Source organism: Myotis yumanensis, unplaced genomic scaffold (genome assembly GCF_028538775.1).
Source record: "Myotis yumanensis isolate MYYU_CA2020_CCGP unplaced genomic scaffold, mMyoYum1.0.hap1 SCAF_7, whole genome shotgun sequence".
NCBI classification, from domain to species: Eukaryota; Metazoa; Chordata; class Mammalia; order Chiroptera; family Vespertilionidae; genus Myotis; species Myotis yumanensis.
In genome coordinates, this window is record NW_027223758.1 from 62,725,636 (window position 1) to 63,302,351 (window position 576,716).

At 40.9% G+C, this 576,716-nt stretch overlaps 3 protein-coding genes and 1 non-coding gene across 6 annotated transcripts; 3 read left to right on the top strand and 1 right to left on the bottom strand.

The window, feature by feature from the left end:
• The first annotated feature begins 45,871 nt into the window (after positions 1-45,871).
• Positions 45,872-75,803, top strand: APCDD1 (APC down-regulated 1). Its single transcript, XM_070420670.1, has 5 exons — positions 45,872-46,105; positions 57,048-57,231; positions 59,687-60,218; positions 72,262-72,583; positions 73,972-75,803. The coding sequence occupies exons 1-5, from the start codon at positions 46,048-46,050 to the stop codon at positions 74,427-74,429; spliced, it is 1,554 nt and encodes a 517-aa protein (XP_070276771.1). The 5' UTR covers positions 45,872-46,047; the 3' UTR covers positions 74,430-75,803.
• An 18,372-nt stretch (positions 75,804-94,175) lies between these two features.
• NAPG (NSF attachment protein gamma) lies at positions 94,176-113,099 on the top strand. Its single transcript, XM_070420671.1, has 12 exons — positions 94,176-94,337; positions 98,043-98,110; positions 100,640-100,724; positions 101,435-101,452; positions 102,334-102,364; positions 103,632-103,741; positions 103,856-103,922; positions 104,218-104,288; positions 106,270-106,348; positions 108,241-108,320; positions 109,127-109,256; positions 110,765-113,099. The coding sequence occupies exons 1-12, from the start codon at positions 94,282-94,284 to the stop codon at positions 110,903-110,905; spliced, it is 936 nt and encodes a 311-aa protein (XP_070276772.1). The 5' UTR covers positions 94,176-94,281; the 3' UTR covers positions 110,906-113,099.
• A 23,255-nt stretch (positions 113,100-136,354) lies between these two features.
• Positions 136,355-464,827, bottom strand: PIEZO2 (piezo type mechanosensitive ion channel component 2). Of its 3 annotated transcripts, XM_070420672.1 has the most exons (55): positions 464,764-464,827; positions 397,053-397,148; positions 344,502-344,627; positions 300,174-300,216; positions 270,551-270,713; positions 259,144-259,354; positions 257,649-257,862; positions 239,848-240,010; positions 236,308-236,424; positions 232,882-232,920; positions 231,787-231,925; positions 228,815-228,963; positions 225,744-225,974; positions 223,663-223,786; positions 222,729-223,015; positions 221,441-221,589; positions 219,186-219,359; positions 215,279-215,320; positions 209,829-209,861; positions 209,248-209,462; positions 208,298-208,458; positions 203,354-203,530; positions 202,945-203,070; positions 201,100-201,300; positions 200,188-200,392; positions 199,970-200,071; positions 198,668-198,833; positions 197,860-198,103; positions 195,425-195,521; positions 194,140-194,299; positions 192,535-192,624; positions 189,871-189,992; positions 188,781-188,852; positions 184,458-184,564; positions 179,564-179,678; positions 176,789-176,848; positions 172,319-172,485; positions 171,616-171,782; positions 165,545-165,712; positions 162,528-163,070; positions 161,919-162,177; positions 159,742-159,924; positions 156,032-156,284; positions 154,708-154,840; positions 153,389-153,536; positions 153,087-153,301; positions 151,946-152,104; positions 150,069-150,216; positions 145,856-146,044; positions 145,407-145,499; positions 143,418-143,590; positions 141,339-141,467; positions 139,931-140,010; positions 138,976-139,159; positions 136,355-137,883 (listed from the first exon to the last, which is right to left on the bottom strand). In XM_070420672.1, exons 1-55 carry the CDS (start codon positions 464,825-464,827, stop codon positions 137,631-137,633), a joined length of 8,628 nt encoding a protein of 2,875 aa, XP_070276773.1. In that variant the 3' UTR covers positions 136,355-137,630. The 3 variants fall into 3 exon arrangements, with proteins under 3 accessions (XP_070276773.1, XP_070276775.1, XP_070276774.1); XM_070420674.1 differs by lacking the exon at positions 165,545-165,712; XM_070420673.1 differs by lacking the exons at positions 165,545-165,712; positions 209,829-209,861; positions 215,279-215,320.
• Positions 248,617-248,723, top strand: LOC139014709 (U6 spliceosomal RNA). The gene has a single exon (XR_011472275.1). It is a non-coding gene; the product is annotated as a U6 spliceosomal RNA (small nuclear RNA).
• Positions 464,828-576,716: the final 111,889 nt, after the last annotated feature.

Genomic DNA, 576,716 nt, shown 5'->3' on the forward strand with positions numbered 1-576,716 from the left:
TATATAATTGAAATAAGTATAAATATATCCAGTAATCACATTAGCTATAACTTAATTTAACACACATTTTAAAAAAGAGTTTGAATTTTAAAATCCAGCTACGTGTTGATTATGTGATTGAAAAGAAATAGAGTTTCAAAATATGGTGTTGAGTTTAAAAAAATGAAGTTTACTATGATACCATTTATATATGTTAAAAAACCAAAACTATGTTATTTATGAATATATATGCAATTAAAATGTAAAGAAAATTTAAGTTGAAAAACACTCAAAAAATGTGTGATGGTGCTTTTCTGAAGAGGAGGTGAGTGAATTTGTAGATGAGCACCAAAGCTGGATGCAAACTTATGATCTTCTCCATGTGTCATTTTAATAATATTTAGAACAAACTGACTAAATATTAACGTTTTTTGGTCTTTTATTTTATTTTTAAATGTATTTATATTGTTTTCAGAAAGGAAAGGAGAGGGAGAGAGAGATAGAAACATCAATGATGAGAGAGAATCATTGATCGGCTGCCTCCTGCATGCCCCCACTGGGGATAGAGCCCGCAACCTTGGCATGTGCCCTGATGGAAATCGAACCCAGGACACTTCAGTCTCCAGGCCAACGCTCTATCCACTGAGCCAAACTAGCTAGGGCTTTTTTGGTCTTTTACATGGAGTATTTGGGAGTTGCATATGTTTCTACTTAAAAGATAAGCAAGCAAAGAAGAAGACCTTTAGAATGAAAGCAAGCAGGCCCTTGTGCACTGCTGGGGGGAGGGGGTGCCAGGTTCAAGGGGAAAGTGATTCCAGTAATTCCAAGAGTTTGGAGGGTGGCCTTTCAGATTCTCACCTAAAGATGGGCATACATTTGCCCTTTTATTGCTTTGGACATCCATAAAACTGTGTTGTACAAAAGAGTACTGTGCTCACTAGAAATAAAATGTATGCAAGAAAAATGTAGAGTCAGAGTCTTGTCTAGTTTAAAATTTCATTCCAAGGTATAACATACACTACAGTAAAACTGTGTGATTCAGACAAGAAGGCCTGACCTCTGTGGAAAGTTGGGAAATTCAATAAAAATTCTGACATTGTTTTGTCATCTGAAAAACAATATTATTGATAGTTTGTAGAGTTATATGAGAGCCAAGTGACATATTTGCAGCATCTCTGCATTCTCTAAACTAATATATGTGTAGGTTACTACTTGCGGTTATCAGCGGTTAAGAAGTACACAGTGATGGAATAGCCAAGTCTCTGATTTCATTTTCATCTGATAATTTGAGACTACAGCCTTGAAGAAAGTTATAAAGTACAGGAACTAGCATTTGTTTGGTTAGTGCAGATAACCTAAAATTAACAAGGGAATCTTTTTAATAAGCCACTGGTATTTCTGTGTTCCTAAGAAATGCATTTGGAAAACCATATGTAAATGAGAACTCACTGAAAACTGCTTCTTGCAACTAGCCAACTTTTCCTGGTTGAATGATTTTTTAGAATCACATTAAAGCCTATTCATTATTTTGATATTGAAGGCCAACTTCTCACAGACTCATCCACCCAGGGAGTCTATACCATAGCTATGAAAGCCAGGGGGACTTGGAGCTCTGAGATTTGCTGAGAATTGAAGTAATTATCTCTGGCAAAACATGAGCGTGAACACCATCTGTCTGCTTAGGGAGAGAGAGGATAATGAACAATGCTGAGTGAAGATGCAACCCTGGGATGGGAGAGCAACTGAGCCACCTGCTTCTGCTATGTGGTTCTTCAGACACACAGACACAGACAGACCCACACTCTCTCTTTTTAAAAAAATATATTTTCATTGATTTCAGAGAGAAATGTAGAGGGAGAGAGAGAGATAGAAACATCAATGATGAGAGAGAAGCATTGATGGGCTGCCTCCTGCATGCCCCCCACTAGGGAACGAACCCACAACCTGGGCATGTGCCCTGACCAGGAATCAAACTGTGACCTCCTGGTTCATAGGTCGACATTCAAGCACTGAGCCACGCCGGCTGGGCCAGACACACACTCTCACACATGCAAACAGACACACACACACACACACACACACACACACCTGTTCACAAACTTCAGAATGTTCAACACAAAATTATCAAAATTGTCCTGTGTATTTCTGTTTGTGCATTTGTTCTCATAATTTGGTTCAATAAAATCAACTACTGTGATTCTAGACTCAATAAATGAAACCTGTTCATGTTCATGAATAGATTTAAATGTCACAATGTCACATGTAAATGTATTTTACATGAGAAAATCAAGCTCCTAAAATATTTTCACTTGTATGCTCTGAAACAGGGACCCGAGGTTTCTTCTCCCTCTGCCAGATGCATAATATATAAATATGTGGGCTTCAGAAAAGATCAAAGGACTGTCTCCCCTCCCCCACATCCTGTTCATAGTAAGACATCAATGCACATTTCTCATTGGGGCTACTCATGCTAATAAAGAGCAGGGAACACAGAAATTGCTCAAAGCAATAAATAGCCAATTCAAAAGCAATTTACAGTTAGGTTTGAAATATATTAAACAACACTCAATTCATTTCTTAGTGACATGCTATGAATATCTATGACAGTAGGAAGATACCAATGAATTCTGGACCTCATAGGCCCTGTGGTCTTGTCACGCAGACACAGTCCATTCCCTAACAAGCCATGGACCAGCAAAGCTCTGCACCTTTGCCCGGCTGCTCCTTCAGCTGAGAATGCCATTCCCCTTAGCAGTACGTTATCAATCATCCATTAATGTGTTAAAAAGCGGAGATGATGCAAACAAGGAAAGAAAAAAATACACCTTAGGCATAAAAAGAAATGTTTAATTCCACTCATAGCAAAGGAAATCCTAGATAAAACTACACTAAGATACAATTTCTAATTTACTAATTTGACAAAAAAAATTAAAGTTTGATAAGAACTATGTTTAGACTGTAGGAAAAAAAGACATTTTCCTATAGAATTGGCAGGTGTATAAAAATGTGAAACAATTAGAGATGGCTATTTTGAAATATCTAGTAAATTATAAATACTGTCATCTTTTGACCCAGAAATTCCACTTCCAAAAAATGTATCCTACATATATATATTGGCACATGGGGAAAACAATATATGTACAAGGTTATTTAATACATTGTAACTGCAAAAGAGTATAAACCCAGATGTACATTAGCAGGGGATTGGGGCATTCACCAATGATCTGAAATATATTACGGTGCATACATACAGTGCAATACGATGTAACTGCAAAAAGCCTAAGGCAGCTCTGTATGTACTGAGGTAAATATCCACATGATATATTGTTATGTTAGATACAGACAGCATAGATTACATCTGAAAAAGGAGGGAATATATATTTGTATTTGCTGATGTAAACATGAAGAACACCTCTGAGAAGATATACAGGAAGCCAACCATTATGGTTACTTGTTGCTTCCTTCTAATTTGGTAAAGGAGAAAACTGGGTAGATGTGGAATGTGTTGGGAGGAAGATAATATATTTTTATATTTTCTGATTTGTAAACATGTTAATGTGTTATCTAATGAAAATTAAGCAAATACATTTTCAAATACTGAAGTTGACTTGCCATTTGGGGGGCTAACTCCCAACACTGGAAATTGCTGCCTAATGTGATGTTCTGAGCCTTCATCTGAGCTCATTGGAAAAAGCTGTCCTGGTCAATTGAAGATACCCATACTGGTGGGGGAGCAGAGGGGAGGGAGGTGGGGTGGAAGGGGTAGGGAGGGGAAATAGCATTTGCTTTCATGATATGGACTTTTAGGCTAAAACAGCTCTTGAAATAATAAATAAATTTATTAGTATTTGATTTTTCTTTTAGTTGAGCAAAAAATGACCCGTTTGTTAAGACAAAATGGTATTATTAAATTACTAGAGGCCTGGTGCATGAAATTCGTGCACAGGAGGGGAGGTGTCCCTCAGCCCGGCCTTCATCCTCTCCAATTCAGGACCCCTTGAGGGATGTCCGACTTGCAATCTGGGACCACTGGCTCCTAACCACTCACCTGCCTGCCTGACTGATCACCCCTAACCACTTCTGCCTGCCTGCCTGATCACCCCTAACCGCCTCTGCCTCGGCCCTCGCCACAGTGGCTTTGTCTGGAAGGACATCCGGAAGATGTCTGGTCTACCAGTCTAATTAGCATATTACCCTTTTATTAGTATAGATAGTGTTCTGTGATCTGAGAAAAAAGTATCCAACAGTTCATTCAATTCACAGTTGTAATGACAAGACCAATAGAACTGACGAACCCTGGATTCCCATTTTAGCATAACCATGGAGACCTGCTGTCCTGTTGGAAATCACTTAAACCATCTGAGTTTTTAGTCTTTTTCCTGAAAAGTGGAGGCAGCCATTTTTGTCTTGCTCGCCCTTAGAGGATGTTGTCACATTCCAAGTGACAGTGGGCTGGGAGAACACCGTAACCCAGGTGTCATCTCCCAAACCAGCAGTGCCGGGGGTGTACTGGCATGGACCTGCTTGTCTGTGCCTTCCTTGCCTCCCTCAGGACCCCCAGCGTGGCCATCAGAGGCTCTCAGTGCCAAGGCAGACGCAATCCCAACGGAAGGCAAAGCTCCTAGCTTCCTGCTCTTTCTTGACAATGGTCAGCTTCCTGTTGGTCTCCAGAGGAGGATGACAAAACGATGGGCTGGTGCCTTTCAGAAGAACATCTACAATAACTCCCACAATGAAGAGCTCAGAGTCCATCTAAGATGAAAGAATAATTTACTCTCTAAAAGGCATTATTATAGACTTCGCACACCTGGACTCATCTGCCACGTTTTTCTGGGTCTCTGGGGTGGTGCTTAAATCAGCCTTGGTCTTTTCAGCAGACACTATTCATAAAGCAGGAGCAACCACGCCACAGCCTTTAAAACAAACCTCTAAACACCCATGACCAGGCACGTGAGAGTCTTTCCACCTTGTTGGTAGCACTTGTCAAACATCACAAGATGGGCTTGGAGACTTCAACATGGACAAACATAGAGAGAGGTGTAGCCCTGTCTCCTGACACATACATTAAAGCGGGATTAGTTCCAGAGAGGTTCAAGGCCATCGGTAAGATTTAACAGCTTCCTGACATACAAAACTACACTCTTTCCCGTAAACACAAAAGGGAGTAGGAATGACTAGATCCTAGCCAAGAAGAGTTAGCAAGAATTTACTCTTGGCTCTGGAATCCATTTCACAAATGCATTATACACACACACACACACACACACACACACACACACACACATATTGAATAAAATGAATCCTTCACATGTTCTTCAAAGGAACCAATGTGCTTAGAGAGAGTGGATGGTTGGTCTCAGGCCCCATCTGGAGACCCTGGCATCCTTTCTACCTCTAAGATGAAGTCCACGCTCCCTCTGGCATCACAGGCCTTGGACATAGAGGAGGGCAGTCCCACTGCTCCTCTCAATGAAATCTCAGCCTTGAAGGATGAGGGAAAGGAATCACTTAGCCTACGTTCTGCAAAGGCCAGTGAAGGTCAGAAGCTTACCAGTGATGCTTCCATACTGAGAAAGTTTTGCCATCATGAGAAAAAAAAAAAAGTTTCTTCATTTTAGCATTATGTCCTCCTCCGGTGATGGGGTCACTGGGTGCACCATTTTGATTTTCAGATTAAAAGGTCCTGATGCTTTTGTGATTGGCTGAGTAATCCTTTGCCACACAGACCCATTGTCCCACTTGAACTCACCATAAATGAAGAGTAAGCTCCTTCCATGAGCTCCTTAATTTCCGCAAAGGCTGGAAAACTCCCTGGCAACCCGGTCCCGCTTTGCATCCATGCAGGGGGATTTGCTCAGCCAGTCCCCACCCCCACCCCATCCCCTGCACACAAAAAGGCTTCTATTTTTTCAGGGATTACATGGAGGGCAGAGAAAAGAGCAGCCGAAACACGTGACACGGGGAGTAGTGTGAATAGCTGGGCCCAGGCTGGGCGCTTAAATGAGGCTGTGACTAATTTATTGCATGGGTTTCCTTCCCTAAGGCTTTGAAGGAGTTGCTTGCACTCCACCCATCAAAATCATACTAACGCTACATATCCTTGAAATGCTCAGAGTGCCGTGTACCCAAGGAACTCAAAAGCACGTTGACTCATTAGAAATAAAATAAAGTAAGATAAAATAAAATAAAATGATAAAATAGATACTCAGAGAAATCCTTATCCCTAAAGCCCATTGCCTCAAATCAAAGTTTTGGATAAGGTATTTTTAAGAATATCATTTCATTCTAGCCTTTAGAGCAGCTGGCATAATGCTTTGGCTCTGTACTCAGCCATCGCTGCCGGCCTGGTTCATCCATGTGGGGAGTGGGAAGGCACAGCCCAAATCTCTCTGCCCCCAGCTTGGTGTCTTAGAGTCCACTGCTATCTCTCCAGGCCTCCTCGCTGAGCACAGAAGTCCTGAGCAGAATGCGAAGCCCAGTCTGGTTTCTTGCCAATCGATTTGCTCAGAGCCAACTCCTGCCTCTGTTCCCGGAGGTTCAGTGCAGCTGGAGAGACGGGGACCGTAAGAGGATTAGAAGTGCAGTGAGGAGAGATGCCGAAAATAAAGGGCAGGAGCTGAAGAGAGGAAAACGGCACAGGGAACCACACAGTTCGAAAGCTGCGCGTGTCTGTACTTTATCTCACCTCCAATTCTAGTGGCAAATTCGGAAAATGAAGATGCTGAGTCGTAACTCCAGTTCGAAACTTGTACACAGTTACCAGAATCTGCTAACTCCTTTTGCTCACATATGTGATAACTAGAAAAAAACAGTTTGAAAACATGCCATGCTTCAAAAGTACCTTAAAATACAATTTTATTTACAGGGACCGCCAATTTTCAAATTTGCATTGTTATGGCTTGAAATAAAATTAAACTTTAAAATATTGCATCAATGTTGCAATTAGAAATAGAATCAGTTCAACAAAGACTGCTTTTATCTGGGATTAGTGGTCATTGTGTACCATCTTCTAGCTCAAAAACAAATTCTAATTATAAAATGACTTTATCATTTACGAAAGAAAAAAAAATGTGGAAGCTAAAGATGATCGAATTTGTATTGTGATATTCATAACATGTACTTATCAAGTGTGCTATTTCCTCCCAGGCTTCACGTCTGTAAACACTCTCATCTGTCAGTTTTGTGATTATACTTTTGATCAAAATGTAACTTTCCACAGTGCGATAGAAACAGTGCATGGCATTATTTGTTAAGCAGGAGACTTGAATAAAACCTGACACCATGGTGGTGGAACTTCACAAACACTCCTGATCATGTGACTCATTTCAACCTCATCCCACGGTTTGAATGTGGATTCTGGAAATGACAGCGTGGACCTGGAGTCCTGGTCACGTGAGAAGGAGGGCTGGAGGGCCCCCGGGCTCTCAGATGGCTCAGTTCTCCTGACAGCCGCCTGCATCTGGAAAACATTAAATAGCCTCATCCTTTCTGTGGATCCATTATGTTCTCTCAGATTCATTATCAATTATCAACTGATGGTGAAGAATGCTTTAAATCAAAACGAAGAGGAAATAATTAACGATGAAGAAAGGGATCTAAAATGAAAGCTGAGTTCTGGTGCTGGTGACAAGGAGACAAGTGCTGTGTGTTTTCTTAAATGCAATGGCTTTTAGAGGACTCTTTAAATCAGCAGAAGATAAGAAATTTGGCTCAATTGTATGTGAGAAGCAGCGAGGTCTAAGCTGATGCATGTTTGAAATGGCACTCGGAAAGTCTGTCGCATAGCCACAAAGCCTGGTTTTTGGCATATTGTTATCTACAAAGGGAAAACTTAAACAAGAACACCCTTTCTGAGAGAGGCCCTCCCCCAAAGCAGTCTGGGCTCTCAAGGAAAACATTTCCCATAGACGCTGCCCGTGGCACCCAACTTCCTTACAGACCATGGATCTAAGGGCTGAGACCCCGTCATAGAGGGCCTGACCTCGGATCCACCCACCCACCTGGGATGGTGATGGACCTTCCACAAAAGAGCTATTCCTCCTGCGAATCCACTCTGGTTTCTGAAAACCCTAAAGACTGGGGATGAGAGTGCACAGTCCTGCCTTGGGCAGCAAGGCTGGGTCCTGTGCTGGGAGGATGGCCCCTGCCCCAACATCAGCCTGCAGAAGCAGAAGGAGCATCCACTGAGATTTCCTACCCTCTGCCTGCAGGAACACACAGGTGTGGCATAATCACAAGTGGGCGCTGGGCGTGGGGAGAGGAAGTCAGCATGTTCCCCTCTTCAACTGGTCAGAAGGGCAAGATAAAAGTGCTTCCATCTCTCATGCCAAGAAATAAATTGAAAGAGAGAGCACATGCTTGCGAGAGCCCTGAGCTCATTATCCAGCGGCCTTTCTTCTCCAGCCAGCTTCAGAGAACCATCTGTTGATGTGTCCAGGAAATGCTGGCTGGGAGCTGACAAAGGAGCCCAGAGGTACTGGCCGTCTGGCACCTGTGTAAATGTCCGTCGCAGCTAGAGTGACCGACCCTGTAATCACCTCGACCTCGTTCAAGCACAAGTTCCCCATCAACCTGAGCCTGGTTTTAGCTGGCTGTCTGCTCCTCCCCGTCCCCGGGAGGAAGCCAGCTGAATCTCCCAGCGCAGTGCAGCCCCCCGGCCCCATCGTGGGAGCTTCTCCTCCTCCCCTGAGGTGGGGGAACACCCCACTCAGTCCTGACATCAAGACCTTTATTGGAGATACCCCAGCTGGTGCTTTCTTCTGACGCGTCAGCACTTTGAGCCAGCTTGCTCAGGAGCCTGGAATCCATTGTTTGTAAAGTAAATTCAGAGTCCAGGTTTACACACTCAGAGGAAAGGTTGTTTTTCAAGCACATTTGAACTCCGGTGGTTCTCAAATACTCCCTTTTCAACATTCCCACCTGCCCTCCATCACTTTCCTGCCCGCTCAGTCACGGGTGATGTCACGTGTCATTTTCAACACATGTGAGGAGAAATTGATATGTGCTGAACTCATGCATGAAAACACTTTCAGTAAGTCAATCAATTAGCAGGCAGGTAGAAGTGTTCACAAAAACTCATAACAGTGTGACCTTTCGGGTTTTAGCTTTCCTGAAATCCAAAGTCAAAACTCTGTTTTATGGATAACAACTTATATTAAGAGAGTATATTCTACCATGCAGATTGATCTTTAGAGTTCAGAGTTTCTTAATGCTATTTAAATAAGTGCACAAAGAAATAAATTTGAAAAGTAAAAAGATCACCCCTCCAGTGCACACTAACAATGTCACTAACAAATAAAGGAAATGTGAATTTAAGCAACTCCAAGGTATCATTCTGATCATTATAAACCTAACGGAAAATCTAAGAATGATAAAACCTAGTATAATCAGTAGGATTTCAGTAACCATTCAATTTTTGGTGGCAATGTTAATTTTTTAAATATTTCTGATGCTATATATATATATATATATATATATATATAGTGAGCTCACCATTCAGATTAGCCCTTATCATTCCAAATAACCACCCCCCCCCAGAAATAACATAAGAAAAAACTTAAATGACTTGTACAAAATGAAAGGAAAATTAAAATCAACTCAAACGCCATCCAAACTATTTGAATGAAGGTAATGTACTAGAGCTTTCAAAAGAATGAGAGAGTGAAGGTTGAGGCATGAGGAGATAGTTATATGATGGTGTGTCCACGTGAGAGAATGAACTGAAGCAGAGGAGATGTCTATTTTCCAAAGAAGCTGTGCTGACCCCACCCGTCCCCGCAATGCCTGTCCCTCCAGTGCCCAAGGTGGGAAGGACTCATCTCCCAGGAGGAGCGTCTAGGCCAGCGGTCACCAACCTTTCGGACCTCACGGACCACCAATGATCCGCGGACCACCGGTTGGCGACCGCTGTCCAAGCAGGGGCTCAGAGCACAGACTTGGGAGCCAGCACCTAGGCTTCACTTGCCGGCTGTGTGATCATGGGCAACAGTCTTTGTACCTCAATTTTTCTCATCTGTAAAACAGTAAGCATAATAGTGCCTACCTCCTACTGTCCTGTTAGGATTAAATGTCTGTGAAGCTCCTAAACATTTCCAAGCATCTATTATGTCCTTGCTAAATAATGTTCATGTCATAAATAAGCAATATTAAGGTGAACAAAATGGACTTTCCAAGTCTCCCCTCGCTGGCCAGGAACTGCGGGCAGCTTCTAGGAGCTGACAGTGGCCACCAGTAAACAGAACCTCAAAGCAGGGACCTCAGTTCTACAACTGCAAGAAGCTGGCTTCCACCGTCAGATGAATGAGCTTGGAAACTACAAATGAGAACGATGGCGCAGCTGATACCCTGACTGCAGACTTGAGAGACCCTAAGCAGAGGGACCAATCAAGCCGTGCTCCCACGGCTGGTCTACAGAAGTGAGCTAGTAAGTGGGTTTTCTTTGAAGTCATTACCTTGCCCTGATTTGTTGCACTGCAATAGATAACTCATACCCAGGGCAGAAGGGTCTCAGCCTCATAAACAGATATGGCCTCTGAGTTCCCAAGAGGGTGAAAGTAGACTGTTCATCCTCTTCATGTCTCATCTGTCAGTGCAGCAACTGGGGAAATAAATGGCACTGGCCTCCTAGGGTCATTATGAATGTTATTAAGGACAAAAATATAAAGTGCTCACGGGTCTGGAGCACAGGAAGTGTGTAATGAATATCACCATTCATTAGTAGCAGAAGTACTATGAACAAGATGGTTTGGCCCGCTGGTGCGTCACTGAAATGCGGTCACAATGGCCGTTCTAAGCATCTGCAAAGTGGAGCAGAACCTCTTCCCGAGTGGGACATGTCAGTCTCCCCTCTTCCTAGAAGCCCTTGGGCAATAGCTTGTCTCAGCCACTCATCTTCCTTGGGTCTATGTGAGCCTCTGAGAACTGTACAACATCTGAGCTGGGAAAGGGCTTCAAGGCCAAGGGCAGCCCTCGGGCCTCAGGGTGGAGTAGAGGAAGCCTGGAACAGAGGACAGGAGTGCCACTTGTCTCAGTTCTCCAGTTATTACTGGTGGAGATCTGGGAGGATCTGGGTGACTACTAAGGACAAAGAGAACCCAGCTTTCCAGTCAGTGAACCCCTTCTTCTCCCACTGTTCACCCATCTGAACAGCAAATCCCCTCCCGTGACAGTCTTCATGGGATGACCTGCACAGCGTTCCCAGCAGGACTGCGCTCTCACCATCCCGGCTCTCAGACGGCCTGAAAGACCTACTCTCCGGTCATTCACAAAACCAGCCGTTTGCCAAGGGAAGGCCTTGCTGTGACCCAGCATTATTTTTAGGGGGTCAGGATATTATTTTGGAGGGAGGGAGTCCTCTACTCAAGGGGAAGCAGTTAAGGAATAGCTGTCATCTACATAGCACTCACTACATGCCAGGCACTGCTCTAAGCTTGTCCACACATTTGGCTCATTTACTCCTCAGTGTTACTTTGTTAAGATGAGAGTAACTTGCCACGGTCACACAGTAAGTGGCAGAGTCGTGGGATCTGAAGGGCCAGAAGGTCAGGAGCTCTTTTTACAGCCTTTCCATTGCTGGACAGGGCGGGAAAGGAACTAGGATTTGTTGTCTACTATGTGTTGAGGACTTCAATGCATATATTTTTTTTAGTCAATCTTAAAACTCTAGGCGGTAGAGACCGGCAGAAAGACACACACACAAACACACACTCCCTTTCTCACACACACACATATAGTCCTTTTGTCCTTTCTCTGCTTTATTATTCTCATTATATTTATCACTAATATAGTGTATATTTTGCTTGAGTCTTTACTCATTCTTCCCCACTAGGATTCTTTTCCTTTTTCCTCCACTTGTGGGTTTCTCATATCTAGAACATGGCATGTAATGTATTTATTATGTAATATATTTATTATTACAATGTATTAATGTACTGGTGCTCAATAAGAACTGTAAAACAAACACCTATTTTACAGATGAGAAAACAAACTCAGAGTAATGGTCTATCTTACCCAAAGCCACAGAGCTGGTTAATCATAGACCGGGGATTTGAACTCCTCCGGGCATCTTGGCCTGGAACCCCATACTCTCCCATTCCCCTGTCCTAATCCTCAGAAAACACTTGTGTATATTGAGTTGAACCTTTTTGATGGCATTTCTACTTATTTAGTGATAAAAATGAGTCTCATTCCCTTTCTCCTTAACAGCCTTCGATATTTGCCATAGTTATTGTCCCTTCTTGTATGTAGCCAGGACCTCACAGAAGCAGCTGCTCCATCTCTCCCCTGAATACTTTAGTTTGTCCTTCTAAAAGCATGATTCAGACCCCATCTCAGGGTGCACAGAAGCAGAGTAGCAAGCCCAATGGGAGACCAAGTTGCTCGCACAAGAGGTCTCTTTGCTATCCCCCCATGACTGCGCCCCTCCCGCCTATCCCAACAGCGGCTCAGCCCAACCCTTCTCTATCTTGCCCATTGACATGATGAATTCAAAATCACAAGCCGTGTAATATGTCCTCTGCAAAGACAGAGTTACGTGGGCAGAAGGCAGAAAAGCCACTGGCAGCCTGGCAATCCCATCTGTGAGGCAGAGAGTTCGCCAACCTCCTGCAGCTCCTCTGAAATCAAGACTGAGCAGGCCTGTGCCAACGTCCCATCCTCTGTTCAGACTTGGTGATATCACATTCCTCGCATAATTCCCCGTCCTTGTGCCTGCAAGGCACCACTGTGTGGGAAGGGCACCCTTGCCTAATGATCTTGGCTAAACCCAGCATCTTATTCATGTGGGTGCCCCTTTTGCCCCTGGGCTCACATAAAAGGTGGCCGTTGAAAGTGGCTGTTGAAACTGAGCAAACAAGTCTGAGATGGAAATCCTCTCAGTCAAGTCTCAACCCTGGTAAATCCCACATCACATTTGTCTCTCTAATTTATAAAAAAAAAAAAAAAAAGGCTGAGAAATATTTCTTTTGCCTTTATTGCAGGATGGCATGGTTAGATTCTGCTGGTGGACAGGATCCGCACTTAAATTATCTGCCAAACCTGAAAGGGTGAGGTGGCTCGCACACAGCTCGCGAAAGCACATGGTATTCCCGAGTTCCGAACTTCCTATTGATCCTCCTATCGACCACCATGCTGGGGGGAATCACGCCCATCTGATCACAGTGCTCTGCCCTCTTTCACCAAATCAAGAATGTCTTCGTTTCCCTTCCATCACCAACAACAGCTCTGGTTGGAGCAAAGCTGAGTAATAGGTGGCATCTTATGCCAAAGGACTTTTCTTTCAATGGTATTTACCTTTGAGCCTTGCCTTTTCCAGAGGTGGCCTACATGAGTGCAGTAAGTTCTGGGTCTTCGAGATCTCTCATCAGAAATCTTCAGGACATTCTGTACACTATCATGCCTAATGGAACTATGGCTTGGCAAACACTAAAATGCCCATTTTTCAAATAGGGGAAGTAGGCTCTTTGAAGTTAACGGCATTCAGAAGCATTCAGCAGTAACTTGGAGATGGCACCAAAGCAATGACTTTAAGTACAAATGGCTGTTTTGATCTTGGGAGTTACCTGTGCAGGCTTCGTCAGCAGCTGTGCACACATGAATCATTACTGCCGACCTTCTGTGGCTTCTCCATGGTGGCGGCTCTGTGCTCCAACCTGGTTGTCTCCTGGGGTGGAAATGTTCCTGCTCCTTGGTTAAGCAGCTGGTATGCTTGACATTCTCAAGTTTCTGCAGTGGTGCTGTTCTCCCAATCCCAGGTAGTGTGAATTGTCCTAAGGCAATGGGCTTTGGCTTTCCCTTCCAAAATGGAACACTAAGGAAGCTGCAGGGACGAATCCAGATGTTGTCCGCAGGAGACAAACAAAACTTCACCACTCAGCCAAGAAAGAAAGTTTAGCTTCTGACAGCCTAGAGTTGGGAGCAATTGCCTTCCCTGTTGCTTCCAGCACTTTTAGAGAGAGAGGAAGGGAGAGAGAAAAACATTGATGTGAGAGCGCAACATTGATCATGCTGCTGCCTCCTGCACGCCCCCCACCCCACTCGTGATTGAGCCAGCAAGCTTTTGGTGCACGTACAACACCCAACCACCTGAGCCACACCAGCCAGGATGCTTCAAGTGCTTCTCCCACTGCTCCTTGAGCGACAACATGGGACCCAGCTGGTCTCCCTGCTTCAACGAGGCTTCTCCAAAATCCTTTCTCTACCCAGCAGCCAGAGTCATTTTCTTAACACTTATTTTCTCACACCCCTCCTTTGCTTCATCTCCCTTTCGGAATACAAGTCACACTCTTCTTCACCCTGATTTACAAAGTCCTACATGATGTGACCTGCCACATCTCCCAGCACACGGGCTTCTTCCTTTTTCTTTGAACTTGCCAAGCATAGTCTCACCTCAGAGCTTTAACTCGCTATTCCCTTGGCCTAAGAATGCTCTTCCCCTGATTTTATTTAAACAATGCTAATATAGCAAGGGATTTGTGGCAGCAAATATTAACTTATCTTCCCTGATCTTCACATAGTTACTCTTCTTGCTTTTGACATCTTAGCTTATAGGTTAACCCATCAGGGAGGCCTTTCTTGATCATTCATGTGGGTGCCCCTTTTGCCCCTGGGCTCACATAAAAGGTGGCCGTTGAAAGTGGCTGTTGAAACTGAGCAAACAAGTCTGAGATGGAAATCCTCTCAGTCAAGTCTCAGCCCTGGTAAATCCCACATCACATTTGTCTCTCTAATTTATAAAAAAAAAAAAAAACGGAACGGAACGACCTAGTCACAACTCCCTTTTTCCATTCTTTGCCTTGCTCTTGCCACTACATGGTGTTTTCTTTCTTTGTTTATTATTGTCTCTCTCCCACTGGAATGCAAGCTCCATGAAAACAGGCCAATTGTGTCCTTAGAGTTTAAGACAGTCTTGGGGGCATAAACTCAATCACCCTTTTTGAAGAACAAATGAATATATAGAACACAATGTATTTTTCTTCCCAATTTTCAGTGCACATGCCACTCTCAACACAGGCACAATTATTTATTCACAACCTTGTAAGAATGTGATGTTCTCCATGTGAATGAACTTTTCAAATTCAATTGCACTATATAAATGACCATTTGAACCCCCAAATGAGAAAGGATACCATCCTAATGACCATGTGTTTGTCCTCAGGTCTTAACACAAGCATTCTATTGCTTAATGTCTCCTCTGGATACTCCATTCCTTTGACATTTAAAAAACAAAACATGCTTTCATGACAAAAATATATCCCATTTCATATGTTACTTATCTTTAGGGACCTGAAAGTATTTTGGCCTGAAATATATTGATAACTAAAGAACAAGCAATATTCAGGTCTTAATTTATTATTGAAGGAATAATCAAAACTGGAAGTACACTTGGGATTGCCTATTGAGCTCAGAGATTTTTTTTTAAACTCTTTTTTTCTCAACCAAGATTCACAGTAAGAATTGAATTCTATATCATAACCTGGTATCCAAACATATCTCTCTATATAAAAGCCTAAGCGACCATTCAGTGGAACGACCTGAACAACCAGTCACTATGATGCACACTGACCACCAGGGGGCAGACACTCAACACAGGAGCTGCCCCGTGATGGTCAGTGCATTGCCACAGGGGGAGCGCTGCTCAGCCAGAAGCCAGGCTCACAGCTGGCGAGTGCAGCTGCCACAGCGGCAGCCTCTCCGACTCCGCAGCAGCTCTACCAAGTGGTGGCAGCAGGCACAACGGGCCAGGATGAGCATGAGCAGTGTGGCACCTGGCCCCGATTCAGGCTCCTCCCTGGCCACCTGCCGATTAGCACACTGCTACATCCCTCGGGGGATGTCCAACTTCAGGCTTAGGCCTGATCCTGGTGCCATTCTCTGTAGAAGGCAGTCAGTCTGAAGAACTCAGTGACTTAGGGAAGCACAGGGAACTCAGGGTGAGCCTGCCTCTGTGCTTGACTCACCCACTCAATGGTGTTCGCAGGACAGACTGTGGTGGCCCAGCCCGTGCACATGCAGCAGCTGCTGAAGCTCAAGCAGCAGGCTGTGCAGCAGTAGAAAGCCATCCAGCCACAAGCCAGCAGTCGGACATCCCCCGAGGGGTCCTGGACTGGGAGAGGGCACAGGCCAGGCTGAGGGACCTCCCCCTTCCCCCAGTACACAAATTCCATATACTGGGCCTCTAGTATATCATTGAAATTAATGATTCACAGACCATTTGTACCTTTACTATACATAATATTCTCCTATATTTTTGTTCTGTTCTGTTCTATTTCTTTTTTCAAAAGGCTGGCCCTAACTCACAAGTTGATTTTACAACCCACTAATGGTTTATAACCTACAGTTTGAAAAGACTGACTTGAGTCTTTTGCTTGCAAAGAAGAAAGCACAGCCCAGAATTTGTGAATTGCCTAAGGTTCAATAGCTAGTGAAGAACTTGGATAGAGCCCAGCATGGAGCTTATAATTCCTATCTGAACACCTGTTTCACCTCTCCAGTGTGACTCTCTGGTCACCAGAAAAGAAATCCCATTTGTTAAAACAGTGATTTTCAAACTTTTCATCTCATGACACACATAAACTAGTTACTAAAATTCTGCAGCACACCAAAAAAATATATATTTTGCCATTCTGACAAAATGATAGGTATAATGTTGATTCATTCACACTGGACAGCTATTGTTATGTTGGCTGTTGTCTTTTCTTTTTAATTTGACAATCTGAGGGAAAAGAAGTCAGTGCTCCTGACTAAATAGTCAGGTGATTACCTGTTTTAAAAATTCTTGCATCACACTAATTGAAATCGCTGCGTTACAGTGCTGTCTTTTGGAACCAAGAAATTTAAGCAGTGCTCAACAGTTAACAGTTTGTAGACAAGGTCTAATTGTTGATACCATATAGATGATGTCATTTCCCAATCAGTCCATTGGCTGATCCAGAAGGACCCCCCAGAGTTAATGGCACTCCTGAAAGGCAGACCCTGAACTTGGAAGAGTGTGCATACAGGTACAGAGCATTGTGCCCAGACGGGTAATTACAGTGAAAACCAGTGTGTTTTTTCACATTTTTCTCAAAGATAATGACCTGCAGATCTAAGATCTTATACACAGAGGAAAGGGATTTTATGAGATGATAATCCCAGCAGAGAATTCCAAGGTCAAAGTTAAATGGCTAGATACACACTAGAATTAATAGACTCATTAGTTCTCAATACAAGGTAAGCCCTAGAATTCAAAAGGGAATGTTTTAGACATTCAGAGAAGGAATCCAAACCAATAACATATGATATTTATTCTAGGTTTAAGGAAAGAACAAGAAATACCAGACTTAATGTGTACACTCTTAGTGGGTGGTTTGAGAAGGAGTACTCAGGTCCACAGAAGGACAGATGTTGCCCCTGACTTGTTCAGTCAGTCAGTCCTGAGCTATGTAAGAGCTACACCTACATCTGGAGCAACTTTGTACAGGGTATATGAATAGTAAATGAAAAGTCCAAGCAGCTGGGAGGTGAAACAGTCCCAAAGGAAAAGTCAGCCAGGACAGACAGGCAGCATGAAAAGCCCAAACCAACAAATAGATTGAATTTGACTCAGATAACGATGACCATCAGTTCACCTGGCTCATTCAGAGGTGCCTTTGTACATTTATCCTTGGATACTGTGCTCTCCCAGGGCCCAGACTCAGGGCTGCAGAGCATACCTGCCTTAATTTAGGAAGCATGGACCAGATTTCCAGCTCTTCAGCCCATGAGCTATGTCCCCCACTGTCTGAGCCCTCCTCCCACACAGAAGAACCTGAGGCACTGCACCTGAGCTGGGGCGGGTGGGGTCTGAATGCCAAGTCCAGGTGTGGCAGTTTGGGTAGGACTTGCCTCTGGGCTCTGATACTTAGAGACAAGGGAACCAGGCAACAGAAAACACCTTATGTAAAGAACAAAATCAAGAGCGAGGCAGTTATTTCCAGGGTGAAGTAGGACAGACTGAAGAAGCCGGGTATGAGGGGAATCCGATATGAGTGGTAAAACCTGGAATAATTCATTGAGCCATGAGAATACATCCAAGGCCAGCCTTCTGAAGGCAAGGACAGGAAGAATAGGATGGATAGGGTAGAATAGGAGGAATAGAAAGAGTAGGGTAGGAGAGGATAAGATAGGATAGGATTATATTATATTATATGTACTAAGGGCATGGATTACCCTGTGAAACATTCATTTCAGTATGTGTATGAGTACTGGGTTATGATGTAAAATGCATCTTCTAATAGGGATTTCTTTAAGGAACGTGGGCTTTGGTCCTCCCCTGCTGTGTGCTTGAAATGTTGCTTGGGTATGCAGTTCCATGGAATGGGTTCGGCTAATAGCATGTCCCTACAAAGTGACCACGTTTCCCCGGCAGAGCACTCCCAGTAGCCTCAGAGGTCAGGGGCCTTTGTTTGGTGACAGCAGCATCACCTCCTGTACCTCGAAGGGCACTTTTCTGAGTTGGCCTGGCCTGAAGAAAAGGTGACCAGCCCCCTGGCCTATGCCCACATCCCCGCCCCACTTCCCACCTGCTGCTTTTTCTCACACTGGAGCTATGCATTAGCCAGGACTGGGGACTTGGTAATAACACCCAGGAAGAGATGCTGCCTGTACTCGGAAGCTCAGTCACTGACAGGACAATGACGAGTAAGCAAGCACCTTTTCTCTCTCCCTTGTCCTTAATCTTTCTCAGTCAATTGCTATACCTCTCATAGACCCATGAATTTTGTAGTACATGTTTTAATCAAGATGTATAGACAGGGGCCCAACCCAAAATATTTTCCCGAGCCCTGCAAACCTTGAAGCCAGCCCTAATGAGAAGGATGAGTGCCTGGTCTGGGCCTTTAATCCTCCTCTTTGCTGGCCTCCTTCAAACTGTGTCCATAGTGCCAAGTACAGTGCCCAACATACAACCAGTCCCCAGCAAATGTGCTCTAGAAGAAAGAGAGAATTGAAGACACTAGCAATGCCTCTAATGTTTTATTTTTTATCTCAAAAGCAGTGCCTGATGAGCAGTGAAATAAAAGCACTCTCAGGAGATGAATCTGAAGGTCAGATTTTAGGCAGACTTCAATTGAAGTTCAATATATTTTTAATGATTTCAGAGAGGAGAGGGAAAGAGAGAGAGAAACATCAATGATGAGAAAGAATCACTGATCAGCTGCCTCCTGCACGCCCCCCATTGGAGATCGAGCCCGCAACCCGAACATGTGCCCTTGACTGGGATCGAACCCGGGACCCTTCAGTCTGCAGGCCAACACTCTATCATCTGACCCAAACCAGCTAGGGCAAAGTTCAATTTTAGATAAAAGTAAAGTTCTCAGCCTAAAGCTAGTGGGCAGTGAGGCACGGAGCCTTTGACCTCCACGGAATGGCCAATTTCACTACAGATTAGGAAGCACGTAGGAGCCACCGGGACAGACACATTGGATAAAGGATACGTTCTCAAATGGGAAACACACAAAAGAACGTACAAGTTCAGAAATCATAAAAGTTCCCGAACAGACAGCACACTTTGAAAGCAATATGCATTTCATCACCAGTGAATTTACTGACTTGTTTCAGTTTTATGCCGCTGGAAGGATCTATCTTGGCAGGATTTTCACGTTCAGATCACTCTGTGCTGCTGCTTTTGATTTCTCCTTCCTCAGTGGTGACCTCTAGCAGAACTCCTGACTCTGAGCCATGATGCTCTGGAACACGCTGCAGTGCCAAGCCGAGGCAGTCAACTGAATGATTGCATTCGAAACTTCTCTCATCTCTTTTCTTTTTGCAATTTGGGTTGAATATAAAGTTTGAGAGCAAAGTCCCCTTTATAAGCAGAGACCTAAGCAGCACTAGCTTACATTGCTAAACTTTAGTCTAACATCCAGGCAGCCCAGGGATTTTCTCTAAAATATCCTCACAGGACATGCTAAAACCTTTGCAAGGATGAGGACTTGCCAGCTGCAGAGGAATAGGTGAAGCACAGGTGATGTCTAGGGCAGTGAAACCACCCTGCCTGACAGCATGATAACAAGATACACGACGGGAGCCACTCACATCCCCCCTTGCGGCCTGATAGCATTTCTGATGACCTGCCTCCCCTTGTCTAAAACCCTGGTAAACACTTAGCTTCTTAATATTAAAGAATTGGGCTCCAGGCTGCCCAGTTCTCTCCTTTCATTTCCACAAGAGGCAGCAAGATGCTCTCTGAAATCAGGGCTGCCAGAGAATTATTTTTCCCCCTAAGAAATTCGCCTGATTTTCACCTTTCATTTCACACAATTTCTTCCCAACTTTGAAAAATACTGATGCGGACTATTGCATTTTTCAGATTGGGAAATGGCGACCAAAGACCATTCCAGCCTTTGCCAGCCCCTGCTCATGGAGGCCATAAATGCCACCGTGTCTGACCCTCCTGCACACACCATTCAGGGTATCTTTGCTTGTGAGGACGGTTACAATCTACAGTTGTGTGTTCCCTGAGGGTTTTCCTTTGCAGTGACCAAGAAGGTGAGCTGGTTATGGGCACACGTTTTTGTTGGATGGATTAATGTTTGAATTCAGGCTGCAGTGGGCACCCCTCTGCCCTCTAGAGCATCAGTTCTCAACCTGTGGGTCGTGACCCCTTTGGCGGTCGAACGACCCTTTCACAGGGGTCGCCTAAGACCATCCTGCATATCAGATATTTACATTACGATTCATAACAGTAGCAACATTACAGTTATGAAGTAGCAACGAAAATAATTTTATGGTTGGGCCACAACATGAGGAACTGTATTTAAGGGGCCAGAAGGTTGAGAACCACTACTCTAGAGGATGGACTCTATGAACACCTGCCGCTGCATGGCATCCGAGGTACACACTCGGAAAGAACAGAGGGAGGAGCACGTGAGGAAGATGGATCTGCCCAGCCTTTAGTGGGAACCACTTTCAGAGATTCCTGGGAGAAAAAGCGTGTTCTCTGGCCCTGTCCTTCCTCCTCCATGGGATGCCACTGGGATCCAGGCTGCCCAGTTCTCTTCTTTTGTGTCCACAAGAGGCAGCAAGGTGTGCTCTGAAGTCAGGGCTGCCAGATAATTATTTTCTCCCAAAGAAATGCACACAGTGATGTAGAAGAGTTGTGATGATAATTAGACAAGAGGCATCCACAGCAACACAAGTAACCCGAATGAGTGAAAAGGGAGTCATTCTGTAGCCCAAACCATGCCAGCTGTGCCTGGAAATAATAGTTTTGTAAAAGCTAAAGAACTGTGGAATGTTAGAGTTGGAAGAGATTTTTTAGATCATCTAGTGAACCCTAATGCAAACCATGGGCTTAGTTAGTAATTGTGTATCAGTGTTGGCTCATTGTAGTAAGAAATGTACCATACCAATGCAAGATGTTAATAACAGGGGAAACTGGGGCATGGGGGTACCGGGAAACTCTCTGTGCTTTTCCCTCAAAAGTTCCTGTAAATTTAAAACTGCTAAAATAAAAAAAGAGTATTTTAATGAAGAAAAAATCCTCCTCCACTGCCCTCCTCTTAAACAAGTCTGGGAGAGAGAAAGAGAGAGAGGGAGAGAGAGAGAAGCATTACATGACAGAAAACAATTAGGAAGGACACATAATTTAATAAATGGAAGAATTTCAAATATAACTTAAGGAAAATAATAAATTCCCCAAGTGTTTTACACCACAGAATTTTCAAAACAAATGTTAATGCAAGACTATAGAATGTGACTGTGATCTAGCCAAGAAAAATGTAAAATAACACTGAATCCAACAAGGCAGTAGAGAGGTTAATTAAATCTCATGTCACAAAATAAATTGGCAGTAACATGAGCACAGTGCAGAATTCCATCTATCCAAGGCCGGGATTAGCACCTCGAGAAGAGCAGAACTGGAAACACGCACAGTGAACACAAGATGGGCTGGCAGTCAAACTAAATCCCACCTGAAACTGAGGGTTTGGGGTTCTCCACGGACCTAACCCTGACCAGGAGAGAGGTTGAGCATATTCTTCTGTGGCTTGGGGCCACCACTGGCCTTTGATCAAGTAAAGTGTCTTTGTACAAATTAGAAAAATTCACCAGCTTTAGGAGAATAAGTTGGTGAATAAGAACTGTACCAGTTAGAAAAGGCAGCCCCTATGAGCAGAGAAAGCCATACAAGCACCCTTCCTCCAGGCTGATGCACACCCTTGCTGGGGCCATGGCTTGGCAGAGTACAGGCTGGGTTTCAGCTCCCATGATGCCCCCTTGCAGGGCACAACCTGCACAATGGTAGCTGAATTCTTTATGTGGATACATTCATCCTGTAAGAGTGTAACCCACCCCACCCTCAGTCTCTGCATCCTGGGCTCAGACCCCTGGTTGACAAGCAACTGCAACGTTGCCTAGAATTTTTGATCCAGGAAACCCCAGGCCACTTGAGGAGGCACAGCTACCTCTCTTTGTTGAAGATAGAAATGTATCAACACATGGGCCTTTAAAAAATAAATATAGAGATTAAGTAATTCAAACTTATAAGAATAATTACTTGTGTTAAATTTATAAATAGAATAGTAAGAATGCAATTTTAATCAAATATTCATTTGCAGACAAAAAACTCATAAAGAATCCTTTTTATACATAAAATCACTGCTCTAACATAAAAAAGGACCCCATAAAACAACAGGCAAAATAGGGTTTGAAAAAAATAAAACACAGATTGAGGATTATATAGAATTGTAGAGCTGAATAAATAAATTGAGCATGGAAATAACACCATTACAGAATCAATAAATAGATTAGTAACAGCAAGAAACAAAATAGATAAGGTCAGAAATCAATTGCTGACATAAAAGGATGGCTTCAAATAATCAGAGTAAATCAAAAGGAAAAAGACAAATCAGATACAACAAAAAGTGTAATAAATAAAAAGTGTCCTTATAGAAAACAGTCAGCAGATGAAAAACTAAAAGTCTTCAGAAAACATCATGAAAAGAATGCAGGGAGAAGGGAACCTCAGGATCATGGGGCAAAATTTCCAGAAAACTGGTACAAAATGATGACTATGGAGACTTACTCTGGTTGTTAATAAACTTTCAGGCAAAAAAAAAAAAAAGAAATCTTCAGTCATTCAAACAGAGAAGCTTCCATGAATATCTAGCTGGCTTCAGACTTGTCCACAACAATATTCATAGTCAAAACACATTGAAGCAATGTTATAAGGAAAAAAACGATAATCCAAGAATGTTATACCCAACCAAGATGTCATTCAAGTACTAAAAGCCCCCAAAATTAAAGAACTGAAGAAATGGTCACCCTTGAAGCCTTCTTGGAAAGCTATGTGTTGCTGTAGCCAAGGCATAAGTGGAGAAACTGAGGACTGATATTTACTGCCAGAAGATAGTGAAGCAATGTTTACAAGATTCTAAGGGGAAGTGATCCAGGAATATGATATCCAGCCAAGTTTTCCTTTCAAGCATTTACGAATGAAATCCAGCCAACAAAGTGATAAAATAAAGAAACAAGGAGAATAGCTCTAGTAAAAGAGCTAATGGCGAGTAAGGAATCATTTACAAAGAGAACTGAGGCTAAACAATCCATGGTTACAAAATAAAATGTAAATATTATCAAATTTAAAATCATAGGAGAAGAGTAAAAGTCCTCAAATGTCCCATTTTTTACGAGAGTGAATCTACTTTGTGTAAATGTGAAATGTACTTTAAAACAACTAATGACTCCTACCACTTACTGTTTTAGTGATCTTTTTCATTAACCATGAATGAATCTCCTAAGGAAAGAATCTTTCGGAGAGAAAACAAAGCAAAACATTGATCTGAATTCCTGAAATCCCTCTATGTTTACATATGCTTCTGCTAAATTTAAGAAAAATTAAATTAATTAATTAACAGCGTGGTCTCATGTTTATAAGATGATGTTGTAAGTCTGTCTGTTTTTATTTGTATATGTTCACTGGAGTACGGAAATTTGCTCTAGCCGGTTTGGCTCAGTGCATAGAGCCTTGATCCTCAGACTAAAGGGTCCCGGGTTTCATTCCTGTCAAGGGTATGTATCTCATACTTTGGTTGCAGGCTTGATTCCCCGGCCTGACAGGGCATGTACCGTGTGCAGAAGGCAACCAATTAATATGAGACACATTGATCTTTCTCTGTATCTCCCCTCCCTTCCACTCTCTTTAAAAATCAATGGAAAAATATCCTCCAGTGAAGATTAGCAAAGAAAAAAAAAAAGGAAATTTGTTTACATAATGCTAATGCTACTTAATCCTTTGTGATGAGGGATGGGAAGGTTTTTTTCTTTCTTTGTATTTTGCTGCATTGCTTGAATTTTCCTAACAGTTATGAATCACTTTTACAAAAAGTACAAAGTTATTATTTTTAAAGGAAAATAAATGGGTAATGGTGAAAAACTGATGGATGGGAAGGGAGAGGGCTAGTAAATTTAAAAGGAGTTCTTAGAGGCACAGAACTATCTTTAAAGGCAAGCAGAGAAGACACTTGCCTACATTGATTTGAAGAACACAAAAAGACACCAGTCCATAGAAAATCATCATCCCTTTGAATGATCAACTATGGTTATATTGACTTGAACTCACTTATCAAATCCCCTTTCAACCTGCGGTGGCTGAAAGACAAAGATCCGAAGGGATGGCAGATGTACACTGGCAGCCTGTTGAGGTAGGAAAAGCAACACCCAAGGTCAGCAGGTGCCTGGGGGCTGGAACCCTGGGATAATGAGGATGGAAGAAAGCAGAGATGGTAGGAAGAAGCTAAACTGGCCATGGAACAGGTATTTGCATTCTAGAGATCCCTAAAGACTGAGTATAGTACCAAAAAAAAGAGTCAGTTTGAGAACCAAAGTCAATTAAGAACTAAGGGACAGATAGAACGAAATAATAAGTTTGAGGCACACACTAAGAATAATTTCCTTTGGGCAAGAGTCATTTGCCAGACTCTTCTTTAGGAGGCCCCAGGCTCCGATTAAAGGCTCAGCTTGCCAATTTAGGCCCCTGAGACATATAGTGATAAAGCTAATATGTTAGGCCCGGTCTGAGATGGGCCAGTTTGGATAGGGTCCCATAAATAGCCGGGGAGCAGCAAGAGACATTTGAGTCTCCCCTGGGCATGGAGCACAGTGTGGTCTTGAAAAGAGGGTGCGTGTGGAGAGAGAGGCAATGTGTAATGAAGCCCCAAAAATCCATTTCACAGCCTTCACACCTTCCTCTATTTCTAGCTAGTCTTACACACAGACCCCCGCCCCCGCCCCCCAGCCCCTTTATAAGAAGCCAAGGGGAAGATGCCAAAGAGCCAATAGAAAAGGTGTGTTCAGGCAGCAAGCAGCTGGCTTCATTGTGACCAGAAGAAGGGGATAGATCCATGCTGGTCACTCTGTGCACACAGCCACGTGCAGGACTCTCACCTGTTCCTGAATTTGAGACTGGTTGACCCCAGCCAGAGGCTGAAAGCCTGCTTGGCCCCTGTTTGCACAGCCGTCGTGGAGACATTGTGCGGAGCTCCTGCTAAGCTAGCTGACTCACCCTGAAACCCGGGATTTAGTTCCAATTAGCAGCGATTATAGAAGAAGGTGCTCCGCAGGCAGCCTCAGAACACTCCCACTGTGTCAACACGGTTCAGGGAGACGGCGTGGAAGCTCTGTTACGCAATGGGCCCAAAACAGAGACGGGATTAGTTTCCAGCAATAGAAATTCATTTAAAAACCAGCATTAGTCACGTTAGTGTACACCCAGAGATTGGCAAAGGCCATGTATGCACACCGCCTCGCTGCTGAGAAACTTGGAACAAAGACTAGAGAAAACAGGCGTGCACATGGGCAGATTAGGAGGAAACCACGAATGAAGTATAATAAACGGTGTTTGCCCTCTGAAAAGAAGCAAGATACCTCCCTTAAAGGTGGTCCAGGACCAAAGGGATGTTCTAAGCTCAGCTGCTGAAAACAGCTTCTCGTTACCATTCCTGTCCTGTGGCCCCTGTAGAGACCACTATGCAAACACTATTCCTACCTACCTGCTATGAGGACGCAAAAACACTAGGTAAATAGTGTTTGTAGCTGAAAGAGGTAGAGCTGTCTGGTAGAAAACGAGTGCTGTCAGGAAATGTTTCATTACAGTCCTTCGCTAGTCTACAGCCTCGCCTTGGCCAATTATTTAAACTTCCAAAGTCCCACTTCGCTCATGTGTGAAACGATGCACTGTTTGTCATCGCCGTCCACTCAGCCCCAAACCATGGACCTGGGAGTCGTCCTACAGTCTTCAATGCCTGGATTCTTCAGTGGGTCAGCGAGTCTAGTAGATTCTGTTTTACAGTATATTTTGCATCGTTCCCTCCTCCCCATCCCGCCGCAAACACTTTGCCTCAGGTCCTACCTTCTCTCTCCGAATTCACCACAGCAGCTTCCTCTCTGCCCGAGCTTCACCCTCTTCTATCATCCCCAATCTGATTCTCCTCTGCTGAAGCCCTTTTATGGTTTTCCGTGGCTTCCTGGTTAAAGTTAAAGCCCCTTAACTTGACCCAGGGATGATTAGCGTGTGAATTATGCCCACCTGTCTGGCCTCATCCCCTCCTGTTACTAGGTGGCCAACCATTGGGTTTGCCCAGGACTGCCCTGGTGTTTGTCCTGGTTTTAGTCCTGTGTTCTAGAAATCCTCCCAGTCCTGACAAACCAGAATAACTGGTCTCCCTACTGGGCCCTTCTTTATAGCCCTAAAGACTATTTATAATTCCCAATGGCCCCCATGTTGGGCCTTCACCTTGGTTTTCCATTAGCCTAGAATGGTCCTTTTTATTTCTTCTCCAAAAAAAACCCCAGCTGAGCATCTCATCCTCTGGACAGTGGTTCTCAAAGGGTGGGCTCTCAACCAGCAGGTCCAGCATTCCCTGTAAACCAGTCAAAAATGAAAATCCATGGGCCCCACCCCAGGGGAAACAAGCCCTGCAGGGTGTTCTGATTCTCCCTGAAGTGTGAGAACTGCTCCAGAAAACCTTCCTGAGCAATGGCCCCTCGCCAGAGCAGCCTGGCCAGTTCCCTACTGTACAGTACCATGAGGATCATCACACTAAACTGCAACTATCTGCTGACTTATCTAGCTCCCTAATCTGACTACAAGTTCTTTGAAGCAGTGTTGCACTTTCTGTTGTTTTCCAGGCAACATCAGTCCATGTTTACAAATCTGTGACAGTTTTATTAACTCTTGTATTAAAGGAACAGACTTATTAAATTAGATTTAGTGTCCTAAGTCAAACCATTTTGCAGAGACGTGAGTAGTCCTAAGAGAAAGAGTGTCAGAGAATAACCAAGGAGCAGGTGTTCACATGCTGCTTTAAGTGTCTGTATTTGTGAATTTTTATCCTAATTCTCATTAAAAACCACCCATCTGGGCTACTCTCATTGAATCATGATGACAAACATTCTTTTTTCTGCTCAAAGGATTATCATTACTTTTCAAAATATTTTATCTCTTGAGCTCTAAGGCTGCACACTAAAGTTTTAGACATAAGAAAACTCCAGGGGACTAAAAATTGACATGAATATTTCACAGTCTCTGAGTTTGCACTGTCTTTGTACTTGGAAGAACCCACACTTTTGGTCTCAATTTAAAACATTGCCACATGTCTGCTATTAATAATGACAGCAATTTACTTCTGTTGAAATTGAAAGCCTTCAATTCTCTTTGAAAAACCTAAATGCATTTCACATGGTTTACAGACATGTTTCAAAGCTTTCTTCTCCTTTATAGTTTTTTCTCTTTGTTTTGTTTTTTAAATAGACTTAATTTTCAAAGTTTATGATTGCCATTTGGTGTCTGAAGATATAGCTCTACACTGATATTGATATTTACTTGTTGTGGTCAAACAAATAGTTCTGCCTTCTGGGACAACTTGTTATTGTTCCTGTGAATATAATTTAACTTTTATCCTAGCATTTTTATTTGACATTCTAAGAGTCAATGAAACTATAAAAAAAATAAAGAAAAAAGCTTTTCAATGAAGAAACATAATTGTTTTCAGCATACCACATGTGACATTTTAGATGTATGTTTTATTTGGTATTATCTTGAAAGAGTATACACTTGGGAAGATTTCTTAAAGTAAATCATTAGGAGGAAACCTAAAACAACTAATTAACATTCATTAAATACATAAGAAAAAGAGATGTGAGTTAGACCACATCAAATGTTCAAGTTTTAATAGTCCAGTTTCATACACTGAAGATTTAAAAAGCAGTTTCTGATTTTAAAAGATTATGTCCTCCCCCAAACAAGTGCACATGTTCTAGAGTTGCTGGTGTGGGTCAGGAAGACATCTGGAAGCAATTGGGACAGGAGTTCTCCAATATCCAATAGGAAGCAAATCCTATGCCAGGGTCCTGGATTTCTGTAGTACTCGGAAAACTTAGGGTCAAAATTTGGATTAAGTAGAAAGATTTTAAGGCAATAAGTTGGAAAATGTATTTTTAAATTATCTTAAAGACATTAATAACAAAGTTTGGGATTGACCACGTTCAGTTTAACCGTGTTCATTGATCATAGTTATTGGAGTAGCTTAGTCATTCCAATTTGCTGAATAGACACAAAATAAACCCATATGTAATCATGTAACTACCTACAATATAATTTAGTAAAAAAAATGTTCTCTATTTATGATGGACCAATTGAGTAATTTCACTTATTCATTTATTTGTTTGGTACTGAAACAGTGTTTGGTACATTGTAAATGCTCAATAGATTGGATATTTTAAATTGTTCAGTAACTATTGTAAATTCCTAACAGATACAATGTCCTTTTCCACTTACTGGTAACTTTATGTATAGGAGTTGAACAGACCAAATAGTTTAGGATTATCCAGTTTATTTTATTTTATTTTATTTTATTTTTAATTTATTTATTTTTTTATTTTTGCTAAAAGTATTACAAAGGGTATTACATAAGTGCCCTTTTTATCCCCCCCACCCTTGACAAACCCCTGCCCTCCCTTACCCCCCAGTGTCTTATGTCCATTAGTTATGCTTATATAGATGCATACAAGTCCTTCGGTTGATCTCTTACTCCCCTCCCTCCTGCCCCCCAACCCTCCCTGGCCTTCCCACTGCAGTTTGACAATCAGTTTGAGGCAGCTCTGCCTCTGTATCTATTATTGTTCAAAAGTTTGTAATGGTCTTTATTAGGATTATCCAGTTTAGCTATATTCCGGGACATGATGTGAAAAGAGCATGTATGTAGACTGGGTGGTGATTAATGAGAAACTAGTTGGTAGTGACAATAGATTGATGGATCTAAAGTAAGCAGGTAAATACACTGAAAATCCAAATGCTGCTGTATTACTAACTCCACAGGATTCTGTGATTAAAATCAAGTAAAATATTAATCATAAAGAGCTATATGAAAGTAACTAGATTTCACTGACCATGTAGACTATATAAATCTTTGTGATAAAGTTGATGTGACATAAACATTCTCTAAACTTCCACTTTAGAGCATATTATTTACAAGAGTTCTGATGTTATTTAATAACCCATTATTTAAATGTATCAAAATTAGAAACTAAAACCAGGTCTTTTAAGAAAATAGAAATTAGCCTGGCCAGTGTGGCCCAGTGGTTGAGCATTGACCTATGAACCAGGAGGTCATGGTTCGATTCCCAGTCAGGGCACATGCCTGGTTTTCGGGCTCACTCTCCAGTGGGAGGTGTGCAGGAGGTGGCAGCCAATCAGTGATTCTCTCCCATTGTTGATGTTTCTGTCTCTCCCTCTCCCTTCCTCTCTGAAATCAATTTTAATATATATAAAATTAAATGGACTAGAGTTCCTTTTACTCTATTCAATTGGCCAACAACTTCTGTATTATAATCTATTGCTACCATTTCTTTTTGATCCTTACTTATTTAGGTAATGTTTAAAAATGTTTAACAGTAAATATATTTACAAATAATTCAACATATAAAATTATACACACTTGAGAAAGTTAATACTCTAAACTTCATGGTTAACTTTTTATTTGAGACACAAAATTAGCCAAGTTCACTAATTGCCTTGAAGTTCTTAATTTTGCTTAAAGCAGGGCATGAAAGAAGCCTCTAAGATCATCTTCCATTTGCCTAATATGTAGGAAGGGATCCAATTTCTTCCAGTTTTATAAAACATCTGGAGCTGAGGTCTCTAAAATACTTTTTTATCATATACCCATCATTTTAAAAAAATCACTCTGCTATGTCCTTAATAAGACATAAAGATTATGATTTTAAAAGGATGAAATAAAGATAAACTAAACAAGATCTATTATTAATTGTACAAAAACCTTTTTGTTTTATCATTGACTATGCTTTTTTAAGAATCTTTGAAATCTTGCTTTAGTACTTTGTTATAAAGAGATTTAACTGCTTATCTTGATTCGTGCCTGGGATAATTATGTTGGCTGAATACTCAAAATGATTAACTCCAAATGAAAGAAACTTTATATCATGTTCTAAATCATGATATTCATTTTTTTAATCCTAGCCATCATTTTTATTAAGGTTTTTACTGAAATTGGCTAAACAATGTCCATTTTCTTATATCAATCAAGATTTTGTACTGTCCTGCTTCTTTGCAAACTAATCAGAAAGTTATGTACTTTACTGTTTGGGCATTAAATTGGACAGGTTAGAAAATTTTCTTTCCAAGTGTTTTATGAGTAGAGATATGAGGCCTTTTATATTAATTTTGCGACCGGCCACATAGTGATTGAAACAATACCAAACGTCTATTTTCAATATTTTGGCAGCAAGAGTCTCTTCTCAAAAACAGTCTCTTCCTCGTTTATTTTGTCAAAGTCACCTTTGTTTTGAAAGTAATCTAATAAATACTACTTAGTTTTGAGCCTTGCTTATCTAAGCGAGTGCTTTCCTCTTCCCCACCAAACAACAACACCCTGCTAAGTAACTTCCCACTAACATGGAGTTATTATCACAGAAAAAGATAAAATTTCTGAAACATGTTGCCTTTCATTAATAAGAAAAAACATACTACTTATTTTTACATTAGACAGCTCTCCTAAGAACTTTACCATAACAGTAGATCTCAAGGTGGTACAAAACATGTGCATGTTAACTCACAACCTCATTACCAAGTTTTGTAAATATTTCCCATCTGAAGTTCTTAGTTTGTGGAAATGCAAGGGGAGCGGGAGAGAGGCTGCTGCCCACCGCCCGTGAAGGTCCCACTGGGGCTGAGCCTTTGACAGGTGACCTGAGACCTGAGACCTCCTGATATACAGACCAAATGAGTGTATACAAAATTAGAACAACTTAATTTTCTCTTACTTTTACCATAAGAATAGTAGTAAGTAGAAGTGCTGCTATTTTCTTCTGTCTGCTTCCCCGTTTCTCCCACGAAGCAAGAAGTGCACAAGGACTGCTTTGGAAACCCCAATACCATGTTCGGGTGCATCTGTCCTCCTGTCTCCAGTCTAAGGTCTGGGAATAGGCAAAAAGTATAATCAGGTTGTATGATGTCAGGTCTAAATAAACCAGTGATACCCAGAAAAGTTGATGTTGGTTGACTCTTTTCTTTCCATGTAAAGGACCTGGGGTCAGGGAGGTGTTGGTGGTCTTTCCTGACTTTCCTGACTCGGCTTAGCTAGGAGTAAACGTTCCATGAGCATCCAGTAGGGGCACGAGGAGCTTCTTCAACCCTCCTCAGTACACAGGGTTGGGACTCAGAGAGTCCATGCCAGAGCCAGCTGACAAGGAATCCAATGTTCTGAGCTGCCCTCCCAGCAACCCACATGCTCACCCTGCTCAGGAATGCACACCTGTGTGCTGGGGGTGTTGAGTCAGTTCTCTTGGCTGACCATTCTTCTCAACACAGTGATCTCTTCTCCCATATTCACATCCCCGCACATAGCTCTTTTTTTCTTTATTGATTAAGATAGTACCTATGTGTACTTATCCCCCCATTGCCCCCCCAACCCCCACTCATGCCCTCACCCCCCTGGTGTCTGTGTCCATTGGTTAGGCTTATATGTATGCATACAAGTCCTCTGGTTGATCTCTCTCCCTTACCCCCACCCTCCCCTACCTTCCCTCTGAGGTTTGATGGTCTGGTTGATGCCCTTCTGTCTCTGGATTTGTTTTTGTTCATCAGTTTATGTTGTTCATTATATTCCATATATGAGTGAGATTATATGATATTTATCTTTCTCTGACTGGCTTATTTCGCTTAGAATAATGCTCTCCAGGTCCATCCATGCTGTTGCAAATGGTAAGAATTTCTTCTTTTTTACCTCAGTGTAGTATTCCATTGTGTAGATGTACCACAGTTTTTTAATCCACTCATCTGCTAGTGGGAATGCAGATTGGTGCAGCCACTGTGGAGAACAGTATGGAGTTTCCTCAGAAAACTAGAAATGGAACTCCCATTTGACCCAGTGATCCCACTTCTAGGAATATATCCCAAGAAACTAGAAACACCAGTCAGAAAGGATATATGTACCCCTATGTTCATAGCAGCACAATTTACCATAGCTAACATTTGGAAATGCACATAGCTTTTTATTCCCAGTTTCCCTTCCCTCATTCAGTCCCTGAGATGCCCTCTCCAAGGAGGTCCACCAGTGTCTGCCTTTTGAACTTCTGGGAAGACTGCGGCTGTTATAGGTAGGTGGGGTATCCAGAGCATGGTCACCGTCCCTTAAGCCAAAAGCTCCCTAGTGCTGGAATGGACTCTGACCCTGGTGGCAAAATCAGGCAGCCCCTAGAGGGCAGCAGCGCAAACAGCCTGAGTAACCAGAGCCTGTCCTTCCCCAAAGAGTACATTCAAGAGGTCCCAAGGATGCAAAACCAACTCACCTCCCAGCCTAGATTTGTACCTGAAGCTTGCAGTGATAGGAATCCATTCTGGTTTGAGTGGGTAGACGGGGCCACCAGTCAGCACTTCACAGGGGACAGGGGCAGCAGCTGTAGTGACCGTTTTCAGGGTCCAGTGTCAATGTATCCACAAGGCAATCTGCACTGTCTTGACCAGACCAGCTCTATGCTTTCTGTTAAAATGAGGTAAAGTTGGTCTCTGTTCCTTTACAGCCCACAACCCCAGCTTGCACAATTAGATTTCAACTAGGTGATTTCAAGACAAAGGTGAAGAGTTGCCATCCGCTCTCAGAGCTGGGCGCTCGCATGGGTTAGCACCATTAGGGACATGTCTGGTCAGTTTATTGAAAAGGCTGCTCAACTATTACCACCAAACACTCATTTGTTGGCACTCATGAGGCACCAGGCACCATGTGCAGAGCTGTGTCATCTCTTCTAATCCTCACAACAATCCTGTGAGATTCTCTATGAGATTCGCACTGCTGTGGTTAGCATTTCACAAATGAGAAAACAGGGTTTTTAAAAGATTGGATAATTTGCCAAGGTTTTTGAAAGATTGGATAATTTGCCAAAGTTGCATAACTAAAGATTTGAATCCAGGCCCATCGTGCCACAAAGTCCATGCTCTTACCAGCTGTAATGCTCCAGCCCATGCATTTATTACCATGCATATCAGCAGCATGTTTCTGAGCCTGACTGGACCTCACAACTGGATCCAGTATGAACTAATTTTCAAATGGGGAGCAGTTTTGACCTAGACATTTGGACCTCTGCTGCCAAAATGCTGGTTTGAGAAACAGCTGTCAAAACAGCCAGTACAGATCACTGTAGATGTGGTTGCGACCTTCAGTGTAACTGAAAAAAAAAAAAAAAAAAAAAGCCTAAAAAGCCATTATTGACTCCATACCCGTCAGTAACAGAAGAGAAACCTGTTTTTCACCATTCAGCGGTCTGTGGGTATGCTCTCCTGGGAGCCCTTGAGCACACTGCCTCGGAGGCCAAATACCCCAGCAATGAATAAGGTAGCCTAGTGGTCTTATCTTACCCAACAGTCACCAGGAGACACTATCTGAATTTTTCCTAAGCCTCTGATCAGCTGCCGTCCTGTCTTGTCCCAGCTAGTCCTAACCACATCGGTGCTACATAATCAGGCATCTCTTCTGCCATCTGTCTTGAGGCTGGGCGTAGCCATCACTAGGATTTGGGACAATAGAAAATCAGTGCTCTGAATGCTCATTGAATGCAGACACAAGCCCCAGTCACACCTCCCTGTGCGCTGGCTTCCAGCAGATGGTTTAGTTTAGTTTTACAAAGCCATGTTGTCTAATCTAGTGACACCATCTACACTGCATGTACTTCTTAAAAGGAGTTGGTTCTGGACTATATGGTTTTAATATTTTCTCTCTTTGCATGAATGTTAGTGTTAAAATGCTTAAAGGAGGTTGTGAACTGGCTGACAATATTAACTTTGTCTTGTTTTTTTCGTTTGTTCATATCACCATGTGTATTCTGTGAATATATGGAGCAGACAACACACACACACACACACACACACACACACACGCAACTTGATTGGTTAGCAGTTGCCTGAATATGGCTTCACTGCATAGTATGATACAATGTCAATTAATACTATTATTATTTTTCTTTGTGTGTGTAATTGACTGGTTTTTAGGCATTTTGTATATTTTATAGACTAAGTAAAAAGCAAATGAGTTAAAGCTGAACTCTTCCATTCTCCTTTGTAACAATTTCTGCCTCCACTTGAGATTAAATTAACTTAATACATTGAAGATGCACATCTTCATATTACTAGAAGTTGTTCTACTTTGAATGAAGAAAATAAACAAAGGGGATATTTTAAACAAACAGGAAAGCCCACCTCTCAGTAGGACTAGAAGGAACTCTGCATTTCCTCTCTGGAAGAGCCACAGACTTATTGCAGTCAGGCGAATGATTCTAGTTTTACTGTTTGTTTTCTATCATTTCATTTCTATTTATTTTAACTTGAAAGGGTTTTGCATCCGAAAGGAGTAAAAATTGTGAAAAATTACTTTGGAACTCTGGCTAAGAAAATATTTCTGCTTTCACCTGCAATAACAAACCTCTTTCCACAGTAAAAGAAGCAATCGGAAGGCATCTGAAGGACTCTGTCCAGTTGGTTTACTTAAGCCAGGTACACTAATTCTAGGGATGAGCTATAAATAAGTTTGTTATAGCTGACATCTACATACCAAAGTCCTGGATGGGAAAATAGATTTATCTTTTCCTAAGATAACACTGGTATATTGGAGTAATTTTCTTGGGTCTTGGTTCAGTCATACCCTAGCCCCAGGCCACCATCACCACGTTCTGGATCTTTGACCCATCTGGAGCTCTGTCTAGAGCCTGCAAAGTCCATCATGACACAAAGTGCTACTTCCAGATGCCTACAGCATTTTCCCATTTCATAAAGTATTCTTGGCCAACACGAAGGACTGGCAGAATATTCAATTATAGGATTGTGGTCGGCAGTTAGACAGACATGAGCAGAGCAAGGACATTGGGCCAGGTACAGAAGGTCACCAGGGAAGAAAGTCCTGGTTGCTTAGCAAAGAACAATTGTAGGGTGGAACCTTGTCCCCAGGGTGGCCTTTCCTCCCCTAGTGTATCTCTGGTCATTCAATTTGGACCCCCTGACCTTTCCTCCCTAGAGATAACATCTGGGCCTCAGTTGTATTTCAACTCCAAGACCAGAAAAGCAGCAAAACTAGACAAGCAGCACCATGCCAGGGCTGACTTCAGGACCAGGTGCATTTAACAATGACCCCCTGCCTTGGCAGTGACCAATCAATTAGTAGAGACCCCCAACACTGAAAGGACACACCTGGAAACCTGATGAATATTCTATTGAAATCTTCCCCTGGGACCTCCCCTAAAATCTCACCTTTAAAACTCTAAGTACAGAGGACCCAGTGTGCTCTCCCTCCTGGGAGCACACCCCTGCCTTTCCCTTCCCTCTCCCCCTCCCCTGGTCCCCAGGCAGGTGATCTTTACCTTCCTTACTTCTAAGTACCAAAGGCCCTTCCTTTACCTCTATAACTTGTTTCCTATGACCATTTCTTCTACAAATTACTTCTTTCAGCTCTGTGATTTTCCAAATAAACATTCTCTTACAGTTTGAGTCTTGGCTCTGAATTCTTTCCCAGCTAGACTCAGTATGGAGGTTGCTGAATCCAGGTCCAGTCTGACTCCACTGGTCTAACACCTGGTGCTGTTCTCTCTGCCCCCAACAGGATCGTGGTCTAGCTCTTGAAATGTATCAACATCCCATCAATGAGGCCACTGGCCAGTAGAGAACAGGGATCAGGAATCTTGAATCTCCAACTTGCCAATGATAGAGAAATCACCACCAGAAAATGGAAGATAGAGTTATCAGGGCAAAGCATGGAATGAAAGTATATAGAACTTTTGATTACTGACCTAAATGTCATCATCTCCCAAGAAAAACCTTATAGAATATATTGGGACTGAATAAGTGAGAGGAAAAAAAGAGAGGAGAGAAGAAGTAGAGGAAGAAGGGGAGGGAGAGGAAAAGGAAAAGGGAGAGGGAAGGAGAGAAAGAGGGAGAGGGAGATGAGGAGAGAAGAAAAGAACAAAATATGAGAAGTAAACAATCTTATCTAAATAAATATGTATGATGATTATCTGTAGCCAAGTCCCACTCTTTCTCTTTGCTTTCACACGAGAAAGGGAAGGGTTTTGTAACCTGATTAATGTTTCAGATAATATAGATCCTGAATTTATATTACATAGGTGGAAAACAGAACAGAACTAGATAATAGTAACAAGTTAGAACAAAACCAAAAGGCAACACTCCAGTGGCATTACCAAATTCTCCACCACCAGCTAAAAATAATAAATAAAACAATCAGAGCCATAATGTAAATGGAAGAGAAATCTGACTTCCCTGAGTTCAAAATAAACACAGCAAAGCCAAGTCTCCTTCACTCCCTCACTCATACCCCCACTGGGGAGTGAACAGCCTCTACAAGCACAGAGGCTCAAGGCAATGCAAGCCTTAGCAAAAGTGAGATGCCCTGGGGTTGGGTGGTTATTCCAGATGGTACCTTTGTATCAGTGCTGCCCTCTCCTTCCAGCTGATCCCTGAAATTCCACCTTTCCAGTTTCATTGTAGCTCAGGGTTTCTTCTACAGTTTAAAAGCTAACACTTTGGACTTAGTGATTGTTTATATTTTAGCATGAATGAATTGATGAGATCAATTCTTGTTTTGTTAAAGAAGAAGGGCAGAGTACATTAGGGCACTCTGGTATCAATGGGCAAAGGAAGGAAGCCCCATCAGATGAGTGCTGGGCATGGCAGAGTGGAGCATGGCACAGGGCTGCCCCAGGGAAGAGATGGTAAATGCATCTTTTTGAAAGTCTCTCCTCTAATCCTAATGCTCTTCTGTGCTTTTCTTGGGAAAATAGTGGTACACTTATGTAGACAGTGTCTGAACCACAGTCAATGCTAAATAAATGCTTATTGAATGAATAAATGACTTAAAGTAGACACTAACCTACACTAACCAGCTCTCCCTTAACCTCTTGCTTTGGTTTCAAGCAATAGTCATAATTGGAGACCCACAATGTGGGAGAACATGAGAGATAATCCAAGCTACAGCCCAGAGGGCCTAACCCTCCAGTTTCGGGAGCCTTAACATCCACAAGGCTACTGAGGACAAGCACTGTGCTGAGTGATTTACAAAATCTACATCCTTATTCCACCCACCAGCTTGAAGAGGTAACTATTTCACTATCATGACCATTTCACAGATGAGAAGCCTAAGGCTTGGGTTGCACAAGGGCTCACAGACAGTAAGTGGTAGAGACATCATTTTAATCTGGTTCTAACAGAACCCAAGGCCTGCCCTGCTAACCACAGGGCTACACTGCCTCTGTTGTTGTTGCAGAAGTGAAAATCTGCTACCGTGTGTAATATTATGCTTCCTTCTACTATTATCACACTTGTTTGGAAAGGTCCTAGACATAATTTTGTAGATCTTCATGGGAAATTATTGGAAACCAATGATTTTCAAATCAGGAGTATATTTGCCAGCAGTAATTTCCACACACACTTGAATATACTTGTATCTGCAGATTTTAATTTTCAAAAATATTCTCAAAGCTACATATATTCTCAAAGGTGCATGTACTGGTATGTGTGTATGGTGCACATGTGTATTGCTGTATGCATGTGAAAGAGGGAGGCAAGAACAGAGAGAGCAAACGTTGTGCCTTTGGGGACTGTGCGTGTCTCATCTTTGACATCACCTTCTTTACAACGAACTTTCACAGGCACTTGGAGAATCATGGGGCTGATGGACAATGTGCGTGGATGTTATCCTGGTTGATCTTTGGCTCCTCTCTGTCTTGACCTACAGGAGCCACCTGATGCTCCAGACCACCTCGCCCATGTCCTCCTGCCCTGCAGACAGGCACGCGTTTGCTCCATCTCCCAGGGAAGCACACATGCCTCTTCAAATGCTCCTTGTTCTCCAAGGCCCAGCTCTATGCCAAGTTGAGTCAAGTACAGCGTGGTAGTTAGGAACCCAGGATCTAGAATCAGAAATCTGAATACAAATCTTGGTTCAGCCTCTTTTTAGCCTTGAAACTTTGGGCAATTAGCACCTATAGTAATGAATTTCTCTGTGGGTAAGATGGGGATGATAATGGCTCATCACTCATCAGTTATAAAAATTGGATGTTAATTCCAGGCAGCCAGACTTCAGCATCCAGAGGAATGTGAAGGATAAGGGACAAATGGGGTTGCCACACCTTAACCTGACACATATTTAAATCTCACTTCCACTCCCCTCTTCCAGGGACACTGGGAAACACAATACTTTAGCAGGTCAAATTCCCACCCCAAATAAAAGGATGCTGATACTAAATCAAAAGGCTAGATAGGTATTAGGTAGACACTCAGCCACTGTCATCTTGGGTCATATGTTTTTCATATCGCATATACCCTAGCCATGTATATCCTTGATTCTACATTTAAGGAGGCTGAATAAAAATGTCATTCTCTCAAAAGTAACATCCTTTAAAGAACACATTTCTTAAGATCAGGAGTTATGCCTTCGATGGCTTTGGAACACTACATAGCAGAATGCTGGGAAATCAAGATGGTTTTAGAATTGTTAGTGGCTGCATTCTCTCCACCCAGCAAAGCCAAGTCCAAATAAAATTTTTTCTGCTTCTCCTTTGGGGCAAGACTTAGAGTAGGGATGGGACTAAGGAAGCCCTAATCTCACAAATTGGGAAACAGACCATAAAACCCCCTACCTATCTCCTCACTGTCTCCCAGCTTTCCCTGTGGTCTCATGTCACCACATCTTAGGTTATCAACTGAATGTGTTTAGAAGTTATGATTCTCAACACACTCCTCACACTGGCTGTGAGCTACCAGGAACAGGGATTTGATTCCACCCACATTTTTATTTCTAGCATCTAGCCAGATGCCTAGAACATAGTATCCACTCTTTCAATCAGTCAGCAAACATTTATTTAATGCATGACTGTGCCATGCCCTGTCCTGAATGCTGGCTTGAGGCCCTGCCTTCCTATACTCATCCAATCATGTGGACAGCCTTCTTTATTTAACAAGTATCTATTGAGAAGCAAGTCTTATTTCTCCTCTTACACGCCCCTCATGTCTTAGTTTAGGTATCACTTCCTCCTGGAAGCCTTCCTGGATCTCAAGCCACACGTGCCTCCATTTCTCCATGGCAGCCATATTCGTTGAATAAAGAAGGAAGGTTTTAAATATTTTTCTTTCTTTGCTGTTTGGCTCTCACTTTATGTCAGCTTAATTCTCAGATTGCTCTGTAATGTGATTTTTCCTTATTCTTTTTTGTTCCTGTTCTTTAGCTTATTGGAAACAGTCATATTTGTTTTCAAATTGCTTTGCTACCATCTAATTTTAGTGATTGTTTCTGCAGAAGTCTCTGGTCATAGACATGTTCTACCACCAACTTACTCTTTGAGTTAACCTGGCCAGCAAGGGAGCATCTACATCAGCATCACTTATCATCCAAGGTGAAGATTTAAAAAGTGATGGAGCTGGACAAATGACCCTGGCGGTCATTGTAATAATACTTCTATCTGCACGGTGCTTTAGGGCTCTTCAGCTCCAGCACCCAGCTTCCACACCAGGCTCAGCCTTGCACAAACACTTGGGCTCCATGGCGAGGACATTTCTCTATGGCAGGGCAGCGGATGAGTATAGGGGAGGGGAGGGGAGAGGAGAGGGTTGTCCATGCAAAGTTTTGTGCAAGGTCTATTTTAACCCTGCTACTGAATTCAATACAATGTGTGGTGTTAGCCTTCTTCAAATGGCCTTCTTCTAGCAAGTAGTCCCTCATCTAAAAGTGCCATGTCTCCTGAGGTCTGTCTGCAGCAGTAGCTGCTGTGGAATTGGTGATGAGGTAGCACCATGTTAAATTCAGCAGGGCTGCCAATGCCTTAGTCTCACTTCCGTGAGGCACAGAACCGACCGCTGCCCTCTCCGTATAGGCCATGTTCTTAGAGCTGCTAAGCCTTGCATCCTCAGCATTGCCAGCTGTGCAGCGGCAGGGAAAATGTCTCCCAGGCTTCATTCTCCACTAACCTACGGAAAAGATGGGTCCGATTTTCTGAGAAGTATGGCAGAATGTGTGTCAGAATGTAGCCTCTAATTTCTGTCCTTTGTCCATCTCTGCAACAAGAATGAACACTTCAGGAGTCTTCTCCCCACGGCTCGCCCTCACAAAGTCACAGTGGCTATGCTGTGAGGAGGGGCACAGGGAAACAGGTACTAGGACAGAGGCCAAAAAAAAAATCATGAGTACTACAAATAGGGTTCAATCGACGAGTTTCACAATGTTAGAAACTCACGTCATGATTATAAGCAAGAGTGTGCTGTGAAGCAGAAAACACTTGGGTAGGACAGAAGAACCTAGCAGATCTCTGGAAGCAGCAAAGCCAGAATTGATGCAATAAAGGAAAGAATCAGTGAAGCAGATAGACATTTAAGAGGAAATTTGAAGTACAATTAATTGAACAAACATAATGCCTCATATGGTTCTGCCTTCCAAGTTTTTAATCATTACAAAAAAAAAAAAGCCAAATAATCTAGTTAAGCAGAGAAAGCAGTTAGATATCCAAGGCAACTAGCACTACGAGAAAGAATAGGATGAGAGTCACATGAAAGTACAGACAAAAATGTTACTGAGGTCCTTTATTACCTCTTGCTATTATTTCCCTCCAGTGGTAAGGGTCCTCAGTCTTCTCATCAGCCCCCCAAACAAACTTGAGACAGAAGGTGAACAGACGGCTAATCTAAATCACTCTCATCCATATCTAGCCTTACTTTTGGATGGTTGAATATATCTGATATTCAGTACACGTTGCATGGATGAATGAATGAATGAACTAACAAATGAATGCTAAGCTCACAAACATTTTACTTATTTTCTATAATTGCCACAAATGCAATGTAATCCTTAAGTTCATCAATTCAGAAGACTATGCCACTCAAAGGTACATCTAAAGTTATATTTTTAAAAACATCTTAATTTAGAACCATCTCTATTTTGAAAATAAAATGTACTTTATATGTACCTTTGAGTGGCATAGTCTTCTGAATTGATGAACTTAAGGATTACATTGCACTTGTGGCAGTTATAGAAAATAAGAAAAATGTTTGTGAGCTTAGCATTCATTTGTTAGTTCCTTCCTTCCTTCCTTCCTTCCTTCCTTCCTTCCTTCATCCATGCAACGTGTACTGAATATAACTCAGAAGTATGCCCCTTCCTAAGCACTCCTCAGGATAATTTTATTAGCTCTGCCTCTGAGGAAGTGCTATAAGATTTTTTTCAATGTCAAGTCTTTACCATTTATTAAAATCCTGCTGTAGACAAAATGCTGAACACACTGACTTAGGTGTTTTCAGTATTTTGAAAATAGGTGCTGAAAGAAGCAGAAAAGACTAAGCACCATTCCTGTCCTCCAGATGTTTATAGTCCAGAGGAATTACCCCGGGTCACAGGCTTAGCACTGACATCTAGCAACTTTCAAGAAAAGTCTATTTATTCCTGCTGACATTCCCCAACCTCTGCGGATGCAGAGGTGGTAACAAGCTTTCAAACATACACATAGTTGAGCAAGATTTGAAATTAATGTCTTAATTCCTCTGACCCTTCTTAAAGCTATCATTTCTTCAAGACCTGGAAAGCCTGGACTCTGAAATTCCAAATCACCTGCATGATAGCACACATTCCGTTCAGTTTTCACAAGGACTGCATCAGGAGACCCAACTGCAGCATAGATTTCAAAGGGCATTTGTCCTTGCGACGCCCAGGGTAACCATGCATTTGTGCTCTCCACTTCTCTGTGTTCACTAAAAATCGAGACACCATCCTAAGAAAATCAAGCTGAGGTCATCACTCAAGCTCTGTGCCCAGCGCAGATATCCCAGGAAAATGTGCTCGTGATTCAGAATGACTGTGGAAGAGCAAAGAGCTGGTTCTGACTCAAAGACTGAGCCCATTATAGAGGCTCTTAGTTTAGGATCAGCAGCGCTTATGGGAAAAGACCACTTGGTGAACATGTGAGAGGCCTTGTGAGCTGGTCACTGAACGACCGTGGGAGCTCCAAGTGAGCCTGTGATGTGCTGCGTGGCTGAGAACTCAGCCCCTTTGAGTTTTTTCTTTCCCATCCACGTGACAGAAGTTATTTATGAGCAGCGCCGAATATTCGTACTTATTGATGCTGCTCGGGAATTCTGTCCAGCTGCCCTGGCTGGGGACTCTCGTGCTATAACCAGGGCCTGGCTACACAAACTCCTGCTTCAAGGCTTGGCCCTTACACGGGGCTGGGAAAATTCTCTGTGCTGGTTTCAGGTGGACGGATTCCGAGTTGGAGCTCATAACACCTTCCTGGAAATGTCTTCCTCACAATTCTATTACTCTAAGCATATAGCCACATATAATCACTCTAAGACGAATGTAGACTGTATTTTTTCCATCATTCTCCTCCAGAAGTGAGTACACTAACAGTGAAAGGGAAAATAATGTAGAAAGGGAACCCTACAGCTATAGTCTGCGCCTTGTAGACAAGCAGAAGGCGATGAGAACATATCTGGGAGCAGCACCTCCGGCAAGATGCTATGTTGAAGGTCGAGAACTTAAATCTGTGACGCCACTACATGTGGAAAATAAACTGGCAAAACGAATTGCAAACTGGTGACTTCAGCCTGGCTATGTTTATATCACACCAGTGAAACCAGTTGGAAAAACAAAAATTGAATCATCTTGACTGTCAAGATGACACAAATTATGGCTGGCCTGCTGGTTTCTCTCCTCTTCTTTTTTAAGTAACAGAATCAAATAATTATTTAAGTAAATGTATTATCTAATTGTTGCTGACACGTGATAAACGACCTTAACATTTTTTAATCACTATCAACCCCGTTGCTTATACATAAACACATCATCCCTAACACTCTCTTCCGTTGTTTGCTTCTTTCAAATATTCCCTGATAGACTAAAAGGCACCAAGTGACTAAAAGACCTAGAAAAGTCAGACACTGCCTCGCTGTGTGCTGGGTGACAAGGCTCATGTTCTGCTTAAGCAGCCGAAGATGCTGTTTACATCATTTTCAATTGCCCAACACTCTTGAGGAAATCAAGTTCCTGCTTTAAACTTGACTGACCCTTGGGCAACATTCAAACCCACAAGTCATCACCTGCTACCCAAACCCAGTAACAGATACAAGCAAGAGAGACCATGAAGCGATAAGGGACAAAGCTGATCCAGAGAGATGCCTGCAGAGCAAGGCCAACTCAAAGTAGTGCTCCTGCTCACAGGCATTATGATGACAATCTTCCCTTTTTTCACAGGCAGGGAGTCTTTCATCTTCAAGATTCGCAAACACTAGCACTTCCATCCTCACAGCATCCTTGTGAGCTAGGCAGGTGGTATGAGTTATGATCCTTCATATTAAAGATGGAAAGGTGATAATGATGGTGGTAAAAATTAAAGCACATCAAACAGTATCCGCTCCATCACATCAAAAGACCCATGGCTTTCTCAGGAAAATAAAAAAAGAAAGAAAAGTAAAGTAAAAGTGGAAACTTTCACATCTATTTTACTAAGTTTCACACTGATGTTAAGGTCCGACTAGTTTTGAAACTCTAAAGCGTAAGGGGTTTAATTATTACATAGTTCTAAGGGGCAGAGCAGTCTCTTAGAAAGTCAGGCATTCTTTTTTAAAGTGCTTTATTTATGAAGACACCAGCACAGTTGAGTCAAGAAGTGTTCTCTTGATTCCATCTGGTCCCATGGCCTCACCTCGCCTTGGTGTGAGGAGGAGGTGACATCTGCCCAGGAGACTGAACAAACCTGCTCCTGGGAGTCCTAGAATGGCTGGGGACCTTCAAGGGAGAGACCTCCAGATAAATCAGAGTCCCAGGCACTTCAGCCCAACAGGAGAGCCCCGTTTGCAGCAGCTTTCCAGTGCCCTGGGGAAGGAAGAGAGTGGAAGTCCTTTCTGCCTTTGGGACTTAAGAGCCAATGCAAAATTGAACACACCCCTAGACCCCACAGAACATAAATAAAAATCCAGAGTTGGCCCGGAAGAGAGGACTACTCACAGAAGGGGCCTGGGTGCACTTTCCGGGGGACTGACAGGGAGTCTCTCTCTGAGATTTCTCCCATGTTTCAACAAGTCCTCTGCCTCTGGAAGGGGGAGGGAAACAGAAAGGGCTCCTGCTGCCTACACCATTCCCTTCACAGGCTGGGACCTGTGACAGGGCTCCCTGCTCGGCCAGAGCCCAGGCACTAACCTGTGACGGAGATTTTCAGTTAAAACAAGCGCTGCCCTACTGAGGGAGTCGGGCACTGCGGCATCCCCACCCTGAGCAACTGTCCAGGACTCAACTCTTCTCTTTAATCTCTTCCTCCTCCTCCTCCTCCTCCTCCTCCTCCTCCTCCTCCTCCTCCTTCTTCCTTTTCTTCTTCTTCTTCTTCTTCTTCTTCTTCTTCTTCTTCTTCTTCTTCTTCTTTCTCTCTCCTCTCTCTCTCTCTCTCTCTCTCTCTCACACACACACACACACACACACACTTTTCTTTGCAACCCAACTTTTCTCAGACCCCACTTGAGACTCCCAGCCCCCGCCCCCCCTTTGGAGCACCTTTCACAGGTGGTGCGCCCACCCTTGTTGAGGGAACAGAAAGGGTCCCAAGCTGCCTTCAGTGGAGGCAGGGGGATGAAGGGCACATTTCCCCCCTTTCAGGCGGGGCCAAGGGCTGTCAGCCCTTCGCAGAAAGAAGCTCCCTGGAGTGGGCAGCTGGGGAGGAGGAGGAAAAGGGTTGCGCAGAGTCAGGGGGCAGGAGAGGGGCACTTTCGGGAGAAGAGGGGTTGGGAATGAGGCGGGGGAGGGAAAGGGGAAGGGGAGGGAAGTAGGAGGCCTTGGATGGGGAGGAGGAGCGCGGGAGGAGAAGAGGCAAAAGAGAAAAAGGAGGGGAGAGGAGAAGATGAGAGAAGGGAGCGGGGTGGAGGGAGGAGGTTGGAGAGGGAGGCGGGAGGAGGGAGAGGCGGTGCCCGACGCGCCTTTTCAAGTCTCCGCGCCCCCATCCCCCCGCGGCGGCCCAGGGGGCGGTGGCGCGGCGTCGCCTCCCCCGTCGCCTCCCGACCCCTCCCCCGGCCCCTCCTCCGCCCCGCGGCCCGGCCGCCCCGCCGGCGGCGCTCGGGAAATATGAAGAGGCGCTGCAGCTGCGGCGGCAGTGGCGGCCCGGGCAGCTCGGAGAGGCGCGCGCTGCAGCGGCGGCCGGGGCGGGACGCGGCGGGGCCGGGCGCGGAGAGACCCGGAGCGCGGAGACCGTCGGGCCGGGCGCGCGGGGCCCGCCGGCGCCGAGGGAGCGCGCGCCCCGCAGCCCCCGCGCCGCGCCCCCCAGGTATGAGGCCCCGCGCCGCGGCCGCCTGATCGCGGGCCTGGCCCGGCCGCTCGCAGGCTGGGGCCGAGGAGCCGAGCCGCCCCCGTGCCCCCGCGCCCGAGCACTCGCCCCGCTCGCGGTCTTCCCGGGCTGGAGGCGCGAGGGCTGAGCGCGCGCGGCGCCGCGGCGGGTCCCGGGGAGCAGGGACCCCGGACGCCTAGCGGCTCGAGCGGTTCGGGGCGCGCCGGAGGTCCCGGAGGAGGACTGGAGATGTCCTGTCCGTGCCGCCTCCTGCTCACCTACCTGTTCCCGGCCCTGCTGCTCCACGGTGAGTGCCGGGGAGGAGGCGGGGGGCGACTGATTGCCCGGGGGAGCCAGAGGGTGGGAGCCCCGCGAGCCGCAGAAATCCCCCCGCGGAGCCTGTCTCCATCGCGGCAGCTCCCCGTCCCCGCGCCAGCCAAGCGCAGCCCCGCTCCCTCCTCACCCGGTTTCTAGGCTGCGCGCCCCTCTCCGCTGGCAGCGCCCAGAGCCCCGGGGCGGCTGGAGCGTTCTTTCTAGAAGGGCGCAAAGCCTCCCACATGGGACTTTTATCTCCTGAAGCGGTTGCCTCAAGTCCTAGGGGAAGCTTTTATCCACTGTTGGATTTTCAAGCTGTAGATGTCACCAAATCGCAGGCTCCGCGATCTCGTTCCCAAAGTGTCAGTGCAGGAGGGGCTCTTGATGGTGCCCGCGCTTTATGGGACTGTAAAGAGAAACTGGGATTATTTAAGCAGGAAAACAGCTCCCGCGCGGTGTTTCTGGACCCCTTGCTAGGACTCGTGTTTTTTTGAAAGGGTGGTGGTGGGGTTCTCTCCCAAGTAGACTGGACGCAGCTTCACGGCGCAGGGGACTTCTGATAGCCAAGGTGTGATCATGAAAACCAGTCTCGTAAGTTCCCCGGAACCTGACTCCCTTTTTCCCTGGTGCCGTGGCTTGATCGTTTTGTTTCTGTGCTCCATGTGCCACCTTTTTCTCAGGAGCTCTTGTAAACTCTTACCCAGAGAACATCAGCGCCTTAAAAGCGTTCCAGGAATTGCTCTGAGAAAAAGAACAAGATTGCCTGGGAGTCGCCAAGGCAGATTTTGTGCTAGAATGGTGTTGACCATCAGGACAGGCAGCGGCGAAACACAGGGTGCTGATTCAGATGTGATGAGCCAACTTTCCTCAGAGGGGACACCTGACTGTTCAGTGGAGTGTCTCCACCAGGAGCTCGGCTCTCCGTCCCCAGCACCTACCACAACCACCCCAAACCTCCGCAGATCACATCCGCACCCTCCAGGACAGGGCATTTCTGAGGGGACCCACAGCGGATGGAGCTGCAGAATGCATTGTAGCGAGCGCTGCCCAGCAGCCTATGCCCACACTAGAAGACCTAGATGGTTAACCTGCAAGCTGTACCTGGCTGTGTTTTGTTTTGTTTCATTTTTCTGTAGTCCTGCTTTGGGCAGGGGGCGTGGGCAGTGCAGCTCCACAGGTCTTGCAAACAGGTTGGGCTGGGCCAGACCTGCTTGATTGCCAAGGTGTCTTCTGAACTCTAGTGATTCCCAGACTTTAAAAGTCAGGATGGAAGGCTTGCAATTCGAGGGCCAAAGAGAGAAGGTATAATTATAGGGTTGCACTCCTAGGCCCATCTGCTTAGAATTACAGAGTAGTTTTCATCTTTGGCTGAAACATGAAACAAATCAGAGCCAATGAACAGATCAAACAGCAGCTGCCACACACACCAGAAAAAAAAGAGGGTGAGGGAGATGAAACAGAGAAAACTGTTCTCTTTTTAAAAATCTGTTGTAATATCTGTGAAGAAAAGAGATAGTATGGTGAAATGACTTTAAAATGAAAAATTACTTAACATTTGTCAAAAACAGATTTTTTTTTTTTTTGCATGAAACATTGACTTTTGGAGTATAAAAGCCATCCTCAGAGATGCAACCTGGGCCAGGTCATTCTGATCTTGTTCTCCCTCCTCTGAGAGGTGGGGGTTGTAATTATACTTCCTACCCCACTCCACCCAGCTGGGATTTTAATAGCTGGCAGGTAACAGGAGCCCAAGTATGTCCATAGGGAGGTCTGGGGATAACCCCAAATCTCCAGATTCGAATCTGAGTTGGCTTGAATCCTTGGGATCAGGGATTACCCAGACCCAGCTGTGCCCCATGCTGGAAGAACAGGCTGAACTCAGATTCTGGAGGACTGTGGGGCCAGACTCTGCATGTGTATGCACATGTGTGCTCATGCTATGTGCACATGTGTGTTCACACTATGTGCATGTGTGTGTATGACAAAGAGGATAAAAGATTAAAAAACAAAGGTTTGCAAAGTGTAATTGGATGACATGGATAACCCTACAAAAAGTTATCCCATTTAAAAGTGAGTCTGCAGTGACAAAGTTATTAATATTGAAGTCCTCCAAAGGATCTACTTAGATCCTGCAGAGAATGTCCGACTCTAGGGAAGAAAATGAATGGGGTAGTTGTTCAGTATATAAATCCTCAGGACTTAAGAAAGGTGTGTCATAATTCATTAGGATAAAGGAAAACACCAGGAAAGAATTGGGTATTCTCCCTTTCCCCCCTTTTTTTGCCTGATTTGAAGTAGTTTTGACAAAAAGTGGGTATTCATCAGCCTAACCTAAGAGAATGGCTCTGTCGTACTGTAGTTAGGGGTTTTGCAAGCACTGAAAATTCTGTAGTAACAGATGGTGCTTGATCACATATTTTAGTAGACATTATGAGTCTGAAGAAATTATCTGAACTCTCCTTAGAATGGCTTAATGATTTCTTCCTGATAAATAAGCATTTTATTTTGCTAACCATGAGACACCATTTGTCTATTAATGGTAGTGATTAATAGGTAAAAACATATTTCTGTGATTATAAATATACTGTGACAAACATTAATAAATTTAGTTTTAGACATCATTAGACATTGTTACACTGATAAGTCACATTAGTATGATTAAAAAGTACACAGGCCCTTATGAAGATTCTGTGTGAGGATACTATTAGATTTGGCATCCAATTTTCATTTTTTTAATTACTTTTATTTCAACTAATTGCAAGTTATAAATCACCTTTAGGTCCTATTAGTGAAAAAATTAAGCTCTGGTAAGACTAGAGTCCATTGTTTATTTTTGCTGTTTTTTTTTTTTAAACTGGAAATGTAGTGCAAACTCAAGTTCCAAATTTGATGGCATAAAAGTATACATGTCAGTGTTACTTTCCTCTCCCTCAACTTCTAAAAACAATTGCATTTCTTAATCCAAATAAAACCTATTGGCTGTCGTGAAGGTATGCAGCTGGAAGATGTCCATTATCACTGTTTTCGTTGCTTAGATGAAAAGCCACAAAAATCATTCCCTTCCAAAAACACCGATTAGCATGAGGTATTCCAGCATAAATGGTGCTTTAATGTAGAGCAAAGTGATAATTCTCTTTGATTTTGAGTTTTGGCGCTGATGTTGACAGAGATGTTCTTATTCCCCACTGCTGTTTACTTTTGTAAAATTCATTGACTTTTCTGAACGGTGAAGACATTTTTTAGCTATTCCCTTTTATTCAAGCGTATATTCTTTCAAAAAATTTTTAAAACTATATATTAACGAATGATAGCTTAATAAACAAAATGTGAGGAAATATTTTAAATAGGGTAAAAAAAGAATCTTAGAAATGCCATTTTACTGTAGATAGTTCTTATAAACAAGAAAACATTGTCTTTTCTGCTCCTTTTCCCCCTTAGTCATAAAATGAAAATGTTAAAAAGGAATATGACTCACCTGTTCATAGCAGGGCAATATTCTCAGACAGATGTTAAATATTATTTTGTGAAATAAATTGACTTGCTTCAAACATATGGTGAAGCAGATCTATAATCGCCATGTTCATTCTTTTTTTTAAAATATATTTTATTGATTTTTTTACAGAGAGGAAGGGAGAGGGATAGAGAGTTAGAAACATTGATGAGAGAGAAACATCAATCAGCTGCCTCCTGCACACTCCCTAGTCGGGATGTGCCCACAACCAAGGTACATGCCCTTGACCGGAATCGAACCTGGGACCCTTTGGTCTGCAGGCCGACGCTCTATCCACTGAGCCAAACCGGTCAGGGCCACCATGTTCATTCTTTAAAAAAATGTTCTTATTGATTTTATAGAGAGAGGAAGGGTGAGGGAGAGAGAGAAATATCGATAAGAGAGAAACTGTGAATGGCTGCCTCCTGCACACCCCCCACTGGGGATTGAGCCCGAAACCTGGGTATGTGCCCTGACCGGAATTGAACCAGTGACCCCCTGGCACATGGGACAGCATTCAATCAACTGAGCCACACTGGCCTGCTGCCATATTCATTCTTTTTCTACCTGAATGATAAAAGAACTAAACATGAGTAGATAATAGAGCTGTGTAATTGCATACTGTTTAGGGACAGTATAAAGAAAAGCCTAAAGTGTTTAAGAATAGAAACATAAAATGATAGGTTAGTGATTATATACATCTACTGAAAGCTACATAGCAGGACATGTCAATAGACTCTGCCTATAGAGTGGAAGTGATTACAGAGGAAACTTTAGTAAAAAACTTGCCATCATCGTCCAATTGTGACTTCTCACTCTGTCAAGATTTTATATGTATAGGTCGTTCAGTTCTCTTCAATCGTGGAATAAAATTATCCTGGAAAGTCACATGATAGGTATCTAGGTAGAAAAGGGATATGATGTCACTCCAGAATAATTAATGGCATTCTGTTCTCTAAGGTTTTCCAGATGGTTCAGATACCCTACTATGTGCCAGGTGTCACTGCTTGCTAGGGATAGGAGTTGTGAGGAGGAGCAGTCCCCCTTTCCTGAAGAATCCTGCAGAATATCTAGGGGTGAGGAAGAAAAGCTTATTGCAGAGCCCCAGAGCTGGGAGGATGGCGCTACCATTGACTGCAGCCTTCCCGCCCCCCCCCCCCCCCCCCGGGAATCCCAGCACACCACACACACACACACACACACACACACAACTATGCTGAAAAGCATGGGTGTGGCAGCAGTAGTGAGCTACAGACCCCAAAACGTAAATTTAGCAATTGATGGCTTAACCCTGATATCTAGCCTGGGGACCATGGCATCAGAAGAAAAAGACGTAGAAAATTACCTCGTGTTCAACTAAAGTCAAACGGAGCCAGGAATTTGAAATCTTGACTTCATTATACTTCTCTTTTAGATATGAAGTTTTAAAGATTGCAAAACCAGCTCTCTTTGCTTCTATCTAAAAAAAAAAAATAATGGAAGTAAAAACAAGAGCTTGTTAAGCACAGGTACCCACATGGTAGTAAAATCTAGTAAGTCTGTGATACATACATGCTTTTATTCCCAAACATGAAAAGCTGTGCTGGAGTTTATCTAGCAGTATCCACTTCAAAGCACACATTTACTGTAATGACTGCTTATTTAATTGGGCAGGGCAATTTCATGGCTAAGTAATTACCTGCATTTAATCTAATCAGTCTCATTTTATCTGCTTCAAGTTTTGAGGTATCACACCAGTTCTAACTTGAGAATATTTTCTCACTCTGATTATCAAAGGACTGCATGTCACATTATATAAAATACAGAAACATGCAAAGTGAGCTAGAAAATAATCATTTAAAACCCTCTACCAAGAGACAACCATTGTTATTATTTTGATATTATACTTATTTAGCCTTTTTAGTTGTGTTTTTAAGCATTGAAGTACATATATAGACACTAATCTGATCAAAGGTTAGTTTTCAAAGTGTGCTTGAAAATTGTTTCCTTCCCAACTAATTTTACATTTCATTATGTGTAACCTGGTTTGGAACTTTTGGTTCCAATCTAGATAGACAGGTGAAAAACTAAAGAATATATCTAGAAAAATCGGGAATGTGGATATGGAATATACTGTCTGTACTTTTCCTCTCCCATGTAAGAAACAATGGTCCATGCCTAAAAGATAACCTCACACATAGAAGTCTCTCAACTCTTTATTGAATATATGAATATTGACTTTCAAAAGGCAAGCAATCACTGTACCCCTTCACCCTTCTGTGTGTTCCCATCAGTGGCCTGGGTTGCTCTTGAGGGCACCATGGGTTTAGGAATAAGCTTTGCTGCAGATGACTATAGTAGAAGTCCTATCTTTGCCCCTGTGAAAACTGCTAAGCAGTCCTTAGAATGCTTAGAATGCATAATCTGACCAATTCAGTTAGCTGGTCACATAGGCTTTGTATTTAGGTGTAAATCTCTGCAGAAATGGTCAACCCTATGCTTCCTTTCTTTCAGGAAATCTGTGTGTGTTTTTATTGGATAGCATTGGGATTTTTCACTCAGAAGAGTAGACTATTGCATTGATGATAGCAATTAAGATCATTCTACAGTCATTTAGGATTATTGTTGTGGAGTAATTTATTCCTTGGGAGTAAATCACTCATGATATACACATACATGCACGAACACACACAGGCACACACATGTGTGCACATGAATAAACACTCCAGAACCCCAGGATCTCATTCAGTTCTCTGGAAGTGGTACTCTATAAAATTGTACCCTGAAGTCTTCAAGAATTAATTTGTTTTCAACAGGTGAACAATTTCCTTCCAGAGTCTACTTTTTTCTCCTACACTTGTCATATTATTTGTGGTACATAATAACTTCTTCTGGGCCCAAGTCATGGGCCCTGAAGCTGGAGACCATTCTATAGTGAAGCATTCTGATAACCTCCTGATTCCCAGTTCCACTGGACTGGGAACAGTGCTAAGGAGAGCTTCCAGTGTAGTTGGTATCATGGGCTAGCTCTTTATGAAACACTTAACAGTAGAATGTGGTCCTCTACTTACTCCTTTCTTTACCTGTATAGTAACTATCATTTGACAATTGAGACAAAATATGCATAATGTGAATTTAAAGTGTTTACAAACTTTAGTTATCACCATTATTATAATTATTACTTTATACAGGAAAAAGGGCACATATCAGATGATTTAATCCAAAGCTACCTTGAAGACTGAAAACTCACAGCTACTTTCTTACTTTATGGTTGTTGTTTATTTCTTAGAAAAACTTTTTTCCTTGGATTAATTTACCGCAAAATCTTAATGGGAACCCAATTCATTAGTCTTCTCAATTAACCAAAACATCTAGAATCCTCAATTAACCAAATAATAGGCTTTATCACTCTTGTCTTATAAGAAAAACAAGGGGCCGGAGCCGGTTTGGCTCAGTGGATAGAGCGTCGGCCTGCGGACTGAGGGGTCCCAGGTTCGATTCCGATCAGGGGTATGTGCCTGGGTTGCGGGCACATCCCCAGTGGGAGATGTGCGGGAGGCAGCTGATCGGTGTTTCTCTCTCGTCGATGTTTCTGGCTCTCTGTCTCTCTCCCTTCCTCTCTGTAGAAAATCAATAAAATATATTTAAAAAAAAAAAAAAAAAAAGAAAAACAAGGGGCGGGGGAACCCCTTCATGGCTTAAACAGAGCTGTTACCCTGTTCACTCCAGTGGCTCTGTATCTAAAGTTCTATCCTATGGGCAGTGATGTTCCTAGTGACCTTGAGCCACTTTAACAACCTGAGTCATCTGAGAAAGATCATCTTGTCAACTGCATTCAACATACAATGGCAGAATTTTCAACAACCAAATATTGTGATTAGCCAGAGCCTCCTTCATCATCTCTACCCTTGTTCTCTGACATCTAGGCCAGTGAGACCTGAAGAGCTTCAAGGTCAGAAAAACTTACCTTTATTCTCCTTTATGCTTCCTTCTGGCCTCTAAAATATGTTGAGTAACAGTGAATAGGTATTTGTTAAACTGAGTGGAACTTGTCAACAACCACAGAAACCAGCACTTTGGATTCTACCCTCTTCTGCATCAGTTAACTGTGCCTGAGAGCCCTGTGTCTTTACTCTGAGCACTCTGTCCTTCCTAGAGCTCAGAGTGAGCCTGCCTCTGGATGACTTTTTACCGTTATTTTACCTGTACTATTAGCTAGGAAGGACTTTTTGAGAGCAGTCGAAGAGCCTAATTATTATTTAAAATTACAACAGCTAACATTTAATGAGAACTTTGTGCCAGGCCCTGTGTTAAGAAAAGAAACCAACTCTAAGAGATGGGTAGTGTCATCCTCTCTTTGCAGATAAGCAGATTGAAGCTGAGAGGTTAATTTAAGGTCACAGTGCTAACAGTATGTTTCATCTGTAGTAATATATATATTTGAAGATCTTTGCAATGGATGTATATCTTAAGGTCAATGAGGTTTCAGTCTTTGTTAACATGCAGACGGCAGTTATGAGAGGATGACACTGTCTTTGCCTGGACACAGCTGCGCATCAGATGCATAGATGTCATTACATCACTCACTTCCTTTATGTGCATCCCTGGTACACTGTATCTTGAGTTTAGTGGCAAATAAGCTGGTTTTGAAAATAGAGTAAACATTTGAGCCAAGCATGCTGTCTGTTTTTCCTCCATAATTCTTATAAATTACACTCAGCACAGAAGAAAAATTACTCACGGTGAAAATCAGACAGGCCTCTTTTTTTTAATCCTTACCTGAGGATATGTTGCCTCCTGTACACTCCTGGACTGGGAATCAAACCCACAACTTGTCTATGTGTCCTGACTGCGAATTGAAACTGTGACCCTTCATCCATGGGACATTGCTCCAACCAACTGAGCCACACCAGCCAGGGCAGACAGGCCTCTTGACCGAGCAGTGGAGTGCTGTTTGACATTAGTGAAGCAAATATTGATCACTGGAAGAAGAACTTCAATTCAGTATTTCCTCACAGGGAAACAATCACTTGCTTAGAAAGAGAGATATCGACAGAAAGATGAGGATGTGTTTGTGTTGTGTTATTGAGATAGGTGCAAAGCAAAGGAATTACCTGTTACATATGAAGCAATGCAACTAAAGGTAGGATATTGCCACATCTTTTTAATAGGTAAAAGAAATGTCAAAGCAACCAGAGGCTGCTGTGCATGATTCATGGATAGCTAAAGACTGTCAAGGCATCATGTCATCATTTAAACACAAGTGCTTTTGCCTTGTAATAAAATAATGGTGTATCTTAACAATCATTGAAGTCTTGGGTTGGATGAAATCTGTTAAGTGGCACATCCAGTTTTTAACTCAAGCAGCCTAGCTCTGGAGATTTCACTCATATCCACTATCCTCCAGGCTTTTTATCTTCATAGGAAGACATTTTCAGGGTTTAAAGGGTTTTACAAATCAATTTTTAGCACATAGCTTGGTTGATAGTGAGTTGACGGCATCTTTACTGAATGTTCAGTGTCATATTTAAAGGAGAACCTTCCTCAACTCCCAGTGCCTCATGACTTGAATTGAAATCTACTCTGTTAGCTGTATCATAATTGATTACCAGACAGCATGTTGTACTATGTTTTATTTCTTGACTTCCTAACAAGGAATTCAGGAAATGGTTCCTATCATCAAGATAATTATTTGGGGTTGGTGGAGGTCCAGTAAGTTGTGTCTTTCTCTCTAGTTCAGAGCTAACTGAGAGATCCACACAGGTGTCAGGCAAATAGGGATCACATTAGAAATCATGATAAATACTTGTTCAGAAGACACAGTATGGACAGCAGTAGGATGGCGAATAGTTCATCCCTGGATTTCCACCTGGTGCAGTGCCACAGCTCAACAACTGAAGGGGCAGGGTCCTTACCATCATGTGGTTTTCCAATCTCCTTTTACAATTTTCATTTAGTTGAATCATACCCATAGTGTCTTTGCCTTGTTGCCTTTCACTTCATTTAAGCTCTGCGAGAACAGTCAAGGCTGCTGTTGCATCCCAGGGGAGCATTTTACTCAGAAGAAGAACCCGAGATTGCCCCTGAGTAGACTTATCTTCTCAGAGCTTTCAATGAGACTTTTCAAAAGACCTTCGATAGAAGTCAACACTCTGATCAACCCTCTGAATCTTGGCAAATTTCTGCATATTTTATAAATGTTTGCATGTTATCAACCTGCAGGTCTGAGTTTCTCCAGTAGATTTTCATCACGTTGGTATAAATTGCTGTATTCTGGGTCTAACTTTTCATTTTCAAAATATCTGTGATAAACCATGGTTACTTTTTGAAATTATTCAGGTGTATATCATTGCCTCCTCATAGGTAGCATGCTAATGGATGCATTTCATCTATTTTGCATATATTTAAATTTTATTTTTGTACGTATGTCTAGCTAACATAGTGCTGAAAATGTAGTAGATCCATAAGAAAGACCTATAGACTTGTTAATTACTTCAGTAGTGAATCTCAAAGGAAACAGTGGGCTTTCAGATTATAACTCCATTTGTTTTCCTTGCTTTATTCTCAACACTAGACTGGTGAGAATTTACTACTGTTTGTAGGATAAACTACTTATACTGCAGATGAACTTAGGCCTAGTATTCCTTTACCCCTGGGAAATAAAAAATGTGCAGTCTTCTTGTAATTACTCTCAATTTTAAACTCTATATTGTGTATCTAGTCACCGACTTTGTGGGGGTGAGAAGGGGCTGGCCTTGGAGGATATTGGGGGAAATGTCGTGCCTCCATTGTAGGGCAGGTATATGACTTGCTCCACTGACAAGGCATCCATTTGGAGACTGAGAAACCAGAAGAGCATGCCCTGATGTGAGCAGATGGGAGCCACATGAGGGAGTAGATCCCAGTTAGAAGTTTTGGGAGCTGTTCCATGGGCCTTTTTCCATTCCATCAAAATTCCCTTTGCACTGAGGCTGGTCTCCTCACTCTTTCCCTTCCTCATCTAAACATGCCACTGACATGTCACTCTTCCTGTCCCATCTCCCTTCAGTCCCATCTCCTCCTCTTTGGCGTCTCTAGGACATGTCCATTCCTCCCCTCTACATGCCCCAGTGGCATTCCTTTGTCAGCACTGCACAGCGGCTCATTTAGGTGCATGACCTTTCGCTATTTCATAGATGCATGGATCAGAGCTCAGGCTTTATTAGGAACTAGCCAAGTGACCTCATGCAAGTCCATGTTCATTGTCACCATGGACCTGTTTTCTCACCTGGGAAATGATCTCCAGGACACTTCCCACGTTGGACTGTGTATTTCTGAAAGCAGAGGCAGTGAGAAAGCCTGGTGGGGTCAGGGTAGGTGGGTGTTTCCCACCCGCAGTGATTTTCCTGCCACAGAGGTGGGTCTTCAGCCTGATGCATGTCTGCTGTTACCCACCTTTCCGCTAACTCCCACTATTCTTTTTCAGGGCTGGGAGAGGGTTCTGCCCTCCTTCATCCAGATAGCAGATCACATCCTAGATCCTTAGAGAAAAGTGCCTGGAGGGCGTTTAAGGAATCACAGTGTCATCACATGCTCAAACATCTCCACAATGGAGCAAGGATCACTGTGCAGATGCCACCGGCGATCGAAGGCCACTGGGTGTCCACTGGGTAAGAGGGCCAGGGCAGGAGGGACCGGGGAGCACACTTCTATGGGGGGCCCTTCTTAGGGTTTCTCAGGCTCAGATGCACATAGACTTTATATAATGTACAATGATTCAGGTGTTGTCTAATTTCTAAGAGCCAAACAACGCTTTGAAATTCTGGTTGGTAAAGAAACAGAGCTGAGTACTGTAGGAATCGCAGCTAAAGCAGAGATGATATTGCACCACAGGGTGTGAGTGAATAGGTCCTTGTTTACTGAATCTGTGGGACCACTCCTGTATAAAAAGAAACCATTAGCAAGTGAAATTAGGAGTCTGTGTTTCCCCAACCCTGAAACATGACTTGCAAGTTTCTGATGGTCTAAATATTCCAGGCATATTCTGGTAATTTAATATGTGGCTTTAGGGTTCTAAGAGTAAGTTAAAAGGTTCTCAAGCTACCTCTACTAGGCAGGCTGTAGTTCTTGGATTCTTTTCCAGGCTCCAGAGCTGAGATTTATCCCAGTTTGAGCTCTGGCTTATCTTCCATTAGAGCTTTTAAAAATAGCCTAGTGGCAGACCTGCAGTTTTTCTCCTACCCATTAAATTGTTGAGAATTAACAAGGCTAACTCTGGGATCTGATCACTTCTCCCCTGCAGCCTCTGGGTACCTTGGGGAGGGATCAAATAAATATGCAGAAGGAAAAGGAATTTTATAAGATGATGAAGACCCAGAGGTTTTTTTCCATAAAAAAAAATGGAGTTTCTCAAAATAAAAACATGATAAATATTTGCACAAACAATGTTAATGTGATGTCCTTTTTAAATAATTTATTGTTTTATTTAACAAATATTTACTGAGTACACAAATAATAACTGTGTGCCAAGTATTATTCTAGATTTTGTGTTTATAACAGTGAACACAATAAACATGTCCCTGTCTTCAGGAATTTTACAAATAAACACACAAAGAAGTAGTATGATGAGGGGAAAAAACAACAGGTGCTACAGGAGACTACCAGGGGCCCTATTTTAGGACAGGGTGGGGTCAGGAAAGGTTAGCAAAGAAGAGGACACTTGAGCTGAGATGTGGTTGGCTATGCAAAGACGAGGGGAGGGGCTTTCCATCTGGAAGAACTAGCAAAGCCTGGGTGGAGAAACCGCTGGTGCAGAGCCCTGTGGCTGGGGTATATACACCAAGGAGAACAGCTCCAAATGAGGCTGCCGAGGAGGGTGGCTTCAGCTCCCAGGTCACCTCGAAGCCAGGGCTCCTCTGTGAGTTTAGCTTTTAATCTAAGAGAATGCAAAGTCATGGATATGTTTTCAACAAGGGCCATGCTTCAGACATGATTCAGCTCTGGCACTCTGGCTGCCGTGTGGCACATGGATGGTAGAAAGCATGACTTGGGGATGACCAATGAAAAGACTTGCAACAGTTCCCGCTAGAGATGAAGGAAGCGAAGGTTAAGGATGGCGGTGGGGCGGACAGAGAGATGGATAGACTTGACATGTGCTGAACTCCAGAGGCCAAATCAGCAGATGATCAGTGCTTAAATAAAATATTAAAAGTAAGTGATCTTCTTAGCTCAACCTCAAGGGATGTTAATCGCTGCTCATATTTAACTTCTCTTTCTATGGGGGAGAAATGTCCCTAAGTTAAAACCTTCTGAGCCGTTTGTGCTCCTGTTGACCCAGTCCAGGTATTTCTGGCCTAGGAATCTAGCATCTATTTCATGCTACAGCAAAATACATTTTGTTGTCAATCGCGCAAAACAAAAGGAACTTTGATTACTTTTGTTATGTTAGCTTTATTTTACTAATTGCCTCTTTATTTTTCTAGGCGGGGGGAATTGGTTTTGACTGGCTGGGAGGGTGGATTTCTGATTGCCTTTAAGTGACGCCTCCCCAAGACGAGATTTAATTTCAGGACAATGGACATCTAGCCCCTGCCTGCTGTAGACAAGCTCCATGAAACAGAAGTTGTCGGGAAACCAGGCATTTCTGAACTCGCATAAGGAACTTCTTTTATCGGCCAGAAATATACTATTTTTCCTTCTTCCTACCACTGAGGGAGACATTTCGCTGTCAGGCCCATGGGTGGAACTGTTGATGGCAGGTTTCTGCTCTCCTGGCTTATTCATAAAGTGAAACAGAGGCTTTCTGCTGTAGAGCGATTAGATGAATAGCGCTGGGGCTGGACTGCTCTGGGTCACCCTGTGGCTCTGATGCTGCCTGGTTATATGACCCTGGCCCTGCTTCTTAATCGCTTGTGCCTCTGTTTCCCCATCTGTAAAATATGGGCAATAATAATACCTACCTAACTCATAGGTTATTGTGAGAATTCTGTGAACTGGTACCTATACAGGACTTAGAATAGTGTAAACATTTTGTTATTATTACTGTAACACTATAATGAATCTTAACACTATAATGAATCTCTACCACGACTTAAATAAAGTCTTTCTTTCTCTTTTCTTCTTCAGCTGTGAGGTGAGGTCAGGCCCAGAGTTCATCACAAGGTCTTACAAATTCTACCACAATAACACCTTCAAGGCCTACCAGTTCTACTATGGCGGCAACCGCTGCACCAGCCCCACCTACACACTCATCATCCGAGGCAAGATCCGCCTGCGCCAGGCCTCCTGGATCATCCGCGGGGGCACGGAGGCCGACTACCAGCTGCACAGCGTGCAGGTCATCTCCCACACGGAGGCGGTGGCCGAGAGGCTCAGCCAGCTGGTGAACCGCACGTGCCCCGGCTTCGTCCCCTCCGGAGGTGCCTGGGTGCAGGACGTGCCCTACGACCTGCTGCAGGAGGAGGACGGCTGCGAGTGCACCAGGGCCGTGAACTTCGCCATGCACGAGCTGCAGCTCCTCCGCGTGGAGAAGCAGTACCTGCAGCACCACCTGGACCGCCTGGTGGAGGAGCTCTTCCTTGGCGACATCCACACCGATGCCGCCCAGAGGACGTTCTACCGGCCGTCCAGCTACCAGCCCCCCCTGCAGAACGCTAAGGTACCCCAATGCTGACTACCTCAGGGCCCTGCAGTGAAGTAAACTGAGGGACCTAAAGGCATGTTGTGTCCCTGGGGTCGGAGGGACCCCATGACAGAGAGAGAGAGAGCTGAGTCATGAGGGAGGTAGTGGCGGGAGGTGAGAGGAGTCTCGGAGGACTTCTGGGACAGGGACCCATAGCCGGCGTCAGGAGACCTGGGTCAGCCACCAATGTGCTCTGTGATCAGGGGCCTCGGTTTTCGTATTTGATGTGGGTGGTGGTTCTAGGGTTGGTGGTGTGGTAGGGTCTTGGGTGGTTGTCCTAGAAAATTCCCGAGGCTCCTCTCAACTCGAATACTCTAGGAAATGTCCTCTTGGGATGGGTGGTTAATAAAGGAAAACATGATGGAAACGTGGGAAAGACAGAGGAGCACAGCAGTGAGCCCAGCCCTGGGGGCGGCAGGAGGCTCCTGGGAGCAGCAACAGTGCTGTTTGCGTTGGGCTGTAGACCCCATGAAGATCTCCCGCCCACATGGCTGCTTTCAGACTTCACAGCGACCCACTGAGGCAGACCTTAGCACCCTCATAGGCAGAAGAGGCAGCTAAGGTTCAAGGGTTTAGCCTCCTGCCCCAGGTCACCCAGTTAGTTTCAAGGGAACTTGAACCCAAACCTCTTTCTCCAGACCCCACCCTTGACTAAATTAAAGGTAAAGTTACTGGGATCAAAAGGGAGGATGGGGGTCGGGGTAGGGGCAGGAAACGATGAAAACCTTACAGTGTTCCTTTTTTGAATGATAGTCCAATAATTATATGTGGAATTCACAAAGCACTTTCTTCCCAGGGGCTCAGAATCCGTGGAACTCGAGTGTTTCCACGGCAGAAGTTGGGGGTGCTCCAGGCAGGGCGGGCGTCCGGGGCTCTGATCACCGAGGGCCAGGGCGGCAGGCAGTTTTCTCTAGATCAGCAATTCTAATTGCAGGGTCTTCTTTGACTTATGTTTGGCAGTTTATTCATTTTTTAAAAAACTCTTTTTTTCTTCGTAGTCCTTTGAGCTCATTCATGACTAGTGGAGAGATCACAGAATCCTTCCCCTGCCAAAACCACTCAGTGTTGTCTTTAAGCTGTGCTATTGTGAGCTCCTGTGCTGGAAGTCACCCTGATCATAATTGTGGGAAATCTGCTGAGGAAGCCCAGTTGGCGGAGGCTGCTTCCTCTGGACGCTGGTCAGGGCTGGTCTTGTGTGTGAGGTGAGGCCTGGGGGCTTCAGACCCAGTGCTCCCTGGGCTCTGTACCCCCAGGAAGCGCACCAGCATGGCTCAGGATGCCTCGGGGTGGTTCCAGTGGAGAGCAGGAGCCAGGTCCATGAAGTGCCAGAGGCACTGAGGCAGAAGAGGTGAGTTAGGGCAGCGAGCAAGAGGGCACCGTCATGCCCACTTCCAGACATCCTCTTGGGATGGGCGAGGTGGGGGAGGGATCCACCCACTGGAGCAAAGGCATAGGAGGAGAATCTCCCACAGAGTGGCACCTGGGTGAGGGCCTGGTTGGGGGTGGGGGGGTGGGGTGGGAGGAGGAGTAATGAGCTTCCAGTCCCATCATGGGACCTTTCTAGTTGGTAGCATTATCCAGAGTCTGCGCAGCTAAATAGCACTTTTGTTGAAATCTTTGGTGTGTGACAGCAGCCGGGAAAGGGGATTTTCATACATAAATTTGTCTTCCTCTGAGTACAGTATACGCTAGCCGACTTTTAAATTATCTCTGGTGATGGGAGGTAAGAATGTCATGAATAAAAATGGTCCACAGATAATTCAGAAAACTGTGAGCCAAGAACACCAGCCCCTGCCTCTCCCTGAACCTTTAGGGAGATCAGCTAAGCCAGCAGAGTCCTTTTCATTCCTGCACACCCTGCAGGGGAGACACTAATGAGCAGCAAAACAGCCACAACTCAGGGGCAGTGAGGCAAGGGACTGAGGAAGGAGGAAGGAGGCTGAGTTGCTCAAGGAGCTAGGGTACAGCCCAGAGCTGCCTGGGTGGATTCAGGACCTCTGTCTCCAACTCTGTACCTGACCTTGGGCTGGTCATTTGCACACATGCAGGTTACAATTCCATCTTCTCACCTGCAGATGCCTACATAGGCTCTTTGATCTCTTAAGTTCTTTTTAGGGCTCCAAGAAAAGAAGTATTAATATAACTTTTGTATTCTTACCCCTCTTTCTTCTCCCTCAAACTTACAATAGTCTTTCTGTTGGCATGGCTCTTTCCAAAACCTAAAAGGTAAAATCAGTATTCCTAAGACTTGTAGCTGCAGATGATTCTCTCTCACTCCCTGCCCTGGTTCTGGAGACAGGGGTTCTCCGGGTTGGCATCTCACTAAATAGAGCCTGGTTGTTGGGAAAGCAAAGGCATATGGTTGTGGCTCTGGGAGGAAAAGTGTCCTGAAAGTGAGTTACTGACATTGGCATGAAGAATTACGATGAGAGTTGTAAGGCTGACCATCTCAGAATTTTTATAAACAAAAAATATTGAGGAGATTTTTTTTTGTTTTGTTATGTTCCCTCATTCAAGAAATATTAAGGGTGGAAAGAACCTTGGATCTTCAATATTATCCAAGATGTACTGCTAAGTAAAAAAGAAAAAAAAAGGTACAGAATAGCATGAAAAGTATTATACCATTGCTCACCTGGTGTGGCTCAGTGGTTGAGCATCGACCGATGAACCAGGAGGTCACAGTTCCATTCCCGGTCAGGGCACATGCCCGAGTGGCGGGCTTGATCCTCAGTATGGGGTGTGCAGGAGGCAGCCTATCAGTGATTCTCTGTCATCACTGATGTTTCTATCTCTCTCTCCCTCTCCCTTCCTCTCTGAAATCAATAAAAAATAATAATATTTAAAAAATATATGATACCACTGTGTAAAACTAATCACAAAAGAAGATAAGCTCCCAAAGGAATTCATGTTCTGGAAGGGTACTTAGGAAGGGTAAGAATTGCTTCTGAGGAAGGAGAGTGAGTAGCTGGGACAATCAGAGACTTGCCACTGTGTACCCTTTTGTACCTATTAAAATTTGTGCCTTCATCTTAAATGACCTAAATACAATTACCACACAAAATCAAAATACATTTTAAAAAGTTAGGACTCCGAGGCTCAGAGTGCTGTGGCCACAGATGAGGATGGCGGCAGGGCTGGGAGGAGGATGCAGGCAGGCGTCCAGGGCCCAGTGTGTGCTCTCCACCGCCTGGACTGCCAGCTGGGGGAGGGGTCCCTCGAAGACCAGGCCCAGAGGCCCTTGTGGCTCTGGGAGCTGAAAGGGCTCCTTCTTCTCTTGTTGTCCCTGGCATTGTACGTCTTGGCCTGCAGCGTGCAGCAGAGTCTTCAGGAAGTTTTTAGATCCTTCCCCAGGACAGCTTGGAGAAGGAATCAATGGACTTGGCCCTTGGTGCCTTTCCAGACACCAAATGCAACGCCCCAGGTGCTCCCTGCCCGCTGGGTCTGCGGGAAGGAGCAGAGGCGCATCCGGAAAGACCACACGCACCCCCCCTCTTTGAACTCCTTGCCTTCCCTAATTGCTGGTCCATGGAGACCTGGCTGAAATTAGTTTAAATGCTAAATTGAGTTTGAAACCACTAGTCTCAGCCCCTCTGGAAACGGGACACCGCGTAAAAATAGAAACTTTAAATCATCTTGTTTTTCTAAGCTTTATACAGCTTTGCTGTGAGGTTCAGAGTCCTTGGGCAAATAAATGATGTTTGAAGAAAATCAGGTGCGGGGGGAGGATTCTTTCAGGATGAAATTGCTACTCTTCATTTGAAAAAGTCAAGGCCACCTAAAATAACCCTGAGCGAAGATGCTCTGCCTGAACTGAGTTTACCATCCAAGCAGCCTCTACCTAGAATCTTGTGCAGTTGAAGGGTTAGGGAGGTGCATTTCGCCCCGTGGTAGAATCAAAGAGTAATTAAAAACAAGTGATTGCTGCGGCCGTTGGCAATGCCAAGCCTCGGTATCAGACTTGTTAGCAAATGGAATTGGTCCTTCTCCAAAATCCTGCATGGCTTAGGCTTAGGGTCGTAAATCAAAGGGTTTGTCAGAAAACCAGACAACTTCCCCAAGCTCTGTGCCTGAAATAATTTGCCCCAGCACGCTCACAGCAGTGGGACTGCACGCTGGAGGGAGAAAGCACCCAATGTTTTCAGGAGTAGCTGGGCACTATGAATGAAGAAGGCATTCCTTGTGCACTTCCTTGAATTCTAGAGAAACCTCTAGAGCAGTGGTTCTCAACCTTCTGGCCCTTTAAATACAGTTCCTCGTGTTGTGACCCAACCATAAAATTATTTTCGTTGCTACTTCATAACTGTAATGTTGCTACTGTTATGAATTGTAATGTAAATATCTAATATGCAGGATGGTCTTAGGCGACCCCTGTGAAAGGGTCGTTCGACTGGCAAAGGGGTCGCGACCCACAGGTTGAGAACCGCTGCTCTAGACTGTGAACGAACAAGCATCTGTTTCTGAGGAATCTTGCCTTTCGAAGTCTTTTCAGAGTGTGTGAAAAATACAGAGGAACGTGAGACTTTCTGATATCTGTGACATCAGAGGGACTTTGGATCAGGTGGCCAGGGGCAGCGGACTTCTCAGCCCAGCTCCAAGAGACTGGTCTGCAGCAGGAAGGGGTCTCTCCCTAGGCATGTGCTTGGTGTGGCTCCAGGTGGGAGGGTGAGTAAGAACAGAAGGTGCCAGATGCTCACGGGAGAATTTGTGTCCCTTCTCTTTCTGCCAGTGTGGGGGAAAGGAGAGGGGTTTCAGCGGGGATGGGGGATGGGAGAGGTGGTAGATGACAAGACCAGGAGGTTTAGGGCGTCATGACCTAAAAGGGTTTCAGAGTCATCCTTAATGTAAGAGGGGCTGGGTGTTTTAACTGTAAGGCAGCCAGTGTTGCATGTTATGTGAAATTGAGGTTGAATGATGGGGTTTTGACTCTGAAGGGCTTGCTCGTGTGGGCCAGCTATGAAGTGGCACATGATTGTTGCACAGCACAGATGCTCACATATACATTTATTGCAGGAACAGTTTCTTATATTTCTTGATCCCACAGTATTTCAGCAGTTAAACAGGCATGCGAAGTTGCTTTATTTAAGGAATTAGCAGATCAGGAAATACTTGTTGTCAGGGACGATGCAAGTGGTAAACATTTCATCCCTTAAAAGGCAAGAAAGCTGAGAGGCAGAGTGAAAGCCTGAGCAAGCAGGAAGTCAGCCATTCAGAAAGTTGGTATTAAGTGCCTACTGTGTGGGAGAACAAGCCACACACTGTGGGGAGAGAGGAGAAATGGGCCAGACTGTGGGGCCACTGCATTTACAGCAAATTTAATTATTAAAATGAGTCTGTTTTAATATTTAAATCCATTTAAATTAATAGAAAAAAACAAGTAAAACATAAATAAAATATTTTCTTCTGAAACCATTTTAAAGCTATTTCTATTAAAGAACCAGTTTATTATGGTTCTTTTTATGTAGCTGTTGAGTCTATACATAGTGTATATGCATAGGCATGGTGGAGGCAAAATTATCTTTTGTGATTTTCTGATTTCTTGTAAAATAAGAATCTAACTTCTTAGATTCTAAACTTCTTAGGAAAGCCGTATCTGGAAATGTGGTGTTGCTCCCCAGGACAGACAGACTGCCTGCTCCCAGCGGTGGCCCTTCCAGCTACAGTTAAAGAGACCCAACATGTATGGCCATTGTTATTCACCCTGCTTCTTTCATGATCACCTCAGGGGTCAAAATATGCCTGAGACCATAAACTCTCAGGATCCCACATCTGAAGAGCATCCCAAGAGGTGCCCCACCAGGCCGGTCCACTGTCATTATTTGTGATAACGCTGCCTTATTCTATTCATATCTTTAAAGACCCAGTGATATGTTTCTGTCAATCACTCAGTCCAGAACCTTTATCATATGCACTGCACACTCCTCGATGTCATGGGAAATGTGAAAAAGAGAGAGCACGTTGATCTTGGCCTTAGGGATCGTATAATGAAATGGAGAAAATCTGGGAAGGATATATGTGTAGAAATTAAATCAAATAGATGTAATCAAAGTCATGCGAATTGCAGCGGTAAAAAACATTTTCAACATCAACCACTGGCCATGGCAGGCTTCTTCCTGAGAAACATTAATGTGTTTTTTATCCCAGGGAACAAAACTCTGTGAAAGGGACTTTTCACCATCTATTCCCATTTCTCCTCCTCCTTGACCTAAACGTTTAGCCCAAGAAATGTTTTATTCAGCCTGCTTCTCCAGTTGATCTATTCACAACAAAATCATATCAAGTAATTTCTTCCATTCTGGGAAGATGCTGGAAACAAGTGGGTACTGTCAGCAAATGTTGACGAACCAACTCTCCAGAAATAAACACTGGCAGGGAATGGGAGCAAGCCTGGGGCATCCCTATCAGCCATCGGCCCGAGAAGACCTTTTCCAGGGACGGAGACATGTGTTCTGTTATTCAGCCTCAGAGGCAGCCGGGGGCCGGGGAGTGGCTCTCAGCAAGCCCCAAGACCAAATTATGTTCCATTTTCTCCTTTTGGCTTATAAAGTCATCTGAGCCACAGTAGTCTCTCTCTCTGCCTTGGTGGACTCCTCTTTAAAGTGTTCCCATGGCCTCTTTGGGAGGTTGTAAAGCTGAAGGAGACAATGTACTCGAACTTCCTCAGAACCAAATGCCCCGTCCTGGCAGGCTGCAGTTATTTCATGCGTGACCAGGGCGCTGGGCAGGAATCCGAAAGGAGAGTGGGGAAAACCCCACTCTTCCCCAAGAACATCGCTCACTTATAAAGTTGAAGGTTGATTTTTCACTTTAGATTGAGCTTGGTTCCTCCCTCCCCCCCCCCCCGCCCCCGCCCCCGCCAAGAGATTCTTTGTATAAGGTTCTTTTTCTCCCCTTCCCCTTTGGAATTAAAGCTTTTAATAGTTGGAGTAAAGAATAGCTACAAGGAAACACGTTCTGGTCTCTGCTTTAATCTTCAGAGCTTCTGTGTACAGAAACGCTGGCTTTAAAATAGCCCTTTCTGAGCTTCAGGGGAAGGGAGTGATATGTGGAAGCCCCATCGGAGAGCCTGGGCGAGTAAGCTCTCACAGGAGAGGCATTTGTTAGAACATGGTCCAATAAAAGAGAGTAACTTCATAAAGCAGACCATATTTCATAGCACAGATTACTCTCCATGTTGAAAAAGTCTTCCCTTTTATTAATCTTGAAAGGCTACTATTTAAAAAAGCATCTGAAACACTAGAGCCCAATGCAATATATGGGTTTTAACTTCTGCTTCCCTTTGCTGTTCCTGTAGGTATTTTGGTTTTTATTCAATCCAAGGAATGAAGAGCACAAATTAAGTTTTTTAAAAATCTGTCTACAAAACAGAGAGGTGTTTCCTCTATCCAACTGTGGCTAAGCGGTCCCTTTGTTGACAGTAACCACAGAGGGGCCAAAAGTTCACCCTTGTTTATGACATCTTTCATTTCTTCATGCCAGCTAAAGAGTTATTTTAAAATGTAACTAGTCAAATAAAAAAAATAATCCTATTGAAAATGGGCAAGGGGCTTGAATAGACATTTCTCCAAAGAAGATACACAAATAGCTCCTAAGCACGTGAAAATATGCTCAACGTCACTAATTATTAGGGAAATGTAAATTAAAACTGCAATGGGATATCTCCTTATACCCACTAGAGCAGCTATTAGAAAAAAAAAAATGACAAGTGTTTGTGAGAATGGAGAGAAATTAGAACCCTGGTTCATGGCTGGGGGAAATGGTGCAGCTGCTATGGGAAACAGTATGGTAGTCCTCAGAAGGTTCAACATAGAAGTACCATATGCTCGAGCAATTCCACTTCTGGGTATATATTCAAAAGAATGAAAAGCAGGGTTTGGAATAGATTGTATATCCATGTTCATAGTATTAGTATTTATAATAGCCCCAAATTAAAAGCAACCCGGGTGTCCACCAACAGATAAATGAATAAACAAAATGTGGTGTATTCATGCAATGGGATACTATTCAGCCCTAAAAAGGAAGGGCATTCTGACATATGCTACAACATGGACGAACCATGAGGGCATTGTGCTTAGTGAAAGAAGCCGATCATAAAAAGGACAAATATTGTGTGATCTCACTTATATGAGGTACCTAGAGTAGTCAGAGTCATAGAGACAGAAAGCAGAATGGTGCTCGTCGAGGCCTGGTTGGGGGCAGCAGTGGGGAGTTACTGTTTAATGGATGCTGAGTTTCAGTTTGGAAAGATGAAAAAGTCCTAGAGATAGGTGGTGTTGGTGTGGCACAACAATGTGAATGTACCTTGTACCATTGAACCGCACACATAAAATGGGTAAGATGGTAGGTTTTACATTATGTTTATTTTACCACAATAATAATAATAATAAAAACTAACTGGTGTAGAAATTTGGCAAGACCAATAATACCCAAGGGTCGGTCCCCCACTCCCTCCCTAAATCCTCACAGACTCAGCTGATGCATGGATGGATGGATGGATGGATGGATGGCAAGCTTCCCCCAAACTACATGATCTGCTTTTCTCTGCTAAGAAACACTTTAGCTCAAGACCCGGGCCCCGTTGTATAAAAAGCACCACGTGAACACCAGATGCTACCATGCTGGGTGTGGCACCTTCCTAGAACAGCTTGGGCCTGGCAGCTGTGCCCAGCTCCCCTGTTCCTTTTCTGATCTGCGAAGTTCCTGGGCAGCTCCTGAGTTGATCATTGGTGCTGGAGGAAACAAAGAGATTGAGGCTCACGCCTTCTTAGAATGACCAGAAATGAAGTGGTCACCATTGATGTTTTTAAATTCCCAAATTACAGGTCGCAAAGCAAGTGTGGGCCATAGGAGGAAGGGGAGGTGGAGGCGGGATTGGCGTAGAAGTAAACAGGCTGTTTAGGGTCTGCCCGGGGAGCAGGAGGAGGAGCGGTTAGTGAGCTGCCAGCTGCCCAGCTGCCTGTGGAGTGCACGGAGCTCTTCGTGGGGAGCTGGGCTGCTCGGGTCCTTTCTCCAAGGCCGCCTCCTGCAGAGCTCAGTGTCCTTGTTAACAGGCACCAGCACCAGGACACCCCTCTCCTGCCCGTGAAATCTCAGAGATCTGAATCTGAGCACGGGCTTGGCTTATTCAGACCATGTGGGGCCGGGGTAGGGGAGCAGGGACAATAGGTGGAGTTTGATACAGGCGCTGATCATGATGAGCTTTGCTAGCGATTAAGAGGCTACTTCCTGGTGCAGGCAGCTAATAAGATGTTACCCTTAATTCATACTAACTTCCCACCTCAGAATTAGAGTATCAGAACGTTTTTGGTGTTTTGTTTTTTTTCCTTTTAGGAACTTTCACCTCCTGGCAGTTCACTAAGAAAATACATACATAATGGCAAAGTTACTGAACTTGGTGATGCTTTCTTTTAACAAAATGTGTGTCTTATTCACCCTAACATGCATTTGAAAGATAGTGGCACATACAGTGTGGCTCAAGCCATTTAGTTTCCCTGGGAAGGCCATGCATGTGTGTGATCCCACCCCCTGGCCCGCCACTCTGAGAAACTCCTCACGGTGGCCTGGGAGCACCGAGGAGGAACCACTTTAATCTGCTGCTCATTTCTTGCAGCGGTTATGCAAGTAAGTATAAGGACCCCTGTTTTATAAGTGACGACTTTGAAGGCTAAAGAGATAAATAACATGCCCCAGGTCACCAGCTGCTAAGCGACAGTCGCTGCTGAGAGCTTGGGCCTGGCAAAGGGCCCTCAGGACCGCCTGGAACTGTCCCTTTCTGTGCAGTTCACGGCCCAATGGGCTGTGTGCAGGTTTCAGACAGCATCGCGCTGCTGACCACGGCTGCCGAGCAGCTTCTCCCGTGTGCCCTAGCGCCCTTTGTAGGAAACCATAGGCCCACAAAGGCACGGGGACCCAGGACAGCCTTCATCTCACTCTGCGGCTGTCCCTTTGATCTCATGGTCCACAAGCTGCAAACGGTGTTAGCGAAGGAACCCTTCTAGCCCATGACTCACAGCTGTAGCTCATCTAATAAACACAGCAACCAGTGAGTGAGCGCTGAGCTCTCCTGGAAGGAGGCAGAGGCCGGCAGCCAGAAGGCCCTCTCCTCACTGCTCTCCGCTCTCTGAGACGGCTGAGCGTTTTCTGAGCAGCAGCCACAGCTACATCACATGAGTCAGTGCTGGGGATGAGAAGGGCTTTGAGCTTTGTTTTCTGATTTTAGAAAAACAATTGCATGCCTGCCAGAGTGCCCGCCTGCCAGCAAGCTGCTGCACCTCATGGACCCCTGGGCAAGGGAGCACAGGGCTGGGTCCATGGGCTGTGTCCGTGGGCTGTCCACCAGAACGCTGACCCTCAGCTGGCACCGCCGCCATAGCATGATCAGATTTGAGTCCTCCTTCTAGCATGGCCAGTGCCTGTTGGCCCAGCTGGCTTTACAGCTCCTTGTGTGGGAGGGAGAAGAGCAGAGGGATAGAGGTCCCCACACCCACGGGAGGCAGGCTTGCAGGCAGCTGTGATGTAGGGCAAACAGCTGGACCATGCAGGAATAGTCAGGAACCAGCCTTTTATGTACCCTCTGAGCCCTCTCACCACCAGCATCTACGTGGCTGACAGTGTCTGGCCACCCTACTACGAGGTTTTCTAGCCACAAACCTGTCCCAGGCCTGTGTTAGTGTTACAAAGCAGACTCAGCAAGAGGGGAGCCCCAGCTAGCTCACACTCAGTAAATGGCTTAAAGCTCTAAAGCAGGAGGCATAATGAGAGCCCATAAACCTTCCAAACCCGAAGCTTGCAGACACAAGTGGATGAAGGTGTGTCTGCCGCCTTCTGAGGCTCTGCTCTGCGCTCCTCAGGCCCCTCCTTCATCCCTGCTTTACTGGACAGCTTCCTGTCTCATCCACAGCAGTCAGATGCTGTTCTTTAAAAACCAAAAACAAAAAACGTTTGTGTGTCTTGTCTTCTAATTGCTTTTAATGAAAAATATCTAATTGTGGTAAAATGCACATAGCATAAAATTGACCATCTTAGCCATTTTTAAGTATGCAGTTTAGTGGCATTAAGTACATTCATATTATTTTGCAACCATCACCATCATCCATCCACAGGACTTTTTCCTCTTTCCAACTGAAACTCCGTGTTCATTAAACACTAGCTCCCCATCCCTCCTCCCCCAGCCCCTGGACCACTGCTCTACTTCCTCTCCCTATGAATTTGACTACTCCAGGTCCCTCACGTAAGTGGAATCACACAGTATTTGTCCTTTAGTGTCTGGCTTATTTCGCTTAGCATAACATCCTCAAGGTTCATCCATGTTGTAGCCGGTGTCAGAATTTCATTCTCTTTTTAAAATTGAATAGTGTTTCATTGTATGGATAGACCACATTTCGTTAATCCACTTATCTCTCAATGTACATTGGGTTGTTTCCATGTTTTAGCTATTGTGAATAATAGCTATGAACAGGGTGAAAAATATCTCTTTGAGACCCTGGGTTCAACTCTGTTGAGTATAAATCAGAAGTGTGATTACTGGATCATATAGTAATTCTTTTCCATAGTGGCTGCAACATTTTATATTCCTGCCAGCAGTGTATGCACAGGAGTTCCAATTTTTCCATATCCTTATTGACACTGTTATTTTCTGGGATTTTTTTTTTTATAGTAGCCATCCTAATGGATATGAGGTGATACAAATCCTTCTTTTTGAAAGAGTGTCTAGCACATGCATTCTGAAGGTGTAATGGGATTCTAAAGAGAGACTGTATCTCTTTATGAAATATTTAGGTGAGTTTCTAATGTCAGCCAAACACGTGTGCACTTGTGAGTATGCACACACCACATGCACACACATACACACCACCTGTGCCTGGTAGCATGGCTCCAGGTGCTTCTTGGGTACCCAGGTCACACAAGTCATGGTGCTCGGGGGATTCACCCACCCCACTGCGGTGATCGCCATTGCAGAAAGCACGTGCACACTGCACTCTCGTAAGTCAGGTCTCTCCTTGTGTTTGTCTCTTGGCTGCAGAACCACGACCATGCCTGCATCGCCTGTCGAATCATCCACCGGTCAGATGAGCACCACCCTCCCCTCCTGCCCCCCAAGGCTGACCTGACCGTGGGCCTGCATGGCGAGTGGGTGAGCCAGCGCTGTGAGGTGCGGCCCGAGGTCCTCTTCCTCACGCGCCACTTCATCTTCCATGACAACAATAACACCTGGGAAGGGCATTACTACCACTACTCGGACCCCGTCTGCAAGCATCCCACCTTCACCATCTACGCCAAGGGCCGCTACAGCCGCGGCGTGCACTCCTCCAGGGTCATGGGGGGAACTGAGTTTGTGTTCAAAGGTAGGTCTTCTGCCTGAAAGCCCATCAAAACAGCCCAATGCGTGAGGGAGAGGGAGCGGTTTTGTGACTTTTGTTAGTTTAGGCAGCTAACCCGAGGGAGAGGTCCTCTTTTCTGCTAGAGATGTTGGAGAAGAAATTAGGGAACGCTTTCTGCCCCAAGGCCAGCATTTACAACAGCCTCTGAGCCCTCTCTGCCAGCCAGGGTGGTGCCGGGGAGCCCACACCCTGTGCACGGTGCCAGGTGTGGCCCAGGAGGATGCTACTCAGAGTGAAATCTCAAGTCTGCGCATTTTCTTTCTTATGTGCAGCTCCTGGCGTATTCTGAGCTACCCCTACAATAACATCACCCTCACTGCATGCACTGCTTTCTTTAGTGAGCGATAAAAAGCAGGTGTGAGTGACACTTCAGGGGCTCAGAGCTGTCATTTCCAACGCTGGGCTTGTCCTGCTCGAGGAAATTGTCACGTGCTCGAAGATGGGAGGCTTAGAATACATAATGAGCGAGGAAGGTGAGGAATGAGTGTCACTGGGCTGTTATCAGGAAGAGAGTCTTTGGGGCTTTACGTCTAGATTTTTTTAAAGCTTGTACACCTTTGTAAGATGGTGTCAGCCCTGTCCTGGCGAAGAGGGACGGCCTGGACCCTGGGGATGACCGCTCCCAGGATAGGGTCCCATAGGTCCGTCTATTTACTCTAAAGTATTTCTGATGACCCAGATAAGTCCTAGGGCGTCTTAGCCCTCCTCTTAAGAAAGGAAGATTTGCTCCAAGAAGAATGGACCTTTGGTAGCTGTAGCCAAGAGAATGGACACATGTGTCTGATTCGACCCAAAAGCTCTCTGGTATATAGAATGCAGTCCCCTGGAAGGGTCTTCAAAAGAGGTCCTCTTATCAGTTCCAGGATTTGTATTTAATGTATTTATTCATTTTTCTTGTTTGTAGCCTAATTTATTTTAGTTGCCCAATTTATGGGCCAGTATTAATTTGCAAGACTTCTAACTACTATAGGTATTTGATACCAAGTCTATTTAAAAACCTTAAAATCTTTTCATTAAAAAAAAATTCCAGTTTCATTGAATATTTTGTCAATCCCAAAGAGTCAGTGTCACCAAAGACAATTGCGATCCATTGCAATCTGGGACGCCCAGTGTAGGCCACTTTGACCGACATACATGTGGTGTGATTGTCATCCAGAGCAACACGTTGCTCTTTCCACCTGAGGGTGCTTTGACGTGGGCCGTGGTCAGGAGGGTGGGCATCAGGGTTGGTTCTAGGGCAGAAGGCCTTGTGGGGATGCAGTGCTGCAGGCGGGTGCTCCGCGGGCTTTCTGCACCCGCCGCACGCTCACTCCCTCCCCGAGACTCACGGAACTGTCCTCTCTCCTTTGCAGTGAATCACATGAAGGTCACCCCCATGGATGCGGCCACGGCCTCGCTCCTCAACGTCTTCAACGGGAATGAATGTGGGGCCGAGGGCTCCTGGCAGGTGGGCGTCCAGCAGGATGTGACGCACACCAATGGCTGCGTGGCCCTGGGGATCAAGCTACCTCACACGGAATACGAGATCTTCAAAATGGAGCAGGACGCCCGCGGCCGCTACCTGCTGTTCAATGGCCAGAGACCCAGCGACGGGTCCAGCCCCGACAGGCCCGAGAAGAGAGCCACGTCCTACCAGATGCCCTTAGTCCAGTGCGCGTCCTCTGTGTCCCGGCCCGAGGACTTCTCCTTCTCCGAGGACCACAGGGCTCAGCAGTACAGGAGCCGGGCGCCTGGGAGGAGCGCCTGTCCCCGGCGGCTTGCTGCGCTTGCCTGCCTTTTGACTCTACTGCACTGGAACAGCCTCAGATAGAAATGTTTTCCAAGTTCTGTTTGATCCACACCAGGTCCCCTTGCAATTGGCAGTTTTTTCCTTAGGAAAAGCGAGGACGCTGCTGCCGATGCACTTGAGTGCCCGAGAACTGTCCTGCCCTTTCTCCTCGCCTCGCCCCCTCCTAGCCCGAGTCATGAGCAGCTCTGTTTGAAGTTCCTGCTTTGAACTCTGTCCAGTCGGGCCCCTGGTCTGGGCGCCTTCACAGTAGTAATTGCACTTTAAGACCGCAGAGCGTTTGGTGGAGGGAGCAGGGGGCGAGCGAGGCCCGCTTCTTTTCTCCCTCTTAATTATGCTTCGGTTTCTGAGGTGAACTTAGAAGAAGTGAATAGCAAGCTACAGCTTTTTATTGTGGTTGCTTCCTGTCCTCCTTTGAAGGTGTTTCCTCTCGGCGTTTTACAGCCTGGAATCCGGCAGAGGGTTGTTGGTTTGCAAACCAGACACTTTTTATTAATAAAGAAGAGACTTGGGTGTAGATATGTACATAGCAAAAGACCCACGATTTACCTTAACCACCTTGACAGCCTTGATGCAAAAAAGGAGAGCATCCAAACTTTCTGATGTTGAGTGGAAAAGTACCTGTAATTAAAGTTTCAAAGTAATTTAAACTATTGTTGTTTTAGCTCGTTGGGAACAGAGATGGTGGCTAGACGCTGTTTTCTGGGCGGTTGGGGAATGCTTGCTGCTGTCCTACCTGCTAAGGAGACAAGGGCAGCCGGGCAAATATGGAAAGTGGTCCTGTTACCAGGCAGGAACGTGGGCTGGCGCCTGTGTTAAATGCCACATAATGATAGAGTGCCCCTCGTTCCACAGTTTCCCCTTCCTGGGACCCTCGTCTTGGCTCAGGCTGTATCTATCAGGGGTGAGCAGATGGTGCTTCACTCTGGCATGTCTGCTGCCTCCGAAGATGAGCAACAGAGACCACACAGGTGTTCAAGGGCTGGGCTGGTCAAGGAGATGCAGTGGGAGCTTCCGAAGCGGGTGCTCCATCAGGCCCTTGACGCGAGTGAAACCCGGACTTTGTGTATAGGCTCCTTACCAGGGGGCATGCTAGCTTGACTCAGTTTCTGTCCTGCCATTACTTTGGCTCTGTCACTGCGTAGTGTCAGGTCACCTGGTACAGACTGCGAGCTGCTTCTCACAGGCCAGGGGAGTGCAGGAATCATGTCTGCCCGTTCCTTTGCATTATCACAAATGGTGCTATCTGAACACCCCGTGTGATTGCCAGTAGAGACTGGTGGAGGGAAATGAGAGTAACTGAAATCCTGGATATGGCTAAAGGTGAACATGGAAACCACGATCGAGGTCAAGAGTCATACTTGTATTTAAGAAATAAATTTATGAAATGCTATAGCATTCGCTGTGGTGTTAAGTTACGAGGATGGCATGGAGTGCCAAAGTGCTTTATCTCTAGGTTATATTTTAAGTTGTGGTGCATACGATGGGGGTTTATTCCAATGAAAGTACTAACTTAATATCTGCCAAGTTTAATAAACAAAGATGTCAAAAATACTCCCAGAAGATACAGTTTACCTGTGGATCTATTTAATTAATACTAATGCTATCTTTAAAGGATATAATAAAATTATGTGAAATCTATGCTCACTGCCAAAGAATACCTCAGTGATTTACTATAAAAGTGGTATATTTATAGTCACTTAATTCACAGCTTAGACTTATCTATTCAAACTTTAAAAAAGTACATTACATATATATGTACACACAAATATATACACACATATATACATATACCCAAATATATAAGTAGTAACATGTATACAATGTAATATATAATTTAGGGATAACAAGAAATTCATGTGATCATATCACTTCCTAATGCAGAGAATGATCAATATGTTTTATTCCCAAATTAGTGACACAATTAGACTTATACCTGTTGCTTACTTTATCACCCACATGTATCACATCTTACATTGTTTTATGTCAGTCATGTTAATACAAATAAGTGTCTTTAAATGTAAGCCCCCATGTATCCCATGAAGATCTTCCCAGGTTTCCCCATCATCTTGAAGAAATCTATCTTCAGAAGTCATTCAGGTTTAAGAGTCAGAAATTTTAACTTAAGACCAAGATGCTATCTCTGAGAAAAGTATGACTGAGTCCAGAATATTCTACAGCAAGCTTGAAATACTCCGTGATATGTACTCTGGTGCTGGCAAGTCTACCCCTAAGTTAGAAGCAGGTAGTTCTACTTGCAAATACTAGGTTTGGGGAATATAGTGAAAAGGTGGATGTTCTAGACTTCACTGGCTTGCTGGGACTGTACAACACAAGTAGCAACTGACTATAACAGGACATTAATTATATTCTAATATAGATCATTCATAAATGCAATTTCTTTATGAAAAAGTTTCCATCTTTGTATACAATTTGCAAAACTAAAGCAGAATTAATATGCACAAGTCTGCAAAGATTGCCAGGGTAAATGATTTACAAGTTACTTTCAAAAAACCTATCAGCCACAACTGGGCCTTCACATGGCCTATCTTTTTTTAATAAAAATATTTGATGCCAGCCCTCCTTCCACTGCCTGAAACTATACTAGTAAACTTTTTTGAATGAGTTGAATTTAAGGAAGCACTACATACTAGTATACTAGAAGAAAAGAAAGTTCTATTAGTTTGAGATTTCAGTATTCCCCCAAGCCAGGACCAGTACCTTGGTGAGAGCTGGAATAGAATGTGAGTGTGTGCAGATGGCATCCCTGAGGACTCAGAGCTTCAGAGAACCGTGAGTGGTCCAGCTGCATAACCCACTGACCTGTCTTGCCAATCTCTATGCTGGCTTTGACTGGGCACAACTCAAAAAGGAAAGGCTCATATTCATTCTATTCCCCTGTGATAGCATTTACTGACACCCTGGGATGTCTTCCACCTATGGTATTATGGTATTTCTTCAAGTAATTGCTAAAAGATACAGGGCCGTTCTATGATACTCATACCCATTTTATCTAGATGTCCCGTGGGTCTATAAATCTCCCCCTGGCATTTAGTGTAGCAATTGTAACAGAACCTTTGGCTTTTCCCAGGCTTTAGCTTCATAAGGCAAATGCATTTCAACACTGTGTTCACCTTCTGGTCTGCAGAGACCTGTGTTCGGGCATTCCTGCCTTCCATAGTTTCCTATCCATTGTTTGGTGGACACAAGGTCACACAGAGGTGTATATCCTGTGTGGGGTGCAACAATGGCTCTCACAGGTCTTTTTATAGACTATTTTGTGAAAACCCTGCTGTCATGAGGCTGTGTTCTCGCCACCGGCTTCCCAGTGGCAGACCACTCAATTGCACATCTTGGTGCCTATGCCACCCAAGGTGCAAGAGGATGAATGAGGGGGCAGCATGGCAGGTGCAACTACTGGAGCAGACCAGACACCTTGGGCCCAGCACAGGAGGAGGGATCATCCCGGCCCAGGGGGATGGAGGATGGGGAGAAGGCAGTGGTGCAGCTATAGCACCCATCACCACAAACTCCGGTGAACTCCAGAAGATGGGGACCATTGGGACTTCACTGTAGACCTGGAAGCCCTGGCCCTGCCCCAGGAGTTGCGGCTGCTTCCCAGCCTGGGCTGGTTCCAGGAAGTTGTGGCTGCTCCCATGACCTCCTCCCCTCCCAGTGGCCTCTAGGAGCCACCATCAGTGACCCAAACCCTTGACTCTGTCCACCCCATCCCCCCACCCCTGCGGGACTTCTACCTATTTTAAAATTAGATGATTATTATTTTTTTTGTTATTGGGTTGTAGACGTTTCTAATATATTTTGAATAGTAACCCCTTGTCAGATAGAGTTATATGCAAACATGTTCTCCAATAAACTAAGGAGGTGAAAAACTTGCACCCTGAAAACTACAAAACACTGATGAAAGAAATTAAAGAAGACATAAATAAATGGAAAGAGATCCCATGTTCATGGATTAGAAGAATTAATATTTTTAAATGTCCATATTACTCAGAGATGTACAGATTCAATGCAATTCCTATTAAAATTTCAATGGCATGTTTTGCAGAAAGAGAAAACAATTCTAAAATGTATGTGGGACCACAAAGGACCCTAAATAACTAAAGCTATCTTGAGAAATAAAAACAAAGCTGGAGGTACCATACTTTCAGATTTCAAAATATACTGCAAAGCCATGGTGATTAAAATAGTATGTTATAAGCTAGTATGTTACAGCACCTGGCATAGACCAATGAGACAGAATGGAGAGTCCAGACTTAAACCCACACTAATATGGTCAACTGTTCTCTGACAAGGGCGCAGAAATGCATAAGGATAGTCTCTTCAACTAAAGGTGTTGGGAAAACTGGATATCCAGATAAAAAGAGAATAAAATTTGACCCTTGCACTATACACAAAAGTCAACTCAAAATGGATTAAAGACTTATATATGGAGACCCAAAACTGTAAAACTCCTATCAAAAAACATAGGGAAAAGGCTTCATGACATTAGTCTTGGCAATGATTTCTTGGATAAGATTCCAAAAGCACAGGCAACAAAAGCAAAAATAAACAAGTGGGATTATATTAAAACAAAAAGGCCTTTGCACAGCAAAGGAAGCAATAGCATGAAAGAGCAACCTATGGGGTGGGAGAACATACTGCAAACCATATCTAATAAGAGGTTAATATTCAAAACACATATAAGAAACTCTTGTGATTCAGTAGAAACTAACAAACAAAACCTCAAACAAACACAAAGGATTTGAATAGACCCTTTTCCAAAAAATTACATTTTATATTGTGTCTATCTTGAATTTTTTTTTCTTTTTTTTGCCATGGAAACAACTGAATGATGTCACAGATGGATTGCATAAATATGGAAGTTGAGGCTTCACAAAACAGTTGGTCAAAGATGAGAAATAGCTCTGATTTCCAAATATAAATAATTTCAATAGCCAAGAAAGCAAAGTCTCTGGTACAATAAAATGCATTCTCTAAAGAATCTTCTTTGAGTGTGTTCCAGCACAAATGTCTATCTACAATATTCATAGCAAACTCTAGCCAACCTCTGCATTTCCTTATTAGCTTGAAACTAAATGGCAGGAAACACCCAGGGCACCAATAATACTTCAGAATCTTGTGCCAGTTTCAAACCGAGTAGACTGTACTACGGAGCTAGTTTCTAAATTCTTTGAAAAATTCCATTGAAATCAGAGATAACAAACTTGAAAGGCAAGTCCTTTTCTGAATCAATAAATAAAACATCAAAGTGATTATTGAGCCAAAGATCCAAAGAAGTCATGTGCAACTTTCAGCATAATAAAGCAATGAATATGAATTCAAATGAGCAGCCTGACTTAATAAAACAAACAAACAATACTATCTATTTCTGGAGCAACCATTCTCCTAGGGAATGATGTAGGCATTAACATCACTGTACTGTGCCCAATTGTTCTCTTGTGCCTGGTTTCTGAACATTTTTTCAGACCACAGAGGGCCAATAAATTCACTTTTCACTTTTAATTCACTTGAAGAGCAGCAAGATGTTGGAGAGAGTGGTGGCGCTAAAAATAATTAAAAAATAATTGGAACTCTGGAAGCCCACAGTTCTGTGACAATATATAAATTTTAGGAAGAGAATGTAAAATCTCTTATCTTAGCTGACCCATCTAATGATTTGTAAGAAATCCATAAAGACACAGATCTTGAGGGAACTGCTTTCTCATTTTGCTGCTTCATCTGATCAAGTTAGGCAGAACTGTCATTTCCTACAGCCTTTCTAGGGTGCCTTGTGCTCTGTGCTTCAGCTTTCTTAGACGTGCGGTGGAAAGAGTATGGGCTTTGGAGCAAACAGGCATATGTTTGAATTCCTGCTTGCCCACCCCCCTCTGGCCTCCTTTGGGTAAGTCCTTCAGCTTCTCTTTGCTCAATATCCCCACTTATGTAATGAGAACCATGACCTAGTAGAATAGAAGCTTTCATAACAGACCTGCATTTATCAGTGTCCTGGATTCATGGACTCTCCCATTTCCACTCGGGAATATGCTGGCTGATGCCCATGACCTTGGTGCTTTAGCACCTTGCTCCCTGGAGTGTGAACCATCAGCATTGCATCCCATGTGAGGTTGTGAGAGATGCGCAATCCAGGCCCCATTCCAGACCTGCAGAATCAGAATCTGTGTTTCAATAAAATCTTTCTCTCTCTCTAGGTCATTCTTGTACACATTAAAGTTTGAAAGATGCCACCAGATGAGTTGTATGCATATTAAGTTGTTTTAATTCTCAACCTTATTTATGTTGGCTGTTCTTTTTGTTGTCATTATAGAATTAATTTCAAAGCTGATGTTTAAAAGGAGAAAATTAATAAACAAAACAATTATTAAAAATGTTTCTAAAGAGCATTTTCTCCATGAAATCCAAGTTGAATGTGTTGGGAAGATAATATAAAAGGTGATGAAAATATTGCTACTAAGTAAGGTATAAGTAAGAGAACTTAAGTTACTGGTTAGGACAGGGACAAAAATGTAGGACGAATCTGAGCTCTAATGATTTCACAGCATCTCTATGTTCTTCCTTCTCCTTAAGAGAAACCAAAACTGGAAATTGTGGGCCATGCTTTACAAGTGAGATGTATGCAAGAAGTTGGTGAACCAATAATTAAAGAAAGTTCCTGGTTCCTTATTAAAAGATTGATGAGTAAATATATGTTTATATGTTTTTAATTAAAATATTAAAATTCATAAAATCTTCTCTAAGACCAAGGTTCATAATTTTAGTATTTATGTTTTTTTCGATGTGAATTTATTGTTTCAGGTATTATATTTATGTCTTTGATGCATTTTAAATCAATTTTTGTACATGGGCCCTAGCTAGTTTTGCTCAGTGGATAGAGCGTCTACCCGAGGACTGAAAGGTCCGGGTTCAATTCTGGTCAAGGGCACATTCCTCGGTTGCATGCTCTATCCCTGGCCCTGGTCTGGGCACATGTGGGAGGCAACCAATCAAAGTGTCTCTCTCATATCGATGTTTCCCTCTTTCTATCTCTCCCACTTCCTTCCACTCTCTCTAAACGTCAATGAAAAGACATCCTCAGATGAGAATTAACAACAACAACAAAATTTTGTACATGGGTAGTAAAGGGTAAACAGAGCCAAATATGTGGTGATGGAAGATAATTTAACTTTAGATGGTAGGTACACAATATACAGGTCATAAATCCAAGTGTAAATAGAAATATACACTTGAAACCTACATAATCTTATTAACCAATGCCATCCCAATAACTGTAATTTAAAAATAAATAAAATATTCAAGGTACATTTGGATCATCATCTATGATATTCTCACTTTAACTCACTCTAGGTATTAGTTGAACAGTTTTCATTCCTTGTGGTGCATGGTACCTTGTGCTATCCACCTTGCAGAATTGTTGTAAAGATTAGAAATGATGAATGTGCATGGCTCAGAGTAGTTGCGCAAAAAAGAAAAGTTACTAGAAGGTGGTCATGCTGCTTGTCATTGTTCATCTCGAGACTTTGATGCATCTTTGGGGCCCCTCTCCTTTGTGAGGCATTTGACGTTAGGGACTATCACGTGTAAGACGATGAAAGGGGCACTGTGCAAAATGCAGAGATAAGTGCACTGGCTCCAACTTCCAAGAGTTTATTGACAAGGTCACAGAAATAATGATCATTTAAGTCAAGGGGTTTTGTGTGCATTTTGATAGTTATTCACTTTCAGAAAAAGTTGACACACAATAAGATGTAGACAGACAATGTCTATAAACAACCATTTGAATAATACTGATTCCGTTGTGTTTAAAGTCACATAACCTAAGACTCGCCATTTTAACTACTTTAAAGTGTATAGTTCAGTGACATTTAGTACATTCACAATGCTATGCAAACATAACCACTATCTGGTTCCAGAACATTTTCATCATCCCCAAAGGAGATGAATACCCTTTAGGCAGCCATTCCCCAAACCCCTTCCCCCAGTCCCAGGAACCCGCTAATCTGTGTTCTGGTCTCTATGGATTGGCCTATTCTGGATATTTTACTTAAATGGAATCATATAGAATATTGGATTTTTCTGTCTGGCTTCTTCACTTACTATGTTGTAGTATTTAACAGTACTTCATTATTTTCTATGGATGAATAATATTCCACTGTATGTCTTACTTTGTTTATTCATTCATCAGCTCATGGACATTTGGGTTGTTTTCATTCTGGGGGTATTGCAAACAGTGCTGTTATGAATATTCATGTGCAAGTTTCTGTTTGGACAACTGTTTTCAATTCTTTGGGGTATATACCTAAGAGTAAAGTTGTTAGGTCATAGAATAAGTCTATGGTCAACTTATTAAGAAACAAGTGCATACCTTTACACTCCCACCAACAGTGTGAGGGTTTCTATTTCTCTCCGTCCTTGCTAACACTTCTTATTTTCTATTTTTTAAAGTTATAGCCATACTAGGAGCTCTGAATTGGTTTCGCACTGTTGTTTAGTTTGTATTTCTCTAATAACTATTGATGTTGAACATCTTTTCATGTGCTCAGTAGCCATCTGTGTATCTTATTTGGACAAATTTTTTCCAGTCCATTTTGTATAGGGTTGTTCTGTGTTTTGGTTGTTGAGTTATATGACTTCCTTGTATATTCTGGGTCCTAGACCTTTATCAGACATAGGTACACCTTGGAGATGTTGCTGGCTCAATTCCAGACCACCGCAATAAAGTAAATATCACAATAAAGTGAGTCACATGATTTTTCTGTTTCTCAGTGTATATAAAAGTTATGTCTATACTATACTGTACTCTAGCATTATATCTAAAAAAACTACATACATACCTTAATTTGAAAGTACTGTATTGCTAAAAAAAAATGCTAACCATCATCTGAGCCTTCAGCAAGTTATAATCTTTTTGCTGGTCGAGAGTCTTGCCTCAATATTGAAGAAAATGCAGTATTTGAGAAGCTCAATAAAGCAAGGCACAATAAAACAAGGTATGCCTGCATATTATTTACAAATATTTCCTCTGACTTTAAGGGTTTTCTTTTCCTTTCTTGTGTCCTTCAATGCACAAAAGTTTTTAATCTCGATGAAGTCCAATTTATTTTTACTTTCTTGCTTGTATTCTTGATATTATATGTAAGAAACCATTGCCAAGTCCAAGGTCATGAAAATCTACTCCCACCTTTCTTCAAAGAAATTTATGGTTTTAGCTCTTAAACTTAGGTCTTCAAACCTTTTTGAGTTAATTTTTATATCTGGTATGAGATAAAGGTCTAACTTTCTTCTTTTACATTGTGGATATTCAATTGTCCCAGCACAATTTGTTGAGGAAACTATTTTATTCCCCACTGAATGGTCTTGACATGCTTGTTGGAATCAAGTGACAATAGATGTATAGCTATTTATAAAGTCCCAATTCTATTCCATGACCTATAAATATATAATTTTATATATAATACCTTTATTTATGATATATCCTTATGCCAATACCACATTATTTTGATCATTGTAGCTTCATAGTAAGTTTTGCAATGTAAAAATATAGGCACTGCAACTTTGTTCTTTTTCAATATTGTTTTAGCTATTTAGGGTCGCTGGCAATTTATGTGAACTTCAGGATTGGTTTTTCCGTCTCTGCAGAAAAAAAGCTATTAAAATTTCATAGGGATTCCATTAAATCTTTAAATTGCTTTGGGGAATATTGCCATCTTAACAATATTGTCTAATTCATGAACAAATAAAAAAAACTACAACTAACATCGCACTCAATGATGAAAAACTGAAAAACTATCCTCTTCATAACAGGAGCAAAACAGAATGCCTACATTAGCCTTCCCTGGTCTCGGGATCTTTAGAAAACACAGTTCTCTTATTTGTGTGCACCTTTGATGTATGTGGCTCCAGCATTCAATTATTGTTTTCAACACAGTGGTCTTCCTTTCCAGAGTTTTGTGTAGTAAAAGTTGACTTTCATCCTTCAGTTAAATCTAATTAAGAAAATCAACTGAAGGAAAGTCCCATAAAAGTGAGATGTTATTATGTGCTAATGAAAGGCAGCTTGCCTCCTAGTTCCATAAGTCATAAACACACGGCTGCGTTCCTAAGAAAGGGTCTTAATTACCTGTCCCTGGAGTGTTCTCATAATGATGGCTATTATCAGGTGTTCTAAGTGCCCACGCATGCAGTCTGTGTGTAGAAAATATTCTACCAAGTATTTGAGATGATTTTTATTAAGCCAATCCAAGTTTAAGATCCTAAATTGCTCCACTTCTTTATAGCAAAACCATTTACTTTATAACCTCCATGTAGAAGGCTGCTTGCTTTTCTTATATATCCAAGGATGTTTTTGGACAAACTATATTGTTGAGGAAAGAGTAGGAGTAAAGTGACAATCAGGGAGTTCATCTTATTGACTAACCACAGCAGGGTCTTGATGAGGCCAGCCTCATGGTCTCCTCTCTCTACCGAAGTTCATTTGCTTCAGTGTCATGCTCCTTCGCCCTAGCTCTCACACAATGGTTGGCATGGGGAAAGTATTTTCTTTTAGTATTCCCCTGCCTAGACGGTCTAGCCATAATCAATTACATTAGACCTTAATGGTATTTTTTTATGAAGAATCAGCTGGATCCCAGAGCCATGGCATAATATCAGAAATACTACGGAGTGAATTTTTTATTTCACTAGGTCACAAGTTATTCCCTTGTAATATTTATTACCCCATAAATAGTGGGCCTTAGAGCTGAGTCCCTCAAATGTATGCTGTCCCTCCTAACTTCTCTTTCTTTTCTAATTTTTTGTAGAGGTATTTTTTTAAAGTCTTCAAAACAAAACAATTTCTTCTCTGGGAATTCCCTGCTCTCCCTAAGAGAGGTTTGTGTGAGTGTGCATGTGCGCATACATGTGTGTGTGTGTGTGTGTGCGTGTGTGCGTGTATGTGTGTGTGGTGTGTGTTTATTTGTATCACAAAGCTTTCCTTTACCTTACAAACTAGTGTCCTGGGTTTTAATGGAAGGTTCCTTCTTGGCTGGATCCCAGCCTGCTCTCAAACAGGAGGAAAAGGCAGTGGCCCCTAAATGAGTTCTAAATTAGTTTTAAAAAAGAGTCCTACACATCCTTGTCACCTTTGGGTCAGCATGAGCTGGGGTGGATGTCATCTCTAGCAGCAAGCACCACATTGCGTGATGAGCACTGTTTTTGTATGTTTTGTCTTGTTCTTACTGTTGGATGTTAAGAAGCATCCAACCCTCCCCTGAAATTGTTTACAATTCAAGAGTCAACCCAAATAAGGCTCTATTTCCAGTCAACTTCTTCCCTCCAGTTCCTTCTCCCAATTAAAGTGTGTCCTTAGTTCATCTTTGTATAATTACAATAACCATATGGGAATCACAGATTATTCAAAAACCATTCATTCTAAAGAACAACCTTCAAATGTGAAAAATACCAGAGTTACCTGATGTTTCTTCCCCCCAATTCTTATATTATTCCTCAATCTTCTCTGCCAATTTTTCAGGATTTGAGATGTAATCTGTAGCATGCTAATGAAGCATCATTTATTCAGTTGATAAGTGTCCAAGTGCCTGGTTGCTTATCCCCAGTCCTCATGGGCACCAGGTTCCCAGTCTCAGTACCTTACTTGCCAATCCATACATCCTCTTCCTTAGACTCTCACCTTGCTCACATTTCCTGAGCTGTTTGAGATTACACACATGCCCATCTCTCCCTAACTCACTCCTAGGCAGGTTCCATTTCCTTGGCGGCAGTTTCCATATTTGTCATTTTATAAAACGTTATTTACTGTCTGTCACTTTTGCTACAGAGGGAGCTCCTCCAGGGAAGGAAGCATGTCTAACTTGCCCATGCTCTGTCCACATCCTAGACCTCACTACGTTGCAAACCTGTTCTGGATCAGTAAGTAAACACTGAGTCTGCGCTCTCATTCCCCCACTCACCATAAAGCCTGAATTCTTTACAAATTGCCCCAGACAGAATTCAAAGTTACAGAATATTACAGAATTTGAAACAGAGCCAACAGATTTTATCATAGCTTTAGCAATAAAGTCAGCAGAACTCTAGCTTCCAAAAACTATCTTTTGATTCAATTCAACGTGTTTGATGGTGATACTCTCTCTATCCAGAACTATTGTCAAGAGCAAAGTTAATTGTAAGAGCTTCTCTATGCAAAGACACCCATTGCTTGTCTAAGAAACAGAAAGGGGGCTCTTTACTCCGGAGGCAGAAAAAAGAACCTTGTCTGGGAGAATTACACACAGATAGTCCCGGAAACAAATGAGAAGATGTATGTCTTTTCTGTTCAATGTCTGAAGAGCAAGGCAGCCAAAGCCGGTCTCTGGGAGCCCAGAGCACTAACTCGGCTGAAATACACGGAGCCAGTGAAAGGTAGGAAGCCACGCCTGCAGTAAGGCTTCGAACGACACCAAGCTGTCTCAATCAATGGATACAAGAAAAGTGAATGTTGCTAAGTTTTTCCATTTTTATAAATTTGTATTTTTAGTAAGATGTAGGTTATAATTCAGTAAGAGAATTTACCAAAGAGACTATTTTAAATACCAAAGACTTTACCCTATATTCTAAAGTCACCTGCTAGTTGATGCTCCCCTAGCTTTATAGGTACAGTCTTGGACTTATATATCAAAACCATAACATTCAAGTTCGACAGTGGTAAAGGCTACAGCTGCCAGAAGCCCTTCCAGGAGATCTACTTCCTCAGGTGGATTGCTGCTCATCTCACTGACCGTAGGAGTGGGGTCTCTGTTTGTAGGATAAGCAAAATCCCCGGAAATGAAGGGAGAGTAAATTGTTTCTAATGTAGAAACTCTCCCTAGAACCGCCCGCAAGCACACTACACCCTCATGACCATCTGTCTGTGCAGCTATCCGTGTTATACGTGTCACCTACTAGATGAAAATGTACAGCTCACTTGTCTTTCTGTCCCCAGATAATCCTTGGTGGGTGGTAGAAAGCCACGCAAGGAGTGTCCTTCCAAGGAAAATGAGGCCAGTGAGGAGAACAGTGAGCTGGGATGCCAGGTCAACAAAAGAAGCTCGGGTCGGGCCTGCGGGAATATTGGAGATGTTTGCCCTGACTCTGAGGAGGAGCTGAAAACACGAGCTGGAGCGGCAGGAGAAGCCCGAAACATAGCACACAGGAACATGGTGTGGGGCAGAGCAGGGAACTAGAAGCTTGGTTTCTAGGTGGGGATGGAGGAGGTCACCTCACCGGCTAGGTGGGAGCCCAAAAGAAGAGCTGCAGTCCGTGGGGAACAGGTCCCAGCTGTTGGAGACACCCGAGTGTTGGCTGCAGTCTTTCCCCTCCCAGTTTTCACTTTTATCTATTCCTGCCTTTTCCCAAGCAGTTCCCAAAGAACCAATGGAAGAAGCACATTATCCAAAGTTATTTGTCCTGGTCCTGGTAACTTGAACTGATCTCAAGATTCCCAGTTTAGGATCCAGAGGTGGATGGTGCTAAATATGATGAAGTCAAGCAAAACATCCTCACTTCAGCTCCAAGCTGGGTTCATCTGCTTCCTTCGCCTCTGGGATGTGTCATCCTCACTTTCATTTCCCTCACACTTCCCAACTTCCCCCTTGCCTCTGGGGATGGGAAAAGCACTGGCCCCCCACCTTCAGTTCAGAATGTGGGGGCACACACAGCCTGGGTCTGGAAAGCTGGGTCCCGTATTCCACCCTGAGGAACTACTGAAGCTGTTGAAACAGGGAATGGTGTGATCATACAGTGACATTAAGAGTGGAGGAAGGATTCTACAGAGGTCAGGGTGGTGGCTGGATGACTAATCAGTTAGAGCAGGTTGACCAGTACTCCAGAAGGTGCCAATGGCAGCAGGGATGGAGAGTAATGAGCCTGCAAGCGATAGATGAAGGGATCAGCACACACCTTCTTTTGGAATTTTCAGTTCTATAAGATTACTACACTAAGTACTTTATGTCTTAATATTACCAGTGCCTCGGTGGTCCCAAGAGGTATAATGTCATCACTGGAAGTGTTTCCTAGATACCTGTCACCAAAAGATAAGGTCCTTTGGGGGGCTCTGGGGATCATGAGAGCTTGAAAGGTTCTCAGCCTGGCTGGTGAGCTCTCAACTTCTTCGTGGAGCCTGGGTGTCAACAGCAGCATTTAAAAATCTCTTCTTTAAACACAATTGTGTTTCGTTGCCTACTGAGTTTAGGTAGCCAAGGAGATTTACAGGAGAGAAAAAAAAAAACAAGCGTGGAGCTGTGCTGCGCGTGCTGTGATGTCCCTGGGATGCAGGGCCAGCACGTCTTGTTCACTGAAGAGAGCACGTGTTTAATGGAAGTGCCAGCCATGGCGGGGCTTAGTGGCTCTCCTCGCACCTGACTTGTTAAGCTAGGGATATCAGCCATCCCGAAGCCTGTGGACTCCCACGCGCGTCAGGTGCGAGGGATTTTAATGTCTTCTGTGAGCTCAGAGAGGATTCTCTGCCCACATTTCTCAAACACTGTCCTATGACAATTAAATGCAGTAATGATGATGGTCACCATGGCCCACCACGTGCCAGTTCTGGGCCTGGTGTTTTGGAGGGTTATCCGTAAAACTGACACAGCTCCACAAGACAAGCACTTACTGCACTTACCTACCGCTGCTTAACACACTGCCCCAAAGCTCAGGGGCTTAAACCAAGAATTGGTTATTATTGTGTGAATGATAGTGCGGACAGGAGTTTGGACAGAGCACATTCAGAAGCGCTCACTCTGCTGCATGATGTGTGAGACCTCAGCTGGGTTGGCACGGGATGGCACTAGTGGCTGGGGCCGGAGGGGCCGGGGCTGCGGCATCTCCCCCTCCACACACAGACCTCCCGGCAGCTTAGGCTTCCTTGCATCATGGCAGCCTCAGGGTAGTCGACTGTTCAGGGCTCCAAGAGTGACAGGAAGTGGGAGCTGCCTTGCTCTGCGGCCTGGGCCCTGGGACAACATCACTTCCTCTATGTCCTATCAGCCAAAGTCCTCACAGAAACTGCCCCCTGGGGCATGTTCAAGGGAGGGGACGTGCCCTCCACCCCTCAATGGCAGAGATTGAACTGCCATTTTTAATTCACCTCATTATTACCCCTATTTTAGAAGAAACGGAGGTCAAGTAACTGAAGACACTGTGTTTCTTCCTATAAGAAACACAGCTGAGCCCTAGGCGATTTGGCTCACAGACTGAAGGGTAGTGGGTTCGATTCTGGTCAAGGGCACATACCTGCATCGCAGGTTCCATCCAGCCAGGTTGGGGTGTTTGCGAGAGGCAACCAATGGATGTGTCTTCTCACATGGATGTTAATCTCCTTCTGTGTGTCTCTCCTCCTTTCACTCTAAAAATCAATGGAAAACTATCCTCAGGTGATAAGAAAGGAAAAAGAGAGAAGCACAGCTGAGGTTGGAAAGTATAAGTAACTATAGGTCTTTTCACTTTTCAGCACACAGCCCTGCTCTCCCAACATGTGAGTGAACATTGGGTATAAATAAGATAAAACTTAGTGAGGGGCAAACTGCTTTTCTGACAGGACTTAGAATAAAACACAGCAAATCACTTTGCTACCACCTCTTTATGCCGCGTTTCACTAGCTGGTGAGGCCCAGTCCAAGGCACAGCTGTGGAGCCTACAGCTTGAGAGGTTGTTCAAGGTAAAGGAAGAGAAAAAACACAAATGAATAAAACCACCAACTTAAAAGAGAAATACCTGGCTCAGTGTAGGTTTCTTTCCCCAGAGGATACAATTATATTTATATTATGAAATAAGCCGAGTCCAATGGGAACCCCTTATTATTAGGTTTCCTCTTAAGAAGGAGTTATAAATGAAAACATAACTTGCTATTTTAGTATTTTGTTTTTCAAGGAAGAAAAACCTATTGCAAAAACAAATTTAAACAAGAAAAACCCATTTCAAGCACTTGTTTATTTTCTTATTTTCCAGGCTAAAACTGTCTCCTTTCATCTCTGATTTTGTTGGGTTCTGAGGAGAAGAGGGTTGTTTTTTTTCCCCTTTTTCCAAATCTGGAAAGTCGCTTCTCAAATGTGAGCAGTACTAAATCCTTCCTTCTTGGAGACTGCAGTTCTGAATGCAAGCCCTCCCGGCATAGCTGTGGGCCAAGAGCTCCGCGCAGTGGCGGGAAGGGGAAAGGCAGGGCAGAGCGGCGGGGCGTGGGGCCGCTGCAGGGTTTCATCGGGGATTTCAGAGGCTCCACTGGATTACGGTGATCACAGTTGCTCTCTGGATCTTTTATCTCTCTCTTCTAGCACGCGTGCTGCCATCGTGTTGCTATTCTATCTCCTCAGCTACATGAGAGTCTTCACAAAAAGTCTCCTGTAGCTGCTTTGCAATCCTAGTGGATTTTGTGGGCTTGCCACTTTCATGTTTGAATAACGTCCATATCATAGACTGTGAGCACTTTCTTAGCTTCTTTATTAATATGTGTTCATTTCTAATCACACAAGTAGAAGTTGCACTTGAGTAAGAGACGTGTTCCTGAAGATTTTCAAACACAGCCCACACTTTGCCTGCATCTAGTCTTGGAAAAGGATGTGTGTTGGCTCACTTGCTAAGGGGTCACTCCACTGTGTCCTCGCTGGCCCCGATGCGCTCTCTAAAATAGGCCAGGCACACTCTGCCTCACCTACATATGCTTATCAGCAACGCTCCTTGTCCAGATGGCCCGTGGCTCAGGCCATTACTTCTGCAAATCTTCATCTAATTGTCACCTACCCAGTGAGGTAACTGCCCACCCTCACACAGGCACCTCTTCCTCCAGCTCCTCTTCCTGCTTTACTTTCCCTGAAGCCTGGATACCACCTCGCATTCCATCTACGCTGACTTATTTCCTGCTTGTCTCTCACCCCCACCCGCACCCTCCCTGCCCTTGCATGTGAGCTGTGTGAGCTGTGTGAGCACCAGGCAGGATTTCTGTCTGTTCTGTTCATGGCTGTAACCTGAGCCTGGAATAGTGTCTGCTATGGAGAAGCCACTCCATGAGTATTTGTTGAATGAATGTCTAAAGAGTAAATAGTATAAGCCTAGCTCACAAGTCTTAACTCCTGACAGTTTCAAATTGTGCATCTCTTGAGGAATTTTTAATTGGAAAATGCATGTCATTATAAAAATTTCATTGATGAAGTCAGGCATTATTAATATTTTATGTTGTATTAATTCACATTTTCATCATTTATATTTACACAAAATGCAAACACATGAATATATTCCCCTGGCAATAAAATTAAATGATTACAATTTAAGACTAAAGTCCTTTTTACAGGTATATCTGTAGGATACAGCTTTTAAAAGAACATTTACCTGTAAGTTGTCTAATAAAATAAACACCAGGACACTACTAAGCCAGTTCAGTACATTGGTTTCAACTTTCACTTGAAGGTCACTGGCAGAGTAAGTTCTATATCTACTCTCTTCTTAAAAGTAATTGCATCAAAACAATCGTGTTGGTTAAAATGGATGGAAAGGAAACATGTCATTAAATATATTGATGAGCAGATCTTTCCAGCTTTACTGTATGCTGAACTCCTGGGCAATGATGCTTACCTTTGTGTGCAAAATAATGAGACGTATCACTTTTTTGTGGAAAATTCAGTTATGAAGGCAAAGGCTTCCAGAATCTGACTCTATAACCCAAAGTAGCAATCACTTCTGTTTGAGGGCTTGTGTCTGTAATAGCCTGTGCATCTAGTGCCACCGTGTGTTTAGTAGAGAGAACTACAAAACCACAGGCAAAGACTAATGAATGCCATCAGTGCAATATGCTTGTTACATCTGTTAGGGATGTTTCTTTCTCAATTAATTGTTAACTTATTTCAGTCATACCTAATAAACTCCCAAGTCTAGCTTTTCAATTATTAGCGAAATTTCGAAAACAATAATAGTGCACTGTGCACAGTAAAGTGCACTGTGATATATTTTTTTTTTATAAAAATACTTGAAAATCTATCATTGGTCCATGCAGCTAAGCAGAGACATTATGTGAGTTGTTATTAAACTGCTACAAAACAGAGGTCATTTCTATGTCCATTTAAGTGGCTCAAGGGTAGATTTGGAATCAAATAGTTCTGGGTTAGAGTCCTGCCTTCCCATGTATGGGTTGTGAGACTTTTGGCAAGTTGCTTAGCTTCTCTGAGCCTCAGTGTCCTCATATGTGAAATGGAATAATAACAGTGCTTCGTAGGTGGCCCACATAATCCACTTAGCAGAGTTTCTGACAAATGCTAGTTGCTCCCGAGTTGTTTGTCTCACAATTGCCAGGGAGCCCAGGATCAGGGTCTTAGCCACTGGCCTCCATCAGGAGCCTGGAGGGTCAGCGAGTTGAGCAGTGCTGGGTCCACTCCCAGCACCACCTTCCTCCCACTCCTCCCTGCTGAAGCAGAGGCGGCCATGGCACTGTGGCTACCTTGAACTCTCTGCTTCGGTTTAGGTGATGCTATAGTCTTTGCTGTCCTGTGCGGAGAGGGAAGAGGACTGGCAAGTGTGGTGCAGCCCTGCTGGTCTTTCTTCATTTTCACACACTCTCTTTCTTGCTCCGTGTTTGAAATTCTATTGAAAATATGAAGACTGTTTAAATGACCATTCGGTGAAAGGTTAAAGGAGGAGAGACTCAGGGAACCGTGGAGAAAGCCCAGCAAATAGGAGCAGTTGACAAGCTAGAGAAATCGCTTTGAAGAAGCATCCCACCAAGGTCCCCGAGGGAAAAGCCTCTGAACATTCTCACTCATCCTTCTGTTCCCCCACGACAGGGCGGGTTATGGCAGGGCAGACACGACGAGCCATCAGACAAGGCCCGAAGGAGGTGCCATCAGCATATTATAAACAGGCACTGCAGTTGCAGGTACGGGAACAATTCATCAGTTAAAACCACACATTTGCATGATGTGCCTGTTACGTGTGAGACAGTTCTAAACACCAGCAAACAAAACATCCCCAAACACCTGACCTTGTGGAGCTTAAATCCACGGGGAGAGACAGACAATAAACAAAAACGTAATAAAACAAGTAAATGATATCATGTGGAAGAGGAACGGTTCTGTTGAAGGTGAAGAACGATTGGCGCTAGGAAAGGTGAGTTGGAATGACAGGAGGTCAAGTGGGCTGCTTGGAATTGATACTGTGCAGAACACAGTTATTGGGTAAGTAGCAAGGTCAAGGTTATAATCCTGGGAATGGCGGCTGAGCCTGTTGGGTTAGAAACTGAGACGCCGCATAGACATTGCAGGACTCATCTATGTGGATATGGAAATCGCCATGAATTATGAATTGAGCCAACTGTATTACTAGGTAGTTTGTATAGGCCGAGTGATTGACAGTAATGAGCAATAACAGTGTGTTTGCTTACTGACGGACATAGCTGGCGCTCCAAAGGCAAACTGAAAACAATGAATACTTCTAGCTATGGCACAAATGTAATCAGTGATGGCACCAACGCATTTTCACCTGCATGGGAAGGCAAGGCTCCATGAGGGCGGCGGTTTCTCCTCTGTTGTACACCCTGCTGCTTTTCCGGTGCTTAGAGCAGTACCTGGCACATTTGAATTGTTCAATACATATTTGTTGAACGAATGAAGGAATGAATGAGCGAACCCCTTTTAGTCGTCCCACACCGCCCGGGCCCAGGAGCGCACGGGTCTGACACGCCCCTGCGCTCCGCGCCTGCGCAGTGTCTGCGCCCCGCGCCTCGCAGGCTGGCGTCCCCGCCCCGCCTCACTAGGTTTGAGCCCTGCCGGCCCCTGTAGCCGAGAGGTGTCCTGCTGCCCTGGCTTCCTACTCGGCGCTCCCACGCCTACCAACCTGGGCTTTTTCCTTCTACGTCAGCCGCGGGGCCCTGGAGATGGCAGCTCAGAAGATAAATGAGGGGCTGGAGCACATCGCCAAAGCTGAGAAATAGTGAGTGAGGGGCCCTGATTTGGGCCTCGGTGTGGCCCTGGGGTCGTGCCCCTCTCTGGCCCGGTCTGAGCACCCGGGGTTGGAAGGAGGAGCGAGGCAGTGAGAGTGGGGGTGTTGGCCACGACCTGCGAGGGGCCCGAGCGCGGGCCGCTGCGGGGCCGGAAGCATAGTTGCCCCCCGACCCCCGCCGGAAGTGATCCACGCGCTCCTCCGGGGGTCGTTGGGCGGCAGACTCCGCTGCTTTTGCCAGCAGGGAGCTGACCCTCGGCACTTTGGGCTGGGGATGCCCGGTGGCGGGGCCGCCCTGCGCATTGCAGCGTGATTAGCAGCACTCCCGGCCTGCGCCTTCGCGAGGGCAGCATCGCGCCTGTCCTCCCTCTCCGGGTGACACCCAAGCTGTCCCGGGGAGATCAGATCGCCCCGAGCTCCTGCGCGAAAAGCCTGCCCTGTGTCGGGCAGTGGGCTGCAGATGTACCCCGACACTTACCCGGAGACCCCTTGTCATGTTCTGTTATACCCTTCCTGGGAGCAAGAACTGCGCCTCCTTAGTCTGTTTATGTCTGTCGGGCCGGCCTTTGCAGAACGGAATTACTCTGTCTACTCCTTTTGACACTCCCCTCCTTCTCGGTTGTGTTACCCAACGAAGTTGTATCTGGCCGTTCGAGATAATGAAAAGTCTGCATTGTGCTCTGTGTGAGATGCTTCACACACCTAATCTGACACCTCCACACCTTTCCAGATAGAGATGCTCATTTTACAGGAGAGGAAATGAGACTCCTAATACCTTACCCGGGGCTGCACCCCGGAAGGTGGCCGGTACGGTTCTCCGCCGGTGGGTGCGTGGGAGCCGCCAGCCCTTGATGTTACTTGCAGGCAGGGTGTGGGCGGCACTGGGGCCCTTGGTGCACGTGCCCACAACCACCTTTCTTTCTGTTGAGAGCAAGCACAGAAGTATTAATAGTGTGTGTAATAAGGATCATCCTAAAGCTGTCAGCTGTGCTTTGGTGACACGGGGGGAGAAGTGTATTCTGTCCCGGGGAAATGTAGGAACCTATTAACGAAGGTGATTTCTGAGCAGGGCCTGACAAAGAAGAAATTTTCGGAGGAGGGGAAACCCTGTGGGAGAATCTAGGCCGGGGATGTAGTGAGCGCAGGCCTGCCAACAGGCTGGGGGAGCCGGGAACGCAGAGTAGTTGCAGGGCCAGGGCGTGAGCTGGAGAGGAGAGTTGGGGCCAGATGGTGACGGGGTGGTGGCTCTGCTCTGATGGTCTGAACCTTAGCTTTTCTAGGGATCAGGAAGCCAGTGGGACCCGGTTAGATTTCGTTTAGGCAGAAGAAATGTGGTAATGTGGAGAAGGCCTGGGAGGGGAGGAGAGGAGAGTGAGAACACTGGCATAATTGGTAAGCAGACATTTACAAATTGTCACCATGTACCTGTGCACTGGCTGCTGGGGTTATTGAGGTTAAAAAAAAAAAAAAAGGTCTTTTCCTTAAGAGCTTAGAATTCACAGAAGAGCAGACAAGTAAACAGAAGAGTTTAGAAGGATACAGTAGCTTCAGTTGAGATGCCCAGTAAGGAAAGGTTGCTCTCCCCAGGGTGGGAGAAATGGATGAGGAGGGCAGAGTGACAGTGACAGTGGGAGCCGCCATTACAGGTTAGTAGGCTGTCATGGTCAGGGCCTGAATTACAACAGTACAAGGGGCAGGATTGGGTGACATTCCTTAGATAGAATTGAAAAGCTTCAGTGACCTGACTGGATGTGGAAGGAAAGGATTGGCTCCTATGTGTCTAACTTGGGAGCTGGAGTGGTGGAGAGACCTTGAGCCAATGCAGGGCACAGAGGTGAATGAGGCAGGGAGGTATTGGATTGAGGCTTGAATGTGTTCTGTTTGAGGCTCAGTAGGTGGCGGGAAATATGGGCCTGGAATTTAGGAGAGATGATTTGATATTTCTGTCTTCTAATGATAATATGAGTCAATGTTGCCAAATAGTTTTGTAATTATCATTTTGTGGGGTTTGGTCCTATGAACATTGATTAAACTGTTGGCCTCAACAGAATTTCTATATCGAATTTTTTGACAGAAGTAGTAAAAACTTAGATATAGCCATTAAACTAAATTAACCAGAGTGCCTTCTCCCTTCCAAATTAGAGATGCTTAGTTAACTGGGGATGATTTACTATATTTTTAATCTCTATCTCTTTCATATATAGCCCATTAGACAATTGAATGATTATACCTTGTTTTTGATGGAATTTTTAAAATTTTGGTGATATACAGAATATAATGAGTGCTTTGGAGTGGGATGGAGGAATACATTTTTGTTTTATTGCATACTTCCTTAATTTTGTGGATTAGAGTGGTGGGCTGCAACTTAAGAATTTTTCTGAGCAAAGATATTCTTGGTAAGCTTTAAAAATTGCATTACAAATTTACATCTTATATGAGTACCGGTATATACACAAATACAAATATTAAATAAACTAGAGCCCAGTGCATGAAATTCATGCACAGGTACGGTCCCTAGGCTAGCTGGGGCCTCCCTCCCCAGCTGCTGGCTGTAGGCTGGGGCCTTCCTTCATTCCGCACCACCCCCTGGTGGTCAGCACAAGTCATAGCGAGCAATCAGTCTCCTGGTCGAACTCCTGTGGGGACAATTTGCATATTAGGCTTTTATATATGTAGATTTAATTGGCAGAAAAATGTTCCTTTAAAGTCAGGGCCTCTGGGCAGTTCACACAGCTGTCACAGAATGAAGGTGTACTTCTGAGAGAGGGCCCAAGGGGATTCCCCATCACTCAGGTAAGGTTTGAAGCTAACATTGTGATATATAAGCTAATTGAATTGGAATGTAGAAGCTAAGATGGTGTTTATTTAGCAATTCTTATGCACACCCAAGCTTGATAGTCACTAAGTTAATTTAAACTGGAAATATGAAATTATTTTAAATTAAAGCAAGAAAATAACATAGTGCAGAAACGGCAAGTAAGGTAAAGACTCAGAATTGATGGTCCTTTGGTTTGGCATCTGAGAAGCCATTGGTGATCCTTGAAAGCAGCATCTCTGGTTTTCATAACATCCCTGTCTTTCTGGTTCTTCTTCCTGTTCACTGGTGACTAATTTGCAGCCTTTTTTGGCGACTCCCTCTGTTGTTCGTCTGAATGTTTGTATTCTGCCCTCTCTCTAAGGCCTCCTAGGGCATCCAAACTGGACCCTTGTGTAGCATGTAGCGTCCTCATTTAATCTCTCTGTCCTCTCCTGAGCTTCAGTCACACAACTCCGAGCTTTTACTTGATGCTGTGCTTTAGCGGGCTTCAGGCTTTAGTGTGTCTCAGGGCTTGTTACACCCTGGGTTTTTGCTGCACTTCCAGAGTTTTTGGTTCCATGGGTCTGGTATGGGGCTCAATAATTTACTTTTCTAGAACATTTCCAGCTGGCGTAGGGACCATGCACCGAGAGTCTGCTATAGTTGGAGTTATGCAGGTATTTCAAAAGGAGGGAAACCATGTCTATGGTAGTGAGAAGGGAAATGGTGAGGTTGTATTAAATTATAAATCAGTTGGATGGAGATTGTCTAAATGGGGACTTGTTACCTGCTGGCTCCTCCCCCTATTTTTTAATGACCGGTGAAGTCATTACAAGCAGAGTTCTGACTTATAAATGTGTTTGGTAACTTCTAAGATATATGCCTTTCTTTCATTTTAGCCTGAAAACTGGTTTATTAAAGTGGAAGCCAGATTATGACAGTGCTGCTTCTGAATATGGAAAAGCAGGTATGTGTGACTGTGGCCCAGTAACTCCAAAGTGTTATCTTTAAATAGGCTGATAGCTTCCTCTCAGCATAATACTTACTCCTAATGCTTCCTATAAGATTCTAATAGTTAAACAGCAACAACAACCTGCCCATGCCCTTGCATTTTTTACATCATTATTTTCAAATGTGTGGAGGCTGAGTCAGAGATCTCCATAATTCTGCCTCTCGTGACAAGGGAGGTGAGTAAGATTGGCAGAACCTAGCTGCAGGTTTTTAGCATTGTTTATGTATTCTTCAACTTCAGTCAGTTGCATAGGACTTCTAGGAGTTTTGCCATACCCCCTTATTACACTTCCTGTTATTGAATAAAGACTTTTGTTTGTTAAATTTTTTTAATTAGCCTCATAAGAAGATCTAAAATCATGTATTTGACAGCAGTGTGTTTTTTTTATGAGCTTCACTTTGAGAAACAGTGATAAACGTTCGTGAGTGTTAAGCTACATAAATATTAGAACATATTTATCTTCTGTAAGATAAAAATGATTTGAAATGTGGGACAGACAGGGGCTTTACTAAAACTTTAGCATTTTAAATTATGAAATGAGAGCTTTCAGCATATTTGTGATTATTTTGGATATAAAGCGTGGTACAATTTGAAGTGCCCAGAATACATTTACAGCTGTGTTTCAGTGACAGACCTGATCCCTTTTGTTATCCTAGCATATCACCAAAGAAAAAAGAAATTGGAGAAATTGAAGCTAATCAGTACAATACGTGTTAATTTCTAGATAGTAAAAGAAATGACAACAAATGAGTCTTTTTATTTAAACCCTGAGTAAATTCTCTCTCATATTTATATATCATATTTAAGGGGAAAATTATTAACAGTTCATACTTTATAAGGATTTTATGAACACCTTGTAACTTGAGGGCACAACATTTTGCAAATTTCCATGAGGGAAATTTGACACAGATTTGTTGTATATGCATCTGAGACGATCAGCTGCTTTCAAAAATAAATACTTCAGGTCAGATTTTTCCATTAAAGCTTTCATTTATTTTCTTTAAGGGCTTATGCATAATACATTTAAAATCAGAATAAATGTGGAAATTCACAAAGGGAATTAGTTTTAGTAGTTTATTTTCAATATTTTATTAAAGAGGATTTTAAGAGTGCATTTTTAACAAATAACTTTTTTCTTAGAGTTGTATCCTTTTTACATATTTGTAAGCAACCTTTGGTAAGTTTACCAAATCTGCAGCATCATATTTTAGGGCTAGTCCTCATTGTTTTGCTCTGATGATGACATTTTACAACAATGAGCAATGTATTTTAACATTTTGGATATTGAGATTTTTTTTTCCCCACAGAAACTTAAACGGTGCAAAAGCTTTATTTTTGAAAAATGCAGTTTTAATTTTTTAGAAATTTATTTAAAGATTGTTCCAAAGAGGAAGGCTCATTATAAAAACACTAGAGGCCCGGTGCATGAAAATTCGTGCACTGGGGGGGTCCCTCAGCCTGGCCTGCCCCCTCTCATAGTACGGGAGCCCTCAGGGGATGTCCTGCTGATGCAGTCTGGCCTCCCTCTGTGGGAGGCAACCGGCTGATCAAGGGAAGATGATGCCCCCATCATGCCTCTGCTGCTGCCACTGCCAGCCCTTGCAGCTGCCTGAGCCTCGGCCCTCGTAGCCACTACGGCTTGCCTGAGCCTCGGCCCAGCCCTCGTTGCCTGAGCCTTGGGCCCTGGCGGCAGCAGCCGCCATCCTTGGCCTGCCTGAGCCTCAGGCCCTGGCAGCAGCAGCCGCCATTCGCGGCTTGCCTGAGCCTCCGGCAGCTGCTGTGGCTTTGTCTGGAAGATGTCCGCCCTAATTAGCATATTACCCTTTTATTAGTATAGATTTAATGTGCTTATTGGTCTTTATTTCTAAACTAGAGGCCCGATGCATGAAATTCATGCAAGTGGCTCGGCCCTTGCAAGTGTGGCGGCTAGCCTCGGCCCTAGCAGCCCTGCCTTCGTCTGGAAGGACATCCGGAAGGTCGTTTGGCTGTCTGGTCTAATTAGCATGTTACGCTTTCATTATTTCTAAATAATTTAAACAATGGAATAAGTTATAACTAAAGCACTGTTTTTTTTAATTACTATTATTAAATGTAAGACTGGTGAAGTAAGGTACTGTTTTTTGTGATAGTACCTCTTATTTGGGAGCATTGGTTTGGCTGACACGATCTTAAGTTCTCGAAGCTTAGATATTGGTATCAGAAAGACTTCTTAGTTGTGAGTGGAAGTAGCACTGATTTTTAGCAAACAGTGTACAATTAAAACAACTTTTGAAAATACTTCTAAGTTATTGATCATCAAAAAAGTGGTAAGAAAATTGCTCTAGAAAAAGTAATACTTTATAGTTTTGTGGAACTTCCTAAGTATTTGATTAAAACAAGTACACATGTTTTCCAGTACTTTACGGATGATACAGATCTTGGTAATGATTCATTTGAGAATTTTAAGTGGTGGAAATAGAAAGTCTTTCTGTTGTTTCATTTCAGCTCTTGCTTTTAAGAATGCCAAACAGTTTGACCAAGCAAAGGATGCCTGCCTGAGAGAAGCTGTGGCCCATGAGAATAACAGGGCGTATCTTTTTCAGCCTTTAAAAAAGATTTAACAATTCGATAACTTTGACAAATTTGCTACATGTGGAGTACAATGCTATTAAATTAGAAAACGGTTAGAAAAATTCTGCATATTTAAACTTTGAAGGAGCATTTATAGACTTCTGATCATAAGGTTCATCCTGCTTTGCAGAGCTACATTTGAGAGTTTATTTCCTTTTTTTTCTGGATTTGCTTGATGATGGTTTTATTTGGGATGAAGTAAGGAAAATCTGTAGACAGGCACTGAAGAATGAAGAGGTAGCACAGGTATTGGAGATGTATAACTACTATATAAATGTTTTTAAAATATAGTCTTTCTCAGGCGTTTGAAATACGATTTATAAGTAGTTCAAAACAATACGTTTTCCTGAAGTTATTTAAAACTTATACTGAAAATGTTAAATTTGTCTCACTAGCTAATATTATGGTTATAATAACCTTGAATTTTAGTAAAACTCTTCAGATTAATGCATAATGGAACTAGTTTAAAATCTACGTGGTGTTCTTGTGAATTATGTAGTTTTAAGAGACATTAGTAGGCACTAAATTATTTCTTCTTTACCTGTTTGTAGGATTTGCCTTTTGGATCACAACTAGGCACATAGTTACCTTTGTCTTTTAAATAGTACATACCTAGAAATGCTTGGTTTACTTTTTTTCCTTAATTTTGACTTTGTTACATCCATTCAGTCTTTTCCATGCTGCCAAGTAAGTAAATATTTTCTCACGTTTTCATGTGTTTGCAGATTATTATGTTTTAAATGTTGTTTTTCCATAGATCAGTAACTTTTTCCTAAATTATAAATTTGAAAATAGTGGATTATTTTGTATTGATTTAAATAAAAATCATTTTCATTTGTTTTAGTCTTCACCTGAACCTTAAAAACTAAGCTCTCCTAAGATATACAATGTTTCAATTAAATTCACCTCGGTATTTTTAGGACCATTTTGTTCAGTAACTTATGAAAAACCAAGTAAGTTACAATTTATTTGTTTCCCTCTTTCTTGATAGTTAATAGTGTCTATGGAGAAAAGTAGGAAGCTTTCTCCTGCTTTTGTGGAGAGTACTTGTTTGAAAACTTGGATTTAGACTTGTCAAGTAGAAGCTCACTTACCCATTCTGTATCATACTTAATTTTGCATCTGCAAAATAAAAACCCTTTATTTTAGGTGCCTGATGTTTCTAAGGCAGTATTGTCTGTGAAAAAAAAAAAAAGAAAAAAAATGTTGTGTGCTAATACAAGCCTAAAGTAATGTGTAGTGCCTAAGCCAGTTAAAAGTGATGAGATAAGTGCCCTAGCTGGTTTGGCTCAGTGGATAGAGCATCAGACTGCGGACTGAAGGGTCCCAGGTTCGATTCCAGTCAAGGGCACATGACCCGGGCTCAATCCCCAGTGGAGGATGTGCAGGAGGCATCCAATCAATGATTCTCTCATCATTGATGTTCCTATCTCTCTCTCCCTTCCTCTCTGAAATCAGTAAAAATATATTTTTTAAAAAGTGAAATAACTTCCTTTATCTGTAGTAGAAGGTTTCTCCTCCTCCTATTTCATCAAGATCTCACCCGGGAAATTATATTCTCTTTGCAGAGCTTATGAGCAAGCTGGCATGATGTTGAAGGTCAGTAATGTTCTGTCACAACTGTTATATAACTAAAATGAATTAACTGTATGGAGTTGAAGTAAATTTGTGTTGAAGTTGAAAAGTCTCCTTGTAAGGCGACAGATGTTGTCCAAAGAATACTAATTGGGCCTACAAGGTAAAATGTGTGTGTCATAAATAGGAATTTCTAAAAGTGAAATTTAAGGGAGAATATGTTGGAGGAAACTGGGAATCCCAAGGTTCTAGGCTTTGTAACCAGGAGAGATGTATCGCTAAGCTAAACAGAGCTATGTGGGAGGTTCCCCTACTTTTGAGAAATTTACGACAGCTTAATGTAGTAAAAATGTACAAGTACATATTTTTTACTGCCCATGGGTTATAGAGAGGAGAGATTTTTGCTTGTTTTACATATATCAGTTGGCACTGAAGAGAAGACTTAAGCTGTTGCTGTTTAACTGATTCTTCTTGAATGAACTATTTTGGCTAGTGTGGTTATGCCTCTTTTTATATTTCTGCTTCTTAAAAACAGGTTGGAAATTAATATTCTGTTGTGCGACAGAACATATTACTTTATGACACTGACCCTCAAAGTATGCTGTTGATGGCATTCAGCATGGAAGGTGGTTGCAAACTCAGATGAACTCAGGGCATAAAGGAGTGACTGAAATGAAGGAGGTGGCCTGGGTGTGTAGGGCAGTAGGAGATGGGGAGAATTGAGGCTACAGGAGGTAATATTCCTCCATCAGGACAGCTGCTGCTCAGCCCCAGCGTATTATGGCCATGTGGAAATGTAAGCTGGTTGATGCCATAGCCTTTGATATTTTTTTAATGTAGAAAGTCATAAAACAACTTTTATGAAATTACCTGATTTAAAAATACTGAATGGTTCAAATAAGATGTACTTGGAAATAAAATGCAGCCCTTGGGATGCAGTTTGCCACCTTTGGCATAGGCCTTGTGTACAGTAGGGACTCAGTAGATGTTCAAAGGGGTTTGAATGCTTATAAAACAGTAAAGAGCAAATTTATTTGTATAGTTTCCCTGAAATTCTGTGAAGTGATGATGAATTCTGTGTAGAAATTAACTGATACATATTTGGTTTGGCTAAATGAAGCCTGATGGGAAGAGTAACCACGTTGAAGGCATTTCATTTTAAGTATATTTTATTGTATAAAGTTTGAGTCATTTACTTTTATGAATCAGGGGTAAAATAATTAAATTTCAGGTTAACTTTGCATTTTTAAGTTGATGCATTTACTGATCATGCTCTGTCCTTTGCCTAAAGGAGATGCAGCAACTCCCACAGGCTGTCCAGCTGATTGAAAAAGCCAGCATGATGTATCTGGAGAATGGCACCCCCGACACAGCAGCCATGGCCTTGGAGCGAGCTGGAAAGTGAGTGTGCGCGACAGGCTCTGCATAGAGTCATCATCTTTTTGTTTTAATAAAATCCTTTGAAAAACAAGTTTTCCATTTCTCACATAAGTCAATTTTTCTTGTCTAATTTAGGCTTATAGAAAATGTAAATCCAGAAAAGGCTGTACAGTTATACCAACAGACAGCTAATGTGTTTGAAGTAAGTTTGAATTTTATTTCTTTTTCTTTAAATACCCTTCGAATGTTTAGATTCATAATATGTAAATAGAGAAATGCAGCAGCTACTTTTTAAACCTTTTCTGTGCTCCCAGATGAACTCTGTTTGTCTCTATTAGAGAGTGATGAAATGGACCAGCAGCTTTGGTGTCGCCCTCTCAACACCACCCCCTCACCCCCATATTGAGTGCCATTACTTTTTTATTAGGTAATTATTGGAGGGAACAAAGATTCCTGCGTTGAAGCTGCCAACACTCTCTTTTGTTTGATTCCTGTAGAATGAGGAACGTTTACGACAGGCAGTTGAATTACTAGGAAAAGCCTCCAGACTGCTAGTACGAGGACGCAGGTGAGTTTTCCAAAACTGTGTTCATGTGTGACCGTGTATACCTTTAGTTCATGTTGGAACTGTTAATTAATTTTGGGAACAGCTTGTTAAGCTTTTTGGTGTGAGTCATGGACACACTAGAGGACCCAATAAATATTGATGTCTGTAAGACGACATATTGAGTTAAATATTAAAAGATCTGCCCTAACCGGTTTGGCTCAGTGGATAGAGTGTCAGCCTGTGGACTCAAGGGTCCCAGGTTCGATTTCGGTCAAGGGCATGTACCTTGGTTGCGGGCACATCCCCAGTGGGGAGTGTGCAGGAGGCAGCTGATCGATGTTTCTCTCTCATCGATGTTTCTAACTCTCTATCCCTCTCCCTTCCTCTCTGTAAAAAAATCAATAAATATATTTAAAAAAATATTAAAAGATCTGCTCTTTTTCTAAGATGTAATCTCAAAAAGTGTCATGTGTTGTATTCTTATTGGCTCAGCAGCATGAGAGAGAGCAGTTTTCTTGATCTGATATTTGGTTAGATTATAATGTCTGTCTTTTAAGGAGAAATATCCATGTAGGCATAAATAGCAAGATGCCCTGAATGCTTCCCCATGAAAATGGACAGCTTTTTGATAGCCAAATAGTGTCATTAAATAGGGTTTTACTTTTTTATCCTTTAAATATATGACCTAGAATCCTGCTACCATGCCCAACTTATAAACCAGCTTTTGTCCCACAATTTAGCAAGTTGATCTTTAGAAATTCAGAATACATTTCTCTAATGAGTCTCACTTTATGAGGCAGTAAACTGACAGGGCACAGCCCACAAAAATTCAAATTCATAATGTGAGTTAAACCAAGCCACTGTGTATATTTTTGTATGCAAATATTTTTTATAAGTAATGATTGGCACAGAAAAATACAGTATCATGTTTTTGTACTTTTAATTTGAGTCATAGCAACACCTTTCTCTCTCTATATCCTCACAGTGCAGACTGCTTCCTCTTTTTGGCTGTTGGGATGGGAGAAATAGGTGAAGACTCAAATTCACCCAGTCACAAGTTCAATGTTAGTAAGGGAGTACTGGAATTAGGAGTACAGGGGTGGGCAAAAGTAGGTTAAATTACCAGTCATCATTACCTGAAAGATAAATCATAAATAAGGATATGAAATAATAATAATAAGACAAATAACACAAAGACTACAATAATAAGTAAATAAATAATAATGCAAGAATAAACTCTGTTTCAGGTACTCACAACTGTACACCTACTTTTGCCAACCCCTGTCTAATATAGCTTTGCTAGGGTTTGATGAATTAGGGTTGGGGAGGAAAAGAAGGGGTGGGGCCTCAGAGGAAGATTTTTGGTGATACCTTCCTCTACACTGCCATGTGAATGGGATGGAAGAAAAGGAAAATGTGTGAGAGTAGACAGAAAAAGATGAATGTTGAGGATCAAAGGTAGCAGAAGGATTTTTCTAGTGTCGACTGCTCTCCACTGCTGCCCTTGTCAGCACCGGGTGCTGTTGGGGTCACGGAGGCAGCAGTGAGCATGGACAGTGAGGGCGGAGTGGGAGAAGTGATTCTTCAGCGGGAGGTGGTGCTCTCAGGGCATCTGGATGGCCTTTCGGTGGAAGGAAAGAAATCTGGGGTGATTAAATTGAGGGCTGTCTCTAAGACATTTGATAAACAGTCATAAAGTAGTTTGTTGAATTTGATAGATGCTGATTAATGAATGATCCTTACCAGACTTAAAACTCTCCACTTGAAGTAACCTATCCGTACCTTCTCTTGCTTTGATTGTCTGCTTGATGCCTAAAAGGGCAGGGTGAGCATTTAAAAGAAGCCATATGAGTAGAGCTCATGGAAATGGAGCAGTTGCCAAAATGCCTGTTATCTTCTTTATTTCTCTAAAAACTGTACTAGCAAATACATTATAAGAATGGCTTCTGCTAGAGATCATTTAGGCCTGCCTTGTTTGACATTTCTTTGTTTTTGTTTTTAGGTTTGATGAGGCGGCACTCTCTATTCAGAAAGAAAAAAATATTTATAAGGAAATTGAGAATTATCCAACTTGTTATAAGGTATATTTTGAAAGTGCTTGTTTTTGGCTTTACATTACATAATTTTTCATATTGGCGTAAATATGTACCTATAACCAGATTCCATGGATATTTGTCTATTTTTTTAAATAATGCTTTCTGGGACTCTATATTTGACCAAGATGGAATAAGCCTCCTGCAACCTCTCTCCTATTGATTACAACTAAAACTTCCAGACAAAATACAAAAAAAACAATTACTTTGAAAAGTAAATAGAACAGATTGATGGAGAGAAGTAAACACTTGAAGAAGCAACCAATAGAGGAAAGCGTTTCCAGGATTTTTTCCTATTTCCTCTTGTGGCATTGGCTTAGAAGCCCCAGTCATGGAGCTGGGCCACAGAGGCTCCAGCAGCTGAAACGCCTAAAGAACCCACCTACTGCACCTTCTAACCAGAGGAACTGGATTTCTCTGGTTAGAAAAAAGGCTCCCTGTTTTCCTCTTTTTCCCTCCCTTGGCTTTGCTCTGTGGGGAAGACCTAGTCATGGAGCTATGGTTGTGGTGGTGGCACAGGGTGGTTAAAACGCCAGTGGAAACCTAATCTCTGGCCAGAGGAACTGGGAAGATGAGCTGAGAGAGCAAGGAGAAAACCCCAGAAAAGGGAGCTGGAACAGGGAATCCCCTGACTGTGTGTGGCGGGGGGACGGCGGTGCGGGGGGAGGGCACGCAGGTTTTGGGTTTACTCTCCAGCTGGGCCTGTGCAGGACAGACCCAGAGGCAGAGCATAGGCTTTGAGAACTGCAATAAGATTAAAACACTATCCAGGGCTCATAGCACCCTTGCCAGGCTCATGCGTGGGGCAGAGCCCACCAGCAGAGCTGAGGGACTGAACGAAGACTAGAGCCACTGTCCACCAAAAGCAGACAAAAATGCAGTCTGAGCCTGACTAGGTGACTGCCTACTGGAAGCACCCAACTCTCCCGAGAATGATAGGCGAGTCTGTGCATAACAGTCACAGTGTCCGGGGGGCAGTCCCAAACGACTGAGCATGGAAGAACCAGGACAGTAGGACCAGTTTTCAAGGGAAAGGCAACTGATGCGCACCCACGCATGGCTTGGTGTTGGGATTATCAGATCAGGGCTTTGCAGCAACTATCATTGCAAGTGAGCCAAAGGTAAACACAGGTGAATGAATGGGAGAGAGCGCTTTTTAAATAGAAACTATAAAAAGGAAGCAAATGAGAAACCAAAATAGCTGTATCTGAAATAAAATACTAGATGGACTTAATATGACAATTGAGATGAAAAAATTCAAGGAACTTGAAGGTAGATCAATAAAAGTTATCTGAAAAATAGAGATAAAATATTGAAGAGCTATTTTGCCAAGAAGATATCAGTCACACCTTTAATCTTATTAATACTTTTCTTGGCTTATAAATGGTATCATTGTTTCTGTTATCTAAAGTTTTTCCTAGTATCTCTTTAAGAATTCCAAAGTATAATAGTAGAGTTATGCCCCCCCCCCCTTTCTTTTTAATTCCCTTTTCAAGATTAAACCTATATAGGTTTTTAAAAGAAATTTTCTTTAAAATGTGTGGTGGTGTCTAAGGCTTTCTTATTACTCTGTGGTCCTCAGACTAGCAGTACCAGGGCCACCAGGGTGCTTGTTAGTAACAGCAGGATCTCAGGCTTGCTGTGGGCCCACTGACTCAAAGTCTTCATTTTAACAAGACGCCAGGGTCGTTTGTGTGCACAGTAGAGTTTGAGATGTCTACTTCAGTATATTTTTCCTCAGATGTCCTGTGGAAATCACTGCAGAAATTTTAAATCTTTCTATATAAAACCAAAACTCTGAAAGTTAAATTCTAGGTGTCAGGAAATTAAATTTATTAAGTAGATATAAATTTGGACCATAATCACATCTTTTGTTTTAGAAAACAATTGCTCAAGTCTTAGTTCACCTTCACAGAAATGACTACGTGGCTGCGGAAAGATGTGTCAGGGAGAGCTACAGGTAAGGCGCTGACGGCGCTGTCCTGACTTGGAACGTTCACATTTCTGTTAGTTTGAGGTGACTGCTTAGACCAGCCGTGGGCAAACTACGGCCCGCGGGCCGGATCCGGCCCGTTTGAAATGAATAAAACTAAAAAAAAAAAAAAAAAAAAAGACCGTACCCTTTTATGTAATGATGTTTACTTTGAATTTATATTAATTCACACAAACACTCCATCCATGCTTTTGTTCCGGCCCTCCGGTCCAGTTTAAGAACCCATTGTGGCCCTCGAGTCAAAAAGTTTGCCCACCCCTGGCTTAGACAATAATCCTGGCTGTGAAACTGGATGGTTTTTTTTAAAAAAAAAAAATAATAAATTTTATAGTGACAGAAGCACTTGACTACTATTTCAGCTTTTCCAGCAGGATTTTTACAAGTTATGTTCTTTCTTGTGTTTTTCTCCTGGGGACTTCCATGGAAGTGAATGACATGGATGATTTTATTATATTTGCGTTCTAAGAAAAAAAGAACAACAACACAAAAAGGAAAGTTTTCAGAACGTATGTAACAGGAAGATCTGAATAAGGGGTTTTCCTGTCAGAGATGTTTAAATGAGCAGTCTCCATCTGGGCACGGTTGACTTGGAGCTGTGTAATTCTTTGTTGCCAGGGCTGTCCTGTGCACTGTGGGCTATCTAGCATTGTCCCTGACCTCTGCCCACTTGTAACAATTAAAAACGTCTCCAGATGTTGCCAAACCTCTGCTGGAGGCAGATGCACCTGTTTGAGAGGGAGCAGGTAGAGCGGTGTGACTTGTGCTTGCTGTAGCATTCCAGGGTTCAATGGGAGTGAAGACTGTGCTGCACTGGAACAGCTGCTTGAGGGCTATGACCAGCAAGACCAGGATCAAGTGTCAGAGGTCTGCAACTCGCCCCTCTTCAAGTACATGGACAATGATGTGAGTGGCCTTTGCCTTAGCTTCTTTCCTCTTGAATGGAAGAGGCTTCCAACAAGATACTCTCTCTTATGGACTTTGAGATTTTTCTCCTATTTTTTACCTCAAGATACTTCTCATTTCGCATTTGCACTTTTTCATTATAGATTTGGGTTGTTTGAATGTCAACCATATAAGTTTACAGCCAGTTATTTATCTGTGTTGACCATATATATATTTTTTAATTCAGCCCCATTTTTCCAGCTTCTTTCATTTGTTGGCTTCTATAGGTTGCTTAGTTTTTTAAATTTCTTCTAGACTCACTGTCTGAAAGAGACCCATCATGTAGTGGCCTGTAGTTCAGTAGACTTGCTGGAATTCCACTTCAGTGATGACTAACTGTGTGATGCAGGTTATTAATTAACTATCTGTAAGCCTCAGTTCACTCATCTGGAGAAATGGAGAGACTGGTCTCTGTCTTGCCAACCTATGGTGATGAGTAGATTAGACTGTGTTCCCAAAACAGCCTCATGTGCTGCCATGTACAGTTGTGAACCATGACAGTAGGCTTCTCTTCTTTCAGATTTCCCTTTTCAGTAGATTGGTGAGCACCAATTTTTTAAAATATATTTTTATTGATTTCAGAGAGGAAGGGAGAGAGAGAGAAACATCAGTGATGAGAGAGAATCATTGATCGGCTGCCTCCTACACACCCCACACTGGGGATTGAGCCTGCAACGCAGGCATGTGCACTGATCCGGAATCGAACCGTGACCTCCTGGTTCATAGGTCAATGCTCAACCACTGAGCCCCGCAAGCTGGGTAGCACCAGTTTACTTGATTTCATTTTGCAACTTTAGTCTTATGGTATCAGATCAGCTTAAGATCTTCAATTTTTTATCACAATGTATATAGAGAAACCTTTATTTTTCTCGATAAATTCTTAATAGGCTTTTGTGAATTTGCAAATATTTTTTAAAAATTTGTCCATAGCTTACACTCTTCATTTACTCAAAGACTTTATTTCATAGGAACCATAAGTGTTACTTAACTCACCATGTCCCGATTATCTCATATTCCTAAGTGTATAATTGACATTTATGCTAGTTGTGTACCTGTCACATTATGGTTGTAAGCCATCTGAGGGCAGAGCAATGTTGAGTTTTCCTGTGGTTGTTTTTCCATCTAAATCAGTGGTTCTCAACCTTCCTAATGCCGCGACCCTTTAATACAATTCCTCATGTTGTGGTGACCTCCAATTTCATTGTTACAAATTGAACATAATTAAAGCATAGTGATTAATCACAAAAACAATATGTAATTATATATGTTTTTTCCGATGGTCTTAGGCTACCCCTGTGAGAGGGTCGTTTGACCCCCAAAGGGGTTGTGACCCACAGGTTGAGAACGGCTGATCTAAATGGTAGTATTGGTTTTCATGAGGTAGAAAGCTAGGATCTGCCTTTTGTTGAGACATTACATGCGTAGATTCTAGTTACCCAGCTTTTGAGACATTGCTTTGTCATTGACAGTACGCTAAGCTGGGCCTGACTTTGGTGGTCCCAGGAGGAGGAATCAAGAAGAAAGCCGCAGCAACACCGGAGGCCAAGCCTGAAGGCACCACTGCCCCCGCTGCCGAGGAGGAAGATGAATATGCAGGAGGGCTGTGCTAGGTTTCGCCGAAGGGAAACATCCTCATACGCCCTCCATGGACTTGGAACTTGTCTAAGGGTACCCACATTTCGTTGCAGTCATGGCTTTGAATGCTAATAAAGGTGAATTTTGTTTACCACTTCCTCAAATCACCCATTGTACCTGCTACATGTGAAGCACTTTTTTCTTTCTAAATACACCAGAAGCAATTAACAGGAGAAAGTAGTGTCACATTTTAATAGTTGATTTTAAAGTTTGCAAGCCAAATTCTAAGACAAATTATGTTCTAAGCAAAACAAAAGAGCCAATAGGCATAGATATTCTTTTTCTTGTAATTTATTGTTAGAGACTTTTCTTTGCATTTTTTTTAAACAATTGCTGCTAAAATTGAAGTTTACTAGTTAAACAAAATAATATTTTAAACATTTGTTTTGTTATACTTTGCAAAGGAAATTTATCCCTTGTAATATTAGCTGCATTTAAATTATTAAGATGAGAGATTGGAACAGGAAGCTATTTTGATCTTTACAATATTATTTAGTCCAATAAAGGATGCATTTAAAATCTTCTATGTAAATTTGAAAGTTCCTAAAGTAGCATATGAAACTAATTCTGTAAATGTCTTCAGTTCTCTGTGAAATATGGGTATTTGTCCCATCAAAAAATCCACGTAGTGACTGTCTCCAAACCCATTTGATTCTTGACTAAATGAGAACTAACCTGGACCTTTTTATGGATTCTAACAAAGAAATAATGTTTCTATCAACTTATATGTATATATATTTTTTCCCCCTCGAAAATAATTTGATTCACTTAGGGTTATAACAGGACAGTAACATGACATGGGAAATGTTGTATACCACAAACATTTATCTGAAATGGGAGAATCGTTTTTGAAGTACTTACATTTAAAGCACTGTGCTGCCAGTGTTTCGATCCTTTATAGATGTTTCCTGAAAGGTTATTTTGAAGCATTCCTCTTTCAGCCTGCGTGGCTTAGATCCATCTTCCAACCTGTTAATTTGAAAGGGGCTCCAAACACCAGCAGTGTGCATTCTGCAGGCAGATGCTACCCAGAGTGGCTTCCTCTTCATTTACGCCCTGTCTCTCTCTGCATAGAGTCCTAGCTGATGCAGGTGCAGTCTGCTTAGTTTTGCTGGACTTCCGAAAACACTAAGGTAGATTATCACGAGTGATTTTAGTCACAGTTGGTTCTGTGGGAGAGCTTACACAGGATAACCTCCTGATTTGTGTGCTTGTGGTGGGTGGATGTTTGGATACAAATCTTTATTGAAGGTCTGATTCAAAACACTAATAAGTTGGATGTTTTGTTTCCTTAAGTTGCTTGCATAGTTTAGCAGGTATCAGCTAATTTTCAGTAATTGTTTGGAGATTAACTTTGAGCAACCTCAGTAAAACCATATTTAGGCAGTTGAATTTAATGATAATATTTCAAATATCCTATCATTGCTGTTGTGCCCTTTAGGTCCAATGAGAAGCTTCCAGAATCTTATATTAATGCTCATTTGAGCTAATTAGCAATCTGTTTAAACAGACCTGGCAGTGCTTAAAAGATATTTTACACCATTTGTTTATAGACCATATTATCCATTACAGCCTTGGAAACTTTTGTTTACTTTTACTCTTTTCTTACATATTAAGTAAAATGAGGAACGATTCAGTGCATTCTGTAGCAGCGATGCAAGTGAGTCTTAAATAACATAAAAGGTTTATGTAAGCACAACCTCTCACCACCCTCCCTGCCCACATTTAAGAACTAAGAACCATAAGGACTTGTGGATTTCAGGGTTATTCTATATGGGTGTCCAGTAAAAAAACATTGCTTCTACATTTATGCATTTAGCTTTTCCACCTATGTAAGTCTTTATTTTCAGAGGATAGAGTGGAAAACTTGTGTTTACAAAAGGAAAAATAGTTTTCTAGAACTCGTGTCATTACTTTTACCAAAGTGGAAGTCTGCATGAACATGCTCAGAATCTAATATTCAATGTTCTGTTATGGTGTAAGTGCAGCCAGCCTGCAAAATATATTTAATATATTGAATTTATTTGTATATATGCAGAGTATTTGTGCTTTATTCCTATTTTTTTCCAGCTCTTTGATGAGTAGGATATTAAATGTGTTGTTATGGAAATGCAGATTATTGCTTCAATGATAAGATGATTATGAAAATAAAATCTGAAACTATATAAATATTATTTTTATTGTTATTCATTTTGCTTTGCTTGTTTATTTTCTTTTTTTAAGGACACATTGTTATTTATATGATTCCAATTATATTTTACAAGAACAGTATTTGTCTAAGTTGTATATTCTGCTCCATAGGAGTAACTTTAAACTATTTAGGCTTCTTAAGGTACTGGTTATCCAGTTACTATATATAATACTGCACTATCTGTTATTTGGTGAGATGGACACCAAATAACAGATAGTGCAGTATTATATATAGTAACTGGATAACCAGTACCAACTAAAGATGGCCAACTTTAATACATCTTCCAAAAGAAATAATTTTTTTCATTGAGTTGTGAGGTAACAAATACATAAATAGGAGGTTAAGAAAACTAATTGAAATGGCATTGTTTTGCATTTAAGCATAGTTAGTACCTTAAAAACCAGTGAATTTACTTATAATTAATCAGATATTTTTTGAGTGCCTGCTATGTAATATTGTCCATGTTTTTCATAGACTGGGAATCAATATGATTTAATAACTGGACTTAATAGAAGTTGGAATAAGAGGTAGAGGAAATGCAGGGAAAGCAACAGCTCTTGGCCATAATGTGATTTTGCATTTCTTTGGGGACACCTTGGAGTGTTCTGAATGTGTTCTGTGGTCACCCTGGTAGTCTCATCTTAATGCTACAATCTCCCTCTACCCTGACCCCCCGTTGTTTTTATTAGGCTAGTATCAATAAAAGGCTCAATATTGACTTTAATTTGATGCTGAATTTAAGGACATTAAAAATGTCTTGAAATAAAAAGAACTGAAGCAAATGTATCAATTTTGAAAAAGGAGAGCAAACCTCTTCCATTTGAGTTTTTGTTTTTGTTTTTGTTTTATTTAATGGTTCCTTATAGGGCTTTTAGTTAACATTCAAAGGCCCTGAATAAAATTTCCCTAAGTAATTAGCCCCAGCTAATAAACTAGGTTAATGAAATCCCCATAGAGTTTAAAGCTTAAACATTTTAAATTACATTTACAATTTTTTTATAGCTGATTCTTCCAAAGCTTTCAAAGGGACCTAATTAGGCAGTCTTAAAACTTAAAACTTTCGAAACCTTTGCAGGCACTTAACTAACTTGTAAAGCTAATAAATTCAACTTATACATATAATAAGTTTCCAAATTTTCAAGTACTGTTTGTGAACTTAAATTCTCAAATTAATCACAATTAAATATTTCAAGTGAAAATCAGAAGGTTAATATGTCAAGTTCTGTTAAATGTTTCAAGAACCTTAAATATAAACATACACAGATTATCACATTAATTATAAAACTTCTAGCCTAACAAAGTATGATCACCATGGGGTTGACTTACATTGTCAATATGAAATACTTTTTTCTTCATCTACCCAGGGTAAATCATCTAACTTACCAACTTGTTCCAATTCAGGAGAACACATTTGCCATCTTGGATAGGCCAAATGTTTTGGGCCTATCAGAGACTAAGATGCAGCCTTGGTTTGCTAAATACTTGTAGGATGGTTCGCACATACCACAGATGAGCCAACTTGGCCTTTCCTTTGGTTCTTGTACTGTGTCAACAGAGGGCAGCAAGCCTGTACCTTTGGCTCAGGGTTTAGTTTCACAACACTGTGGACCACACACCCTTTCAGCATTTTTAGAACTATCCTGTGCAGCTTTGAGGGTGGTTTTTTTTTTTATAACCTCTTTCAACATTTTGTAGTCTGATTTGGGTAAGTAGAGTTCTGCACCTATAGCTAGTTTGGAGATCATTTATTTTTCTACTTGATTTGAAGTGTTACCTTTGGTTTCTGCATCTTTTCATATTTCATGGATTAGGCCATGATTCAGTAGCCTATGTATTGATAAACTCATAATTCATTAGGCATCATTTCAATAAACTTAATGAAACAACTATGACTACAGATGATAATGGAATCTGGATTATAGGAAAGGCATGACTTCCTAAAAAGCCAATCAGTCAGGAAGGGCCAGATCATGCTGTAGTAACAACAACCTGAGAATCCTCTGTATTTAAAACCCATAAAGGATAATTTTTACTCCTGCTCCATGTGCATCACAGGTCGGCCGAGGGCTCTGCTCCCTGTCTGCCACTCTCAGGGCCAGACCAGGGAGCATTACAGATCGCAGTGGCAAGGGCAAGGGAACTCGCATATCCTGCCAGCTATAAGCAGTCCATCCCCAAAGTGACACACTGACTTCCTTCCACTCACCTGCCATGGGGATGCCAAGTCTACTCAGGCCTTAAGGCACTTGTGGTCAATTATGTTATTTTTTGGTGACTTTTTCTAATACTCATTATAGGATTTTAATATGAAATAAGTTCCAATAAACATACAGAGTGGTTTCACACATATTATCACGTGTAGCCCTGACAAGCATTCTCTGTTATCCCCATTTTCAGGTGAGTAAGCAAACCTAGAGGAATTAGTTTGCTCTGAATGTTTTCAGTGTGGAGTTACTTAATGGCAGATGTTGCTTGAACTGGCTTCTTGAATTTCTGTCATTTATTTGAAAAGAAAAACAACTTCAGCAGGCCAACTTGGAGTTTGAGCATTTTTTTTTTTTTCAAATCCTCACGTTGAGGATATTTTTTGCATTAGTTGCCTCCCTCAAGTGAGGATTGAGCCTGCAACCGTGGCAGGTGCCCTTGACTGGAATCAAACCCGTGACCCTTCAGTCTGAGAGCCAACGCTCTAACCACTGAGCAACTGGCGAGGATATGGCGTTTGAGCTTTTAATTAATTTTTAAGTAGTATTGTGAGCAATCCATTGTTAAAAACATTAGAGACCTGGTTCAGACTTCTGTAAATGTGAATAAAATGTGAGCTCCATTAAATTAAAATGTGACCTCCATAAGAGGGAGGACCTTGATGCTCTTCCTCGCCAGTGAATCTTCCAGAACAGTGCTTGGCACACAGTGGGCAGTGAATAAGTATTAACACTTACTTGAACAGAAGCACTCAACGAATGTCATTCTGTGTTTATTAAAATGGGCTGGTCTCTAGTCATGCTCTTTGTCACTCTTAAATTCTATTAACCAGTATTTATCTAACAGTTTTCAAACCAAATAGATGTAACATTACTAAAGTCGTGAAAATGTTCTTCAACTTTCAGAATTCGTTGTTTCCCCCACCTCCCATGCCTGACTTAGAGGGACTAAACGTGCCCCACTGGACATCAGACAAGTCACATGTAGGATTTAGGCCGTGCTCTGAGAAACAAGTGAGCACATGGAAATGCACTCAGATACCTGCCTCCCAGAGCCCAGCAAAGGTATCTCGGGTGATTCTTGGGTCCCAAGTTTTCCAAATATCAGAGCCAAACGATGAAATTGTTTTATTGCTTGAAGCTAAGATGTGATTTCACAGGGGACATACATTGGAGGAATGGTGATTAGGAAAGGAAAAGAAATCTGAAACAAAGTTGATTTGAACTGCCCTGTGCAGCAATAGAATGTGTGCACAGTGGGTGGTTTTGTAAGAGTTGGGTTTTCCCCGAATGTTTCCTCTTCATAGCCTTGACTTGCCCACCCCTATCTCCACCCAAACTGCCTAGGCCAAGGTCCATACCCATGGCACAGGTGTGCATATGCACAGGGAAACACCCACTGGAAGCCCGATGATCCTGCCATCTTGCAGGAATGATTAAGAGGATATTCAACTTTATTTTCAGAGCTGAACACGGACTTAAATACTTTAATGCCATAATCCAAACAATCTCTTGGCAAAACAGTGATCTTACATATCTGTTATCAGAGAAGAGTATAGAATGCACAGAGGAAACGAATGGGATGGAAGTGTTATAACTTACCAAGACCTGACTGCCATTGAGGCCCCGGAGACTCCTTACGCCATCAGTCCTTAATCATTCAGTAAACACAGAGACGTAACCATGTGACTACAAAGAATAGTGAGCTGTGGTCTGTGCTCACTGTCTAGCTGACTGCCTGCTCCCCATTTTCTGACCCCCTTGCATCAGCTGTGCGCCTGAGGACAGCTGCAGACAAGACAGGAAACTTACGGGCACAGATTGTCCTGCTGATCACCACAAAATCAAAGACAGGGGCAGGATGACGTGCCAGGCAGACTGGCCTGAGCATCTGGAGGAAGTTGTGTATCATCTCTGAGCCGCAGAGCATCCAGGCCCAGGATACGCATAGATGCTGTCCCTCAAATGACCTAGAACTTTAGGGCTCCCAGCAGTTTCCCAAAGCTGCCCAAGATCCCAACCTAGTCCTCATGACTCCTACCCAGCTCCGGCCAGTCCTGATTCTGGACTTAGTAGGTGCTCTCCAGCCAAGACCAGCTACGTGATTTGGGGAGGCCACTACAAAATAAAAATACAGTGCCTTTTGTTAAAATATCAGACAAAAGCCTTGCTTCTCTGTGTCTCTGCCAATCATAGTACTTTGCATTTGCTATTCAATTTCGGTCCTTTGGGAACAGACCCTTCTGGGGGCTTGGGTCCTGCCATGCAGTGTGGCACAAGGTTGCGTGCCTGACCCTCCTCATGCCCAGGTCACTGGAGCAGAGGGCAGCAGTGAGTTGGAGGGTAGGACAGGGAGTGGACTACCGAGAACCCAACCTGGGGAGATGTGGGTCCCTGGCACACCCTCCACTGTCCCCACAGACTGCGTATAAAACACAAATACAAAGAAAATGATTAAGAAATGCAAGGTGACCCCAGGTGTGGACCCCTCTGAGTGTGCCATGTGCAACTGTAGCGGTTCCCTGCCCAAAGCCAAAGCAGCAGGCAAGCGGGGCCTTCAGGGTAGGTATGTTTCCCTTCTGGCCTGCAGTTTCTACATTAGGATGTGCACCAGGGAGCCCCGTCAGTCCCCCACCCTCAGTATTCTTCTGTCCTAGAGGGGTTCCCCATGGGCCCTGGGTCCACCAGGGGAGGGTGGAGGTGAATCCTTACAGCCCAGATGATCATGGTCCTACGCAGGAGTGGGCAAAGGCCTTCCAGGATCTGCTGCAGAATAAATTGATCCCTTCTCATAATCCAGTTTTGGGAATTATTAAACTAAGAGACGCCGTGGGGGTAAAGGGAAAATAGAGCTATGGGGAGAGAAGAGAGGTTTAAGGAAAAGAAACAGAGACATTGTCAGTCTACAGTAGCAAAGCCCTAGACGCAGCATAAATAAATAAACAAAGTGCAACTGGCCAAAAAAACCCACAAAAAACAAAACAAAAAAAAAACACCTACTTCATACAGAGGTAAATTAAGCTCAAAATATATCACTCCTCCTCTGATTACTCTATAGCAGGGAAAGCAATCGTTTAGGGCTGCGGGGTCTGCCTGGTCTGGAGTGACAGCAGCAGTGGAGGGACTTAGAGCAGTGACTGAGCTTCCAGCTGTGACTGTGGGCAGGCACTGGACCCCTGGGTCTCACCTTCCTCCTCCGTGAAAAGAGGGGCTGCGACCAGGTGCACTTCAAGGTCCCTAAATGTTGAAAATTCAGGATTTATGAAAAAATGACCTAATGCCCTCTTTCCTTCAGTCCAGCTTTAAGTTATTTTCCCTCTGCCTTCATGGGTATAAAAATTCCATTTCTCACATCTCACGTACACTCACCGCACCTGTAAACCCTGTTCAAGAACTGAAGGTGGCATTAGGCATCATGCCAAACTTCTCCGTGCGGATGGCGACAGGAAGCCTGCTGTAAGGTCCAACCCCAAGGCAGCTCCAGGCTCCTTTGCAGGGACTCGGCAACTAGGGTATTGGAAACACTCTGGGCAGGCTGAAGGGCCCCAACACCTCTGGTTAAAACTTTTCCATTTATTAAGGTTTTGTGTCTCGCATCTACTTCCCACACCTGCCCCTTCTTCCCAAGAGCATTTGCACAGGTGCCCTCTATGTTGTTTATCTAATTCTGCTCCATGATACAGTCAGACTGTCTGGACTTAGGATAGGGACTAGGTTGTACTTTCAATTTTCCTTTTTATTCACCCGCTCCCTCCGAGGGTCTGTCTGTGCACTACACTTGAGGCATAGTCCCCTGAGCCCTGACAGCCTCAGTGCCTGACCTGTGACCCGAACCTCACACAGATACCCTTTAGAGACCTGCGCTTGCTTCCCAGGCAGAGGGTCCCAGGCGTGTTTCCGAAAGCAGCTTATGTTTGGGGCCTTCTAAGACTGGGGTACGGTCCTCAACAAGGTGTCCATATAAGTTTTTGCAAAATGTCCACATGTAAATCATTTTAAATACAATTGGGTAAGACTGTCTCTTTCCATTCTCACGTCCCTTCCCCATCGCAAACACCCTTGTGGGAAATGAGCAGCCTGGACAATAATGGGGTTCAGACAAGGGGTGTTTCCCAGAGCCTGGGGCTGCTGTAACAGAACCGTACGCTGGATGGCCAGAAACAATGGGAATTTACTCTCTTGCAGCTCCAGAAGCGAGAAGTCCACTATCAAGGTGGCAGCAGGGCCATGGGAAGAAGCCTTCCATGCTGTTCCCTGGCTTCTGGCGGGTCCCTGAGCACAGCGCATCAGAGGGCCTGAGCCAGAGCAGCGGATGTGTTGCTGGGACCTTTGCACGGGTAGCAGATGTAGAGAGAGCAGGGCAGGAGTGGACACAGGTGGGAACCTGGGCGGCAGTTCTCTCTCAGCACCACAAGGTGGCTCTGTGGGGTCCACCCTAAGCCATTCATGGCTCCAGTTTTATGCTGAGTATCCTCACTAGGGAAGCACATGACGAGAAGAGGTTGACTGGAACGCCCCACTGTCACCCATGGCGTCAGATACATAACACACTGAAAACCAATGCAGTTGACTCTCCGTTAATGCTGGAAATTAGCCAACCTCCAAAGCAAGTTCTTTCTCACCTCTGGCCATCGCTTTGGGACTTAACTGAACATCTCAGGGAAATGACCAACATGTACATGTCCTTATCACCTTACCACAGGGAATTTGGTTACTTAGTGAAATTACAAATTCATTTTTTTTTTCAGACTCAAGGCAAAATAACTCCAATTATGCTGTCCAGAAAATGCAGTTTGGATAAATACCAAAGCGAGTTAATGGATTTTCTTTCACGTCTCAAAAGTGTTTTGATTGTAAATCCCGAGTTTGGCTTGAAAAACATGATTAACAGCTAGAAGAGGGTTGCGAATTATGTATAAACCTAGAGACTCACTTATGGGGAAGTTATATGAAAGCGACAAGGAGAGGACAAGGCCTTTAACAAATTGAAAATTACTATCCAGAGCTTTTATCTCCCTGGTGGGGATAAAACTCAGGGCAGGCTGCAGATGTCTTAGCTGCATGGTGGAGATGCGAATGGAAATCCAGGACCCGATAGGAAATTAGAGGTCTGGGTCTATCAAAATCAATCAAGCTTTCTTTCTTTTCTCCTTTCTCCCATTACTCTCCCCCTTCTGCGCTTCCTCCCTTCCTTCCTTCTTTCCATGGTTCTTTCTTCCTTACATTTCCTTCCTTTCTCTTCCCTTTCCCTCCCTCTTTTTTCCCATCCCCTTTCCTCCTTCTTTCCTATCTTGTTTCCTTTCCTTTTCTCAATTTCCTTCTCTCTCTTTCCCCCTCTTCTCAGTCCTGTCCCCTTTGTCTTGGCAACTAATATTCTGGTTACTGGGAGGAAAACTGTCAAACTAACAAAAACAACCCAACCAACTGAGACAGAAATACATTTATCTGTATAGCCTCAACCTCAAGGGCAAAGCATTAATTATATTTGTATTTTATCACAGAGGGGCTTGTGGTCCCCAAATGCTAGGAATGCACCTCTATCTCCTAGGATAAAGATTATTTACTAACTTTAAGCCAACATGCCAGCCCATTCTCATTCCTTAAGGAAGTGAAGAGATAGGCAGGTGCAAGGTTTGGTAGCCAAGAGGCTGTGGACAAAAGTGTTCATTGGCTTAGTTCCTTGGAGGAGGGTGAGCAGGGCTCTGGGGGGGACTCAGAAGCGCAGGATTTTTGCATGTCTGCCAAAGAGCATGTGTGGAGGAACGGCTGAGAGAGGTTCCGTCACCATTTTCTCCCTTTCCTCCATGTGCTTTGCAACCTAGTTGCCATCACAACCCGCAAAGTGACCAGCACAGCCTACAGAGTTACCAGCGGAACCTACAGAGTTAGTTAGATGGATTTTAAAGAGGTTAAACACACACACACAGGGATAGAGAGTTTAATGCAATTTACCAGATGGTCCTATTTTTAGTCTGAAGCTTGTATTATGATGAGAGCTGGTAAGTTTCCATTCACCTATCCCTTATCTATCTTATACCTATTTTAAGCTTAGAATTCAAAAGAAAATAAAACAGCATGACTTAAAGAAGACCTCATGCCTTAGGAATTTGGACTAAGCCTCAAGAATTAAGAGGATGTAAGCAGAGAAGGCTTTGGGGCAGTGAGGCAGCAGGAGGAGGGGGATTTGGGTGGAAATGGCTTGAGTTGCTGAACCCCCCTGTCCTTGCTCAGAAGCCATCGGTCCATATTTCTAACACACACAGATCACCACACCTTATAATGCAGAGATGTATTTGTCTGCTATCTGCCGCCAGTTGTGCTAAGTCTTATTTTTCATGGAATTTGCTCATTTTATCTAAGTTGTCAATGTTTTTCATATCCATTTTCTCTCTTCTGCAGATTGGATAATTTCTTCTAATCTTTCTTCAAGTTCACTGACTGTTTTTACTGTCATTCCAATTAAGCTGATAAATATTTCCATTTTTTTAAATTTTAGGTATAATATCTTTTAGTTTCAGAATTACCACTTGGACTTTTTAAAAAATATATATATATTTTATTGATTTTTTACAGAGAGGAAGGGAGAGGGATAGAGAGTTAGAAACATTAATCAGCTGCCTCCTGCACACCCCCTACTGGGGATGTGCCCGCAACCAAGGTACATGTCCTTGACCGGAATCAAACCCGGGACCCTTCAGTCTGCAGGCCAACGCTCTATCCACTGAGCCAAACCGGTTAGGGCACCACTTGGACTTTTTTATGTTTCCTATTTCTCTGCTGAGAATTCCTCTTTGCATTTACTAGATGCTTGTTATTTGTTGGTCATAGCTGTCATCACTGTTTTAAACCCTTGTCTGCTCATTTTAACATTTGGGTCACATCAGGGGAGTCTCCATTGTCTTTTTTTTTTTTTAATATGCAGGTGATTTTAGTCTGTGTTCTGATCATTGTGAATGACCTGCCGTGGAGACTTTGGATTCTGACATATCCCTCCAATGAGTGTGATGTTTTGTTTCATCAGAATTAATTTGGTTGGTTTAGACTGCAAACTGTCTCTTGAGCAGCAGCTCTAATCTTAGTTTAGTTCTCTCTTTAATTGGCTGCCTCTCTGCCATGCTTAGTTCCGAGTGGCCAGGGAATTTCATGCTCACCTCTCTGGCTCTCTCCTTCCCAGGAACCCCTTCCTCACTATCCTCACCGGGAACCCTGAACCTGGGCCTCTGTGTCTTCAGGTCAGAAAGACAGAGAGTTGCTCTGTGCTTGCACCTCAGGCTTACCCTTTGCCTTGCCATTCTTCAAGTGCCAGCCCACTTCGTTCCCGTGCTAGTTAGTGCCTTTGAGCTGGGTTCCTTCCTTCCTTCCTTCCTTCCTTCCTTCCTTCCTTCCTTCCTTCCTTCCTTCCTTCCTTTTTTCCTTCCTCCCTTCCTTCCTTCCTTCCTTCCTTCCTTCCTTCCTTCTTTCCCTCCTTCCTCCCTCCCTCCCTCCCTTCCTTTCTTCCTTCTTTCCCTCCTTCCTCCCTCCCTCCCTCCCTTCCTTTCTTCCTTCTTTCCCTCCTTCCTCCCTCCCTCCCTCCCTCCCTTCCTTCCTTCCTTCCCTCCTCCCTCCCTCCCTTCCTTCCTTCCTTCCCTCCTCCCTCCCTTCCTTCCTTCCTTCCTTCCTCCCTCCCTCCCTCCCTCCCTCCCTCCCTCCCTTCCTTCCTTCCTTCCTTCCTTCCTTCCTTCCTTCCTTCCTTCTCCCTCCCTCCCTCCCTCTCTCCTTCCCTCCCTCCCTCCCTCCCTCCCTCTCTTCCTTTCCTTCTTTCCCTCCTCCTGTATTTTGTCCAGTGGTTTATCTTGTCACCCGCCGAAGGGCTTTCCCGGTGAGAGGTACCCAGAGGGCAGCTCCAGTAGAACAAAGTCGCTCTCACAGATTTGATTGTGGCCGTGCCTTTCCTGGGTCTACATCTGAGTCCTAAGGAGAGGATGAACTCCAACAACAAAACAAAAACAAGAAGTCTGCTCTGTAGCTTCTGTGTGTCGTCACGGGTTTAAGGTGGCACGTCAGTGGGCCATACAGACACAGTGACTAGGAAGACTGCCCGGGAAAGGGGCCTCTGTGCATCTCCCCCAGGAACCAGGGGGGCATCAAGGACTCCAAGGGCTGCAGGGCCACTCTGCCACCTCGTAAACTTTCTTCATGGGGGAGAGGACACTGGCGGATGTCAAGGGGACACACCAAGGGCTGATTCACATGAAGCCCCCTTGGTGGGATCTCAGAACTGCCTGGGCCTGACTTTGCGTCGGATCAAGACTTCAGACTGGGACTAGCAAGGGAGACCCTTCATTGCTGTCAAGGTGACATTTTTTTTGCTTTTTCCGTGCAGGGGTAAAGAAATTAAAATTATGTGTCATGACTGTGAACAAAGTCCCCAGGACAGCATGAGAGGTGGAATCTCCCTCTTCCCAGGTTCCTAGCCAAGGCAGCTCTGGAAAAGCCTGGCCCATGTCCGCACACCCCGTCAGGCCTCTGTCGCGGTGATTAAAATGTCAGCTCATCTGTGGCAGCTGGGGAAATAGCCCGCAGGAGCTGCATGGCTCACTTCATCCTTTACAGGCGAGAGGGCACATAATCTGAAAGGCGACTGGAAGGGGTAGGGATGAAGGAAAGAAACTAACATTAAAAGTGAACATGAGTATCTAGTCCACTGTGGGCTGTGATCCCCTGTGAATCATGAGGCAATTAGGATAATATTTCTCTTTTTCTGAGTTTAGCCAGTCTCCAAGAATTAATGTTTGTCTTTAGGCGTGTGTGTGTGTGTGCGTGTGCATGTGTGTGTGTTTTAATTTTTTCCAAAAGTAGGGAGAGGTACAAATGGTGGTATCTGAAGGAAAAGATACAAGTGAAGAGAAGGGAAAAGTCCAGGGACAGGAGAGAAAGGTAAGTTCCCCTGGGACTATGTAAACACAAGGATTCAAATTTTCCACAGTAAGATCTCCCCCAGCTGTTCAGTAAAGACTTGGATGCGTGGGATAGGAAGAGAAGTGAGGAAGTGCTGTTGTGATGGGCAGAACCGGAGGAGACACTGTGAGGAGACTTCCGGTAAGGAAGCGGGGTACCCGATGGCGGGCTAAGCAAGTGGGACCTCTTCAGGGGAGGTCATCTCGAAGGGCAGCTGAAGTCCGGGCCCCATGGATGTCCACACATGGAGTTTCCTCTTCGTCAGGGGAGCCTTGGCTCTTCTATGACAGTCTCCCAGCCAATGGCACCAGGCCAGGCCAGAGTATCTGGGTTCATCATCCTCACTTGAAGTCAATTCGTTATAGACCTCAGTCACATTGATAAAACACCTCCACATCAACATGAGTGTTTAAATAACCTTGGCTTATAGCCTAGTTAAGCAGACATACCCAAAGGCCATTGCAGGAGGTGGGTTCCATGTTTAAGGCTGCCACTCACATCCCTCAAACTCCCTCTCGCTCCTCCCTCCTACCCCCAGAGGCTGCTGCAGAGAGAACCCTGAGGGGCTGCAGTTCCCGTGGCATAGCCTCAGTCAGGACTGGTGTTGGTGGCGATACAGCACCGCCTGGGGAGGGACTCATGGCCTGGAGATGTTCCCCCATAAATCAGGTTGTGTGATCCATCCTGGGGTTGGGGTGGATGGGAGACACTGGCTTGGATTACCTTGGCAAGACTAAAGAATTCTGGAGAGATGTATCTGCTTTATCAATAGAAACCTGACCCCTGACTGACAAACATACGTTTGACTTCACACTTGGAGGGGAGCCACTGGAACCAGCTGCAGGCGTGGGGTCTTGCAGAAATCCTCATTAAGTCACCTTGCCCTTTCCTCAGTTCTTGCCCTGAGCCCTGACTCATCCCCATCGGAGTGTCTGGCCCACAGAATGTCCCTTTATCTCATGGTTCAAACACCTTTCAAATTCTGTGAGTAGAGACTCTTCTAAAATCTGTAAACCAGCAGCAGCTGCCTCAGTGTGCCCCATACCTTTCAAAAAGGGGCCCCAGGTCCAGCACTAGCAGCAGCCTGCCTTGGTTCACAGCTTGGCCTATCCTGGGCACCTTCACGCCTAAAACAAGTAGCAGACATCTGCAGATTGCTCTGGAGCTCGTGCTGGGTGGTGCCAGGCAGGGCACAGGCAGTAGCTGACTTAGCATCCCCCAGGAGACCCCAGAGCCAGTGCACCTGGTGGTCAGCTTCAGACCATGTCAGATTACAACCCTACCACATCCACAAGCAACACACTCAAGGGGCAGATTTGGTGAGCACCAAACCCCACTGAAGCAAGTCCTATACCCCATTAGTGCCTTAGCATATAGTGAAGATTAGCAACACCAGAACAATGAGAGAGAAAGGAATATGAGCTATTTAATGGAGAGGTTTTCCAAGCTTGTAATCTTCTTCCTTCTAGTTTGTTCTGGGAAATATGTAATCCCTCCTGTAGCTCGCTTCCTAGGTCATTCTCATGAGGGGTCCAGTATAGCCGTCCCGAGCCTGATGATCCACATTCATACCTCATGCCTCTTTCTTGTGAATCATGTGGCTCATTTCTCCTTTGGTGTTTCTGTGGAGACTGACTCCATTGTGTTCTCTCTGGCCACACCCTAGCTTGGGGAGGCAGCCTGATGGCATGGTTAGGTTCCCAAGATGATTGTTGTCTGCAAAGGTCCTCAGAAAAATTTTGTTTTCAGAATATCAACTGATACCCGAAGTTTTTTTTTCAATGTTTTCTGGCTTTATTATATTTTCTAGTTTTTTTCCCCTTGTTTTTCTTTTCTTCTTTTTTAATGTTTTCTGGATTTCTTGTCCCAAGTTTCTTTGTCCCAGGACAAAGCTGCTTGCTACTAACTGCTGCAGGCTCAGGGCAGTGCTGAACAATGTGAGACACAGCCATCTGCAAGGTTCATTAATAATTCACTGCCTTGCATCAGTCTGGGTGCCACAAAGCAGCCTAATTCATAATTTAATGCCGCTGGTATGCAGTTCCCTAATGCATCATTAGTGTTTTATGACGGTCTGGTCCATGGAGCACTGTGCACATGTGCTGGCAGCCTCAGAGATCAAGTTCTGGGCAGCTCCTCTGGGCCGCAGAGGGGAGAGTGTACTGCATGGAGCAGCCCAGCGGAACCGTCAGTGAGCCAAAGGCGCAGGGAGTCAAAGGAGGCTATCCCAGAACTTTCACAGCTCAATGTGCTTCTGTTTTGCAAGAAGCATTCCTACCTGGAGATGAAACAATATTCATGCATGTAAAACTTTCCCGGAAAAAAAAAAATAGCTGTGATTGAGATTGTATCCCAAATATTAAAACATTAGCAAATTATGAAAATAGCTAGTAGATGACAAAACAATTTTACTTAGTAAGACTTTAAGTGTCTATATTTGTACACTTGTAAGTATATGTACTTATGATTTGGCTTTGTTGTAGACTTGGTAAAAAGCTGTCATGATCTCTAACTTTTGCACATTTAGTTGAATATCACATCTTGTAGACAAGTGAGGTCAGGCCCAAGGAACAGAGGCATTCGGCATTAGCCCAGGCTCTCCAGGCAGCGGGCCCAGGTGAACTGCTTCCCTGGGTGACTCCAATCTCTCTTCTCAGCCTTTCATATTTCTTGCTCATCTGCCGTCCATATATTGAAACACACTCTTGAAGCTGATCCACTCCTGGCAAAATTCCCAGGCAGTGTGTCACCTCTCCTGGTGGTGCTTGCATGTGAGCATTCTAAGTTTGCAAATTAATTTTTTCTTCTCAAAAAAATCGTATCATTCAGTGGGAGGGGAATGATTTCATGTGAGGCGTGAGAGGCTTCGTAGTGTTACTGAACCCATACAAAGTGGGTGACTCACTGACTTCTTTAGTCAACTAAGAGCCCAGGCGTGGGGCCACCAGGTCTGCCTCATTTATCATCACTTATTAATGAGGCTAGCCAGACATTTCCAAATAGTGGCTACTTGGTTTTGAGCCCGGAGACTTCCCTTATCAGCCATTGTTTCTATATGGCTACAGAAATTCTTCCCTTTTCTCCAGAAACGTCACCTGATTTTCCCACTAGGAATTTGACCAACACGTGAGAACATGTAAAAGACTAGGAAGTGAATGCAGAGGAAGTGGATAGATACTGGGATGATGCCCAACCAACTGAGCCACACCGGCCAGGGCTACCTTCCTTCTAAGACCCGGAAGCTCCTGGGCTGTCTGAGCTGCCAGGTTTGCCTCTCAGTTAGGTTAAGTGACTGGATGTCTTTTTACCCAAAGTGCCAATGCCATTTATAAGCCTAGAGCCTGATACCTCCTGAGTAATTTTTTAAAAAACACCTTTTAAAACTATAACTTACCTGTGAAGGAGAGAGAAATTTGTTTAGTATAAAAATGACATGAGATGTGCCAATAAGATGTGAATCCCCACAGTGGACAAAATCCCATTATCTTTCAGGGGTTTTGCCTGGAGGTCAGATCCTACTGAGGGCCTCTTTTCCCACTCCTTCCCCATTCTGAAAAACCGAAGCCTTTTCCCTACCCTCCCTCCCCTTCCCAAATAGTAACTAAAATTGGACCCAGCAGAGGATGATGATGGCCACACACACCAAAGGCTGGGAAGAACATGAGACAGGATGCTGGTGAGAAGAAAAGAAACTGGAAGGGCTGAGAGGCTTTGGGGAGGGGATGGAGTGTGTGGAGGAGACGATCCTGGGGTGCTGACCATGGTGTGGCAGACCACCTGCAGGTTCAGCTGTCTGCGACTGAACCCAGGGACCGAGCCCTCAGATACATGGGATCCAGTAGAATACACAGCACTTTAAATCTTAGACCCGCCGGGCCCCTCCATGCATTACATGGCTTGATGTAATAAAATGACTGAATGCTGTTCCAGCATTCAATTGTTTGCTTGTGTCACACCAGCACGGCCAAGGGGGGCGGGTGTGTGTGTGAAGGATTTAGAAAAGACAGACAAGAGAATAAAGCTGAGGCTCAGTGGAATGCTGCTTCTCTGGTGGCGAGACAGCAACCGCCTGTAAGCCAAGTCTTTATTTTATAGCCAGTTTCCAGGAGGCAAAGTAAGGGCGTGGCCAAGATGTTAACAATGTTCGAATCTACTCAATTACATGCACCTAAACTCTATCAAGCCCACATCACTCAGCCACGTGGGACCACAGGTTCGGACCATAATGTCAAGCTTACAACCATAGCCTTTGGCTATCATTGTGCTGGGAGGGCTTTGCCCTCCAAGCTGGGAGTTGCACGTGGCTTTGCCACGAGAGGACTGTGCCCTCTCATTAGTCTGAGGCTTGAACCTGTCCAAACGCTGTAGCCGCTCTCCACATTTGCTGACATGAGGCTGGGTCCCAGCCACCAAGCCTGCTGAGCTCACTGAAATACAACTGCCAAGCTCTGCTAGAGCACTTTCCATAACCAGCCCTTTGCTTCTTTACAGAATTCGGCACCAGTAGCGCAGCTCTGTTCACCTTGCCTGGACTCAAACCACCTTCTCAGGTGCTTCTTCTTCACCACTCTCCCTCTTCCTGCTTTCTACTGGCCCTGGCCAACCTGCTCTCTTTCGGGCAGTTGATGATAGAAGCACTGGGTATCTTGCAGTTTCCTGAGGGAAGGTGGCTTTCAGAGGCCGTGTCTCAGACTCAGTGTGAGACAGACAGCAGAGAAATAGGGGCCCAGACACACTTAAATATCATTTGCAATCTCCATTCCTCCATTTAGGACATTTAGCTTCAGTTCCTTCCCTTTGCACAGAATTTTAAACTGATTCCAAGAAGGTGGAAACTTGTCATGAGTTCTAGAACCTTAGATACATGGGCATTGCAATTAGGACAGGTGGTAGGCTCCTCCTTGCTCACAGCAAAGACCTGGGCAGGTGCTTGGCTAATAGCTGAGGGAGGAGCAGAGGCTGGGGAGTTCAGTCTTTTGCCACAAAGTCCCTTTTTCCTCAACCTCCTGGCTGGTATTCCTTATGTATGTTGCCTGAAAGAATGACAATTAGAAATGTGGACATGTGGAAATAAACATTAAAAACAAAACAACAAGATTGAGGGCTTGGCGGTGTGGTTCATTGGTTGAGCATCGACCTATGAACCAGGAGGTCATGGTTGGTTCTATTCCTGGTAAGGGCAATCAATGATCCTCTCTCATCACTGATGTTTCTCTCTCGCCCAGGCAAGTGACCAGGAATCAAGCTGTAACCCCCTGGTTCATGGGATGACACTCAACCAACGGAGCCACATTGGCTGGGCTGAAAAGCAGTTTTTAATTTTAATGAGGTCCATGTTATCACTTGTTTCATTCATGGAGTATACCTTCAGTGTTGTATCTAAAAAGTCATTGCCACACCCTACGTGCTCTAGGTTTTCTTTTATGTTATCTCCTAGTTTTGTAATTTTGTGTCTTACATTTAGACCTGTGATCCATTTTAAGTTAATTCTTATGAAGGTGACATTTTAGCCTCTCCACTCCCCCTCCCTTTCCTCTTGCTTTGGAGTAGGTGTCATAGCCCAAGAAGGCAAAACAGGCAGGCTCTTTATTGGGCCGCCTTAAATCCTCAACAGGTGTTACTTGTTTTTGCTGTTTGTTTTTTTCTCATCAGAATGCCAGGGTTCTCCAGAGCCAGTGATTTTAAACTTATTTAAAAATTAGAATCACGCTTTGAACTTTACTGGTAAGACTCGAAGTGTGGTGTTCATGCCCTACATCCCTAGATTTGTGTGGTCCAGCCCGGAGGTGAATGTAAGCCTGGGCTTACATTTGAAATTTTTGTAAGCTCCACTTGATTATCTGGTGTGCTGCTAAGGTTGAGAATCAGCCTGTTGCATTACGGACTAAGTCCAGGAATTTCTGAGGCATGATGTGATAGATAAAAACCTGATCATGGTCCGAGATCTCTGCTTTATTAGGAAAACAATGCCTGTTCTATTTATTTAATTACCACATCGATTATGAATCTCAAACTTGCTGATTTTGGAAAACTTACAAAGGAGCTAAAAGCTTTATCATTTGAAAGATACTAAAAATAGTGACCTACAAATTCTAGTGGTTTTACCCTTTGACACGGCCAACTCCAGACAGAGCATACAACCCTAACATCTCCTGGGATTCTAGTTACTAGACTGGAGACAAGTAATCTGTTGACAGACTGTCACTGAAGGATATAGGGAGGAAAGCCTGGATAGAAAAGCACGGTAGAAGTGGTAGAGCTTTGCTGGGCTGGAAAGGAGCATGATGACAGTAGATTAATTCCATTCTCCAGTCAACGGCTCACCGCTTCCTGGATGGGGGTAGGAGGTTCAGACATGCCACACTTACTGTCTCCCACACCTGGATGGAAGGGCTGAGGTGCAGACGAGCAACATTTGTTATTTATTCAATAGTAGAAACCTGGGGGTTGGGATGGGTTCAGGGTGGAGGGGGTAAATCGAGAAAACAAAGGAGACATCTATAATACTTTCAACAATAAAGAAGTAAAGAAACTGAAAGGGTTGAGAAGCTGTGGGGAGGGGATGGAGTGTGGGAACGGGATGGAAACCTGTAGAAATCATGACACCTATTGTTCAGACACCTACATTTCTCATGTAAGTTAATATTTCCATCTTGACCAACTAACTCCTTTGTTGAAAATATTAAGTCCACATGCAAATACAAATGGAAAAGTAGGTATGGCATACAAGGACAGATTAAGAGCAAGAAGGACATTTCATAATTTATCATGATATTAAGACCAGAACTTGGACATTACCTCCTTCCAAGTTTTCAGATATTTCACTTATCTATCTTCATAATGATTTTCTTTGTAACTGGACGATTGATTTGGGGGATTTCACGGCATAGTGTGGCAGTTCTGAGTAGGGTGGGAAGCATGTGTGGTTATGAGCACTGGCTAGGCCACACTGGGCAAAATATTTAAACTCTTTGTGCCTCACTTTCTTCATCTACAAAGTGAGCAAAACCATACCTACTCTTCAGTTTTGTTGTGAGCCCTATGGAGGTAATTAATCTCTGTGGAGCCCTCGGCGAGGTGCCTGCATCCACTGAAACAGTGGTTCTCAACCTTGGCTGCACATTAGAATCACCTGGGAATCTTTTTTAAAATCCTGATTTCTGGGCCTCATCCTCGGATGAGGGTAGCTGGGCCTCGGAGGATGAGGCCCAGAAATCAGGATTTTATAAAGATTCCCAGATGATTCTAATGTGCAGCCAAGGTTGAGAACCACTGCACTAGAACGTCAGCATGTGGTGGTTGTTCCTGTAGGAGACACAATCAAGGAGCACCTCAGCCCTCACTCCCAAATGAAAACGCTCTGGAAAGTCCACCCCAGGCACAGTGACAACTTCTCTTCTGGAAAGGAGTTGATCCTTTTGCTTCCTGCCTTTTGGCTGATCCAAGGAGATTTTCCAAGGGGTGGCCAACAATCGCTGCGGGAAAGCACTTCTCCAACATGTGTTAGAGAGCCAGCGACCCAACCAGGAGGGGCCCTGGGCTTGGCTTATTCAGGTGAAGGCAAGACGCACCCTTCCCCTGGGTCAGGAGGTTTTCTCCCCTTTGACAGGTCTAGCTTTGAAACATGTACCTACTGACAATGAAACAGGGTCATTGGTGAAGGGCAGTGCAAGATTTAACCAATTGCCAGCATCCAACTGCTCCTCCAGATGCATTTTCATTATGATAGAAAAGTCATAACATGAAAATGTCATTTATTAAATCATTGGTCCTAACAGTAGTATGTTGATATACTTCCAATATCTGTAGCATTATACTATTCACCTGAGCTAACTTACAAGATGACCAAGGAATGTGGGAAGACCAGGCCGTCAGGCACAAGAATCAGATTCTCAGGGTAAAAAAGAAACATGAGAGATGCTAAAACTCCTTGGAGGGTTGTCCAATTACCCACGTTTGATCTGGGTGGCACTTTACACCCGGGATGTTGTCTCACGCTCTATGTTTATTAGAATACTCCGAGTTTCCTAGCTGCCTGGCCCTCTGACCCGAGAGCTGAGTGGCTTGAGAGAAAGGGAGAGCCGCCTCCCTCGCCCACCTGCTCCCATTCCTGGAGACATTCAGTGATCCTCCGGCGGAAGAGGGTGCGCCTCAGCGACATCTTCCTGCCAGAAACTTAGTAACCTGGGAAAGAAATATTGTGGGAGGCACTGAGGCAAGACTGAAAAATTGCTGTTTATCTAACCTGACACCAAAAATAACAAAAAGTATCTGCCCCAGCAGATCTGACACGTGGGAGTGCTCACATCAGCAGCCTAGCAGAGGGCTGACCGAGCAGGGCTTGGTCGGGTAGGACAGAGGCTTAAGGCAGGGCCTTTCAGTGGAGAGGCTGTGCCAGCAGGAGGCTGGGTTCCAGCAGGAAGGTTGGGGTTCCAACAGGAGGCTGAGGTCCAGCAGGCCCAGCGGGGTTCCCGGGGGAAATGAATCGAGCCCTGGCTCCACCTACGCCATGCAGGGATCTGAGTTTCTTTATGTCTCTGTGCTTCCACACAGGGTTCCGCATATACTAATAAGAGCCAACGGTAACGGAGTATTTCTTCTCCTATTTATTGTTCTAGTAGCTCGTACACGTGTCTCCAGCGATCTTTTTCAGGCTCATTTGGATGGAGTGAGGGTCTGGGTGAAAGAGGTCGGGAACTGTTTATCTGGCTTTCCCTAAACAAACTAAGTCAGTGGCTGGTTCCAGATTCCTGGACGATTTCAGAAGTTCCTCTCTTTCCATTACTTCCCGTGAGGACCCTCCTCCCCTTCCCTCACGGCCTCTGCTCCCACTTCTGCTATTTTATGTGCCCTTTTCCTGGAACTCTGTGAAGCCCTACCTGTGACAGTTTCTAGTGCAGATCTTAGTCATCTATAGAAGATAGTAAAGAGGTGTGGAGAGCGGCTACAGTGTTTGGACAGGTTCAAGCCTCGGACTAATGAGAGAGCACAGTCCTCACATGGCCACGTGCAAGTCCCAGGTTGGAGGGCAGAGCCCTCCCAGCACAGTTATAGCCAACAGCTGTAGTAATAAGCTTGAACCTATGGTCTGAGCACGTGGCCCCACGTGCCTGAGTGACGTGGGGCTCGATAGAGGTCAGATGCATGTAATTGAGTAGCATCAAAACCCATGAGAATGTTGTAAACATCCTGACCACGCCCTTACTTTTGCCTCGTGGAATCTGGCTATAAAATAAAGACACGGTTTGTAGGCCGTGATGCTGTCTCTCCATCAGAGAGAACAGAATCCCACCCAGACCCAGCTTTCTTCTCTTGTCTTTCTTCAATCCTTCACTGCCCCCACTCAGGTCACTGAAACAGGCTGAGCTGGCGTGGCACATAAGGTGCCTTGGGGCTGAGTATGCCATGGCCATGCCAGCTCGCCACATAGAGGGTCCAAAAGTCTTACTGCGGATCTAAACTTGAATGGTTTTAGAAGTGTGAATACTACAAACTTAGAAAAGCCAGCACTGTAAAGGCTACTAATTTAACAAACAAATATCTTTCATATTGCATTCAAAACCACCACTCTCTAGTGCTAGTGGTTGCAGTCAATTCTCAAAATGCAAAAACTGAGCAGCAGTAACAGAAAGAACTGCATTTGGAGACCATTCAGAGAACAAGAACCCATGGGTCCTCTCCCTGACCCTCGGCCACAGGTCTGAAGGAGTGGGGGGTGAGCCGGAGGCGTCCTCCATTGAGCCACCAGTCTGACAGCGGCCATCCCGACACTGTCACCCACAGCAGAATTAAAAACTAACATGTGCCAAAGCCGGTTTGGCTCGGTGGATAGAGCGTTGGCCTGCGGACTGAAAGGTCCCAGGTTCGATTCCGGTCAAGGGCATGTACCTGGGTTGCGGGCACATCCCCAGTGGGAGATGTGCAGGAGGCAGCTGATCGATGTTTCTCTCTCATCGATGTTTCTAACTCTCTATCTCTCTCCCTTCCTCTCTGTAAAAAATCAATAAAATATATTTTAAAAAAAACACAAAAAAACAAAAAACAAAAAAACTAACATGTGTTATGCAACATTCTCAAAGCTGAGAAAGTGTACAATCTGATTTCTGTAAGGTCAGAGCATTTATACTTCTGATTTGGGATGCCCTGTATATGGCCTCACATGTTCACCTTAAAAATAATGAGCTCTGTACCCAACCCAGGAAGCCAGAATAACACAAAGAAGTAACAGAAGAAATAAAAAAGGCAGGAGCAGAAATTTATAAACTACAAGGTGAATAAACAATAGGGAAAGTTCCCAGCCACTTCTTGAAAATACAAGGTAGAAAAATAATTAAATATGATCAATAAAACATGTGGGAACAGAACCAGATTTCTACGGCTTTAATTAAAAACATTTTATTTAAAAAGTAGCTCTTACTCCAAACAATGCGGTCCCTGAGAACCAATTGTTCGTGGGCAATTGTGCCCTCAGAGGCAGTAAGCTCCAGCCACAGGGAACGCCTCCTCCATGGAGAAGCCGCGCTCAGGGGTGGCTGTGGCGATGCCTTGCTGATGCCTTTGCTGGGGACAAGAAAGGGCTGTGCCAGCTCCCGAGTGCCCGCAGGGGTGGGTGAACCTCAATTGCAGCTGCAGGGCTGGTAATCTTGTCCCTCTGCCTAGTCCTGCCCTCCTTGCTGACCAGCGTCACTCCCAGGGGGGCCACTCTTCCAAATGTCGTCAGGTGCCAGTCCATCTCAGAGGCATCTGCAGAGGACCCGGCCGAAGGGGGCGATCTGGGTTTGTAAGCGGCATCTACTGGGCCAGGGCAGGCGCTCCTTTGGGGCTTAGAGTGTGGCTGGTGACGGCCTCACGATCCTTTCATATCGTCACATAGAAGTTTGGAGAGGGGTCTGGGTTCCAGCCTGATGGTGGCCAAGCCAGGACTAGAAGCCAGGCCACCTCAGGCTCTGTTCCAGCTCCACTCCATCCAGCACATGCCTCCCTGGGAGGTCTGCTCTCCTACCGTTTCTGTAAGTTAACCTTCCATATGTCCTTTGTGAGCAAAAGGGGTTCTATGGAAAGTAACCCCACAGGGTGATTGGATCATAAATTCCTACCTGGGCAGGCCTTGGTGGGTAGTCATGCCCCAGGCGTATAACTTCTTTACTAAAAGGCTTATCTTTGCCTTCAGCAAGCCCTGCCCACTCCGTGCATCTAAGTTAACAGACCTTTGAAATAACAACCTTAAAGGAAATAATCTTAACTCTTTTGTAATCCAATCTGTACCTTGCTTTCTCCCACCTCCACGTAATCTTCCTTACATCCCCTCCTTAATTTTTAAGGCGTAAAAGAAACTACAGAACTGTCATTCTCCTGAGCATTTGAGATCTTGCTCCTGGCAGATGTTTGGCTCAAATAACCTCTTCCAAAAATTCTCTACAAGTTTGGACATTTCTTATGTCAACACCTTTGATATTTTCCCCCTTACACACAGGGAGGCTTTTTTTTTCTTGAAACCTGGGAATTGTTTTCTTGAGGAATATTACAATCTGATATACTTTGACCTTACACTTTTTTTTCAGGAGCATTTTTCAACTTTCCTCTTTCCTAAATGTGTTATAATGTGCTCTCTGGAAATTCCCTGTTGACATTTTAAAAAGAAAGAATTCAGATTCAGAAATATGCACAATGATTCCTTCCTGTTGTCGGGAAATCAGAACATGGGCCGGAGTTCCCTGAGTGGTTTGAGTTTATTGTTTCAATGATTGGACTCGTTTATTTCGGCAGGCTGGAAGTACGCTAGCTTTCATAGTTGAACAAATATTCACTAATTCTCTAGAATACATTGAACATCATTTGAACTCTGCTATTTTTTTTAAAGCCCCATATTCACTGTAATACTTTCCTCTGGAAATTAATTTGCTACAGTTATTTCCTGCTTGTGTTATTCACACAGAGCACCTATATGAGAGAAAAAAACCCCAATCAAACTAACAAGTGAATTCTTATCTCAGACAATTTTAAAAAACGCCTTGTACACAACACTTAAAACAAATAATGCAAAAAGACAGAATGAAGAATATTCCTAAAATGACTTTGCAAGATGTGCTTTATTTTGAGTCAGTCCTGAACTCAAACTACATAGGATCATTTTTCTTGTCATATTCTAGTCCATTCAGTGATTCTTCTCAGAAACTGTATTTTAATATGGAATGAAAACTACATTTCAGTCATAAATTTCCATGCTACAATGTTATTTAATGAAGAGGTTGTATTACCAATAACAATAATTTAAGAAAAGGCCATTGTTTATTTCCCCAAGCTCAATATACATATTTCTTTCATAATTATGAACTTAAAAAACCCGTCTCAGATGTAAAAATGTGAATTGGAATATGTAAACTCTTTGATATACCTGAAAAACAGGAAGGAAAATGTCACATACTGGAAAACCATTGCTTTAAATCATTGAAATGGGAAAAAGCATGTTGGGGGATGGAGAAGGTAGGAGAGTGCTCATGACCTCAGTTAATAAAGAGTTACAAAGTCAAGGTACTCCACCGCTGCTGGGCGGCAGTTTCCATCTTCCTACTTCTTGTCTGTGTTTCACCAGGAGCAGTAATGAGCTCTCTGAAGTAGAACAGCCACCACCATTGACGTGAATCACTAGCTGGGTCTCAACAAAGCCAGTGTCCACATATTTGTTTTGCTGCTTTTTTTTTTTTTCCTGAGAAGTCACTGGTGTTTAATGGGAAAAAAAATTATTAATCTTCAGTTAAGATAAGGCAGTAAGAGTGTCACTAAGTTATCTTTTTGCTTAGAATGAGGCTTATCCATCCACTGGCATCTTCAAGGGTCATCAGCTCCCTCTCTCTTTTCCTCCTAGAAATGTTTAGGAGTTTTCAGCCTCCTATTGCTGTTGCATATTCGGGTTGTGCTGAGGTCCATCTGTTCTCCCCATAGAAGCTTCCCCATTGGCGACAGAGCGCTGTGGCCTGTATTGTAGCATCTCATCAGGAAGGGCAAGGTCCCCCACACAGGAAAACATGGCCTCCTTCCTTCTTCCTTCTTCTCTTCTGTTTCTCTGAGGGAGGAGACCCATCAACGATTCCTTCACATAGTCTATCAGAATGCAAGACACTGTTGATTAAAACATAAACCAAGTAGCCCTGATTCAGAGAAATGGAATTACAAATAACTTTTTCAACAGCGCCTGAACCTGCAAGGTAGCTTTGACGACAAAAGGAAGCCAACTCCCTCTGGCCGCCTGTCAGAAGAGAATCCATTTCCATCGAATGAGAAATGCATAGCTCTTATGAGAATATTGTGCTTTTTTCTGTTTTTGAAAATTCAAATGGTATCTTGATTTGCAGTCTGTGTCCTAAGGTATCAATTTGTTTTTTCTCTAGTCCATTTGATCATGGTTTCTGGTGAGCGGTAGAGGAATATTAATTTGGCATAGAGATCTTCCTCTAGTTCCAGTTCCCCCGTCTCTCGAACTAAAAAAATGTCTGTGCACAACTTCAAAATTCGGTCCACGTTGGGAAGCTCTTCAAACATGATGGAGTGAGAAATCCCACTGAAGAACTCGCGGACAAACTTCCCAATCACAAGGACGACGGAAGCATACAGGCCCATGATACTAAAAAAAAAAAAATTAAGCAGAAATGGTAGCTAGCAGTTAAATATGGTAAATAGAACGCATCTAAAAGAAAAGCATAACGTTTTCTTTCAAAATCCATAGAGGATGTGGTAAACTTAGCAAAGCTTACAGTTTTTCTCTGGTGAAAACATTTACTTTTTGATGATAAAAAAGGCAATTTATGTTCTTTCTAAAAAAAATTACACATTACAGAACTGTAAGATTTGAAAAAGAAAAGTCCTGTAAAATCTCACATTTTGGAATTTACTAATTTTAACAGTTTCACATATGAACTTCAGGTGACTTTACCGCATATAATACATGTATCAACCATATCATATATTTGGTAGAAATCCAATTATACTCTGTATACTTTTTTGTACCTAACACTTTCACTTTAATAATACTGCATTTGTTAGAGATTCATTTTTATAATAAAACTTTGGTTAGACAGTGATTTCTTAAGAGGTTTATCCTGGAAAATGGAAAAGTTTCTAATTCTACTTGTAGGGGATGTGTGACAGTGTCCTAGGATTTTAAGCATCAGAATGTGGTTAAAGGGTAACATTGGACTTGTCCAAAACTATGGTTTCTAATTGATCCTATATCTTCTAAGGGCATAAGGAAATCTAAGCAAAGAAAGATAAATTTATGCTAATTTCTAAGTTTAAACATGGAATCACATCAATCAAACTGTGCTTAACAGGAAGATATTGTTCACAAGCCGGAAATACAGCTTCTAGTCCCATCATTAGCAGTGTGAGCCACACAAGGCTTGGGACGTCTTTGGGACTCTGGTTCCTTATTTTTTAAGATGAAGGGTCAAGGATCTGTGAATTTAATATTTCAGCTACAAAACTGGAAAATTTTAAGAATATAAATGGCTTCCCATCTTCAACTTTATATGGTACAGAAGTAGACTCCTTTTTAAAGAACAGAAATGTGTTGTTTTTTTTTTGAGGGGCATTTTTTTCAATTTTATTTTTCAATTACAGTTTACATCTGATATCATTTTGTATTAGTTTATGAATTCAGCATAGTGGTTAGCAGACATAGACTCTTGTAACTGTTAATTGTTAAATGGGTCCTTACCCATAGCCAGCCAGGAAGCCCAGACTGGGGGGGCTGACTTTGTCATTGAAGACCACCAGCTCTAAGGCCTGGGCATGCTGATTGTAGAGTCTAGTTCCAGTCAGATTGAGAACCCACCATTCACTATTAGATTTAACTGTATTATCTCTGGACAAAATGATGGTGATATTCATGAAATTATTTTCTGAAAGAGAAAAAATATAAAATCAAGTTAGCATGAGCATTTTGGGATTTAATTCACATCAACAACAGTCTTCAGATGGCAAAACCTGGTTCCCGTCCACAGCATATGATTCCAGGATGTCCACATGGCCATGTTAACAATGCAAGTGAAAAGAAAGAGTGGGCCTAGGTGTGTATGGGGTTTCTCTTTTTTACTAAAAAGGTCAGTCGCTGTGGCCACATGTGCAGGGCAGCAGAATAACAGCCATAGAGGGAAAGACCCATCACATGGGCATCTTTGCTGATAACTCCCAACAACTAGTTAGACATCAATTCATTCCCATCATGGTTGTATGGGGGAAACACAGTCCCTGGAGCACTACTATTGATATTTAATCACCCGTGGGCTGAATCAAGTACATTTCCTACTATCTTTTCATTGCTCTTATTGTGGGGCCTTCGTATTTAACACTGTAAGAGGCAGTTTTCTGCCACAGATATGGTTGCTAATAGAAACAAGTAAACAGGCTGACTAAGCAGTAACGTAAGTCATTAAATATGAATTGGAGTCAATCAGGTTCTATATCAATAAACAGAAAAAGAAAACAAAGAACATGGATCCCAGCTGAGCGAATGACTCCTCTGGCTGGTGAGCACAGCCAGGAGCCTTATGCTTCTCCCAAGGGAAAGAAAACTGGAAAGGAGTTTGATAGAGGCTGAAAAATGCAAACCCTAGGTGTTGAATAAAAGAAAGATGAAAAAGAATGATTGAGTGATTCCCTCTCATTCTTACCAGATAGAAGTTGCTTTATAGGTTTGGAGTTAGAATCACTAGGTGCTTTCACATAATATGGGTAGATCCTTTCGATAGTCCTGTGCATAAAGAAAGAAAAAAGAGGTAATTGAGTTTTAGTTGTTTAACCATGTAAAATTGATTTTTTATTGCTATTTTGACCTTATACCAAACAAATAATGGCAAGAGTCTTTATATGTCTATACACTGTGTAGTCACCATCCTTTATGGGTATTCGTTATAATCAGAATTCTCCGACATTTAAAGGAGAAAATAAAATTAAAGAAATTCTTTTAAATTATGAACTATCCCCTTTGGAATATTTCTTTACTCTTTCCTTGTGAATTCACTTTACTTTTTCCTTTGTGAATCCAAAAATATTCATCAGGTTCTATCCAAATGCTCATTTATCTAAACACCATACACAAGCTAATTAATGCCTTAAAACTGATGCAGAGATGTTCCCATATCTGTTACTGTTTCTGAAGCAAAGGGCTGTCTTTCTTGCTAAGAGCCTATCATTTGTATTAATAACATTGAGCGCTCTTTTAATTTTTAGGATTTCAAAAATATCAATAATCGGGTGGACTGCATTTGATCTATTGATACAAGTGAGGTGTGAGGAGAGAACTGGTGACCTGAACCTTATCCTACCTCTGCAGAGATGAGCTGGGTCACCTGAGAAGGCTATTCCATCGTTCTAGACCTGTTTTTGCACCTGGGAAGTGATAGAGGAGGACCTGACAATCTTCAAGGGACCTCCAACTTCATTGATTAACAAAGAATGTTTTAGTCAGGAATCTGTCTGAGGGTTGCGTCATGGTGTTTCTCATATTCAAAGCATAAAAATGGGGCCAGGGCAGACTGGCCACAGAACTGGGAAATGGCTAGTGGACATCATTTAGCAGTTTTAGACCAATAGCATTTTTTCTCTCCTACTAGTTCTTATATTAGAATCTAAACCTCACAGCTTGGATGTGTTTGAAATGGAGCACTTATAGGGCATGATAATATGTTAAGATATAAATTCCTCCTCAAATTTCTGTTTACCTTTTGTCTACCCTCCCCCTCCCCCCATTCATTAGCTAGGCATTCAGTGACCCTGCAGCAGGAACAACAGGAAAGGGGTCTTGCAGAGTCTTCCCCTGGCTTTTGGTGATTACAGAATACAACAGCACGGCTTGCTGCTCAGGGGTGAGAGCAATACTCGCTGGCTAGGGGACAGAGAGCGAGAGGGAAGACGATAGAGTTGCTTTAATCTAGCACAATGAGGCCCCCAAACAGAAATTCACTTGAGTTATCCAAAAATGATGATTGCATTTCTTGCACATGATGAATTCGTAGGTAGAGATTCTTTACCAGGAACATACACCTATTCAAGCTATAGTAACAGGAACAATCAACTTACACTGGTGTTGTTGAACTTTGTGTGTCGTTGCCAGCTATCATTTTAGCTATATTCTCTCGAGTAATATTTTTAAGAGGAAAAGTAAGCTTATCTGTTGCTACTTCTGCTTTTGCACCCAGACTCATGTTTCTGTGAAGAAAAAAGCACAAAACGTCAATGTCAATGATTATTCAGAAGTCTGGAAGAGAAATTATAAACTCACTTGACTCTTAATGTTATTAATCTCACCAAGGTTTTATTGGGTCCACGATTGTCAACCCCAGCCCTTTCTGTCCATCTCAGCTTTAAGTCCAGTTTCTTAGACAACCAACTTAGTAAATCCCAGGGAAACCACACACACTTTTAACACAAATGGCAGATGAGGAGGCACAGTCTACTGAGCAAAAGAGAAAGCATCTTGCTGCTCTGATAAGCATTTCCAGAACTCTCTTTATGTCAATCCAATGAAGTTGGTGTTCATGGTGACTAATGGAATCCACATTTAAAAAAAATTTTCAATCAGAAGTTGATGTTTCATGTTGTTATTTTTTTGGTAGGTCTTCAAAGAAAGGCTAAGAAGTAAATTTTTTGGCAGCACAGAATTCCATGTGAGGAATTTGGGACATTTAAAGGAGAAAAGAAAATTAAAGAAATTCTTTTAAATTATGAACTTTGGAATATTTCTTTACTCTTTGGAATATTTCTTTACTCTTTCCTAGTGAATTCACTTTACATTCTAGAAGGCTTTCTTCTGTGCCTATCATAATTCTTCTTAATTCCATCGAAGAAGCTAGAATTGTGGACCTACATGAACCTAAAGCTAGATTGACAAATAAACTTGTACAGAGTCCTCAGTCACAAGTGTGGTGTAAGAAACAATCAGTTGGTATATTGTGTTGAGGCCCCTGAACTTCTTCTCTAGCACGTCTGGCTTTGGGATGCCAGAACTTTTCCTAAGACATGCTCTGTCTAAACAGGTGAAGTAGCGGCCACATGCTGGCCATTGGCGCAGGATAGGTGAAGAGCAATTTCCCTCAGCTCTCCTCTCCTGGGTCTGCCACGCTGCTCTCACATATCACACTTGGAGGAAAGATCTGCTAGGGCTCCCTGGGTGTTGGAGAGATGCAAGTGAGAAGCCGGGGTCCAAAGGCTGCATATTCTTTATTATTAAGACCGAATTTTCAATGGCAGAAAGTAAAAAAATTAAGCAAAAAACATGTGTATAACACATAGACACAGACAACAGTGTGGTGATGGCCAGAAGGAAAGGGGAATGGGAGGTTGGTGGAGGTGGGCAAAGAGGTGTGGGGTAGGGAATAGGGACTGAGAGATACTTTGCTTGGGGCAATGGTCGCATGATGCAGTGTGCAGGTGATGTTTGATTGAGTTGTACACTTGAAACCTGTATGGTTTTATGAATAAATTCAGTAAAACAAAAAAAGAAAAGGAAAAAATCAGATAAAAGACCAAACTTCAACCTTTTAGGGAAATCTTACAATACATTCAGGTTCTGTTTCATTTTATAAGTCATCACCCTCTTTCCTCTCTACCTTTCTCTCTTGCTCACAGAACTCATTGCTAGCCTCTCTTTGAAATGGAACTTAGCCCTGGCCCAGTGGCCTAGTTGGTTGGAGCATTGTCCTGTACACCAAAAGGTTGTAGATTCCATTTCCAGTCTGGGTGACATGCCTAGGTTGTGGGTTCGGTCCCTTGTTGGGGCATGTATAGGAGGCAACTGATGGATGTTTCTCTCTCATCTCTCTCTCTCTCTCTTTCTTTTTTTCTCTTTCTCTCTCTCCCTCCCTTTCCTCTCTTTCTAAAAATCAATTAAAAAATTTCCACAGGTGATAATTAGAAGGAAAAAACAAGAAACTTAGTAGAAAAAAAGAAATGTAGTAAGTATTTTTGTCAATGATTCCCAGGCAAACAATTATTCAATAAACAAAAATGTTAGCTGTAGCATTGAATGAATGTTCCCAGGATGTAATGTGAACTAAGATCCACATGAATATATTTTTTTCTATCTTTTTATGCTCCCCACCCCACCCCAAGTTTAGATTGGGGAAAAGGGGAAATTATGCATGGAAATACAGTAACTACCTCTGAATACTCCATGAAAAAACAACAGAGAAGCTACTATTGGGGTCCAGGAGTTCGTGTATCATTTTCTGCTTACTGGGAGGGCTGATGGTCCATAAAGAATTTGAGTTTCCTTCCAGTTCTGCTACTGTTATGTCTTCTTTTTCATAATTTTCTAGAAATTGCATAGCACCCTGTATGCACACAAATACACACGCATAAACAGATCATACACACAGTGATGCATAAAGAAAGTTATTACTCTTCCTCTTCACTGACTGTATAGACATCATTTCTTCTTTGAAAGGAAAATTTCTATACAGATTATCTTGGTGTCCCATTGCACCGACTTTATTCCCCTCCCAGTGACATCATCAAAGCCCAGTGGCGATGCTGCCAAACCAATACAGCTATGGAATCACTCAAGTTAAACAGTAAAGGTAAACCAGGTGACTTAGTGTCTTTCTTCTTTCCCACTAAGAAGGAAATTTATCAACTATTGGGAAATGTCTCTCTCGTGAGATAGTCAAATTTCATCGACCCAGGAATCCTGGCTCTGTCCTCACAGATGTTCATCCCTCAAGATTGGTTTTGACAGTGTGCATTACACCAATAATTTTACAGAAGAGAAAAGCCTCTGCTTACCTAATCACTTTTTAAAAAATCCTCACTTGAGAGAGAGGTGAAGGGAGGGGGCAGGGGGAGAGAGAGAGAAGCATTGATATGAGAGAGATATACATTGATTGGCTGCCTCCCACAGGTACCCCAACCAGGAATGGGGATGGAACCTGCAACCCAGGTAATGGCCCTTGATGAGGAATTGAACCCAAGACCCTCTGATGTACAGACCAATGCTCTAATTACTAAGCTACACCAGCAGGGACTGCCTAATCACTTTGTAAAAATTAAATAATAAATATTATTTGTAGCCAGGCTGGTGTTGCTCAGTAGTTGAGAGTCAACTCATGAAGCGAGAGGTCACTGGTTCCATATGGTCAGGACACAAGCCTGGGTTGCAGGATCCCCAGTAGGGGGCAAGTGGAGGCAACCGACTGATGTTTCTCTCTCATCGATGTTTTTATCTCTCTCTTCCTCTTCCTTCTTCTCTCTAAAATAAAAAAGACACATTTTTAAAACTCTATAAAATATTATTTGTAAAGAAAATTTTAATTGTAAAAGGTAATGATTATTTTTTTAATTCCAGAAGTGGCTTGGAAAATATTCAGACAAGATTGTATGTAAAGAAAATACAAAGTATGTCAAGAAAATATAAAGCCCCCTTCTTCTACTACAACCACCCTAGGGTAGACAGAGCTAATCAAATTCACTACATAGACATGCCATGACTTATTCAACCAGTCCCTACTTGTTGAATCCTCAAGCTGCTTCCAGTTTTTACTAATACAGGGAATGTTGTCAAAAGTAGGTACCAACATAGTGCTTTTCCCATATTTTTAATTACTTCTTTAGGATAGATTCTCAGAATAGACCAACCCAGGGGTCCTCAAACTACGGCCCGCGGGCCACATGCAAATACAAATATTGTATTTGTTCCCATTTTGTTTTTTTACTTCAAAATAAGATATGTGCAGTGTGCATAGGAATTTGTTCGTAGTTTTTTTTTTAAACTATAGTCCGGCCCTCCAATGGTCTGAGGGACAGTGAACTGGCGCCCTGTTTAAAAAGTTTGAGGGCCCCTGGACCAGTAAAAAGAATAAATATCTTTCAAAACTTAAAAAATTAAAAATATTTTAAAAGGATCAACTCCTGTTGAGCTTACATTGGAATATTCTGAAATAAAATTATGATTATTAACACTTGCATCCAATAATATAGAAATGATGTCTTTGATTATCAAAGTAGCCAGTGGCTAGGAATCTGTTGTGTACAACTGATAATCTCTGAAAATCCCCCCTCCTAGGCCATGGCAAAATAGTGAATAATATGACAACCCCTCAGCTCACCGAGATGAAAGCTCTTCATAGAAATCTATTATACACATTTACTTACAGTGTCACTAGAGAAAGCTTTCATAAAGGCATTAAACTTGGAATGGTCCATAACTTTCAGCTGGCTTTGCTGGGCACTCATTGTGAAAATAGGCTGGAAAACAAGAGACACAGTGCTGTGAACATTCTGAAGCTCTTCTCTGCCTCCCGGGTCAAAGGGAAAAGCTTTGCGGAGGATGTCACCCTCTGAGCACCCAGGGACAACTCGCCTCAGAGAGCTCTTTCTGAAGTGATTATTCCTGCACCCAAAACCAGAACAGACCTCTCCTTTCACAGCCTTCTGCCCTTATTTCAAACATCACATATTTGCTGAGAAGTCAAAATTTAGATAGGAAATGTGGATTGGCAAACTGTAACTACACGTCCTGTAGGGGGTTATCAGGAAAGAGTGCCTTGTGAGGTAAGGTACTTGCAGGTGAGTGAGACCTGGAGGAAGTGCACAGCCATTACCTGGTAACCTCCCAGGGTAATTGTGACCGAGACATCCAGGGGCTGGTTGATCACCCCGGCGACAGATTTGATCAAAGACATGAAGAGAAGAGGAAACCAGACAATACAGATGAGCAGAACGATGATCATGCCTCCCATGCCGTACTTCACCACTTTCTTCTTCTTCTGCCCCCGGGGCTGAGGGTATCTCTGCAACAGAAGAGTTCACACAAGGCTCAGGCCACTGTCCCCTGAGAAGCAGGTGGGGTGGATGAGTGCTCGTCTCATGGGGTTGTGACTTGATTCAGTCCTGATTCTGCTCTGTTTGCTCTGAAGTGGGGGAGCAACCTTGGCCCAAACTGGGAACCAAGTTAGGTAGTGAATGAAGACGTGATGAGCTCCCTACACATCTCCACATGGTGCCATGAGGGACCAACAGGACCTCAGTGACTTTCTCCTTAAAATTGTTCTGTGGGTTTTGTTGGTGCTAAACCTCAGGACAAATGGATCAAATTCTGTGTTGAATAAAGCCTCTGGTTTTATGGGATCATGTGGGAGAAAGACATTTTACTTTAAATTCCTGAGCATTCAAAAGCTGTGCCTTTCAACTGAACCCTTCTCCCCCCGCTAGTGGGTGGAAAAACATTTTTCACTTCATTAATCACGTGTTGTCAAAACAATGTTGTCCAAGGCATGCCGTAAGATCTGTAAGATCAGCACAGTCCTCTTGGTACTGTGACTCCACAGGGGCTTCTCTCTGCTTGGGTGCGATGCTGAGAGGGGTGGGGTTGAGGGTGGTGGTAGGTGTGTGTGTCACATAAGGGACTTGCGTGACAAGAGCACTTAGTAGGGCTGGAATCACTTCCATTTGCTTTACCAAGGGACCCACTAAGCTCTGTCTTAGAGGCTATGGGCAAGGTGGAAAGGAGCCTGCTTTGCTGTCTGATATTAAAACTGCTCCAGCTCTATATGCATATTCCTTGCTTATTAAATGTTGCTTCTCAGTGACCTATTTTCCTTCCAGGGTGACCCCTGGACTTAGGCTATATATATAATCTGGAAGCTGTCCCCCCTTCCCTACCTGGGGCTCACACTCCATTAGGATGAATTCATTTCAGTAGGTTAGGGTGAGAACAAATAATGTGCATTCTACCTGCAGGCACTGAGCTCTGGGTTATAAACTAAGAGAAAGGTCTGGAAGCCTGCAGAGACCTCTCTGGGGACTTTAAAGGACACTCACTGCTAAAGAGCTCTCCAAGCTTTGACACTGAGTAGCTCCTGAATATGGACTTGGAACCATGAGGACACGAGCTGGGCTGGAGGGCGGGGCAGAGCCAGTATGGGAAGCATTATTGACTCAGTGCCCTAAAGATAATGCTTCTAAATGACTCTGCTGTGAAGTTGGGTGAGGTTCATATTAAGGACAGTATTTTAATACCTTTGCATTGGAATTTGATATTATTGTATAAATTTTTCTATTTTAAAAGAAAAACTAAAATATTTAAAATTTGGAAATACGTATTCATACACCACAGATTTGCTTTTTCATTATTTTCTCAATGAGGCCAGTTTAGACAATGGTCCACTTAACCCACTCCAACAGCACCCTAGTATTACAAAATGGAGAGCTTGGTGTGTTAAAGGAGATTTATCTATTCCCTGTCAAGAGCAGTTTGAGTCTCTTCTGCCTGTTGTGGGACCATGTTGGTTCCTCTCCCGAAGGCTAGTATCTTTGAGGTTCCCCTCGAAAAGCTCCCAGTAATCCCCATACCTCCTCCCCCTTCTCTGCTCACCCCTCCATGCATTTCCCAGGGCAGAACAGGGCCAAGACCTTTGGCCTCTCTAATTATGAGGCTTTCTTTACCTTCATGTTCAAAGCAACTGTCACCTTCCTGTTCTATGCTGCTCCATCACCCCTTTCCTAGGCGAGCCAACTCTTGACCAAGAGTTCCAGTTTGCAGTTCCGGTCATGCTGCATTTCCAAACAGCTTCTTAAAGTGTTTTGGCACAGCCAGTGTTGCTCAGTGGTTGAGCCTCCACCCATGAACCAGGAGGTCACAGTTTGATTCCCGTCAGGACACATGCCCAGGTTGCAGGCTGATCGCCAGGAGGGGGCGTGTGGGAGGCAGCCAATCTGTGATTCTCATCATTGATGTTTCTATCCCTCTTTCCCTCTCCCTTCCTCTTTCTGAAGTTAATAGAAGCATGTTTAAAAAAAGTGTTTGGGGAAGTGGCTGCATGGAAATCATGGTAAAATATGACTAGGAGCGAGTGGCTTGCATTGTGTGTGCTCACACCAACACTGGCCTCTCAGGAAATTGTTGTTTCTTCATAAAGTGTATTTATGAAACCCCAGGAACATATTACATTCAATATGGAAAAGTGATAATTACTGGTAATGTTTCAGTCTCTTATGGGATGAAGTAGAAACTAGTGTCAGATTCATTTAAAATCCCTAATACTTACCTCGCACATACCCAGATTTCTCAAAATGTTTTACCAAGTGTGATTTAAATAGCCATAGACTCAGCATAAGGTAGAAGCATATATTTAAATTAAGGTGATACATTAAAATGAGGCTTTTATTTCTTTTTTAAATTTAATTTATTGGGGTGACGTTTGTTAGTAAAATTATATAGATTTCAGGTGTACAATTCTATAATACATCATCTGTATATTGTATTGTGTGTTTCCCACCCCAAGTCAAATCTCTTCATCACCGTTTATCCCCCTTTACCCTGTTCTACCTCTCCAACCCCCCTTTCCCTCTGGTAGTCACAGTAATCACCATGCCATTGTCTGTGTCTATGAGCTCTCTCTCTCTCTCTCTCTTTTTGCTTAATCCCTTTGCCTTTTTCACCCAGCTCCCCAACCCTCCTCCCCTCTGACAGCTCTCAGTCTGTTCTCTGTATCTATGAGTTTGTTTCTATTTTGTTTGTTTGTTTATTTTGTTCATTCCACATATAAATGAAATCATATGGCACTTGTCTTTCTCTGACTGGCTTATTTCACATAGCATAATGTTCTCCAGGTCTATCCATTCTGTCGCAAAGGGTACGATTTTCTTTTCTTTTCTTTTCTTTTTTCTTTTCTTTTCTTTTCTTTTCTTTTCTTTTTAATGGTTTTAACAAACAGGGATTCCCTTTTTAAATGTTTAAAGGTGTCTTCAATTTATTTTCTGTGATTTTTAGGAAGATCTTTACGTTCCATTGCGACTTACTGGAGCTTTTGTCTACTTTTCTTGGATCTTACAAATTAATTAAAAATTGTAATCTATTTTCCAATATTTCAAATAGTTTGTCCCCTCCCCCCCTTTTTAAAATAATTGTTCAGACTAAATAATTCTTGGTTCTTCCTCCTTGTTTTCATATGATTTACAGATCCTTTGTCACTCTGATTTCTACCCTCTATGTCCCTTTGGTAGATTGGCTCTCATATTCTGTCCTTATATCAATTCCCTTGTACCTTAAAAATTAGGAAAATCTAATACAAATATACTACCAGCCTCATCTCCTTCACTCCCACAAATGCCAGAAACACAGAGGTACAAATGGCCCCATGACTACAAAGCTAAAATTCTCAGAAGAAACTGCAGAATACAGAGATTACATGGACTAGAGGGGACTTTTTCAAAGAGATGAGAAAAAAAGACATTTCACACCATCTCAGTTAATGTTGCTTGAGTATTTCTATTGTTATTATGCAAGAGATTCCTGCTTCATACATTGAACTTGAGAATCCTATAAATAATTGTAATTCTATTTTTAACCTTAACATTCAACCTGGAAGAATAATCAAGTATTTGCACTTCAATTTCCTTGGCACAAAGCAGTAACATTGTCTGTCCCTCATCAAAAAGGACATCAGGTGGTGAGCCTGAATCCAAGCTACCTCACCCCACTTTTCTCCACCATAGCAAATTTCCTCCTGTTCCCCAATGAGTCATTTAAGAATTATTGAGTCACACAGCAATATATAATTTCTTCTTTTAAAAATAACTACAATACACAGTGGCCAAAAGACGAACACATCTGGATGCTATTGCTAAGACAGCAGTATGTCCAAAATTCCCTACTCTAGTGGGGTGAAAATCAATAGGACATTTATAAATCCTAGTAGTTTTGTCCCTGTCTCCATTTATTTGGCCACAAAACTTGCAAAAGTTCACATTAATCTTATAACCAGTCTGTATCTAAGAGAGACAAATAGGGATAAGGCATTTTTATTGGCTTACTTTTTCCGACTCCCGCCAACACTTCAGGATGAATATGTGAGCATAGATGTCCTCCACACAGATCCAGCTGGAGAGGCTCAAGGTCGTGTCTGTCCACACCCAGTCCATCACAGCCCTTAGCTCAGTCAAAAATGGAACAAGGCGGAACCTGGCAGAAACCACGTCTTGTTAGAGAGACAGTTCTGGGATGGCCCCCAATATCCAGCTAACCCTGGGAACTCATGCAGTTACTTGATGTCTTAGCTCTTAGATCTTAGAAAAAATTCTCAAGGTGACCCTTATGGTAAAAGCCAACTTGGAATACAACTGCTTTTCATTAGAAGTCTAATAAATGAATTGGTATTTTCCATTCCTTTTTTCTTTCCTTTTTTTTTTTCTTTTCTATTTTGGCTGATGGTCTTAACAAACTGGTATTCCCTTTTTAAGTGTTTAAAGGTGTCTTCTTCAATTTCTTTTATAAGAAATTGTACAAATCTTTCACTTCTTTGGTTAAATGTATTTCTAAGTATTTTATTGTTTTGATGTTATTGTAAATGAAAGTTTTTCTTTATTTTTTCCCAGATATTTCATTATTAGTGGTTGAAACACAACTGATTTCTGTATGTTGATTTTATATCCTGCAAGTTTACTGAATTCATTGATTAGTTCTCAAGTTTTTGGGGGCAAGTCTTTAGGATTTTCTCTATATAAAATGATATCATCTGCAAATATCTATAATTTAGCTTTTGTAAGCATTTATTTGTTCATGTTACAATAATCTGCTGGTCACAGGCTTGTTGAATTGTTGGGGCGTTGTTGTTGAATGAGCTGGGAAAGTTAATACACCTTGTAAGTGAAAAATCAGGGCAAATGACAGCCATCAGAGGAAACAGGACATGTCTTTGGGGTCACACAGTAGACTTACTAGATGACTAAGGCCAACAGGACTCTGGCTCAGTCTCTTATATTTCATTTGGGACTAGGTTGGCCTGGGCTCCTCTCAAGTCTGGGGACTTCCCCCTGTTTCTGGACTGACAGCTTCTCCAAGGCTGGAGGGTCTAGGTTCATTCCACAGCCCTCACAACAGCTTGGGTTACTGCTTGGTATTCTCCTGTGGGCTACACAGCTTTGTCCAGAGGGCACTAATTCAACACAGGGAAGAAATATCAGCCCCGTACAGGATGGCACTAAGTGAAACACTGTTCCACACAGGAGGTTCCTAACATCTGAGCATGCTCAATACCACTTTTATGACCAAGTCCCTAGCCCCCAGGTTTGGTGCTAAGTAGGAGCCAGCCGTGCCAGGAGCAGACTGATTTTTCATGCAGTCAGTCTGATTTTTATGTCTGCTTCCTGAGCAAACAGAGAGGAGATGCAACCAATAAAATTCTCACATGGAAGAATAATATGCTTCCTTCTGCAGCAAACTTACTACCAGGAATAAGCAAGTCATGTGGCATTCCCACTGATGTTAGGGGGAATAAATGGCCTATTCAATGGATGGACTTATTGTACATGCAAAATTCCAAAGGTATTTTGGAACAGTCTAGGTTCCAAATATTCTGTTTCATTGTGCCCAGAAATATATTTATACTTAAGGATCATGAATCCCAAAATATTATCACGGTAATTATGCAGGATATAGAAATAGAAAATTAACCCCTGTGGATGATCCTAGAACAACATCCTGGCTAGGTGAGTGGCAACTACACATAGAAAGGTATTTCAAGAAGCATATCTGTTCTTTTGCTAAATACTGTAAGAGTTTCATGGTGATCTACATTCCTGTACATCAGCACTCTTCCTCTTCCTGTTCCTTCCCAGGTAGGAAGCAGAATGCCTTTCACTTGGCAGCCTCCCCTCTGTGAGCAACTATGGCACACAGCGTGTGTCCTTACCCTTGAAACAGGAAGAGGTTGACGTAATTGTAGCTCTTTGTGAGGAAGTTTCCAAGCACTCGTGTTGGGTAGCCACAACGGATTTGGTAGGCAGACAACCCAAAGTAAACACATTTCACAAAGTACCAAAGCTGAGCAACCAGGTTCTGGCTGAATTTCCTAAAACAGAAACATTCAGAAAAGTGAGGGAATGGAATCCTCTTCTGGTAAAAGGATACCAGTTTAGGATTTTTTAAAAAAGCCTAATTGCCCCTCTAGCATTTAAGTCAATTCAGTCAATTCTAAGAAATTCACTATGTATCATTGATCACTTCAAAGGCAAAAGGTAGGGTAATAAAAAAAAATCCTGTGAATGGTGCCTCTAAGGTATTAGTGCATTAGTCAGTTGTTTAAGCCATAAATAAAATAAATTGCTGTTAAGTAAATTTACTATTAACATTTTCTCACAATGTGGATGCTGCGGCTACTCTGTCCAAAATTAAAGCTCAGAAAGAAAAAAAGAAAAATGTACAACCATAATTTTGTAAAGTTCAATCCATTTTCATTACTTTTCATTCACACTTCCAATTAGCCAGACTTATTGACATGTTATTCTTAAGGCTTGGCTATGAATGACTCTGATATATAAGATCAAATTAATGTTATACATGAAGACTTTTAATGATGTTTATTAAAAATATAATTCTTATTACATCATATGGACCAGTCCATGTGCCCCTTCTGTGGACCCTTTACTATCATAACCTAACAGTTCCTATTTATAGCTGTCTCCCTTATTTTTCTGTTATTGATTGACACATTCATCCGTTCATGCATTAAGCACTAAGTCTGAGGTGCGGGATGAGAAGACCTGGGAAAAGTGACACCTGGACTGAGATCTAAAGAGTGAGGAAGAAGAGGCACTGTGGGTTGGAGGCGGAAGAGAAGAGAAGGAAGGGTTTTGAGATTTGGGAGGACGTGGAGTCCTTGGAGAACTGAAGGTTAACACAGAAGATGCTTAGGGTTCAAGGTGATAGAGGGAAAGCGGTATTAGCCTCCAGGATCTTACCAGGTCTTTCCCTATCAAACTTTGGGCTACTCTTTGTAAATCTCCCATGTCCAACCCATCTTAACCAGCAGCAACAGCTTCTAAAGACCTTACCTCTCAGTCACTACAGGCAAGATGAAGAACATCCAGAAGTGAATTCCAAACACAAGAATGACCTGAAAAATGACCTTTCCTAATACGGTCTTTCTGAGGTACAGTGCTCGGTCCACCACCATGGTTCCAAACTGAATGAGGACCATCACCAGAAACGGCCCGGGCACCTGGTCCTCGGACAGAGAAGAGGTGATGTCTGCGGCTGCTGAGTGTTTCTGGGAAAGAGACAACAGGTTCAGGCCTGAGTGGCATTTCAGGACAGATCACTATTAGTTATTGGCTGCATGGTGGCCTTTACCTACCCCGAAGGCCCAAAAGCCAAAGACGATGATGATGAAGTCAACAGTGTCAGCCAGGAACATAAGCACATACACGTCGGTCACAGCGCTGTAGTCTGGGTGGATGAGGTTGTAGAAGAACTGTCTGATGGGCACATATATTTGCAGAGTCCTGCAAAACAGGGACCCCCCACCCCCTTGCTTCAGGAGAGGTACAAGTGGAGAAATGACCAGATTCTACAGTCATTCTATTCCTCTTTCCAAACGGGTTAGACCTCCCTCTCTCAGCCTCAGGACAGTCCTGCTGGGGGTGGCTCCTGCTCGAACAGAGTGCATACAAGTTCACTGGCAAGGTAGGACCACGAACCTTTTTTTTGTGCTACAGTGATATAAAGCCCTGAAATTTAGGTGGTTTGTCACCCGATTCATTTACTCTGCACCTGTGAGACCTTGAGCATGCTACTTAACTCTCCTAGTTTTCATTTCCTCTTTTGTAAAATGAAGGTAGCAGTAAGACCTGAGGCACAGGGCTGGACTGAGAAATACATGGGAATACACCAGGGTGCTTAGACCTGAAGGGCTGACCAGGCGCCAGGTCATCAATAGGCAGCCCTGCCCTTCCCCCAGGTGGGTCCTGGGCCTCTCTTCTCGTGGTTCCCAGGGAGTACCCTGGGCTTTTGAGTTCACTTTGCTCTGTTGTTACCATGTCCTCCTGGCTCTAGCTTGTCTGTCCAGCCTCTGCCTTATCTTTACTGTGCTCTGGGTTTTACCTTCAGTTCAAGGCCATGTTCAGGTGTGGATGGCCCTCCTGGCCTCAGAGCCCATATTCAGGACCAGCCCTGCTGCACATCCTCTATGTTTCTTCCTCATCTGCTGCTTGTCTGCAGCCCTGACACTTGGGAAGAACCTGTGCATTTTGTTGGAGACCGGCTATATGACAATGACAAACCATCTCCCGACCACGTGCCTCAGTCTCTCCTCTCTAGGAGGAGAGTGTATGTCTGAGGCCCTTCCGGCTTTGACAGGAAATTCCTCTCTATCCAGTAGTCTTTCCATGATAATGCCTGAATTACCTACTGTGAGCTTCTGAGATTATTTATTTATGTGTTTCTAAATGCAACAAATGTAAAAATGAATAACACTATTGAAAAGTGATTTTTAAAAATACTATTATTTTTAAAAATGGGTCATTTTTTTTCTGCCTTAAGAGGATATTTGTGATATGAGAAGCCACTTCTCTGTTCTTCACCTTTGGTATATATGAAATGATTGCTATCAATTATTTCCCAAAGTCCCCCAGCCCTAAAATAAAACCCACAATCCAAGTGTTTGCATGCACTCACTTCTTTATGGTAAGTGCTTTTGCTCTGATTAAATGTTCTTGAAGCTTTTCCAGGTAAAGTTCCCTTTTGCTTCTTTGCTTAATGCTCAAAACACTGCTTCCTTTTTGACTGCTGTTTCGGGTGCTTGTGCTGCCTAGGAATAAAAAGAAGCCAAGATGCACTGTGAGGCATGGACTAATTGACATAGGTATCAAAGGAGTCCCTGGGGCCCCCATGGCAAAGGGATGGCTTGAAACAGACTCAGAGGGAAGAACGAACACACATGCCTGTCAGAGCAGTGACTGAACATTGGGAATCTGCTGTCTCAAGTCTGCTTCGGAGGTAAAATGTATCTATGGGTTTGTACACCCATGCTGAGTCATCCCTGGATTGTTATGTGATCTCTGTCCCAGGAAGAAACACATGGGAAGAGCAGCTTTTTTAGTACTACCTGGGGGGCCTAGGATGCAGGTTTTTCAGGTTGGGTCCATGGCCCATCCCTTTTCTCATGTCCTCATTTCTCTAACTGTAAAATGAATATGAGGACCTTCCAGCATCTGCCTGAGAAGTATATTCTGAAGATGAATATAGTCATGCACCAACTAATGATACATGCTTTGGGTATAGATTCTGAGTAATGTGTCAGTAGGCAATTTTGTGGTTGTGTGAACAACACAGAGTGTACACAAATCTAGATGGTACAGCCTACTACCCTCCTAGGCTATATGGTAGACCACCATCATATACGTGGTCCATTGTTGATCGTTGATCAAAAAGTCATACAATGCATGACTGTACACAAGTATTTGGTAAGTTTCATACAGGAGGGCTATAAATACAAATACCCAATTACTCCTAGAGTGGCAACTGGAAGGCATATCTACTTTCTGATTGCACTCACTGCTTAGTAAGAAATTAATAAATACATGAGCAAATTATTAGATAGTATAGCTGAAAGTTCCCATCAATGAAATATAAATATATTTTGAAATAAGTTGTGATTTACAGCACTCTGGACACCCAGCAGAATCTGTGGATCTGATTTTAAAACTACTGTATGCCCAACACTTATTAGGTCCTTGCACTATGCTGGCCACTTTTCACAATTATCTGGAGTCCTTGTCCTGGAAGGAATTAGACATTTAGAGCAATGCAATGATGTGACTGCCCCAGGTCACACACACAGCTGAGTCAGCACTTGAACTCGGGTCTGTCTGATTTCAAAGCACTTTCAATTCACATCACAATACCTGTCTGCTTGGTAGCACCCAACAAACTCCCTGCCCCAGACACACTGGCACCAGCAAAAGGAGAACCTCAGTGGGTATTTCCAGCCCAGGGATACCTCTTTGAGACCTATTTGAAGAAAAGCTGGATCTGTGGGATATCTGGGAGCTGCTGTTGGAACGTTTCCTGCGGACAGCCGTCAGCTGCTCAGGGAAGGACACGTGCACTGACTCTGTGGACGCAGCCAGGTTGATGGATTTCAGAGAATCAGAGGAGTCCCTTCTGCCATGACTGAGGGACAGCTCATCATCTGACTCTTCCTTGTCAGTCCCACTGTCGGTAATGTCATCTTCATCCCATAGGCCATGGCACTGAGAAAGCATGGGAAGGGACAATTCAGATTGCTGTTTCAGGTGAGGGAGCTGGTGTTCTGCCCTATAATAACTCAGAGAACAAACTATCCCCCAAGATTAGAAAACCAAAGGCAAAATAGAGTGACTATATTTGGTAACACTGTGTTATTATCTGTTGTTATGTAACTGAAATTTGCAAAGAGAATGGAACTTAAATATTCTCATTAAAAAAAAGAATACATATGTGAGGTGATGAATGTGTTAATTACACAGATGGGTGAATCCTTTCACAATGTATGCATTTATCTAATCACCACATGTCCAGTTTAAATATTTTATAATTTTGTCGATTATACCTCAATAAAGCTGCAATTAAAAAAGATGAGAAAAACAAGGCAGGGGGAGATTCTAAGAAAGCTAATTATCTATAATTTTATGATGGTCCCAGTAGAGTGGATATGGGTAGGTAAGATGATAAAAGTTTGGCTAATTAAGTGAGATGGAGACAGGTGATGTTTGGCAGGTAGAAAAAAGGCAAAATTACAATCTCTTGACTTGTTCTGTGAGCAGAAGTGCTTTTCAGAACACACCTCTCTATGCTTATGACTAGCACTCCAAGGATCAATTTGAAGTATAAGTGGGTGAATTCAGCCCCATGTTTACTAAATATCTGCACTTGAATAATAATAATGCTGTCCCTACCCAAGCTGCATAACACATGATGTGAATCCTTGAATCATCCATGGCTGACTCAGAAACAGAGCTGCAAATACTTAACTCAAAAAATGTTGGTCCACATGTGAAACAGATTATGATGCATTCTGCAGAGCTTGGGTTTTGCTTCAGGGAAATGGGATGAAAGGGGCTGATAAAGAGGGGAGAAATGACAGCGGAAAAGGAGGAGAGCAGAGGCCTTCCTGGAGCATGATGCTACCTGAACCACAAGTCACCCTGACATGCTAAATTGAACTTGCTGCTCCCCAATGAACTCACAGCCTCCTGAGCACCCAGACAGCCAGACTCTACATTTGTTCCCCAAGGCCTTGACCAGTCCTCCCTCTGACACATACGTTGGGGAATAAGAGCTCCAGGCCAATTTGCTAAAAATTAATTGGTCAAAAACCAACTCAGAGAATAATTAGTTCATCAAAAGACAAAGTCGCCTAATTTACAAATTACTCTTAAATATTTATTTATAGATATACTATTTTTAACCATATCAAATGAATGTATTCTTACAAACAAACATTTTAGGTGTTCATAGTGGGATTTTTCAGTTTATACTAATTTCTTTCAAATCATTTAAAAAATTGTTTTGTCTTTTGCCAACATTTTAACATATTTAGATTCTTTCCCTACTTTTTAGTAGTACATTTAAGTTTGTTAATTCTTCTAATTATTTGTAAAATTGCAGCAATTAATACTAAATAGGATAGTTTTTTAAAAATATATTTTATTTTTTACAGAGAGGAAGGGAGAGGGATAGAGAGTTAGAAATATCGATGAGAGAGATACATCAATCAGCTGCCTCCTGCACACTCCCCACTGGGGTTGTGCCCGCAACCAAGGTACATGCCCTTGACTGGAATCGAACCTGGGACCCTTGAGTCCGCAGGCCGATGCTCTATCCACTGAGCCAAACCGGTTAGGGCTAAATAGGATAGTTTTAACCACTTTTCAAATTCCTACATAGTTTTCATTTTTGGTTTCCATAGCAGCATTCTATAAGAGGTGGGTTTTTTTTCATGAAAAGATTTATCATTCCAAAAAGTATTTTTCATATCATTATCCAATATTTTAGCATAATACTAGTACCTCAAATCTCATATACATTCACTATGTACAGTAAATGAAATTTTCAAAGAAGAAATTAAAGTATATAATATAAAATATCAACTTTTTTTATTGTACACTTTAAATATAAAATTGTAGCTGTTAAACCATTTGATTATTGATGAAAAGTAGTAAAAATGCCTAAAGGTTTATAAAAAATTTTAAATGACATGCAAAAGGATACAAAAGTTTTAAGATAATTGTAAAGTGGCCAAAATTATACCATTATGTTTTTTTTATGTTTTAAATGCTTAAATTTTAACTAGTTTCTGGAACTAAAAAGATATAAAGTTAATATATTAATATAGTCATAACAAGAATTAGTAAAGTGGATTAATTCAGAAAATTAGCATATTCATCAGAAAAACTAGAGCTTTTGGGCAAGTTCAATTTTGGCTAACTGATTTCCTTGAATAACATACATTTGAAAACCTGCCACAACCCAATAACATAGGTAAGATGACTGCAAAATGAAAGGTTAGGGACTTGGGCACTTGCAAGGTGACAGAAGAGAGAAAAAAGATCTTGACCAAAGCTATACACAGATGAACCCAATTTGAAATAGCCCACTAAGTATGACAGAAGTTGAACACAGTGTTACATATGTATGGGTATATATATACACACACACACACTAGAGACCCGATGCATGAAATTCGTGCAAAGGGCTTGGCCCCCTGGCGCCACAGTGGCTGCCTCTGCCTCTGCCCTCGCAGCTCCCGCTTCATCTGAAAGGACAAATAAATGCTTTTATTATATTATGCTTTTATTATATAGGATGTGTGTGTATGTATTAACTTAGGTCAAGCCTGTTCTAAACAGGAACTAATAAAGATACTACTTGATAAAATAAATGTAAATATTTTATAAAAGGAGACATAGGTAAGAAAAGAAAAGTAAGATTGTGACAATAGGTATATCATCACATAAAATGTATGCTATGCAATACTTTCTAATTGTTATCATTTACAAGCTTAGCTTACAGTTCATAGTAAACAAGAAGAAAAAGCCCACATAGTTGCTCAGGAGGATGACAAGAGTTACTGACCCTGAGACAGGTCACCCTGTAGGCAGATCTTCCCAGAGCAGTGTGATAAGCAGCTTTCTCAACAATGAGCTTCCAAGAAGCAAAGCACAGCACTGGTGTCACCAGACCATTGAATGTATGGTCTCTCACTAAAGCTAGCGGTTTCATGACAAAAAACTACCCAAGAAAAGCAATGCTACAAGGTGGTAGGCAGAGGTTGGGATGGAGATGAAAAGCAATATGATCCACTCCAAGTTGTAGCTCTCTGAGGTTCTGGCTTAAACTAGGAGTAGAATTTAGCATATCAGGCATTAAGCTATTGTACAGAATGTATGCAATTCCCACATGTGTGAATTAATTATTGCATGTTCAACCCAGGGTGGAAATATGGGAACATTTGCTCCCAGATTTATTATAAGTTACATTATTGAGCACAGAGTATTGGAGAAAATGTCCACTAAATGAATATAACTGTTTGTGTGTGTGTGTTTTAAAGCATACAGTAGACACCATCCACTGACCCTTCAGCACTGTCACCAATCCTAATGTTCACAGTCTCTAGGAATATTACAGCGACAATTATCAACACGTGCTGGTTAACTGTTAAAACTGTACCTTCAAAATTGATCGATGGAAGAAAAGAGTCAGGAGCTGAATGAGGTCATAAAGAACATAACCATCTTTCTTTTCCACACCTATAATATTAGTTGGGTATAAAGGTTTGTCCTTGTTCAATTCCACCAGCTGATTCCAGGGAAAGAACCCAAATTGGAAGAAATACTTGATCACAATTGTCACCTACACATGGATGATAGAAATTTAAAAAAATCCTTATTAGAATAGTTATATAGGAGAAACAGCAATATAAAACAACCAAGAAAAGTCCATTTCACAGTTTTGATGGTAGAAATGCACACAATTATGTAGAATGATTACATCATCATTCTTACAGACCACTGACTTCAGAACAGGAGCTAAATCGTACCCTCGTGAGTGCCTTTGATCGTAGATATATCAGGGCCAGTCAGGTCACTCATGGCACTGCTTAAATAATTTCCCCTATTTTTTGAGAATTAGGCTAATTTATACTGATTTATTTGATACATATATAATTATCAGCTATTAAAGTGTGGTATTAGGACACAAGAGCAGAATAATGTTTATGTCTTTATATTTTATGTATTGCTTTAATTTGCAATCTTAATGAACAATAGTACATAGGTTTGAGGTACACAATTTTCACTTTACTCCAATCTCTCTCTTCTCCCTACTTTATTGCTCACTGGAATTTCTTCTCAAGAAGATATAAAAGTAAATGAAACAAACTGGCCAGTTGTGCTGTTATAAGTGTATCAATGTTGTAGAAAAGTGGCATGTTGAGAGAGAACGACAAATGAGAAAATTGATGGGTTTCATTTAAGCATTCCTCTAATGTCTATATCATCAGGAATTCATTGCAATATACACAATTCATTAATAAAAATACTTTTAAAAGTCCTCTCTGGACCTAGAGTCTTCCTTTAGCTCTTCTCTCTCTCCTGTCTTCTTAGTCAAGCTTCTGCAAAGAATAGTCCTGTGTTTCTTATCTTAGTGAATATCCCCACATACCAAATTCCAAAGCAGAAACCTGAAGGTCATTCTTGCCTCTCCCCTTCTCCTTCACACCACAAAAAGCTTTAGTCAATTACTGAAACCACATTTACCCACTCATCTTCAACCTCATTGTCACTGCATTCAAACCCTATTACTTTTCACCCACAATTAAAATAGTTGCTTAGCTGGTCTCAATGTGTCCACTTTCATTCTGTATAAAAACTTGCAAAAACACAAATCTGATGGAGTCATGCCCCTGTTTATTTTTTGTTTATTTTTAAAAAATCTTTATTGTTGAAAGTATTACTTATGTCTCCTTTTATCCACCTCCCCCCCATTAACCCCTTCTAGCCCATCCCCACGCTCCATCCCAGGCCTTTACCACCCAACTGTCTATGTCCATGACTTATGCATGTATGTATACATGTTCTTTGGTTGATCTCTTTCCTCTTACCCACTCACCTCCTCCTTCCTTCTGAGATTTGACAGTTTGTTCCATGCTTCTGGATCTATTTTGTTCATCAGTGTATTTTGTTCATTAGATTCCACATACTTGTCTTTCTCTGACTGGCTTATTTCACTTATCATAATACTCTCCTTGTCCCTCCATGATGTCTCAAAGGGTAAGAGATCCTTCTTTTTTACTGCTGCATAGTATTCCATGGTGTAAATATACCACAGCTTTTTTATCCACTCATCTACTGATGGGCCCTTGTTATTCCCATTTAAAGCCTAAGTTTAAAAATGGGATATGTCCTTGCTGCACTAACTATATTAAAGGGGCTTACTGTATTATTTAATTCAGCATCCATTCATGGAACATTTCCAGGCTCAGGCACTATGCTTGGGTCTGCATAGCCCTGTGGTTATCTCTGTGGTTAATATCACAGGACAGACAACCAGGCTTCAGGAGTCTGCCCCATCCCTCACTAGCTGGGTAACTTTGGGCCAATGATTTAACCTTATTAAAGTTGGTACCTTATCTATTAAGTAGGAATGATATTAGCACCTATCTTGTGTGAGGTGTGAAATGTAAAAAGATATACACAATTACCAGCACTAGGTAACTCATATTCATTTATCTGCCTAAGAAGAGACATCTAGTGATAGTTCTGTGTGCAACTACCCGGGGAGTCGGGGCAGGCCCACCTAGTGCAAATGCCCCACGCAGCTTGCCAGAGGTTGTGCCCAAGGCCTACCTCTGTGTAGACAATGGCCATCATCCAGAACCGTCTGCTGGGCCTCGGGACAGACAGCATGGCCCAGAGGAAGATCAGAATGGGGAGCACGAGGGTGATTACGGAGGCAGAGACCATGTGGTTCAGGATGATCACAAAGTAGCACACCATTTCCGAGCGGGCCACCAGGGTGTTGTACATGGCGTAGAACAGCAGCAAGAACCGCGGCTGGTCCACGTAGAATTTCTCCGACTCTTCAAGCTCATCATCGTGGAACATCCTGTGAGCAGAAGCATGACGATACTTTTGTCTTCATTTCTCCAAATTACTGATTGCCACATCCAAGGTCCTTCCTCTCCTTCCCCTTCCCACTGCCCCCAGATTTCCTGTGGAAAACCCCCCCAATATTATCTTACAGAAGACACCTGAGCAGTGTCTGCTGCCAGCTCTTGCTCGTTCTACCCTTAGTGACAGACGTGCTGCAGTCTGTGTTGTATCTGCAGCCTGAGGAGGATGAGAACTGTGTCTGTTCGCTGTAAACACGCAGGTGGCATTTTTACATGCAGTTTCCTCCACGTGCAACCCCAGCGCAAGGCTCCCAGACCCTTCCCGCTGCCCATGGGCTCTTACTTGTTCAGCAGCAGCTCGCTGGCCGTCAGCTCGTGCGTCAGGGACGGTAAGATGCTGGGCCCCAGCCTGTCCAAGGAGCGGCTGTCGTCGGGGCTGACGGCCATGTGGCTCGGCCCCGCGGAGTCGTCCTGCGAGCCGAAGGACAGTCGCTCGAAGCTGACCGCCTTGCTGTAGGACGGCGGGACCTCCATGTCTCCGTCCTCGGCGAAGGACTGCGGCAACTCAGTTTCCGGGGTGAGGCCGGCCTCCTCGGACTCCTCGGAGTCCTGGGCCTCCTCTGCCTCTTCCTCCTCCGCCTCCTCGTCCGCCTCCTCGTCCGCCTCCTCGTCCGCCTCCTCCTCGGACCCCTCAAGCCCATCCGGCCCCATGTCCACCTCGGACTCACTGCCCTCCTCATCGTCGCTGTCCTGGACCCCCATGTCCTCGTCCTGCTGGGCCTCCACGTCCTGGCTGGCCTCCACCTCGTCCTGCTCGGCCTCCACCTCCTCGATGGTCTCGGTCGTCCCCTGGCGCGAGTACAGCATGGTGCACTGCGTGGGCTCACTGTCAGGAGAGAGGGACGGGCACAGACCCGGGGCTTAGCACCCAGCTCCTGGGCCTCCTCTCAAACTCTCCAGATACCTCCTTAGTGCTCCCAGATAAGACCATCAAGGCAGGGGAGAAGTCAAAGGCCACAATCCCTTCCCTGCATCCCATCTGCTTTGTTCCTTCAGGATAGTCACACCTGGTTTGCAACTGCCAACAGCACCCTCTTCAATGCAAGAGCTGGCAGGGCACACACCCGTTGAAAACCAGAGCAAGTCACATGGCTTACACGCTGCTAAACCCACCTGTGCATGGAGGTTCTCAAAATGATCTCAGGATTCACAGCCATGGGTTCCAGTGTTTACCTCCCAATGGAGACAGAGCAGAGCATACCTTCCCCTCTATACCCTTTAAAGCAGGCTGCATGGAAGTGAGAAACCTTGCCCGTGTGGGTCTGTTGGTGCTGACCAACATAAACTCTACTCTCAGTCCTTGCCATGGGCCCACCCAGATCCAGAAGAGGACGATAGGAATAATAAAATATTGGCTAAGCAACGGCATGCTTTATTTTAAAAGATGGCCCACTTCTTTCATAATTGTTCCTTCTCTCTGTTTTCTCACCCTTTGCCTTTTTCTTATTGGTGCTTATTACATTGACTGAATTTTCATCATTTCCAGCTCCCAACCACCTCCCGATAACCTCTTTGTCTACACATGGAAACACCCACCATCTTCCCACCAGCGTGATCTCTCCTTGGGGCTGCCTGCTCCACCCTCAAAGGTCAGTCCTGCCCTCTCTCCTTCCAACTATTTCCACTGATTTTCTTCTGCCAGCACCCTTTCTAGTGTTCACTTCCTATCAGCTCTCCACCCTTAACTCACTCTCTCTTTCTGGCATCCTGTTCTTTTCTCTCACACCCTCCTCTCCTCCTTTTTGTGTTCTATCTTCTAACTTTCCCTTGCAGGCCCATGCAGAAAAAGTTGGGAATGAAAATAGAGCCGGCCCACCAGTGGAAATTCATGGCATGCGTTTTAATATTATTTACCTCAGACACATCCGTGGAATCTGTGGATATAAAACTATAACTTGTTAGATTCTGAAACATGCACTATTATCTCTCTGAATGGCGTATGTGGGCAACTAGGGTCCATAAACACTGAGATTCTCAAATGCATAGACTATACCCATTTTTCTTGTCATCGACACCAGTGTAGACATGTTAATGAATAAGTGAATGAATGGATGAAACTTGGCTGAGTCCTGAGGCTGAAGAATCAGATTTGCATGAGTTCTTGGGACCTTCTCAGGTGTTTAGTATTCCCAGGGCTTTGGCCCTCAGCGTGCATGCACATCACGTAGAAGGCTCTTAGAATGTCATGCCAAACCGGATTTTTGCTAAAACTTACCTCAATTAGCCTCCTAGGAAGGCCATGAAATTGACTGATCACCCCAGGGAATTTTCAGACCACCAGAGCCAGCTCCAACCCATTCTAACTTCCATTCACACTATACCCAATGACAGGAATGCTTTCTATGGTTTTTGATTTGGTCTGTCCCCAAAGGGATTCAACAGATCCTGGTACCTTCAGGAAGCAGCACAGTGGAACAGCACAGCCTGTGTCTGCCAGAGGACACCTCATGGCAAAGCATTCCACCATTGCCAGGCCTGGCATACTGCAGCACAGTGTTAGGGTACATAGCTGCCGGCAAAAAGAGGTTAATGGCCCTCCAATTTGCCAAAATTGAAATTTGTTTTGGTTTGGGTTATTGTGGTGTCAGGATAAGCACAACGTAGCTGATGTTCCTGTGTCCTGCTGACCATTCAAAGCAACTCAAAAAAGAGCTTTTGGATTTCATTTTCATTTCTAACAGATTATTATTTTATGATAGGATTTAATGAAAAAACTTAAGCCCAAAGTCATCTTTTCTAAACAAAACAAGTTACAGTCGACAAATGTGATCTATTCTATCTATTGCAGCATACTATTTTTTTTTAAAAAAATCAATGGTAAATCTATTCCGACTTCTATGTCAGTTAAGCATATAAAATGTGGGCAGATTTATTCTGTATTAAAAAGACCATATGTGGCAAATTTTCATAATTTTTCCTACTGCATGGATCTTTTGATGAAATCACGAGAAAAATCTCATTTTCCCCTGTGAGGTCTGCCTACATGAGCTCTCAATCAAGGGGGAAACATGCTTATTTCTTCGAAAGTGAAAAGTGTAACATACTTACAAAGTGGAGGGCAATGTTTATAATAAGGGTTTTTAAGAAACTCCTAACAGACAAAAACTAAAGAGCAGTTAGTTTACTAGAATGCTGTCCTGGGAATAACCAGGTATGTCCCAGAAAGGTAGTGGTTATGCTTTGGTTATTCATGCAAATCCTTAAAAGAAAAAGAAAACATATACCACACAAACTTATATTTGCAATGAGACGGGGGCGGAGATATCAAATCACAGAACAAAGCATGCACAAGTTAAGCACCTTGATGCTAAACTGCCACTGTCAGCGGATGAGGAGGACATATCCAAGCTGAGCATTTTACGGAGCCTAGGTCGAGCACGCTCACTTGTTTTAGGAACAGTTTCTGGTCCATCTAAATCATCAAGGGTAGACTGCCTTGAGAACAGCATGGTTGCTTCAGTGTAGCAGCTAGCAGCGCAAACAGTTACAGAGACACAGTGTTAAAACCCCAGTGGTACATCAGTTTACACATGGATCAATTGACCCACACACTGCCATGCAGCAGACCACACACAACACCAACACCACGGCAACGACGACCACCACAGCAGGGCTCAAGGGCAGGGAAGGACCTGTTTGGCAGGACAGTAAAACACAATACTGGGTTTAACAAAATATATTGGCTAGTGGTAAACTATGAAATGTCACTCTCTGGCTGGAACACGGAAACAGAATAATCATAAGTCCCGACACTCCTCTCACAGAGAAATCACATCATTATAACTTTGCAACTGAGGTTTTTGTTTTGTTTTGTTTTTTAATTGAGACATATGCTTTATTTGGAGCTCCTTGAGTTCCTTGAGAGCCTTTTGTGACCAAATTGCTTAAGCAGAAATATCTGCTCACGTAAAATTTACATAAAAGATTTCAATTTTTTAAAAACACAGTCTCCAAATGAGAGAGGGAAGCTCAGGGACAGTGCAACAGGCTGAATATTCCACCCCATTTTCTGAGTGATATTCAGTGAAGCCAAACTAGATACCTTGCATGTAGAAGAGATGCTGGTTTGATATGCAACTGGATATAAACCAACATTTTTAAAAAAAGAAATAAAATGGTACAAAGAAAACAACAGAGGAAGTCTGGCAACGGCAGGGTCATTTTGTCTGTTAACTTTTCATTTTGCCTAATGAATGTTTTCTTCTGGATCATGTTTTAGGTCTTGATGGATATCATTAGGGTGAGAACCCATTGGCTAAAATCCTCAGCTCCTGTTCCCCAGTGAAGCAAAAACTGGCGGGGGGGGGGGGGGGGGGGGGGGGGAGGCGGGCGGGGAGGGAATGAAGGCAGATTCAGGACTGAGATGCTACTGAAGAAGAAGTAAATAGAGTTATGACATAGACATGATTTCAGTTCAGACATATAGCTTAACCCCAAAGAGCCTTTGGGGTGGTTGCTGGGATATGGGTCTTCCAATTTGAATGCTAATGACTTGGCTGAACCAGGAGGGCAGGCCTTTGTGGTACAGAATGCTGATTCCCCAGCTGACACTGTAAAGCTGAACATCTATCTTTATCAGGTGACTGTATTAGGAGGCCTACTCTATGCCCAACCTGCTCAGCCAATGCCCTCCGTCAGTGGTTGTGAGGCAGAAATGGACACCATTCAGGATGTAACAACCTCTGGGGGCTGGGGAGGAATTTGAATCACTCACTCATGGAACCAGTTAAAGGGCTTTTCAGATTCCAGGTGCTCTAACATAGCCCCTCGAGGGCTCCGTGAGGCATCCTCATCCTGCTATGCATGTCACAACTACATGGCCAAGAGAGGGCCAAGAAGTGAGAGCGGTGAGCCTGTAAGCAATCCAATGATCTCTAATAAGGACCCAGAGATGACTTTTCAAACGAAGGCCACAATTCCTTTAGATGTCACCATGTCCTGAACAACATGAGGAGATGTCAAGGGAGACTAGAAACATATGGACAAACACAGGGAGGATTGGACGTGAGTCTCCACATGGACATTAACTGGCTGTTCAGTGTTGGATGAGTCAATTCCCCTCTTTGGGGTCCCAATTTCATCATTTATGAGAAGAGGGACCTGGCTCTTTGCATTTCTGTGTTTCACTTCATAATTTTAGAGGTGCAACCCCATGGCCTTTCTGGAGTCTGCAGGCAGCAGGACACGGTGCACCCTCTCCTGCAGCCCTGCTCAGATTTTCCGCACGGGAACCACGTTCTAACCCCCGTTTACCTTGCTAATTCCTGCATTGAGTTCTGTTGTCCCACCAGCCCACCTTCAGACCCCATGCCACCAGGTTATTTGGAGTGTGACTGATTTGTGGCCCAAGCCAGGACTGTTTTAAATGTAAAAGGGGAAGGGAGGAGCTTTATAAAAACGGGCCCAGAAAACAAGCCTAAACGGATGGTGGTTGTTGCCTCGCAGGGAGGGTCACACAGCAACCTCTTGGTGACATCACTCAAATGATATAACCAGTCCCTTCACATCCAGGAATGATCCTTAGGATGTCACTAATGTTTCTCGCAGGAATTTAAAGCCATGTATTTTCTGGGAAGGCAGATGATATGTGAATTTATACAACAACCATCGATGAGATAATTGCTATTTTACATCTGGATTTGATGGAAATCATAACTATTTCAATAAAGTCAGAGGGAATACAAATTCGTTTGGTAGGTTCCCACCCCAACCTCTCTACTGTAAGCCCCAAACTAAAGATGGGTGGCATGGATGCTGGAGCAGAAGCTGTGGCAGGTGGGAGGGCTCCACCCAGGCTGGGGCTTCTGCAAAGGGGCCGGGGCCACACTGAGCATGTGAGTTCCTACATAGGGAGGACACTAGATCCTGCCCATGACACAGGTATTGAGAGCAAGCTTCTACACTCAGAATGCCTTCTAGGGAAGATTATTGTCCTCCCAGAAATCACCATGGCGTACTATAGACTCTAGTATAGACAAATGGCTGGAGATTTGAAAGTTTCCTAAAGCAAAGAAACTAGGAATGCAGCTCAGCCATTACTAAGAGGGCAAATAGGTAAATTCCATTTCCTAACAACAATGGCATAATGGACACTACTGTGTCTCCCCTTTCTTTAGGCTGGGAAAAAAAAGTAAAAATTAATTTTAGAGGTACTGGTTTTTACTAGTAAATTTATTGATTGGTTGGCCATTTTAAAATTTGGGGGATATTTTGATTGTCTTTGTCAAAAAGCAACTCATGGCTTTAAATATTTTCTATCTCAAATTTTTTGATTATGGATATAGTTTTATATTTGTAATTTTAACAAATATGGGTTAGATTTAAGGGCAGTTATTTGATTTCATTTTGAAATAGTTCTTTTTTTTCTTCTATTTTTATCCCTCCTAAGTTGTGATTTATAATTTTAGTTAATTTTTTAATTGAATATATTGTGCAATTAAAAGTTACTAACTTAGAAATTATGTATGTTTATTTTATTGATAATTTATTTTCAGTTCACTTTCTAATATTCTCTTTGCTCTTTTTGATTAGTATGATTCAGAATTGGGTTCTGGAGCAATTATTCTCCAGCCACGTTCATGTATAATATTCAGGAGGCTTCTAAAACCCTTGAAATTTTGTGGGGGAAAAATTGTATTTCTGTGCAAAAAAAATTGTTGCAAGAACACATTTAAGAAGGTGGGTACTTCCAGGTAGGACAGTCTTTATGGGCTGCAAAAAGAAATGTAAACCGCAATGACTTTTTGTCTCAGTGGCATCTGTCAAAGGAGAATGAAGCGTCCTTTTACAAATGCTGGTTGCGGCACGCTTTCAGGAAGACACACAAGGAGGCGCTGTCCGCACTCGCCATGCAAGGAGAATCCTATTTTCACTTTGTAACAGATACCACCCACGGTTTCAGAAATTAATTATTGAGAAATGTGTGTATGTGTGGGTAGAAATAGGATGAAAAATTAAGTTTTATTACCACTCACAATGTTATAATAATAATCAATTATTTTATTCTAGGAACTAAAAGCATCTTAAACAGCATCTCAATTAGCAAATAAATGTTTTGACCTTGAAACTCTTAAGAGTTTCTGTCCTAAGTGTTTTTTCTGTTCACAAAAATATATAACGGCTGAAATATATCTATTCCTTTGGAACTTATAAATAAGCGATGATTATTCCCAAATTAAAGGAAAAACTATATATCTATTATTCCTCAAAGGATTTTAAAAGAATCAATACCTATTTTGGGGGGACTGGAGGGGTTATATCCATGAAGAATTTTTTTGTACAAAAATCAAATTTAAATCAATATATGTATGAGTACATGTATTTTTTAAATAAAAATGAGGTTTTAACATGTATACTATTTTTTTATCCTTATCCAAGGATACATTTTTATTGATTTTAGAGAGAGAAAGATGGAGAGAGAGAGAGAGAGAGAGAGAACGAGAGAAAGACACACACACACACACACACACACACAGTGAAACATTGATCTGAGAGAGAAACATCTACCAGTTGCTTCCTGGGCATGTCCTGATCAGGGATCAAATCTGCAACCTTTTGGTGTGCCAACCGAGCCTTCTGGCCAGAGCAACATATGTACTATTTTAAACCTGAGGGTTTTGTTGTTGTTCTCTTTAATATCTTTCCATACCAATTACTTTGGATCTACATCAAATAGATGATTAGAATAAAGAATAGGCACAAGTGGAGAAGTTAAAATACAGCAATTCAGCATCAGCTGAAAACAGCATTTCAAAATAAACATTTTTTACTGACCTCCCCATTGAGGTTGCAATTTCAACTTCTTGTTACCTATTTTGGGTTTGGTGTGTTGGTATTGATAAAATAGCCTTAGTTCCTTCCCCTCTTTCATCTTGTAACAAATTTAGTATTTGTGAAGGACAAATAGTCCAGTAGAGCTTGGTGCCTTGCTCAGCATCTGAAGTATGACTGGGAGAAACCCAGAAGCTTCTAAACCAGCTGTGGGAATACAGCCCATCTCTAATGTCTTTATACAGCAGGAATTTTAACCCAGAATTCCATAAATAATCCTGTGGGTGAGTCTTTCTTCCCAGGCTCCAACCAGTTAGAGACACTTAATCTTTATGTGTCTATCCCAGAATCAAGCCTACGGCCTGGCATGGAATAGGTGCTTTTTAACATATTTAATAATAAAAACAATAAACATGTGAATGTTCTCAGTGATACATTTGAAGATGGACACAAGGTGTAATTCATTCAATCTAGCTAATTACCTTAGGCATGTCATTTTCCTCCTAAGACAGGACTTGTGCTTTAACATGACAGCTAGATCTGTACAATTGACAGCAGCTATCTAGAACACTGTGGTGCAAAGAATTCATAGACTTTTCTGGGATAGGCAGCAAGAAAGACAGGTCAGTTTTCAAAGTAGGCCTGGAGTGTGGAAGAGGCAATGAGAGGCGGCATACCGTATGGTGGTTGTGAGGATGGGCTCTGAGCTGAACTAGATGGTTTTTGGATCCTGAGTCTGCTTATACATACTTTTTAATATATATTTATTGATTTCAGAGAGGTAGGAAGAGGAAGAGAGAGATAGAAACATCCATGATGAGAGAGAATCATGGATTGGCTGCCTCCTGCAAGTCCCCCACTGGAGATCAAGCCTACAACCCGGGCATGTGCCCTTGACCGGAATCGAACCTAGGACCTTTCAGTTCGTAGGCCTACGCTCTATCCACTGAACCAAACCAGCTAGGGCAGCTTATACATACTTTTGAACTGTGTGACTTCGGGTAAGTTACTTAACCTCTCTTGTCTTCTGTAAAATGGGGATGATAATATGCATCTCATAATATTATGCGGTAACCCATACACAGACTTGGTGCTGGCCCATGACCAATGCATGTTATGCGACAGTGCACGTGATCACAGAACTCAGGGAAGATGGGAGCTGACAGAATCCCTTCTTGGACTTTTATTATGAATCATAAAGTGACAATTCTGAAAGAAAAAGATCAAACATAACAACAGATGGCAGAAGATTCTAGTACAGAAGATACTTTGTGGAGCAGCATTTTAAAATTGAGTAAAAGATGCAGCCCTTAACACAAATAAGTTATTTTGTCATTGTGAAGGTTCATTCTTATTTGTCTCCAGCTTGGAAACCACTATCCTGTGCCTATGAATCATACAGGTGTTTCTAATAGTTTTTTATTGATACCTGATTTTATCTGGCTCAGTCTAGGGGAGGACAATGGAGATATCCTGAAGAGGGTAGGGATCCAGGTTAAGTTCTGATTAACTTTCATCTCATACATTCATTTCTCATATTGATGAAGTCCACCTCTTGTACCTTTGTCAAAACCAAACCCATTGTTTAGAACATGAAATACCTGGAGATACTGTCATGTGAATCTAAGCTATCCATCCTGTGGGCTGTCTGTGCACCTGAAGCGGCATCAGGACGATCATCAATTGTGTCCAGTCCAGACTCTCTGGAAAGGTTCATGATGTGGTTCTGATAGTACATGTGGATGCTTTCCCGAGTGGGAACGTTGCCCTGCAGTGAAGGAGACATTGCCACAGTTCTTACTTGCCTCTGCAGCCACCGGGCATTTATCAACACTGACAATTCTCAGCTATCATGCACACTGGAGTAGATGAACACAAAGCTAGTGAAGTTGGGGACTGATGTCAACTCATTAATGGTACCCAATATTATTGGCTAATGCTAAAAAGGAAATCCCTCTTATTTATGGATGAAGATGGTCAAAAGGTATAAACTTCCAGTTGAAAAATAAGTAAGTCATGGGGGTGTACTGTACAGCAGGGTCTCTATAGTTAATAATACTGGATTGCGTGTGGGAGTCCCTCCTTATGCACAAAGGATGCATTTCAAGACCCCCAGTGGGTGCCTGAAACCATGGATAGTACTGAGCCCTACCTATACTATGTTTTTCCCTGTACATACACACCTGTGATAAAGTTTAATTTATAAATTAGGCACATCAAAGAACTACTTCGAGTTCTGGATATTGATCTTCACAATCTATATAATGTGTAAAGAAGCAAAGAGAATAATTCCAAGAGTGTTACCTTTTTAATTTCTCTGGTCAGCATGCATCTTTCAATTCTCAAAACTGTAGATATATCAATATGCTCCCTTGAAATGGAGTTAAGCCAAGTTGTGAAACTATCCACGGTTGCCAAAAAGAGCACCCAGGTAAATTTCAGAATATTAAATATCCTCTTGATGATATTATCTAGGAGGAAGAAAAAGAAACACAATTTCAAAGGAACAAATGCCATCGCCCATTTTGCTGTAGGTACACAGTGGTGTTTTACCAAATGCAGACCTGTTTGAGCCTCCCTGCATCATGTGGAGTGGGCACCGACTGGGCATGATGCGGGTGTGGGGACCACTGCTGCATAGGGAACCACCATCGGGCCTTCCTACACGTGCAAGCCAAGCGAGGGCGGAATTGCTAACCTTTGGTCAAAACAGCTGCCAGAAAAGATTCCTATACTTTTGGTTAAAAGTAGAGATTGCCTTCAAAGATAGTTATGTTACTGACACAGGGATACAGACAGAATGTATTTATCCAGGTAACTGGGTCCTGTAATTCTTTTTCTATAAGTTTCTTCTTTTCTTAAGTAATAGTTGTTGGAAACAATTCTGTTGATTCAGTAAGAATTTGACACTTTCTACTGCAGTTGCATTCAGTTACATCATTTAAAATGATTCTGTAGAGCTCAGTACACGTACTGAGAGTATAAGTGTACACCACTGAAATACCACTATTCTTAATTATACTGAGCGATGCTGACTACAAAATATTGCAAATGGGATCGACCCTCCCGAAACCAACAGAAGCTGTGCAATTCCTGATGGCGTTGAATTCTCTTCCTTATCTGTGCTGTGATGGGGGGGGGGGGGGGGGGGGCGCCTGGGAGAGCTGCCTGGGGGGATAAGCTCAGCTCCAGATTGCCACTGTGTCCCAAATGTGTCTCCATGCAGCACGCGCCTCGCCAGCCCTCAGAGAAGCCAACATGAACTCCTGATCATGATCAGGTTTGAGGAGATTCCATAACTGTGACCTAACTTTATTTTAGGTCTGAATCAAAATAAAAGAGGAACGTTCCCATATTAACCATCTTGCTAGTTTGTTCCTGTAAGCCAATAAGTTCTCAACTAGTATACAAGGAATCCTTGAAGACATGTTACCAAATTTTGATCAATGGGGATGTAATGTACAGCAGGGTCTCTATAGTTGATAATAGAGACAATAGGTCTTAGCAACTTTAGTATGTGTACTAAATATACCTTTTAGTTTTAACATCAAGACCACCATAAGCAAAACTGTGAAATAATTATATTTATCTTTACTACCTCTAGGGTGTACCTTTCTTTTGACTTGGCGTTTAAAAATTTTAGTTTTTCTTTTACGATTTCAAAACCGTGATTACAATAAAGCAAATACTTAGTGAACATAACAATGAGTTAAGAATTGTCTTACTGTTTATTGAAAACAAGCACCACCAATAAAAATCCAACTTGTATCTCACTCTTCCCACACCAAATAAATAAAGAAAGAAAGATTCAACCTTAATGAATTTACAATTAATGATTATAGCCTAGCCTTTATGATCTTGTGCAGGGGCCAACCAACTTTTTTTTCTGAACAGGGCCCGAGAGTAAATACTTTTGGCTTTCCAGGCCATACTGTCTGTATTGCAATGAATCACTCTGCTGCTGTCCTGTGTAAGCAGCTATAGACAATGAGTGAATTGTCTATGAATGGGAATGACTGGGTTTCCAATGAAACTTTATTTACAGATACTGAAATTTTAGTTTCATAATTTTCATATGTCATGAAATACTCTTCTTTTTAATATTTTTTTTCAACCATCAAAAATATAAAAATCATCCTTAGCTAACAAGCCTTATAAACACAGGTGGCAGGTATAGTTTCCTGACCTGGAATCTAGTATAATCTGATATGACCACTCTGTGACTTGAATCCTCTCTCTCTACTTTAATTCTCACACCACAGTATGAATCAGTTTAACTTTGTAATGGTATATATATATATATATATATATATATATATATATATATATATATGAATTGAGTGGCCTAGGAGGAAGGCAGATTTTCTCCCAGGTAAATGTTTGCTCTTTTCAAAAGAAAAAACATCACAAGCAGCTTAGCTTCACATGGGATGGCCTCCTGACAGAGTGGAAATGGGCAAGAGAGACAAAGAAGAGCTAAACAGTTCTACCTGCTGGAATAACAAGAACCTTGGAACGGCCAGCTGGTAGCTAAGAAGAAAACTGGAAAAGGAGATGGGGGATGATTAAATGAGAAGGGCCTGGAGGGAAGGGGCCTGAGCCACAGGTGGCTGTGAAGCCAGGCCCCAGAGACACCAGCTGGTGAGAGATCTGCCCAGATGGGAACAGTGATCCCTGACTTTCCTTTTGAAGTAGTGTCCTGCTATGCAAGCTGTCACTGCCTCCCACTGTCCCCCAAACCTTGGCAAAATTGTGTCACACCTAACAGCTTTACATGCAGTACACTTCAGGAAGGAGGAACATGAGAGAGTAGTTTCAATTCAACAAAGAAGCCCGGGAGGGAGCAGCTGCTTGGTGAAGCTGAATGGAGTTGAGCTGGTACAGATTCCACAGGAGAGCCATTCTGAGCCAGAGAGGCCTGGGAACCTTGGGGGCATCTACACTTCTTTTTCCATCCCACACTCCTGTTTCTGTTTTGATCTTGAGCAAGGCATGCAATGCCCGCAGTAGTTTGGATACAACCTATAGCCATTTGACCCCTGGATGCTGGAAGACTTGAAGTTAGTTACAACTATTAAGAAACGTTAGCAACATCTTATATTTTTGACAATTTATTTTTTTCTCATAGTCACAGTTACTTCCCTAGAGGTGGTAAAGATAAATATAATTATTTCACAGTTTTGCTTATGGTGGGTTTGATGTTAAAACTAAAATAGCTGTGTTGAAGACATGTATAATATGCACTTTATAAACTTGGGTGATCCCTAAGTAACATGAAATTCAGATTTTTATTTTTACTTATTTTTTAATGATAGAGGCAATAGGACATAGTCATTAAGAGCACAAACTCTGGATTCAGACTCCTTGGGTTCAAATCTTAACTCTACTTCTTAGTGGCTATGTAGACTTTGAAAAGTTAATCTTTCTCTGCTTCACTTTCTTAACTGTTAAATGGGGAAGAGGATCTTTGCCGGGGTTAAACAAGTTAATTTGTCTAAAGCTCTCAAAAAAGTGCCTGCCACAGTTGTGAAATCTAAGGGGTTAGCTATTATTATTGTACTAGAGGCCCCATGCATGAAAATTCATGTATTGGAGGGGGTCCCTCAGCCTGGTCTGCCCCATCTCACAGTCTAGGAGCCTTTAGGGGATGTCCTAATAAGCTGCAGTCTGGCCTCCCTCTGTGGGAGGCAACCTGACTGATCAGGGGAAGGCACCACTCCCATCACCCCACTGCTGCTGCCACTTCCAGCTGCAGCGGCTGCAAGGCCTGAGCCCCCGGGCTCATGGCTGCCTGAGCCCACAGCTGCTGTGAGCTCCGGGCCTTGCAGCAACTGTGGCTTTGTGCAGATGGACATCTGGAAGATGTCTGCCCTAATTAGCATATTACCCTTTTATTAGTATAGATAAGGTTTTGTAGCAATAATAGAAGATCTGAGTTCACATATGTGTGAATAAAATGATCTGGAATTGGAGGCCAGGTTTAAGAATTGTGCCACAGAGGGTATTAGTAGTAATTAGAGCACCTTTGAGAAGTCTCATTTTGAGCCAGCAGATGGCATCCTTGGATGTATTTGTATCCAGAGTAGAGAGCATAGAAACCTTGCCTGCTGATAATGTACACAGGAAACAGCACTTTTATAGAACTAGAGAGGCATTTGAGCTTGTTTCATTTGGAGAATTTTGTTTTGTTTTGTTTTGTTTTTCCTGCACGGAGAAATATTCCTCCTAATCCCATACTATGAAAAACCCAAATAAAACCATGATGGGGCTAGGCGTTAGAAGACAGGGATTCTGACCCTGACTGTAGCTCTGGGATCCTGGGCAAACTTATTAGGACTTGGTTTTCCACCATAAAATGAGGAGTTGGCACAAGTTTCCAGAGTATCTTTCATCTCCCCAGTTCTATTTACTGCTTAACTCCTCCTTTCTATAGTCTTTAAAATTAATTGCCAATATTTTTTGTTCCTCTGTTCTGATGGCTTCTATGGGGTATTTGTCATTTGTTCCCCCACATCTCCTTTCATAGGTACTTGGAAAAAAGAATTTATAAACTGACTGGGGTTAATGTTTAATCCAACAGTGCAAGGAGCAGATCTACTTTTAGGAGTCACTTTGCAATTTCACTAGAGATGAGATTTCAAAGGACACCGGTTATTTAGTCATAGTCCAGAAACAGTATTTGATTAATTATTTTTAGGCAGCTTTTCATTACATAAACATTGGGCAAGGAACATTTTCAAATTTCTCCCTGGTCATATGTATTTATTGTATTACCTGGTCCATCCGATTTCTTTTTGACTGGTTCATCCTCTTGGTCTTCCCACTCCACAGGACCTGTCGAGTGTGTTCAATTAACATGGGTTAGATTCAGTTAGGGTATATTAAATGCCACCCTACTCTTCTGGATTAAAATAAATCTTAACAATTAAATTTCAGATATTCTGCCTATCTGAAGAGTTCCTGGGGAAAATTTCTAAGAATTCATGGCATCCAGAACAAAAATCACGAATACCAAGAAAATAAAATATAGTCAGTCTTATTAGTTAGGAAAATTCAAATGAAACTGAAAGCCTTTCATCATCCCAGAGAAAGACAAATAGTAGAAAGAGTATACATGGGGGATAAAGCTACAGGGAAGTGCACACTTCTGCTCACGGGAGCGTAAATTACTGAAACGGTTTTGGAAAATACCTATTAAAGCCAAAAAAAAGCACATTATTTAACCCAGTAATCCCACTTTAAATAATGTATTCTGTGGACAATGCATGTTCTTCCCGACATTTTGCTATGCATTTAAATACACAGACAAGTCCGACTACATATGGAGTTTTGTTCAGGGATGTCTATGATAGCACTGTTCATTGCAGCAGAAATCTGGAAGCAAACTTTTGTCCATTCATGATGTAATAGTTGAATAAATTAAGCATATCCATATCACAGAATATTTTGCAGCTATTAAAAAAGGAGGCTATGGATTTGTGATACTTAATTGGAGAAATGGTCACAATACATTACTAATGAACATGTAAGAGCAGTTTATATGGCATGAACTCACTTTTGAGAAACAAGGGAAACCGTGCTTGCACACATATGTGCAGGCCCATGAGGAAGGAGTGGGAGTGGGGAGTGAACACAACATGTTGTGAAGATTTGGGTGTCCAGGGCAGACTGTGCATTTATCTCTTGCCTGATGTCTTCTTACATCAGCTCTGTCTTAATTTTGTCTTATTAAACCAAGAAAGTAAAATAAAATTAAAGTTACCAGGAGGTAGCAGGGGGCAGAATGGTAAAAAAGGAGAGAGGTGTTTCTATTTAGAGCTCCATTAAAAATTACGTTTTTTTCCCTTTATTTTTAAATATATGTTTAATTTCAGAAGAATTTATGTATATATTTTCTCTGTAAAGCACAAAATTTAAGAATTTAGATAAGCCTAAAGTTCTCTTTAATCACACCACTTAATCTCAGTCTCTCCACCCCTCCCCCAGAAGCAAGCACTGTTATTAATTTTCTAAGTTTTCTTCCTGATCTTTCTCTTGCATTTACACACAAACCCATTAAAATGCAAAACATTATGTTGAGGTTTCCTTTGTTTCATAGATGGTTGCATAATCCGTATGCCATTTTGCAACATCGTGCTTTTCATTTAACATTTGTCAGGAACTTCTCTCCAAATCAGTTCAAAGTAATCCATCTCATTTTTTAAACGACTGAAGAGTATTCCATTATATAATGATAACATAATCTACTTGGATCTCCTTCTTTCTGTCGGCATTTAAGATGTTTCTAAATTTTTGTTATTAATAAATAATGTTTGATGAATACTCTTAGCCAGGTGTCCTTGTGCACATGTGCAAATCCTGCTTCAGGCTATGCCACACACCTAGAAGTGGGACTGATCTCTAGTAGGATTGTACACTTAAAGTGTCCTCAGATATTGACACATTTCTCTTCTAAGTGGATGGACAACTTTGCAAAAGCACTTAACTTCCCACTAGTTCCTGTGTTATCAAATGTTTAGCTTCTTGCCAATCCCATAGGTTAAAAACCCAAAATATCCAAAGGCTTAGTTTGTGTTTCTCATGTAACTAGTGAAGCCGAGCTCCTTTTAAAAGGCCATTCCCCCCCCCCCCCCCTTTTTTTTGATTTGTGAATTGTTTTCATATTTGTTGATCCATTGGGTTGAACTTTTCTTTTACTGATATTTTGGAATCTTATTATATTAAATACTAATCTTCAGTCTGATGTATATAATGAAAATGTCTTTCCTGAGTGCCCCGACTGCACTTTAACTTTGCTATTGGTGTGTTTTGTTGTGGTTTGAAATTCACCCCGCTCCCCACCTTAGAAATGTGTTTCTCGGCCAAAACCGGTTTGGCTCAGTGGATAGAGCGTCGGCCTGCGGACAGAAAGGTCCCAGGTTCGATTCCCGTCAAGGCCATGTACTTGGGTTGCAGGCACATCCCCAGTGGGAGATGTGCAGGAGGCAGCTGATCGATGTTTCTCTCTCATCGATGTTTCTAACTCTCTATCTCTCTCACTTTCTCTCTGTGAAAAATCAATAAAATATATTTAAAAAAAAAAAAAAAAGAAATGTGTTTCTCTCATATGCCTTCAAATGCAGCAGTTTAATGTTAAATATGGCATTGGTAGTTATGTTCCATTTTTGGTTCATGATCAAATGTCAAAGGTTCATCTTTATTATTACTTTTTTCCCAGAACAGCTTTTAACTTATTGATAAGGTCTTGTCTTATATTTATTTTCTATCACTTAATATCTCTCTCAAAATAAATGTATTTTCTTTCTACAGACTTCCTTTGGGTTTATTTTGCCTCTCTCCCCCATTTTATAAATGCATCTTAACTTAAATTCATGTTTTAATTTCTTCCAAGTGTCAGACACAAGCAATTAAGAACAAGTAGAAGTCTTTGCACTCTTTGGAATTTAAGAATTTGATTTCTCTAAAGATTCTGTCCTTTGCAGTCCCTCTGTTGTATTCAAGGCCACAGAAATGCAGAGTGTGGCTAGAGCTGCACCCCAGGACACTCACCCTCCCCAGATCCTTTTCTCTGTCTTTTCTGTTCTTCTCTTGCAGACATCTTTTTCTCTTTGCGCCTCTGTCGGAGTGCTGTTTTAGGGTCAGTAATCCAGGCTTGATAAACAAACTGAAGGGAGAAAGTTCAATTATTTTCTGGCTTTTTAATAATTTAATTAAAAGAAAAGAGACCAACACCAAGCTTCCTGACTTTTGGAAACATTATTTTTTTCTGCCAACACAAACTAAATACCATCTCCAATATCCTTTCTTTTCCCACCCCCGTATTCTTTCAAATGCTGAGCTGACCTGTGCTATTTTCATTATCATGAAATAATAGATGGAAACAGATTTGTAGGAATATATTTCATTTGGTTTCACAGACAATCATGAGAAACTTTGGGTATATACAAACCAGCGTTTTTTCCAGCTCCCCCGGTACTACCACCATTTGTGATACTTAACTATTGATCTTTCCCATTACACACAATGGAATAAACTGGAGTTCTCACTAAGTATCAATAGAGTAATGTTCTTCCACTCTGAGTAGAAAACAAAATAGCATCTTTTACTGGCTTACACTGGGAAACAGCTTTGCACATTTGATACCTTCCCTTGTGAATAACAGCTATTACCAGCAACTTGAGAAAGGGCTTTGCAAATTGATTAGTATTTGGAGAGGAAAAATACTGTGATATTAAGATTAAGAAGTTATTGCAGATGGTATGGAAGGAAAACTTGAGTTTTTGGTTGCCTTTTGTCATTTTCATTCAAGAGCTGAAAATAGTTGCAATAGTATATTATTATAACCGATAACCATGATAGACCCATGATGAACAGCCCTCCCACTGAGAGCATGCAGAAGGAACAAAAAGAAAACCTTGATATACAAAGTCAGCCACCTAGAACCACGAAGCCAAGCAGGCATGCGCCTCATGCACCCACAGACACACCTGGGTCTCAGGGAAGCTGGGTTTTCTGTTCTCATCAGAGAGGTAAAGGAATATTTTGCAGGGTCGCTTGTAGACCCAGGCACTTTCAATTTATTGTATGTAATGTTCAGATTTCTGGGATCTTTGAAAAGCACTGTTTAAGGAAACCATGGGCACTGCGTTGTCAGTAAAATTTAAGAGATATCTGTAGTACTATCAACAATAAAAATATATTTTAAAAATTTAAGAGGGATTCAATGTTTCCATATATGGAAATGTAAAGGTCATAGGTTATTAAGAAAGAACATGACTTGTCACTGGTAGAAATCTGAATCTTAAGGGCAATTAATGTAAATATATTATTATTTTTTATTTCTAAATAAAAAACCCAGGAGGCAAAAAAATCCTATTTTATGCCCCAAATATTTTAAAAATGAGATAAACTGAAATTTCAAGAAGGATCAAATAAAGGAATTTATGGTGGATGTTTATTGAGCATGTTAATTGGGAAGTCTAGCAAGAATATCTCATTAATAAGCAAACTTGCTTCCGCAAAACATTCATTCTTTTTAAAAATCTATTCTGCCAAATGTATACAAAACTTCAAGCTTAAGAGCAAAATATGGTGACATTTTATTTTAAAGTTATTAGAATCCTCCTTCTAGAGAATGCAAGAATCCCAAAAATAAAAAATAAAAAAATTCAGGATCTGCAAATGTTATAAGTGCACAACTGGATACATTTTTCTCCTCTGAAGAAAATGAAACCTTTGGGCTGGAGGGTGAGAGGAAGAGGAGGTGCTTTGATTAGACTGAAGAGGTCTTAGGGAAATGGTGAGGACCACTGAAATTTGACTGTGTTTAAAGGGAACTCCTGGTTCTACATATGACACCTAAATGATTAAGACTACTGTAATAATGTAAGAATTTCTTATTGTAATAAGAATTTAGATAATGCAAATAAGAGGGAAGAAGGGAAGGGGAAAGAATCATATGGCACTCTTTATTTGTAGGTAAATTCTCTTAATGCTGATATTTAGAAATACAAATATTTTAGAGTTCCAGGAACATCTGACAGAGGGTCAGTTTCACTTAAGTCCAACTGTGTCAGGAAAAAGTTGATAATGAAGGTGGAGGAGGAAACATCCCATTTCTTACTGAGTCAAGGAATAGAATTTTCTTACTGAAACTTCTCAATTCTTACTTGGTGGCTGTAGCTACCATCCATTTGATGGGTCTCCCTAGGGAATCAGACCTGAGTACCACTCACCATAAGTAGAAAATGCATGGAAATGTCTTTATTGACCTCTGGCTTCTCCAAACTGCACTGCCACTGGATTCCCAACTTTATCTTACATTTTTTTCTTAAATTTTATTATGCATTATTAAGGAAAATGGAATTCATTTTACAGAACACTTATTATATAAAATAGAATTTAATCTTTAAAACAGGAGAGAACTTCATTGACATAGAAGATCCTTAACTGAAACTGGTTAAATTTCATAAACTGCCCTTTAATTCAGGTGTGGTCCAGGGCTTTCTTTATGTTGTCTGTAAGAAGAGATTTTTTAAATAATAGGATTTAAAAAAAATAGTAAGATAGTTACATTGTAATCTTTCAATGAAATTCTTTTACATGGATGGAGAAACTCATAGAATAGAGAAGAAGGAATCCGAGGGAAGTGGCAACGGTGAATATTAAACTAATATGCAGGGATCTAAAGTAGATCCTGCTACTCAAGGTGGTCTAGCTGCTTGCACTTCACCCAGGAGTTTGAGAGAAATACAGAATTTCAGATCCCACCCAGGACCTGCTGAATTTAAATAACCTGCATTTAAATAAGATCCTCAAGTGAACTGTGAGAAACACTGGTCTTGGTCATTATCCAAACCATTTGCTTAACACCGAGGAGCATAAAGACCTAAGCGTTTTCATGCTTGCCTCAGATTAAGTCAAGAGAAACAGCTTTCTTTCAAGTACAACAAGAGTAACTCACTGCTTATGATTTTCAGTAATGAAGGGACGACAGCATAGGTAGCTGGATATGAACAGTTATTCAGCTCGGTACCTGGGAAGGAGCAGCTGCGCAGACTGCACACAGCAGCACCTTCTAGGGAGGAGGCGTGCTGAATTCCCAATGAGAAATGGAAAATGATGACCAATTTAGGAAGATGGAGAATTGACAGGAAGCCAGGAAGGAGGTGGAGCAAACTGAATCTTTTATTGGCTTACTCGTAATTTAACCAGCTTTCTGAGAAAAATTATACTTTTCACACATCATAACTGATGCATGCAACCAGATATGACCCTTTTCAAGTGAGATGTGACTTAGACAAAACTACAAAAAGGACAGAAATAGATGTATATCTGCATTTTCTCTTCCTACTTTTCGATAGGCTCTGGTGTCAATGGAAAAACGAGAATCAAATAATATGAAATTTGGCTTCTCAAAACTTTTTATGGAAAACTTTGTCTAACATTTTAAATTCTTAGAATTCCTTCATTGCTCGATCTATAGAACAGGGAAAATGCAGATGTAGCAACAAGGGTCTGCTTGTCTAAAGATCTACAGAGCAGGGGGTCACACACCACACACCAGTAAAACATCAAATACCTTTGCAGCTCTGATTAAATACTGAAGAATAGTTTTGGGAAGTTTAATGACAGACTTTGGCAAGGCTAAAATGGCTGATGCAAACTTCCCAATAGCTCTCTACAAAGAAGGACAAAGCAAGAGTAGTTAGTAGAAAAAAAACAAAAACTAGTAATTTAATATATGATGGCAGCATGAGTTTGTCTCTATAATTACACCAACTAGGCTCAAATGTGCCAGTCACTGAAGCTAGAATAAAAGTGTGCTCATGTTAGAAAGAAAGAAGATAGTCAAACGTTGCACATAATCCATGAAAATAGTGAAGACGACCTCGGTCTCTCCCTTGCTGCATGATGAGTTAGAACAAGAGTCATTAGAACAAAAATAAACAAGTCAAGTCGTTAGTATTTGACAAGCCAGCTGCACACATGCACACAGACACAGTCATCTGGAAACACACTAGGTTAGCAATGGGGCCAGTGAGAAAGCATCAGAGCAAGGTGTCTCCGTGAATAATTTAGTTCTTCAATGTCACTGGGAAAATGGGTGGATGTAACCTGCCAGCTTGAGAAGACCTGGCCAGCAAACTGAAAATAGCCTCTTCAAGCACACAACATGTAATTCTAGGTGCTTGTAATATAACCAATGAAAACTAACTCCTAATATGTGGCTCTTTCCTAAAATCTATATACATATAAATCTATATCAAGTTTTCATTCCATATGTAACTCTTCCGACAAATCATCATGTTTAGGTAGCACTGATTATACATTCACTGGGTACACTATACTTAGGCTAGTGAGCTATACAACTGAGACTGGTGCAGCAAGTTCTGGGGAGAAAAGGGCAGTTAAGTGGAAAAAAAAATCAGAGCTGTGCTAGATACTTTTATTGTTTCAATAACTTCTCAAATCGTTAGCAATATAAATAAAACTGACTTTCAAAACAAAGCAATATTTAAATGACCATTTGTTTTCAAACAAAGCATGATCAACTATCTACATATTGAAATATAAGTCCACTCAAGTAATCCAAAGCCAGGACAGAGAAGTCTTCTTCACCTCCCACTTGCAACAGAAAAATAAAGTTCACCTAAAGAAGTTTAATGTTTTTGTTGGTAGCCTCAGAAATATTTTGGATACAAGTGAATGAAGACCCAACTGGAACAGTGTTCTTGTGTAGTAGAAACTATGGCAATGCTGAGAGCAAGCAGCATTAGTTTAATGAGGAAAAAACAATTTCAGATGTAGGTCAGAAGCTTAGGGCTCTAACACATATGAACATGGCAGAAGTCTAGGCTTTTAAGCACGATCTGTCAAAACAAAACAAAACAAAACAAAACTCAATTAGCAAAGAACATGATTTCCCAAATCCCATAATTACCTGGAAAGCTGACTTTCTTGGAGGTTCTTCGTCTTCCTTTTTTAATTCTTCCTCTTCCTCCTCTTCACTATCCGTTTCAAACAAATAATAGTCTCCACTCCTGACCACTAAGCAAAACAAAATATTTACTTACTTCTTGAAAGAGATACAAGATAATCAAGGGATTATTAATGAAATCCCCCCCAAAGATATACATAAATTGCCCATAAAGGACCACGGCAAGAGACATTGATAGAGAGGAAAAAAACAAGAGATGAAGAGGATTCATTCTGGGCTATGCTATGTGTTGTTGGCATGACTGAGTCTACAGAGCATGAAGGCCTTGTCTGTGCCATGTAAGAGAATTGGCCACTTCTGGGTTGATCTGGTATTTTCTTCCTTCTTCGTTGTAAATGTTATACAGATGTATCAGATCAACTCTGCAGCAACCAGTTTTGTTACCAAGATGACCAAAATAACTGAAAACTATTTTGCAATTCAGCAATTCTGGTCTTTTAGACAAGGCTGAAGTAAAGTGGAAGGCTTGGTGTTGTCTGAATGGGTCCAAACTGTTGTAGAAAACCAATCAGGAAGATTCAGGACCAAGAATCTATGTCACCAATCTTCTACTTTACTTTATACTGTGCAGACCTGGCTTCCCCACACGTCACACAAGGGACACAAATATGGCAAGACATTTGAAAGAGTTGATTTTTTAAAAAATAACACATTGCCATGAGGAAAAAATGGGTGGGCAACATTAAAAAAAGAACACAAACACAATAATGCCGCCACCACCACCACTCTGGCTGTTTCTACACGGAGCATGGGATAGACTGAGGCACAGCAGACATGGTCCGTACAGTTTAGTGCTGTTAGACTTCTGGTCAACCAGGAACTCCCCAGTCACTTACTGAAATCTGAGGAGACCTGTACTGAGCATAAGACACCAAGCACAAACAGTATAGATCATCCTTGCCTTGCTTAATACTTTCCCTGCAAGAACATATTGCTGTGCTAAGAGTTAGGATTAAAGAGAGCTAAAATGTCCAGAGTTATAGGAATTTGAGGATCACATTTTTTATCAGTTTGATCGTTATTTTAAATTTATCATAGAAAAGAGACCCAGCATATATATTTCTGATGCTACAAGAACTGTACCATCCTTGCAGGAAAACATTAATACTTTCAAGTTATGTTCAAGACTTCAAATGCTGAGTTTTCTTTTGGATAACATAACATGATGTGTCCAGTTATATTTTGGACTTAAACATTGCAAGGTAATGGAAAACCTTGGCTTGTTTAAAATTAGTTGCTTGAATATCACTAACATGGTCAAAAGGTAAATAATTTTGCCCATGATTTCAGACGTATCTGAGGCCTCCATCCATGAAGACACAGAGGGAATGAATTGGGCCTTATATCCTTGAACAGAAGCACTGTGATTTGTTATTTTTATTTTGAAGAAATAACCAGGCCCAGAGTACTGGGTCCAGGCCTGAGGAAATAAATGCAATATAACATAAGGTAAGAGTAAGCAAGAACAAACCAAAGTTACAGCATTACGTTTGACAGTGTGAAGACCATTAAAGTAATGCCTCAATGTAAGCTCAGAGATTTGCAGGAAAGTTACATGGACTGTACGTCACATGGTCATTTGGTAAAAACAGAGTATCAGATTGAGCATTTTACCCTCATTATAGTCTCTAAAATCAACAGTAGCTTAAATTGTATTCAATCATACCTTCTATAACTTTATCCATGAGGACACTGTGAGCCCTCAGGTAGTCATAGCATTGATTTTGTAATTTGAAAAACTACTGATTTGTATGTGAGAGGAGAATAAACACATTACAAAAAGAAAAATGTTAAATATTTTCTATTCTTTACAAAATGTTATTGACATAAACTAGGAAAATAACAGAGAATATTTTCTTCAGTGCTATCTGCTAATAATGAGTAGAGCTCTTACATATGCCTTTGTTAGTGCAGATAGAGATCCTGCCTCCAGCCTGTGTCCATATACGTATTATGGATGCCAATGTTATTACTAAACAACTAAGCATGAAAATAAATTTTAAAATCCCATCCTCCCAAAATGGGCCCTTTATTTCCAATATTTAAATAGAAAGTGAGACTTGGCATTGATTTAGACAGAATTAAAGTGACAAGAAGACACACTACACTGAAATGGAAGGTATCATTGAACAGCAATGATGCAATTGCATGTGTGCACATAGGTATGGAAGTGGGAGGTTTGTCACCTGCAGTCTGTTAAGATCTCGAATGCTGACCAATAATATGAACAACACAGCAACATTATTATACTGCCAATGGATTTACACAAGGGTATTCCAACTACACTTATTTTTATGCTTGATACCACTAAGAAATATCTACTTGGAAGCCCAGTGACTTTTAGAGAAATAGCGCTTTCAATAAAGTGCTTCCAGATCTGAATATAAGTTTTGGAGCATATCATAGTGTATAAAATAAATCACATGTTCATTCCTTTCCTTTCCTCAAAAGCCTGTAAAGGAAATATATTTTGTAGAAAAAAATTTAACACCATGGTCAGAATATGATTCCAACCTATGAATAGCACACATTCATGCATTATTGCATCATAAGGTATTGTAACGAGGCACATTTAGTTTAATACCAGTCTTTAAGAACTTGATATAATGAGGGTGAAATGAATCAGAAAATCTAAAGACAATACCCTTCATAGGAAGTTCTTTAAATTATTCTCAACTTGTAAGATCATTATCAAAGACCATATCCAAATCCTTCCAAAATGCAACCTTTAGATGAGAAAGGAAACACAACCATAATGATTGCAATGGGAATTTATCCCAGATGAAAAAACAAAACATTTAGTATGACACAACTTTGAAATGGATAGGTCTCTTTAAACTCGCAAAGAACCCTTTAAAAACAGAAAGATAGGCATAGTTTACTTGTGACTTGATAGAAATGGGCACACAGTGCAATGCATTGTTATATTATCAGCATGACTGACATGTCAATGGGCAGTAAATTAGAGTCACAGAGAATTTCACCTTGAATTTTTCCTTTTGACTTGGGCAGAAAATAAAATAAAACTCTTTACAACAGATGGATTTTTTTTCTGCCACAATGCTAAAATTCAATATTTGGGATTAAATTTATTTACATCCACACATACTGAGCAAATTTTGAATATCGCTTTATTAAATTGGTTTACCGATTAAAAAAAAATATTTCTAGAATCAGAGAAGCTAATACCAGTGTCTTAGGTGACACTAGGAATTAAATATGGGAAAAGATTCTGATCAATTTGATTCTCTACTGATTCTAAATATCCCACTAGTAGAGTCTCTCCAATCATCATGTGATGGAATGAGCCTTAATGATATTCCTTGTCTGATTATATTAGCTACAGTTATTAAAACACAGAACAAGACATAAAAGACTGAAGATATTATAAGTAATTTTCAAAATAATTAATAATTCCTTAATTTCTAATACATTTAAAGAGGGCTGGATTCAAAGGGATCATTCCATTAAAATACCATTGGCCAATACTGGGTGATACATAGTTCTTTTGCCAAGCAGAACAAATATAGCCACAGAGTACCATAATTCCTCATTATTTTTTTATGCTCAGGAGGGAAAAGCACTAATTCCATGTGGCTATCAAGTACTGCTTTTCAAAACTGTTTTCTGACTCCTCTTAACTGGTCCTGGCTGAGCTGCAGGTGCTCTGAGGCCACACGCTGCGAGCCTTTTGAAAACTAGGGAGCAGGCAGAACTAAAAAGTAAATTCATTTTAAGTTGTTCTCATTTTTATGTTTAATAAAGTGTAAAAATTCCTCACATGCAAATAAAATCTAAGCTCTGGGAATGAGGGTCGGGGAGGCTCATTGGCATCCACGCCTAGTGTCTTACAAGAGGGTCGCAAACACTGTGAACATAAAGATTATCCTTACATCAGGGTCCCAGGAGGCACAGAAACTTATTGTTATTAAGGGTTTTAAGCCATAAAACAAATACACATCAGCAGGACTCTAGACCTCAGAAGTGGATAACATAGCAGTCAATGATTCTTTCCTTTCTGAGCCCGTAAATGGTGATCAAGCTTGGCCTTCTTCAGCCAGCATGTAATCACTAATTTCTCTGGAAGATTCTGTATACAGGCTTGGAGAGTCATTCATATCTCAATTTTCCTATACTCCGACCCCCTATCAAGTCACAAGGATCAAACCATGCATGAAAACACACAGGCCATGGGGACGCCTGAATTCTGGTCAAGGATATAAGGGTTAGAGCTGATGAAATTGTAAGAGGATCGAGAAAACCTACTGGAAGCATGATCAACCCAAGGCCGCCACCACTGCTTTTTTTTGCCCTTGGCTTTCTGTTTGTCTGCTTCTCCTAAAATAAAATATGTCCAAATATTAATTCTTACAAAGCGAGAAAACAAATTTTGAAAACCACGCTAAAAACAACTCAATTGTCAAAATCTAGATAAGTTGCAAAAGTACATCAGAGGTCAGGAAAAGGAACTATACAGAATCTGGAAAATTTACATGTATTAGCAATTGATTTCACAAGGTAAATACTGTGTTCTATTCACATTATGCCACATTTCCATTTTCTTTTTAGTAACAGAAAAAAATATTTAAAAAGGTATTATCTGTCAAAAATGCATTTCACACTAATTTTCTTTTTGAATCAACAGAAAAAGCATCACCCAAAATTTATAGCACAATTCAGTGGCAAATAATTTGTTAAAACCATATGTTCCTATAGTCAGACATTTTTTTTGCGATTATTTGAATATATGGTTGAAAAAATATGTTTACTAGTGATTAATAGATACTATCATGCATTATTTCTTCATTTCCTCTAAATAAAAAAGCATACAAACATTTATAAGAAGACCTTTACAACTTTGCTGGGTATAATATAGCTATCATTAGATATCATGAATACATTTAAATATAAATATCATTAAATGATATTTTAACTACCATTATTTAGACACCACATAAAATATGCATATATACTTAGTTTTCATATAATATTCATAGAAATCAAAGATTACAGTAGATTGCATATCTGAAATATCTTCCCTAAAGGAATAAATTAAGCAAATTTATGCCCAATTCCTTCGGAAACACATCTGTGAAACAGAAGGCAGGTTACATATTGATTTAAGTTGTTTTACTGAAGAGAAGATACTTGTAAAGTCATGGATTCATTAAATGTGTACTTCATGAAACAAATAAAGGTATCCCATTCACAACGGAATGTAAAACTTGTCAAGTTAAAAAAAATACATTGCTAATATTGGCAAAATGAAAATTAACATTATTTCACAGCCCTACCCAATATCATGCTATTATTCAATATTAAGGTACTTGAGCAAGAGGGAAATGTCTCGACATACTTTCGTCATCCTCTTCAGAGAGTTTTTGGATGTCTTGGCCTTCCCCTGACTCCTGGGTCAAGCTCAGCATCCTCTCCTTACCCTTTTTGTATTTCTGTTGCCTGGCCTTAATGCGATCCATCCTGAAAGATGCAAGAGCAGCAGCAATGCCAAGAACACGTTCGCAGTTATCCTATGGTCATACCTTGGGTTTACACTTTTATGTACATAGCTAAAAGCATGAACAGAGTGGTCAATATTTTGGACTTCTGGGTGGTTTCTTATTAGAAACAAGTATCTCCATTTTTTTATATACTTAGGCTAATTTTTACTACACAGATGCAAGCCTTAATAATATGACTAATAATAATTTGCTAAAGTTTGATATGCAATACTTTATGTCTACTTATACCGTGTACCATAGCTGTCTGAATGCAGCATATTATCCTATACTATATAATAAAAGCCTAATATGCTAAGTGTCTGACTGTTTGACCATTTGACCAGTCGCTATGACACACACTGACCACCAGGGAGCAGATGCTCCGAATATTCAGTTAGCTTGCTGCTGGGGTCTGGCTGTTCGGGACTGGGTGAGACGGGCTGGACACCCCCTGGAGCCCTCCCACGGTTCCTCCCTGGCCCTGATCATGCACCAGTGGGGTCCCTCAGCCTGACCTGTGGGGATTGGGCCAAAACCGGCTCTTCAACATCCCCCGAGGGGTCCTTGATTGAGAGAGGACTCAGGCCAGGCTGAGAGACCACACCAGTGCACGAATCTGTGCACCAGGCCTCTAGTGAAATATGAAGTCCTTTATTCTCCCAGGTTTTGCATTTTTAAATAATATCTTTCTACCTTACATGGTTGTTGTGAACATCAAATGACAAAAATATGTGAATGTGAGAACTGTTGTAAATAGCAAGTTGCTCAAAAAATGTTAGTAAGTATTTTGTTAGATCATATGCTTCTTCTCTATTTCAAATCTAATCTCTTATTGGTTCTGGACAAATGTATTACTGCATTTTAATTATTGACTTAGTACCTTTATTTTGTGTGCTTATTTAGGAAGTCTATTTAGAAATTGCAATGTTGAACTCTATTTCCTAGGTCTGCCCTCCTGAAATGTTTCATTGTTTAATTCAGTTTCTTACAATTCTGGATATATTGCTCAAGAACTGGTTTAAACACCATTTCTCCTTTGTGCAGCTAAAACATTTTCAGTTTATCTTTTGCAATGACCACTGTCTTCATTCTTTTTTATTCTGACCTTCTATCACTTAAGCAAATGAAAAAATTCAGTGAAGTGAATTACAGTAACAGGCCTCACTTATGGGAACACATTCTAAATGTGGGTCCAAATTTGTTAGTTCTCTAGACCTGATTTAGGTATTTAGAAACAACATTAGCAACAGTTACACTGTATCACACTAGATAGCTCATATATGTGAGTGTAAATATAACCATGACATGGAATACGAGTAATTTGTACTAGCAGATATTTTTGCATGGGCAAAAATGAGGTCAGAATGCAATGAACTAGTTTAAGCAAACTCAGGGAATTTTTCTCATGTGCTGACTTCTAGGCTGTCAGCTCTTAAACTTGCCCTCCAAACGTGAAGGGCTACCGGCCCTCAGAAGTTCCACTCATTGCTGGAAATCTCACTCGAAGAAAATTCTTTACAATGTGCCAAAAATAAACAAACAAACAAAACCCCCTGGAATTCAAAATTCTCAAATTTCTTGGGTGAAGTCAGTCCATGACTCAACTTCTCCAGGATGCTCTATTGGAAAAGGTCTTGAACTGAATATAGGGAAGGATGGGTTGCATTTCTAGTGCTGCCTCTAGTTAGTTGTGAATTTTAAATGATCTAATACTGTGGGTCATCAGTTTCTTCCTGAAGAGACTGGATTATATTATCCCTAAAGATCCTTCCAGAGCCAGAACTCTGCATTTATTCCCTTAACCCACAGGTATGATGATCATTTACTCCAAGTGCCTGGCACTGTGAAGGGCACTGTTTCATTCATTACCTTGTTTAATCTTTCTAAAAACCTCAGGGAGAATTGTCAGCCCTAATTTAAAGCAGAAAATTAAAATCCAGAGAATGTGAATGACTCGCTCAAGTTATCAAAGTAAGCAACCAAACTAAGCCTTGACATTGGTCTTATCCAAGCCGGCTCCCTTTCTACCATAATGTAGCCAACTTTCTTTTTAATGACTTCCATGTCCAGCCTATCAAGCACACCAGTAAAGTTGTGAATCAACTAGAGCAGTGGTTCTCAACCTTCCTAATGCCGTGACCCTTTAATACAGTTCCTCATGTTGTGGTGACCCCCAACCATAAAATTATTTTCATTGCTACTTCATAACTGTAATTTTGCTACTGTTATGAATCATAATGTAAATATCTGATATGCAGGATGTATTTTCATTGTTACAAATTGAACATAATTAAAGCATAGTGATTAATCACAAAAACAATATGTAATTATATATGTGTTTTCCGATGGTCTTAGGCAACCCCAGTGAAAGGTCGTTCGACCCCCAAAGGGGTCGAGACCCACAGGTTGGCGACCCACAGGTTGAGAACCGCTGTTCTAGAGAGAGAGCTGAGAGTGTCTGAATGGGATCATACCAACCAACACTAAAAGGAACAGAGGAGAGGAAAAGAAAGCATCCTTACTGCCTCTTCAGCTGATCCATTGACTTTTTCTCTTCCTCAATTCTTGCTTTCACAGCCTTTACAATTGTGGCCTGGAAAAGTTCAGCCCCTCTAAAGGAAAATTCGAAACAGAACAAATTAGTATTTCTAATAATATAGAACCCCTAAAATAACTATAAGGGTTCGAAAACATCTCTTGTTGGGCTGTAGACTGAAGTTTCCTGGCCCCTTCTGAGTGGACAAAATGGTACAAACTCCCCCAGGACAGTGTGGCTGCTCACAACCTTGAGAGATCAGTGAAACTAAAATGGTTTGTGTTTCTTAAAACATGAAAAGCCATGTGCTGCTTCAAACCTGTCCCACAGAACGTTATACCTAAGGTCACTCACCAGACCTTATTCTAGTTGTTCCACTAGGGAACACTTCCAAGAGTGAGTTCAGATTGTTTTTCTGCTCAATACATAAGTATTGAGTAGATGGGATGAGTGCAAAGTTGAATTGCAAGCCCCATCAACTGGGTTTTCAGCCTCTTGCCTCTTTGATTCTATTCTTTTTATCCTTCTCCTCCCTTCTGCTTTTTCTCACATTTCAAGCCAACTTAAGGGTCCCCATAGATCTCATCAACCTCTCTTAATATCCTCAACTCTGTCCCATCGTCACAGGTCACAATCGCTTGGCATATGGCAAGTCAGCAGAATCTCAGTGGTGTGCCAGCCCTGTGCTTGGACGGGCTATCATCAGAGGTGCAGAAACGCATGGTTGGCCGACTAGCCACTGCACCGCACTCTCTGGAAGCTTGTCTGCTCCCCTCCAGTGGCTATTTCACACTTCTTACCCTTTTCTCAAATCCTGAATTCTGCCAATGGCTCTTCACTCCTAGTAAACGGCCTACCTTCCTACTTCCCAAAGAGAGCATAAGTCATGAGCAAGTATTTGCTCAGCTTCCCGCCACCTATCCTGTGGATCCCCTTTCTCGGTGACAGAGGAAGAGGTGACATTCTCCTGCCTAAGGCCGCCTGTGCTCAGGTCCCTTCCCCACCTGCAGCCTGAGGGACTCCATCCTTCCATTTTCTCCTTCTCTTCCTGCATTTTCAACCTTCCCACTGCCACTAAAACCTGCTTATAGGCATGCAAACATTCTCAAATCTTAGAAAAAGAACCCATGTACCTCACACTTTCCTATGTACAGCCTTACATTACTGCACCAGGATAGTCAAAGATCTTGCATCACTGTCTCCAAGCCTTTACTTTTTAAAACATGTGCTTACTGAGGTGACACTGATTAATAAAATTCCATAGGTTTCGGGCGTACAATTCTACAATATATCATCCGTATATTGTATTGTGTGTTCACCACCCCAAGTCAAGTCCTCTGCCTCCAAGCCTTTACTTTCAACCTCGGCTCACTGGTGTCTGGTTCTGATTCTCATCTGTCAAGGTCACTGATTGCGCTGTTCAATTGGCTAGTGTCTCTGATATGGGTACAGCAGTCTAGGGGGTCACGCACCTAGCCATCTCGATGGCATTCCTTTAAATTCTTAGTCCTCTTCCTAGTCTTTCCCCCTAAGCCTACAAGATCAGGGGCAAAAACTGAAAGAAGCATGGAGACTAAGAAGTCTGCCCTACCTCGATGCCAGGATCTGTGAAGCTTTTATATCCGCCACAACGTGTAGGAAATAGTAACTCATGAAAACTCTTCTCTGCAGCAGGAGGAAGGCAAAACATATACTGTCCCAAATGATTCCTGCTTCACCACTGGGTAGTTTACATGAGGAATCAGCATCAGCTGAGGCAAAAATTTAAAATAATTAAAATTAACTTCCATTTTTTTTTTGTTATTTTATAAAACCTGTGTGTGATCAGGCTTGGGAAATCACATAGGCATGAAAGCAACATTCTGATCCATCAACGCACTTATGAGTTGATTTATTTACGAGCAAGGCCATGCACTTAAAGTCCAATATGAACATTGATCGATGAGGCTGACCACAAAGCGAACTCTTGACAATGTAAAGCATAGGAAGGGCTCTTTGCTAAGGAAGACTCCTGAGTGTTCCTTTCTTTTAGGGAGAGAGGGACTCCTTTCCCCCAACCCCCAACAAAGGCCATAAAGAAATAATGACTGCATGTCTCCATGCCAGAGGCAATGCTCTGGCACAAAATAAAACACCCTTTCTGGAAACGGGCTCTAGCCAGAGGTAGGCAGCACACTGGGGCCTATTAGAAGAAAGGGTCTCAACAGCACATCTGGTCCTAAGTCAAAGCAAATCCCCTGTGACTCTTCATCCTCCGCACAGTATAGCCTGGGTTAGCAGCTGTAGTGGGGGAGCGTCATGTTCAAGCTGCCCCCATTCTAGGCACCGGGGAGGACCGTGTGTGGTGTTGCCCTGGGTACTGATGCAAGAGGCAGAGAGATGAAAATGGGACTTCTGCCTCTGTCCTGGTGGGAGTATAACTCCAGAAAATCTGCAGCTCTTCCCACTTGTTTCCTGAGTTTGAGGTTCTCTGAGCTTCCAGAGGAGAAAAGAACATGGAAGTCAGAATTACATTGATGCCCGAAGATTCTAACTGCACACAACCACAGGTTTGAGTGGGCATCTGTAACTCTTCCTAATCATAATTCAAAATGTTCAGGGAGCTACTACAGGCAACACCCAGCCTCCAGACCTGCCAGGATTTAGGATGTTTGTAGATGACAATCCACGATGTCCAGAATAGGAACATTTCCTTGTTATGGACAATAGAGTCATAATGTAGTGCAATCCTATAGCCTCCATGTACAGATCAAACTGAACTCCATTTTTATCTCTCTCTCTTTTTTTACATGTTTTGGCCCAACGTTTAAATTATAACAATACAGCTGTCCTTCCCTCTTTGTTCTTCCATTCCCAAATATGCTTCTCATACTTACGCATTTTATAGCCTTTGACTGTGCAGGCCAGGCTGAAAGCTTGGATCAACCAGCAACTATTTTTAACCAATTTTTCGATGTATCCACATGCTCCTATCTGAAAAACAAATGGAAAAGGCAAATTCTGAAATTCTGCACCCAGAAAAAAAGCTTGATGTCTTGTGATCCTAACAGGTGCAAGAATTCACAAAGTCTTAGTGCCAATGACTGTGGGAGGTCCTGACATGTAAAATTATAGACACCACTGGGTGTCTTCCGGAGCACCATCATTTCCCAGGGAAAATTAGACTAATGAGTAAAGGAAACATCTTCAAGGTGATGTTTGCTGCACTTGGAAGCACCTCTCTTTTCAAAGAGGAAATCTTGGATTATCACAGAAACAAACTGAACTCTGTGATCGTGAATGGGTAAGCACTGAACTCTAGGACTTTGATTTTAGTTATTTCCTGGCCTGTCAGACATATGAAACCTATGCTCTTTGCCAGGGCATCATCACAAGCATAAGCTGCATGATATATGGTTCTTAGAATAGGAGATGCTTTTTTTTTGCCAATTCTCTGGGTAAAGGAATATGTTTTTTGTTGATTTGATTTTTTGTCTCATAACAATGCTTTCTTGTCATGTATTGCACATGAATTATTGTAAGCCAACACATAAAAGTGATGGCTGAATTATGCAGATTTCTTGGGGACATGTGAGATAGGAGGATATAATTAGAATTTGCTCCCAAATCAGCAGTAACCCAGCATCAGTACATGCTTTCCGAATTCATACTTTAGTCCTACACAGCCATGCTTTTTTGTTCAGGTTCCCAAGTTGGGAATATTCTCCCTGCCTTGTCTACCTGGACACCCTTCAATCTCTCTTTCAAGTCTCTGATGGGTTCAAATGGCATCACCTCTAAGAAGCCTGTTCCCAACTTATCTAGGCAATATATTAAGTACCCCTTTTTTGTTTTATTTTCCTGAACCCTTGTGATAATTAGCATCAAAAGGTCATATAATTATAAGAAGGTCTATCTTTCTTTTCAGAATGTGAGTTCCTTGAGGATAAAATTTGAGTGCTATATATTTTTATCTCTTCAAGATATAAATCAGTGCCTAGCAAAAAACAGTGCAATTTAGGTTTACAGAATGAATGTATGAACTTTGTAGACAGATTTTCCAGGAATGGTTGTAGGAGTCAGCTTCTAGTAATGGATCCTTCACCATCAGATTGGCTTTAGAATGAATGGTGTTCTGTTGTCTCTCATACCCTCGCCTATAACTCCCAATGCTACCCCAAATGTACATAAATACCAGTGTGGTAAAATTGATAAATAAAAGTCACTTTTAGTGTCAACTAGAAAATCAGCATTTCAATGGATTGTAGACAAAATAAATTATTCAAACACATATTCATGGTTGCACAGACTTGACTTTCCAAGACCTCCAAATACAGCAGTGGATGTGCCATTGCCCCCTCCCTCTCTCCCCAAATCAAATGCTTTCAGAGTTAAATGGCCTGCCTGGTGAGCTCATCTTTAAGTAGTTAGGAAGGGGAGAAGCAGGAAGTCATTACATCACTATTCTTCTAATGCATTATCACCTATAGCCTGGGAGTAGCAGGTACTAGGAGTAACTTTAAGTTAGGGCCAACTAGAGCTGTATTAACTCCTTCAGTTCATGGAAGATTACTGTTTAATATCCTGAAATAACAAAGAACTTAACTGTGTCCTAAAAGACTTTATGTGATGCTGGGGTTACAAGGGGGCAGTTTGAGTTATCGATCAGGTCAGGGAGAAAGCTGTGCTCTGGTACATGGAACTTTAAGAGCAGAGCAGCCAAACTTTGAGGAAGAAAGAGGTGGTTTTTGCCTCAATCCTTTGTTGCCTTAGCTGGGCCCTGGTCAGAATGCCTGTGCTCAGAGGCAGCTGTGACACTATGATTGCTTCTGTATCTACCCACATCTCATGTGTACATAAAACATTCATGCTTTCAATAGTCTATTTCATTTCATACCTCTCCCACACAATGTCATAGAGAACTATGATTTTGTATTTAATAATTCTATAACTCTTTCTAGATAAGAGAGTTGCTTTTAGCCAACATAATATGACTTTAAAGGGTCATTTTGCGCTATAGTAAGAATGATGATAAATTAGTCCTCAGAAGAGATGGGATTTTAATTAATAAAATATGTTTTAGAGTTTATTCTGATGAATACATATTCTCTCATCATGTGACCTTGAAATGGTGGAAAAAAGAAAAAAAGATTCTGCTTAATATGGCAAAACAAAGAGTAATAAACGGTCATTTGAATTCTGAATTTGCAGCATCTCATTTGGGGCTTTTAAGAGAGCAGTGTGATGGATGATGGGTTTTTAATAACCACTGAATAGACTGTTTACTCTTACACTGAAACCACAAATGTGTTACACAGTGGGAGCCACTTACTGACAGTATGTTTTTCATCGTAATCACAAAGACGTTGTAAGCAATCAACCAGTCCCAATAACGCAGGATGCTCTTGATAGGTTTCAATAACAAATCACCCCCAAAGAGCAGGAAATAGAAGCAGGCCACCAAGTAACCCATGCAAAAGATGCTGATCCTTGTTGTCCCAGTGATGAAGATGATTGTGAGGACGAACCAGAAGAGGTAGCTAAAGATGATCACTTTGGACATGTCTAAGTATGACCTGGAAAATAAAACCAAACCATCAAAGGACAACAACAAAAACAAATAAAAACATTAAGTTGGGAGATTCTACTTTAATGAGGGTAAAAACTGTACTATAGCCCTAGCCGGTTTGGCTCAGTGGATAGAGCGTCAGCCTGCAGACTCAAGGGTCCCGGGTTTGATTCTGGTCAGGGGCATGTGCCTTGGTTGCGGGCGCATCCCTAGTGGGGGGTGTGTGGGAGGCAGCTGATCTATGTTTCTAGCTCTCTGTCTCTCTCCCTTCCTCTCTGTGAAAAGTCAATAAAATATATATTTTTTAAAAACATACTATATATTTGACTCAGAGGTTCAGCTTTAGCTACTGAAACCCTCTGTCCCATGTTTATTAGTTTTATGTGTACAAGCACCTCTCAGTGTCCCAAGAATGGCAGAGAGAGAGGGGGGGGGGGAGAGAGAGAGAGAGAGAGAAAGAGAAAGAGAGAGAGAGAGAGAGAGAGAGAGAGAGAGAGAAGGAAGTAGAGGTATATACTTGAATTGAAGGGCACGCACCAAAGTGGCTTTGAAATGATGCAGCTGTCGTTACCTGCAGTGAATGAAATCTGGGACTGGGTTATATTGGCTGAAGGAGGCCGCATCAAGGCTCATGCAAATCTCCACATTGTCCCCCGCCATGATTCGCACTGCAGCCTTATTTTCATCCTCAAAAATCTGCCATTGTAAGGAGGCACACAGAAGCAGCATGAAGTCATCTGGCAAGACAGAGGTAAGATCATTAAACCTGGGTTTACAGATGCAGGTCACAGTCCCCATACAGCATGAGCTGCTCCTTAACTCTCAAGGGGGCTGTGTTCCTAAACTGGATTCCAATGTTGGGGCCAAATCCCACCTTCCTTACCATGGGGGTTGCAAGAGGAAGCACAGACACTCCAGGGGCATGAAGTGGGAGAGCCCTAGGATTGTGTCTGCACGTTGGTGAGTGAAAGTGTCAGGTGCCAATTACTGGCCTTCAAGACTCTCTTTATTTGCGCTTACCTCCCACCAATGTTTTGAGGTGGCCATTTGAGCATTTTCCCCATCTTAATCTTTTTACATGTGGTAGAAGCAGACATCTCTGATTTTCTCTATCATTTCCATTCCCCTTTACATTTGTGATCAAAGACTCTTCCCAGAGCACATACTGCAGTGAAGCCTGGGTGACCGCAGTTGACAATTATGGGTCCATTCCTGAGAGTGGAGACATCTGATGGAGCGGTCCTGGTGGCCAACAGCCCAGAACAGACCCTCACTCCAGCTGGGCAGGCAGCCTCCAGCCTAAGTTGCTTTGTTCTTAAAATTAAATCTGCATGTGTTTAGGCAGCTAAGTTGCTCTTTGGTTTTCCACTGGATCCAGCACTCCCTGGGTAGGAGTGGATAATTTTGACCTTTGGATGATCAGTCTGCCCTTGAAAGGACTTGGGGCTGGGGCCCAGCTCAGGAGCCTGGGTAATTTGAGTAGCACCTTCCTGGCTAGCACAGTCTTATCTTCAGATTTGGTTTGTGGTGGCAGCTAGAAAAACGGATTCACAAAATACAAGGCCTCCCTCCTCACTCTACCTTCTAGAAGGTGGGTGTGCAGGGGCGTGTGCTGGGGGGCAGAGTGTGTGTGTTGGGAGATAAGTTATGAAAGTGAATATGGTATTTCAATGTTTATTAATTTTGCAAATGCTTAATAGGGCAAGTAGAAGCCATTAATGACCTGTGATATTAATGCATCAAGACAAGCCTTTTACATGATTACATAGAGCAGTGGAAGAAGCAAAGGCACTAATGCCTAATGCATGAAGATGGGTTAGCAAACATAAAACCAAATACCAGTGCTCGGTGGCCCCAAGGCTGCAACACTTACAGACGAGAAACACGGGGTTGGGCCGCACAATGAAGTCTGGGAAGTACAGCCACTTTATGATGTTGTCATTGAAGTTGGCACCCTTGAATCTCCATGGGTAATCTGCAGGGAGGGAGGTGGTGAGGAGCAAAATCAATAAGCTTCTTTGCTGCCCTTTGCCCACTGTGCCCAACGTAAGGGTGGATCATAAGAGCAGCTGCTCCTGGGAGGCCACACACCTCTGCAGGGCGCAGGGGGGATGCCGATGCAGATGAAGTACTGGAACGTGATGATGCATGCCAGGAAGCAGCAGTACTTGGGCCAGATCTCCGCGATGGCTTTTCTTCTGCGTCGATACAAGACAGCGATCAGCCAGCAGGCGTGGATCATGGCATAGAAATCCATTCGCTGACCGATTACATTGACTGACAGTAGGAAACAGGTCTGCATAAGGAAAAAAAGAGGCAAAAAAATTGGATTTAAACAGGGAAGGGAAGTGGTGTCAGCTATCAGCCCTTTGCAGGGGCAGAGACCTGCCTTCCGGAGGTGGGTTTCTCTGCACATGTTCACCAGGTCTTTTCTTGTTACGTCTTTAAGGGTGAAGACGGAGATACTGTACAGATTAGACACAGGTACTGTACAGATTACTTCTGAGGGAAACACTGAGTACTTCCCTAGTTACAGGAACCACTTCCACCATGAAGAGAGCTACAGCTATGATCTCTTCATGAAAGTCACTGTTTCAAATTCATTCTACTGAGGAACAGGCACGACCACAGCCATTTCAGGTCAAATGGTTCATTTTGGCTAAGGTTACATTTCCAAATGCAGGAAACGGGAAAAAAAAAATTACAACATTTTCGGTTTATAAGGAACCAGTTACAATGACAAGTGACAGGCATCCATGTGTCTGTAGAGCGACAGAGACCCAGAGAGGCAGAGTTCCCTGTTGCAAGGGGGCCATTAGCACATGGTGTTGGAAAACTTTCAGCCAGGCCAGGTAAGTCCTTCAGTAGCATCTTCTCCTGCTGATCCCGAGGATCAGTAATCATGGCCTAGAGGTGCAGGATGAAACTCCTGTGGCCAACTGGCCAAAAGCAGCTATTGGGATTGTCACAGAAAATAGAAAACACACCCGCAAGGAAACTCACCTCCAGACCAAACTTATAGAAGAAGTAATTTATGAAATATTTGGCACAATTAATAATTCCATCATCCAGATGGTGTCTTGTGATGTCATGAAAGATGGTTTTGGATACAGGGGCCGTGAGGTTGTTCCGCCCCCGGTAGTACTGCTGATGGCGGTACACTGTGACCTCAAAGGCCAGAATGGCCAGCATCAGCAGATTATTCTACAAAACAAGAAAACACAGCTGTGTGAAGCCAAAGGCTTTGTGATTTGGTAATTTTAAACAATCCTCATAATAAGTAATTTGATTCCATTTTTGATGTTTAGTAGTAAAATGCTTTATAAAATCCCATCTCTATAATAAGTAGTCTTGAATTCAAAGTTCATTTTCCCTGCTTTCTGGTAATAAGGTGGAGTTATCTCCATTATGCAAATCAGGCTGATTTACATTATCATGTGATATAGAATCTCTAGACAAAAGCCTGAAAAAGCACAAACCTGTACCAGGAAGCAGTGTCCAATTATCTTGGGAGGGTGGTCCAACTTTATTGGCACCAGAAGTGCCACACACTTCTACAGTGTTCTATAAGGACATCCTGGGAAACACACTAAGCTGGAGGAGTGGGATAAGCATAGAGGGGACATTTTTTAATGCCTCTGAAATCTCGCTAGAGAGAGCAGTGTTGAGAAACATGAGGATAAAATAGTAACAATAATAATAGTGATGATAATAATAATAACAAAGTAGTTCACATTTATGGAACTATATGTGCCAGATACTATTCTAATCACTCCTTTCAAATATCAATTTGTTTTACCCATAAAACAGCTCTTTATGGTAGATATCATCTGCATATTACATGACAGATATGGTCAATAGTATTTATAAACATTACAAATATTATCTGCCATATGATATCTGCCAGAGTCAAAGAGAAATGGGATCCTTGGTATATTTTAAAATTCCAAGTGTTGCATATAAATGTTTCATTTTTAAGTACCTTCTCAGCATAATGTTATTAAGATTACTCAGATTATCCATCATAGTATAATGTGAAAAAATATGAAGTATATTGCTTTCATTACATTTCTTACAACTGCTTGCAAAGTTCCTTTTTCAAAAATATGCTCTTTATTTGATTACCTCTAAATGTAATATATACCCTTTATTAAAAACTGTAGAGAAACAGAATTTGAACAGCAAAAAATTCTTGTAATGCTATACCTACTTCTCAGAAATAATCGTTGCTGACCATTTGCTATATTTTACTCATCTTTTTCTTTGTATCTAAAAGAGAGTATACTATGTACGGTGCTCTAAAACTTTTTAAAACATAATAGATTTTGGACATCTTTTTTTTTTTAATATTTTATTGATTTTTTACAGAGAGGAAGGGAGAGAGATAGAGAGTTGGAAACATCGATGAGAGAGAAACATCGATCAGCTGCCTCCTGCACATCTCCCACTGGGGATGTGCCCACAACCCAGGTACATGCCCTTGACCGGAATCGAACCCGGGACCCTTGAGTCCGCAGGCCGACGCTCTATTCACTGAGCCAAACCGGTTTCGGCGATTTTGGACATCTTTTAATGTCTGACATTAACAGTCTCCCTCAGTCCTTTAGGGTTCTATAATGTTCCAGCGACTATATCTATCACACTTTATTCAATTAATCACAAACTACTTGATAAATTCCTTTTCAGCACAATACGATACGGATTTCAATATTGAGTCATTTTTCTAGAAGGCGATCCTAAATGCCACATAAGATGAGGTTCCTACCGTTGTATATTAGGGGTTTCAAGGGAAAGGATTCTAGAACATAACTACACAGAGGCACCAACTCAGCACAACGAAGCCTTTACCCTCAGGTAGACGAGCAACGGCGAAGACTTCCTCAGGCCCACCCACTCTGTTGGATCCACAGGAGCGCTGTAGAGTAGAGACTTGTTCAACTGGTTGAGGGGTATGTCTGTTTCATTCTCATTTGGCTGAAAAGAAGAGAAAAGGAATTGGCTCCACAGATTAGGAAAGTTCAGGTTATTCTCCTTCAGTTTTGAGCATTAAGAACATGAGGGAAATGGAAGGGAAAGACCCATTTGAAAGGGAAATCTCATCAGGAATAGAGCCTTGGGCCCAGCATTCTAGGCCAGAATCTATCCAACCTGCTGAGGTGATTTAATGGCCAGACAGAATGTGCTTGGGGATGTAGGTTCCCCAATATCCACCTCGTTTCCCTAAAGGCCAAAAAGATTCCCCGTCTTTGAGGCTCACCAAGGAACAGTTAACAGAAAAAGTCTCAGGCTTAATGGTTTGCAGCTGGTACAACATTTTGCAGACGATGATCACACACGTCCAGACAGTGCAGACACTTGAAGCCAGACGGCGTAGCTTGGTGTATGGCAGAGCAAAAGCCCAAGAAATCAAAAATACATAGTTGAACACAGACACCTGAAAACATAAAATCAGAAATGGGGACAAAAATACATAACATGGCATAACATCCACAAAACATGGCAATTTGATTTATTCAGTTCGGCTCAGTTCAACAGAAGTTGATTGAGTTCTGAGCATGTGTAAGGCATTGCCCTAGATGCTCAGATATATGTTTTGTATGGCAGACAGATATATAACCAGATGATGTCAATATAACGTAGCAGTAATAAACTATAGATGCAAACAGGCTCCTGTGAGAATACCCAGAAGGGGTCCCTGGGCCCATCTGGAGCTTCAGGAAGCATTTCCTGGAAAGAATGATGCTGAGCTGATCCTTGAGGGGTGCATAAAGTCAGCCAGGCCAAGAAAGTGAGAAGTGCATTTGAGATAAAGTGTGTGTGGTGGCAATAGGTGACCATAAACAACTGGGAGTTCCAGAGTTGAAAGCAGTGAACTGCAGTATGAGGCTGGAGATGGGGCTGAGAGCTACGTTTTGACAGACCTTTTTAAAACTATGCTGTGGCCCATGAACCCCTTGTGTAGAAAACAGTGAGACTGAAGGGCTCTATGCAGGGAAACCTTAAGGAAAGATTAGCATTTTATTTAGATCCATGTAACTGAAGGACAGAGGTGCATCAATGGGGTTAGACCAGAGGAAAGGAAACCAGTCACATGCACTATAATAGGCCAAGAGGACAATGACAAGGGACCAAACTCAGTGGCACAGAGACAGGGAGGACTTATGGATTTGAGATGGGAAGTGAAATCAGCGAGATTTAATGATTGATTGGCTTGGAGGTGGGGTGCTTGTAGGTCAGGGAGAAAGTATAAGGAGTGCCTCCCAGTTTTCTGGCTTGATAGAATAACAGTGCCACTACTGAGATAGATCTGAAGTGAGGGGCAGGTGTAAAGAGAAAAGGCAAGGCCCTGAAAGGGTATCTCAGTTGGTGAAGGCATCATCCTGATATGCCAATGTCTCAGATTTGATCCTAGGTCAAGGGACATACAAGAGTCAACCAATAAATACATAAATAAGTGAAACAACAAATCAATGTTTCTCTCTCTCTCCCCTTCCTTACTCTCTCTAAAAATAAATATATTTTTAAAAAGAGGGGAGACAATGACTTCAACTTGGTTTAAGACTGTGAGTATTTGTTGATTAGGTGAGATAGGCACTCATGTCTAACAGTTCTCCATAGCTAATCATTCACTGAATGGTATAGAAGCACTACCATCTTATTCAGCCATAGAAAATGCTTATTTATTCTGGGTACTATTAGAATAATACCTGATTATTATTAAAATAATTTCCTAGGAATATTTAATATTACCAGGTAAAAATAACTGCATGCAGCCAATTGATAAACTTGAACATGTACTATAAGTGCTAAGTGTTATGGGCTATGAGATATGGTTCCTGTTTGGCTCACAAATCTAGACAGCAAGAAACACAGAGACTCCAGGGCAGTACTAAGTCTGCAGTTTGTAACGTACAACTCTACTTAACTACGAGACACTGTCCAGAGCAAGGAACTGCTTAAAATTAAGTGCTGAAATCTTAGGGTAGTAAGAGCTGCCTTACAGAGTTAATTGAGGATGAAAGAAATATTGTATGTAGAAGTGCCCTGTAAATTTAAAGCATTCACCAACAAAATAAATGTTAGCATTTAACAAAATATTTTGACTAGCTAGGTGACTCCTCCTCCTCAGTTATTAGCAAGTGATATGTTAAAAAGTAAGTCCTAGTAAGGATATTATAAAATTAAGTCTCTTTGTTATTTTTTATTATGTATTTAAGGCATTAAGTATAAAAATAGTACAATAAAATTTTAGAGGAAAAAGAGAAGAAAAAATATTATCTTTTATTAAGTCCTAACTAGGTTCAAGGTAACATATCCTGTGTGGATCCCTGTCTTCAAGAAACACATGGGGTCATGCAAGCGAGAACTAGATAAACAGCCTATGACAACATGACAAGAGGAAGGGCATACACGGCTGATCATTTAGCCCAGCATTGAGAAAAATTGCCCAGGGGACCTGAGGTCAATCAGGAGTTAGCCTGGCAGAGGAATCACTAGCCCAAGGCCTTACAGGCAAGAGAAAGAATGGGGTGGACATCTTCAGAGAAGCACATAGTTTACCATGAGAGCAGTATGATCTGAGTCCATTGTAGAGGATTTTGAAATTTACCAGGCAGATTGGGTGTCTAGGAAAGGAAATGGCGAAGTGGTGTAGGACCAGATCAATGTTATATCATGTTATTGGGAGAATGACAGAGAGCTGTTGAAAGTTTTCAAGTAGAAGGTTAACATGATCATGCTGAAAAGATTATTCTGACTGCCTGACAGAATACGTATTAGGATGGAGGATTAGAGCAGAGCTGGGGATCTGTTAGAGCAATTGAAAAAGGGGATCGATATGGATAGAGGCAATGAGCTCCCTGTTGGAGATATTCAGTGAAGGTGCTTTGGGGACAGGTGAGAGTGAGGTCATGTTCAGTTGTCACCTGGGGATATGAGAATGGAGTTCAAAGAGGGTCCTGATTGAAGACACAGACTTACAACTCATTGCATGTAGATGGCAGATGAATCATAGGAGCTCACCCACATAAAGTCTAGAACCAGAAAAGGGGTGTGCAAATAGAACCTGAAGAACCCTAAGAGAGAGGCAGGAAGAGAAGGACCAAAGCCGTGGGGGGGCGCGGGGAGGCTGGGGATGTGTGCTGATTTAGAAAGCAAGAGAAGAGACAGTTTCAAGGATGAGAAAATGATCATTAATATCCAATGTCACAGAGAATCAAGTGAAATGAGGACTGAGCAGACTTCGTGAGGTGGGTGTTTTCGTTTTCTCATTTTACAAAGAAGAAAACTGGGGCTCGGATAAGTGGGACACTTTGTTCAATGCGAATGTGGTTGACGGTGGTATCATCACTTCCTTGGTGATAGGGATCTGATGGAATGCACAGTAAAAAAAGAAAGACAAATAGCTGGACCCCCACTAATACCCAACAAGTCAGAATTCCTAGGGAAAGGACTGATAATCCTATAGAATAAATATCCACGTGATTTTCATTATCAAGGAATTTTGGACAGTAATTTTATTCCATAATGCCTTCCTAACAAAACACTTTTACACAAGTTGTCATTTTATCTGAACATAAACTTATGAAGCTTGAAGCCACTGCCTTGAGAGAGGAGCCTCCAAGAACTGTGGTTCCTGGCCCTGTGCTTATCCATCCCTCCCTCAGAGAACCTGCAACTTCAATGCCACTTTCTGCATACAATCTCCCTGCCTGTGTGCCCAGAGCTTCTAGGGGACACCTGTAACCCAATAGTTAATGTGACTTTGGTTTTATTTACCAGCCATTACCATCAGACTGCAAGCTGAGACCAGAAGTGTTTTTAATGCTTTTATACCAGCATTTAGCACAGTGTAAGTATTCAATTTATTGTAATTTATTATAAGCATATAATAAAGGCTAAATGCATGCTTAGTGAGAGTGAAAGTAATAATCAAAATAATAATAATGAAACATCATCTGACATTTAGGAAGAATCTCAAGCTTGCAAAGTTTTTTACTTCCTTCCTTCAGTCAGTAAACATTCATTGAGCTTCTACAATTGGCCAGTCCCTCTGGGAGTTACTAAAGATACTAGAAGAAATATATGGTCCCTTTCCTCAAAGAATAACTTGATCTCCTAGAGCACCCTAGGAGCCTTAGAAATGAAAACAGTTATGTATAAAAGGGGAAGAGAATGTCACATATTTTTAAATTAGGTCATTCCAAAGTGGCATCATTCCTCAGTAAGGAATGTTGATATGAGACAGGTTTCTGTAACAAATTCTTTCTCAGAGTCCTCTCCTCCCTTGGATGCCTATAATGATAACCCTGGAAAGGTTTAGTATTTGTGGTAGAATGGCCATGAACATTTGTGAAAACAAGCTCCCTGGCTGATGGCCTTGGCTGAGGATAGTTTGAATCCAAAGAATGTGGTCACACCTCTTAAAGATTTAACTGGGGGTGCTGACTTAGTTCTCACTTTGCCATTTACTGATCAGCAATTTTTGAGAAAGGATATATTTTGTATTAATCAAAAGTAATGAGCTACAAATAGCAAGTGTCATTGCTTTCTTGTCTCAAAACATCTATATATGTAAAAGGTTAATATGCAAAGTGTCCCCTTGGGAGTTCAACTGCTCACTATGATGTGCACTGACTACTAGGGGGCAGCACAGAATGAAGGAAGGCACCGGCTGGCAGCCGGCAGCCTGGGAAGGGAGGCCCCAGCTGGCAGCTGGAAGGCCCCGATTGGCCCTGATCACCGGCCAGGCCTAGGACCCTACCTGTGCATGAATTTCATGCACCAGGTCTCTAGTCCAATAGTAAATAAGGTGAACTCTAGTAATAATTTTATTAAATTTTGGAACCCAAGTTTATTCTTTGGTAACATAAACTATTATTTATTTCTCAAAGAGAATTTGGGGAGATAGATTTTCTCACTTGTAGTATAGAAAGGCAGCTTGCTCTCACCACTTCAACTAATGAAAGCAAGTCACCTTTGTAATATGACCAAGCCAATTAGGAACTAAGCCAGGAGCCTTTTTTCCCCTTCCTTCGGGACAATTGTCCTTCTCTTTTTTGTAAAATAAAGTGTATGTGCCTATCTTAGGTCTTGATGTTCTAATGTATTGGGAATTACATGTCCAAAAAATAATAGACAGTTGGAAAAGCAAAATAATGCCCCACTGTTTGACCTGACGATGCAACAAATGTTCACTTGCCTCTTTCACAGAGACCCAGATAATGTACGATGAAACAATTTTGATGATATGCAACTCCAAAATCCACCACATGAACACCTGCAGCTTGTGAAAGTACTCCAGGAACTTGAGGAAGAGCACTGTGAGGCGGTCAATCACCAGATGCCATTTGTTCCTTAAATCTGCAAAAACAGGAATTCAGCCAAAAACATACAAAAAGTGGACATGTTTGTTTTGTGTGTGTGTTTTTGAGAGGGAGGCATTGTTATTTAAAGCATATCTTGTAAGGTTCAGTTTGGAATAAGAAAATGCAAAATAAGAGTAGTGGGTAAACTCTAAGACTGCCGAAATCTGGTGAAGGGTAAGTCTAACACTCCCATGTGGTGATGATGACTTAGGCAGCAAGTCCAGGGACAAGGTTACTTTTCTCTCCCTTTTAATTTAATTAATGTGAAGAAGAATCTTGACCTGATTATCTCTTAAAGCTGAACTATGATTCCCTAATTTCCTGGGAATATAAAGTAACACGAGCTCCATCTAAATGACATTCTTATTGCCAAAGTCATGCTTCTGTAAGTGCCATGCTCCTTCCAGGGGCTTGACTAGAGAGTGGGGAAAGCTCTCGGTGGACTGCGGGAGCAGCCAGGCAGCCAGCTGCCGGAGGTGGGAAGAGCCTGCACCCCTGGCAACAGCAGGTGAATGCTAAGCATCAGTGTGACCCAGCCTCAGTTCACAAAATGTGGTCAGGCTCATTTTAATCATAGCTTCCAATCAAATTAGTCATTTCCTTCTTTCTGCCTTTGCAAATGGAACAGAAACATTTCACTAGAGCAACCACAACACCACACCCCAATTTTTGTTTTACTCAATGGGTCTAATATGGATCTGTTTGGTACAAGTCTGTGCTTCATTCGCTGGGCTGGTCTGTCTGCCACCATTTCCTGAACAGCTCCCGGCAGTGAGTGAATTACCTGATGTCTCTTCCTCCTCTTCATCTTCTTCTTCCTCCTCCTCCTCCTCCTCGCTGTCTTTCCCAAGTTCACCCTTCTCCACTTTTTCAGAGCATCCCTCTGGTTTCTCCTCACCAAACTCAGCCCCCTGCTTCCCCTCCAGCTTCTCCGGGCTGGCGGTCAGGGTCAGGTTCAGCATGGCGAGGTCTGGCAGGCTTCCTTCAGGGTGGGCCAGCCTGTTGGCAGACAGCAGCGGAGTCAGGAGGGGCAAGGAGGCTGGGAGACAGCCGAGTGAGTGAGGGGCGTGTTACAGGAGGAGAAACAAAAATGAACATCAGTGCGTTTGCACAGGCCTTGCAAGGTGGGGTGGTTAGCCTCTTGTCACTTTTTTTTAAAAGCTTTTTCTAAAACCAAACTGTAAACTCACTTAGGTTTTGTTATCTCTTCCAATTCAGGTTGTAGTGATTAGTCAAGTCATGAGAGCTCTAGACACCTAAACTTGACATTTTTCCCGGAGGAGACAATGGTCAGAGTTTAGGATGTAGAAGCATGAAATGGTGTCATGTAGAGCAAGCATTTCATGGCTTCACAGGGGGACTTACGCATTTTGGTGGATTGGTAATTTTTTCTTGATGCTGCTCAAAGTAATTGAAATAGAAAGGAAAAAAAAAAGGAGATGAGAACAGAAGAGTTATAAGGACTATCAGAGATCACACATCATGCTACATATCATCCACTATGTGCGGCTGCGGGAAGTGCTAACACAAATGCATTCCAGGGTGGCATCAGCAGCGTGCATGTGCTGGGGACCCTGGGCTTGGCAACTGGTTTGAGAGTGGACAGGACTGCAGGTTGTAAGGGAGAGAACATGTAAGCTACTGAGGCAAATCATGTCATGCTTTTTTAGTAACGCAGCAAACCATCCCTCAAGAACCAAGTCATTCACATTTTATACAGGTTTTCAAACGATTCTTAACGAATGTGTGCTTTCCGTCAACCTTTGCATAGACTCATCCCGTTCTGCCATCATTTCAAGCATATGCGGTGGGTGCTAAATGCTTCCAGAAGGGTGTCTGCGTGATGTCCCCGTTCACGGGCACGGATGTGACCTGCTGTGCTAGCCTTGAGAGAGGGCAGGAGAGCAGCCTCACCGAGCAGGGACAGCAGCCAGGGCATTGCAGCTGATTTCACAGTGGATAAGAACAAGTATGATCTATATCTTGATTTTTTAAAACGTTCTTTTTATTCATATTCAAATGAATGTTTGAAGGAACACTTGTGGGTAATAGAGTAGGTATTAGGAAAAGGTCTGCCGGAGATCCTGATGGTCTTCTCCATTTGTCATAATTAATCTATACATATCAGCTTCGTTGTCACAGGATGAACAATTAATAATGTTATCCTACCTGTATAATTGTGGGCTCTGATTAAATTATTTAACCCTCCTGGGATTTAATTTATTTTCTCTAAAATGAGGAAGTTTGGCTAGATAAAAATCTAAGCTTACTTGCAAATGGTTGGTTTTATATTTGAAACACACCAATGATTGGATAACTATTGGAATGAATCTACATTGTCCTTCAATTTTCAGAGAGGTTATCATTCAAAAATAATTACTTAAAAATTTTTTATTGATATTTAGAGAATGAAGAAGGGAGAGGGAGAGAAACATCGATGTGAGAACGAAACATCGATTAGCTGCCCTGACCGGGAATCAAATTGGCAACCCAACCGACTGAGCCATCCCGGCCTGCTTGTTGTCAAGCAGGTAAATTAAATAATGCCAGAAACAAATTTTCAATTGCATGAAGAAATAACATTCTAAGGATGTTTCAGCCCTGCTGGAAGGAGTTAAGTGGACATATTTTCTAAAGCTAGTCAATGGACCCTACCATGGTTGGGAAAAGTTGCCCAGTCTTGAAACTGCCATATCAAATGTTACACACCAGCACTGCGAATCACACCGCAGCGAGCACATGGCTGTTCCTGTTTGTCAGCACTCTACAGAGCAAATGGTACTAAATGCAAAAGCAGTCAGGTGCTGCGGTTGTCAGGTGTCAGTATGTATATGCTCTCTTCAGCATTGCCAGGGGGCTTGCATTTTGTAGGTGAGAAGATAAACATTTTTGTCACGACAGGGATTTCTAGCTTTTACTGTGGAGGTATGGCCATCTCAGAGTGCGTTTCTAATGTCTCCATCGACACTGCCATGGCTTGGTACTGACAAAGAGCTTTCTAATAATTCGTGTTATTTATGGAGTAAAGCACAGAGATGAAGCTGTTTCTGCACCTGCTACGGTGGCTACATAACAAAAGTCCTCAAGCAACAAGGCCCCAAAGTGCCCTTCCACACAGGGTGTACTGAGTGGAGTTTATTGAATGAAAGACTCAAAGAAAATACAGTTTTCTTTCCTGAGTCTCCAGGAAAGAATGTATACCTTCATGTAGCCTTTCCCCCCACAAGCAAATGAAAAAGAAAGGATCCAGATTTTCCAAGCTACACTAAAAATCACACTCTAGGACCAACATTCCCTGAAACATTTGGCTAAGGAACTTAAAGCACTGGTAATTTTTTTTTTTACTGATTATCACGTGTGAATTACCGAATCATCATATGAAGGGTTTCTATTTCAGGCCTCCAAATAGCCCCCTCCCTCCTACTTCCATCAATCCCACTTCTTTCATGCCTTTTCCCACGGGAGCTCATGTTCCTCTCTGCATTCTCTTTAATCATGCTTACAACTTTGTTGCCTTGTTTTTATTGTGATTCAGGCTCTGACCATTAATCCTCTCACTATTTCTTAAATAAAATAAAAGTTCTCTCCCTGACTGTTCTTTTGCATTCTAACAAAACAGATGATATTTATCTGTTTATTCACCCTCTCTTTCCTTCATGATTACACAGCCCTTTGTGTGTGTGTTTCTCTATTTTTACCAACATCATTTTAGTCTAATTATGATTCTGAGGACTCTCTCCTGGAGGTCAGAAATCCAGTTGTACTCTACTCATATCCCTGGCAAAATTCAGCATTATGCTTGGCATACACTATGATTCATTGACTGTTTGGTGACCAAATTCTATGCATTGGAGAGGCATTTTTTGTTTGTTTTTGTTAATCCTCACTGGAGGATATTTTTCCCTTGATTTTTAGAGAGGGTAAAAGGGAGAGAAAGAGACCAAAACATCAATGTGAGAGAGACACATCGATTGGTTGCCTCCTGCACATACCCTGACCAGGGCAGGGGAACCTGCAACCAAGGTACATAACCTTGACTGGAATCAAATCCAGAACCCTTCAGTCTATGGGCTGAGCTCTATCCACTGAGCCAAACTGGCTAGGGCGAGGCATTCTTATTTGAAACAGCAGAAACAGGTTATGTTACATGGAGAATTAAAGAGGCTTAATTCTGTACAAGAATTTGATGTTGAAAAGCCACATATTAAGCTAGTTCCAATTAAAGAAAATGGAAATTCTACCTTTGTAAAATCTCCATCTATATTCCATTTACTTATAACTATTTTGATTTGGAATATGTGGTAATGCAAACTGCATTCACCCCATTCATTAGACTACTAGAAAGAAGATTTCTTGCAAACCTAGAGTGTTCATAAGTAACATTTAAAGTATAATTTTATAGTGTTTAAGATTATTTTCTAGAAACTATAAGCACTTTTTGAAGACTGCATTCATAGAGGAGCAAATGACTTGTAAATTTAATATCACATCTTAAACATGTGTGGTACTAATTCCTCCAAACTAATCCACTAGGCAGGATGGGGAGTAAATGGCTTCCATTTCTTTCTATGTGGGAGAAATACCCATTGCTCCCTCTAAAGTATTCTAATACATACTGATTACCAATTCAGTTGGATCTTCCCCACAATTCTTCATATCATTGAAATGTCATCAGTCACCTATTCTTCTCAACACTTTGCCTTGCCTCCTACCTTATAAGGTAATGTCTACATTTTAATCAACCCAGAAGTTGATTGAATGCAGCTAACCCACTTTCATTGGGGACTTAAAAGCACAACAGTGAGCATAAATAAATTATGGGGAAAATAAAGTTTCTTTACTTAATAAAAGCATTCACCTTATCATTCTAATCAAAAGTAGGTTTTCTTCAAAACTGAACACACATACTGCCTTTCAGAAGCACATGTTCCTAATATATGGAGACGGAAGATGATTTGACTTTGGGTGGTGGGCACATAGTGCAGTATACAAATCTTGTAACATAGAAATCTACAGCTGAAACCTATCTGATCCTATTAACCCGTGGCCCCAATAAATTTAATTTTAGAAAAACCCTCAAGAAGCACATGTTATCAAGTGAGAGACAAGTTTGTTTGGTAACATTTTTTTCTGGGCATAGCTCTGGCCTTTATTAACATGCTAACACTCAGACAACAGTAAAAGATTCCACTAGGAAGAGGATAGTGCCAATGTTGGAATACTTGGAGTTTTTAATCATTTTGAATCTTGATCATTTTGGGACTCCTGAGTGAATTCAGGGGCCTGGTGACTTGGGGTAACAAGCATAAGTTTCTCTCAAGAGATAAGTCTCAGGCAATCAGGACCGAAACTTGCATCAGGCTCTGCCTACCTGGCCCATAAACCAATTCCTGTCCTCTTTGGTGTCCCTTCCATCTCCTCATAAAGCAAGTGGTAAACACTTTATGAGAAACACAAAGAGAGAAAGAGATAATAGTCCCTCATGTTTTGAGCGATGAGATTTAAATACTTGCTCCAGATTTCTAGCTAGAGTCTGTATTGTACTTCTGTACCTATCAGCTAAAAATTGGAGGTTCACTTTGCTCTCTCAGGTTGTCAACAAACTGGCTTCTGAAAGCAACCAGCCAGTCCTCATTCCTCCTTCTTTCGCAATCTGCACAAGGATGCACTAATTTTTCGCACTTCCTTTTAGAAGTTCTACCCCCTAAGGTTTGCTATTTGGTTGTCAGCCTTGGGATTTTACCTATGAGAAAAGTGAATAGAATTAAAAAAAAAAAACTCTTTCAAAGAGGCATGTTAATTGGATTTATTGCAAGATAAGTGTTTCTATTACTTAAATTATTGGTTTTATTACTGATGACATGAAGTTTTGGGAGTGGATATTTAATTGACCTAGTTAATAAAATAAGAATAGTTTTAGTAAATGAGATGCCAAAGGATCTTTACTCTGAACTGTTGGGGCACTTGAGGACAAATATATACACAATACTATCAATGCCACTCTTTGTGGTCACTTGCATTTTTTTTTTATCTCCCCAGCTAGGTGACATGCATCTAAGATAGGGTTGTGTCTCAGTGTCTGTCTTTGTGCCTTTTGTGTTATGTAAATATATTGTGAAATCTGGTGATGTAAAATATCATTCTTCAATATGTAGAGCTATATTTGAAAAAAATCAATGTTTTAATTTTCTTTTCACCATGCACTGTTGTGACTACTTTCACTTCATTTAGTAAATATCTACTGAGGGTCAACTAATGGGTAAGACCCCAAGGTAGGTGATATGTGGATACCTTGGTGATTTATACAGGGCCTCCAGGCCTGGGAAGCTGACACCTCTGACCAGGGAGATAAGACAAGCAGGCAGATAGAGGGCTGGGAGGCAAGTGTTGGGAGGTAGCGATCAGAAAGGGCCATGGGAATTCAGAGGAAGGACAGTTACTTTTAGCAGGAAAGCTGGCGCTTATGGGCAAGTCTGTGGAGGAGGTGGTTCTTGAGCTGAGCTCTCAATTACGTGTTGAAGAGAAAGATGAGCTCCCAGGCCAGCCTTGAACTAATTCTACCAAAGAAATTTGAACCAAGACCAAAGGCTGAGCACCAGCTGAAGACCCTCGTCAACCTCCTCCGAATCCACTTGGCGGCACCATTTGGTATACACACCAAATGGTTTGATTTGCAAAATACATCCATGAGCATACCTGAAGACCATTGTCCACTATCTGGTGACATAACTTTTCAGTTACAAAACAGTTAGGTGTTTAACATACCAAGAGACCCTTCTTAACAAAAACAAGAGAGAAAACATTGAAGTACCCACCTATTTATTATTAGATATACACGCCCATTGACTTTGGCATGGCTACGAGGTGAGAGGTGGAAGCACAAGGTTGCATGCGGTGGCAATAGAGAAAGGGTGGAGAGAGAAAGGAGATTGTTAGACAGAGACAAATAAAGCAGATTGTGTTTTGTAAGCATTCCATCATCAGGTATGTCATCAACACACATTTCACGCACCCCAAAACAGATAGCAACATCCAATAGGAACATGAAATTAGACACGTTCAGGAAAAATATAACAAGTCTCTCCATTCTTCTCATCCCTTCCCATCTTACATACCTTATTAAAAATTTGTAATGTTTACATTTTCAGAGTATCCCTATCAAATAAAATACAATCTCAAGGATTAATTCTTACTCTTTTTCCAGAATTAAAAAAAAATAAAATCCTATTAGATAACCATATTCACCATATTGTTCTCTAAGGTTTTCCTAAAAGAGAAGCTTAAAAAAAGTCATTTTATTTCTATATGCATCACAATACCTTCAAATTTAAGACAAATTGCAGTGGTGGATATTTAAATAAGTAATGAATATTTAGTACATTATTATTAAGTATATATTATATCAGAATTATAACTGTGGTATGATATTATATATTTTTATCAATATATGAGCGAAATGATCGTCCTGAGAATACCAACTTAGAAATAATAATATTCTCGTATGTATTTCATAAAACTTTTTCATAATGCTGACTTTACAAATTTGGTACAGCTAAGCACAATAAATTTTGCTCCAGACATGTGACATTTCCCTACACTACCTATGTGTACAATGCACATAGCACACACACGCAATGGACAAAATAGGACAAGGACAGTTGGATATTTACAGAAACAATAGTGCTTGCACCAATTTAAGGAACACAATAATTTGATTATTCCCAATTTGTGGGCCCTCTTTATTAAAGCATCTATGAAGGAGGTGGGAGAGAGAAAGCCAAGCATGACAGTTAATCCAAGTTCTGAAAATATTTCTTTTTCGTTTTTTAAAAATATATTTTTATTGATTTCAGAGAGAAAGGGAGAGGGAAAGAGAGATAGAAACATCAATGATGGGAGAGAATCGTAGATTGGCTGCCTCCTGCATGCCCCACACTGGGGATCAAGCCCACAATCCAGGGATGCGTCCTTGATTGGAACTGAACCAGGGACCCTCAGTCTGCAGGCCCGATGCTCTATCCACTGAGCCAAACCAGCTAGGGCGTGAAAATGATTCTTCTTCTTCATCATTTCAAATTTAATGTAGTCAATGATTAGGACTCCAGAGACAATAATAATAATAATAATAATAATAATATGAGGTGCACATTATAAGTAAGAAAAATACTACAATGGGAAAGAGTTGCTAAAAAGATGGGCTATAGAGCATATGTTTGAAGTTAAAATTTGGGAGCTTTTATATTAAACTCTTATATGAAGTCCAAAAATACTAAACTGGAGTGAGTCCTTCAAATTCCTTAAGGTTCCAGAAGGCTTTTTTTCCCCAACACAAAACTAAAAATAAAATCCCATGTACCTAAGCTCTTCAGATAGCTGCTATTATTACTCTCTCCTTACCCTTTAAATTTTATTGGAAAGTTAACTGTTAAGGGTGTGCTTAGTGATAAAGCAAAGCTGTGAGGAAGGCAAGCAGTGACCTCACACTGCTCCAGATCATTGCAACCTTTCTTCTCTTACTACGGTGTAGAGAGTAAGGGCTGTAAATGTAGCAGCCGAGGAAACATGGGAAATGCATCTTGACATGAGGCTGTAGTCCCTCCCCTGAAACTACAGGATTGAATAACATTCTATATACTCAAGGGAATTCAGTTTTCACATGCCCTCTATTTCAAAAGTTGTGATTCCTTACCTTTTCTGAGATGTATTTCCTTCTATAAAACTATGGTCCTAAAATTCTCTGTTGTTTTGTTTTTGTTTTTTAATTGTGACTTATATCTCTATTTGGCTGTGTGAAAGAGGACTCAGACATGACAATAAAAAATAACGGTGGCCTGGGCTCTCACTAACTGTAGTAGGAGGGACATATGCAACCAAATTAAAAAATAATAATAATAATAATAATAATGGCAAGAAAAGGCTCCTACATAGAAAAGAAAGATGCAAGGGAAAAAGGGCATCTAGAAGAAACAAATTAAAAAGGATTCATTAGAAATTAGTAATAATTATATTTGTTTCACAAACATTTCAAATCTCTGCTGACTAAAATATTTTTCTTGATTACTAAATATGACTTTTTGAAAAAAATGATGAGGGTTTGTAATTGAATAAACTATGTTACATCGTCAGAGTTAAATATCAAACGCTAGTTTGACCCATATGTATCACAAGCAATGTCAAAAGAATCATTAAATAATATTTTTTCTAATTATTAAAAATTCAGTTGTCTATGCAGGCATTGCTTTTATAAATTTTTAATCTTAGTGTTATTTCTCCTGCCAACAAGTTTGCCTACAAATAATCTCTCCTAGGGACCCCCAAACTTCTGTTTTTCTTATATTTTTATTTTTTTAAATTTATACTTCAATTAATGTTGATATACAATATTATATTAGTTTCAGGTGCATAACAGTGATTAGACATTTATATACCTTCCAAAATGATCACCCTGATAAGTCTAATAACTACTTTATGTTTCTGAATGTTTGATTCTCCTTGAAGGCAGCAACTTACCCCGTCCACACCCTTCTCCTCCTGGGGCACTAGGAGGATACAGGTTTTCATTGAGCTTGATTATTTATGGTGGTAAAAGGGTAAGAAATAATGACTGGCTGACACACTGACAGTCATCTGGAGCATGCTCAGAATGAAAACTAAATGTAAGCTCAGGTTCAACAAAACACAAGGAAAACAAATCTGCTAGTCATAAGTAAAGAGAAAACAACTATAAAATGTTTCTCATCATCAAATAAAAGTGTTTTTGAGTTATCCACAATTTCAGCTCTTATTAGAGCAGGAAATTGAAAGCTTGGTATTTCACAAACTCTGCCTGATGAAATATTACTTCATTTTCTTTTGATGTACGCATTTTTTCCCTTGAAAAGAGTTAGGGAAATTTTCAACTGTGGCATCTACACTCCTTAATACAGCCCTTGGCTTTCTTAGTTACTGAACAAGCGTTTTCCCAAAACTGAATCATAGACTAACTATGAGGCAGAGAAGAAAATCAGTATTGACATTCATAGAAGAATGATGGCAATTTTCCTGTGATACAACAGATTGGGGAATTTGCAATAATCCATTGGGGTTTCAGCACACATGGGCGGGGGGAGAGCAATATCCCCTCTGTTACTTGTAATCACTTTATATTTATTGTTGCAAAGATAACAACAGAATGCTGATAAAAGATGTCTTCACTTTTTCTTCTTAAATGTTATTCTAGTTACAAATAGGGAACAATCAAATTACTGTGTTCCTTAAATTGGTGCAAGCACTATTGTGGATGGTAGATTCTGTCCTGTTAGCGAAGGTTCATTTCCAAAACAGAAGGGACAATTCTGCCCAATCATCTTTTGGAAAGCTCTCACTCACAAGGACTTCCTTAGTGGTTTTCAGCACAATAGAAAACTCCTTTGAATTAGTTAGACACAAAATATACATCACCAACTCTAAACTATTTTAGTCTACACAGCTACTCTGAATCTACTCAATAACTACCAAAGGTCACTTTATATTAATGTCATAATCATTACCAACTGTTTCAAAAAGTGTCATCAAATATCCCACATTTTTTTTCTTTTTTCCCCCTCACTTACAGGTTGATACTCATGGAAAGTTCAAGGTTGAAACTCTAAATTAGATTATTGGCTTTTTGCAAGGTGGCCAAGGAAGGAGGGAAATTTGGGCTGCCTTCTTAAGAGGTGCGTGCTTCTTGCGTTCACTCACCTGTAGATGGGGCTGTCTTCCTTGCTGGGAATGGAATTTAGGTCTGTGAGTTCTAGGAACCGGTCATGGAAATAGTGAAGGTGTAAAATGCACACCAGCAGAAAGGAGGTTGGGATGAATATGCGAGTGAATAGTTCAGCCATGCTGAACTGCTTTAAGCCGAGATCCTCAAGCCTGCAGGGGGTTGGGGGGGTTGGGGGCAGAGAAACAAGACCCTTTCTTAGGCAATGAAGACACAGTCTTTTTACTGTAAATGACACCTTCGTCAGGTGTCCAGCAGTCCAATTTACCAGCTTTCACAGTGGATAATAACAACCTTGATATTGCCAAATTCAGTGACTGCTTCTCTGTCTTTGTTTAATTTTGCCTCTATTCCTTCTTGAAACAACCCCGGTCTTCATGCCCCCACACTGTCCTGGTTTCCCTCTTCTGTCACCACCTCCTGCTTTTCCATTGAACCTCCAGATGCTGAAATACCCCAGGGCTCAGTACTCAGTCCTTCTGGAGCTTAGTTTCCCTAGAAAATACAAGCTCCTCCTGGGGATTTAAATACCATCTTTACATCAGTGACTCAGATGTGCATTTAAAATGTAGGCTTGTCCTGTGGACTCTCACTCTCATACCAAAATGTCTACTGGAAGTTGGTTGTTTCATAGATATTTCATACTTGTGTTTTGAAAACAGTATTCTTAATTTCCCTACTTTCCTCAGCCAAGCTGTTCTCTACCTCTCTCACCACTCGAGTCTCCTCTGGTAAATCAGTCTAACTTGTGCCAAATTCCAAAGTCAGGAAGTCTTCCTTGATTCTTTTTTTTCTTAAATCTCATTCATCCACTTTGCCTTCACTGCCTGCCTGAACATCTCCTGAATCTGCACTTCTGCTGTCCATCTCTACCACCACTGATTCTGGGTGAAGCCACCATCACGTCTCACAGGTTCACTGCTATTGCTCACTGGGCAGTCTTCTTGTTTTTCTACTCGTACCTCCTGACACATCACTTTTTCTCAGTTAGGTGCTTTAAAGACTTTTTAAAATTGCACCAAGAATAAATACCAACCAGTACTACCAAGAAGTCATGTTCGTCCTGGGTGCCTGGTTGAACTCTCCCACCTCTTCTCCTCTTCTCCTTCTACTCTCCACCCCCTTGCTCCTGGCGGAGAGCTTTCCTTCAGTTCCTTATATGTGCCAATTTCTGTCCAGCCTTTTGCATTTGCTGTTCCCTTTGCCTGGGATGCTCTTGAGCATCTCAGATCTCAACTCACGCATTTTTTCTAAATACAAGCTCCTTCTTATAGTTCAGGTGGGACTTAAGTGACACCTCCTCAGTGCAGCCTGCCTTGACCACTTCATGTATGTTTGGAATCCCTCATTGTTCACTACCTCAGCCTGTTTTTGTTTCCTTCACAAACTAGTCACAATTTATAATTAATTTATACATTAAGTCTCTCTTTGGTTTGTCTCCTCTGCTAGAATATAAACTGCAAAGGGCTTAGATTCTGTCTGTCTTGCTTCCTGTTGTATTCCCAGGCACAGAACAGTGTCTGGCACATGGAAGGCATTCAATAAATATTTGTTGAATACATATTAAATATGTGTTAGTCTAGCTGCTTGGTGATCCTTTTCATCTCTTCTCTTAGCCACCAAAGTATATTTACTCGATGCCCAATTCTGGTTGGATTTCTACACTAATTTCAGTTATTTAAAGAAGCAAACTAGAAAAGGATAGAGTGCCATCTATTACACGCACAAGGAAAATCATTTCATAACCACTAGTCTATCAGCACTTAAATAATTTTTCCCTGTGTCATCAATTGCTCCTTATAATCATGGCACAAGCTACACGAGTGAGGAGAGGCTGCTGCTTTATATAGTGAGTCCATGAACTACTGATGAACTGAAGAGCTGAGCTTCCATTTGGAAACCAGAAAACATGACTGGTTAAGTACTAAACAGGTGTGTTTCACATAAAACTGACTTTAGAAAATGTAATTTCATTAAAATAGAGCTGAAAATTCACTTTCGGTCGATTCACTTTTCAGTCAGTATTCACAGAGTCCTTTTTATGTGCCAAGATCAGGATTAGATGGAGAGAACACAAATGAATAAGACACAAATCCTGTTCTGAAGAAACTTATAGACATTAACTACACCAGGTTTTACTAAAATCTTCCATAGAAGTGTTTTGAACAATATGCAGTCAAGTCTTAATCCTGCTTGTCACTTTTACATTCCTTCATACACCAAAATTGCTTACTTTTCTCTTTTCAATCCAGTCATATTTTGCCACAGGCCTGGGAAGTTTTCAAACTGATATGTGTATATAAAGATAAGCACCAGCATAGTGTAAATAACCACAGACATCCAAAAATATTTTAGAATTCTTCTCCACCATTCATAGTGCACCTGTGAATCAGTCATTGAAAAACAAACAAAAAACTGGTTATAGAAAAAAATCACAAAAAATGTCCAGTTTATTCAACTAAGACAGATGATGATATTTACAAATACTTGAAAATAAAGTCTAAGTTCTGTTCCTCATGGAGTTGAATGGATCTGGATTGGAATCTCGGTAGCACCCCAAGTTAACTATGTCTTCAGGCAAGTGGCTGGGCCATACTAAGCTTCTGATTCCTCCTCTGTAAGTAACCACTCTGAGAGTTGTTAAGAGGATAAAATAATGTTTGTAAAGCTCTTAGCACAAGCTATGGTCTATAGGACATTCAAGGAACAGTATAGTAGATGCTGCCATCATTTTGTTTATAGCTTGGAGAAAACTGCCTCAGTTTTGAAATCAATGGGGTAGTATATGATTAAAAATGTGAAACCACCATGGAGAGAAGACATTGTTCTTTACTACAAGCCCATGGATGTTCATTAGAGAGCACCTCCCTGAACTTTTAAGAGTATTTCAAAACTTGATTTATTTCAGTTGATATATTTTTATCTCCACATGTAATATACTCTTGTTTATTACAGTTGCTTCATGTGTTTTATTGGCTGCATGCAAGAATATTTTACTGCTGCACTTGTTTCTATCATTGAATTAAAACTTTTATCATCAGTTAAAACTGAATTTGTAGAGAAACTAATGAAGTATAATACAATATTCTATAACTTCTAATTAATAAAGTGCTTAAGCAGTTGACACATTACAATAGAGGTGTATCACACACCCAGTTTTCTGATTCCAGACTCTAGAACACAAGTGAACTGAGTATCATTCAGTATTTTAGATTATCCAGTCATTGTTCTTAAATTGCTATTAAAATTAACCTAATTTTATAGGCTCCTTTTTTAATCAAACATTTTTGAAAAGCTGATGAACTATTTTTAATTGCTTTTTAAGAACCTAAAATTTTAAAATTATGAACAAACTGGTCACTTCCCATTTTAGAGTTCTTAATATGTAATATTTGAATTGAATATCACTTAAATGATATTTGTTCACGGGATTATTATAGTAACTTAGAATGCCATCATAGGAAGTGCACATAGATTCCTGGGTGTGAGAATTAAAAACTAGAGGACAATTGATGACCCACCTGATACAAGGCCACACAGAACAGAAACAGCACCATGTAGATGATTTTGTACATCACAATTTTACCCTCGAAGCTGACAAAGAAGAACATTCCTCCACAGACGTAGATCCAGTACTTAATGAACATGGCCTCCACCAAATTGCCAAGGACTTTCATGATGTCCTGGTCATCATCTTCTTCCACCTCCTCCTCCTCTTCTTTCTTACTCTCTTGCTTCTCTTCCATTTCTTCCTCTTCTTCCCCCTTCTCTTCAGCCTCTCCTTCCACTTGTGTATCTTGTTCGTCATCTTCAAAATAAAAGACTGTGCCATTACACCGAGCTGGTTCCCTGACCAAAACCACACTTCGAACAGGTGTCAGATGTGGGATATGGAAGCATGTATTTTATGTGTTACTATGTGATTTGAATGGTTTTAGACTGTTCTAGTAAACCAGGAAGCATTTATAACTAATCATAGTCAAATTTTATAACCTTTCTATGATATATTTTAAAAGAAATAAATTTGGTAATATTTTATACTAATCTTTTAGAATACCTACTTCATTTGCAATATCCATGATAGCTTTAAGTACAACAGGTTCTAGAAAAATAAATAGGCAACAATAACACAAATTAAAACTACTGTTTCAATTTTGAATTCTGATTGTTTGGTGGCTCTTACAATATTACCTTAGAAAAATAATTTAACTTCTTTTAGCCTCTTCTTCCTTCTTCCCTTAAGTGTGAATCACTTTTGTGAGGATCAAATGATACAATATTTTCAAAAACTCCTGTGAATCTCATGTGTAATTTAAATCTCACGTCGTTCAATACTGCTATTTATCACTCCAAGTGAATGTTCACCTTCCACCTAGTCTGAAGCATAGGGGCTCTTTCTCTGTGATTCTGCTGGGCACAAAAATCTCCAGTCACACACTGTACACACTAATTTACCTTTTTCTTCAATTTCCTGAGTTTCAATTTTGACCTCAGATAAAAGAGCTTCCTTTTCTCGAAGAGCTTTTTGCTCGGTGAGGTGTTGCCTCAGCAGTAGCCAAAAAGTAATGGTGAAAAGTATCTGAAAATAGGGAATTAGCAAAACCAGAATTAAGCCACCATTCTGGGTGTAAATACATTTCAACAAATGCAACATGTTCTCCACATTTCAGTGGGAGCTTGCTCAATTAACCTTTCTATTCGAGACAGTGTCAAGCACCTGCTTGATTTCTGTTGGGAAGGTGAGTTAAAAGCCAGGTTTTGAAGGTGGTAGTTAATGTAGTTTGGTGGAGCCAGAAATGAGACACTCTAGGAGCTGAAGAATGTGGCAAAATAGCTGTGTCTGCCTCCATCGGAGGAGTTCAGACCTTTGAAGACCCAGGACATATTTTTCTTTCTCTTAATTTCTGTCCCAGTGACCCATCTGGTATCTGTTAACAGTGTGTGTTTAATAATGTGCTTTGACCAATGTCACCATGATAGATATTTTATGATCTTGGAGTTGTATTATTACCTATAACAAAGTCTTGCTGCCTTTTTTTTTTAAACTCCTGGGTACACTAAAATATAAGTAGAGACCTTAGTTTCCCCAGAATAACATTTTTATAAGTAAAAAAATTTATTGCCCCCCAAATTTCCCTCTCCCCCAAAGAACTGTTAGTTCTAAATTAGACAGGAGGTAATTCAACTAGTTAGATGACATGCAATTTCATCAATATTAAAGTTTGGGAGTGAAGGTGAGAGTAGGGTAGGTATGGATGTTTTATATGAATGAATTAATAAACAAATAAATGAATGAATAAAGTAGTCATGATCTATGAACACAGAGGATTATGATCCAATTCACCTATTAGGATTAGCATTCACCTGTTAGGTTTTTTTTCCTTTACCTCCAATAGCCTTCACCAAAAAATCTGTTATAAGAACCAATCCTCTGTGTGGTCTACTCAACACCCCATTTATGTCTGATTGCTTTTATGATATGCCTTGTAACATATAAAAAGGTGAATTTCATGTGATGTAAATGAATGTCTCTCTCAGAGAGCAATTCTCTTCCTAAAGAAGGGTTTCAAGGCTCATTCATAATTACACATGATTGCTTTTACTGTCTTAACACAAAGTCATCAACACAAAGGGGATATATGTTTAGAATATGCTACTCTGTTCACCAAACAAGAGAGTTGTGGCACCTAATCTTCAAATAGGCCATAAAGATAAATGGATAGTAAAAGATTATGAACTTTCTAACTACAGATGAAGGAATATTATATGTAATCAGTAAAGAAAGGAAAGCATGTCATATTTAATTTTTGCTACTAAAAAATCTTTTTAAGGACATAATTAGAGAAAAATATTTTAACTAATAATCAATAATTATCTGTAACAGCAATGAGTTCAGCCTGTTTTGCAAATCAATTGTCAAAGTCCTCTAATCCTTCTATATGTTTTACATTTTATTTTACTGTTTCCCCATCTCATTTCTACTATACAAACAATTTTCAATCTTTTTAATCTTATAGCACACATAAAGTAATTACTGAAGTTCTGAGGCACACCAAAAATATATGTTTTTGCCAATCTAACAAAAAAATAGGGATATTTTTGATTCATTCATACCAGACGGCTTATTGTTGTGTTGGTTGTTGTTTATTATTATTATTATTTGACAATCTAAAAGAAAAGAGGTCAGTGCCCCTGCAATAGTCAGGTATTGCCTGTTTTAAAAAATTTTGCAGTACACAAGTGTCCCAGTTGCAGCACACCCATTGAAAATCACTGTACTAAAGTATAATTTATACTAAAAATAACTTGGACTATATTTGTTCTTTGAGTGGAAAGCATTGTCACTTTTAAATAAGATCTAAAAGCATGGTGTAATATTTTTTTTGTTCGTGTTTGAATTATTATAGTTTCATATCTATTCATTTTTGTAAAGCAATACATATTTGGAACCGATTTTTGTAACTTTTTGCTTAGATAGGATTATTATGCTTATTGTGGTTATAATGTTTTATGTTCTTGGTTTCTTAGTCACTTACCTTTGAGGCAAGTTCTCCTGGATTTTTCTTTTCTAAAAATCCTGGGACCTTTTTAATTTCCGGAAGTTCAAAACTCCATATGTACTGTAATACCAGCAATAGATTTGCATAGACAACCATAAAAGGGGAACTGATCATGGCATATTTTCTTCTGTTGCGGATCATCCAGAGAGTGCATGACCAAATCAGCAGCACGAAAGTCAGCCAGCTGTGGTAGGTGATGCTCCAAGCCTTGAGGGAGGAAGGGGGAGGAAAGCAGTGGTCAGTACAGCACAGAGCCATCTACTCTGGTAAGTTAAAAGTCATTTATAAAAGTAACATTCAAACGGGGATAGGAGAGAGTTGTGCTGAAAGCATGGAGAGAGATCCCAACCTGTGGCACAGAGAGGGAAGAGAAGAGAAAGACTGATTCCCCTGAGAAGAACATTGCTTTTGAAATGCCTATAGGGAATAGATTTAAAGGTAAGGGGGTCTTCATTCCAGGTTCTTTTCCCTCTAGCCCCAAAGGTCTTCATCTTTACCCTGCTTTGCAGTATTAAAAGCAACTGTAAGTGCTTTCTCCCCTCTTTTACCAAACTATCTTGGAGTTAGCAGTTACTTAAGAGTGCTGAGTGCGGCCCAGAGCTGGGCTCAGAAATGGAAGCTGTGGGAATCACCAGCGTAAGCATACTTGTTGCGCTTCACAGATCACTCTCAGATGACCCAAGAAAATTCAATGATAGAAATTAGAAAATGCACATGAGGAAGTTGTATGTTGGGTTTCTGCACACCCTAGACAAAAAGCCACGTTAATTTAAAGACCAGCCTCAGCTTCTGTCCTGTAAGGAGTAGAACTAAAGAGCCCTCACACCGTTTGTACAAATGATACATCTTCTTCCATTCACACTAAATTATCAAAGAATCAGAAATGTATCTCAAAGGGCAGCTACCAGAAAAATGAGTAAATCAGTCTCACAAATATTATTAACTTCAGGAATTCTATCATGTTTTACCATAATCTCTGATACAAAAAAATTTATAGATATGTTTGGTGCTAATTGCAATCAATCATATTCCTGAATATCACTATTTATCAAGAGTTAGTTATAAAGTCTGAAGTGTTTTACAAGTCTGTTTTGCTTCTGGAAAGTAGGCAAGTATTAAGATAAAGGAAGTCAGCATGGACCCAACAAATATTTCCTCTCAGCAATTTGCAAATTTGTCCTAAAGCACAGCTAGCTTTTTAAGTGGCAAATTATCTTAAATTGTTGGTTAAAACATATAGGTATAAACTGAAAATTAAAATTCCTTTTATCAAAATTAAGTTAGTGACTGACAACTATGATAAGCCTGAAGTATTTTCATAAAAATTTATTTCTTGGAAATAGTGTTTTATCAAAATTCAGGTAACATTTAATGTATCTGCATTAAATACTGTATTTAATGCATTTATCCCAGTATGAGATGCAGATGTGACTACCATTTTTGTGTGTGTGACCCAGGAAAGTAAACTTCACAGATATCATAATCCCAGCAGATTTCCCCACTGCACACTGTTCTTGTTTGGAAGGTGAGAGTGAGAAAGGGAGAAAAACAAGTGATGCGGAATTTTTAAAACTTCTTTCCTCTTAAAGCCAAAGTATCCCATGCCTCTCAGTTGTGATGTTGGGAAGCAGACTCTGCAGTATGTTGCCTCCTACGTTCAGTGTCTGGGTTTCCTGAGAGGTTAGTATATCCACACTTAGTATTGAATAAATACATACATTGTTCTAACAGAGTCAGCTCCTCAGGACTTCTCTTTCTGTCTGTGATTAAAAGCCTGCGCAGCGGGGAGCTTCCATGGAAGGCAGACATTTTTAAAACATTAATACTGTGGCTCCACTAACACAACAGAAATGGCAACAGATAAGGGCACGTCCCTAATGAAGGATCTGCTCTCTTATGTTGTTTTTAGAATAGATTTTTTTTCCTAAAAAATGTGTATTCAAAAAAATGTTAAAGCCCTATTTCTTTGCAAACAGGGACCAAAGTTAGCTGGCTTATTTTTAGAAAGAGAGGGGAGAGAGTGTATGTTCTTTTGAGTTAAGAATCAGATTTGTAAGTTGCATTTATATGTTTGATATTTTAAAATCAATATTTTGCTGTAGAGATTGATCTGTAGAAAATATCAAAAAGGACCCAAAGAGGACAGAATTCATATTATTTAGAGAACAGAATTTGCAAGCTCCAAAAGAGCCACCTTTAGTTTTGTGGAGCTTTCTGTTTCCCATCCCTCTCTCAGCTATCCCAGTGGAAACATTGATGGAGGAAACAGTGTCTAGGTATTTTCCCCCATAGCTTTATAGAATATTTTCATTTTTATCATCAAAGATATTCATGAGATCTCCCACCATTAACCACATACTTTGGAAGAGTTTTGTGTTAAATAAGTGTTAGGTCTCTCAAAAAATCGAAGACTCTCATGGGTCTTCGATTTCTCATGAGAGTTTGTTTTTAGGAAGTATGGAAATGAGGCTTTCTGTTATCATCTATGTGGAGGCCAGAAGACTGTTTCTGATGCTGTGGAACGAGAGATGAAGGAGGCACCTAGAGGTGAGTAGAAACATGCCTATACTGGGCGCTCAGAATGGCAAAAGCCCTTGGGAACTCCACTTGCTTGACATTCATTTGGTAAAAGTTTATTGCAGCTGAGATACAAAAGAGTCCCACTCAAATCTAAGACAAGATGTGAAGGCAATTCTTACTATCGGAAAGAAATAAAAGCAATCTATGGTAATCTTGAACACCTTCAATATCACTGGGAAAAACTACACAGAATGTCCTTTTAAATTAGCAAAATAGGGACTGTGTGACTTGCTCGGCTAATTTGGGAGAAATGTATTAATATTTAAAAGGAGGCTGAGCGGAAGAGGATATGATTTTGAAATCCATAATATAAAAATCCCATGAAAAATTAATATAACCAAACATTCTCCGCCAAAACAGTGGGGAGATTAAGACCTTCCTGCCGTTCCTGAGAGGACAGCGAGGCTGCCAGCCAGCGGGCCATGCGCACATTTCCCGGCACCCGTGCTGTGGCCTCGCGCACATACCATCATGGCAATGAGGGCACAGATGTAACTTTGTTTCATAATAAACTGGAACACAGAGACCATGGCGTGCACTTTCACGCTTGTTTTTTCTTCGTGGCTCCTTTCCTCTTCAAATTCTTCTTTCTCATCCTCTTCTTCCTCTTTCTTTTCTAGAGAGACAAATATTTTATGTAACTAGTTATGCAAATACAGTATAAGAATTTTGTATACATGTCCCAAGCAATGCTGCCCATGTATGTTTTTACATTGGTTTGTCATTTAAGACTTCAGGGATTATTTCCAATTCACAAAGTCCTTGGACTTCAAACAGAATCATTAAGTTTTGCTTGGTGAGTGTAATGGGACCCCGCACTCAGAAATTACAGGAAGAAAATTTTGATTTAAGAGAGTGCGGAGGGAAGCTTCTAAGACGCTCGCCGATGACCCCCTACCTCCTAGTGTTCCTGTCTTGTGTAACCCTCTCTCTTGACTGTGGGTGACACCTTTGATGGGCTTCTAAGGAACAGAATACTGAGAGAAATCAGCTGCCATGTTGTACGCTGCCAATGGAAGGGCCCAGGTGGCAAGGGCTTGATGCCTCTGGTCAGCAGTCAGCAAAGGCATAAGGCCAGCCAGTAGCCAGGTGAGTGGTCACGGAAGCAGACTGTCCCCAGGCGAGCCCTCAGATGGGACCGCGGGCTTGGCCAGCAGCCAGATTTCAGCATCATGAGCCAGAGAATATCTACCTAATCACAGACAATTCCTTACCCACAAAAACAGGGTGACATAAATGCTGTTTTAAACCACTGAGTGTGTTACTCAGTGATAGATAACTAACACAAAGAGTATGTGGAGTATGGATACAGGAAAAGGGTAGAAAACCCACCAACCAACCACTTTGCCAGAGTGCATGTGATGGTCCATAGTGTCCTTTTGGGTCATGCTGAGGCGGGTGAGTCATACTGAGGATGGAAAGATCAGGCCAAAGCAAGAGAGAGAAAGTGTAAAGGGCTGAGTTGAAGAGACCAGCAACAGGAAAGTACTGCCATGGGTGTGAAGGATTTCTCTGCAAGATCCTCCTACAGATGTCAGGGAAGCTATTTTGATTTCACAGATGAAATAATGAGTGACACACTTAAGTAAAATGTCCTTTTTGTATTTCTTAAATTAAATTAAATAGGCTACATCCCATTTAGGGAGTTACTGAGCACCATGAAAAGGGAGCATAAATCACCGAATAACCAGTGGCCAAGAAGGCTTAGCAGTGAGCCTCTAAGGGCGGCTGGGATATTTCTTCCGCAGAAGCCCACTGCCCCCCATCCCTCCAACGCTGAGGCAGGACGAGCCTGGGGTTTACTGGGGGAGTCCACGGAGTGGAGACAGTCACGAAAAATCTAAATTTGATGGATTTTACAATTATTGGCATGCTACTTCTCTAGTGATAACATTTTTTTTGCATATCTAGATTCAAATAAAAAAAAACTTTTGTTTTACTTTCGAAAGTTCAGTTTATGATTTAGTATGTGTGGGTTTGCCTTGTCAGCAGTCAGAATTCTGCTCATTTCTTTTCATGTTAAGTAATGTGTCAATAGAAGGATATTTGGCTCTGACCTCTACGTCTCAAACTTCCGATGCCATAAATGCTTGTTCTTGGGCCTTCCCTTTGTGATTCTAATGCCAAAGGTGTGAAGACCACACTTTGGGAAGCAGTGTATTTCCTGACACATTCTCTAAGTGAAAATCTTCATGTAAGTCCGAGTTGCAAACTGAAACATATGCACGTAGGAAGGAGAAATGGGCAATTAACCAGTAGAGTCGCGTGCTCTGTAGGGATTGCAGATGCCAACTGGGGCGGGGTGTGTGTGTGGGGGGGTTCAGGGTGGGGTAGAGAACTGAACTTGATCTGACCTTACGGAGGAATGTTGGATAATGTACTAACCATTTGTACTGCTAAATAGATGCACTGTCAGAGGCAACTGCAGGAAACACTGATAGTGTTCATAAAGAACTATGAAGAACAGTGCATTAGAATGAGCCTGATAAAGAATTATGAAAGAAAAGGGCGTGAGAGTCAGCTCAATGTACTGATAACACAGATTGGATAGTGGCTGGCTGTTTACTAAATTTAGGATAATATATAACAACTCTAGCTTTAATTCCGTAAAAATAGAGAGAAAAATCCATTATACTGTTGTAGCCACTTTGCTGCCACCTGCATGCATTCTGCTTTTCCTCCCCTCAGCTAATTCTGTCTATGAATTGGTGATTGGCATGGTCTCCAACAAGGCAACGACAATAGTGGTCTAGTCGGCTGCTGTCTTACAGAAATAAGGGACTAGTTTGCCAGATATTTGTATTCTTCAAGGGATTCTGGAAATTTGCATTTCTAGATGAGAGCTGCAGCTTTTAAAATGTTGGTTACTATTCATTTTTTTTTTTTTTAAAGAAAATCCTGTGTGGGCCTAAAAACCAAGTCTGAGGACAAGACCTCCTCCACCCCAGGCTGCTTTCCCTTAGCATAATACACAGAAAAAAGGAGGGTGGAGGAGGGCTGTGTACAAGTTTTGACCCTCTCCTCTTCTTAATAGACAAAAAGAACTCATTCTGAAAAGATTCATCCATTAACCTGCAGAACTATTGACCAGGATTACATTATCAAATGACGGAAAGACTGAAACATACATATACACAAGCTGACATCCTTAAAATCATTTTTTACCTTTTATTTTTCAACATTTGCCCTGATTATGCCTCTTAGTTTGTAGATAAGGCTAGAACACACATAACCATGTGGGGCAGAATAAAGGGAGAACTTAAGGAACTGAGCTTAATTATACCAACCTTGGAAGACAAGACTTGTTAGAAAAAGAAAGAAGAAAAAAAGAACCAAATCCGATGAACAATAAACAAAAGACAGAGATGTCAGGCTGAATTTATGCCTGTGAGAAACTAAAGCCCCGGGCAGACGGCAGTCTGCAGAGCTGGCTCCTCACCTGCAGAGTCATCCGAGGGCTCCCACCGGTACTGCGGTGTGGAGTACAGCTCGGCTTTGGCAGGGCCGTTCTCGATGGGAAGACTGGGGTGGATGGTGTGGTAATCCACAGGGTTGCCATTCACGGTCACCAGCAGGCCCTGCGGGGGTGTGAGGAAAGAGGCACATCTGTGATGCAGCTGCTGTTTTCAGTATGGACATACAGTCTCCCGCCCTTACGCTAAGGTATAACTCCACAGTGAAGGATGGATGGATAGCGAACAACTTAGTCAGCTCTCCACGTTAGCAAGATGAAATTGTGTCTATTTCCTCTCCAATTGCGACAGATCGCAATAAAATATAACTCTGACCTTGTCCTGTCTCTGCTGAACACCATGCAATGCACCTCTGTTCTCAGTCTAGAGTATGAACTCTGGAAAAGGCTGCCTGAGGCCTCATGACCTGGCCTATCTTGCCAGTCTCTGCTCTCATGGCGTCCTCCTCCCAGCCAGCCTCCAGCTCTAGGGACTCTAGACCTTTCCTGAGCCCTGCCCAGGAGCCCCGCTGCCCTGGCCCATCCTTGTCCTGCCCCACAGCCCATGGCCTCTGCGCAGGACTAATGCAACAGGTCTCAGCTCAGACGGCACTCCCTCTGGGGATCTCTGCCTGATGCTGCCAGCTTGTAATTCCCTTATTGTAATACGTCATATACTATGTGCAATTTCTTGTTTATTTTTCCCCCTCTGTTTCTTTGGCTTTACAATTTTAAAGATATGCATATAAACATACACACCCAGATATACATATATGTGTGTGTCCGTGGACACGTAAGAGTTCCTATTCAAATTATGTAGCAGGCAAAGCCACAGAGCAAAATGCTTTCTAAAACTTCCAACATGGTTTTTTAAAAGTTTAAATACATTCTGTATGACTATGCTGAAGTTCAAAAGTCAGTGTTTTAATAGCAATAAACCAGATCTAATTTCTACAAAGTAATAATTCAAAAAGTTATAGAGATTGTATAGATCATTAAAATATACTAAAGGAGCTAATTCCATTTATGTCACCTTTACACCACTTATGCACATATAAATAATAATTCTAAGGATATACTAACATCAGATGGCTTGTAGTCATCTTGGGTCATGGATAAAAGCTGAAAAAAGCAATGCAGGACAGCATGTTAATATATAAGCCGAAAGCATTGTAATGTTTATATATATCTACCAAGTTTCACTACACACATATCCATTCTCTTAAACTAGCTCAATGCTAGTATGTTAAAATTGCCATGCAAAATGTAAAGGTACATATAATTGAATGGGATGTTGCTGTTTATTATAACAGTAGAGGCCCGATGCATGAAATTCGTGCAAGGGGCTTGGCCCCCACCACTGCCTCGGCCCCCTCTGCAGCAGCTTCATCTGGAAGATCATCTGGAAGGACTTCCGGAAGGATGTCTCATCTAATTAGCATATTACGCTTTTATTATTATAGATTGTCCAGCTTCTGATGCTAACTTTTAATTTTAACAGCAAGTAAGCAGACGTAAACAACATCACTATAAATGTTAATTATATTTTCCAGTGTTTTGTTCTAATACATTAAACTGCTTGATTTTGAATTCCTAGAACCCTCTGAGACACTGTAAAATTCTGAATGTTCGCTTTTCAAGAAATAGATGTTTCATAATAAAGAAAACATTATTTGTTGTGTGTTTTGAGACTATTTTAAGATTTGCATGCTGTCTACGACAACAGAATTATTATAGGACTGTATTTTTTAGCTATGTTAGTGCCGATGGTTTGGGCTCCCCCTAAATAATAAACATTTGCTTTGCCAGTGCAAAGGGGTCCCCAGGTCTTTTAAAACAGGACTCATTTACATTCTTACAAATCACTGGGGGTGGGGGGAGGTCCCAAAGTGTTCTTTATGTGAGTACTATCTGTCAGTATCTACCATTGAGAAATGAAAACTGAGACATTGAAAGATATTACATATTCATTGAAAATTAAATAGCCATTATATGTTAACATAGATATTCAAATAGCTGCATTTTAAAAACAGAGAAAAGAGTGGCATTGTTTTATGCTTTTGCATATCTTTTTAACGTCTGACTGATTTAAAGGAAGGCAGCTGGATTCTCATATCTGTTTCTGCGCTCAATCTGTTGTGATATGTTGTGTTGGTTGAAGTATGGGAAGAAAATCTGGTTCACTGAGATTTGTAGTTGGCAAAGGAAGAAGCATTTCAATAGTCTATCGTGATAATGGTAGATAGTTTTATTTGCTACTGCATCAAACTCAGTAAATGGTAGTAACTTGAATGTTAGTTGCAATGAGAAATCTGAAATCAAATCAAACTTTACACAGTGTTTCATCAAAATCCGTTGATACACTGGCACGCTCAGAGATATTGCGGGTTTGGTTCCAGACCACTGCAATAAAGTAAGTATTGACATAAAGCAACTCATCATCTTTTTGCCAGTGGAGGGTTTGCCTTCAATTTGAAAAAAGACACAACATCTGTGAAGCAATAAAGCAAAGCACAATAAAGCAAGGTATGCCTGTGCCTTGCACCTTGCATGGATCTTTTACCCACACAATATCGTATGTTGGTGATTTGCTTCAGTGAGTCACACAGCCCTACCAAGTATTGACATATTTCAGCACACAATATTTAAAACAGCACATTTGTAAATATCAGCACTGATTCCATCAAAATAGTCCCTAAGTATTGGGAAGTTTTCAAGCCCTCAGAAGTAGATACAAATTTGTCAATCGTTGAATTTTCACTCAAAGGTTCAAATTTTATCATTGGCGACAAATGCTGTGAGCTAATGCCTTGAAAAGCTTGGCTCACTATATTTATTTTCCAGTAACTGTCTGCCAAACACCCACACCTGAGTAATCATCATCTGTCTATCAGCTATTCTTTTTAAGTAAACCTGGTGTTCAATAAAAAATGGCTAGTTCAACCCACACTTCCAATGACCCGTCAAATGCTTTTCATTGACACAGTTGTCATACTTTAGTATGTGCCAACTCCTTATTTTGTCACACATAATATTAAAAAGACATGTGCTCTAAGGTTGAGACTTAAGAAAATTAATGCGCTAACCGGTTTGGCTCAGTGGATAGAGCGTCGGCCTGCGGACTGAAAGGTCTTAGGTTCGATTCCGGTCAAGAGCATGTACCTTGGTAGCGGGCACATCCCCAGTGGGAGGTGTGCAGGAGGCAGCTGATCGATGTTTCTCTCTCATCCATGTTTTTAACTCTCTATCCCTCTCCCTTCCTCTCTGTAAAAAATCAATAAAATATATTTAAAAAAAGAAAATTAATAAAAAGTTCTGGTTCATCAAGGATATAGTTAAGTGGAACTGGCCTTTTTGCTTTGTTTTTTGCAAGTGTGTGGCCATGAAGAGTTGACCATGACTGTAGGGGTTCATGCCACTGCCTTGGTTTGTGCTTTTGTACCATCAGAAAAAAATTCATTAGCACAACAAAAGGTAAATATTTAACCAATTATTACAAAAATAGTTTTGAACTTGTGGATTGCTGTAAGGGCCTCAGGAATCCCCACTTTGGAAACTGCTGGACTATCCTTCGTGGATATCATCACTTAGTGAAATGAGCAGGATCTTCTGGAACATGGTGTATTGAGAGAGGAAAGGACCCCTGGAAATCCTCAGATATCCGAGGGGGCCACATCTTCTCCACATGGCTGCCAGCTCCCTGAGACAGCGTTTTCATTGTTCCACCCTCTCTCAGCACAGGACGGCCATAGGTAGCATAAGACCACGTGTCTTAGAGAAACTCACCTACCACCAAATAAATCAGAGCATCTGCTCCTTAATACTCTAACATGCTACAAAGCAAAATGGCTGACTCCATCCAAGAAAAATAAGATTCTGTGTCTTTGGAACATTGCCAATGGGTCATCTTAGCAAGTCAGTATAGCACTGATTGAGTTGAGTTCAAAATTGTTAATATGTGCTCAAAACGTTATATGAATTACCCAATTGTGACTCACTTTTCCTTGTCAATCCATACTGTTGCTTCACAGTAGTAAGAGACACTTAATTGTATTCATATAGATTGTTTTGATCTTCTCTAAGTGGTTTCTTGAGTTATTATTGTGGCTGGCTACCTAATAGAGTGAAAGTATTATCTGCAATGTATTTCAACACTGAGACTTTCACCACCCAGTGCTAGCAGATTACTTCCTTAGGTTTTGATTGTTTTAATACAGCTTTACTTTTTTTTTAAATGAAGACATTCTTTCTCTTTAGGATTAAGAGACTTCAGTGGAAAGCACAGCAATACAGAATGGTGTCTCATAGAGTACAATGGAGCCATGGTATACCCTTTGGAAGCACTGGGCTCCCTCTTGAATAGAGCTCTCCGCTACTAAGACTTCAAAGTCAAACCATTTCTATAAACTGAGCAATTTAAGATTGATGCTATATGACCAATATTCAGCAATATAATATGAAAATAGCAAAATAAAGTAGGAAATGGAAATTCCTTTCCTAGTGTCTTACTTTTCTCTCGTCAGTTGGGTAATGGGTTGCATACCACAGGCTCCGCCTCCTCTCAGCTGTCATTTGGATGGGACTACAGGCCAGGGCTCTCTCCTCCTTGGTTCTCTCATCCTGCACCTGAGACACAGAATAATAACTCACAGGACCAGCCCTGCTTCCCGGAGCAGTTCCCTCAACCACCGGGGTGACCAGGGAAACTTTCCAGCTTCGCTTAGATATGATTATTTTTTAAATTAATGTATACAATATAAGAGGTTTTATCAAGACACTTTCAAAGATAACAAAAATTCTGTCATTTAAATGCTAAGCTCATCATTATTAAATGTTCCTGATTACTATTAAGCCCCATAAATTATAGGAATATGTCCTAAGGTTAAATATCCACAGCCTGTCCATGTGTGTTCTAAACACTAGAAGACAACTATGCAAATGGTTCTTAGAGGAAGAGCTTTTTTAAAAAAAGTGCACAGTTAACTATGTAACCTGGCCATGGACAATCTTTAATTAAGAAGAAATTTATTAAAGGCAAAATCACCTAGAGTTTACATACAATATTAAGCAAGAATATATCTTATTCACAAAACTGTGGCCTTGCCTAATAAGACATTGGCCTAAATTAGACAATTGGTCTGGGAGAGATGATAAAGAGAGGGTATAAGGAACAGAATGCATTGGGTGATTTAGTTTGCTGTCTCAACAAAGATGGCCCAATACAAAGGAAGTTAAACACTGATTTTGGAGCAGAGGGAGGGGACAGAGTCCTACTGCCCAGTTCCCCAGTTCCCGTGCCAGCATGCAGCACCCACGGAAACACGCAGGCACACTGGGTGGAAATTCACACGTGCCAGGTGGGAGTCCATATATTACATTTAAGTTTTGACACCTGCATATCTCTCTCTCTCTCTCTCTCTCTCTCACATGTGGTAGACTTTTACCACAGAACTAACCTCTATTTGCTGGCTGGCATTTTTCACGCAATGTGCCAGGTGATCTGGAATGATGATATAATCGGCCACCTGTCTTCCATCATTGCCTCGATGAGCCACACCCCTGCAGCCCCTGTGATGTGTAATACTGCTGTTAACTGTGCAGGCTGTCACCTGCGTGGTCTTCCTAGCCGCCTTCCTGTGTCCCCAGATGCCCTGTGGCTCAGGCAGCCCAGTGCCTCATCTGAACGTCTCATCCGTGGGAGCAGGGATAACACCTGCCCCTCTGTGACAGCGGGACAGCAGGGCACACGGCGCCTGCCGTTCTGCGGTCGCCTGAGAAATCTGAGAAAGCTAAGGGCACTTACTAACTCTTACGAACTCAGATTCCTTAAAGCAGTGGTTCTCAACCTTGGCTGCACATTAGAATCACTGGGAATCTTTTTTAAAATCCTGATTTCTGGGCCCCATCCTCTGGAAATTCTGTTTCTTTGTTACTAATATTGTGGCCTCACCCCATAACAAAGAAACAAAATTTCCGGAGGATGAGGTCTAGAAATCAGGATTTTAAAAAAAGATTCCCAGGTGATTCTAATGTGCAGCCAAGGTTGAGAACCGCTGCCTTAAAGTAACTTTCGTCAATTATAAAACTCTGTTCAGAAATAGTTCCCATAATACATGTCAGTTTCTTTTGTACATGCATTTACTCGGGCATATATACATATTCATATTCACATGTGGTTTTGTGGTGGAAGCAAACACAATAAACACAGGATTTTACTGGCACGCTTGAATTTCAGAAGGGAATTGGATAAACACATAACAGACAATAATTGGATTCCCTGTGACCCCATGAGCATTTTGTTACTGTGCAACTGCCATCAGTGGGCCCCAAAGAAAGGTGATACATGAGAACCCTGTGAACTGGGAGGCTTCCCTGGCCCTCATCCTCTGGGACTGGCTGCACAATGGGGAGGTGGTTTCACACAGGAGAGAGAACAGAACAGAGGCCCAGGCCTCAGGTGGCACTTTTGCCAGGAACGGATAGACACATGCATCCTACCCAGTGTCATTGTACTATCTGCCTCAGATCCCATTTCCTTCTCGTGGCTCTTTTTCTCCTGTAAAATGTATAGCTTCTCTAAGTGGACATTTTGACTATGGGTTGCTGCTCTATCCTCAGCCCCAGGTTTGTCTGAGATAAACGGCTTGTGATATACAGGTATCCAAAAAATGTATACACACTCTGAATAATTATAAAGGCAGTGTTTATTAAAATACATTTCATTTCAAAATGTAATAGAAATCAGCTGTTAAAGTGCATATACATTTTTCTAGGACACCCTGTATATTTGTTGACTGGCTGAATGAATGAATGAATGAATGAGTGGATTGTCTGTGGGTGTGAAGACAGAAAAAGGGAAAGTAGGCAACCAGGGCCCCAAGCTAGAAGTGATATGAGAGGAGGCATGAGTGGATTGCAGAGACTTCAGCCCAGCCGTGCTCATTGGAACTGCCTGGAACCTGCGGACCCTGCCCCGGGCAGGTGGTGGATGGAAGGTGTGTCAACCTGTCTGTACTGCTTGCCTCCCTCACATACCAACAAGCTGCCTTAATAACTGAACCTTTTTAAAGTAACATTTTATCTACCATAAAAATTTATAATTTCTAAAAAATCCACAAAGAACAAAAAGACAGTCTGGTAAATCCAAGATTTATAAAAACCACACACAAAACCCATGGTATTTAGATAAATAGAAAATGTTTATATAAGTCGCACTTTTGAAATGTAGCTTTTTTCTACTATCTATTACACATTCACATACACACACTAATTTGAAAATATGCCAACGCCAATGTCTGCAAAAGCAGGTCAGCCTTTTCTAAATGGCTTTCTCTCTCATTTACTGGATAATGCAGCTGTTAATACTGCACAAGTACAGTGAAGCGATTTTTAATTACTTTTAAGCAAAGATAAAGGAATTTTTCTCCCTCAAAACGTGTTTTAATCATGAAAACAACTGAGCTTCTCACAGACACTGAGGTTCTATCATGCTAGCAGTGCTTAGCGGTAGAGGTCTGAGACATTTGGAAAACGCCAGTCACTGTGATGACAGGGGATACAGTCGCTGAGAACCTTGCTTTGTTGTCAAACATTAGTTTGAATCTGGTTTCTACTCTGCAGTAGGTGTGTGATTTTAGGTCGCTTTACCACTCTAACCTCATTTTACTCATCGCTAAGTTGGGTACAATACTACTCTTCAGAATAGGTAGTGGGTTGAAAAAGACAACGCCTGTAAACAGCCTAGCATGTGGCCTGGTACTTTGTACTAAGTGCTCAATAAAAATGAATCTTCCATTCTCCACCTCACCTATCATTCTTAGCAGCTCATGTTGATAGATAGTATCAAAGGGAAGCTGGTCTTTCTTCTGGTAGGATGTGTACTTAGTACTCTTTGTAGAATCAAAAAACGCTATAAGCAGAACACTATATTTTGGGGAATATAGGATTGCTATCAATACTATATTGAGCACTTAACGGGAATGAACCATTTCACCTAGGTTTTTCCAGGTTACTTTGCAGACAAGATCACAAAAACCTTTTGATCCTTACAAGCGGCTCCTGCAGCCAGAGGCGGATCAGAGTGGCCAGCGTGTAGTACATCACCAGCAGCAGGATGGGGTGGGCGTGGTGGTACCATAATAGGGCTGGGTTTGCCACGATCTTCCACGTGCTGGAACAGTCTGTTTGAATCACTGATTTGATACCAAACAACCTGTCAAAAAATAAATAAAAATGTTTTAAAAACATAACAAACTCTGTGTCCCTAATACAGTAAAGAAAAATCTCGTTTTTAGTCCATACATGAGCTCTTCTTAGGTTAATCCATCTTATTCTAGGTATTTCATTACTCTTCTGTTTATATAACTACATCTTTAAATAATATATGTATTTATATATGTCCTTAAAGCATATATATGTGTTAGCATGTGTGTGTGTGTGTGTGTGTGTGTATAAATGTTGCCAACATTAGCCAGATGACCTTTACAGTAGTTCAAAGATGTAGCTAATACTAAATCCTTGCACACCTATTAGAAATTTAATTGTTAATCAGCCCTATTTAAACATGCTTTATTGAAATGTTAGGTCAGTAGTAACATGTTACTAAATCCAGGTCAATGAGCATATATTTTGTATTTGGTATGATTTAGCATTAGCTATTCAGTTAGTGTTGATATTATTGGGCAAATGTTAAAATTGGAAACTATTCTACAATTCAGTCATAAAAGCCAGATATTATATACTATAGTTTCTGTTAGATATATTTCCACCTAACTTTATTTATGGGCAATTAGATTTTTTACTTTGAAACATACTTTTATGATGTATTTTAAATTTTGAAATGTTTTAAGTTCCTTCTACTAATAATCAGAATGTATCTACTTATATAACGGGAAAATATGTAAAATACAATTTATTTAGAAATTCACTGTATATGAATTTTTCTAAAAAAGGATCCTATTAAATGAATAAAACTTTTACAATGTAAGTGAGTCTCATATCTTTCTATCATTCCTATTTCTTACATGGGAAATTCCTTGATTTTTATGTTACATTCTTCATTCAGGTATAAGCTCTTCCAAGACTATAGTAAATGTCCCTCACTCATAAACCTTTAAGTTTATTATTGTTTTCTATCACAAAACAAGTAGAGTACTGGTGAACTTCTGAACACAAATTTTAAGATAAACTACATAGAATTTAAACTTGTCCACTTCATAGCCCTGGAAAGGTGGAGGGATGAGGGAGGCATTTTCTGTAGAACTGGCTTGCTGGCAGCTAGTGGCAGACTTGTCTCCGGGAGAAATTTCAGCCCAGAATGGGCAACTGTGGCTCTGCTTGTCTGGGAGGTGGTGACACTCAAGGAGTACAGTGGCATGAGGATGTGGCAGGAATCACGACACTGGCACTTGGTGAATGGCTGAGGGCTCAAGGAACACTAGTCCAGGGGACAAGCCCCCTTCGGGCTTAAGGAGCCGCACAAGGATAAAGCAGGGTCCTGGGGCTCTGAGATCCCTTTCATGTGCTTCTTCTCCTTGGAACTTCAAACTACTGTGGCATCTGCAGCATCTCCCCTCTCCGGCTGGAGTCACCTTGGGATACTTTAAAGTACCACTACCTGGCCCTACCTCGGACTATCTGAGATCTCTTTGGGTAAAGCTGACGGTGGTAGAACATTTACAAAGCTTCCCTGAGGGTTATTTGCAATGAAAGCTGAGAATAACCTCTCTGACACTATGTTTACTACAAAGGTAAGTAACTCTATAGTACACATTGTGCACAAAAGGAGCAGTTTGTAAAAAGACATCACCTCAGAGAGGCTGCAGGAGCCAGGCTGACTGTTTAGGTCTATATCTTCCCTTTGCTTACCAGTGGTTCTCAACCTGTGGGTCACGACCCCTTTGGGGGTCGAATGACCCTTTCACAGGGGTCGCCTAAGACCATCGGAAAACACATATATAATTACATATTGTTTTTGTGATTAATCACTATGCTTTAATTATGTTCAATTTGTAACAATGAAAATACATCCTGCATATCAGATATTTACATTACGATTCATAACAGCAGCAAAATTAGAGTTATGAAGTAGCAACGAAAATAATTTTATGGTTGGGGGTCACCACAACATGAGGAACTGTATTAAAGGGTTGCGGCATTAGGAAGGTTGAGAACCACTGGCTTAGACGAAGCTCATCAAGCTTCTTGGGTCTCCAGAAAGACCCTTCCTCCTTTCCCTCTGCTTCAGGTCAAATATGCTTTCTTGCCTCAGTTTGGAACCTCAAGACTCTGCTTACAATAACATTTATGCAAATCCTTTGTTTGGAGAACATATTAGTTTACTCTTTCCCTAAACACAAAGTTCCTCTGGTAAATACATCTTTATTTAAAGTTAAATTTATAGTTAATTTATAGTTAGGGCTAGTTAACATTCCTCTCCAATCCTTGTTTTCACTGCTTTCCTACAGAGCTCATACCTCTCTGTGAGGTAGGAGAGCCGGATATGGGGTGATTCACAGCATGGGCTTGAGAGTGAAATTTGAGTTCTAACTTTGACTTTGCCACTCCTATCATGTGTCTTGGGGTAAATAACTTATCTATACCTCAGTTTTCTTATCTTTAAAATGGGGATAATAGAACATACCTTATAAAGTTGTTGGAAGCATTCAATGAATTAGAACTTGACACTGATAAGTATTCAATAAACCTTAACTATGATAATGATGAACCCAGTCCTACAATATAAAGTAGGTGCCTCATTTTCCTTTCCTACTTCCTCGCAGGGTCCCGGAGCCTTCTTGGGAGAACACAGCAAACAGTGACCAAGTCCTATCCAATGCAGGACACTCTACATCCACAGCCTGCTTTAGCACCTCACTGACTCCATGAGGTAAATATTATTCAACCACCCACAAGAGGAGGAGGCCAGAACTCCAGTCTCACAATGAGGGAGCCAGGCAATTGGGACCCATGTCTGTTTGAATTCCAGAGTCCTTCCCCTCATGAAGCGAAGCTGCCAATTAAAGGCAAAGTGCCTGGAACAGGCGCAGAGAAGGACTTTCCTTCTTGCTTGAGCAAGAAGCACCCAGTTCCCTTTGCTCACACCCTCCTCCGTCTCTTTCACTTTTACAAGCACATTATTACAGACTCTCCTGGGATGAAGGTCGCACAAATGACCTCAATCTCTTTGGTAAGGAGGTGGAAGACACAGGATGAGAAATAGATGTTCCAAATTTAGAATATTGAGCAAGAAGCCACCGAAGAGTGTTTATTGTCAAATATAAAACAGAACTTTCTATAAAGACAGAGAAACTTTACAGAAATCTGTTCTATATTTTCCCCAACATTCTTTACATCACCAATTCATTAAAAATGTACATTATGTTATACTGGAAATATGTCTATGAAAACACTACACAATAAAACTCCTAACCAAGTTCATACATTTCTAGTAATTCTCACTAAATCCCAATTCTGACAAGCAGTATCTTAGCAAAGTTTTGATTACAAAGATCCAACAGCAATTTTCATATTAATTTCCTTTATGGAAAAACATTTACCTACTCTGATAGTATAATGAATACCATTGTCAGAAACTGATATAAACAAGTCAAAATAAGCCAATGTCACTTATGATTCAATTTCCTTCCTATTTGAACATAAAAGAAAACTTCTGTTTTTGTAAACACTTTGTAAGATTCCCTCAGTTACTAGTTTACAATAACAAATTCCCATAAAATGGAATAAAATCATTCTTTGAAATCACTTCCCTCATTATACTAACTCCCCCTGACTGATTATTACTGAAATTTATAATGCTAAATCTCAATAATGAGTAATAAAGCTGCTACCATATCAGCAGCCAATCTGAAGCCGATTGACTCATTTTTATTTTATTTTATTTTTTTTAGGAATTGAAGATCTACTTCAAATCACGAATATTTTTGAGCAGGTTAGCAATCACTGACCTCTAACCCTCCACTCACATCTCCACTCAATAACCTACCCCCTTTCTGGCCCAGATAAGAGATGCGCAGGGTCAAATGTTAGATTGAAGAAAAGAGCTAGATTTAGATAAAAGGATTATTGAAAACAGCCATCAATCCTTGGTAATTCCACTACTTTGATGCTAATGGCTAGACTGAGGTAACAAGGTCTATAATATAATCTATATAAAGCAATATCACAGAATGTGGCATGTACTAGCTGCTCAAAAAATTATGGCTACTGCTATTATTATTGTTATCACTATTAAGCATAATATGAACTTGGTTTATGCCAGGGTCATAGCTCTATTTATAATATCATATTGATTTTGCTGGAAAATAAAAATAGATAAATGTCCTCTTTAAGATGAAACAGAACCACAATCACCCTCAAGAAAAAAGCTGGGTGATAATATTTGAAAGAGTTTGGGTGAGGTGGTAGGGAGGCTGTGCCAAATGTATAACATTTAATTATTAATATTATTATTAATTATTAGGTTATTTATCAAGAAAAATCTATCTTATCTTGGTAATGTGATCAAAGAGAGGAGAAGAGGACCACTGAAGACACTCAGTTGTAGATTGGTTTCTGCAAAACAGACATTCTGTTGCTGTGCATATGTGCATTCTTAAACACATATATGTATGTTAGTTTCTTGTATTAAATAAAGAAATACTCTTTGCACAGAAATAGCCCACAATTACTTTCCAATCCAAGAAGAATGTGAATGAGGCGAGGGTGATGTGCAGTCTTGTTTTGACAGTAACAGGACATAGGAAGCATTGCTTCTGGTGGGCTTGATTTCGACAGTCCTCACTAACTTTGTTGTTATGATTTACCAAGTCTATAATAGGGAAAGTCTGTGGATTCAGTGGTCCTCAAAAAGAAAAAGAAAAAGAAATCCTCTCTCAGTGGGCAACACGGAATCTGCTGGGGTCACTTTTTCACCTTTTTGACTACCCTCATCCTCCACCCCTATCTTTCTGATAAATTTGCCTGCAGAATGCTCCAGCAAACTGAACTCTTGGGAATGGGTTGGTGGAGTGGATATTAAGGAAGGACTATTCTTGAGAATGTTGGGGCCAGCAGGGAAGCTGAGAACTACCAGTAGATGGTGTTGGAATCTCTTCCCATTCCAAAATTCTAACATGCGATCAGGATGAGTGAAGTGCTCAGAACTGTTGGCAGGGGAAACAGAATTCGTTTTCATGTACGAGTGAAAGCAAGGATGCACTGTCAAACAAACAAGGGGAATCAGATGTCCACAGAAAGCCGGGTTTGTGTTTCCAACCCCCTTAAAACATTTCCTCTGTGTTAGACAAATGTCTTTGCCGGAACAAGATTGGACCTATCTTTAAGGGATATTTCTAGCACAATTCTTCTCTTTCTTATGGCATCCCATTCCTATGAGCATAATACTGCTTTTTACACATGAGTTTTTGCTACTTTGGCTTCCAATTCCATTTTTTTCTCCGTGTATTGCATCATATGAAAAACACAGCCAATGTTTAACCATCCTTTTTCATTAGTCTCTTACTTATGCTTTAAACACGTTTCCATGCCAAACCTTTAGACACTTTTTGTGTGTGGGAAAATTGAAATCTGACAGGTTTCACACCATATTGTTTTTTTAAGCTTAGAAAAACTTTGCATTGAGACCCCTGGGCTCTGCATCATGGCTTTGAAGTCTTTTTTGGCACATACATGTCTTAACTATTTGCCAATTTTCTGTAATTGGGCTTTCTGCTACATGTGCAGAACACTGCCTTATAATAAAAACGTTCTGTGCAAAGGACAATTTTGTACCAGGTAGAAGGTGTGCTGTCTTCAGAACTATGATTGCTGATGGACAAGTTGCAGCCATTTTGAAGTTCCTTTCCATTTAACTGTTAAAGGCACTCTACCTTCTCTGAAGTCACATCCAGGGTTCATAAGAGAACATTTATACTCTATGAGCATTTTAAATATATGGTCTATTTCCTTGCCTAAACACATTTTCACCTCTGAGAGAAATGTGAAAAATGAGTCAGGACCAGTCCTCCCAGGACCAGTTAGTTTCTCATCCAGGCTCCTTCCTGCACTGCTTCTTATGACAACAAGACCAAGCTCCACACATACACTGTGCAACCTTCCATACTGAGGGGCACACAGTAAGAAGTAGTAAATGTAGGCACTTCTATGACATGTAACTATAACTTTCCCCAAGTAGTTATAATGTAAACATGGATTTAAATACCTCATTTTAGAGTCCAATATAGTTAATAACTGATGAAGTTACACAGTGGGAGAGAAGGAGACCAACATCAAATAAGTGATTCCTATGATGAAATAGGTACTGTGTTGATGAATCAAGGTACTATTTGCTATTGTTTTCATTCTACATGGAAATTTTAGGCACAAATGACCGACAAGGTAATAAGTGGTGAGGCTTATGAAAACAGGTCTGCTGGCTTTCAATCACACCACCCTATTTCTCAGATGCAGTAAGTGGTAATATAAGAAAACCATAAGAATATTAGGAAACCCTAAGGAAAGGGAAGTTCCATTACAGGATTCATTTATGAAGTCATCCTTTTATTTGCTGAGTCCTAACTCTGTGTTGTTGGCTATAGTTAGTGCTAGGGACACAACACTATTCCTAGGTAAATGCAACACTATTCCTTTTATCAAAGAGCACCACATTCTAAAGACAGTATTACTCAGATACGGTGGAATGCGTTCGGGAAATTGGCGCTGACTTGTCCTCCCCATAGGAAGATGACTGCCAAGATTTTCCTCCCATACAGTTGCTTTGCCTTGATGGTTTGGGAGTTTCACTTCCTAAGAGAGTAGCTACTTTATGTTCTTGCATTTTAATTTATAGGAAGGATACTCAAGGGAAAGTTGAAAATTAAAAACTAAGGAGTTTAATTTAATGCCAGAAAAGTCAGAAAATGTAAGGGAAAAGACTGGATAATGGCTCTCACAGGGGAAAGCAGTGCCATAACATTTCATGAAATATTCTTGTAATATGATCCGACAAAAAGTATAAACTGAATGGATCGTTCTTGAGAATTTCCTTTTTTAGGAATTCACAAACATTTTAACGTATAACATGGATCATGCAAATATAGCTCAAAGTAATTTTAAAGAAAGACAAAGGTAATGTTTATAAAAAAATCCACTTCCATAAGTAAATGACTAATAAGTTAATTATTGATTTTCCCTAAATTAAATTTTTATTTGTTTGACTTAGTAGTCACATAAACCGGTTCCAAACCCAACAAATCATGGCAATGGATGTTAGAGCTGTTTCTTCTTTACTCAGGGTAACAGTGGTCAGGAAGGTGACTATAACAATTTTTCATCAGAATGAACTTCAGGTATGATTTCTTCCACAATTTTATGTGAAACCAGTCCTTTTGAGAACAGGTGGGAAAATCTAACTCCAAAAGCAAAGTATGTATAGTTTGCAAACAAGCACCCACATATCTGATTTTGATAATAAAAGGCCCATTCCTCATAAAAGGTGTGATGGAAAATCCTGGAATTGAGTCCATTAAGTTACTCTGAAAGATACTCTACATAAACATATTAGATCTGCTATCTGAACCAGGCTTATAATTGTCATGGTTGCCAGATTCTTCCTGACAACCCCATTGGGAACTAGAGACCAGCTACTCCAGAATGGTCAGAAAAATACATATATTTCCATTGCCAAATAAATTTTCAGATTATTAAACAATTTCTTTGCATAAGTGATGTCACAGATATATTACTTAAATGTTTGGTGTGAGCAGAGCCTGCATGTGACTGATAAAAATAAAAAGGCCCCTTCATATGTTTGCCAGCCTCAAGGTTTGAGATGACTGTAGAGGAAGGGATAAATAACATTCTGAACTTCTGTCATCAGCACCCATAATTATCTTGTTAAGATAAATAACAGAGATTGAATTAACCTTCTGACTGGACCAACCAAAATATATGTGCAACAATAATTTGGTGGACACTGCACACCAGGCAATGAAGAATATTCATCTTTGAGGAATGAGCGAAAACAAGATAATCTCTAAAATTGCCCAAGATCACTGAATTGAGAGAGTTTCCAGTATTGAAATGGCCTCTCCCAGTGCTGGGAGGAGAAACCCAGGAAGAGTCTGCCAGGTTCCCTGAGTTGAAGAGATATAGCTTGCAATTAAAAATAGTCCAGGGATGCTGCAGTGCCTAAATTTCAGAGGACAGAGTACCGGAGAGGAAATAACTTTATGTAGAGAGAACTCTAGAGACCAAAAGAGGGTCATCCTTAAACTCTCCACAGAGTACAGTCTAGTGCACATATGTGAGGAAACTACTTTAGACTGAAAAAAAAAACTACCAGAAAGGGTTGGATATAACAGTACCTGCTGTTCATACAGGCCAGCGAGTGCTTATCTCACTAGCCAGGGTAAAATCTTTATGATCATGGAGCATTGGGTAGAGTACACTGAAGAACCTTGACTTGGTAGTGAGAAATAATCCATTCAAATGAGCAGTGCATTTGTTCTTCCTTAAAAAATCTTAAAAATAAGACTTGAAAGGCTCAAACATGTCCATGCAATTTAACTGCCTCCCAGAACACACCTTATGAGTAATTTTAAGAATACAAAATATTTTGCACCCAACAAGGTAAAAATAGCAATGTCTGGCATCCAAGCAAACATTACCAGTTATACAAATTATAAGGCGTGAAAAATCAATATTGAAATTGACCAAAATTTGATAGAAATGCTAAATCAGTAACTAAAGTTATATAGATATATTCATGTATATAAAAAGCTATATAAAGACATAGAAGATAAAAAGATAAAAGACTCAGTGCTTGATTCAATAGCACATATACTAGAATTGGAACAATAGAGAGAAGATTAGAATGGCCCCTGCACAAAGATGACATGCAAATTTATAAAGTGTTCATATTTTTACTGGACAGATACCTGTGCAGAAATGAAACTAGGCCATATTCTTATGCCATATATAAGGTAAATTCAAAATAAAGACTTAAATGTAAGACTCAAAACCACAGAACTCTTAAAGAAAATGTGGGCAGTAAACTCTATGACATTTTTCTTAGCATATACAAAAAAACAGGAAAATATGACCTATTCAAAAGCACAAAGTAAACTGATATAAATCATATCAGGAGACACACAGACATTGGGCTTACTAGACCAATACTTTTATAAAATTGTCTTAAAGATGCTTAAAATAACTAAACAAAACCATGGACAAAGGCAAGAAAATGATGTATCAACAGAATGAGAATATCAATAAAGAGATAGAAATTATAAAAAGACACAAAAAAAGTGTCTGGTGCTGAAAAGTACTGCAATAAAAAAAATAACTCCTGCCCTGGATGTTGTGGCTCAGTTGGTTGGAGCACTGTCCTGTGCATTGAAAGTCTGCCAGTTTGATTCCTGGTCAGGGCACATGCCTAGGTGGCGGGTTAGATCCCTGGTGGGGATGTGTACAGGAGGCAACTGATCAGTGTTTCTCTCATACATCAATGTTTCTCTCTTTCTCTTTCACCCTTCCCCTCTTTCTAAAAATCAGTAAAACATATCTTTGGGTGAGGGTTTTTTTTAAAGGTGCAAAAACAAAATAACTGCAGTGAAAACATACACTATAGGGGCTCAAAAGCAGATTTAAGGAGGCAGAAGATAGAATAAGTGAACTTAGAGACAGGGCAATTGAAATTATCAAGTCTGAGGAACAATAAAAAAAAATGAACTAAAATGAACAGAGCCTAAGGGACCTGTGGGACACCATTAAGTGAACCAACAAATGCATTATGGGAGTCCAGAAGGAGAAGAGAAAAAGAAAAAGTAAGAGAAAATATTTGAAGTAATAGTGGCTTAAAACTTTCCAAATATGAAGAAAATCATGGATCTTCAAGGAGCTTATAAACTCAAAAAGATGCATGCTTAGGGATATTATGGACAAATTGTCAAAAGCCAAAAAAAGAATATTGAAAGCAGCAGGAGAAAAATGATTCACCACATACATGCAATCCTTAGTAAGAATACCAGCTAATTTTTTATCAGAAACCCGGGAGTCCAGAAATCAGTGGGTTGACATACACAAACCACCATAAAAATAATAACTGCCAACCAAAAATTCTATATCTGACAAAACTGTCCTTCAAAAATAAGGGATAATTTAAGATATTCCCAAATAAATAGTTGAGTTCACTGCCAATAGATCTGCCCTGAAAGAAATGCTAAGAGGGTTCTTTCAGGGTAAAATGAAAGGATTTCAGTAAAAATGGGGAAAAAATTCAAGTCCACATAGAGGAGTTACCAAAATATACCATATTTGGACTACAAAAAATTACATTATCTTACAACATATATAAATAGTCAAAGAGGAACTCAAATGGATATTAAAAAATATTTTCAATGGATTGAAAAAGAAAACACACCATATCAAAATTTGCAGAATGTTTTTAAAGTAATGTTAAGATGGAGATTTAGATTTTTAAAACATTTTATTTTATTTTTATTTAACTTATTGGGGTGACACTGGTTAATAAATCTATATAGGCTTCAAGTATACAATTCTACAATACATCATCTGCATATTGTATTGTGTGTTTACCGCCCTATTTTGTTATTTATTTATTTTTAATCTTTATTGTTGAAAGTATTATACATGTTCCCCCTTTCCCTCCATAGACCCCTTCTAGCCCACCGCCACCCCTCGCTCCAGGCCTTTACCACACTATTATCTGTGTCCATGGGTTATGCATATATATCTAGTCACAGGTCGCACATCAATAACTACCTGGGGGTGAGATGAGAAAAGGAGAGAAGGGCAGAAAATCATGAAGGGTATAAGGAAATGTTTGGGCTTAATGGATATGTTCATTATCTTGATTGCAGTGATGGTTTCATGGGTATGTTTATATCAAAACTCATTGAATTGTACACTTTAAAGATATTCTGTTTATTGCATAGCAATTATACCTCAAGAAAACTATTAAGAAAAGTAATTATACTACTTACAGCAATAATGCATAACTAGCATGTTTATGAAAACCTTTGTCAAATTTTCTCAGCAAACAGCTTCTTTAAAGAAACTCTGAAAGAAAAATCAAAGAATCTTGGTTCTCACTTTCAGAGCTAATCTCTCATCCTTGAGTCAGAGTTGCTTAGAACTAAAAAGGAGATAAAATAGCTGAAGTTACTTCATAAGCAACATTCTGAACCATAATAAGCCAAGCAGTTATGAGGCAATATCATTCACTATATTTATTTTCAAAATACTTTACAAGGCAGCCAACTCGGCTTATTTACAACCAAACTAAATAATTAATGAGGTGTTGCTGCAATCAATTAAAATCCAGACCAGGGATGAGAATCTTAACTCTAATAAACAAGATGGTCACACTTTCCAATAAAATGTTTGATAGCTAAATAATTGTTTTGTTCCAAAATGCCCTTTCTCAAAAGATCACTTTAGATTTATTTTTTCATAAGCTGTTATCTTAGCCTGAAGGAACAGTCTTTTTTACCACAAGAAATTCTATCATCATTAATTTGCTATTAATGTTTAAAGTTGAAAGAACCTAAATGTACCATCCAGGCATAGTTTGTAATGTTCATTAATACTAATCATTTTGAACAAATTTTGAAACATATAACTTTAAACTATGTGTAGTCTTTATTCCTCTTCATATTGTGAAAGATTAAATGTAAAACCTGTTATTTGTTTGACCAAGCAAGTGTTCACTATAGCCCGGGGCAGGCCAGGCAGAGTTCCAGGTCTGGAGGGAACACAAAGATAAATTAGACCTGGTTCCTGCCTTTCGTTGCTAGGCGAACCTCTAACGCTGCTCCTTGTCCAGATCCAAATGCTATGTGTCCAAAAGGACTAGCTCATTCCACTTACATTAGGTCCATACCAATGGGCTGCTTCATGTCACTATGGCTATAGATGTCCCTCACATGGGCTCAAATTAGAGTCCCTGGACTTTTAAGAGTGAAAGTGGAAAGAATGAGTCACCCAAAAAAACAACAACAATCATTTTGGAGTTAGGAAGTATGAAAAAATTGTTCATAAATATTCAAAGAAAATAGTAAAAACATTACTACAGGTTTACTAGTTGCTGAGGGTGATTGTGCTCATATAGCCAATGGGGCACAAGCTTCGGAGTCAGGCAGGATTAGGCTCAAATCCTGGTTCTGTCATGTGGCCTCGATGTGCTACTCAACCTTTGTAATCTCAGTATTTAAAAATGAGCATAGCCTTGGCCCGTGTGGGCTTAGTAGTTAGAGTGTTGACCCACACACCAAAGGACTCTTGGTCAAGGGCATGTACCTGGGTTGCAGGTTCAATCCCCGGCCCCTGGCCAGGGTTCCTGTGTGAGAGACCAATGAATGTGTCTCTCACATAGATGTTCCTCTCTCTCCCTCTTTCACTTCCTCCCTCGCTACGTTTCACTCTCTCTAAAAATCAATGAAAAATCCTCAGATGAGGATTGAAAAAATAAAAAATAAAAAATAAATAATAAAAAGTGAGCATAACAATAACAGTACCTACTAACTCCTAGAGTTATTATGAAAATTAAATGAGAAATACAAAGCACTAAGCAAAGTATCTCCTACAAAGTAACTGACCAAAAATGATAGCAATTTTTAATAATGTAACAAGCACCTACAATTATACTGCCTAAAACCAAAAGCCTTGTTTGAACTCAAAATTTGCAGATAAAATATATGAAAGACTATACTTACATATTGTTATCAAAGTTTTAATAAAAGGCTTGAATACCTAATTAACCATTAAGACAACTTACTTAACAAATATATTTAATAAATACCTCTTTACTGTTCTTCATATGTTCTAGGATTTTTTTGTACACATATTAACTAATTTAATATTCATGACAATCCTATGGGGAAGGTACTATTATAATTACCCCCATTATATATACATAAACATACATATGTGTGTGTGTGTGTGTGTGTGTGTGTGTTTAACATTTCAACTTATTTATATTTATATAATATTCCAACTTAGGTTTGTTTAAGGAATATGTTTTATTGTATGGGAAGAATACCAAGAAACAGAATTAAATAGTATTAAATTTTCCCAGAGCCAAGACTGGTTTTCCTCATCAGTAAAACAATGGTAGTTGTTAGACTTTTAATAAAAGAGGAAAGAAGAGTTATTTTGAAGTGGATTTTATTAAACTACTGGATGCCATGTAAACTTGAAATTAGCAAGAAAAATATTACTTATCAACCCTCACATATAACAGTTTGTTTAATTAAAAGGTTACACTGCGTATGCTCACCCCCCCCCCCCCCACACACACACACACATAAACACACTACCAAAGGAAAGTAGAAATAACATTTCTTAATTGCCTTCTGACTACCAGGCATGGGCAGACCCTGTGTGCATCAGTATTCACCACAGCACTCTGGAACAGGGATAGTAGCCCCATTTTTAATATTAGCCGCCCTCCCCAATTAAGAATCATTACCCAAAGTCTCTCAACAATAAGAGGTAAACCTAGTCCCCAAGAAACATACTGAATATGAACGAAAATCTCTAATTCCTTAGAAAGTGAAAGCTACTTACTAGTTTAACCATGTTTATTTTAACCACCAGGGATGAAAACTATTATTGAGTTTTCTAAATAAATAAATTAAAAACCATCACTAGTCTCCAGCAAAACGAAATATTTGACAACATCACACTTAATGAACCACATATACCATAGCCTCTTTCATTTCTCGCTGAACTGGGTATTTAATACCTAGAAGACATGTACCACAGAGGGTGGCAGTGAGAATGCATTAAAGTTGGCCGTGACCTTTCTGGGAAATAATTTTCACATACATCTCACAGTCAGAGGCCACATCCGGGCCTGGGAGTTCAGGAAAAACCTAAATAAGTTTTACATAACTTTGATACACAAATAGATAAAAATGCAAGGATTTGGGGAGACAGAGAAAGAAAACCATCTTGGACAGGGATCGCCTCAAAGTCCACTGTGTGATCAGTAATGTTTTAGCCTGAAAGTGCTGAGGCCCCAAACCAGAACCTAGTGGGGAGATCCATACATAAACAGATTCTTATGGTCCACTGCAGCAAGTTCTAGAAAGCAAGTGTGTATAGTGTCATAACTTCTGTTCCTCACAGAAGAAAACTTGGAAGGTTTCAGAAGGAGGTACTCATACTAGGCTTTGAGAAAAGAGCAGGAACGATGAGGAAGGAGAGGAAGGACATTTCCAGGGAAGGAAACAGCACAAAGGGCAGAGCAGCTTAACGTGCTTAGGGAACTATATGTGTGACCCCGTAGGAGGCTACCGTTTCTAGACATGGGGAAGTGAGTCTAAATAAGAAAAACATTCTATGTATGTTAACATGACGACTATAACAATAAGATCAGTTACTTTTTAATAATCACCCCACATTGCCAAGCTCTGGATATGACATTCTCCCGTTTAATACAACACTCCCTCTGCTCTGAGAGGCACTTTTTCATCTCTATTTTGTAGATGAGGAGACACAAGCACAGGTGCTCTGTCTAGAAAGTAGCAGAGCCAACATTAAATCCCTAGCTGTTGAACTCCAGAGAATGCACTTTCAAATGCTAGTCACCTCAATGTCACCTTCTGAGAGGGAGGACCCCATTATATCCTCGATGGCATTTGGGAAAGGGTCCTGACCTGCTATAACATGGTGCAGGTGAGCTGCTCTTGTAGGTATAAACCCTCGAGAATGAGTCTGCACTGTCAGGTCAACCAGGCCTGTTCTAGGTCCCACAGAGAGTAGGGCAGATTCTCTCTGAAAATTAAAAGGGAGCCTCTTCCTGGGAGATGCTCTCAACAGACAAGGAGGTGAGCTATCTCGACCACAGCACTGAATCACGGCTGAAATGCTGGGAGGCCAACTTGGGAGTTTAGTTCTCTGGGTTAAAAAGACAACCTGTGCATAAGCTTGTCTACCTGGTAGGAAGCAGTGGCTGCTTTTGTATATAGCACCAGGTGTCATGTGTCAGTAGGACATCCATTTCCCAGGGGCCCTGGGTCCACAATACAAGTGACCATAAGGTTGTAGAGAATTGCCTGAGTAGACTCAGTGCTTCAAGTGTTCATGTATATTGATTTTCCATTTATCTGTAGAAAGTCAATTTTTCTTTTGGCTTCCATTTTCACCTTTCAGATGAACACAGTGAACTCTGTATGACACCTATAGAACAAGTCACGTAATCATTAAGGATGTTTCCAAGATGAAACCAAAAGTTTGGTTATAATTATATCATCTACCAACTTTACAAATGGAATAACTCTATAGATTGACTGCCAGCGCCATCTTCTAAGAAAAAAAGAAATGGTAAGGAAAGGTTTCACCCTGGTTGGATTAATTTACATTCCTTAGCATGAAAATGACCTGCTTTACATTTATTTTTCCTCATACACTGGACTGCCTCCAGATGAAGTTCTTGCCAACTGTTCTCCATTAAAAACACCTTAGCCGTTCTGTGCTGTTTCTGTTCCTAGACCTCAGATCACTCTAATGCAGTGGTTCTCAACCTTCCTAATGCCCAGACCCTTTAATACAGTTCCTCATGTTGTGGTGACCCCCAACCATAAAATTATTTTCATTGCTACTTCATAACTGTAATTTTGCTACTGTTATGAATCGTAATGTAAATATCTGATATGCAGGATGTATTTTCATTGTTACAAATTGAACATAATTAAAGCATAGTGATTAATCACAAAAACAATATGTAATTATATATGTGTTTTCCGATGGTCTTAGGTGACCCCTGTGAAAGGGTCGTTCGACCCCCAAAGGGGTCGCGACCCACAGATTGAGAACCACTGTGCAAGACAAGACACATCATAGGAGCCCTGGGCTAGGCTGCAAAAGTGCATTCATTTAAGTCACCTGGCTTGTATAGCTATTTGAAAGCAAATTGCAGACCTATCAGAAGACATTTCATCCCTAAATAACTCACCATGTATCTCCCAAAACAATGACATTTTCCTGTAAAGCCACAACACAATCATGTACCTAAGAATCAACAAAAATTCTATACTATCATCTCATAATCAATGAATATTGAAATGTCCCCATTTAACCTCAAAACTTCTCTTCGGGGCTTGTCATTGAAGGAGGATATAACGTAGAGTCATATTTGTGCTAAGTTTAAAGAAGACCAGATCATTTGCCTTGTAGAATCCACATTCTGGATTTTTCTGTTTTCCTATGGAGTCATTTAAATTACTTTTCTATCTTCTATATTTTCTGCAAATTGGAGGTTAGGTCTAAAGCAGTGGTTCTCAACCTTCTTAATGCTGTGATCCTTTAATACAGTTCCTCATGTTGTGGTGACCCCCAACCATAAAATTATATTCTTTTTTTATGTTTTGTTATGATAATGTAGTTTTTTAAATTTTTATTGTTTTATTGCTTAAAGTATTACAAAGGGTATTACATATGTGTCCTTTTTTTTTTCCCCGCCCTTGACAATCCCCTGGCCTCCCCTGCCCCGCAGTGTCTTATGTCCATTGGTTATGCTTGTATACATGCATATAAGTCCTACGGTTGATCTCTTACCCCCCTCCCTCCTGCCCCCCAACCCTCCCTGGCCTTCCCGCTGCAGTTTGACAATCAGTTTGAGGCAGCTCTGCCTCTGTATCTATTATTGTTCATAAGTTTATAATGGTGTTTATTATCCATGACATAAAATTATTTTCGTTGCTACTTCATAACTGTAATTTTGCTACTGTTATGAATCGTAATGTAAATATCTGATATGCAGGATGTATTTTCATTGTTATAAATTGAACATGAGCATAGTGATTAATCACAAAAACAATATGTAATTATATATGTGTTTTCTGATGGTCTTAGGCGACCCCTGTGAAAGGGTCGTTCGACCCCCAAAGGGGTCGCGACCCACAGGTTGAGAACCGCTGGTCTAAAGGCTTAAGAATATGATGCTGTATACCTTATATTACATCACATCTAGAAGTGTAAAATGTTGAACTATCCCATGTTTGTTTATGTCATTTTTGATCAATTAGTTAAGGGGTTGACCACCATTGTAAGGGTTTGATTTTTTTCCTTTGCACTTAGCAAATAACTAGTGAAAATATACTTTGTCATTATTGCAAACATCCTTCATTCCAAGAACCTTTTTAAGTAATGGTTTTAGTTTGTAACTAGAAACAAGTATGTCATTAAGAATTGATGAGTAGTAATTTTCTAATTCTATTATTCCTTTCCCTTTCATTAGCTATTGTTATTCTGTAAAGAGGAGTTTTCCCTCATTAACTGAGAATGGCTTAGAGTTCCTCCAAAAAGTCAAAGTAAATGCTGTATTCTTTATCTTTAATTCCCATTTTCACAGTAAGGAGTATGTGTAATTGTCATCTTTATTTGACACAAATTAGATTTCTCTCTCTCTCAGCATGGACTCATGTACTTTTATTTTTTAAATTTTAGAATTAATGATTGACTATTTAATTGATTGATTCTCAACATGTCCTCCACTTGGCCTTTGAGAGCTCCTTCCATCTGGGTGCTTTAAGATGCTGTCATTATTCTTTGATATGAGATGTTTTTCCTGGGTCTCTTTCCACAGCTGAGACCATGTAGCTGTCTCACTTGGTACAAACAGCAGCTTCCTTTTTTACTGTCCCAGCAGCACCTCCATCTGAATGGATCATCTACTACTTCCTAGATTGTGCCAATCAATAAATTTACTGCTTTCCCATCCCTAGAAGAACCCCATCCATCAAGAAGAACACCTGCAAATTCAAACAAAGTCATATAAGAGGGCCACCTCCCCTTTAATGTCTTAATGAGTTTTCATCTCTTACCTTGCATAGTAGTCATTGGGTGGAACTGCTTCTTGAAAGAATTGGAACTGGTATAAATAAAGTCCAATCAAGTGTCCCGCGGTGAAAATAGCCAGGAGAACACAGAGACAGCTGAACAGCAATGGGTCGAATGTCCGGCACCAGGACCACCAGGTGCACAGACCCAAAAATACAAAAAAGTAGACAGATGAGGTCAAAGATGGCAGCATCATACCTAAGGAAGAAGAAATACAATCATGAAAAATTGCATTGAACTAAAAATCATTTACTACTCAGTAACTGCAAGTACTAGAGATTATATAAATTTCTTCCATGGGTTTTAGGTATTGATCAGGTTTCTAAAATAATCACATTTTATTTATAAAATCAGAATCAATGCTATTTTTATTATGAAAAAAGTCATACACAAAGTGATATTTGTAAATATGGGGAAATGCCAGATGAGGAAGAAATTCTACCTATGGTATTTGAGCAGAGTAAACAGCTAATCTTCACACCAGCATACTTAATTGCCTGTTTCCATCTTCTGTTTCTCCCTAAAAATTTTCAGGAATACTGTATGTCCCTTCTAACTTTCCCGATACCACTTTTAAAATAATGATTTACCTTGTGTTTTAGTTAACTAGGATTAATAATAATATTACATTCTGTGGCAGTTAAAGTTTCACTAACATGTTGTCCTACCAAACGAAATCTGATTTGCACTATCACCAAAAAGGGAAATGTAAAACGAGGCAATTCCTTTACAGGCATTAAAAACCTTTCAGGAGAAGTGGGAGGGGGGGTGGATTTTGAAATGACTCCTCATTAAAATATTGGGCTATATATCTTGAGAAATTCTATTCTTTTTCCACTTTTTTATTTTCCCATTAACCAACAGTTATGTTGTTTCATCTTGCAAAATTTCAATGAGGTGGTATTGAATAAACTTCCCAGTAGCTCTAGAGCATAGAATGTTTCGGGGGTGGAGGGGGGAAGAGAAACTGATATAACATAATTATGGTATCAGCAGTCTATAGCCAAAATTTAAAGGAAGTGAGTGTCTGTGCTGGAAGATTGCAATGTAACTTAGGAAGAAAAACAGTAAATCCTGGAGAGTTAAGTTATGATTACTGATGAATCAATGTATACAGACAGGCTCTCAGAGGCACCTGTACACTAAAATTATTCATTGTCCCAGGTCACCATTCACAGGCTCTGAGGAAGAATGGTTGTTTTTCTGATCTACACATAGAAAATGATGTCACGTAACAGATAGAGAAAACGATTGCTTTACAGAAGTTAACAGAAACTATCTAAAATATAAAAACTAGAACTGCACGGGAAAAATGACTTGCATGTGTGTGGTTTGTACATGTGGCCTCTTTTACAAAAGCTCCAGCTATTATATTGGTGTCATGGAATAGAATTATTTCCTTCTTTATTTTCTCTTCCACCATTTCTTTCATGATTCGCCAGAGTCATTTGTGCCCCACCCAGGACTGGAAAGTCTCACCTGATGAACCCAGTAAAATCGTCACAACTACTTTTCCAGCGGTGGTTATCATGTTGCCAATAAACTCCTTCAGCTTGGAAGCCACAAAGGCAAACCTGCGGAAGATTTTCAGTTTTGTGCTTTCTTCCATCTCGCCTTCAACACCATCTCCTTCGTCTAAACCCTCTTCATAGATCAGTGCCTCTTCTGGATCTAGTTTTTCTCCTCCAGCCTAAATAACAAACAAACAAACAAAAGCAAAACAGAAAACACTGTAGTCTAGAACTCTGCCTATCTGCCCAGCAGATGACATAGTTTGTAATTTATGGGTCAGAGAATGTGGTGATTTCACAAATCTGGGAAAAGATGCAGAGAACCACTTACGTCCCTGCCAGGGCTCTGATAATTCCTGAGGAGCTCTAACCTCCCCTGGAGAAGTAACCAGGAAACATCACTAATCATAGGCCCCTAATAGCATGTCATCTTACCTACATGAGCTCATCTTCTATGGGTGGAACAAGAAACTTTTCGAAACATCTTTTAATAATCTTAGCTTTCATCAATCTGCATTTGGTTCCGCAAATTCACAGACTTTGCCAGCAAGGTGGTGGGAGGTTGAAGTACCCGTGGCTTTAACTGAAAGGGTGAGTTACATCGCTGCGTAGAAAATCCTTTTTCTTCCTGAAGTTTACCTTTGCTCACTATGTTAGTATTTCCTGCCCACGGGAGGATGAGTGGTCTTGGGCTACTTGGCTAAACATACAGTCACTGCCTCCCTTATTCTTAGAGAATGATACACTGGTTCAATTCTGGACAACTCAGCACCGCAGTACAATCATTAGAGATTTAAGGAAGAAACACATGCGCAGAATATAAATATATTTCCATGCATTATTTTAAACTAGGTATATGAGGGTCTTTTTATTTGTCTTATTTGTAAAGACTGCATAGGATTTTTTTTTTTTTGTGGCAAATTAGAATCTTTCCCTAGAGGGTTAGGATTTTCGTAGAGGAATTATAATATAAACCATCACTTTAAGACAAAAGGAGGCTGTTTCAGACTTTTGAAACTTTGTTTGCATGTGCCCCTGGGCTGACAGACTTCCAGTTCTTAGCCAGATTGGCTCTAGATGTTGGCTGCAGAGCCAGCAAGGTTTTTAGGCCCAGTTCACACATCTATTTAAGGCTTAAAGAGGAGAGCCTGGCCTCTCCATTTTCCCATTTTAAAGGTCTTTCTTTGATACACTCAGTTTAGATATTTACATAATGTTCACTAATGGTATCTGGACCTCTAACTATGTCCGAATTCACTGGCACTGGGCACAAGTCCACTCAGCCCTTGAACTTTATCTGCACCTAGATAAAGTTCAAGGGCTGAGTGGACTTGAGGACTGAGGGATGCTCTGTTTGCCTAGGAGAGTACGACCACTTGCATCTTAATTTGGTTGTTAGTGTACCCCACCACACATGGGAACGCATGCGCGCACACGCACACACATACACATACACACACACACACACACACATTTAATTCCAGGCCTATTCAAGTTTATACACCCAAATCTGGTTTTATCGTATTCCATCAGGACACATTTGTATTTTTTCCCGAAGGAAAAGTAATTTCTCATGCTTCTTCATTAAGATTTTTCTATCTGTTCAAGGCCTATTGTGTGCTAGTATCTCTAGTGAAAGATGAAGCAATAAACATGTAAATAAGTAAAAAATAAACAACCTAAATATCTCACAGTGATATATGCTAATCAGAGAATTAAAATAGGGTGATGTGATTGTGAGTGACAGGGTGGCTATTTTAGATTCTGAGGTCAGGGGAGCCTCTCTGAGGAGGTGACATTTAAGCTAAGATCTGAATGTCACAATGTCACAAGCCACGTGAGAAACCCTAGGTAAGAGCATTCCAGGCAGAGGAAAGAGCTGGTCAAGGTCCATGGTGTGTTCAGAAAGAAGGCATATGTTCCCGGACCTACTTCTCCCCACCTCCTTATCCTTCCCGTTGTCAGCTGATGACCCTACTTCCTACTTTACTGAGAGAAGAGGGGTGAGCTCAGACCAGTTCATCAGCCCACCTATCTAAAGCCCACCAGCAATTCCACTTCCGGGTATTTATCCAAAGAAAATAAGAACAGCCCACCCTGATCAGGGCCCCGATTAAGGGCCTGGCCAGCTGGGGGGAGGGGCTGCGGGCAATTGGCCGGTGGGCCCTGCCCCCGATTGGAGTTGGAGGGGTGGTTGGGGGCAGGGCCAGCTGTGGGGAAGGGCTGTGGGTGGTGGGCCAGCTGGCCCTACCCCCGATTGGTGGGAGGGGGGGTCGGTTGGGGGCAGAGGTGGCTAGGGGAAGGGACCGTGGGCCGATCAGGGTGGTGGGGGCTGACTGGGGGTGGGCTGACCAGGGGCAGGGCTGGCCGGGGGTAAGGGCCATGGGAGGTTGGCCGGCCTGCCCCACCCCCTGATCGGGCCAGTTCTCTGGCTGCAGTGGGGGTTATAGCGACCGGTCATTCTGGTAATTATGGCTTTCCAGTCACTGGCTTTTTATATATATAAAAGATAGCCAAGATATGGAAGCTACCCATTGTCAATCAATAGATGATAGATAAAGAAATTGATAGATGATAGATAGATAATATTCTACATACACCCAATGGAATATTACACAGAAATAAAAAAATGAAATCTTGCCATTTGTGACAACATGGATGGATCTAGAGGGTATTATGTTAGGTGAAATAAGTCAGGCAAAGAAAGACAAATATCATATGGTTTCACTTACATGTGGAATCTAAAAAACACACATAAAACCAACAAACAAACAAAGCAACAATAGACTGATAGAAACAGAGACCAAAGGGATGGTTACCAGAAGGCAATTGGTGGGGGATGGGTGAACAGGTGAATGGGTCTAGAGTCAATAATATTGTGATAAGTTTGCTTGGTGACAGGTGATCACTAGAATTAGTGGGGTGACAACATTTATAAGGTATAAAAATGTGAAATCACTACATTATACACTGAAACTACTATAACCAATATAGTATTATATACCAACGATACTTAAAAAATAAAAATAAAGCCCACCTGTGGAGCAGACACTCAGATCCCTCCCTCCTGTGGCTGTGGATGAGCGGTACATGCTGGGACACCAAAGAGGACAGCCCTGGCCAGTCTCCTCTCTCCCCTGAATCACCATGTGCTCCCTTTCTCCTGGATCACACCATCAGCAAATCTACACGCCTCACCAGCTCCCCTTACAAAAACACATTCCTGCCAACCCACATTTGCCTTACAAAGAAACACTAAGACCTAGCTCCTTCCCGGACACTTCACTTCTCTGGAACCCACCTTAGCAGGATTTTGATTACCAACCACTTCACCTAACGAGGGGTTTGATGATCTATTTCACAAGGGAATCCCAAGGGAGGTTACTGCTGTGGTTGAGGAGAGGGGAGTTAGGGAGCTGAAGAGAGTTTTCGCAGTGCCTTTGCAGTGTGTCTTGGAGCTCCAGTCAGCAGGAATGTAAACTAATGCAGAGGGAGGAGGGATACAGGGGAATCAAAGATAGTTCCAATAGTTTTGTCTTTATGGATGAGATGGGACAATAATGAGTGGGTTGGGGAAATTCAGCTCTGAGATGCCTTTCAGCAGTCCTGTTGGAGGTGTCAGTGGACAGCTAGTATAGCAATCTGGGGCACTGGTGAGGGCAAAGCAGGAGACGTTTATTCGAGGTTCACTGGCATGTGGGCGGCTTTAAAGTCAGGGGTCTGATAAGATTGCAGAGTTGCTGCCCCACCCTGGAACCACTCTGTCCATCCAACCTTATCCTCATCTCTTTGCCAAGAAACATCACCTGCAGGAAATCATGTGTGTGGGAGGGGAATGGGGGGGGGGCGGGGGGGGCAGGGGGCGGGACGGGGACTTGGAATCCACAGCTCCTTGCCTTGGGCCATGCTGTTCCCCTCTCAGCTCTAAGGCCCCAGCTCACATGCCAGCTCTTCCTCCCACCTGCTTGTCTTTCCCAAGCAGAGTTAAGGGGGAAAAGGGGGTCAATCCAGTGACACAGTTGCTATGGCAACCACACCACCATCCACACATAAAGGATCTGCTCATGGGGCTCCTGCTGTTTAATATTCCCTCACAGCAGGTGAGCAATGCATTAAAAATCCTCCTGGATGAAGGAAATGTGGCCAAAACCTTCAGTTACTGCACTTGAAAAAGGAGACCGAGAGAGAGAACATAGCCAGAGCTGCCTGGGTCACAGTTAGAAACACACTCATAACTTTCATAATAAATGACTTATTATTCAATTATAGAATTGCTACGGATGTAGATTAAATCGAGTAAAAATCTCTGGTCAAGAACTTTGTGAGGTTAAACAAATGCATTTCCCCGACCTCTCTTAGGCGGGACTAGGGCCCCTGCGATATTTATAAACATACCACTGTATTTGAGGTTTTTTGGCATTTTTGTACCAAAATCCCTGAGGCCCTCTGTTGGAAATGCTTTCTAAAGCTTTCAAGCTGAGAGAGAGCCGAAAGTGAGCTGTGTTTGACTTTGTGAGCCCCTACCGTCCAAGCCGGGGCCAGCACTGCCATTAGTCACATCATCTGGCTTATTAACAGGCAGGCTTTCTTCCCCTAAATGATTCCTTGGGTGCAGTATAAACACAGCCTCTCGGGCAGAGCACTGGCCTGCTCCCACGTATTTACTAACAAGCCGCCATGCTCCTCACGGTTGTAATTCGTCCCTGCATTTGAATACAACTTGATTCTGGCCTTGAAGCTAAGAAGGGGTAGCTATAAATACTGATTTAGTTCCCCTGGTTCCTATGCTGTCTTAGAAATTAAAGACCAGCAGAACCCTTTACAGTTTAAAAAGCCACATAAAATATTACATATCATTATTGTCCATAAATCTAAAACTTAGCTGAAGAAATGTAAATCCTTTACCAAGCCTTCTCTAAAAGTAACTGGCTTCAAAATGCACACACATCTCTTCCACATCTTTTTTGTTTGTTTTTGTTTGTACTGATTAATCTTCACCTGAGGATTTTTTTCATTGATTTTTAGAGAGGATAGAAGTGGGGTAGGGGGAATGAGAGAGAGAGAGAGAGAAACATCCATGTGAGAGAGACACATCGATTGGTTGCTTCCCGAGAATTAAACCTGCAACCCAGGTATGTGCCCTTGACCAGGTATCAAACCCATGACCCTCCAGTGCCTAGGCCAATGCTCTAACCACTGAGCAACTACAGCCAGTGCACACCCACATCCCTTACGCTTGCGCCTCTTATGTCATGAGAGGAAGCTCTAAGTGGTGTGGATGTAGTTGCGTGCGGCTCCGATCCTCTCTGAATGGGATCAGCCTAAACACAAAGCAGCCGCTGCATCTGATCTCACTGTTGCCTCTCCTGTCGCCCCATCCCCAACAGTCATTAGTGGTCATTTCCACTCACATTTGAAAGACACAATAAATTACTTTTGGTCAAACCCAAACATCCATATTTCTTTACCTCCAAGCACTAAAAGGTTCAACCCAGGTTGTTACAAATACTAAGGATCACCTAGGAATCTTTAAGAGGGCAGATTCCCAAACTTCATCCAAATTCCCTAAATCATAAATTCTGGGAGGGAATCCAGGGCCTGCAGGAATACAGAGCTGCCATGGGTGTCTCTGAAACAATGGGCCCAGCGTTCACACACTGGCTGACGTCTGCCACCACAGAGTCACTGATTTCACAGTCAGCTGACGAGGCAAAATCAGAACTACTTTGTTTGACTCATATGCATGGCAGACTCCCTTCATTGGAAAATACACTGAAGTGATTTATCTGTGGAGCCTCCTTTAGGTTTCAGATGTTAGATGGGAGCTTTTCGTGCAGCTGAGTCCATGGTCCTCTTCTGCATGGTTAAAACGAACTGACTGGGGACATTTCAATGAAAGTTTATCAAAGTCACAAATAATGAGTCAAAAGAACTGGGAGGAAAAGGGAGTATTCTTCTGAAGTACATTTTTCAGGAGTTGTTTATTCATTGTTTATTATTAAAAGTTAACAATTTATCTTACCAGAATGGGCTCATCTCAACAGAAGAGCCCAAGGCAGAAAGAGGCAAGTGTTGTGACTGACTGCGGGAGATAAATGTGACCCCCAGTGCCCCCGGGGGAGCAAGCAATCCGGGAGAGAAAGGCACTTGTTTCTGTGGTGTCATGCATGTTATGTAAGTCTCATGTGGTAGCATTGCACCACATGATAAAGCAAATATTTTATTCTGTTGCTACACTTGTTTTAGGAAAATTCTTTATCCAAACTTGAAAGAGCTGTTTAAATAGTCCCCTACTTCATTTGGAAAAGTGAGTATGCAGATGTATGCTGCTTTCCACCACCTTCTATGGAGCAATGAAAGTTTAATGAAGGACAGGTAAAGGCAAGCTGAGTTAGCAGACGGTAACTAGTTAGGTTAGCCAGGAGGACAGGATGTAGGGAGCTTTAAAAGAAATTGTCCTACTACCACCTCACACCTTCTCCTACCTCCCAGAGATGCCGATTTATTAGGCTTGGGATGGGCCCTGCCTCAGAACCTTTACAAACTTCCAGGTCAATTTATTAATGACAGCCATTCTGACAGGTATGGGGTGATATCTCATTGTGGTGTTAGTTTGCATTTCTCTGATATGAGTGACCTTGAGCATGTTTTCATATGTCTATTGGCCATCTGTATGTCCTCTTTGGAGAAGTGTCGATTCAGGTCCTTTGCCCATTTTTTGATTGGGTTGTTTGGGGTTTTTGGTGTTGAATTGTATGAGTTCTTTATAAATATTGGATATTATCCTCTTATCAGATGTATCCTTGGCAAATCTGCTCTCCCACTCAGTGGGTTATCTTTTCGTGTTGTTGATGGTTTCTTTTGCTGTGCAAAAAAGTTTTTAGTTTGATGTAGTGACATTTGTTTATTTTTTTCTTTTGTTTCCCTTGCTTGAGGTGATATATCAGAAAAAAATACTGCTATGAGAAATGCCCGAGATTTTATTGCCCATGTTTTCTTCTAGGATAAATCAACAAACAACAAGTGTTGGTGAGGATGTGGAGAAAAGGGAACCCTTGTGCACTGTTGGTGGGAATGCAGATTGGTGCAGCCACTATGGAAAACAGTATGGAGGTTCCTCAAAAAATAAAAAATGGAACTGCATTATACTCAACAATTCCACCTCTGTGTATATATCCAAAGAAACCCAAAACACTAATTTGAAAGAATATATGCACCCATGTGTTCATTGCAGCGTTATTTACAACTAGAGGCCCAGTGCATGAAATTTGTGAAGGAGTAGGCCTTCCTTCCCTGGGCTTCCGGCACCGGCTTCCCTCTGGCACCCGGGACCCAGGCTTCCCCAGCCCCAGCTTCATCTGGAAGGTCATACAGAAGGACATCTGGAAGGATGTCTGGTTTAATTAGCATATTATGCTTTTATTATTATAGATAGCCAAGATATGGAAGCAGGCCAAGTGTCTGTCAATAGACAAGTGGATAAAAAAGTGGTGGTACATATATGCAATGAAATATTACTTGGCCATAAAAGAATAAAATCATACCATTTTGACAGCATGGATAGACCTAGAGCAGTGGTTCTCAACCTTCTGGCCCTTTAAATACAGTTCCTCATGTTGTGACCCAACCATAAAATTATTTTCGTTCTACTTTATAACTGTAATGTTGCTACTGTTATGGATCGTAATGTAAATATCTGATATGCAGGATGGTCTTAGGCGACCCCTGTGAAAGGGTCGTTCGACCGCCAAAGGGGTCGCGACCCACAGGTTGAGAACTGCTGACCTAGAGGGTCCTATGCTAAGTGAAATAGGTCAGACAGAGAAAGATAAATACTATGTGATTTCACTCTAAAGAATAAAATAAATGAATAAGCAAAATAGAAAAAGACTCATAGGTACAGAGAACAGATTAATGGTTGCCAGAGGGATGAGGGGTTAGGAATCAGGTGAAAAAGGTGAAGGGATTAAGAAGTACTAACTGAGAGTCACAAAATAGTCATGGGAATGTGAAGTACAGCATAGCGAAGAGAGTTGGTAATATTGGATCAACTATGTATGTGTCAGGTGGGAGATCGCTGCTCAGAGTATGTGATTGTCTAACCACTGTGCTGTGCACTTGAAACTAATACAAAGTAGTGTTGAATGTAAACTGTAATTTAAAAATAAAATTTAAAATAATGATAACATCCCTGCCCTTCTGTGTGACAATGCTGCCTTTGGCTGGCTGTCACGTTGGTAAGCTCCCAGGTGTGCATTATCAGAAGAAAGGGTGAGTGGGAATCCACGCTCTCACCTTATGTCCAGTGCGATGTAGACATTGTGGGCTACAAAGTTAGTCATGGACCCAAGCCTAACTAGTCCCTCTAATAAATACTCACTGTGACACTCACACTGTAATAATGAAGCTTTCTTGAAGACAGTGGGACAATGATTTCCTGCAATTAAAAATGTTCCTTTATTTAAATTAATGGCATCTAAAATCACTAGAATTAAAAGCTACACCCTGATTATGAATGGGTTTAACCCAGAAAAGTCAGACCAAGTGTGCTGCCTTTTGGGGGACATATGACAGTGATTCTTGCCCCGTTTCTGAGAATGATCCTGAGAGGCAGTAAAAGTCACAAGGTTTGCAGGGCAACTGGGCAGCCGTCCAGCTTCTTATCGTTCTGAATAGTTCCATGTTTCAGATGATTATGTCTGAAAAACAGGATCTAGAAAATTTAAAGCCGGTGACTTTGGACTAAGTCTCAGGGGAGAGCTGAGCAAATGCCAAATGCCTAATTAGAAGGCGACAATAAAAAGGTCGATTTCTTCCATTCTTTGTTTCTTTAAAAAAAATAACTTGAACCTCAATGCTAAAACTTAGAAGCACTGCCCAGCTGGTCATTGGAGGTGGCAGAATGCAGGTGCCACAGTTGCCTAATGGACGTTGGGTATTGGAAAGGCTGGTGCAGTTTTTGAGATTCAGAACAAATTTCCAAATGATATTAGCAGGACCGAAATGTTGCATTCCTGCAGTTTTAACATGTGTTGGATAATTTATACTGGAATATTCTTTTTGTCCTTTATATTTGATTGGTTAGACTATTTAGAAGATTTTTCTTTAAGCACACCAAGTCATGACTAAAATTCCTATTTAAATAGACATTTATAAATTTGGTTTAACATTATATTAAAATAGAATTTGCTTCATAAAGAAGGCTGAAATTTCATTAAATAGCTAGATAAAATTAGAAGTATAGAAATATACAAGATCAGTATCAGTTTGGTGAAATTACATGGTGTTTCATTGCACAGGGAACCCTCTTCTACACAATTTACTTTTCATAACCTAACTCATTTTTTTTTAAAGATTTAGGGATAGGAATCTTTCTCCCAGTCCTGATTTTTAGATGTGCTTATAAATTAAACTTAACAAACCAACAGGACCTCAGAGGAGTTGGATAAAACAGAACCTCCTACGGCCATGAGGAATTGGTTCCCTTACTGAGGTCTGCTCTCTGTCCAGTGCAAAAGCAAGTCAGTCTCCCACCTGCTGCCAGTCTCCACCTCACCCAGGGTTTTCCAGGGGATCCTTGGATTTGTGATGCCCTTTGAAACAGCAAACTAGAGCTCATCATCAAGTCCATGAAGATTAGGGGAGATTTAAGAGTCCTCTCCAGGGATTAATTGCTACTTTAAAACAATGCTGGATTTGAAAAGGAATTCTCCCAGGCACCAGTGGATTAATCTTGCCATTTCTCTACTGAGATAAATGAAAGAAGAAACAATGCCAAGAAACGCTATTCTGTCAAAGGATCCTCCAAAAACTAAACAGTCCAGAGTGCAAAAGCCAAGATTTATAAGCAGCAGGAAGTATGTGGGGCCCTTCAGAATAAAATAAATTCCCCTGCGTATTTTGGCCGTGTTCTTCTATTCTTTTCAGACTCAAGACAGATTGTTCACATGGAAGAAAAAATTTCCTTGTGGGTTTATCTTAGAAGATTCACACTACAGCCTGCTCCTCCCAGGCCACCTGGTAGGCTGAAATATGCTAAGAAAATACAAGTTAATATCTAAATTAGGCCAAAGCCAATTTAACTGAGAGGATATCAGCCTCATAATAATGACAGTATTTTCAAAGCCCCAAATAAGTAATGTTTAGAATACCCATCCCTCTTATTATCATGAAATTATATGATTAATAATAGATGGGGCACAGATACTTAAACAAATCTAAAGTGGGAGAGAGGTACCATGAGTCTGTCTTTGAGAATTGGGTGTAACCGGGACAGAAACTTGATTTTAGAATTGGTCTTTGTAATAGCTTTGAGTCCCTTCTTCACCAAATGCATGAACTTAACTGTAACCTAACATCCATCCTTCTGTTGGTCAATGTAGGTTTTCCCTGTCCTCTGAGAAAAGAGCATCTGACCCTGGAGGCGGAAGTTCTTTCTCTAAGAAGCTTTGTAATTTATGCATGCTTGTCTGCCACAAATGGCACAAAAAGGGCTGTTTTTTTTTAGTGGGTTGGCCTCAACTCATACCATTCAACTTCACTTTCTATTATCCTAAGAGGACCCTGGGTTTGAAATTTTAAAAACTGCTCTACTGCCTCTCAAATTGGATAAGAGAAAAATGAGGAGCAAGTAGCATTTTATTAAGAAACCCAAAGGAGCAGACACTGGTTGGGGGACAGTGTAAGATGCTATCTGATAAGTGTCACTCGCCAAGGAGTGAAATCTGACATGTTCCCTGATTCAGTAGTTACTCCTGAAACCCTTCTCCTTAAAAACCATAGCTCAAAGTTACCATACATGGTACTCAGTGTTTTGTTTTGTTTTTACCTTTAAAAAATTCTTATACTTTCCCAAATGCATATATATTTTCTCTGGAGAACTTTAAAATAACTTGACCAAAGCACACTTCATTTGCATAACTTTTCCCTGAAGAGCACAGGTACACAGATCGAAAAGCTTCCCTTAAAGGTGAAATTAATTGTTTTTCTCCTAAAACTACCAGGTGTTACTACTTCTCTAAATATTTTGCAATAACCTAGGTACCTAGACCAATGGACCATAATACTATGAACCGTAAAAGGTTAACCATCCGAGCTAATATTAGATGAGAGTTTGGGGGAGTGAACAGGTCACTGGGTCAAGCCCTGGCCATAGGGATTGAATGCCTCAAGAAGGATGACACTTTCATTCCCTATGCCTGTCTTCTCATAGACAAGGTGTCGAGAATGCAGACCCATCAGGACCGCACAGATTTAAGCCAAGCACAGTAAAGCATACAGCACTATGCACATGTAGCTCTGACTATTCCGCTTCCACACCTGTTAAGGGTCAAGGCCCTCAGAAATCAAAGGAAGATTTATAAAGTCAGATTTACCAGTTCTTCATTTTCAAACTCCAGGTTATACTGTGCTGCTTCTTCTGTCACTGGTTTCTGAACGATGTTTCTGCAGATGAGCCAGATGGCCAGACTAGCAATGAACATCCCAATATCAGGCACAAACACTCTGATCCCATTGCCAGCGTCAGCTCCCTTTAAGCTGTGGAAGGAAAGAAAAAGAGGAGGAAATTTAGTTGCTTTTATATTTCCATGGTTAAATTAGCATAAAGTATGTTTAAATCTTCTTAATGATTTAAAACAAAGGATACCCAGTTTCTGCTCCGAAGGTACCAAAAAGCTTTTAATTGACCTCAGAGTCTTATGTAATCTAAAATTTAGAAAGATTCCACGGTTCCTCTGGAGTTCTGGAAATATTATAAAGACCCCTAAATCAATGCTCACTCTCAAAACAAGCTAATAAACTATATTATTAAATAAACAACATGTCTGGTCCAGATATAGGTGCTTGCACTTTAGGTGAAGCAGTTAAAAACTAGCCATGTACTAGTGGCTAAGAGAGCTTTTACTTTAGACATTCATCAAAGCCAGAAGGGAAAAAAGTAGAGAAAATGCTAACATAATCCTTGAATTCAGGAATCTCTTCATTATTTGTAATACTTAGTTGATGTTTTTTCTATATTATTCCAAGAAAGGTAAATCTAGTATGTTTTTTTCTTTTAGTCTTGAGAATTAACAATGAACTTCAAATTAGAAATTTGGGTTCAAGTGTCAGTATGACATCGACTAGCTGCATTCCACTGGAGGATTTCTCAGAGTCATATGTTCTTCCTCTGTGCCAAAAAGATAACACTATTTGCCTTCTTTATCTCATTTGAGTCCAATGAAAGTGAATCAATGTTATCAGAAATAAAACTTGTTTAGACACAGGAAGCAAAAGATAGGAATATATATCATGTAAATATATGTTTTTTTATATACTCTTTATGTAATTAAATACATACTGTGTTAAAGTCATGTTCATTTACATTGCATATATTATACTAGAGACCCGGTGCACGGATTTGTGCACTGATGGGGTCCCTCGGCCTGGCCTGCACCCTCTCACAATCTGGGACCCTCACGGGGTGTTGGACTGCCGGTTTCTGCCCGATCCCGGTAGGCCAGGCTGAGGGACCCCACCGGTGCATAAATTCATGTACTGGGCCTCTAGTTTGCTTATAAGATCTTTGGTTAATCTCTTCCCACCCTCCCCCCTCCCCCCTTTCCTCCGAGATTCATCAAGGCTGTTCCATGTTTCCATGCCTGTGCATTGAGCATCTGACCCCTGGGGGGCAGTGTACATCATAGCTACTGGTCAAACAGTGGAATGGTTGCTTAGGCTTTTATATATATTGATATTGTGATAAAAACATAAAATAATAACAAATAGAAAGACTGCCTTTCCCCCCACCTAGAAATAACCATTAGTAACATTTTGGTAAATTTAAAAAGTAGTAATAATAGCTACCACTATGGAGCAATTGCTTTATGCTAAGAGCTTGACACATATTATTTAATCCAACTAACCACTATATAGAGTTTGGCATTATTATTTAACCTCCTTTAGGTATAAAAAAATTAGACTTCAAATGGCAAACTAATTCCCCTAATGTCATAGAAATAGAGAGTATTCTAATGTAGGATATTCCAGGGGAAAATCCTCAAACCAATCTAAAAAAAAAAAAAGGTCTGAAAAGGGCATGCCCTGCATAAGCTTTATTTTGACAAATGGCTCTAACCTTTTCTGAACAGAGAAACATGAAAGTAATCAGAGATGCCCTTACCTCCATAAATAAAACAAATATGGTTGTGTCAGAGGTTTTTGTAAAATGGCAAATTCCTTTTTTTGGGGACAAGAATAAGAGAGTTTGATTAAGAACACTTCATCTATGCCCTAACCGATTTGGCTCAGTGGATAGAGCATCAGCCTGCGGACTCAAGGGTCCCAGGTTCAATTCCGGTCAAGGGCATGTACCTTGGTTTCGGGCATATCCCCAGTGGGGAGTGTGCAGGAGGCAGCTGATCGATGTTTCTCTCTCATCGATGTTTCTAACTCTCTATCCCTCTCCCTTCCTCTCTGTAAAAAAGAAATAAAATGTAAAAAAACAAAAAAGAACACTTCATCTAAACCAGTGATTCCCAAAGTGGGCGCTACCGCCCCCTGGTGGGCGCTGCAGCGATCCAGGGGGGCGGTGATGGCCACAGGTACATTTGTTTTAACTTTTTTTTGTATTACCTTTCTATTCTGAGTTCAATAAATAGTTTCATAATTTCAAACTTCAATGTTTCTAATTTACACCTTTCTTTACTATATTTTACGAAAAAGGTAGAAACATTAATACATATATCTTTCTGTTTAATTGCTATTAAAATTTTAAAAAAATTAATTTCCAGGGGGCGCTGAGTAATATTTTTTCTGGAAAGGGGGCAGTAGGCCAAATAAGTTTGGGAACCACTGATCTAAACTAAATGTATAATGACATTGATGGTTGATTTTATCAGTGGAAAAATGTAGATTTTTGTATACTTTTAATGTGTGCCTAACATGATCAAACAGCACAAATGAGAACTAATTTCATTAGATGGAAGGAAGGGGGTCAAGGTGGATTTGGTGGAATAAGTTATTACAGCTCTTTCATGGAAAACAAACTGCCCATGGCATTTTATGGAAAGTACCATTTAAGTGAGTTGAGGGGGAAAGAGTTCTTAAAGGAAAGCTAACAAGAACTCCAGCAGTGGCTTCAGCTGATTCCTGCACCACAGCAGAGACATAGGAAGCCAGCGCAGAGCCTTATGCCTGTCCCACTGTGGACTGCATTAAGCTCCCAATTTGCAAACAGTCCCTTTGAGGCAACAGTCTTAGCTCTGTGCATCTGGGTTCTAAAAGAGACATTTCATAGCCTGCATATATTGAGGGAGTAAATAAAGGCAGTTTGTGAAAGCAATCACTCCACCTGCTGTGAGAAAATTCAGCTATTAGATCCAGGATTGGGCTGAGATCCCAATTTAGAATGGAACCCTTCAGCAACAGAGGTGCTAACCCAGTGGTTGGCCAACTCATTAGTCAACAGAGCCAAATATCAACAGTACAACGATTGAAATTTCTTTTGAGAGCCAAATTTTTTAAACTTAAACTATATAGGTAGGTACATTGTTACTAACTTAATTAGGGTACTCCTAAGCTGGCCTTTGCTAAAAATGTCCTCAATCTGATTGAGGTACATTCGCTGAGGTCGACCCCTTCCAACTCTCCCATCCACACTCATCTTGTATACTTGTTTCAGATAGACGAGTGTGGATGGGAGAGTTGGAAGGGGTCGACCTCAGTGAATGTACCTCAAAACAATGTATCTCCCCCGAGTTGCGTGTCCCGCGGCCTGCCTGCTCCGTGTCTGACCAATACCCCCCACTTCTTCTAACGCCACTTCTTCAAAATAGACTCGCCCAGGCCGAAAACCGACTTCTGCACATGGGCCACAAAGTTTCAATTGCACTGTATGTGCACGCCCGCACATGGTATCTTGTGGAAGAGCCACGCTCAAGGGGCCAAAGAGCCGCAGTTTGCCGACCACTGTGCTAACCCATTAACTATGACTCTTGGCTTGCTAAGTTAACAAAGCAGTGCACTCATAATACTACCATTGCAGAAACAATAAGAGTGAGGAATCTATTGAAGAGCATGTATAATGAATGGGTCATAGTCTAATTGATACATTATTTGGGGACCATTTTATCAACAAAATTTCCTTCTTCATTGTTTAGACCAGTGCCTACTAAAGTACATTAATCTGAATGCTAGTCCTCAGAAATGCTGTTAATTAAAATGAAACAAAAGTTAAAAAATAGTCTTAGGTCCAAAAAATGTTAGAAAATCACAATGCATATTACTATAGTAAAGTACTTGAGAGGTTCTGTAGTAAAACAATACATTTGTGTTTGTTTAAGCCTCTGTTTCCCAAATTTATTTGATTAAAACCATTTCTTCAAAATTGTATGTAATATTTATTATATTCTGCTGAGCTAATGTTCATGGAACAGATTTTTAAAAAATGTTGGGTTAGAGTCTGCTCATGGGTCTAGATATTTGGTCAAAATGAATAGATAATATGGAAACTATACTAACGTATAGCTAATCCCTATATATTTGGCTTTTAATAGGCCTCTAATAATTTCAGAAGTCAATAACATCTCATTCAGCTCCTTCACCCAATCACCCAAATATCTACCCATTCACTCAGTTCATGCTGGGAGCCATATGGGGTCTGTGCTTGGGAGAGGAGTTATGGCTGAAGGGGTAGATTTGAGAGTTTTCTTCTCACATATGTTAACTCATTCACTAGAGTAAATTAGTGTTCAAGGACAGTGTATGCCCTCCAGTGGTCGGCGAACTGTGGCTCGCGAGCCACATGCGGCTCTTGGCCCCTTGAGTGTGGCTCTTCCTAAGCCTTAGGGATACCCTAATTAAGTTAATAACAATGTACCTACCTATATAGTTTAAGTTTAAAAAATTTGGCTCTCAAAAGAAATTTCAGTCGTTGTACTGTTGATATTTGGCTCTGTTGACTAATGAGTTTGCTGACCACTGGCATAGGGTAATATATGTGTGAGGCTCTCTAAAGTAATTATAAGTATACATTACAGGCATTGAACAATAAGTTACATTTTATTTTTAGTAAATTCTGCATTTGGGACTAAGCTAACCAGGTTTTGCATAGAAGTCCTGATTTAATAAATTAATAGTATCTATATATACATTTCCATTACAATGTTATCCTAGATAGTGTTGTTTTCCAGGCATATGAAATTACATTTTTTCACATATAAAAGTATGTACTAAACTGCTTAAAACATCATGTTCTCTTAAACAGGCAAAAATTTCCTTTCCAATTTGTTATCATCATTGATCTTATTTATTCAGAGTCATTATACCTCTTGAAAGGGAGGTGAGAAAGCTGGAAATTGGGAATAACCTACATATCCATCAAGAGGAGAATAAATAGATTAAATTAGGATAGATCCATTAGATAAAATAAATACTATAAATCAACAAATTTGTATAAATTGTATGACCTATGTTATCTTACAAACATAACATTGAGAAAAATAAAGGAAGGAAAAAAGTAGTGAACATTCAGAATGTTAATCACTTAACGATTCAGGTATAAAGAATTACACACACACAACTATTTCTGGGCAAGGGTGAGGGATACAGTCAACTGTATTGGTAATGTTGAAGTTCTTACACCGGTTGAAAGTTGATTGATAGATACAAAAGTATATCTTTCATACTTCATATTTTTCAAAGTCATACTGCTTTCTTGTGTAGAGCATATTTGAAGAACTTTAAGTCAATCACCTAGCCTGGGAAGTATGATAAACAATTGATGCCATAATAGTCATGCTTATATTTGGCCTGATTGACTCATTAATTAAATTGAATGACAATTTTTCTGTCCAAGTCCCGTGAAGAAGTAAGACAGGTATGTGCATTCATGAGCAAATTATTTTCCTAAGTTTGTTCCTCACAGACAAAATGACTTTTAAGGGTCTTCCCAAGTCTAAAATTTTATTATGACTAGGAAAATCCACAACAAGAAGGCAGTGAGACTGAGATAGGATCAGGAAAGAAGAAAAATGTCACCGTTTCAGGAAATGCTGACAATGAGCATCCAGGTACAAACACGACCAAGATTATTTAAGAAGTTCAAAAAGAATACTCCCATTTCTGCCACTGTTTGGGGAAAATAAGTCTTTGTTTCAGAATTGGTAGGAAGGTCAACTTCAATGGATTTCCAATACAATGATTAAAATAGCAAATGAGCATTATTGAATGAATACAAACTATTAGAATGGTTGTATCTAGTTCTCTGGTGGCCTCTGAAGCTCATGCACTGAGAGTGGGTCTACATTTGCTTTTGTTTTTCTTAAGCAGAGGCCAGGTTCGCTGATTCAGCTTTACCAGTCACTCAGATTTAATAAATCACTTTAAGGGCAGACAAATCAAGTGAATGTATATCTAATAGTAAAAACAATGAAAGAGATAGGTCTCTGATTTCAACTGCTTCCCACATATGTCTTAACAATAGCCACGGCAGCTATTTTTTATTTAATACTAGAGGCTTGGTGCACAAAATTCTGCATGGGGGGTGGGGGGGTCCCCTCAGCCCGGCCTGCACCTTCTCCAATCCAGGACCCCTCGGGGGATGGGGGGATGTCCAACTTCCTCTCGCAATCCAGGACCACTGGCTCCTAACCGCTTGCCTGCCTGCCTGCCTGCCTGATCGCCCCTTACCCCTCTGCCTGCCTGCCTGATCGCCGCTAACCACCTCTGCCTGCCAGCCTGCCTGATCACCCCTAACTGCTCCCCTGTTGGCCTGATCACCCCTAACTGCCTCTACCTCACCCTGCACCTGGGACCCAGGCTTCCCTCTCTCTGGCCGGCCGCAGGCACCCAGAACCCAGGCCAGCTTCACCCAGGCCAGCCACAGCTGCAGGGGACCGTGGGTGGGTGGCTTTGCCTGGGCTGCAGCCGCAGGCACCCAGGACCATGGGGCAGGTGGCTTGTCCCTCCCCCGGACCACAGCCTGGCTTGTCCCCATTCCTCTCTCACAAGCTCATTTGTGCCTGGCTGGTCCCCATTCCTCTCTCACAAGCTCATTTGTGCCTGGTTGGTCCCCATTCCTCTCTCACAAGCTCATTTGTGCCTGGCTGGTCCCCATTCCTCTCTCCCCAGTGTTGAGTGTCTGAGCCATTACAGCGTGATGGCGTGAGGGTGTGACGACCATTTGCATATTAGTTCTTTATTATATAGGATTTGACTTCATACAGCAAGTCATGATAGCAGGACTAATATATTTTATGTGAATAGAGAAAGATTTAGATTAGAAACTCTGGAGAGTAATGTAACATTTATTGAGAATCACGTTCAATATTGGGATCAAGGGAATCCAGTTGATGCATTAGAGAATCCAAACAATTAGCTCATTTCCGTGAATTTCTACCACTAAAATGGCAATTAAATGCCAATTTCTAATTACCTAAAGGTGTGAATTGGTGCTGAATTTTCAGGATATTTTTTACATTAGTGGTTGGATTTGTGTGAATACTTTAAAATAAAAAAAACTGCTTGACTATTTTAATCATTTATCTCATTGTGAGAAGCTGTTGTAACACACACACTTTATTTTCATATCAGTGTGTTGCTCCTGGCTTTTCACTTTGTTATTTATGAGGTAGAGGGCCAACTAAGAGAGTCCTAAAGTCCTTGCTTTGATGGAGGGCATTCACAGGGCTGAAGAGAAGAGAAAGGGAAGAAAGGGGTAAGGGGACTGTCACATATTTGTCCTGTGCACTTGGGTCCAGCTCTGTGCTCAGTGACAGTATATGACTAGCTTGAAATCGACCACACTGGGAGTATTTATGTCATGGGAGTTGGCCAATGCTGCAAATTGGGTACTTGCCCCCTAGATTTCTGGTTGTTCAACATTCACCAGCACACTGGTATTGCTGTCGAAACACTACAACAAACAAACAAACAACAGAATCAAACTAAAGCCAAAACAGTAACAATAAAACTCAGTCCTTTGGCCATATGACTCTGCAGCAACACTCTTAAAAACAGCCTAAAACCACTAACATCAAATCCAAAGTCCTCTACCTGGTGTTCAAGTTTTAGGTGTTCAGTTTTACTTCTTGTTCCTTCAAATGTGTACCCCTTCTTCTAGACCCCTTGCCATCCTAGGGCAGTGACATATTCATTCCACTTTCTGGGTCTTTGCCGATGCAGTTTCTACCACTGTGACTTTTCACCCTCCTTTTCTGCATGTGGCCCAATCAAAAATAACATGTGTGCTCTTTCAAATTTGTCAATAGTAACAATTGTCTAAAAGGTTATACAGTCTATCCGGTCATCTCACCTCTTGTCAAATTCTTCATGCATCTGATGCCTGGCTTCAGTGGCTCAGTTGGTTGAGTGTTTTCTCGGGCACCAATAGGTTGTCAGTTCGATTGCTGGCCAGGGCACATACCTGAGTTGTGGGTTTGATCCCCTGTGGGGCATGTACAGAAGGCAACCAAATGATGTTTCTCTCCCACATGATGTTTTTCTCTCTCTCTCTTTCCCTTCATCTCTCTAAGCATGTCTTCAGGTGAGGATTAAAAGAAAAGTGAAATCCTTAAAAAAAAGTTCTCCAGGCATCTGAGAACTCATCATGTGCTTCATATTTGTTGATTTTGTGACAACAAGGATATCACCAAGGAAAGCCCCAGTGAAAGCCTCTCAGAAATACTTTCTTATTGTTGTCAGAAATAATGCTAAACCTACAGTGACACAAGGAATCACTCCATTTCCCTCTACTCCAAACATGCCCTGCCTCTTGCATTCGTCTTCTTCTTATTTTCTCTGAGTTTGCAAAGGCTATTTCATCCTTCCTCACAACACAGATTCCAATAGCTCATTGTTTGGAGTCTCCAAATCATTTAGTCATAACAAAAGAGAAAACTCCACCATAACATTCATAAAAACAGAGCTGCACCACCCAGAGCACATCCCAAGTGCTCTGCCTTCCAAGTTCAGGACAAAACATGGGTCTCACTGTCCAGCTGGTCAACTACCAGGCTGTGTTGGAGATGGGGTTACAAGGACCACATGAAAACAAGAAGAAATCACCATTCTTAAACCACACTGGCAATAAATACAACATGTCGTGACAGGTCCCTCCTGTTTTGATTACTGCATTGAAATACTTGGAAAAATGGATTAAATTAACCCTTTTAAGAAAACCATAAGATATGCAATGGGTGCAACAGAGTAATACGTTTATCTTCTTCATAAACATTGGATCAGAAATAAACAAGAAGCTGTGTGTGTGTCACTACCGGACGACAGTGCAGAATAAAGAAAACAGCATGAACTTTGAACTTGAAGACCTCAAATTGAGCCCTATTTCTCCTAATTTAATTCAACAAATATGGATGAGTATGTATTAGGTCATAGGCATATTCCCAGGTCCTAGGCAGGCAGTGCTGAGTAAGGCTGTGCCTGTCCCTAACAAGGTGTTTGTATAAGGGGACAGACTGATATGAGGCAAATAAATTCCTGCAGATAGGTGAGGGCAACATTACATTTGTTGTGGGAACCTCTGTAAAAAAAAAAAAAAAAAAAAAAAAAAAAAGGGACTACTGCCTGGCTGGCATGGCTCAGTGGTGGAGCATTGACCTATAAAACCAGGAGGTCATGGTTTGATTCCTGGTCAGGGCACATGCCCAAGTTGTGGGCTCCATCCCCAATGTGGGGTGTGCAGGAGGCAGCCAATTGATGAGTCTCTCTCATCAATGATGTTTGTATCTCTCTCTCCCTCTCTCTTCCTCTCTGAAATCAATAAAAATATATATTTTTTAAAAGGGGAACTATTAACTCTATTTAATAGTACCTCAAGGAGGCAACAGGGCAGTTCCCTCAATTGGCCAAGTTGGAGATGTGTTTTGAAGGGTGTGGCAAACAGCATCCATTGCACAGAGGATTGTAAGTAAACTAGAGGCCCAGTGCATGAATTTGATCACAGGTGGTGTCTGGCCGCCTGACCCCAATTGGTGGATCAGGGCCGGGCCTGTCAGGAAGAGGAGGCAGCGGGTGGTTGGCCGGCTGGCCCCGCCCCCTATTGGGGTGGGGGAGCAATCAGGGCCAGGGGGAGGGGCCAAAGGAGGTTGGCCAGCTGGCCTCACCTCTCGATCAGGCCAGTTCACTGGCCGCAGTGAGTGTCATATGACTGGCTGTTCTGGTTGTTACATTGTTCTGGTCGCTGGCTTTTTATATATATAGAGAGAGAGAGACTTTGTTGTGATAAAAAAGAGAATAAATGAGAGGAGGTAGGATTGAAAGGTACTAGAATCCAGGCAGGGAGGGCTTTGAATGTCATTTGGACATTCAAATGTCAATGCCAAGGCATTTGGAGAAGTATTGGTCGATATCTATAGGCCACTTGCTTTTATGTGAACATATGGCAAGTTATCTAACTTCTCAGTTTTCTAAATTATATAAAAAGAAAACATTATGTCCCTTATAAAGGGTTGGCAATAAACTGAAATGTTTACGGTGCTCCACCATCTGTGTAGGCAAATGGTGGGTGAGTGGCAGAAATAGGACTTGGGAGTGCACCGGGCAGTGGGATGGAAAGGAAAAGGAACCAGTGTTTGTTCCTATTCAAGTATGAGGATTTTGAGACTGCATGAAAATAAGGCATTAAGTCCAAGGAACCCATGTTCCTTTAGTGAGGCATGGTGTTCGGAACCGGCACCTCAGAGGTCTCATTATTTCTGGAATATCATTACTTCTGAGCCGTCTTACCTAACAGAGGTAGGAAAATATGTGCATTTATTTTAACACACTCAAACGGTACATTTTTAAAACTATTTCTGTATCTTTCTGTGCACATTTTTTTTTTAAAACCATGAGTGTATTCTGATGTGTTCCATTTCCATTTAACACCCTAGGATTCTTTCTAGTCTTTGCCTTCCATGTGTATCAATCACTGCTCAGATGGTAAGAAATATGGCATTCATGTCCTCATTATATTTAGTTATATGTACAGTCAATATTTTGTTTAATATAACTAATTTCCAAACTACTCCAGATACCTTATCCACTGCCATTTCTGTAACCTACTTCCTTATACTGGGGACATCCCACCAATGTCTCCATGTGACCCCTCCCCAGCATGCTGCTAGCACTTGGAGGTGGCACTTCAACCCTTAATTTGTGCACTTTGTGGACACCAATGTCTAAATGCTTGATAGGAAATGGAAGAAAATAAAAATGAAGAAGCAAGGAGAGATGGGAAGGACCTTCTGATTCTTGATAATAGGAGATTTACCATAAAAAGAGGCTGCAGGAAGGAGAGAAAATACACCCCAGGAAGGAGAGACAAGAACACACTTCAGGAAACCTGTTGTACCCAGATACTTCTGTCACCCACAGTGTTCTAGGCTCCAAATTCAATGTGGCATTCCCCCCAAGCACTCTCCGTTTCCCCCCCAATCGGTGACTTATCATTTGAATAAAGTACCACTGAGTGAATGATTATGGAAAATAGTAGCAAAATCATCTGAACCAAAGCTGTTTAATATAAGTCATACTGGTTTGATGAGATTAGACTGAGAAATCTATTTTTGTTTGTTTTGATAACAAATTATTTTCAAGCTTTAGGCCAAAGGTTTCACTCTTCTGAACCTTAAAATCTGACAATAATTGGAAAAATTAATCATGAGCCTTTACACCAAGTTTCTGAAGACAGAAGTTAAAGATATACAGAACAATAACCAGCAGTATAGAGGAAGGTCCTGGGTTGTGCTGTATCAACATAGTTAAAGTGGGGGCTCTTCCCAGAGCCCTGACTTTGAAGGGCTCTGATTCAGAAATGTCCAAAGAGACACCTGAGCATGCCTTGGAAGGTGCAAGTGCTGCAGGATCCTTGTTCCTGAAGGTCTTTTCACAGGAGGATGTAGGGATGGGCTGAGGAAGAGGTGGGGGTTCTACCTACCCTGGTTCTCCTCCACTCCATGCCCAGCCTTCCTCCTGAGAGCTGGTCCCTGGGACACAGCCCACCAGGCCCAGCACCAGGTGCTTGACCGCAGGCCCACAGACTGGTGCCCCACAGACAAAGGCCAGAGCTTCCCCAGGGCCTCTCCACCAACCACCAGCCAGGGTCTCACTTCAACTCCTGGGCGCGCCTGACTTCTTAGAGGGGCTGGTTCATCTCCCTCTCTCCTCTCGGACCGCCACTTTCCCAGCACCACCTTCAACTGCGTCAGGTCTAGTTCCAGAGATCTATTCTGTATCTTACAACAGAGCGTCTCTGCTCCCCCACAGAACACCGTGACTGACACACTCTGATGGTGAGTCTCTAATTGGCTTGCAAAGCTCTCCTGAATTATTGCAAAATGGGAGGCAAGTAACATCTACTGTGCCTGAAATCCAGCCCGTACTCTGAGGGATGGCAATTTATTCCAGGTTATTGGAAGACGCGGTTTTGGGGTCTCCATTTGCTTGATCAGAAGTGTGAGGATTATGAATCTAACCCACACACATTTCTGAGGCACAACAGCTCTCATTTGTCAGTGTGACAGTCATAAAAAATAGCACTCGTCATCTTACAGGGAATGGCACACAGTGAGCAGCTAACACAGGGATAAACTTCCAATCTGCTTTCAAGCTTATTGTCCATCACACTGAGCATTGCCCTACAGCTCAGTGATTTCCCAACTGCAGGTCATGACTAATTAGTTGGTTATAAAATAAATTTAGTGGCCACCCACCAGCATTTTCTTTTTCACGAAACATAGCAGAATAAAATGGAACAAATTATAGCAGTCCATTGCATGCAGTAAGAACAGATATTGTTTTTTGAAACTGTATATATTTTCATTGTACTGAATCATGACATAAAGTGGACTAGTGTGATCTCAGTGAAAAAAAAAAAAAGCTTGAAAATAATTCTCTAGCGTAACCCTGTTCTATTAAAAAGGTAGGGCAGTTGTGTTGTGCACAGATAAGGATAATAAAAATCCTTTCTCCAAATCTCTAAGAGCCGAATGTATTTCAAAATTCATACTTTTCCAGATTTCAGAAAGGCACTTCTTAGTATAGGACAGGGGTGGGCAAACTTTTTGACTCGAGGGCCACAATGGGTTCTTAAACTGGACCGGAGGGCCGGAACAAAAGCATGGATGGAGTGTTTGTGTGAACTAATATAAATTCAAAGTAAACATCATTACATAAAAGGGTACGGTCTTTTTAGTTTTATTCATTTCAAACGGGCCGGATCGGGCCCGCGGGCCGTAGTTTGCCCACGGCTGGTATAGGATGTAATATTGGCCACAGGTACTAGGACCATGGCCCCATCCTAGCACATACACCAGGAACAATTCACACTAACTGCAATGGCCTCCCTTCCGCTGCAGGTGAGTTCAGGTCAGGTAAACCCAAGAAATAAAAAATTTAATTTGTAAAGCACAAATTTATAGTGTGATGGCCTACACTGCAAATAGAATTGCCAAAGAATATCTCTAAATATACTTTCTATGCAATTAAAATGTGATTTAGTTTTCAAAAGTTTGTTCAGTAAGCATTTCGAGTAATGCCAGATTATTAACTGGCAGGCAGACTGAAAATGGTATCCTCAACGCATGGACACAGACAACAGTGTGGAGAAGCCGGGGCTGGGTGGAGGGGGTTGAAAGAGGGAGAAATGGGGAACAACTGTACTACTGTCAACAATAAATAAAAATAATAAATAATGTCCAAAAGAAAAAAAGAGAGACTCCTGGAGTAAGAGAAACAAAAATAATATACACAAAACCCGTATGTAAATGCTCATAGCAGCTTTATTCATAATCACTAAAAGCTGAAAACAACCCAAACATCTACACCTAGTCAATGGATAATTGTGGTGATCTATACCATGGAATACTATTGGCAATAGAAGGGAATAAGTAAAGATACTTTCATTCTATGGATGAACCTAGAAAACGTCATGCTAAGTGAAAAAAAAACAGATGCAAAAGGCCATATACTTGATGAGTCCATTCACATGACACCCTGGAAAAGATAAACTATGGAAACAAAAATCAGATCAGTGGTTGCCTGAAGCTGGGGGAGTGGCAGAGACTTTCTGGGACAATGAAGATATATATCTTGAATGTGGTGGTGGTTACATGACCATACACGTTTGTCAAACTCAGAGAACTACCCACCTAAAAAGGGAATAATTTCACTGCATGTAAATTATGCCTGAATAAAGCTGATGAAAGAGTGATTGAGAGAGAGACTGAGATTGAGGGAGTGCTGAAATAATCCAATCAGAAATGACAAAGGCAATCTTGACCCTTGAACGATGGAGCAGAACTAGAGGAAAACTAAAATCTGAGACAATGCAAATGACGAAACAATAGAAGCACTTGATACAAATCAAGCTGCATCTGTACATATGCAACTGTTGGAAATTACACCAAAATATACTAAATGGTAGACATTATTCTGTGACATATCAACATTCAAAAAGAAAGATGGTCCCAGAGGTCCTTGAGCATCTCACTGTGAGATTTTCACAGAAGCTGCCTCCTTGGCTTCTCCTAGGGGATTTCCCTCTTAGAGAAATTTATGGCAAGGATAAAATTAACAAGGCTGGATACAGAGGAAATGATTTCTTTTGGGAATCCCTTTGCTTGGAAATTCTGGGAATTTATGTTTTAATAGTTCAAGACCTATTACAAAATCACTGATTTATGGGATTATGGCTATGTTATTGAGGGACTTGCTTCTAAACAAAGATTCATTATTTTTATAAATAAACAAATAAAGCACACACTCCTAGAGAGAGCTGTGGCCTTTGAGGTTTGCATGTCTACAGATTTGAACAGTGTGTCTCTCCTATTCTCAGGATAGGAGCCTTCTGCTCTAGCCAGGCCAGAGTTCTCAGGGATGCTCATGGAGGTCATGCCCACCCCTGTCCTTGCTCCTGTCACTGTCCCTCACAAACCCTCCCCTCTCTCTGTGCAAATATTAAACCCCTTCGATTCACCAAGATGAAACCAGCTTTCCACATTAGATCTCTCCCTTCCTGTCCAAACCTACGGTCTCGGGTTCCTTGAGAACTAACACAAATGCTGTTTGTATTTTTTTTTAATTTTGTTTTATTGCTTAAAGTATTACAAAGAGTATTACATATGTCTCCTTTTTTTTTTTCTCCCCTTGACCTTCCCCTGGCCTCCCCTACTCCCCAGTGTCTTGTGTCCATTGGTTATGCTTATATTGACATTGAGCTTTTGGGTGTCTATTTGACAACAGGTGAGCAATTCAGGATGAGAACATTTCTTATGCCTCTTTCCCACCCTCTTTATGCCTACCTCAGTGCTGTGTGTGAGGTATTTACTTAATAAATTCCTCTTTATTGAATGGTACAACAAATTATCATTTTTTATAGTTGAAAATTTGGAATGAATGTTTAATAACAGCTGTGTATGCTGTAATGAAGTGCTCATTTTTTTCATGCAATTTAACTTAATTGAAGCTCTTCAACTACATATTTTTGGAGTACCTACTAAGTGCCAGGCACTGTGCTGGCCCTCGAGCTTCCTCTGGGACACGGGTATTGTAATGTCATATGACTGTAGATTCCACAGTCCTTCCCACTTCTTACTGAGAGGGAATTCTCTACCAGAGAAGAGAGTCTGGCCCATGTTTCCACCTAGTTTCTTCTCCCCTTGGAGCCTCAGTCAGGTGTTATTTGCCCAGAGACGACGTATGTCCTCCAGGCTCTTACAAGCCACCAGTTCTGCGTTATTCCTGGATTGTTTGGTACAGAAAGTCAAGGACCTCATGAGGCTGCTCGGCTCCCACACTAGAGCCACCAACAGGGCAGGGTGCCGGGAGGATAGTGTTACAGGCCAAACACATGTGCAGAGTCGGGGCCTGAGTGGGACTGGTGATTGTGGGGTGCCTAACAACTCAGAAGGATTTAGAGTAAGAAATAAACCTTCGCATTACCACTGGGATGAGTACACTCCCTTTGATGTGTAGGTTTCATTTGTACCCGATGCCTCTCACCAAAGGATGGTGTGGGGTTGTTTTGTTTTGTTTTGTTTATTTATTGGGGTGGAGTTCCTTTTCTAAAAGTAATTCAAGGCAATGTGTGGATGGGTGACTTGTAAAACATGCCAGCATTCCTGGGGGAAGGGGAGGTGGTGGTGGACATACACAATAACCATTCAGGTATCTATCCTAGTGATGAATGAGTCAACAGAACAGCATTTATAGCTTACTACCATTTTTCTTCAAGAAATTAAACACCTATTTTCCAGAAAGTGCTGGTGACCACCCAACAATTAGGGGAAAAACCTGAGCACTGGGTTTCGGATTTCTAAGGACGAGATAACTCTTATCCTCCCCAAAAGGCCATCTACACCCACTATTGTTCTGATGCAAAAGGCTAGCAAACTCACTGAAATTGCGTTCATTCCGGCATGGAATTCGATTATCTGTGTGGCTTTGTAAGTAAATCTATTTCACTGGTCAGAGCAGAGTGCAGAGGGGACTTCAAACCCACACATTTCTCATGATGACCAAGTGAAAACAATTTCCTCTGTTTATGGCAAGTGGGTCAATGAACAGCATCCAGTGTAAGCCATTTGAAGCTCTCCCTGAGGCCTCTCCGACCGCTCTCACTTTGTATACTTCCCCAGCTATTGACTTGTTAAATGATCAGCATTTACCAATCGTCCAGAAAATGACACCCTGCTCAAGAGATGAGGGTAGGGATAGATAATGCTAGTTCATTTCTCTGCTGTGTGTGTTACCACCTCACCTCATGTTTGAGGAGACAGCTAATGTTGTTTGTTTCTGTTCACCCTCTACTGCACCACAAGAGTAATGGGGGGAACAGGGCCAAAATTATGTGGTTCTCTGGTATGTTCTTCTGCAGTAAAAAAAAAAAATCTCAACCTCTTGCCCTGACTGGTTTGGCTCAGTGGACAGAGCGTCGGCCTACAGACTGAAGGGTCCCAGGTTCAATTCCGGTCAAGGGCATGTACCTTGGTTGCGGGCACATACCCAGTAGGGAGTGTGCAGGAGGCAGCTGATCGATGTTTCTCTCTCACCGATGTTTCTAACTCTCTATCCCTCTCCCTTCCTCTCTGTAAAAAAATCAATAAAATATATTTTTTAAAAAATCTCAACCTCTCAGGATAAGATGAGCCACTCTCCTCATTCATTGCAATTACAGTGGTTCTCAACCTTCCTAATGCCGTGACCCTTTAATACAGTTCCTCATGTTGTGGTGACCCCCAACCATAAAATTATTTTCGTTGCTACTTCATAACTATAATTTTGCTATTGTTATGAATCATAATGTAAATATCTGATATGCAGGATGTATGTTCAGGGGTCGCGACCCACAGGTTGAGAACCGCTGCAATAGAAAGATGTAGTATTGATTCCCAAGTGCTAAGGCCCTCATGTGAAAAACTAAAAATACTAAACATCACTGCTTACTCCAACAGAATGAGCACTAATGTGTGTGCTGCTAGAATTACATTTAGTTTTCTCCACTTCTAATGACTGTAAACACATGTTCCAATGTACATGGATGACTTCTAAAATGGTGCTTTTATGGTCAAAGAAAAATACAATGTTACCAACAAGTTGTAATTATTTGATATGGTCCTTCTGAAATGAGAGCAACAACTCTTTTATGCAATAAAATGATTTAGTATTTAAAGTACCCTCCCTCTTCCATAGGAAGAAAATAATGTCAGTCTTCATAAAAGATTCTGTCTTTAAAGCTTTCCCTGCTGTAGAATGGTATTCCTATAGGCTGATGCAAGCTCTGCATGTCCTTAGTTACAGAGATGAAACATTTTGTAGATACAGTTCTAGCTTATACACTGTCTATGAAATTCAGTGCAACAAGTGTTATTTTGTGTCTGCTTTGCATAAGACATCCTGTTAAACCCTCATTCATAAACACAGTACTCTGTTTTGCTATGAATACTATCTGAAAGGTAAAAGTTTTACCTAAGAGAAATTGTATATGTAGTCAGGATGGAGAGGTGTCAGAATGGGGTGGACTGATACAAGGGAAATACCTATGAATGCCAAGATTTTGACAATAATGCATGACACAATGGATGTTCCAGATAGAGAGGGAGGCTAGAAAGTGTGGCTGACTGACTTCCATGTTCAGCAAACTTAAAATGTGTGCAGAGGAAGGAGTGACTGAGAGTTAACTTGACTGAATATGTGGGTGGGGACTGCATTTGGAAAAGTTTTAAATATTAGGTTGGAGACTTAGAAATATTCAGTAGACAAGTGAATGATTTCATTATAACTGTGTTTTAGTAAAAATAATTTTTACTGTCTAGTAGAAAATAAATATGGAAAAACTGGAATAGGGCAGTAAAATAAGGCAGAAGCCCTTTGAGATTCCCAAGGCAGGTGTGTCTAACCCTGAGGAAGGATCGTAGGAAGTGTGCAGTGCAGCAAAGAGAGCGGAGAGCCTTTCAGAGGGAGGGAAGAGTTCCCGAGTGTGTAAATCAGTGTGGTCCAGGAGTGAGTCAAGAGGAGGGGCAGGAGGAAGGTCACACAGGCATATGGAGCTGGGGATTCCTGCCCGTCAATGCTTCCCTGGGTCCCTTTAGCAATGAGGAATGTAAGAACCTGAAGCCAGGAAAGTGGGGACAGAGAACACAATCAATGATATTTATGCAGAGTCACCACTCTAGCAACAGGATTGCACCTGATGTATGGAGACCTTCGCGATGTCCGCAGCAATTAACAAGGAGGGGTGTAGACTTTACAATCAGAAAGACCTTACTGCCACCCAATCATCTACACTAATAAAAGAGAAACATGGTAATTAGCGTACAACCGCTACCCTTTTCATTGGCTAATCAGTGAGTATATGCAAATTAACTGTCAGCCAAGATGGCGGCCGGCAGCCAGGCAGCTGGAAGGGAACATGAGGCTTGCTTGCTGCGGACTCCAACGTTCCCCGCCTCACTTGCCGGCCTCTGAGCTGCAACTCTAAGCAACTATGTACTATGTTGCAAATAAGAAGATAAACAAAACACCAGAAACCAGCTTTCATTCAGCCGGGCTTTAGCAACATTGTATCGATGTTTTCAGCGGCAAGGCCTCAGAGCTAAAGCTGGCCCAGAATAAGAAAAAAAAAGAAAACAAGGAGCGGTTGGAAGCTTCAGTCACTCGCTACCGGAAAACAGCCCTCAGCCCCTCACCCAGACTGGCCAGGCACCCCAGTGGGGACCCCCACCCTGATCCAAGACACCCTTCAGGGCAAACCAGCCAGCCCCCACCCATGCACCAGGCCTCTATTCTATATAGTAAAAGGGTAATATGCCTCCTGGCACCGGGATCAGCGGAGCAGCGAGGCTCCCAGCACCGGGATCAGCATGATAGGGGGCAGTGCCCAAATTCCCTGATCGCCCTGCGGCTCTGTGTGTGACAGGGGGCAGGGCCACAACCTCCGTATCCGCCCTGCTCTGTTCATGACAGGGGAAGGCGCCCCAACCCCCTGATCAGCCCTGCTCTGTGCCTGATAGGGGAGAGCTCCCCAATCCCCTGATTTCCCTGTGGCTCTGTGTTTGACAGGGTGCAGTGCACCAACCCCCTGATCCGCCCTGCTCTGTGTGTGACAGGGTAGAGCCATAACCTCTCCATCGGCCCTGCCCCGAGTGTGACAGTGGCAGCGCCCCAACCCCCTGATCGGCCCTACTCTGTGGGTGATAGAGGGTGGCGCCCCAACCCCCCTCCACGGGCCTTGCTCTGTGTGTGACAGGGTAGAGCCATAACCTCCCCATTGGCCCTGCCCTGAGTGTGACAGGGTGCAGCGCCCCAACCCCCTGATCCGCCCTGCTCTGTGTGTGACAGGGGACGGTGCCCCAACTCCCCTATTGGCCCTACCCTGTGAGTGACAGGGGGTGGTACCACAACCTCCCCATCGACCCTGCCTTGAGTGTGACAGGAGGCGGTACCCCAACTCCCCAATCGGCCCTGCTCTGAGCCTGACCAAGGGCTGCACCTAGGGATTGGGCCTGCCCTCTGCCACCCGGAAGCAGGCCTAAGCCAGCAGGACATTATCTCCTGAGAGGTCCCAGACTGCAAGAGGGCAGAGGCCGGGCTGGGGGACCCCCCACCCCCAGTGCACAAATTTTTGTGCACCAGGCCTCTAGTCTACACTAATAAAAGAGAAACATGGTAATTAGCATACGACCGCTACCCTTCCCATTGGCTAATCAGCATATCCTTATGCAAATTGACTGTCAGCCAAGATGGCGGCCAGCAGTCAGGCAGCTGGAAGCGAACATGAGGCTTGCTTGATCCAGTGACTTCGGACTCCAACGTTCCCCGCCAGACTTGCTGGCCTCTGAGCTGCAACTCTAAGAAACTATGTAACAAATATAGAAGCTAAACAAAACCCCAGAAACCAGCTTTCAGCCAGCCGGGATCTCAGAGCTGGAGATATACATTGTTTCAATTATAGAACGCAAACAAACAAGATAGCTTCTTTCAGCAGCTGAAGCCTCAGAGCTAGAGCCAGAGATAAAGCTGGCCCAGAATTTTAAAAAAACAAAAAAAGAAAAAAAGGAGCGGTTGGGAGCTTCTGTCAACTGCCAAACTGAAAGCAGCCCTCAGCCCCTCACCCAGACTGGCCAGGCACCCCAGTGGGGACCCTCACCCTGAAAGGTGTGTGACCAGCTGCAAATAGCCATCATCCCCTCATCCAGGCTGGCCAGGCACCCCAGTGGGGACCCCCACCCTAATCCAGGACACCCTTCAGGGCAAACCAGCTGGCCCCCAGGCCTCTATCCTATATAGTAAAAGGGTAATATGCCTCCCAGCACCGGGATCAGTGGAGCCATGAGGCCTCCTGGCACCGGATCGCATGACAGGGGGCAGCACCCAAACCCCTTGATCGCCCTGCGGTTCTGTGTGTGACAGGGTGCGGTGCCCCAACCCCCCCCCCCCCCCCACACACACAGGCCCTGCTCTGTGTGTGACAAGGTAGAGCCATAACCTCCCCATCGGCCCTGCTCTGAGTGTGAGAGTGGCGGCACCCCAAACCCCTGATCGGCCCTGCTCTGTGGATGATAGAGGGTGGTGCCCCAACCCCCTGCCCTCTACACGCACCCTGCTCTGTGTGTGATGGGGTAGAGTCATAACCTCCCCATTGGCCCTGGCCTGAGTATGACAGGGGGCGGTGCCCTATCTCCCCTATTGGCCCTACTCTGTGAGTGACAGAGGGGAGCTCCTCAACCCTCTGATCGACCCTGCTCTGTTCATGACAGGGGTCAGCGCCCCAACCCCCTGATTGGTCCTGCAGGGTATGGAGCCCCAACCCCCCAATCGGCCCTACCCTGAGCATGACTGAGGGTGGCATTGCAACCTCCCAATCTGCCCTGCTCTGTGCATGACAGGGGGCCGCGCCTCAACTTCCCAATCAGCCCTGCTCTGAGCCCGACCAGGGGCTGCACCTAGGGATTGGGCCTGCCCTCTGCCACCCAGGAGCAGGCCTAAGCCAGCAGGTCTTTATCTCCCGAGGGGTCCCAGACTGCGAGAGGGCACAGGCCGGGCTGGGGGACGCCCCTCCCCCCCCCCCCCGAGTGCACAAATTTTTGTGCACCGGGCCTCTAGTCCTATATAATAAAAGCCTAATATGCAAACTGTCCCCTCAACCAGGAGTTTGACCTCTCACTATGACATGTGCTAACCACCATGGGGCAGTGCGGAACATGGTGGGCGTCTGCGACATTGTGCTAGCAGCAGGCGGCAGTGGAGGCACTGCCAGTCCCGATGGGCCCCGAGGAGAGTGGGACCATGGCAGGATGGTGGAGCAGGTGAGTGGGCGGCACCAGGCCAAGGCGGGTGCAAGCGGGGCCCGATTGCCCCACTGATCACCCTGAAGATGGCAACCAGTGGCAGCAGTGGGGGTTGGGGCTGCCACCCAGCTCCCAGGTGCTAAGGGAGCTGGGCAGGGCCCAATGACTCAGGCAGAGGGAGGCACACGGAGACCCAGGTGCTGCCTTGGGCCCAGAGGTCAGCTGGGACCTGCCCTTCCACACCAGAAGCACAGGATTCTATCACCAGCCAGGCCTAGGGACCGCACCCATGCACAGATTTCATGCACCGGGCATCTAGTATGTAAGGAAGTTACTTAACTTTGCTGAATCTTCTTTATACATTGCCTATGTGAATCAAACTACTGGGCTATAGAAATGGTGCAATACGCCAATTGCTATTGCAAACATTCTCTGTAAATTTATACAGGTTTGGGTGCCTGTGTAGAGATAGAGAATGAAGAAAGGAGCAAGGAAATGTTTTCACTTTGTTCATCTAGGACAGTGATGGCAAATCTTTTGAGCTCAGCGTGTCAGCATTTTGAAAAACCCTAACTTAACTCTGGTGCTGTGTCACATATAGAAATCTTTTGATATTTGCAACCATAGTAAAACAAAGACTTATATTTTTGATATTTATTTTATATATTTAAATGCCATTTAACAAAGAAAAATCAACCAAAAAAATGAGTTCGCGTGTCACCTCTGACACGTGTGTCATAGGTTCGCCATCACTGATCTAGGATGATGCATTTTCAGGGATCCTGATGGGAAAAAAAGCAAACAGTGCCTATAAAATATGCTTAATAGAAACTGTGGCTTTGTTCAAGCAATAATGTCTTGGTCCCTAGCTAAGTTGTTTAACTAAGCTGTGGCAAAGCTATTCTATAGTAGTTAGAGCTTTGAAAGAACTTATTTCACACTTGTAAGTAAGATGTAGAACAAATAAGAAATCTGAACCTTACACTATGAGTATCTGATCATTAGTACAATTCTCCAAAACATACCATTTTATGGACTCAACATCCAAATTTTACCTCCACATCAGACAGTATGAATTTCCTGTCTATTATTCATCATGCTGTCTAGACAGTAAGCAAGATCTTATACAATTCATTTGGTCATGTTACTAATGAAATTTGAACCATTCCTGCTGTTACCTCTAATTTTGTATAGAGCAAGGTGCCAAGTTAACCATTGAGTTAACCTGATCTTTATCATTCATTAACTCAAACAGTTTGTATTAGTTATAATGAAACAACTTAGCAAAAGATGAAGGTTACAATTCAAAACATCTTTTCCTCCAGTCATATTTTGAAAGGAAGAGAAGTTTAATGAAAGATTGCATCATTTTTTTCTAGAAGAAAAATAGATCTCTTCACCAAGCACTTATTAAATGATACCAAATGTGCTTGAATGAAAAAGGGTTAAACTAATTACTTTTCAAGTTAGAAGCTGAAGTCCAGAGTATAGTTCTCAACAGCCAAAGAAATATAAATCACTTACTTTTGTCACACACACACACATACATACATATATTAATCTCCAGCTTTTTAAGTTACACACAGATATTTTGGAAAATCAAACAAAACAGCTAATTTGATTTATTGTATGAGAAAAGTTTAATGAGTAGTGATTACATGATATCACATAGAGGTAAAAGCCTTAGATATAAGAACTTCTCACTTTTCTTCTGTTGGTGTGGAAGTATGGACACTTGTTATGGACTGATGTTTTTGTCCCCTCAAAATTATATTGAAATCCTAATCCCTAATGTAATGGTATTAGGCGGGGAGGTGAAGCCTTTGGGAAATGACAAGGTCATGAGCTTGGAGCCTTCATGATGGAATTAGTGCCTTTTCAACGGGACTCCCGAGAGCTCTCCCAAGAGAACTGGAGAGAACACCGTGGAAATGGTCATCTATCAACAAAGAAGCAATTACTGAGACAATGAGTCTAATAGTGCTTTGATCTTGGACTTCCTGGCTTCTAGAACTGTGAGAAATAAATGTGTGTTGTTTAAGCCATCCAGTCTGTGGTATTTTGTTATATACCTCATCTCAACACCTCCCCACCCCACCACACACATGCACATGGACCTGTCCTTTTTCTCCTCCAGGTCTGTACTGTATATGTCATTATAATGGCACCTTGTACATAGTAGCTGCTCAAGAAATATTTTTAAATAATTTCAGAAAATGGTAGCATGGAACTCAGTATGTTATATTTTAAGATATTGGTATCTCCTATGAGACCAAGACCACGTCTTCCCAGTCTCCTTCCCCCAGCCTCCAGCATCTTTATAATAATGTGTGTTCAACAAATGCCTATTGACATAAAGCATCATAAATGTTGACATGGAGGATTGTGAATAAATGGAAGGTACAGTCACATAAAACTGAGTTCACATCTTGCCTTTGACATTCACTAGCTGTGCAATTTTGGATAAAATACTTAGCACTCTGATTTCGCTTTGGTCATTGTAAGATGGGGATGGTATACTGTGATGTATGACGTCCCTTCTTCCAGCTAGATGCTCCCCTTTCCTGTAACAATAGCATACATCGCTGGCCATTCCCGTGTGACTCACAGTGCACCCCATGAGGGAAGCATGCTTTTCTGCCCGTAGGCCTTGGAGTTGGCCATGTGACCTGCTTAGGCAACTGGAAGTGGCATGTGTCCCATCTGAGCAAACGCGTCGAGCACCTGGGAACCATGGCCTGCCTTGGCCACAGCAAAACTTCCCACCACAAGAAAGGCTCAAACCAAGGAAAGGCTCCCTTTCCACCTGGACCCGTAATGAAGAAGGCACTCAGAGAAGAGCCCCCATCAAGCCACAGCCTTTGCAGCTGCCATTTAATATGAGCAAGAAATGAACCTTTGGTCTTGTAAGTCACTGAGGTATGAGGCTGTTAGCTAGCCCACCATGAGTCAGCAGACCCGGATTCTGGAATGTTGGCAGAATTAAATTAACCAGATAATCAAAGTATTCAGCAGAGAGGCCAGCGGTGAAACATTTTTCACAAATCCATGTTTCTTCCCCCTGTCATGTTTTTTGAAGACCCAAATCGAGCCCAGGAGTGGGCACAGGGTGGAGGTTTGAAAATGTTCAAATGAATGAATAAACAAATAAATTGGGCTTAATTTTAAACACAAAAGTACAGAAACATTCTTTTCCTCTAGTCATTTCCTGAATATAAATGACTGTGACAAAAATTTTGTATCATAATCTCAAAGTAGCTTTTTCCAGGAATATTCATATGCAGCCTGAAAGAATTAAAGCATTTAGAAGCTCAGCTTTCAGGAAGCCAACACAACAACTTGGGAAATCATTAAATAAAAAACCTACATTGAAAAAAAAAAAAAACCTACACTGTGCACCTCCACATGCAAAAATACTGTACACTTATAAGCTACAAGTCTGACAACACATTGCTAAATCCCAACTAAGATTTCCTTTCTTTAACTTCATAAACCACAAGATTATAGTAAGGTGAGATTTGTGGTAATGTTTTATGTTTTCCTTTCTGTATGTTTCTCAGAGAGGCATACTTGTCTTGATCTAAATGAATATATATTCAAATTATCCTTTTTATGCTACAGACTCATAACCTTAACTTAAAAACTTCAGAAAAACATAGCAGTAACTATAGAAATGAATGTCTTTGTTTCTATCATAATTGGTTTCTCTTAACCATCATATTTATCAGGCATAAGATTTCATACAGGAAAGTATATCACAGTTTAGTCTAGTTTTCTCATTATTTCTCTACACTTTATATAACATTACCTAAAAAGAGAGCATGCATTTCAATTACACAGGTTGTGAATTATACATAAAGCTGGAGGATAGCCGAAACCAGTTTAGCTCAGTGGATAGAGCGTCGGCCTGCGGACTGAAAGGTCCCAGGTTCGATTCCGGTCAAGGGCATGTACCTGGGTTGCGGGCACATCCCCAGTAGGGGATGTGCAGGAGGCAGCTGATCGATGTTTCTCTTTCATCGATGTTTCTAACTCTCTATCTCTCTCCCTTCCTCTCTGTAAAAAATCAATAAAGTATATTTTAAAAAAAAACAAAAAAACAAAAGCTGGAGGATATACAATCTACACTAATAAAAGAGAAACATGCAAATTGGTGTCACTCTGCTATGCCTACCAGCCAATCAGAGTGACTATGCAAATTAACCCAACAAAGATGGCAGTTAATTTGCATATGCAGGCACCGAGGGAAGACTGAAGGCTCTGGCCGGAGTGAAGACTGAAGACTGAAGACTAAAGAGGCTTGGCTTCTCCGCTGTGGCCGGACCAAAGGCCTGGGTCCCGGGTGCGGGCAGCCAGGGGAAGGATGGCCTATTGCTCGAATCTTCATGCAATGGGCTTCTAGTTATGTAATAATTGGCCTTAAATTACCCAAGGAATCTGTTCATCCTCCAAATGAAAAGGCCAATAGAAACTAAAATTTATCCAAAAAAAGAGCATATTCAATGAAAGTAGGAGCTGGGCCAACAGATAAATAACAGTAATATTTATTTAAAATGCCATTTATTTATCAAGCATTTATTAAATGCCTATTATTTGCCAATCCTTGGACTGGCACTAGAGGTCGAAAGATGCCCTCAGAAGCATCGGTCCAATATATAGGGTGGGGCAAAAGTAGGTTTAAAGTTGTTCACATGGAAAAGAATAGAGCATCAGCCTGTGGGACAAAGGGTCTCAGGTTTGATTCCGGTCTAGAACTCCTCACCAGGTTCTTGATCCCACAGGGATCCTGTCATAGAGAGTAGCTGGTGTCAAACTCAGAACATTAGAATCAGGAGTTTGAGAAGAGAGATTCAGGAAGACTCTATTGTTGACATGAGGGTCATTGAATTAAACAATTGTTCCCACTGACAGAGTAGAGTTGTGTCTTCCTCCCTACACTGTCAAGGATAAGCCAGCTCTGGCTACAGCAGCCCATCCTCCCACCAGCGGCTGCAACGTGATGATGAAAAGATGGTGGCCCTGGGCTCTTGCCTTCCTCAGAGGCCCCCTCTTTCACAAGCACACTCCAACCATATTTGTGTATGCGTCCCATCAAGGACTCAGTCAGGCACCCACCAAACGTCTGATTAGCTAGCACATGCCAGGCAGTGTCAGGGCACCAGGGGATCAGCTCAGCCCCATCCATCATGCCCCAAAGGGGTAGAAACACAGGAGGAAAGTCTCAATACCATATGTCCAGGACCAGAACAGAAAAATGTAAAAAAATGTGACAAGAAGAGGTGGGATCCTAGAAGTAAGTCATCAGGAAAGTTTCCACAAAAGCAATCATGTCTAAAGGTTGAAGCATGGGTGGCAGCTCCCCACAAAATGGATGCAGGGAGACAAGCCCAACAGACAGGCTGTGGGAAGCTTCTCAGCCCCCTAAAGACAAGACCTTGCCTTTAGAATGACGTCTACACAAGGGGGCGGTGGGGAGGATCCTAGGAGTATTTGTGTTTCCCCAGAGAAGGCTGTTTTCAGGGTGATTTCTATTTTAACATATTCTTTGAAGGGGCAAGATATTTCATTCCACAATCCAAGTAGAGTATCAAATAGAATCATGTACAATATTGTTAACAGTGATGTAATCTGAGGTACTGTGCTGATTATATAGATTTATTAGGAATAACTTCATTGCTTTTTAACTACAAATGGATGAGAGATCAGTGAAAGATTGTTATTTTTAACTGGGCAGCAATAAGATTTCCCAGAAAGCAGAAACTTTTATTTCTGGTCACAGGTGACTATGCATCAGCCTATCTATGTCCTTGTGACACATTTTGTCTCAGATGAAAAGTGTAGCTTTGGAAAGAGAAAACCACATTCAGGCCTTACGCGAAGCTTATATGATAGATACTGCTACAGCTTTCTGATATTCTACTTCCTGGCCCTTCCTGCAAGCACAGCAGAGCAACACCTCTCCCAGGAATTAGCTGCCACTGCAGGGTGGAAACACTTAAGAATCAGCGTGCAATTCTCCCACCTCTCCTCCCACCCTCAGGCAAACTCAGAAGCAGCATGTGGAGAGAGAAGTGAGAGAGACTGAAGCCAAACACTGACACACCATGTGGAGGCTGCTCTGCAGAATTGTTCAGTCTCCTCATCAGATTTCGCACAAGTGAGAAGAAAAAAAAAAAAAAAGCACTGAAAATTGGGCCATTCCCTAGTAGACACACTTGTTCAGAACATACTGAGTATTGATGAATTTACAAAGCAATGCCCACCTGCATTGCCTTAACCAAGATTAATGAATATGATTTGGAAATATTTATACTTGTAAGCTTAGAAAATCTGCACAGAAAGTGAAGCTTTCTAATTGAAATGAAAATAGGTTAGACACAGATATTTTTCTCTATAATAAACTAACAGCATACAACTGAGTCTTCTTGTGTTGTGTAGATATCAACATTGGAGCGCCAAGAGCGGGTGGGTATGTTAGAAGTGGCAACCACGAAGATATAGGAATTTATATCCTTCCTCTGTAAATTCCTGCTATACCCCACTGGGGACTAGGATGATTTTCTTCAAGGTGAACATAACCTACTGTCATGAATTCAGCCATATAAATTGTGACAATGTGTGTTTATTCTGAAGCAATGCATATCATCACAAAGTTTCCAGGAAGCGAAGGGCTAAACACCGTCATCTCATGGCAAGCATTACCGCAAGGAGACGGGGAGGACAGATTCCTAGTTCTTCCTTTCAGTTACAAAATGTACAACAGAGGACATCTTTGCTTTCTTACCCTTGCAGAAAGTGTTGAAGCTTTAGCTGACTCAGTCACTGCATTTCCTTTAGATGTGACCACTTTAAAATAATCTGCTAGCAAACTTCAAAGGGCATAGCGAGGAAAGGATCAATGTCTCTTACAACGGCTCTAAAGAACCAGAGAGCTTCATTTAAGATACAATTGAAATTCCCTTTAAGATAAAGAAGAGGTTAAACTTGAGAAGAAAAACAGCAGAGCCATACTTGACAGCCCTGCTTAATACAGTCTTTGCAACAATAATTGCACAATAACCCCACAGATCAGTATCTGCTCTGTATTTTAAGAGAGTTGATGCAACGCAGAGAATACTCTCTGCCCTTGAATGAGAAAACATGGAGCAACAGGGAAAGTCACAGGATGACATTTTAACATAATATCTAAAAATCACGATGCTCACCAAACTGAGATGGCAGTTTAAAAACAAAGCATATCCCTTAATAGATTCCTTAGTAATATTTTCACTTGTACATCTATTTTAGGAAACATACACATTTTAGGGAGGTACTATAATATGGAGTTTATACTGTCTGGATTTATTTAAAATATTCATACTATGAGAACAGCCAATAAAACTTGAGATTTGGGACTGTCCTCAGAGATATAGGACAAATGAAACAAACACAAAACAGAAGAGATCTATAATTCAAGAATTCAGCGTGGTTCCGTGTAAAAATCTTAGTCATTGAAACTAGGCAGCGGGAAATAAGGACCTAAGCCATATCACAAGCGGGCGGTACTTAAGCATACAGGCCTGTCAGTCTAACTTGGAAAAAAAATCATTGGCTGGGGGGGGCGGAGCCAATGTAAGCTGCCTCCCCTCCCTGGCCTCACCCCTCACCCTCAACAACACATACAGTTTGGGAAGCTGATTTGTTATTTTGAAAAAGCTTCTGGTTCCTCCCAAGCCTGAGAGTACATAATTCCAGGCGAAAAAGAAGCTCATTTCTCCCTTGCTCAGGGATCTGCACTCTCACCCTTTGGACCATATCATATGTTCTCCAGCCCAGGGGCACCGACCATGCGGCTCTAGTGGCCAGTGGGGCCCTTGGCAGATTGTGCAGGCTCTGAAGGACTATGAAGCAGAAACTCTGGGCACTGGCCTTGGCCTTGTTGAAGACACGGTTGTACTTTTTCCATGGCAGCACAGACAGCATAGGACCTTGGGAAGCCAGGAAGAAAACTCTTTTGATATTACATCAGAAATAAACCAGGCCGCCACACCACAATCTCCATGTGTGGGTGTTCGGAATTCTTTACAAAGAAATCAAGTCTCAAGGAGCAAAATGATGACTTAACTCAATGGCACAAACTTACTCACTTACCGAAGTAGTGGTAGCAATACCATTGATTTAGAACCCATAAAGGACTTAGAATAAAATAGGACATGAGTACGCTAAAAGTGGAGACAAGCTAAACCCTGCTTACCTTTCAAAGCCAATCTGCCGAAATGTCTTTTCCCACGTTGAGCCTGCAAGAGAAGAAAGGAACATAAGTAGTGCACATCAAGTATTCTGATACCTTTGTCCTGTGGTTTTGTTTGTTTGTTTTGCACACTCTGCTAGGCATTTGTTTTAAAATTTAAAATTTGTTTTAAATTTAAGTGGAGACTTTGTTTCCCCTAGGATGCATCACTGCTTTCTTCTAGTCCCCAAATGGCCTTTTAGAGAACATTCTACATCCGGAGTTAATGGGACAAATCTGTACCTCACTTACCTGTGGTAAGGCAATAGCCCACTAACTCATTCTCTAAACATCTGCATTTGGTTCAGAATAATATGAGCAAAACTCTCCTGACTAAAATAATTAAACAGTTTATTGTAACCCGTACTCTCTAAAATTCAACTTTTACTTTTGTGTAGCATGTTGAAAGCTAGAGGACACTGTAGGGGAGCAAAATTTTCCACCCCAAAATGTATCTCTTTATCATGAGGATTGTTTTAGGCTAATTATTTGTAAGAAACAGAGATTATAGGAAGTTTTTCTTTTTACCTCCCCCTTAACTGACTAAAGTAGTTTAGATACAGGTGCCTATCCCAGAAAAAGAGCTATACCAAAGAGCACATCAGAAAGAGTTCTCTGCATTTGTTGAACTGACATTTTCTCTTCCCTGCCCCCCATGAATGGCCTTCTACCCTGTGAACTCTCATGCCTATACCAATTGCCTGACTATCTGGGAGCCTCATACTTTGGAATGCCCATTTTTATTAAATTAAATTGATTTTTCTCCTGTTAATTTATATTATGCTCATTAGACCAGCCAGGGGACCTAAAAGGGTAGAGTAAAACTTTTTCTTCCCCAAATAATACTCTGAATTTCCAACTCATTATGCCCCATGCCTCTGTCTCACTAGGGTTGAAACACAGGATTAACATTTAATGTTTTAAGCTAAATATTTTAACCAGAAATATCCTGAATGCATAAATGCTATTTTAAGTGGCATGATTTGAAGAGTAGTATATCCAACTCCATAAAACACAGCTGAGTATAAAAAATGTTTTTATATAAAAATTAAGGGTTTGTGCTTAACTCATAGTTTTACATTTTCATGATGTCCAGTCAGTTGCAAAAATATTTTAATTTCAGTTACTATTTCAAGTAAACACCCATGTATCCCTAAATTTATATGTTGTGCTTTGTACTAGTTGCTTGATAATCACAGCAGATAATTACTGCCTTTCTGTACAATTTAGTTCTGCAAACAGGAAGTGGTAGATTCAGCACTGGTCTCCAGGGGCAGCTGAAAAGCTACCCTGCTTCTTTTCCTAAAGTTACAATGAACTAGGTGCTTATATGTGTTTCTTGAGAACTCCGCCTCACAGGCTTTAGCATCAGGTGGCCACTCAGTATCTCCTAAACATGAGGCAGACTTTCTGGAAAGATGGGAGATTATGCAGTAGTAGTTTCCTTTTTGAGGACTCAACCAGTCCCAAGAGAGCACAAACATGCTGCTTCCCCATACTCCTTGGCTATGATAGAGCATTTTAGATAATTATTCATAAATAATAAAGGACTAAATATCAGATAGGAATTAGACAAACACACACACACAAATTTAAAGCAGATGTGGGTTTACCTTCTTGGATCAAGTCACTCTTATCTAACTGAATTCCAATACACTTTGCTGAACAGGAGTAAATGATATGGAATTTTAGTTAATCAACTCAAGATTTTCCGATGGCTCTGAGCCCAGGTGAGTGTACCCCGTCTGAATGTTATCTATCCTGTGAGTCACATGCAAAACAATTAAGAATCTCTATTTCAGGATTTCTTTGAAGACGATGACTCTAGTCCCCTAAGAGCCTAGCAATTAAGAGACTGGCGAAGAATACATACCTGACTCAGAAACCACATTGTATTCCAGGGCAGCTGGCAACTGCCTGGCCCAAATTAAGAAGCAGGAGAGATTGAGTCTCCTGCCAAGCGAGAACCAGACATTCTGAGCACAGACCAAGTGGGAAGGCTCCAGGAGAAGGTGGGGTGCGGGTGGGAGGGGAGTGGGCTTAGATGCTACTTTTCTTGACGTTTCTTACTTTCAGTGAGAAACAAAGCACCTTTTAAATTTTTCTACATTTGCATATTCCTAGATTTTCTTCAGTATATTCCTAAATTAATTTTAAGCACAATTTTTAAGAAAACCTCTTTTTAATAGACTAGATTTATTATCAAAATAAAACAAAAGTAAATGACTTTGCTATATTGCACTATCAGACTTTTAGATCCTGAAGCTTTAATTAAGAAATAGGTTCTATCTTATTGCCGAGAAACGTAAACTTATTCATGCAGGCAGAACAAGTTATAATTATTTGGTGCAAGACTTCCAGAAATCCTTAGAATAAACATTAAGGCACCCAACCAAGCATAATACAGACAACGAAACAACTTCATTCTAGTCACTAGAAATCAATTTAATTGATAATTTGAGCATCCTATGTACCACAGGCATCCATCATTGCTTGCTATTAATAATCTGGTAAGCATCGCAATATGTTCGGTACCAAACTGAATATATTAAAATATGGTTTCTGCCCTCAAATGGCACATACCCTAGAGGGTTAAGTCTTTATGTCTTTTGTGAGCACTTAGTCATGATGAAAGGAGAAATGTACAATAAACGGTACAGACATATTCAGATCCTTTGGCACCAAGAATATTTTTGGCAGCCCATTATTCAGTTGCTGGGGAATTCTTTTAAAGCCATTAGCCATGTTTTACATGGTAAGGTAATATTACTCTCCTTTGCCAGAGCAGTCCAACATGGAGAGAAAACCAAGGGAGGGAGCTGGCAGACTTTCTTGATTTAACACTTTTTAAATGAGATTTAGAATACGGAGAAGTCTAAAGCACATGACACTCTTCAGGAAAAATCAAACAACAGCAACAACGACAAAAAGGAAAAGATATAACATAGAGAGATGGATACGATCCATAAGAGGGATTTTTCTCTTTGCGTCTTAGATGTAGTTAGAAATGACTGTGAGTCTTCATCTTTTAAAATTGCCCTTCATAGCACAGCCATCCCCCAAACAGAACCAAAATCTTTGTGGTGGATCCCAAAGACCAGAGGCTGGAAACAAGCCATGGACTGAATGTCATGCAGTCTAGGGAGCAAGTTCCAGGATCTATCCCCTGTGTGTACCAGGTGACAAACTACCCCTTTGCACTGACAGTCCCAGGACTCCCAGAGGAACTGCCACGCCAAAGTGTAGGGCACTCCTTCCTCGAGGCATCAACATCTGCCCCTTCACAAAATGAGCAAAGCTCCACCTGTCCGTTCTCACGCTCTCCCTACCCGCTCCCTCCCTCCTGCATCCCATCTACCTATCAGCTTCTGTCAGCTCCATGCCCCCTTCTTCCCATCACAGAAAGAAGTTATGGATGGAAACTTCCTTTCTTTGGGAACTACTTTCCCCAGGCCCAGGAGCTTCTGCGGGAGCTCCTGATCATATTACCTCTCCTTCACCGGCTACAGAGGCAGGGCAGGCTGGCCACTCCTCACAGCACCCTATCTCCCAGGCCACAGAGATCAGGAAGGGCACATGATAGGCTAGTTCAGGCCAGGATGGACCCTTTCCCAGCCGGATGACCTAACTCCCAGAAAGCTCTCTCTGCTCGCCTACCAGAGAGCCAGGATCACGAGCGCCCAGGCCTGAGGATATTCACATAGTGGCCCTGTTTCTGCCACATGGAGAAAGCTGTGTAAGAGGAAAGAGGGGACCCCTGAGCAGAGGTAGCCTGGAGAGAGAGGAGGGGCTCCTGATGGCATCCCTGTCTGGTCCAGGTGCCCCTGATGCTCTCGCCTTTCCTGTCACTCCAGTTATGAGGCAGGGAAAATAATCTGCATGTTTAGTTTAGTCTCATGTCTACCTTTAAGCCTGACATTTGTATCTCAAAGAACACTAAATATGAACAAAGATTTTTATAATAAAAATAAGATTTTAACAACGCATTGAACATCCATATTTTAGGTGGGAATAGAAATATTTTAAATAAATCCTAGACGATTTTAACCATATTTTATATCAAGAGAGTGAACATTCTCCCCCAAATTGACATGACAATAAAAACAGCTTGCAGTTCATGCTAACTTCCTGTCTATTCGCTAATATAGTCCTTCCAAATGCTCCATAAAGTCAGGACTATTATCATGTGCCCTTTGCAGGTGGGAAAACTCCGGGTAGAGAGTCAGGACGCCAGAGCCAATGCTCTTGACTTCTTTACTCCTTGTTCTGTCATATGTTGGGGGCCGGTATTGTTGACCTTTCTTCCTTCTTCATTTTCCTTTTCTTATTCTCCTTCCTAACATTTGTCTCTTGCCCCAATCTGGCTACAACATGGAATTAAAAAAGTTGTTTTTTGAATTTCAAAGAATTTTTATGTCTGATTATTAATTTTGAAATATGGGGGTGCCTATAGGAGAAGTTATCTGTCATCAAACGTCTTCTTCCACCACCTTCCTTTTATCTAGGACCTATGAGTCTCCTGTGTTAATTTTGTTTAACACTCAGCACGCCCAGCAGGAGCTCAACTGTACAAACACCCATAGGCTGAGGAAGGCCATGCACCAATATGTAACCTGCAGATGACCAGACAGGGCTGATTATGTTTCCTTGTTCTACTTTTTCTGTAGTAGTGGTTTAAAATTACAGGGCTTTGGCCCTGGCCCGGTGGCTCAGTTGGTTGGAGCATTGCTTACACCAGAAAGGTTGCGGGTTTGATCCCAGGTGGGGGCGTGTACAGGAGGCAGCCGATCCTTGTTTCTCTTTCATATTGCACGGGCTCGCTCTCTCTCTCTCTCTCTCTCTCTCTCTCTCTCTCTCTCCCTTCCTCTGTCTCTAAAATCAATAAATATATCCTTGGGTGGAAAAAAAATAAAATTACAAGGCTTTGCCAACAGGCATCTGTGTGCTATCAGCTCTGCCTCTGGTCATCTGTATTTCCTTAGACAAGTCACTCTTGTGTCTTTCTCTTTCTTTAATGTAAACTTAAGTGGTTTTCAACAAGTCCCTTTCCACTTATAATTTTATTTTTATTCATAAATGTTATTGAAAATGCAAAACTTTCTCTTTATGTTATAAATTGCTTGCTCGCTTTATTATCATGTTTCCTTTATTGATTACTTTTATCAATAATTCTTTCAATCAACTTGTTGCTCAAATTCTATTACACAAAAAAGGTAACGATTTTTACTCTGGGTTCGCAGTGGGAAAACTGGTCAGATGAGGCATAGATTTTCTTTTAATTGAACACTTTTACACCAAGTCTGTCTTAGACGTTGAGGGCCACTGGAACTTGGATCTGCACATCTGGGTGTGTGTTTTTTCTTCAAAATAATTAGAAGAAAAGGACTAATAATTCATGGAATTAGTAGGTTTTTGCCAGCAAATTCCTATAAAAAATAAAAGTATTTTCATATATTGTAGGGGCTGCCAAGCAGTTAAACACGCAACCTGGCACAGAAATTGGTGATGAAACACTCAAATATCAGGAATTATGCCACTTACAAGTTTTCTGGTGGAAGCTTTATTTACATTATTTTTAACTCTTAAAAGGAAAACATTTTCATATCCAATCAGAGTCAAGATTTTACCAGGCATTGAATGTTGAACATAATGTGAAATTTTTAAGAGAAAAAAATCAACCAATAGTGACATTTTACTTTGCAAATATTAAGATGCACTTCTGTTGAGTTATAGCTGAAATCTTTTAAACTCCATAAATGACTGCTCTAATAGATGATATGTGCCCAAGTAAAGCAAATTTCCCAGCTAACGAACAATTTCATCATTTTGGGTTAAATTGTGAGATCTGTAAATTTTTCTGAGTCTTAATTCCCAGATGAGATTTGTCATTAATGGGTTAAAGGTAATTGTAAAAGAGAGCAGTAAGGAAAAAAATTCATTCTTCACCATCTCTTAATTAACAATGTACATATTAAATGATCTATCTATATATTTTTTAAACATCATGTTCACCTTTACTTAATACTCTTGTTTTGTAATGCCCATTGTCTTCTGCTCTGATCTTTAGGATCTGGATGACAATCCTTTGTGTATGTGGCACATTAAGTTGCATACTTTGGTTTTCATCCCCATTTATACTTTGTCAGTTCTTTTCATGTGTACTAATTTTTCATCATCTAAGGGTGATCACCTCATTTTTCCTTATTTGTAAAATAATATAATCATTACAAAACATAAATATACTTACATTTTTAAAATGTATTTTTATTGATTCCAGAGAGGATGGGAGAAGGACAGAGTGATAGAAACATCAATGATGAGAGAATCGCTGATCGGCTGCCTCCTACATGTCCCTCACTGGCGATCGAGCCTGCAACCTGGGCATGTGCCCTCTGACCAGAGTCAAACTTGGGACCCTTCCGTCCACAGGTCGACACTCTTATCCACTGAGCCAAACCAGCCAGGGCTATACTTACATTTTTAAAATTTTTTGGCATAAATACCCTCCCAAACACACTAAGACTCTCACATTCCTGCCTGCACATATAAAATAGTGGTCATCCTATTTTGAAACCTACATTGATTACTTAATGATATATAATGTAATTGTTTCCATGTCAACAAATATAGGCATGTAATTATTGTAATGCCCATACAGTGCTCCATAATTTAACAAATGCAAGTCCATCGTAATTTATATATAAATTATATCTACATTTTTGCTATTACACATACAATGTGTAGAACATTTTATCATTTAGCTTTTCGGTTTTTGATTTACATGTTTGTTGCCACAATAGGTGGGAACAAATATTATATTTGTTTCTTTAATCCTCATGAATTCTTTAATAACCAAATATCTCAACTCCAGGAGATCTTGAATGAGCATAATGCATGTTTTATGATATCATCTCAGTTGATGAGGGTCAGTCTGAAAAAATACTTACCACAATTCACTTGTTGTAGTGAGTAGGACAAGCCTATTCACAAATTTTAAGCAAGCCTATTTACAAACATACAATACCGTATGAATGAAGGATGCTTCAACATTTAAGAAATTTTCTTTTGAAAAACTACTTTTAAATTACTCTAAAATGAAATGTAAATTCTAAATAATTAATTTCCTCACCAAATAATATATTTTAAAAAATAATTGATCATAAAATTTATGATTTAAGATTGGGTCTGATTGGCAATCTGGTGTGGGTTTTTGTTTTTGTTTTTGTTTTTTTACCAACTTATCAATAAAATAGCTACAGACACACTGGAAGAGAGAAACCCAAAGACACACACACACACACACACAATATCAATCTATTTTCACAAATCTCAGAGGAACTTTCACAAGTAGGTCAATTGAATTGTTCTATTCATATGTTGCCCATGGAAACCAAACAAACAAGCCAGGCTTAAAGAAATAAAAGTGCATTTCCCGCTGCATTGCTCCGAGTCTATAGACACAAAGTGCATACCAAACAGAGAGTGGACATCGTGCCTTTTCTGCATAGGATGTCTCTTTCTGAACAAACTTCATGGATTTTAGACCTTTTGGCGAATAATGGTAAGGTGTGCCAGAAAGGTTTCAGTGGAAGAATAGAAATGATAGTGTGAAGGATGAGTGAGTTGAGAACTAAATAGAAGGGCAGGAATTGCAGACAGGGGAGCAGGCTTCTCTTTTTAAGCCAGGCCACATTGAGATGGGGAGGGATGAGAAGAAAGGTGAGAGGTGAGAGTGAGAGCTAGTAGAAGAGGCCAGGCCAAAGGATGGTGTGGCTTCTTCAGGTTAAGACTATGGCAGTCTTGATAAACTAAAGAGAAGGAAGCTGGGGGTGAACAGAGGTTGAAGGCACAGAGAGGAAGGACATAGAAGATTCCTTAGTGGCTAAGAGAGGAAAAGACTCTGAGGGGGCAGAGGGTCCTGCGAGTAGAGGAAACAGACAAGGGAGAATGCTGGTGGCCCATATTTGCAGTAGAGGACGGGCAGTTTATGCTCTGCCTTAAACAGGGCTGGGAAGTGAGGAGCGTAAGCAATGTGTGAATGAAGAATCATCCTGGCTGCTCGCCTATTCGGATAAATGCAGTCACTGTGCAATCCACATATACGATACTCTTTGAACACCAAAGTTGTACAAATAAAGCCATCTGTCTTAGATAGTTTAGAAGATACATAAGGTTACAGCCATGTTCTTCATTATGAAGAATAAATCTTTATTGTAAAAGTGTGGAATTCTCAGCTGCCTATCAACTGGCTCCATAATACGCTCTGAAATCTACTTTAAACAACACACCTCTAATATCCATTTGCTAATTTGTTTCCTGTCTCCCAAAAAACATGGACTATAGAAGACACTTCTGGTAACTATCATTTCAGTTGTTTGGAAGCCAGATGAATGGGAGTTTCCTGCACAATCTCATAAGGATTTATTACACATGCCCCCAAAACTGCTTAAACTTGACGTCAGACTTTCAAAATACCTACTTCTTGAATGCACCAGTTCTCTAGTTTACTTGAAGTTCTTATGATTTAATCCTGCTCATTGTTATGTGAACTTCATGCTATAGTTTGAGATACAAATTTAATGAGATGAAGATCTACAGGAAAATCGCTTATGTGGAAAATCACTGGAAAGTGCTAATGGTTAATGACAGTCTGCAACCACCTGGGTCGTGTTCAGCTTTGGGGAACAGGGGTGGGACCCAATGTTCTGACGATTCCTGCACAGCCCGTCAGGAGAAAGGCATGAGACAAGGAGACGAGTTAGAGAATCCCCCGAATGTGGGCATCAAGGGCCTGGCTCTCTTGATTCATATGTTACACCATCTCCATAAATTAATATTTAATTCATATGTATTTATTTTCTCTAATAAGTTTTTTACATTTCATTTTAATAAATATAAAATTTACAAATATAGGATGTATAGCATTTTATGTAAAATTTTACATTTCAGTGTCCACGTTACATAGCTTTCATCCTTTCTTAAACGAGTTTGCTATTTTGAGTAGATGACACCAATGGTGTTAATTTCCCTCTACTTCAAGGTGTTCATTTTCTATCAAAATGAAAAATGAGGTGCCTGAAATTTCAGCAGGGCAGACTCTGCTCTCACAGCAAAATAACTTTGGCTTTGAAACTCTACTCCGCTACTTGTCCTGGTCTATTATGACATCGGGGCACTCACTTTAGGTCTAAGAGTGCGTCAAGGCATCTTTAAAATAAGGATGGACAGTGGCTTCGCACAAAAACAATGAAGACGTATTCAGAGCATCTATCTGTGCAGTGTCTGGCACAAAGTAGCCAGTAGATAACTGGAAGCCACTCTCATACAAGGCTCTCAACTACCATTTTGAATGAACAATGCTCCATGTAGGTGACACTGGGTAGTATGAGAACCTTAAATGTGCAGAACAATCACAACCCAATTTCCCCTCTCCATGCATTGTCACACACTCACATACACAAACATACAGCTTTGACAAAGGTGTGTATGAAAGTTTAGAGAAATAAGCTTTTGAGTCATTTCTCTTTTAAATTTGCACATTGTTATACTTAGTGGTATGTTCCAGTTAATCCATGTTGTAATATATACTTTTCCTTTTAGTATGTGTTTGCCAAAACTCTCCTAAAATTATTTTACAGGAAAGGTATAGAATGTGTATTTAGGTGAAACCCATAAATAACTTTATCCATTTAAACTTAAGCCCTTCATAAAGAGCTTACTAAGCTTATAAAAGTATTCAGAATGGTGTTTATGAGGTTGTCCCTTAAAAATGCACATGAGAACATGAATTGCATGTAAGGGATTCTGTCATTTTTGCAGAAGCCAAAATAATAGAATTCCTAAGCTGCCAGCCCCAGCGGTACAACACACAGAAAAGGAGTGCTGAGGTGCAAAGCTGACCAGCAAGGTGTCTTGAAAACAACGGTACCATTGGCCCTTGAACAACACAGGAGGCAGGAGTACAGATCCCTGAGCAGTTGAAAATCCGCATCCACATACACCTTTGACTCTCCCAAAACTTAAGTTGCCCTTTGGCGCCAATGGGGAATTGGTTGCAAGACCCTCCGGGACGCTCATGTGCCCTATATAACATGGTGTAGAATGCATGCATTTGGCCCTTTGCACTCACAGACTTCCAGCGCAGATTGAAAAATCTACAGGGACTTACTGAAGAAATCTGCATATGAGTGGACCCATGCAGCTCAAACCTGTGTTTTTCAGCAGGCAAATGTATTTTCTCCAGTAAAAATGCACTTATATTTTTTTTTGAGAAAAGGGAGAAATTAGAGCTATTTCGGTGTTCTTATTTGCCGGTATTTTTAGAGCACTGGCGAGGACCCCGTGGAGGACGCTGTGCTTTGCAGGATGAGGATGGTTTTCACTTTCATGTTCCTTTGGGAATCTTACACAGCTGTACAGTCCTTCATATGGTTTGTGGCTTTCTTTACACTAACTGCAAACTTCCCACTGCCAGAAATATGTGCCAAATAGTGATGTTCACTTGTAAAAATTAAATAAAAAAAACCCTGGCGGACATTTTGATAGCTGGAAATTTTATGAAAAACTCATGAAGCATATTTAGTTGAAACTTGCAATAGCAGCTAAGTTCTTGTTTTCCCTGAACATGAATCAAATATAAAGTTTAGACAAAAGACGGAAATATTGATTACATGGAGGGCCAGGTGACTTGATGTCTTTCATTTTTAATACAATTAATAAAAGTATAAACTGTGATATATTATAAAACATTAATGTATGTAGAAAAATATCATCTCACCGTATGTCAAACATTTAAAATTTTGGCATTTGGTTCATATATTTCTTTTTCAAGTATAGCTGACATACAATGTTATAAAAGTATTAGGTGTACAACATAGTTGCTCAGCATTTATATATATTATGAGTGATCACTATGATAAATCTAGTAACCACCTGTCACGGTACAAAGCTATAATGCTATTGATTATATTACCTGTGCTGTACATTACATGCCTATGACCTATTTATTTTATAACTGGCAGTTTATACCTTTTAATTTCCTTTATAATTTTTGTCCTCCCCGTCCCCTCTCTTCTGGTAACCATCAATTTGTTATCTATATCTATGAGTCTATTTCTGTCTTGTTTTGTTTGTTTGTTTTGTTTTTTAGATTCCACATGTAAGTGAAAATACATTATTTGTCCTTCTCTACCTGAGGTATTTTACTTAGCATAATACTCTTTAGGTCTATCCATGTTGTTGCAAATGGAAACATTTTCTTCTTTTCATGACTGAGTAATATTCCATTCTATAAATATACCTTATCTTCTTTATCCATTCATCTATTGATGGACACTTAGGTGGCTTTCATGTCTTGGCTATTGTAGCTAATGAACAGAGAGTTGCATATATCTTTTGGAATTAGTGTTTTTGTTTTCTTCAGGTAGATACCCAGAAGTGCAATGCCAAATCATATGACAGTTCTATTTTGTCTTTTGAGAAAACTCCATACTCTTTTTAATAGTGGCTTCACCAATTTGCATTTCTACTAACAGTGTACAAAGACTCCCTTTTCTCCACATCCTCGCCAAAACTTATGTCTTGTCTTTTTGGTAATAGCCAATGGGACCGGTGTGAGGTAATAACTAATTGTGGTTTTGATTTGCATTCCCTGATGATTAGTGAGGTTGAGCATCTTTTCATGTGTCTGTTGGCCATCTGTATGTTTTCTTTGGAAAAATGTCTACTCAGGTTCTCTGCCCATTTTTTAAATAGGACTGTTATTGATATTGAGTTTTAGTCTGTATATCTTCTGCCAGGTTTTGTTGATAGTTTTTTTCACTGTGCAAAAACTTTTTAGTTTGATGTAATCCAATTGGTTTCTTTTTGCTTTTGTTGTCTTTGTCTGAGGAAAAATATCCCCCAAAATATGTCTTAAATGTCAAAAAGTTTTCTTTTAAGAGTATTCTGGTTTTACATATAAGTATTTAATCCACTTGAGTTTATTTTTGTATATGGTATAAGAAAGTGGTCCAGCATGTAGCTGTTCACTTTCCTATCACCACTTATTGGAGAGAATTATACTTTTCCCCATTGTATATTCTTTCTTCCTTTGTTATAGATTAATAGACCATATCAATGTAGGTTTATTACTGTGCTCTCTATTCCATTTCATTTATCTATTTGTCTGGCTTTTGTGTGCTGGTGCATTACTGTTTTCATTACTATAGATCGGTGGTATAATTTGAAATCAGGAAGTGTGATGCCTGCAACTTTTTCTTCTTTCTCAAGATGATTTGGCTATCCAGGGTCTTTTGTGATTCCATACAAATTTTAACATTATTTGTTCTAGTTCTGGAAACACAATTGACTCCTAATTAAAGAGCCTACATGAAAACAGTTAAAAGTAAGTTATTTATTTAACAAATATTTATTAAGCCCTTATATATTTTAGGTGGTGGGAATATTTGCAGTGAACATGGCTCTTATAATTTACTGGGAGAGAAGTAAAAATAATCAGGATGTAAACACACTTATATACATATTATGAAGAAAATAAAGAGAAGACTGAATTAGGGAGAAAAAAGTTAAAATAAAATATATCTACAAAAAGTGAAAATTTTACATGTGTTTGGGGGTTTTTGAGCAATATTCAAGGAGGAGGATGAATGCAATCTGAGGTTTGATTCTTATGTTACCGTTCACACATTGTAATTGGCACACCCTCTTCAACTTAGGGAACTAACTAACTTTAAAAGGTACAGGAAACAAGTGTCTTCCAGTGTCAGCCTGAGTGAGATACAGAAGGTCAGGGTTTGACCCTCAGGGGCATTTTCAGCTGACCCCAGCCTGGGGACTAGGGGTTGCCAGAGGCAGCTGGCACCTGCTCAGGACCTCTTGCCAACTCCTGGACCAGTAGCACCATGTCCATAGCTTGCAATCACCTGTGGTGATTATACTATGGAAATTGGTAACACCACAAACCAGGTGGTTTTCCTTGAACAGCTGATTGTTACAAATTTCCCAGTGTACTGCTAGCTGATGGTGACTATCTTAGCAACTGGAAAGGCTCGATTCAGTCAGGCAGATGAAACAGGCTAAAACAGGCTAAAATAGGAGGCTTTGAAAATCTGGGTTCAGTAAATCAACTAGAGCAGTGATTCTCAACCTTCCTAATGCTGCGACCCTTTAATACCGTTCCTCACGTTGTGGTGACCCCCAACCATAAAATTATTTTCGTTGCTACTTCATAACTGTAATTTTGCTACTGCTATGAATCGTAATGTAAATATCTGATATGCAGGATGTATTTTCATTGTTACAAATTGAACAGAATTAAAGCATAGTGATTAATCACAAAAACAATATGTAATTATATATGTGTTTTCCTATGGTCTTAGGCGACCCCTGTGAAAGGGTCGTTCCAACCCCAAAGGGGTCGAGACCCACAGGTTGGCAATCCACAGGTTGAGAACCGCTGAACTAGAGAGAAAAATCCGGTTACAATGAACCTAACCAGGTAGGGGCCTCGATAATCACACTTCCATTGGCCACTGTGAGTCTGCCTTTAAGGAAAAAAAGAAAAATGAAACAAACTGAAAGCAAGACTTCATGAAAAAGATTGAGTACAGGCTATCGTCTGCACATGTAGCAAATACCCCAATTCCCTCTCCAGGACTTGCCTGTAAACATTAATAGCCATCGAGATGCTGAGATGTTCTTAAGATGTGGGCATCATTCAAACATTTGCAACAGCAGGTATCTACAAAGCTATTTATCTGTTGACTAGAAAATACAAAATAAACACTCTGTTGAACTAGCCCTTATTTTCTCCGAGGTTTTATTGAAAATGACTAAGGAACTATGCAGTCTGACAAGTAAGTATACACCCCACCCCACAGAGCCCGCATCCAATCTGCTTCGGTGAAAGAAACAATACAAACGTTTTACTCCTGTTTCCCTTAGTAGTCACAAGAATGAGGGGCAGCCATGTGCTTGTTGTCTGGGTCACATGCACAGTAGAGGCAAGCGGCATACTTCCTGAGTGTCTTTCCTTTGCATCCTCGACCCTCTCTCTAGAGACCAGCAGCCACTTTTCCAAGTATTGTTATCTGATTGTCTTTCAACTCTCTCAGATGTCAGGATTTTCTTTTCTTAACCTTCTTTGATGGAGACCTCTTTTGAAACTTGAGTTCTTGGCCCTAAAAGTATCCATGGGAGAATCTACTTTCCACACAGAAACTTGAAATTGGTTGGATGGGGAGCTAACTTGGGGGAGTTTCCAGGCCACAGATTGGGAAGTGCTCCTCGGACTCCCCGGGGCCATGGAGAGAGGCTGATGTAACACAGTTCTGGGGCAGCCAAGCCTTTCCTTCAGAATCCTGCTTTTTACTGATAAATATTGTGAACATTACATTCACATATAAGAATGTCTGACTAATCTCTTGGCACAGAGCAGAATCCGAGTTTTAAATTTGAACGAGTTGAAAAGCAATCGATATACATTTAAAGGATGCAGCAAAATATCAGACTTTTAAAAAGTCTGTGTGTGTGTGTGTGTGTGTGTGTGTGTAGTATTTCAAAATCTGAGGTACTTAGCAGTACCTAAAATGAAGGGTAAAGCTTTCTTGAACAGACTACAGAATTTTCTTCTCTCTTTGTGGTTTTCCAGCTCAAATCAAGCCAGACGAACCCTGTTGCACACATTAGTTTTTCTGGGGGCTGATAACGCTAGCAGGCTTCCTTTATTTTATTGTAGACTTGCTATGCTTTAGGTCAAATTAGAAATATAAAAACGGAATTTTTGGGGAAATGAAATGTTTATGACGAAGGCCGTAGACCAGAACGTGAAGAATGTAGACCTGGATTAATGAATTTAGTCTAGGGAGGCTTCACAATGCCATAAGCACACGCTTCCTTAATAACAATACCAGGCCTGCACAGGGCGACACCCGGTTCCTTTCAGATGTGATTCCAAGTGGAAGCAGTGAGTGCAGGCATACATACAGCCCTATAGAACAGAGGGCTTTGAAGCCGACATCCTTGTTTCTATCTTTCAGAAGGGAAAAGAGAGCCATGAAGTAAACCCAAAGTTCTTCAGGGGAAAGAAGGACCCGTGGGTTCTGACATGGGAGTGGAGTGTAACTTAAGAGAGGATGGCCCAGGGAAGGCCTTCTACTCTACACACAGGGAAACAAAGGCCCGGCACTCCCAGTGGGAGAGGGGCCACAGAGATAGTCACAACACGCATCTGCCAATCAAGTCCCTGCAGAATGACGTAACAAACACACAGGCTTGATTTGCTATATTGGGATCTCTCTGCTTCACGGAGTGTCTCTCACTTCCCTTTTGAGGGGGAAAAGCCAGAGTTTTATTTTAGTTATTTTTAAATCCCCGGTTCTGAAACGGTGCCTGACACATAAATTCTATAAATAAAAAAAAAATGAAAAAAGGGGTATTGTAAATGAATAAATGTGATAACCATGGGAACAAATGATTTAACAAGTCAAGTCCGTGGCCTTAAAGTCATCACCTTCTAGTCCCCGGATACATATTAAAACCGGGAGTTTTTTTCTGGATGTAGCGTTACAATAGCCAAAAGTTCCCCTATTATTAGCAGCTTAAAGAGATTTGTGACCACCTTCCTTAAAGCATCCTTAAAGTCTTCCACTTTACCGGCCAAAACGTCTCTCCCCAAGTTGTAATTCAATGCAGAGGAATGTTTGGAAATAGCATATGGAGCATTTGGGATGAAAGGTGCAGAGTAATACAAGTCTGGTCACAACATCTCAAAGCTAAACATCACCCTTTCCTATGTGTGCAAAACTTTTACAACACTTCACCTTCATCCTTGTTTAATGGTTTAATTCGGATGCATTAACGGGAAGAGAAAAAATTCTCCGTCTGTCTTAGTGCTAACTCAAAAAGATTTACAGCACTTCGCTGAGGTTTTGGCTGACTGCGGCCTCCCAGCTGCTATTGAAAAGGTGGCCACGCATCAGTCCTTCTGTAAACACTCACAGCATTAACCACAGCTGCAATGGGAGTTAGAGCCACAGAAAATATTCTTGTTTATGTGATGAGCTGGAGCATCTCCACTCACCGCCCTGCTGAAAGACAGGGCTCAGTAAAAGACACTGGGAAGAGCTGCGATAAGAACTGCACATGCTGAGACAGGAGGAGGAAGTTCTGGGGCTGTGTGAACAGGGACTTCCCACATTCTGCTGTCCTTACTGAAAATGACTCAGAAAGGTGCAGAATCCCCACAAGCGCAAGAAATTCTGGAGTGTTTTGACCAAATTCTTACACCTTTTCCTGTGTCTTCAAGTAACATCAGAATGTGTGAACAAAAGAAGAAAAAGGCCCCACGGCTTATACTGTAAACAATCATGTTGCATTTCAGAAGTTTCACAATTTGGGGCCATTTCATATAAGGTACAGGTGGGGAACTGGAACCACACACTGGCTTCTCATGCTTGTGAGCGCATGTCCCCGCCACTCTCTTAGACCCCATTCACTGCCCGCCCTTAGGACAGAGGCTGCTATTCTTGACCATCATTTAAAAATATCTTTTATCGTGTTTAATGGAGTTTGACACAATTTGGTAAGTGGATTCCTATAATTCTGTTATAAAGATCAAATGTGCCTTAAGTTCAGAGGAAGAGGGATTGGATATTCTTATAGGTAATCGCCTGTCGTTGGCCTAAAAGCACCATAGTGTGATATCAGGAATGTTTCACTTGATTGTTCTTAGCCCTTTTAGATTAAAATAAGTAACGAATAGCTATTTTAAATTGTAACACTTCACATTTACTACCTTAGACTTCAATTATAAATTAGGAACCCTATTATGTAACTGTATTACATACAATTTGCTTGTAATTTAGCAGAGTCGGAAGTGTAGATCTCAATTGAATTATATTCTATTCTCTCTCTTCCCTATTTATCTGTCATCTACATAAACATATCTCTATCATAATTTTAATGAGCTCTAGAATTTAATATTTTCAAAGATTTTTTTCTTATTACTCCAGTAATATATGTTAATTTAAATCATGAGTAATTCCACCATACAGAAATTAACCACTGATAATATGATGGTATATATTTCTCCGAACTTCTTTATATTCTGTGTGTGTGTGTGTGTGTGTGTGTGTGTGAAAGAGAGAGAGAGAGGAAATGATGAACACTGCAATGTAATAGACTTCTCTTAATTTCATGTTGTAAAATGTATCTTGCCAACACACACTCTTAAACAGCACAATTTTTAATGGTAATAAAGCATTCCATGCATGGATGCATACTTTCATTAGCTATTTTTCTGGATTGGACATTTAGGCTGTTTCCACTTTTTTAAATTATTACTAAATTATGAATAAGACTGTGAGTGTGGCTACTCCTTTGAATATCCTTAATGTGTGTGTGTGTGTGTATGCAAGAGTATAGACATGTTTTTAATACTTATACAGACGTAGCAAGAAGTTGCAAGAGTAAAGACATTTCTTTTAATACTTATAATTAAAAATGTCCTCTGAAAAATCACAATTATAAATTGAACTTTATGAAATTGGTGATAGTTGACTATTTTGCCTCTAAAAACAATGTCATATGATGCAATATACCATAAGCATAACATTTTTTAAATAATCTTAATAACTCTACATCAGTAATTCATTCGCCCATTTGGAAAACATAAATGGGGCAGCTACTAAGTGCTAAGGATCACATTAGGCTCTGTACATGCATCGGTGAGCACACCATCCATGTCTCTGCCAATTTGCAGGTTACAATCTAGAGCAGAAGAGAAGCAATAAAGACAGTGATATGATTTAAAATTACAGCCAGTTTTAAGAATTAAAAGAAAGGGAGATAATAGTTTAATTTGGGAGAAGAGGCATTTAAGAGCAGAGAGTGGGGAAAAGGCCTTCCAGGCAAAGGAAACAGCAGGGAGAGAAGAGGTGGAGGCAAAATTGTCTGCTAGCACATTAGAGAACTTGCTGAATGAAGATTGGAAGGACAGAAAGTTGTAACCAGGGGACAAGACTGCAGGTTACAAGGTTGAAAAGTGAAGAGGGAGATTTGCTTTTTACATCTTTGCCAATTTTATAGGTAAAAAATTGATATTGAATTTTTAAAATTACATTTCTTTAATCTTCATGATACTGAACTACTTATAACATTACATTGGCCATTTAAATTATTTTTAATTGTCTATGTTTATGTTTTCTCTATTTTTCTATCGGAGTAATCATTTTCTTGTACATGTCTAAGATTACACATTCAGAATATTAGTAATTTTTCATTTACTCCGCAATTTTTTCTTCTCATTATTTGGTTTTCCATGTGTAATTAATAATAATACTATTATTATACAAGCTTCTGTGCTACATGCAGCCAGGGTCTACCATCATGGTAACAAGCCATACAGGGTCTACCATCATGGTAACAAGCCATACATGACACTGGTCCTTTATTTGAGATGATGGAACTGTACCTTCTCTGTACCCATCTAACACACTTCTTGGAGGAAGGTGAGGACCCTGCATGCGCAGACATGTCCTTAAAGGATTTTTACCTGGGTTTTAATTAAGGTGAACTGAACACATGATGTAACTATTTTTCAAAGTCTGAAAAAAATGTCTGCCTATTAAGGTCATTCGTGACTTCATTAGCTGTTACATGCCACCATCAAGGGTCCATTAACGTACTTTTATAAGGGGAATTATTGAGTGCTCACTGAAAACTTGTCATGTTCTAAATCCCCCGGCAGGATTAACTACTGCAATTTCCCAGTCCCTGAGTGATGGAGAGGCAGCACTCTGATGGCTCCATGTCATCAGGGGAGAGATTCTGCCCCTCACTGAGGTGTCCCTAGGGGGCGGACTCAGGTCACAGATGAGGTCAGTGTAGAGGCTCTCCTCCTGTGCACTCAAACGCCCTGTGTCTCTCATGCTGAGTGTACTGCAGCGGGAAGGCATGAAAACAGGCTATTGTGATCCCACTCCCACCCCAAATCAGGCAGAAAATCCATTTTAATTCCCACTTTGGAATTACAGAAAGCATTTGCTGGTAGGCTAAGGAACCCTGACTGATTTCAATGGGTAACTTGAGTCTTATGAAAAGAATTAGAAATGAGGCATGTTAGGAATTGTCAATACTGTATAAAAATATATTATATACATTTACAGACCATATATTACTTTTGGCAAACATACAATGCCTTCACTGATACATGTTTTTAAGTATGTGTTAGGTCCACTGGGCATGGCAAAAAGGGCCTAAACCTAAACTCTGGAACAGTGGCTTAATTTAAGGTTCAACTCTTTGCTCCTGAGACCTGGTCCAATAGGACAATTTCATCCTGTGTCTGTCCTATGAGCCCACTCTTTAACCGTTCCCTACCAACTTCTAAAGAAATCATCTTTCTTTTTAAATGACTCATTTCCTTCTTTATTTTCACTGAATATGTGTTTATGTAGCATTTACCAAACACAAGGCATTATTGTAAAACTTTACAAATATAAATCATTTTATTTAATTCTTCTATCTACTCTGTGAGAGACTATTATAAAATCCATTTTAGATATGTGAAAACTGAGGCCAGAAAGAGATTAACTAACTTGTTCTAGATCATACAACCATTAAGTGGAAGGACCAGGATTCCAATGCAGAATGTATGGCTCTAATGTCTGTGCTCTCACCACTATGCTACATACTCCTTCCCTTATCAAATAGTTTATGTTTTGGTCCTTAACTAATTCCAATAAGCTGTGCATTGCTGTTACCCTGAGAAAGTGAAGAATGTCTTTTTTATATATATAACAGAGGACACTACCATGGTAGAATGCCTGGTTTTCTTCTTGGGGACAGTATGCACTCAGAAAATGTTTCCTGTGGTGCCACTCAGGTTTATAAATTTTTGATTGACTGGAGGAAGCCTGGATTGTTTAGCTCGTAGTAAACCAAGAGGACAGAAAGCTTAATAACTGCTTTCAAATATTCTGATGTGGTTATTCAGAAGAGAGGTTAGTGTGCTTGGCACTACTCAGAGTGCAGAATCCAAAGTCCTGGATGAAAATGAACACAGAGGTTGATTGAACTCCCCCGATAGGACAAGTCTCCATTATCTGAGAAAATACTATGTTAATGGTGATGTAGATAAAATTCATTGCAAAGGTAGAATGGATGATACTGAGTACTCTTTCAAGTCTTCATAACCTAAAATTTTATAAAAAGGAGATCTAGTGCATTTGAAAAAACTTGGTGAATTCGAACCATGAACAAATCTTGGCTTTAATTAAGGCAAACTTTGTTCAAAAAGAGCAATTGAAGTGGCTTTTGCAAGAGCCAAAACTCCGAATCTCCTGCCAGTTAAGCACACCCCATTGTTTACTGAGCCTTCACTCATCACCACGGGTGGTAGCCACTGCTCATGGCCTTGACAGCTGCCATCCCCCACTGACAGCAGTCTCTCCGAGTAACAGGCATCTGATGAATTTGAAGCCTTTTCAACCCACACTTAATTGGAAGGAGACTCCATCTCTCAGAACTCTTTTTCTCCATCCCTTCTGAGGAAAGATTTGGCAGTGTGTCCTAATGGGAAGTGATTCATTTTACTAGTAAATGGTCCCCTTAAAAACGTTTTCCTCTACTCCGTATCCCTCGTTGATATATTGGGAGACATCCTGGGCAGTCTTTGTATGGAAACCACAATTCCAATTAGTTTTCAGAGCAACAGAAGGAGGTTCTGTGGAGGTGCCTCTTGGTGCAGTAAGCTGGCATTTCCTTCCCAGCAGTGTTCTAGAGTTTTCTTTCTTAAAGCATAAATACCTTCCTTAGGGCCTTGCTTTACTCTCTGTCAGAAGAGTTTTAGGATAAGGGTTCTGAAATTTCAATGTCTCAATAATCCCTTTTTCTTTTTTTTAATGCAAATTTTATAGCTCGTAAACCTTCCTTGGATTTATAAAGGGGGCTTCAGAAGCAACCATGCTGCACCAAGCCCTCAGCGCAGCTCCACTAATATAAAAACCTTGCCCACCACTATCGCTTCATCCCTACTTATTTTCCGGACCAGGGGAAGTTCAAGGCCTGGCAGTTAAAGTATAAAAGTTTTGCCAAGACTAAAATACCCGGGGCTAGAATTTCAGTCTCTGAATATAGGAAGGAAATCTATCTCATTACTACAGGACAGACAATCAAAACCTTAACCCAATGGGATAGATCTTTGCTAGAGATAAGAAAAATACCACATTGGGAGCTAGATTCTAGTGGGTCCTGCTTTGAAGGTTGTGCAGTCACAAGCCAGCAGCACTCCAGTCAGCAGCACAGCTGCTCTGGCACAAATCCTGTCGTGTACAAGGTCTCCTCTCCAGCCTTTGTGACAGCGCTGAGCCATTAGCCACTAGCTCCCTCCTGGCACCCAGGTCTCCTCCTTTATACCCCTGGAGACCTGGCTAGTTTATAAACTTGTTTAGCTTGTTCATTTTAGTCTACTTTGATTGCTTCACAATGACAACTCCTAAAAGAGACAAGCCAGCTCTCTGTCATCAAGAGCAATAAAATTTACTTTATGAAGAGTAAATTATTTGTTAGAAAATTACATGGAATGACCAAGAGTTGGGACAAAATTAAACACTTCTTGAAATAGCTAAAGGGAGCCAATAATGCCAGGAGCTATAGTCTGAATGAATGAAGGGCAACCTCTTGTTTCTTCAGTACTTTACAGAGTTCAGTGTTCTTTCTTCACAAGCACAAGAAGGTAGAACTCTTTTCGGACTTTGAGTTTGACATCTTAACAAAGGCATCTGGACCTTGTGGAGAGATACTCTTTGGACCAACTTGGGCATATGAAAACATAGGGAGGAAAGAGTCAAAGCTTATCCATCTGAGGGCGGGGTTGGGACAGATTATTGAGAATTCTGGCAGATTTGTCTAAACTTCTCTATGTTATCTTCCCTATATACAAAGATATCTCATTAAGATACTGTCTTTATGTTCCATGAGACACATGCAAGCAATTTAAAAATAGCTCTGTAGTAGAGTTAGAACTGAATTTCTACAAACTTGGATGTTTTTCTTTAATCCTCTAATTTTTCTAATGATCTATCTACCAAATTTTGGCGTCCTTCCAAGTCCTAACCCTTCAGGGCCACTTCTGGTCCCTTCTAAGCAATTTACAATGTTCTACATGTCTTCTTTCTCATCTTCGTACCTGACACTTTCCTCAGTGATGCTCCATATTCTCCAAGGTTATCTCAGAAAATGGTAAATAAAGCCACATTATGGTATTCCTTTAAAAAGTACTGTCTTAATTAAATGGGTTGGGACACAGATAGTGGATTTTAGAGAGCAGAGCAGAGACCAGAGAAATGACTTCCAAAAATAAATTGTGTAGGGAAAATTCAAATAAGTCTCAGACATCTAAGGAAGGCACATTTTGCTTTTAATATGCAAATACCTTAACTATCTGAAATGGCATGCAAAGTTTTCATTTTGTATTCAATTCTACTTTATCATTCACCAAAATGGGAAATAAAGCATCAGTGAAATAACAGGAAGAGCAAACCTGGAACCAGAAGACCTATGGTTAAATCTTAATTTAACTCACAGACTATGTAACCATGGCTATTGGCCTCAGCTTTATTATCTGTAAGATGGGTTGATAACACTTGCTTCATGTGGTTCTTAGCATTAAACTGAAAGAACATTGTGAAGAATATTGTGTAAAGAGCTCAGTGCTACACAAATATAAAATACTAAATAAAAATTAAAATGTTGGGCATCTAATTGGTATTAATAGCTGCAAGGTCTGACCGCAGGCAAACACCTATTTTAAGCTATGACTTGTGCCAAAGGAATCTGGGGCCAGACAGCGGAAGGAAAGGCCCATAATTCAAACAGTCTCCTTAAGAGGCCTCCTTAGGAAGTCAGCAAAGACTTAAACATTTTTAGCTTTCAATTTAACTAGCACTGAATAACTCCAAAAAATACTGAAAATTAATTATTAGGCTTCACATATCATGAATAAAACAGACAAGATTAAATATATTGAAAGATTCTTCATGAACAAGAAAAAGAGAATACTCGATGTATTTTGTAAAGAAATTAATTTTATAAATAAAGATGATTTTCCAAAAAAGCAAATTTCCAACACAGAAAAGATGAATAGATGATGATTATTCACATTTCAAAAGTTGGTGTACAGTCTCAATATAGTTTCAAAGGGATACTCTTTAAAAAGTAAGAGCTTTAGTGAATATTATATTTTTAAAGCTTTTAAATTTTTTAATTAATTTTTATTAAGAGAGGAAGGGGAAAAGAGAGAAAGAGAGATTTGTTGTTCTACTTATTTATGCATTCATTCGTTTATTCTTGTATGTAACCTGACTGGGGATTGAACCCGCAACCTTGGTGTACCAGGATGATGCTCTAACCAAGTGAGCTACCCAACCAGGGCCTGAATATTATATTATAGGTTGTACCAAATTTAATTCTAAGCCACTTTTCAGCTCATGGATGCATGTGCATTTCAGTAGAAGAGCTGAGACTGACAATGAGAATCCAAAGAAAAGATATATCACATATCACGAGAGTGATAACTATGTAACAGAAAATATGTCCTGTGTAAGCACTCTGTAGCCAAAACTGCGTCCACACAGGCCGTGTGATATATGTGTGTGTTAGCGGCTTTTCATCTATATCTCAGGACAGTCCGTTGAGCTCTTCAGAGTCACTAACTCAGGCATGGTTAGCCAGCATTTCCTAAAAAAACAAAAAACATGCTCCAGAAGAGGCCATGAGTGCTTTGGTCATCTTTGTCTCAGATTACAAAGGGACTTATTATTTAGCAAAATAAATGTTCAAGTGAGCATTCATTGGTGAAATCAGTAGTGTTCAAGCTTGGTAAGCACAAGGCAGAGCCCTTGCACCAATAGGTAATACAATGATTGTGAGCTCTTTCCCCCTTCATCCTTATGGGGTGGCACATTTTCAGTTGGAAAACTGATTCTGCAATAGTGCTGGGTCTACCTACTGATTTCATAGGATTAGTGCTACGTCAGCACCAACAAGGAGTACAACTGAATTCTATTTATAGAATATCGTGGTGTTTCATGGATGATGTGCCCAAAGTTCCTTTAAAGATTAGGAACTGGGACTCTGTGAAGAATATAGGACAGGATATATTACAGCTTTTGTGCCTGCTGAAAATAAATGTTTACATCTCTAAAAGAATTCAGTCTGAGATGCTAAAAGACATAACCGTCGCCCCAGCTGGGCAGCTCAGTTGGTTGGAGCATGGTCCCATACACCAAAAAAACAAACAAACAAACAAAAAAACACATTATGGGTTCAATCCCTGGTTGGGTACAGGTGGAGGGTAGCCAGTCAATGTTTCTCTCTCACATCAATGTTTCCCTCTCTCTCTTCCCTTCTCTCCCTTCAAGATCAGTGACCATATCCTTGGGTGAGGTTTAAAAAAATAATAAACAAAAATAAAAGACATAATTCCATAGCAAGATTATAGAGAGAAGATATACTATAGCTCTATTTCTTCAAAATACCAAGGACTATTGCTATTCACTAAAAATAAGTTAGTAGTTGTGCAAAACTAAATTTTCTTGGGTCCATAAACACTGATATATTAGTTTGAAAATATCAGTTGTCTCAAAATTTAAATATCTAAACATAAGGAATATCCACTGTTGGCAGTAGGGCAACTAGATACCCTGAACAATTCTCCCAACAGAAAAATAAAAGAACAAAAATGTTGAGTTCAACATTTTAAAAGACAGTTAAATGAAAAGAAAGTAAGGAATACTCAGAAGCCAAAAGAAAATAAGGGAAAAGTAGGCTTACACCAATAAAAGTATTGCACCATTGTAATACTAGATAATCATATAGAGCACTGTAAAATGCTCATGTATCCAAATAAACCCATACCAAAACACATCACACTTAAGCTTCTAAACACTAAAAACAAAGAAAAAACTCTGTGACCAGCCAGAGTAAAACGCTTTACTTATTCAAATTAGAATAGATATCTCATCGGAAACCATGGAAGCCAACCAAAGGAAGAAGCACAGATTTTTCAAGTATTGAAAGACAATAACTGTCAATCATGAATTCTGTGTCTGGCAGAAACTTGTGTCAAGAGTAAAGGAGAAATAAAGACCTTCTCAGATGAAGGAGTAGTAAGAGAATTTGTTTCCAGAAAAAATCTATCTTTTAAGAATGACTGAAGCTCATTCTTTGAACAGAAGCAAAATGATAGAGAAAGGCTTGAAACTTCAGAAAGAAAATAACCTGGAACAGAAAAAGGAGGGCGGGGGGCACTAAATGTAACAGACCATCCTTCTAATGACTTTTGTAAGTCATATTTGGTAACTGAAGCAAAAATAATGACATCATTTGTTATGGTATTCAGATATGTAAAGGAAATAATTAAGACAATTATATTTTTAAAAGGGGAAGGAAAATAAAGGAACCTAAATGGAAGTAATCTTTCTACACTTCATTTTAAGTGTTAAAATACCATTACTAGTAGGCAATGATGGGTTATATATGTATATTGTAATACCAAATGCAACCACTAAGAAAACTATAATGATACATTCAAGATACTATAAATAAATCAAGATGCTCAAGTTACAGGAAAGTAAAGGGGGGGAAAAGGAAGAAGGAAGGAAGGAGGGAAGAAAAAAAGGAAGGAAGGCCCAACACAAAATAAAACGACTGATAAGCCCTAGCACATTGACAATTACATTAAATATAAATATTCTAAATATACCAATTAAAAGACATTGGCAAAGTGAATTTAAAAAAAGAAAAAGCATGAGACAACAATATGCTGCCTATGGCATCTTACTTCAAATACAATTAGGGAGGATGAAAATAAAAGGATGTACAAAGATATACCATGTAAACACCAATTTAAAAAAAATGAAGATGAAATAGACTTCTTCAGACACACAAATGATAAAAAGTTCACCAGCATACTTGCACAAGAAATATGAAAGGAAGTCTTTCAGGTCAAAGGTAATAATACCAGGTGAAAATGTGAACATGTAAGGAGAATAAAGAGTGCTAGAAATGATAACTACATGGATAAATATAGAACATATTTTATGTATTCTCTCTGCCAACTTTAAAATTCTCTATAGAAAATTTTACTTTAGATTTTATTTTATAACATGGATGTGTGTGCACATGTGTATGCACATTTGTGTGTTACAGAATTACAAGGTAAGCAAATAAATTTAACAGAGTGCTTTGCATAGATGCATGTCGACGCACGCACTCACTCTCATGATGATATGCGTAAGGGTCTTACAGACACTTTATAAACACCAGCTTCTTGTCACTATGTTGATTGTATGCAGGCACCTACTATTCACTTCAGAAAATAGCTGGAATGTGTCCATCTCAATGCAAGACCCAAAGTTCTTAGAAGGCTGAATAATAGAACTCTGAGTATCAACACAGAGATAATCATGTATTGGTTAGTAGAAATTGTAGTTATATCTATTTTGAGATGAAATTTCCCAGGAAGCAATAACATAAGTTTTGAGTATTTTAATTGGCTCAGGACTGAGAAATAGGAAACTTTTTTTCTCATTTCCTACCACTTTGTAGCAACCTAAATCAATACTAATACAGGATATGAGTGAAAAGTCTGTGCACATTTGCCCTTCACATAAGCAATGCAACAAGCCCTACAAGAACAAGAAATATCAAACAAATTACATCAGCAGTATCCTGAATATGCTCAAACAATTTTAAACAAAGGACACTGGACAAGAACTTTATGGGATAAAAGATGTCCTGCTTCTCAAACATTCTTCCTAGAGATCATCTCCAAGGGGTGGGGAACATTTATTCTGCCAAGAGCCATTGGATATTTACAACCTTACTAGAGACCCGATGCATGAAATTCATGCAAGAGTAGGCCTTCCTTACCCCGGCTGCCGCACCGGCTTCCCTCTGGCACCAGCTTCCCTCTGGCACCCGGAACCCGGGCTTCCCTCCAGCCACCAGCAGGCACCCCAGACCTGGGCTTCCCTCACAGCCCCGGCTTCGTCAGGAAGGTCTTCGGGAATGACGTCCAGAAGGACATCCAGTCTAATTAGCATATTATGCTTTTATTATTATAGCTTTGTGGGCCATACAAAATTATCAATTTAAAAATCAGCCTGTTATATTTGGTCAAACATTTAACTAACTCATCCCTAATGCTTTGGCAGGACCAGACCAAATGATTTCGTAGGCCTTCTACAATTCACGAGCTGGACGTTCCCACCCCTGATTATTCTATGGGCTGTGTTCTACAGCCGAGGGCTGAGAGAAGAGCTCCAAGAACCCTGATTTCCACCCTCCTTCTTCCCAGAGCACAGGGGGCTGCAGAGAGAACACGAGCCCTTCCAGCTGGGGGCCCATGCAGCCGCCCTACACACATCCTTTCTATTTCACGTGGATGAAAGATTCCAGAAACGCACTCAGTCTGGCCATGACACCAGCCACAGATGGCAAGAAAACAGTGCACTTACACCGCTCGCAAGGCCAGTTTACACCGAGTGTCTCAGAGTACGTGCAGAGGGGCTTCTCTTCCCAGGGACTCGAAGACATTGTCACCTACTTCAAAACAGGAAGTGAAAGTCATTCAGGTGATTGAGAGGCTGATGTCAAGTTCCTCTCCTGTTCCTCTACTTACATCTTCCAAAATGAAGGGCATTGGTAACAGAAACAAGAAGCAGAAAGAGGCAACTTCCTGTGGACCCAAATGCTTTACAACAGTCTCCTTGAAAGACAACCATGAGTTTTCATAGATATCACTGGATGGATATGATTGAAGCAGGAGTATGGTTTTTATTAAATCTAAAGAAAAGAAATAATTTTTTTTATTGAAGAACTGGGGTTTTAATTCAATTTATAATTTTCAGGGTTCTAAATATATTGCCTTCACTCCAAATATTTTAATAAGCGTGAATATTGAAAATAAATGATGAGCTACGTCGTAACTCCAGCCAGGGGGTTAGCACAGATAAACCCACTTTGTTGTTGTTGTAAACTAGTGTGCTCTGAATAATGAGACAGGAGAGAGGTTAATCGAGAGTATGCCAGTCATTTTGTCACTTAAAAAAACTTGTCTACTGTGTGCCCGACACCTTGCTTATAGCTGAAGGGGAGAAAAAAGTAAGCTTCTGTGGAGGAGTTGACAACCTCATGGAAGAAGCAGATGTAACAACACATATGCTTCAACAACAGAATGACACAGGAGTGAGCAAAATATATCCTGTGAAAACTAATTCCTGATACTTGGTCATTGCAGCTTTGATCTCTGATTGCCAACTGGATATTGCTTATGACTTCAGCTATTTTTTTCAACTGGAGAGCAAGTGATATGTTACTGTAAATGCAGCTTTATCGATTGCCAGTACCCTGGTAACTTCTCATCTGTGTCTCCACGGTGTCTTTTCTGAACCATAGATCCATTTACACAATGACCTATTGGACATTTCCACAGAAACATCGATCTCAGGATTTCAAACACTAAACTGACACACATCTTCCCTTCTCCCTCTCCCTCCCTCCCTCCCTTATGTCAAATTGGAGCTTCCTCGGCCTCATGTGGGCTTACACTGCTTAAATGGTACCTCTATCCACTGAATGAGCCTCTCTTTCCTCCACATTTTATTAGGCAATAAATCATATTCCTTGAAGTATCTTTTCTAAAATTCCTCTGAAACCGCCTTAGTTCAAATTCTCATCACTTTTCACGCAACAGTCCCCTGACTGCCATTGCCTCAATCGGTCATCACATACGTACACATACCCACAGAAAAATTTACACTGTGGCCTGGCCGTGTGGCTCAGTGGCAACTATAAACCAGGAGGTCAAGGATTCGATTCCCAGTCAGGGCACATGCCTGGGTTGTGGGCTCAATCCCCAGTAGGGGGCGTGCAGACAGCAGCTGGCTGATTATGTTTCTCTCTCATCAATGTTTTTATCTCTCTATCCCTCTCCCTTGCTCTTTCTCTAAAACTCAATAAAAACATTTTTTAAAAAATAAATAAAAGTATAGTCTCAAATTAAAAAAAAATATATTAGTTGAGCGCTGGGCTAGGTGTCCTAATGCAATATTTGCAATCGGCTCTCTCAGCAACCTTGAGAAAGTCACATAACTGTTGTGTCTCTGCTTATCCCTGAATTGAAAAGGTTGGACTGGATAACCTATAACACTCCATTTTGCAGAAGAGCCCATTATTCTGTGGAGGCAGACATTTCAAAATGAGTCAGCCTGTATATCCTCTAATTCCCAGGAGATTCCCTTTCAGAACGCTGCTTCCAGGTAGCCTCTTAAGTTAAAAATGAACATAGGCACATTTGTATTCTTTACTTACACTGCTAGGGATCTAGCCCCACAAAGGGAATTTGGAGGAGGAGGATTTTTTTTTCATGAGTAATATAAGGCCACACTCATTCAACCTTAAATGTAAAAGTCAATATGGCTAGATGGCTGTTATGTCTGAGAGGAAATAAATTTAAACGAATAACAAAGAAAGAGACACAAGGACTTTCCCTAGAGATCCATTAATGAAAACATCTCACAACCAAACATCAGCATCAGGAGTGTCAGCTTTCCCTGGAGGATGCATATACATGTCCGTGAACAGCTGCACCATTTAGGCTATGTGAAAAGCCATCCAGAAACACACCCTAATTCTCCTAACACCCACACTTTTTTGTCCAAGAACCTAGACCAAAGACTATAATCACTACGTTAGCAAGACAATAAACTCTTTCTGTTATGGGCTTATCCTGCTCCCCCAAATGGCAACTGAACTAGAATTCTTTCCAGATGCTCTGTTCAAGGAAAGAGTCTCAAAAGGATTGTGAAAGAATGACATCCCAAGCTCTTTGCTGTAGGTAAAATATGCAACAATTGCCCTTCTGCCCATCTACCCGGCATCTCCCCTCTGCTGGCCCACAACTTTCCCCTGGGACTCAGCTTTGCTACATTAACCTCCTTCTTCTAACTTTCCTTTCTCCATAGACCCAGTTTCAGTAGTCACCCTGTGGTGCAGTATCATCTCAATTTTGTACTTGTAATTATATCTCCACTATATATGTGTCATTGAACCTCTTGAAATGGATGGACCCTTTCCAGTGATTCCATTCCATATAATAGAAGGGATCACTTTGTCCACTAAGCTATAAACTGATAGCTATTTGTTGTAATAATCAGGAAAGCTCCATTCTATTGTGAAGGGCATACACCTATATCATCTTAGGAACTCAAAATTATTAGAATTACCTCTGTGACTATAAACACACTCAAGAACATTCTTTCAATCAAGATTAAATAAAAACATCCTTAGAAAGAACCATTTCACTGTGAGATAACTGGACAGTAGCATTAAGACAGAAGCATTTACTCTGTGGGCTAAAAGCATATCTAGTATTTCTTCATAGAATCTAACTGAAGAATTTCACCAAATACATATCAAATTTAAAGTCAAGATCTTGATCAGATGCATAATACCTAGAAAAAGTCAAAGATGGTTTTCCATGTTCATTGGTTATACTATATGGTAATCAGAATAAAAATTAATTCACTTTCTAGATTTATCTTCTGTTTGCCCCAAATAGCAGTACTAATTTATATTGACATAATTCATGGAAGAATGACAGATAAAACACTAGGAATTAAGAGGGAGCTGAGTCTGAAAATATATGGTATAACATTACCTTTACCAGAAGACACTTTTCCATTTTATGATTTTATATTGATACATACACAGAGTGATGTCTTACTCTGAAATGAAGATGACTGAGCATATCAATAGATAACAATCCAGGCCATTATCATCTGCATTTCGAAGTCATCTAAGACCTATATTTTCTACTTGCATTTTGTTTTTTCAGACTTATCCAGAATTTTCTCCAAATGAAACCTCAACTTTCACAATAAAAAGAAACAGAAGGGGGAATAGAACGCAGGAAAAAAGAAGCAGGGGAAATAGATGAAGAGAGGTGCTAAAGAAACTAACTTTATGAGGCACCTAAGAAACCAACTTTCTGCCAGACCTCTGAGAAGAGTGCCTTAAACATGAGCAAGCACACCCCATGGTATAAAACCCAGGATTATTAACCAATGGTATTGGGAAAACTTAGTAGCCATTTGGGGAAAAGTCTCTATGCAAAATAAACTCCAGAAGAATTAAAGAGTTGCCTATATATTAAATTATAAATAAAACAAAAAAGTATAATACATATCCACTTTGTAAATTCACAGCATTGAAGCAATGAGAGAAAGAGGAATGACGAGTATAATAATAAAAATGTAAAAACTCAATGTAATTAAAATTAACAAAACCCAGTTTTAAAAATCAACCTTGTAAAATATATTTACAAAAAATAATATGAGCAAGTCTTCCATAAAAATAAATGTAATTAGTAAACATAACGTAAAATATTTGCTTTCACCAACAATTATTTTTAGAAAAAGCATTGGGTCACTTAAAAATCTATCAAAGTTACAAAAGTGCTTTATTCAAAAGCTGATGAAATTTCAGTGAATATGGTCAGTTTTTTAAATTACTTTTTCTTTGTTGAGATGAAATTCATGTACCATATTATCAACTATTTAAAAATGAACTATTCAGTGGATTTAGCATATTCACAGTGTTATACCACCACCACCTCTATCTACTTCCAAACATTTTCAGCATCCCAGAAGAGCACCCACACTCATTAAATAGTCAATCCCCATTGCTCCCTCCTCACAACCCCTGGAAACCACAAATATGCTTTCCGCCTCTATTGATTTGCTTATTCTGGATAAATCATATAAATGGAATCCTACAATATTTGAACTTTTATGTCTGGCTTCTTCACTTAGCATAATGTTTTTGAGGCTAACCCATGTTGTAATTTAAATCAACTTCATTTGTTTTTATAGCCAAATAATATTCATACATATACATATCACATTTATATATCATAGTTTTATTTATATCACATTTATACATATATCACATATAATATATAAGACTTTATTTATTCACTTATTTATCTTTTGATGGATATTTGGGTTGTTTCCACCTTCTGGCTATTGTGAATAATTCTGCTATGAACATTTGTAAGTATCTATTTGAACACCTGTTTTCAATTTTTTTCAGCATATATCTAGGAGTAGATTAGCCGGATCGTATAATAGCTCTGTGTTTGGTATTTTGAAGAACCACAAAATAGTGTTGCATTAAGGCTGCACCATTTTACATCCCCTCCAGCAACGTGTGAGGATTCCAATTTCTCGATATCCTCACCAACACTTGTTACTGTGTGTCTTTTTAATTATAGCCACTCCAGTGGGTGTGAGGTGGTATCTCATTTGTTTTAAATGGTATGTGAAATGTAATCTGTATGGCCCTAATTACTATTGCTGTTGAGTATTTTTTATGTTCTCATTGTATATCAGAGCAAAGCTGTGAGTGGAGATTTTTCTGAGGCTTCATGGGGCTCCAAGGCTTTGAAACCTATGATACATTTTTAAAAATCCATCTATCTATTTATCTACCTACCTATCTATCTACTCATCCATCCATCCATCACCTATCCATCATCCATCCATCATTTATTTCTTTTCACACGTGGCATTCCAGGAAATATAAGCACATTAATGAGCAATATGGTCAATATAGGAAGAGGAGAAATAATATTTGAATTCTTTAACCTAGTAAATTGACTCCTAGAAATTTATGCTACAGAAATAAACATCAGATTTCAATGTATAAGTGCTCACAACAATGTTAAAGAGTAAAAATTAAAACCACCCAAGTAAAACTTTGAAACATTTTTTGTGTATCAACATGTGAGAAGATTATGCAAGAAATGAAATATTTATAAAGACTATATAGAAATGTGGGAACATAACACAGAGTAATAAAGAGTTCAGGTTTTCATCCAGCTGATCCAGGTTTGATGTCAGCTATAGGGACACGGGTTTAAGGACATATAAGGTCCATGAGGGCAAGGATCCTTGCTTTGCTCACTAAAGTATTCCAAATTTAAAAGTGTCTGGTGCATAACAGTTTATCAATGTTTGCTGAATGAATGCACACATTGGTGAATTAATAATTATAAAATGTAAATAAAAATGTGTATAGTATATGAAATGTAATGCACAAAAATGAAAACATCCAATCAGGTCTCTCATTGACATCTGGAATTCAGCCCAAACCTTTGTCCTTCCCACTGGAATTCCTTATATCTTAAAATATTTCGATAAAATGTACTGTTCTTCAGCTCCCCAAGGCAAAAACCTGGGGATCACTACCTCATTCCCAAACACCCCACTCTAAAGCTATTCATTCACCCCAATCATTGATTCTTCCTCCTTACTATCTCTCCACTGTCTTCACTTATCTCCTCCATCACCAACATCATTATTTTCCCATGGATTACTGGTATAGCATACAATAGTGTTTCCTGCTTCCAGTCTTGCCTATTTTTAATCCATTCTTCACACATATGGCCAGTGTGTATTTTTCTAAAGCACAAATCACACCTCTCTCCTTTGCTTAAGAGTTGTCAAAGCATCCCCATTTCCCATAAGAAAAAAATAGTTTTAATATAGTTTTTATTAGAAGCCCTCAATATTGAGTACAAATTAAATCATCAGGGTAGAGTTTAAACAATACTAGTGCCCAGGCCCCATCTCAAAGACTCCATTTCAATTGATTTGGGGTGAAGCCCAGGTATTTTAACAAGCAACCTCACAGATGATTCTACTATTCAACCAAGGTTAGAACCCGTGGATTTACACAGCTCTTTGTGCTTAACTCTTTGTGTCCACTTTGGTTACTCCCAACTTCACATTGCAACAGCCATACTGTCTTTCTTCTGCCAATTCTTCAACTGTGCTGTGAGCTCTCTTGATTCTGAGTCTTTACACTTCCTTTCCCTTCAGTGGGGAATGGTCTTCCCACTCTCTTAGACAAGATTACCTACATTCTTCCTTCGGGTTTCTGCTTGAACCTAGCTTCCTCCAGGGAGTCTTTCATCCTAGACCTAGACTGAAGTAAACACCTAGTAGGTATATTTCCACCGTTCTTTGTACTTTCTCAATAATAGTGCTATAACAAATTCCATGTTCATCTACTTGTCTGCTTCCACCTTCTACCAGTAGACTGTAAAGTCTGTGAGGGCAGGGACTGTGATGTCTGTTGGCTGCTATATGCTAAGCACAGAGTGAATGCACACAGTAGACATTTAATAAATAGTTATCAAATAAACTAATACGTGACAGAATTAAAACTAATTTTCTTTGTGGTTGTTGTAGTATCTACTTTGTGGGGAAAATATTTTCAAAATGAACAATGCAAGATATTGTAATCATCATTATTATAATTTAAATATAGCATTCTCTCAAATTTCTCATTTAAGAAAATTGATACAGATAGTATTTTTTGAGGAGCACTTATAAAAATAAACACAAGATTGCAATAAAAGTATCATCCTCCTGATTCTGCAAAACTAAAAAGAAAAAAATCTGCACATCCTGATTTGATTAACGTGGTTTATATATCATGGGTACTTTGGTTTTTAATATTATCCATCGGTAATGGGGAAGATGCAACCACCACATGAACATTTTTAGAAATCAGCCAACAAATCTCACTCCACTGAGTTCCACTGTTGCTTCTTAACAATGGTCTTTGGCTCTTCAAGAATGATTGTTCATTTAAAAATTGGAGGTTATATACTAAATAACAATGCAAGGTATGAAAGAAGAGCATTTGAAACCATAATTATCAATGTGACACACATGTTTGCAAAGCAATCTCTTTTCTTTTTCAAACAATATATAATAAAGCAATATGCAAAACATATGTCCATAAATGTATTATAACATTTTATAGTAATATATTTAATATTCTGTATATTCCCATTTCTTGCAATGGGGATCTCAGAAAATGTTTACATGCCTCTAAAAATGAATGTAAGAGATAAATTATATTAGCAAGTTTTTTGTCAATCTTCTACATTCCTGCATATATATTTACTGCATAAAATCAAGAGGAATTTTCTAAATCCAAATTTCTGTTTTAAGGAAGAAATGGTTTTCATTGATGAATCCACACCTAAGCCCTAAAATATAAATCAGTTTTATAATTCTAAGGATAACTACATGAGTGTCATACAAGTAATATTTTCTGGAATGTGATGACTATATATGGCCCAATCTCACTGCCTCCATTATGCCCTTGAAATATCCTTCCATTACACCAGGAGTATGAAAACATACAGATAAAGCTTTATGCTATCTGTCTATAATTTTGAGGTTAAGTTTATTCCCATACCACACAGACTCACCTTAGTGCTTTTATGGTAAATAATTTACACTAGAAATGCTACATCATGAAACCGAGGTTAGGGAAATTGTTATTTAAGCAAACACAATCGATCCCAAATCATTTTAAATTTCCTGCACTGTGATTTATCTTACAGCAAGATTGGTGAGGAGCAGATGAGCTCGAGAAGTCAATGGCATGACTATTATTCACTTGTAGGCTTTTCTTCCCCTCCCTAATTATTAATGAGGCCACCTTGCCAAAGCACACCCACCCCTCACAACTCCCTTTCTCCTTTTCCATCTTGCTATTTCCAACTTTGTCTTTTGTATTTTCATTCCTAATTTCCCCAATCCCAAATGGAAATCCAAGTTTCCTTTCAACAAAGAATATCAATACCAACTTTCTTTGATATATGATTTTTAAAGAGAAATAAAAGTCCTCATGTGTGAGTCTCACTCTCAAGTTCCCACAGGATCTGAAAAGAGGGGAAATCGCAACAACTACCAGTAAGATTTTAAGCAGGCACCTGGAGGGCAGAGAGAGGGAGCAAGTTCCTGGCGGAGAGAGACACACAGATGAGTAACTTGCCACAGTCCTAAATTTGCTCATATATTGAATAGTAAGTATAAATAATTCTCATGAAAAATACTTATTGCAATAAAATGAGATGTCCTATTTGAAAACTGCTATATAAACTAAGCGTCACTATATGACTTTCCAAGAGAAGCCAAGATATCAACAAGGCACTGGCCTAAGAGTTCTTCATCCTGATGGGGTTTCTCCTACACATGGTCCCACCCCCTCAATCTCCCTCTTGCTTGTAAAAACTGAATGCATTTGTTCTTCCAAGAAGTAGACGGCATCGACTATCATGTTACCAGAGTTCTCATTCAGCAATGCTTTCCATTCCATCCCGAGTCTCCAGATCATAAACCAGCCTTAGGCTGGAACAGCCTTGCCCACAGTACTGAGCATAGTTGGCATGTACCAAAGTACCAAAGTGTGTTGGTGGAAGGAAAAAAGCTTTTGTTTCAATTACCAGGGGCTGGAGGAGATAACACTTAAGGCTAAATTCATTTATTATAAGTGTGATTGGAAGGTGTGCATGTGACCCAGAAGCTTTTACATTAGTGTAGTTCAGAGGAAATCAGAGTGGGGTCTTCATCCTGGACAGATGGCAGAAGAATTACAACTTGATTGAGGTTTTCCTTGTTTCTTTTGTTTTTAAATTGCTGTATTGGGGGGTAGTACTTGCTTTCAGGAAGCTAGGAAGCTAGCAAGAGAAAGAAGGAAAGAGAGATGGGAAGAATCAAGACTCTCCCAGAGGCCGCCTCACAGAACCTCCAGGCCAGCTTTCCTAAGAAAGCAGGCGGCAGAAAGTGATTATAAAAAAAACAAAAACTCTTATAGCAAGTGTGGGTCTAGTTTCCTTTTACATATTTTATCTTCCACTTCATAAATATTAACTCTGCCCTCCACAGCACTGTCAAACATGAAAAATAAAAATAAAGAATATCCTTAGGCTATGCAATTATTTTTTATGAGGATGGACCCATCAGGGTGACTGAAAATGGAGGGGCCCACCTCCAATTAACACGATCAATGATGAGCACAGCTTGGGATGAATTCCTGTCTATGTGCCACAAGACAAGCCACTGGCTCTGGAAGGCAGGGTGTCTGCCAGAGTGGCTCACTCCTTGAGTCCACCCCACAGTCTCTGGGGTGAGATGCTGAACCAACCACCAGGCCCATGTCAATGCTTTAGTCTTCTGGTCACATGCTATTGAGTCATACCTGGGGGCTCAGCATTGAGAACTTCAAGTGTTTTGACAATAGCAGGACATCAGGATTAAGCACTATTTTTTGTTTTTATTTATTTTTATTGTTGAAAGTATTACAAATATCTGCTTTGTTTCAGCCCCCATCCCTCTGCCCCTCCCAAGCCTTTGCCACACTATTGTCTGTGTCCTTGGGCTAAGCATTTATGCATATAATTCCCTGGTTAATCTCTTTCCCTCTCCCCCACCCCCATGGATTAAGCATTATTAAGGCCTATTAACCTCTCGGTCAATGGGCTTCTGGGTGAGTTCTAGAACTATTCTATTAGGAAGAGAAAAGTTGAGACTCTAAATTCCCTTCCCCCACAGGAGAAGAAATCAGCCATCTGAAGTGGCTGACCCCCAGGGAAAAACTAATCTAGCAATAAATGCTGCAATTGAATGAAGCAAAGAAATAGTAAATTAATTAAAAGGACAATATCCAAACAAGAGAAAATCATGGACTAAATACTAGAAACTCTTACTTAAGTCCTTTGAAACTATACTAATCCAAAGTCCTAGGATGTGCAATGGAGGAACCAATCCTAAATAGATAAATGAGGAGTTCCACAAAGAGGAGGAAAGAAAGTGGAAAGTCTGACACTACAGTGCTCACATTCCAGCTCAGACATTTGGTGGCTGTGGGCAACTTACAGAGCCTGTTTTTCTTTGTCACAAAATACCCTCAGTGCTACCTTCATCCCTGCCTCCTTCATCCCTGCCTCATCCATCATCATCCTCATCCCTACCTCAAGGTTACATGCAAGCTAGGCAATGCTAGGTACCTCGTTGGAGAAGAGAGATCATAAAAGGCACAGTCCTACAGGTGCTAGTCTTGGCCGGCAGACCGTCCTCTCTGTAGGCATAGAGTGATTCCCCTGTCCCCAGCTGGATCCAGCCTGGAAGAGGCTGCCCAGTGAGAGATCAGTGCCTCGGACAGCCTGCGGCTCCCACTCACTTCCTCAGGCCTGCGGACAGTGCACAGCTGTCTATCAGCACAGCCCTGTCCATCCTAAAGTCTCCTTTAAAAAATGAATGGGATCGTGTGTATGGAGTTCCCTACTTAAAAGAATATTGAAGCTAATTTGTAACTAGGAAAGCATAGTCATTAACTGCAAATGGAATATAATGATCCCGGGGGCCTTATAGTTGGTAGGTGCTCTACAAATAGTAGCTATTATCACCATGAATTTTTCCTTTATAGTTTTGAACTCAAAAGTTTCTTTCAATCAGTAACATGCGTTGGCACAAGAATCCAGACTGGCCTTAAAATTTCACTAACGTCGCCACACACTCACCACTCAGTCAGACAAACTACTTCTATGGAATCTGTAATGACATAATTGAAACCGGGTTTACATTTATTTAAATAGTATAGTTTTGATGGAATGAAAATATTTTAGTAAGCGACACAACATATGTTTGAGGAAATTTTACAGTGGTCTCCCCTGCCCCGTCGATTTCCTCACTTACCTGTAAGAGCACCGTTTGGAAATGAAAAAGAGAGAGAGAGAAAGAGGGGGAGGTGTGTTAAGTTTCAGTTCTGCACAATGGCACCTTTAACAAACCTGCCAGCTAGTCAAAAACTAAATAGGCGGGTTTGCAAAAGTCTTTACTATTGCCAGTTAATATTCACAGGGCTCTGGGGGAACAAGAACTTTCAATGACTCAATATTTATAAATGCTACTGTTGTCCCCCAAACATGAGTCTTCGATTCCTGAGGGATACTGGGAGCTTTTGCCATAATAAGGCTGAGGGTATGTGAGCTTTAAATGGGGAGAGGAGGAGTTAGGAAAACAAAATTAAACACATATAAATGAGCACTTGGTGGTCCTGAATTTGAATACCGCTTGAATATGATTGGGAAACCCAATCTGTCTGGGTTATTTCACTTGATTTTACCAATGTCTTCAACATAGAGAAAGCATTCAAAATGCACAACACTGCTGGCCAAGATGCTTTTTGTCTTTTCATTTGAAATTTTGCTACTTTACATCTACCAATGCCAAGAGAGGCCGAACTTCCAATGCGGGATATCAAAATAGCCGAGTTTGTGTTTACAACTCCAATGGTGTAATCAAAACTCCAAATGCTCAAGAAACAATAACATTAGTGAGGTGAAGTCAACTCTAAATTAAAAGTCAGTGTTTCCATTACCCACTCTAACAGTGTTTTCAGGATTTTATATAACTTGATCATTAAAAAATGCTCTAGGCTGAAAACCTGGTCTGTGTCAATCTTGGACCAAACTAGTTTGCAAAGCTCTGAAGTTTGTTTGCCCTTCTCTTTTATCCATTTTCAAGAATGTATTACTTTTAAATGCTGCACATGAAACTAACCCAAAAAAAATCTCTAACACCCAATGAGCCAATGCTGTTGCATGCATCACTCGTTTTTCAGAAGAAATTTATGACTTCTGTAAACTCACTTTCAAGGTGCTTATGGCTGGAAGTAGAGAGCTCAAATTCCTTTTCAAACTCAATCTTTAGCATATCTCTTCTCTCTTAATTACTTCACCAGGAATACCAACATTTCAAATTGGAACATTAACTTTTGTAGAAATAAACTTTAAATTAGAATCTAACCTGGTAGAAATAAAGTTTATCTCATGACTTTATTAGAATGGCTCTTCGTGGAACATCAAAAAAAAAAAAGGTAGGACAATACATTAGTTCCGGACATGTTCATGTGATACTGCGTGAAGAATAACAATAGAGGGCAATGGTGCATGAATCAAAATATCTCTGAGACAGACATAGAAATGCATTGGTACGTAGAAGCCCAAATATTTAGGCCTTGAGGTTAGAAGAGGCAGGTCTAACTCCCCAAGATTAAGTTGCAAAGAATGCCTAGGAAGAGGCATACCAGGAAGTTAGCTCTGACTGCACCTGAGATGCCTACACCTTCGCCACTGAGAAATACAGACTGCTTCACAATATTAATGTAGGAACCATCAGAGTAGCTAAGTAATTTGAATCCTTGCCTTGGATTTAGAAGATAAAGGAAGAACTAATGTGTGTGTGTGCGTGCGTGCGTGTCTGTGTGTGTGTGTGTTAAAATTTGTATGTCTTTCTGCCAGCGGTTCTTAACCTGTGGGTCACGAACAATGAAAATACATCCTGCATATCAGATATTTACATTACGATTCATAACAGTAGCAACATTACAGTTATGAAGCAGCAACGAAAATAATTTTATGGTTGGGGGTCACCACAACATGAGGAACTGTATTAAAGGGTCGTGGCATTAGGAAGGTTGAGAACCACTGGTTCTAGACCAGGGGTGGGCAAACTTTTTGACTCGAGGGCCACAATGGGTTCTTAAACTGGACCGGAGGGCCAGAACCAAAGCATGGATGGAGTGTTTGTGTGAACTAATATAAATTCAAAGTAAACATCATTACATAAAAGGGTACGGTCTTTTTTTTTTTAGTTTTATTCATTTCAAACGGGCCGTAGTTTGCCCACGGCTGTTCTAGACTCTATAGAGGAGAACTTATACAGGGTAAATACATTTATAAAGGTAAGAAAGGGAACATTATTTTAATATTACTTGCTAGAGGCCCAATGCACAAAATTTGTGCAAGAGTAGGCCTTCCTTCCCCCAGCTGCCGGCACTAGCTTTCCTCTGGCACCTGGGACCGGGGCTTCCCTCACAACCCCGGCTTTGTCCAGAAGGTTGTCTGGAAGGACGTCCAGAATGATGTCTGGTCTAATTAGCATATTATGCTTTTATGATTATAGATTACATTTTTTATTTTGATTCTTGTAGAATTGTGGAAAATCATCATTTTGAATAACAATATAAATACCTAGTCTCTCTGAATCAGAAGAAATTATGAATTTCACTTGCTAATATAGAAACTGCCAGTAAATCCTTTCTACAATATCACTCAGCACCTAAAATTATTTATAAAAGCAGGCAGTATATATATTTATAAACTCAAATGTTAAAAATCTGATTATTTAAAATATACCTGTGATTCAATACTTCACAGTATTTCATGAGATGAGGAACTCATTATTTGTGAACTAGCCTTTTATTCAGACAACACTTATGGTTCAAAATTCTTCCTTATAGTTCTGGGAATGACTTATTAAGAGACTAGAGGCCCGGTGCATGAATTCGTGCATGGGTTGGGTCCCTTGGCATGGCCTGCAGGGATTGGGCTGAAACCAGCAGCCCAACGCCACCTGCCACTCCTGCCTGCTGCTCCAGCTCATCCTGGCCCCACTGCGCCTGCCGCAGGCTCGTGCCCAGTCAGTCCTGATCAGGAGAGGCTTGAAGCACCACAGAGGCACTCGCCAGCTGTGAGCCCTATGTCTGGCGCCCTTCCCGAGGCGGGTGGGGGTGGGGGCCAGGATACGATCACCCTCCAGGCAGGCCATGGGATGCCCTTGCCGGCCCAGGATCTGGATTCGTCCCATTTACATTTGCACCGGTTGTCAGGAGCAACCTGGTGGCCACTTTTACATCATTTCTTCCTTGCAGAGTGTCTAGGGAGGGGAAGCAGCTGGGGTGCTGAGGCTGACTTCCAGGAGGCCAGCAGCACTGTTGGGATCATGCCAACAGTGTTGGTCCATCGGTGCCTAGCCCGTTCTCCGGAGATTGGACCTGCAGGATTGCTGAGAGAGTGAGTGGCTGCCACTGGGCTGTTGGGCCGCCAGGATGGGTCGGTCAGCTGAGCGGTACTCCTGCTATGGGAACTCACTGACCACCAGGGGGCAGCTCCTGCATTGAGCATCTGCCCCCGGGTGGTCAGCGCACATCATAGCGACTGGTCAACCAGTCATTTGGTCATTCGGTCCTTTCGGTCGCTTAGGCTTTTATATATATATATATAGATATGCAAATGATTTTTGAATGAGAAGCACTACAAAATATCACTGATATCATTTCTACTAAATACAAAATGATTTGAAACTGGCCAAATGTAATAAATGCTCTTTATCACTGCAAGTTCTATTTATGTTTAAACATTGTATTTTATAAAGTTTTTAATAATAAAGTGACTTCTACCAAACATTAAAAAACTACATCTTAATAATGGAATATTATTTAGCCTTGAAAAGGAATGAAGAACTGAAACATGTTACAACACAGACAAACCTTGAAAACACTATGCTTAGAGAAAGAAGCCAGACACAAAATATCACATGGTACATAATTCTGTTTACATAAAATGTCCAGAGTAGGTAAATCTAATAGAAGCAGAAAGTAAATTGGTGGTTGCCTAAGGGTGGGTCAAGAGGGAATGGGAAGTAATTGTTCATGGGCACATGGTATCTTTTTGGAGTGATGAAAGTGTTCTGGAATTAGATAGTGGTGATTATTGCACAACCTATAAACCACTGAATTACATTCTTTAAGTGGGTGAATTTTCTGGTATATAAATTATATTTCAATTTTTAAAATAATAACCAGATCTTAAATAAAAAACCTCTGATGTCGCCGAAACCGGTTTGGCTCAGTGGATAGAGCATCGGCCTGCGGACTGAAAGGTCCCAGGTTCGATTCCAGTCAAGGGCATGTACCTGGGTTGCGGGCACATCCCCAGTAGGAGATGTGCAGGAGGCAGCTGGTCGATGTTTCTCTCTCATCGATGTTTCTAACTCTCTATCTCTCTCCCTTCCTCTCTATAAAAAATCAATAAAATATATTTTAAAAAAAATTAAAACCTCTGATGTCAAAAAAATGACCAAAATGAATACAAACTTTAACTCTGTAAAGTTTAGCTCTCTCAAGTTACCCAGTGAGAGTTACTCAATAGTATATAAGTATGGTTTTACTAAAGAATCTCTCATTATGTATATGTTAATACTCTGATTTGTAAAGAATTTGACTTCATTTTATTTTAGAGGGAAGCATAGATTTACTTCAAATTACTTATACTTGCACTTATGAAGATCAGGAAATTTCAAACTCAGAAATGATTTCTTCAAAGAAAAACTGACAATTGAAAACTTATTATAGTCTACTAGAGACCCGGTGCACGAAATTCGTGCATCAGGTCGGGGGGGCGGGGGGAGCCTCAGCCCGGCCTGCAACCACGCAAGTGTTCTGCGCCCAGCTGGCCAGAGGCCCTCCACGGCCGGGGATGGAATGCTTGCCTCATCGCCGGGCAACGATGCAAGCGTTACCCCACCCCCGGCCGCTCTGTGCCCTCGGCCCAGAGGCCCTCCGTGGCTGGGGTGGAACGCTTGCCTCATCACCACAGCGACAAAACAAGTATTCCACAAGGACAATCACACTGCCCGCTCTCAGCTGCTCCCCCGCCCTGGGACTAGGGGACTACAGCGGGGCTGAGAGGACTGGGTGCCGCCATCTTGTGGCTATGGGCGCCGCCATCTTTGTGATGGAGTGATGGTTAATTTGCATATTACCCTTTTATTAGATAGTATTTCAATTATCTCAGGGTTTCTTGAGGCTTAACTTAAAACATATGAATTATATCCCAACTTTTTGAAATGCTTCTATTTTTTTGTTCAAACCACAATCATACATCCTTCAAAAACTTAAGTAGAATTGAACTGATGGCAGGTTAATTTTGGAAAGATGATACTATTTAGATAAAGCATATATGTGTTGAATTTTTATTATCACCACTTCAAAATATAATGCATATAAGACATTACTTTCCTATAAATAGGAACACAGAACTCCCAATTTTAAAAAGAAACTATATGTCATTACATTTTCCCCATAAAGACATATAAAATCTTTTTTATACTGTGCTTCAGAATAGGATTTAGCTCACTAAAGGGTATAATGGTATTCTACTTTTATATATTCTTATTTATTATGTTAGAAACTGTACATGTCTTATCTCATTAGCTGTACTGTAAGCTCCAGGGACTATATGTAAATGTTGATTTTTTGGGATTATGCCCAATGATAATGTCTTACATACAGATAGGGGTCTAATATCTAATATACATTGAAATTCATTTAATTAAGTTGCTAGTATTACCCAGTTCTCCACGACAAAGTGTCTCTATATGTATATATAATATTTAGGATTGCCAAATGACCAAAAATTGTCATAAATTTGATAATATAATTATTACATAGATTTCTATGAGAGTTATGACACATAGCTTTATTGTGCACATACATAATCCAAAACACATTAGTACTCACAGTTGTAACCAGGTGCAATATGGTGTTGAGCTTCGAGGCTAGCCAGCGTGATGTGAAAAATGATGTGCAGTATCAGGAAGGAAAGACTGGTGAAGCACAGAGACTTTAACAACCGCCCCGTGTGTCCTGAGGGGACAAAAGCACAGAGATTTTGAAAGAACTTAAGATGAAAGACACTCATGCTCACTTTTGTACAGTTCCACATAAAACATGTTTCTATATAATCTATAATGTAAACTGACTCAAGGTATATGAAGTGTAACAATTACCCCTCAATTATTATTAGTCTAAAGATAAAAGCTATCTTATTTCCTTTGAAAAAATTTACAATTAACATTGATTAAAAATTCAATGTAAAAGAAACATGCTTTTCTATTAACATGATATTTACCTCAAAATGAAACCAAAAATTTTCCCCTAGCCCAGAAAATTATATAAGAGAGTTCTGCCATCTTTGAAGAAACAGATAACCCCTATCTAATAAAGGCAGTTTCAGAGAGTAGGAAAAAAGGGAAGTTTCCGAAAATATTTGCAAAGATAGATTATTTAGGTTTAAAATTAACATTATTTAGGTTTAAAATTAATATTAATTTTAATTATTTAATTAATATTAAATAATCAATTATTAATTAATATTAAATAATTAATTATTAATTAATATTAATTTTAAACCTAAATAAGTCTAGAAAAGAAAGGAAATTATAAGGCCATTTTACTTATAAACATAGCCACAAATTATTTTTTTTAAAAAGATATTTTCTAACCAACTGGAACAGCATAGATAGTGATCAAAGACATTTGATATGCATTCCACTTAACATATCACTGGATATACTGGTCAATGTTATAAGGTAAGAAAAACATAAAGAATTGAAATAACTAGAATTATTTGCAGATAAAATGATCAAATGGAATTACTTTTAGATAATATTATCTATATAGAAATGCCAATAAATCTACTGCCAATACAAGAAAATGATTCAGGCACAAGATCATCTTACAGAAATCAATACAGCCCCTGTACATTAACAATAATCAAATAAAAGACAAAAACACAACTTAAATTAGCAACAAAAACTGTATTGTAATGATTTTGTCAATGTGTCAGTTGGCTAGACTACAGTCCCCAATTATTTAATCAAATACTAATCTAGATGTTGGTGTAAGTTTACAGATGTGCTAGAAGTCCATAATCAACTGACTTTTTTCACAAATTTTATTTTATTTTTATTTTTTTAAATTTTTATTCCTGACAGAAACCTGCCCTATAAATTTTGGACTTTCTTAGCCAGTTCCATAGTCAATAGTATAAAACAATTCCTATAGGTTGAACCCTAACTGATACAAGTGTCTCAAAATCAACCTTAACAAAGAAGACACAAGACCTTTATGGATAAAACTATAAAACTCAATAGTAAACCAAATAAGAATACCTGAGTAAATAAAGAGATTTGTCATATTCATGAATCAGATGACTTAATGTGATAAAAAATGTCAAATTTTTCCAAATTTGATTTTATGAATTCAATGTAATTTCAATTAAATAGGTGTAGAAACTTTCAGGCCTTCAACAAACATATTTAAAAATACATATGAAAAGATTTTTTGAAAAAGTCAACAAACTTATTTAAAATATATCTCTGGAAGAATAAAAGTCTACGGATTGCTAGGTCAATTATAAAATTTTGAGAAATAAGACCAAAAGTGGGTGAGGTTTGTGTGTCTTAACAAACATTAAGGTGTGTTACAAACCCATAAGTTAAAACTAAAACAGACAAACAAACAAATAGGAACTTTGATTCTTTATGGAGAAGGAAGAAAAGTCAAATGGAATATCATATGGAGCTCAGAAAAAAACTATATGAATTTGATAAATATCAAACTTTACTCCTTACATCAAGAGGAAAGAAGAGGCTATCTAGCAAATAAAAAACTGGTTCAATAAACACAGAAAACAATGGTGGATCCCTGCCGCAGAGGTGATCTCCATATGAATAAAGACCTAAATATGAAAGGTAAAATTCTAAGTTAATAGTTGAAAATATGAGATAACTTTGTGCCATTTCTGGAAGATTGCCTTATAAAACAAGACCTAACAACATAAACTATAAAGCAAAAAATAGAGAGAGAGAGAGAGAGAGAGAGAGAGAGAGAGAGTTCTAACCGCATTAAGATTCAACAAATGCCACCATAAATAAAATTTACACACAAATGATTAGTTGGGACATCCAAGATGTACAAGAAATTAACATTTAGAATAGATAAAGAATGTCTGCATGCTAACAAGAAGAAAGATATAATACCAAATTACTTGATATACAAAAAACAGGAAAATGTGACTCATTCTCAAGAGAAAGGACAATACAGTTAACCTTAAAATCACCCAGATGTTGGAATATTTGAAAATAATTTAAAAATATCTATTACAACCACACTCCCTAAAGTAAAGGTAAGTGACCTTAAAAGGAATAGAAAAATCAAAGTTGTCAATGGAGAAATAAAAAGTATTTTAGAACTGAAAAATGACAATATCTGAAATTTTAAAATTTAATTGATTGACTCAATAGAAGAATAGAGATAACAAGTGAATGAGTCAATAAACTTGAAGAAATTAATAGAAGTTATCCAGTATGAATAACAGAGAGCAAAATATTGAAATAAAAATTAATAAGCTCTCAGGAACCTGAGGATCAAAAGGCCTATCATTTGTCACTAGAGTTATCAAAGGAGAAGAGAAAGACTGGTGCAAAAAAAATATGGAATATTAGCTAAAATGTCCCCAAATTTGGTAAAGACATTATTTACCATTAAGTAAGCTTAGCAAACACCAAATAAGATGAACTCAAAGAAACTACTCAAAGACACATAATGACTAAAGAAAAGCAAAGGTAAAGAAAAACTCCTGAAAACAGCAAGACAAAAATGTCACATAGATATGGGGGGACAACTATTTGAATATCCACATATTTTTAAACTACAAACTATGAAAACCAGGTTACAGAGGAACATCTTCATTAAAGTTATGAAGGAAAAGAACTAACCTCAGAATTTTATAACTTGTGGACATAATCTTCAAGAATGAAGGCAGAAAAGACATTCTCAGTTGGAGGAAAACTAAGAGTATTTGTAACGAGGATATCAGCCCTAAAAATAAATGCTAAAATAGAGTAGTTTCTTCAGGCTGCAAAGAAATGGTACCAAAGGAAAACTTGGAACTTTAGTCATGAAGAACAACAGAACAGAAACGGATAGAAGATACTGTACACACACACACACACACACACACACACACACACACCTAATTACAGTCATGCTCTAATTAATTCCTGGCATTTCCAGAAATGATCTCTATTTCTCTGGTTTCAGAAATATGCTGTGTGTACAGAAATAATTGAGGATATTATGTTGCCCATTTGTTTTAAATACTCACTCTTTTTTATACAAGAAATACAAATTATCCAAAGATATGTCACCTAATAATCACTCATAATTAGAAACATAAGAAAATTTGGCATATATTAAAAAGGATAAAAAATATATATGGTAACATTGAGATGATTTGCAAAAATTACCCGGATAGATTCATAAAACAAGCAATTTTGGCCAGAATGACATGGTACCAAACTGTATATTTATACATTATTTTTTATTATTATTACAGTGTCAAAGCAGAAGAAATTTAATATTAATGGAAATAATAAATAAGGAAAGGAAGTACAGTTTTTTTCAATAAATTTTCACTTGGGTTTTATTAATCTACTTTATTTGTAATATATTTCATCAAATAGAGCTTGCAAAAATAAACTATTGTTGCTTCATAAGTTGCACCTTTTCGATGCACAATGAAGTTAAATATAGACACCTTTTAGCTGGAAAGAGTGTGCTGAGACTTCAAAATAAATTAAGCAGTCAAGTTTTTAAGTGGACTATATGAAGTTGCTAATACTAACCATTTGACTGAAAAGACGGGCATTTCATTAATATCAAACTAACACAAATGGAGAGAAAACATATACATCTACTGAGTGTATTTGAAATATCATTGAGGTCATTCCAGCACTCCTAAAGGCCCTTTTTTGCTAAAAAGTGAATCACAGAGAGGCTTCTGGGAACACTACAAAAGCCAGCGGAAGAATGGATGACAAATTCATTTCCCCTAGAGTTCTTCCCACCTTCACAAATTGGACTAAAAACTTCCAGTGAATGTCTCCAAGTGAAACTTGGAATTCCCCACTGCAGCCCACCTCTTAATCTTCCCTTGCAAAAGCTCAATTTTCTATTCCCAATATTTTTATTGGCACATTATCGGAGCCAACAGAGTTTTTTTTTCCTTCTCCCCATTTGGATCTATCATTTATTACCCTGGATTTAAGTGTTATTATTTAATAACTTTTAAAGTGTTATAATCTCTTCTAAAAGGTTCCCCCATAATGAAACTGACACCACAATCAGAGAGAAAAATGGTGCCAGAGAGAAAAACGATGCTTTGGGTGTACAGAGGAATGACAGCTCAGGGACAGGGTAAGAGGACATGAAGCTGCCAACCTCATAAGTGTCCACTCCAACCCCACTTCTAAATTTATCATTCATGACCAGGTCTCATTTCTTCCTCAACACAGTTGACCCAAAGGGAACTCGAATATTACATACTGTCTATGGCTGACACTAGGGAATATTTATCTTATAATGTTAGTTGCTGTCCTGGGTTGGGTTATCAGGAAACAGACCCTGAGGTCGAGATTGGGGTGCAGGAAGTTATTGGGGAGAGCCCTCTGCCACAGCACCAATATGTCCAGGTGGGAAGTGAGGGAGGCAGGACTGAGTCAAGGGAGAAGCTGGACAGAAATGCACTTGTAGGGATCCATCCATTGGTCCTTGGGGAGCTGGGGAGCCAGAATGGCCTTTTAGAGTCCTCTAGAATTGAGGCAAGGGGTCTGAGCATCACCCCAACCCCCTCATCATTGACCAGAAATTAGATGTGAGCTGCCTCTAGATATGGGCGCTACTTACTGGTAGTCAATGCAACTTTCTAGAGTTAAAAACAATTTTGGCTGTGAGCAGTCTGAATTCAACAGCAAGATGTCTCTCATAAGTGCCACAGTAATGGAAGGAACTTGGGATGGCACCCCACAAAACCACTGGCTCATCATGTTCTAGACTTTTATGTCCTCAGCTAGAGCATAAACATCCTGTAAGCAGCTTAGCAGGTGCCTCATGGCTAAATATCTATGGGACAAGAAGCAGGCCAAGGGGATGCAGCAGCCAGGACTTACAACTCCAGAAAATACTGGGGCCTGGGAATGCCAGGTGTAATTCTTATTTTGTGGTACCTCTTTTGCTCTAAACATATAAAAATAATTGATAAAATATGAAGCAGACCACCAGGAAGACATACCAGACACCAGCATGAGATAAATACCTCTAGGGTCAGAAACAGAAGAGAAGGCAAAGCTGTCCAGGCTGGCCTTGAAGCAGGCAATGGAAATCAAAGTTGGTTTTCTGGTGAGCATTTAATTATAGGCTCAGTATAAATAAGGAGACAATTGTTAGGAAGACAGATTCAAACAAGGGCTTGGGTTACAAACCAAGCTTCACAGATTTTACAAGGATTCTGGAAAAGACTCTGCTCTTGACCACTTTATGATCTATGGTTTACAAGGAGCTGTATGCTTAGGGAGGAGGGAAACCTTAGATATGACCTACTGAGCAAGTTTAAATCAGCAACATCATCAAAGGACAAATCTCTGAACCACTAGGATATGACTTAGTTCTCCACTGGGGTCCCATGTGTCCAGATGGAACAACCGCAGAAGAATTATACAGAGAGAGAAGCACAGGGGTGTGGAGAAAGAGCAAGAGAGAGGAGAGACTGAGAAAAATAAATTTCTTGTTCCAAACAAATCATAATTTAAAAAAACCACACACACATAAAGCTAGAAAAGATGATTGGTAAATGAATTCACCTAAAGTAAAAATGAAAATTATGAAACATACTAAAAATGACTTAAAGCTAAGTTGCTTAAGGTCCTCATAATGATAAATAAATGAAATCCTGAAAAGTAAACAAAAAAGATTATTTTAAAATAGAAATAATACAGATGATACTAAAAAAGCGATTATATACCTTAGAAATTAAAATATAGTCATTTAATTACTAAAATAGATCAATAGATAAGTTAAACCTTAGATTGGCTAGAAACAAAGATAAGTTTAGTGAATTGGTTGACAGTACGGAGGTCATGGAGAACTCAGCACAAACTAACAACAAAATCGGGAGTAGCAGTGGGAAGACATGGATAGTAGACTGAGAGAATTTGACAAACGCCATTAGAATTCCAGTATAGCCGCATAGAGAGTGGGAGATATATTTGATGTACTGTGTGTAAGTGGGAGACAGCTTGTTAAAGATGTCACAGTCTCTAGCATAGAACAAGAACATATTGTACCCTTGATATATCATACATACTATTGAGAAGCAGAGAAAATGCCAGACGCGTCATAAAGATGGTAAAAAAAGAAATCGGAAGTAACATTTTTATTTAAATTAATTAGAAACAGTCAGTTGCACCTGGGAGCAAATATACTTGCACATGTGTGTATATAGGTTGGCAGAAGTCAAAGGCTTCAGCAAAATTGAAAAGTCTAGGTCCTCTAGCTCCCAGGCCAGAGAGTAATCATTTTAGGCAAGAATACAATTCCGCCATTGTAGCGCAGAAGCAGTCCCGGTGACGTGTAAACAGACCAGTAATGGCCCTGTCCCAGTAAAGCCTTATTTATGGACAGTGAAGTTTGAATTTCAGGTAATTTTCATATGTCATAAAATAATTTTGATATTTTTTAACCATTTAAATGAGCTCACAGTCCATACAAAACAGTGGTGGGTACTGGCAGATTTGGCCTGTGGGCTGCAGTTTGCTGCCCCTGGCCCTAGCTGAAGAAAGCTCACTTGAAAGCAAAACATTCGTAAGTACGTATAGAGAAGCAGAAAGGATTGTGCTTTTATATTCAAGAAACTTCCTAGTAGGCATCCCACTGATCCCAAGTCAGAGGGTCATTCCCCATTTACGGAGCATAAACAAAGCTGGGTGCTGACTCCTTCACACCAGGTCATAAACACTGGCTCTACTCTTTGTACTCACCTGGCTCTGTTCCCTGAAAAAGACCTCTCAAACACGTACTTTCTCTAATCTCACCATTTCCAAAAACGAATCAGGCCAAAAATCAGAACTCGAGTAGTAAAGTTATGCCTACCTCTTAATCCTCTTAATATTATGAAGTAGTTGTTTTGTTGTGATGTTTTATTAGAGGAAAAAAATATCCAGGTAGAAACCATGTATAAATGACACCGTTATAATAGCCTGGTTACTAAATAACAGGAAAGGAATAAAGGAAAGGCTAGACAACATAGGCATGCCATTTAGACAGCTTTGCCAGGAAGCTGCAGTTCACATTCTCCAAGTCTGTTCCATGCAGATCGCTGCGGGAAGGGACACATGCGTAGTAAGGTCTGGGTGATGTGGGAAGTGCTTAACAGTCAGTTGCACCTGGGAGCAAATCCATAGCCAGAATAGGCATGGCCACTGCAAGGGAGAGAAACCTGAATATTTAAACTCCTGGACAAAGGAACATTCTCTTTTGGTTCTCTCTCTTGCTACTAGCTCCAGACTCCTATAGTATTGTGGGGGCGAGCTCCCCTGCACTGGCCCACGTGGCTCACGACCATGTGGACTCCACACAATGGACTAATGGACTGTTGTTAGCCTAAGGCTGTACAGGACTCAGTTCCACCATGGAATGGACAATCGGGACACTGGCCCTACTGATGGCTCTACCGGAACCCCAGCTACACCTTTTTCAGGACTGGATTAAGGGGCACAGGACTTTGCAACCCAAGAAATATAATTCCATGCCAATAAAAATCATTCATTCTCCCGTGGGGGGCTCCAGAAGCTCTCATTCCAGCAGTACCCAAGAACCCCACTCCCACTATTGTTGGGGAAATTGGACCCACTGATTTCTCCAGCAACATAAATAAGTGCACTTAAATTTTCCTGCTAAAGTTTAAAAAGACAAACTATGGAAAAGAAGCCAAACTGAATACTTAATTTTAAGGCCCCAAATAAAATGTCTTTCCTTGCACATTCTCATAGCCATCGTTGGGTGGGTTTAGCAGAAAACAGGACAATACAAATATCCAATGCAATATAAAGAATAGTCTTTAGTAGTTTCAATGGACTAACCAGCCCCATGCAAACAGAGGAAGGCATTTCCAAGTGCAGTGGGCACTGGGGCTTCCTCACTGAATGGCCAATGCCTTGGCATGAGGTCAAGGGCAGCCTCAAGCAAGCATAGATTCAAACCCAGGAGACAAAAGCTTGCGTGGCTCACTGCAGAGCCATCCATCCCAGTGATGAGTCTGGACCCTGCCCTTCCATTTCTTCCTTCTGCGGGCAGGACGGCACTGGGAGCCTGAATGGTGAGAGAGGTTGGAGGATGTGTATAGTATTTACCAGAGCACTGAGAAAAGTTTTCATGTAAAAGTGAAACCTCTGAATTGGGGCTTTTTGCCAATTCAGTAGACAAACTATAAGACTAAGGGAAGAGATAGTCACTATTTTGTGTTGCTTTTACTATTTTTTTAAACCATGTTATGATTTCTGCAACTTGATCCTAAACAACTGGTGGCTCCCATGGTTTCCTGCCAAGGCCTGAGAGGAGTGGGGTGTGGGTGTGGGCTTGTCCCCTGCAGAAACTCTGACTGCAGACTTTCCTGCAGGGATGTCTTGCCCACACCCCCTGTGAGTTAGTTCTTGGGGATCTGAATCTGACACATGGGAGGAGCTGTTGATGGTGTCACCCCAGCACTGGGAGTGAGGAGCCAGCTACAGCTCCCTGGTTCCCTTTGGAAGGAAATCCTGCAAATGTCAGAGGAAAACAAAAAGAGAGAAGAACTAACGTAGCTACCGGATTTGTCTATGAAATGCCCCACTTCACGGCAGGGTCTGAGATTTCACAAATTTCTCTGACTGTGTTGGCCCTACCCGATATTTACCTTCAAACAGACCACAGGGCAACTTCTCTAAATCAGGGAGTAGCCTTTTGGTAATTTAAAAAGCCTATTTTTTAGACAATTCAAAATATCAGAGGTATGGTTTGATGTGCATACATTTATTTTCAGCCTAGTTGCCTTAGGGAGTTGAGTTCGAGAAGCTACAGACAGGAGAAAATACAAAATGAACAAATAATACTCAAGAAAAATCTGCTCTCCTGATCAAGCTGTCAGAATCAGAAGGTAGAATTTTTTAAAGAAATTTTGAGGTGAATGAATCTCATTTCTGTGAACTTCAGTTATCTTACTAACTGATTGTTCAAGAAAGGAAAAGGCGCCCTTCTGAAATTCCTTTCCCTGAACTTGCCGCATTCAACAGGCGGTTTTGTCAGAGGAGAATCCTGGCCGACACATTGCTCCGAATAATTGGCGTGCGCACTTCCTAACGCTGACCAGACTGTAAGTGTCTTGAAGGTAGGAGCCAAATATCACGCCTCTCTAGACACTCCCAAGTGCCTCGCACAGCACTCTGCACATTAGAGACCCCGTTAAATGGTTACTGAAAGGACATCATAATAAATAAAAATCACATAAAGGAGAAAAGGTGGTTCTTGTGCACGCATCTCAATACATGTTGGCAGGAACATTTCGCATCAGGCCAACAAGAAGTCCTCATACTTCTTGCGATTTTACTAGGTCAGTTCGCCAAATTCTGCACCAAGGGACCTACAAGGGGTAATGAATGGGGGGAAACAATTAGGTTATTGAGCCCATTCCCTCCAAGACAGGCGTATTCCCCGTGGAGCGTTCTTCCAGCAATTAGCTTTAGATGCCTCCTGCACAGTTATCCTGCAATTCCTTCAGGACACAATGAATTTGACTCTGAAAAACTTCTACCCTACTGCACTTCGTGTTGTTACACCCCACATAACTTTGCCTTTGTCTTTTTCCCTTTCACTTCTGTTTTGAAGAAGCCTAGTGCTCTCCATTTTTGGAGTGTCAGGCAGGAACAGCTGTATAAAGGAGTTTCCCCTTCAGCTTTACATTGATGAAGTCGCAGAAGTGTGGGTGCTGGGGGTGTTACCACACCTGAGAGAGGCGCTCATCAAAGGCAGGTGTGGGTTAGGGACTATCATGGTGCTTCCACTGCTCACTACCTTCATCGAGCTTTTTTCACATCCGCTTTTCCCCCGGCAGGGGATGCCCAGCTTAGCTGGCCAGGACTGCCTTTCTGTCCTTGCTAACTCATCAGGAGAGACTCTGTGTGTGCTCTCTTGTTTATTCCCACAGGGAACATGCACCAGGTTACTATGACTAACTGCCTTGTGACCTGCTGGGCTCATTCTCTCTAACCCGAGCTTCCTCCTCAGGCTGGGGGCCAGGTGGGGCAGATGTCAGCCAGCACTGCCTTCTGTCTGTTGTTTGTGCTCACCAGCAGCGGAGTGACTCATCTGCATAGGGGGTCTCGGTCAAAGGCGTCCGTTATCCTCAACTTCTCTCCCCAGAAAGAGCCTGGCAGATTTTTAAAACCCAGTCTTTTCATTAACTTTTCATCCTGGCTACCAGGGTAATTTTTGTTTAACTGTGAAACTGTCAAGAAGACAATGCAATTTCTCTTTGTAGCTTGTACATGCCTATCTCCTTCCTTTTGCTCAGGTCTCAGATCAGATGTTCAGAACTCCCCTGGCCACCCAAGCTGACACGGACACCATGCTCCAGGCGCTCCTTATCATAGTATCCCTCTCTGCACACCTCACTATTTGCAATGATCTCATTTATTGATTTCTTTTTATTGCCTGTCTTTTTTAAATGGAAGCTTCATGAGGGCAAGTGGCCATTTTGTCCTGCGTGGTTATCACTGTATTCCCAATGCATAGGAAAGTGCTTGTCAGATAGTTAGCACACAATAAATATTAGGTAAATGAATAAAATGTAACAGTGAACCTAAAAGTCATATGGTAATGTTCAGCTGTTAGCACAGACACATGGAGAACACAATGTGAAATCCTTCATCTGCACCAGGACGATAGCACATGGCAGGGAAAGAAATAGGATAAACTTGTCTCCTCGGAGTTAAATTCACTGAAATAAAAAATTCACCTGGGATCAGCCTTGCATTCACACACCTACAGCAGCCAAGTTCACAAATCTCTCCTTCCCATCATCTTCAAGTTCATTCATCCTCTTCCTTTATCTCTTCCCCCCTTCTCTCTCTCTCTCTCTCTCTCTCTCTCTCTCTCTCTCTCTCTCTCTCTCCAAATCTTAAGATGCTTTCCTTTCAGCTGTATCTGTTACTTGAATCGAGGATATCCCTGGTATGAAGATCCCTCTCTTTCTTACGATCTTATCTTTTTTTTTTTTTCATTTTAACCAGGACGTCTATCACTTAGAAAATAAAAATAAAGTGTCCTCAGAAATAAAGTGGTAAATTGAATGCCCAGACTTAGTCATAATACACTAATTTATTAAGGGAAATTAATATATCTAGCCTGGGTTACACATTTTTAACATAAAAGCTTTAAGCCACTTGGCTAGTCAGAATAAAGTGAAATATTTAGTAAAAAAAATTTAGCATAAATATTTAGTAAAAAATTCAATGAGTTTTGGAAAATGTTTGCATCTGTGAAGCCACATGACAAGATCTAGAACTGCCTTCAGAGAAAGTATCTCCCTCCTCACTTGGCAAGTGCAATGTGTATTTGACAAAGGGGCCATAGTGTATATACAGAGAAATACATAAGCCTGGAACTCCTTCTGCCAACACTTTCCTATTAATCACTCAGTGGGCATCAAACTCACTGAATTTAGAAATGTCCTCTTAAAAAAAAAGAATATTTTTGTAAGATCAACTAGAAATGGTCAAACTGCTTCTGCCTTCTGTGCCTGCAAAATATGCATTCCCACCACAGCAGTGGCCTGGTGCTAATCACCCAAGACACTGCCTCTGCATTGGAAACAGGTCAACCACACCACAGTTCCAGATTCTGCCCAACCAAAAACCATCAAAGCAAATCCCAGCACATGCCTTTGTCTTAATTGGTTCAGTGGCTATTAACTCTGGTGACTGACTCCTTTCCTGGCCACCTGTACATTCTATGTCCAATGGTGAGTTACCCAGTTCCTCAATCACTTGCCTATGAACATCTGCTCTTTTTTTGGATTATCTGGTTTCTGTCACATATCCCAGCTTTTGACCCTTGGTAACTGATAGACCAGATCCTATAGCTCTGAACTTATGGGTCCCACATCACTTTTATGGTCCACAGTTCCATCTTTGGCATATCTCTTAAGCATTCTCTCATCCATTCTAACATTTGCTGGCTGCATACTATACAACTGCCAGTATTATAATGGTTGTTATGGTGATCAAGGTAAACAATATACAGTCCCAGTTCGGAAGTACACACATTTCCAAAGGGGTAAGGAGCCAGCTAGCTGGTTTAAGGGTAGAGAGGATGACAAGTGTTCTGAAGGCTTAAGGCTCAAAGAAGTGTGTGCTGCTCTTCACAAACTTAAAGATTACCTGGTATAAATATTTTGGAGCCCTCCTGCTATGGACGATAATAAATCTCTCAGCTAATCAATTCAATAGGGAAATGATCACAAAAACTTTCATATAATATTAATTGTTTTTATTACCTTCCTATATTATCCCTTCAACTGTGTAGAGGATTAAATTTGCTACATAACTACTTGTGTGAGTCCTTCAGAGTCTCTGAAATTTTTTTCTTTTTCTATAGAAAATCAAAACAGAAATTGTGGTGGTGTTCTTTAGGAGTAATTGTTATTTAACTGGACAATGCACATCAAGGGTTCTTACTAAACAATGTTTGGCCAACTGGGGATTCTCTGAAGCATGTGGGGATTCACAGGAATTGTTGTTCATAAAAACTACTTGGGGGGCCTTACATTGCACTGTGCTGGGTCAGAAAATGGGTTTATTTTCAAAACTTCTCAAGTAATTCCACAGCCAGCCAGGACTGAGAACTACTGTGCAGAAAGTTCCCAATCAGGAAAAGATCGGCTTGACTCAGCAAGTAGCCTGGTCAAGGGAGGTTGTGGAAGTGCTGTATGTCTTAATTTTTAAAGATTGTTACAATTCTGTTGCATTCAGACAGACTAATAATATAAGTGGGGCACGGGAAAAATAAATGTTGTTAGTTAGGGGCTGAATTGTTTCCCCTTCAAATTCTTATGTTGAAATCCTAATTTCCAGTACCTCACACTATAACTGCATTTGAAGATAGGGTTTATAGCCCGGCCAGCATGGCTCAGTGGTTGAGCATCGACCTATGAACCAGGAGGTCACAGTTCAATTCCCGGTAAGGGCACATGCCCAGGTTACAAGCTCTATCTGATCCCCAGTATGTAGCACGCAAAAGATAGCCGATCAATGACTCTCTTTCATCGTTGATGTTTCTATCTAGCTCCCTCTCCTTTCCTCTCTGAAATTAATAAAAATATTTTTTAAAAAGATAGGGTTTATCAAGAGATAATGCTTCCTGTAAGTTAAAATGAGGTTCCAGGGGTAGGGCCCTAATCCAATATGACTGGTGTCCTTATGAGATGAGAGTAGGACACAGCCACACAGAGGGACAACCATGTAAAGACACAGGAAGAAAATGGATATCTGTAAGCCAAGGAGAGGGGCCTCAGAAGAAACCGACCCTACCAACATGTTGATCTCCAACTTCCAGCCTTTAGAACTGTGAGAAATAATTTCTGTTGTTTAAGCCACATACTTTTTGGAACTTCGTTAGGCAGCTCTATGAATACATGTAGGCATTGCATGAAAAGAAAAGATTATGAAGGAACTTCTAAACTTTCACGGTTTTTGTAATCATTAGATCCCTAGCCAAAAGCATATTTCAAAGTGCGCTGTAGCTTTAATTCAATAAATATGTAGCAGATACCTACTAGATGCCAGCTTGTGCTAGTGCTATGAACAGCAGCTGAGTTTGAGTAGCACACAAACCATATGGGAAATAAAGGCCCTCAAAGAGGTCATTACTCTACACTTTGGTTTTGAAAGTTGTAAAATCGAGTCATTCAAAATGCTGCCTAAGTGCTCCCCAAGGTCCTTGCAAGATAGTGATTTCATGCTCATAAAATGCTCTGAGGAGGATAACATGCTCTACAAAACTCAGGTGTGACAGACACCTAATCACACAATTCCCTGGAAGCCCAACTCTGACTCTGCACACTTCACATAAGTCCAGAGTACCTCTGGGAACAGGAATGCACCAAGGAAACAAATCTTCACTCAAAGTGCACATGAATTAAGTCACTGATTCAAGGTGTCTTTACTCTAACCCATAATTATTCTCTATCTCTGTTTTCTCTGAACAATTCATCAAATTAGACTGGGTAGCTTTGAAAAAAATGGACAATCTATAATAATAAAAGCATAATATGCTAATTAGACCAGACGTCTTTCCAGATGTCCTTCCAGACGACCTTCCAGATGAAGCCAGGGCTGTGAGGGAAGCCCAGGTCCCGGATGCCAGAGAGAAGCCGGTGCTGGCAGCCCGGGAAGAAAGGCCTACTCTTGCACGAATTTTGTGCATTGGGCCTCTAGTAAACTATAAGTGGACATCTGTGGGTCATTAAATAATGCAAGAATCTAAGTATATTGACCATTATTTTGCCTTCATGGTAGCTGCCATGAGGTTGGGGCTCCTGTCTATCTCCTATGTATGTATATACTTAGTCCAAAGAAGACTTGATCCTAAAAGGAAGCCCAGTAAATATTTTTTATTTTTTTATTTTATTTTTTTATTTTTTATTTTTTTTAAATATATTTTATTGATTTTTTACAGAGAGGAAGGGAGAGAGATAGAGAGCTAGAAACATCGATGAGAGAGAAACATCGATCAGCTGCCCCCTGCACATCTCCCACTGGGGATGTGCCCGAAACCCAGGCACATGCCCCTGACCAGAATCGAACCCGGGACCCCTCAGTCCGCAGGCCGATGCTCTATCCACTGAGCCAAACCGGTCTCGGCCAGTAAATATTTTTTAAAAGAATAATTATATTATGAAAATCTTCCTATTGAATAGACAAATAGTTGAATATTAGGTTAGTTTTTAAATGCATTGAATTTATTTGTTCTGCAACATCTATTCATTGTGCATTTACAATAGACATTATGCTATCTAGTGTGAAAAGAAACAGAGAAGGCATAGCCACTAACTACAAGCTGCCACCTCCAGTCTTTTAGTCATAACATGCAAGAAGCCTCATAATAGTCTGAAAGGAAGCAGGACTCCAGAACTTTTAAAACACATTTTCTCTCTCTTTGACATTTTATTTTTCAAATTAATTTTTTATTTCTTCTTTCATCTACTAGACACGAATTTGTTTGCATTTTATCTTTATTTCCTATAGCTGTACTTTTTAAAAGGAGCCTTAATTCAACTATACTACCAACAATTGAACAACGTATTGAAGTTAAGTTTAAAAATATGAGAATCAAGCTAGTCTTACCTAGTAACTAAAATCCATTATACTGGAGTTTGGCTTTTTTTTCTTATATAAATCAAAGGATGAATGCATGCTAGATCCTTTCCTCTTATAGTATATTTAAACTTAGATACATTTAAATATTTCCTTCACATAGCTAATGAAGGCCTTATTACTGTATGTAATAGAACAATGTTTATATTTTAAATATGCTAGCTAATTTTACTTTCATACTCATATATAACAGAATTAGACTTTTATTTTAAACAAAACATAAGACTTTGCAATGGGCATGCATATTTCCCTTCTACCACTCAACTGCTACACCTTCATAAGAAAGATTCACAGCCCGGACAGTCCATTCATTGCCTTAGGAGGAACATACATGAAAAAGCAGTTAGCTGCTCTATGACTTACATTTCCAAGGAAAACTAAACCCACAATCCTTGATGTATCTAGGATCATCAAAAAACTTAAATATAAAAAAGTATATAATTGAAAACAGGCACATTACCAATGTATTCCATTGTTCTTATCCCTTTACAAAAGGAAAATAAAGAAGGTGTAAGGGAGAAGTTAGCAGATTGTGTTCTATTCTTAAAGGTAAAATATTTTCAAGGACATATAAACCTGAATGATTGTTTCTTATAATTTCAGAAAATCGTTTTCAGCATTCTTTTTAACTTCCTTAAGTGCTCCATTATGGCATCTAAACGTCTACCAAAGCATCTACCCACAAGGTTAATGAGCACACTTTTTGTCAAGTATGACACATCCATAAGCTAATGGTACAGGAATCATCTATATTCCTAGCACTTATGACACTTACAGCAGTCCAGTCCTTGTTTACCTCTTATCTAATCTCCATAGACACTGTGAAAATCCTATTATACTACTCGAGATTCTAACTTTTAATTAAGCTTAATTTCTACTTAATAATTAAATAGATGTAAATACTTTTGTGAGCAATTTAAATGTAAATTTCTGATTTTCATTGTACACTTAGGGGATGCCAGCTCAGGTAGTGATTTAAGTCGTGAAACCAAAAAAATCTTAGAAGAAACCGTAGGGCAGCAAAATCTCAGACATCTCTCATAGCAATATGTTTACCAATACATCTCCTAAGACAAGGGTAACTAAGGGGAAAATAAACAAATGGGACTACATCAAAATAAAAAGCTTATGCACAGCAAAAGAAACCATCAACAAAATGAAAAGGGAGCCCACTGCATGGGAGAACAGATTTGGCAATGGTACATCTGATAAGGAGCTAATTTCCCAAAATATATAAGGAACTCATATAACTTGCAGTGTTTGGCCACATGCATGCAGATTTTATGTTTATTTCACTTTTTCTTCTTACGGTTGTAATTGGCAGATGTTCATCTTTTCACGCTCAGAGCCTTTTGTAATTTCCTTCTCCCCTCATTACTGACTTTTAACGTGGCCACTCTGATGTTTAAACATGGAGGTGGGAGAGATGCGGGCATGCTGAGGGAAGGTTGGGGAGGCCACATAGTTGGTAGCAGTTAGAAACAATCTCTGATGGAAGAATCAGGCACTCCCAGCACGGAGACAATTCCCACCAGAAAGTGGCCAACACATTCACGCATCAGAATGGCTTTCCAGGTGACGAGAGATGAAATTTAACTTTGAGATTTTTCCAAAGACATAATTGAGGGAAGCTGCTGACATTATCAAGAGACACGTTTTTGCTCTCTAAGGCAAAATTTTCTAAATGGCAAATGGATGGACTGTCCTGGAAATCAGTGAGTTCCTTATCTTACTGGAAGTGTTCAAGTAGAAATTGAATGATCTGTTCATGATAATGGAGGAACCAAGCATTAAGAAGGGTGTTGCTGAGATAACCTCTCCTGTCGCCTATACTTCTGAAAATTGATGGTATTTTTAATAGTCAAAATAAGTGCAAATATCCTCACCATAATGCATTTCATTACAAGTGAACACAATCATTTAAGCATGAATGCTTTTTATGTGCATTCTCTAGGTGTGTGTAGTATATATAATCATGCAATATCTATTTCAGTCATTACAAGGAATGGAAAACGTATTATCAAAGTTTATACCTATTTAGTTTCTCAATGATTATGGTAGCTGCCTTGCAGAAAGATGCCTAAGTATAAATGAGATGGTGTCATCTACAAACAGGAATGCTCTTCACTCTGCCTGGAACACTCTCCCTTAAGAGTTTTTGCACTGATGGATTCTTTTCATTCTCAGATTCGGATTCTGAGTTCAGACAGACTACTTTTTTTAAATTGATTGATTTTAGAGAAGAAGAGGAAAGGAGAGAGAAAGATTGATTTGTTGTTCCACTTATTGATGCATTCATCGGTTGCTTCTTGTATGTGCCCCGACCAGCGATTGAACCCACAAACTTGGCATATCGGGACGATGCTCTAGTCTAACCAATGGAGATAACCAACCAGGGCTTCAGACAGACGCTTGTATCAAACCAACAGCTTAGGCATTGTATTAGCTTCTTGTGACTGTCATAGCAAGGTACTACAAACTGCGTGGCTTAAAACAACAGATATGTAGTGCCTCACAGTTCTGGAGGCTAGAAGTCCACAATCAAGTTGTCAGCTGGGCATGCTCTCTCTGAAGGTTCTAGGGTAAAATCTTCCCTTGCCTTTTTCAGCCTCTCGTGGTGGCCAGCGATACGTACTGCTCCTTGTCTGGCAGCTGCAGTACTACAGTCCGCCTCAGTCATCACTGGAGTTCTCCCACTGAGTGTGGCAGTGTGTGTCTGTGTGTCTGTGCATATTTGTGTTGCCATGTCTCTTCTCTTTCCTATAAGGGCACCAGTCATATTTAATTAGGGCCACCCTACTCCGGTATGACATGATCCTAACTAATTACACTCGCAATGATCCAATTTCCTTTTTGAAAAAAATTATGTTTTATTGCCCAGCCAGCATGGCTCAGTGGTTAAGCATCAACCTATGAACCAGGAGGTCACAGTTCGATTCTGTCAGGGCACATGCCTGGATTGCCGATCAATGATTCGCTCTCACCATTGATGTTTCTATTTCTCTCTCCTCCTATACCTCTCTGAAATAAATAAAAATATATTTAAAAATATACATTTTATTGATTTGAGATAGAGAGGGAGAGAGGGGTGAGAAACATCAATTGGCTGCCTTCTACACACCCCCTACTGGGGATTGAGCCTACAACCTGAGCATGTGCCCTGACAGGGAATGGAACTGGTGACCTGTTGGTTCATGGAATGATGCTCAACCAACCAAGCCATTGGGGTCAGGGCCTCCATTTTTAAATAAGATCACACACTGAGTACTGGGGATTGAGGACTGGAAAATATTTTTTGAGGGACATAATTCAAACCATAATAGGAATCTTAAATATATCTAAAATGAAGCTATGAGCTATCCCAAAACACATGCTAAGCTATTGATTTAATTCAGTAAATGTCACTACAATCTATCCAGTTGATCAATATAAAAACTCAGAAGAAATCCTTGACTTCCCTGCCTCCATCATAGTCCCCTTTGATTCCATCAGCAAAACCTGCTAAATTGATTTTATCTCTGAAGTGAACATTAATCCACTCCTCCCCCATTTCCACTGACATCTGCACTGAGAGTAAGCCCAAGCCCCTGCCCCCTCTGCCCTGGACCGTGGAAGGCAAGTCTTCTTAGGAATCTCCCTGTTAATCCATGCATTTTCCATAGAGATCTTTTAAAAACATAAATCTTCTCATATAATCTCCTACTCCAAGAGATAGCACTGAGAATGAAATGAAAACTCCTTACCAAGACCTACAAAGCCCCAATGCCTTCCTTTCCACTTGATCTCACATTGGCCCCCATCATCCTCTGGGCTTCTTTTCACACCATTAGAACAGGTAAGCTTTTCTGTTATCTGAGAGCTTTTGCACTTCCTGTGTGATGACCACATCCCTTGATTTTCAGCATGAATGGCTGGTTCTCTTCACTCCAGTTTCGGTTTAAATATCTCCTTCTCAGAGAGGTCTGCCAATGTCACACCACATGAAACATTTTTCTAGTTTCTTCTATGACCTTGAACAGTCCCATTTGTGGCTCCCTTGTAGCAGTATTTCATATCAGTGCACTTGCCATGCTTCATGCTGGGCAGAATTCTACAGTTCTCTGCCCCAAGACACACAAGTGAGCAAGAAATGCTGATTTTTGTCTGACACGGAGATATTGTGATTGTTCGTTATGCAGCAAAAGATTATTGATACATTTTTGACCCTACGACCCTGTTTATTTTCTTCATAGCACTAATTATGATCTGTAATGGAATTATTTACTGGACTATGTCCTTGTTTATGAGTTCTCACTAGACTAGAGAGTCATGCCAGGAAGACAGGAGGCATCTCAGCACTGAATATCCAGGCCCCAACTGGATATGCACAAACCCCCTTGTGTAACGGATACATGAATTCCCTTCAGGGCTGGTTTTATCTATTCTTCATCCAACCCAATATCGCACTCTTTTTTTTTAAAAAAAAATGCTTTTTATGAAACAAATTAGAAACTTCAATTTCCTAGTTTTCAAAGTTTGGTACTTGGGGACTGGTATAAAAAATAACCACACAAATCCTTTACTCAGCAAGAAAAAAAAAACAACACAAAAGAGATCACTTTCAAGAAGATTAGATGTGACTTTTAATTATACTTTATGCAATTCCATAGTTTGTAATACTTGACCTCAGTCCTTCTCTGTCTGATGGGATCCATTAACATCTCAGAATCACCATCAGAGCTCTAAAGCTCCATTCTTGATGATTCAACAGCTTCACCAAGTGACTTCCTGCAATAACATTTCTGCTTGACTTAAACTGAATTGGCACTTGGGGTATAATTATTTCCCATCACTAGTTCAAGGCTAAATGCAAAATTTTGACTTGCACTTTTGCAGACCAGTTGTTTCCCTGGCTATGCCTGATACTGATGAATTCCTGTATTTTTCTAGAAAAATAAATTCTCACCGCTCTTGGGGTTGTGGACAAGATTGTGGAAGACAACCAATGTCCAAACTGCCCAATAGTTGCAGAGTAGTCTTTTGAAAATATCAAAATCACAGGTTTCTAGCAGTTTGCTAACCACTAAATAGAAGTTAGCAAGAAGGGACAGGCAAAATGATCCTTTATACCTCATAAAGCAAGCCCTTTCTTTTCAAACAGTTACCGGGTCTCACCGATACAATCCTTCCTAGAGGCCTGAGGCTTCGCAGGCAGCTTTAAGAACACTTAAAATTGATAGTTACTGCCCTGCTACTCTATTCTTCTATCTTACACTTCAAGTTACTTCCTGTTATCTTCCAAACTGAAAAAAAAAGAAACAAATATAAACCCTAAAGAAAATCAAAGAAACTCCAGAAGTGAAAAGGTAAGAAAATATATGGGGATTAAAAACTATTTCATTACTCCAAGTGGACATTCTTGCTTAGCAGAGAAGCACGACATGTGTGGCTCTACCATAGGAAATAGATTTTCTGGGCAAGGCAGAGAAACCCTAACTCCACTGAGGGGGCTGTAATGATCTTCTGTTCCTAATGAAAGAAACTCCAATCATCTCCACCTGTCTCCAAACCACACCATCTCATCCTGTTCAAATGTCACAACCCCACTCAAAGGTGCTGGTCACAGGTATGAAGGGGATGGCTAACTCCACCCCCAAAGAACTCAAATGGGCTTTTCATGGATCCAAATGAAGGTGTGATGTTCTCACTTTCTAGTCTCCTCAACTCTGGAGAAAACAATTTCTTTTCCCTTCAACAAAAGCAGGGTGCAACTTGCAGTCCACGCAGTCTGGATGCTCTGCAAGAATTGCTCATTTTCTCCTCCTCCCTTTATTCCGGGGCTCAATGTGCTTGCTTTGCTGGTGGAGGCGTTAGGAGTGTAAGCTGAGCTTCTGAACATATCCCAGTGTTCCCCCCTCAGATTACTTTTCTTCTCTGCCATGCCTTCTCTCAACAACCAGACAGTCACTGTCATAAAAACCCCCACCTAGGGTTTCTTCCCACAGATCTCATGACCCAGCACACAGATCATGCTGAAATTGTGCTGATGGAATCAATAAGAAATGCAAGTCTTTTTCATTCATGCCTTCAGTAGTTCCTTCTATTCAACATGTACATTTGAACACCTAGGATGTGTGAGGCATGATTCTAGACACCAGGGATCACAGACATAAGTCTGTGAATGCCTGGCCCTGACACAGCCCCTTTCTTCTCAATCTTAATGGGATTGTCCATCTTTTCTTGATGACATCCTTTTGCCCTTTCACCCTTTTCTTGTTGTTCCACAACCACTCCAGCAGGGCCTCCAAATGTGAAGTGGGTTTGCAGGAGGGCAGCTCAAAACAAACCCCATGCAGTCACCCTGTGCTGCCATCTCCTGCAACTGCCAGGTTGGAACCACCCAACTCCTCCTCTCTTTAAGAAATAGGCTGGGTGCATAAAAGAGTGGGCTGGGGAAAGGAAAGGGTGTTTCGGTGGAATAGATGCCACCTAAGCTTCCAGTTCAGCATTTCACAGGTCTCTAGAGGCGTGGCACTGCTCCCATGCACAGCCACACACAGCACTCTCACTGTACAGGCCCGGCCTTTGGAGATGGTATGACAGTAGCAGCATCTTCAAGGAAATTGTTCAGTTCTTGTTCTAAAAAAATTAACTTTAGAATAAAACATACTGGGATCTAAGTCAATAAAGATCAAGGCAGCACATTATTCATATTTCTACTGTCTTAGCTCAGGCTGCAATAACAAAGTACCACAGACTGGGTGGCGTAAACAACAGAAATTTATTTCATCACAAAAATAAATGTGGAGGCTGGAAGTTCAGGATCAAGGTGTTGGCAGGTCTGGGTTCTCTTGAGGCCTTTGTCATTGGCTTGCACACTGGCACCTTCTCACTCTGTCCTCACATGGTCTTTCCTGTGTGTGAACACATCCCTGGTGTCTCTTCCTCGTATTTAAAGACACCAGTCCTGTTGGATCTTATGACCCATCCTTATGACCTCAGGTAACCCTAATTACCTCCTTAAAGGCCCTGTCCCCAAATATAGTCACAGTGGAGATAGGGCTTCAATATATGAATGTTAGGGGACATAATTCAGTTCATGACAACTATATAATACACCTTGCATGTGAATAGAATTCTGAACCTTTATAATGCAAAGTTCTGTTTAATTACATAAATGTAAAAATATTACTTGGCAGTAAAAGAAAAGGAAAAAAAGAAAAAGGGAGCCCAGCTGGTGTGGCTCAGTAGTTGAGCATCCAGGTCACAGTTCATTCCCGTTCAGGGCACATGCCCTGGTTGCAGGCTTGATACCCAGTAGGGGGCATGCAGGAGGCAGCCTATCAATGATTCTCTCTCATCGTTGATGTTTCTATCTCTCTCTCCTCTCCTTTCCTTTAAAAAAAAATAAAGAAAGGGAAAAGGAAGGAGGGAAGGAAAGAAGGAAGGGAAAGTGTTCACATCTATTTAAGTTTCTTTTCAATAATATTTATAACTAGAGGCCCAGTGCACAAAATTTGTGCATGCATCCCTATGCCTGGCTGGCGATCAGGGCCAATCGGGGCCTTCCAGCTGCTGGCGGGGACCTTCCTTCCGGCTGCCGGCCAGGGCCTCCCTTTCCCTGCTGGGCCGGCCAGGGCCTTCCTTCCCCAGTTGCCAGCTGCCAGCTGGGGCCTTCCTTCATTCAGCGCTGCCCCCTGGTGGTCAGCACATATCATAGTGAGGGATTGAACTCCCAGTCTCCTGGTCAAACTCCTGAGGGAACACTTTGCTATTAGGCTTTTATATAGAGAGATATGTGATTTTTGCTTACATATTGACTATAGAACAAAGCCACTGCATGAGGTGGAATTTCATTTTACATCCAAGCATTAAGTCTCTCTGAAGGGGCTTACTGTAGTGAGTAGGAATGTACTCTTTATGCCAAACTGCCTACATTCACATCTCAGTTCCTTTACTTAAGAGTGGTGAGAAGTTAACTCTCTGCCCAGTTTCCTAATCAGTAAAATGGAGATGACAATCAAAATATCCACCTCAGTTTAGGTTACAATTAAAATAATACTCTTGAAACAGTGTCTTTTAAATAGTAAGCCATCAATATATATTTTATTATTTTTTATTATTTTTTATCCTCACAAGTCTTATTTGAGGTAAAAAAAAAATGCAGATATCATTATTTGTTGTTTTACAGGAAATATTTAGGGTCTAAGTGGTTTGCCCAGGGATGCATAACAACTTTCTGGTGGAGCCTGGGCCAGAACTGGTAGCCCAACTCCAAGTACTTTTCTGAGTACAGGGTGAACTTGGAATGAGGCAGCTGGCTTCCAAGGATCATCTTATCCCATTATCCCCATTATCCAGGAGGTCTCTTGCCAGCAGGAGAACTCAGAGAACGCCACTGGACGCATGCGCTTTGTGCCATTCTAAAATCAAAAGACTCTGCTTCTCACTCAGATTTCATGAATGCCTGGCCTTGAGGACACAGATACAGAATGAGGTCCCAGCCCTCAAAGAGCTCAGAGCTATGGCAACAATTGTCCAGAAGATGGGAACAGCCCACATAATTTACCTTCCCACTGTGAGGTGGCTGGGGAAGACCTCGCTGGCCACAGTGAGTGATGCACACTCTTGCTGAGTCAATAGGGTGGGAGAATGAGCTCAGTGTAACTCCACAGACTGTCACCTCTGCGGTCTATTCGGAGGAGGAGGAGCAGCATCAAGCTGCAGGAGTCCCCAGTCCCTTCTGGGGCCCCCTTTTTAGAGCTGCTCCACATAGTCACACATAGGAAGTGATGAATCTCCCAATTCTTGTCAATTAGTTGGTAGTGAGGCCACGAGAATGCAATGCCTTCTAAGCTTACAAGGACCCGTCCACTATTCAGCTGGGGACTTGAGGGTCACTCTTTGTGAACATGCTTTTGAATTATGCCCGGAGCCATAACTAATATCCAAGGCCAGCAAAGAAGTGAGGAAGTGGTTGGTCTGGAGTTATTCTGGGTGACTGTCTTCTAGTTTTTCACACATTATTCTTACTTTTATTAATAATTTGAATCTGTGGTTGCATTTAGAGCATATCACACAGCTAAACACATATAGTCTAAGTGTAACCAGGATGGAACAGAACGTTTTGACTCACCTCTTTGACTCTAGCCCTCTCTGATCTCATCCACAAAAGGAAAGTCGGGCATTCTGCTCTCTTGCTTGGAACCCGCTCTGGCTTCCTAATGCCTCAGGTAGCTCCACACTCCTGGGCACAACCTGTGACCTGATCTCATCCACATTTCCATCTCTAGGACTCCCTGTCTTGCATCAATAAAAACGAGCTAAAAGCGAGGCACTGCTTCATATGCACTCGTGTGGGCTACAGTCTACATATAAAACTACTGCTTGGCCTTGCAGGACTGCTCCCTCTGCCCAGAATGCCCTTCAACTGCCCCTTATAGGCTCAGCCTGCTCATCATTCCCCTGAATCTCCAAAGGCCCAACGCTCAACTTCTGTATCCCCAGTACTCTCTTCCAAATGCTATGGCTCCACTTAATGTATTATATGTTACAAATTATCTGTTAATGTATCTGTCTCCCCAACTAACCCTTAAGTGGTTAGAACATAGACCACATCACATTCAGCTCTATATTTTCAAATCCCAAACAGAATGAAAAGAGGCATTTACAAAATGTGTGTGGAACTAAACCACACACCAGGACAGAAGAGAAAAACAAAAGACCCATGCCCTGGAAAGAATCAACCATAAGTAACCATGGCAGCCCTTGAACCAGTGTGAGCCCCTCCAAGTTCTGAGCAGGGTTTAGGGTTCATAGTCTTGACTCTGCTGGAGAGTATTTTACAAACTATTTGGTGACACAAGATGAACATGCATGAAATTTCACAGAGCAGTCAATGACTCAACCACGTGAGATGGGGTGTGAGCTCAATTGCACTTTAATGATAAATTAAAGTAGGTACCAGAATTTATTGAGGTAGGATGGAACTTAAACAGACCTGAGTATGAGTAAAACTTGGAGCTTTGAAAGTGATCAGCATTTGAGATGAAGGAACAGAAGATGCAAACTGTGAAACCTGACATCTGAACTCCTGTCTAGGTACGACTGGACTCTGCTGGATGTATGTCTGAATAAAGGAAGGACCGCAGGGACCACCGGGCCAAAAAATGGCCATGATGGCGAGCTCTGGTAATAGGCACAAGAGCTTAAATAAAGAGGACAGTCAAATTGACAGTAAAACCGGAAATATCATTTAAAATTTAATTTTCAAGATAATCTAGGCTTTGCATGAGAGCCATACCTAAAAGTCATATGGAATAATCCTCAACTTCACATTTTATTTGTCTGATTTTCTTCAGAAACTACTGTTGGTATCTTTTTTATATCATTTTACTGGAGAAAATGTAATTTAAACATCTGTCTTAGGTAATTGGTCGATGGACAAATGGGAGTTCAGTGGGGTTTAAATTCCGTTTGGGGTATTCTTTCACAATTAGGCAGTACAAACAAATGTAAAAATCATTCACATTAACTGAAAATAGCCATTCACTATGCCTCCAGGACGAACAGTGATCTTGATATATCATTTAGAGTTTCAGTTCAATACTGAAATTTCAGTTTATGACTTGGTAAGTGGTTTTTGCATTTGAGAGGTTTTCGTTTTGTTTTCTTTCTTAACAGCAGAACAGACCTAAAAATAATGTTAAATAGACTAAAAGAGTTTTACTAAATTAAGGCCTTTTTTGATAAATTCTTCAAAAGCCATATCTGGGAAAGATGCCACAGAACAGGAAGCCTTGACATCCATGATCAGTTCGGGGTGACTGGCAAGGGTCCCCAAAGTTACAGGAGCACTAACACAGCATGACACATGGTAGGGGCTAATGTCTAGAGATCCGATGCTCACATTCATGTTATCTGTGGTGGCACCACGAGATGTAAGTTCTAGAAACGCTAGTGGATGTTCTGCTTCCAGAACCAAATGCCAGTGAAGAAGTTAGGCTCTGCAGCACATGGGCATCTTATGGAGAGAAGGGGCATCGTGCACGGGTGCAGCGCAGTCATGGGCACTGCCTTCGAGGTTTACTTTGGTGTTTCCTGTGACAACGTGTGACCAGTGGAGCTGCAGTTACTAAAACTCTGCAGTTTTAGGGAGAGGGGTTTCCTCGGATGAATCCTCACTTACTCTGGAAAGAGACAGAACTGAAAGTCTAATCAGTTATGAATGATACAAGGCCACCCGGAGTTGGCCACAAGGCTGAGAAGATCATCAATTTTGGCCTTTCTTATGCTCGGTGCTCCGTCAGAACACCTACTGGTTCATTTCTTCAGCAAGCATTTATCAGTGCCTCTCCATCAAAGACCAAGTTCAGTGTCACGGAGAATAGAGTTAGAAAAAAATGTTAGCTGTGATGGCACAAGACATTTCACCTTGCATCTAAATTATTATCCATTGCAAGCTGCACCATCAGCTACTTGGATAACTCAGAGAAGATAATGTTAACTGTAAAATTTTATTAATTTAAAATCACATAAGATTACCAGAATATTACATTAAAATTTCACAGTCGCTGTTAAAATTTAATCTAGGCCTTCTTCATATTCAATTTGAAAAGACATCTGAATTTGGCTCACATGACAGCACCGTTTGGAGGATTCCTTGCCAATTCAAATGCATCACGTCCAAAAGGGAACTCTGGTTTTTCCTCCACCGAAGCCACGCTACCCTCCATTGCAGAAATGTGCACCACCCCCCAGGCCGTTGCTAAAACTTGAAACCAAGGACTTTTCTTTAATTCCTCCCCAGCTCTCCCTGCCAGATTCCATATCAAATCCATCTGCAAGACTTGTTGATTTTCTTCCAAAATATATTTTAAATGCATGCTTTTTATTGCTGCTGCCACTACACTGGCCCCAGCCCCTACCTCACTTCTCATTTCAGCAGCTCCCCAACTCATCTCTCCTCCCACTCTGGCCTCAAATGGAGCTTTATTTTCTTTATTGAGATATAACTGACATGGCATTATATTAGTTCTAGGTGCCCAACATAATGATTTGCTAATATGTATATATGGCAAAATGATTAGCAGAATAAGCTCAGTTTCATCCATCGCCACACAGAGTTACAATCTTTTAAACACCAAATAAGTCCACACCATGCATATGCTTAAAACTTGTTCATGGATCTCCCTTGCACTTAGAATAAAATTTTGCCAAAACCGGTTTGGCTCAGTGGATAGAGCGTCGGCCTGCGGACTGAGGGGTCCCAGGTTCGATTCCGGTCAAGGGCATGTACCTGGGTTGCGGGCACATCCCCAGTAGGAGATGTGCAGGAGGCGGCTGATCGATATTTCTCTCTCATCGATGTTTCTGGCTTTCTATCTCTCTCCCTTCCTCTCTGTAAAAAATCAATAAAATATATTTTAAAAAAAAAAATTTAAACTCTTGGTACTGTAGACAGCACTGCTGATCTCTCAGACTTTCACTCTCAGCACTTCTCACTCATTCCGTCTGCTTTGTGCCCTCCTTTAGTTCCTCAACAGGACAACAGGCATTCACAGTTCTCTCGGCCTTGAGGATCCCATCACTCTCCCCATGTCTGCCCCATTCTTCACTTGGCTGGCTTTTCTTCCCTCTTCAGAGACGCCCAACCTGACCCCCTATAAAGGTGGATCCTTCCATCACCTGTGTCCTCTGTCACACACCATCTTCATTCTCTTCACAGCACTTAACCCAATTTGTAATGTCATTGGCACCTTCCTTGTTTATGTCTGACCCTTACTAAGCTGCAAGCTCTATACATTGATCTGAACAACCTTAACAAGCTCGAAGAGATTTTTATCTTTTCTATAAATTGTGATTTTCACTTCCTTTAAGTACTATAAAAATGCAATGTTCTGCATACACATGTTTTAATTCCTCATACTGTGATACTTCTGAGGAATTTTAAATAACAAATTACCACCAACTTTTAGCCAAGAAATGAAGCCCCTTTAGTGCCAGTGATGTAAATAAATTCCACTATGGTGTCAAGTGTCTGAAAAATACTGACTATAATGGCCACATACATAGGTTTGACGAACATGGGGATTGTGAAGCAATTTACTCCTCAATTTTAAGATGTTTTCTAATTTCTAAAATTCCAAAATGAGAACAAAAATATCCAGGAATCAAGAAAATACAGTACTGGCTTTTAGTATTCTCTATAAAACTTCCTTTAGTTTGGGGACCACACTTCAGATATTATCTGGAAGCATCCCTAAGCACTCCCTCAATCCAATGCCCTCACTTCATGGTGAGAGAATAAGTGACTTGCCCAAGGTCAGACAACCCCTTAGTGGTTTTTGGAAGATACTAATAAATAATTAGAAACCTCTAGCACAGTGGTTCTCAACCTGTGGGTCGCGACCCCTTTGGGAGTCGAACGACCCTTTCACAGGGGTCGCTCCCCTAAGACCATCGGAAAACACATATATAATTACATATTGTTTTTGTGATTAATCACTATGCTTTAATTATGTTCAATTTGTAACAATGAAATTGGGGGTCACCACAACATGAGGAACTGTATTAAAGGGTAGCGGCATTAGGAAGGGTTGAGAACCACTGCTCTAGCAGTTATTCGCCTGATATCTCTGTTAAGTCTGACTTCTGTTCTGGTTTCTGGAAGGCTAACACAATGTCAACCTGGCTCTTGGCCATTGAAGAGCTAGAAACCCTGGTCCTCTGGTTCCATGGCGAGGACTGGGCCATCCAGGCAAGGATGGTGCTGCCCACTTGTAAATTCCTGGCAAAACCTAGCCCAACATTCCTCACTTATTGGGATGGTAAAGTATGCCTATAGAAACAAGCATCTAAAAAAAGAAGTTATTTCACAAAATAATCACATTTTTCATTAACTTTAGCTGGAGTCCCTCTGCAAACTATATTTGTATTTTTAACAGGAGTTGAGAAGCAATTCAAATATACCATTTTACTACAATGATGCTTCACTTTTGTAATTTTAAAAAATTGCCCATCAGGATATTGAGTAAGCTTATTTTTGTCTCCAGGAAAACAGATTTCATACATCATGACTTTTAAAATTACATGCCACTCTTTTTTTTGTTTGTTTTTATCCTCACCCAAGGATACGTTTATTTCTGAGAGAGAGAGAGAGAGAGAGAGAGAGAGAGAGAGAAACATTGACATGAGAGAGAAACATAGAAACATTGACCATCATTCGGTTGCCTCCTGCATGCACCTGACCAGGGATGAAACCCACAACCATTTTTGGTGTAGGGATGATGCTCCAACCAACTGAGCCACCAGGCCAGGGCTATACTCCACTCTTATTTCTTAAGATTTTACATCAGAAGCAATTGGTGACTACTACTAACAATTTTTTAATTGGCCCAGTAATTTCTTTAAAAATAGCTGAAATTTCCAACTCTGGAACTTACATTATTTTGATATCTTAGTAATGTTCACAGAGGTGACATTCAAATTTTACTATTTTTATATTCTTACAATTTTTACAGGAATAGTATTCAAAATATCGAACCACCAGCCTGACCTAGACACCAACTACTCAGAACTAATGCTGGTTGTATCACTGGGCAGGGCTCTGGAGGTCCTCAGATGAGCCAGATGTAACCCTCCAGCTGCTGCCTCATAAGGAGATCTCATGGTTCTTGGGGAACAGCTGGGAGCTGGGGCATTAAAGTCGTGTGGTAAGGAGGGTTGACAAGCTCAGGGAAGTGGTTATTTATTAATCAATTGGGTGTATTTCAGTATTCTATAATCCATTTGGCTGCACAGGTACATGTCAGCCAAATATCAGTGCAACCCTTTATTTCCACCATCACAAATCCAAGACATAAGACAAAACTAATTTTCTCTCAAACACACGTGTTAGATATTCTCAGCTAATTCTGATGATGATTATGGTGATAAAAGTATTAAGACCTATTTTTGAAGACCTGTCATGTGTCAAACATACTTGATATCAATGTTCTTATTTAATTTAAACAACAAATCTATGAAGGGAAAAGCTTTTGTGAATGGCAGGAATTTAAAACTCAAGTGAATACAGCAGCAGAGAGCTTTCTGTCCCAACATCGATGCTCGGGTCTAAAAATCAGAGGACTGCATCGAAACAAATGAAGCTCCGGGGTCTCTTAACTAGGCCACTGAGACTTCTGCGAAGGAGTAATGACATTTGCACTGCTCCCGACCATTCATTTCCGTGTCTGCAGACAGAAGGTAATAGCGTCTGCCCATTATATCCTTACCTCACCTGGGAATAAAGACTTGCTGAATTTCAGCCCATGCTCTCTCAGTCTAGGGAGCTATTCTTGGACTGCCCTAGAGCGAGCATCAATACTTTAGCCACACTAGCTGGTATATGGACAAGGTGTGAAAATTCCATTTACCCTGGTCTTAAGAGCACCGGGGGGCAAACACAAATGCCACTGGAATGATTTTGAAGCATAAAGATGGGTTTATGTTCGTTCACAAAAGTAGCATGATCTGAGCCATAGGCAAGTGTCTTTTAGTCTTAAAACATTCTGTACACAGAAGCAGAATATATCTCTATACACTTGCACATGTGTGTGTACATGCACATAAGATCTAGAGTAACATAGAGAAAGAATGTTCTTCCAAACTGCTCACCTGAAACACTTTGAAGTCAGACATACAGTTGACTCTTGAGCAACGTGGGGGTTGGGGTGCTGACCCACCTCCCCCACTGCATGTATAGATTAAGTCGCCTTCTGCATCTGCGATTCCCAACTGTGGACAAAATGTACTGTTTCTGCTCTGCAGTTGGTTGAATCTATGGATGCAAATCCTGGGGATACAAAGGGCCAACTTTATATTTATTTTTTTAAATCTATGTATGAGTTGGCCTGCCCAGTTCAAATCCCTGTTTTGTTCAAGGGTCAACTGTATAAGAACTTTTCTGGACCTTACCTTTTTTATTTTATTTATTTATTTGTTTTATCTTCATCTGAGGATACCTTCCCATTGATCTCAGAGAGAGAGGAAGGAGGATGGAGAGAGAGTGACATTGATTGATTGCCTCACATATGCACCTGGATAGGGGATCCATTGTGAAACCTAGGTATGTGCCCTGACCAGGAATCAAGCCCAAAGCCTTTTGGTGTATGGGACGACACTCCAACCAACGGAGCCACCTGGCCAGGGCTGGACCTGGCCTCTTTATGGAACCCACTCTAAGCACATAAGAGGCCTAAGAAGGATTGTTCGGAGGATGCAAAAGAGAAAGAGGAGAATAATGTCTAAGACCCTTCTAGCCCACAGTCTCACAGTAGTGCTCAACTCGCAGTCAAGGAAGATAAAGAATGAGAAGGGTGACTTCACCTCCCTATCTTGCAAGAGTACAAGTGACCAGTGACATTCTGCTATTCTTCTTCCAACTGGTCAGATATAAACATCAGAAAATAATAACTAACATTCTTTGAGCATCCACTCTGCGCGTAACACTTGTCACTGAATGCTCTAAACCCTATGGGGGAGTGCTGTCCTCACCTTCATTTTATAAATGAGGAAATTAAGGTTTAGGCACAAGGTAACTTACCAAAAGCCCTAAGGCCAGTCAGTGGGAGAGGCAGGATTCCATTCTAAGCCCATGCAATTCCCTTGACACTACAACTTTGGGGCTGACTCTTCTGCTCCTTCCTGCCAATCTAATGCAAAGATGGCACTGGATTTGTGCAAGAGTTCTATCTGTCATGTATTTGTATTTAGAGTGTGATTAATGTCAAACTTAGCATAATGTTGACTGACTTAGAGAAGGGCCTATTTGCCATAGTTTTTGACAGCCCTGCCTACAAGATGCTGGAGGAGCACATTCCATGACAAACGTTGGACTCCTGGAAACTGTCTCTGATGCCTAATGTCAAAAGAATTGAATTTCACTAAAAAGTCAGTCTCAAAACATAAACACTTGAAAACACTTTAACCAGAGTCAGATGCATATGATGCATGCCAGCAATGAAGCACTTGCTGTCACGGGAACCAGCCATACCACTAGTGTAAGCATTGCTCTCCCCAGCTCACAGAGGAAGTTGAAACCTGCTTTAGCACTGGCACACCACTGACCAGGCTAGGGATGCTCAACACAAGTAGGTGCATCATCACTGATGCTAAGCATGTGCAAAGTTAACAAAGTAATGCTTTTCCCAACATCCTACTAAAAATAGTTTCTGCAGGTTTTATTGGGTTGGGTTATAACTCAGCACTTGAAAAACTTAAACCTAACATTGTGCTGAGTTGAAACTGAGGGGAGAAGAAAACTCACATTTCTTATTTTGAAACTTTAAAAGTCCCAAAACGTTGGGCTTCCCAGCAACCTCCACTCCCTCCATGCTGTGCATGTCAAGGGGACCTTGAGCTGACACTTGTCCTTTAGTATGCAAAGGTCCTATTGCTCCTCTCTCCTGATATATTTGACTCCGAGTTTCTCTATTAGAAAAGGAGCTGGGAAGAGTAAAGTCTATTTATTCAACTAAATGTGCCCTGTTTTCAGAGCATCTCCATTCAGTCCTACTGATCCTTTTACCACTATTATTGGTGGAGCTAAAACAAACACATAGGCTTCCGTGTGCTTAAAATATGTTCTAGTATCAAGTATCTGGCACTCATAATCATCTAAAATTGTGTATAGTGTGTTCGCCAAACTGCAGCTTCCTGTCCGCCAGGCAGATTTCCTTTCCACCAACACTAGAAATGAGTCAAGAGGGAATCTGAGACCTTCTTTACCCCGTGAAGCAAAAAGAAGCAACCCCGGTTCTCAAGTGCATGGGAAGCCAATTTATCTGAAGATAAATCACTGATTACTGAGTGTGTAGATGGGGTGGAGCTGAGGGTTTCTATGGCTCCTGCTAGAAGTGGCTACACTGAGCATACTCAGCAGTCACCACTGTGAGGGGAGGCTACAGGGTAATTCTCAGGATGTTGAAAAAAGTATCAAAGACCTGCACTATGTGTAGGAAGTCACTTTTTTACATAAAAAATGTACACAGAGGGCTAGGGAGTAAAAAAATGATGACAAAATCAGCACCCCACAAAATTACCTGTGGGACAGTCTATTAAACAGGTACACCACATATCCTACATAATAAAAGCCTAATATGCAAATTGACCGAACGGCGGAATGACTGGTGGAACAACTAGTCACTATGACATGCACTGACCACCAGGGGGAAGATGCTTAATGCAGGAGCTGCCCCCAGCCTGTAGGCCTCAGCCAGCCAAGGCAGGCTCCAATGGGGGCCCCCCCAATCTCCCCGCTGGTTGCTCTGCAGAGGGAGGCAACCAGCAGGGGTGGGGAGTGGGGCCGCGAGTGGGCAGCGCCAGGCCGGCCAAGATGGGTGCCAGTGGGGGCCCCCCTGATTGCCCCACTGGTTGGCCCACAGATCAGCCCTGATCACCAGCCAGGCCTAGGGACCCTACCAATGCACATGTGCATGAATTTCATGCACTGGGCCTCTAGTTTATAAGCTAACTCCTAAAAAACACCCCACCTTGAATCAAAAATCATGGGGTTCCCTTCTAAGGAGCAGCAATAATATGGGTACTGCAGGTATCTGTCAGAGGGTAGAAATTCACAATCCCTGCCACTTCCTGCATGTGCCTGGGAGCAAGAAGTCTGCATGTGAAGGAGGCCTGGCTGAGCTCTGGAACAGTCCAGGACTGTCAGAACCAGCGAGGCAAGGCCCTCATTCAGACAGCTGGGCCTAATTCCAGACAGGAGGCCCAGGTACAGTGCACCAGGTGATTCCAATGTGACTGCAGCATTGAGAACCTAGGCCTAAACCAAATGCAGTCCTTTGTTCCATTAGAGATTCTACTTGTATGCATATGATAAGCAAGGAAATAGCCTGGTTATTTTAGTCACCTAAAAGATTTTTAATAATGGGGTTCAAAGTGACTCACAGGGTGCCCTTTCTGAGGATGAAGGAGCAAAATTGATTCCACCTTTACATGAGACTTGCTATACTTCTGAGAATGATTTTCATCGCAGGGACTCCGAATTCTTTACATAACTATTTCCCTCTTTCACTTGGCTGCTAACATACCTGGAGTTTCCTATGAACTCACCTCTGCTAAAGTCTGCAGAACTCTGGGTATGAATTTTTATCACTGGATTTACCTTTTTTTCCTATGTTGTGTATTATGCTATGTGTTATGCTATAAATATTTTTGCAAGCTATTTTATATCCTATTTGGAATAAAATGAGATGTTTAAAAATCAAATATCCTATCTAATGATAGCCAAACATGGTAATTGACCATACCTTCGCTATGCCTCCCATGGGCTAATCAGCACAATATGCAAATTAACTGCCAACAAAGATGGCGGTTAATTTGGATATACTGGCTAGGAGCAAAACAAGCCGGGCAGTGGAGGGAGGCAGGGGCAAAACAAGCCGGACATCCCCCGAGGGGTCCCAGACTGCGAGAGGGCACAGGCCAGGCAGAGGGATGCATCCCCCCCCCCCCCCCCCCAGTGCACAAATTGTTATGCACCGGGCCTCTAGTGTGTGTGTGTGTGTGTGTGTGTGTGTGTGTGTATACACACACACATATACATATATATATATGATAAAAAAAATAAGTATAAAGTATCCTATAAAATTTTTGATAGCCTTTAAAGGCACTGAATTATTAAAGGCTAGGTTCACCAGTGTAACCATTATTGTCTATTGTTTGTCCAATGTGATAAATTGGAAGAAAGTATCATTAAAATCATAAAACAAATTACATTGATATCTTCTTGACGCTGAATTACTATAATAATGGGTAAGTATCTGTATACTAGACCCAGTTATTCCAGTGATCACTGGTATGTCCTACCATTGAGCATAATGCGTCAGTATACTGCAGTCATACTGAAATCCATACAAACTTTATTCAGGTCCAGGCACTTCGTGTTTGAAGTTGGAACTTTTAAAAACATCCTTTGCCTCTGTCTAATTTATACAACAGGAAAGTCTAATAATGCAGAATTATTTTGTAGCACATATCACAGATAAGTTACATATTTACAAAAATTAATCTTTTTTTCTAGTAAAAAGACAGTACCCTAGAAAACATATGCCAAATAAGGGAGGATTAGGAGACAGAAATAAAAACCTGTATGGATAATTTATGAGTTTGCAAACAAGCTAAACTAAAAAAATAAAAGAAAAGAAAATAAAAGAATTATTGAGTGCTCACTCTGTGTACTATGAAAGAGGTTAGAATAAAAGGAAAATACAGTCTAGTTGGAGATATATAATTCACACTTATCAAAAACTTCCAAACAATCAGAGTCATATTAGGTGTCCCAAATTGTAACATGCAGACGTTACATCCTGAAAGGGTTCAGAAGAGAGAGGTTATTGGGGATGGTAGTGAGAGAGAATTTCACACACAGAGAGGAAATGCCATCCTTTGTGCTGTTTTAGAAAGGACCTCCGTGTTGCTAGCCCCGCCCCGCCCCCCCCCCCCCCCCGAAAAACTCCTCACTCATAAACGCAGGGGGAACAGCACGCAGGTACCTGGCCGCCTGTCAGACGCAGTGTCCAACCTGAAGACAAAGAAGTGAGGCCTGGCAATGTTTTCTGCACCTCTTTCAGAATTATCCATCCATGTTGCAGCCCCAGAGGCTTTGGGAATAACACTGTTTAATCAGCAACTTCTTGGATGTGATATGACACACAACATTTTCTGATTTTTCCATCCCAACAGGCACAGTAAACATTTAAGTAACTTTTGCAAACTAGTTTTCTTTCTGAGTTTGACTTTCTCCAAACATGTCTGGTGCAAATAAGACTCTGAATAAGAATCTGAATGCCCCTTTATCAGAGGTAGATGCACGTCACATACACCTAGGCTTCTACATTAAATAAAAGTAGGTGAGAAGTACGGTAAGATGGACGATATCACACATATCTTTCATGGACTCGAGCACTGTGAAAGGAGCTCAGCACACCGTAGAAGTGCTTTAGCAACCAACATAACTTTCCCTCTCCGGATCCCAGTCACGAGAATCACTATAAAATAACATAGCCATAAAAGTCATACAACCTACTCACATAGAATTAATCATATTATATTTGGATAATGTAAATTACTTGCAAGGAAAAGCCACAAGCCTTCAAACTACTTAGCCGAGCGATATTATGTCTAAGTTATATTTTCTTTTCCTAATTTTTAACCCAAACTTACTCAATGACAGGAAATTAAAAGGTAACCATTCCTATGCCAAGTGTAAGTCAAGGCGTTTGTTTAAGAATTGCCATCCATTCCAAAAGTTTCAGGTCCAATCCAATTTTTCTCCTCAGCCCTGGAGACCTGGTCTTGCGTGATCGGCGAGCAGACTGCGTGTATGAAGCCTGCGAGCACCTGTGGGACAGGGCACTCCATGTGTTACGAAGCAGAAGCGGCGTGGCAGTTAGGAAAGGGTCCTGGATGAGAAAGGAAAATGTGGGCTCCTGTATTGGTTCTACCACTTGCGTACTGTGAAGCTTTAGATAAATTTCATAACTTCCTACATTTCAATCTCTTTATTGGTAAAATGCAAAAGAACAGAAACAAAATCAGTTCTCTGCAATCCTTAAGGATAGCTGTGAAGGACAAATTAGATAACATATAAAACTTTAAAAAAATTATAAAGGGCTATGCCTAATTTTCCCAATATATTTCCATTTGTCCATGTATTCAAGATAATAGGCAGAGAAGAAGTAAGAATCATGACTTTGAATCCACTGTAGCCTTGACTGGGAATAGGTAAATAGATGTTGAATATATCCTTAAATTTTTAAAAAAAAATGATCAAAAGACATTGTTTATAGCATGTCTAATTTACAAAATTAGTCTTAACAAAACTCACACTGTCTGTAAGATTCAATGCTGGAAAGGAAAATAAAGTAGGAGGGAAGGAAAGGGAAGGGACAGGAAGAAAGTGAGTACACTTCTACGCTTAGAGCAATAAATAGAAATTCATTAGCATGGTCTGCATGCACACAGCCCATGTGCAGTGCTATATTCAACCAATGATTAGGTGACAGTAGTACGCTCTGCAGAAGGTAACACCCAAGCACTGACTTTACTTTTCTCAGACATGTGGAATATTCTATAGGCAGAAAGGAAAAAACCTGTGCCAAGTTCCAGAATACGGTAGAGACATCATTTTAACAGATTTCTCCTAAAACCAGACTGTTTGGGGGAAGGCTTTTGTTGTGCCCCACATTCTGGCTTTATTTCCCAGAACAGCGCTTCTCTTCTTCCACATATTCAGGCAAATGTTTTATCTCCTTTCTCATTCCCCCCTTTCCTCTCATCATCTGGACCTAAATATCCCACTTCTTAGCTTGGGTCTGTTTTATTTTAACTTTTTTATTTTCAGTTCAACTTGGATTTATTTTAAGTACACATGCACACACATACCTTCTTTCCCATTTCATCATCAGCCTCAGAATTAAAAACTAGCTAAAACACTTAATATGTTAAGAGTCCCCCAACAATTTCTCTCCCTGACACTTTATTATGAAGAGGAAATAACTGTATTATTCTCCCTGCCCACTACAGACACACAATAGACTCGTACTTTTTAACCGAAAGCTGTACCAGTGGGAACAGGCTTTAGGTAAACTGTAGCCAAGAAACTCACACATGCATCTCTGCAGAGATGATGCACACCTGCTTTTACTTGTCAGGAGAAGCCTCAAAAAACATAGTCATTTTGGGTCAAACACTCTCTGCCAGAGGGGGAAATCTTATGTCAAACTGAAATCAGAACTTCCAGTAGGTGCTCCTCACCATCCAGAACTAGTCCACCCTCTTAGTTACATAACAGTAAAGTTTCCTTATTTCTGATATTATTCCTATTATTGACACGATGTTACTCTTATTCATTATTTCCAAATATAATCTCAGAATTAGATTGTAAACTCCTTGAATTTAGAGACACTGGTTTATTTATATTTCTCTGTATCCTAAGTTCTAACTTAGAAAATATCCATAAAGTTTTCGGAGGTAATGGGTATATTGATGAGAACATAACGGTCATCATCACTACTGGTAAAATAATTATATCACATGTCTATGATATGATTAATTCGTTACATAAGCAGATTTTTGCTCTATTCTTGAATGAAAGCACAAAAGGATCTGGCTTGGAATGCTCTGTAATGGTCAGGATTATATCACTCATATAGAAAATACATAACTAAATATTATTTATGTACCTACATACAAAGGTTACTTTCTCACTTTATACTTGTAGTAGTGCACACTTCCCTTTTTTGAAATCTTTTCTCCTACCCTTGGTCCCCATAATTTGCCTCAGCATTGGGGGGAGTGTGTTCTGATTTCATCAAGTCAGTTCTTGCATCAATGCTACTTTTCTTTCCAGTAAATTTGCTTTTTGTAAAATTGGATTCCATTAGACTCCTTTTCAAAAACATTCTTGCTTATTTTCACAATTTAAACGCAAATAATACTCACAATAAAGGATTATTAAAATTTTTCTAGGAAAAAAAGAAGTATGAATGAGGCCAATTAATGGGGTAAGTAGAAATTGTGTGACAGGCCTTGAAAATACCAGTTGGTGAAACTTTTGGACAAAGTGGCTCCCTCTGGTGGAAAGAGCCCTCATTCTGCACAGACACAACCCAGGCTGTAGGGTGTCTTCAGAGGATGTCGCAGCAAATAAGAAGAGTCTGCTCTTGGTATTTTGATAGTCTGTGGCAGGTGGGGAAACTAAAAAGAAATCTAAAACCTGAATCATTAAATGGTTTCCCTTCCATTAAACTGCTGTAATAACTGCCCAAACCCTCTGGAGTAACTAGCCGGGGCACCCCGAAGTGATGCATGAAGAATATGCACACTTGAAAGTTCAGAGAAGCTGATCCCCAGCCACTAAGTAGATGGTAGGACATAACTCACAAGTTTTCCAAATTTAATCACAGGGCTCCAGGAATGAAGAGATAGAACGATTACATACCACGCTCAGCAGCTGGGAAAGATCTATGCAGGTTGGAGGAGGAATGGGCAGGCAGCTTGGCCCTGAGTTCACGAATGGACAAAGATATGGTTTCAAAGCAAAAACAGCACTTACAGAGTCCGTCCTGGGTTCCAGACGGCCATTCTCATTGTTTCTCAATGTCAGTGGGATTTTAAACTAAATAGTTGAAACTGGAGAAAGCAGTAATATTAGTCATTGTTTGTTTTACCATCTTATCTCTCAACATCTGTGGTCTTTTTGTGTTTAAACTAAATTTGTTCATCATTTTTTCTCTGTTGATTGGGTCTTTTTAATGTGAGAAAACATTGCAAATTGTGGTTGCTTTCATACTATTTTTTAAAATGTCAATGTTATAAAATTTGAAAAATAGAGTACAAAATCCTGTAAGGAACTAATCCACTTGTTCCTTCTTCATCTAATTCTCCAACTGAGTAACCTCTGTTCACTCGATATCTGTATTGCTACTTAATGCAAAATCCAGCTACACTAAAAATTATACCTGGAGCTGAGCAGGACGAGTTTCTTTTCCCCATTACAGTCATGTTCCAGCTGTCTTTGTCTAGATGGCATTTATCTGAGCTCCTAATGGTCCAGCACTTTCTGCCTATTGCATCAATTTCACACTATTCATCAAAGGCCAAATGTTCTCTCCAGGAAAGATGCTGTCCTTCCACAGTGTTTTGGGGGGAGGCAATATGGAGCACCCTGTGTTCATCTTCCCCAAGAGTTATGACATGTGCTTTCATTCAGGTTAACCAACGGACACCTGCCCCTGCCAAAGTGAGATGCTAAGGAATGTGCACTATAGAGACAACTTCCTCGAAGACAGACCCTAGGGTTCATCCCCAGCCATTGTCCCCTCCAATCTCAGGAGGATTTTCAGCCTTCAGAGCTTGGTCATACAGGCTCAGCATCCCACACACTCAGGCCTCCTGGCTGGGGGACTGACTATGCGCACTCTGTACAGGCAGCCACTGCTGACCCTTGTGTGGCCAAGTGTCAGAGAGCCAGTGAGGGAAGAGGAAGTTTTGCTGCATTCCAAGATTTGCCAGAAAGTGAGTAAACATCACCAATGACTACTCAGTGTCGTATCTGCAGCACCATGCTGGGGTGGGCGTCATTTTGAAAAGCAAAATCACCAATAAAAAGAACAAAAGTGTGGAAAGCATGACACCAAATAGACTGCGGAAAGCACCCTTACTCACAGTCTGATTGCTGAAACAAGAAGGCAGAGCATGTCTTTGCTCTTCACCAACGGGAACATGGATGGTGCACAATTCCAACTTGCGGCCCCTCTGCCCGTGTCTGTGAGTAACCGTGAACGCACAGCAAGCGTTATTTTGGGGATACAAATAAATCTTAGCAAGTAAGTGAACTGACAAATGCAGAATCTGGGAATAATGATAATCAACTGTGTGTAGACCTGACTTTAGAATGTATTCTAACAAATTAAAGTTATATTTTAGTATCAACTAGTTAGTACATTTCTGGATTACAGGGCTATGTTTATTTTTACTTCCTGTTGTATTACAAGTTCTTAACATATTATTTACAAAAAGTAAATGCCTCATAAATATTTGTCAGATGAATGAATGAATCAATCAATCAATCAATACTTCATCCAGTCCTGCCACTCAATGTAGTTTGATGATTGGTTGCCCCATGAATAAATGTAGGGGAGCTGTTCTTTCAGATTCTGTTATGGTATTGCACACAAGGCAAAATATCAGGAACGCTCTGGACCACAAAGATTTTTGAATTTTCCAGGTAACCATTCCCAGCCCCCTTCCTCCCTCCAACTAGCTGGTGCCCCATTTCCAAACAATAAGGCCAAGCCAAGAGCAGCTTTCAGGGGGCGGGTCTCCTTATTCCCTGCTGCCTTTGTAAAAGCTCTAGCTGCTGAATATTTGATGAGCCACATATGGTTGAATGATGAAACCAGTTATTGCTACTCAAAGACAGATGCAGCCCAGTCAGCACCTTGTCACAGTTTTCAGCTCACTCAGATGGACAAGTGTTTGCTAAACACTTATTTTTTATTAAAAAAAAAAAAAGTACCCAACACAGCTGGTGTCCAAGATCATGCCTCTCTAATCACCTGCCATTGAATGAACCTGGCCATAAATAGGTAATTAATCCCCACCTATGGCGCAGTCGCTTTGGAAGTAATTGTGGAACAAAGAAAAAGGGCTGGGTGGTAACGCATCACATGACCAGGAAGACCCTGGCCCTGCAGTTTTATTGCCCATTATTCAGCTTGTCTAGGACCTTGCCTTACCATTAGCCACTCCCTCTGTTTCCTCTGTCTCTTGTGCTCTTAGCAACCCCACCACTTTCGAACTCTCGTTATGTGATAAAGCAGTAATAGATCATTTCAACCATTTAGTTCTGCTCGGCAAGGCTGGTCCCGAGAGGCTGAGGCAGGAATCTTAAGGACTGACTGCTGCACACCCTTCTTTGGTGTAACGGCATTTCTCAGGAACGCTGAGAAGTTAGGAGGAGGCATTTACACGATCGTTTTGAGTAAGATAGGGCTCATTTTCAGGAAAATCGCTCTAAAATATGTCCTTGGTGTGATCTTTCCTATTCTTTTTCTGTAGGGCCACCGCTAACCCACCCAGGGGACTCCTTCTAGAAGCATGCAGTTCTGTACTGGAAAATTAGTATTTGGGTCAGCAAAACAAGGACCAGTGCTAGCCCACCCAGGGACTCCTTCCTTTAGGTAAGTGGTTCTCAACCTGTGGGTCGCGACCCCTTTGGCGGTCGAACAACCCTTTCACAGGGGTTGCCTAAGACCATCCTGCATATCAGATATTTACATTATGATTCATAACAGTAGCAACATTACAGTTATGAGGTAGCAACGAAATAATTTTATGGTTGGGTCACAACATGAGGAACTGTATTTAAAGGGCCAGAAGGTTGAGAACCACTGCTCTAGAACAAGCATGTCAAATTCATGCTAACATGGGCCAAATAAACGAGGCATGCGGCCCACGGGCCGCAAGTTTGACATGCTTGCTCAAGAAGTAGGCAGTTCTGTAACTGGAAAATTAGTTTTTGGGTCAGCAAAACAGGGACCAGAATCCTGCCTTCACATGCCCTCTTGGACAGGGTTCTGTGCAGAACTCAGCCTGTAGGATCTCTCTGAGCTGCCCCATTTCCCAGCACATGTCCCCGTACCAGCCCTATTCCAGGGCCCCACTGTATTCCATGGTGTCTCTCAAGACTGCCATCTGTGCTCTCAGAGGTCAGACACAAACATGTCAGAGGCTATTAGATGACCTGCTCAGGACATGGACACAGACTCTAAGGGGAGACTTCATTAGGGGGTGCATTCAGGAACGGTGGTACCAGGGCAGCAGGCTTGGATAGAGGGAGAAGTCCAGGTACAATGCAGTCACAGCAGAGACTTCAGATCCCCCTCCCGACTCCCTCCAAGAAGCTCTGCAGCTGAGACAGCACAGCAGAGTTGTCCCAGCACAAAGGAAAAGGGCAAGACTCTTGTACACCCCACCCTCCATGAGTGATCACTCATGGAAATGAGGGCCACACCCAAAACTAGGAGGGGGTGAACCTTGGGTCAGATCCTCTTAGCTTAGGACAGTTCTCAGAGATACATGGTCTTTGCTATGAGTATGAATCGTAATGTAAATATCTGATATGCAGGATGTATTTTCAGGGGTCGTGACCCACAGGTTGAGAACCGCTGACACATGCCCACAGACTTCCAGCCTTCCTCTTGCCAGGCCTGGGGCTCTGGACCGGGGCCCCAGGCAGTCCATCCTGTGCCTCCTGCAGAGGCCAGATCACATCATCATGTGCCACTTCTCTCAGCTGGACAACACTGGCCCAGGCTGCCTGTAGTGGCTGTTAGCGGCATTCCCCAAATATTCCTTAAAAGTATATAGCAGGGGTCCTCAAACTTTTTAAACAGGGGGCCAGTTCACTGTCCCTCAGACCGTTGGAGGGCCAGACTATAGTTTAAAAAAAAACTATGAACAAATTCCTATGTACACTGCACATATCTTATTTTAAAGTAAGAAAACAAAATGGGAACAAATACAATATTTGTATTTGCATGTGGCCCACGGGCCATAGTTTGAGGACCCCTGGTATATAGCATTGGCGAGATGAAATGCAGAAAATATACATAGGCAAAATTAAAATGTTTTAATGGAGAGAGAGTATAGGAAGGAGGAAGGAAAGAGAGAGGAAGGGAGGTTGGGAGGGAGGTTGGGAGGGAGGGCTAAATGGTGAGCTATGAGATTAAGAGGACCAATTTCACCCTTGCTTGTGGCTCTAGTGCCCACTTCAGACACTCAGTAATGCTTATTCTGTGAACAAGAGAAATAGAAAGGCACATTTTGTATCAATATGCTCAGTGTACACATTCCTACTTAATGCTGAATATACTAAAAAGTAGTTTAAAGTACAATAATTGCCCACTTATACTGCAATAAGCCAACTGAACAACACGCATAATCTCTATACTCATTTTCACTCTATAATAATTTTGTAATAAAATGCAGTCAAGTGAGGGAATGCCTATGAAGATAACTGAATTATTTATATTAGAAGCTTCCACTATTGAATCAATTTTAAAAATTATTTGTTTCAGGAATTATTCATTATGTGTTTCTCAGTGCCCTATCTGTAAAATCTAAGCACAAATACCTCTCTTGCCGGGGTGTTGTTGTCTGGCATAGAACAAGCACTGCGTGAGTTACCTACTTATTCTTATCAAACTTAATAATTAGCACTATTTGAAAGTTAAATTAAGTTTTCATCTCAAAAGGCCATTGTGGATGAATCTGTAAATACACGTGAGTCTGTTTAAGAGAAGCAGTTACACGTGAAGTAAAGTCCCCTCTAACAAAGGAACCAATCAGAAACTGGGCTTGTCCAGCCTCTGAAGGAAGCCAACTTCACCACTGAAATAAACGGACTCAAAATGCACACATAATTAAATCAATTAAGCTGAATGCTTTCAAAGGGAAAACAAATTTTAAAAAGTAAGTTAGGAGCTATGATTTCTTCCTCTAGAGCTCTTGATCCATTTGTCCAGCACATATCACATGAGAAGGTGCCCGGGAACATGACTCACACAGGCAAATTTCTTCATGTTCTGGCCAGGACCAGTGCCAAGAGCTCAACATATGAGGAAACCAGGGCTCCGAGAATTTAAAAAATTTGCCCAAGATGGTGCTGTTAATGAATAGCAGAGCTGGAGTTGTATCCTGAGGACAGAAAGCCTGTCCTAGTCATCTTTTTTTAAATGTTTTTTAATTTATTTGCGAAAGAGAGGAAGGGAGATGGGGGGGGGGGGGGGGGGGCGGGGGGAGAAACATCCATCAGCTGCCTCCTACATGCTCCCTACTGGGGATCAAGCCCAAAACCCAGCCATGTACCCTGACAGGGAATCAAAACAGTGACCTCTCAGTGCACAGGAGGAAGTTCAGCCAACTGAGCAACACTGGCCAGGACAGTTCTATTTATCTCTGTGTGCCCAAATGCCTAGTACAAGGCCTAACAGGAGAGGCACCAGTAAATGGTTGTAAATTGCATAAACAAAATAGTAATTTGAAGATAGATCAACAAACTGATATCAACTCAAGTGAAGTACCTCACTGTAATGACAGGGGAGCTTTGAAATCACAGGTGAAGTCATATAGTATATTTGACTTATTGTAGCCAAATAAAGCAAATTGGTAGAGACTTCTGAAGTCCTCAGTCATATAATAAGACCCAGTGTTTCCTGAGCTGAGAATTATATGTGTTGCCTGAAACTCCCTTTGTCTGACTAAATGGTGTTTGCCAAATTTAAAATAACAATGGAATATGATATCTGTACCAATTCCTGAAAAGACAGATAAAATAACCTAAAAGACCTATGATTAATTTATTCAAAATTTTAAGAAACAAGCATCTAATTATTTTTGTTAGCACCCCTTTTGGTGGTGAGCCGATATTAATAATAAAACACTCACTTAATAATTTACTCAATTACATATTTTTCTGCTTTTGGCTTTATTATGACATAATAAAACATAGTAATAATAAGCCTGATGGTCTAAAGACTAACAGTGTTTTAACAAAAAACAGATGCAAGCAGTTTTAAATATCTGCTACTATTTCCTCTCTGACGTCAAAACACGTCTTTACAAGTTGCAGACCCCTTTGCCTCTTCATGTAGGCAAATTGAACATCATTTTTCTTTTCCCAGGCTGCCTTTAGTGTATCCTGGGTCAGAACCTCAGGGAAAGTCATTTTTGGTGATTATTTTACGCACAGCACACACACACACACACACACACACACACACACACACGGATTACTTATGGTTAAGGCAATATCCTCTTAAACTAAGACCCTTATTGGGAGCTGAAGAGAATAAAAAGAAATATTTTTTAAAAAGAAATAATTGCACATCTCAGACAAGAATCATCTCTGAGTTCCTTAGCCTATGGGAGTGCATGTGTATATCACATGTGAACTAATTAGATGATGATGCTTCTAAGATATTCTTGCTGTAAGGTCAATGACTAATGTTGCCCAGGAAGTGTTGTAGTCTTGTAATTTGGAGAATTCCTTTCCAGTCAGCCCTCAATAAGTGAATAACTCTTCGCCACAAAAAAGCCCATGAAGAGAACACATTAACAAAGAACTTGCTGGCAGAATCAAGCAAGCAGACAGAAGCAATTTCCAGAGAACAGCAGATTTCGCACTGCCTGGCAGCTTTGCGTGGAGAGAGCTCCGGGACACACAGAAAGGCTTGGTGATGTGGAATGACAACAGGAAAACAATAGACTGACCAAAGTGACTAAGTCTCACTGACATAGATTTCTCACCGTTTCCTTAATAGGAGGAGAGAGCTTTAATATCAATACCTCCCTATGTAGTATTCCTAGTTTGTTAAGTGGATGTATAACTTTACAATAATTGTTTTCATTCCAGAATGGAGACTCCCTTTCAATAAATAATGTTTTTATCCTCTAATTACAGGAGTTAATATGGGGAGTGTTTACAATAGTGCCTGCCACATAGGGAATGTGACATAAAAGTTCGTTACTTTTAATATTACTAAAATCCTCAGCTAAAACACCTCTCCAGATATTTGAGTCTCTGAACTGGATTAAGTAGTTGCTGGTTGGCTATTCTAGTCAAGATTCCAGGTAAATCTGCTTAATCAATGCTTCCTTCAGGATGCTACTTTCTTGTCCCAGTATCCCATTTCATAACAACGTTGCAAATCATGTATATCATACATCCATCATGGAAAGAGGTTCCATGTATTTGTTATGTCATGTGTACCAAACATGGTATTCTCATACAAATAAAGCTTAAAGCTCCTCATTTGTAATGAATGACCTTCAGACACTTTGCTTTATACTAAGTACTCTGAGTTTTCTCTTCTTTTATATAAAATTAATACAACGAATTACATCACCAGTTTTCCCCCATCAAGCTTGACTCCAAATGCTATACAAATCAGACCCACCTTAAGGACAATGGCTTGCCACCACTGAGTCTATTCAAGGCAAATTCTTAAGGCAACTGCAAAGGAATAACTTGAGATCAGATCAGGTCAGAGAAATGACTGAACTAGGTATATGGCTTCCCAAGATAACCTCTTTGAAAGAGCTACCATTTAATAAGATTCATAAAAGACCACATCTTTGGGAGGCTACTCCAGGGAAGAGCTGGGTTTTGGCCTCCTTTTGATCATCCTCAGCTCCAAACTTAGTGTTTTCTGAAAAGTAGTCTTTCAATTACTGTTTGTTGAAAGACATAACCAGACACATTTAGGATGATGTATTTTCTGTAATATACATGTATGTCATCAATGTGCACCAATTTATATTAAAATATCCCCTTTAAAAATACTCATATTATCTCTCCAGACCCTGTGCCCAGGCCTGGTAATCTGTCAGCCAACAGGTATTTATTAAGTGACTAGGTTTGCCTCGCCTCCGGCAAATCCCCAGAGGACTGTTCTATCCGGGCATGAGTCAGAACAGCGCAACAGCTGAGAGCATGGCCACCCACACGGCACCTGTGTGTCCCAGGCTTGTTCTTAACCCGCCTGGAACTCAGTCTGCATCAGTAACATGAGGACTTTTGATCGCAGTTTCTAATAATAATAGCAGCTCCCTCCAAAGGTCGTTGTGAGAAATTAATTGATGCATGTGAATAACAACTTGTATTTTGTAGGCAGTGCTACTGGCTCCCTATTACGAGGTTACTTAACTTAAATACTATTTCACAAGAGACCTTGGAGATCACATAATTCTTAGCTGATCTTTACAGAGTACCTGGAAAAGTCCTGAGACAAAGACTGTCTATGGTCATACACATGAGATTGAGATTTCTAAATCTAGTTCACTCTGACGTTCAAAGTAATGATGTTGCACTTTGAAATAATAATAATACTATGATTAGCCAATATATATTGAGCAGTTACTGTTGCCTTCTTCCATATCTTCTATGTTTTATTACTTACATTCCTTTCCACCCAAATGAAATACAGACTCTTTCACCCTATTGACCAATGTACTGTACTCAATATATCATCAAGTATAAGGAATCTATAATGTGTATGGTTAAATAATTTAATACCTGATCAACTTGGAGCATTTGGGCCACCTGCAGTTAATTATAGATTAGTTAATAAATGTAATGGCGTGCAGTCTCAACTGAATGTACTCTGTTACGTGAACAGCAAAAGATTCTCATTCTACAGTATTACAGGTAGACCTGCTTTCAAAAGCTCACTTTACACCACTTCCTTTTACAGAGACCTACATTAGTTCCTGTTTTCACTAAAAGAAATCTGAAAATGATTCTGCTTTTATGATAAAAGGTGAGAAGCAAAAGTAGCTTAGAGTGTTTGTGTTGCAGGGTGCGCCCTGAGCAGGGAAAGTGGCCCCACCAAGCTCCTTCCCCAGGAACTGCGCTCAGCATCTCAGCATTAAGCCCTCACAGCTGTGCACTGTCTGTGAGCATCTGTGCTTTGTCTTCATTTATTTTGTGCATCGTTACCAAGATGTGTCCTAAGGCAATCGCTTCTTTGCTTTACACCATTTCAGTTGACGAAAGGTTTCAGAGGCACTCTCTATTTTGGAGAGCAGGGGAAACCGTGCATACTTAAATAAGATGCTTATCATTGTAAATAAAAGCATAAAACATTCTATTTCTTCAGTTACGCATGATCCTCTGATCCCAATCAAATTTAAAAAGGCAAAATTCTGAGGTCTATGGTACCCTGAGCTTCTGTCCCTAGAGGATGGGTATATGCAATAAACTTGTTCTGTGATGTTTGCTATTTTAGAGATTGGGGTCATCACAGGATTAGAGCTGTGTTCATAAATGCTTCTACCACACTTGACTCTGGAGATAAATCCATTCCATAAATATTTACGGAATACCTTCAATACACCAGGCACTGTTCTAGGTCCTGGAAATACTGCAGTAAACAAAACAGCAAAACCCTTGCCATCTTAAATTGTACCTAGTGGAACGGAAAGAGATACAGTAAATAAATGTGTTAACATGGGACTCTGGCTCAGTTTCAGGTGAGAGACCAAGGCTGAGGGTTGGAAAACACTCCCTCATACTCCAATGAATACTATGGCAAAGGGCATTGTTTCAACCCGTGGTTCCCTGTCCCACGGAGGATATGAAAGAGCGTATTAGAGAAGCTGAAGGAGATGGATATTGTCAAGAGAATGCCAAGAGACCACCCTGGGAGCTCAGGGGACATGCTACACTGAAAGCCACTCTGGCTCGAGAAATCCAAAGGTGAGGCTCTTGCTGAGGGAAACAGCAGCACACTGACCCATGGCTGATTGAATGTGCTTATCCCCCATGCTGTGAGTGTACGCCCTTGTGTGTGTGTGTGTGTGTGTGTGTGTGTGTGTGTGTGAGAGAGACAGAGAGAGAGAGAGACAGAGAGAGAGACAAACACAGCGAGAAGAGAGAAGGAGAGAGAATAACATTCTCGAGCCAACTTAAAGTCACTTGGCCCAAGAAAGACTATGGGAAAGGTCAGCATTAGAGCCAGGAGATCGAGGCGAGTCATAGCCAGTGGGTGGAGAGCCTACACAGGCAGCCAACTTGGATGCTGGGAAGGGACTCCACCGCTGGGTGCTGGAATATGCTTAGTAACTCCTAAAAGCTCCTCCCACTCTCAGATTCAGCAATTCAGAAGACACCCGCAAGTAAGTTAAGTGTACCGAACCCCCAAACAATTGTCCTCACTCAAATTCCTTTTTTAAGCCTAGTAACATGTCTATGTGTAACTAACGTCTCCTGATCTTCCTCCGCCTCCCACAAGGTTGTTTCCAGCCTGACAGCAAATCTGTGTCTAGTCACAGGCGTGGGAAAGCCTCAGGCACACGCGGATGATCTATGTCCTGATGGGGGCCCTGTGCACACCCCTGTGCACACCCCATGCACATCCCTAAACAACCACAGTGCACAGAGATGGCTTTCACACCCAGGCCACTTCAAGAACTACAACAAAGACCACCCCCTCGGCCAGGACACTGAACTCCCCACCTGCTGGGGACCCTGTGGATATACTTTTGGGGAAAAATACTTTTAGGAAGAGAATTCCAACAGATCAAATGGAGACCAGAGGATCACAGAGTAAACTTTCAGGTCCGTGCACCACGCATGGGGTTCAGGGGGAGTCTGTGTCATGGACATAGTCCTGTGGACATGCACAGAGGCCTGAGCAGCTGGGGGAGGAATCTGAATTTGCTTGCTGTCGCCAGGCAGAGACTGTCTGTGAGCAGGTGGTGCAGAGGTTACTAACAGTGCTTTTCAGGTTGCCAATGCACTTCCCATTGATTCGTGGGAAATGTGTGGGAACATGAATTGGATAGTTCAAGTCCCCGCGGAGCCGCATTGCAGTCACTCCCCGGGCCTGGCATGGTATGGTCCACTCCACGTGGGCATGAATGGTGTTCTTGACCACACGCTGCCAGAAACGCCCAACATGGGATATTTCAAAACACAGGGCTTGTGCTTCCCAGGTGATCAGAAGTAAACGGGGGGACTCTTTCCTGGAGTCCCTCTGCATTTCCATAAACAAACAAATCAATGAGGCTATGTTGGATATTAGTCACGCTTCTTATTAAAATGCAGGAAAAAAGAAAATAAATAATCACAACACTGCATCCAGATAGTAACGGAGAAAGTGCCTGTGGGTTTGTTTCCCTTTTGAGCTCAGTTCTTCCTTGGTCTCCTATTAGGAGCAGCACCAGCAGACGTCTGTGAACTTATTACGCTTTGCTTGTGCACTGACCGCATGACATATTGTTAATTCAGGATATTGCTTTACACAGAGAGGAGTTGCTTTTTTTGCATTTGATCTTACATTTCAAGTATGAGCTTCCTGACAGGGCCAGTCCCTGATGCACGTGGGCATGAAGGATGGGACCACTGGCATGCAGCTGTGACACAGTTGCAATGCCACCCCTACCGAGACTGAGGCAAGAGCAGGGCTGGTTATTTGGGAAGAAGGCAAAGCAGTCATTGTCACATAATGATGAAGGGGGAAATCTCAGTTACCTGATTTCCAGATGAAATGATAAGGGGACAGACACCTTACTATAAAAGCAATAGGTGCTTTATTGGACTATACACAGGTACTCCTTTCTAAAGTGGTTTATTCTGAATGTGTCTGAAGCCTTCTTTCTTTGAAACATGAGCTCCAGGCCATGAACTAGGAGTAGCCTGTGTATTTCATCTTGGTTCTGAGGCCAGAGGCTATTCTGTTTAAAGGTCTTTGTTTATACTGAACTCTAGGAAAGAGGCTAAGGTGGGTGCGGTCACATAAACAATGTATTTTTGGTTTGAATGAGGATTTGTATAAACTCACATTTCTGGACCCCTTCTTAACTTTGTGTATTAAGGATTTAAGTGACTTAGAAGACTATTATTTAAATTCTTCCTGTGGCAGGAAAATCAACATAGCATCTGCAGTCATAGCTATTAGGATGAATGGTCATAATATGCACTGTAAATGTAATAGTTAAGGGGAGGAATGGAAAAGGTAGTCATTATTTGCTGCTCTGGACCCCCAGCCCTTACTTTTTTCCTGAAGAGGCACCACTATGAATTGGCAGCCTTAACCATGGCCTTTTCCAACTACAAGAGGTTGGGCCAAACAGATTCCTTTTCCTCTCATGTAAACATACAGCCATCATACTCACCTAAGGCATTTGGCACAAACCTTATATAATGGTATTGTTTTGAAAAGCAATTTATAAATTAACTCAGTGTGGTTTAATTTTAATATTTGTGGATGAACTTCAAATATATAAATTGATAAACCAGATCATGCTTCCTAATCAGAGCCTCAGGAGAAATGTCACTGTTCTTTTCTATAACTTCAGGTTCTTGTAGAGCAATGGGAAACAAATCTAAAGTTGTGTAGCAAAATGCTTGAGAAACTATTCCTCAAATGCAAATCACTTACTCACAGTACTGGATAGAGGCATGTGTAAGAGATCTCAACTGATGTGTGAACAAGTCATGACTAGGACTCGGTTTCTGATCCTCCTCCTGTTGGCAGCTTAGAAATGTAAGGTACCTCGCTGCCCCTTTTCTACTTGCCACCACATCCTCTCCAGCAATCCAATATGCAAAGCACGTGCCAATTTTGTCACACCATCTGCCTTATTTCATTGACAATGCATTGAGTTCGTCTTAACTAGCCAAAACATTCCAGATGTACTGCAAGCCTACTAAGAGGGAGTTAATATGGAACTTACATGGGGATATTAGTGGTGAACATAAGTGACATGTATCAACATGTTCCACACTGCTCTGCTGGTGCAGCTGTTCACATGTGACACCCAGTCTCCACTGGACCAGCTTGCTGCACAGGCAGTGTCTATCCCATCAGATAAAGACAGCCCAGCAGAGTCAGCAAATGCATTCAGAATGTGACACAGAACAGTAATTGTCTCTTACCTTGCATTGTCGCTCTTGTTGGTTCTGAAAACAGAGGGATGAGCAAGAGGTAGATGAGGTAGACGAAGGAGAGTCCATTGTACCGGAATGCACATGCTGTGTGTGGAGAGAGAAAAGAGAAAAAAATGAGTTAATAAGGTAGGCTAACAGGATACATGCAACTGTGTGGTGACAGCATCAAGTATCCCTGGATCAAGCTAAGTAGATATGTCAATTAGGAAGTAAAAATTGAGCATTTATTCTGTGTTCATTACTATGTTGAGGAGGATGAAAAATGGAGAATTAAAATGCATGGCCCTGCTCTTAAAATCTAACCAGGAAGGCAACACCAATATATCTGAATGAAGGCAGGTCATAAGTAAGTCATAAATTAAGTAGGCAAATTAAAATTGCTACAAAAATACAGAGGGAAATGGAATTAGTGAGGGTTTGAGGTGTCAAATAAGGTTGTCAATGGAAGCGATGACACCAAAGAGAAAGAAAAGAGAGGAACAATATTTGTTAAATGTTCGATGGCAGGGCTTTGTACTAATTTAATCCTCATTTTATAAGTAAGTACTCTCAGGCTCAGAGAGACTCAATCATTAACCTGATTCTCCCAGCTAGGATGTGACGGAGTCAGAACTGAGTTCAGATCTGCAAGCCTGTGCCCATTCCTCTGTATCACTCATCTTAAAAGTAGCACAGAACTCCAGTGGAGGGCTTGCCCCTCCAAGTTCTCATTTCCTCATCTGTAAAATGGGTATAATAATTGTCTCTAACTTGCTGGGCTTATGAGGAATAAACGTAATGTGTCTAAAACACTTGGCTTGGGGTCTTATCCAGAAAAAAAACAACTTAAAAACATGAGCAATTGTTATAAGCATCCTCATTACTAGATGGGGAGAAATGTGAAGTATTCCATGTAGAAAGAAAATGAGCACATTATAGCAATTTAGAAAATAAATTTTGGGGTGAATGAAGACAAACTAAAGATGAGAAGGAGTAAGTATGCGTTTGTAGAATGAGGAGATCAGGTTAACAGATGTCACAAGATGGGGAGATGTTGAAACAAAAATTAGTAGGAGAGAAAATGGAGGGCAGGGAGTTGAGATCTTAGAAAACAGTCACCGATAATGTGGATCAGGAGAAAACATTTCAGAAAGATTAATCATGCAATTGCATATTAGCCAGATTGGTGGGAAGCAAAACTCAAATACTGTGCTGTGGTAACAACATTGGGCTATAAATGAGAACCAGTGTGGTATGATGGTAATATTTTTTTAAAGCAACCAACAGAATAAAAAGGGATTTTTAAAAATAAATATGGGGAGTTGTGAAGAGAAATTATATAAAATGACTCCAAGGCGTACAACCCAGGTAATGATAAGGATTATAGCCATGGAGAAGAATAAGACATTTAAGAAGAAAGTGAAAAGTTGGACACATTCATGGAATCAAATCATGGCACTTAGATCTCATGGAAATAGTCATGAAGAATGTGGACAGCATTTCTGCATAAATGGAGAGGAGTCCTGAGCAGAAGTATTAGTTGAAATGACAAGGAGGTATGGATTCTCCAAAGGCAAGAGCAATAAAGAGAAGCACAAAAGATGGAGGCATCTGCTGTGGCTATTGCTCACAGATGGGGAGAGTGGGGAGAGGAAAACTGGCATGCCTGGAGGTAAAAATCAGCAGAACATTTCAGACAGATATAAGAAAAGTCTATTTTCACAAGAGGAAAAGTTTTCACAAAAGAAGTTCACCACAACAGAGAAACAAGTTTGTCATTTGATCATCAGTAAGGATGCGAGGGCAGGCCTTTGAAGAAAGCTCAGCCCAGAGTGGGGATAGAGCTGACTTATGGAAGAGCAAGAGAAGTACTGTCATAACCAGGAAGTGGGAAACAAGAAGGGAAACCAGGGTATCAAGATCTTGAGTACCCCTGATCAAAGAGTGTGGAGGGTCTTGGACCATGGGACAGTCCAGTGTGGGATGTGCATCGGGATTAAGAGATGCGGAACCCCCATCAGAAGACCAGGTCAATAAGTGCTAATCCTGAGACAGAATCTGGGCAACAGGAGCTTGGCACTTGCAAGCCCAGGGCGCCCTGCTTGCTCTAGAAGCTGGCAGTGGAAGAGGCAAAAGAAGGGGAAGTGAGGATAGTGTGGTAGAGGAGGAAGAAATCAACAAAAAGAGCTTTTTATCCCAAGGTGGTCATGCATATAATTGTAGCTTTGTATAACATTGACATTCCCAACCTCCTTTATGAAAGATCTAAAGCAGGAAGAAGTGTTCACACTATTGATTGGACTGATGGGAGAATACATAAATGAGATAATATAGAAGAACAAGAACATATGTCTGACTCATACAACTTAACAAAAGGAAGATAAACAACCCAATCAAAAAATGGGCAATGGACTTAAATAGATACTTTTCGAAAGAGGACATACAGAAGGCCAAGAGACACATGAAAACATGCTCAAAGTCACTAATGATCCAAGAGATGCAAATCAAAATAAGAATGCGGTACCATCTCACACCTGTCAGAATGTCTATCATCAACAAATCAACAAACAAGTGCTGGCGAGGATGTGGAGAAAAAGGAACCCTTGTGCACTGCTGGTGGGAATGCAGACTGGTGCAGCCACTATGGAAGACAGTATGGAGTTTCCTCAAAAAACTAAAAATGGAACTCCCATTTGACCCAGTGATCCTACTTCTAGGAATATATTCCAAGAAACTAGAAACACCAATCAGAAAGGATATATGCACCCCTATGTTCATAGCAGCACAATTTACCATAGCTAAGATTTGGAAACAGCCTAAGTGCCCATCAGCAGATGAGTGGATTAAAAAACTATGGTACATCTACACAATGGAATACTATGCTGCTGTAAAAAGGAAGGAATTCTTACCATTTGCAACAGCATGGATGGAACTGGAGAGCATTATGCTAAGTGAAATAAGCCAGTCAGAGAAAGATAAATATCACATGATCTCACTCATTTATGGAATATAATGAACAACATAAACTGATGAACAGAAACAGATCCAGAGACAGAGAAGCATCGATCAGACAGTCAAACCTCAGAGGGAAGGTAAGGGAGGGTGGGGGTAAGGGGAAGAGATCAACCAAAGAACTTGTGTGCATGCATATAAGCCTAACCAATGGACACAGACACTAGGGGGGTGAGGGTATGAGTGGGGGGGGGGGGGGGCTGGAGGGCAATGGGGGAATAAGGACACATATGTAATACCTTAACCAATAAAGAAAAAAAAGAACATATATCTGAATTGCCTTTCTAGCTTCCCTCCCCTCCCCTTCTGCTTCTTATTTCTCATCCAGAGTTGAAGTTCCCTAAAAACAATCCAAAGGTATTTGGTTATTCATTCAGTCAATATTTATTGAGCATGTCCCATGTGCCAGGACCATCAAAGATCCCTTCCTGCCTCTGGGAGCTTACATTTGGTGGTGAAATGTATGACGAACAATAAAAGGTCAATTACATGTATGTTGGAAGATAAGGGTTATGTAAACAAGAAGTCAGCAGGAAAAGGGGGACCACCGGTACACTGGGTGAGGCAGGCCATGGCAGCATTCATTAGGAACACTGAAGATAGAGCTCAATGAGAAAGTGCGATTTGAGCCAAGAGGTGAGGCAAGTGAGTGAGCTGACCCAGCTACCTCGTGGGAGAGCGTGTCAGGCAGAGTCAGTGGCTCAAGCCAAGGCCCTAGAGCAGAAGCAGACCTGGCCTGTCTGATCTTCCCAAGACAGGAGAGCCCAGTGCGCAGCAGAGTCCTGGATTGGGCCCCATCATGCAGGCCTGTCAAGGGGTCAGAGGATGGTGGTTTCACTCTGAGATGTCAATTCAGTGACATTTCTTACTCTTGGTTCAAGGTTGCAGACCTGCCTCCTGCCTGCGCCTGCAGCTTCATTTCCACTCATGCACACTCTATGCACTGTGCTGTTGCGCAACTCAACAGCCAGCTCTTTCCATCTGCTTTGCTGCTTCCTGCCTTTAGACCTTACAGGCACCATTCCTTCCCTCCATCTAGAACATCTTCCTGTCCTTCCTATCAGGCATATTCCCACACAGCTCACCTGTTTCCTCTTATGGGAAGTTGTCCACATCCATGACCTCCCCCAAACGGAAGTGCATTTCCCTCCTTGGTGCCTCTTCCAGAGCACCTCTCATTCAATGTCACAGGCATCTGTGTATGTCTGTGACCATGTCTGTTTTGTCCAGTGCCCTGTGCCCAGGACATGCTCATGCTCATGGAAGAAAGGAATAAATAAATGAAATGAAATAAAAAAGATGTGAGGGCATCTAAAAAGGAAATTGGGGTGTTCAGGTGTACAACATTCTTGGTAGCATAGAAACATCGCAACTGACATTGCCCAAAATAAACCTTTAATCAACTGGAGTATTTCTTTGTTTTTATACTTAGGGTGTGTTTTTTTTAATGATGATTTATATTATGCAGCAAATTACCTAACTGTGCATTCCTGGGTAAAGAGAAAAGTAGAACTTACTTGTATAACTGCATTACTTTGAAGTAGCATTCATAGTGCACTTGCCTGCTGTGGACTTGTATCAGTAATGACTTACACCAATGAGCCTGCTGTGTGTCAAGCCCTGATCTGTGCACTACAAATATATTAACTCATACCATTACTGTCCTCCCTTTACAGATACTGTTTTATTCTCTTTCTACACATGAAAAAGCTGGCACGAGGAGAAAGCAGCGCTAAGTGCAAGCACAGCTAAGTAACAGGCTGAGGATTGAGTCTGGGAGTCTAGTTCCTGAGTCTGCGTCATCATCAGGAATCTTCTGGGCCTCCTCACTGCTGCACATCCCTACCTGTCTACCTCCTCCCTAGTTAACTGCCAAGGGCTCAAGGAGGTAACGCCTTCCTCCCACAGGTTGACAAACACTCTGTATGCATTTTGCTGTTTTATATTTATAACCTTGTTCTGTAAGGTTTTATATTATGCACTAGAGGTCTGGTGCACGAAATTCGTGCACTGGAAGGTGGGGGTCCCTCAGCCCAGCCTGCCCCTCTCACAGTCTGGGAGCCCTCAGTGGATGTCCTACTGACGGCCACAGTCTGGCAGCAGAGGCTCGGAGCAGTCGCCCCGTGTGTGTGTGTGTGTGTGTGTGTGTGTTTCTGCTGGGGGCCTGCCACCAGTCACATCGTGGAGGCTTGGAGCAGGCGCCCCTCTGTGTTGATCTCTCAAGCTCCTGGCCTCGCCTGTGTGTTGTTCTCTCCCTTGAGCTGTGGCCAGGGTGGGGTGTTGCCTGCAGGCCCCACTTGCCTGCTCGCGGGGGCTGCTTGCTGGGGGCTGCCTGCGGGCAGTGCTTTCCTGCTCACGGATCCCCGCAGCGACCTGCGAGCAGGCCCTGCTAAGGGCTGCCTGCCCCGATGCTTGCCTTCTCCAGGGCCGCGTGACCTGCTCACAGGTCGCCGAGGCAATGCCTGCTGGGCTCACGTTGCCAGGGTGACACCGCCAGCATCCTGCCCCGCCGCTATGGGTGTCGCCATCTTTGTCGTGGAGTTATGGTTAATTTGCATATTACTCTTTTATTAGATAGGATGGGAGAAATGTGTATACAGAGGATATTTCTGATGGCTAACTTTGAAGGAGGGAGAAAGGAGTCTACTCTTGATTTCTCACATCACAACTTTTATTTGTAGCAAAATCTAAAGAGGAAGGACCCATGGTGGTATGCAGCCTCTAAATGGCACCCAATAGAAGTCCCCTGGTTGCAACCCCAGTGAGTAAGCCCTGCTCTTGAGTGTGGGCTGCAGCTGGTGACTCACTGCCAGGGAGCAGTCAGACAGAGAGTCCGGATCCCATCTGGTGGCTTCTGTCCTGGCCACCCCCTCTGCCTCTCCTCTTGCTCACTCTGAGAGAAGACTGCTGCCAGGGAAGAGGCTCATGTGGCAAGAAGAGGTCTCTAGCCAGCAGCTAGCCCTCACCAACCAACAGCCACAAGTTATCTTAGAAGCCAGTCCTGGGAAGACTGTGCTCTAACCAACCTCTTGACTGCAGCCTGTCAGAGAGCCTGAGCCATTCCTGACTCCCAGAAACTCTGACATGGTGTTTGTTGCTTTAAGCGACAAAATGTTTAGGTAATTTGTATGCAGCAATAGATGATTAATACAAACTTAAAAAAAAACTTAAGCCACCTCTAAAAATCCAACTTCATTTATGTTTTAGTCTGAAATTATGCCATTTGACGACAATGGCCAAATTGCCGAACTCCCCACTTTAATATGCTTGAAGTTGCTACCCAGGAATTACCCAGCATGTGGGGACTCTGATTGCCATATTTAAGTGAGTTACCCCCATCTAGAGCAAAATATGCTTTTGAACTTGTCAATAAGGCACATTTGAGAAAAAAAGCCTTAGAATGCAAACAGCAGCTGTTCCTTTATCAAGCAAGACGTTGCCCTTGTTCAGGACCTGGGGACACTTCTTGCATATTCATTACTCTTCCTATTGAGCTTCAGATTCTGGCTGTACAACGTTCCTGATTCCCCACCTCTCATGGACAGTCAAGTCACCGGGACCTCTGTCCTCTGCCTTAAGAATTTTATTGTTGACAGTAGAGTGTTTTTATTAATGCAGATCAAGGTGTTCAAAGGGGGAAAAAAAAGATTGTTTTCTTTACCTACACATGCACTATAGTTTCTACTATTTCCACTATAGTTTCTACCTGGTTAAACCATCCAAAATTAAGGGCAATTTCCCTTAAAGTAATTTCCCAAATAAAAGACTTTGCCAGCTAGAGAGTTCACAATTACAAATGGAGATAACAAGTCCTCACTGAAGGGCTTCATAAACATCAAGGCTGCCATTTGAATTGTAAACACCTGGGCTCATCTAATGACTGAGTTTCATTTTCTAAGGAGAAAAGAAGGCATGTGGTTTTGGATAAACTCTTCAAGTAGGAAAAATGGTAGATTTGACTTTGACAACTTATAATTTATCAATATAGAAAGGGGGAAAAAATCTCTTGCAAATATAAAATTGTTAAAATGGCCACATAACATTTATTTAAAAAAATACTCGTGTTGCAACACACGAATATTAATTTCCCTATTATTACAATATGATCATGGAGAGTTTTACGCACTTTAATTACCCTTCCATAATAGTTGAAGGCAATAATTTTGGATTATGTTATCAAAGGTAAGTGCTCTCAGAGCAGAATTTTTAGCAAGACATGAATGACTTCCTACTTCCTTCATACACTTCCGCAAGGCCAAACAACATCTCACTATTAATGGCCTGGGAGACAGTGTCTTAAATGTTTAGAACCTTCATTACAACTAAGTACATCCTAAATGTTCTTTATTACCTCAGGGAGCTTTGTTTAACAGTTACCAGAGCAGTAGATACACATTATTCAGAATAAGCAATTCAAAACCAGGTGACAAAATAGTTCTGTCAATTCAGTGATTCTAGAAATTTTGTGTTTATACTTTTAATATTTTTCCTTTTGTACCCAGAACAACCAATCAGTTGCTCTTAAAAGAATGCCCTTTCAAAATTATGGTTTATTTTATTTTTTTAAAAACCACCAACGATACAAACAGCTGCAAAGTATTTACAATGAAACAGGAAGAAAATTAAACAATCATAGATTTTTTTTCCTAAGGAAGCAACTATAAAAGAAATAAGAGGCAGGAAAAAGGCTGATATGTCACCTGATTCATTGTCTATTTGTGTAGCACTCTTTCCTCCATTATATACTCCTGTGTTTTACATCCGGTTAAATTTATAAATGTCCCAGAAAGTGATGCTTTGGAACAGCTGACAGTCAAGACAAGAGCATTTTTCCCCTTTTCCTTTATCTCTGACCTCCATATCCCCCGGAGGTCTTGTCCCAGTGCTTCCTTCAGATAGTTACAAAAATTATTTCTTCAAGAAATACATGCCAGAAAGTTTCTCCCACTGCTGTTCAGAAGCACAAGACATATGCTTACCCACTTAATCTCAGATAGTGCCTGCATTATGTTCTTCATGCATAGCATAAGAGTGTTCATATATCTGTGACTCAAAAGGCTAATAGAAATATTGTTTAAATAAGAGAATGTCATGCTTTCATATTTAGAGATAGTTCCTATATTTTAACATTACATTTTTATACAAAGATGTATGAAGCTGAATTTGTTCTAGGAAGTTTGTGAATACACGACTAAACCCATCAGCCACATATTTCTCACACTTCAAGAAATAGAAATATTATATAGAACATTAATTTCATTATAGAGGTTGGTTAAAAGAATGTAATTTTAGAATAAAGCCTCGAGAAAAAAAAAGACTTTTATAGGCAATAAATTACAAGGACTTAGAATCAAATTGTATTAGCAAAAAACCATAACCATTGCTTACTTTACTAAAAATGTTAAGCCAATCTAAGGGAAAATCAGGTGAAAGGCTCTTATTTGTAAAATATAAAAGCCTTTGGTCTGGTTTTTTTTTTTACTTTTTCAAAGTAATCTGGGATACCATGTATTTGAGAGTGGCCAAGTGAGTTTAAAAATTTTTTGTATTTTTTAATTATTATAAAAAGTTAGGGATCTATATTATATTTTTAATTCATTCAATATGTATATATCAAAGTGAATATTACTAACACTATTAACTGTTTAACTTAGATTTCTAAACTCATCCTGATTGTACAGTTTGCACAAAATACATTTTTTAAAAGCATGCACTGTAAGTCCTAGCCAGTTTGGCTCAGTGGATAGAACATCGGCCTGTGGACTCAAGGGTCCCAGGTTCGATTCCGGTCAAGGGCACATGCCGGGTTGTGGGCTTGATCCCCAGGAAGGGGCGTGCAGGAGGCAGTCGATCAATGATTCTCTCATCATTGATGTTTCTATATATCTCTCTCTCCCTCTCCCTTCCTCTCTGAAATCAGTAAAATATACGTTTTTTAAAAAAGCATGCACTGCTAACTTTTTTCCCCATTAAAAATATCTTTTAATATATTATTCACCATTTAACAAGTGTGCAAAAGTTGTATGTAAAACACAAATCCTTATGCTCAAGCTTGTTCATGCTCATGCCATGAAACTGTCCTCTGGTCTGAGAGGATAACAACATGGATATTTTCTAGTGGTTGCAAATGAGGAAATAAAGCTTTTATGCTCATAGATGATTTCTGAGGCTATGTGAAAAATACATATATGGGAAATCAGGTCTATTTCATTGTGAGCATGAAGAACCTGCATTTAAACCCACAGTTCCTAAGCTTACCCCAAATAAAACTTGCTCTCTTACCATTGTGATGAACAAGAACTACAGTGCTTGAGTGAATGCTGAGAAAAGGTCAAACATTAACATTATTTATCTGCCCATCCAGCTTAGTAGCTCTTCTATTTACTGAAGAGGAGAGTTAGTATTTGTAGACTGAAAGTTAAGACCTCACCAGCTTGCTTAGGTCTGTGCCATGGTGTTTACTGATTTAGAGTTGCTCACCATCCTTCATGTACACATTTATTCTCATGTGTGGAAGGTACTTTTTAGCTTAGTCTTAACTCACTTTTTTTGTAATTCAACAATTGAAAAAACTATGGATTACTATTGTACCTCTCTAATAATCTATTAGCAGATATAGATAATTTTTGTATTAATTAACTGCAATTAACCTTAGTGTATAAAAAGCTATTAATCTTTAAGAATTTAAAATTTATTTTTCTCAGTAAAAACATTATTTTAAAGAGAGTTGATTATCCTTACCTTTAATTTTATACTAACTTTTTAATTTCACTTTTTGATTTTTAATTAACTGTCTTTATTAACGCTATTTTTTTAACATCACTTTTCTGTAATTTTCCCAAAGGTTAACTTTACCTTCCTAATACACAGGGTGGGACGAAGTAGGTTTACAGTTGTGAATACATGAAAGAGTTTATTCTTGTATCATTACTTATTGATTATTGTATTATTTTCCATACTTTTTCCCCACCCTGTCTATAAATTCTACTGCACTGCCAGTTCACTGTAGTTTGATTTTTTCACCATTGGTCATCTGAAAAGCCTAAGTGTTTAGGACCCTGATAATAAAGCGAACTTTCTTCCAGACTTCTACTTACTTAGATTGGTTAATACCACAATCTGTTTCACATGTTCACTTTAACAGACACATCAAAATTTCAAATTTGGAAAGTTACCTTCCATCTATGTTGATACCGGTATTTCTAAACTATGAGGTTGAACCATCAAACTTGATGGCTTCATTTGCCAAAATGACTAAATATTAACAAGTTCAGATGATTCCACCTGCAATAAGTAGATGCTCATCCCTAAGTAAATTCTGGCAGCTGTGGGTACAGGTGGGCCAGCAAAGACTGGAACATATACGTGCAGGGGTATGTATGTATATATGTAGGCTTTATGCAAATGACAGTGGCTTTTTAATAACTGGATTAATTTACTGCTGCCACAGTTTCCTTCTTTCAAGAACTTAGTAAAACAAGATTTTCTGTAGGCTTTTACTGTAGGCTTTAGAATATTCTATATTATTCTGGCAGCATCCTCCCTGGACTGATGTGTGCATTACCATGAGAAGAAATCAACTCAGCTACCTTTAATGAAGTCCTATTTCTTCCATCTTCAGCACATGCTGCCCAACATTGTATCTCGTTTAACAACTAATACAGATTAAAATTGATTTAAAGTGACTGTTTTTATCTTGATAAGTTTACTTTGACATCCTGCCTGCTTCTTCCTGAGGACACCCTCTTCCCTGACATATATGGAGCTATTGCTATTGCCTTCAAATATTTCTGTTGCTAGAGAAATAGACACGCCTTTTATGGCATGAATTCAGCCTTCCACTATGTCAAGGGTTTATACTTATGATACCACACTAATGAAGAACAGCCTCCGACCACAGTGTGAAATCCTTGCTCCCAGAACAACATCCAAAATAGCAATGAATTGGACTGGTGCCCCCAAATTAGCGTCTTCCGCCAGATCTCTCTGCTCAGTCTCTGACTACTCAGAGTCTTTGACCTTGCATTGGGCTTTTTCCTCATCACTTTGAATGTTTATCAGTTTGTGTTCCTGAGAATGGAGTGGGGTTCAAGAGACTCCTCTCAATAAGCACAGGAAAGAGACATTTAAGCTTGCCCACCCATCTTCATCCCACTTCCTGGGCTGCTCAGCTTTCTGCTCTCAGTCTTACTACCCTTCTTTATATACTTCATACTCCTGTCTTGTAAAGCTAAGGTAGTTTAAAAATTGCTGGTAAGCATTAGAGTATCCCAATACCATATTTAAGCTTACTACAGTGTTTTCATCAGATCATGGCTTCAACCTGAGAGAGCATTTGCTTTTTGGTCAATAAGGAAAGAATTCTTAGATCTCCTAGGCATAGATGACATTTCCGTTTTCCTGATTCCTTGTTATACCCTCTCTTTACTAGCGGATCCATAAAATGTAAAACATTTTCCCCAAATCCTCAATAGTGAAACTGTTTTGTAATCCTAGTCTATCTCCAAAATGTAGGTCTGACTCATGAGCCATTATGAGGCTAAGCTGGATGGTTCACATCAAAATTCTGTAGGGCTGGTTACCTAAACAGATGTCTTTGCTGGATCCCTTGGTAAATTTTCATTGGGGGACAGGAATGTTGCAGAACCCTGCCACTCTTGGCCTATCCTCTGAAAACGCTCAAGCAACAATGCACTTCCTTAGACATAGCTCCCTTCTAGCCAAACCCTCCTATTAGCCACTCCCCACACATGCATGTCACCAGGCCCTAGGCCCCTTTGGAGCAGGGCCTCTTTCCTGCTCACTACTCTAGTTCCTGTTTCTATTTCTACAAATGGTAAGCATTTAATAAATATTTACTGAAAGAGTAAATAACTCCCTGCCTCTTTCTTTACCATCTGCAATACCCTCTGCCCAAAAGTGTATTCCAAGTTCCTAAGAATCCTTCAACCTAGCTCAAATAGTTGTCTCCTCCTAAACAATGTCCTCATCACCCCAATAAAAAGTAATCTTTTCTGATTTAAAAAAAATAGGACTGGCATTAAGGGAACAATAATTCGATAAGAATTCCCATACTATGGAACTGTGCAGCAGTCACAAAGAGTGGCTGGTGCGCATGTGAATGAATACTGGGAGTGTTCACAATAGAATCAGTAAAGAAAACAGGTCATAAAACTGTAGAGAATATGACAGGTCTATGGGTAGATATTAATATCCCCCATTTTCAGGAAACTAAGGCTCCGAAAGGATAAGTCACTTGTTCAGGTCAAGGTGGACCTAGAATTTAATCCCAGTCTGGCTGACTCCAGAAGCTGTACTCTTCACCCACCCACTCTGCCGCTCCTCTTCAGCACACAGAAAACATCTAAGACTGTATCCGCTATTAACAGAAGTCACTTCTGGGAAGAAGTACTGAAGGAGGAAGAACAGTAGCTTTTTATATTATACTGTTAAAGTTCCCCAGAATGTGTATATTTTGTGTTTTAAATAAAATTAGCCCTGGCCAGTTTTCTCAGTGGTTAGAGCATCCGCCTGCAGACCAAGGGGTCGCAGATTCGATTCCTGGTCGGGGCACATACCTTGGTTGCAGGTTCCCCAGCCCCAGTAGGGGCACAGGAGGCAAACAATCAACCATGTGTCTCTCTCAGGTTGATCTCTCTCTCTCTCTCTCTCTCTCTCCCTCCCTCCCTCCCTCCTCCCTCCCTTCCACCATCTGTAGAAATCAATGGAAAAAATATCCTCAGGTGAGGATTAAAAAATTAATTAATTAATTTAATTAAACTAAATCTAAGAAAAAGTAATCTCTTCCATTTCTGAATGCACATAATAAGAGTGTTTTTATCACTCTTATGCCATGACTACATATGGCCTTGTAGTATTTCGAAGTGTAAGCAGGTTACTTCCTTGACTAGACTGTAAGGCCCTTAAGAATAGAGATTTGTCATCGTTGTCTCTTTGGGAAACTAGTATAAAGGAATGAACTATTGCCCTTGAAAACAGAAGGTTGGAGAAAAGCTATCATATCTGACCAGTGGTGTATATGTTCAAAAGCATTCACCGAACAGATTATTCTTCAATACTCAATCCGGCTAACACAACGACATGGCTACAACAATATTAACAAGGAATGACATGGAAGTGTCTGTTGGAAAAATAATATTTGGGTAATAATTTCCACTTCAGCATCCAGGAACAGGCAGGAAATAAGAGAGCCTCTTGAATTATTAACCTTTTCTGTCACAAGGAAGTTACACTCCAGGGAGCTTATCTTGGAAGAAAAAAAAGTGTGTGAAGTTCAATCTAAGCCTTAAACTACAAATGAAGTCAGTGCAAATTCTACTTCACATAAGAGGCTCTATGCGGCTTTGGTCAGCTTTCAGGGAGCGAAGAGACATTTATTAATCTTATATATTACACCAAAAAAATGGAAAAATGATGCTTTCCAATGTCCTTCTTTAGCAAACATTGAGCCTCACAGCAGGATCCCTAAGTGGCAGCAGCCAGAAGAGAAAATCAAAATGTTAATCCCAGTAGAGCTGCTATAAGCAAGGACATGAGTATCCAGAGCCTCAAATTTCCTTCACAAAAAAAGGAATTAGCCAGGTGTCATTTTTTTCAGGTGACTAGAGGCTAGATCAATCCCAAGTGCTACAGGGGCACATGGGATGAGTTGCAAGGACTTCAGAGACCTCCCAGAGCCATCCTGGGGCCACTTCTCAGCTGGCAGAACCAAGTTCCCAGCCTGGACACTGCTCACCACGGCATGAGCTAGGAGTGGGGTTTAAAAGTCTATACGGGGGGAGAGGGTTGCTGAAGATGAATTTCTCCAAGCAGAGGAAGGACTGGAGTGGGAGCGCTGAGAGCAAACGCTTTCCCTTGGACAACTTTAAAGCAAATACCCGCTTCAGGACCCCAGGCATTAATTTGTTGTCCTTTTCTCCTTCAGCTAAAAAATGGGAAGGAACCTCTCAAAACCAACCTTAAACCATCTTGAGGAATCACACAGTGGCCAACAAGCAAGGAACATCCTACCACTCCATCACCACTTCATCAGGAAGAACCAGCCTAGTAAATCCAATTAAAACTTCATATTAACAGCATAAGTAGGAGGTTAAGGGAGGGAAAATATAGATCACAACAATTATCTTCTTTATGAATGTACACTGTTTTGGAGTTGTTTTGTGTTTTTAAGTTGATTAGGCCTTTCCTTGGCACAAGTAAATCCTGAAGAGCAAAAAATTCTATTTTTCTTTCTAATGTTGATGTTTTTCTCAGTATCACCTGGAACCTATTAAGTTTTGCAGCAGACTACCTAGAAATTCAACCTGGAAACTAAAGGAAAGCACACTCCAGTCTTCTTTGTTTTCCTCACATAGACTCCCTGAGGCCCCAAAACTCCTCTCCCCAAGGCTTCATCCAGACTGCAATAATGGGGGGATTTCAAAGGAAAAGAGCAGGATTTGATCCTAGCACCTGTGACAGTGGTCGGCAAACCACGGGTCGCAAGCCACATGCGGCTCTTTGGCCCCCTGAGTGTGGCTCTTCCACAAAATACCACATGTGGGCGCGCACGTACAGTGCGATTGAAACTGTGGCCCATGCGCAGAAGTCGGTATTTTGTGGAAGAGCCACACTCAAGGGGCCAAAGAGCCGCCATGTGGCTCACGAGCCGCAGTTTGCCGACCACTGCACTAGGAGCTAGGAATGTCAAGACACACTTCAGATTGGACTGAAGCTTCCTGTGAATCAGAGGTGACACTGTCACAGAAATTAGCTTAGTGACCATGACCTCCTTTACCCTGTAGAACCCACTCAGGTTTAGCCCAGCAACCCACTCCACCTACCAACCCACACAGTTCACAACTTGAGGGCCCAAACCCCCGTCACTCTGCTTCCCATCAGCTGGCACAAGGACAGTCTTCTCACTTAGGCAAGAGTGATTTTGTTCATTTTTACAGATGAAAACTATATAGCAGAATGACTTGCATGTTTTAACTTTATTTCATGTCCAGCTACTCTAAAAACTGACTTATTATGTTTTATTACAAGACAGAAATACTTTTACTTAATTTAGTAGATAGGACCAACATTTCTCTTGGAATGAGAACTATATTGGGGTGTTTTCTGTAATAAGTTTTATGGGTATAATGAGAGGTCTCGGGGCATCCAGGTGAGGGCACAAATGTGTGTGACGGTGAAGCCACTCAGATGTGTGAGTCCTGCAGGACGTGGTGTGTGGCCTCTTCCTGAGACAGGGAGCGCTCATGGAAGGCTTGGTGCAAATGCCTGAAGGAGCTGCACTTTACATCCAACTTGACAAGAGGCAGAACCAAAGCAGGACACAGATGTAGGAAGACCCAAGGCAGGAAGAGTTAAAGGATTTGCAGAAGTCATCCTCAGAGGGCTCTGAGCTCTCACAGGCTGTGCAGCTGGGGGTCAGGGGACAGAAAAGCTCTAGATGAAAGCCACTATATATGTGTTTGATACCAAAGCAACCAATCTAGGTAGTTCATTTTGATTAAAAAAGTCAATCAATTCAATTAGGAGAAAGGAGAGGTAGGAAGGGGATATTAGATGGAATGCATTTTTCTCTTTATAATCCTTTGTTGAATCAATCACATTTTATAGAGCATATGCCAGGAGTTATGGAAAATAACTTGCTAGCACTGTTCAGGTTACAAAGCCTGTGTCTCATTTGATACAGGCCACAGTCCTGGGAAGTACAACCGGCCATCACTCCCTTTTCAGAGGAGACACAATAGCACAAGGATTAGGACGTAAAGCCAGAACTCAAACCTTGTATTCTGGACATTTTCTTCCTTCCCACTGGCTGCCCATCACCATGGAGACTCAACCACAGCTTCCTCTCTCCTCCTCCCTCCAGCTCCAAAACACATAGTTGGCTTGGACTTGGGTCCCCATGTGACTTAATTTCTTACCCTGAGCACTTTTACCCTACTTTTGTTAACTATTTTCTCTGACAAGAATTCCATTCTAATGATCGGAGATGGTGGAAACTTCACTACATATCACCCCACCCACAAATTTTAGCTTCTCAATTCTGATTTTCAAGAAATCAGGTTTGAGTTGGAATGGAATGAAACTCTGCTCCCAGCATCATCTATCTAGAATACAAATGTGATCAACTCCTCCTTTGCCTTCAACCAACTGTGGAAGGATAAAAGTAATAACAATTATTAGTCATATACATATTGCATCACCTATTCGTTGTCCTTATTTAGAGATGCTACAGTATCCAGCTCTTTGATTTGTCAGCTTCATCTTTCTCCCTTAGAATGAGGCTGCCACAAAAGCAGTTGCTAAGTGAATAAGTGGATCATAGCATGGACACATGAATATAGTTTTTCATCTTCACAAAGCCCCGCAAGGAACTGTCATGTTTACTTTAAAGATGAACATGAAAGTCTAAAAGGATAAATATTTTGCCCTAAGTAATGTCAGTAGCTGGGAGATAATAGGACAAGAATCAAAGCTGAATCAGTCTTTGAATTTCAGACTCCTTCCGCTTCCTTACACTGACTCACCCACAACATTCCAGGCCCCTTAAAATCTGGACAACCTATCTCACCAGCCTCCGGCCTCATCACGCCACAGACTCCAAACAGTCACCCACTTGATCAAAATACTCCAAAATCTTTCATTCCTCTTTTTCCTTTTGATGTGCTGTCCAATTTCTTGAAATTCCCCTCCTCTTCCTTCCCTTCAAGTGTATCTGGAAAAATCCAGCTCCAAGCCCATTTGCTGAGTAAGTGTCATCTCCCCAGCCTCCCACATGCTCACCCCAGCATAAGGGGGCTCTTACTACACACAGGTTTTGTTTTTAAAACTGTTCATTGGTCATAAACTATGAGCCAGTACTCCTATCTTGATAAATTATGAAATGACTCTCCTACCCTTCCTTCTTCCTGAGTCCCCTCCTTCCATCTCTATTAAGGCTGCAATTTCCTAGACATTAATGGAAGGCTAAATATGGAACAGCAGATAACACTGTAAAAATATGGGAAAATTTTTATAAGCTTACTTGAGTTGTAATGCTTGCTGGCGCACGCGCGCACACGCACAAACACACTCATACTGCTTAGGGAAGGAATGAAGGAAGAAAGAAAAGAAGAGGAGGCAGGAGGGAAGGCGTAGCGCCCATAATCAAAACCTTGATGGTATATATAGTGACCGGAAGCCTTGTGAATTTACCCAGGACAAAGACTGTAAATCATCCCCTTTGCATTCTAGCTTCTAGTACAGTGTCCTGGTATGGCGTGAGTGACCAACAAATGTATGCTGTATTGAACTGGGTTGGCATTGCATACAAGCACAGTATATTTATTATGACATATAGACTATGAAGATTGATAATAAGTCAACAGTGGAAAATATTATTAGTTGCCATAAAAATTAAATTAATGTGAGGCTGACATTTAAAAACATAATCTTGTTTACTCTAGTGATATGAAAAATTCAACATGGAAGTCTTAACAGGTTAATGAGACTGATACTTAAGTGGGAAGAATAAACCGGTGGAAAACTTACCTAAACAATAAGAACCAATTTACAAATTTGTCTGTGACTCTTGAGGAGAAAGTGATAGATATGAAAAACACTATTATTATGTAGTGATAATGGATCTTTGCTTCTTCAGCCAAACTTTCTTATAATAAAAAAATGAGGCAAATAAATAATTCAAGTGTTTTTTAATGAGGAGAGGTGACAAAACTGAAAATGTCATATGCAAGAAAAACAAGATTTTTAATTCAAAACTATACCTTAAACCCCAAGATTTTTTTCGGGGAATGAAGTAAAGTTTTGTATGTTTTGGGTACATGAGTGGCCAATTCTGCCTGTGTCATGGCAGGAAATTGGCCAAATCCACCTTCAGGGTCATCTTCAGCCCTGAGCACACGGTCAGAGTTTGGATTACATGAGCACAGGCCCCATCTGCCCTTTCTGCAGGCAGAATCCTGGGTGCACAAGTACCCCTTCTCCCAAGCAATACACTTGGTCTGTATTCATTTTTGTCTAAATATATTGATCTGACTCTAGATAATGAAAGTGCTTTCTCTTTACAAATAAGTAAGAACACAGTGCTGATGCTGAAAGAGTTTATAACCTGGGTGTACAGTGAGAAGAAACCAGCTCTAGGCTATGGTGCTCCCTATGAATGCTGAGGTTATTATCTCCTTACGTTGTTTATGGGTCGCTCACATCCCCTAGTCACACTATGCTCACCTTCTCTCCCTCTCTCTTTCCACAACTTTTCATCAAGAGTGCATAAAACTGCCCAGTTGGCATGGATCAGTGGTTCAGTGTCGACCTAAGAACCGGAAGGTCACGGTTCAATTACTAGTTGAGGCACAACTGGCCTCATGTCAGAATCTTCTGGAAAGTCCCATCCACACCCACAGGATCTAAATCCACAAGAGTAGCACCTTGACAACAACATTTCCCCAAAGCATTTCACCAGGTCATTTGGATGGGCATAATAGTTGATAACCACCCCTGCAAGCTCTCAGAGTTTAACTCATCTTCATTCATTTTGACAATAGAATGCTTAACAGAATACATTGAGGGCCTACCCAGTAAGATTTAAAACCTATTGTTGAATTGAGCTGAAACACAATGTGTCATTGAGCATTTTCAGCAGAAAAGATAATTGAATTCAGTAATTCATTCACTTCACTAAGAAATCATCCAAAGCAGTGATGACTGGTACCTCCGTCCTGAGTTACTGACAGCCTTTATAACACCCCAAGGTGCCTTCCCATCCCAGGACTCTGAGAATAATGAGAAAAGGGTATATGTGCAGTAATTTGATTGCCCAAACTCTTGAAATTTGTCTCCAAGAGACAAGCTTGTGTCACTGAAATTCAGTTAAAAGATGGGAGCTGGAGGTGCGGGCGGGGGGGGGGGGGGGGGGGGGCGCGGGGGAGAGAGCAGCATTCCTCTTCTGAAGAATAATAATGCCAACTCATGTTTTGGAACATTAACTGTGTGCCACGCCTTGTCAAGTCCCTATAAACTTCATCCCCAACTTTCTAATTGACACGTGTTTATTGACCCGATAGTACAAGAATGGGGACAGGTGGAGGGTACATCTCCTCAATCTATCTGATCAACGAATGCTTTCCAAAGGTCCTCACAGGAGGAAAAAGATGTCCCTATAGGGCTGGGGAGGTGAGCCATGCTCCAAACACACATCTCCCCCAGCTCTGTCCTAGCTCCACTGCACCCACTATGTAGGCTCTGGTAAAAATCTAGACCATTTTAAGTCCCATGGAGAAAACCTATTGACCTCATGAACTATGTGTGGTCTTAAAGGGATCATAAAATCATGACAAAATATGTCAAAATTTCCCCATGCCTCTTCTCATTATAGGGAAGGGCGTGCACAAGAGTTTAATTTGAAATTCTAAAATGTGCCTTGAGGCACTAAGCAGCCAGGCAGAGCCCCTGTGAGTAGAGAGGATGGGAAGGCAAAGCAAAAACCTATCGGTCCTGATGCCGAGATTCTGTTGGCTTGTGCCTCTTGTTCAGCTCAGCGTGCCAAGATTTTCCTTTCTATTGATTCTCCATTACAGAGCATCTGCAATGATGCCCTTTTCCTGGAACAGGCTGCAGAAGTCCCCTCTGACCTTTGATAAGCTGGCCGCCAAATTTGGGCTACCAGATTAAATGGCCAGGAAGTAAGGAGAGAGGGAGGGAGGGAGAAACACAAACTGCTGTGCAAAAAAAACCAACGTGAAACGTTAAGTATTTATATTTGGCTTTAAGCTTGGAAATGAAAGTGAATGTGCGACCACTCAATGTGGGATGCACCAAATCTGACCGTCTAATGGCTTTACAATACCCACTGCCTAGACTGACCAAAGACGACGGAAACCTATTTTGGACCTGAAGGGGTGGGGGTGTTGGGGGACAGGAAGAGGGCAAGGAAGTCAATTACTTCTAGGCAAACTGCCAAATAAGCTTAAAGTATAAATACAAGGCAAAAAATAGATGCACAGCCATTTTATCTTTCCAATCAGAGTTTCACAACCACATCCCCTACTTCCTTTAAAAAAAAGTCTGTGCAGGGCACAGTCCTCTTTAAAAGACAGGGCCATCCATTCGCATAAGGAAGATCAATTTGTTAAGAGAGCCACCAATATAGGCTTCACAGATCACTACGTTAGCATACATGAAATGCCATCTCTCTAGCCTCTGTTTGAATTAACTAAGAAGTAGCCCCTAATAAATGTATAGGTATAGAGGATAAATATGACAAGAATGACAGGTTTTGAGCTCTGGCATAGACAAGGGATGTTTATATTGAAGAGTTATTTCATGGCAAAAATGATTTAACTAACAAGTCATTTAGCAACAACTCATTTAGCATGAATCCTTCTGGCTCTGTTATCTCATCTGTAACATTAGGAATAAGAAAGCTATCTGTTTCACGAGTGAAAGAAAGGGGTTAAAAAGATAAAAGCATACCTAGGCACGGCTGGCCTGCCATAAGTACTACAAAAGTGTTCGCTTTTGTTCACATTGTTGTTATTGGAAATTTCCTCCAAGCACTGTGAAAAAAATGTGTTAATGCCCAATCCTTGACCTGGCTCTCAGCATCAGGGTTAGTGAAAGCACACCAGCACCCAAAGACAGCAGCGCCAGCTCAAGCGCACAATGCACGTGTTTCCTGTCAAAGCCACCACCCAGTCACAATACAGGAGCCCTGCTTCCACGTCAACAACCTCCTGAAGCTGACCACGTCCTGACACCCAGTCAGTAATGGGTGGACCGGTGGCTTTCCCAGGCTGTTCGTGAGGCACAGCCAGAATTCCAATAAAGGACCCTTGGGAGAGGGTGGCTGATATGGTCTTTGTTGCAGGCTTATCAGTCAGGTGACTAAAAAGGCAACGTTCAGATTGTCTGGAACCTTGACTCTAGAAAGAGATTTGAGGATGGAGATTCATAGAGCATATTCTGGTCCAAGGTAAAAATTCATCATCTCAAGCTGTATTTACTACAGCAAAGAACTGGAAATAACCATAGGGAAATGGTTTAAAATATTCAGAAAAGTCTATATTATGGAATACTGTTCATCCATTTGAAATTGTGTTGATGATAAATATTTACTAATGGATTGTAAAATAATTACTAGTATAGCAAATCACAAAAAAATTGTATAGCATATGATTTAACTTTATTAATGTGTCATGGGACCTGATATCTAAATATTCATTTGATGAAAGTTTGGGGAAGGGGAAATAAAAATAACAATGGTCATCACTCAGTAGTAAAATTACAATTGATTTGTCTTCTGTATTTACCGATTTTAGTGTGTTTTTATGTCTTCTGGAATTAACATAGACTACTTGTCTAACCAGGAAAATTAATTATTAATATTACAGTTATTTTTTAATACTCATGAAAAAGCCTGGACATGTTTTTTTTCACAACCAAGAATAAACTTAGCCCTAACCGGTTTGGATCAGTGGATAGAGCATCGGTCTGCGGACTGAAGGGTCCCAGGTTTGAATCCGGTCAAGGGCTTATACCTTGATTGCGGGCACATCCCCAGTAGGGGGTGTGCAGGAGGCAGCTGATCGATGTTTCTCTCTCATCGATGTTTCTAATTCTCTATCCCTCTCCCTTCCACTCTGTAAAAAATAAAATATATATATTTTTTAAAAAGAATAAACTTAACTGGGCAGAGCAACCTGGATTCAACTTTGGAGCTTGAAGAAATTGGAACACACGGGATTATATAAAAGCAGGAAAGAGATTCACAAATGAGGTTCAGTCCTTGCCCTTCAGTCACTAAGCCTATACAGTTAGGGTTGGAACTGAGAAAATTGTGGTGCATGGAGCTCCTACCCGCACCTTTCCAACCTACCCACATACCTGTCCTTCAAGCATGTGGCAGCTGTCACATTTCTTCTTGCCTTTCCCTGTTAAAGCCTGTTCTCAGAAACATTGTCCTAATCTGTGTCGAAGGTGTACATTAAAAACACACCATTCTCACTGACCCTGAGGCCTGAGAACCCAAGAGCTTACAATACAGACTGTGTTTGAGGTCAGGGCCATTTGTTTCCAGAAGATTTTCAAATTCAAGAATGATTTCTTTAAACATTATAATTTCAGTAGCTTTATTTACCAGTGATACAGAGAAGGAATCATAAAGGTAACTAGAGGAAAACAGTATCCTTTCCCTCTGGTCTTTGGTGACTTGCTACTTCCAGAAACACTGTGTCCCCTGAGCAAAGCGGGGCCACCACTTGGGGCAATGGTCCCACCACTCCCCCACTACAGCTGGCTCCCACCAAACCCCCAGGCCAAACACTGTTGATCCCATATGAAAATCTTGACACAGTCCTAAAAGCACTTCATTTTACTGTATACAGTTTCGTGAACAAACAATAACTAAATGTGTTTTCATTTGAAGACTTCAGAGAAATTCACCAAGAAGAAAACAGATTTGTTCTGATGATGTAATCAGATGATTATGGTCAACTTCAGTTTGGGGCACCAGATATTCTCTTCAATAAAATTCTCCCTTTACTGATTCTGGGTAGATGCCAAAAAAAATGGATTTCTCATAGTATCATATCTATTCAGTCAATATCTTAAACTACCTTAAAATTTACCTTAAAGTTAAAGATAAGTTAAAATTTTTTATCTTTAACATTACCGGGCTAAATAAAAGGTTTCTCTCTGACTATAAGTACCATGAAGGTAAATAATATATCATTTTGTTTACCCCCCCTACACTCAATACCTGGCACAAAGCCTACTGAATTGTAAACACCCATGTAAATGGGTATTAAGTGACGGAATGTTAAATGAACAGCAATATAAGTCTAGTGGATTCGATGGCTAATAGAATACAACTTTTCCACCTTAATAATTTGGTAAGTTCTTTTGTGTTCAACCTTTCACGTGCATATACTAGTTAACCCTCCCAAACCACTGGGGTACCCATTTATTAAATTTTTACAATTGAAAAAAATCTGTGGTGACATGACTTTCCTAAAGTCACAGAAAATAGTGTTCACAGGATTAAAACCCAAGCTTTTGATTCCAAATTGATGACTTTCCTACTATTTCACAGCTGCCTCCATGGGCAAAGAAACTTCATTCTCTGAAAGACCTAGAGCCAAAATTCAGGAGACCTGGAGTTGTCAGTGCCCGGAGGTAACAGCAACATTCCAGCAACACTCCAAGATCAATTCATTTCCGCTGATGCTCAGAAGCCCTGCCATTCATTCATTCACCTTCTGAGAACAGACACCCCAGTCCTTCCTGCCCAACTCCAGCTGTTCCTTTGCTTCTCCTCATAAAGTAAAGGCATTCGTTCCCACTTTTTCTCTACAGAATCTAAACAGGAAAGAAAAACAGGAGCTGGATGAAGAGACCATTATTCTACATAAATTATAAAATATCTTTAAACATTGCCTGGGATCATCTTCCAGTTCTCATAAAAACGTCTCTTCTTTGTAAACATTAGTCTGCAAATTTAGAAGCACTTAATAAGACGTCACGTGAAGCACCACAGGGAGGGCCCGACTGAAAACTGTCTCAGGGGCTCCATCAGCTCCTCCGAGGGTTCTGACAACCATCCCTGAAAGGGAGTCCCAGGCCCAACCAGTGTAAACGGCTGTGCAGCCTCACACTTGGCGGTGCTGGGGGGCCTGCTCTGGTCCCCACCCACTGCCCATGCTCACCCCTCCACAGAGGGACCTCCATCCATGTCAAGGAGACACTGGCTGTGCGCTTCTGAGAGGGAGAGAGACTCTAAAGTCTAAGTGAAAAAGGCCGCTGACTGTGGAGACTCATGGAAGAGTAGCCATGCCTATTCCCTCCGTAGATCACAAATAAAGTATAAACCTAAGTCAGCCCTGGGAGCTGAGGTCTAGACATTGGCCTCCCTCCCTTTTCTCCTGGGTCCAATGAGAAAAAATAAAATTCTCCTTCCTTGCCATGAAGGGAGAGGCTAGCTACTTGCAAACAGAAATGCCCTAACTCCGTGTTTTGGAATCGCAGCGTGTTTGAACGAGGTGACTTTCATTTTAAAAGTGAGGAAATTAAAAAAAATAATAATAAAAGTGAGGAAATTGATAGTCAGCGAGGCAGAGTGACTTGCCCCAGGTCAGAACTAAATTAGAACCCAGGTCAGCACCAACTCCGCAAGCCCGCTTACGCACCCACCCCACACCTTTGTTCCTCCTCCATTTTAAAATGAATTCAACATGTGGTCAAAGATACTTCTGAACAAAGCTGAAAACATAACTCAGATAACACTTGTAAAAAACATCTTATTCATGCCGAGTGAGAATCAAATGGAAGTGGGAAAGAAACGAGCATATCTTGCTGTGTGGTTAACAAAAGTCAATAACCTCAACATGAACCCCCCTTCATATAATCCCTGAATCCTAAGTCAGGATGTCAACCCATTTGGAAGATTTGTTCTAAACAGTCCAAAACCCCCTGACGCAGATTAAGGGAGAGATAGAGATGAATCGGTCTCCTTTTCCCTTTACTGGTCCCCATGACTTCCAAAAATAATATTCAGGCCCATCTGTTCAGTAAGGCCTTTAGTTTATTTGTAGTTAGTTGAAGGAGAAGACTATAAATTAAACTCAGATGCCGTGAGGGAGGAACGTCAATCCTTCCAAATTCAACATTGAAACGCCTTTCTTGTTTTCGTGCCGAATCAAAGACCACGGGGGCAATAGAGCTTTGACCCAACATCCCCTCTCAACTCCCAGGATGAAAGGCCAGGAAAAGGGGGACTTGTCTGGAAAGGATTCACACTCTCTAAGCCAGCAAGCCAACCTGGGCTCCTTGTGTTGATGCCACGGTACCTGGGCAGCAGCAGATCTCCTGAGAAGTGGTTCAGTGTCTGAGGCACCGCCAGCCTCCTGCCCGGGGCCTGGTGTGTGGCCGAGGTGACGCAGCCACAAGAGAGGGACCACGGCGCCCTTTGTCCATCCAAACCTGAACGCCAACAGACCCCGTGGGCTCCGGGCACTACGTCTCAGTCCTGCCATCAAATACCATTTCGTTGGCTTCTGTGCTATTTGCTTGGTTTTGAATGCTGAGCCCTGTCCAAAGGAAGGCGTCTGGAGCAGGAAGACAGGAGCCCAAGTTCTGAAGTCCACACCTGCTCTTCCCCCAGAGGGCTGGGCCACCGGAGACACGCACCTCACTGTTTCTGCATCTCCATTTCCTCATCAGTAGCATGAAGAAACTTTACTGAGCCATCAGTGTGGCCACTTCCAGTTCTTTTCAGCACGGATTTCCCAGGGGAACGGGAAGTGGACTACCTTTCAAATGTCACTGCTCAAATTCATGCTTGCTTCCCTGTTCTTCGCCCTCCTCTCCCCACCTCTTGTCCTCCAAAGGAAGTACATCTGAAAACTTGGGAAGAGAAGACATGAAGAGAGAGGCAGGGACAGAGCATCACCTACATAACTCAGGAAGAGCGAGCTGCCCACTGCCAGCAACACTGGGAGCTGGCTTCTGCCCGCCCTCCCATCCCCCCGCAGGAGATGAGAGCTGGAGGCAGATTTTCACTCGCTTTGTCTAAGAAAGATTTAAACATCTAAAGTCAACAAGGTATTTCCGCTAGGACACTGTCAGACAAAAATAGCTAATGAGTTAAGTCTGTCTCCAGCGCAGGCCATTTCTTTGTATGAGAGGCAATTCCCTCCTGTCTTGGAAATCGTTCTCTCTCCATTTTCTGTGAACAGGTGTCAGCAAACTACATCCTGGGGGCCAGATCCTGCCTCCAAGCTGAGAATGGCTTTCACATTTTTAAATCATTGGGGAAAAGCGAAAAGAAGACTATCTCACAAAACGTGACAATTATATGAAAGTCCAATTTCCGTGTGGACATATAAACCTTGCTGGCAGGACAGCCACTGCATTCTTGAAAACATTGTCTACAGCTGCTTTTTGCTGCAGCAGCAGAATAGAGTGGTTACAATGGAGCCTGTGTGGTGCGCAAAGCCTGAAAAGGATCCAATGCCCAGCCCTCACAGAGAAGGTGTGCAGATCCCAGACACAGAGGGATGGAGTCCAGGATCTGGAACAGAGCCAGCCTGAGCTGGAAGCCCTCTGACAAGAAAATACAGCTCTAGGCCAGGCATGGTTTACAGTGTGAAGCGAGCAGAAGCTATTTAAGAGGAAAACAGAGTACCCACCACCAAACAAGTCATCTTCACCTGGCCTCTCCACTCTGCCTCTTAGCTTTATTCCAAATCCACTTCACTTCATTTTAACATAAATTGTGTCTACTCTTACAGTATGAACACCTTTGTTTACCCATTTGAAAGATAATTTTGTTATTAAATAATTGATTTTGTTTGGAAATACTGTTTTATGGTAGATGAATATTCCTAGGTCAGAAATAGTCTGCCCACTTAGCTGTTTTCCGAAGACATCTGTGGACTTGTGTTTCGCCCTTATTTAAAATGCTACATGTTGCCCTGGCCAGTGTTGCTCAGTGGTTGGAGCACCAGCCCGAGCACCAAAGGGTCTTGCGTTCCATTCCCAGTCAGGGCACATGGCCGGGTTGTGGGTTGGGTCCCCATTCCTATCGATGTTTCTTTCTCACATCAATATTTCTCTCTTTTTCTTTCTTCCCATTGCTCCTTCCCTTCTACTCTCTAAAAATCAATGGAAAAAATACCCTCAGATGGGGATTAACCAAAAAAAAATTGCTACATGTTGCCAACAAAGGGAAAATGTGAGCCTTTTATTACTTTTTATTGTTGTTGTTTTTAGAGGGAGAGAAACATTGATGTGAGAGAGGAACATTTATCAATGGCCCTCCATACACACCCAGACCGGGAACTGAACCCATAACCCAGGTGTGTGCCCTGACCAGAAAGTGAACTGGCAACCCTTCAATGCACAGGATTACACTCAACTAACTGAGCCACTCAGGCTCGGCCATTTTCCATTTTTTGTAGGTTATTTATCTTTTATTCCAGCTGAACTTTTTATACCATCTTCTATAGTATAGAAGACAGCAAACTTTTGTGAGTTAAATACATTACAAATGTAATTCAAATACATTACATTACAAATACATTACATGGTACAAATGTCTGTCTTTATACTTTGTTTATGGTTTCTTTCTTCATAAAAAAGCCTTTTAATTATTTTATAGTAAGAAAATTAAGGGTATTTTTTAAATGAGTCAATATAAAGCTGGTAATAGATAGGGATAAAATGGAAAGTTGAAGCATGCATACTTTCACCAACTTTTCTTCCCTAACCCGTACATTAAGTTGCATCTTGCTCTGCAGGGAAGATTTAAAAGTTTAAACTTGCAAGAGAGTTCCCATAATTATTCAAAAAGAATGAGGTTTTTAATTAAATACACCCATTGCCCTAAATCCACAATAATTTTATTGTCTTGCTAAAAAGATGTTTCAAATGATGCTTCTTTTTATGTTTCCTTCCATTTGAATGCTTTTAAAAAAACAATGGAATTAATTATCACAAAAATATTCATGTAATAGAGTCAAATGTCATCGGAACTAAAGTGATGATTAGATGATCCAGCTGGCTGGAACCTCGCCAAGTTCCATCATAAATGCCAAGGACAACAGCACTTTAAAAAATCTGTCCTGTCCAGTGAGCATTTCAACTTATATCATGATACCCCCTTTGATTCTTTCCAGGATCATTGCTCACCTAAGTTTCACTTTTGTAATGCTCCAACTAGTGCCTTTGGAACCCCGGGGTCATACAAAGGTGGGTAGAGAGGACCAACTTAACCTCAGGGGGCCTAGTAAATTCAATAGTTCTCTAGGGATGGGATGGCCTTCCATCTGGAGATGCAATTTTAAAAAATATATATGATCACGGCATTCCCAGGGTCTAGGAGATCCATAAGGTTTGGGTTTGGTTCAGACTCTTCACAAACCTCCCCAAGGTTAAGTTCATCCTATGCAAGTCCATTTTGGGTTCCTCCTGATTGAGCCAAACCAAGCCCTCTACTGACTTTCCCTAATCCTCAAGAAAATTCATAGTGACTTCTAGATCTCTCTAAAGACCGGGAACTTGCTTGAGTCAACCCTGAGGCTCTGGGAGCAGCTGCACATACTGCCCCATGAACCCCTTATGATTCTAGTACCCCTCTTAGAAACCCTAGTAATAGAAATGGAAGGGGTTCTGTTAAAGTTGCAGAAAAGTGTTAAAATGTCTGTTTTCCGCAAATCCTCTCTTTCTCATACCATTTTATACAAGGGACCATCACTTGTAAAGCACGTCATTTTTATGTATCAGTAAGAAAAAAAAAGCTGCCAAATATTAACATAATTTTAAAAAATACATTGTAACTAGAGTTGTTAAAAATTTTGGGATTAAAAAAATATATTCCCCACACCCCCACAAAGTTCCCACAAAAGTGATGAAGATGATGTTTAGTGTTTATACCCTCACAAAATTTTTTAAAACATTTAAGACAAGTTGGGTTGCTCATTTTCCTCTCAGCTCAAGCGTAAAAAGGTTGCATCACTATAACCCTGAGGAAACCTCCGTGTAGAAGCCTCTGGGGTTCCAGTGTGAATTTTCCAGGACACACAAACCCTCAGACTCAGCATCCTAATTATAAGCTATCAAATGCAAAACCATACATCAACATGTTTTGAAAGTAAATAAAAAATTGGCAAGCATCCGTCTTTTTCAATGAAAGCCACATCCTTTTTAAATTCTTTGAAACCCACCCTTTGCTTTCCTTATTTCTGCTCAGTATTTTTTCTAGACTCGTAGCACAAAAGTGACGGGGGGATTATGGTTGTTCTATAACCGGTCCTCATCACCATGATACTAGAAGCTCTCAGTGAAAACAGGAGGATGGCAGTTGTTATAAAGGGATCATCACAAAGAGTTAAGGTTCTCATTTTACAGTCTGTGGTCTTCGTTTGGTTTAGGCCTAACTCACATGGACCAGTGTTCTTTATAAAATGAGGATTTTTTTTAAATTTTCAAATTCTAAATAACAACAGTAGACGCACATTGGCCTGTTGGATGGATCTGAGTAAATGGAACTTGCAAGTCATGTCTCCATCCTTACTGACAGATGAAAATCTCTTCAATATTTAAAATAAAACTCTTTTCGGAGGCATAAATCATACTTCAAAAGCCTTCAAAACTTACTAAATATTATGAGTTGTATATTTAATGAATTTAAATATCAATGACCAAATATGAAGTTTAGAGACTACATAGCTTCTTTATCCAAAATCACAGAGTTGAGCAATTCCATGGCATCCATCATGTAGTAGAAATCTATAGTTTGCTTCCACATCTCTCCTCTCAGCTTCTGAAATCAGGACCTTTTGTTTTGGAGAACATCCTCTCAGACCCTGCCCACTATTTCTTCCTAGTAATTGCCCTAATCCTAGTACACCTTGGCCCAGGCTCAGGGTGATTGGTCCAAGGCAGACCTCTGACCCACAGAGGACCAGTGAGAGTTTCTTCTAATTACCAGTGGGAAACATGTTCAATTCCTTTCCAGCAGCAAAACTGAAAGTGCAGTGAACTAGAGCTGGATCAGCCAAGTTTCTAGATTTACAAATAAAGGGCACTGATCTGAGATAACAGAGTTTACCCAAAGGAGATATGCAAAATAAAAGGAGAATCCGGGGGCACTGAAATTCCTGGTTCCAATTTCCCTGATGCCAACAGTGTTCCTGATTTCCTCCAATCACACAGATATTCCAGAACTTTCTTCTCTTTGTCTAAAGTAGTCTCAGTTAGACTATTGTGACTTAGAACCAAGAAGGTCCTTGTGGGCTAGTATGTGACAAAATTGAACCCTATGTTCTTGTACTAAACAGTAAGGGGGTATTGGGTTCAAAGTATATGTATCATTACCTCACCACTCTATAGACACCTAGAACATTCCCACTGAACTATAAGATTCATGGAAGAAAGTAGTGAAAAGAGGTCAATTTTGATGTGGTCATTCCCAAACTAGACCCAGCTCTAACATCTCTGAGTGGCCGCTGACAGATGATGGGGGTTAGAACAGCAATGGCTGTCAGGTGGCTGAGGATCCACTTGGACCCTGGATCCAGCCAGCGGGGTGGAACTCAGTAGGCCTCTCTACTTCCTCATCTATAATATGGAAACCTGGAGATTTCCAACGTGACTCCAGTGCTTCTTGCCTCCCACAGTACCTATTTAGAGAATTTTCTTTCCTCAAACAACCATTTTCTGAGAGCAACAACTGAAAATATTCCTGGATTTCAAGAAGCAAAATCTAAGTAAACCCAACATCCATGCTGGGCTGTGACTTGGAGGGAGCCTGAATCTGGTTAACCGGACACAGAAAATGCCAGGCCCGCCACTCTCTCACCGTCCCTTCTGCAACAGGAGACTCAGGACCCACATCGGAGCAGCCCAGGAAGAAAAGCCTTGTGTAAAGGCAAACGAGCTCATTGGTGAGTGTAAGTTGCCAGCCGCAGGAAACAGACTTCACAGCACCTGGCATGCACTATAAACATTATTTTTTTTTCAGCTTTTCAGGTCCTGAGCAAGTTCTCAAAGTTTAATAATTAAGCCATCATCATGGACCAGAGACAAATTTCTCAGGATGGAAGGAACCCTAAAAGGCATCCAGCTTAACTTCCTGGCCTGTTCCTGAATCCCTTCCACCCACCAGACTCCTCTAGGAAGACGGAACTTCAGATCTTCCAAGATAGTGTTGCATCTCAGAATAGCTTTAAATGGTAATAAGTTCCTCCTTTTATTGAACCCAAATCCTGGTGGCCCTCTTTCCAATCACCTAATTCTATGCCACAGGCCCCAGAAGGCAGACCTGCTCCATTTGGGTTGTGAAAACCCTTCAGATGTCTAGAAGCTTTGCTCACCATCTTTTCCATGGCCAGCTATCTCCCTTCCTAAGCTGCTCATTAACTGAAATATACCAGGTACTTTCACTCATCAAGGTCACGACACCCCACATGGTCTATGCTCTTCAAGGCTGGGCTCCAGAACTGATTGTAGCTGGAGAGTCCATTGCAACAGAGTCTGCTGAACATCTGGCTGCCATTCAGCCCCAAACCCGAGGGGCTGTGGGGGAGCTTCTCTCAGACATCAGCACTTCTAGCTGCCATTCTGACTGCCTTTGTAGTAGCTTGCATTATTTTCCACAATCTTGGCTGCAACCCCATAGGGCCCCACTGCAGGAGGATCACATGACCCATTGCACTGACGCCAGGTTTGACCTTGTGACTTGTTTGCCCAGATGTATGAGAAAGGAGTGCCACTTTTGGGCAGAAGCTTTAAGAGCCACTGCGTCGCCCACCTTCTTTCTCCCTCTACCATGAGGTGGACAGTGCTCAGTTATAGTACAGGTTGACCCTGCAGGGCAGGTTCGCAGCCAAACTGCAGTGGACATATTGGGTCAGCAAGAAACTAACCTTTGTTTTCACAAACCACTGAGGTCTTGGGGTGCTGCGTCACTGTAGTCTAAATGCAACTTCTTTTTTTGGAGAGCACTCTCCGACAACACAATTTACATAGTTGACCATACCCTCCAGTCTGAGATATGACCTAGAATAGTTTGGCCAATGAGATCCCTCCCCAACTTCCCTCTACCCCGACTTCCACCCAGACATAATGATCTGTACTGGGATCCCAGCAAGCAGGGTTTCTGGGACTTTCGTTAGAGCTAGCAGGAAAAGAGGTAGTCTTCTCCTGGGGATCGCCAGTTCTAAGTCTATTAGCATAGAACCACCACTCACCATCATTTGGCAAGAAACAGCATGACTAAGAATGACAACAATACAGAAGAAAGCAGGGCCAGGAAATGGAGAAAAATAAGTGAGATTTAGACCCCAGGCTTTGACATGATTCAGGAAATGCAAATAAATTTCCCACTTTCTTTAATCAAGATTTTATTTTCTTTCTGAAACTTGCAACCAAAAACTATAGTTCTGACCCAAAACAGTGCATACCAAAATAGACTCTCATCCCATCGGACAGTGTCTAGGTGGAAGGAACTTAAAATCAGACTTCTTCTAGCCTGTGGACCAGACAGAACCTAAGCTATTCTAAACTACTAAGAATATGCCCCATTTTTAAAATGTTCTAGGGATATGTGAAAAATAGCTTAACTCAGAAACTCATCCAGGTCTTAATATCTTCATCTTCTCAACACACCTCCACTCTTGGAACCACCACTTGCCAAGTGTCTCTAGCACAGTTTTAGCTCATTCTCTTGCATTTCTTATTAGCTTAGGAAATTAGGTGTGAGGTTTTAACAAAAAGTACGTAACCACCCACACAGTGCTTGAGTCTGACCCATGTGACCCCAAAGAATTCGGAAAGCAGCTACAAAGCAGTATTACAGCATCACATGTCCTGAGACAACATGAACTGAGGAGTACCAGTTAATAATGTGGATTTTTTTCAATAGATGGAGTTACACATGTTGATATATATGCGATTTGATATGTATCCTATTTTGTTGTATTGACAGCAAGCTTCAAAATTTCATATGTCAAATTTTCTGGAGGAGTTAACATCATAGATATTTTTACGCTTAAAAATGTCGAATTTTGTGCCAAAAAAAGAGAGCATTTGCGGGAAGTTTTAATTCATTACTTTATTTTGAAGAAAAAATTATCATATACTTCGGGAAGCTGATGATGAACATGCTCCATCTCAAGATACTGTGAACGCTGGTTTAAACACTTTAAAAGTGATGATTTTGATGTGAAAGACAACCTCCAGGTCAACCGAAAAAGTTTGAAGACAAACAATTACAAGCATTATTGGATGAAGATGCGTGTCAAACTCAAAAACGACTTACAGAAAGATTAAACGTTGCTCAGCAAACAATTTCCCATCATTTACAAGCAATGGGAAAGATTTTAAAGGAAGGAAAATGGGTGCCACTTCAACTGAACGAAAGACAAATGGAAAACCGAAAAGTCATCAGTAAAATGTTGCATCGAATTATGACTGGCGAAGAAAAGTGGATTTATTTTGAGAATCCCAAATGCAAAAAATCATGGATTGATCCAGGTCAATCATCAACATTGACTGCAAGGCCAAATCGCTTTGGAAAGAAGACAATGCTCTGCGTTTGGTGGAATCAGGAAGGTGTAGTGTATTATGAGCTTCTAAAGCAAATGAAACCGTTAATACTGATCGCTGCCGACAACAAATAATCAATTTGAACCACGCTTTGATCGTGAAATGACCAGAATGTGCCAGAAGACATGGCAAAGTAATTTTGTTTCATGATGATGCACCATCATACATTTCAAAACCAATTAAAGACACGTTAAAAGATCTTGCCTGGGGAGTATTAACCCACCCGCTGAATTCACCAGACCTTGCTCCTTCAGATTACCACTTGTTCTGATCGATGGCACACGCACTTTCTGAGCAGCACTTCAAAACATACGAAGAAGTGGAAAATTGGGTCTCTGAATGGTTTGCCTCAAAACAAGAAAAGTTCTATTGGGACGGTATCCACAAATTATCTGAAAGATGGAGGAAATGTGTAGCTAGCGATGGACAGTACTTTGAATAAAGCACTTTTAATGTCTCTCTTGAAATTATCGTGTTTTCTTTGATTACAAAATCCGCCATTATTAACCGGTACATCTAATATTTCACTGAATGCCAGTGCTTCTTGAGGTTTTACTGTAATACTCCAGAAGAGCATAAAAACTGTGTTAATATATATACGCATGGTTATGCTGGACAACAACCAGCAATGCATTTAGATTGATCCTCTGTCCAGGCAAGATTCAGCTGGAAGTACCAGTGACCTAACAGGCCACACGTATTCCCAAACATCTAGTCCCTCTGGTGTAGGGTTACCTGACTGATTAGGTCCTTCCAAGAGCTTCTCAAAAGCAACTAAACCTCCCATTTACTTGAAAAGTTCTAGTTTCATTCATTGGCACCTGGGAGAAAAGTAACAAATTCTTAGAATGTCTTTTGGTCATTATGACTAAACATATCTGAAAAATGCTGCTGTAGGCTAAAAGTCACATGGCAGCCACTTATTTTATCCAAAGGTCATCACTTCATGACCATTCAACCACGGGGCCCTCTTCAAGCTTCCTCTCTCTTATATTTGAGGTACGAGGAGGCTGAGTACAGGGAATGCCTTCACAATCCATTTAGAGGTAACACCAGTGCAGCTTCCCCTGAAACATCGGGGGGAAGAAATGGCTCAGGAATGGCTTTGTTGGCGAGCCACTTCTAAGTACCGCTCCAGGACAGGCTGCGGGTCCCAGGGCCTGGACAAGGACAATGCAAAGCTGCTCAGAAACCATCTCATGGAGTTTTCTAAGCCTCGAGAAGATGGGCCCCACGGAGAGTTCTGGGAATCAGGCAAACTTTCAGTTTAACAAAAACCATTTTTGGTTAACTTCCCAGTGGCTTTGTCCTCTGAACTCAATTGTTTCTTTTCCATCCCTTCATATGCCCTTTTGGGGAGGGAGGAAAAAATTAAAATACTATCTGAATTATTTTAAAGATAGTCCACATTTTCAAGGAGAGAGAAGAGGAGCACATCAAAGGTGTGCATCCTGGGCCAGCTGGTGTGGCTCAGGGATTGAGCATCAACCTTTGAACCAGGAGGTCACAGTTTGATTCCCGGGCAGGGCACATGCCTGGGTTGCAGGCTTGATCCCTAGTAGGGAGCATGCAGGAGGCAGCCAATCAATGATCCTCTCTCATCATTGATGTTTCTGTCTTTCCTTCTCCCTTCCTCTCTGAAATCAATAAAAATATATTTGTAAAAACTAGTATGCATCCCATAGGGCAGTTGTGTGGCTTAAATAAAGGTCTCAGAGCAGTGCATAGCACATACCAGTAATATAAACAAACAAAGGTGTCTGCCATTGTTATGAGACCACAAACTATTGTCATACCCTTACTTTGACCTCAAAGTGTGAGAAAATATGCGAGGAGATATCATTACATTATCAACCTTAAGGAATTCGGGGGGGGAGGGGGAGATAATAAACTGAAAATAAACAGATAAAATGTAAATGTTTGAATTAAGTAATATATAATAATCTAGTGGGTAAAAGAAGTATTTTCTGCTTCTCCAAAATAAAACATTCAAAAACCTAGTTGAAAAAAAACAAAACAAAAGAAAACAAAAAACAAAAACCTAGTTGAGTTGGGTTTTTCTTAAGAAGTCTCTAAAATTTTATGTACAATATGATGTGGTTTACTGGGCAGTAGTCAGTAGATACTTTTCATAGACATTCTTTTGAACAATGGCATTAGAGAACATTCAAAATTATGGAGACTCAAGTTTCATATTAGTGAGTTTAAAACCTTGGCCCTGTCTAAATTGTGGGGAGGTCACTAAAAATCCCTTTGATTTCACTTTATGTTTAGATAAATCATAAGGTGGTTTTTGTTTGGATGAGAGGAACTAGAAGTGTCATTTAATATGAAAGTTAATATTGAAGTCAGAAGCAAAGCAAAATAAATCCTCTCTCTGAGATTCTGCAAAATGGTCTAACTCCAGAACACACATGTGTAGTTTCACAGTGTCTTTCAATACATAATATACTTTACTAAACATATGTCCTGTACATCAACTTGCTCTGACTTAACCCACAAGTAGAGTAGATTTAGAAGAAAATCAAAGTCAACTGGGTTCCATCAAAACAAGCCATCAACATTCACATTCACTGGTATTTATTATTAATTTAATAGAAAACTTGGGGCCACTTCTTTGCCACTGAAATAACCTGTGTAACATCCTCATTGAAACTCCCTGTCCTGTGTATCATCCTCATTGAAACTCCCTCTCCTGTGTATCAGTGTGCTCTGCACTTGTTCAAGGAAAAATATAGAACAGAATGCTCTGTATTCGCCACACACATTCAGATCTGTAGCCTCAAACAAAAACCACGCTATTTTGATCCTAAAATATAGCCAGATTCTCCTTGCAGAATTTCAGAAAGGAAAAACATCTCAATACAGTCAAAGCGCTGACCAGGAAAAGTTGTTAAACACCAGTGCGAGAGTAACAGCAGACATTTAGGTAAAAACATGTTCTCACATAAGTTTTCTAACTTTATTTTCACTACAACCCTGGGAGGATGGGCTTGTTTGTTTTTGACGCAGATTTAAGTGCTGAGGGTGAATGCCACATCACAGCTGCTAAGTGACAAGCAGCACAGGGCTGGCAAGTTGAAGAGAGAGCTCTTTCCACTGCACCCCACTGCCCCCCTGCACATCAGTAAAAGGATAAATATCACCAGCAAGAGTGCTACAGAGTCATGTGGATTTGGTCCTGCACAGGAACCCGTCCAAGAGATTTTCAAAGAACAAGGTCTCCTCTCCATGGACCAAACAGCCCAACACAGGTGGTCTGCACTGCCAGAGGTGTCCTGCCTCAAGGGACCTGGGAAAAAGTGACATCATGCCAGGGAAACAGTAATGACACTCAATAAACAGTATGTATGGCTCACAACCCACCTCTCCGCCACTCCACGGAGCCCGGAGCAGCTGGAGGTTTCATTAGCGCCTTAAGGAGGGTCAAAAGCTTCTTTTGGCAGAGGTATTGCTGAATTAAACAGCAATAGTGAGTCCCTGCGAGATGAACATCCCTGTACTTGGCATGTATTTTAGTGACCCTGAGCTGTAGCAGGTGTGAGGATGGGGAGTCGAGCTCTGCTTCATAACTGGAAACAGCAAATTTAATACCAAGAAGTAAAAAGTTGTGTATATTTGTCAGTCCTTGATACAGGGGAGAAGCAAAAATCTGAGTTGACCGATGCTTCCTGTCTTGGATTTCTGTTGCTAAAATTTCTAGTTGGGTTTGATTTAAGCTTCTAAAGCGGAACAAAACAATTTTTTAAGAAATCAAAAGTAAAAAACACACACACACAAAAAAACTGTTGATGACTAGAATTAAGACAAAGTTTCCCTTTTTACAATGTAAGTCCTGAAACTCGGCTCCTCTCTAATCCATGTACACAGTGGGTGGAAGGTGAGGAGGTCAGGAGCCGGAAGCGCTTCATTTTCCTGAGCGTCCAGCCTTCCAACCCACTTTCCTAATAAACATACCCATGAAATGTCTTAAAAGGTAAATTTCAATTGTTTCTTTAATTCTGTTTCTTCTACAAAAGCATCCTTTTATTTAACAAGAAAATGGGACGAACACCATTCTGTGCTGAGACCTGACCCTCCACCACATTCTAGCTGACAAGCCTTTATACATTCTGGTGTCTGAGCCTTTCTTCAAATGAACAGAAATCACAGATGGGAAAATGATAGTTGTTCCAGAGATACTGGGAGTTAGGGGAGGGGAACAAAACAGATTCAAGAAGCCAGCCTTTGGCCAAATCCTTAATCCAATCAAGTTGACTGAGTGCCTGGCTGTATCTCTGCACTGGCCCCGCCGCCTGACGCTTTTTCGCCCAGCCCCGGGGCTGTGCTTCCTGCCTCCTCCTGGCCCGCTGACCACAGGCACCTCTGGCCCACACGTGTTTTCTTTGGAGCATGCAGTGTTCGCCAGCACAGCGTTTTACATTCGAACTAGTTGCCAAAACACAAAGTCCAGGAGAGGGCTGGATTGTCTGTGGTCCATTTGGCATCACTGCCTGCCCCATCTAAGGCCCTCTCTGTACACCGAGCGAAGGCCAGGACTGCTCTGCCCAGAACCATCTGCTCCACGTGCTTCTGTGTTAGACTCCGCCGTGAGCGGCACCGCCTGGATAGGGAAGGGAAGAGGACCTGAGAGGCTTCCAGAGCCGCTGCAAACAGGTCAGAGGGCAACCACGAAGGTCTCAGCACCCTCCCTCAGGCTCCTGAGAATTACCCGATCGGTGCCGTAGAGACAGCGGACAGTGGCTTCTTCAGTCTCATGGAGCATTGGGGCTGCCAACTGAGAGACAGCTAGAGGTTATGAAGGGGTCAAAGATCAGCCGAAGACTCCTAAATGCACAGACGGAGAACCGTGGGGCTTGCAAGAACTTCCTTTGCTTCCAGCCCTTCCCACGTGGTATAAACCTGAACTTTCCTTACTGACATAGTGTCTTCTGTTTTCCTGACCACATCCCAAACTGACATAGATTTCTTATAACAACCTAGGTGTACTAGTCCTTTTTATTATTATTATACCATCTGGCTGAGCGAGGCAGCAATGGTCTCCGGCAGCTCATCTGTGACACTGTGATCATTTCCACACCACCTTCACCTGCCTGGCACCCTGCAAGCACTTGAACCTGAAAGTCCTGATCCAGCTCTTCTGCTGCCATCCCCACATCCCCTCGCCCGCTCTCAGATGGCATCATTCCCTACTTAAAACTTGAAGAGTACACGGCTCGCTGAACCAGGAACCAGTGTGCACTCACCGCCACAGCATAAGCACGGCCAATGTCCCTGAAGCTTCTTGACTGCGAAGTTATTCCTGATGAAAAGTAATTTAAAATACTATTTTTATATCAAAACAACTATGGGTAAATTATAAAGTAGAAGGAAAAGCATTCCTCTTGTAAGATAAGACACAATATCTCAGAAATTTTTATCGTAGGTCCCTGCGAGTTCGCCTCTGTGGCTTCCATTGAAGAGTGAAGCTGTTCACTGGGTCTGAGAGGCACAGGCTGAAGGCTCTGTACTCCTCATAGTGTTTTTGTGAACAAAGAGCTCTTCACAGCTGGCAGAATCACAATAGGCTAAAAGACAGATTTTAAAGGTGGGATGTCTAGGATTGTGATAATTCCTATGAACATGAAATATGCAGACATTCATATTTATGTACATATGTACAATTTATATAATTTATCTTCTAAATAGTATCTACAGGATCAGATACAATATTTGGATATTTGTAAATATAAAGGTAACTTTTTAAAAACTATACTGTTCTAAACAGATTTTGCTAGTAGCATTTACAGATGTATTGACTATGCGTTACGTCATAGACTAACACATGCATTACCTATTTTTTATTTTAAAAAACTACTGTTGACATTATTGCAGACTTCCTCCATCCCTCCCCACCTTTGCCCAGCCCCCCCTACCCTCCCTTCTCCCTCCCTTGGACTTCACCACACTATTGTCTGTGTCCATGGGGTACGCATATATGTTCTTTAGCTAATTCCTTCACCTCCTTTATCCAGTCATCCCCACTCCCCTCCCCACTGGCATCTGCCAGTCTGTTCCATGTATCCATGCTCCTGGTTCCATTTTGTTTGTCAATTTTTTTTTGTTCATTTGATTCCACATACGTATTAGTAAGATCATAGGATATTTGTCTTTCTCTGTTTTGTTTTGCTTAGCATAATACTCTCCAGGTCCCTCCATGTTGTCTCAAAGGGATCCTTCTTTTTTATAGGGATCCTTATCTTATGTATCACTGGCAAATATGTTCTTCCATACAGTGGGTTCTCTTTTTATTTTGTTGATGGCTTCTTTGAATGTGCAGAATGTCATAATGTGTCAAATGTTTTCGCTATACTTTACTCACTACCTACATAAGTAAGTCTTCAAATTTCCAAAGCCTAGGACTTTAAATATTTCTAATTGAGACAGACAGAATATTTGCCTTTGGATGTTTGTCTATAGGATCAAAATGTGGCATCTACTTGAAAGACCCAACTAATGATTAAAAAGGTGGGAAGAGGCTGTGGAATCAATGGGGCTCTTTACATGTCAATTTTCACCAGGAGCATCACCAGGCCCAACAGATGCATATGAAGTCAGTGTCCTTTTCTTCTAACACACTGAATTCTGCCAGGATATTCGTGCTCAAATACAGCTGCTCCAAGGCCAATAGATGCAGAGGCTGAATTTAAAGACATTCCTAAAACCTAGCCAGTTTTGCTCAGTGGATAGAGCGTCAGCCTTCAGATTGAAGGGTCTCAGGTTCAATTCCAGTCAGGAACATGTACCTTGGTTGCAGGCTCAATCCCCGGCCCCGGTCAGGGTGCATGCGAGAGGCAACCAATCGTTGTGTCTCTCACGTCAATGTTTCTCTCTCTCTCTCTCTCTCTCTCTCTCTCTCTCCTTCCTTCCACTCTCTCTAAAAATCAATGGGAAAAATGTCAAGTGAGGATTAATAAAAAAAAAAAAAAAAAAAAAAAACATTCCTAAGAGCAACATCTCCTCTTGGCTTCTCTTCTTTTAACTCAGAATACTAAGCTTTCTGTTTATTTACTAGTTGGATAGCTAAAAGTTTGTGTCCTCAGCACACATGTGACACTTTTTATATTTCCTTTAATCTCCATAAACTTCTAGACCAGGGGTGGGCAAACTTTTTGACTCGAGGGCCACAATGGGTTCTTAAACTGGACCGGAGGGCCGGAACAAAAGCATGGATGGAGTGTTTGTGTGAACTAATATAAATTCAAAGTAAACATCATTACATAAAAGGGTACGGTCTTTTTTTTTTTTTTTTTTAGTTTTATTCATTTCAAACGGGCCGGATCCGGCCCTCGGGCCATAGTTTGCCCACGGCTGTTCTAGACACATTCCACAGACTAGACAATTATTTTTTTCCCTCTGTTACCAGGTAAGTCCATCCTCAATGCATTCAACTTTTTAAATTCTTTCTTGGGTACTGTTATCACTACAATGGGCACCTCTGAGGCAGAGGTTATGCAAATTGCCCACCAGATGTGAACCCAAGCACTCATTTCTCAGTGTATGATCCTAACTCCTAGGCAAGCTGCCTCTCTCATGCTGTGCCCGTGAGGGCCCTGAGTCACAGGTGTCGCCCAAGGCTTGTTCTCTTCCACACCTGTTTGCTTTTAACCTCATTGCACAACTGATCGAGATGCCTGGAGTGAGAACTCCAAGATATCTTAGCATCATTCATTTCTAATTGGCCTAAGAGGAGAACAAACTATTCCACACAGCATTAGAACATTACACAAAATAGTAAGGCACAATCGATTGCAACTAACCTTTGGATCTCATTCAAATACCAAACAGTGCCGGAGTGTTTTAGAATAGAAATAATGTAAAAAGAAAATACCATCAAGAGGTGGAATGAGAAGTATGAGAAACACCTCACATGACCTCATGTTATTGTAAAAAGGTTTCTCTAAGGATAAATTACTGATACAAATTCTGCTTGGGTTCATTGTTTCCCAATGAGTTTTTAACTTAAAGAATCAGACAAATAAAAGTCACTCATCCATCGGATCAAGTTAGTTATACCAAAAAGAGACTTACGCACCGGACTCTGTTAGAAGAATCTACAGTTCAAGTAAATATCTTAGACCCAGGGCAAGAAACCCTAATTTATAGGAGAATTGTTAATTATTCACTGTGAGAACAATTGAAGCATATACAGTCTATCCCTAGGAAACTTGTCTCCTGTCTTACAGGTACATAACTGTAGTTTGCCTTGTAGAACCTCTAAACAGGTATGACGAGGAAGCTAGGGAAGTTAAATCTACACTCTCATTGATTTATAACAATGATAAATGACAAAAAGAATATTTCTTTGGATGGATGGGGAAAGCAATAGCACAAACATTAGCATTTGATTACAGATAAACCGAGTTATTATGGCTCAATTAAAAAATTATCAACATATTACTATCTTTGCCTAATTACGTTTTAAAAGATTGTGTTTGTGACTTTCTCTGCTAAAAGCTAATTTGGCCTGTATGGTTTATACTAAACAATGAAATAGGAAGGTAGCAGGTATGCAGAGTAGACAGAAGACAACCAAACTTAGTTCTCGCATATAAATGTAGCCTTCGGACCACCTGCATGTAGTTAAACCTAGTCTCAGTTACAAACACATCTAAACTCTGTCTCCGGACACGGCCAGTGCCAGATCACACCCAGGGAATAAATGTAGGAGGTGATTTTTTTTCAAAACAACTCTCCTTTCTGTGGCTTAAAGTACACCAGACTATTAGTTTCAGAGTTTCTTGCACTAAATACACAATTGTATGAATGTGAATACAATGAAAAATCCACTGCAACCTGGAATTACTAACTAGTTGACACCTCTTAAAATTGCAGTGGTTTTGCTAATCAAAATGTAAGTTTAGAGGTTGGATTTGCTCCATATTCTCATTTGGAATGCTTATCAGATTATCTGTGACAAAGCACCAGCAACAGCATACCACCATGACCCAAGCGCAGATTCAGTGGCACCTTTTCCATGAAAATTACCACAAAATGGGTTCTCCCCAGAAGAACACGTTTTGCCGCTTTACATTGTTAACTACGCTTTCTTTGGTGTATCCTTCACAACCTGAGGGAAGTTAGGCACTTCATCATTTAAACAGGACAAATGCACAAATTTGTACTCACTTTCTGGTTCCCACCCAGAAAATTGGCAGAAAAAAAACAAAACAATGCAACACGTTTCATTGAGCACCTACTATGTTAAGTGCTCAGGGGGTAAAGGAGGACGGGGAGAGCTGTGAAATAAAGAAATAAACAGCTGGTTCCACCTACCATGGCTTTAAAAGCCTACGCAGCCTGTGACCCAAAACCTTTTTTAAAAAAAAGCTTCAAAGGAGTATCAGCAATGTACGGTAATTCTAGTTAGCCAAGTAAAATCTAAGTTTAATGACATATCTTCGTAACTATGACTACAGGGCTCTAAGGATGTTCATGTAAATATGAATCAAATCACTCTCTCTGCAAGTTCTATTGTATTTATAGTTTGGGCACCTGTGGTCAGAGAGAGAATTTATCTTTTCTGCTCATAATTTGCTTGTATATTTTTAAATGAAAAATACACGCAAATTAAAGTCACATTTTATTTTTAACAAATCACATTTATAAAAAATATAAAATTATATTAAAATATATAACAATCATTTAGGAAAGGAAGATGGTGGCGTAGGTAAACGCCTATACTCGCCACCTCCCACAACCTCATCAAAATTACAACGAAAATACAGAACAACCATCATCCAGACGCACTGGAAAGCTGGCTGAATGGAAGTCCTATAACTAGAGAAGTAAAGAAGAAAGCACACTGAGACTGGTAGGAGGTGCAGAGGCATGAAACAGGCTGGTCCGGCACCCATGTGTGCCCCTTTTTTAATCAGGAAGGAGGCCGCCCAGAGTAGCAAGGGGTCCCAGCCCCACACCAGATCCCCAGCACAGGGTCCCAGAGCTGGGGAAAGAAGTCCTTATGGGCAGTAAGAACAACAGGCTGTAAAAACCGGTGCAGATTGGGGCTCAGTGACACAGGCTGCTGGAGACCCAGCTGTTCCTCTTAAAAGGCCAGCACCACAAACTGAACTTACAAGTCACACTTCCTCTGAGCTCCAGCACCAGGGTGAGGCTCTGGGGAACACAGACACATACGAGGAGGAACTCGGGGGTGGCTTTCTCCCAGACAGAGGTGCACGCAGGGATCATTGTTCCTATGCTGGGACCTCCTCAGTAGCAGGGCTGACTGGCAGCCATTTCTGTTTGCTCTGCCCTGCTAATTCCCTAAGACCCCACCTCATCTAATTAAAAACTCCACCCAAGGTGTGTGCAGTAGCTTTTGCATATGAATGGCCTATCCTTGCTCAGGGTAAAATCTCTCAACAAGCTGCAGCTGGCTCAGGGGGTCCCAAACCTATCAATAAAAGGCCCAAGACCTGGCACCAGCACCAGCCTGCCTTGCTTCACAGCTGGGCCTCATCCAGGCACTTCCAAACCTGATACAAAAGAAGGAATCTGCAGACTCTCTGGAGCCCCTGCTAGATCAGTGGTTCTCAACCTTCCTCATGTTGCAACCCTTTAATACAGTTCCTCATGTTGTGGTGACCCCCAATTTCATTGTTACAAATTGAACATAATTAAAGCATCATGATTAATCACAAAAACAATATGTAATTATATATGTGTTTTCTGATGGTCTTAGGCGATCCCTGTGAAAGGGTCGTTCAACCCCCAGAAGAGTCGCAACCCACAGGCTGAGAACCGCTGTGCTAGATGGCCCCAGGCAGTGGCTGACTTTGCATCTCTCTGGAGACCCAAGAGCCAGTATACCCAGTGGTCAGTGTCAGACCATATCAGATTACAACTACATATCCATAAGCCACACACTCAGGGGGCAGACTCAGTGAGCACCAAAGCCCCACTGAAACAAGTCCTGCTCCATAGGGGTGTCTCCTGCACAGCAGCTCTCCCACTATAGTCGCAGCTGGTCCTCACAGACAATTGGCCTAGTGGTCAGTTCCTCCCAATGACACCAACAGCAATCAAGTCTCAACTATAAGACTGTGCTCACAGCCCACAACGGGGTGCACCTAGAGTGCACAGCTTAGGTGACTGGGGAGGCTGAGCCACTGGGCCCTATAGAACACCTACTACACAAGGCCACTCTACCAACTCAAGGAGACATAGCAGCTCTACCCAATACAAAGAAACAAACGCAGGACACAGCCAAAATGCAGAGACAAAGAAACATCACAAATGAAAGAAATGGAAGAAAGCAAACTACTATATACAGAGTTCAAAACCAGAGTTATAAAGTTACTCAAGAATCTGCTAGTAGCCTCCAAAAAAAAATGGAAAAGGACCAGTCAGAAATTAAGTATACACTGACTGAAATAAAGAATAATATACAAGGATTCAACAGTAGAATAGAGGATTCTGAGAATCAAATCAACAATTTGGGATATGAGGAAGCAAAAAATACCCAACCAGAAGAGCAAAAAGAAAAAATAACCCAAAAAATATGAAGATAGTGTAAGGAGCCTCTGGGACAACTTCAAGTATACCAATATTTGCATTATGGGGGTGCCAGAAGAAGAGAGAGAGCAAGATACATCATAATTAAAATGCCAAGGGCTATAGACCAGGGGTCCTCAAACTTTTTAAACAGGGGGCCAGTTCACTGTCCCTCAGACCGTTGGAGGGCCGGACTATAGTTTAAAAAAAAACTATGAACAAATTCCTATCCACACTGCACATATCTTATTTTGAAGCAAAAAAACAAAACGGGAACAAATACAATATTTGTATTTGCATGTGACCCACGGGCCTAGTTTGAGGACCCCTGCTATAGACAAAGAGAGAATCTTAAAAACAGCAAGAGAAAAGCAGGTAGTTACCTACAAGGGGATGCCTATATGACTCAGCTGATTTTTCAACAGAAACTATGAAGACCAAAAGGGAGTGGCAAGAAATATTCAAAGTAATGAATAGCAAGGACCTACAAGCAAGATTACTCTGCCCAGCAAAGCTATCATTCAGAATTGAAAGTCAGATAAAGAGCTTCACATACAAGAAAAAGCTAAAGGAGTTCATCACCTCCAAACCAGTATTATATGAAATGTTGAAGGGTATTCTTTAAGAAGAGGAAGAAAAAGAAAAAAAAGATAAAAAATATGAACAAAATGACAACAAATACATACCTATCAAACAATTGAATCTAAAAATAAAAATAAATGAATAAGAAATCTAATGAACAGAATAAACTGGTGAATAAAATAGAATCAGAGGCATGGAAATGGAACAGGCTAACAATTCTCAGAGGGAAGGGGGATGTGGGGGCAGGAAGAGATTAAACAAAGATCTTATATGCATACATGCATTACTTATAGACAGACAATAGGATGGTGAAGACTTGGGCAGTGGGGATGGAGAACCAGGTGGAGGGGGGCAATGGGGAGAAAAAAGAGGGACATCTATAATAATCTCAACAATAAAGATTATAAAATATGTATATATAAAATTCAGTAAAACGTTATTTCAACTCAGTTTTTTCAACTAATCAATAAAGTTGATGGAATATTATTTTATTTTCACATACCTGAGGAATTCAATTTACTAAATATCTTGTGCTCCCCAACATTCCAAAATATCTTTTGGCAAGTCTTTCCTTTGAATTCCAAAAGATTTTACAGTCTGAAATGTCAAAGTCTTCTCTGATACCAAATGTGTTACACAATGAAATATTGCCTCTTACAGTATTAGATCCAGCAATGAGAGAATACGTTTGTACATATTCCCATGACCAAAATACAGGTATAATCATCTCACTGATCTGTAGATAGTTCTCTTTGTTCAATACCAGTTTCAATTATATGGTGAATTGAAAGTATAAACTTCATATAAAAAGCATGCATCAAATGAGAAGACTCCATTCAATCTCATTTTAAAACTTTTCAAATTCTCTAGTACCAGATAGATATTATCAAGATTTACCTTCCAAAAGTTTTGACTTAAACAGATAGCCATGAGTTGTCTGATAACCTCCTACAGCAGATGCAATGGCAATGAATACCATTACAAAAATTTATTTCACAAATTTTATCTGGAAAGTTAAAATTAGAATTTTCTTTCCCCTAAATTTTGGCCCAAGAACAGACAGTCACACACAACTTCCATCTCTATGATGAGACTCCTTATTTTAGAACTAATGTCATGGGAATTTGTAGCACTATTGCATAGGAAACAAACCAAAGATCTGAAATAAATTTTTCAAAATAATTATTTACAAGTAGATTTTTAAATGAGGTGAAATTCATTAGTTACATTACTGAGGAGGAAAAGTCTCAGAAATCTTGTCCATGAACTCAGCAAGATTTGTCTACAAGATACTTGGATCAAATTCTATTCATTCAAGAGCAGCCAGAATGGTAAGAATTATAATAATCTGTTTATTTTTTGTAAAATCCTTAAATATTGGGTTCTTAAAGCAAATAATGTCTTAATCGTTTAATTCCTGAGAATTAAAGCTGATCAATATTCTAGACAAGTAAAACTTCACCAGATTAGGTTAATCAGTAGAGACCACTCTGTATTAGAGTAAAAACTGAGGACCAAATACTTAAGACTGAATCTTTTCATTCCAAGGACAAAAACAAATTTAAATTAATCTCTACACAATGCAGAGATCCACACAGTCCCATTCACCATAAAGGTAAAGTAATCAGAGCATAGGTATGTATAGGTGGTACTATGCCTGGCAGTCAGGTAACTTGAACACCTATTTGTTGAATAAATGAATGAACAGCAGCCCAATAAGGAGTATTTCAGGCTAACAGCAGTTGAATATGTGAAAGTTACTAAACATGTGCCTAATAGACTAATCCACTTGAGATAAGATCATTCGGTAACTTTCTATTCATCTAGGATCACAACAGCTACTATATAAAGGCCCAACATGATTGAAGACAATGAATTAATAAATTTAATTCCTAGTTCCCCCCAACATTTTCTGTGTGCTCAAGTTATCATTATTGTGTCAGGCCATAGAAGTATAACAGCACTGTGCAATAGGAAAAAACCCACCCCAAAACACTGGTTGAAAATATCTACAGAACACATGTGAGGGCACAGGTGTTCCTGAAGAAAGGTGCAGAATGCCGAACACCTCAGGCCCTAGCAGTTCAGAATGCAGGTAGTTATCCAAGGGGACGTGCCATGACTTCACTCCATCTGCCCCTTTAGACATGTGCCAGCAGAAGCCTGACTCCAGGAGGGTTCAAGCCCCAGTTTGAGAACCTCAAAGAGAAGACAGGGCTGTCCTTCCTGTTGGTGGAGTAAGAAAAAAGTCCAGCAGGAAATCTTGGCTCCTTTACAGGCCCCCCCGAATAAATGATGTAACCTAATCTAAAAGCTAATGCTATATTTTAAGCATCGGACTGTACATGGACTTTAAAAGATCACTCTGGCAGAAATTAAGAACATAGATGGAAAGATTAGATCATTTATGAGAGTAAATACTTGTAGAGAATCACTAGCTGAATGCATACTAGACTAAAATTTCAAAAAAAAAATAGTTGAGGCACAGGTTCAGGCCCACCACTTTCTTGATATTGGACCACACAAAGGAAGTTAATTTTTCTGAGTTTCTATTTTCTCATGTAAAACCTGCTTTTCTCCCTCCATTTCATGTGTGTAAGCTCAAGATAGTAATACCTATTTCATAGAGTATTTGCAAGTATTAAATGAAAAAACACCTGTATATACATATGTGTACATACATGCATATGTATACATAAATATAGACAGCCAATCCTCTAGAGTAGGAGATGAGGTGAACACTAAAATTAACAAGAAAACTACAGTTTGTCCTTCTTAAGCTTATAATGCAAAAAGTATATGAACATGCTTCATAAACTGCAATGTGTCTGATAGATAAAAGACTTTTATTAAGTCAGCAGCATTGTTATAAAATTTGCAATGATTAATGTGGCATTTCAGCAATTTTAAAATCCAACATTTGACATCTTCTCAAGATACTCAAGGAAGGAAATAAGTTATTCCTATCACATATACAACTATATCTCTGTTTAGCTGACAGAAGTCATGTTTAGTGCTAAAAGACCAGAACACTTCATTAAGTTGTTGCATTGTTTCCTCAACATGTCTGAGGAAACCAAGACACATTCCATTCCAAATACAGGATTACCCTTTAGGGAAGAGCCTTCTGTTTTCATGAAGTCCTATTGTAACCACAAGGAAAGAAAAAAATAAATTTAAAGGCCAGATTAAGCAACCCCAGCTCCATGCCAAAGAAATAGACTCTAGCCTAAGACAGAACAACCTTCTAGCCCTGCTGACAGCACCTTTGGATCCTCTTTTTGAGCAGTGCCAATTTTTCTGAAGTGTTTAGATGCCTTTGCCAGCACTGGCTTTTCATCAACTTGATTGTATGAAGTGGCTAGGCATGTCTGAGATAAGCTATGAGAAATACAAATAGAGTAATTCACATCTACTAATGCATGGACTTGTATCCATGGACTGCTATCCTCACCCCAAACCAAAGTATGTGGATCTCTAGTTACTTCCCAAATATGTTGGGTTTCAGTCTGTACAAGTAAAACAGCTGGGCAGCCAAGCCCTTACAACATCAGGAGCAGCTGGGAGATCTGTCGCTTCCTCTCCCTGTTCACAAAAGGCCTGTATCAAGGTAACCCATGCACTGAACTTCACAGTTGGGATTTGTTTCCCTGGTTTAAGGTCTTTGTCCTTGCTTTAAAGTAAATATTTGCAGAAGTATCAACACAACTTTTTTTTCAGTCACAGTTTTGTTTCTTATATCATTATCTAAGAGGTGGTCTGTTATTAACCAAATATTACTTGCCCTCCATTCTCTGTTCTCCTTGCCTTTAAGTTATTCTAGGACTCATTGCATTGCACTAGACTATGAGCTCCCAGCTGGCAAAAACTTTTTCATCATAGTGTCCCCGGGGCCTATTAAAGAGCCACTGTTCACACACCAAGAACTCTTTTTCCTACATTTTGTTCAGTTTCTTGGTCACTTTCCACCATCATTTAAAATACTCAATGGACAAAATTTTCTGTCCTCTAGTAGGTGTGAAGGTGACCATCCATCAGAGTTGGCTTCATACCCACACTTAAAAAGAGACTTGGGGGTCTTCTGAAAGGTGCTCATCCCCAAGTAAATGCTTTCATTCGTCTACCAGTTAGTCCAAAGTTCCTACAGAATTTTCCAATGGGCTCTCCCCAGAACACCAGTGCCAAAGGAAACAAGTAGGTGTTCTGTGGTCACATAGGTTTGGGAAACACTGTATGTTATACCAAATTCTTAGAAATTTACAATTTGCATTATATACTAAGCTCTGAACAGTCTTGTCATAAAGAAAAAGAACATTTATATGTACTAGTATTTAGTCCAGCATGTCTCAAAAATATGTAATCATGAAATTCTTGTATCTCACTGTCATAAAATGCTACATTAAGATATTGAAAGTCAATGTAAAATGAAAATATATCCTGATAGGAATTACATCATAAAATTCAAAGAGCCCCTTGGGGAAGAAAGAGCAGTAGATGATTTAATGAGTAGCTTTTTCTCTGAACCACAAGGTCACCCCTAAAATGGCTGGGTGGCATTTCCCACTCTCCCTGTGAGCAATTGAATCACATGCCACTAGAGCTGAGATAGATAGTGGAACTCTATTAGCTGAGAGTTCAAGACCAGACTTACCCAGGATTGCAAAGTTAGCATGTGAAGGGACAATGTCTAGAATCCAGCTGGTCTGCAAAGCCAAAGGAGACACTTTGCCATGGCCTGTACCTGTTAGAAACCTTGGCCTGTGCCTGTTAGAAACAATTGGGTGGGGAGAACAGAGCTAGAATCTTTGGAATCTTTACTTCACTTTAACATAAAGCCATTACTGTCTAAAACATGGTCTCTGAATCTACAAAATGAAATTTAACACCTACTTAGGGGAGTTTTAAGAATAAGAAGTAATGCATGCAAAAAGCCTGGGACTGAGCACCAGGTGGTTTCTCGTTCAGCTCATTCGTTCCTTTTGAATTCCCCATGGTCACTAGCAGTCACAAGCACAAAGCAGAAACATTAAACTTTATTAAAAGATTAAGTAAATTGATCAACTATTCCAAATAATTTCTCATATTTCAAGTACTTCAAGTTTTCCACAGGAAAGGTATATAATGCCCTGGCCAGTTTGGCTAAGTGAATAGTGCGTAGGCCTTCGGACTAAAGGGTCCTGGGTTTGATTCCAGTGAAGGGCACCTACCTCAGTTGTAGGCTCAACTCCCAGCCCAGTGGGGCACAGTAGGGCAGAATGGGGCACGTGCAGGAGGCAACCAGTCTACCTGAGAGATACCAATGTTTCTCTCCCTCTCCCCTTTCCTTCCACTCTCTCTAAAAATGAACGGAAAATATCTCAGGTGAGGATTTAAAGATAAGGTATATAATAAACTCCAGATATTTTACATGTTTAAGTTTAAAACACTCCAGGCACTTCTAAGTTTAATCCTTTTAACAATCCTACTAGGTAGGTCCTATAGTCATCTCCATTTTGCGTATGGGAAAGCCGAGGTGCGGAGAGTTCAATGCTTGCCCTGTGATACACAGATTCTGTGTTGCGGAGCTGGGGCCAGACCAAGGTAGGCTGCTCAGATGCTCCACTGCCAATAAAATGGTGACTGTTTAACTTTATGCAGTGACTTTCCGGGTTATAGTATTAAATTGACAGTGAGAAGAAAAAATTTAAAAAAAATTGTGAGAGTGTAAGAAGCATCCATAAATCACTTTATATTTTAAACAGAATTAAGGTCTGCCTAGATTTGACCCACTCTAGAACCACCCCATTGAATGGCCATATCCACATGAAAATCTGTATGATTTTTGCAAGAGTGTTTGCATTTCCTGATTGTGTCAGTTATTCCAATTAAGGCATCAGGTCTGAATTGACAAACTGTTGTTTTCCACACAGATAAAACATCCAAAGCTCAACTTCATTTATTCACTCATTACTTTCTCACATGGAGAAATTGGCTTAACATCTGTTAGGTAACAATCACATATGCAAATGTTAATAAACAAATTCAGAACAAACTCTGCACTCGGTGAGTCTTTTCCATTTATTTTAATACATCACAGGAGATCTGTGGTAAGACTTATGGCCCTTAGCATCTGTTCCTGGAAATTAACAGGATCTTACATTTGTAATAATCCTGTGGGATCTGCCATGAAATTGCAAATTCAGATTTAAGCACTGGGGAATAATATTAGGACTTCATATAACTCATGATCATATAACTCATCCTGACTCTATTAGAAGTTGAGGTGAAATTGCATAGGCCACTGTCCCCAGGTACTGGAAATCTCTGTGATACATGACTAAAAATATTCTTCTCAGTAGGAATTTTGGCACTATGTGAAAAAGTTCTGGACACCCGCAAGGTGTTTAAAATATCCCTATAACGTAAAAGTAAATTAAATTAATAATAATTCTGCTAATATATTTTCACTTATTAGAAAATTAATTTTTATTATAGATAGCATAGTCATATTTGTATCATGTCTTTGAAGTTTTTCTTTTTTCAATTGTGTAAAGTATGATAGTCTTTCATACCATTTCAGAATTCTCAGTATTTGAATCATCTAGCAATTATCACAAAATCATCCATTGTTCATTTTTTCAAAGTGTTTAAATCAGAAAACTACAATTATTAAATCTATCCAACTAAATAAGCCATCTTTAAAGGAATCCTAAAAAAAATACTCATTGGAGCTGAGTTTGACACCTAACATACTCAATTAGAACCAGATTATAAAGACAAAGGAAATTATCCAATTCCACTCAGTTTTTTTATGAAATTAGCTGAGTGGTATCACTTAACTCAGATTGGGAATAGGTTCACTAAATTAAAGTATCACAAGAATTACAATTATGTAGGAAAATTAAGATTTCAAAACTTAAAATATAAAATGTTTTATGGCTATAAAGTTCAATGTCTGAAATTACAATAAGAAAAAGAAAAACACAAGAAATACAACTCAAGTATCAGATATTTGGCTCTGATATTTAATAAAACATGAAGATAAGTTTTATTTACTACATAATGTATCAACATTGTTTAACATAGCAAACCTGAGACACTTCATCATTCAGCAACCTTCATCCATACCTACCCTTACTTAAGACGAATCCACTTTATTTCCTACACTTTGAGTAATAGCCTAAGTGCAAATTACACTTTAAAGAATTATAACTGAATTTAAAATACTATGAGCTTCTCAGAAAACTTACTTTACCACCATGAATAAAAATACAATTGGCCTTACTTTATCCTCATAAGTCACTGAATTCCCAGCTCAGAATCCCCATCGTTCTGGTAACAGCTTATTTCCTAGTTAAAAACCATCCCTGGGTAAAACACATGAAGCTCATAACATTCCCTTGACTCCAAAGGCTCCAAAGCATAGAAGCCAAAGCTACATTGAGGGGACAGTGTTCAGGTGACAGGTGGGGTGGGACAGGCCGACACTTGGAAGGAGTAAGGAAGAGAAGCAATAGAACATTGGGTTGGGTCTTAATTTGTCAGCATTGTGCTAGGTGCCTGATTTATATCATTTTGTTTAATCCTTGTAATTATTTTTAGATAGATGTTATGTTTGCCATTTTTTTCAGGTTGGAAAACTGAAGCTCAGAGAAGTTATGTAGCTTCAACTTGTCTTCATCTTATCATTAACTAGGAGTTAAGCAAAAGTTTGAAACCTGGTCTGATTAACCGGAAAGCCCATGTTCTTTCCCCCTCCCTCTTCAACCTGCTGGGAAAGTTCTGGAAGCCAGTGGAAGAGGGAGCAGGAAAGAGAAGGTGGGGAAGCAGTTACTACTTACCGTTCTTGTCCCAGCATCAAGAAGGGTTCAGGAATCTGGAGAAGGCTGTGAGTAGATTTTAAATAAGAGTCCAGAGACTAAGTATAATTTTGAAAGGCATTTGAGGGTCAGACGAACTTAGCTAAAGGAGCTAAGATCCAAGATCTAAATTCTCAGGTCTTAAGTCTAAGGCTCCTCGCCCCAGGACCCCATGCTTTTTATTAACACAATTTGTCCTGAGGAGAGGCAGAGATATACACTTCAAAGGCTCAGGGTTTCCTACAGAGTCCATTGTCAGAATGGGGGAATTAGCCTACGGCTGTTCAGGTGTTTGGCCAGTAGGAGGCAATAACATGTAGATTAAGATGCCTGTTAGCTGTCTGGTAGCCAAGAAATCAATTTAATGTATCCTATTCAGGTTTGGGGAAATGCCTTCAGCCATTCCCAGATGCGGCCCTGCTGTCATGTTGGAATTGGTCTCCGGCAACTACTGAAGGGCAAAACGGGGGAGTGGGAAGGTGCTCAACTGTTCGGACAGGTTACTTTGCAGCTCAAGGTGGAAACTCTGTCGCTCTAAGAGGCCATCAACTTTAAACCTGTAGTTGATGAGAGACTAACAACCTTGTATTTCTGTGACATTGCATGTCACATGGATACCTGCACTCTTTAGAGAAAACTGTTGAAAACAAACCAGAACCAATGTTAACTCCTGACTCGTTCAGGAACAAGACCAAGAAGACATAAGAACCGCAGTGCTAAATGATGGGTGTGCTACTAAGCAACTGCAATTTAAATATTTGATAGGCGTATACACAAAAGAATGAGTGAATAAATGACAAAGACCTTTAATGAACACCTAGTAGCTGATGGTTCACATAGAAACAAGAACCCCCAGGAGCTCGGACCCTGGCACAGCATGCAGTGGAGGGTGCATGGTGCTGTAGGGAGGACTAGCACAGGAAAGCCAGTGCCTAAGGTCCAGCACTTAGAATAGACACCTTAGATGACCTGCAAATCTCTCGCTTTTACTTTTAAATTTTACTAAATTTATTGAGGTGACATTGCTTAATGAGATTATATAAGTTTTGCCCTGGCCAGTGTGGCTTAGTTGGTTGGGTGTCATTCTGTGCACCGAAGGATTGCCAGTTTGATTCCAAGTCGGGGCACATACCCAGGTTGCAGCTCGATCCCTATTAGAGGTGCAGGAGGCAGCCAACCAATATTTCTCTCTCATGGATGTGGGTTTTTTGTGTGATATATATATAATCTTTCAGAGAGAGGAAGGGAGAGGGTGAGACAGAGATAGAAACATCTATGTGAGAGAGTAACATTGATTGGTTGCCTCCTACATGCCCAGTGGGGGAATCCAACCTGTAACCTCCTGGTACAGGGGAGGACAACCCACCAACTAAGCCACGCCAGCCAGGGCAAAGATAAGATTTTGGAAGTTGTCAAACTCCTTTTGGGCAAGAGCCAAAAAAGAAACCTAGAAAGCACTAATGTCAAAATGATATGAATCAACAAAAGAAAACAGATGTGAGTTTTCTTTGACATTGCAGTAAACAAAAGCCAGTGCTATTTTAAGATAGGAAAGGCTGGGTACATTATGAAACAGCTTTGGATTACTGCATTATTTTAGTGAATTCTGAGAAATGTATAATGGGAGAGGTCAAGAAAAATTGGTCAAAATCAGAGGATAACTAAAAAAAAAATGTGATTGAAAGAAACAAAGTAGAGTTATTAAAATTCTACTTCAAATATCTTCTTTTTAAGAAAATGCATTACCTGAATATTCAAGTTTATGATACATTATTATGTTGTGCAAAGATACTCTAAACAGAGTTTTTTGACTAGCAAACTGTGCTCTCTTTGGAAGATCAGCACTACATTTAAATATACTTTTTGGGACTAAATCTAATATGCAAATTCATGATGTATTGAATAGATAGCCAATATCTGAGATTTGTTCCCTTCTATGTAGTAACTTTGGAAAGATATGTCCTTATTCTAAAGATAAATGCTCAAAATATTTGTATATCCACTCTATGAAATGCCTTCGGGGCTTGTGCCACATCCCTTTTAAATAACCTCGAGGGGGGGAAATGATTGCATGTTGAGGGCCATCTTAATGTTTGGAAAATAGCCCAAAGTAATTATATGCTGAGCCCAGTGAATGAGGTGGGGATTGTTAGGCAATACCACTGTGGGTTGAAAATGCAGTGCGCCTCTAAGGCAATGCAACAGCAAAAGTGATGATGTTTTAAAAAGTATTGCTAAAGAGGTTTGTGGTTGTTAATGAAAAATTCTAGGGAGCTGGAGGTTTCTGGAATACTTGCTCACCAGCAACAAGCCCCCTTTTATTACCCTCTGTCCTCCCACAGCCCTGTAATCTGACCTTGAGGATGACCCACCAGGGGCTGTGTGCTGCAGCAACTCTGTCTGGTGCTGGGTGGCGAGCTTGGCTCTGACTTCAGGCCTCAGCGCCAACAAGAGTCAGGATTAGCCTAGGGTGGGCAAGCTCCAATCTTTAGTCTAAGAAAGTACTGAAGTCAGGTGAGAGCAGCACCTGCAAGTGCAACTCTCTTACTTACCCTACATCCACCTGTGGTCTTTGTGCACCTCCCATTTCCTTTGCTGAATGACCAACTTGTCCAACTGAGATCTCATGAGGTCTGCAAGGCCACTGAAATGCTACACTTTGACTCAAAATATCTTTTTCTGACTCAAATCTTATTTATAAAGTTCTATGCCCCTGCAGTTTCATTTGGCCTCAATTAATAACTCTGTGTGGCTTGGTTTTCTTTATAGGCATGTCTGATCATAAAGTCTGGGTAGTAAAATTCCTTCATTTCTGCAAAGCTTCACACAGTCAATTCTAAACCAAATTTGACCTCATTTTGTTGTTCTGGTTACTACCATCACCGATGATATACCTGCGATTCTGAGTTGGAAGCAAGTAAGGGAGAATCACTGAAATATTGGAATTGCCAAAACCTAAGCTAGATTGTCTCTCCTTCAAACCAACTGCTCTGAACATCCTCAATGGAGTATCTAACATGATACAAAATTATTTTCCTTAGCGGTTTCTAACATTTCTTTGAGGTAAAGTTTGAAATAATGTAAGTCTGATGGCCATTAAGAGACAAGAAAGATTTAGATGTAAAAATGCTGGTGTGTTGGCTAAAGAGCAGTGCTTTATAGTCATACCTTCTAATATATAAAAAATTATGTGCAGAAATATCACTGTGAAAATCATGAAAACATTTCTAAGCCTTGAACACCTCATTTTTCAAATGATGTAATTGGAGGAATAGAGTTTCCGTGACTTGGCAAAGTCGCATAGCTCACTATTAACAGGATTGAGGCTTGATCATTAGGCCTTCAGGACAGGGTCCTAATATTCCCTGCCTGTCTTCTCTAAGGGGGCACATATTCCTGTGGTCCACAGAAGGGGGCCTCTCATCCTCACACGGATGGAAGAGGAAAGGGCCGCAGGCAGGTACAGTCTGGGAAATGCAGAAGAAGGAGAACATGGCAGGAGCAGAGACGGATCCTGCAGAGGTCTATAATTCATTTCCATGGAGCTTTGGTTCGCAATTATCAACTCGTTAAGGTTCTACCTTCTTCCTCCTTTTCTGCACCTGTGGCCAAAACTGCTGGCCTAGCACATTTGGCCCCAACAGAAAACATCGATCTGTGTGGTTCCCGGAGAGCAGAAAACATTTTAAAAAATAATATGCACTTCAAGGATGATGCTGTAGTCAAGCTTTACTGCTGTCAAATGGGCTTTTCTCTATCACTGCAAAGCCAGTAAAAGGTATTAATCACCATGCTGCAAAATCCACATTTATGAAAGTTGAGAGAATGTAAATTAAATTGGTATGAATTTTATATTCAAAGACATTCAAAACAAATAGCTATGAGATGCTAGCCCTAACCCTATTTTCAAACTTCTGAGATATTTAAGAGAAAACATATTTAGTCCATGAATTTCTTGATTAATCAACTGGGAAATATTTCTTCAATATTCACTGTGTGTTATAGCCTTTGCTGGACAGCTAAAATATAATGATTGGACACAATTTTGTAGTTGGAAAACCCTACAATTATATATATTTTTAATAATTGTTTCTTGGTATCCAAGGGGGATTGGTGCCAGGATACACACACCAAAATCTGAGGATACTAAAGTGCCTTATCCAACATGGCACAGTATTTGTATATAACCTACACACATCCTCCTGCATACTTTCAATCATCTCTGGATTACTTATAATACCTAATACAATTTAAATTCTATGGAAATAGTTGTTATGCCCTATTATTTATGAAATAATAACAAGAAAAAATTCTGCACATGTTCAGTACAGACGCAACCATCATAGACCAAACTACGTCAGCAATAATGTGACTTTTTTTTCAGAGGGCAAACTGTATGTGCTAGGGATATCAAGAATTACACAGCACCCTTGAATTTGCAGATACAGGGGAGGGAAAATAGCAATTATATAACTAAGTACAAAACTCTGTGATAATATGAACCCAGTGCCAGGTGAACACAGAGGAAACAATTCATTCAGCCAGGAAAGGAGAATTAAAGAAGGAGAGATGAAGTCACATTGTTTTAAAAGTAACAATGAACAATGGCACAGTGGCCTCCAGCAAATCTGACCTCGGGAGTTGGGAGGACCAGGCAGTCCTTGGTTTATAACATCATGTTCCAAAGCTTACTTGGAAGTTGATTGGGACTCCAAGTGATCTGCCCATGGAAACTGTCGCTCTTGAGGAGCAAGTCCTCCGACTAGCCTTTGACTAATAATAATGCCTACAATCTGAGCCTAGAACTAACAATTGGAACTAAGATGTATGGAGTATTTACCACGGGTCAGGCCCTGCACCAAGCACTGTCATCTAAGCCTTGCACCGATCCTCTGAAACAGGTGCTGCTGTTACCAACTCATTTAACAGGTGAAATGACTGAAGAGCAGAGAGATGAAACACACGGCTGGTATGGCAGGGCAAGATCTGTGCCTAAACATTCAGGCTTTAGAGCTGGGGCTCTTAATCAAAACAGTGCATTTCCCTTGGATGTCAGAAACCATGTTGATACAAACACAGGAAGGAGGATGAGAAAGAAGTTTTATGTCCTGTTTCCTGTGCATAGCGCTAGCCCAAAAAAAGATGTGCTACTTTTGGTATGAGAACTCTTCTCGGTAAACCCCTAAATGCCCAATGATATTATGACTCCCTAAAAATACCCATGACATCTAGACCATACCTACCCTACACCCACCATTTAACAACTCTCTTTCTCCATTCAGTTAAAATATCCATTTTATCTCAACTAGGTAATAGGAGGAAAATAAGCTATGGGAGTTAACTTACACTAACATATAGATAACAACTGTCATTTTCCCACAAATATTTAATTTTATTTTTTAATATATTTTTATTGATTTCAGAAAGAAAGAGAGAGGGAGAGAGAGCTAGAAACATCAATGATGACAGAGAATCATTGATCAGCTATCTCCTGCACACCCCCAACTGGGGATCAAGCCTGCAACCCAGGCATGTGCCCTGACCCGGAATTGAACCATGACCTCCTGGTTCATAGGTTGATGCTCAACCACTGAGCCACATGGCCAGGCAATATTTACATTTTAAATAAAGAGATTTGTTACTCAAAGAAATGGGATGGGGAAAGTGGAAAAAAGTGTAATTGGCAGCTTAGTGGGGTTTTTCCTGAGGGGACCTTTTCTGCTCTTCTGTAGTTAAAAGTACTTTGGTCCTTTCTCTGTGTCAATTTCATTCCAGCCTTAGCTCAGTCAAATCAGGCAAACCATTGTTGCCATTCCCACCTTCAGTACTATGCTTGGCAATCAGCCCATGATATCTGTATTCTGTGCTGGTAGCAAGCAGATTCTTTTCTCTAGTTGAGAGATGGCCCTTGTAGACAGTTCTAAGCAACAACTCTGTTCTTCAAAAGTCCTTCTTTCAAAGTTTCTGGGTCTGTAAACTGGCTCAAGTGTTGTGACTGCTCGAGGGGCAATGACCCTTTGTGTTGGTGAGTCAAATCAGACTTTTGTCCACTTGACCTATAACTCTTTACTTAGACAGATCAAGTCAGAATTTAGTGGATTGTCTATCTATTTCACTTCTAAGAACACATGACCAATAAGCTAAATGCCATAGGTATTTTGAAGTAAGACTATACTGATTACTGCTTTGATTCCATTGTCCATTATGGCATTAGGTGGGCCACCTGGTGGCCCCTGACACCCGAGATCCAAATACCCTCATTGCACTTACGGGATTCCAGTTTAGTGGCAGCAGTTTCCACTGTAATTTCTGACCTACAGAGAAGAGCAAGCACAGAGCCAGGATGTCAGGCTCCCCTTTCACATTTATCTCTCACAGTTGTGGCAAAGGCGGTGTTCTCTGGACCTTCCCAAGGTGGGTGAGCAGGATGTTACATGATACACCCACTCTACCATTCCACTCTTCCTAAGCCTTTCGACCCTTTCCTCAAGGGTATACCAAGGAAGGTCTTGCATTTTAACTTCATTTAGCATCATTTCAGCCAAACAACCAAGCTGTTGGAGCCCTTTCTAACCCCTCAAATTATAACAGTGAATCCAGAATCTCTGCTTAGTGGTCCTACATCAATAAATTTGTTTTGATACAATTTTATGTTCCTCCCACCATTATCCCACACCCTTAGCACCCATTTCCACTCATATTCCCAGATGTCTGAGTGTATAAATTGGGAAATTCATGCAGTTCTTTTGGAGTGCAGTATACCTCCTCATTAATCACACCCTGTATGTCACTTTTAGGAACCTGTTGGTAGCTGAGTCTAGTTATAGGTGTGGGGGGGGGGGGGGGTAGACAAATCAGCAGTGTCCACAAGGCACATTAAGTTACCACCATCTACAGGAGGCACGAACCCATATTGCTAATATCTATCCTTTCTTTCTTTACCACTACAACACTTTATCACTTGCCTTGTTTTTTGCGGAGCACACCACCAGCCAAAATATAGATGACCTTTCTCAGCTTCCTTTGCAATTAGGTGGGTAAATAATATTATTAAATGCAGGCTAATGGGATATGAGCAGAAGTGATTCATGCAACTTCCAGGTTGTGTCCTTAGAAGGTGAGGAAAGACTGTACCCTCTGGGTTTGCTTGCTCCATCCTTCAGCTTGATGCGGACATGGGAACAGGCAACCTTGAACCACTGGGATGAACCACATGCAACAGCTGCAAGATAGCTGAGCAGTGATGGCCTTCCTGGGAAACCTCCTAGAGCACAGTTAGCATCCAGCTTCGATTCACCTACAGCCTAACTATCATGTGAGAGATATACAATTTATTTTATCTAAGCCCCATTACCCTAAGAAATTTATATTGAAAAGAGAACTTGTGAAAAAACAGGATTATCTTTGCTTAGAACCGGCTGAAAGGGCCACCCATCAACTGGAGAAAAGAACTTACTTGCTACCAGGACAAGAATACAAACTTGCTGGGCGGGGTGGTAATAATTCCTGCCTTGACTGAGCGAAGGCTGGAATGGAATTGACACCGAGAAAAGCCCCAAGTCCTCTTAACTGCAGAATAGGTGCTGGAGGCCTTTGAGCTGTGGAAGGCACTTCTGGCCCGGCACACAGGGAGGATGTGAAGAAGCCAAGAAGTAAGCTTGAGGTTTTCCAACACTGCAGGACACACAGGATGTGAACCCAAGGAAACACTGCTGTGGACCAAGATGAAAAAGCAAAGACAAACCTAGAGGATTGTCTATGAATGAGGCACTTGATTTGGACAGCGCCTGCACCCAAGGCGCAGTGGCACCAACAGTGTCTGTTGTAAATGGGCAGGTTAAGAGCAGAGGGGAAGCTTGCAAGGTGCACACCAGAGAAGCCTGCAGGTGGACCATCAGATGCTTGGTGTTTACAGAGTCAAATCTAAAAAGGAGAGGGAGAAGAGTGGAGAGTTCAGAGTTGGAAAAAACGCCGAGGGGAGAATTATCTTAGTTTGTGTAACAGAATTTTTAAAAACTTCCTAAGAGAGCAGTTAAAGAGTTAGCAAATATTTACCCCCCAGATATCTGGAGAAATTGCATCAGAAAGCCAGAACTAGCCACACAGATACAGCAAATCCATTCTTTTTTTTTTTTTTTTTGGAAAATATATTTAAAACTTGCAATTTGTATACAAAAAACGTTTAAATATGCTTATCGATAATAATCTACTTTAATGCATATTTGTACCTACCAATACAGCAACAACAAAAAAAGAATTCAAAAATACCAGGTTATTCATCAGAAAACATCACCATCCTATATGATAAAACAAGGCAAACAAAAATTGTAAATTCTGCAGGAGCCTGGAAAAACATTTTTTAAATTGCTATTATATATACTTTAAAAGTACACCCAAAATTTTAAATAATTCAAAATTGTATGTTATCACTCTTAAATTTTAAAAAGTAATTTAGCTACATATTCTATGCCCATTGGCTAATTATTGGACAGTTCAAAATGATGAACTAGTTAAAAAGCTGTATGTATGATGTCCTCTTTCTATAGCTATTTAGTATGCTACTTCAAGTCTCCTCATCCTTCTTGATCCTGCCATGTCCTGATGGGTCTGAAAGCCCAAGTGGAGTGTGACTGTGATAGGCCTCATATAGGCTTCTTTCTCTCAGCCAAATATTTCCCAGCACAGTTTATGTTTAGCCTCAATTCAATGCAATATATGCTTTATTTTGTTTACTTGGTTCCTAGTCCACAAAGCAACTGTTTAAATCTACAAAATTTAATGTTTTACATTATACAGCCTGTGTCATCATATTGTTCTTACTCAATTGCTTTTAAACATATAGATGCGCTTATACAATTCTAAGTTCTGAAAATTTATGGAAAAATATAACGCTATATTTTTATGACTATGTAACTCATATACAATTAACCATTAGTAGCATAGAATCTAAAAGGAAAATGTCATGTGAAAATACAGGGTGTCCCAAAAAAATGTATACACACTTTAACAGCTGATAGCTCAATTTTGAAAATGAAATGCCTTTTAATAAACACAGCCATTATAATTATTCAAAGTGTGTGTATACATTTTTGGGACACCATATAAATAATTAAATAAATAAAATCATATTAAGTAAAAACTATGAAAATTATGGTATAGTGTCATAAAGACAGAAGTGAACACTGGCAGTATAGTTCTAGGGAGTACATATTATTTAACTCTAATGCAACTGCAGATACATAAAATAATGAGTAAAACTACTAAACAATAATAATAATCCTCCTGCCACACACACACCCCAATTTTCAGTAGCATCATTTGGCTCTAGAAAGGTATTAAATTGCTTTCATATACGTCCCAGGTACTTAAGTATCAGTCTCCTTATGATTCATGTTACTGCCTATTGGTCCATTAACTTCCACTAGCACATTCCTCAAGCTCCCTGCTCTTCTACTCATCTTCATAAATGCAATAATAATACGTGCCGTTTTGAGCACTTGCAGAGTGTCAGGCATTATATAAGGTGTGTGATGCACACTATTTCACAACCACCTAAAGAAGGTGTTAATATCTCCATTTTACAGAAAGAAAAGAGAAACAACAAAACAACTCTATGCTCACACAGTAAAGGGCAGAGCCTGGATGTGAATAGAGGTCTCTTAGATTGCCAAGTCATAAGGTAAAATTCGTATACAAAACAAGTTTAAATATGCCCACCTATAATACCCTAGTCAGCAGTGGTTCTCAACCTTCTGGCCCTTTAAATACAGTTCCTCATGTTGTGACCCAACCATAAAATTATTTTCGTTGCTACTTCATAACTGTAATGTTGCTACTGTTATGAATCGTAATGTAAATATCTGACATGCAGGATGGTCTTAGGCGACCCCTGTGAAAGGGTCGTTCGACCCTCAAAGGGGTCGCGACCCACAGGTTGAGAACCCCCGCCCTAGTGTAATCCATGTTTATACCTACCAATACAGCAAACAAATGAGAATTCCAAAATAGCAGTTTTAATCAGAAAACATTACCATCTTATATGATAAAACAAGGTAAACAAAAACTATATATTCTGCAAGAGCCCTCCCCCAAATGTAAAATTTAAAGCATCCTACTTACCTCTGACTATGAGCAAGATCTCTCTCTCTCTCTTTTTTTTTTTTGTAAAGCAACATACCCATGACAGGGTGGACACACAGCTCCAACATCCATTGCCCAGGTGACAAAGTGACTGAGCCCATCTCTGTTTATAAAATATTTTATTTTAAACTTAGACTACAGATTTCTAATTCTTTTCAATTTTTAGTTTCCTGAAAGTGATAAATATGATCTACCTGTATCAGGCCAAGGAGGTATGACAGAAAAGAAAGTGACTTTAAATGCTGTGAGTGCAGCCTTCAATCACTGAAAGCTCCTACCCCTGAGAGCCTCCCCAGAGGTTGGGAAAACTAAACTCTGAGCAGGCTCCATGTGAATTCTTGGGCGGGGTGGGGGGGGGGGGTGTAAATATGATTTCAAAATGACAAATGTTACATAGAGGACAATATATTAAACTGTAGAGAGAAAATGATGTTTACATAGCCACACCTATACATATTTTTTAAATGACTCCATATTTTTGCTCAGATTCTAATCCAACTACCTCTAAAGGGAATTTCAGAGATTCTTCCTGGATTTCCACTATTATCCAAGTGTGACTTTTTTCAGAGTCCTAGCTAGTTGGCTGATTCTTTCTGTGTGCTACACAGTCCCCTGTTGTGCTTTATTTTCTCCCACCTCTGGTCCCTTCATTTGGGGGAAGGCATAAGCTATTGATGCTTAAGCTACCCTGGCTTGGCCCCTCCTGGACCAATCTATCCTGTCCAAGCAGGCATCCCTAGGCAAGACATTAAGGGAACTCCAAGCATCACTAGGCAAGATGGAACGACTGGGTCAGGAGCATGTGAATAACCATACACCAATCCATTCCCAGGAATAGGCTGAGATCATACACTTTAAAATGAGTGGGACAGTGGGATCATGTTAAAAAAAATAAACATATTTCTAAAGTGCTCAACAATGACCAGCTACCATATCAGTTATTCAAGACTGCATGAGAGTATGAAAAGTTTTGTCTGGATATTTTTTTAAATGTGTTATTTGAAGAAAAAAAGTCAGAATGGCTACCCAAGTGGTCAGAGATAATTTAGGAGATCTTTAAAATTTCTAGTTTCTATTGGCCTGGGAAAAAATCTGTCACTGGGTGTTCATTTTGAGTGGCAAATAACATGTTATGTTATATTATTGCTTTCTCAGGCTTTTAACACTCAAGAGCCACAAAACACCTGCCTCATAGAGGCCCTCTGCCACTTATCACATTTCTGTGAATTTATTTTACCGGCAAAAAGAAAGGAAATATTGAGCATCAGATTAAACACAATAGCAGTTAATTTTTAACATCCATCATTAGGTGCAAAGGCTGGAGAACCTCTGCGGAATTTTTTCAACAATGATGTTAGACAAATGGGCTTAAAGTGAAATACATAAGCTTCTTCAAAGTGTTGGCTTTGAAGGCTGCCTTGCCCAGATATAAAAATAGATGGTTAAAATGTAAAAATCGATTCTAATGGCAAACAGATCACTGCACTCCCCATGTCCAGGATATTAGGAAAACCTGAATATTTGATTTAGGAGCACCTGGGGAGTAGGCAGACCTGAAAACCCTCCAATAACCTTGAAAACATCCACTTCCTCTAGAAATGAATGCTCAAATCAGGCCATGGCTGCCCAGCCCCCTTTTGTCCCTTCAAGTACACGGATTAGAAGGCATCATTGATCATTGTATTGCAAGTGGGTTGTCTTTGCCAAGCAGCAACCAGCAAGTGAGGGGATGGGCGATGGGATAAGTCCTCTGTTCTTCCCAGGAGCTCTCTCCTCCCTTATAGTCAGTCAGGGAGCAAAGTTCCAGGCGCCTTTCACCTTTACACTAGGCAAGGCCGGGCGGGGAAGCGCGGGAGAGCAACAGGCTCTGTCTAGAAACAGTGGTTCTCAACCTTCCTAATGCCGCGACCCTTTCATACAGTTCCTCATGTTGTGGTGAACCCCAACCATAAAATTATTTTCGTGGCTACTTCATAACTGTAATTTTGCTACTGTTATGAATCGTAATGTCAAAAACAATATGTAATTATATATGTGTTTTCCGATGGTCTTAAGCGACCCCTGTGAAAGGGTCGTTCGCGACCCACAGGTTGAGAACCGCTGGGACCCTTGGAGACTGCAGATAATACCATCTAAGGCACGCGCGTGCGCGCGCATACACACATACACAGGCACACGCACAGGCAGGTTAGCCTCTCAGCTTCGCCCAGAAAACGCCAGAGAATCCACATAAATGAGCTGGAAAGAGAAGGCGGCCAAGGATCGTCCTGGCCGGGCCCATTCCCAGCTGTCCCTGAAGCCCCAGCAGGATGGCAGGAGGGCGCGGTCTGTCATCTTTGAGTCCCTGGAAGCAGATCCCCGGAAGGTCCGGACCAAGGAGCGCACGTGCGGGCTCGGAGCAAGCCTACTCTTGGGCCCCAGCCTAACGGTGTGAATATTGCGCAGGGGCCACGGGGTCCCAGGAAGAAGCCAGGAGGGGCGGAGGAAAGGGGCCGGACGGAGTGGGGACCCCATTTGCGGGACAGTGGTGCCTGATCTGCCCAGCGCCCCTAGGAGCTTCCCTCTGGGCCGTTCTGGAGCCGCCTGCGCAAGCCTTGCGCCTCGGGGCGCCTCCTTGGGGAGTGCGGCACTCCCAGGTCCCTCTGGAGGGCAGAGCTCCACAGTCCTACAGAAGGGCTCTGTGGTGTAGACCACCAACCAGTAGAATGACAAGGCCCCCAAACCGCGGCTGCGGAGCATCCAGAGCAGGCGAACTGCAAGAGCCAAAGCTCAGGGCAAGGTCTCCCGCCATCAGTGGGCAAATCCTTTTGTTCTTTCACTCAACTAGATGTGCAAGTCACAGAGCGGACCGAGGTGGCTGCAGACAACCACCAGCCTACTTCTGGCAGTCACCAAGTGCTGCCACCCGGCCATGAGGGGAGGAGAAGGGGAAGAGGGAGGGAGAGAAGTGGGGGAGGAGGAGCAAGGGGCTGTGGGAGCAGAAGCCCTTGTTAACTGGGGCACTAGCTTCCATTCGGCATACAGTAAATGTGCCAGGCGCTTCAGATATACAGACGGCCCCAGACCATGGCGTGCACGACCTGTGTGTAATGAACCAGGAGTAGCCCGGCTCTGTTTTCCCCAATGGCTTTTCAAAGCCCTTCGTCTTCCAACTTAAACCAGCTGGCCTGGGGTCCACTTCAGCTTCCTGGAAGCTGCCCTCCTCATCTACATGCATGATTATTAAGGGCAAAGATCCCGGCAAAATGGTCCTCCCTGGACACGCAAAGGGCACACGAGAGGCCAAAGCCTGCCTGTGCGCGCTGGCCCCTCCTGCTGCGCGAGCACCAGCCACGCCGCAGATGGCTTCCAATCTGAGCGCCTTCCAGGACTTTCCGGGGGGTGTCCTGCTCTGGCGTCCCCCAAAGGCTTCGCTCGCTCAGTGTTAAAGCCAATGACAAAATCCTCCCGGTAGCTGGGACTGACCCTCACAACACACCATAGAACCCCTCTTTAGATTGATTACTTGGGCAAATAAAACAACACAGGTGTGATGGTGAGTCCTCAACCTCTGGCAAACGTAAAAAGGTGGCCTTTTCTGCGAAGACCGTGTCTCTTTGTAAATGGTTCTGTTTCCTAAGTCTACAGGGGAAAGGGAAAGTAAGGAGCTGTCAGTCATTCTTCCGGGCTCCAAACTAACAGGCACCACCGCCTATGAGAGGAGAAACGCAGAATCTCTCTTGCTCCCAGCACGCCGCCAGTGTCTCTAGACCTGATGTCCAGTTGCTTGCAACACGCTCCCAACCCTATAGAAAGAGAGAAATCCTTGACCGAGCTCCCTTAACCCTCGCCAGTCCCAGGGAGAGGCAATCCGGCTTTCGATCCCTTTAAAAACCTGAAAGGGCCGGCGCCTGTTGGGAGGGACAGGGTCTCGGTAGTCTGTGGTGTCAGCCTCCAACACTTCTGTTGTAGGGGCTTTTGTGGAAGTAAAAGAAAGTAAGCAACTTCGGGGCACTGTTTTCCTGAACCTCGCCCGTCACAGTTCTGTCTGGGATATGGGGAGAGATGGCCTCAGTGCCTTCGGGCTGCACCGGGAGTATCTGCGCATCTGGGAACCGGGAGCAGGGCACTCCAGTAAGGTCCCGCGCTGGCTGGGAAGGGGTCTGCCACCCCCACCGCTTTCCAGCCAGGTCAGCATCCTTGTGTACCAGTGAGCACTCCACGAAAGAAATTCCACAGGTGCCTAAATCCAACAGTCTCCAGCACACGCCTATCGGTCCCCGGACTCTGCAGCGGGACCTTTAGGAGAGCCCCGACAGTGCGCCCCGGCGCGGGAAGGGAGAGGGGCCCCGCTGACGGTGCGTATCTGCCACCGCTGGCCCCGGGACTTCCCGAAGAGAGTCCCAGAACACTGGAACCCTTAACTGAGGATTGCCCGGAAGCCCGCCCCCTCCCCCGTCCCTCGGCGCCCCGTGCACCCTCCCAAGTAACCTGGGCGAGTGGACCGCACTCACCTACTGCCAGGCAGATGGGGAGCAGCAGCCTGAAGATGAGCCCGCACACCACTTCCGAGGCCATCGCCGCAGTCGGGCGACTCCGAGCAGAGGGGCGAGGCTCGAGGGTCTCTAGAACGGGGATGCCAGGCCCATGCCCGCCTAGGGCCTCCTGCTGCCGGCGGCTCGAGGCCGCTCGGTCATCGCCCTGGCGGGGCCGCCGCGCTGTCCGCACCGAGGGCGCGCTCCGGGCTCTTGGCTGAGCCTCAAACGGCTCTAGGTAGCCCCCGCCCCAGAGGCCCGGCCCTCCTCGGCCGGCCCATGAAGTGTGGGCTCCGCAATCCGGCGGCAGCGGCTTCTGCAGCGGGTGGGCCGGTCCGGAGCCCTGCGCCGAGGCACTTTGGGAGGGTCCCGGAGGGCGGTGCGGCGAGGAAGGGGGCGAGAGGGACGTGCTAGGCTGTTGCCTGGCTCCCGAGGCGCTGCTCAGGGGCGGCGGGGGAGTGTTCTTCGAGGAATCCCCTCTGAAGCCGAAGTACCTCTGCAGCCGGGCCAGGCCCTCGCCCACGCCGCCTGCTGCGCGACCCTCGGCCCGGGCTCCCGGAGCTGCCCGCGGGCCTCCCCGAGCGGCGCCGGCGGATTCCGGGCGCCGGGGTGGCTCAGCCTCAGCGCCTCCCGGTTTCGGGCTGGAGAGACCCGGGCGGGAGCCTCCAGGCGCACAGAACCATCCCTCTGTCACCAGAAAAGAATTGTGCGAGCGTGGGCAGAAATCGAGACGAACTCACAAGGAGTGGATCTGGCTCCAACTCCCTCCTCCACGGCCTCAATTTTAAAAAATAAAATAAAAACCCAACGCCGCCCAGATGCCAGCGCGCCCCCCGCCCGTCGCGGTGCAGCCTCGCCCTGGTGGCGCAGCCCTGGCTACCCCGCGGGCGCGCACTTCTCCACCTTCAATGAAACTTTCGAGGCCTCTCCCGGGGACAGGCGTGTCCCGGGACCAATGGGACGGAGCCGGCGCGTGGGGATCCCGCCCCTGCGCGGCACGCGAGGCGGGCGCAGTGCCTGGGCGCGGTGGGCGAGCCTCCAACCCCGGCGCGGACACATAGGGAGAGGCCAGGCCTCTCCAGTCTGGTGGACTTAATGGTTCGCTCGCCGGTGCTCCACGCCCTCCACCACTGCTCACTCCTGCAGACCCGAAGCTCTGCTGGGTCCTGTCATTCCGCAGACACCTAAGGCACACATCCTGGCATCTGGTCGCGCCCCTGAACGTACCCAACCCCAAGAAACCTTCTAATGCTTGTTCACAGGCGCAGCAGGAGAGCAGTCAGGGTTTGCACAGCTTTGTAGGACTGTCACCCATGCTAGGACCATACTTACCCACTTGTACTGATGAAGAAGAATACAACCAGACCAGTGACCCAGTCCATCTTTAACCTTGTGAGAAGCTTCAACTCTGAATAGGCTCTGGGAAACCCCAGGTCTCCAAGAATGGGCATCATGGTTCAGATGCGCATCCACTTTGCACATTTGGGATAATCTTGTTTTTGCCTCAGGTTGTTTTGTTGTTTGCCATGGCTTTGGGGAAAGAGCGTGTAGTTCCCCATTTCTCTTAATAATCTTTCTTTTTTTTCCCTTGTTCTCTAGGTAAGATCTAGAGAAATCTGGTTCTAGTTGGGAGAGGTCATTGCGCTTGAGTCCCTGATTTCACGATTACCCAAGAGTGGGGGAGATGTGCTGAAGCACCTGTGGGATCCTCAGGACCAGAACCTGAAGATCTTCCAATCTGTAGAGTGGACCATTCAGAATTGGCATTTGCATCAAGAGACAGAAAAGGAAGAGTTTGACTTCCCTTCTGCACCAGCATTCTGGGCTTGTATTGGTCTGAAACCATGGAAAGTCTGATGATGAAAAGTCTTGATTCTGTCAACCTATGGTCAGCAGATTCAAAGCCAACAGGAATCCCCAATTTAGGGTGCCCTAAAGAAGGAAACTAGTGCAAAACAGCTCAATTGTGCTACAGCATGAATATGAGGTAGCCCTGGGGCCAGGCCCCTCTGGGCTAGACAGCTCTGCTCTGGTGAGACATCCTCTTTGGTATTTCAGCTCAGCCAGGTAGAGGCAGTCTTCAGTGAAAGGGAGAGTATGGTGGGTGGGGTGGGTGGGGTGGGTGGGGTGGGTGGGGTGGGTGGGGGAAGCTGGTTTACAAGGACAGAAGTCCCTGCCCCTGGTCCCTGATTGATATCATGCAAATGTAGAGTCTAAATCCTCACAGTCTGATTGGTCCAAAACATACTGTTCTGATTAGTCAAAATAGAACTGCTATCATTGGTAGGAGCTGCACAGCTCTGATTGGATGGGAAAGCCTCAGTCCTATTGGTTGAAATACGATTCCAGGAACTCCTTTATATGGACTGGATCAGATGGCAGAAACACAGTGCAAGTCAGCAGCAGACAGTTCAGCACAGGCTTCTCTGTGAACTGCAGGATGCATGAGAGGCCCCTGTACAAAAATTGCCACTAGGCCTGTTTGTTTGTTTGTTTATTTCTTCTGTTGTGTTTCTTAATAGGTGTCTTTTTCCCTGAGGGTTCACAGTTCTATATGTTCCCCTCCCTTTTTTTGAGTAAAAGTAAGCTTGTGTTTTGAGCTCATGCCTTCAGAAATTCTCTGAGAATGACAAATAAACTGTGAACCATTACTTGTTTTTTATGCAGGCTGGAGGCAGTGAAATCTTATAGAGACAACTCAAAACTTAGATCATCTATGTGTTCTGGAGTCCTCAAGAAGCTTAGATATCTAAATCCCAAACATAATCATAAACCAAACAGGACGGCTAGAGATGATAGGAAATTAATTGTTAGCAAATTATTGACTACTATCAGGAAATGTCTTGTGTTTTGTAGAAGCCTGACAAAAATCTACACCCATTCTCTCAGGAGTCTAGCATTTTAGTGTTCATAGGTGGCGGTCTGTCTCTGGTACAACTTGTTTTGGGAACCTAATTAAGGGCTCCCAAAGCCCTCCTGATTTTTAAATAACATTGCATCAATACATGAGTCCTTAGTTTTTTTTTTTCTGAATATGTTGTCATGTTCTCAGGAGGTTTCCCATTTTAACAACTGCTTAGATTTCTTGGATGCTTAAGCAGGAGACACAGCAGATAGGTGATCTTATCACATGCACTTTCTGCTTACTCTGCCACGTTAAATGTCAATTTAGCTGTTTAATTTTTTAGAGGAGTTTCAGTTGTCTAGGCTATACCTATCTAGGGTTCTCCATCCAGGCTGCATGTCACAGTCACCTGGGGAGCTTTTTGTTGGAATAGAGTACTGTCCTCATTCACATATCATAATTTCCAGCAACATGCAATTGTTTTTCAAAACTACCATCAACAAAACAGACCCATCTTTATGGAACTGTATTTTCACACTGGGTTTGACACAAGTATGCTTATCAGTATCCAGTGGCATTACATTGTCTTTACAAGGGCTGTTTTACCCTAAAATTTCCCTAATCTGAAGAGCAGCATTTGCTGTCTAGACAGATTTGTTTTGTTTATTTTAAATTGTATGTCATATGTGTGGGGTTTTTAAATTTTATATATTGATTTGAGAGAGGAAAGGGGGGAGAGAGAGAGAGAGAGAGAGAGAGAGAGAGAGAGACATCAATTTGTTGTTCCACTTATTTGTACATCCATTGGTTGACTCTGGTATGTCCACCGACCAAGGATCAAATCCATGACATTGGTGTATTGAGATGATGCTCTAACCAGCTGAGCTACTTGGCTAGGGCTAGATTTGTTTCTGAGGACTGTCCAGCCCACCAGGAAGGATATTGGTCCCATTGTTCAGGAGTCCTGCTGCCTAGTGACCTTCATCCTCAATCTGAGCATGATATTGCCAAAATCTGGAATGAGGTGAAAATTCTCCAGGAAGAAAATCAACTACATAAACATATTATTTTGATATGGGTGTATCCCAGATCAATGAAAGCTTGGTGCGGCCTGAGCACCAGTGGAAGTCCTTCCTCTTGAGTTGGACTTACCCACCTGGCCCCCCAATATTTCCAAATTATCTCTTGTCTTCTCTCTTTCATTTGTGTTCGGCTCCTCTTCCAGATCCTGAACCCTGAACCACGCGGGATGTGGAGGGAAACATTTACAACCTATGACCTCAAGTTTAGCACTGATAATGAATTAAGCTGCAGACACTCTGTGTCTGCATCTATTCCACAAGGACAATGAATGGCTTCTCTTGATCACTATGACATTTTAGTGCCTTGGATTCCTCATCTGTAACTTGAGAAAAGTAATCAAACCTATCTAACATGGAGTGCTATTAATGTATAGAGTGCTTAGAGAAGTGCCTGGTGCATAGTAATAATCCAATAAACATGAGCTGCTATTGTTGTTTTTGTTGTTGTTACCATTGGAAAGCAAGGACTGGTCCTACATTTCTGAAATAGTTATGCTGAAACACAGCAGCCTGCCCTTATATTCAGAAAGACACACTGGCTCTTTGTAATATGTTTAAAAACTGTGGCACAGTTGGGTGATAAATATTTTCCTAAGTGTCTGAGTTTTAGCCATTAAAAAATGTCACTTTGTGCCTTGATGGATTTCTTCTCACCTGTTTAGCTTTTATCGTTTCTTGGTTTAATGCTACGCTGTTTGACAAAATCACTCAGAAACTCCGGCTTTGTTCCAAGTGATAATCTTCTCTAGTATGCTTAATATGCAAACACAAAGTTAATAAACTTTTCCAGTCTCATGTCAATTATGATTCTCTCAAACACTTTGTCAGCTTCTTTGGGGAGAATTCAGGAGTATCTAAATCAGTGGTTCTCAACCTGTGGGTCGCGACCCCTTTGGCAGTCGAACGACCCTTTCACAGGGGTCGCCTAAGACCATCCTGCATATCAGATATTTACATGACGATTCATAACAGTAGCAACATTACAGCTATGAAGTAGCAACGAAAATAATTTTATGGTTGGGTCACAACATGAGGAACTGTATTTAAAGGGCCAGAAGGTTGAGAACCACTGAAAATGGGAACTTGACAAAACAGGATATCCCAAAGGAATAAAAAATTTGTCAACCTGGCATTTTCTTCTCCCACTGAAATCTGCCAAAATCCCTGGGCACCATGTAGCCTGTAGAAACTAACATGTTTAGATATATACATTTCTATGTTTTCATTTGTAAGTAACAATATTTGTTTAGAGGTTATTTGAGTTAGGAGCCACATCGTTTTTGGTTCTTATACTTGAAAAAACTTGGAAGCGGAATGAAAGCCTTTCTTCCTTTGCTAATATATTCTGTGGTTGCACTTTAAAAAAAAAAAAAAAAAAAAAAAAAAAAGCTGTTAATGTAATGTTTACAGCAGACATACTTTCAAGGTCTCTAAATTCCAAAAACTATACTACTTCTAATAATTTGTAGGAGACATCATCTTATTACACTTCTGCTCAAGAGTTTATCCATCATACAACCTTGCCCACCGTCATCCACAGAGAAAATGCACCAAACCCTTCGTGTACTTCTCCCTTCACTGGCTCTTACACATAACTTCCTGCTGGGTAACATCAAGTTCATACCGCATCTTGAACTACAATTAGTGAGCTGTAATATGGATCCAGGGTCTGAAGCAGATTGCTCATTTGTATCTGTTGCTCAAGAACCTTGAAAAATCAACTAACTGGTGTGTACATGCCTTATTTTTCCTATTTGATTGTAGGCTTTCAGGGCATGGACAAAATTATTCTATAAAATAAACCAATCAAAAAATTAGGTTATAGTGCAAAATATTGTTTCCAAATGAATTGTATTTTATTTATTTGCTTCCATCTCTCTCTCTCTCTCTCTCACACACACACACACACACACACCCTTAATTGGGTAACAAAGATCACATGTGAAAATAAAAGAGCATAAATAATTTTGTGGGGTTTTTTTGTAAAGTTGACACATAAGACAAGAGATTGTGAATTTGTGGGGAGGGTGCTCTGCTGAAGTTGGTGACTTGCCTTGGGCACACAGGCACCCAGATGGCTGACACTAAAATATGGAAACCACCATTCATTATTCACAGCAAACACCATGAGCAGATTTTTATCTTGGGGGTTGTCTAGCTGCTTTCTGTGTATTTGGTCCTGAGGTCTTTGAAGAAGCTGGTGGTTTTAATATCATTTCATCCAGAAAGGTTTTTCAAAATGTAGGAGGAGTTTTAAGAAGGGAACTGGAATTTCTGGAACAATTTAGCAGTGACATGAAATTCAAAGGAAGTTAGTAAGCAAAAATGGTATACAAGTTTTTTCTTTACCTATAACCGCTGAAATAGGAAAATCCTCCTTGTAAGTATCCTAATAGATATTCATTTCAATAAATACACACTTCAGACTGATTTGGATGTCAGTTGTATTTGTTGGAACTCCATTAGGATCTCTTCAATGGTCATAGAAATGTTAATTTGCTTAGTAAGCCTAAGTGATTTTCATTCATTAATCTCCTTAAGAGATTTCAAAAGTATGTACACATGTGAGTGTTTAAAGTTTTGGAATTGGTTATTTCTAGTTGTTAACATTAACCTATAATTAGGACTCACAGACCCCATTCAATGACTTGAATCAACAATTTAAGTTTCATCCACTTATTCTCCTGCAGTGCCACCTTTTGGCTAAAAGTATATTGAAAAAAAATATTGAAAAAATGTAGAGACAAAAGCAAGCACAATCAATAAATGATTGCAGTCAATGATCTGCTGATGGGTTCAGAAATGATGCAGCAGTAAGCAGACCAACATAGCCACTACCTTCATGATGCAGCCATCTAAAGATGAACAACCCATAAACTTGTATTTTTCCAAAATACAAGTTTCTGATAGTATACATCTCAAACCAGTAACAACTTTTTGAGATGCCCTAAGAAAATTGTTCTCCCAACTTGGATGAATCCAGGGCTAGCTACACAATTTGTGAGCACCAGTGGAAAATGAAAATGGGGATTCCTTGTTCAAAAGGCAGGAAAAAGTTCTGCTAAGGGTATTAAAATATAAAAAATTTTCCCTTTTTTCCATAGTCTTCTCAAATTGCCATAGCATTTTTTATTTGTCATTTAATGCTGTTCTATGTGGAGAAAAATGGAAATTATTTAAATTATTAGCATGAATTTAACCCAAATCTTTATATTCTGCAATGCCAGCTCTAAATGCAAATATAAGAGCAATGAATTCATATGAAGAATTGCTAGATCATTGGAATCATATTTTGTAGCTCACACATGCATTCATATTTTGTTCAAAGCAAAACTGTTGACATGCTTCACAAAACCAATGCAACTGTTTTTAATTCACTCTCCACTTTCTACCAACACTCTCCACTTGCAGCTTACTGAGAGTAAGAAAGGCCTCAAAGGAAAAGAAACTATGGGTTGTCCATTTTTCCTCTTTCCCTCTATACCATCATTTTCCCATAAGTAGTGACTAATAGGAAAGTGCAGCAGGTCATTGAGTAATAGCATTCCATCCAGTGTTGTTTTGTCATTTTTTATAACACTGATGAGAGGCTGTAAGAACGTAACTCTTGTTTCTATCAATTAGCCTATGGCAGCAGTGGTTTCATTATATGTCATTTTGCTGAAAGCCCCAGAGCCTAACAATGACGTTAAGTAAGGACTTACTCTAACATGAATAAGAAAGAATATGATAGATAGGATTCCTTGGTCATGAATGGTTTTGACAATGCCATTGCCTTCTTTCTTACTTCAAGGCAGATTCCTGTTCAAACAGAAAGTGTGGCTTCTGGGGGTTGTCAGTGCTCCCCCATTTCCTCAGTCATCGGGAACACTTGCCTTGCACTCCTTGATATATTGGGGTTCCTGGGATTCTTTGTTCCTGGGCATGGGGCGGCAAGGAACAGCAGACACGTATATTGCACGTCTGTCCTTTGCTCATGTCATGCTCCACTGTCTTGTGGACTTCACTTGTAAACCACATGTTCAAATATAAAATTACTTAAAATTATGAGACAGAAATAGCAGAGCATTAAACCAAGTGCAGGGTCTTTCTGGGGCCACAGGTGGTGGGTGGGCTTTCTGGGGCACACCCATGAAGCCACCCCAGATGAGTAAGTGTCATTCCTGGGCCCCTCACTCAGCAACTCTGCTCCATCTGTGTGGTTCTTGGTGTTGGTTCACCTGGACATCTGGCTCCATTCCAAGAAAAATCCCAACAAACTAGCATAGTTCACCTGTTAGGATCCAACTATGGAGTTCTGGATTCTGCTCTAAATAGCCTGCCAAGATAAAAAAAACTGTATTTCAAGGTTTCCCTGATAGCGTGCTGGGGTCCAATAAATTATCTCCTGGCACCCTCACCCCAAACACACCTCATTCTCCCCGTTATTTCTCACCACATCCACCTTTAAGAAACTAGACACACACAAAACTACTCATAAAGTTTTAAAATATTAGATTTTTAAAAGTCAATAAAAAAACAAGCTTATAACAGAAGTCGCATCACGAAAATATAAACTAAAAGGAAACAACAGACTGAGGAGAATATTCACAAAAAATATGACAGTGAGTTGCAGCTCCTGTCCATATTGTTTCAATCATAAAATCTACCTAGGAGAGAAGAAACAAAGACATGGGAAAATACTCCACCTTACTAAAAACCAAGATCAGAAAGATTTTAAATAAAGTACAATGTCTCACCCATGAAAGAAATTATTAACTCTAAAATGTGATAACAATTGTTATTTAAAAATTATGGTTAAACGGAGTAGTTGCTTCTTATGGAATCCCATGTAGATTCCAGGACTCCTTTTAATGTACCTGCCAAAGATGGAATTGCTACACAATGTTATTTAATCTCCTTAACTTTCCTGCTGTTTCCCCTCTTCGTGAAATCAGGGCGGTTAGGGAAATTATGTCTAATCCCCTACAGTAGAAACATAAGAGTGTGGAGGGTAGGTGGAGGGGATTTGAAGTTAAACAGATCTCTATTCAAATCCCAGCTTGTGCCCTCAGAAGCTGTACAACCTAAGACAAGTTACTTAAAAGTGTGTATTTTGTTTCTGTTAAAATAATGAAAGTGCAGTGTGGCCAGAGAGAACGGTAAACTCACAATAGGTATAGGAGTCAAGGACCTGGCCACTTTGGGAAAGGACTACTGGAAAGGAAAACGCAACCTAATCATTTTCCCAGAATGTGAAAGTGAAGCTGAACACAGTGGCCATAATGATGATACCTTGCATTTATCTTGTTCCTTTCTCTTAAGAGCTCAGAGTGCTTCTCAGACATTATCTCATTAGTTTGCAAATCATTCCTGGGAGGTAGGTAGGAATGAAGCCAGACAAAAGTTTCTAGTTTACCACTTCACTAAGAGCCAGAGATTGGAATATCCTTTCCATGCAAGTAGACACACTTTCTGTGCATAGATATACTACTGCACTTTCTACCAAGAAAATCAATTTGCAGGTTCTTGTGATCTTTAAAAAAATACATACCTTTTATAGAGAAGTTATTGTAACAAAATTCTACTTCCTTGATTTCTTATTAAATGAAAGTGTTTACAGAGTTTTGCTCCCAGAAATGAAATGGGAAACCAATGAAATTCAAACCTATGTATTTAGTAGATGTAAAAGTGAGCTTTCTCCCCAGCACATGACAATGATTGGGGCATGATTATCCTTCAGGAGCTAACTGTAAGATCAACAGAAAATTGATGAGGTCAGAAATATGCAACGCCACCCTTCATACACAAAATAAGGCACAAGCCAACAAGATCTACCCTGCTTGAAGATATTAACATATTAAAGAAAGAAAATGCCAATTTTAAAAGAATAGGAAAGTGTAGAGGGCAGCTGGAAGCAATATTTCCCAGTGACCAGTAAACATTGTGCATTAGAAAAGGAGACTTGATCGACACATTGCCAATATTTGGTCCCATTAGCAAGGCAGTTCCTAGAGGGAATGTTTCACTTGACAATTGTTTTTGGCACAAGGATGAGGAGGCAAACATGAGGTCCCCAGACACATAGAGTCTGGAGATGGGCCTTTCGCATAGGTGGGAGAGGGGAGGCAGGGCGGACAAGGCAGAGGGCAAAGCCTTGTCAAGAATGATGAGACCTAGCTGGTTTGGCTCAGTGGATAGAGCTTCAGCCTGCAGACTGACGATTCCTGGTTTTATTTCAGTCAAGAGCACATTCCTGAGTTGTGAGTTCAATCCTCAGTAGGGGGTGTGCAGGAAACAGGTAATCAATGGTTCTCTCTCATCATTGATGTTTCTATCTCTCTCTCTCCCTCTCCCTTCCTCTCTGAAATCAATTTTTTTAAAAAGAAGAAGAATGATGAACCCTGGCTGCCACAGGTCAGGTGCCCTAGAAGCAGGGCCTGAGGGGATTCTGGTGTAAGAGCTTGGTTGAGGCTGAGGCACGCCCTCAGGAGAACATGGGGCAGGGAAGCAGGTGGGCAGGGGAGAAAAGCTGAGGAAGGATGAGGACTCCAATAGAAGGATAGAGACTGGTCAGCCTGGTCCAAGGAACACACAGAAATGCAAATTACATCACAGAGATGGTCCCACTTTAAGGGAGTGCCCATTAGTCACTAGCTGTGAGCCATCCAGGGCGTGTGGTGAGAGCATAACCTTCCCGCAGAGGTGGCCCCCTTCAAGCAAAGACCATGCTCAGAGAAAGGGGCAGCTGGGACCACTGGCAGCCGATGCTTCCACATGCCTGGTGAGGGGATAAAGGCCAGTGCTGAGAACATCTCCTGAGCTGGCTTTTGCTCTGCTCAATGACCAGAAAACTGAGAGCAGTGGGGTCTCTCTCAGAACACACGTTTTGAAGGAACCATTCTTTCTTCACCTAAACATCTTCCCTCCTTTTCTAATAAACCCATATACAGGCTACCAATAAACAAACTAATAAAACAAAATAATAAATCTGCCAGTCATGTAAACAAGGTGCTCAATAAAAGCTATGACATTCCCTCTGTTCTCAAAGTACATGGCGGAACTACTCCTCCCTTTCTCTCCACTGCTCTAAAGTCTACCCATCAGCTTGTGCAACAATCAATTGTTGAAACATTTGCTGTATTTCAGGCACTGTCCTTGGCTCTGGACACACACTGGTGAACCATGGAGTCTCTGTGCCCGTGTCCAGTCCAGTGTAGGACCTTTAAGAAGCCATCCCTCCTGGCATGCACTCTAGGCCCCCCCAAAAAGGTGTTGGGTCACAGAGCCAGAGTTCTGTCCTCCTTAACTTTGTGCATTTCCTGATAATACTTATGTCAAGCCTTTCCTTGCCCAAGTCATTGATCAGGTCAGCTTTACTCCCCTGCACGATTCAGACAGATGCTTTGAGTTAGACCATCCTGGTGGAATCTGTTGCAGCCAATCTTGTCCCATATGGTGGCCCAAATGTGGTTTGACAACTCCCCCTTACAGGGTAGTCATGAATCTAGGCCAATGGCAAGTATGATTTCTAATATACATTCTATATTAAAAAGGATTAGAAAAGGACATTGATATTGGCTGAATGCCTTGGACCTTCACCGAGGCAAATGGTTTTGATTTCACTCCACATGAAAACAGCAAATTCTTTTAAGGCTTCATATATATGGTTTATCTCCCCCAAAAAGTTCATTGTCCCTGTCTTCTTGTGAATGCCTTCTTCTCATTTTTCAACCTCACCTTCAGATCACCTCCTGAGAGAATCCTCCCCCACTGCCCAACCCATAGCTTCCATTCTCTCTCCCCATCCTCTCATTATTCAAGTTTTCAGCGGCATGTTCTTTTTCTTCATAGCACTTTTCACTATTTAAAAGTGTGTGTGTGTGTGTGTGTGTGTGTGTGTTTATTCCCATCCGTCTATCACCCAAGACTGAAAACCCTGCGAGGGCTACAAACATGTGTTTTTGTTCATCATTCCCATCCAGTTCCCAGCAGAGTGACTGGCACAGAAAACATTCTGACTCAGTGTTTCAGGAGATAGCGTGGTGCAGTGATTAAGAACAAGGGCCCTGGAGTCACACGCCTGGGAATGGACCCTGGCCTACCACTTATTAGCTAGGGGAGCTTCAACCCCTCTAAACCTCAGTTTCCTCATCAAAATAGCAGCTAGGTTTTTTTGTGTTATGCTGATATTTAAATGAGCTACTTCATGTAAGGTGCTCAGGTAAGTACATGGTACACACTTAATGTTTGTAGTGTGGGTTACACTTTTGTTTGTAGCTTGTGTCAAGAGGTGAAATCTATAGAACACTTTGAAAACATGTGGTACGAATAGCTATATTTGCACGAAGCAACTGAGTCAGAAAAATGAACACTTTCAGATTCACTATTGAGTATTTTTCCTGAAGCTTTCCAAGACTGTTTTTGCTTGCTTTGTAATTATTCATTATCATCTGTGTGAGAGCTGAGAACATGAAGTCCTAATTTTCCTAGGTGCTCTCCCTGCTGGCCTCACCGCATGCAGCGAAAAGCAGAGGCAGGAAGCCCACAGAGGCCTTGCTAAGCAGGTGCATGTGGCACCACTCCCTGTACCACACAGGCTGATAATCACTAAAGCAGGTGAGAGACCAGCTCCTGTGGGCCGGAGCCTCCATGGAAGGGGGCGGTCCATTCTGCTCACCATAAACCCCTTCCTTATGATAGGATCTCATAAGCACAGATACCAGGAAAACAATTCTTTGCAAATGGGGGGGCAGGGGAAAGATTAAGGGACATGAATTTATTTTATTATCCACAAAGAAGAAATGACATCTATGGAGACACAAAAATAAAATATTCCTACCTATAAGATATTTGTCATCTGGGAACTCAAACTGGGCTCAAAGTAGGTCGATGTCTGCCATGGGGGGCGGGGGGGGGACAGAAAGTGTGAGAATTTGCCCACACTACAATCATGGAAAGCCTTCATTAACGTATGGAGAGAGTTTACATTCTTGATGTGAGAGGCACGATCTGTGGGCTTTAAAAATGCTAGTGAACTATAAACAAAGTTCTTTTGATGAGGGGCCACTTATTGTCAATTGCTCTGATAAATGTAAGTTTCTGAGGTCCAATAGCATGAGAGTAATCCTGCTATTGCTTTATCTGTAGAGCAAGCAAATTGCCAGTGTTCACTAAGGAGAATCGTCAAGGTCCTGTGAACAGGGGATCCTCACAAACACTCATCAAGAAGAAGTGAAGATTATATGTAGATACGGTTCTCTGTTTTCTCTCTCTCTCTCTCTCTCTCTCTCTCTCTCTCAAGTCCATTTCATCATTCTTCCTGGAGGAAGACCCTGAACCTTAGAGGCTAATTACTTCAGCTTGATCTGAGGAAAAGGGCTGAACTAGGTAAACCTTGGTCAACTTGGAGCCGAAGAGTGTTACCAGTACACGGGTCAAGAAGAGAACTTTGGGAAAATACATAAGGTTGTCCTTGTCTCCATCCCATCTCTCTAATTCTGGCCTCCGTGACCTTTACCCTCTAAACCCCCTCTGTCTCTTCTCCCTGTCTCATATACATGCTTAATTGTGCAGAACACTCCACTCCACGTTTTCTTGTATGCGCCTTCTGAATTTTTTTCATCAAAAAAGGCCATGTCTCTAGATTATAACCACAAGAGGAGTTAATTTCCAAAATATATGAGGAACTCCAAGAACTCAGTAGTAAGAAAAAAATAGTGGAGGTTCTTAATAGACATCCCACTCCCATAAAGACATACAAATGGCCAGGAGGTATGAAAACAAATGCCTTCTAAGAACCATTTCCCACTAGAAGGAATCCTGACTTAGAGAAGAAATAGCTGACTCCAGTTCCGAGGCAACAAACTACAAAGTGAGCTGTGATATCTTGTGCTAGAAAACAAATGCTCAGAAAAGGAACCAGGAGGAAGTTTGAAGGATGCTCTGCCCCCATCAACTTCAGGAATTCTGAACGTTAGTAAAATAATCACCAGAATGGATTTAACAAACTGAATAAATAAATAACAGCTTGATACTATAACTCAAAAAAATTAAAAATAGGCGAGAAAGAAAAATTTTTTCTGTATGTATAAAAATATACAAACAATAATAAATATAAAAGAAGTGTTGGGATTTGAAAATCACCATTTTACGCAAACACAAATGAGGCTGAGGAATGATTTGCAATGAGACACACACACACACACACACACACACACACACACATACACACACACACATTTGCCCAGGAATCATTAATGGAATCTAAAGCAACTAGGTGAAATTAGGAAAGGAAGTTGTTGGAGAACAGGACATTTGCAAAATATCACATGGAAGATTATTTGCCAATTGCTAAAGGAGAATGGAAATATCTGTCATCGCTTTAACCAAGTCATCAGGTTTAATTTCACTAGTGAAATAATCTGATATCACATGCCTCCTAATGCAATGGCATATGAAGGACCCAACATCACCTTGAACTACTTAAACTGAATATAATGAAGCCTCGAGACTTCCAGCTTAAATAAAATGGAAGGAATAGCATGGACAGTTCATTATACCACAAGGAGCCAACTAGACAAATATAGAACATCCAAAATGAGGATGGAACATTTTGGTTATGTTTTATTAAATTTATTGGGGTGACATTGGTTAATAAGATCATATAGATTTCAAGTGTTACTTTCTATGATACATTATCTGTATATTGCATTGAGTGCCTACCACTCACAGTCAAATTGCCTTCCATCACCATCTATTTGGCCCCCTTTACCCTTTATTATCCTCCCACCCCTTTCCGTCTGGTCTATGCATTTCAGTTTTATAGCCCACTTCTGAGTGAAATCATATGGTTCTCAGCTTTCTCTGACTGACTTATTTCACTTAGCATAATGTTCTCAAGGTTCACCATGCTGTTGCAAATGGCAGTGAAACATTTTACAAGACAAAACATGACCAAATGCAACGCATGACCTTGATGGAATGTTGGTTCAAGAGAAAGGCTATAAAAGACATTTCTGGGCTTTGGGGGATGTTTAAATATGAATTAGATATCAGATGATATTTTAAGTTATAGGTATTTTTTAGACACAATAATTATATTATAGAAGAGAACCAGATCCCTGGGAGATGCCTCTGAACTATTTAGGTGTGAAGTTTCATCATGTCTGCAATTTATTTTCAAATGATTAATAGCAACAACTCTATCTATATCTACATCTATATCTATACCTATTTATGTTATATATTACATCTATTATATCTGTATCGGTATGGAGGAAATATAGATGTAGATAATATAGGTATATAGGTATATAAATATAGATAGAAGGGGGACAAATATAGTGAGCATGAAAAATTATTCGATCCATGTCATGGATACATAAATATTTATTGCATTATCCTTTCACCTTTTTCTGTGTGTATAAAATTTTTGAAAAGTTGGTGAAAGGTATAAGGGTCTCCTTTAAGTATGAATTAATTCTAGAACAATATAAAAACAATGTTTTTGTAATTCACCTTAGGATATTTGCTTTTAATTTAGTTGTGTGCAAGTAAAAAACTGCTTACAGGGTTAAATTCTCTGAGGAAAAACATGTCTCATAAATATATAGACTTTAGAAAGCTGTGAAAGTAAAAGGCCTGAATTTTCAGTTTATGTCTTTTTTTGCTTAAGCATATTGTAAAGTGACTAACATTTTTCATATGTCTCATTTATAGCCAAAGTAAAGCTTCTTCTGACTTCTAAAACTTTAAGAAGTTTAACAGATTAGAATTATTTCAGAGGTTTCTGAAGTCAGTGAGAACTATGCAGTGATTTGTGACAGCAACGCCTGGCATGCACCGAACATTTTGGTTTGGTAATTACAGAGCTATGGTATGTACTGTCATATTTTTACAGCCTTGTAATTGTATTATGGTATTCTGCAGCCAAGAAAAAGAGTAGAAAACTATTTTTCATCCCATTTTTCCCAAAGAAAAAGAGAAACAATACCACGACAGTGAAACCATTGTATTAAATTAACATGAATTTGGAAATTCAACACATATAAAAAGTAGCTCTTCCTAGCTTTAAAGTTCCCTTGCTCTAAAATGTTCACATAATTCCCCATCACACTTTTTGTTGTCCTTTTCCCATTTTCTGTCTCCCTTCTGGTCCCAGTTCACAGTTCTCTGTCATGTTCAAATTCAGCCTCTGAATTGAGTGGGGGGGGAGCAGACAAAAGTGCTGAGATTGTTCTGTTAAAAAAGATTACAGAAGGAAATATTTCTTCAAATATTTCAAAGACAAATAAAGCTCAGGAGACACAGAAATCAGCAAGCAAAAACTAAGGTGCCACTAGATCCTGGCCTCATGGGCTATGTCTGCGATTCACTGGGAGAGCCATCCTTGCTCCATTCACGTCCCTCTCTGTTCTCTAGCCCCACCTCTCCTCTGCCTCTCCATTGGTTTCCCTCCTTCTCTGTCCCACAGCCGCTTTCAGGTCAATATGCAGTATCACTGATCCCAGGGACAGCCACATGTGCTGCATATGACATCATCGGTGCTAGCATCTCAGGCCCACCCTCTCTGGCCCTGCCTTTGCCCTGAAGGCCCTAGATATGCTAGGAAGTCACCGCGAGTAACCAGCCTAGGAGGAGAGGCATCAAGTAATCTTAGAAACTGAAATGCCTTGAAAAATCGCCTGGGGGTGTCCTGTATGCCATGTAGCTACACTCAATCTATTCAACACGTAAGAGTCAATCTATGATACACTAACCTTATCGTCAAGTGAGATTTTACAAGAGAAGTCTTGTATAGAAAATTGATTCACTAGGTTTATGGAGAGGACTACAGTTATCTGCAAAGTAAAAGAAATCGCAGAATCACAATTGTTTTACTGTTCTGTTCTTGCCCTTAAAATCACACAACATATCAAATGCGAAGCAAATGCTGCCCTTTACTCATGTTTGCCACAAGGAGAGATAGAAAGTTTCAAAACAACACCTCAGTTCCGATAGCGTAAAGCTTTAGAAACCTTTAAGTATAACTGTTGGAATACAGACCTGCTTTTCATAATATCTTACACCTGTAATAGCAACTTAGGATTTGTAACCTAGGCCCCAGACACATCCTGGCAAGTGCCCCCTAATCTAGAATAGTTAGTATTATTAAGTGTCTCTTGGAATGTGTATTTCTCAGGCTGTGCCACTTGGTAAATTCCATGATGTTTGGCAGAGTCTCTCCCCTCCTCCCTCGCGCGTCTCAGGATTGCCAACTGAAGCGATTCCACATGACTCAGATCGTCCCAGGCCCCACTTCTCCTGCGAAAACCATCAGAAGTCAGTGCAAAGCTGAACAAAGCTCAAGAGAACCATCAGGTGATAATGCATTTTCCTTGGAACATCAGTCCTGAAATAACCTCTTCAATGTCCAGGTCGGGAAATTCCCCCTGGAAGTATCAAACAGGCATTACAGCTTGAAAAATAGAAAAACTGGACTGCCCCCAAGAAGGAACTAAAAAGGCACCAAATTAGCAATACCACAAAGCCACAAACAAGCCTGACTTCTTCATCCTGTGTTCTTTTAATTAAAAACATCAGTAACATGTACAGTGTTCAGGAAACATTTACTGAGTACCTACTGTGGCTGGGCAGCCTTCTCCTTCCCCTCTCATAATTGGCAGCTAAGTACACCTGCCCCCCACCCGTGAGCTGTATTATGTAACTGCTCTCACACAACTATAACTCCCTCTTTACTTGCTGTCCCTCCCACTCCTCAATCCTAAACTCTTTTTGTTGAGGGCTGTGTCTTATTCAACACCATACCCAGAACCTAGTAGAGTGCTTAGCACATAGTAGACACTCAACGAATAGTGGTTGAATGAATAAATGTTCGATAGAGGACTTGTCATGCATTCTGTTGGAATATGAATATGAAAATATAACCATTTTTGAGCTCTTGCTGTGTTATAGGCAGTGAGTTCAAAAACGTGTTATATTGTTTCATTTAGTCCTAACAAAAGCTCTGCAAGGCAGGTAGGTGCCGTCACCCCCGGATTACAGAGGCTCATTCAGAGGGAAGAGTTCAGACATCATGCATAGCCAAGAGCAGAATCAGGATTTGAAAATCAGGGTCTCTGGTACCACAGATATCCCCTATCCTCAAGGAGCCGACGATTACCAGAGAAAGGGCGTACGTGACCCAATGGCAAAATGCTGTGATAAATGCTGTAATCACTCTTCACTCAGATTTCGCTGAGGCTGCAGTGGAGCTCTCTGCTGTTAGGAATGGGGAGGGAGGGAAAGGCTAAGAAAGGTTTAAGCTGAGTTGTGAAGGACAGAGTGGGGAATCTAGCAAAGAGCATGTAAAAGAGCATGCTTGGGGAATGAGGGTGGCTCTGTCGCTGGAGACCACCTGCCATTAGGGGCGGCCAGCAATAGCGAAGCCCTCCGGATTCACGTGAGAGAACCAGACTGGCTGACAGAGGAGCCAGGCGGAGGTCACGAAGAGATTTGAATTAATCCGTTTGAGGGTCAGAAAAGTTTTCCTTGCAACAATATGGAGTGGGATTGATCTTAGAGACAGACTATGGAAAAGATTCCCACTAAAACCAGGAAGAAAGATGAATGAATAAGGGAGGTGAAGGCAGAGAAGAGTTAAAGATGACCACCACATTTCTGCGGGTTGAGTGACAAAGGGGAAAGATTGGTGGTAGAGGGCTCAAAACGCTTAATGAGTAAACAAAGTAGCACCTGTAGGGAGACACCTTTTTGAAGAATTACCCTATGGGTTGTGTTTCACCCTGTGACCTTTCTCATTGAGGTATTGCTCAAAGGCCCCAGGGACCCAAAAAGCATTGACAGCCCATCTCATTCATTACTGCAGAAATCCCTGATGGAAAAAGTGGTCCAATAGTTCTTGCTTCCTGACCCTCTGGTTGTGTTTGCCTTGCCGTTCCAGCACAGCTCCCTGGGCTTGAATTAACCAGAAGAAGACATCAGAGAACCCGAGTGACATGGCAGCTTCTCCCTGGCACACCAGCATGCGGATCTAGGTCCAGTGAGGACCACGGCTCTGTGGCTAGGGACTCTTGTCAGCCTAGGCCAGGGAGGTGGCTGAACGTGTCTTGGTGATGATGTTTTAAATTTAATGGACATAGTAGAATGTTTATCTAGGATTTTGGAATGTGAGAAAGAGACAAGCTTGGTTCAACTGTCAGCAAAGGGGAAAAAATACACACTTGGTTCAAGGCAGCCTTTTTTGTGCCTGCGAGACCTGAGCCCATTCAGAACCGGCTTGCTGCCCCGGGATGTGGGCCTCTCAGGTCAGCAAGGGGGACTCAAGAAAACCCACACCAGTCCACAGGAAGCCCTCTGGGATCAGCAACAGCACGACGACCACAGCTAGGTAGCAGCTTAGTTAGACGTGGCTTTACAGTGGAGCCAGCTGACGTGGGGATGGGAAGGTCTCCAGCATGGCCTGTCCTGCTGGGTCTGGGCAGGGGAAGGCACACGCTGCTCTAACCCAGGGCTGGCATCCTGCCGCGTGAGCAATGAAGGCGAAGAAACCGGAGGTGTTGGCCAGGGAATGGGCCAGACGACCATTTGTGGGGCCGTATGCTGGCAGGGCCTAACAGATAACTGGTAGGGTTTTCCAAATGACAAAAAAAGACTCTCCCCTTTTGTAGGACTGGGCCATTCTCTATTTTTTTTTTTCAGTTGAAAACTTCACTTCTCCCCTTGTAGCTAATAGCTTTAAGGAGAGAAGGGTTCATTACCTGTAGAATAAAATCTTTGTCACAACACCTGTGGCTTAAAGAACGGCCAAGAGACTGCATGCCACTAGAAGCCATGGAGGCCTGAAATGGTCCCCTTTGTGAATGAGAAAGTTACAGCTAAACCCAGGAGGAATTTCTGTCTGAGCCTTATAAAACAGTCAACAGGACCCAGTGCCTAAACCCAGGCAGGACTCAACAGGGTGCAAAGCCGAGTGGGCATGATGATTTATGGGCCTGTCAGCTCTCAGCGGCTTTCGGGTTTGTTTGGGGCGCAGCATGGCAGAGCGCATACGTCCTTGTTACCAAAGGCTGGAGGGCGGGGTGGGGGCTCTCAGAGCCTCTCACAGACTTTCTTTGTTGGGCCCAGCAGAGCTCATGGCAGTAGACCCCTAAGCTCTCATTCCTCTTTGAGTTTACTTTCAATTTGACACAGAAAAGAAAGGAAATCAAATGTTTTAAAAAACATTTTTGACCCGTTTTTCATCCAGATTTATTCAATTTTAGGAAAACAGACTCATTTTCAAGGAACACAGTCTTTGTCAGTTTCAATGAAGAACCCATATCAAAACACAGGAGTAATTTAACAGAGATAGTACCCTGTTTATACACATTCATAGCATAAGCTTTGCTTTGAAAGAGAAATAAGATGGCAAAGGTCTTTAATGATTCTTAAAGTGTCATCACAACAATAAGTCCATTCATTTTATTAACACATAATAAATTCCATCAGTAGTCATATTTTTTTAGAAGACTCTATCTCAAGCCTCTAAGCGAAGAATACAAATGAGCAAAATGTTGTGTGTTCCAAAGTTTAATTATATTTCAGTTGTTTGTGCTTTACATCCAAAATAGGAAGAGGTGGGTTACAACTCTCTCAATAATTAAGTCTATTCATTCAGGATAATTTAATCCATTATACAATTATAGTACTTCGAAATCTAACTGCCACTTGCAGCAATGTTTGTGAGGTAAGTGGCTGTATGTTCCGATGTAGGACAGTAAGAGAGAGAATGAATCCCCACGCTGCCTCAGTTCCTAGCACAGTGACGGGGAGCCTGGTGTGAAATCTGGGGCAAGTGCTGCTGAGTTCCCTCTCTGGATGACTTCTCTCACCCTCGGGCAGGTGGGAGGGGTGCTCCAGCCAGGGAGACCCAGTGGCCAGTTTGGGAGTTTCATGGGGTTAGGGTCTTTTTGGGGAGGTCTGGTGGGGGTTAGGGTCTCCCTTTATTCCTTCTTCCAATTCCTTCTTTTCCTGCCAGAAGCCTGGCAACTATTTAGTTGAAAGATTGATTCATAAATGGCAAGCGAATATGCTTTTCCCTCATTGTACCAAGTCATTAATTCATTAAGTGTAATTATCGAATTCCCTCATTTCAATCTAGGATGTCAGAGACCCTGTTTTACTCTTTGCTGACCATCCACACAGGTCTTCCCTTGCCCACACTAATATATTTGTATTAATGAAACAAGGAGGGGGGAAATGAATCGATGGATGTCATTGATGATAATGGAGGCTTAGGAGGAATTTGTGGATTGTTACATATTCTACTCTAGCATTAGAAAAATCAGCCACAGGACCTGTTGTCATATTTACATGTGAAAAATAAGAGAATTTATAAAGTCTTGAAGGGTTTCACAACAAGATTCCCATATATATATCTCAGGAGCCCCCAAAGCAATTCTCTGCATAGCACTGGGTAACACTGGCAGGGAGAGGGGCCATCAGATGCCAAGATTGTATCTACCCTGTATCAGCCTGCATCGATTTGCAGGGGCTCCTCCCCCACCACCTCGGAGATGGCCTTCCTTGATAGTGATCGGAGTAAAAACCAGCATAGTTCTGGGAAGTCTGAACTTCGCATTTACTGTTTATCAAATCTTGACTTTTTATTGATGAAGCAAATTTCTTCTTAGAAAAGGTTGGGCTTTGATCCAACTTGTTACACTAAACACATTCTTACAGTCAGACAAAGGTATTTCCAAAAGTGGGGTCCACTTCAAGGGCACCTTGATACAACCAAAGGGAGCATCAGATGGGTGGATCCCCCTCTGACTAGGCCACAGGCATATGCACTTTTGGAAAAGAAAGTGGTCCAATTCTGAAACGGTTCAGAAGCTGACTCCAGCGTAATCACCTTCAAGCCCTTTCAACCACAACCCACTGTGAAAAAGACATTTCACTTCCAGACCACACACACATACACAAGAAACCAGAAACAAAATTTTGCTGAACAACATTTGTCCTCACTATATACCCTATTTGCTATTCTTTTCTATTGCATCAACATTTTTTCCTCTGGGACCCATTAATGACTGAAGACCTCTAGCTTGATAAACACTTAGAGAATACTAAAACCTGTTTCTAAGGTCACTTGAGAAAGTTTATTTAAGGAGCAGATTTTTCTCCTGATTTCACCACCATACATCATGATCATCACTGCCACTGCTTTCCCTGTGTCCCTTAAACACCCTGAACATTATTGGAAATTATTCAGTCAGTTTTTCTGTTCAACTGCCTTTCATGCCAATATTGCGGTGGGCTAGGGTTTAGCTTTCCATTATTTTCTGATGGAGCCTTATAGAAGTGGGTTAATTTGTAAGTTGTAGTTCACAGCACATGTCATGGTACAGAGCACATGTATAACATGGAAGAGAATTGAGTAAGATTATTTGGAAAAATATCAGTTGTATGTATTTTACTTATATTTCTAAGATCTCAGAGTCTTTAGAATATTTAAAAGGACAAATATAATGGGACTGTGTACGGGTGATAGGAAAATATATTAAAATGAGAAATTATTCCTCATTGTGCACTATAGAAAGAACTGAACGTTAAAGTTTAGAGGACATCTTAAAATCATCTACTCCAATGTAGTCATACACTCATGCTCCCATTTTTTTTTATTATCCTTTATAAAATTATATGTTTCGAACTCCTAAGAATGGCTCTGACATTTGTGCAAGAGCAAGATGTTTAAAAACACATTATGCCATGTCCCTGGCCAGGTGACTCAGCTGGTTGGAGCATCATCCCTTCACCAAAAAGTGGTGAGTTGGATTCCCAGTCAGGGCACATACCTAGGCTGTGGGTTCAATCCCCAATCAGGGAGCATGCAGGAAGGAGGCAACAGATTGATGTTACTCTCTTTCTCCCTTCCCCTCTCTAAAATCAATAAAAATATATCCTCAGGATAAGATTTAAAAATACATTATGTCATGTATGGTGGACCTTTTTAGGCTCAGATAATGTAAAACCAGAACTAAAGTAGACTTATGGAAACACTTTGCACTACTCTCCTAATCTTCAACTCAAATGCTCGATTTAGCTTCTTGCCATGTTTAAACTCAGCCAAAAAAAAAAAATTTCTAAGACAGATGTGCAGATTTCTACTTATTAACATATTAGACTCACTTTAACCATTCTAATTAAGAGCAATAACATTAATAATAACCTTCTTGAGACTTTCCATCTTTAAAAGTTGAGCAACAACGTAGCCAGCTATAAAGATTCTGAATACATATGGTGAAGACAAATACCATATGATTTCACTTATATGTAGAATTTAAAGAACAAAATAAAAGAACAAACAAAACTGAAACAGATTCATAGATACAGAGAACAGACTAGTAGTTGCCAGAAAGGAGGGGGATTGGGAGACTGGGTGAAAAAGATGAAGGGATAAAAAGCACAAATTGGTAGTTATAGAATAGTCGCTCACAGGGATGTAAAGTACAGCATAGGGAATATAGTCAATAATATTGGTGCCAGGTGGGCACTGGAAATATTGAGGGGAACACTTTGTAAAATATATGATTATCTCACCACTATGCTGTACACTTGAAACTAATACAAAATAATATTGAAAGTAAGCTGTAATTGAAAAATTAAATTATAAATAAATAAATATGGCATCCTGTGCACAGTCTTTAATGCCAACCACAAAACTGATCACATGGCAGATATTTAAAAACTAAGAATTAATTAATAACTCCTGAAGATTTCATTGCAAAGATTTTGGTTCTAAAATGACCAAAAAAAATCTATAATAATAAAAGTGTAATATGCTAATTAGACTGGATGTCTTTCTGGACGACCTTCTGGATGAAGGCCGGGCTGTGAGGGAAGCCCGGGTCCCGGGTGCCAGAGGGAAGCCGATGCCAGTAGCCGGGGGAAGGAAGGCCTACTCTTGCACGAATTTCGTGCATTGGGCCTCTAGTATGGACAATAACAACAGAGGACACTGTTGATGTGGTTTCCACTAATAATTACCCAAAGCTAAAACACTTTAGCAGCACAAGTTATTCATTCACTATGCTAAAATGTCCCCAAAATATTCTGAATTGAGAGAAGAAAGAACATGTTTCTATTTAAGTTACCAAACTTGAAGGTCTTTTGACAGTATACAGGCAAAAATGTACCATTGTTTTCTTTTGTTGTTGTTGTTAATCCTCACCCGAGGATATTTTCCCATTGAAAGTAGAAAGTGGAAGAGAGAGAAACATCGATGTGAAAGAAACACATCGATTGGTTACCTCCTACATGAGCCCTGACCAGGGCCTGGGCCATGGAGGAACCTCGAGAAGTGTCATATAATCAAAAAATTAATCAATAAATAAAATATAATTCATTTGATTAATTTTGGCCAAAATTGCTACAGTATAAAAAAATAATAAATTTCAGCAGGAAAATTCCCACAATGTCCAAACATATCTCAAATAGGTCAGAGTGAACTGATGAAATATAAAGAAAATAATAGAACTAACAGCATAAAATCAGTACTTGTTATTCCCAACATAATTCATGATTTACTATTGAGGAAATATTGACTCAGAACACAATTTTGATAATGCTTAGTAATCCATTGAATGTGTAAAATTTTACACATTGCAAAAGAGACAAAAAGAAAACTAAAACACCAATATACTGAATAACTCATACAGGCTTTTCAAATGAAAAACACCCACTTATTATGGAAATTATGACTTTATGTAAAATGACAGATTGAAAGTTAAACATTTATTGCCTTCCTATGGAAATAATTAAAATGTAATTTGTCTTTTATCTAACTTAATTATTACAATTATAAATGAATAGGGTATGCTTTCCCAAAAGTCTCTCCAAGTTTTAGATTATGACTCTCAGCATTTGGAAAATCATTCGTTTCCATCACTCGGCTAAAAGGTTTCAAGAGCTCAGAGAAGCAGGGTCATCAGTCTGAAGACAGGCAGTCAAAGAAAAGTTAACCACAAAATGCAAACTTGCTTTTAAGTTCACAGGGCAGTTTATAAAGCTTACTCTCCTACTTACTGCAAATTGAATCACATAAAAGTCAATACATAAAAACATATTCCGTTTGTTCGATAAGGATGTTTTCTCAGCCCATGCCAATGTTTTACATAGATCCGCAAAGTCAGCAAATCAGCAAGGAATTCAGATCTATGGAGCCTTAACTCACTTTGGGGGGTAAGGGTGAAGGGAATTATAACAATAACGTGACAGCCTAGATGTTGGATGATCTAAGAAAATTTGAATTTATTTAGCAGAAAGCATAATAAGGAAGGCATTGTAAGGAATCCTTTAGGTAGCTGCTTTTTGGTTTTTTTGCTTGATTGTTTTCTAATAAAAATAATCTCATTTATATCATATGTAGAACACATTATTCAAATATTGTTATTCTTTATGCCAGAAAAATAAATGCTAATACATAATATTTATATAATCCCATAATTAGTTAATATGAGATATTTGTTTTAAAAAATCCCGAATTGAATAGCATAAATATTTGTGAGCTTTATCTAGGCACAAAAATTCATAGTTATAAAGTTAAAAATGAGCGCAGTCAAATATGTCAAAATTGTTCTTTCTTCTTATTCTCTTTCTTTTCATGCTTATTCAGCATGTTGTAAACACCTAAAATCTCAATTGTTTGCCTTTGGGTCAAATGTGCTGGGTTATATGTAAGCAGCACTTGGGCAGCTGCTAGCCTTTATGAAAGACATAGACAGTGTGGAATGTCCTGGCCTTAGAGTGGATATGCAACGGTATTCTAACATGGTTTCCTCTCCCAAATACCGGAGAGGATGCAGCCCCACGGCAGGGACGGGTGAACAGAAGGCCAGAACTGGGCTGGCTGTCCTTTCAAATGTCTTGTTTTGTCAAAAGCAAAACCTGGTGAGACATGCCATCCATTACTCTCTCTCTCTCTCTCTCTCTCTCTGGTACTGGTTTGATTTAGAACTTTGGTCTCACTGGTAATCTACCTGAATGGGCTATTGTTATCTGCAGGCTACAATGGTACATAATTGTTTCCAAATAAATTGTTCAATGTCTATTGAGCAAATCTTTTCTTTGAAAATAATATTGCAGTTGGAAAATTGTTAGATTTAGATTCAGTATACTTGGCTCCTATGTCCCGATTACGAGGCAGAAGAATGGTCCCCAATATGTCCACACCTTAACCCCCAGAGGCTGTGAATATGTTAGCTTACATGGCAAAGAAGAAAGTAGGGTTGCTGATCAGCTGACCTGAAAATAGGGAGATTATTTTGGATTTTAGGGGTAGGCTCAATGGAATCACAGTGTTCCTTAAAAGTGGAAGAGGGAAGTCAAGTAAGAGGGTCAGAGGAAGAGCTGTGATTGAGATGAGAGAAGCAAAGTAAGAGAGATACCGTGTTGCTGGCTGGAAAGGGGAGAGTCACAAGCCAAGGAATGGTCTCTAGAAGCTCAAACAGACAAGGAACTGGTCTCTCCTGGATCCTCCAGAAAGAACAGCCTGTGACACTGTGATTGCAGCCCAGGAAGACCTGTGTCAGACCTCTGAACTTTACACCTGTAAGATAATGCCCTTTTGTCATCTTAAGCCTCCCTCTGAGTTCATGGTAATGTATTAGAGCAGCAATAAAAGTCCACTACAAGCAGCCAACCTGCTTTCTAGAGACGAAAGTCAAAAAATCTCTTTGAGATCCAGTTCTATTATCTGTCAAATAAATAGGCTGCATTAGGCCCTTCGAGCTCTGAAAACAGGAAACACCATGAAATATTATGCCCTTTCGGTTGGCAGACCAAATATGCAACAGAAGAACCACCTGCTGCCAGTTCCCATAAGCCCGGGGAGAATGCAGGGTTTCAAATACAATGAAGAGCGTAGAGGATGAAAGGGCAACTGCACAGTCAGGGAAGTGTTCAGCATTGAATGTGATACTCGTGACATTAATCTTTACTAATTGCTGACTATGTATCAGACACTGTCCAGTGTCCTCCCCTTGTATTTGACCAATTCCCCAACAAACTCATGAGGTAAATATAACAATTATGCCCATTTTTTTCTGTAAGAAACTGAGGCTCCTTGGTAGTCTTTTGTCCCAGGCCATACACCTGCTAAATGGCTGAGCTGTGATTTGAACGTTGACACCTGAACATCTAACCTACTTTTTCACCCCTCCATGATTCCGATTGGCCAATGGCTCCTACATTCATCAATTGACAGGTATTTACAGAATACCCACTATGTGGCAGGCACGATTTCAGGTAACAGGGTTAGAGCAACAATTAAAAAAAAAGATAATGCCAAGTTTGCAAGGAGCTTACAATCAGTAGCAAGTGATATATTCAACAAATGTTTATCAAGTGCTTATTATATCAGGCATTATGCAAGGGAGTTTACTGACTATTGAAACCTAAGAAATCTAGTATGTGCATCACAAACACAGGACAGAATTGTCATCTTAGAATCACCTCATCTAAAATCCTTGTCTTATGCATCAAGCCCCATCACATATGGACTGAATTGTTCACTGCATACTATATGGAGGGACTCTGTTTTTACTAAACAACAAACAGTAAACCTGACAATCACTGAATTTGACCTTATTGGTACCTGGAAATAAAAAGGGAAATCGTGTCAGAAAAAAAGATTTTATATATATATTAGGTACATCTAGTTTACTTAGTGTTATAATGTTCAAATTATAGTAGAGATACTATAGTTAGAATCCTTCCAGTTTCTAATTGGAAAGACATCACTTAGTGGAAGTAAAGCCATGTATATCATACCAAACGTTAAACTGGAAAAATCACTAACTTTGTACTTGTACAGTTTAGCAATGATGACAGAGAATTTTGGCTTGTCAAGTTCCTGCCTTTCATTATAGTTCACTTGTGAAATGTCACAGTACAGTAATATTCATTTATATCAACCTTTGATCCAAAAATAATTTGTGGTAGCTAAATGTCATAATATTACGGTTTTAGTAAGTCCACTAAATGCACAATTTCAGCAGAGTCTCTAAAAGGGCTTAATCTTTTTTCCTAAATCACCACAATCTTCATAAGAGACTATCTTCTAAGACTGTCTTTAAAATTCTACATAGCCATCTACATCAAATCAAAATACCATAATGGAGCTTTGTTTTCATTAAGATTTTAATTTATTTTAAAACCATGTTTTGATGATTAGTATTAAAATAGTGAGGTGTGACTGTGGCAAGAAGAGTACATTCCTACTTAATAAATTATTAACGTATTTGACAAAGGAGGCAAGAACATACAATGGAGCCAAGATAGTCTCTTCAACAAATGGTGTTGGGAAAATTGGACAGATATATGCAAGAAAATGAAACTAGACCACTAACTTACACCATACACAAAAATAAACTCAAAATGGATAAAGGACTTAAATGTACGACAGGAAACCATAAAAATTCTAGAAGAATCCAAGGGCAACAAAATCTCAGACATATGCCGAAGCAATTTCTTCACTGATACAGCTCCAAGAGCAGTTGAAACTAAAGAGAAAATGAACAAATGGGACTACATCAAAATAAAAAGCTTCTGCACAACAAAAGAAACCATCAACAAAACAACAAGAAAACCCACTGCGTGGGAAAACATATTTGCCAACGTCATATCTGATAAGGGCCTAATCTCCAAAATTTATAGGGAACTCTTACAATTTAAGAAAAAGAAGATAAACAATCCAATCAAAAAATGGGCAAAGGATCTAAATAGACACCTTTCAAAAGAGGACATTCAGAAAGCCAAGAGACATATGAAAACATGCTCAAAGTCACTAATCATCCGAGAAATGCAAATCAAAACAACAATGAGGTACAATCTCACACCTGTCAGAATGGCTATCATCAACAAATCAACAAACAACAAGTGCTGGAGAGGATGTGGAGAAAAAGGAACACTTGTGCACTGCTGGTGGGAATGTAGACTGGTGCAGCCACTATGGAAGACAGTATGGAGTTTCCTCAAAAAACTGGAAATGGAACTCCCATTTGACCCTGTGATCCCACTTCTAGGAATTTATCCCAAGAAACCAGAAACACCAATCAGAAAGGATATATGCACCTATATGTTCATAGCAGCACAATTCACCATAGCTAAGATCTGGAAACAGCCTAAATGCCCATCAGTAGATGAATGGATTAGAAAACTGTGGTACATCTACACGATGGAATACTATGCTGCTGTAAGAAAGAAGGTACTCTTACCATTTGCAACGGCATGGATGGAGCTGGAGAGCATTATGCTAAGTGAAATAAGCCAGTCAATGAAGGAAAAATACCACATGATCTCACTCATTCATGGATAACAGAGACCATTATAAACTTTTGAACAATAATAGATACAGAGGCAGAGCTGCCTCACACAGATTGTCAAACTGCAGCGAGAAGGCCGGGGAGGGTTGGGGGGCAGGAGGGAGGGGGTTAAGAGATCAACTGAAGGGCTTGTATGCATGCATATGAGCATAACCAATGGACATAAGACACTGGGGGGCAGGGGAAGCCGGGGTATTGTCAAGGGCGGAGGGGAAAAATGACACATATGTAATACCCTTTGTAATGCTTTAAGCAATAAAAAAAAAAAAAAAGTGAAAAAAAAATAATAAATAAAAATAAATTATTAACGAAGTGAGAATATAATATACCTAGAGTTAAGTACAAGGGACCATCATGCATATGATTCCTCCTCCCCCCCCCACACACACACACACAATGGTAATATCCTAACCAAAGTTTAGTAGAGAATATAAACTTAAGTATTTTAAATGAGAAAAAATATCTTGGTTACATGAGATGGGTGGGGGTTCTACCAACAAAGTTTGAGCTTCCCTCAAAAATAAATATTGGAGATTATTCTCTAAGGCAGTGGTTCTCAACCTTCCTAATGCCACGACCCTTTAATACAGTTCCTCATGTTGTGGTGACCCCCAGCCATAAAATTATTTTTGTTGCTACTTCTTAACTGTAATTTTGCTATTGTTATGAATCATAAATGTAAATATCTGATATGCAGGATGTATTTTCATTGTCACAAATTGAACATAATTAAAGCATAGTGATTAATCACAAAAACAATATGTAATTATATATGTGTTTTCCGATGGTCTTAGGCGACCCCTGTGAAAGGGTCGTTTGACCCCCAATGGGGTCGCAACCCACAGGTTGAGAACCACTGCTCTAAAGTCATAGGACTTGCTTCTAGGAGTATGTACTCTCTGCTAAGGCAGCCAAGTAGCATCTTTAAGGAGGAATCATTCCTCCTATGAAAACAAAACTGCCACAGAATTAAGAAAGAGAAGGGGCATTAACTTGTTGAGCATCCATGAGCAAATCCCCTTAGCAGGCTGCTGGGTGGTGCAGACTGAATGTCAGGTCTGAGGGATCAGGGGGCCCCAAGCCCCAGGACACTCCAACCCAACAGGGCAGGAGTGAAAAGAAGACCGGAAGGAGGGGCCATCATTCTTATAACTCAAAATCTATCTTCTCTGGGAAGAAAGAACCTTACATATAAGATAACTAAACAGCCGAAACTGGTTTGGCTCAGTGGATAGAGCATTGGCCTGCGGACTGAAAGGTCCCAGGTTCGATTCCGGTCAAGGGCATGTACCTGGGTTGCGGGCACATCCCCAGTAGGAGATGTGCAGGAGGCAGCTGATCGATGTTTCTCTCTCATCGATGTTTCTAACTCTCTATCTCTCTCCCTTCCTCTCTGTGAAAAATCAATAAAATATATATTTTTTTAAAAAAAGATAACTAAACAAAAGGAAGGAAGGTGTTTAGTGTTGGGGCTCTCACGTTCAATTGCAGTAGTAGCTCTAGAGCAGTGATGGCGAACCTATGACATGCGTGTCAAAGGTGACACGCAAACTCATTTTTTTGGTTGATTTTTCTTTGTTAAATGGTATTTAAATATATAAAATAAATATCAAAAATATAAGTCTTTGTTTTACTATGGTTGCAAATATCAAAAAATTTCTATATGTGACATGGCACCAGAGTTAAGTTAGGGTTTTTCAAAATGCTGACACACCGAGCTCAAAAGGTTCGCCATCACTACTCTAGAAGGACAGAAAATAAAAATGCCAAATAGGAGCTTTGTCAGCAGTCACCACAACTTCACATAGGGCTAAAGAAATGCACTGCAGGTGTGTGCAATTGTTCAATGAAGATTCCATAGCAATAGTAGGCACCCCACGCCTCAGCAGTATCTGACTTATCTAAAATGTATGTCTATGAATTTCTGTAGGCTGCTTACCTAAGTGTTATAAAAAGTTCTGCATCCATTACATCTGGAATGTGATGAAAAAGGTAAGTTACTAGTTTAATTTTAAGGTGCATATGATTGATGTGAAATGTCTTCATTGAATATGTATACGGTGAATGTGTCTACATATAGATTACTTTTAAATATGTTTCTATAATTAATGTATATGTATAATAAACATTTTGGTGGATAAAAGGATATTGTGATTTTTTAAATATAATTTCAAAGTTTATTTAATTTTCCCAAATTAGTTTAGTAATGACTCCCTGAACATGAATGAGGATTGTTATAAAAATAAGTAACTTTCTTGTAGGAAAAGTCCATCTTGGTATTTAATGAAAAATATAGTAGTTGCCATTTTTATTAACTTTCTGTGTGTGGAGGGGAGTTTGAGAGGTAGCTACACTGATAGACCCTTACTCATCAGTGTCCTTGCACCTTGGGTAGCCCAACACATGAGACAAAATTACCAATATCAGAAATGAGATAGGTACCTATCTTTTGTATAGATATTAAAAGAATAACAAGGGAAACATATGAACAACTTTATGACCAAAAAAAAAAAAAATCAATCTCTTACAATTCCTTGAAACAACCTAACAAGCTTGCTTAAGAAGAATTTGAAAAACTGCCCTGGCTGGTGTGGCTCAGTTGGTTATGTCATCTCATGCACCAAAGGATTGCCAGTTTGATTCCAGGTCAGGGTACATACCCAGGTTTTGGTTTGATCCCTGGTCAGGGTGCATACAGGAGGCAACTGATGGCTATTTCTCTCTCACATCAATGTGTTTCTCTCTCCCTTCTTCTCTCTCTAAAATCAATAGAAACTGTGGAGAGCAACTACATCGTTTGGACAGGATCGAGCCTCAGACTGACGAGAGGGCACGGTCCTCTTGTGGGAAAGCCACATACAAGTCCCAGCTTGGAGGGACAAGCCCTCCCAGCACAATTATGGCCAAAGGCCATGTTTGTATGTAAACTTGACCTTATAGTCCGACCTTGTAGTCCTAGGTAGCTGAGGGATGTGGGCTTCGGAGGTGCAGCAAGTGCTGCCAAAACAAAGCTTGATCGAGTTCAGAGAATTGCAACAACAGGAAAGAAGTAGATTTGAAACTCGCAAGAACATTGTAACCATCTTGACCACTCGCTTGTTTTGCTTTGTGTGATCTGACTATAAAATAAAGATTCGGCTTACAGGCCGGGTCACTGTGTCCTCATCCAGGCACAGTGATCCACCTGGTCCCAACTATATTCTCTTGTCTGTTTTCTTTAATCCTTCACTGCCTCTCCTCAGGTTCACCACTGCCCATGCTGGACACAGTTCAAGAAACATATTTTTTAAAAGAATTTGAAAAACTGAATTCCACTATATTGACTAATGTAGTTGGAAAAAACCCTCCAGGCCCCAATGCCTATTGGCAAATTCTACCAAGCATTTAAAGCAATAGATATAGCAATTATAGATGAATTATTCCAAAAAAAATTAATTTAGAAGATATTACCCTAATCATTCTATGAGGCCAGCATTACTTTGATACTAAAAATAAAGATATTGAGCCTGGTTTGGCATTGACCTATGAACTGGGAGGTCACAGTTCAATTCCTGATCAAGACACATTCCTGGGTTGCAGGCTCAGTCCCCAGTGTGGGGTGTGCAGGAGGCAGCCAATCAGTGATTCTCTCTAATCATTGATGTTTCTCTCTCTCTCTCTCTCTCTCTCCCTCCCTCTCCCTTTCTCTCTCTCCCTCTCCCTTTCTCTCTGAAATCAATTTAAAAAAATATTTTAAAAAATAACTGATATTGAAACAAATGAAAGCTACAGATAAATGTCCCTTAAAACATAAATCCAAAAATAAAATCTAACAATAATCATAAAGCATAGAATTCAAACATATATAAAAATATAGTGAATTGCATAAAAAATGAGATGCATAGGGATAAATCTAACAAAAATGTGAAAAGCTTATACACTAAAAACTGTAAACCACTTCTGAGGAAAACTAAAGACATAAATAAACTAAGGATATGACTACATGAAAAGATCTACGAGTCTGTAGATCAAAATTCAATATGGCTATATTAAAATCTCAGTTCTCCCCACACTGATTTATACAGTCACTGCAACCTGATTAGAATCCCAGCATACTTTTTTGTATAAATAAAAAAGCTGATTCTAAAATTCATATGGAGAGGCAAAAGGCCTGATATAGCCAAACATCTTTGCAAAAGAAGAACAGAATTCAAGGACTTATATTACTCAACTTGAAATCTTATTATATAGCTATGGTAATCAGTTCAGCATGCTATTGATGTAAATGTAGATATATTAATAAAATAAATACAGTCTGGAAACGTACCCACACGTACATGGTTAAATAATTTTTATCAAAGGTACAAAGGCAATTTAGTAGAAAAAAAATCTTTCAATAAATGGCACTGGGATGACTGCATATTTCTATGCAAAAATGTAATCTAAACTTCATACTTTATATAATTATTAATTCCAAATGTAAAACCTAAAACTTTAAAGCTTCTAAAGGTAAATATAGGTCTAATTATGTGAGACACTAGGTTGGACAAAGGTTTTTGTGGGCACATGTTGTTATTTCTCTGGGGTAAATAGGAGCAGAATTTCTGAGTTATATGGTATGTGTCTTTAACTTTCAGCAACTACTGGAATATAGCATAAATAGAGAAATTATAAATTACTGGAATTGGTTTATACTATTCTATTGATTTTCCAGGAGGACATAAACAAGGGACACTGGTACAAAAAAATAGCAATGAAAGTGTTAGCCTTCAAATAAAAATACCACATATCAAAATAAGTTAGATATAGTTAACGAAATGCTGAGAGGAAAATTTGGCACTAAATGCTACATAAAAAGAAAGGTCTCAAATCAATCATTTAAATTTCTATCCTAATAAACTAGAAACAGAAGAGCAAAATAAACTCAAAGGAAGTAGAAGGAAGGAAATAATGATAAGAAAATAAGTGAAACTAAAAACAAGAAAATAATAGATAAATTCATGGAACAGAAAGCATTTTAATTAAAATTTAAATGACAAATCAATAATTGATCATCTATTTCATGTTGGTTGAATTTTGGTAGTTTTTCATTTTTGAGGAATCCATTTATTTCTTTAGGTTGTTGAATTTATAAGCTTGGAATTATTTGTAGATTTACTATTCTTTAATGATTGTAGAATCCCGTGTTTCATTTCTGATATTGGTGATTGCTTGTCAGTGTTGCTAGATGTTCATCAATTTTGTTGATTCCTTTTTGAAGAACCAGCTTTCTGCTTCATTGGCTTTTGAGAGTGGCCTTTAGTGACATGCCACAGGACTTTGCTGAAGTCCCGGACATCTTCCCCGTCAGAGCCTTTGGGGGCTATGAATGCATAGCACAGTTAATCCATGCTTGAAAGGAAACTTCCCTTGACTGAGCTGGGCCAATCCAAAAAAATTAAAGTACATAATAGACACTCAGAACTCACAGAGGGTCAGAAATAGTCCTTGTTCTGCCCTAACTGGTTTGGCTCAGTGGATAGCGCATCAGCCTGTGGACTGAGGGGCCCCGGGTTCGATTCTGGTCAAGAGTACATGCCCAGGTTGCAGGCTTAATCCCCAGTGTCGATCATGCAAGAGGCAGCCGATCAATGATTCCCTCTCATCATTGATATTTCTCTCTCTCTCTCTCTCTCTCTCTCTCTCTCCCTTTCTTTCTTTCTGAAATCAATAAAAATATATTTAAAAAAGAAATAGTCCTTGTTCTAACCAGCCAGAATGGAAAATTTGAGGAAGAACATGCTGGCAGATTCACTGGGTTTTCTTTATCTTTCGGATATCTCAGATTAGGTATTGGAGGGGCCTCCAACTCTGATTACCAACAGGAATAGGTATTTTTTTTTAAGCACAAATAAAGTTTGGTCTCTCTGGCTAATGGACTAAAAAGGTGGATCCAGCGCGATCACTACTGGTCTTCCACTCAGCAGCAGCAGGATACCCAGGCCTGACATCTCCTGTGATAACAATGGCATAGAGTCACCAAGTTCTGGCTTTTCCCAACACACATCCCTACCCCTTCTCCTTTTTTCCTTATCTGTCTGAATACAAGCTTTTCAATTTTACTTCATTAAATTAAAAATACTTCCCTCCCCACCCTTTTTTTATGGATTACGTGGTATGCTACTTAATTTCCAAATATTTGGGGACCTGTTTTCAGATATGTTTCTGTTACTGACATTTAAATTACTTTCATTATGGGCAGAGAACACCGTTTGTATGACTTGGATCCTTTTGAGTTGGGGGGATTTGTTTCATGGCCCAGAATATGGTTCATCTTGGTAAATGTTCCAGGTGGACTTGTGAGCACTCTACTTGATGCCCCATGAATTATGAGGTGTTCCCCTCTGGCTGCTGGGAACAGGAAATATTCCCACCTAATGTAAGCTCCAGCTTCATTTCCTCTTCTCCTTCACGGTGAGTCTTTCCCTGGGTATTTTTCTTCCATTCACACAGTGACTCGTACTCAGCTGACGACTCAAGGGCAAAGCTCTCCGGAGCTCTTTCTCTGTGCAGCTCTTTCTTCCCCGCTATTCCCTCTCCGGGGAGTCTAGCTGCTTTGCCCTGCCCAGACTCAGAGCTTCCCTTCCTCACTCAGCAAGGCCACCCTGGTTGCCCCTTCCTGGTGCGGCCATGTGGCTTAACAGGGTGTAGTTGAAGTCTCATATCTGCTTCCACGTTCAAAATGTTGTTTAGGATGAAGAAAATCTAGCCTCAAAGAGATGTCTGAGGTATTTGAAAAGCACAGGATTATTTTAATAGTTTTTCCTAATTATTCTAAGTAAATCTTCTTGTTACATCAAAATCTATTGGTCTAGCTTTCATCTAGAATGGATCATTTATCTATACATGACTTTGTTCATCATGCATTCAACATTTGGAAAATGCTGACTCACAGAGTTATGCCGATTTTATAAATGTTGATGCATTTCATTACACAATACATAAAAAATTCACAGTTGTTTCCATTACACATCTCATCATACATTCTTTAAAATTGGGAAGAGGTCAGGCTCACAGTGACTTATTACAAGTTTTCAAGAATTCTAATTTTCACTGGAAACTTTTAATTTTATCATTGGCAACAAATACTGTTCTTTGTTTTCTTTAAAGGGACAAAATCACTTCATTTTTCAGAAAATTTTTGGCCAAAACCCAAATCTGAGAAACTGCATTTTGCCAGTTGCTGTTTCAATAGCAATTGCATTGATTGCAGCTGAAGTAATCGCATGAATGCTTTTGCTCAGGGCATCCATTCTCCAGCATTTCTCCACACAAAATATTGCAAAGACGTACTCAGGGCCAAGTTTCATACAATTTAATAATAAACGTTTTCTCCAGTGACAATCTAAGTGAAACTGACGTTCCCTTTTAACTGTGTGCAACGGTGAATGGCACAGTGAGAACTTACAGTTTTTGCCACTGCCTTGATTTGTGCTAAGATGCTGACATTTCTTCTCATCTTGGACATACAAAAGTCAAGATGGTTATAAAAGCAACTAAGAAGTTAGATCTATTTTTGACCTCATGAAATTTTTGAAAAAGTCATAGAAACTCCAAGAGTCCAAACTTTGAAATCCCACGTTGAGAATCACTGGCTTAGGAAAACGACATATGATTACACTTTACAACAATGAAATGAATCAATTCTATTTTGAATAGAACTGACTCCCAGCTCTTTCCCCGACTTCATCCCAAATGTCATCTTAATCTTACGTCTGCTATTTGGTATAGCTATGAAGGGAGCTAAAGTGAAGGAGATAAATTCAATTTTTCTTTGCAGCCAACTCTTACCTCTACCACCTTTTTCTGATTAGCTTTCCTGTCATTCTGCATTCAGTTAAGTCAGAGTTATAAGAGCTAAAAGCATTATTCTTTTCAGACTTAGAAACTTTATTGCCAGAGCCAGCTAAGCTATGCTCAAGCAGGGTTCTCTTTCTTTTTATCCTGAAGTAAAAGAAACAATTTAAAAAAAAAAAAAAGTCTAAACAAAAGACATCCAGACCAGGAGGCTTGATGTCGCTGCTGATTTCAATGTTCAGACACACCATCCTGCCAGAAATCTGACTTCCAGCCACTGACCACTGCCAGGCCCCCAGTTCTTTCTTAATATGTCTCTCATAAGTCTGCTTGAGTGGGAAGGAAGGGATATCTTGTAATTGAGAAAATATGTATTTTTCATGAAATTATTTTTAACTTATAGTTATTGACTACTAAGTTTAATTAAGAAAACATATTTGCATAAATACATACTTTCTTTAATTATTTCAAATGAGAACATAAAAGATAAATTATTGGAAGGCTAACATTTTCATTGCTTTTTACCAGCACTCTTTGTTTATGGCCCGCCGGAAAATCCCGGCCACCCCATCCCAGAACTCAGTGTGCTGGGCCACTGAGCCTCTCAGTCCTCTCCCTTTCCAAATGGTCTGTACTTGATTGAGAAAAGGAATCTGGGGCCAACTAACAGAACTGGCTCAATACATAGGTATTTTGAGGGCTCCATAAGTGTCTCTGGAATTTTTGAATGATTATTTAGGTTAAGACACTCATGTCCCATGAAACGTCATGTTTCATGTTACTTGAGAGGGGTGATATACTAGAATATTCCTCTTCACAACCAAGATGAGATATACCAAGAGTTTTAGCTAGTCACCTAGGAAGATCATGAAATATGGGAGACAAGACAAGATTCACGAGTATGAAGGGTAGAAGGTACTGCATGGGAAATCTATGGTATCTTGTTCTTAGAGTCATTCGGATAGCATCTAGTGTATTGCCAACAGCAATGCTTTATGTGAGTCACCAACAAACAGGTTTTTATTAACACCTGATTTGAGTCAACGTGTAAATAATTTAGAGATATCACTATATAGAATATATCTCTACTTTCATAAAAATAAAGCAGCTGTCCTTAAAAATTATATACACATTTATTAAGAGCTTATAGAATATAAATAATGGTAAGAACTATGAATTATAGCTTAAATATTGAACACTCATTTTCTAGAAATGGGTAGAGGGTGAAAGCCTGCTACAGGAAAATTTCCTGATTGGAAGAAAAATATCATAATGTTTAGCATACCTATCTTAACCAGCCTTTCTTTGTTCTCTCTGACACCAGGAAAAAGAGAGGCAAAAATCCTTGGATTTTGGAGCAACATATACCACCATTGATTACCTGTTTCAACCCATTTTCTGGGTAACCTGTGGTTGTGGGTGGGATCTGGAGTAGGAAAGAAACCCTCTCCCGCACAAGAAGCCTGGGTCCTGGAGTAAATGCCTTCTTTTGACAACACGATTCTGCATTTGAAAACAAGTTGCTGGGCCCTGGGCAGGCATGCCCGCCTGGCTTAAGGATAGCTAGTGTTCCAAATGACCCAAAATGCCCATCTGGAGCTGGGTGTTATCTGAACCAATAAATCACAAAGTAGCATGTGCAAAACACCCTTCCATCTTAAAACAGAAAGAGTAAGTGCAAGCAGGTCTGGAAGGCACAGTGTACCACAGAGCAGGAGGCTGGGTGGGACTCCTGCCCCCACTGCTGCCCTGACCTCCTTGGGCAACTCGGTTAGCTGCCCCATGACTGGTGACAGGGACAGAGGCTGTGTATAAGGTGGCCATGGTGACAGGAATGTAGGCTATATTTAAGGTCGCCATGGTGACAGGAATGGAAACCGTGCATTGGCCTGACAGCACAGACTTTGCTGCACCAGTGCTGATCTGGCTACTGACCCTGCTCAGTATCAACCCTCCAACAGCAGGGGCCAATGCCAAGTCCCCATCCTGGCTCCACTCCCTGGGGGATCAGCTGGCCATTTTCTGGCAGGTTTGTTACTCCGACCTCCCTGTGCCACATTCCCTGATGGGCTCTTCTGCTCTCAAGGATCATGTGATTTCACTGGTCCCACCTGGATAGTCCATCGTGGTTGTTCTGCCTTAAAGTCAGCTATTTAATCCTAATTAGATTTGAAAAGTCTCTTTAAACACTAGATTAGTGTTTGGTGAAATATAAGCAAGGGATGGGAATCTTGCAGGGCATCTTTAGAATTTGGCCCACTACACATAGATGTGATTCCCACTTACAAAAGGAGTGGTCCTTGACTGACTCATTAAATTCAGTGAGCGTCACCACTGTTCATACAAAGTGCTCAGCACAGTGGCATGGCAAATGGTAAGAGAATCAATAAATCAAATATAGTAGCAGTAGCAGTAGTAGGAACAGTGTTTGTAAAGTACCGTGCCTTGAACAGAGTAGGTGCTTAATAAAGGCTGATTTTTCTTCTTCCTACAAACGCTGGATATAAGCACTAAGCTTTCATATCTTAGGGGACCTGCCAGTGAAGATCATACTTTGAGAGTCCTGAGTGCTCTTTATAGATTCTTCTCCTGCTTTCATTCAGCTAACTGCATTGCCAGCACACTGACAATTATAATTGTATAAACGAGTACCCATATATCCAAGTAGTCAATATACATTTTTTTCAAGTGCACAAGAATATCAGAACAGTTACGAAGATAAACAACATTTTGAGTCATAAAGCAAGTCTCAGTAAATTACAAGAAACAGATCCAAGTCATACAATGTATATTCTGCAACTATAATGAAATTGAATTAAAAATTCATAACAGAAAGATATCTGGAAAATCTCCAAATATTTGAAACAAAGTAAGCCATGAGTCAAAGAAGAAATCAAAACTGATTAGAACGTATTTTTTTTAAAAATGAAAACAAAAATACAAGCTATCGAGATTTGTGGGCTGCTGTTAAAAGACTACATGGGGGAATTTATAGTGTTGTTTTGGAAAAAGCAAAGTTCTCATATTAATGATCTTAGATTCACCTTAAGAAACTAGAAAAACAGAATCCAATCAAATTCAAAGTTAGAAGAAAAGAAAGAAATAATAATGTGATAAGCAGAATTTAAGACTGCCTCCAAAGTTGTTTCTTTTTGGTATACACCTACATAATCCTGTCCTTTTGAGGATAGGCGGGATCTCTGAATAAACTAGGATATCACTTCCATAATTATGCCATGTATATGGCAAAGGAATTTTTCATGTGTTATCAGGTTATTAATCAGTTGACAGTGAGTTAATTGAAAGAAAGATCATCCTGGTGGGCCTGCCCTAATCAGGTGAGTTTCTAAAAGAAGGTGAAGCATCAGAAAGATGCTCTTACTGTCCTCAAAGAAGAAAGCAAACAGTCATGCCACAGTCGAACTACCTGTGGAAACAAATGACATCTAGTTGCAGAGCGATCCTAGGCCAACAACTAGAAAGATAATACAGACTACAACGGCAAAGAATTGAATTCTGTCAAAGACATGAATGAGCTTAGACTGGGGTCTGAAGCTGAGATAAGATCACAGCCCAGCTTACCCTTTGATGCAGCCTCATGAAATCGTGAGCAGAGGATCCAGTTAACCGGTGCCGACTCCTGACACATGAAAAACCTCAGATGATAAATTTGTGTTATTTTTAAGCTGTTAAGTTGTACTAATTTGTTATGTAGAAATAGAAAACTAAGATAAAATCCAAAGCAGAAATCTAATAGAAAACAAAAAATAGAGAAATTTAATAACATCAAAAGTTGTGAGATTTTTAAAAAATTATAAACTTCCTGCCACCTAATCAGAAATCAAAGGAGGAAACACACATTCCCAGTTCATGGAGTTAGAGAGGTGACATCACTACGGATCCTATAGATATTAGAAGAATAGTAAGGACTATTGTGACTAAATTTATGCCAACAAATTTGAAAATTTATATGAAATACAAAAATTCCTTGCAAGACACAATCTTCCCAAAACCTACTTAGGAAGAAATCGTCTAAAGAAATTGAACTGAAAGCATGCTCATAAGAAAAATCTAGAAATAAATGGATTCACCTGTAGAATTCTACAAACTGTTTTAAAAAATCCGTAATCCAATTCTACAGAAAAACTTCAGAAGGTTAAAAAGGGTAAAGATAGAATTACCATATGATCCATAATTCCATTTCTAGGTTTTTATGCAAAGGAAATAAAAATACTAACTCAAACAGATGTATGTTCATTGAAGCATTATTTACAACAGCCAAGACATGGATGCGACCTAAATGTCCATTGATGTTGATGGATGTTTCTCTCTCATGGATGTTTCTATCTCTCCCTCTCCCTTCCTCTCTCTAAAACCAATAAAAACATATTTTAAAAAAATAAAGCATAAACTGGTGGTAATGACATGACTTCAAATATTCAAACTGTATTGGTTATAATAATATGTATTTGAATTGTTTGGTTCCATTGGTACCCATCTCAGCAATGGAACTTATTATTTGTTCAGTTTGTAAGTTTTCTACATTCCTCCCTAGACAGTTTGTAAGAAGAGATAATACAGGGAAAATGGGGGCAGTCAGCATGAACAGATTCTTAAGAGTGGGTGGTACAGGTGTTTCTCTGGAATGCAATCTCAGATTCTCCCTTCCGTAGCATACAGATCCCAGTGACTGCCCTGACCTTAATTGTAAAGAAATATATTCACTCTTTTTTTCAGACAGGATATTTTCAGCAGGAGACAGAAACCCAGTTTAAACTCCCTTAAATGTAACTAGGAAATCCAGAGGACAGCTGGACTTTCGGGCAATGTTAACTTTCTTGGGTGTAATATGGGATTCAGGTTATGTAAGAGAATGCCCTTTTTTAAAGGGACACAAGCTGACATATCTAGGGGTGAAGCGTTATGATACCTGTGATCACTTTCAAAACACTCAGCACAACTGTAGGAACCCAGGCTTGTTTATAAAAGAAAGAAAACAAGGTGTGACAGGACTCCGCGGCCACTTTTGGTGAGAGGAGAGAGGGCTGGCATTTAAGGTGATGACCAAAAGGAACTTGAACCTAATCTGTAATGCTGAAATCTTGTCTCAAAATCATTGGTAAATAAATCACTAATAATTCAAAAATACAAGATTGGTTACAGGTTTTACCTGGTGCATGCACACATCTGAACACAACGGAATGATTCTCATATGTTAGTGCTACTTTGTAGAGCCTTCTATCTTTTCCTTTCATGTCTTTTTTTTTTCTTTTCTTATACTTTTTAAGCAACCAGGTACCTTCAAATCTGTCATCTCATTTATTACTCCTAATCTGGAAATACGGCAAGGAAAGAGGCTCGGGGCAATTATGTAACTTTACTAACATCCATGGAGGATAATTGGCAGAATCTAAAATAGCACTGAGGTCTTCTGAGATCAGGTCCACGCTGTCGCTTTTGCTTCTCAGATCCACCACTGAGAAATTTACCATAATTGCCTTCAGATCTTTTGTGCTCGATCAGTCCTACATGGGCACATGCCAAAGACCAACTCATCTGGGCCACACGCACTTCATTAACCCCAGAGTTATACAACACACAGTATGCTCATTAGCATACAGACAAGCATGAACTAACTTTTCATCCATCACTCAGCCTTGCCGGGCTAGCAGCCAGGCCAGATCCAAAGACATTCCTCGCTCTGGGCTGTGCAACTGGAGCCAGGGTCACGCACCCAGACATCTTGGCAGTCGGACGATAGGCCCTTTGCCCAGCTCATCCTGTAATCCCCAAACTGAATCATTCAGTCCAAGGGGAAACTGTTCCACAGTCACATATGATGATTAATAAGAATAATTTTTCCAGATCCATGCAAAAAGTAGAGGATTTTCCCAACTTCCCATCATGTTCACCGTATTGTATAAACAAATATATGTGGAGGTGAAGACTCTCACCCAAGTCCTTCACTCTTCTACATTTCCTTAGACTTTATAAACTGTATTTCCCACCCTCTCCTGAATTATATAGCTTTACATCATTGAGCAAAACAGCAGAGTTTTTTGTTTTGTGGTTTTGTGTGGTTTTTTGCCAGGAAGAAGTGATAAGAGTCAAGGAATCGTGGGCAGCCTGCATGTTATTTAAGTACTAAAAAGGAAGCCAAAAACCCCTTTGGCATCCGACTGCTGTTTTATAGCCTCTCAAAGGAACAGAGGACAGACATCTTGGAAGGACTGGGCCCCTGGAGAGTTGGTAGGGTGACCTCTTCTCTCAACTTACTCTGCTGTTGGCAGAGGCTGAAAGACACAGTGGAAGACAGTGAGCCATGAAAACGAAGAGTAACAACACAAGTGATTATATGTTCAAAAAAATGTATCATGAGAACCTCTTACAAAAGTTGGTGCAAATAGTGCATGAAAGAAACCAAGAACATCCTTGGGAATTTTTTAAAGATACGTGTTACTGTGAAGGTAGGAGGCCGCATGGGGAAAGCCTACTGTTTCTGCTGGACAAAGAAACAGGATCAGTAACATTGTTCCCTGGCAACCCAGTTACCGTGGGAGGCCATTCTCCTTATTTATCCATCCCTGTTTATAATTATTGTATTATTGTTCATATGGATAATGATAAGCGAGTAATTTTTCCAAGAAGACATAACAATTCTATGCACATATGCACCTGACAACAGAGCATTGAAACTATAGAACTGAAAGAAGCAATAGGAAAATCCATTACTTAGTTGCAGACATCAATGCCCCTCATTTATTAATTGCTAGGTCCATCAGGCAAAAACTGAGTAAGGCTGTAGTTGAGTTGACCAAGATAGAACACATTCTGGGCCAAAAAATGCATCTTAACAAATATAAAGGAATAAAAATCATCCAAAGTATGTCCATAGACCACAATGGACTTAAACTAGCAATTAGGAAGAGAAAGATAGCTGGCAAAGCCCAAAACACTGTGTGTTCCAAGAAAGGAACCCACAATTAATCAACACATTTCTAAATAGCACGTGGTCAAAGAAGAAGTCTAAAGAGTAATTTCTAAATATTTTGATATTTAGATAAAATGAAAATACAACTCATGGTGCAGCAGCAGCAATGCTCAGGGATAAACTTACAGAATTAAGTACATAGGTTAGCAGAGAAATATCTAAACTCAATAACCTAATCTTCTACCTTAGGAAACTAGAGAGAGAGAGCAACTTAAGCCTAAAGCCATTAGACGTGAAATAATAAAAAGAAGAGCAAAATTTTAAAAAAAACCTGAAAACAGGAAAATAATAGAGAAAACCAAAAGCTAGTTATTTGAAATAATCATTAAAATTGGTAAGCTTCTAGCCAGGCTAGTGATGGGAAAAAAATAGAGAAGATACAATTTATTAATATCATAAGTGAAAGAGATCATTACTATTAATCCTATGAATACTTTTAAAAATAAAATGATATAATGAATAACTCTATGCTCACAAATTTGATAATTTAGATTAAATGGACAAATTCCTTAAGACAACACACTACCAAAGTCACACAAACAAAAATAGGTAATCTGAATAGATCTATATCTATTAAAGAAATTGAACCAATAAATTAACTACCTTCACAAAACAAAACACCAGGTGCAGATGGTTTCACTGCTGAATTCTACCAAATACATGATGGGGCAAAAGTAGGTTTCCAGTTGTGGGTATGTGAAATACAGTTTATTCTTGTATTATTATTATTTAGTAATTATTGTATTACTGTCCATATGAACAACTGTAAACCTGCTTTTGCTCCACCCTGTATTTAAGAAAAACATGGTAGCAATTCTCCACAATCTCTTTGAGAAAATAGAACCAGAAGGAATACTTCTTAATTAATTCTAGAAGACCAGCAACACCCCCAATCAATACTAAGACCAGATAAAGACATTATAAGAAAGGAAAACTAGGGAACAATATCTCTTATAACCATAGATGTAAAAAAAAATCTTCAACATAATATTTGCAGATTTACTTATAATTGCCCTAAAGTTGAAGAAACTAAGATGTCATTTAATAGGTGAATGGATAAACAACCTGATATATCCATACAATGGCATATTATTCAGTGATAAAAATAAATGAACTATCAGGACACAAAAAAGACGGGGGGGGGGACCTTAAATGCACATTACTACGTGAAAGAAGCCAATTTTAAAAGGCTCCATACTGTTTGATTCCACTTTATGACATTCTGGAAATAGAAAAAAGTTTTTTTAAAAAAAAAAAAAAGGACAAAGACTCTAAAGAGACATTTCTCCAAAAGACACAAATGGCCAATAAGTACATGAATAGATACATGACATCATTTGCCATTAATGAAAAGCAAATCAAAACCATGAAATAGCACTTGACACACACTGGAATGACTGTAATAAAAAAAGACAGTCAATAACAATATTGGCGAAGAGAAATTTGAACCCTCTAACCTTGTTGTTGGAAATGTAAAATGGTACAGTCATTCTCTTTGGAAAACAGTTTGGCCATTCCTCAAAATAGGGTTTTTATGTGACCCAGCAACTCTACTCTTAGGTACACCCTACAAAAATGAAAACATACTTTCACATAAAAACTTGTACACAAATGTTCATGGCAGCATTATTCATATTATTCTAAAAAAATTCATCAGCCAAATATCCGTTAACTGATGAGTGCATAAATAAAATGCCATTTATCCACATGATGCAATATTATTTGGCAATAAAAAGGAATGAAGTACTAATACATGCAGCAACATGGATGAACCTGGAAAACATTATGCTAAGTGAAAGAAGCCAGACACAAAGCAACATATATTGTATGTTTCCACTTACATTAAACATCCAAAATGAACACATCTACAGAGACAGAAAGTAGACTTGGGGTTAAAGAGGGTGGAGGAATGGGGAGTTATTGCTAATGGGTCTGGAGTTTTGTTTTGAAGTGATGGAAATATTCTAAAATTAGCTTGTGATAGTTGCACAACTCTGTTAAAATACTAAAAACTTTTGAATTACACATTTAATTGGGTGAATTGTATGTTATGTGAATTATATCTCAATAAATCTGTGAAAAAATTTAGCATAAATACTTTCAAAATATTTTGGCTGGAGAAGGATTTTTCCTGTGTGACAGGAAAGCCAGAAAAATTATGAGTGGTAGATTTGACTATATAAATATTGTTAAATTCTTTTAGGCAAAATATACCACAAAGTTAAAGGAAAATGATGAAAAACATTTAAAACATACATGACCAATAAAGGTTTATTATCAGAAACAACCAAAAGTTTTCTATAAATACATTAATAAAAAAAACAGTTCAATGCAAAATGTGTGATGAAAAGCAATTGACAAAAGAAAAAATAAAGGGGACCAAGAAGGTGGCACAGGTAAATGCCTGTACTCACTGCCTTCCACAACCACATCAAAATTACAACTAAAATACAGAACCACTGGAAAGCTGGCTGAATGGAAGTCCTACAACTAGAGAAGTAAAGAAGAAAGCACACTGAGACTGGTAGAGGTGCAGAGGCGCAGAACGGGCTGGTCCAGCACCCATGTGGGCTGCTTTTTTAATTGGGAGGGAGATGGTCTCTTAAGAGGCCACCCGTGAGGAGCAAGAGGTCCCAGCCCCACACCAGAAGCCAAGCCCAGGATCCCAGAGCTGGAAAAAGAAGTCCCTATGGGCAGTAAGAACTATGGACTGTAAAAACCAGTGTGGATTGGGGCTCAATGACACAGAAGTTGCTGGAGACCCAGCTGTTCCTTTTAAGAGGCTGGCACCACGAACTGAACTTACAAGGTCCTGTTTCCCCTGAGCTCCAGCACCAGGGAACAGCTCTGGGAGACATGTTTGTCTGGCATTGGGGCAGCAACTTGGGGGAAGCTTTCTCCCAGACAGAGGTGCTCACAAGGATCATTGTTCCTATGCTGCGACCTCCCCAGTATCAGGGCTGACTGGCAGCCATTTCTGTTTGCTCCAACCTGGTGATTCCCTAAGACCCTGCCTCATCCAATTTACAACCTCTCCCACGCTGCAGGCAGCAGCTTTTGCATATGAATGGCCTGTCCTTGCTCAGGCTAAAATCTCTCAAACAAACTTCAGCTGGATCAGGTAGCCTCAACCTTATTAATAAAAGGCCCAAGACCTCGCACCAGCACCAGCCTGCCTTCCTTCACAGCTGGGCCTCATCTGGGCACTTCCACACCCAATACAAAGAGGAGTAATCTGCAGATATCTCTAGATCCTGCTGGGTGGCCCCAGGCAGTGGCTGACTTTGCACCTCCCTGGAGACCCAAGAGCCAGTGTACCCAGTGGTCAGTGTCAGACCATATCAGATTACAACTCTACACATCCATAAGTGACACACTCAAGGGGCAGACTCAGTGAGTACCAAAGCCCCACTGAAGCAAATCCTGCTCCATAGGGGTGTCTCCTGCATAGCAGCTCTCCCACTGTAGTTGCAGCTGGTCCTCACAGCCAATTGGCCTGGAGGTCAATTCCTCCCAGTGATACCAATAGCAATCAAGTCTCAACTACAACAAGACTGTACTCACAGCCCACAAAGGGGTGCACCTAGAGTTCCCAGCTCAGATGACTGGGGAGGCTGAGCCACTGGGCCCTATAGGACACCTACTACACAAGGCCACTCTACCAACTCAAAGAGACATAGCCCCTCTACCCACTACATAGAAACAAACACAGGGAAGCAGTCCAAATGCAAAGACAAAGAAACATGTCACAAATTAAAGAAATGGAAGAAAGCAAACTACTGGATATAGAGTTCAAAACCACAGTTATAAGGTTACTCAACCTTCTAGAAACCTCCAAGGGACTTAGTGATACTTTCCAGGATCTTAGTGAGAATGCCCAGATGAATTGCATTTAAGTGAAGCTGAAAATTAAAATTAGAAAGATATGGCAATGCACAACTAGAGAAAATATCGCTTCCCAAATGTCATCCTCAGACAGAGAAAGATGAGGTTTCTGATCTTAATACAGGTTGTTACTTTATATGCTTGCCCTTAGGGTTCTTTGGTCCAGCATGGACCCTCACAGCATGGTTTAAACTTGATGGCAACACAAGATGCAGAGGGCAAATTTTCAGCTGTGCTGCAGCAGTGCTAGGAACTCAAATATTTAGAATAAAATGCTCCCTAAGTCCACGAAGTGTGAAAAGAGTAACTCTATCATGTGGAAGAAAAGAATATAATATCATCTGAAATATGAGCTGCCCCAGTGTTTGCACATCATTTGTGACGTGTTTCTAGGGAAACTGGAGCTCTAGGAAGAGAATAAGAAGTTATCTGACTGGCTTATTTCGCTCAGCATAATACTCTCGAGGTTCACCCATGCTGTTGCAAACGGTAAGAGTTCTTTCTCTTTTATAGCAGCATAGTATTCCATTGTGTAGATGTACCAATTTTCTAATTCACTCATCTACTGATGGGCACTTAGGCTGTAGACAGATAAATATCACATGATCTCACTCATTTGTAGAATATAATGAACAATATAAACTGACAAATAAAAATAGATTCAGAGACATGGAAGTATTGAACAGGCTGTTGAGCCTTGGAGGGAAGGCAAGGGAGGATGCATGGGGGAAGGTAAGAGATGAACCAAAGGACATGTATGCATGCATACATATAAGCATAACCAATGAACATAGACACTAGGGGGGCAATGACATGTGCTGGGGGGCGGGAACAGCCAGGGAGAGGTCAATGGGGGGGGGGAGGGAGGAAGGAGATATATGTAATACTTTCAACAATAAAAAATTTAAATTAAAAAAAAAGAAATGATTTGAAATCTTCATCTCTAGCACAAACAATGGAATCAAAGGGTGAAAATGTTTCAGGTTCAATATGAAAGTATACCTGTTTCATACAAATCATGTGAGGCAGGATTACCTCTTCTTTTGTCAGGAATTGATTCTTTCCACAATAAATTATAATCAAGTTCGTGATAAAATTATAAGTGGGTTGAAAGAACTCAAAAAGTCAATTAATATTTTATGTCTAATTGATATATCGCAGGATATAGCAGGCATAAGTGAAGTAAAATGGACCGTGGCGATGAGAAATCCTATGTCTGGAGCCAGCCCTGGAACCCCTCCAGCCGCCAAAGCTGAATGCACGTGAAGCTAGGGTCTCCAGGCCATGGAAGCCAGAGGCCCAACCCAACATAAGAGAGTGAAAGGGAACCAATCAGGACAGCTCTTCCCACAGATGAGGAAAGGTAAAACAGGAAACCTAGAGATAGGAAAAGCTCATGAATATGGGCAGCTGGTGTCTAAGGAGTTTGACAGGAGGTAGTAAGGCCCTAGGCCCTAGATGTCTGTGTGATGGGGCTGGGGATGCTCAGAAGATTGATGAACAAAGGAGTAGCCCACTCCCAGAGGACCAGGGCTAACAGGATAAGACCGGTTCAACCTCTGCAAAGGAAAAGCCTAATTCAAGAACTGTGTCCCAAGACTGTGGAAGAACTAGTATCCCAAGTGACTTCATTCTGCATCAAGCTGCTTCAGGGCTTTCTACCCAAGTCCCCAACTGGTCCTGAATACTGTGTGGGAGCCAGGAAAAGAGAAGCATTGAGACTGCAAATGAAAGCCAAGGAGTCCCAGCTTCATGAGGGAAGCAGGTGACTTTGGAGTGTCTTTTGAATTTGTCTAATGGAAAAAAAAAGTAATTTATGATTTATGTATAATAAGAGTAGGAATGCAGAGAATTGGCTGATAAAAAGTTACAATCTTAAAAGTAAAATAATTAAAGCCCTCAGGTTAAACAGGGTCCTTAGAGCCAAACCTTGGTAGCAAGATTGTTGAAGATCTTTCGGTCCATCTCTTTCAGCTTTGCAGTCAGCTCCGGGCCATGCATGTGGCAGTCGAACTGGAGCATTCCGTGTTTCTGGATCTCTCCCAATGGCATTGAGCTGAAATCTATGCCGGATGGAGGGCTGGCCAAATCTCACTGCTGGAGCCACAGAGGAATGGTTCTACTGCAAAGCGTGAAGACTGCCCTTGAGTGCCAACATTCCCATCTGGGGGCCGTTTGTAAAAGTGCATGCATGTCATTTTTTAAAAACTTTCTAAAAAGATGCCCAACTTTAGTGCATAATGACATAGGTCGAACTGGGCATGTGTGTTATAAAAACAAGGCTATTTGCTCTGAAATAATTTACATTGTTGCTTACTCTTCTCTGCCCAACCCTGAAATCACACAAAATCATTTTTAAAAAGGCTGCTTTTCTGAATGAGCAGAGGAGTGGGCTGGTGGCCTCCTAGAGCTACTCATCAGAACCTTCATGCGGTGTGCATCTTTTGAAAAAGCACAGTTTTATACAATTTTATATTGGGAGAAAGTTATGAAGCCCATCGTCATAAAACCGATGACAGAAAATAGAAATGAACAAAACCTTTCAACAAGAATATTTTGGCGGGGTCAGCCAGTTTGACTTTCTTTGTGGTGTCATCTGCTTGGTTATCAGCATTCCCATCCCATCATCTCAATTAGGTAAAGAATTCCTGGAGGACAGGGGTAATGAAAAAAATCTTTTTACATTTACATAGGCCTTTACAAAGTGTTTAAGAGCTTTCATGGCTAAATACAGCTCGGTGAAATGAGTAGTTTCACAGGTACTGCAGCCAGATTGCCTGGCTGCAAATTCTGACTCCACAAGGACAAAACTGCATGACCTTGGGCAAGTACCCTGATCTATGACATGGTGACAATAACAATGCATCCTGTAGGGTCAGTGTGAGTATTAAATAAGATAGGTACACAAAACACTGAGAATAGTTCTGAGCTGCAAATATTGGCTATCCTCATGTCACATGTGACATACTGTGACATACACATGTGTATGTATGTAATCCTTATACCCACCCTATGATACTGTCAGGAAAGTTAGCCCCATTTTGCATAGAGGAGAAACCCGAGTCTCAGGAAGTCTTGCCTAAAACCTTATAGCTACTGAGAAATGGAGCTAACCTAGGTCTCAGATCTTAAACCATCCTCTAAACAGGACCTATGGTACATTTTATTTTAATTTATGTCAAGGAATTGATTTAAAAATCTTGTCAATAACTTTAGTCCTTTTCAGGCCACATCAATCTGGGTATAAGTTAGAGTCAAACAATGCTAATAAAACATCAATTCTCTGGCCCACCCTCACCAACAATTTGGAGGATTCCAGCCCTCCTAAAATTCACTTCAGCTGGCCTGGGAGTCTCAGGAGTGCATGGTGTATCCTCTCACACAATTCCTCTCAGCTCCCTTGACAAGTGAACTTCGTTGCCATTGGCTTCATCGCTGTGGGGATGGCTGTCCAAGGGGCACCATGCCTCTGCCAAAGCTGCCCACTCACAGCCCTGCCCCCATTTGTTCTCATTTCCAAGTCAGCCTGCTGCACCAGCCCTCTGCCTAGACCCAAACCTGGTGCAAACCAGGCTCCGGTCCCTAACCTAGGCTAACACAGAAAATCTGGAATTTCATTCTTTCTTTTTCAATATGTTAAATCTTTATTAGTAATAAAATGTTAATATACAAGTTTAAGAAATATAAAATCATGACTCTCGGGCAAATATGAAATGAGCATATGTCAAAGATTTTATTTAACTCATTAACTAATGAAGGGATGAGTAAAATGTCCTGACCTGTCCCAAAAGCGTTTTGGAAGCTAAGGCGTCTATAGGAGGACAAGATTGCTGGCTCAGGTGCCAAGCTAGGGAATGCCCACTAGGACCATGAACACAGCAAAGCTTACTCAAGTGAAATCTGAGATCTCTCCAACTAAGCAGGTGATGGTAAAATTTACTTTTTACATTCTGTTAAGAGGTCCAAGGCAAATTGAGCATCTTAATAGAGAGAAAGCCAAATTCAAGTTAATGTATGTATGTATTATACTATATATTTTACATAGTCATATATTTTTCACACAGTTTTTACCCCTTCTAATGAGTAAATACATCAAAAAAGCCAAATTGGCAACACTTTAGTGCATTTTATTGCATCCTTCAGACTCAAAGCAAATAAAAAAAAATCCCTTTCTGCAAACCTATAAATTTCTATGGCCATTCAGATATATTACACTATCTTATCTCATTTCTGGGACAACCAGATACTTGCAGACACAACACTGCTCTCATTCAACTTGCCAAACAAGAACATATCAAACAAGAATAGATTCCTAACTTTCACTTGTTTTTCTCTGTTACCATTGCTCATAGTAGAGTCTTGCCCACTTATATTTATTATAATTTTTATCCAAATTAACTATTCTTACAGGGAAAGCATGCAGAGGTAGAAAACTGAGAACCATCTGTCATGTGCGAGTATTTCGGCAGACTAGCAAAGCTAGCGGATACACCGCAACATTCCAAAGCCACGCACCCCTTTTCCCTCCTTGTCAAAGCAGCCAAGTGGATTGTTTTATTAACATGACATTACAGCATATGAAGGTAAAAAGCAAAAGCGTGTAATTTTAACTTATATTTAGTAACATCTTAGTATTCGATTTTCCTTAGAAATTATCTAGGCATACAAAGAACATTTAGTAATTATGTCGATTTTATATAAAATCAAACTGCTAGAGGAATCCAAGGATTTTGGATTATTTAAGCTGGCATACAATAAAACATAATTTTTGTTGATATGCAAGATTTACCAGACAATGATTTAATTTACTTTAACGCATATTTACCTTTTTCATAATCTTAAACATGATATAGCATCAGTGACTGCTTTTTAATAAGCAGGACAATATAAAAGTTTGGGAGACTCAACATAAAATAAACTTAAATTGTATAAAGAATGTATGCTTGTATTATATGTAACAAAAATCAAAGAAAAGACTTACATCTGTTTTTCTTAAACCAAAATTATTAAACCAGTCTGGTTTTTTTCTAAGATTCATCTTAATTATATAAACTTGGATGTTTTAACTATTTCTGAAGTAGCAGTGTTGTAAGAATGTGTGTGTTCCTAATAGTATATCACATTTAGAAGTTCTGGGGTTTTTATTGTTGACACTAGTACAGCTGTCCCTATCCTCCATTTTGCTCATCTCCACTCATCCCCGGCCACCCCTCCCCTGGCCTTCACCATTTTGTCATCTCTGTCCGTGGGCTATGTATATATGTTCTTTGGCTGCTCTCTTCACCTTCTTTTAAGTGCTGTTCCTTTATATTATTTGATATCTGTGGATATTATATTGATGTGCTTATTTATTTATATAAACCAATCATAAGAGGGCCCTTTAACTTAAGAGACATCACAATCTAATGTATTAATACCATTCTCAGTTACAGACACATGAATGTTATAATTTTACTTCTACATCTTCAGCCACAGGTCAACAGAAACACAAAACTCACCAGTCCAAATCTCAAAGAGTTGCTTTCCTGTCCAGTGTGCAAACATTCTTAATTGATTTAATAGACAAATAGATAAACAAAGAAAAATGGCTAACAAACTCCATTCTTTTATCATCTCTTGCCCAACAGAGATCTATATCACTCCTCCAACAGATGACATCAAATGGTGAAACCATAAAACCAAATTCTCAAATGTTGCTGCTACCCATGGGAATAACATCAGCCATATATGAGCCAAAGCCAAAAACAAAACCAAATTATCAGGAAGGAACAAAAAACATATAAAGAAAGTGAGTCAATGAAGCACAAGTTCTATTGCCACTTGGAAGTCACTCAGGAAGCCAGGAAAATATGTCTGTGCTTAAACAAGCCATGAGGCTTACGTCACAAGAGTAAAATCATGACTTTCATGCAAATATAAAAAACATTGACATTTATATTGAAGATTTCATTTAAATCACTAAATAATGAGGTGTTATGGACTGTGTGGTTGTCCCTCCCCCCCAAAAAAAATTCATATATTCTTATGTTGAAATCCTAACCTCCAATGTGATGGCATTAGGAGATAGGGCTTTGGGGAGATGATTAGGTCATGAGGGTGAAGCCCTCAGATGAAATTAATGCCCTTATATAAAAAGCCAAGAAACGCCCTCTCCCCCGCCCCACCCCTTGCCCAACCATTCCTCTGTAAGGAAACCAGCAAGAGTACCCACACCAAAAACTGACGATGCTGGCACCCTTATATCAGATTCCCAACTACATAACTGTGAAAATATTTGTTGTTTAAACTACCTGCTATTCTTGATATAGCAGCCTGAGTTGACTAAGATATGAAGAAATCTGTAAGATATTATAAAACATTAAGGGAACATTTTAGAAGCTAAGATATTTACATAAGGATAAGAATGCTCGGTTGTTCAGATACAAAACTAATTAATTTCCAACGGGCCATAAAACCTTGGAGTTATGTGTCCCACTGGATAAAAATTATTTGTATATTTATAAAAAAAAATCTACAAGTTGTCTGGCTGATGTGGCTCAGTGGTTGAGCATGGACCTAAGAACCAGGAGATCAGGTTTCGATTCCCTGTCAGGACACATGATGAGATTGCAGGCTTGATTCCCACTGGAGGCTGTGAAGGAGGCAGTCGACTGATGATTCTCTCTCATCATTGATGTTCCTAGCTCTGTCTCCCTCTCCCTTCCTCTCTGAAATAAATAAAAATATATTTTTAAAAATCTACAAGCTGACCTGAAGCATGACTAACTGTGGAACATTTAATCAATAGGAAATAATGAATTGCACTACATGTATTACTAAAGACAATCCTTGTTGGCCTTCATCACATATTAATTAAACTTCATGCCACAACTTACTGAAATGTTACTTTCAATGTTTGGATACTTTTTCTGATTTACATCACAGATGTTAAAGAACTGTGGTGCAGTGAAAATTCAATTTAACTTTATGAAGGAAGAGTAAGAACCTTAGAATTTTATAAAATCCATATGTAGGGATTACTATTCACAAATTCAGCTACTGTGAAACAGTAAAGTGTTTCTTTACCATCTCTCACTTTCCTTTCTTGTACTCTTATTATATCCCTTTCTTGGAATAATGTACCCTCCTTCCCCACATCCATCCCCATGTTAAACACTTCTTCCAGGAAACCACAATAGATCACACACACACACACACACACACACACACTCCTCTCTGAGCTCTGTACCATGTTCAAATTATCCCTCCTTTTCTGAAATATCTTTTTTCTTATTTCACTGCTATTAACCACATGTGTTAATGGCTGAAAGAGTTAATGGATCACTTACACCAATGGTAGCTAGCATCTTGGGTAGCTGTGGCAGTCAGGTGGATGGGACTGGTTTCTTGGTTATCCACAAATATAACAAAAGATTGCAAAGTAATGTACACTGCTTGAAGATGACAAGATTGTCTAAGTAGAAAATGCCAAAGAATAAACAAAAATTCTCCTAAAACTAATAAGTGGTTTTAGCAAGTTTGCAGAATACAAGGCTTGAATAGACCTATAATTAGTAAGGAGACTGACTCAGTAATCCAAAATCTTCTAACAAAGAAAAGCCTGGGACCCTGGTGAATTCTACCATATATTTAGAGAAGAACCAATACCAATTCTGTTCAAGCTTTCCCCCAAAAAATGAAGAGAAGGAACACTTCCTAACTCATTCTACAAGCATAGCAGATAACACTGATACCAAAGCTGGACAAAGACACTACCAAAAAAATTACAGATCAATATCCCTTATGAACATTGGTGCAAAAATCCTCAAAAAAAATACTAGTACACAGAATTGAGCAGCATATTTAAAGGATTATGTACCGTGACCAAGTGGTGTACAAAAACCAACTGCTTTTTTATCAGCAATGAACAACTAGAATTCAAAATGTAAAACATTTAAAATATCATTTACATTAGCAATAAGAAATGAAATACTTAGGTATAGATCTATTAAAATATGTATAAGTTCTGATTACAACCATATGACATTCTGGAAAGGGCAGTACTATAAGGACAATAAAAATATTAGTGGTTGCCAACAGTTTGTGGGAGGAAGGGAAGGATAAATAGTAGATATTTAGGGCAGTGAAACTATCCTATATGATACTGTAATGATGGGTACATGACTATATACATTTGTCAAAACCCATAGGGCTATATACCATAGAGCATACTCTAACGTAACCATGGGCTTTGTTTAATAATAATAATGTATTGATACTGGTTCATTGACTGGAACAAAGGGACCACACTAATGCAATACGTAAATATGGGAAACTATGAGGTGAGGACAGAGGAAGTATACAAGAGTGTTCTGTATGGATATGTAAACCTAAAACTTCTCTAATAAATAAATAATATTTTTAAATTAATTTAAACAATAGCTTGCAAAATGGACTAGCTTATATCTTATCCTGTGACCCCAGTATACGATAAAATTTCCATGCAATTTTGACTTGAAACAGAGGTAAACCAATAACTCACCCTTTTTGGAAGGTAGGCCTGTTTGACCTCAGTTGTTCATGGGTTCAGGTTATAATGGAATCTGTTCTTTGTGAAAGAATTTTGGAAGGTGGGGTCAAAGGGGAGCTTTTCTGATACTCCACACAGCCCTGGGGCTTGCATGCCAGCCGGAGGAGTCCCACTGCTCTCTCCTCCCCAGACAAGGGCACAGTAAAAACTTGTGGAATGAAAAAGCCGAGTTAATGGGCAATTAAGTTTAAATGGAGATTGGAAAACAAAAACTGAATTTATGTGGACTGTGTCTCTTTCAGAAGTAGGTGGTGGGTGTACTAGTATGTGTACGTGTGTGCACATATATACATGCAATGGAACATTCACTTTTCATGGTCCTATGATCATTTATAACCCGAAAGTTATCATTTGAATTCTTCTGTCGCAGGTATGATTTTTTGAGACCTAGTATTATGACTGTGATCACTATCTTCATTAATATCTCATAACCAAAGTGTAAGAGCTACGGCCCTGCTGTGGCAAAAAGAGGGCAAGTCTTTTCAAACCTTCAGCCTATTGTATTTGGGGAACCAAGAACAGAGAGGAATATTTTACACAGAGCAGAGTCTATTGTAAGAAAGAGAATGAAATAAATTAGAAGTGGTGGGTGTAGAATGATTTGGGAAAAACAGTAAGGGAAAAAATTGGTATTATTCAGAGACTACATTAAAAATATCAAGGAATCTATAAAAAATCTTCTTAAACTAATAGGTGAGTTTTGATTGTATTTCTATATTATAGTAAAGAACAATTGGAAGCCAACATTTAAAAAACAGAATCATGTACAGTAGTCTTCAAAAAAAGTCTTCAGTATACATCCAGCAAAGCATGTTAAGGATCTGTATGCTAAAGGATATTTGAGAAGGTATGGACACACAGGTCCATGAAATAAAATAGTGACCAGTAAAGTAATTACATTTTGCTCAGAAGGCTAGAGAAAGACCAAGGTTAGTTGAGTTTAGAAATAATGTCCAAAAAGAATAAATGGTTCTAAGTAACTGAATACCTAACATTAGCAAAATATGTAACGCATCTACTAAAATTGTGAACAAAGATGAGTACATTTTTTCCACAGTATCTTGGGAAATTGAAAATAAAAAAAATAGAGAAAATTGATAAAACTAAAACCTGATTCTAGAAAAGATGTTTAAAATTGGTATACCTCTCACCAGACTGACAAATAAAGAAGATAGCTGACACAAATATCAAGAACAAAAGTAGGCATACTAGTACAAACTTACAGACATTATAAAAACATAAAGAATATTACTAACAACTCTATATACCTGAATTAAACAACTTAGGAAAAATGAGCCAATTTTTTGAAAGTAGGAAAAACTACAATAATAAAGTAAAACTCACCCAAGATGAAATAGATAACCTTTCTTTTATTAAAAAGAAAGTTTTGTGCAGGTATTATTCCAAGAATACTACCAAACATTTAAAGAATAACACCAATTCTACATTAATCTATTTTTTTTAAAAAACAAAAACAAGACGGGAACATTTTATTTAGTTTAAATGTTTTTAATTTCCCTTGAGATTTCCTCTTTGACCCATAAATTTTTTAGAAAGTACTGTTTAATTTCCAAGTATTTGGATATATTCCAGTTATTATTTATGTTAAAGTTCATATAATTTTAACATAACAACTAAATTGCTAAGCAAAGATGTTGTGAGAAGGGTATTTAGACACATTTCTTTTACTACTGGGTATTTATAAATTGTTAAAGTATCAAAACTACTTATACATTATATATTTCATAAGTCTGAAATTACCCTGATACCAAAACCAGACAAGGGCATTTCAAATGAAAACTGCAGACTGAGATCCTCATGAACTTAGGACATTTCTCAAAAAACAATAGCCTATAAAAATCCAGGAATATATAACAAGAATAATGCACCATGATCAAGTAGGATTTTCCCCAAGAATGCAAGCCTGGTTCAATACTCAAAATCAATCAAGGGTAACTCATCAAATTAATAGTCTAAGAAAGAGAAAACCATGAGATAATAACAAATGAAGTAGAAAAGACATTTGAAAAATCCAACATTCATTCATGTTAAAAAATGTTCAGCAAAAACATAATGGAAAAGAACTTCCTTACCTGATAAAAGGTATTTACAAAAATTTAAAGCATACTTATAGGTGAAGTACTGAATGTTCCTCACCAAGACTGGGAAGAAGGAGGGTATGTTTAATCTGACCACTCCTATTAAATATAGTACTTAAAGTTTTAATCAGTACAATAAAGCAAGAAAAGAAAGTTTAAAGATTGGTAAGGGGAAAAAATGGTATTGTTCAGAGCTTACATTGAAAATATCAAGGAATCTGCAAAAAAAACTTCTTAAACTAATAGGTGAGTTTCAATTATATTTCTATAGTATAGTAAAGAACAATTGGAAACCAACATTTAAAAAAGAGTATCATGTACAATAATCCTCAAAAAAGGTCTTCAGTATACATCTAGCAAAACATGCTAAGGATCTGTATGCTAAAAGGTATTTGAGAAGGTAGGAACACATAGGTCAATGAAATAAAATAGGGAGCTTAGAAATAGACCCACCCGAATATCCCCAATTGGTTTATGACCAAGATGCAAAGGCAACTCAATTGAGTAAGAATAGTGTGTTTAACAAAGTGTTCAAACAATTGGACAACCAATTGAAAAAACATGAACTTCTACGTAAACCTCACACCCTATACAAAAATGAACTCAAAATCATTTGTAGGCCTAAAAGTAAAAGGAAAAACTATACAACTTTGAAAAGAAACTCAGAAAAATACTAGTTTTTCATTTTTCTAACCACTGTGGCATGCCCTGGGTTGAGCTAGTCGAATATAAAGCTTACATTAAACACCACCACACACCCAAAGAAAAAAATGTTAGCATTTTCTTTTAGCTCAGCCATGAAATTTATTCTTTTAAAAAGCTTGTCTAATATTCTATAAACTTTAAACATTTTTTTTTTTTGGCTTTTAAACCTGTTCAAGGCGTGATCTGAAACTGATTTAGAGGCTGCTGAGAACTGGCCATGCAATGTGTTAGAACCCAGAGATAACATTTCTCTGGTGAAGAAACAGCCACTAAATTCATCATTATATATGTATTAAGTTTGTCCTGATATATTAGAAAACATATTGTCACTCCTATTGGATCTCAATAAAAATCAAACACTATTTATAATCATGAAAGAAAACCCTTTCAACAAGATTGGGAGCTGAACTGGAAAGAAACAATAAAATTTAAAAGAAAGGAAACCACCATGTAGAAGCAACAGTTCAGAATATGTTAGAAAGGAAAATAGTAATATTTCTATACCAGGAAGAACAGGAAGTTAGTTTCCTTTATCTGGCAAGAAGCAGAAACTCCTGAGAAATAAGGAGTGCCATAAATCCCCTCTCTGGGGGAAGTATGGCCATGAAGAAGATGGAAAATTGGCACCAGGATGGACCTGTACAAACAAGCTTTGCTAAGATATCCCTTAATCTCCATTCGTTCCCTCTACATATTTACTTTCCCACAGTTTGCACCCTTAGAAGCCCCAAAACCCTTTTCTTTTATCGTGTCACATCTCCATAGTTTATCTCACTTTGTTGAAATGATATGCAAGCTCTCAGGCCTATTCACTTGTTTGGGTTTCATTCTTCCCTAGAAAGATTCCCTACTTACATAAAAATTAACATGAACCCAGCTGGTGTGGCTCAGTAGAGAGCATTGATCATGAACCAGGAGGTCTTGGTTCAATTCCCAGTCAAGGCACATGCCCAGGTTACAGGCTTGATCCCTAGTAGGGGGTGTGCAGGAGAAAGCCAATCAATAGATCTCTCATCATTTTTTTTTTTTTTCGCTTAAAGTATTACAAAGTGTATTACATAAGTGTCCTTTTTTCCCCCCCACCCTTGACAAACCCCTACCCTCCCTTACCCCCCAGTGTCTTATGTCCATTAGTTATGCTTATATGCATGCATACAAGTCCTTCGGTTGATCTCTTACTCCCCTTCCTCCTGCCCCCCAACTCTCTCTGGCCTTCCCACTGCAGTTTGACAATCAGTTTGAGGCAGCTCTGCCTCTGTATCTATTATTGTTCAAAAGTTTGTAATGGTCTTTATTATCCATGAATGAGTGAGATCATGTGATATTTTTCCTTCATTGACTGGCTTGTTTCACTTAGCATAATGCTCTCCAGTTCCATCCATGATGTTGCAAATGGTAGGAGTTCCTTCTTTTTAACAGCAGCATAGTATTCCATAGATCTCTCATCATTGATGTTTCTATCTTTCTCTCCCTTTCCCTTCCCCTCTGAAATCAATAAAAAAAAATTTTTTAAATCAACATGATGTAAAATTTGTATGCTTTTCTCTTGTTAATCTAACTTTTATCCGTCTACTTTGCAGGGACTCTGGCTATGAACATAAGAAGCTAGACGAAAAGTTGTTTTCCTCCCCTATACATGCAAATTGGATTCCATTGAATTCATAAATCTAGATAACTCATCAAGGTAAGACTAGGGAGGGTACAGACACAAAAGTTGGGGAGTAGAGTTTACAACAATGATGCCATTAATAAAGTTAATTCAGTGTGTCAGAGCAATGTGGTAAAAATAGGTAGCTTCACATAGAGAAAACCAGTCCTGTAAGAGAGACACAGCCAATGTGGGCTACTAAACACAGGGGTGAGCTTGTAAGAGTCTTGGTGATAGTAGAAATCCATCTCCACTCCTGGAAAATCAAATCCAACTGATGTCAGTTGGTCAACACAGTATGTGTGGGACAGATCAGCCATTCAGACTCAAAGTACTCTAAGAAGAGGAATATCTTGGTTTAAGAGCAATATTATTCAGGATGTTTTTCTGTATTTTAGTTGTAATTCCAGTTTGGTCCTGGGAGCATGTCCGTGCAGCATCCACTTACTCCACCGCCATTTTAACTCAAGACAATATTTATAAAGTTGGTCAATAAATCAAAAAACCTTAAACTCTTTGTTTATAGCCTTGAATGAAGGAAACTCTTTTTGAGCAAAAAGTAATCAACACTCAAAAAGTAGGACTTTTGGAAGCCAGTTCAAGGATGTGATAAACATCCCAGCACGGTGGTTGATATTCCTTACTTTAACATATCCCTGCCACCAAAGGGATGCCAAGTCAAGTTATGATGTGACCAATGCCAGTTTCTTCTTTGTCAAAGCTGAAAAGATGATGCAAAATTTTTGTATGGAAGTCACTAAAATGTGCTTGAGTAAAGAATATTGAAAATATTTGTTTTGTATTCTTGACACATAATTGAAATAAGAAGACTTTTCTGCAATTAGGAGGAACTTTTTTTTTAAATATATTTTATTGATTTTTTACAGAGAGGAAGGGAGAGAGATAGAGAGTTAGAAACATCGATGAGAGAGAAACATCGATCAGCTGCCTCCTGCATATCTCCTACTGGGGATGTGCCCACAACCCAGGTACATGCCCTTGATCGGAATCGAACCCGGGACCTTTCAGTCCGCAGGCCAACGCTCTATCCACTGAGCCAAACCGGCTTCGGCCGGAAGAACTTATTTTTTATGGGAGGGACACACTAGACAATAGACCAACAAAAAAATCCAAGTATTTATTAAGGAGACAGAATGTCAATCTTAATTAACAAACCAATCACATCTCCCCATCTCCCTCAAGAAAAAGACATAGAAACACACAGACACACACAGACACACACACACACACACACGATCGTATTTTCCCCATGATTTTGTTATAATTCTATCAAAAGTATTAAATATTTAGCAAGACAGACCTGTGTAGCAAGAAATTAATATCTATACTTAAGGGCTACTTAATGTTTGTCCCAAATGTTTGTATAAACACAGCCTGAAAATCACAAGCCTCTACTCTATTCCTACATAAACTGATGGGGGAAAACAGTAGTTTGAAATAATACCCCTGCCATGAATCTAAAAAATTAATGGCAGAAAAGACCTGTACGAGAGTATCTCTAATCATCTTTCTGAAGAATCAACTTTCACTTGCTTGGCTCAACACTCCTGTTGTCATTTGCCTAAGTATGTTCAATAGAGATCTCCTACATGTGGAACTAAAAATAAAATCTACTGCGGGAAACATGGAGTAAAGATCTGATATGTTCAAATAAAGTTCCTCCAACTGATTGAAAGTGAAAACATTTTTCTACTTCTGTTAAAAATTGTAATTAAAACCTTTATATTTAGCTTAATTGGGTGGGGCGGGGCAGGGAGTGGAGGAGAGGTCACAACCTCTACTGGTTTTACTGTGGCAATTATAACTGGAGATCCCAGGTCCCTTGAGATAATCAGTGTCACTTTCCAGGTAGGTTCTGGCCTTCACAAGTAAGTACTGCTCTGATCCCATTCTTGAAGTTGGTTCTGGCAAGCCCAGCCTGTATTCCACAACTAATAAATCTTGCAAAGTTCATGGAAATACCATCTACAAAGTGTCTCATCTCTCTAAAGCTGGGCTGCAGACAGTTTTTTATTTGCCATTAATTATCTCCAGCTGTTGGAGAACAAAGAAAAAATACTTCAACTTAAAGCGTCAAATAAATATTCTTCATGCCCGTGGGGTGCAAAGTTCATTTTGCTCATGTGACTGCCACAGAGTTGGAAGGGACATTAAACAACATTGAATCCAACACTCAGCTTCATGGGAGAAAAATGAGGCTCAGATAATGAGAGTTATATGTTCAAAGTTAAACTTTTAATTTGTGATTGAAGATACTCTGAGTCTAGAGGTTTTGTATGGTATGTTTTCTTAAACATTTTTCTAGTTCCTTAAAGAGAAGTTCTTGATAACTTTAACCTACCCTCAGTTGTACATTGCAAAGGTGTGTGTGTGTGTGTGTGTGTGTGTGTGTGTGTGTTGAGTGCATGTGTGTGGGGTGGATGGGCATGGGGAAGAGTAGGTGATGGAAGGGAGGAAGAACAAAGAAGGAACAACATGAATCATGGTGAACCCTAAAGTGCATTTGTCCAACAGGTACCTGTTCTATCAGACCATTTCCCAGAGCTACTAAAGAAGAAAACAAAATGGCCATTTTGAGTCTTGCTTCTTCCTCCTGCTCTCACACAGCCTCTCATGGAAATGATGTAATATAATGAACTGGACAAAGGTTGAGCAGTTGGAGGGGAAAATAAGAGGAAGAGAGTGGAATCCATAAAGTGCAGCCCCTCAGCTATTGAGAATTGGCTGCAAAATTACACTTGGGGAGTACTGAAATGCCATCAAACTGTTAGTTAATAGAGTCAAGAATTAATAATGTAGGCATTTTGCTCAATCACGATCATGAATTACTAGGTAATAACTAACCTTGTCTCAAAAACCCCTCGTAGGGAACTGAGACACACCTCTCATTAGGAATTACAAATACCTGGATATGCGTTCCAAAAACCATCAGCTCATCGTAGTTCACTAAGTATTCAATCAGAAGCATTGTGCCTTCCATTTATAGTCCCATCGCTTTCTTCTAGCAACTTGGCGGCAGCACAGTTGAGACATGAGATTACTTGAAGGGATCCAAAGCAAGTGCACATTCCACTCTCCAGCACAGAACCACTGTGAAATTATGGTAAATTATGTCAGCACCTCTCCATGTTTTTCCAGATCCTCATCTGTAAAATGTTAACAGTAATCTGTGAAATGCAAACCCTGCATGTTCTTGTGTGCTTAGAACATAGTGAGAAGGATTTGTGAGATCATGGCTACCAAATGCCCACAGTGACTGTGGTGCCTGCCATCTGGTGGGTGGTGATAAGACCCATGGCTCTTCATTAGATCCCCACCCCCACCCCTCTGCTATTGTTACTGATAGAGGTTGTGTTAAGCCCCAGAGATGACCTAGATCAGAAGAGAGAGAGAGAGAGAGAGAGAGAGAGAGAGAGAGAGAGAGAGAGAGAGACAGGCTTGTGTGCACACTTGCATTCCATTTCCTGAACCTCTGTGGTTTCAGCAGTCTTTGCTTTTGGACACACATCCACATACTACAAAACAGCTACTGCTATGAAGTATGTAACACACACAGACTTGAACAGTAGAATGCCCTGGCATTTGTCTCCTCACACTCCCTGGCAGCCACTGTTTCCAAGCTGAAATCTGTGGCTCTCTGTCATTTCTCACATTGTTGATACTTTGCTTTATTCCCACATCTCTTACCTGCTTTCCTTTCTAAAACTTTACATTTTGTTTTGAGGGCTTCTCTTATGAGGTCTTAATTGAGAATTTTTAAATCCTCCTTTCTTGATAAATACACTCATTTTGTAAATAAAAATTTTACTTATCAAGTCCAAGACACTCTTTAGGCAAGAATCATATATTTTCAGTATTTTGTGGGCTCTTTTTGTTGAGATATCAGAGTATTCACTTCTGTCATCTATTTAACTCTTTTCATCTCTCATCATTCTCTCTAAGGAGGCCATCACCTGCTCCTGGCAATTTCAAATTATGAATGTTCTTGCATGTGGGGACATTTAGGAATCTCTTATTTTTTTAGTGTAATCATTTAGCATAAATGACAAGCTGAAAAGAAAAAAAACAAACTGCTACAATCACAGGTTGATGTGTTGAATCTCCCCACCTTCCCATGAACATACATACCCTCCCGTGGCTGCCCTGGACTCACCCAGGCAAAAAAAAAAAATAGCTGTAAGATCAAGACTATATTCTTTCCTTTGTAAAAGTATTCGGACTACTCACCCAGCAGTTAGGGCTCCGAATTTCCAATAATACAAACTCAGCTCAAGCTCTATAAAGCAAGTCAGCATGCTTATGATGAAAATACTGGTATGTCAGAGACCAAGGGCAAGAACATGGTTAAGTTGCAGCCTCTACTGGGACCAGACTCAGCTAACATCAGGATTTTCTCTCCTTCCCTATTCTCTCTTGTTTTTGTGCATCTGGATTACTCATTCTCTCCATCGTCAGCCTCCTCTGCTTCTTTGGTTGGCTTGGACTCCAACTGTTCCTGACCTTCATATCATAGGATCAAAGCACTCAGAAGAGACTGAATCATTCTCATTTTTTTCTTTCAAAGCTCTTGAAGTCAAGATTTTTATAAACCTGCATTGGATCTCAAGCCCACTTCTGGACAAATAAATGGTGGCCTGGATGTGGGGCTACCTTACTGATATGATAGTTCCCACAATAGTCATAGGAACAGAGATTAGGAAGGGCAGTTTTTAGAAAGAAATGTTGGGTTAAAATTTTCTGTTGGTCTCCATTATGGTAATTCTTGATGTGTCCAATAACAAAAGGTATCTACCTCTGTATGTCCCAAATATAACTAAGGTATATTATTAGTTATATTTCATCTTCCTTCCTAGACCTAGCTTATACCAACCTCCTTTTCCCCCTAATATACACAACACACAACACACACACACACACACACACACACACACGAGAGAGAGAGAGAGAGAGAGAGAGAGAGAGAGAAAGAGAGAGAGAGAGAGAGAGAGAGAGAGAGAGATCCATTCCCATATGCATGCTAGAGAGCATGACTTGGAAAATTACTGGCCTATATCACTAAAGAATTATTAAATGTTACCAAATAAATTTAAAACAAATTATAAGCAAACAAAGTTTGTTGAGAAATACTAACCCTTGGTCTCTAGACCAGTTGAGTATTTTGTCTAATACTTCATTAAATCCTTATCCTACCCAAAAAGCTGACTTCATGATTTCTTTTGCAAAACATGCCTAAAAAATTCAATAGAGACAAAAGTGTTTGTGATTTCTGGAATGGTTGTTTTTTCTCTCTCAATTGTTCTGTAAATCTCTGTGCACAGTCCACTCATCCAAAGTTAGAGGCAAGTGAGACTAAATTTCTATCACCAGCGTTGAATAGTGCTGTGACATATTCCATTATTCTCTGATAGATCACTTGTCAATATAGGAATACATTTTTATTATAAGGATATTCTAATATGATAATATCTCACACAGTAAAGCACGGAGTATATACAGGATTTGAAGGGAATTGTGTTGGAAGCAGGGACAAAATTCATTTCAGCCAGAAGGAGGTGATCCAATGGAACACACAGTGATTTTTTTCTGCTGTCCCAATTTTAGCTCAGATCACAAAGTCTAAGATCATATCTTAGATGCCAAGGCTGATCACAAGGTAAGAGAGGCCACTAAACCACCACCAAGTATCGTGATGAGAGATTATACAGTGAGTTTTTACAGCACCTCCAAACTATGGGAGAATAAACCATTCCCCAAGAAGCCTGAAGGTGACAGCAATTGGGATTGCTTTGCATATCAATGTAACTGGCCTGGTGTCTCCCTGCCTCCCCCTGGGCACAGAGGTATGCTGCAAGTGAAGGTGGCTTCCCCAAAACCACAGCTTGGTACCTGCTCCCTGGAATTTGAAGGAAGAACACATACCAGCTTATACCACTGAACCGTAAAGGTGGGCCATCGGCTGGCTGGCATGAGATGGCAGAGGGAGGAGAAATGAAACTCTGTGACAACAGAGTTAATCAGGAAAGGTTGTATAAGATCTGTGGGCCAGATACAAACTCCACGGTGGAGATCCAGGCTAGTCATCTTGAGAGACACTCTACCCAAAGGACCCTTGGAAAGTAAGTTATATCCAAGAAGGGATGAATCACAAGAAACAAGAGTCTAACAAGAAAATTAAGTAGCAAACTGAAAAAAAAAAAAAAGAATGGCACACCAAGACAAGAGAATCTCGTGAATAAGATTGGTCTTTACAAAGAATCTAGAAGATCCTCTAGGAAAGAATCAACACTTGGAATCTACGAGACACAAATTGCAATTTTACCAGATAAGTAACACAGTGCCTGTTCCTTACCTCTCTTTCCAACGTTCAGCTGGAATTTGGTATGATTACCCAAAAGGCAATTGAGTGGGAGGGGAAGAGGGCCGGAATGAGAAAACAAATCACCCACAATCCCTTCCTGCTGCAGGCTTCCCTGGCTGAGTCAGGCTCCATGTGAGTGAAATCCAGTTCTGAGGGTTGGCATGATATTTTACTAGAGTTTAATCCTTGGAAAACAGAATCTGTTTATTACCTAATAGTTATTGGAAAGTAATAAAATTTGCCTGAAATTGCGTCCCCAAAATGGGTGTGAAGAGACAGTGATGGGAAAGAACAGTTTCTGCTTGCCCTTCCCAAGTTCTGTCTGTCCAGTTAATTGGTTACACTGGGGATGATTTCATTGATCACTGCCTGCGTTCTAAATACTCTCCTGCAGCTCTTTAAGGCGTGGTGCTGCACTCTTGGGGCTTCTCCCATATGTGAAGGGAGAAATGAAGGTGTCTCCCTGACACTGTTTGAAGAATAATCATAATAAATAGTGTCTGTAAGCATTTTCAGAATACCTCCATCAGAAATTTGTCAAGATGTCACATCTCTTTATCTGGCCTTCCAGTGCCACAGTCTATTCCACCTTTAAGAGATCAATTTGATGAGAAAAATATACCACCAAAAAAGTCTCATTCTGGAGTTCACAGATGCTCTGTTTTGACCAGCTCAAAGTTAAAGAAGGAATACACCTCCCATTCATTCCTTACTCTATTGTTTAATCAATGTCACCTGAATTTGCATTGTCTTTGAGGGCAGTAACATCACATTGCTGCCATGTAGTTAAAATCTCTACTCTTTTTTTTTTTCTTCTTTATTGATTAAGGTATTACATATGTGTCCTTCGCCCCCCTTTGCCCCCCACTCCCACACTTATGTATTTCTTTTTTTTTTCTTTATTGGTTAAGGTATTACAAATGTGTCACATTTGTAATATCTACTCTTTTTTCACACATGATTCTATTGGCCAAGTATGATCCATCACTCAGTACTTAATCGTGATTATTTTGATCCACAAATGCTTACTTTTGTATTTGGTTCTGTTAAATGTCATTTTCTTCTTTCAACACAGAAATGATTTTTACTTTTTTATATGATTTAATTGCTCTTTAGTTTCACCAGTGCCACGGAAAGAAGCATTTAACCCCTCTAAGTCTCTCAGTCTCTCTTTAAGTTACCTCCAAGGTAAAAAGGATATTATGGAAACTGTCAGATTGGTGAATGGGTGAGCACATCCACTTAAAAAACTGACCACATGTCTCCAAAATCCTGGCTCCATAAATCCCTGTCCATGTGAGCATGAGCAAGGTACTTAATCTCTCTGGCTTTGCCTCCTCATTTGAAAAATAGTCCTAACAGTGCCTACTCGTGCTGTCCTTGGGAAGGCTGAGAGAGGCGATGTATGCACAGCACACAGCATGCCATCTGGCCTCTGGTAGGTTCTCAATAAATTTTAGCTGTTGTTAATGTGGATTCTTACCACAGAACCCTTTCTCAATCTATGGGGCCAGGTGACAATTTTAGAATTTAGTCAAATTTGGGAAAATCTGCCAATTTAAATGTGGGGCTCAGAAATTAAGATATTCTTGTATTTTGTGATGATTTCCCATTCCTGGTAGGCAGCATAGTGACTTAGAGGTGAAGGTTGTGAGGTGGGCTCCAACGTCCACCCATCTCTGACCAGTCTGTCCATTTTATGGCTCCTGGTGGTCAGCTCCCTGAGGTCTGGAAGTGATGAGAAATGGCAGGAGATTTCCAAATTGCCATTCCCGGGAAGTTTGCCTCCCTGTCTTCCTACCTGATGCCCCATTGAGAGCCAGTGAGTGTTAGGTGTAGAGCACCGTTAGATGTTTGGTCCTTTTACTGCCCCTGAATTGTGGTAATCCCCAGAGCTCTACTTATTTTGTTTTTCTTAAATAAAAGAGAAAACAAAATTCCAAGTTTTCAGTCTGTTCTAGGGGATCTTCAGATGACAGATAATATAAGAAGCTCTAATTTTAGACATTATGTTAAGTCATTATGCATTTTAGTCAGTGGCATTAACTATATTGTATATGATGCACATTAAATATTATCTCTATGCATATATACATGTATACACATATATATATACACATGTATACATATAGTACTAAATATAAGTATATATTACATTTAGCCAGATTTAATCATCTCAAAACTATCAATCATCTAAAATCCCCAGAATTTCTGAAAATGCTAAAACAATTACTCAAATACCTATACACTTATTTGATACTATTGAGTAATTTTTCTCTTTATTCATTTAATTTATTTAAATTAATGCAAATTCAAGACCTATAACAAGTGTTTAGCTCTTTTTCTATAGTACCATACCTCTAATGGTGATCAACTAAGAAAATACAGTACATTTCACCAAATATAAGACACTTCATGGTTTCCACGATAATAAAATGTGAAAAAAATCTTAAAATCAATGATATCTTTTCCATGTATGAGAAAGAAAAGCAAATATTTTTCCATGAAAAGGATCTGTATCTTGATATTATTATTTCTAATGGAAAAAATACTGAGAAAAGTCAATTCTTTTATTTAAAATAATACTATAGTGCAGAACTTGGAAAGTAACTTTAAATGAACAATGTAATTGTAATAGTTAAAGGGGAAAAAAATGTACTGAAATAATGCAAGTGAATAAAAGGAGGTAGAATTTGATAACCAGTAGTTCAATTGCAGTTTGATGGGAATTTGATTTCTACAAAGTAGAAAGAAAACAAGAAACAGAGCAGGACATTATTAGAGATAAGATCTCACAAAGAGAAAATCTAGAACATGGCTCATCTCCATCTGGGATTAACTTCCAACACTAATTAGAAGCAGGGCGTGCATGGGAAGATTTTTGAACTGTGCTCTTTCAGTGAGAGACATCAAAAACCCAGCTTCCAAATGGTTGCTTCTGATCCTATTTTTTAACTCCTCTGAGTCCCTTCCAAGTTTCTAACTTCTACCTCTCCAAACTTTCTATTCATCTTCTTTTCACATTCATTTTAATATTTCATTGTGCTCTTGAAAGAGGGAGAAGCAGTATCTGTTCACATTCCTTTTAATCGATTTGTTATGGCAATCATTTTCATTTTGTTTTTACTCCAGAGGATGCTAAAGAGACTGCTGCTTCCCTGAAAGGGAGTGTTTTAAAAGTATGTGTAATACAGCTGTCATTCCCACTGTGCCACTTGTGGAGTCTTCCCAAGAGATTCTCCTGAGTTTGTGAAATTCTAGGGTTCTACTAGTCTTGGGGTTGATTTCTAAGACCTGTCCACCCTCACTTTCTAGTCAGGCCCATTCACTAGTGATGGAGTAATAACTTAGAATAAAGAGGAATCTGGCACAGGTTTCCTTCAAGAGAAGGTCTTGAGAAAAAACTGGTTTCCATGAACATGGCCTAGTGGCGTCCTACCATTCTCAACCAAAACTCACACAGAGCACTAACTCTTCATCCCTATCTTATGAGGAGCTAATGAACCATTCATCACAGTACATTTAATATTTTCTTGGAGCTTATGCTTTCAGATTTGGAAATCATTGTCATGGGTAACATTGATTCATGTTATAATGTTATATCTGGAAATTTCATAAATCCAATCAAAGATTTGATTCTGGGCCACATCAAAATGAGAAGGGACCCTCTCTAACAAAAGTATACAGATTCAACATCCCCAGCCAGTGTCATGCAGAAAGGAGACACAGCTCCTTACTGTTCTCATAGGCGCTTCCTTTTCTAAATGGGCTCACATGTTGGCATGTTGGCCTATACCATTTTACCTACGTTGACTAATACCATTTACCTCTGTTATCATCCCTGTCTTCTGGAAACACTCATAAAGTAGGCTTGTCTCAGGAAAGGTTTTAGACTATTGGCCAAATCATCCTGCAAACACAAGTTGATCTTTCCCGGAACTTCTGTTAATTAATAATTGAATTCTCATCAGAGATCACTGTCTGACACTGGAAACATTTGAAATGGTTGTGGTTTCCCACCAAGTGATTGAGTTGTTTCTTTGCTCTCTGCAATCGCCCACCAGGGAAGGCAGCTGAGCCGTGGAATTTAGACACTAAAATCACATTCCTAAACTTGGGAGCAGCTACAGCAGTCTTTAAGCAGCACAGACAGTTTATCCCCTCAACCTTTTAGAAGCAATGGGTGCATTTGTATGAAGTGAGATTGTGCATTTGATTAGATGGAAGTGAATATAAATATCTTGGCGACAGCTATAAATACATTTACACATTGCTCTACAATAAGCTACCTCTAAATGTCAGTTTAAGAGATTGGGGCAACTGAGCTGGGTATATATGCATTAAAACGGGCCTGGATGCGAGGCACAAATAGCAAACATATTATTCATAGCACACTTAGTCCAGACACTGCTGATATATGCCATCCACTGGGCAGGCTTTTGCTGTGAAGCACAACACACAGACTGTAATCTCCCAACCTCTGGTCCCCTACAATCCCAATCTTGACCAGAAACTGAAAGCAAATGCTTATTCAAGATTATCTTTTGTAATTTTTCTTACTTTAGAGTTTTGGAATTTTTAGCTAGAAATAAACATCTTTCTCTTCCCAGAGACCTACAGAAATGCTTTGTTGATGGACTGGATCCCCAACCAATGGAAGAAGCAATTCACAATCAACAGAGCTGTCTGGGCCTATTTTAGCTACTCCATCAATGCCTTCATTTTTTTTTCTCTTGAATTTCCCTCATACAACTTCTCAGCCATGTAAAATAATTATTATTTCAGGGTTGGGTAGTAGGTAAGGGACATTAATGATAAGAATGGACTATATAGGGGGGTGAGGGCATAAGTGAGGGGAATGGGGGTAATATGGGGATAAAGACACATATGTAATAACTTAATCAATAAAGAAATTTAAAAAAAAGAATGAACTATATAAATAGTGAATTACTATTGACTTTCTTCTGACTTTCAGGCAGCACAGAGAGGCATTTCTTAGACTTCCGTAGGTTGCCTAGACTCTAAAATCAAACTCAAAGCATTAGCTATTAAGTGGCCATGTCTCACTATCTTCTCCCAGTAGAATGTAAGCACAAAAAAGGTAAAGATTTTTACTCTTTTATCTCTTTTTATTCTTTACTGTATTCACAACCCTGAAACCAGAACCCTTAGCACAGAGGCTCAGTAAATGTTAGCTGAATAAGTAAAATCAAGGCAGGCACGTTCAGCATGGTGGGAATATATCCCAAGTCATGCTGTCGGCACACCTTTCAATCTCAGAGAACCACATAAAGCCTACTGGTTTATGTACCAAAAACAAGATAATAATGTCTCCAAATCCTGGTTTCCTCATCTTTTAAACAGATGCAATAATATCTATCCTATAAAATACAGAGCATCATTTTAGGATAAGATAAAATATCATAAGGAAATAAACATTAATTTACAAACTACTCTGAAATAAGTAACTACACAAACACAAGCTACTGTTATTATTATTATTAAATTAGCTATTCTCATTGCCTGGGCTACACTAGTCAAAGCTCATCTTCCTTAGCTCTCCTCTGACTTGCTTGCCTCCTAATTCACTTTCTGTGTTTTCTTGCATTGATACAAGTACTGGGTATTTCATGTGCCATTCATTTATTTCTTCAACCACCACAGCTGGAACACCTGTTCAGAAATAGAAAGGTGAGAAGGCACCGACCCTCAGAGGCACAGAACTCCCCGAGGGCACAGCAGTGGGGAGGAGCACAAGCATACTGCCAACACTGAGGAGGATGTCTGCCTCCTTCCATTCTTTCATTTTTCACTTTCCAACAAATAAACTTGGGGACATTAACATTGGGCTCAATTGAAAACAGAGAAAACACAATAAAAACCACCTGAAGGGACGTTTTGACATCTGTCCACATTTCCCCTCCTTTATCATGTGGATCTTCTGCCCTACATAATATTACATTTATGTCCAAAAGTTAAAGCGATTTTACCAAGTTCTTGCTAAACATAGTATCTCTGTAATCTGAAAGACTGGTGTGGTTACTTAAATCACAGTCCACTTTTTATTCAATACCATCTACATGGCAAGTGCTATGCACACATGTCTTTAGGTTTGTTACTCTATTTAGTAACAGAAAGACAGGGAATCGTGTAGCTTAAGCACAGGCTCTGAGAACAAACGCCAGCTCTGTCACTTACTAGCAGTACAACCTCATCTCACTGGGCCTCACTTTCTCATTTTCAAATTGGGGATTACAATAAAATACCTTAAAGGATGTTTTTGAATATTAACATTCAAGCTGCTAAATGCATGAGACATACCAAAAATCCAGGGAGAGAGTAACAAGTGTGTGGAGTTAGCTATCATCATAAATCAATAACCCTGCCATAAATAATTCTCATAACAAATATGTATCATTTTTAGCTGTTATGGATAAAGGAACTGAAGCCAACCTTGTTACAAAAAGGAGGGGAATATTTTGATGTTATATTTACAGTAAACCCAGAGTTAATTGTGTTGAATTTAAAAGATTGATGAAGAAATGGTTCTAATCTAATCAGGATGTGATATGTAGGATGAAGATATAAATATGGTGCCACTAGGGATAGTTGGCTAGAGACTAACTTCAGCATTTCACTTAGGGGTGGGCCGAGGAGGGTTGGAGAATGAATCAGGGGGAGTGGAGAAGGTGACATTTATACTGGCCCATGAAGACTGTTACCATTTCCAAGGATCCATAGCGTGAGAGAAGTCATAACAAGCAGAGGAAACAGTCTGAGCAAAGACCAGAAGGCTGAAAGGCAGAGTCTACATTCAGAAAAATCATGTTCAGATATTCAGCAAAGCTCAGGGTACACAGAGGAGTGAGGCGTAATAAGAAATAAGGCACCAAAGTTAGGTTGGCACAAAATTAAGGCAGGTTTTGGCTGAGATTGAGTTTAGATTTATTGTTATGGCTTTAAGGGTAGATGAGAAGACAGTGATACATTTGGGCTTATGCCTGGGAACAGAGCTGTGAGGCCTCATGAAGACTGGGCAGGAGAGTGTGAGAGCCTGGGAGAAGAGGCCTCCTTGGGAAGCTGCTGTGAGCAGTTGAGGTGAGAAGGAAAGACGGCCTGACCTAGAACTAGTCCAGGGTGGAATTAATGAAGGGAAAACAAGATAAGCGATGTAGAAGGAGTATCAGAATTCAGTGACCGGATAACAGGAATTCGGGGCAGAGAGACATTTAAAACTGACTCAGATTTTTTGGGGTAAGTGACTGGGAGAAGACCAATGCATCTTGCTGAGAAAAGAGGGATAAGAAAGTAAGAGTCTCTTTTAGTAAACTTTAGTAAGGAGCGAAGTACAGACAGAGAAGATCCTGAGTGCCATTGAGGACACACTGACTTGAAGTCCTACAAGGGCTCCCAGTGGAGCCGCCTGCCTGGCGGCTGGAAACCGAGGGACAGGCAGTCAGACTGACAGCAGAGTTTGGGAGTTGCACTTAGGAGGTAACAGTCAACACTGTGTGCGAAGATAACTTGAGAATAGAAAGGTTTATTTTCATATGGAATCAAAGAAGGGAAACCAGGAAAAGAGCAAGTCAGAAGGAACTACTGTGGAGACAATAGGAGGAAAACGTATCCCAGGAACCAGGATGAGAGCTGAGAACAAAGATGGAAAGTGGGATGGGGTGAGGAGGGAGGGGTTGACTTGATTGCTGTAAACAGGCAGAGCATAGGAAGGCTGAAGAGAAACCTCTCGGTAGGTAAGTGTCAGGTCTGATCAAATAATCGAACAGATACCTTCTCCCCTGGGAAACTGACCTTTAGATCATTTTGCAACTGACATTCCCTTTCGCTTAGGAACAGATCTCCAATGTAACCCAAGGACCTACTGTATTCCATTTGCTGAGACCCGTGACTTTCCCCTTCAGACTTGCCCAGGATCCAGACCCGCCCAGCAAATTCCCAGTCGAAAAAGCCCGCCTAGAGTCCTTTAAAATCTCTGCCTCCCTGTCCCTGGGTGCTGACGCCATTTGGGGGCTCAGCCCATCTGGTGTCCAGATGACCTAATAAATTCATAATTCTTTACCCCTTTTGGCCTTGTGCGTACCTTCTTTGGTGACCCTAAAAGTAAGTGAAACGTGTCAGGGGAAAAGCTGAATTTAATAATGCTTCCTATTGCACTAACTTAGAGGAAGACAGCCAGTCAAAAAGATCTCCAGAAGTGTGCTTTAATTGCAAACAAATGCCATTGAATGTCATACTGTTTTACTAAAACAAGTAATAGTATAAGATATTTAAAGTGATAAATCAAATGAACTGGTCAAACCATTCTGTTTATCTCTGTTCTCCTTAAAAGCAGATTAATTCATCGTAGGTGTCATTTACATGTTAACTTAATAACAATGTATTTTTCCACCCACCATCCCCTGTAACCACTGTTAAACCACTAAAAGAATAATCCTTTGAATTGCATTTTTTCTTAATCTTTGGCAACTGGTTGAATTTTGAAGAAATTGAGAAAGTAAAAAGTTGGCAATTTATCTGAAATAAAAGTGTGCTTTAAAAAAAAAAAGAAGAAGAAGAAGAAGGCTCCCGAGGGGACATTTTAATACTATTGAGCATTTAGTAAGAAAAACATTCTAAAATAACCAACATCAGCGGAATTGTGGAGCCTGCAAATCTGTCACTAAGTTTCAAAGGAGAACCAGGCTAAACCCACGAGCGGGTACGTGGCTTAATCTTTCCTGCCTTCCTCATCAGCTTCACGGTTTAAAGATGGGGACACATCGTTATGAATGGCCTCTGATAGCCGAGGGTCCACAGCAGAGGGTTTGTTCTTCAGTGTTTCCCTGCTGCCAAGCCGTGCTCAGCTGCGGCGTTTTAAATGATGTGCTCCATGATGAAACTGGATGCACTGCTTCTAGGTTTCCGTCCAGCTAAGATCATGTTTGGGGAGAAGCCAACTGTCGATGCAGTTTTCTACCTACGAGTTGGAAACTCCCAAGTTCACGAAAGTTCAGGAAGTTCAGGAAGACAAATTACAGGGAAGGATAGACGTGCCTATTCGGCGGTGGCTCAGGACCTTCACAGGCCGCCCCAGCCCCAGCTGGCTCCGGTCAACAGGCAGCGCGGGAATGAGGCACGATTTTCTCCTCTCCCCAGCTGGGCTCCATTTCCTTTCTCATGGAAGACCCTCGATAAATATGTATTAATTTGGTTTTGTCTTCTGAAGATATTCCATGTTTTGGTTCCAAAATCCTTATTTAGTTAAAATAGCACTGACTTTCCATACAAAAAAAAAAAAGCAAACTTCCTCATTCTCACAGAAATGTAGAAACAACTGCAGGGGGCGTATCATTTCCAATCTGCCCCTCCTCCCGGCACTTGAAGAGCAGAGCGTTTTCACGCCTGGACGGTGGCATCACAGCTCCATTAGGGGATGGGCATGGCCGCTGGCCCAGCACCCGCTCTGTCCCACCACATACACTGCTAGAACGCAAGTCTGCACAACTTCAAATTCAGGTTGGAAAACAAAAAGAACCTTGGAAAGCAAACTGTAGTATGTATAGGCTTAGAAACAGCGATGAAAATCTTACATGTAAACTCTAAATCCAAAAAGCAAAGAAATTAACTTTAACAATTAAGAGTTATCACTATAGAGCAGTGGTTCTCAACCTTGGCTGCACATTAGAATCACCTGGAAATCTCTTTAAAATCCTGATTTCTGGGCCTCACCCTCCAGAAATTCTGTTGTGGCTCCACCCCATAACAAAGAAACAGAATTTCCGGAGGGTGAGGCCTAGAAATCAGGATTTTAAAAAGATTCCCAGGTGATTCTAATGTGCAGCCAAGGTTGAGAACCACTGGTATAGAGTTTTCTCAAAAATTTAAAAATGGAACTCCCATTTGACCCAGCGATCCCAATTCTAGGAATATATCCTAAGAAGCCAGAAACACCAACCATAAAGAATATGTTCATATCTGCACAATTTACAATAGATAAGATCTGGAAACAGCCCAAGTGCCCATCAGCAGATGAGTGGATTATAAAACCTGTGGTACGTTTACACCATAGAATACCACATGGCTATAAAAAAGAAGGATCTCTTACTCTTTCCAATAGCATGGAGGAACCTGGAGAGTACTATGCTAACAAAATAAACCAGTCAGAGAAAGACAAGTGCCACATGATCTCACTCATGTGTGGAAGCTAGTGAACAAAATAAACTGATGGACAAATAGATCCAGAGACATAGAAGCATGAACAGACTGACGAATTTCAGAGGGAAGGCAGGGGTTGGGGGCGGGGGAGTGATTAACCGGGGAACTTATATGCATACAATAGTCTGGCAAAGGCCTGGGAAGGGCAGGTGAGGGTAGAGGGAGTCAATGAGGGGGAGGGGGAGAAACAAAGGGAACATCTTAAGGGAACATCTGTAATACTTTCAACAATAAAGATAGATTTTTTAAAAAGTTATCAATGGTGATAACTTTTCTTATATAAAAAGCCAGTGCTCAGGGTGGATGAGTGGGAGTGGAGAACGTAAATGTGCCAGCACCTTCTATACTCCAGTTGAAGTCCTAATGATCTAGTCCGGGCGTTGGCATATTTTGTCTGTGAAGATGAGCATTGTAAGCTTGTGGGCCATATGATGGCAACTATTCCATTCTGCCATTGCCGTGTAAGAGCAGCCCTGGAAGACGTCAACAGATGCGCCTGATTGTAGTCAATGACAGTGTCCTTACAAAATACAGCAGATCCTTGGCCAAGGGTGTCTATGGTTAAATCATTTATTCGTGCCTTTCACTCATTAATTATTAACCTCTTCATTACCAAGAACACCTTGAAAGAATTTTAGAGGAACTTTGAGCTGTTCAGCTTCATACGACCACACAACACCGGGCTATGTTTTTATTGGCAAACCAAAGAGCTTGTTGATTTTTTAAAATTTTCACTGAAATCTAAACTTCGTTCGAGATCTTTCTACAGGTTTTTGTTTCTTTTTTTTCCTTCTTCCTTTTTTCACCAAGAAGGAAATGCAATCCTGTGGAGAGCGGCTACAGCGTTCGGACAGGTTCAAGCCTGGGACTAATGAGAGGACATGATCCTCTTGTGGCAAAGCCACGTGCAAGTCCCAGCACAATTGTAGCCAAAGGCTATGGTTGTAAGCTTGACCTTATGTCTGAACCTGTGGTCCCACGTGAGTGAGTGATATGGGCTGCAGGAGGTGCAGCAAGTAAACAAAGCTTGATCAGGTGCATGTAATTGAGTAGATCCGAAACCCACGTGATAATCATCTTGACCATGCCCTTACTTTGCCTCATGGAATCTGGCTATAAAATAAAGACTCGCCTTGAGGCTGTGGCGCTGTCTCTCCTCCATCAGAGAGGGCAGCGTCTCACCCAGCCTCAGCTTTATTCTCTTGTCTGTCTTTTCTAAATCCTTCACCGCCCCCTCTCAGGCTCACCCATGGCCGTGGCAGCTCAGCACACAATCCAAATTGGCTGGGATCAAAAATTCAAATGCAACCTTACAAGCATCTGCTTTCAGGCAGTCTCCCAGCTCTGTAATTTCTACATCCAGCTGCTCATGTTAGAACAAACAACCTAACTACCTCATGCATTGATTTCCAAAATATACATCACTGCTTTTCCTAGGGTGTGATAAAGGTCTGAGTTTGTTTACTGTGAATTTCTGGGTTAGTGCAAACTTTCCTTGTAATTAAAAGACAGGACTGATGAGCTCTACTAAAGAGACAGACTTGGGCTTCAAGTAGGGTCTTTGGTTTCTGTTATTTTGTAACTTTATTTTCCTTCTAGGGTTCAGCTGTGTCTCATATTGTTTCAGTAACATATTCCCATGTACTTTAAATCTTAAATTGATTTAAATATTTCCTACCAGAAAATGGGAATTCAAGATCAAGAAAATCTTAAAACTGAGAATTCTGACATTCTTAAAGAGCTACCTTATGTTGATTCACTCGGCTAAATGCAGTTATTCTCAGGAGCGCATATAAACAAAACCAAAAGTTGTAAGTATAAACTAAAGTTCTTGGCATTTTCGGAATGCCTAGATTATCGACTCCTTCTGCTTTTTTTTAAATGAGAAATTAAATTTATCACGACAAAACACAAACTTGCTTCCGCTTAATCCATATTTGAGAAGTTCTCATTTACTTCAGTCCTGTGAATCTACTTGAATTGACTTCTGGTTAGTATCAACTGTTGCTTTGGAATGTTTTGCAAGGAAGATATATATATATATATATTTTAAAAGCAGACTATGTTAAATACCATAATATCACTAAATCAGGCAATTTTTCTTCAAGTAACAGACTCAAACAATTAAAAACATTCTAAATAAGGGCCTGATCTTTTTTCAAATCTTTTTTAAATTAAGAAAGAAATATACTTGTGAGAATGTGTCATTTTTAATTAAATTTATTTCATGCCATGTAATTTGATCTTTCTAATATCTTAAATTATAGATTTTTAAAGATTTGGAATATAAGAATATATTTTCAGAAGTTCACTTTCTAAAAATTTGAGGAGATAATCTTATAGTATGTTTAATCCACCTGAAATACGTAATTACAGTTCATGTGTCTTGATTGCCAGTGGGTGACGGACAAAAAATTCCTTTGTTGGGTTGATTACTTCCTATATGATCTTTTCAGAAATATTTTTCTTTTGGTAATAGTGACAGAACAATGTGATATGCGTGAAAAAGGTTTTTTTTATTTGTTTATTAAAGTATAGTTGGCATACAGTAGAATGTTACTTTCAGGTGCACAACATAGTGGTTCAACACAAATACATGCCTTATGAAGTGATCATCACACTAAGTCTAGTAACCACCTATGGTCATGCTGACTTATTACAATAGTATTGACTATATTCCCTGTAATGTACACTACATATCCGTGGGTTATTTATTTTATAGCTGGAAGTTTGTTTTGACACAAAAGAATCCCCACTGATAGGGTCCTTTGGAAGGGGGTGGGGCAAAGGCTCCCTCGTCAGGCACACCTGAGTTCTTAGCCCACCTCTACAACCTCTTTGACTTAGATAAGTACTACAGCCTTTGAACCTCGGCTTGTTTATTGTAAAATAAGGATAATATCACTTAGCATAATGCTCTCCAGTTCCATCCATGCTGTTGCAAATGGTAAGAACTCCTTCTTTTTTTTACTGCCGAGTAGTATTCCATTGTGTAGATGTACCACGGTTTTTTAATCCACTCATCTATTGATGGGCACTTAGGCTGTTCCCAAGTGAAATAAGCCAGTAGGAGAAAGATAAATATCACATTATCTCCCTCATTTGTGGAATATAATGAACAACATAAACTGATGAACAAAAACAGATCCAGAGGCAGAGAAGCATCAATCAGACAGTCAAACCTCAGAGGGAAGGAAGGGGAGGGTGGGGGTAAGGGGGAAAGATCAAACAAAGGACTTATATGCTAGCATATAGGCCTAACCAATGGACACAGACAACAGGGGGGTGAGGGCATGCGTGGGGGGGGGGGGGGGGGGGTTGGGGAGTAATGTGGGGATAAGGATGTTATGCCCAGATTTCAGGATCCCCAAGAAACCACATCAGGGAGCCAGCCATGTCCGATGCAAAAGCATAAGAGTCTTTGTTCGAGCTAGCTCGGCTCCCCCACCTTGCCGACACAGCAGCAGGAAGCAGAGAGAGAGATAACTCTGTGTGGAGACCGGTTATATAGGGGGAGTTGGAGGAAGGGGAGGAGAAAGGACTGTGCTCTGCCGATTGGCCAGGCACAAGTCTGTGTCTTGTTCCTGGGTGTGGCTAGCAGAGGCTTAGACTTCCGGGAAGAAGCTCCTTGCCAAGCATGTGGCCAAGGTAAGATGGAGCACTTACCCTGGGGCAAGGTGGAGGGCGTAGCCCTTACCCTGGGGCAAGGTGGAGGGCCTAGCCCTTGCCCTTTCAAAGGACACATATGTAACAATCAATAAAGAAATTTTTTAAAAAATAAAATAAAATAAGGATAAGAATATCGGCTTTGAAGACTTAGACTAACATTCATTCATAAAAGTGACTGACATTTTCTCATGGCTGCCCTGACTCCACCATTTCCTTGCTGTGCCATCTTTAAGGACGTTGCTTGGCTTCTCCGTGATTTGGTTTCCTCATCTGTGAGATGAGGATATCACCATATCTATCTCTCATTGAGAGAAAGGACAATGAGAGAAAGGTGTATGCAGTGTTTAGAACAATATTTAGCACATGCTCAATAAATATAAAATACTAGAGGCCCTATGCATGAAATTCATGCAAGAGTAGGCCTTCCTTCCCCCGGCTGCTGACCGGTTCCCTCCAGTGGCTGGCAGGCACCCGGGACCCGGGCTTTCCTCGAAGCCCCAGCTTCATCCAGAAGGTCATCCAGAAGGACATAGGAAGGATGTTCGGTCTAATTAGCATAGTCTGCTTTTATTATTATAGATTATTGTTGTGGTGGTCATTATTTTTAAAGTATTATTAGCAGTGGCCAATAGACAACTATATATTAGGATTAAAGCCCAGCAGAAAAGAGAGACCATAAATACCAATGATGCTATATGACTTGTGCTATCACCAAGCTAGGGCAGCGTTGTGGATCTGAAAGAAATGCCTCCTACACAGAGCAGGAGTTCGCTGAACATAGTGGTGGGCTTATGTATTAGCGATGCAGACAGAAAATGTGAAAGTGTTCATGGAACATGGAGCATTAGAGAAATTGAAAGGCACTTATTCAGTGACTTTAAAATGTGAAGTACAGGGTTGGAGAGTGGGGTGAAGAATAAAGCTGGAGGGGTAGGTAGAGATGACCTTATGGAAGGCCCTACAAACCTTATTAAAAATTTTGGGTTTTATCCTGAGAGTTTTCCTGAAAAGCAGGAAAGTTGTTTAAGAGGGAAATTGAGAGAAGTTTCCTTTGAAAAGATTCATTGACTGCATTTGAAAGACTCCATTAAAAGTGCAGGACTGGAGACAGGGAAACCAGGTAGGAGGCTGTGGCAGGGACCTGGTCAAGAGATATGTGTGTGTGGGAGAGGGGTCCTTGGATTATGGGTTCAGATAATTGGAGTGGGGATGGGGAGAGGAGGTGGATTTGTGAAATATGTAGGAGGTGAGTTCACATAGCAGCTGTTTATTATTGTTATGGAAATATGCATGTATTCAACCCAGTAAGTTGGATTGTAATAAAAATGGGCCTGGAGTTGAGAAATGATCCATTAAAATGTTATTTTGCTGATAACAATAAAGTACCAACATTCTCACTCAATATACAAAGAGCCTGTGAGAGACGCTGCTTGCAGTCAACGGCCTTTAGTGGCATTAACTTTGCAATGATGCTCTCAGGCACCGAGCAGGACACTGGGGCAGAGGCTCTGTATCCAGAATCTGAGAGGCAGAGGGTCCAGGGCTTAGGACACTGCCAAGGAGAAGAGGCCCCCAAATCTCATCAGGTGAAGCTAACTTCCTCATTCAGTCCTGCCTCTCATGTCTTGCACTTTTCCATATTACTTAGGTGACAAATACATCATTTAGGGTAATTTGGGCCACAAACAACAGGATATCTAATTCTACTCACGTTTTAAAAGGAGAAATTATTGTGCCCAGTCAATGTGGCTCAATGGTTGAGCGTCGACCCATGAACCAATGTTCAATTACCCATCAGGGCACATGCCTGGGTTGCAGGTTCCATCCTCAGTGTGGGGTGTACAGGAGGCAGCCGATCAATGATTCTCTCTCATCACTGATGTTTCTAACTCTCTCTCCCTCTCCCTTCCTCTCTCTGAAATCAATGAAAAATACATATTTAACAAAATTAAAGCTTTCAATCTCTAAATAATAAGAGGAGAAATTATTTCATATTTTCTTTTGAAACCATAGAGCTACTGTTTTTGTTGAATGGAGTATCCTTACAGACTCCCCAACAGCCTGGGTTCCTTCTTTTCTTCCCATCCTCAGCTTTCCTCCTCAAGCTGGTCCCCTGGTGGCTGCATAATGGCTTTTACTACTTCAAAGATCCTGTCCTTATTTAGAGATTGAAAGCTTTCCCAAGACCATGCCACCACTCCCTTACTTCTTGTTGATCATCCCATGCCCATGCCCGACTCAAGGCTGGCAGGTGAGTAGAATATCAGGATTTCCTTAAACTGATAGGGCTTTGGCTCTGGGACAGGGTGAGCCCCGGCTTCCCTGAAGTGCTTGGCCCCTGGAAGAAATCCAAGTGCTATTATTAAGAAGTGGGTAAACCAACAGAAGTGACTGCCACAGCCAGCTGAGGGTAGACAAAAAAGCCTAGTTGATCCAGACATGAAAGAAGATTCTTTTATGATCTAGTCCGCAAACTGCCATGATAAACCTTAGATTTTCTAGATCAAAAGTGCTTTCAGTTCTACCGTGGTGGTGCTTAACTTTTGAAGGGTTAATAACCACTAGCAGATCTGTTGAGACCTATGGATCCTCTCCCCCCAGGACAAATTGTTCATGAATTTATACATATAAAATTTTACATATGATTTCAGGGGTTTGTGAACTTCCTGAAGCACATTCACAGACTAACTTGGGGTTCACATCTAAGCTTTCTGGTCAGGACCCTTCAGGCTCCTCCAAGTTCTTTTCGGTCACATAAATAGAATCTAAGCTGCTGGCTAAGAAAACAATGTGGTCTGATTCAGACATTCCTGTTACTCATATTTTCTATGTGGTTTATCCATTGAGTCAGCTTTTCAAGTGAGACCCCTAAACTGGACAAAAAATGTTAAGTTTTCCATCTTTGTAGCTGGTACTTAAAGCACTTTCATACATCTTCCCTCAAGATGATGATGCCTTCTCCAAATATGTGCTCAAGTGAAATGACCCCCACCCAGCTCCTAGCTCCACAATGTATCTCAGCGCATGAGTTTTGAATCTACACTGTTGGCTATGAATGAAGCTCCTTAATGATTGGCCAACTGATGACTATTGTGCATCATCTGTAAAACTATTGTTCAGTGTACAGGGAGATGATTCTGTATTGTTTTCTAGCATTTCTGCCCATCTTACAATGCAAGCACTGACTGTATTTATTCTGAAGTGTCTGTCTTTCTCTCTTTCTCTCTCTCACTCTCTCTCTCTCTTTTGGTTTTTGTTTGTTTGTTCGTTTGTTTGTTAATCCTTACCCAAGGAAATTTTGTCCATTGATTTTTATGGAAAGTGGAAAGGAGGGAAAAGGTTGGAAAGAGAAAGAGAAAGAAAAAAATAGCCATGTGAGAGAGACACATTGATTGGTGGCCTCTAACACATGCCCCAACCCTAACCCTAACAGGGGCTAGGGATTGAACCTGCAACCCACGTACTTGCCCTTGACCTAGAATTGAACCTGCGACCCTTTGGTGCACAGGCCGACACTCTAATCACTAACCAACACTGGCCAGGACTGAGGTATCTTTTCAAGGATTTTTTTACAGTGTTAGTAGATAAAAATAGTGTCTCCCTCTGGAGCACTAGGCAGTCACGATTACTGTTAATATATCTTTGTTTTTCTAGTACGCTGGTAAGCATTATAGAACGGAGAAAAACATTTATTCTGGTAAGTGCTAAATGAATATATTTCTTCTGGTAAGTACTAAATGAGTAAATAGCCCAGAAGGTGACTAACCTGGACTATTATAGTATCTAATCACCATTTAAATAATTATTTCAGTTGAAAATGCAACTCAAATGCCACCAGCCCTCTCCTTTCAGAGCAGGGACTCTGTGCAGCCGTCTTTAGTGAATCCATGATGCAGGGTCTAGGGTGAGCCACAAAATGGAGTGCTCCTGAAATAGGGGGTACTGGTGGTTCTCAGAAAAGTGGGTTTATATGACTCCTTCCGTGAAGGAAGGACCAAGTTCTCAGCGAGGTACAGGGTATAGATCCAAGATGTGGGAATGATGAGGGCAGAAACTCCGGGGGGAAGGAGCAATGAACACAGACTTCAACAATGGGGCATTAGTAAATGCACTAGCAGTGTCCTGGGTCGAGTTCCCTCGAAGCACAGCCTGGGACATGGTTTCAAGTCTATCTGACTTATTGAGAAAATCCTGTTCAGAAAACCCTGTGAGGGGACGAGGGAAGCAGGATGAGGCAGGGAAAAGAGCCAAGCAGGGTGTGGCCTTAGATAAAATCCATCCTTGGCCTGCTCTTTGTCAGGGGTGAGGGGAGGGGGTAGGAGAGGGGTGAGGGGTTGCTTCCAATGAGGCAGGTGTGCTAGCTTGAGGGGAGGGCATGTACTAGTACAATACATACCTGCCCTCTGAGGCATTGTGACTCCCCTTAGCCCAGGGACAGTTCTCCAGAGAAAGGCGCAGTGAGCAGTTAGTAACCAACCTCCCAGCAGGAGAGAGGGGATGTACCATCCCAGTAGAGGAGAAGGTGGAGGGTACCAATAGCACCTACCATCTATAGCAGGGATGATGGTGTATGGGGTCAGCCTGTGGGGACCAGCATAGAGCATGTGGGATCATCCTGGAGCTGCCGTGATGGGAGTTTACCTGGCAATCCGTGATGGCAGGTCATTACTCTGCTTGATATTGAAAATTTGGAAACTCTGTCATGATCTTATCTACAAGTGGTTTCTTCAAGGATTAAAGTCAATTAGCCCCTGATTCCATTTTGTTATGCTTTTTGCAGCTCTGGAATTCTAACTTACCTGGACTCATGGTGTCTCCCCATTTTCCTTCTAAAGGGACACGGTTACCCGGTTGCTATAATCCAGAAGAACTTGCAGTCAGATCTTTTCACAAGCATGTCGAAGCGGTTCACACTGAACAGAGAAGAGGAAACGTGCCCATCAACTCTTTCCTGTTGGTGGAAAATGCAAGGTAGGAACTGAAATTAGCTGGTTAAAAAGCCAATAAGTAGTGGGACAGCATTGGGCTGAGCTTCTTGGCCACTGGTCTATCTTTAAAACTCAGTAAATAATGTAGCTGCCACCACGTCTGTGGGTGGGCCATTGCCTCCCAGTCAGCAAGTTATATTTTAGTGAATTCTCAAGTGAAACTTGGTCCTCAACTTATAGACTCTGAGACTTTGGGGAGCCTAGGGAAGTTTCATTTTGCATGTCACACGTCAGAAATGCCATGTGAAGGGAGTTGAGAGCAAGCACCAAACCACACAAGCACAAGCTTGCTTCTTTAGATCCAGACATCATTAGACGAGAGAATCACAAATGAGTCCCATAGGGGTTGAGCTCTCTGTGAGAACTATCCATCCACAGTGCACTACAAGAAGTTCCTGATAACAGAATCTACTAGTAATAATTATGTATTAATTGCCCACTTGACATTTTATAGCAACACAGCACAACAAACTCAGGGAAGATTTCAGCCTTTCTACATCAGAAAGGCCAACACCATCCCCCACTCACCACCCAACCTGAATCATTCCAAATTAATGTCCCATCCATGGTGGGTCATCTCCACAACAGATGCAGAACCACTGAGTGGCCTTCAGGAAGTATATTGTTGAGCCTTAAAGGCAATGAGGAAAATACCAGGACATGTAAAGAGAAAAAGATCGTTCTGAGCCATTTTGAAACGTTTTGGATTTCAAGTCATAAGCTTGTGTAATACCTGCCATGCTCTTGTGGACTTGGGGGCGTGGCCCTCTCCTCCCAGAAGAGGGGTGAGCCATTGGGCCAGTAAATGTTCATCTACTTCCTCAGAAATAAAAGATAAATTATACCCCCAAGGGGACCATCAAAGAAATCCAATACTTTGCAAATAATTCTTTATATTTTTTACCCTATTCCTTACTTTTTTTCTTTAAGGAACAAACATGAATCATATAATTACAGAATATGAAATTTAAATGATAATAAGAACTACAGATGGAAAATGTTGGGAGCGATGGTTGTATTTACCAAGGGTGTCCTCCTGGAGTCTAGGAGCACAGAAGCTTCCGTAAGGGATGGCCCCTTACAGAAAACTGAGATCAGAAGGATAACTGGAATTTTAGACAATGGGGCAGAGCAGTTCCGAAAACGCCCTGAAGCAAACTGAACAAAAGGAAAGCAAGCAAGCTCATGGGTGGTCGGAGAAGGGGGAGAAGGACCACAATGAGGAAGGAAATGTAAGCAGGTCACAGAGTTTATGGTTGTATCTTTAACAACAGAAAAACGATAGTGAGTTATAAGCAAGAAAAATACATAATCATATTTGTATCCACACAGTGGCAGTTTGGAAACTGGGAATGCATGCAGAATGAGGAAATACAGATAAAATGGTTAGGGAGTGACTGAAAACATGTAGGAAAAATGATAGTATTTGGACTAATGTGGTGGCAATGGAGATTACATTTTTTAAAAAGAGGGGCAGATTCAAGGGCTGTGCTGAATGGGAGCGATCCTGCCTAAAAGAATTGACTCTTTCTTATCTATGCAGATATTGCTATTTTAGTACCAGTAACTTTGTAAAACACTTATTATGCAATAAGTTTTACTTAAGGGCAAGAGTAACATCCTTCCTGTTTGTGTCCCGAGGGCTTGGCACATGTACAGCTTGGCACCAAGCAGTCCCTCCGTAAAGGCACGCAGGGTGGTGGAAGCCCCAGGAACCCAGATGAATGGAAACGAGGGAGGATGTGCTTCACAAGAAGAGCAATAAGCACAGAATTGACACAGGGGCTTATAGTCGGTCAAAGAGTGAGCATGGTAAATGGGGAATGATTCCACGGTAAAGAAAGCTTTAAAACATAGAAGGCAGTAGTCACCCTAATTTTTTTCCTGTGTTATGCTGTGCTACACCCAATAAATTGGGTCATTCCCAGTCACAGTCCATTCCGGTTGTTATATCTTACAGCTCCCCACCCACAGGGGTATATGTTCCCATTCTTGTACCTGGAGTAGAAACTTCAAAAGGAGTTGTCAGGCCTTTTATTAACTACAAAATCAAAGTTTTCAAGCTGAGAGACTCCCTCTCGCCCGTGGACCCTCTGATGTGCTGGGCAACATTTATGCCCACAGTACTCTCTGAATACTGCAGGGTCTGCACAGACTGAGGGACTCACAGCTCATTCACACTCTCTTCTTAGGACTTGTGACTTTATGTGGTTCTCACCCATCCTGCACTGGGGCATGTTGGCAACATCTAGGGTGCAAGGGCCTCAGACCCAAATGCCGGCACAGTCAGTGTCACTCCACACCCGGAGGCCTCCCTGTGCCCAGGGACCCAGACAGACTCAGCAGAATCCCTGCCCATTGGTGCCATGTCAGTCATCCCTGTCCCTTTTGTCATGGATGAAATTACAACGTTCCAGGGCTTCCCTGATGGTGAGGAACGGTCAGGTGCTAATTAGCTGGGCCACGAAGCCTCTCCGCTCTCATTCTCTGCCTCTGCAGGTGCCCGTTCACCCCCCACCCAGGCACTTCCTGCCTCACTTTCTAGAACATGAACAATCTTGAAGCTTGGGTTTTCTTGGTCCCTAGTAATTGCCCATCCCTCCAGCCTCAGACACTGGGACTTCTGGCCCTGCCTCTTCACCCCATTCCCTCTTTCATCTCTTCCCCTTCTACTCCCTTGACACCAGCACGTGCTCAGTGCCAGAAGCACCAGAGAATTTCTATGTGGTGATGACTTCACAGGCAGCCACCCAGAGGATGGGGCAGTGCTGGGAAAGAAGGCTTGAAACTGAGTCTGCAGAGAGAGTGTAGGGGACTTACTCAGAGAGCACACTGTGGGGGCATCTGGGGAGGCTCGATGCTCAGCCCACAACCATGCAGCTGTCTATTGACCTCCCCCTCTTTGCCATTACTTGCCAGTTCTTGGGGCAGTGCTGTGGTTCACACGTGGTTGATATTCCAATAGGTATCCTAATTAGGAATCCTAATTAAATATCAGGCTGACATGACACCTCGAATTCCTAATATGCACAGTTGTAGCTGGCTCTCCAGGCTGAGCGTCGGCCTGGCCCCCCTCCCTCTTCTCTTCTGTCCCCTGTTGGAGTGGAGCTGGGCCCTGACCCCAGGTGTAGGCTCATGGGAGAAGACCTAACAGATGAGAGATTGATTGCTTCGTTCATTCACTCAGTCTGTTGGCAATCACTTATTGAATTCTTCCTTAGGCAAGATGCTAAGAATATGGAAGTGACTAAGACAAAGTCCCTACCTCCTCACGGAACCAATGCCTCAGTAAATAAGCAGTTATGATGGCATGAGACCGTGCTCTGATGGAGGCGGCCACAAGGTGCTGGGGCCCTGCGAGAAGAGTCCAGACTCAGCTTTGGGAACCAAGGGAAATAGTCCCACAGGTACTGATTTTCTGCACCAACTCCCAATTGGAACTATCTGCTGCTACGCCCCAGCGCCCTCCTCTATCTCCTAAGCATCCTCTTCTGAAGTGAAACAGAGCAGCGCTCTGGAAGCAGTGTTTGCCCTGCTCAGACAGCATCCCACTGTCCCCTCGTGCTTGGAAATTTAGAAGTGAGTTCTCCAGAGAGTGGGTGTGCCCCAGGGTACAAAATGACATGCTGGCTATGTCTGAGCCTCCCCTGATATCTGTGTCTCTTTCTATCTAAATATAGAAAGGCTTGGGCTCTCTTCACCTGGAATATGAATAGACACATGGTCCTCGCCTGATGTGTCTGTCGGTCACTGTCACAAGAGGTGACCAGCCTGGATAACTGGCTCACTGCAGCTTCATATGCTGCATCGCTGGCCACCGGAGCCCACCATTTCCTGGTTATGTTATCCAGATCTCACTGATCCCAGCAAAGGAAACCACAGAGTGTGACGATTCTTAGGCTGTGAGCCTAAGTCAGTGATGGCGAACCTATGACACGCGTGTCAGAGGTGACACATGAACTCATTTTTTTGGTTGATTTTTCTTTGTTAAATGGCATTTAAATATATAAAATAAATATCAAAAATATAAGTCTTTGTTTTACTATGGTTGCAAATATCAAAAAATGTCTATATGTGACACGGCACCAGAGTTAAGTTAGGGTTTTTCAAAATGCTGACACGCTGAGCTCAAAAGGTTCGCCATCACTGGCCTAAGCGAACAAGAAAGTGGAGGAGCTCACACTCCTTACAGGAGCCATGTTTGAGGTTAAAAAAGATTCCATTCTCTGTTAACCCTTATAAATTTCTATTTCACTAAAATGTATAGTACACAAAATAGGCCTGTACGTCAGAATGTTCTCAAATTTATCAATAAATAAGTCCAGAGTATGTATGCTTTCAATGTTTCATTGATAGTGAAAAAATGTATGTGGAAGAGGACATCTGTAATGCTTTCAGCAATAAAGATAAATTGTTTAAATGCACGTGGACCCTTGGTTTAGTCTGCCAATCCCCACCTCCAAGCAGGCAGCTCACCTCCGTCAGGTGGCAGCTGTGGCCCCGGCCAGCTGGCTTCCACTCCCTCTCCTCCACACTGGAAGTCGAGTATGTTACACCCGGGCCACACCCGCCATGGAACAAGGAAGCAAAAGCAATGCCTGAGGTAAATGCCAACAGAAATCCAAAGGACTTTTTCTGTTTCTGAGCTGAAAGCCCACACAGGTAGGAAAGCGGCAGGAAGCTCTGCTCCTTCTCGGATGCGGCCGGCCACCGTCCATGCAGGTGACAGACCTGCCGCCGCTCACCTCTGCTGGGAGGCGTCTCCGAGCTCCGAGGAGGTTTTGTGAAATCCTTTCTGTGATTTGGTGCCTGGTGGCTGGCAGTTTGAAGTCTTACCTTGTTCTGGCTGGAAACCATGTACAAGTATCACAATCTATGTTGTTTCCATTCTAGACTCTGAATTCGTTGGCGCCCATCCAAACCAAACCTCAGCCCTGATTTCCTCAATATTTGGCTCACATTTATAAACCTCAGAGAACCTCCCAGCCAACCTGGCTCGAACATAAACGCTCTTTACCCACATTTTACACAGCTCTGCTTTGAAAACCAGCAAGTCTGGAACCGACTGCTCATGAATCCCATTGCTTCCTTCCAATTGTGTTATATGTAACCTGTGTATTATTTGTTTTAAAAAAGGAAGAAAGAGTACTTGATGATTCAAAGTGAGTAAGCTTAATAGAACTATAATGATCTTGGCAATCATTTTCAAAGTTGCAACAGTGAATCATTGTAGATCTAGCTATATATCCTGACACACACATGGAGAATATTAACAAAAATCTCCCCACAATGTTTCTTTTAGAGCTTAGTGCTGCAATTTGCTGAGCGTTTTCTCTCATTTTCTGTAGAAAGGACATGATCCCTTTTAAAATAAATACGCTAATGCTTTCTACATATTGCATTTTTTTAAAAATACATACATGTTTGCAAGGTCCCAATAGAAGCAGTATTTGCACACAGCGTGTCACACAGTTCGCATCATGACATTGCAGAGTTCACACCACCTGTGAAAAATGTTGGCTCTGTAATGAATGCTTATATTGTATGTACAGGAGAAATATGCCATGTGTAATACACCCTATAAATGTAATACAGGAAATTAACATAAAGGCATTTGCAAAGTAAAAGTTTATATATCTCTCTCCCACGAAGAGTCTCAAGACTTGACTTCATCCCTGAAACACCGGGCATAGATGCCTCCTAAGACCAAGTGCTCATTCTTCAGCAGTCCCACACACTCCCAATAGATGGAGAGAAAGAATCTCCATTTGTTTTCCTTTCCTAATATTTATTATAGCACCTGGGACACATAAGCAAGAGATGGTGGTCAGACCTCTGGCCAAATTCAGAGGCTGGGGCGAAAGAAAGTGCATGTGCTGGTCTTCCGAGGTGAAGCCTGATAGAAAAGAGAGGAGTGTTCCCCTGAGGCTTCTTGAGCATGCAGGCTCCCAGCCTAGGGACTGACGTCCAGCGGGCTTCCGCCTGCAGTTTAGATGTATGTGGATGGGGTGAACAGAAAGGAACAAAGTGGTGCTGTTTTAGGTTCTGCAGCTGCCAGGCCACATGGTCAAAGAAGATGAGTCTTAAACCACGTGCAAGAAAAAAAAAAAAAGGGAGAGACAAGATGACAAGACAAGTACGTGTATACCACAGGCTAAGGGCAAAAGGCCTTTAAACGCAGGTTTAGAAACTGGAGGGAGAGGGCAGGTATGTCCTCACCCACCGAGGTTATTTACATAAATACCATTTTCACTGCAAATTGCATAACCTTCCACCTCACATGGTTCCCACATTGTGGTGTGGGAAGTACATACAGACTTTCCTTCTGTGTGAAGGTCTCAAGAGGCCATTGTCCTTAGCAAGGCCTTAGTTGATTTTGAGCCTGAGTTTCTTACTCACAAATCAGGCGGCAAGTTGAATGCTGATTCCTAAATTTAATGGGAGACCATTGGCGTGGTTATCTCCTGGGAGGTAAATTGAAATGTCTTGTGGTTAATTCATGGCCTTATCTCACTGTCTTCAATTATTGAACAACTCCTGGCATTCATAGAATCTGAGACACCACAGAGTGGCCTGTTTACTCTTACTTCATGTTCCTCTGAGGCAAGCATGTCAAACTCAAAGGCTAACACAGGCCAAATAAACAAGGTTTAAGTTTATGTGGGCCACACAAAGAAACAAACCAAAAGCTTCAATTTTCATAGAAACATGGGTTTATTTTGAAAAGTATAGTAGAAAAGAAAAGAACAAGAGCCATGACAAAATTAATGTTTTCTTCCTGACACTTGGCAGCTCTTCTCTGCTATCTTTCCTACTTCAGGGGAAATCTTGTTCACAGTGATGACTTTTAAAACTGACCCAAGGTGAATGTCAGTAATTCTGGATCTGACAGGAGACTTATTCCTTTCATAATTGTAAATAGCTGCTCACACCATATATTGGTTGGGCCGCAAAAATATTCGTTGTGGGCCGCACGCAGCCCACGGGCCATGAGTTTGACATGCTTGTTCTAAGGAAAAGAATACATACACTTCAGTTACAACTGTAAGGACCATCATTGAAAGATGCACTGGGTTCGGAGTTGTTAACTGTGAAAATATGCGTGACTTAGAATTCATAAAATAGTGTATTTGCTGTGGGCCTATTAGATGCCAGGTATTGTCAAATTTGTTACTTTATTCAGGGAATTTACTGCCTGCCCAGTCAGGCATGAAACAGAACTGCATCTTCTCCTTGGGTGGGTTGTCAATAGCTTGGGGTTTAAAACTAAACAGACAAAACATGGATTAGAGCTAAGGACATAGTTGGGGCCCCTCAGGGGTTGGAGATTGGAGACCAAGCACAGGCACACCCCCAGCCACCCACCTGTCTTAGCTGTCCTGGTCACTTTCAGAAGTGACCACAGGGCATACACGGTAAGCTAAGATACTCAAAGCAAAACTTTCCTCCAGGCACTCTCTGTGAAGCAAGACCTCTCTCTGAGGAAGTCTGGGTGATAGAATTACAGATATCTCCTATTTTCCCCCTCCCCCCTCTCCTAGCCCCTACCCATCCCAATTTCAGGCAACTGATTATATTTGAATTATGTTCATCATAAGATTTTATAACACCACAAAATCTAACCAGATTTATCATGCTATTCACAATTCATGTACCTCTTTTTTCTAGATATGACACTATACAATTTTTCTCCAAGGACATGTGGAAAAGTCACTCAGGTGTTTAGGCAAAGCTCGATCTTGCTCCTATACTTAAATCGGAAATTCTTGAATTTCAGCACTTTGCAGCTGACAATATCATCCCAGATATAATATAGTAAATTTTAAAAATAATGTATCATAAAGGAATAGCAATATGAGTAATTTAAAAGATCATTAATAGTTGCTTTTTAGAAGTCTTTATGCCTAGAGTGAAACTGTTTAGCACAATCACAACTTTGTCTTAGTAAATAAGCAAAATTCTGTTGTTTAAATTACAACAAACTTCATAAAATAAATCCTTTATCATAAGTTCTTCTCTCTATGTGAACTCCAGTATGCAGCCAAGGAAGTTGGCACCAGTGTATGAAGGTGATGTTGGCTGCACCACTTACGAGCTATGTTATACTGGGAGAGTTACTGAACTCTCCATTTTCTCAATAGGAATTATAAATTTAATTAATAATTAATTCACCTCAGCTTTTGTAAGAATTAACTCAAATAGTATATATAAAGAGCTTAAAACAATGCCTGGCACGTAATAAAACTCTGTATACATATAATTTGTATTGATTTTCAGACGTTCACTAAGAATGGCATTTCATTCATCCATACTTTTATTTAGTAAAACATAATTGCGACAAGGCATACTAGATATTCCGTTGTATTAACAAAACAATAATATAAAGCTCAAGCAACTTGTAACAAATAAGGAAGCATAGTTTCTCCTGTACCTGAGTGCTTTTCAAAATGTAATGTGCATAGGAACCACCTGAGGCCATTACTAAAATGTAGATTCTGATCCTTTCACGTGTCTCACAAGTTCCCACGTGACATTGATGCCCCTCCCGTCTTTAGCCCACAATTTGAGTGGCAACGCTTCAAAAAACTACCTATGACTTGAAATTAAAATATTACCATAAGGTGTAATATTTCAAATTGAAGACATAAAGGTATAAAATAAAGAAAAAAATGTGGACAAACTTTGGCCTAAATGGTATATAAAACCAGGGATGTTTGCAAAAATCTTCTAAATAAAAGACTTTATTTATAAATCACTCTTATTCATATTCTCAATTTACACTTTACGTGAGCATGTATTGACGGAGTTTCTTGAACTGTGAAGACACATGATGTGGATGAGGATAACAGATGAGAATGTTAGAAACAAGGCCTGTCCTGAAGATTTGAGCTGCATGACCTTAGACAGCTCTTTCAATGCTTAATGCTTGTGCTGAGTCCCACAGTGGAATCTCTGGTTTCTGAATCTATAAAGTTGCTTTAAATATTACTTTTGAAAATCATATTTGCTTTTTCTTTCCAGGGTCCTAATGGAACACATATTTCCTTTCTTTTGCTTAAGAAAGAGTCTGTGCTATCAATATTAAAATGTAGAAACACACACACACACACACTGAGTCTCCATCTCTACCACAGCTTCAGACCAATAGTTTGAAAGGTAGGGGATGGGGGTTGGAGGATGACAGGGCAGGATCTAGCAGAATGTCACCACCAGAGGTAAACATCAAAACCACGGTCTATGGGGTCAAGTGTAAGTGTGAGATAAAGCTTTTCATTCAATCATTAGAAACAAGGTGTAGAGGGGCATATACTAATTTACATTTACCCACATTAAAAATGGATTGTAATTTCTTATGTTATACCCTCTTTTATAAAATTAAAGGGAATGTAGGTAGTTTATATAAATACATACACATTGTAGCAAATAAAGGTTATGAGGAATCAGAGAAGCAATAAAAGTGGTAAGAGCAGCAAAGCAGCAGTAAAGATAATACTCAAATCCAGTTGAGATCTTTTCTATTTATGACAAGTATGTAAAAAAAATATTCTGACTATTTTTGGCCACTGATTGAAAGAGGGAAACAGTAGCCAGTTATAGGACTTGAACTTCTGAAAAATAACACTAAACGTTGGTCAAGAGCCACCTCTGCTAACCAGAGCAGACAGCAGTTCCTTCTTTTTGTAGAAGACACAGAAAGAGAGGCGACAATACCCAGGCAGTTCTCTCTGCAGTAAAGACAGCAGCAAGTTATATGAATTCTCCCTTCATACATGCTCTCAAGGTATCACGACAAAGCAGAATTCAGAAGGAGCAGTTTCACATGCTGTCCAATATGCAAGTTTCTATTGGTCAACATGATCCAATAATACATTTTATAGCATCAAAAATGCATTGACTGGCATTTCTCCAAGAAATCATCTATAAATATTTCTCACCACATAGCTCTTGTTAGGTAGAGAAAGACAGCGGTTCGGGTTCATACTCTGAAAACAGCTGGAGTAGAGATATTGCACAGAAACAGCATTAGCTGATTTGAGGGGACAAGGCCTTCCTGCAGAAGCTGAGCCGCGTGATGAGAACAGCACTTGAACACAATGCCACTCCCCTCTTTTCCCAGATGTGGACAAAGGGGCTACCTATGACGAGCCACCACTTCCTTAAGAAGCAATCTGAGCGCTGGCCTGTGTGGCACAGTTGGTTGTAGCGTCGCCCTGTGCGCTGAAACGTTGTGGATTGAATTCCCAGTCAGGACACATACCTAGGTTTTGGTTCAATCACTGGTGGAGGCACGTGCGGAAGGCAACCCATCAATGTTCTTTCTCACCTCTCTCACCTCTCTCACCTCTCTCACCTCTCTCTCTCTCTATCTCTCTCTCTCTCTCTCTTATCCTTGGGTGAGGATTAAAAAAAGAAGAAGAAGCAATTTGAGTTCAGTATGACAGATGCTGAAGGGGTCATCCAGTCCCCTAAATTTTGGATCAAAAAGCAATGCTTTCAAGGTTTTTAGAGCGATTATTTTTCAAGTAAAATCGAATGTGAATGCCTAATAGCCATCAAACTAATAAAGACAGCTGCCCCCATTGAGGCAGGGTGGTTGCCCACAGCCACACCCCTCCAGTGCTCTGTGGACTATTCATGGTGGCCCCCCAGGCAACTCCACAGCAGGGCCAGAGTAAATAACCCCACAGCTACTCTACCAACAAGTCCCAGAAAGCTGTTTCTTTTCAGGTTAGCAAAAACAAACAGAAATCTTTAAAATTAAGAATAGTCGGACATACACCTGTAATTGAAGAAAAAATCAATAAAGCTCTCCTAGGATATTTAATGCGATGCAATAAAACTTCTTGATGCACTCACCAAGATAAAGTAGTTGCAAAGTGTGTGTCTGTGTCTATGTGTCTCTCTCATTTTTTATCTCAGACAAGCATGGAAATAAATGCCTCTTATTTAGTCAAGCATTTTTAAAAATTATTTTAAATGGGTGGTATAGGAACTGTTTCTTGTTGCCAGCAATAGTGATGAGCAAAGAGGGCAGGAAGAATGCAACAGCTTTCTGATATGGAGACAAACACTCCTACGTGCCAGCCCCCGGGCAGTCCTGAAAACATGGCTTTTGAGTCTCTCAGAGCAGGAGGTCATCAGAGCCATAGCGGTCACCAGGGTCCACTTAAGACTATGTGGCCTCAGAGTCCTAGGATCACTCCCACTTTTCCAGTTCTTTCCAGTGGAACAATTCTGGAGGGAGGAAAAGAAATGGTACCTTAAAAATTAGTCTTTCAATCCCTTTGCCCTGAGACCCAAAGACACAGGCACATAGTTGTAAAAAGTATATTTGACGTCTGCCCTGTCAAATATCAGACATTACCAATATTTTATATTGATTTTATTATTTTTTCCCAGAGGAGTGCATCAGAGTTAGCCAGGTATATTATCATAATGGCCTAAATTAATCTTGTTGACTATTATATTAAATTCTGGGGAATTGCTGACTGTGCTTCAGAAAGCCAAGAATTTTTCTCATATGAAGGTTTTCTAAACTCAAGCCAGATTTTCTCATGGTTCATATGTAGGGCAATTTTGTTGGCGGGGCGAGGATCAAACAGCCTAGGACACCTTCAGGTGGGTTGACAACATTTATAACTTTGATACAGTTATGGGAACAGCGAGATGTTGGCAAGGGAGGAAAGGGGAAGGTACTGTGTTGTATAGTCTAGAAACTCACATTTCTTTTTTGTTAGTATAAAATGATTGACTGGCTCATGCAAGAAGTCCAGTGGGCTATAAGAACCACATATGTTTCAAACATCTGGTTGATTCAGAGTAAAACAATGTTCTGTAACCTTCCTAGAAATGGGGTTTAACTTTGTGGTACATGTGTGTTAAGATGGACAATGAAAGTAGTCCACATTTAACACTAAAAGTAGAATTATGGGTGGTAATGGAGGAGGGGCTGAGCAGGAAAGAGTCACAGGGCTGGAGCCTCAGATGCCTGGGAATGAAGTGAATGGCCCTTTCATTCCCTACCTGTGGCGCTCCCTCCTCTCTCCACATGGGCAGGTGACGCTGGAGGGAAAGTCCTGGGTTTAACCAGGATGCTGTGTTTGGTGCTCTTAGATCCAAGCCCTGCTGTAGCTACTGAACACCTTTTGTTTGTGGAATTATTATTCTTTTCTATACAGTGAAGTCAACAGGTTAATTTAAAACCAACATTTGTATAGTTCGGAAACTCCTATGGTTCCTCATGAAGCTTGAGACCTGAGGAGTAAATGGTCTGTTGCAATGACAAAATGACTAATGGCAAAGAGAGATCTATTACTAACACAACAAGCAGTGGTCCAACCAGCAGAGGAAGTTTTGCAGATTGGACTTAAATTCAACACATTTCAATCTGGTAAGTTTTTAAACTTACTGCTGAGAATGGTTTCAGTCATTTACCAGAAAAGTCAGAAACACGGGGAGGAAAAAAAAAAACAGCCTTTCGCAAGATGGATTATAACTGGAGCTCAGGCCTTTCATAATAGATCAGAACAACATATGGAGTATTGATTTCTCAGAGCAGTCTTTTCATGGCAAAATTGGTCAAGTGCTTTCAAGCTGTAGCCAAATGTAGGATGACTATGCCAACTATAATTAGTTGGAATTATACTGTTGGAAGCGAGGCTTCGGAAACTACTGCCGTGTTAATTAAAAGATGAATGTGTTCCTACGGATAGTGATGAAGTAAAAAGAACCAAAACAAATGTAAAAGGAATCCTTTGGTATTATTACATTGCAAATACTTGTGCTGTTTTTTGCTAGCTGATTTTTGAACACTTTCAGTTGGAATGATTTTGGATATCGTAAGGACTGAGAAGTTACAATGGCTTTAGATTTTTGGAGATGTTGGGATGGGGAATACATTTTGTGTGTAATGTGAACATGGATCTTTGGATGCCAGAGAGTGGGCTATAGTAGACAGAATAATGTCTTCACAAAGATGTCCATGTCCTCATCCCCATAACTCACAAATATGTTAACTAATGTGGCAAATAAGACTCTGCAGACGTGACTAATTTAAAGATTTTGAGATAGAAAGATTACTCTGGATTATCTGATTGGGCCCAATGGAATCACAGGGATCCTTATAAGAGAGGCAGAAGATGTGATGATGGAAGCAGAGGTCAGAAAAAGAAAGAGAGAGAGAAAGAGACTGAAGCCAAGAGTCAGATGAGCCAAGGAATGTAGAAGCTGGAAATGGCAAAGAACACATATTTCCCTAGAACCTAAAGAAGGAACACCATCTTATTGACAACTTGATTGTAGGACTTCTGATCGTTCAAATTGGAAGACAATAAATGTGATAATTTGTTACAGCAACAATAATAGGTAACTAATACAGAAGTGTTTTAAAAACAACAAAGAAAGTTTTTGCTTTAGTCTTGCCCTTCTTGGTCTCAAGGAAGCTTGGAAATGACATTGGGATCCAGATTATCCACTATAGTAGATGTCAGGAAATAGATTCATCCATTGAAAAATAGAACCAAATAATTTGCAACTTAGCCTTCAAGCAGGTTCTAGCAACAGTAGTTGGTTTTCTAACAGCTGTGACAGCAATTATATTGGACTGGATTCCAGAGGGAAAATACTACATTGGTCATTCCACACTTTTGTACGTTAGCAGAGTAGTAACCCCTTCATTGAATCTCTTTTACAGGGACTAATGGTATTAGGATTATAACTGGTTCAAAGAAGAATGGAAAATCCTGATAATGTCACTACACCCATGAGTGCTAGTTCAGCAATTCCATAACTCTTTCTATTTTATCTTGGATAAACACTCACCCTCCTGATATCCTGCAAACACAGTGTGTTATATCTGACATTTCGTGTCATAAGCTTATACAAAGGGCAAAGTCAATGTATTAATGAGCATGAATGATAGAATTCCAGTAAAGGAAAATGAAACTCCTCTTAGATGAAATAATGACATTTTGAAGTTATCATGGTTCTTTGTTAATGTTAGAAAACATCTATAAGAACAAAATCTCTCCTAGGTTAACTGTGGTCAATTACTTGGTTTTAAATTTAGAGTACTCAAAATAGTCTTACTTGGGGAATTGTTTTTATAATTATACATAAAAATATTTATGCAATGAATTTATTTCTCTTGATGTTGTTTAGAGATTGCCTAAGGGAAATTTATATATAGGCCTACAATAATTCTTAATAAAAGAATTTTGTTGAGATGATGAAATGTGAAGCCTGCTAAAAGTAGATGAATAAGCTTCTGAGAAATAAAATTATTATTTCTCAAAGAATTAAAATCTGTCAGGGACAATGGTAAGTTACTTTAATTTTCTATCTGATAGCTAGTAAAAAAAATACTCTTCAATCCTGATCTTTCCAAATTTCCAAACATTTAATATAATAAAATTTTAATTTTTTGCCAAATAATGTGTCCACCATATATACCATTTTGATTAAACAGAAGTATTATTTTGCAACTGACATATTTATTTTCTTTTTACTACATAAAGATCTTCTATTTCAAATACTTTAAACAATTTTTGAAGTTAGACCCAGTTTCAAGCTTTGTAGGGCCTGTTTCAATGCAGTTCATTATCAGTAAGCTCTACAATGTGAAATATTTTAAAGAGCCGTAAATATGTGCAAGTACTTTAAGATTTAGTGATTCACTTCTGTATATTGGCTTTTGGTTCTGAATGAACCAAGTGATTGTTTAATTTATTACAAAAAAATCAAAGAATGCACTCGTTAGCAATTCAGAGTCATATTTTAAAATAAAGAAACATTTTTCTACTTTTAGTTTGTGGTAATTCATTTCAAAATGTTCCAAAACTCCTTTCAATAAATTTTATTCACTGGCTACTAACTGAACAATACCAAAGCACTTTGTCAATATGTTCCAATCTGTCATGATTTCCTACCTAGTTTATTACTGTTTGTTCTTTTTGTGGAGTAGAGGCAGGTTAGAGGTAAGATAAAACTTCCATTTATAGCATGAAAATAACAATAAATTTTCCATAGCAGCTTGCATCACATGTGGAACTAAATAAGATTTTCTTAGCATGGAATTATTAAGAACATCTTGGTACTCTAGAAATTCTTTGGCATTTCGTCCCTCTAATTTCTTCAGCAGATCCATCACATTTGCAGTTGGTCTTCTTGCATTTGATCCTTGTTATTGGTCAAGTTGCCAAGAGAAGGAGGGGGCCAATCCTGAGAAGGTGACAAGCATTGTCTCTGAAGTAACCTGCCTCATATCGGGCCTCTGTACGACCCTCAAACAAGTGGGTGAGGTGGGTTTAATATCTAACAAGGGGAAGTGGACCACTTCTGCAGGCCTAATGAGTTCAACGGAATCTGGGAATTTTAAGTTCCTAATTGCAGTCACCAGATAATCCCATCTCAAATGTCACCATCCCTCTTCTTCATTCTGGAGCTCTGGTCACAATGGAAGAGATTTGCTTGGCTGAGGATTCACCCTCTGAAGCTCTGCCATTCCTATGATGAAGACGTAGCCTTGGTGCTTCCCTCTGTCCTTCCGCTTCAGGAGATGAAGATTTCATTAAATGCTACCAAAGGGGGCACCCTCTGGCTTTCCCATGTGACTTTAATTTGTTTATTGATCATCCTGCCCTGTTATTATTTCTCTTCAATAAATCAGTGGTGCTTCCCACATTCATGCAAATTTATAATTTAACAGTTACCATTTCTTTCACTTCCCTCAAGTGCAAGAGCGTGGCCAGAGTTTTTGTCACAGGACATTTGCCCCAAACATCTATGCTGTAAGGATTTTTGCTGTAAATATTTTTGCCTCATAGCTAATTGATTGTAAGAAAATTTTGCTATAGAAAAAGATAAAATAACTGGTTGACAGTTTTTGTTTATTTGGTTGGTTGGTTTAATTTCTCTATCTACACTAATAAAAGAAAAGATGCAAATTGACCATACCTTTGCAACACCCACCAGCCAATCAGGAGTGAGTATGCAAATTAACCCAACAAAGCTGGTGGATTAATTTGCATATGCAGGCACCGAGCGGCCGGGGGCAGGGCAGAATGCTTGAATCATCACCATGGCAATGATGCAGGCGTTCCTCACCGCTCCAGTCGCTCTGGGCCTCTGGGTAGCGTGGGAAGGCAAAAAGGCAGCTCCAGCCAAAGTGAAGGTGGTGCCAGCAGCCAGAGGAAGGAAGGCCCATTCTTGCAGGAATTTTTGTGCATCGGGCCTCTAGTTGATGAATAGACCACTTTCAGCAGGAAATTAAGCTAGTTGTCAGTTTAGTGTCATTCTTCCATCGATGAAGCTCTTCCAGTTACTCCTATTTTTATATTATATATCAATCTTAGCTAGCCCTCATTTATACAGTGATAAGTAGATGTGGGATGTGGTGGTGGCCTTAAAATAGCATTTCTTCTAGATGATGATGATTTGCCCCAAGAGTTGGTTTCTTATTTTGAAGCACACTGCATTGGGAGGAGAAAGAGTGGTCGTGGGTCCTCTTTAATGGAGCAAAGTTCAACCAATTTTCCATGGAATGAAGACAACCCACAAATAAAATGAGTTATTTGCTCAGTATTGCCATGAGTCTTCACATATTTTAAATGTACTCAAAAATTTTGTATTTTGCAATAAATACTTTAATTTTATGTTCTTTTTAATGGTCCTGTTTTATTTTTTGTGATTTTATCTTTTTTTAACCACAAAATTGCCACACAGCGATTAGTTATGTAGCAAAGAAAAAAAATGTTTGCAGTAAAGATGCTTGTGGCAAAGCTGTCTACAGCCGATGCTATAGTACCTACAACCATGCAAAACATAGCACATCTGTCAGTGTGTCCTATTTCACTCACATGCCATCCCTCTGCACGGAAGTCAAGAGGGTATTTTACTCACAAAACAAAACTGAGCCTTGAAAAGATCAAATTGTTTCTAAAATGAACTCAAGAATATTTCTAGGATTATAAAAACATTCAACACCCAGCAAAGTAAATTTCTTAATAGCTTCCATCCTAGTCAAATATAACCAGGCATGCCAAGAAGCAGGAAAATACAATGCATAATGAGTATATCAATCCATTAATACAAACAGACCAAGAAATGATAGAATTAATAGAAAGGGACATTGCCGAAACCGTTTGGCTTGGTGGATAGAGCGTCGGCCTGCGGACTGAAGGGTCCCGGGTTCGATTCCGGTCAAGGGCAGGTACCTGGGTTGCGGGCACATCCCCAGTGGGAGATGTGCAGGAGGCAGCTGATCGATGTTTCTCTCTCATCGATGTTTCTAACTCTCTATATCTCTCCCTTCCTCTCTGTAAAAAATCAATAAAATATATTTTAAAAAAATAGAAAGGGACATTAAAATGTTATATCTGTAATCCATGCATTAAAGAAGTAGAGGAAATATTGAGCATGTTAAGTGGAGATACATAATTTCCCAAAGGAAATTCTAGGTTAAAAAAAATACACACACACAAAAAAAAACAATGCCGAAGATAAAAAACACACTGAATGGGATAAACCATGGATTAGACACTGCAGAAGAAAAGACAGCAATGTAAACTGTCCAAAATGATGAAATACGGGGGGAAAAAAGATACTGAAAATAAATAGATAAAATAGAGCACAGTGAGCTGTGGAAGAACTTCAGGTGTCCTGTTGGAGTCCTATGGAGGTGGACACAGAAAAAAATATGTAAAAAATCTCAAAGTTTTCAAGATTTCATGAAAGCTCCAAACCTACATATCTAAGCAGTTCGATGAAACTCAAGTCTAAGAAGCATGATGAAAATTAGGCCAACCCACATTATAATCAAATATTTAAAACCAGTGATTAAAAAAGTCTTCAAGTTTTAAAAATTTAAATTTATATTGCAATGCTCTGTATTGGCATTAATAACTTTACCTAAAGACTTTATATATTTTGTATATATGACATAAAGTCTATAAATACCCCTTTATATAGTAAGTACTATGTTAAAAATTTGGGGGATGGAGAAATATAAACATGAACTAGATTATGGTCAGTTTATCACCAACCCATTAGTTTTTGCCATTTTTATAAAAGGAACTGTTATGGAGACCCTATAGCGTCAAACATCTCTTTCACTTTAAGGCTAGAGAACCTTTGACACCAGTCCTACATAAATCTGCGCTGACTCCCATTGGTGTTTGGTGGTGATTGTGTTTTGGGTTGAGGTTTTGTTTTTGCTTATTAATTTGTTGATTTTAAGGGGGAAAAAGAAGAGCAAAGTAGATTTTTATTTTACAAAAGTAGAATCAAAATGAACAAAATTTGAGGGTGCTTGGTGAATTTAGAAAAGAAAATCCAAGTAGTAAAAAGACAGGAATTCACAAGATGACTGACAAGCTGAGTTCTGCCCAGATATAAGGGAATGGTTTCAGATTGACTCATAAATCTGCATAAGTATTTCTGACATTATGTGGTTCAATGGGAAAGGGAACAGAATACAGCTAATGCAAAACCATAATAATTAGCATAATTTAGTGCATTCTGTATGGCAGGTCCCTTTTGAACATTTTAATATTGAATCAATATAACCATGTCATGTATGAGTCATTAATTATTACAAAAGCAAAAACTGAGGTTTTAAGACATTGCCATTTATGCTATAATTTAAGACACACCGAATACAAAGTAACACCAAATATAAGGCCCAAAACAAAGAAGGCCATGACCATCTTCCCAATGAGAAGATCTAACAATCACGCGTCTGGTTCATTTGCATTGTTCAAGCGTCATTCTTGAGAGTCTCAAGTCCTCAGAGAGTCTCCCTGACAAGCCTGTTAGCTCCTCACCAACACTCACAAGAATTTTTTTTATCATAGTTCTCCATAATTTGGGTTATTCCTGTATATGTTTACTTGTTTAAGATCTCACTAGGCTTAAGCCTTATGAAGAAAAATACAATGCTTTTTTCATTTATTACTCACCACTGTATACCAGCATTGCTACCACTAATAATGATAGTAACAACAATAACACTATTACAGAACTAGACTTAGTACTACATAGTACTTCGGTATTTAAGTAGTCCAGAAATATGGAGGATGAAGTAGGCTTTCTATTTTTATCATTTTAATAAAAACAATAATAATGAAATAAGAAAGTCAAAACATATTCACTTCAATAAGAAGAAAAAGACATTTTAAATCTTAAAAATTTGGATTACCATTCAAGCATGCCCTTTAGCAGCCTTTTCATGAGATATAGACTATTTCAATAAATACTAGCCACTTGCATTAAAAGTATCCATTTTCAATATGTGAAGCTCTGTTTTTAGTTCAAGGAAACCTTACTTGCTAAGCAATGTTGTCTAAGAGAGACGTAACTAAATAAACCTCCATTTTATGTTTTCTAAGAAGTCTATGCAATGTTTTGAAAGCAATTAAAATTTTTGTGGCTTTTGGAAATTTGATACCATCATGCCAATAATCTCCTCACCCTTATTTATCTAATTCTCCCATTCCAATATTCATTCAGGTCACCAACTGGCTATGGTTTCATTTAATGAAGTGCAGAGCTCCATAAGTATTTAACAGAAAACACACAGTAATACACACACCCAGAAGCAATTACATCAGTGAGAAATTCAGAGTACACCTCATTCCCTACACCTTGGAGTTCCAAAAATGTAAATCAACCATACACATCAAAGACAACAGTGGATTGAGAGCCTGGAATGGGACATTTTTAGAAAAGCAATCACAGAAGAGGTTTCTTAAAGTAACAGGTTTGTGCAAAGAAAATGAACAGCAGTATAAATAGCTTTTGTCTTTCTAATGAACAATAAATTAGGAGAATTAACCCTAACTTTAAAAAAAAGATGGACTAAACTCAGTAAATACTTTCTGCAATTCTACCAAAGGCCATTACTGCTTCTGAACTTTAAGTGATAGCCTCTTAGCCCAAGTAAATTTTATTCCTTAATACCTACTTACTTTAGATAAATATGGTGATTTTTATTCCATATTTTGAATCTTTGCTCTCTTATAAATTTAAGTTAATACTTATTTATGGGATTTTTGTGGGATTAAAGTCAAATAAAGACTATCAGGTATCAAATAGCTCAAAATTTATGTGCTTGATGCTTCAAAATAAAGGCCAATATTCAACAGATCAAAGTTTGGAGCAAGAAAAGGCTTATTGATCAAGACGGCCTAGCTGAAGAAGACGGGAGAACTAATTCTCAGATCCCTTTTAAGAGAGCCTGGCATCTTTTATTATTAAGGGAAAGGAGGAGGTATAATGCAAGGAGCTGGCGCTGGCAGTACACAGGTAGGCAATACAAGGAAGCGTACAAAATTTCTCAATCCCTTTGCTCCCAATTGGTCTATTGACCCTCTGATCTGAGTTCAGTTATGGAGACTTTTGTGAATCTTTGAAAAACAGTCATTTCTTTGTGCTTATTTTCCCACCTCTTTGCTGACAAGGCTGCTCAAGTCTCCAGCAGAATTCCTCTAGTTAATTAGCATACCGATAGCAGGAGATATTAGACTGCAGGCCATCAAAGAGATAAGGGGAATCTCTGGTTCTTTTATAAATAGACTATAATCTACATATGCAGAACACACCCAAAGGAGCATAGCAAAGCTTTTGAAAAATGAAATATAATGTAAGCTTCCCAATTCCCATACTAGTCCACAAGTCCCACCACCCAAGCTATAGACTAACTCCTGAGTGGTACATGAAAAGAGCCAACTCAAGCAGCATAGCAAAATCTTTGAAAAATAAACTGACATTGGAACCTCTTCCCATAAAAGGTGAAGCAGAACTGGCACAATCATGCATTGCTTAATAGTGGGGATATGTTCTGAGAAATGCATTGCTAAGCGATTTTGTCATTGTGCAAATATCATAGAATGTACTTACATAAACCTAGCTGATACAGTCTACTGCACACCTAGATATAGTATAATTCGGCCTATTGCTCCTAGGCTATAAACCTGTACAGCATGTTACTGTATTCTGACCGTAGACATTTGTAACAAAATGGTATTTGTGTATCTATACATATCTAAACATAGGAAAGGAACAGTAAAAGTACAGTATAAAAGATCGAAAACTGGTACACCTGAATAGGGCACTTACCTGAACGAAGCTTACTGTATTTTGTCATGTCTTCTTTTTTGTTCCTATGATTAATAATTTATACATCCTATCTTTTACACTTGCTAATCTTGTCAAAAGTGCAACTGTATTTTCGTTTCTTTAAATTCTGCTTTTATTGTTATTTCTGTGCCCTTACAATATATTTTTGGAATTAGTCTTTAAAGAGAAATATAGCTGCAGATATCATATTCAAGCATTGTTAAAAGTAAAATATTTGAGAGGTAAAATAAAACATTCTCTAGCTTTAGAGTATGTTATTTTTAGTGATTCAGGAGGCCAGAACTTTGCAGGAAGAAGAGAAATCCAACAAAGATTTATTTTTCCGTTCTTGCATTTTAAGGCTATAAATTTCCTTTTGTTGGCTAATTTAACTGTATTTCATAAATGTTGCCTTGGAATTTACATTCTCTTCTAAATAATTTCTATTTTGATTCCTCTCTCTCTCTTTCTCTCTCTCTCTCTCTCTCTCTTTCTCTCGTTCCATCCCTGCCACTCTCTTTTCTCCTTCCTTCTCTCCCTTCTTACTTTCTTTGTTTCTTTTTTTGTGTATTTTGAATTATTTGTGTGCTCTTAGTTTCCAAACATTTTGAGGGAAAATATGGATTTCTTTGCCTATTCATTTAATTGCTGACTTCAAATTGTATTGCATGTGGTCAAATAACCTAATCAAAAGATGTTATCAGTTTTTTGGTTGGTGTTTGTTGAGTATAGTCTAGCTAGCTTGTGGTGTTCTGTTCCACATCTATTTTATTTTTATTGTGGTAAACATACATAAGATAAAGCTTACCATTTTAACCACCTTTAAGTGTACAACTCAGTAGCATTGGTAGGGTTTCATATCCTCTAACTGTTAATTGCAGGCTTATTACATGTTTTCTAAAACAACATTATTAATTGTGTTGTCCAAATCTTCTATGTCCTTATTAAGTTTTTGCTGTTTTTATACCCATCATTAAGAGAGGTACAAATTTTACCATTGTAATTTCATAATTTTTCCTTGAAATTTTATAGTTTTTCCACTGGGTACTTTGACAATATTGCAAGAGCCACAATTATTTTATCTTCCCAGCAAATTATTCATCTTATCTATACTTATAATAGGGTAATATACAAATTGGTCGGGATGCCGTCACGTGACGACCGATCAGCACCAGGGCGGGGCAGCAAGCTACAAGCAGCAGAGAGCCATGAGCAGCAGTGAGCAGGGTGGCCAGCTGAGGCAAGCAGCAGCGAGCTACTCGTGCATGGATTCGTGCGCAGGGCCACTAGTCAATATATAATTATCCTGGTTAACACATTCATTTTTGCCTTAACATTTATTTCATTTTATATAATGTTATTACCAGAATCAAGCGGATCAACCTAAGAAAATGCATTTCTAGTCGATGGGACATGATCAGATTTATTTTCCTTTCAGTGGATGGCCCTGTGAACATAGCCATAAACCTCCTGGGTGAAGAGGGAATTCTGTGGGATGAAAAACAAAGGCAAATTTTTATATGACTCAAACCTCTGTGGGATCACTGTTTTCCCTTCTCTGTGGTCAGTCGACTTTCCCTGAAGATATGCTGCTACTCCACGTGGTCCTGAGTCACCCTCTTTGAAGTAAGCTGGGGGTTTGGCAATTTACTCTACCTGATACTTTTCTCTCTTTCATATCTGTGTTATTTTCATCCTCAGGAAAGTTTTGTATACAACGTGTTCTCTTGGTCATTACTCCCTCAAGACCTAAACTCCTAGGTGGGTTTCTTGACTATGAAGGTTGGGAGTGGAAGTCATGATCCTTTTGATGGCACATTCTATTTTTAAAGCAGTTAGGAGTCACTGAAATGTGCCCACTCAGATTCCCAGGAGGCACGGGAAGCCCTGCTATTCATATTTACTTTGGTTAAATTAGAACAAAATAACAACAAAAAAAACCTGAATGGGAGCAAACTGACCTTGGTCATGAAGGCAATGAGAAGGAAAAGAAGTTGCTATACTATACTGTACACCCACGTCTTGATTTTCACTTTTAAATAATAACTCAAAGGATGAGTGCATACCGACATTACCCCATTCCTATGTTCTCAACTAACTTCTGTCCATTTTACATGTCAATGAAAAACAATGGTTTCTTTTAGTCAAAGGTTAGATGCCTTTCTCACTATTTTTCATGTGAAACGGAGCCTCACCCACTTTGTCCAACAAAAAGATGTCCATAGTTCCTCTATGGCAGTTCACAAATGGCTTCTACTTCCTTCACCCACCTCGCTCCTATTCTTGCTTTCATGGGACATCTCAATATATCACATTTTGAAAATGTCCCCCTTAACATCACTGGCTATTGCCAATCTTTGGCATTGAAAGGAGTTTTAGGGATAAAATAGGCAGGTTTATGGAGTTTTAGGAATGAAGGGGGTCTATGGGGGTCTATGCATAGGTGAGGGCTTGGAGCTGCCAGAAGGCATACATTCACAGAGAAAAAAAAAAGGGTGCCACAGGCTAAGGGGAGAGGAAGACATCCATTGACAGAAGATAAGAAAAAGCCACAGGGTGTGAGAAAAAGAGGAAAACATATTTTCACAGGAGAGAGAGAAATGTTAAAAGATAAGGGGGAGAGAAAGAGGAGGCACCATGTGGGGTTTGAGCTTTGAAACTGATCTTCTGCAAAAAGAGTGACCTATTAGAAGGTAGTATCAAGAGACAAAGAACTACAGCCTTTCTAAACCTTAGCAAAAGAGAGCTTAATGAGTTACCCCCTGGAACCCCCCCCAACGTGGGAGTCTGTATTTGCTTCCAATAAATTCCCACCCTTTTCATCTACCACGTTTTGTCTGTGGCTTCATTCTTCAAATCCATCTGGACAAGGACCTGGGAAAGAAATCACCCTTGCATCCTGCTCAGAAAACAGCCTGAATCAGCATCTTCAGATATAATCAGAGAAGCATCAACATCTGCCTCTTCATTTGTTTCCTGGATGTTTATTCTTCTGTAAGAGGAATCTCTAGTCTCTCAGATTCACTTCACAAATTAATAAATCTTCCAGCTAAATTGAATAGTTTGGGGAAGCGGGGGGGGGGGGGGGGCATTCTTTTGGAACAACCACTTTTTGGATTCTTTGCTTTTATTGTAATGAAATACACATAACATAAATTTACTATCTTAACCATTATTAAATGTACAGTTCAGTGGTATAAAGTGCATTCACATTGTTTTGCAACCATCACCACTATCTGTCCCCAGAACTTTTTTTATTGTGCAAAACTGAAGGACTAAACTCATTAAGCACTAATTTCTTACTTCCCGCCTACCCCCAATCCCCTGGCAACTGATCTTTTCTTTCTATCTCTATGAATTTAACTCATAGAAAGTGACTAATGTAAGTGGAATTATGCAATATTTTTCCTTTTGTGTCAGGTTTATTTTACTTAATGTCTTCAAGATTTATATATGTTGTTGCATGTGTCAGAATTTCTTTTTAAGGCTGAATAGTACTCCATTGTATGTATACTACACATGAATTTTTTTGCCAACTAGAGGTCCAGTGCACGAAATTCATGGGGGGGGGGGGGGGGGGTGCTCCCTCAGCCCGGCCTGCAACGATGCCAGCATCCCACGCCTCGGCCTCTGGCCAGAGGCCCCTCCCCTCCCTCCACGCAGCTGGGGTGCGGACACTGGGCTCATGTTTCCAGGGCGACGCCACCAGCATCCCACCCCAGCCACTATGGGCACTGCCATCTTTGTTGTGGAGTGATGATTAATTTGCATATTACTCTTTTATTAGATAGGATGGGTTATAGTCCATTAATATTCTTATTATGTATTTTTTGTACTGCCAGATTCTATGTCTTAATATTTTATTTGTCATCAATAGTTATAAGTGATTCTGATCTACAGTTTTCATATTGTGCTCTACCTTTTTGGTACTGTTAGCTACAAAACAGCATCAGAATGTTACCAGCAATTGGACCTTGGTTCAGTAACCTCAGTACCTGAGTACCTGGCTAAGAAAGAATTAAGAGCCAAGATTCAAATACAAGCAAAGGTTTATTTAGAAAGTCACAGAGGTGGAAGAAGTTGGCCGTGGAAGAAGTTGGCCATGGAAGAAGTGAGCCAACTGGGCTGCATGGGCTCAGGAAATAAGTTACAGAGGCAAAAGAAGGGCCCCTGGAGCTTAGGAGCAAGAACACAAGGATATATGTGCCTGGAGGAAGGAGAAGGGGAAAGGCCCAGGTGTGCTTCAGAGAAAGTGGTCACACTGGGGAAGGAGTGGGGAAAGGCTGGGGTGGGGAAATGCACAGGCTTGCTTGAGAAAGAGCGAGCTGCGTCCTCCACACTGAGGGCTTTTATCCATTTTCTAAGGGGGCAAGGAGGGTGGACCTTAGGGAAGGTCCCAGGGGAGAATTTCAATACAATATTCTTCAGCTTGTCCTTTCAGGGTTGTAGTCTCTACTGATCAGCCTCCAACAGGGCAAGGGGTCATTAGTCCTTGCAACTGGTCCTAATGTCAACCATGGTGTTGCCTGCCTGGCCATGCTACATTTCTGGGCTGGAACTGAAACACAACTGAGACCTAGATGTT

What these genes read in the sequence shown, in the direction of transcription:
- APCDD1 (XM_070420670.1), top strand. Translation starts at nt 46,048, where the DNA reads ATGTCCTGTCCGTGCCGCCTCCTGCTCACCTACCTGTTCCCGGCCCTG. An exon ending in CCCGGCCCTGCTGCTCCACG is followed by an intron (nt 46,106 to 57,047) that starts GTGAGTGCCGGG and finishes ATTCTTTTTCAG; the next exon opens with GGCTGGGAGAGGGTTCTGCC. An exon ending in GGCCACTGGGTGTCCACTGG is followed by an intron (nt 57,232 to 59,686) that starts GTAAGAGGGCCA and finishes TTTCTTCTTCAG; the next exon opens with CTGTGAGGTGAGGTCAGGCC.
- NAPG (XM_070420671.1), top strand. Translation starts at nt 94,282, where the DNA reads ATGGCAGCTCAGAAGATAAATGAGGGGCTGGAGCACATCGCCAAAGCT. An exon ending in AAGCTGGCATGATGTTGAAG is followed by an intron (nt 102,365 to 103,631) that starts GTCAGTAATGTT and finishes CTTTGCCTAAAG; the next exon opens with GAGATGCAGCAACTCCCACA. An exon ending in GCCTTGGAGCGAGCTGGAAA is followed by an intron (nt 103,742 to 103,855) that starts GTGAGTGTGCGC and finishes TGTCTAATTTAG; the next exon opens with GCTTATAGAAAATGTAAATC.
- PIEZO2 (XM_070420672.1), bottom strand. Translation starts at nt 464,827, where the DNA reads ATGGCCTCGGAAGTGGTGTGCGGGCTCATCTTCAGGCTGCTGCTCCCC. An exon ending in GTATATCTAATAATAAATAG is followed by an intron (nt 209,862 to 215,278) that starts GTGGGTACTTCA and finishes TACTTTGAGCAG; the next exon opens with CATCAAGAAAAAATTACCAA. An exon ending in TGACCAGAGAAATTAAAAAG is followed by an intron (nt 171,783 to 172,318) that starts GTAACACTCTTG and finishes CCTTCACTGCAG; the next exon opens with GGCAACGTTCCCACTCGGGA.